The following is a 576,716-nucleotide window of genomic DNA, read 5'->3' on the forward strand; positions in this document are numbered from 1 at the left end:
CAGGCTTTACTATCTGCGATTGCGCGTCAGCCCTCATTGGCTGTCGGTGATAATCGGTCAACAAGAGGACCGGAGGGAGGCAGGAGGGCACAGTGCAGCACGTTAACAGCTACTTACACTCCTAATTAGTTGTCCTAAGCGATTTACTCGCTTTCTTTATTTGAGACACTAAGCTCGTTTCGGGGCGGACAATGTCTTTGTGTCGCACGGGGAGACTGTCTACAGCGGCTCTGGATCAGGTTTTCAAGGCAACTGCCTCGTTTCTAGTGCAAGTTAAAGCGAACAGACTGAGGGACGTCACTTTGACATTACGCAAGGGCCACACGTTTCAGCTGTACCGGTGTTTCTGTGTTTCCGTCGGGGTTGTCGATTCAACTCTTGTGCAACTGAGGAAACAACAACAACAACAACAACAACAACGGGACCTGCAACCCGCCCAGAACTGGGACCCATCGTCTGGTTTTGTATCCACGGACTGGGGACACTTGGACCGGGGGGCTGCTATAGCTGTTAGTCTCTCCAAAAGCGTGCATATAGCAGGCGGTAATTTAGATATTGCCAGGCAGCCGCTCGTTCACGCGAGCAGGCGCTACAGCAGCAGAGGAGAGGCGGGTAATGTGTTGTTTACAGGTAGCGGGGGGGTTAACAGTGCACGGTGCTCCGCCAGGACCATGCAGACCAGAGCCGCAGCCACGAAGAAGAGCGACGCCGGCGAGGGCCAGACGGCTGACAACAACAACAACACGGGGGTAATTTAAACTATTCAACGCAAGTGTTTGTCTAACCCCAGTGACCGGTTCATAAGAGCTCACAGGTCCGAGTCTGTGTGCACACAGTGTTCAACTGGTGGGGAACACCGCGTATTTTATGTGTCCCGGTGGCGCCAGGGTTGAACTCAGAACCATAAAATATGCAACAAGGCTTGTTATACAACACAGCATGACGCGCACAGCTGTGTGGGCTGTCTACATTTCACAGTAGTTCATGCATAATTGATCTGCATTCACGATTTGAATCTGCACCAGCAGAAGTGTCATTTTCAGAGTTGAGAGAGAGAGAGAGAGAGAGCACATGCTGACTCACTGTTCAACAGGCTCACAAGACACCTGGCCGTTCAAACTGGACAGCAAACTAATGCCGGCTCCTTTTTGTAGAGCAGAAAGTCATTGTAAGAATGAGTCATTCTGTCCAAACCCATCTAATTTAAATAAGTGGCAAATTCAGTGAGCACTTTATTGTTGACTCACCACTAAAAGAGCACCTGCCAGTCATGTGAAAGAGCATTATATTAAAAAGTGGGTGAATTTGACCTGCAATGAGCAGTTCTTATAAGGCACAACAAACACTACTACACTGGTGTGCTGCGTCTTCTCTTCAGTGCTATGTAATTCAGAGTAAGACTCAGCTCATACTTTATTATGTTAGCTAATTACACAAGACTAAGAGTCTACAGCCAGGCTGGCGGCTCTGCGAGGCTGTACTTAGGCACAGTGGTGCTTTGAGCTAAATGCTAACATCGGCCATGCTAACATGCTGATGTTTATCAGGTATAATGTTTACCGTATTCACCATCTTAGTTTACTTCTTTTAAATGTATTTTATTGTGTTATTGTTTCATGTATTATGTCCCAGCTGTTTGTTGCATGTTTGTTTTAATTTGTGCAGCATTATACAACATCTGTTGTTTTTAACCGTGCAATATTATTATTTTTTTGACTTGACTAGTCTATTAGCATGCTAACATTTGCTAATTAGCACAAAGTACAGCTGAGGCTGAAGGGAGTGCCATTAGCTTTGAATGTCATTGAGCTTTGTGAACCTAAGTATTTGAAAAATGAAAAGTGAGGGAATTACCAAAGTCATCAAGATTCATCATCTGGGCACCATAAATATCTGTACCAAATTTCATAGCAGTGCATCCAATAGTTGTTGAGATATTTAAGTCTGGACCAAAAGTGGTGGAGTGACCGACACTGCCATCCTATGGGTGCCGAAAGCATGAGTCCAAAACTTTAACCTAGACTAGTATTTGGTCAAAACCCTAACCCAAAAGATAAAAGGTAGCTCTTTTCTTGCAAAAAGTGAACATTTTATTTAGGACTTGGCTGATAACTATTGGCAGATATTCGCTTATTGCAGATATCATATTGACGCTGATGTTGGCAGACAAGTAACGAGAAATTGCAGTACAGAAATGCCAAAGATATGTTTGAGATAGGGCTCGGCGATATGGCCAAAAGACTGTATATCTAGCTTTTTTTTCAAGCCTAGGGACAATCATGAATTTAAATCGGTTTGGTTTTGTTTGTTTGTTTTAGAAAATATAAAGAACATGGGTTTAAAGACAAGGTCATAAGTCTTGCTGGTACTCTAAACAGAGTTTATAGCCAATATTCATCTTCTGCTCGATATGCACTTGTCAAGTAAATATTGATAAAATCCTCACTCTTTGCAAGCAAGCAGCTAATGCAGCTAAATCGCCATACTGCCACTTTTATGAAGTGGGCAGAATGGATTCGGGGGGATTTTCGGCAAAATTTTCGATCGTGTAAAATCGGCGGCGTTCCCCTTTACGGAGACAAGAAATTAGACAGTTCTGTTGCAGGATGCAGTAGGTTACTGCTTAGTTCAGTTTGACATTTCCCTCCCGCTCTGTCTGTATGTGCATGTGAGTGTGTCTTTGTCTGCGTTTGCATGGCACTGTGACTTTGCATATCTGCATGTGTTTTCATGCCTCTGAAAAGCTGTTATCAGACACAGCAGTCCCACTGTTCCCCTCCCATACACCCTCCCTGGTACAACTCCCTTTGGACGCTCGCTCACATGACCCTCCCTCACTGCTGCCCGCCTTTACTTTTAGCACGGCCTGACTCGCCTCTGAAAAGCAAAGGCCTGCTCCCATGCCCACTCTGGCCTTTCTATTGTCCATTGTTGGCAGGCTAGTGAATACATCACCAAGACTATGGCTTCATCCAGGAGACTTGGGCCAAAATTTAGCAAGACAAATTGCAGCGAAAAGAACAGATCAGCTTGTTTTTCTCCTGTACTCTTCTTCTTCATTGTTTCTTGATTAATTGTCTGGCTCAGGCCTATAAGGGCAGCTGGAAGCAAGTAGGATGTAAGTGCAGCAAAAAAAAAAAAAGGCGTAGAAGGATATGAATGAAAGTTACTGTATGTTAGACCAAATGTCGCACATGGCAGTGAACGGACAGCCGGCTACATCTGCCTTTCACAGTCCCAATTTTCAGAAACAGCCTAATTTCTGATCCTTTCAAGTAACTAAATGTCACATTTGACCGTGGAGTTACTGCACATGTCAAGGAAGCAGTTACAAAAAAAAAAAAAAAAAAAACTTCCAAAGAAGTTAGAAATCAAGTTACCAAACTTCAAATCAATTAAACAAGAGAACAACTGTACGAGAAATATGCCGTTATAGCCGTCATAGCTATGAAACGTTGCACATTTCAGCACAGTGCTTTACCTTTTTAGTCATAAATCTAGAACACTACATATACAAAATTTTTGATTTTGTTTTTCCATTTTTGTAAGACATAAAATTACTCTTAATGCATGTTATCACCATAGTTATACTTTCTGTATTCTTTCATCTGCTTATTTCTGCTATACTATCAGGAAAAGTATCCTCATACACACATTTTCCATCGGCCTACATTTTGTCCTCATCACTGTTCAAGTTGACCTTGACTTGATAGTCTACTATAATAATACATTGCCTGTTAAAGGGCTCACTGTAGACAGTATTCTTTGTATTTACTAAGTTGTCTCAGCTTTGTAGGCACAATGTCAATATTTTGTCTAAAAATAGATTCATTCCATACAGGCCCGAGCCACGTCGTGTTTTCTCAGAGAATGATTGTGTTTCCTCTTGGAAGAAAATATTTTAATAACTTGGCTTCGAATGGAAGCACTGGACACGATGCCTTCCTGTCAGCTGCCATTTTTACTGTTTCAATTTCAGTTTAGCAGCCCTAATCATAAAAAGGAACAGTTAAATATGGGCAGTAAAGCTGAAATTATTTTTCCCCTAGTATCTTTAATCATAATGAAACCTCTAATTAACCTGAAAGAGCTCCATAAAATATATTTTGTTATAATCGCATTACCACAACAGGACCCTAGAGCACACCCATAGCACTGGGTATCAAAAACTGTTACTGAAGTACTGAATTCTGGCTCTGAATGCATCGTCAGATCCTTGGTCTTGTTTACTTATACTTTGGTCAGATATTTCCTGATTGAAGAAATACATTTATTTTAACACAATCATACAAGAATGCTGTTGGACTGCCCTCTGTGGGTTGAAATGTTCAAGCATCTCGATTCAGTAGTGATTTTTTTCTTTAAATGCCCATTGTATTGCTTCATGATCCATAGTAAATCATTCAGTATCTTTACTATGACGCTATTTACACTAATGTCCCATTGCGCTGTGGTATCCCTACACCTAATAATTTCTAAATTCCTTAAAAAGGAGTCCTAGCATTCAAGTAACACTTTTAAAGTCGAGCTTGTCTTTAGAGCCCCTGCTGTAGCATAAACCAGTCACAGCCAGGTAGGGATGCCATGGTTAATAAACTCATGACAACACATTTTACAAGATATTCGTAGATGATGCTCAATATCTGTAGAACGCTTACTTTGATCTTTAACTTTAGATCCTACCCTTACTTTGAATAAAACTAATGCTTACTGTGTGTGTAGATTAGAGATGTTGCCACCAGATGCTGCCACCTTCATCCGACAAAGTTATCAAGTTCCCTATTAGCATTGAGTTTAAATCCGAAATACTGCAAAATAGGCAATTTAGTTTTTCGCTTTGACACCAAATCCTCTGCGACTGTCTTGTCGGTCAACTCTCCTTAATCTCGTCACGTGACAAGTGAAATCTGACTCCTGCTACTCCGTGCTGCGACTCTGCTGCACGGAGCAGACACTTTCAGTTTATAATTGTAGGTATTAGGTAGGCCAGGTATTAACTGAAATGGTTTGAAGAGGTTTTATTTTAGTATGCTGTCACAACAGGTGAAGCTCATAGCCTGGGAAAATGTAGATTGCAGTTTCACATAGTGTTTACTATAACAATGTCAGGACACTGACTAAATGATAAATCATTATTATAACATCAAAATTATGTTTTGGGGAAGGGATGTGATGAAAGGTTTAAAGCCAAATGGCTGTATAACCCCACAAAGCTTTGTTTAGTCAAGTCAGTCCTCAGTACATTTGGTACTCAAATTTAAATTTTCCCTTCCATCAAATTGTAACGTCTTGTATTTCAAAAATTGTGTTAAGGTTTAGACAGTGTTAGGGCAGCAGGGTTGTTTTTTTATATAAAAAAATAAGCCTATCATCTTGAATTCTGATCTTCTTAAAAACACATTGCACACAATTATACCTCCTGTACAGATTCTGCTGCATTAAGCATGACTACTGTTGTAAAATGTAACCCTTGAGGCTTTAGTCAGAGGGAGGATTACGTTTATTTACATGCTGTACTGTGAACATACTGCAGGCTTTCTCTCTTTATTTAAATTCCTGCTTTCCAAGTTGCTCTGTGAGTCACGTCTACACCACCAATGCTTTGTTGTAGTCTGTTGTCTGCTGTGGTGGTCTTATTGTTGTTGAGCGTGTTGTAGTTCACTAATCTGTTTTACTGCCAGCACACACTGGAGAGACCTGTCTGTTCCCTGCTACATGTCAGACGGCTGGATTGTGTTTGTGCTTGTTCATCTTGGAGTGTGGTGTGTCTGGAGGTCATGAACAGAAGCGTGTGTTTGTGCACTTATGAGAGGCTCTTTGTGTGTGTGTCTGAAAGAGAGAGTGACAGACTGTTCACGTTGGAAAGGGTGAGTGATAAAGCGTATTACCTAAACCACACAGTCTATGTTTAATCAGCTGACTTGGCTGCACGATGAAGAGAGAAAGCTGATAAAAAGGCTTCTTCTATTCAGCCTTTGTTTGACATACATTTATGACCTCAACTTCGAAATAGATGACGCACAGTCACAGCACACAGTCGTCATCCCCCCATTTTATGATGATACAGGCATTTCAATTTCTGAACTTGTTTTAAAGATAAGTGTTGATTTTTGAGGTATTTGTTTTGCTAATTTGTGTAATGAGATTGTTTTAGCACTCAGTGGATCAGTGCTATTATGCAAAAGGAAAAAGCAGTAACTGATATTTTTAAAGTCAAAAGGTCATGATTGGAACTTATTGCACCTGTTAATGCTATTAAAATTACCTTTAGATATCTATCAAGTCTTTTGTCGAGACAAGAGTAACAGTAAAGTATACAGTGGCAGTAAAGAACACAGTATACAAACACCTAACAAACATTGTCAACTCGTGTCAAGTGGATATTAAAAAGGTAATAATTGGTTGGTTGTTCGAGCTTTTCTGCCTCGTGTGTTAAAATCCCCAAAAACTGACATCAGTTGAACCAGAAGTGAAGCCTCCATCTTGAAGCTTGTCAGTTTTGTAGTTTGAGGGAGTCCCTGAAATACTAAAGTGAAAAGTGTTACGATTTTGTATGCAGAGTGGACTCTATCGCCACAATTTTAATCCACTTCCTCTTTGTCATTCACATCTTCCCTCTGTTTTTGTCTAGATGTAGTCGGTCTTCTTACAGACTTCCTCTGCTTCCTGTAGCACCAGGGATTGATTCTCAATTCATCCTCGCATTTTATTTTGACCTGCTCACGCTGCTATTTTCTCTTTTTTTTTGTCCAGGAGGAGCAGAATTTAAAGCAGTTCTCTTCCACATCTTCATCTGCCGCGAAGGCCCCGGAGGAGCCAGAGGGAGGAAAACCCAACAAGACCCAGCAGCTAAAAAAAGTCTTTAAGGAGTATGGAGCTGTGGGAGTTTCCTTTCACATCGGGATCTCCCTCATGTCCCTGGGAATGTTCTATCTCCTTATATCCAGGTAAAAAAAATAATCTGATTATTGGTTACAAGTGGCCACTTATAGTAGAGCCTGTTAGCAGCTGGATTGACTATTTTTATCTAGTATTTATTCCATTTTTTTTTAAAAACGAAAATCAGGGATTGATTAAATGAACTTATAAGTGCAACATGATCCACCCTAAAATGTATTTACACTGTTGGGTGTACCTTGACTGGTCCTGTTTTCTTGTTTTGTAGCTTTTTTAATTCTGAGTTGATTTTCGGTTGATTGTCTAAATAAAGATTTATTTATTCTTTGTTGTGAAGTCACAATATGTCAAGTGTGGCTACAATTTTGAATCACTCCCTGAGAATCTGAGAGTAAGAGCATCTTTCTAGATATTCTGATTCTCAGCAGCAGAAGGAGAAATACTTAGAACAAGAGAGTGAGAGATTCCTCTGTATTATTCTCAAATTCAAAATATTCTGAAATTTTGAGTATTTTCAAAGTTTTGGGGGAAATGTAGGAAATCACTGACTGAAGTAAGATGAAGCAGGCTAGAGGACTCTTCTAAAAAAAGTAAAATGCAAGACAACACGCTCAACATATTACAAAATACCTCTGGAATACATCAGACATCACTTACTGATATTATCTAGTAGTGAGAGAGCATCAGAGCGTAATATTTCCTTTAAACCACAAAGTTATGCACAGGAAATTACTGACCCGTGGGCTGCTTTTACACAGGAATGCAAAATGTCTGGTGCAAATTGGCAGCAAATGGGACCTGTTATGAGAGAAAGCAACGTACGGGCTCTTGAAAATGTCCAGTCAGCCACATTACACCGGCCGTGCTGTTGAAATACTACTGCTGGCTGAATCAGACACAGACAAATCATGTTGAGCGCTTGAATAAAACATTTCGTTTTCTCATCGTGCAAGCCTTTTTTAGACTCGTAACTTTGCAACAATTTGTGTAGAATTTAAAACTATTAACTATTGTGTGCATTTTGTAACCTTCTATTGATGGTGACAGACAGTGAAAAGCTAAAACAGTGCAGCACAACTTTAGTTTTGGCAAGTATTCAGTCCAGACAAGCCCTTGTTTTTCTGGCCACATGCCAGTGGCTTAAATACCACAGAGACTTGACAGAGATTATCTGACAGCTTGGAGATTTACTCGTATAGTTGATAATGACCCTTGAAGTGAAAACTGACTCTGTAGCTAGCAACCATTGAGCATTATCACTGTGTGGCCACAGAGCCCAGGCATGTGGCCTGCTAATACAGTGCTGTGTGCCGGGTAAACAGTTGTCAGGGTGCAGATGGAGCTTTATATTTAGCTGACTAAAGTTTGCCGAGTGCAACAGAGCTGTTAACGTGAGAGAGATGTTGTATTGACTGAAGCAGCTCTAAGCCTCGTGTTGGCACATATACATATTTATTTCCCTGAATAGCTCATGAAAATGCCACGACGACTTTACAAAACTGTCGCACAAAGGCAGCGATACATGTAGCTTGTTAAACCCTCTTTGATTTGTGTGATTTCATGCTTGCAGTGCTTATGCTAATCAGTTTAAATGGGTCAAAAGGCTGCAAAATAAATTATACAACATTATTAAACAGCTCCCTCTGGTGGAGATAAAGGTGATTAGCACGCAGAACCAAAGGAAGGAATGGACTACTTCTTTACTTTATATGTAATCTCTTGAAGTCCTTGAGGATGTAACCAGCCAGGACAAAAAAGCTAGACGGTAACGAAGAAAAGTGGTTATTGCAGCTTGAGGATTTTAGGACTTATTGTTTGGGCTCTGAAGCTCCTACAAGTTTAAAACATTGATTCTTTGAGATGTTTTTTTTTTTTTTTTGGACTAGTAATCCAGATAATAGAAAGTCACCTTATTGTTGTTATGTTGCCGGAGCGTTTGTATGGCTTTTTATTAGTCATAATAATTTATTAATCATCATCATCGTGTTTTTTTTATTAATTTCATTTTATAGTGTTTAATAATTTAAAAACAAAATCTAATTTGTTTTATTCATTTTAGGTTTTGTTTATCATCGTCTTTTTTTCATTTTAGGTTATTGTATTAATTTATTGGGTTTTTTTTTTAAACTTTGATGAAGTTATTCCATTTATTACTATTATGTTTTTTTGTTTGTTTCATTCCCCTCACCTCATGTTGGACATCATGATTATTTCGAATGACCAATAGTGAAGAATTCTGATAATTGAGGGGTGGTCAGTATAGTCACTGATACCAGACACCTGGTTAACACACACACACACACACACGCTAAGGAAGCCATATCCTGAAACATCTGTGTGTGTAGCAGACTGTTGCTGATCATTTGATTTATAAAAAAAAAAAAGGGAACATTTGTGAGTGATCGCCCAATATGTGAATTCTATGTACTTCTAACCAGTTTTCTGCGTCATTTGTCTCCCCAGTGGGATCGATATGGCGTCCATGCTGTGCAAACTGGGCTTCAGCGAGACAGTCGTTCAGTCTAAAATGGCAGCAGGAACGAGTACGTTCGTCTTGGCCTACGCCATCCACAAGCTCTTCGCTCCTGTTCGCATCAGCATCACGCTGGTGTCCGTGCCTCTAATCGTGCGCTACTTCAGAAAAACTGGTCTCTTTAAACCACCCACTCCTGCACCCTGATGACCCTTACCTCTGCTGCCTCATCAAGCAACAAACATCTTGACTGTTAATTGCCATAATTAAATATATATATATATATATATATATATATATATATACACAAACACACACACACACACTTACTCATTTGCCTTCATCTAGAAATGCCTCATCTTTTCTCAGTTGTTGTTGTGAATTCAGGTGAAACGTTTCCTACATTAGTTCCAGTAACAGAATCAAAGTGTTAAATTGTGTTACTGTAGGATTAGAAGTCTAAAGTGTTACGGCTCTCCAAAAAACAAGTGTATTTGGAATGTGTGCATTCCAAAAACGAAGGCTGTTTGTTTGTCAATATTTATTTACAATCAGAAGAATCAGGGATTTTAAGTTCTAGTCCTAAGCTCTTTCAGTAGGCAGGTTTGTCTCTTAATGCTGTGAAGGTTCCCTGTGGGTCAAGAAGTGGAAAAAGCTGATCTCTCCTCCACTGTTCCCTGTTAGCTGACTAGGGCATGTTCTGGTGTTGTATGAATCAGCAGAATAATTCAGGTTCTCTCTGTCCCTTAACTCTCTCTCCCTGTCTATCCTTTTCTCTCCTTACTTAGCTCAGACTCTCATGCCTACACTCTGTTTTTATTTTCTGCTGTTTTGCTTCCCTCCTATTTTTCTTCTCAGCATCTCTCGTGGCATCCATTTTATTCCCCTTAAATCCCTTTGCGGTTCCTCTCCTCCCTTTTTGTCTGTCTTCTCTCCCTCTTGTTCTTTTTGCAAATGACACTGCCCAAGAACATTAATCTCGAGTGAGTGAAGCTGATTATAGTTCATTGCGAGTTTTGGATGAAGAATGTTGGTTTGTGATTGTTTTGTTTTTTTCTGATTTAATGGACTGTATTTAATTATTAAAAGTGATGTTCTCCTTTATATTTGGTGTGTTTTTGTTATGAAATACCGTCATCACTCAATTAGGTTATATGTGATCACTTTATTTGGCCCATTTTTAGTTTAAAGCTGCCATAATAATTTTTATATTAACAGCTGATCAAGTGACTGTGCAATGTAAATGCGGTCACTCGTGGTGACAATTATCACCTGACTCTGCAGTTCCCCTCACTTCTATGCTTTCAGCTCATTGTTTTGGTTTTACGGCCCGCAACTTTACTGCTCTGATTCACTCTCACCACAGCTGTTTAACAAATACAAAATAAAAACCCACTGTACACTACCTGCCCAGTCCCAAACAGCAAAGTTAGTGAGTAGCTGGTGAACACTGTGGAGCATTTAGCAGCTAAAGAGCCAAATATTTCCCTCAGGAGACCAAAACAGAGCTACAAGGTGAGTGAATATACAGAAACACACCTTCAAATGAATACCGTGTTGCTCCGGATATATGGCATGGAATAAACACCTGTTTGCTAAAAACATGTTAGCAATAAATTAAGGTGATACTATTTTTTGGCTGGGGGGCAGCGGAAACAAGATGTAAACTGAAATCTGACATCAGTATTGGAGGTTTAAATACAAGCAAACTGGTTTGCATTGGAAGTTTTCAATTTTGTTGTATAATTGTTTATTTTCAATGCAGAGGAAGTTCTTCCACAACCAGGTTGATTGTATTTTGACATTGCAGATTTTACCTCTTTAGTTAAAAGACATTTTTATCCGAGAGAAAACTAATTTAGAATAATCAAAGCTGCTTTGCACTTTTAAAATTTTGTGCAGGAAGTCTCTGCAGATACAGAAAAAAGGGAAGGTAAATCAATTTTTATTTCAGGTTTTCAGGATTTTTAACTGCCATTATTATATTTCTGCATTACTTTTCAACCTAATATATGGAGAGGTGTATGTGAAATAAGGAAAAAAGTAGTTTGAAACTCTGGTTGCACTTCTCCTTTATAACCACACTGGGGAGCTCCTGAACTACAAATACAGTACTGTTCTTCCTCCATTCCTCTGCTAAAAGCGCATCATACAGTTCTCATCTCATAAGATTGAATGTCTTTGTACTCGTAATGTCCTCAAGATGGATACTAGCATTATATCACAAGAAGGAGCATCCCTCCTTATGCGTCCCACAGATATGATATAGTAAAGTGCTTATCAAACTTCTTAAGTGCTGTTCAATGTGACAGATCGGTGTGTACAAAGCAATGATAAACTCCTGTACACATTTTGTGAAATTTCTCAAAACAGAAACAAAAAAACTTGCATAGTTTTCTGTCACAGATAAATGCTAACTGGATAATACTTCAACTTGAAATACAAGCCTCAAAAAAACCTTCATGATTAAGGTTTGAATAAAGCACTGCCATGTGTTTCCTAAGGGGTTAGGTCATCATACACTGACCAGTTTTAGTCCTCATAAGAATTCATTATTTCTGGCTGTATTTTAATCACAGCAGGTATGGTGCCATCCCTCTCCTCCCTCTTTCTTTCCTTGAGGGTTTGATGGGTCAGCCAGCACAGCAAGCAAACCTCAGCTGGTGTGGCGTCCCTGAAGATCTGCAGTGTATTGAATGTTTGCTGCCTTGAACAAGACCTGATCTCCTCTCTCCCGTGTGTATGTGTGTATTTCTTGACCCGGTAAATTATTCAGCCAGGAGAGTTGTAAAAGGAGAACTAAGAGTGCACGGTGGTCTGTGCCAGATATCAACCCTGGTTTTTCAGGAATAGGAGGAGGTTTGACAGCACTGTGACACGAACTGATACAAACCGATCTCTCTCTCTCTCTCTCTCTCTCACACACACTCACACACACACACACAGAGGAAGAAGGAGAAGCCTGGGCCTCATTAGCCATGATGAGGACAGGGAGCTGCCATCGCCTCTCTATCCCCTGCATATCCCCCATGGCTAGGAACAAATTGGTGACAGCGCTCCCAGCTACTCTGTTGGGCTACCTGCGATGCACTGGGCTCTGTCAGGCTCCTCTCCTTCACTGCTGTGCATTTGCGTATCTGTGTGTGTGTGTGTGTGTGTGTGTGTGTGTGTGTGTGTGTGTGTGTGTGTGTGTGTGTGTGTGTGTGGAGATCAGCTCCTTGGTTACAATCCCCGTCACCTTTTACTCGGCCCAGAACCGAGTTGTGAGACGAGTGAACACTTTTCATCTGGTTGGCTTTGCGTTTGGTGAGGGGCCCCTCCCCCCAGCATGAGGGGTTCAAGGGGGTTCAAATACCTGCCTTAGCTCCTGACTTGTGCCCGCTGCACCTTTTATTAAAGTCAGATACACCGTCAGCGCCACCACTGTCAGAGCAGCACACAGAGTGAATCCATTATGGCTGTATATTCAGACCCAGGCTGCATTTCTGACACAAGAGTTGGATGGCGTGTGTGCATAGTAACTGCAAAGTGCTGATGCATGCAGTGATATATAAACATATGGCAACAGCACATACCCTCTTTCTCCTTAAACGCACACTCAAACTCACTTCCTGACAAGCTGCCTTTTTTCCCCCTTGCACCTTCTTTTATTTAATTTCTTCATTTTTATTATTACTGACTATTTCCTCTCCATCATTTCCTGCACCTGCTCATTATCTCCTCTTATTACCTTTCCCCCACCGTCTCCCCATCTCCTGACCTGCTCAGTAAACTTCCTGAGTGTCGGTGTCTAGACGGAGGGGGCACCTATTTCGTCAACCTCGCAGCTTCAAAGACATCCTGTGAATTTCTTTACAGGAAGGGCTGGCATAAAGTTGCAAGGTGCACGCAATCATATGCACTGCGTACACAAACACACTTATTCTCGCTCTCTCTTGCCTGCTCAGTATCCTCCGTCTTTTTTTGCTTTAACCCTCTTTTCCTCATATTTTTTGGCCACTCCTCTCCTTCTCCCCCACTCACTCTCTCGCTCGAGCATCTTTTTCTTTTGCTTGTGTTTCCTCCCTCTCCCTATCTCTCCTCTCCTGCCTCTGAGTTAAGTTTAGCAGATGCACCTGATGGCAGCATCATCCTGGAGCACCTGTCAGCTGTCTGCCTTCATCACGGCTCCTCTGCTGCCACAGGGGCCACGGGGAAGTAAACCTGGAGACAGTCGCTGCTATCAACAGCTGCATCTTATTATTTTAAACACCGGTGCCAGTCAATTTCCACCCGAGATGTGTGCATTTATTTATTTTTTTTGTGCATGCCACCTCCTCCTCATTCTCTTTGCTCCTCAGTATTCAGAAGCTCAGCTGTTAAATGTGAGCAATTATAATCGAGCAGAGAGGGAGGCGAGGTTGGAGACGGAGAAGCAGAGAGTTTATCTAGCCAGTGACAGAGAAGAGGAGGGAGAGGAGGCAGCAGGCATAAGTTGAGTGTTTTTGGCAGTTGTGGATTATGTTTTTTTGACTGTCTGTGACTGTAACTTAGCTGAATGCCTGTCACTTGTCTAACAGGCAGCTGGGTCATTCAGTTTGGGCTTTGTTAATGCAATACTTCAGAATACTAGGTGCAGTGTACTGCGACACATAATGATACAGAGAGTCTCTGTCTTTTCTCGGTCCAATTAATGCCCCAGCTCCCCCTTTTTAGTCAAAACTGTGGCCTCCATTTTGTCTTCAGTGGATTCACAGTAACATTTTTAAAAACTACATAGACATACTGGGCATGAAAATATTGATTTGGCTGACAGGCTAATGGGATTTGTTTCCACAAAAGATTTTCTAGTGAAGATTTACTTACAATAAACTTAAAACATATTCAGCATTAAATGCCTCCTACATCTGGTGATTTCATATGGTTATGTTTCCATCCAGAATTGATAGAGTACAATTGTAATGTTCTAACATCACATATAATTGGTAGTTTAGGTGCAAGTTATCATATATTTGATTTGTTTACCTATAAAGATTCTCATCCAGGTAGAGTTTTCATAGATGTTGTGCAGTGTGTTGCCTTCTGGTTTATTCTTATTCTCCTTCCGACATATACTGTTACATAGTGCCTCACATTGACAAAATGGGGATGCCGGGCCAGGAAATAATTTCCCCCAACTGTTCCACTAAAATCTCTTGTTAACAATGAGAATGCATTTGATAAGCATGAATTGTGTTGTATTTTTGGTGGAAAGTGTTTTACCATCTCATTTCCTCTTAAATCATCTCTAGAAAGTATGAATGCAACAACACACTAAAAACAGTGACTCAGATTCTCAGTTTCCTTGTCGATAATAGGATTAGTCTACAGTATGTTTGTTTTTGGGATGTTTAAGTGCTAAGTTGCTATATTGCAAAATTCTGTATTTTAACAACCTGGTACTCCTTTACAGGTCCAAAAGAGCAGACAATCACACAGGTTTTTAACAAATTATCAGATTAATTATCTAAATCCCTTATTTGGATGTCAAAACAAAACTGTGTCTGCACACAACTACGGCAAGCATTAGGTCAAATTTGAATTAGAAAGTAGCTCTGCAAAATCTAACGGAAGTGCAGCCAATTGCAATACAGTGTCACTATGTCTGTAGATCTCAGTCATGAAGTTGGGGAATAAAATGTTATCACAACAGAGAGAAATATGAAAATATTAAGACCCAAGATTATAAAATCTTCTATCTTCAATTATTCTTCTATAATATTATCATATTATCTTCCTCTTTGACAGAGGGACATAAGAGATGAGGGCAAAAGGTCATTTGAACTGGCTGCTGCATCAGGTAGGTTTATAATGTCTTTCTCAAGGAGTCTTTGACAAAAGATATAATAATGATAAGCAATACACTAATGACTTGCAGTAAAACAAGCAATAATCCCAAATCAACATTTATGGAAGATCCCGGTGTTGCATCTAAAACAATATTTCAAAATCACAGGGCCAATACGATCAGTCATAGTCAGTATGTTTGCATTTGGGGACAGGAGTGAACCAAAACTACAGCAAGTGCAGAAAAAAAGCTCCGTAAACCACCACTGAGCTGCCATTACCGATCGAAGTCTGTTTGCCTGTACACACTTCATAATGAATGCATCTCATAAATCCTCCCTAAACGATTCCTCCTTAAATGATTCCCACAGCTCAGACTGTCTACTCAGTGGAGGGCGCTCATGGATCAAACCATTAACGGGAAAACCAGGCCGGGGTGACGAGTGGAGGGCAACAAGCTCAGGCCCCAGATCATCACCCCGCCTCAACCCACCACCCTCTACAAACCTAATGGAAAGCAAACAGACAGACAATTTCTTTCAATTAGCCTGAACTGGCCGACCCAATAAATTTTAGTTTGTTCCTCAAGACGTAAGGGCCCTGTTGCATGTCCTGCTGAAAATGAAGACTAATGGGGTATTGTGGAGCTGCTGAGTGCTTGATTTTGTGCCACTATACCACTCGCCCGCTCTTCTTTTCTTTCCCCAGCCTTACCTCTTTCCTTCAGCTAACTGGAATCAGTGCTGACCAGGCACAACACAAATGTTTAATACATTTATTCACGACTTGGATTCATTTTCTGTTTTAAGCATTATTCCTGAGTAGTTAGGCGGAGCTATTCATCACAGCTTGACAACAGCCGTGAACATAACCATTGTTCACCCTCGGTGTCAGCTGAAGTGATGGCCTGCAGAGAAAGACTCAGCCACTCAGCTGCTTGCTGAATTTACTTTTTTTTTTTTTTTTTTTGGAAATATACAGCACGTTTTATGGGAATTTAGAGCTGTAATTAAAACTGAATTTTTGTTGGGGCTGTTCAAAATGGGCTGGTGAGTAGTTCAATATCTTTAAGACTCCTATTTTTCTATGTCACTGCCAAAGGGCTGTTGACTTTACCAGTGGTGGAAGAAGTATTCAGATCCTTTACTTAAGTAGCAAAATACTACACTGTAAAAATACAAGTACAAGTCCTGCATTCAACATTTTACTTCAATAAAACTACTTAAATATTAGTAGAAAAATGTAGAAAAAGACACTTTACTTTAAGTCACCCTATTTAGCATTTATAACCAGAAGACAAACATTTAATAAATGTTTTTTTAACACACTAACGTAGTTGTACACAGCTTGAAGGACAAGGAAGTGTTTATTAATGTACAGTATTTTTCAGCAATATAACTTCTATGTATACATATTCAATATTATCACAACTGTTCTACTATATTGTCATTCATTATCTTTTTTGTACATCGGACGCCATTTATGGGTGCCCACAAGAAGAGTTAAAGTTGTTGACAAATAGATTATATCTGCACTTATCTGCTTACAACTACATTATAGTGTTATAAACCATTTATTTAATGTTTATATACTGGTTATAAATGCTAAATAAGGGGAATTAACTTAAGTGTGGACAAATACATTTTTTACTACTGATGTGTTCATGTGTAAGTAGCATTTTACAGTTGTAGTTGTGGCTAATTAGAACAAATATATTTTTAAGATGATCACGTTTTGTATGTAAAATCAAAATCTGAAAAGTAACCAGTAACTATAGCTGTCAAATAAATGTAAAGGCGTAAACAGTGCAATATTTCCCTCTGAAATGTAGTAAAGTAAAAGTATCGAGAAATTTGAAAAGTAAAGTACAAGTACCTTGAGTAGATGTACTTAGTTAATTTCCACCACTGGACTTTAATGAGCAGTTTTAGTTAAAATGAGATAAACTGTTTAAAAAATACTGGTGAATGCCACTTTTCCTTTCAGAAAAAAATGGACATAACAGTAATGCCAATAACAACAATAAAGATGAATAATTTGAGGTATATTTGCCATCAAACTCTGATGTATGGGAGATCCTCAGGCCACCTCTGGTTGATGAAGGAAGAAACAAAGTTGCTTTGTCATAGAGAGAAATATTAACTACAAGAGAATAGGGGGCAAGGAGACATCGATTTTACAATTCAGGACTCAATCAAAGAGAATTATGGAGGGCAATACTACTGTGATTTGCCTGTGCTGCTCATTAAGCTTAACATCCATAGTGTATGTCTTCCCCCTGGCAATGTAGGAATAAGATTTACAGGGTTAGGTTAAATACAGTTCAATACTTGAGAGAGGTGAAGTCACATGATGGCTAATAAAAGGTGGGTGAGATGGAAGAGGTAGTCAGATATACCACAGGGGGAGGAGGGAGGAGAGGGAAACAGAGAGGAAGAGGAAGTGGAACGGATACAAAAGGAGGAGAAGGAAAAATTAAAGGAGGATGCACACAAAAGAGAGCCAGAGAGGGAGAGAGAAAGAAAGAGAAACGCCATTATTATAGCCTGAACAGATTAACTATGCATCAAAGTGTAGCGTTTATTGAAAAACCATTTTTGTGTGTGCTTTGAGGGCATGAAAATGAGAGGCCTATGTTCAAACACATCAATACAACACAGCAGCCAATGTATTTTTTTCTTTTTTCTTCTTCTTTTCCCCAAGATTCCCAATCAGATCTTGTGGCTCCCTGCAGGCTTTTATGCCAGCCACAAATGGTCCGACTGCCAGACTGACAAACACGCAATCACTCAGAGTAGAGAGGGAGAAGAAAAATAAAAAAAATAAAAAATAAAAAAAAACTCAGCCTCCAATCACAAAGGCCCTTTTAATAAGCCCATGAAAAAGAGCAAGTAATCCTTTGTAATGATTTCATTAAATGCCCTCATCACACCTGGAGATAATTCCATTATGATTGTGGCAATAAAATGAGGTTTTCATCAAGACCCGCAGACAGAAGGAGGCAATGCTATTATTCCTCTCATATTCAGATATGACGTTGCCTCTAATATTATGATATTAGGCTATTTGGCAGAATTTATGACACTCAAGTCAATCCATAATGCTTATGGAGAGTTTCCCCCACTGACAATACCAGACATTTTAACGTGCTTCATGCAGCACCCGTGGAGGAATAATAATTTATAGTGTTAGAAATCACACACAATAAAGAAACTGCGGTATATGTTGGTACCTTATATTTTAAGTAAGTGGAGGTTTTGAAATTAGGATGCTGGGTAGGGAGAAAGGAAAACAATCTGATCAGTTCGTTTAGTTTCTTCTCCACCTCTTAAACATGTGTTTTTGCCTTGCCTTAACACACCTAAAGCAGGTGTTAAACACATGCTGGTGAAGCAATCAAATGCAGCACCTGTAACACTAAAAAGATGTGCAACTCTTCCCTTAGAAAGTGTGAATTCACCTACCTTTCTTCACGCTTCAGGATAATACTTTATTATTTTAATAAATTTTCAATACATGGCAAAAGGAGAGATGATGTGGCCAATATAGACTTAATAAGCTGCATTAGCTCAAAACAACATTTGACATATTATCCCCTTATAGTTTTTAATGGCGAAGTTGTTACCAAATAGCTGTTCAGTCGCAAACTTTTCCTGTCAATCGTTTGGTGCTAGCCTGATGATCTGACTAAACCGCTATTTTGTTTCGCTTCATTATTCATTCTGACACTGTTCATGTTAGCCGTTTTCTGTTTCGGAATGGTTGTTATTTTGCCTGCAGCAGTTAACATTTTGCACGTTGACCAAAGAAATATGTTGATTTAAGAGTTGTTATTTCTGTAAGTAGACACAGAACAACCTGTATAGCTGCATCAATCTCGTCCACCCTTATTGCCATTTGTAGTGATTTTTCTGTCACCATTTCCTGGCTTAGGACCAGGAAGATGACATCCCCATTTCTAATCACGGCCACAAAGCTTTGATTGGCTTGGTTGTTTTTCCCTGCAAATTAAAAACGCTCAGCCCCAAATCACCAGACTTTTGAGACTATCCTACATTCAAGGCCTGGTTCCAAACCTTTGAATCTCTGACCTCACTAAAGGCAGGATAGCTGAAATCTTTTTGTTGAGTAAAGCATGATGTACTGGAGAAGAGTTTTTTTATTCTGAGCTGCATTGGAGCTCACGTTGGTCTGCAACTCCATCTGTGTGTGCATTCTCAAAGTAAGAAATTGGTTGTTTTTCGAGGAAAACAGCTATCAGTGAGAGCATATACAAGACCTTGTTGAATTGCTAAAAATAAATAAATAAATAAATCTGAGATGTGGGCAGCAATTCACAGGTCTGGAACCAGCCCAATTATGTGCAGGTAAGTGTGCAGTGGGTTTATTAATGTTTTTTTGTTGGAAACAGCTGTGAGAACAGAGTTTGGGGGCCAGAAAACCAACATAATAAGTTTAAAAATGCTTTAAAAAAGCTCTGTAGTTGGGCGATAATTCTCTGTGGGTTCGTCACTACAAGCGACACCTTCCATGATTACATTTGATCCCTTGTTAATATTAAGATATTTATTAGTGCAGCTTTAAATAAATCCATCCATCTAACAAGCAGTGATGGGAGATTAATTGAAAATTACAGTAAATCACATAAGAAAAAAACAAAACAGTGATGTTAATAAAAGTTGGATAGTGTGATGAGACAACATCCAGGTGTTCCAGTTGCATTTTTGCCTCAGTCTGGATAAACACAAACCTACTGGATTTCAGGTCTAACCTACAAAACATTACAGCAAAAAGAGACAGAGAAAAAGAAAGAAAGGAGTGGGGACGAAAGAGAGTTTCATTACAAAGTGTACCAACACAGAACTTCAGCACTGCCACAGTTCTGTCAGCTGGCAGTGTGGAGCTACAGTATAGGGCTCTCTACAGAACTTATATTATTGTTACAAAAATTCCGGTACGGCAAAGAAAATGTGACAAAGGAGAAATGGTGAGGACACTGTGTGCTGTCTGGAGGAATTGGAAGCTATGTGTTTTTGGCATTCATGCCACAGCCCTTTTGAAAAATGCATCAAAGCAATTGCAGAACTCGTGGGACTGGGTTTGGGCACACAAAGTCGTGACCATCATCCAAACCTCAGTGGTGAGGATGGAAGGGAGCTGCTGCTTATAGTGGAGGGCTTGAAACGCTACTGTGCCACTTAATAATAAAAACGAGTGCCCTGCCAGACCATGGTAACACAGATTCCTGTCATTTCTGTGGATGTGCCTGTTGAGATGTAAAATGTGTGTAAGTGTGTGTGTGTGTGTGTGTGTGCGCGCGCTACTGTGTACAGAAACAATTTGTCAGTGACAGTGTATTTTTCATGCCTCTTGAAAAACTTGGAAACAGATTGTGCTGTTTTTCATGCTCACATTCACACATGGCTATTAGTTGAAATGCCTTCTGCTTTAAGAACAACTCTCTCTTCCACCTTCTGCTTGGAGAAATCGCAAATAACGATGGTCACAGTCTAACTATGACTTTCTTACATGTGCACTGATGGTTAGGAATTGAAATGAGATCATTCACAGATGGATAATTCCCCACAGATATCGTGCTCTCTACTCATCTTCTGCTTTGTAATTCTTGGCCAAGACTTCTCTAAAAAGGAAAAAGAAGTTGATCTCTCTGTGTGGTTAAAGCAGCAAAACTCGTTGCTGTTATTACTACAGCTACTTTTATTAGTTCTGCACTGTTTCTGGTAAGCAGGCCTATACACAATGTTTTTTTTGTGAGGATGGGTCACATGGTGCTTATAAGTAAAATCTGACCTGAAACCAATATTGATATTTGATTTTTTTTGTATAAAATGTCAGAAAATTGTGAATAACCATTATAACCCCCAACCTGTTTTATCAAACTAACAGCCCAAAACCCCATTCATTCATATTCAGTTTACTATCATATAAGAAAGAAAAGCAACAAATCCTTATATTTGACAAGCTGGAACCAGCCAATGTTTGGCCTTTTTACTTGAAAAATGGATTGACACAACTAATCAATTATCAATATAGTTGCTAATTAATTTTTTTATTGGCTAAATCATTACAGCGCTCATATTAATGTTTTTTAACATAAACACATAACTTAAACATTTTTAATAAGGATCCCTTAAACTTTGTTATTAAAGAATTGTGACCAAGATGCACTCAGTGGGACATGTTACAGCTGGAAAAAACACAAACAAATAAAAAAACCTTGTCATAGTGACATTGCTACTATTTTACCTCAAACATATCTTTCTGCATAGCATTTCTGCACTGCAAGTTCTTTATCATTTAACAGCTGACATAAATTAATACCAGTGTATCTGTGACAAGCTGAAATCATCTGATAATATTCAGCCATGCTGATGTATTGGTTGGGCTCTAATTATAATGAACTAGTTTTAGCAGGGCACTATGTGATGTCAAGCTCCCCAGCCCATCACATCCCACTGCACTGGTGTGGTGGTCCATTTAAAAAGGCCCTCACTCTGTACACTGACTACAGTTGTGCTTTTGACAAAGCCACAAGGTTCTGCTCTGTTTATATAAACTCTGCAGTCTTTGTTTCTCAGGTAAGCCCACTGGAGGATTCTGCAATACTCCCTACATTATCATATTATTCTTCCATACGGTAATTCAAACTATTCTGTATCCAATACAGTATGTAGCCACAGATGTTGAGATTGGTATGTAGCTATCACGCTCTGTGGAAGGTTATTGACTTCATGCTAAACCTGAATAAACAATAAAAAGCAAGTTCAAACAATGGTCATTCCAAGGACAAGTTTTGCATTTGGAAAATTTGCATTTGCATTTGATTTGATTGCATTTTATTTTATTCATTAAGTTTATTGAGTAGTCCATAGCCCAGACTGAAAGCTAAAGACCATGCAGGTAACGGGGTTTTTCTGAAGAATGGAACAATGAATCCACTCCAACCTGAGCCCCACAAACCTCTATTATCCTGTATTTTGTCCATCCATCCATCCATCCATCCATCCATAAGACTAACCAGGATCTTCACAATTAAACTTTGTTAGTCCATACTGAAATAAATTGCAGCTTTGGGACATGTAGCACCTCGTATTATAGCACCTCGTATTTTAAGTGAAATAACACCTCACCACATCATGTTCCTGTAGTGAGAGGACAAGGTGAGAGCCCTTTGGGGTCCACGTAAGAAGGTGACACTGTACGAAACTAAATACACAGAATATGAGGAACATTTACTCTTTTCATGAGGTTAGTGCATGTAGTAGTCGTTAGTTCAAGCCATTAGTTGACCAGACAGACAGACGGCAGAAAAATGGTCAGAAAATGGTCTGAGTTCCAGGATAGAGAAAGAATGTTATAATTAACATTGTTAACACTGTGTTACATTACAGAGAAATACAAAACTGTAATAACGAGCATTTAAAATGTAAATTTTACAAGCACATGCACAAAGCGTGCCGCCTTAACGACAATGTTAACGGCAAAAGCGGTAAATGATTCTGAATGTGTTGGAACAACCAGCAAGGAGAACATTTTGTTAATTTATTTCAACACAGTATAACATTAGCCTACATAAGTCTCGTTGTTCAAAACAGAGGAATAATAATAATGGATTACATTTAAATAGCGCTTTATCATGAATACTCAAAGCGCTTCAGAGTGAAGGGGGGAAACTCACCTCAACCACCACCAATCCGATCGGTCCGGTCCAAAGCTGTCCTAATGGCGTAAACAACACCAACACTCCCCCTGTGCTCCAAGCTCTGAGTCCATGCAGATTCAGCTAGCAATAGGACCGCTAGTTGCAAAGCTAACTGAGCTAACTAGCTAAAAGCACCTACAGTTAGCAGTTATGTGGCCCATATCGCTATTTTCCAAGCTACTGTAGCACACATATGTCACAGGACCTGCATGAGCGCGGTTTCCATGGGAACGCAGCCATCAAGGCTTCGTCATACGGCCCTTCCTGGTCATGTGATTAGCATTCAGTCTGTAAGATGGACAAATGACACGAAACACACACGAACTGCGACTAACCGACCAACGAAAACTTGGTCGACTAAGACTCTTCTCATCGACCAGCCCTAGTAAAAAGCCATTGTCTCTTACTGATTCCCAGTCACAAAGGAGTTATTTTTATTTACAGTAAACAAAAAAAAAGCAAAAGGAGTTTTAAATAAAGCTTTGAGAAAATGAGGTTGTAACATAAAATCAGGAAGCTACCCTTCGTATTTTGTATATTGAGTGTAAATTACATGCATCAGGGTAGGGGGCCTGTCTCACCTTGTTATTGGGCCAAGATTTTAATAGTGGCACCCCTGGTCCTGTGTTCAGTATCTGAAGTGAAAATAGGGGTTAAAATTCAAAATAAACAGTCAATCTCTGTATGATCATGAGCCACGATCGCAAATAAAGAAATCAGTAACACAGCCATCTATTATTTGGAAGCTTTCCTGGTGTGATCACATGTTGGGGTCACCATTTATTTGTACAGGGGGGCAGACTGAGTTGAGATAACACTGCTGCATTCCCTGGATGTTTCAATGTCATGTCACTGAGGGGACTCGCAACTACAGGAATGAAAGAAAAACTTGTTGAAAATTTATAGGAGTTCTGAGCACCGGGTCATGTGGTGGCTGTCTGGGATACAGCAGGTTGCATGACCTTACTGTAGTGAGGTGTGTATGTATTTTCAAGAGGGTGTGAATGTCTGTGTGACGGAGAGAGCAAGACACAGACAGAAAATGAGAAAAAAAGACAAAAATAACAGGCAAATTTCTAAATGTTTAAAACCTGCAATAACTGATTTTCTGGCCACTTTGGAGCAGTGGAAACAAGCTGTGAACACAACATTGACATACAGTATTACCACCGTTGATATGGTGAACTAGTTAGCAAACAGTTGCTTATTTGAGCAGACAAGGAGCAACAATGGATTGTGTTTCTAGCCACCTGATGAATGTAAGTCCACTATTCACTCTTCTTTTAGCTGAGTTTAGTTTTGTCCTCACTAACTCTTGAGGAATCTGACTCTTTAACTGCTAAATGCTCCACTATGTTCACAAACTAGTTGCTAACTTTGTCTGCTGGTCTGGTAGTGTTTTTTTTTTTTTTTTCACTGAAAACAGTTGCCTGCTGCAACCGAAAACAATGTATGAGAGCAGTGAGAGTGAACCAAAACAGTTGCGGGCTGGAAAAACAAAGCAATGAGCTGGAAGACACTAAAATGGGAAATAATAAAAAAAATAAAATAAAAATGTTGATTATAGCTGCTTTAAGTATGCAACAAAGAAAGAAAGACGTAAAGTCACATGTTTGTTTTCAAAAGTATATATGCAGTATGCATGTGTATGAATGTGGTGATGGTTTGGTTGGGGCCAGGGTCAGTACTCGAGACGGGCCCACCATACTGTATCCATTCTTACAGAGAAAATCTCATTAAAGCCACTCTTCCTCTTAGCTACATCATCAGTGGGAAACAGGTTTGGCTATTGCACTCTGCCTGTTAGGGGGAACAATAGAGGAGACTCGTGAGGGAGGGGGAGCATGTATTGACTTTTTCTCTCTCCTCTTTTATCTTAATGCATCTCATTTCACCCCCATCCTCTTTTGTTGAACACCTTTCCTTCCCCATCAACCTTCATCAATCTCTCTATCCTTGCTGGGTGAAAAATTGCACCCATTACCTTTGACATGTGGTATACAGAAATAGCATTCTTTCCACTGACAAACATCAGGTAAAACAACTTACGGTGACTCACAAGACGGCAGGACGAAATCCACACAGCATACATCGCTCCCAAATATTGGACAACTTTCATACAGTAAACAGAAGTTAAAAGTTTGGGGAAATGGGTGCACATCCCGAATAATGCAGGCTGTGCAAACCGAGCCTCTACACATGGATGAAGGATTTGTTATCTTCCTTATACTTATAATATTTATCCCACAGGCTGCTACTGGAGATAACCGTGTGTTTTGAATTTGGCCAAAATGCATGCCAATCCTTACTATTGCTGTTGAGAAATTTTACGCAAAACAATTTCATCATCGTCTGAGAACCATGAATGTCTATACCAAATTGTGTTCCAGTTCATCTGGTAGATGTTAAAATATTTTTCTGGATATGTACCAAATTTCATGGCAGTACATCCAATACATTTCACTAAAAACAAAACAAAAAAAATGACAACCTCATGGTGGTGCTAGAGGAAAACTCAGGAGATCACCAAAGTCAGTGGGATTTGTCCTCTGGGGACCTTGAATGTCAATGTACAAAGTTTCGTGCCAATCTGTCCAAGCTGTTGAGACATTCGGATCAAAGTCGACTGACTGTCTGACAATGCCACCCCTAGGGCCACGGCACCAGTGTTGCTAAATATGCAACCACTTTGCCTCTTCCACTTAAGCATGATTAATGATGAGAACACAATAGGTACCTTAAGTAAGGAATAGTAATGACCTGTGCATTTTGCACAGTGTAGCATTTTGGTGTTAATTACATTAGGTTGCAAAGTGCTGTTAAGGAACCTGAAAGGTCTGCAGGCGCTGCATCACTGACAATCAATTGCCATTATCATGTCTGGTACAAAGGTCTCGACCTGAGGGACATGTTGGACACTGCTATTACTTCTCTCCTCTTCACACTGAACAAGTTGTTCTGCAAAAGAAGCACAGGTTAATGGCCGCTGGGGGATAATTTAAATTTTTTTTTGGCTGGCCATAAAAACAATGGTTTGACATTTAGAAACGACAATATAACATGAAACTATGCAACACTCTGGGTGTGAGGTCTAAACATGAAGCCATTACAGGACTAGCACTACTGCTGTACTTCCAGGAGGAAATGTTTGGAAAATATATCAGTCTGTATCTGTTGAGTCAGTAAAAATCTGAGTTTCAGTACCTGCAGCTTTGTTGTTGTATAACAAAACACTGAGGACACTGAGTACCCAATGAGCCTCAGTGGAAACATACAGTGTCCTCAACAGATGTGATTATGAGGATTAGGACTGTCTCTCCCTCTCTCCCCTCTTCTCGCTGTCCCCTCTGACCCTCTCAATCATCCAAAGGGAGGGAGAGGGACGGGGGGGGGGGGGTTGGCAACATGTTTCACAGCGCTGGCCAACATCCTGTACTTCAGCTAACAAACAACTCTTTCTATAAATCTGCAGAGACATTCCTTCATATGGATACATTCATCAGACTTTGGCTGTCAGTTTTTCTTTTTATATGATTTAGTTTTTATTTGGTGGATTTATTAGCTTCTTCTTTTGGAAGAATAATAAAACATGATTAAGCTCATGTTTCAACATGCGAAGAAACATCCGGGGGTAGGTTGCATCATATTGATGTATCTATTGAGCTCTGTGATTATTTCTATGACTAACATCAGGCTCTTTTTGTCATATATTGATGTGTACACAAGGCCCAAAAACAGATTGTTAGATTGTTTTTTTTTTTGGGTTTTTTTTTTTAATATAAATAGTAGAAATTAAATGACTTTAGGTTGAAAATATTTTGCTGCAAGCAATGTGTGACTGTCCTGTTGTTGACCAGATCATAAAATGTTACAAAACTACCAATCTTCCGTCAAACTTTTCAATACAATTTTACAAAAACGACCCATTTGAGTCATTCATTCCTTTTCAAGCAAAAATAGCAAACATTTGCTTCTAAGATGTGAGGATTTACTGCTTGTCTTATATGATACAAAATTCAATATCTTTGTGCTTTGGGTTGTTGGTCAGACAAAATAAGCATTACAAAATGTCCCCTTGAGCTCTGGAAACTTATGATGAGCATTTTGCACACAAAAGATTGATTGATAAAAACAATCAGTTGCAACACTACTCAGGTCTGACAATAAAAAAAGCTAGTGTAAAATATCTGCCACAATAACTATTGACATTAATATAATATTAACACCTTAGCCAGTTCCATTAATTGAATGAAGACCGTGAGATAGAGCTGAAAGCTCTACAAGCTAGTAAGTGGACATTTGAGTTTAGATTCTTTTGTTACATATAACATTAAAAAACAATTCTAATTACTGATTTGATCATCTGGATTGTTAAACAAGTACTGTGACTGCACATAATTAGTATCATTGCCATGTTCATTTTACTATCATAATAAAATGAAGAAAGAAAGAAAGAAAAAGAAAGACACAGAAGCTGTTTGTGCTTGTCTTTTTCCCTATTGCCTCAGAGCTATGCTGAGGGTGACCTAAATTCATGGATTGACAGGGTTGGCTTGGCAGTGCACCAGAAAAGTAATAGGGGCAGCAACAGTATCGAACCCCAGCGAGTATAAAACACTTCCTATAATCGGTCAGGCTGAATGGTAAAAGGTGAAACACTCACTTGTGTGGCACAATATGAAGATATCAGCACCGGGGAGTGGACAGTTCCCTACACACAGGCCTGTCTTGATTATTTGCTTAGGGCGTGTGTGTGTGTGTGTTCAAAGCTGACCTGTTTCCGTATGTTTGTGTGTGCATGGCTGTTTGTTTACTTCAATGATCGAAGCTGAGCGTCTACAGTCAGCGCAAAGTATCTGTGTAGTGTGTGTGTGTGTGTGTGAGTTAGCATGTTTGTGTGTGTTTGTATGCAGTCAAAACTTGGTGTGCACTATGAACTTTTTTCCAGTGAACCTACTTGGGGAAGAATTCAGCAAACATAAGACCCATGCTGGGTGAGCACACTGTACAGTACATGACTAAAGAGCCGTCCACACCAAGAAGAACGATAACTATAATAAATATATTGTTTTAAAAATTGTTCTAACTCAAGTGGATGGCGGAGTCCACACCACAACTATAATGACAAGGATAGTGGCGAATGATATTGTTGGGATCACTTTCAGAGAGATTTGATGAACGATAGAAAAACTGACAGCCAATCAAAATCCATCTGAATATAAGGCTGCAAATTAGCTCAGACAAACTGCCAAACGGTCTTTGGTGCTGACGGGTCTCTGAAGTTCGTTTGGCCCTTACTGATGATCGCCAGGATACCATCAAATTGATTTTGACTCATACAAAAAGTATGAATAAAATTGTTCTTCAAAAGACGACAACTCTCTTAACAGTGTTGGATTCTCCTAACTCCTCATCTTTGAAGAATTTTGTAAACCCATATCCTTCTGGTTCTCTTTATTTGTAAAATACAGCAGTAACAGGTCATCAATATCCATTTTCCTAAGATGCCCAGTCAGTGACACAGCTGAAGTGCTGTGTTTACAGAACGTTATCTGTCAGTGTGGATGCTTACATAGTTATCGTTATAATTATCATTCATGGTGTGGACGGCCCTTAAGACAGACTGGTGCTGAAATACCCTAAATAGTTAAATCGATTAGTTTATGAAAAGTGAGGACAATTCTGCTAATCGTCTAATCACTTGAGCAAAACTCTGAAGCAGGAGGTCCATGCTCTGAGTTGTTAAACCATCAGTACACAGGTATTTGAGTATGTAGCTGAGGGAGGGATACTTTCTTCATCTCCCTCCCGCAGCTTTAAGGTAGTGAATATCAAAGTTTTATCACCAGACATTCTCCTAATCAACAACAAGGCAAGTGGCGACACAATCAGACAGAAGACAGAAGTCTAGATACAGCTGAGCAGAGACATCCTTCAGTTCAACCTGATCAAACTGTCATCTCTACAGCTCGACTAGATCTGTGTGGGCTGAGAACAGCTGTTCGCCAGTGGTGTGACTCGCTCTCCCTGTCTCTCGCTCTGTCTCATAGAGTATCACATTGCAAAATTGACAGGAAATGTATGACAGTGTAGTGTTGATGAATAGATGCTGCATGGTGAGAGGACTGACACAGCTAAGCTTTGGGTGTTTAAGATGACATATTACATTATCCCCTGTCCCCCTAATGTGCTTTTCTATTTTAATTCCTGTCGTAATCACAACTCAGAACATCAAATAAAAGCGTGTGTTTGTGTGTGTGTGTTATGCTGTCGCTTAGTCTGACAGGTATAGTATTGAGGAGGAGAGGCTGGCAGACAGAGATGCGGCAGCTCTCTTCCACCGCGTCCTTGCCCATTCAACCCAGGCTGACAGTGAGTTACCTCACACACAGCCTGGGCCTCATGCATATGGAGGAGGGTAGGGAGAGGAAAAACAGGAATAACAACTACCAGTGTGTGTGTGTGTATATTTCACACAGGTGTATGTTCATGGTACACATCACAGCCAACCACTTGATAGAATGTTTGTTTACCTTCATATGTCTCTGTGGTCTGAGACTAATGCATTCCTCCTCTGCTCTCCTCAGTTAATCCCTCAATTTTTCTTCCTGACTGTGGGCATCACAGGGGCCACCCTCTATCTGATCCGTCTGGCAAGAGGCCCTCATGTCACGTAAGATTGTCATCTGTCTACACTTGTAGCCATTGTAGTCTTAATCTTGTAATCTTCCACCTTGCTTTTGATGCTGTGAGATTTTACAGAATTTTTTTCGATTATTGTCAGCTGACTCCAAACGTTGGATAAATAAAGCTGGGTATCATTTGAGAATATTCATTACTGCCAACAGAGTTAGGTTCCAATAGCTGGTCCCCTTTTGGATCTGGGTCCAGGTTAGCAACATGGGGTATAACGGTACATGTATTCGTCCCGAACCGTTCAGTACAGGACATTATGTCTACTACTCAGAGGTGCAGAACAGGAATTCTGAGCGTGTTTTACCCAGAAAGTTCACCAGTTGTTGTCCATCACCTGTAGCATGCTAAGTAAGTTAGCCAAGTTAGTCAAGCTCATGTTGTGTCGCTGCCTCTGAATGGCAAAACAAGAGACCAGAGCTGGAGGATCCTCCAATGACATTTAGATCCACTGTATGAGAGTATTATGATTTCCTGTTTAGTTATCTCATCACTGGTATTTCTGTACTGCAATTTTTTGTTTCTTACTTATTGGCCAACATATCTGATAAATATATCTGTGATGAGTCTGACCGCACACATACAGTAAAGTGTGCACGGTTTTGGGCCACACAGAATCACTTGTTCTGAGGGTCAGCCACAAAGCCTGACCTCATCACCAGCTGGTGATGAGTGCTGTGGTCAGTGGCTGCCTCTCTCTCTCAGAGACTGTCTAGTGTTTGTGGTAATGGAGAGAGAGGGGGAGACATGCCCGCTCTGCCATCAGTCTCTCGGTCTCTTTGTTTGTGCTTTGGCGCCGTGACGTGCTGCCAGAGAGGGAGGAGGAGGGATGGACAGTTACAGAGGAGCGCTGCGAAATCCCGACTTTGGTTAATGAACAGAGAAGTACTGCCAAGTCACTGGGCTGAGTTCATTGCATCTCATAATCGCCTCTTTTTCCCCCCAACTTGTGTCTCCCTCCGGCATCTATGTATTTATCTCCCTTTTGTCTCTGTCCTTCTGTTCCTCTGTCTTCTTTTTCTCTGCATCAGCTCTTTATGTTGCTCTTTGCCTCCATCATGAATGCCTCTTTCATCATGCATGCCATTCTCACGCTCATGTCCTGTGTTTTTTCTTCCTCTCTTTATTCTGTATGCTCTGAATCTTTCCACATTTGCAGCTTCTGGGACAAGAAGAACAACCCAGAGCCCTGGAACAAGCTCGACCCAACCTACCAGTACAAGGTAGCTCCTTCCCCTGTCACGCACTGTACGGCCACACACCTGCTCACACCAATCAGGTCCGCCAGAAAACTAATCTAGACAAGAATGGCATTGTTTCATTGAGTCACTGAAAATCTCACATTCATTATCAGCCTAAAAACCTACCAAAATAGATTTGGACCAACCAGTGCTGGCAAAATAGTGTCAGATCAACATGGCTGCTTCCTGGCTTTCTTCACATCTGTTCAAATAAGGGAAAACAAAGTGTCTTTCAAAAACAAATGAAGGCAGATGGAACCGGGAGCTTTTAGTGGTTGGTAATAATGCCTTACCTCTTGAACAAGGCCAGAGCCACAGACAAACTAATGAAAATATTAACAACGCTGACCCAAAATAGAGCAGAAAAACAACCATCTGACAAGTCCCAGAAGAGGAGATCTGGATGATGTGTTTTTCAGAGAAAAGAGCATTTTCTGAGGGTTTCAAGGCTGTGTTGCTTGCCAGTGGAATGAAAGTCGCTGCAGACAAAAGGTCAGGACATGGCATGTTTAATTCTCGATAGCAAGGCAAAGGTCTTGCATCGAAATTCCACTGAAGTCCAAACAATGATCGTAATGAGGAGGGGGAAGTGGGAAAGAGGGGAGGGAGAAGGGTTTTAATGGCAGACCAATCAAGAAAAATACACAGGGAGAAAATAGTCATTGCCAGTGCAAAAATGTGTGTTTATCATGGTTGAAGGGCTGTGATGAATGCAGAACACATGCATGCAGTCATATATATATAATCTCATCCATGACATATGCAAACTGCTGTCATGAAAGGCTCAGCGAGACAAATCTGGAAAATATCAAATAAATTAGGTACATGGTACATAAGTGTGTTTGGGTTAGTGCGTGCATGTACGTGTGTCTATATTTGCACGGGGGTGGGGGGGGAGAGGAGTTCACCCCTGCCTCCTTTTTTTTCTCTACCACGCATTCTCCTAAAGACAGCACTGATGAATTTAATTTAAGCAAAACAGATTTAAATGTATTCCTCCTGCCTTCCACAGTTTGTGGCCGTCAACACAGACTACAAGAACCTGAAGAAAGATGGCCCTGACTTCTAAAGGTCCTCCAGGCAACTCCAGGGGCACCAAGTTTGGCATGACCCCCTGCTGTTGCCTCAGTGATGTGAAACATCTTCCTGAACATTTCCTCAGTCTCACCTCATGCGCCACAATAAGAGCTCTGAATTAACACTGTAACCTGTGAAGAAAAACTATTAAAGATCATATGAGACAGAAGGCTGGTTCTTTAGCGCATGATTATATACAATGTGGTATACAAGCTACGACGTTTCAGATGCTTTCACTTTGGGTGGATATTGCCAATGAAAATTAATCTTGCATTGAATATCTTAAAATTTTCTGTTAGTTCTCTTTCTTGTATGAACCCCTCAGCTGAGAGGTCAAAAGTTAGGGTCTGATACTGAAAAGTTTAAACTGGTAGTGAAGCAAACTGTCTCTGATTAAAGATGCACTGATCAAAATTTTTTATATTTGCAATGGATCAAATGACTACATTTATATGAAAGGGGTCGCTCGTAGTGACGAACCCACAGAGAATTATCACCCGACTCTGCAGTTCCCCTGAGCTCTACAGAGTGTTTTAGAGTCTTTCAGCTCATTGTTTTGTTTTTGCAGCCCACAGCAGACAGACAAAGTCAGTGACTAGCTGGTGAACATAGTCAAGCATTTAGCAGCTGAAGAGCCAGATACTTCCCCCAGGAGTTGATGGAAACTTAAAGCTAAAAGAAGAATGAAAAACAACTCTGAATGAATGCTAATTTTTGTCTGTGTCTGCTGGATTGGAAATAGGCAACAGTTTGCTATGTAAATGTATTGTTTCTGCTTTAATAGGCCTTTTCCACTACAGGACCTTAACATAACCTAAAGCTTGTGACAAACCTGAAGACTAGCTGAAACCTACAAAGACTGGACAAACCACACAGACTGTTTCCACCAACTTGTACAGATTTAGTCTTTGACAGTCATGGAAGGAGTATAAACCTTACAAAGTAAATATACTAGACAACACACTGAATGACTGGAGTTCTGGCGGTAGACGACCCCACAAATCTCGCAAGAATTGTTGTTTGTTCTTGTACCAAAACAAACATGGACGACAACCAGCAACTTGAACCGTTTATATGAAGTGCAATTTGCACTGCAAAGGCCAAAAAAGGAGGGGAAAAAAGAGTTTGGGTGAGATCCTGGATGAGAGGTTAAGCAGACTGTACAGCCAACAGCCGAAATTGGAGGTGAATGAACTTTGTAGAAGGAAGCTAACTTCAGGTAAAGCTGTTTATTTACCAGTATGTCTCCCTTGGATGACGCAGGTGACCTCATTGATCGCCGATGTCGGTCACAAATATCTAATGTTTTGGAAAAAAAATGAGTCGCAGCGACTGGATCTGAAGACTTAAGATTAGAATCTTTACATATAAACACAGTAAATGATTTAATCTGCCAATCAACTGACCCAGACTGGAACAGATCTGGTCCAACTCAGTCCAATTGGTCACTATTAATAATCGGCTTAACAGTTGTAATGTGTGTCCCTGCCTTAAGGTAATGTAATGTAATGTGTAGCCAGTGTCACACGTTCTGCTTTTGTTTCCACTGTTGTCCGCATGCTTTTGGGAGATAAGTTGTTCGGACTGAATTTTGGCCCTGCTCAGGAAGTGATTCTACATAAAGTTCCAGGTACTCTCAAGCAGCATTAGTGGTGCTGTTGATCGTGACTGGTTTGTTATTTTAACAATCAATATCAATTGAACGTGTATGTTAGGCAAAGAACTGATGTGCATTTGAGGGGAATAGGGAGCTAGAAACAGCTGTAAGAAATTAAAGTGTATGAGAGCATGTAACAGTATTTAGGAGACCTGCTGATGCACCACATGGCAAAACAGTGCAGGGATCAGAAGTTAATCAAGAATATAGAAAAATCAAGAACCATAAACTGCAAAATGTATTAAACTTAGTTATTCGGCACCGTCTGGGAAATATTTACAAAGTGTCCTGATTTGTAAAATACAATAGAGACATAAATGATAATCTAGTGCCAATGTCTCACAGGTTCTTAAAAGTTTATGTTATGGAAAGTCTCAGTTCAAAGTCTGAGTCTAAAAACAGTAGAGGACACCTCATCCACATCCTATAGGTTAAGGACAATCTCTACAATGCCACCCTGCTGCTAAACTAATAAAAGTCTGTGACATTGCTATGCACACCATGTACAGCCAATAATTGCGGTTGACTGTGTTAATGAACTATTAACAGAAAACCAAAATCTTGCTTTTAATTTCCAAGGGAAAAACATTATTTACCGAGCTCATCACATCACAAATCCAGCACTACTGGGACAAGTAAGTCACACATGCTGAGATATGAAGTTGCAGATAAAGGGGACCAAAATAGAAATCAATCATGAGAGATGAATATTCGTGTGGGTCATAGAGTTCTTTTAAACCAGTTTTCAGTCCCAGAAGGATGCAGTCCAAAGAGACAAATCACTGAACTGTTTGATCATTGCTCGTCTGTAAAAACCAAAACATCATTTTCACTTAGGTATGGAGCAGGAAAATGACAAGGCTCGGAATCAGTAGTTTCTCCAAATATGCCTCCTGCTGGCATAAGTCTCCCATGTTGAAGAGTTCATTGAATGATGAATTTGTGTGTCTGTGTGTGCATGTATGTGTGTGTGTGCTCTCACTCAGTATCACTGGACACCAGACAACAACATAAAATCCCGCTCTAATGGCACACAACCTGTCTCAATGTCGGACCCCTGGGTTCTCCTAATACACTCCTTAATAGACAATCTATGTTCCCGACACTGCATGAGCCCATTTGTGTGTGTGTGTGTGTGTGTGTCTCTGCTCCTTTTAAACAGTAATATGCTTCCTGCAACAGTGGGGTGACCTGCCCAGTGGGTATTGTCTGTGGTTGGGTGATGATTTGTGTGTGTCAGATGCACAAAACCTGCTGACAGGTAATCAGCCAGGCCAAAGCATCACACTGAGGCATAATCACAAGGTCACACACACACACACAGTTATTATCCAACCTGAACAGCTTTACAGGTCGTTGTGATTGCATTGCCTCAGTGTGTTAGTATCAGTATAAAACGTTAAGGCCGAGAGTGACACACACCGGCAGCTCGCCATCAAACAATTTACCAATTAGAGTAAGAGCTTGTAGAATATGGTGAGATTTCGTTTATGTTCTATCTTCTTATCTCTTATTTTGAAGCCATTCACATTCTGATTCAAATGCTGGTAGAATATGAAAATGGCTGGTAGATTTCAGACACAAAATAATGACTTACTAATGAGTGGCTGGTGAATTTGAACATTTATCGGTCAGTGGCTGGTAGATGTTCACATTTTAAAAAGTTAATTTCCCACCCTGATTTCTAATATGACTGTTTACTAAAACCTCACACGGTCCCTTCTCAAATGTTCTAAGCGGCTATTATCTAATAACATGAATAATAACATTTTGCTTGCTTTTAGTAATTTTTCCAACTCATGCTACCAATAAAATAAGACTATAGAGCCTAATTACTACATTCATATGGCTTCAACAGTTAGTGACTGTGTCAACAAAGCCACGCAGTCCTTTTCCAAAACAGCAAACATTAAGGCAGACATGCAATCCCGATCAGGTCTCAGTAGGCAGCGAAGTATGGCAGTGCGTGATTAAGATCTCAGTTTTACAAACACAGGTTGTGTTTGTCATTTTTCTACCTCAGAAGTTGAAGTGAGAGCACTTTCTCAACACAGATACTTGAGCACTTGTCAGTGAGAGCGAGGCAAGAAGGAGGGAGGGAGGCCCTCTCCTCCTCGATTGCATCCTCTCTGACGAGCAAGAGTAGATATTTTTAGATGAGGATTAATTTTAATGGGTGAGATAAGAAGTTGAGTCGTGGGTGGAGGAGGGACGAATAAATAAGTAAATAGGACATGCCGCAAAACAGGAGGCAGCGGTGGCAGTGTTGGTAGTGTGGCTGTTGTTGCGAGGCCCTGGGCAGATCCACTGATCCAGTGGAGATAGTGAGGCCTTTCATCCTTTAATGTTTTCTCCCAGAGCTGGAACATGAAAAATCAAAGAGTAAACCAGTGTTTGTCCATAACTCCAAATGGAGCGACCTTTCGTAAAGGAGAGGTTATGAGGTTAGATGGTGCTTTTGGTTCTGACATTTCATTTCCAACAAAAAATTCTATCCGAGATATGTTCTATCCAAGGTCCATGTACTGACCTAGTGATGACGGATTCACAAAACCATGTTTTGAAAAAGAAAAATGCTAGTTTTGATAACTGCAGAACAAAGCTAAGGAAAACTGCTATAATAGTTATGACCCTCATTCGTCCAGGAGTGTTCTATCATAGAAAAGGTTTCAGTCGTAGTCATCTGGACACTGTTTTCAGAATCAAGACATTTCGGCTCCCATTCGGAAGTCATTCTCAATTGAGAATTGAGAATGACTTGAGGGACTTCCAGATGGGAGCCGAAACGTCTTGATTCTGAAAACAGTGTCCAGATGACTACGACTGAAACCTTTTCTATAATAGTTATGAAATAAAACTTGGTGTAGCATGTCAGGGTTCAAAAAGCTTTAAGAGTTAATTTGATGAGCAGGACATCAATATATTTCTTCTGACATTTTAACAGGTGTACACCAACAGACAGCAGAGTTGTAAAGAACCATCTCAGTGGAGTTTCATTTCCACAATGGAGGACTGCAATATTAATTTTTTTACATCAAACATCCAAGGGGCGTCCTGGTGGCCTAGAGGTTTACACCATAGACTGTATATAATGATGGACGACGCGTCTCCACTTCCTCCCACTGTACAAAAATGAAGCCAAAGTATCCCGGATACGGGTGCTGCCATCTTGCGCTTTTGACGTCATTTGGAGCCAGAGTCTGCGCAGTAGTGATTGGAGTTGGAGCCGCGTATCAAGGCCCCGCCTATACAATCAGCCAACTCAATTGTGAGCCGGCCTCAGCTGTCAATCATGCTGCTATATATATATATATATATATTATATATAATTATATATATATATATATATATATTATATATAATATATATATATATATATATATATATATATATATATATATATATATTATATATATATATATATATATATATAATATATATATATATTATATATAATATATATATATATATATATATATATATATATATATATATATATATATATATATATATATATATATATATATATATATATATATATATATATATATATATATATATATATATATATATATATATATATATATATATATATATATATATATATATATATATAAAACTTTGTCCTTCACCCTCCATGGTGGTCTCATCCTTCGAGCTCGGGTCCTCTACCAGAGGCCTGGGAGCTTGAGGGTTCTGGGAGCTTGCGCAGTATCTTTGCTGTTCCCAGTACTGCACTCTTCTGGACCGAGATGTCTGGTGTCTTTCAGGGATCTGCTGTAGCCACTCCTCCAGTGCTCCGATGACCACGGGCACCACTGTTGCCTTCACCTTCCAGGCCTTATCCAGCTCTTCTCTGAGCCCTTGGTACTTCTCTAGTTTCTCATGTTCCTTTTTCCTGATGTTGCCATCGCTTGGAATCGCCACATCAACCACAACGGCTTTCCTCTGCTGTTTGTCAACCACCACGATGTCAGGCTGGTTCGCCATTACCATTCTGTCAGTCTGGATCTGGAAGTCCCACAGGATCTTGGCTCGGTCATTCTCTACCACCTTTGGAGGTGTTTCCCACTTTGACCTCGGGGTATCCAGTCCATACTCAGTGCAGATGTTCCTGTACACTATGCCAGCTACTTGGTTATGGCGCTCCATGTATGCTTTTCCTGCCAGCATCTTACACCCTGCAGTTATGTGCTGGATTGTCTCAGGGGCCTCTTTGCACAGCCTACACCTTGGGTCTTCCTCCAGCACGTCTTCCTCTGTTCCCCATTGCCTGAGACATTCCCTGAGCACGTCATCTGTTGGGGCCTTATCTTGGATGTACTTGTGGATCTTGGATGTTTCATCCTGGATAGTGGCTCTCACACTCACTAGTCCACGGCCGCCTTCCTTACGGCTAGCGTACAGTCTCAGGGTGCTGGATTTGGGATGGAACCCTCCATGCATGGTGAGGAGCTTTCGCGTCTTAACGTCGGTGGTCTGTATCTCTTCCTTTGGCCACCTTATTATTCCCGCAGGGTATCTGATCACTGGCAGGGCATAGCTGTTTATTTGCCTGGGCCTTGTTCTTGCCATTGAGCTGACTTCTTAGGACTTGCCTTACTCGTTGGAGGTATTTGGCCGTTGCCGTCTTCCTTGTTGCCTCTTCGAGGTTGCCATTTGCCTGTGGTATTCCAAGGTACTTGTAACCATCCTCAATGTCTGCTATTGTTCCTTCTGGGAGTTAGACCCCTTCTGTGTGGACTACCTTCCCTCTCTTTGTCACCATTCGACTGCACTTCTCAAGCCCGAATGACATCCCAATGTCAGAGCTGTAGATCCTGGTGGTGTGGATCAGTGAGTCGATGTCCCGCTCGCTCTTAGCGTATAGCTTGATGTCATCCATGTAGAGGAGGTGACTGATGGTGGCCCCATTCCTGAGTCGGTATCCATAGCCAGTCTTGTTGATTATTTGGCTGAGGGGTTCAGTCCTATGCAGAACAGCAGTGGGGACAGAGCATCTCCTTGGTATATGCCACATTTGATGGATACTTGTGCAAGTGGCTTGCCATTGGCCTCAAGGGTGGTTTTCCACAGCCTCATCGAGTTTGCAATGAAGTGTCTTAGAGTCCTGTTGATGTTGTACATCTCTAAGCATTCAGTGATCCATGTGTGCGGCATTGAGTCATATGCTTTCTTGTAATCAATCCAGGCAGTGCACAGGTTGGTGTGTCGGGCTCTGCAGTCTTGGGTGACTGTTCTGTCAACCAGGAGTTGGTGTTTGGCTCCTCTGGTTCCTCTGCCAATGCCCTTCTGCGCTTTGCTCATGTATTGATCCATGTGTCCACTTATCTTAGCCACGATGATGCCTGACATGAGCTTCCATGTTGTGGAGAGACAGGTTATTGGCCGATAGTTGGATGGGACTGTACCCTTTGCGGGATCCTTCAGGATCAGGATTGTGCGCCCTTCGGTAAGCCATTCAGGGTGCGTCCCATCTCTTAGCAGCTGGTTCATTTGTGCTGCTAGGCGCTCATGGAGTGCTTCTTTCTTTTTTTTTTCTTTTTTTTTTTCCCCATAACATTCAAGCTTGTGTTTATACCCAGCCACTATGGCCAAATGTCACATCACAAATTTTTTTTATGTGTATTCTGTCCATGTCTGCAATAAAAAGGTGTCTGTGTGTAGTTGTCAAAGTGATTAGTTGTGTATTAATGTGCTGGCATTGGTTATGACGACATTATAATTACAGACAATACTGTGGATATTCTGGACACAGATGCCACTGGGACTGTGGGACAGAAGCCTTAAACAGGTTGTAACCACGTGTAGTAATTTGAAAGTGAAATCTAGTGGTTAAGCTTGTACCAAAATTTTCAGTTATAAAAAGTCACTGCAGAGCTACTTCCCAGTTCAACTGGCAGGAATGACTACCATACTTCCTGTATTTATGTGCACGTTCTCTTATTCATTGTGGTATATGGCTCACCTTTATGTAAGTGACAGAAGTTATAGTACATTCTTATAGTACATTAAGCAGGGATTTTTAAATATTGCACTACTACACCTTTCAATGATTGACCCCTTTACGGACATTAGACCAAATGCTCCGATAATGCTGAAAGATCTTTGAATGCTTTCTTATACACATATTTAACTCAGGTTTAGGTTTTCCTGTTCACTCCATCTGTCCACACAACATAAAAACCATATCACATGGCTTTCATCAGCAGATGGAGCATATGTATTCATCAACTGCACAAAATAATGGCTGAAGATCTTCTATTCAGATTTAACTAATTAATATGTAAATTTGTGATTAAAGTTAAAGTACTAATCATTTCATCTTTACAGGCAGGTTCTTGCAAAAGTATTCTGTCCAACAGGCAAAGAAAGAACTTGATATCTGATGTTTCACAGCCAGGGACAGATGCCCCAGCCCTGATTTCTGTTTATGCTGTCCCATTGCAGATGTTTTGAAAATTATTTTTTTGGGTTAGTCTAGAGAGAATTCATAGTGAAGTTTCTTCCAAGAAATTCAAAATACCGCATCTTTGATGTGGGGCATCTGCTAGTTTGTGTTAATAGTGGTTAGCAACACAAATTATTCCATAGTTGTAAAATGTATTTAAAAATACTGGAATTAACTATTAATGTAATGAAACTAACTGATGAGAACATAATCGATAAACAGATTAGTTAAAACATTTTTTTGATCACACATATTTCAGCTGCTGTAGCCATATGGTGACATGGTTTTGTATTCCTGTCCTTCTGTGTGATAAGAATATCACTTTGCTTTAGTAAAGTAGTTTCATTCAAACTTTATATAAGTATGCTGAGCTGACCAATACAGATCACTAAACCACAACACAAGTGAGCCACACAAGCTGCAGAGAGAAAACAGACAACAGCACATCCCACTAAAAATATGACAGTGTACAAGGTAACATCCTGCCTATATGAATTCCTAAATATGCCAGCGGCATGTTTATAATATACAGCATGAGAATAGCTCGCACTGTGTGAAAAGCAGGACAAAGAATTATGCTGCATTGGCAGTCTCCCTCATAGCTTCAGGAGCGAAGAGAGTTCCCATCGAGTTAGAGGAGGTGAAAAAAAATAAATAAACAAAACAGGTTTCAATTATTGGCTCCCTGCTGCAGGTTTAGTGCAGGTGTGACAAAATGTTTGTTTACTTAAAAAGGTAAAAAAAGAAAATCTGTGTATAAAATAGGGATAACGGGCTCTTTCAGACATGCACAATCTCACTGCACACACACAGCTTCCTGGATTGCAGTGAGTGTCAGATCTGATTTCCTCCCCCAGATTTGGGAACTGTTGGACAATAAATTGATGGGGGAAAAGATTTCCTCGGTCTCCTGAGTACCATCTAAGTGTCATTAATCCAGCCATAGTGTAGGTGCAAAGAGAAAAACATATCCTTTGTCAAATAAACATTTTGTATTGCTTTATGGACTAAAGGAAACATCCATATTTTTATTATCATGACCAAAGAAAAACAACCGCAAAAAAACAAAAATGTTCCACAAAATAAAGAATTAAATTTATTAATGATTTAATTAAAGAAAGTAGTAAAATAGGCCTATTTGACAGCAGATATTTTGACTTGTCATAGAAAAAGCACAGGTTGACACCTGTTACACAGTAAGCCATGGACACTGACAGTGAGCCAGCATGCACAATACCAGGACACTGAGAATGAAGCAGCTACAGTAAATTTCATCTATCATTATTGTTGTTTTACACCTGTTCTTTTCCTACTGTGACATATTAAACTCAATAACATCTCTTGTTACTATGGAGTTTGAACGCACTTATTGTAAGTCACTTGTAAACTATCAAAGGCATAAAAACAGTTCACAGCTTGCAACTTATTGTTTGCTACCTTAAAGCTAGAATAGGTAATGCTGCAGAAACTAGCAAGAGGCAGCTAGATTTTGAAAGTATCCAACGGAAAAAATCCCACCTCTCCCTTCAGGCCTCCCTCAAAACACATTTTCATAAGTGCACGGGCAGAGTGTGCACAGGTAGGCAGACAGGCAGGTAGGCAGGCCAGCCAATCATTTCACATTACAGGCCTGCCACTGCCACAGATACCGGATTTTTTTCTCTCCCCCCCAGAGCATTTCATTTATTGATTGCTGTCGGGATGTAAAGAGCATTTCAACAAATGCAAAAAATGCTTCAGAAATACATTACCTACCCTAGCTTTAAAGGGAGACTGTAACTTTTGTAAGAAGAAATAACACATCTTCCTCTTACAAATCAAAACATTTTAATAAGCAACAAAACACAACTTTAATCAATTCAATACACTCAGGGGTTTTGCTGCTATAGCCTTCAGTGGTCTGGCATGACCTTTAGCTTATTGTGGCTAATGTTACATTTTAGCATTCACCATTATCTTTTAATTGTGACCATAAAGGCCCTGCATGGTAAACCAACACGGGTGATTTTAATTTTGGCTGATTGCTTCTCTCAGCTGGACCTCCTCTCAGGACTACGTGTACAGACTGTGCTTGATTGACATCTCCCTGATTCTCCTGTTGGCTATGATGAATCCGTTTGGGCGGGGCAACGTCCACCTTTATCAGTCTTATTAGCACAAGGAGTCCTGTGACCTCAGGTAATTCCCATCTTTGCGTCAGGTGCAGTAGTATGGAAGGATTAGGATGGGGATTAGGATTATTGTACAGACAGACAGCACCCACACACACTGAAGTGATGCCTCTTACACTATGGAGGAGCACTCATGTTTCATTACGGGATAATTACAGCGCATTAGTGTGGCTTGGATGTCTAAATATGATTTGGAACATCATTACATCCAGATAGCTCTTGCTATCTATATTTAGATCTTTTTACTATCATATCAATTTCTGTCAGGTTTAATTATGGTAGGTATTGAAGTGACAGAGGTACATTCATGCATACTGTATCCACACACACACGAGAAACATTTTTTATTAATTGCTGACATTGTCATTTATCCCTCTTCTCATTAAACAGACATGATTTATTGTCAGATCAGCTACCAAGGGAACTGAATTTTATCATCTTTCCATCTCACACATTTCACAGTGTGTGTGTGTGTGTGTGTGTTTCTACAACAGCAGAGGGCAGATTAGAGGGGAGTTTTAAGGCTTTGATATATGACGAACATTATGAGGAAATGTACCAGATGGGTAATACTGTGTACAATTATGACAATTACAAGTGAAGAGTACTTTTTCTTGCTTATGGACCTATTCATTTTATAGAGTGATTTCACGATCCGTTCTGCTGCTTAAAGATATCGCTCATCTGTGTTGCTTCTAAGGAATGGAAAAATTGTGTTAATTCCCCTAAAGAGAATGCTCCATTATATAAAATGACCAACAAAAAACTGCAAATTCCCCAACCTAAATACATTTTGATGCAACACCAACAATGCTGCCTGTGAACGCTGCTTGCATGATCATTCTTATACATATTGTAGCTTCTCAAAGAAGTTGCCATTTTCAGCTTTATTTACAAAAGCTTCATTGTCATCTGTTTGAGTATTTTGTTAACAAATCTGACAAAAAGATAGAGTGGGTACTCGTCCCTCTTCATGTCTTCATGTAGCTGTGAGCAAAGCAGACAACTGTTGATTAAATATTGTACAGCGATAACAAATTTGGCAAACCGTTTAGTGTGAAATTGGCCGATACTGATGCTCAAGTATCTCAAGGAAGAAGTGGCCTATTGTGAACCTGGGTTGTGGGTTGTTCAAAGTTTGTGGCTCTTGTTTTGTATAGCTGGCTTTGGATTCTAAGACATGCTAAAATTTCCACTGAAATGACCTGTGCCCTGATGATACATGTACAAATGCTCCATTTAGTGCTCAAATAAACACAGATACCAGTACATGCAACTCAAATTGCTTTAACAATGAGTATGTGCAGAGTAGATACATTTTTGGCATCTAGGCTCTACCTCGTCACCCGTGCAAGTAACCATTAAACTCGGCACAGCAGAAATTGTGAGGTGTTAATAAACAGGCAGCAGTGTTACAAGAGAGCTTGCAAATGAGCAGACGTGCCAATAATATATCCCCCACCAAAACTGCTAGATAGATACAGAGCCCAATGCCAGCTTTTATGTGGAATCTACTACATATGAAATTTACTATGAAACCTGCAGCACCAATGGCCATTCCCCAACACAACACCTCCAGTACAGGTGGAAATCATGACTCGTTTTGCTGATTTGAATCATGTCGTTCAATTCAAATATTCACAATCACTGATTATGCAGTTTGTTCACCCCCCCCCAGTCCAGGCTGTTACATTCAGTTCAGTACAAAACTAGACTATACAGGCACGTTACATAAGGTTAATAGTTCAGCAGTCTATTATTAATGACAGATATCAGATTATGATTGTTTCTGTGGCTTTTGATGAGGAAGTAATGCACTGTGCATTACGGCTGAGCTGACAACAGTGCGCTCAGTCACCAGTGAGGGGAGCACCACTGCTGATTTGTTCAGTGACAAATGGTGATTCGATATAGTCAGTTCAGTTTAAAGATTCACTTTCAAGGATGCGTTTGTACATGAACTGAACACCTCTATAGTTTAGTGTATATGGAATTGAAATGGATAACTCCAAGCAGAGCAATCCACCTGATGATATGCTGCAGCAGGCTAAAACACTGCAGCATATCATCAGGCGGATTGCTCTGCTTGGTATTCATTTACACATGTTAAATTTATTGAAAAGAATGCTTTAAAGCAGACAAACCCCTTATAAAATGTTATGCGATACTGCGCAGCAGAAAACACCAATACATTGATATGAGCCTCAGAAAAGTAAGCAGATTCAAGTAGGCCTTGGTTTCAGCTTAAGCATTTCTGTCAAGTGAAGTTTATAATACAAGGAAATAATATGTGAATGTGGTGCTTGCAAGGCAAAAATCAAGTTTGAATCTTTAGCATTATTACAATATTGCTTGACACTTGGTTTCCATTGAGTCAATAGGAAACCCCCCAAAACAACAACAGCAAGGGGGAATTATGCCACAATTCAGGCCATAAACTCTTCCAATACTCAAAAACATGTATGCCAACAATATTTAGCTATGCCAACTAGTTAACAGAATGACAGCATCATAATGCAGGTGCCAAACAACCAGCCAAAGGAAAAGTTACCTAAACCACTATGTGAAAGTAATTCACAGTTAATACAGAAGCAAATAAGGTTACTGCACTGCAGGTAGCCAGAAGCATAAGATCACCAGAAACCAGCAGACAGAGAGGTCTACAGCAGATATAACCAAGCATTCAAACAGGACAGAGCCAAGACATCAACCCATGACAGGCAAGTTAGCACAAGCAACACACACTTACTTTGTGAAGCAGTGATCCCCGGCATCTTAGCAGGTAGTAAATCCTTTGGAAAGAGTCGCAACAGTCCTAAGTTGTCCAGAGCAGCTCTTCCGGCCTGAAGTGGCGGTTAGTAGGTGACGTTAGTGAGTAACGGTCTTTGAGCAGGTAAATGGCAACAGCAGCTAACGTTAGCTAGCTACGTTAAGCTATATGCTGTTGGCAGGTTAGCTTCTTAATAAAGTGCTCCGAGAGCAGCAGTAGTGGCTGCACAAAGTGCTTTATTGAAGTGTTACAGCAGTTAACAGGTGAGTTGTGAAGCCGCAGGTGAACAGAGTCAAACATGGGTCAAACATTAATTAGCCCGCCCGATCAGAAAGGGTGCGTTGGATTTGTGTTGCAGCTAGTAGCGGTTGTCATGGGTGAGTGAAGCAGCGCCACCAAGAATTATCTCGCACGCCTCACCATAGTGCTTTTACATTAGTCACTTGGAAGGACGATATATTCAAAGTCTTGTGCCAAAGTCTGCCCCCCCCTCAGACAGTGTTTCCCGTAGCGCCCCCCTCCGCGGTAAGGATAGGTTATGGGGTATAGGCTAGCACGGATAGCTGGGGTCAGGTTAAAGTAAGGGGAAACATACTTCGACACCACACCGGATCTGGAGCCTGCAAACAAAACATGACTTTATTTGGCAATTTGTAATTAACCCTGTTTGTCAACCCCTCACAGACTGCCTGAGAAACTTTTCAGCAGCAGTGGAAGAATACACTGGGGAGATACTCTGTTATAATTAAGTACAATGACATAAGAAAAATGCATCTAAATAAATAAATCCTCAATATTTTAAAAGCTGTTCACGTGTTTTGTTTATAAAATCTTTTTTGCAAGGAAACCAGTAACGAGATGTCAATTGACATCACAATGTAGTGGAGTAAAAAGTACAATATTGCCACATAGTGGAGTAGATGTATAAAGTTGTATGAAATGGAAATAATCAAGTGGCTTACTTAAAAAAATTCACTTCAGTACAGTAAATGTACATAGCTTCATTTCACAACTGCAAAATAGGTCTTCTGTACAGTAAAAAGTGGTGGAAAAAAATCTAGGTTGGTTCTACCTGCACTTGTTTTTACTTCACTGGCTGATAGGGATACATTTTCTTATCCAAACCCTGAGAGATAAACTGATACCTAGTGATTCTCCTAATCAATATTGTACAGTAGCTAGTTAAATATTTATGTCCCTCACATTTATCACATCACTCTAAAGCACACCTGCACTCCCACATATGCACCATCAAGGTCCAGATAAACAGGATCAGAATTTTCACAGAATGACATCTTCCCACACACACAAATGGTTTTTAAACTTGTGCAGTTGTGACAAAATCTGTGAGAAGTGATTTATATTTATATCAACGACACGAGCCAAACAGTGTTTGCAGTATTGTATTTAATTAGGACTCAACTAATACTAATTACATGTTACTTAATAAAAATGTTATGTAAAAGAATGTTAGTTCAAACTTGGGCTGATGTACAATGGCTGGCAACATATCAGAAATGATAGCAGACCAACAATAGATTTATGAACACTGTTGTAAAAAAAAACAAAAAAAAAAACTTGTTGGTATATTTTGGCAAAGTCTAATCTATTGGCTGTCAAAAACGTGCTGTGGCTAATTCATATGATTTGGTTCACTTTAGAAGCTGTGTTTTGTGCAAAGTAAGAAAGTAACCACACCATCTCCAACACCTTTTTCTCAATTGTGCTGTAAGACCATTTCACAAACAAAAATCTATCTCCATATTGCTTCCTCACTGATGCAGTGATAATGACAACAGTTCCAATCTGTGAACCAGACAAACAACAAAATACTGTTTTATCAAATCAAGCTGCTTCACAGTTTCCATCATTGAACACCATGGTGAAATAAATGACACTTAAAATCAGCCTTACGAAAAGTCTTTCTTCTAGTACAATATCTCAGCTGCTATTGGAAACCTTAAGATATATGTAATATGATGGCAGTTACATAGTTAACTCTTTTAAAATAATATATATAGAAAAGTATATACTCTTTGTAAACGCACTTAAAAGAAAGTATGAAATAATCCAGGATGACATTTCTGTTATTCCATTTGGTTATCAGTCAACAAAATATAAAACAATTCAACTGACATCCATGATATGCTGGAAGAAAAAAAGACGATGCAATCACAACAGCGTAAAAAGAAAATAACTAAAAATAGATTTTCACATGAGGTGGACATTTTATTGTAATATAATCTAATAGAAATTCCCATTAAATTGTACTTTTTGAAGCATATATTTTATGCTTGTTTATAACATGTGTTTTTAAACAGTATTTGTGACTACAGTTGGTAATGTTGCTATATTGGACTATAGTATATTAAAAAGGTGTTAGAATTATTAAGTCTGCCTCCTGTGTAATCTGACTTGGACCATTCCACTACACAGACAAGTTGCACAAATCTCTACGAAATTAAAAGGGCTAACTTGAAATAACTTAAAATGATATTCTGACAATATTTTGGGTTAATTTCATATATTCAACAAAATTCCCTCCCCCCAAAAAAATTTTAAAGGCCAACATTGTATGGCAGAACACGACTTCACCTCATGAAGCCTCCTCGTGTACCTGGTTTCATAAACAGAAAATGACAGTAGAAAGCTACCATGCACACATCTCCATATGAATATAATAATCTACAAAGTGGCATTTGTTAAGACTCTTTACAGCATTAAGACTCTTCAGCATCTTAATATAATAACTAATTACACACTAATCAAGTCACAGAGTCTGTGACACCAAGAGCTGTTGGTCGTTGTTTGACTGGTTGTTTGATTTGACATAATGTTTTTTCCTCCCACACACCCACATTAAAGAAATAGCGTGAAGAAAACTGAGAAAGATCTTTACACATACCATAGAAAATAGGTTATTCGGCTCTACAAAATTGTCATATTTTATTGTTTCTTTACCTCGACATGGAGGCCACGTTTTTACAAGAATAGATTGATGGACAACTGCAAAGAAGTATAAAAAAAAAAAGTGGTTTCCCAGATCTGACTGGAAAAAAGGAAACTCAAGAGTCATCCCAATTCACAGGCACCAACCCCTCTCCTTGCACACTTCTGCCAAGCCAGCTTTCTGCCACATGGCTGTTATGGCCCCTCGACTCTATATTGGCTTGCCTAATGGTCGTGGAAACCTGGCATGGGGAAGGGCCTGGCAAAAGCTTCAACGCGGTGGCGCAGTTCGGCGATGCGAGCCACAGTCTCTGGGTCCTGAAGAAGGAAGTTCTTGAAGTCCTGGAGCTTTCCTGGAGAGAACAACAGAGGAGAGAGAGGGATAAAGCTCAGCTTTCCATTTTTTAGCTTCCTTTGTTTTATCACCACTGGGCTTTTTGTTTCCTCTCATGTTTCAGTATCCTACAATTTAATATAACATACAGCATATTGTACTTTTGTTGCCTTTCTAATAAGTGCATAGTTTCAAACTGTTTAAAAATAAAAAAAGACTAAAAAGTGAGGCACATGTTCTTGCCAAACACCATTGTAATCTGTCTCCCTTCTCACAGTAGACTTACCTGTCTTTTTCTTGACATCTAAGGCAATCTTGAAGCCCTCATCCATGAACTCAACAACTTGCACAAAGTCAGCTTCTTTGAACTGTCTAGAGGTCAGGGCTGGAGCACCTGGGGCCGAGAATAACACAAAACATGCAGCTTGAAATACAAAGTAATGACTGGTAATTACTTACTTTTACTTTTACTTTTACAGGTCCAACTGTCTTTAAGTAGTTTTTTTTTCTACTTAGGAACCATATGGTCTTTGGAGAGAAAAAAAAAACAGAACCCTGGAGCTACCTGAAGTTTCAGTAATGAATCTACACAGACTCCAGATGTGTCAAACCTACACTGATGCTGTTGGGTTACTAAGGTGCAGTCCAAATCTCAATATAATAAACAACTGATAATAGGTTATGAGTGCGGTACATTGTACTGTAGATGAAGTACCTTGCCTTAAGACAATGCTAAAAATGTGGCAGTGTAGATGTGGAGCTCTTGAACTTCCTGGAAGATGATTAAAAACTCAAACATGCTTAATAAATCATGTGCTGCTCAGTGCTTGTGGCTTCATTGGTGGCTGACTAATTTCCATATGCAGAACTACATTTTGAAAAAGTAAATAAAACAGATTAAGTGAAGAAGATGTTAAGTGCAAAGTAAATTTGACAAAAAAAAAAAAATTCTAACCTTGTAGTTAAATATGGAACACCAAAGGCTGTATAGCCGACCAGCATATCAAGATTATCTTGACAAAGTAGGGATATCAATAAAACATGTTTTGAGATTTAAAACCTTGTGAATTCACAAATCTGCACAATTTTCCTTTTTTTGTAAATGTGGTTTCTGATCATACCCTTAATAGGTACGACAAGACCTTAAAGTTAAATGTAGCGTAATGTGAAGCTGTTCCTTACCTAGCCTGAGGCCACCAGGAGTCAGGGCGCTCTTGTCCCCGGGGCAGGTGTTCTTATTGGCGGTGATTGACACGAGCTCCAGCACCCTCTCGGCCCGAGCCCCATCAATGCCCTTAGGCCGCAGGTCCACCAGGACTAGGTGGTTGTCGGTCCCGTCTGAAATAATAAGCATTCTTAGTAAAAACTTTTAAAGAGGGGGAAAGTCTGAGGCTTCAGAGACACGGACTTCACTTTTAAGCCTTTGATCAGACCACCTCAACTTTAATTTAACATGGATGAGGTAATGTTACTAGATTCGTGAGCTTTAGGATATATGGAATGCAGTTTATGATTAAGCCAAATTACTGTTGGGTAGTGTGTTAACAGGGCCTCCAATGTGTCACATCTTTACATTTCTCAAGCATTTGTCCATGTTTATATACATATCTGTATCTATATGCTCTCTGTGAAGGTGACAAATGAACAATGTCATTAAAACTATAAAAAGGAAACAATATTTTCACTCATCCTGATAGTAAAATTATTTGTCATAATGATTAAGCAGAAATTACTTTAGGCAATTTAAGCATGCATGCTTACATATATGTTTAGTGTAAGTTGAACTGTATTGCATTATACAGAGGTATTTCTATTTTGGCCACCCTTTTTATAACAATGAGGGTAGGCTAAATAACAGACACACCTCTCTGTATATGCAATACAGAAAAACAAACAGCTTTTGCTTTAAAAAAGGTATACAGCATATACTGAAGTTTCAGAACTACAAGTTTCAACCTAACTAGCCCAGGCATAATGTAAGCCTTTACTTTCTTCTTTGTGGCATCTGTAGGAGCCAAAAACTAAGCTAACTTAGGAACAACATAACTAGCCACCACATTGATTTATGTTGTTAACTAGCCATTACATATAACCATAATTAACGTAGCCTACATTCTTTACTAGCCTTTATATACCTTGTGCCAGGTCAACTCTGTGGACTGGATGCATAGACTGTAACGTTATGCTTTCTGCTGAGATGCTGAAGCTTAGACGTCGTGCTGTTGTGGTTGGCTAGTTCAGTTTTACAAAAGACACACTGTACAGAGTTTTTTGTCGCTTTCTCTGACCGTATCTTCTCTGCTCCTCTCGCTCGTTGTGCAACAGTAATAATAATCCGTGCGAAACACAGTGTGCTGTATATAGTTATATGGATTAAACAAAGCTTTGATGCAAATTATTTGCATCAATAATCTTTAGTAATCGAGTATATATTACTCTAAAACTTTATATACTTGAAAATGCCAAAATTTTCCTTTAGCCATTAATGTAACTAACTTATTTGAATAACTCCACACTCCTTTTTTTTTACAAGTTTCTTATTGACTATAACAGTATACAACACACCTTTTCCATTTTTTTTTTTTATAAAAACGCAAACATCTACAAAAGGATTGAAGGAAGGGAGTATGCACACAATGCAGTGTAAGCACAGGACTGTTTTTTTAGGGTAGCAATTGAAGGCTATACATCAAAAAAGAGCTGAGGCCAGCAAATTAAATGCATTACAAGATTCAAGCATTCGCTCACAACCAGAAAGTGACCACTTTCATCTGGTTTCATTTTCTTGACAGGACAGCTATACTGACATTAGCCTTTTGCACATCATGAATTTCAATGCTTTTCTATTTTTTTCTGTTGCGTAATTTGCATTTTGTGACAGGACATTTCTCTTTATTGACGGTGTTGTATGTTTTTCTACTGTTTGCTGAGCCAGTGTCTCCCAGGAAATAAAAAAAAATAATAATAATTTTAAATACAAGTTAGATTACCTGATACCAGGGTGTAGCCTTTGCTGATGAGAGCTGTAGCCATAGCCTTGGCGTTCTTTAGTACCTGGGTGATATACTCCTTGAACATGGGAGACTGTGCCTGGACACACACACAAATTAACAATAGAAACGGTTGAGCTAGATAGAAGAAGTGAAGTTAGAGTTAACTTTTTTTCAGTTGGAGGTCAAGAAATGATTCACGAGTTATCAAGAAAACAATTTTCTACTATACAGTATAAACATGTTTTTTTAACTCAAAAGTCTATTTAATTTTTCTCTTAAGTCTTATCTGAAGTACAGTAGACATAAAACTCCATTTTTAGCAATCAAAAGCCAAATAAGTTGAGAACTTTGGGTATGGAGAAATTTCACTTTCACATATGTGAGAGACATCACCTTTCCATCCTCTTTAACAGATTAAATTTCAATAGCAGTCTAGCACAGCATTAAGATCCAGACAGTTCGCACTTGAGAAGGAGCAGATGCCCACATCAGCTTAGGGAACAAGTTCCGGAGTCAAGTTGCACCAAAGCATGTCAGCGGTAAGATTTTGTTTTCGCTGTAAAATTTGATTCACCAGTTATCAACTTCTCATTAGGAAATAGACCACGGCAATAAAGCGTTACATCAATACAAATAAAGTTAGTTATTTTTGCGTTGTATACAGTTTGTGTGTTGTGCTGACCTGTCGGAGTGCCACAGCCACACCAGCAATGGCATGGTTATGAGGTCCACCCTGCAGTGACGGGAAGACAGAGAAGTTGACCTTGTCCTCGAGGTCGTACATGATCTCCTTCCCCTTCTTGTCCACTGAGCGAACACCCTTACGATAGAAGATGAGGCCAGCCCTGGAGAGAATAGACTAATTGACTGACATACTTATTGACAGCATATTTACCATTTTATTTTTCTCTAAAACCAAGGTTTCATCCTTGGTAATTTGATTTGTCCCCACATGTGGCTGCTACGGCTCATCAGCTGTCTGATTAGGAGGGAATCACAACATCACAAAATACTGTAACTGCTATTAATAAAAATAACTAATCATTTCCAAGATGCTCTAAAGGTATGTGACAGAGAGAAACAATAACACACTGCTATTGAGCCTCTTAATCTGCTTCTTAACTTCAGTCACAACAGTGCAGCGGTTGTAATGAGATTTTACTGAAATTTCTTGTGTTCTTACCTGGCTCCTCGGAGGGATTTGTGTGTGGTAGAGGTGACCAGGTCAGCATGTTCAAAAGGAGAGGGGATGGCTTTGCCTGCCACCAGGCCGCTGATATGGGCCATGTCAGCAAGCATGTAGGCTTTAATGTCAGTACACAGCTGAGGGTGAAAAGCGTGGAAAAGAGGGAACAAACAAAATTAAGGTTCAAATTTATACCATGAGGCAGAAAATGTTATATTCGATTTTAAAGACCCAAAATCATGACACTACTGCCCAATAACTGAACTGAAGTGCAATTAGTCAAGTCTTGGGGAAGTGACACATTTTTTTTGGCTCCAGAACATTTAAAATGAAACTCTGAATATGAGGTTGAAGTGCTGACTCCCATCTTAATTTGAAAGTGTTTGCATCCACATCAGATTAACATTGTAGGAATTATTGTCCTTCTTATAAAAACTTTTAGGTGACAGAGTAATTAGACAAGTTCAGATAAAAGTTCAGTAACGTTTAATATTTGGTTGCAAAACCATTGCAGTCAGTAACGCTCTCCGACACTTCTCAGCTGCCTTCACTTCTTGCTTGTTTCGGGGGGGTTCTGCCTTCAGTCTGATCTTCAGCAAGTGAAACAAATGCTCAGTTGGACTGAAGTCAGGTAACTGACTTAGCTAGCTAAAAAAACCTCTTCAGTTGCCTTTTCAGTATGTTCAGTATTATTATTGTTAAAATTGTGGAACTATGTACAAAAAGAGGAGAGTCTACACTCTTAACCTCTGGATGGGAACACACTTAAACCCCCATAAAGCTGAAAGTCAGCACTCCAGCCTCAGTCACTAATGTAGTGTCCTGGAGCACAGAACGAAAATGTGCACTGTCCAAATATTTATGAACTGCACTGTATTTGCATATATTATTCTTGATATATGGAGTGCTACCAGAAACTACATGCTTAAACTTCCCTCGATCTGTGTCATCAGTGACCCAACTGTGTATTTCATTTGACTGTGCTCTGTATATGTAGAAATGCGAGAAAAACAATCTCTTGGCGCTAATACATTTACATCATTCCCCCATGGTTAAGACTAACTACATCTGTTAGCAGTACCTATCTTCTCACAGGGCAGATATTTCAAATCAGAGCTGGTGTTATTACACTCTTCGACAGCCTTCAGAGGCCCAAAATATTACAGTTTAATTCAATAAATCTTTGCTGTCTCTTGCCAGCATTTATTGAAAAAGGCACAAAGAATAAATAGCTTGCTAACATGCAAATGACTCGCTGGCGAATGATCAGAGGAGTAAACAATATTTTTAGTGCTCCAATTAATATGCATTATCATGACAATCTCCCTTCCTCTCATATCTAAACTGGATCAGCACATGTTTATTAGATTAAAAGGCAGGATAGATGGCAGGGTTACTGGAGGGGGTAAAGAACACAAGAGGGTGATGAGCGGTAGCTGATGAACGCCGATAGTGAAACAAATTTCAGATTTTAAAAAAATCTAGGTAACAACATTGAAAATCTGGAAAGGAGCCCGGCAGATTATGCCATAAAACAGTGAACAGTTCTACAGAGACATGCCAGGGGGAAAATATGGCCCCACTTCAGGCCTAGTGTCAAAGTAGTTATGGTGCTTAATAAAAACACAGCTCTGTAATGGTGGGACACTCCATCTGACTACTAGCTAAAGTGGAGCTCTGCAACAAAGGGAAGCAGTCATGGAGTGAATGAAGTGAATCAGCGGGTGGGTATAACAAAACAGATAAAGGGGCCTCTTGTGCACTGTCAAAGAGAGCAGTGAAGTGTGCAGTTAAAAGTTGCTGCTGTGTACGCATGAGTCAGTGCGAGTATCCATGTTCATTTCGGATGAGTAGGCAGGAGGAAGAAAGCATCTGTGTTGTTGAGTGCAAGTGTGAAAGACACTAGAAAATTGGTTTGTGTTTGGAAATGTTGACGTTTGAAAGTCAATGCTCAGTATTTAGAGCAGACAGGTCTTTGCTGTGGGACAGAAATTAGTGATGATGTGGTTGGAAGTGATCCTGGTTAGGTCTGAACTATCAGTACGAGAAGCAGGTGTGTGTGTGACAGTTTTAAATAAGAGGACAAAGCTGGTCTGACCTTCCTAATACATGATGAGAAATGGAGAAAACAGGTAGCAGGAGATGAAGAGGTAGAGTGACACACACACACACACACACACACACACACACACACACACACACACACACACACACACAGAAAGATGGGGTGAAAGCTGGGTGAGTTCTCCATGCACCTTCTTGATGCGGGCATAGTCAATGAGGCGGGCATAGGCGCTGGTGCCAGCGATGATGAGCTTGGGCCGAAACAGCTTGGCCGTCATCTCCATCTGGTCGTAGTCTATGAGTCCTGTCGCAGTCTGCAGAGAGATGGAGAGGGACACAGATTGAGGAGAGGAAAAAAAAAGTGGCAGAAAGGGAGGAAAGAAGTGGAGGATGAATGAGAATATTAAGAGGGAGAGTAAGGGTCAGGGGGGGAATAAGGAACATGAGAGGAAGAAAAAAAAGTTGTCAAATATCTTGAGGATCAAAAGCAAACATATCAACACGGAAGAGAGATTTTTTCCCATTTGAAGATCATTTGATGCAGCTGCATTTGAAGTACTTTAGCTACCTTAAAAGGGGAAGGAATTTATCCAAGGGAGACATTTCAATATAATTCATTCATTCATCATATAAAGGAAGAAGATGGAGCAATTGCAGTAATGCACCCCTACTTATCCTATTTCAACCTTTCAGGGATCTACTCAACCGGTGTGATGAGGCTGAACAGATCAAAGGTTGGTTTGGGAACTTTTCCTGCTCTTTTCATTGAGATAAGGAATTTGAGAAATATGTTAGACAATCCATTGTTCGGGGCATGTACTTCAGAGTCACATGAAATGGAGTCAGACTGGACCAGTCAAATGACCAGCATGTCTTGTGCCTGAATCTCCAGTTTTACCCGTCTACTCCTCCAAGCACCAGAAAAAAGAGACTATATAGGCGAGAGAAAGAGAGCAGGATGGAGCAGAAAAACAAGGTGAGAGACAGAAAGGATGGAGAATAAGGGAGACACAGACAAGAAAAAGAAGAGAGAAAAGGAGAGCTTTATTTAGACAACCTGATAATCTCCCATCACCAGAGCACATCTATGGATGCCCCCTCACTCCATCAAGCTGCTCATTGTGAAGACAGAGCCAGTGGTGCTGGCCAGCCTGTCGATTTCCCATTATCTCTCTCGCAGAGGGGTCCTGCCTGCCCATACATCAGCAGGTCTGGACATGCAGACTCTCATGGCCATCCATCAGCCACTAGCAACACTACCACACAACTATGCCCCCAGGAATAAAATACTATACGCTAATATATGATGCGCACTGGTCATATCTACATGTTAACTCAAAAACAAATACTCACATCTGAGAGTCCCTAGTAGTACAGATCTCAATTCTGGTGGAAAACAGCACTTGTTTTACATATTGCACTAAACTAATAGGACTGTATGGTTGTGAGTAAAGAGGCCATACATCAACCAAAACACCTGCATTTAAGCCCCTCTGTTGCCAAGCACCTGCCAGCAAGCATCTGCTGGGTTGAAGTTTCTCAAGTTAGACACTGAATCCCCATCCACACTGCCTTGTGGGGATCACAGAGTTTCTCCTGCATTTTTTTCAACATATTTACTATTTAAATTTAGATATTTGTGCTTACTGAAGATTTGTAATTTCTTATACTTTCTTATTTTGGTCAATGACTCCAACAAAAGTAGTTAAAACTAGAATTACCGCCCAACGATTGTATGCCTCTGCCAACCAGTCAAGTTACAGTTTACATCCATGTCTGTCCAGACTTGTAATATATGTAGCATATACTTGAATAATTTCTTTTTTTTAAAAAAGGTATGAAGTGAATTTTTTGGACTGATTAATGAAGGATTATCATAGATCTATTGGCTAACCAGGTACACATGTACTTGATTACTATGTAAAGATGGATTGGATTGAGTATAGCTACACAAAATGTGGTGCTATGGTTTTCTCCTGCCATTTTGAGATCTGAAGCCTCTATATGAGCTGTAGGTGAAACTCACTCACTGACATGATCGAGATTAACTCTTTCGCGCTCTACAATATGTTGTTTGCAGTCACGTGATTCCGATGACTCGAAATTCAGAATGAGGCAGGAAGTGAAAGGCAGAATGGACAAGAGGAAAGCCCGTACTTACTCTTTACTCATTGTGTCATCCCAGTCAACATGTAAGTGTAATATCTGGAATTGCCCAATTAATTCTTAAATTATGGCTAAAAACCTATTTTGAGGTCACATTGACCTTTGAGTCAAAAGTGTCACCTATTGATTGTCCGACCAACTGTGAAATATGGTCATCAATTCTTGAGTTATGGCCAAAAACGTGTTTTGTGTGGTCACAGTGACCTTAACCTTTGACCACTAAATTCTAATCAGTTTTTCATTGTGTCCAAGTGGACGTTTGTGCCAAATTTGAAGAAATTCCCTCAAAGCGTTCCTGAGGTACCACGTTCAAGAGAATGGGACGGACGGACGACCTGAAAACATACTGCCTCCTACTACTGAAGAGGCTGACTGAAATCGTTGTCTACTATTTATATCCAACATAACGGCAGCAATAATAAAAATGGTATGGTTTATTGTAAGCAGCCCATATGCTGCATGTTGTGTGTCCTGTGGTGGCACAGCTACAAACTGGTCTTTATCCAGTCTTTAACAGTTTTCTCCCATTCTCTATTACAGTTTGCAAGAAACAATCGGTAGAAAGAAAATAGTTCCTACATGAAACTGCTCACAACAAATCTCCAGATTATCTTGAGTAACCGGTTCATGATTTCTGGAAAAAGACATTGCTGTTGAGTTTTTCAAATATATTTTTTGGCGCTTTGAGCACCACAAGCCGAGTGCCATGTAGTCCCTTTATACTAAAAAAAAATACAGACGTCGCTATGGACAATATCTCAAAAACTCAGGAACTCACATCAAAACAATCTCGATTTATAAATAGCACTACAGGTTAGAGGAATAATGTGTATTTTTGATTTTTGGGGTGAATTATTGGGACTGAAAGAGGAAAATATATGAACATACATAATATAAGTATTTTCAAATATTTAACCTGCATCTGCCTCACAGCTTTTATGACACGCTTTTATCGTTGTTGTCCCATTCCCATCAATTTTACTGGTGATACGGTTCCTCACCATTACCGAAAAAGTTGATCATCACTGGTATAAGACAGTCCACAACTTGTTAGATGATATCAGTAGCAGGGTTCTCTACTTACATTTAGCTTGTAGGGCATGGACTCAAAATAGATTGAGGTTGCTGAGATCCTCTTCACATCAGACATGTAGCCATGGGTCAGACTGGGGACACGTGGACAGACAGAAAAACACAAGCACAAACACTCAGTTACATTACCTTGTAAAAACTTGATTTATGACAGATTTTTTTTTTTTTTTTTACTGTAAACAAATGTGCAGGAAAAGAAAAGAGGAAAAATACATGTTATTGATTCTTCAGGTTCTGCAAATGACAGACTAGTGTTGACCAACAAAGAAACTGGGAGAGCTTAAAAAAAGTGTGAGGGTAAGAGAAAATAAGTGACAGGGTGGAGATTAACAATAAAAAGAAAGCAGCAGTGACTACTGACTGTCCTCCGTCGGGCAGGTCCAGGCCCATGATGCGGTCATGGGGATTCAGCACAGCAGTGTAGACGGCAAAGTTAGCAGGGGAGCCAGAGTACGGCTGGACGTTGACACCCCACAGAGATGGGTCCAGGTCAAAGGCCTCCAGGGCTCGTTTCTGACACAGCAGCTCAATTTGGTCGACCACTTCTGCTCCACCATAGTATCTGAGGGCGGGGTTGGAAAAAAGACACCCTTAAGTCATTTACTAACAGATGCATCGCTCCTGCAAATAACCTGCTGGATTCAGCTTTGATAATAATTCAATTCAAACCTGCAATAACTATTTATTTGGCCACCGGAAACAAGTTATGAACACAACATTGACATATAATCACATTTTAAGTTGATATGGCGAACTTGTTAGCACACAGTTGCTTATTTTCACATCCAGCAGTTATGGAGCAACATTGTAATTCATTTAGAGTCTTGTTTCTGGCCACCTGACTAATTCAATTCACTCTCTTTTAGCTCTGTTTTTGGTCTCTAAGAGCTCCTGAGGGAAATATTTGGCTCTTTAGCTGCTAAATGCTCCACTATGTTCACCAGCTAGTCACTGATTTTGTCTGTCTGCCGTTTGGTGCTGAGCAGGTAGCGTACAGTGGGATTTTAAAGCTTTTCGCTGGAAATGACGCTATGAGAGCGGTGAGCTGAACGTCACTATAAAAGCTCTGTAAAGTCGAGAGGAGCTGCAGATTTGGGTGATAATTCTCTGTAGTTTCACTACGAGTGACCCCTTTCACATTGTTACATTGTCATTTGATAAATTGTTATTTTAAAAATATTGGTTATAGCCGCTTTAAGTCAATACCAGCAATGCCAATCATACATTTGCCACAAATGGCACTGTTGGTCACAAAAATCTAGAGCAGGTGAAAATGCTCATCAAACCTTTTCAGTGGAATTACAGATGAAGGAGCAACAGATGGCTACTGTACAAACAACTTATTCAATGAGATCATCCTTTTGTTTCATTACATTAAAGTGTAAAACAGCAGATGAGTAGGATGTGGGGGAGATGATAAATAAAAATTAAAAACACATTCAGTGGGAGGGAGATTTATGGTAGGCTTGTATTCCAGGAATCAAAGGCATCAAATGAGAAACATTTCAAAACATGTCAGCTCTCTGTTTGCTGCTGATAAATGTGAATTATCTGAGGGAAATAACAGAAAATAGGAAAACTGAAAATAGAAAACATGCAACTATCAGCCTAGGCACTAAATTCTTCCAATGTATCCCCTCAGGAATCTTCTTTGGCTAGGCAGAGGCTGTGGATTATTTGCTGTGTGGTTGGCATGTATTATTATAGAGCAAGCTAGAGAACAGAGTATAAATCAGTGTGTGTCTATGTGCATGTTTATGTGTTCATGTCTGTAACAAATATCCTAAAGCAGAGAACATCAACAGTGTTAATACGCTGGGTGTGACTGAATAAACACACTCACCTTCTCCCTGGGTAGCCTTCAGAGTATTTGTTGTTCAGACAGGAGCCCTGAGCTTCCAGAGCTGCTCGACTGCAGAAATTCTGTGGTGAGAACACGGACACACAAAAACAAACACACACTCAGATCAATGGCGCAAGTGGACAGAAGGGACAAGGACTGCAAATTAAAGTCTGTTAAGTGATAGTGAGAAATCCCCCTCCAGCTAAAGGCAATCATTACAGTATTGAACCTCTGGACTTCCATAGACTAACATTCTGCACTTCACAATGCTTATCGCCTCACCGCTGGAGGATACAAGATAATGTAAGAAACTTTTCTGCACATGCTGAGATACATTGGTGTGGCCTTTTTAAAAAAAAAATCATTTTGCAATGCATTTTCCAAGAAAAACAAATTTTAGTGAGTATGGTTTGCTGCAAAAGGGGTATAATTACCCCCCCAGAAGTTTTCCTTTATATCTTGTCTGTGTGCTGGAAGATGAAAAATGTTAAATATTTCTGTTTAATTTATAATATACCAGTAACTGGTATTGGACTCATTCACTGACACATTTGATTAGCTTGATTTCAGTAGACACATTCCTTGGATTTATTTTACTGAACGTCTTAATTATGGATTGACTGCATTAGAGCTGGACCACTTATAATCTGGTACTGAATTATAATCCTATTTTTGTATTTATATTAGAGCTGCAGCTATTTTGTTATATTCATTTTTAAGCAAAAATACCAAAATATTCCTGCCACAACAGACTCACAACAATCCTCTCCTCTCCCCATGGATATCATAAGTCATTTTCAGTATGTAAAATTATACAAAATATTAAATGAAAGCATAAAAGAAAAAGCCAGAATAATACAGAGCTATTCATATTCAAGATACTAAACAAAGTACCATGTTAGATCAATAGACTCACATTAGGATTGGGTGCTATTCCCTTGTAAAGCCCATTGAAACACTGTATGATACTGAACTATACAAATAAACTTGACGTGACTACTTGTTACATATACTGTACAAATGTCTACAACCCTGACTGTGTAACTGACTATGGATACCTCTTTTGGCATGGCCTCCTGACACAACAGGCTTACTGTATATTATCACAGTGGCCAGCAATAGGGTCTGACACACCCACACACACTCTCCACTCTGTCCCTTGTTCGGGTGGTTTTGGTGTGTGTGTGCACGTGTGTGTATGTTGTGTGTGGTTATGCTAATGCTTCACCTAGAAGCCAAGACGAGATCAAGCGAGATAACAGCTCCAGTAACAGCTTTGTGCTGCATCCGTCTGTCATGTCGACAACTGTGCATATATTAGAAAAGGAAATGCATTTGCTTTTAAGTGTGTGTGTGTGTGTGTGTGTGTGTGTGTGTGTGGGAAAACGTATGTCTTTTCATTCAAGGAACGCCTGCCTGAGCTGTACTGTGATGTGCCTTGCAGAGTGAGGTGGGGAGGAGGCAGAATGAAGATATCAGCTTTATCTTACACTAGAGCGGTCAGGCTTTGTGTAGCGAGGGGGCTGATATACTCCACTGAACAACTACCATGGCGATGAAGAAACAGGAGGGGAGGGAACAAACACCACAAGATAAAACCTTGTCTGCTCTTTTGAATAGTAAAATTTCACACCATCCAGCCTTGGAATGAAAACAAAGCAATTGAACTATTCATTGAGCTAACATTTTCACTATGAAAGAAGCCAAGTTTGAATGACTAAATATTAATTTGTTCTTTTTTAAAATACAACACTTGTCAGAGTTTATGATATCTGTTTTATCATTTGTATGTTTGAGCCAGAAGGTCACAGTTTCACTGGCCTAGCAAGCCACTGAAAACATTAAAAAACAGCAAATTTACTGCTATAAAATATTAAAACATACAACAGCAAGATGATTTAGGAATAAATATGAGTAAAAAAATGAATTTACATTTGCAATGTATGACTTTTATGTAAGAGCCCTATAATTTGTTGTACTTGTGCTGTACGTACTGTATTTATCTACAGGATGAACCCTGATAAACCACTGATAAGGGCTTTTCTGTCAATGCTGCCAGCAGTAATATGGAAAAAATATCAACCAGAATAGACATCCATGAGGCTAGCAAGTCTATTCATTAATCCATTTTGCCAAAACATTAAATCAGAGGTGATTCTCAGCTACCTGCACTGCCAACATACAGGGGAGGTGTGAGGGGAAGGAGGAAGGCATTGAGTCAGTACACTGACTGTCTCTTTAAAAATGAGTCAACTTAATCAACACAAAATGGTATAGGATGGGTCTTTATATTATACTAAAAGGCTGACTGAATGAAAAACCTTTTACTTTGAAATTCAAAGTATCTGCCAGCATGTCAGTTCCATGCCAACATTTTTAAAAAGCATTGGCCAAATGATGTCCTTGAGTGACCGATAAAGAGTTTTTAGAAAATGCATGATCGTTGATCCTCAACTGCCCAGAGCATTGTGGCCTGTTGGGAAAATTAGCATGGTGATCCCTGGGGCCAACCGCCTGATTTGCACGGTAAAGATTGAAGTCAGGGACCATCCCTACACCGAACGGTCCTTTTACGTTTATGCTTACACTTTGACAGTTTCTTAACATCTGAAATTTGTGTGTATAATGTTGCCAAAGATGCATACAGTTTTTCTGAATGATTATTTAAGTTTCTAGTGAACTCCTATGTTATATTAACCCACTGTGACTAGGATGCTGTTAGTTTGTTAGCTTGTGTGCCGTAGCCAAGCTGTAGGCTATTGAATATCTGCGACTATTGAATGCTATTGCATTCATTAGGAGTGAGCTGTTATTATTGGCTATCTTGTCTTGTTTTATCTTTCAGAACCACACGCACATTATATATTGCATTAAAGTGCAGTAAATTGATCAACTGTCTCAGGAATCAGTATTTACATCAAGTCTTAGGGGAACATAGGGAGCGCACACTCCGCGATTATAACTGAGAGCAGCCAGCCTGTAATTCTTGAGCCTCCGTAAAACAAGTGTGCCTGGGCTATCTGGTACTAGTCATTTCATTTCCCTTCATATTCCAAGTACCCATCCACTATAAACTTAAAAATGTCTTCAGGAAGCCAGTTCATTTATACATTCACTAAGCTCCACACAAAAGGTATCCTGGCATCCTACATAGTTTTATAATCAGGCTTGAGAACTTTTTATGTCAACCCCATTTCGTTTGCATCCCATTCTTCCGATCTTTCTCCACCGTAAACAGTAAACACATTAAAAGGCAGAATGAGTAGGATTTGTCGGTTGCTGTTTGTAAACACACGATTCAAAATTGGGCCCTCCTCCCTGGCTCAATGAGCAATAGAGCGAGCAGCGGTGGGTAACTGAGTTAGAGAGTGAATGAAGAGAGGGAGTGGCTTTAGTGATAAAACAGTGAATCAGAGAAATAAAGAGTTATTTTCTGATTGTTTCATGGCACACTGCATGCTTCGTTTTAGCGCTGTGCCAGCGCTGGAGATACATCCATGACACAGACAGAGAGCAGAGGAGAGAGACAGAGACAGCGACGTAACCTGGATGCTAAATTTCTATAGAGCCCCGACCTCACAGCCTGCGTGTTGTTATGGGTTGGAGGCTACACACCACTGACCAAAGGTTGATGCCCAGAAATGTCCCAAACACAACAAAATAAGAAGAAACTAAGAAAATACAGGCAGAGGGCAAGGTCTCTGCAGATACAGACGCCGCCACACACTTCTAGTGGCTCATAAGTGATGATTGAATGGGATTCTTTTTGTAAGACTCTATACATTGTTTTGTTTTGTTTTTTGTTTTAGGAAAAACAAACTACTCATTCTGCCTTTAAGGTAAATAATAAATCATTCATATCTGTGAAAGATTTTTTACCTCAGATGCAATGAGCTCCAAGCCGCGGCTCTGCCTGTCCTTCTCCTTTTGCAGCAGATCCCACATCTCAGGGTCGTCCTGAGCCAGACTTTCCTGGCCCGTCCATGGACGATCTTCATCCACTGTATGGGTTTCGGCATGGGACTGCTGGCCACGTACACTGAGACGAACTGGAGCTCGCTGGCAAAGCGGCTGTGGGCAGAAGAGAAGTTGCAGGGTTGGGGGGGTATGTTGATAGAGAGAGGGGATGCAGAGAAAGGAAAAGGATCAATTGAGAGTATATTAGTTTTATTCAGATGTAACAGTTATTGTGAACCCATTTTCTAACACTGGGTCATTGCACTAAAATGGGTCTCATGGGGTGTGACATAAGCTACAAAAGTTTGGGGAAATTCTTTTTTCATCCACACCTGCAGATTTTGCTATTTAACCAAAATAGTACTACTGCACTGCAAATTACCATAGCTTTAATAAAAGTTCCATGAAAGAGTAGGACTACAGTATGTGTTGCAGTTACAAGATTTAGAGGAGGAAAAAAAAAACAATGTGTATGAATTTTAATTTTATTGTCTATGAAGATTAAACTAGTTGGGGACCCATTATGACCCAGAACATAATGGAGAGACATTTTACATGGAACATTGTTTTCTACAGAATATATTTGATCATTTTACATATTTGAGGTAACACCCTGATTTGTCCTATATAAATAAGGAGACATTTCAAGTCCCCTCCTCTGTTCCTAACACACTCTAATATGTAGCCTGGTATAATTAGAAACTGGCGTGTTTGCATGATATCAATAATCAGCATGGTTGTTCAATTATGCCTCTATCAGCACTTCTACAAACTGAGGGACTGACTTTTACAGCCTCAGTGTACCGAAGGAGGCATATAGAGAACAGATTCAGCACTTCCTGCTTATCTAATCTGGACTGGGGCTGGCGAGTTCTCCTGCTGCTGCAATGCCTGATCATGTGAGTGCGCAGAGTCCATACAATTTTCACGGTTTCTGTCTTTTTTTCCTAAGTTTAACATCAATCCTATATTCTGGCTATAATACTGGTTCCTCTATGCACTATGTCTGTGACAGATTATCTTAACACAAAATTTCTGGCTTTGTATTGCATACAGTAGATTCTTTGCATAGATAATATAAAACCTTTGTACGCATCAAAAGATTGTCATGTATTAAAGCTGTATGTGTGCCCTTCACTGCTTAAGTTCCCTTTATAAACCCCAATCAACAAGGAGAGCACTGTGTGGGAGGACACTCAGAGGTTACAAAAAAAATCCTTGACAGGTTGATTGCACTAAGAACAAATTGGCTCTCTCCCATCATTTAATCAACAATATAATGATGACTCTGTGTTGAGATCAATCCCACCACTGCTAACATATAGTTATCATCTGTGCAGGTGTGCTGAGGTGTGAGGGACAACCTCCCTTTAATAGCACCATTAAAAAACAATTAACACAATGCTCAGGACTGGCTGAGGACACCCATGTGAAAAAAAAAAAAACGAACAAAAAACCCCGCAATTTACGCTTATTTCATGTGGTGTAAAAAATGTTTGGATACTTAGTCTTTTATAGTGGTATAGTATAGTATTGCACTGTGAATCTAGCAAAAGAAACCAACTCTGTCGTTTTTAACACATTTTAAAACTAAAAATTTAAAAAGAAGCTGTAAGCGACATTCACTGACACTAAATGTTGCACTAGAGCACCAGCATCTCAGACCACAACAAATGGCCGCTATGGCCCACCAGACTCCATTGAGAAAAACAGTAATTTTACACCACAGATCATCATAAACCACACTTCATTCAAACTGGACAGAAACAAAATAAAACTCACCAAAACAAATAATGTTCATGTTGGGCAGAAATGATAAAAGCTGCACCAAATGGGAAATCTTCTCTGCAATGCAAAAATGACCAACCATAGTCTCATAATGCAACATCCTTTGCAAAAAAACCCTTTTTATAAGAACCCTTTATCCTTAACAGCTTGCAGATAGTTTATCTACTCCATCGCTGTTCAGCCCATCCTCTCTACTCCGCCTCTATCTGCTCCCTGGGATGGCAGAGGGGACAGTGGTGACACACCAGGGGAGGCGTCTGGCACATTAATGACCGATTTCTAACAGTCTCTACTATGGCCTTCTGTCACCGGTGGCAGTGGTGATGGTGGAAAAGGGGAGAGGCCACCCCCCTCTGGGTTCTGGAAGAGATGAGGGCCTGGGGAGACAGGTCGGGCTGCCTCTGAGGATGCGTTTCTTGCAGAGAAATCACACGGGTCATTAAATCTTGACGGGAACTGTCCTTAGCTGTCTGTCTTTCTGCTGGGACACACCAAGCCGGGGAAAACAGTGGCAGAAAAACCCAACGCAAGCCAACACTGCCATGGTTATAGCTCTACTGACGAAAAAACAGACAAGGGTGCCTCTCCCTCCTCCTTCACGCCTCCACCTTCATCCCTGCTTTCCTTTTCCCACCCTCGCCCTGTCTCCGTCACGTCACCCTATGCTGCTAAGCACGCTCAGCATGGTAGCACTCGTGGTGTTTTTATTAGTTCATCTTGTCATTTATATCACTTCCATGGCGTCCAAACGGGACAACACTGGGCTTAAACAAACACACAGGTCAGTCCCTGCGGTCTGCCTCTCCGCTTTCCTGTCTCTTTTGCCAGCCCTGATCATTAAGGGAGATTAATTAATAAACACAGCATAAACTGATCCAAGAAAAGTGAGAGCCAAGATACAAGCACCAAATATGTCACAGCGGGACTATTTTTAGGCGACAGATGACACTGTCGTTTGAAGGTGAACTTGATAAAAACTCTGCAACTGCTGCTGTGAGAAAAGGGGCGGGATAGGCCACATCAATCTGGGCACCGAGCACGAAATAATGGCAGAATCACAGATGTGCTGCATCTGCATGACACTGATAAGGTAATTATTGGCAGTTTACCTTTCCTGTCGAACATCTGTGCCCAAAGACCAATGGCAGAGAAGAAGAAAAGGGAAGAAAGAAAATCATTTCATTAATCCTAGTTCTGTAATATTTTTGCCCATTTCCTGAAGCAGCTCCTGAGGCGAGTCAATTTTACAGATGACTGCTGTCCATCAGTGGCTATACCAAACAACAATCAGCCTGGTAACGAAAGAAAAACAGAAGGGACTAGAGAGGAGAAACAGTGAAGAAAAAAAGATGTGTAAAGGTTAGAAAGAAGAAGTGTCAACAGGGCAGCTGCATCCGTCAGACTGACACGCAGTTGCCTCTTTCCCTGTCACTGACTAATAGCAGGGCTGTCCGTTACAAATTGCCCTGTGATTCAGTCTGGATAACACTGGACTGAGAAATCTGGATGGGGTGAAGAGGTGTGAAGGGACAGAGGAAGAGTCCAGGGCGACTCTACTCTATTCAGGTCAAAGGGTTGTCAGGGTGACAATCAGAGTCTTAAGCGGTGCCGGCAACAAAGCCAATCTTCAGGAGGTGTAGGCTGTGGAACGATATATTTATGCTATCATGTTTCCACAACACTTCTTGTGGTAAAGAAGAGGATGGTGAAAGAGCTCTACACTGAGCTTCCTAGTGCTTCAGGGAGTCTAGATGCATGCTGTGGATTGTACAGTTGACATAGTCTGGGCCTGGCTTGTGGCCTTTCTTGTGCCTGTGCCCACACCCTCACATTGTCCCTGTCAAGTGCACAGTCTGTTAAAATCAAGAATAGTAATACTTAACTGGCTTTTCCTGCATTGTAAAATCTTGTTCGGGCCACCTAAAAGCAATTTTAAGCCACCGAAATACAGCTAAAATCAGACCTAAAAACTTTAGTTTAATAAGCGTAGACTTGTGAGAATGAATTGTGATGCTTTTACGCCACAGTGGATAATCACAGTAAACTATCAGCAATAAAAGGAGAGAAAAACTGCAAACTATTGTCATTATCCATTAATCTGCTGATTATTTTCTAGATCATTAAGTCTATAAAATGTCAGAAACTAGTGAAAATGCCTGGTATAAATTTCCCATAGTGTTTTCAAATAGTTTAATATTCAATTTATAAGAGAGAAAAACAGCACATCCTCACATTTGAGAAGCCTTAACCAGCATGTTTGCCTTTAAAAAAATGTTTTTAAGTAAAAGGATAATCTGTTAAATGCAGTTATCCTTTAAAAAAACCTCACTGATTTGCTCTCCACACATGCAAATGTTTTATTTGGATGCAGATGCCTTTTGTGTAGTTTTTGTGTTCATAAAGATTTAAGCATACAAAGCACAAAGGCTTAACAACATCCACAAGGTACATGCAGTAGTAGTGTGAGGTATACCAAGACACTGGCAGATGTTTGTTTGTTTGATGTGTGTTTAGGCTGGTCTTCACATGAGGAACGCTTGAAATTTTGTAGTGGCAGCCATTTTTCATTGAATCTGCTCCAAGCAACTTATAAACATCACTGTTGAAGAAGAAAATGGATGAAGCCATGAAACAGGGCTGAAAAAATGTGTTTCTTTTCTGCTCCTGTTAAATGAATAAACTGAATTAAAAAAGCTAAAGAAGGCCTCAGCTGGAACAGTGTTATGTTAGTCTACATCAAACTGGTGTGTATAAAAGCATATTTGAATTTTTGTGGTTTTGGTGTAGGAGGCGATAAAGTCAGACATGCTGTGCTCAGGGTGACACTGAAAACTATTTCTGAGCCAACTTAAAAAGTAGATTAAAAAACATTCTGAAAGCTTGTAATACTGAATACACCGATATCACTGTTTGTTAATGTTGGCAACATATAGATGAAAACAAAAATGTTGTTGCATCTTTTCCAACCGAGTCAACCTCTGTTGACTGTAACTTTTGAGAAAAGTAGGATTGCTTCAAATCTTTTCCTCAGAACTTTAAACAAAAGCATGATGAGTAGGAGTAATGCACCAAACTCCAAAGGGCAGCAGGTCTTCTAACCAACTAAAAACAAAGCCCTGCAAAACTGATCTCTAATCTTCAGTACACAGCACAGAAAATATGAGAATGTTTAGTATTGATTTTGACTAATAAGTATTTATTTATACAGTCTCATTTATATTGTGTAAGTTACTCTAAATTGTGACTTCAGTATTCAACATAACAAAAATATATATAGTAGTTAAATTATCTATGAGGGAAATTACAAGTGAAAAAATGCAACTTAAAAGTCTGAGCACTTATCACACTAACTTTCCACATACCCATTTAAAGCCAACCATTTTGTCCAGCACTGATACTTGGTAAAAACCAGAGGAGAAGTATCTAGTTTGGTTAATAGTTTTCTTGAGTTTGTTTGACTGTAAATTGATGTCAGTTTCCAGGTTACATCACTGGCATGTTTACTTTCCTACTTGTCTAGTTGTGGCATGCTGAGACTTGGGTCATACCAGTAAATTATTACCAAGCAGTAACAGATGGCTAATAAACAGCTTCAGGCATGGGAACTTCATCTTTCAATGTTGTTACTTTTCTGCGTGTTTACATTGAAAAAGAAAGGACACATTTGCTACTGACAATTAACATTTTTAAGTGTTTAGAACAACAAGCCCTAAACATTAAAAGCTATTTGAGCCACATAGCAGTTTCCAGTACGCTCTCCAATGTTCTCACGCTGTTGAACTGAATCTCATTCCCGTTCTCTAATTCCACAGATGTCTCACAGAGCAGAACCTAAACTGTCAAAAATAAAATCTGCAATAAAATAAAATGTAAATGCTACATTCTGTGATAGTCACACTAAACTCAAGTAGAGTTTACTGCATTACAATCTATATCTGTGTCACTTTGAACTCAAACGTTTCCCATCATTATACATGGAATCAAAACTTGAACACCTCAAAGGCTTTCATTTGGTGAGAAATTAAAATTTTTATTACATTTTTGAATTCAAAGATTCAAATTGAACAGGGCCATAAAAGTCCATGCAATTTAAACATCATCTGCACTAGAACAAAGTTCTTCCCATAAAACGCAGCCTAAAAATCCTAAAAAAAAAAAGAAAAGCTTATAGAAAAGTTGATTTAAAAGATCGATAAAGAAATGCTCATTAATGAAAGAAAAATAATGTAGTTAGAAGAAACAGCTGAGAATCTCGCTTCTTTGGCCTCTTGTACTAGGAGAAAGGTTTTCATAATGGGATTAGAGATTATTCTTCATTTTTAAATTGACTAACTAGAATCTTTGGACTCCATTACCTGCAGCAACTGGCCCATTTAAGAGCAATCTGTTTCCCACAGATATGAATATCCACAGCAACAGATGTGCTACTGTTTTAAGACCCAAGTCACAAAAGTTGAGTTTCCCTCATCATTAACCATCTTTAGACCAATCCTAAAAATGTCCTCTTAAAAAAATTAGGTCAACAGCAACAAGAAATAACTGCACAAGGACTGAAATATTTCTCTCTCACACACACAGGCCCTATTTACACCTGGCATTAACATGCATCCTGGGTGATCCAATCACAAATGGACACACTGAAGGACCGCCTATTCAACTGACTCAACTGGATGGATGAGGGGACCCATTCTAACACCAGGTGTGAACTGACATACTTAGAGCTGTCCACTTGTGATCGGCTCACCCAAGACGCATGTTAATGCTAGGCGTAAACAGGGCCACAGATCCTGTGAGGACGTTGTATGCCTTAACCAAAAAGAATAAGTCTTGTGAGTCCTTAGGAAATTCAATGAAGATGCACACTTAACCAATTATCACCAATAGGAAAAGCATGCAAGCATGTGAGTCAGTCAGCTTGATGGGAAACTTCAAACACACTGACAGTGACTTATAAAACTAGGTCTGAATACATGCCACAAGATTTTGGCGCAAACTTGGCATAGCCTAGTTGTTTCTGAGAAACGACATGAAATTCGCAACATCTCCAAAATGGGTCACTTCATAAAAGGTCAAAATTAGACTATTAATAGCCCTCAAACAACTTTTTTTTCCACCAACACCTCCATCACCCTGATGTATCAACTAAATAAACTTGTTTAATAAGAAAGCTGTCAAATTATTAAACTTGATTTTTAACTTGAGATCACTGGGAAACTAATTTTTCAAACTAAATGTAGGTATCAAGGGGGCTACAATTACTAACAGGGAATAAGATTTTAAAAAACACATTATAATAATTTTACCAAGATATCAGAGTCCACTGTACATTGTAATGCAGTCTGTACTTGAGCACACTTTTGTGAAGTGTATCATGTTAAGTTAAATTATTAATATTGCATCACAGGTGTTTAAGTATGAGGCTTTGTAGTGTTGTTGTATTGGTCTTCAGCATACAGTATTGTAAAGTGTTTGTGATGAGTTGATTATGTGTTTTTCTCCTGAATATATGTAAATGAGGTGGGCAAAATATAAGGATTTACACTCGTCTTATAAGTTAAGTAAAACTAATACAGTCTAATACAACAACCCTGCAATAAATACTTGAAGGTTATAAAGTTCAGATTTTGTTGGAACTGGTTTCAAGAGGTGTTTATTCAACTTTATAGTCATTTTGGTAGCTGCTGTTTGTGCTGATAGAGTAGACTAAATATTAGAGTTTTAGCATTAGTTTTAACTAAGTGTACCTAATAAACTGGCAGCTGAGTGTCTAAAAGGTAAGTGGACCTTTGAGCTTAGATCCACCATTTATGTTAGAATAAAATCCATATCAGGGAAAATTAAACTTACATTATCCTTAAAGCTACCCTTTGGTAATAAATACTTCAACAGTCAAGAATCTGCTGAAACAATGGCTGTGGCTTTCCCAAGTTTGACTAAAATACAGCCTTTTCTGTTACATAATTATCTCAAAGTGGCAGGTTAATATTAGCTGGGCGCTCCTTCAGCCTCATTTTGCACTTTGAACGTTATTGGACCAATCATTTCTAGTTAATATGTCGTTGTCTGTAACCTTCCCATTGCATTATCTGCATAACGTTAGAGTTATCATATACGAGGCTTTTAACTTGACTAACAGCGTGTGTAACTTAGTGCTGATTAACTATAAAATAACTTTACAAAGTTAGCGTAATTAAATAATCCAAAAGAAGTAGTTAAATTGGTGATACAGAGACAAGTTTCTTGTAGTTTCCCCACATGATGAAACTGAGCAGTCGCTGTTGCATCATTACGAGGACAAAGCTGCAGCTAGGTAACGTGTTCTGACAGCTAGCCTGCTAGCTTATCAGCTAACTAACAAGATTTCAAAAATGCAATGCGAACAGGACAGAAGAGATATTTAGCGGTTAACTGCTGCAGATATTTTTCCATTTGGTGACAACTGCATACATTGCTAAAGCGGAGGTGAGCAACTTAAACCCCCACGACTGTAATACTGACCCACACTGACGTTAAGCTAGCTAACAGTTCAACCGTACAGAAACGCCAGCTGAGTTACCCAACTCAAATACACCGTCAAGGAAACAATGACACAAAGCCAGTAATTTATGATACACGTACCCGTGTGAGTTGTCTCAGAGTGAAGGACAGCATGTTTCCAGGTCTCAGGCCAGAGGAAGAAGCAGCACAGCCAGGCGACACACCGCTGACAGGCTCCGAAAGGGCTGTTTGAAGTTACGCTCATCCGCAAGGGTTGATGGGAATTGTAGGCCGTTGTGAGGAAATTATGCAAACCAGCAGAGTGCCTATCAAACCCATTACCTGTCATTCATTTACTCATTCAGATTCTATATCAACTTATTCCATTGTCAGGCACACTGATCAATTATTTATCTTTTAAAATAAATATCTAAAATCACCCAACATCTCTTTCTTTATTTTGAAAATGATGTGCAAGTCTACTGTAGGTGTTCATCTGTGACAGTTGTGAATGCACACCACACCTCTCAACTTTGATAAAGCACAAATATTTCAAGCAACTTGCTGTCTTGCTTGCTGTACAGGCAATTGTTTGTGGTGAAACTGGATAAACAGTTTAATAATAGTTAGATGTAATAAATTGTTCATGGACATGTAAAACTGTACTGAGGAGGGAGGAGGTGAATTGCTAACCGATTTAGGCACTTTTGCTGCACAGCAAGACAGTTCACTGCTTGTACCTCAGCCCCTTTGCTTCCTTTGTGGACTTTGAACACTTTCTCTGTGTTCCTCTGGTGCTCCGTTTGCCTCTTCATAAGCCAAGTCAGGTTGAGTGTGACTTAAAAGTTTCAATAAATATGCATGTGAGTGTGACTTTTCTTGTCTGACTCCGATTGTTCAAACTGGTTAGTAGTGCATGGTGCCATCTGCCCAGTGAATGCTGAGAAAGGCACCACGTCCTCTTGCCCCACAATAGAAATAAGTGGAGTACCTTGGAGGCCTAGTGGTTAAGGTGCTGACCACGCCCTGCAATATCCCAGGTTTGAGTCCAGCTGGGGACCTTTATTGCATGTTATTCCATCTCTTTCCCGCATTTCCTGTCATCTCTCTACTGTCAACTCACTAATAACGGCATTAAATGCCCAAAACATACTAAAACCCCCCAAAAAGAAATAATCTGGTTTAGAGAAAATCGATGAATAAAAGATTAGAACGTTTGGGTGGCAAGCATTAAAACTTTTGGCAACAAAGTATTTCCAGAAAAATGCTCTGGATGTAATATTATATTTCTGTTGGTGTTGCCTAGTGATAAGACCATTCTATAGGTTAAAAGAGGTTACAAGTTTTACAAGTGTATTATCATATGTATTATTGAATTTGTCAACTACTGACTAAAGATGCCAAATAGATATTGGCTTATTCAATGTAAATCTGTAATCCCAGTAAATTTACATGTCAGGGTTTGGAGAAGCATATGGCACATAGCATTGTCAGCATGTTTATATACATTTCCAGCCAAAGGTATCTGAAATCTGATGTTTGTCAAAAACAATCTTGGACCCATTTCCACATATTAGGCCCTGTACCTCCAAAGTGCTGCTCTCACTACACTCCACTGTTATGGTTAGTATAGTCCACAAACTGTTGCATATGCACCACATGATCAATGTGTCAAGTGAAGCTACATTGTGTTGAAGTAATACAATATTTAACAAAAACATTCTCTCACTATAGTGTAGTTTCTTTCATAGTTTATTAGATGTTTTTGTTGAAATTCTGGGAAACAAACACACACATGCATAAATAAAGATAATCAGTCACGCACACCCACTCACATACACAAACATGCAATCACATGTTTGGTCGGTCACACACAAAGGAGTACATAAGGATCCGTCCCAGCGACGACTACTCCAACCACTAACCACTGTAGAGAATCTGTGTAACAAAGAGGGGAACTCCAGAGAATCTGGGTCGTTGCGACTCCATCAGTCTCTGTGTCCTGACTGTCCACAGCAACTTGTGTAAGATACATGGACCTCCCTGGACCTCCATCTCAATGTAATTGATCAAGAGCATAATAGGGTATTGAGCCAGAGTGAGATGAAGATTCAATTAGCATCGACTGTGTGTTTTCTAATGAAATTCTCAGCACCATTATCGTCAGATCAAAAGAGTGGAGAGCAAAGAGCCAAAGACTCAGCGCTGAGAGAGAAAAAAGGGAGTTTGTGAACAAGGAAGAAGAGAGACATGTGAGATAGTCAGAAGGCGAAGGTGTTCGAGGAGCGTTTGTTTGATTTAATCAAGGAAGAGTGGGGGAGCTGATTCATGCTTTCAGTTTTAACCTCTAATCTGGATGCATGGATATACATATATATTATTAGCAATGGTGATGCTGTCCTGCTTCATTTTTCCATAAGCTCATATTTTTAGAATAAAGAAAGCAAAGACAAAGCAAATATTATTAGGTAGCTGAGATTATAACAGTGCACCAGTAATACAGCAGTCAATAAAATGTGAGGAAGCCACCTGGAGGTTTAGGTGCAACTGAAAAATGTTTGCTCAGATGTGCAATACTTCCTTTGCTTGTATGATCAAACAAACAGAAATCTGTCAGTCATATTACCTCTAATACAATAGTTATTTTCCTTCTCAGTTTCAGGGTAAATGTAATCAAAAATAATATCAGATACCTCCTTTGGATTCTATAACTGTACATACCAACTCCCTCAAAAAGAGTCCAACATTATCATCATCTTAAAAATGTTTCACGGTTGGTTTTCATGTTATAATTGAATCCATAACCAACCTTCCTTCAATATATTTCAGAAAATTAAAATTACATATCTTCAGAGAAAGCTTGGCCACGAATTCCCAGTCAGAGAGAAATGTAACTTAGTTCATTATAGTGTCCTTGCTGAGTTAGATAGCATGAATATGCTGCACAGCTTGTGCCCTGCAATTGTGCTTCTAGCTCTGAAGGAAAACATTCACCCAGTAAAAGACAGACAGTTTAAGAGATTTTAATGTGCTTTTTCATACAGTATATTGTATGCATATCCAGCATAGCATTTCTCATACATATAACTCTCTTATATCCAGGGTTTGAAACGTAGAGCTGAGAGGATGATTAACAGTCAGTCTACCATAACATTATGTCTGCCATACAGTGATGGCACAGCACAGCCGCCTCAGAGGCTCCCTTTATATTCGGAGGGCGTAATACTGATTCCAGCTGTTTTCAACTGAATTCTCCAAATGCAAAAAGTAATGACACTGAGAAACAAATATCTAAAAACAGTAAGTGTGCTGAGGTTAAGTACATTATTTACAGAAAAAAAATCAAATAAAAACAGAAGTTAACAAATACAAAGTTGGAAAAAAAGTCAGCCATATCCTAACCATCCATAACTCTGATTATACTTGATTTAAATCCACAATTCACAGCAGTTAAGAGGCAAAAAACTGTCCCCTGCTTCTTCATCATAATCAATATGACTATCATTTCCATCATCATCATTATAATCATCATCGTCGTCATTAACATTGTCTTTTTTTTCCCTTTTTAGTTCAGTCTCACGTACTTATCCAAAGTAAGGGTGCTCACTTTGGAAGTTGTAGTCCGGACACACTTTTTGAACCAGCTTGTAATCGATGCTAAAGAAAGAGATGAAGATGCAGATCACCTTGAAGGGTTTGGCACAGAGCCAGGCAGCGTGGGACTGGGTGTGCTCTGTGAAGCAGGTCTGAGATGGATCATACAGGCAGGGTTTGGGCTTCTTGGATCTGTTGGTTTTCTCATACTCCACCCGACAGTTAAAGGTCTTTGCCTCTTTGTGGTCAATGGTGGACTGCTGGGTCTCCTGGATCTGGACTTCCGGCTGGGTGTGGGGGTGCAGCTGCTGCTGCTGGAGGACCTCAAACTCCACAACTTTGGTTGGCGGCACGATACTGACCGACACATTCCCCAGGCTGGACGAGTTGTGGCGGAAGTAAACAGTGAACGTCCCATTGATGTGGTCCACAATCTTCCCTGTCACCAACAAGCTGAACTTCATGGTCTTGACATTGAAGTAGAAGTCTCCCCAGCCGAACATCTTCTTGGTCTTCATGGCTGTTTTTAGTGAGGGCTTGCGCTTAGAGCGGTAGCCTGTCTGGTCCAGGAGCAGGGACTGGTTCCGGGCTGAGTCGTATGGGTTAAAGAAACTGTAGGTGGGTGGCTTGGATTTCATGGGTGTCTGGTCGATGGAAGTGGAGAAGATACGTGTTTGGTACGGAGGCTTAACCACTCCCCCTGTAGTTCCTCCCACTGTTCCTCCACTCATGCCATATGGAAGAGTCTTCATCACCGACCCCACTGGGCCCAGGTCAGAGAACTCCACTTGCTTCTCCAACCCTTGGACCTGGAGAAAAGAGAAATAGACAGAAAGAAGACAATGGGTCCAAGGCTATTAAATTTGTATTTTCACATATTCTCCAGGAGACTTTCCTCCCAAGAAAGACGACAGCATCAGTCGTTTCAGCAAATACCCAAAAACGACCCGTTTACATTCAAGTGACAAAGCCTGTAGGAATTAAGACTCTTGTCCATGGGGAGCAAAGGAAGAAGTACGATATCATTATAGTTCCCTAACCTTAACCAAGTGGTTATTATTGTAACCATGACGACGAAGGTCCCCTAACTTTAACAAAGTATTAATTTTAACCCAAATTCTTTCCCCAAACCTAACCAAGTAATTTTTGAGCCTAAACCTAACCAAACCTTAACCATAGCGATGTAAGACTATAAAACTGATTTTATTATATTTTTGTATCGGAAGGCACTAACAAACTGTGTTGCCAGGCCAATATGGGTGTCAGATCAGAAAACACTTAAATGTGTTGTTCTGGAGGGCTTGTACAAACAAAATATTTTGTCATTTCATTTTGAGGACTTGTTGTCTTCCAGAGTTACACATAAATCTCAACTCTTATGAAATTTTTTCATGGGTCAAAACACAATGTCATGCTGGGCAAATGCTGTACATTTCTATTAATCTTGTTACGTTAACTTGCACTGCATGTTTTAATTGGCCTTGCAGCACAAAACGTATTACTTAGTTAGCTGCAACATGTAAAATACAACTCCAATAATATTAAATTGAGCTTGCTATAGTTTAAAATGGATATTTCGACAGCAGCCAATGTGGGAAATCGAATTTCAGAACTGCTCAAACTTGTAAGAAAGCTGACCAAAATTTCTGACATGCCAAAAATCCACGTGAGCGTCCAAAAGCCAGACTATTGATTGTTTGGGAAATAGATCAGGTGTCGGGACCCTGGGAGTTGAACCAGCAACCTGCAACCAGTTCTTTACCTCTAACCCACGCTGAAGAGATCAGAGAGTAAATTATCCACAAATTTACATAAAGTCCAGTCCAATCTTGCAACAGTCTGGACAAAACCTAATATAGAGAAGAAATTCCATTATGGTCCATTTCATTTTACACACATTATCATAATCTTACATGTTGTAAAGATCACCCTTCTGCAGAGATCTTTTTACCTCACATGATTTTTATTTCCACAAGCCTCCAAGTTGTTAGATGTTGCAATGTTTCATCTCTTGCATTCAAGAAAACAAAACCATCTATTTTTGTTAACACACTTTAATTTTGTTGTCAGTGTTGCTCCAGAGAGAAAAACAACCCTGCATGTAAGGTAATAGATATGAGCCTTTGTTAGTTCAGACAGCTTTCTGCCTTTAATCCACAGCCTAGGTGGTTATTCACTGGGCTGATTGACTGAAAATCTTCCTCTACTCTCTTTCATGTCTCGTCAATCATATCACTGCCATGCTCCTATCCATATGTATATATGTACACACACACACTTTAAAACACACACACATTTGAGCACACAGACACATTCGCACACATGCAAACTTCAAGCTTGAAGCTGTCATGAAGTGACAGCGAGAAGTATTACAACTATTTGCAGGGGTTACATGTGCTTCCCCCGAGGACGTATTTGGATGGAGTTTAAAACCGTTCTCCTAGTGGGTAAACAAACTAAAAAGAAAAAATAGAAAACAGCATTTCTAAACAAGTACAGGGTCAGATCTTTGTGTCTCCTCACGCAAGGACAGTTTCTGTCTCCCTTCATTCCTATCCAGGGCAGTGGAACCGACAGGTTTGTGCCAAAGCTCTCCTCATCTTTCATCAGTCATTGAACCTAATAATAACTCCATATTGCTATTCGTAGAGGCAACAGTGTAGCGCTCAATACAGCTCCTAATGTATTCAGTCATTCAATTAATGTATCTACGTCTGCTGGCCATTCATTAACACGCCCGCAGAGCTGATTTCTAAGTAGATTGATTGAGGGGAAATAACTGAAAGTTTATTGACCACTGGCGTAATGAATTACCAAAAAAAAGAAAGGTGTTGATAAATGACCAGTGACTGGGATAATGAGCTACTGAAGATTTTTAACAGAACCTGACTCCCTTTGGTGCCATGACAGGAGGTCTGTGCAGTGGTCTTGCAATTTTTAAGCTGGTGAATTGGTGATGTGAGCTGACTTTGCTGTTGACAAGGTAGGACTAAGCTACAGTTGATGGCAGAAAAACATCAGAATACGGACAGCAACAAACAGTGTGTACATTGCATGCAAGATGGGGACTTCCTGTGAATGCGCTGTCAGCAGTGCTGTCAGCTAGCTCCATGTGTTGCCATCTGTCAGGCTAACACTCTGCCGGTGCAGTCCTAATCATTTCTCTTGCTGATGGCACAGAGCTCGAACTAGCACCATCATCATAATCCTTAACCATCTTCAGCAGCAACATCACACTATGAACCTCAACCTAACCTTCAGGGTCAACTGTGTGAAGCTCAGAAAAAATTTTATGATGGGGTCTGAGGTCGGCGTGAGTCTTTCTGAGGGGGAAAAAGCAACTGTAGACAGTCAGCAACTTTAACAAACATCGATTGAGTGGGAAAAGATAAGTATGGAGAGAGGGCTTCTTCTGTGGCACGAAAGTAATAAAATGCCAACAGAAACCAATAAATAGATGGACTTTCTATTAGCATAAATATGAAATATTTTGTGCTGGACAGTAAATCAATTTAAAGGGTAAGGATTTGTTAGAAGAAATATCAGATATTTTCTCTTGACATGAAATCCATAAGCTATAGACTTTTTGCAAAACAGCAGATGTTTGTTATAAGGTCATATCAGGCTGCCGCAACCAGCGAAAGATAGACGGCTTGAAAAATACAACTTCATGCTTTTCTTCCTCCTCAGCCTCTATTCAGTTAGGCGACAATGAGTGAGAAGTAACTTGTAGAGCAATAGCCAGAGGGATGTTGCCGGGGTGATGAAGAGGAGAGAAAACACACAGGTGCACGCACACGCACAAACACACAGCAGACACATTATATTTACACACTGAGCAACTCAACTAGAGAGATTTGTAGATTACAGTTGAAAGGAACTTGAGCAGTCATCAGTCACACCTAAACTAACACCATCATACGATAAACAATAAGAATAACAATAATACACATTATGATATAAGCCTTTTGGCGGATGGTGTCACCCAAAGTACATTTTAGTCCCATATATGACTTTAGTTTACATCAGTTACTTTAATCTAAATCTACTGTAATTCTGGGATTTTGCAGGTAAATCACCTCAGCTGTATCTTTTTTTACACATATTATGTATAGATTTAGTCCTATTTATGCTTATGTTTAATAGTCTTCATAAACTAATCTAAAGGTTCATAATCAGGCATCTGTCTATATTTGACACTAATGTTACATCTAATTTTAGTGTGATCTTCATGTTAAATTTAAGAACAAAAATGATTAAAGTAATTACAAAGTTCTGTATCAATAACATAAAAACAGAAACGACAGAAAAGCTACTAAAGCTACTAAGCTAAAGTAATTTCAGGGTTAGCAGGATTAGCACCAGAATCCCCAAGGTCACTGTTAGATATAGAGGCTTGTAATGGCAACCATCTGGGAGATCACATTTTGCTTGCCACACTATTTAAAATGTCCATCTATGGTTAAGTAAATTTTGTAATTACAGTGGGATAAACCAAAAGTTATGTGTAAATTATGCATGTTGTTCAAGAATGTCTTGCCTCTGATTAAGTATTTCATGTTCGCTGGCACCTCTGTGAGCTAGATGCTAACATCAGTATGCTGATGTTTTAGCAGGTATAATGTTTACCATGTTCACCATCTTTGTTTAGCATGTTAGTATGCTAACATTTGCTAATTAGCACTAAATACAGAACAGTTGAGGTTGATGGAAAGAAATGTCATTAGTTTTGCAAGTATTTTGTCATAAACCAAAGTATTGGGTAAATTAAAAGTTCATTATAATATTTAATTTCATGGAAATCCATCTCATTGTTGTTGAGATATTTCATGCAAAACCACAAAAGTGAACCTCATGGTGGTGCTAGAGGAAAAGTCAGGGAATCACAAAAGTCATTAGGATTCATCCTCTGGGCACCATGAATGTCTGTACCAAATTTCATGACAATCCATCCAATAGAGATATTTCAGCCTGGACCAATATGGTGGACTGACCAACCAAGCGGCGTTCCTAGAGCCAAGGCACTAGCATGGCTAATACTGTGAATCTAAATATGATAAAGTAAAATTTGCTGTGAGAATATGAAATTGCAGGTGAAAATTAGCTTTATGATGTACCTTACAGGAAACATAGATGTAACCCAAAGAAGCTACACAACGCTAAGGCTTTACCTTCCCACTCTCTACTATGGCATTCAATATGAAGCAACCGTGCCAAGAAAAACAGCTCCTTTAACAAAGACAAACCATCTCAAGAATGTGTAACTTTCAACCCATTCAGCCCACTCGAAAGGTAAAGGTCAGAGAAAACGTGACTTGGGGGATGCTATGGGTTTCCTCTTGTGGCTATTCGGGGCTCCCAACCTGCAAAGTTCCCCACATAGTGAAACTTTACATGTGTCAGCATGGCATTAGTGTTTCCTCCATTTAGGAATGAGATTCCTGTTTGGTAGTGTGCTAGGGGAAATCGTAACAGAAGATGGAATAAGTATTGTGGTGGACTTATACATATGTATGATACAGGCAACTCAATAAAAGCACAATCATAGAAAGAACAATCAGATTACTGAGCTTGGGAGATAGAGGGAGATAGTGAAGAAAATGTTATTAGTGGACAAGTGAGATGAGGACAGGAGAGAGTAAGGAGATATTGTACATTTTCTAGGAATGGGGAACATTAATCTTCTTTAACTTCATTTGGAGGTTCATATGAGCAAAAAGCATCTTTAGTTGCTGCTCAGATGGAAGGCCTATGACCTACTTGGAAGTACATGAAAAAATGAAATGTAGGGATTGTTAAATGAGGAGATTATGAGTGTAGCTCAGACAGCGAGAGACCATGAGTGACAGAAAAAGAAGATGAGACACATATACTGGCAGATAGAGAAGAGTTTAGAGAGAGTGAAAGATAGACTGCGCAGTGAAGGGCTTCACACTAACTTATTAAATAAGAGAAGGTCAGATGAGCTCTAGAATTGACTGCTGAAACCTGATATATCACATGCCACCACAATTAAGATCTCTTTTCATTATTAAGGAAGATTTGGATCAATGGTAGCACCTCTGTCTCTGCTCTCCCTTTCTTTCACACTCTCCGTCTATAGGGTATCTGATCCTGCGTTGGCAGTTCGCTCACTCCCACATTCATCCATAACTTCCACACCTCCTTGATAGCGAGACTATTCGGAGGAAATGGACCTTGCTCACCGGCTCCCCAACACACATCCGACTCCCTCTCCTGCCTCCTGCCCTCCTGTCCTTCCCTCGAGGACTGATGAGAAGATGAGAGCTGCTTGTCAAGAAGCTCTCTCCCAGGCTTGTTCCTTTGTTTAATTGGAGTTTTATTGGTGACAATCAATTCATTGCTATCTGTGCTCCAGGCTGCATTGATCTGCTGTCACAGAGAAGAGTCAAATGTACAGTTCCACTCCCACTGCACTACAAACCACAGGCTCTGATGCCAGCTACTGATAGTTTTTTTTAAATTTCTGTTTCTACTACTTTACTGCTTGTTGTGATTAGAAGCACGAATGGCTTTTGTTTTTTTCAAATTTTTCAGGTTTACCTCACATTTCCTCTAGAAGAGTAAGGGAAGCAGCAAACTATTTGTGGGCAGCCAGAGGACACTAATTCAGGATAAGATGTTTTAAAGCTGAATGCACATCAGTTTTTACTTTGAAGTCACTGATTACTTTAAATGCTCCTTCACCATTTCTGAAAGAGGTACATATAATAAATCTGTTCAAGGTGCTGGTGGAAAGCTGAACATCTTAAAGTAAAAAGTTATCTCATTGTAGTTCTGAACTTGATGAAATTTGTACGTTTGTAAGTTTCTAACTATACCATTGATATTGAGGTATGAATTGTGAGCAAGACCCTGAAATTTCAATGACTTTCATTTCAGCTATTCCATTTCAGGTATTTACATAATGTTGAGATCCTGAATGCCTTACAGTGACTGAACAGGTGAAAAGATCATTATTTAGGGAAATCTCCACAGGACTTCATCTCTGCTTTTTCTCCATGATGTAGTTCTGTTGGCTTCACTGGGCAGTGACATCCAATGCACGCTGGGGCAGTTTTTTGCAGCCGAGTGTGAAGCAGACGCGATGAGGGTCAATGTACTCTTTTAGGAAACAGTGGCTAGGCCCCTTCAGGTTGGGAGAAAGTAGCTGCCCCAAGTATCTTGTCGACTCTTGGTGACAATTGAAGGTAAGATAGACAGCAAGATCAACAGGTAGATTGATGCACCATCCACAGTGATGCGGACTGTGGTGGAGACGATGGAACGGAGGCTGAAGGTGAAGCTCTCAATTTTCCAGTTGATCTATGTTCCAGCCCCTACCTGGTTATGATCTCTAAGACCTAATTTACATTTAGCCACTTGATAGCTACGCAATCTTAAAAAAGCTAAGGAAAATACATCCAAAAAGCATTTGAGACGGACTGAAATCCGATTGCTCAAACCACCTTGCGAGATGGCTGGTGATTGTGTGGGTGAGGAAGCAGCGTGAATGACAGCCTGGGAGGATGATGAAACTCTTGTCTCGCTCTGAGTCCATAAATGTGATTCATCTGTGTGGTTGAGTTAGTTGATGGATAATTGTTGCATTAGCTAGCTAGCTAAATTGTTATTATTGCAACTAATTTGCTAAAATTTACAAGCTCTTCTTCTGGAGTTACCATCCAGATTCAGGTGCATTACCACCACCCTGTGGGCTGGAGTAGGGCCAACCTGCATCTGTATGTAGCCTAGGAAAACCAAGAAGAATTGCAATCAGATTTGTGAGCTCGCCAATGAAGACGCATATGTCGCTAAGTGTAAACAAAAGTGTATTAAATAGCGGATACATGTGGTTGACATCACAGTGTCTGGTAAACAAAGTGGGGACCCAAAAACAGACTTGGAGATCTGAAAGCCTTCATTGGCAACAGACAGGCAGGTCTGAAACAGGCGAACAAACAGGACATCAAGAAAACATGTTTCCAGTAGGTAGCAGGTAACTGGTACAAGCAACAGGTGGACAGAAATTACTTTAAAGATACTAAGGCACGATATGGATACGGAAGATATGGCCTAAGAGCAAATTGAAGAGAAAGCTGCATTCTAGATAAACTGACACTGATTACTGATAAGATGCAGCTGGGCAGGTGATCTCGCAGAGGGGTAAGGACCTAAGACATCCAGAAGGAGCTTAAAGTACAGATGGTGCTACTTGCATTGAAAGGGGCCAGTTGAGGTGCTTTGGGCATTTATTGTTATAACATTATAGACGCCTCCCTGTAGCACCTCGGGGCAGACCCATTGGTCTCATCTCATGGATTACAAATCCCATCTGCCTTATGAACACGGCAGGATCCCCCTGGAAATGTTATAGGACGTGGCTGAAAAGAAGAGTGTCTGGCATACTTTGCTTAGCCTGCTGCCACCACGACCTAGAGCTGAATAAGTGATGAAAATGGATGGATGGATGGATGAGTTTGAACAGAGCTGTCAACAGACATATTAGATATGATAGAAGTTGAAACTATGTCCATTTGGTTAAAGGACATGTCATAATTTTACAAAGTGCTCATTGCTGCTGTAATAATGGAACTAATTTGTGAGGCAAATAAGACAGACAAAGCTGATCTGAACATATTTAGGTGCTGGTAGTGTGGTCCTGTGGCTCAGACATGTTTTCAATTTTACCAGCAGGGACTCCACTCTATTTTGACAACGATCATATATAAAAAAAGAAACTTTTCTTAAAAAAATGACAGAACTAAAAATGACATTTAATTACAAAAGCAAAATAAAGCCAGGAGGAAGAAAGATAAACCAGTAGGGGGGGAATGGAGAGAGAGAGAGGAAAAAGGAGAAAAAGAAAAGGCAGTAAAAGCGATTTCGCAGTCCAGTGGTGTCGCTGGATTATCATGAAAATGAAAGCTACTGAGTCAGGGAGTATCAGGGAGCAAGGAAATGGAGCCAAGACAGATAACACAGTAAGAGAGAAGAAGAAAACGAATAAGAGAACTAGTGTAGAGAAAGCAGAGAGGTCTGTAAGACAATATGAAAAGAAAGTGCAAAGAAAGAGACAAAAGGTAAAAAGACAATATATATACGACACACAGTGAGATTATGAGTGCAATAAGCCAAAAATGAGAATCACTTCACCCCATAGAGAATAATCAGAGGTTTCTTGAGAAGTAATATCTGTAATATTGTTTCGAGAAGACCAGCTCAGCTCTGAAATAATTTTTAGTTAAAGAAGGGAAGAAGAAGAACTCTTTCCCAACATGTAAAAAGTATTCTGGTTGATCATGAGCAAAGGTTTCACATAGAAGAATCTGTACTTTCTGCATAGGTCAACATCTTGTAGCATACATCTATATAATCTATATCAAAGTGTTGTTTGGATCAATCATCAACTAACGAAAGAAAGAAAGACAGAAAATGTCATTAGAGGTTGGACAGGTTGAGAGACAATTTACCACAGTTATAAAGGGTTTATCTACCTTCCTTTACCTTTACTATTATAAAGCAAATCTACCACCTTGCTAAAAGTCAAATAGAACACCAGAATATTCTGCAGTTGCCCCATCATGCACAAAGACAGTCATGCATTTAAAGAAATAGTTCACCATTTTGGGAAATACGCCTATTTGCTTTCTTGCCGAGATGAGAAGATCGATACCACTCTCAAATTAGCTGGTTAGCTTAGCTTAGTACAATTTCACTATTGCAGAAAACAGGGGGAAACAACTAGCCCGACTCTGTCTGAAGGTAACAAAATGGACCTACCAGCACCTCTGATACTGACGTTATATCCTGTTTGTTTAATTCGTACAAAAACCGAAGAGCAAATAAAAACAACAAGTTTTCATATACTGGACTATTTCTTGGCAGTAACTTCCTGAAGTCTCCCTTGGATGCCTGCTAACCTCATGGTGACATCAAAACTAGACTAGGGGTTTCCACGTGTTTCTAGTCTTTATGTTTGGTTAAGATAACTGGCTGCTGACTGTAGCTGTATATTTAAAGGACAAATAAAACAGTGGTATCAATCTTCTCACCTAACTCTCGGCACAAAAGCAAATAAGCATATTTCCCAAAATGTCTAGCTATTTCTTAAAACACTCTTTTCCCCTCTTTTCTTGGTAACTAGTCAGGTCACATAATGATGCCCAGGGTCTACAGCAAACTGTACAGCTATATAGTATGTTGCAATCACAGTCTGAATTCAGAAACACATTACCATAATCTAACAATCCCTTTTACCATTACTCATTAAGATCAATGCAGCTTCCGTCTTTGCATCATAGTCTTAACCTGTCCCAACTGTCACACTCAGCAGTAAACTACTTGAGTGCACACTAGGATTGCAGTGAAGTGAATCACAATTTTAAAAGGAAGAAGGCAACCACAAACTGGAGATATGACGAAATTAATTGTTTTTCCCTCATTGGAAAAAAAGCACTGACGTACTGCCTCTACAGCACAGGGGAATAAAGGAAGGCTATCTACTCACATAGATTAACTGCGCTAAACAGACCATACCGCTCTTGTTAACACCACCTTTTGTAAAACAAGGTGGGATTATGGAACTATGTAAGATATTAACCCAGGGGAGTATGAATCACTGCCAAATAAGCATAAAATGCTTACAACACATTGGGCATCAGTGCCAGCATTGTGTGTGGGAGTTTTCATTCATGTGCGTCCACGTACACTTGTTCATTATGAATCCCAAATGTAACAGCCTAAACAAAACACTAGGACTATAACAGTCCTCCAAAAAAATAAATTTAAATATAGCAACAATCCTTTAAGAAGATCATTAATATTAGTCAATATGAGGGATAATGATAGCAACAAAACTGCAGCTGACACTTTGTGGCTGGATTGCCATCCTCAGGGCATACAGTTATGCATATGTTAATTTTGCAAAGCATAAAATATCAGTGGTATTGGCCACATTGCCCTCATTGAAGGACAGGTATTGTACTAAGGCTACAACCAGGTACCATGATACAATGAGATCTGCAGTGGAGCCACATAACTGGGAGGAAATCATCCAAAAATCTCATACAAGCCAACAGCATACATGTAGCACAAACCACTGCATAAAACAATTAGTGTTATTCCACAAACCTTCAAACCAGCTGTGCAACCAAATGAGAGATTAATGACGACCTGTTGCTGAAGCCACCATTCTACCTTGAATGCAGTTAGCAAAGTCGTAAGAGGAAATCTATGTGAACATTAAGGCTTTGCAGGAATATGAAACTACCAGGAAGATGAACTGATGTAAGTTTGACCATGTTATTTTCATGCACTACAACTCTATAATTATTAACATTTATTTAATTTCATTTAAAGAGGAGTCTACATCTCACTGTTTAACATGTATATTTTCTTTGTTGAGACATTCGGAAAATGTGTCAAGAAAGCGAGCAAGGGCAGGTATGCTGTATGTAATCAAGGGAATGCCAGGGTTTCTAGGGACTGATTCCTGAAAATGCTGGCTGTCTATCTTGGCCTTTGAAAGTAAGACTCATATGGACGTCCTATAAAAGTGGAAATAAGGACACACAACCTTAGGAAAGTTAATAACGGTTAACGATTACGCTGCAAAGAATGTGTTAGAATAAGATGATGTGTAACGATGTAGTTACGGTCGCTCATTTTGTTTGAATATCTCCCTTGGTCATTACTAGAAATGACTAGAATATTAATGTATTAAAACAAAATAAAATTTACAAAATTGAAAATAAAAAACACACAAATTGTGGCTTGGTGAACTACTTGATTCTCACATTCTCTCTCAAGTATTTTAGTATTTGCCCTAACCTTATAATTATTTTTTTTTAAATCAGTTACAAAACGAACTGAGAAAACACAGCTAATGTCTCATATCCTGCATTTCTCTAACTTCTCTATGCTGTCTCCTGAAAGGTAGACAAGGGAGGGAGTGAATAAAAACCGCAGTATGCTTTATCTATAAAGTCATTAGAAGATTTTGCTCTCAGGAGCCTGACGTCAGTGGCCATAGATCAACTGTGTGCAGTAGTCCTCCCTTGTTCCTCCTATCTTACTGATCACATCAGATCAGCATGCCGCAGTGTTTTTGCCTGGCTGGGTGGGTGGGCAGACTTCCCACATGTCTCCAGTGATGCCATGGGCCCTGATCAATCACCTGAGGCAACTCTTTGGAGACCCATCGAAGAGGCAGGGAGGGACGAAGGAGCGGGGAGGCATTGGTGGAGTGAGGGTGTCTCGTTTGCATGCGGGATGGCAGGCAATGCATCAAAAGATGACAGCTATCCCATTCTTCCGTAAATAAGAGCGGTGAGACTCTTGCTGGCTGTGCCTTAACTTTAATCATTCATCTAAATAACTGTTCCAAAAGTCTGCTACCAGAGGGGGCCCCAGCGCCAGGCACGCTGCCATGGGCATGGGGGAATATGAAAACTGACGTTGTGCTCCTGGATTTCTCATTTGTAAACGTGTAAACATATATTTGACTCAGATTGCAAAAGCAAAAAAGCGCTTGTCCTCATCACCCACAACCCTCCCTCCCCTTCTCTCACTCTCTCTCTCTCATAGATTTATGTATTGAAAGACTGAAATTCATCGAGGTTAGAATAAGCAAGAAAGGAGGAGGTGAAGGGTACTCCGGCTCTGGCAGCATGAGTGACGTTTTGAGCAGCTAAGTGACAGTGATTGATGCCCTCTGTGTTTTGCAACTTATCAAGCGCATATACACTCTCACTCTGCAAACAGATAAACAGCAGAAACATTTGAGATAAATAAAGAATCAAATAAACACGAGGGACTGGCAAAGAAAAAAAACAACCTATCTGCATAATGAATAGACAAGATGTAAAGAAGGAGGGAGAAGAGAGGCAGAGATTCCCAGCGGGTGAAACTGAGCCTGGGAGACGTCAGTTGTGGAGGGATACAGGGACACATGGGCCTGTGACGACTGCGACAAGTCACCCAGGCGGCAAAATAAAGCCCAGCTTCCTCAGATTTGTTTCCAGTGCTCATCAGTAGGAGCGCTGGATGACGGATGGACTGGCACTGGGCGCAACATGAGCGTGTCAAAGTTACTCACCATAATAAAGACCTGCTCTTTTTCCTTCCATTCGCTTCCCTTTTTTTCCAGCCACCTGTGGTCTCACTGCCTACAACCTATTTCATTTCATTTCAATCTGCCTTTGTTTGTCTTCCTTCACCCCTCAATTCCTCCATCCTTCCTTTATTCCAATCCACCTCTGATCTGTTTCCCATTTTTCCCTTTCTTCCTTAAATTCCTCATCCTTCTTTTATTTCTTTCTTGCATCCTTCCATGCCTTCCAACCATCGACCACGACTACAACATGACTGGAATTATGAGTAGCTCATTTTTCCTTCCTTAATACTTCCCTCATTCTTCGTTCTTTTCTCCATCCAAACATCCATCCAAACATCCGACATAACAGGAATTATGACCTCATCCTGACACTTCATCCCTTCCCAAATTTTCTATCTCTCATCTGTCCTACATCCCTCCATTCTTGCTTAATTTCTTCCTTTATTTCCCCCTTATTTGTGTCCTTCCCAGCCTCCATCTAACCATGGCTAAAATTGCGACTAGCTCCTGATGCTTCCTTCCCTAATTCGTTCCTCATTCTGTCTCCATCCTTTCTCCCTTTAGTTCCTCCTTTTCCATCATCCCATTCATCCATGACTAGAATTACAACTTGTTTCTGATACTTTCTTCCTGAATACTTTGATCTCTCCATCCATCGTTTCTTACCTAAATTTCTAATTTCTCCATCCTTTATGTCCTCCTTCCTTGTGTCCTCCCACGTCTCCATCCTTCCATCAGTCCACCCATATATGACCCATATATGTGAATTGTGACTAGCTACTGATACTTCCTCCTTAATTCATCCTCCAAATTTCCTCAATCTTTCCTCCCTTCCTTTCTTTATTTCCTTCATCCTTCCTTTTCTCCCTCCCTTACATTCATTCACCCACTAATCCAGGACTAAAAGACCAAAGCTATAACTAGCTCCTAATTCTTCTTCATATTTCCTTAATTTCTTCCATCCATCTTCCTTAATTCATCCCCTCAGTTCTTTCTCTCTTCATTCATTTTTTCATCCCCATCCTTCCTTCCTTTGTCTCCTCCTCTGTCGTTCAAAAGTTCCATCCTTTCATTCATTCACGACTAGAATTACAACTTGTTTCTGATTTTTCACCCTTCTAATGCCCTTCCAGCCTTACTTTCTCCCTTCATTTTCTCATCTCTCCATCTTTCTTTCCTTTCTTTCCTCTTTTCTGGTGTTCTTTTATTTCTGGACCGTTCCATCTATCCATTCAAAAACCTCCTGATACCATCCTCCATCTTTCCTTCCCCAATGACTTTCATCCCTCTCCCATCCCTTTCTTCCTTCATGTCCTTATCTTTCAGTTCTTCCTTCCCTTATTTTCCTGCATGCATCTATCTATTTGTCCCTCCACCCTTCTATGTCGACATTACCAGAACTGTGACGAGCCCCTGATAAATCCTTCCGTAATTTCTTCAATCCTTCATCCTTAATTCCATCCCTTCATTCTTCCCTCCTTCCCACTTTCCTTTCATCTTGCTGCCAGAGCCCAAGACTCCTAGTCTCTCTCCCTGATTTGGGGAGTCAGCCGACTTTTGGAATGTAATAGTATGATTAGACCAAGATGAAGACTAAGCGTTTCCATGTCTGCTCCTTCCTTGCTGTGAAGGATGCTCTCCATGCGGTTGGGGCCTAAACCAAGTGGGGCAGAGTGGGGCAGAGTGGGGGCAAAGCTCAAACCTGCGAGGGGATACATGGCTCTCCGACTCGGGCTGATGGCAAAGTTAATTGGAGAGAAAACAGTGGGAGGTGCCAATGAATAAAACCCCTCAGAGATGCTGGCAGCAGGGCACGGCGACATTCCCCTGTTCAAGGTTATGCACACACACAAAAACACACACCTGCTACTGAGGCTGAAGTGACAAGGCTCCTGTTGAATTATTTGCATAGAAAGCACAAGATTAGCTCCAGCATGACTTTATTTTGTGAGAGTAATTTGATTAAAAGGAACTGAAAATGAAATGATAGGTAAGATAGATGAAGATAAGACAACACATACACATTCGGGCACACAATGTATAGTAAGTTTTCTCCTCTTCTGCCTTTTGGATGCCTTTGCCAGTGTATAAATCACCCGGCTTCAAGGACGCAGCATTGGGACCCCTAACTGGGATCTTTCACATCCACCATCTGGACGCAGAAAATCAGAGTGCTGACCAGCGGCCCTGCTCTCATTCTGTTCCTCAGGTTGAGCCACAAGATGGGGTGGGGGTGGGGAGGTTTACTGTAGATAGAAACCTAATCAATCCAACAACTGGTTAGTGTGTACTGGACTTCATGGAAAATCCTCTCTGAAGAGGAGTTGAATAGAGTAGTAATGATATTTTGAGAGGGAAAGAGAGAGAGAAAGACAAAGGCCAGGACAGACAAATAGAAAGAGAAAGACGCTGTCGGCCTCTGCTCATCCAGAACAGTCCAAACTATTCATTCACACACTCCTCACACACCTCCCTCTCTCTTTCCTCTTCCTTGCTTGCCCTCCTCCAGAGACGGTGTCCTTCCATCAATCGACTTGGTTTCACACTCCGAGACCCAATATCAAAGTAGATTTGAACAGAAATGAGAAACACAGGATTGTCTTTCCACAGACAATTGTGTCCACTGCGGTTATTTGTGTCATGCTATCCACTGGTGGAAGTAGGCCTCTATCGCTCTGGGCCCCTGTCTGCCAGCCTGCTGTCTTTCCATCAGGCTGAAAACATTACTGAGGACAGCAGTATTCCTTTTTCTCTCCCTCTCTACCTGACAGTTGCTTTGTTTTAGCTCAGGTCATCTCACCTGCAGGGTGCTGCCCGGTGGCTGATCACTTGGTCACTGTCAACACCCAGATGTACACACACACACACACACACACACACACGGACAGCATCCTTGGCCGCACCAGATACCCAAAGATCTGGTGTAGTGATAATGCTGAAGCCTATTCTTTAAATGTTGAAACCAGTGAATTAAATATCTGCAAATTAAGCTACTTGATGACGCCACTAAAGATTATTTTCATTACGATTAATCTGCAGATTATTTTCTCAATTAATCATTTGGTCTATAAAATGTCAGGAATGCCCATTACAGTTTCTTGAAACATAAGGCGATGCCATCGAATTGCTTGTTTTTTCTGACCAACAGTCCAAAACCTAAAGATATTCATTTTATTATCACATAAGACAAATACAAACTTCAAATGTTCACAATTGACAAACTGGAAAGAGGAAAAATACCTAAAACAATTAATTATCAATTGATTGACAATTATTTATCTGTCAATTGACTAATTCATTAAAGCTAGGGTAGGTAAGATTTTGAAAGTATCCAACGGAAAAAATCCCACCTCTCCCTCATGCCACTCCCCCAAAACACATTTTCATGCACGTGCAGAGTGCACGCAGGTAGGCAGGCAGGCAGGCAGGCCAGCCAATCATTTCATTCGGAGCGTATTACAGGCCTGTGACATACTGGATTTTTTTTTTCAGTTATAGATTGCTGTCGGGATGTAAAGAGAATTTCAACAAATACTGCAAAAAATGCTTTAGCTTTGGTTATTGTTTAGAGTTTAACAAATCACAAAACACAAACATTTTGATAGGGATCCCTTAATTTTGGTTATTATAGAATTGTGATCAAGTACTGAACAGAACATTTTGCTGTTGAAAAGTAAACTTGTCATTGCTCTCGTTTGGACAAACTATGAAACTGATACACTTGCCTCAAACATATCTTTGGCATTTCCAAACTGCAATTTCTTTCTCACTTATCAGCTAACATATATAATACTGATCTATCTATAATTAGATAATATTGGCTGATATACTGGCCTGGCTATTGGTCTGGCTCTGCTACAGAGATCTGGGAACAAAATGGGACAAAAACATGAGCAGTCAGATGATCAGACACGTTGTAAACAAGCCAACAGTTTAACCAGATTACCTAAACCACTTTTTTTGGAGGTAAAACAAAAAGTGTAATTTTTAATAATAATCTCTTATTACACAGGAAACCTGTGTGCTCAGCTACAGCATGCGAGGTAGGTTTAAAGTTGAACCAAGAAGTCGATCTGTGAACTTGACAACGGACAGATTGAGTCCTTCCTTTTACTTTTGAGTTTAAAACCTGTCTAATCATCTGAGTGCTCGTTTCTTGACAAAGTCCCTGTGTACCCAGATCTTATAAGTAAGAGCATGTCAAAAACAATAACAAATGATGGCCAAACTTACAAAAAAAATTATATGCTTGTTGTAATAAATCTGAATCTTTTAAATGGATCACTTGGTATAAATGATAAGGTAAAATCTCTGACAGTTTACAAATTGTTATCGTCTCATTGCCACATTAGCCAACCCTGTGTGACTTCTGCAAAAAGAAAACCTCTAACGGTTTGTCTCAGGTATAGAGAACCTGTAGCAGAAGATTTGTATAAAGAAAAATTGTGGTGCTGCTATGATAGCTACATTTGTACAGTATTACTGACCTGCTCTCATTCACACTGCTTGTGTTGATTCAACAGTGATTAAAGGCTCTGGACAGACCAAGACTTGTAACTAATAGTCCAGCAGGATCTGTGGTTCAATTACCATGTGGGGCAGCTCTCCTCTGTCCCTGGGCTAGATGCTGAATAGCTTCAGTAAACACACACACACACACACACACGCGCGCGCACGCACACGCACACGCACACGCACACGCACACGCACATCCTTTATAAATGTGATGTCACTGACCAAAGGATATCAACACTGATACATTTCTCTCCCTCGTTTTTTCCTTAAAGATATGTCCAGAAGAAACGTATTGGAAGATTGGATATTGGCACTATCTAAATTAATGTTTTCAGGCCCTGGGGAGGCAAGGTTCGCTGTACCGTCTGGGTGTTTAAAAATCAGAGGACAGCTGATGAAAAGCTTGGCTGAAGCAGTTTATCCACAATGAGAGAGAAAACACAGGAAATTAACAGTGACCTATGAAGTCAATTCCAGCACTTTCACAGAACTCTTTTGACAGTTAGTGGGTGGAAATCTTAACCAATTTGAGCTGAATTCATAGTTTCACTCGGCTGGCAACTGGTCTTTTGTAAATTTGAATCCAAGGACTCATAATGTGCATCTAAAGCAAACAAACTTGATTTACTGAAAGATGTCAGTGATATTATGTTTTGTGTAGCACAGCCTCAGTTTGGACAATATGTGCTTAAAAGGCAACAAAACAAAACCAGCTCGGCCTTGGCATTCAAAAATGATGGATGCAACAAAAATGTGACTAGAAATCTTTTGAGTTTCCCCACTGGTCCAACCAGACCTACAGCGACAAAACTGAACTGACTGACACACGCGTAAATGCTCACACGGCGTAAACACAAGACGGGTCTAAGGATCTGGCTTGTTTCCAGAGCAGATGGGTGGGTTGGGTTGGGGAGTGGGGTGGGCCTGGTGGGTGGGGGGTGCAGGAGAGCGTCAATCTGTCATTTCTAACAAGCCAGGAGACTTGGAGCCAGGGCAGGTCACAGACACAGGACACACACACACACACACACACACACACACTCCTCGTCCTTACGCAGGCAGCGTCACATTCCAACTGTGGCATTCCTGCTAATTAGAACACAAATTAATGATCCAAGCAAGTGAGACAGGCTGACTCTCCCTCCCTCTAGTCAACATTTAGCCTTCCTCCCCATTGCATCTTCCTCTGCGTTGGCTTCTCATTCTTATTCCTCTTTTCCTTTTCTCTCTTTTAAAAAAAATTAATTTTCTCTTTGTCTCTTTTTGCGCTTTCTCCTCCTCCAAGACAGGTGAGAGAAACATTCTGGGAAAGTTGTGTAAACACAACCTGTTTCTAATTTATCAATTAAAAAAAGGCATTATATGCATACTCAGATTTTGTTGTAATAGGACTATATAGGCAGGCAAACTCAGTATCTTCTTTTTTATCTTTCTGAAAACTCACTTCTATCTTATGGATTTTTCTTAACTTATGGTATTTGTTGTAATTATTTAAATATTTAATCTTGTTCTGTTATCTTATGTTTTGGATGTTCTTTTGTTGTTTTTTAAAAAAACCTTTATTATTTGTTTTTATTGTAACTTTGTTTTGAAAGGTTCTATATAAATAAAGTTATTATTAGGTACAAAATCTGTCCAGGAGATTCTGTAGAAGCTTTTACACGCTGAAAATAAAGTCATCAACTGCCATTAAAATAAAGCTTATAATCCAAAAAACTTTAACTTTTCAACGAAAATTAGTCCAGTTTTAACAGACGGCTAGACATCTTTTCTGCTGCTTCAACAACAAACTGAGACTTTGGTAAAAAACGGGAAGTGAAAGCCACAAGCCTCTCTTTCATGAAATCAAATCTACTTTTATAAATAACCATTAAATTGTCAGCATGCCGATAAAGGACCGACTAGGGAAACCTGATGACCGAATGGTCTGCCTACATGAGGTAGGTATATCTCTTAACTCTCTTACCTAGCTACTCCATACAGCTCTTTGACATCCAGACTGGGAAGGTCAGACAGAAGCCATAACGTTAGTTAATGTTATTTTTTTCCAAATGCTGTGTCACAGTTAATTTCACACTAGTGCTGACTGAATAACTTACACATTCGTAGAGACTACCTTCAACATTTTTGCTATTTTACTATCGATGTAAATGTGTTCAGTTGAACTCTGCAGTAACGGCAGTGGTGCTCAAGAGCTCGAAACATAAATCGACTGCTGGTTTTGTCTAAACATTTGGAGGAAGTTTTCGTGTTGCTACCATGTGGAAAAAAAACTATAAGTAAAGCTAGGCAGGTAGTTAAATCACAACTTGCTCGGTCTCTTTGAAAATCCTGCATCGTTTGTCTAACATTATTTTTCCATTATCATTAGAGTGAAATTATCAGAGCATAACTTGAAGAAACGATGAAAAATCAGGTGTGTAACTCGCAGAACAAGTGCTGGTTGTTCCTTTTAGAGCTGCACTGCTGAATAAATAGCTTCTTCTGTGATTGTATCTGTTATTTTTTCAGGAAGAACTGTGATACATTCTGGGGCAAAGTCAGAGAAAACCACAACAACAACAAACTCAATCTGGCAGTGCTCCTCAGCAGTCCAGGACACCTTGCCCACGATGCATCAGTGGAGGGCTGACCTTGAGTGCTAGGCATTAAGGTCAGGAAACATCATTAGTCCTGCTTCCCCACTGCAAGGCTAAGAATAGGAACATGAACACAATCACTCACTCATCATCTCCATATATCTTTCCTTTCTTTGCTTTTTTTCTTTATCCAATTCATAATTTCTGCTAAGGGTTTTCTGGAAAGACTAAAACAATGAAATATCCAACAGTAGTACATGCAGTCCTATGTAGGATTAAATGAGTGGTAGAACAGCTCTGAATTAAGCACCACTAAACTATGAGCATTATCTACACTGCCAAATCAATATGGAACATGTGTCTAATGTCTGTATTTTCTTTAATACTCAAATCATCTAAAATAAAATAATCACTTTCCCTGTTTTGTAATTCTCTCTCAGGCTGCCAGATTATTTTACATGTACTGCAGGTGTATTTTTCTGTCTTCATGTTGCTATAGGCACCACACACTGATTGTTACCGTTAGATACATGCCAGGTCTTGTTACAAAAATGTCAGGGACTGAAGTACGGCTGCTTTGATTTATTCAAATAAATAAATGCACCCCGCTTGTTTGAGTGAAGTACGCTGGAAAATAACACCTTACATGATGGGGGAAAAACATGTTTTTTTAAACACATACAAATCACCTGCTGGTAACAGCCCACACCCTCCATCTCTAGTTTCCTTCTCTTCAGTCCCAGTTGGGGCTCTGGCTCACAATCAATACCTTTCACTGCTAAGCCAATCTGCAATAATAAAGGCATTACAGACAGGGAAAAATAACACCAAATCTTATTAAATATGGGAGATGGTTTCTTCCCTTCCATGTCTTCCTGTCTCTTGTTACCTAGGTGAGCAACATTGGACAGATCGCAGCAGTTGGCTTGATCCCTAAATGTTCTGGGATGATCAACGGGCTCAGGATCAGGGCTGGTATTGTGGGTTACAGGTAGAGTTTGGAGCTTAGCATTCTGCTCAACTCTCCTACCAGCCATGTATATTTCACAGGATTGTCTTTTATATTCAGTCTGTGGCTCAGTGGAGCGCTCATCTTTATTTCATTTTGTGGCATTTTTTTAATTTTAGCTGAGATTTTTTTTTGCACCCTCCTCCTCCACTCCCTCCATCCCTTCTGACAACCCCCTCTGCTGACTGAATCAGTAATGACATTATGCAGCTTACACTGAAGCTTTCAGCAAAGCAAACACTAACTTCTACTGTAGCAATCTGAGTTCTGCCCTTACTGCACCAAGCATGGAAAGGGAGATATTCTCATTCTGAAAACACCTATGCTCAGTCTTTTTCTCACAATGAGCCAACATCTGCAAACCAACCATTCATCAACTCACCTCTTTATTTATAGTCACAAATGCAATTTAGAAATGACACTTTATTGGAAACTTGGAGCTTTTCACATCTGCTCATTACAGTTGGCCTTGGCATTACATTCCTGATTGGGCGAACCTCCTTCTAAGTTGTGAGAAAATAAAATGCAGTGATTGTACTGTGAACACATGACAAACAGCCCTCAATAAATACAAGTGCTAAAGCTGTATTGCTGGGCAGAGGAAACTGTTAGTATTATTGGTTATGCGTTCCTCCACCTTTGTATAGCAACACTTACCGTTGTAAAAGTAAATCACAGCCTTTTGTGGCAAACTGCTTTCAGTTATTTTGCATCTAGATCATAACAACACAGAGAAAAAAACAAGTAGAGTTCATCTACCAAACGGTTTTCCTTTAATATAGTGTATTCTAGTGACTATTTTATAATTTATCCTACATACTGTTTGATGTAAACATCATACAGTATTTGTCAGAATAAAAAAAACTATGACCTTATTCCATAAAGACTCCTTCAGAGGGCACACGGCACATAACATCAACTAACTGAGAAAAAAAAGCTGATGACTGAATTTAAATGAATGACAAACATCACTGATAAAACAGCAGAGCCAGTCGCTGCATAATGCTAGTGAAACCACTTGTGATGACAAGCTAATTTTACACTCAAAGAACACTACAGAATATGTTCTCTCACGTCTTCTTTAACTTTTTAATAATTTAATTTAATAATTAGTATTACTTAAAAAAAATCCTACGTAATTAAACACATGTAGTTCAAAAGTACCCAAGCACAAATTAAGGTTTAGTAGTACAATCTCTCATGAACGAGCTGATTAATCTCTTTAGAACAGTGTTAAACACTAAATAAGTTGTGTACTGATGAGACATTTTTAATGATTCTAATGTTTCCACATACTGACACTGTGTCTTATGCTCATCTCAAACATCATATCCACTTCACTAACTCAATGAAGAGCTTGTATTGCATATTTGGCATACAGCTTTGCATCCATTGCATTGTAAAGTTGTGTCATTCAATTAGCTGCCTGCCAAATAATTTTCCAACTTTTTCTGATGCCCTAAAAAGAGAAAGAAGAAAATTTCAAGCAATAGTGTTGCACAAATCCACTACTGCATGTACATGTAGAAAAACATCTGAGACTTAAAGGATTGACATCTCTTTATCTAACATGACATTCAGTCTGATCTATAAAACAAGTATGACATTATTTGGCAACAGATTGTAATCTCCTTTGCTACAATGAAAAGGAGACGCTGGGGTTTGATATCTCAATGAAGAACAAGAATGAAATCATTAACTAAACTGTTTGGCAACAGAATCCAATCTTTGCTACATCAGATGTGGTAAATGAAAATGGGAGGGTGGGTTGATATCTCAACAAAGAACATTTGTTATCACAGATGAAAATCAATTCTTACCAAAATAGAAATCATTGTAGAGGCAACGTGCATAAAGACACCAGAGGTGTTTGGTGCAGCAGTGGGAGGGGTACGATTTAATACCTTAGAAATGTCCAGAAACATTAGTATTGAAGAACACATATTAAAATTCAAAGCCTTTCGTAATCTATGTCCTGTAAAAGATAATGACTGGGGCAGGTAGTGTATCTGATATAAAAATGCAAAAAAAAAAAAAAAAAATGGTGGGGGAGGAATGTGAATTACAGAATTGATACGGGTGACACAGGGGGAAGGCACTGACCTTGTGGATTAAACCTCCGAGAAAATTACAAAAAACATTTATCAGCAACATTCATTTGTAAATCTAATTTTAATCTCTATTTAGTGGATGTGGCAATCTCCAAATAATGCACATCCACTTAAATACAAATTGCTTTGCCTGATGAGATTTCGTAAGATGTGATAAACCTTGAGGCACACAATAATGTAGGAGCAAAATTTGTGGACACATCATTTTTGATATTACTCTAAGGTTAAGTCCTCAAGTCAATCTCAAGAATGATGTTCAGCTAGTAAACTACACCATAAATTGTGGGTGTGTGTGTCACTCTCGAAGCGAGGGTTTACTCATTCAAGGTCTACACAGGGATTTTTGATACCAGAATACTGCACAGGTATGTATATACGGTATGTTTTTTTTTTTTTTTTTTACCTTTGGCAGTTCTATTTTACAAGGCAACAGGGTAGTCAATCTTTCACTGATATCTTTTTAATCTCTTTCTTTCTGTCCTTGTGTGTGCATGTGTTTGATTTATGTGGCTCAGCAGGCCATCAGGACATGGTGCTGGCCCCTCAATACTCTGCTGTCTGATGTAGCAAGACATGAGATCACACTGGCCTCCTTATCTCAACTATAAGAAAACATCCAACCACACAGAGTGATAGAGAAAAAATATAAAGGAAATTAATACCTAGAGAACAAAAAGAGTTGGGATAACACTGAAGAGTAGAGGAGGTAGTAGTAGAAGTGGTGAGGGACAGAAGGGAGAACTGAACAAGACGCTAGCGGCTGTACTTTGGCACATCTGGTGCTTTGAGCTAAATGTTAACACTAGCATGCCAACGTGCTCACAATGACAATGCTAACTTGCTGATATTTAGCAGGTATAATGTTTACCATGTTCATCATCTTAGTTCAGTATGTTAGCGTGCTATAATTTGCTATTTAGCACTAAACAGACAAACTGAAATGTTGACCAGATGGTGGCTCTAGGTACAAAGTTAAGGGGCAACCAAAATGATTACAATTCATCTTGAGGGGAAAGTGTGTACCAAATTTCATGGCAAAAAGAGTTGTCTAAACACCACAAAAACCACAAATGTTAACCTCATAGAAAAGTCAGGAGATCACCTAAGTCTTCATGATTAATCATCTGGGCATCATGGATATCTGTACAACATTTCGTGGAAATCCATCGAGTTATTGTTGAGATATTCAGTCTGAACCAAAGTGGTGGATCAGCCGACATGCCATACCTAGCGCCTCCCTGCTAGCGAGTCCATGTTTGACTGACAGCTGAGCTAGCAGGGGAATGGAGAGACAATGTAAACAAACATGTGTTAACAGTAGCTTACAAGCTAAGGACAGTATTTTGTTAGCAATGGTATAAGGACAACACCATTTAGCATCCAAACTAACCGATGTTGACATTTGCAGGTACGTTTTTTAAGCTGTTCAGCAAGCTGAGGTGTAACACCATACATGTCTCTATGCTCATAAGAGAACAAGGACACACAAGATAGAAAGCTGTTGTGGGTTGCGGTTCAGTTTGGCTCATTTTGTCTTGTGATTATCAGTGTTTGCTGACACCTTCCGTAATTAATCAACTTAAACAGTTTTAAGTAATTTACCAAATGGGGCTTTAAATTTCTCTCTTCCCCCGCCCTCATCAGGTGTTATTGTTTTTAAGGAATACTTGATTACTTGGCCCCTAGGGTTGGTCGTTGTTCTTTGTAAGAATGTACTGTATATATTTGCAGTCTTACTTGTTATGGGAAATGCCTGACAAAGGTTGCTTAACCGAAACGTAGCTATTCAATATTTTTTGTAAATTACTAGGACTAGTACTGTCAGCAGATGATAGAACAGTAACGATTGCTTCTTTATGCAAATGAACATTTCAAATGAAATGGTTTGTTTGGTTATATGCAAATAATTAAGTAACAACAGTGTTCTCACTGAACAGACAGACTGGGCAAACAGTCATGAAACCAAAAATATAAAATATAAATAGTTTCCTTTCTGGTACAGAATTTTTCTGAATAAAGAACACAGGACATGGGATTTACAGAGAACATCTGTAAACATCCTGTCGCGGATTTAATTTCACTTTAAATTCTGTAAACATCAAAAAAAACAACTGAAAAGTTTGTAACAAAAAAGAGAATAAAAGAAATGAAGACTTCTAAAGTCCTGTAGTGTGTACAGGATGAGTCAAATGGATCACAGAGCTCGAAAATTAACTTGATTCATTCAAGCGATCACTGTCTTTTCATCCCTAAACTGTAGTTAGTTTAACTTTACGCAGTCACTCATGCAACATACTTCACTACAGCCGACATGCACTGAGAGTTTAAGGTTATACTGTTGCAAGCTTCTCCCAAAGTCATGAGGAGAGGAAGAAGAGTTTGATCAGCATTCCCCGGTTGGTCTTTCAGGGGTTACACTGTTCTGCTGTTGCCCTCTTTGTCTACGCTGCATTACACTGTTCACACTCTCCTCAGCCCAACATACAGCAGCCCTCCGCAGTGAGATGTCCGGCCTCTCGCTGGTGGAACATATGTGTCTGTTTCTCCGTCTGTCTCTCTGTCTGTCACTTCTTAGCCCTCATTCTCTGTCTGTTTCTCTAGGTGCCACATTATGTCACTGTCACTGACTGGTCATGTCGCTACATGCAGGTTGGGGTCTGGTCCAAGTATTTGCCGAGGGGAGGGTGACATCTGGTGAGCGAAGTGCACTGAGGCTTCAGGAAACTGGTTCCATCTGCGGTTTTCTGACCAGGACACAGAGAGGAAGCAATTTTTTTGGGGGGGATATGTACATGTGTGATCCAGCTGTGTGAGTGACGAGGACGGCAGTTCCATCTTTATTAAGGCCACACTGAATTTGCATCGTAACCTGAAGTTTCATCCACTGGATTTGATTCAAAAGTGTTGAGTTGCTGGTAGCTAGCTAGTTCTGGTGGTAAATAAGAAGGTTTTTAAAAAGGAAAGATATTTTAAGCTACATTGAAATGGGAACACTGTGATTTTGGCCATCACCAGTTACAAAAATTTGCCTAAATCTCACAAGCTCCATCTTTGCTATGATATAATCATTTTGAAAACATTCACTCCCTGGAATAATCAGTGACCTAAGAGAAGTGGTTTATATTCTGGTGACAAGTGGAGCAGGATTTTGAAGTTGAAGTGAACACCACTTGCCCACTCCCAGTCTCTGTTTTAAACTACAGTAGGCTTTGATCTAAAATTGAATATGATTCAGTGACTGCATTGCCTATTTATTAATCACCACAGATTCACCAGAAGACAGTTTTGGTGAATAGTGACAACATTCACAAATCCTCATACCAAAAATGACAAAATAGTTCTTTTGTCATTGCCTTTTCAAAACAAGCCATATGAACGTTTTCTGCCCCCCCCCCCCAAAATCCCTACAAAATCTGTAGCTGTTCTGGAGCTTTGGATCGAATCACACAAGGCTCAACAGATTCAGATCAAATTTCCATTTTTCTGGGCACTTTAAGGGCTTATTGTCAATGTTGGCTTGAAAGTTGAGATAGAAAGTGCATTCTTCTCCTTGGAAACAGAAATTACAGAAACGGTCTCATCACAAGGTCATTGGTTAGGCAAAGATCGTGATCATGGAGAAAGGATGTGAACCACAGTTTCTACGCCATCCACCCCACCCTCTTCCTTCAAAAGTGGCGCTAAAGCAACGTCACACAACTTTCTGTCATTGATTCCAAGAGAGAACAGTTATTACTTGCATGACCACAAAAGGTCGCTTTTCAGGAAAAAGTAAATAGTGGTTGTTTTAAGTGTCGGAAACAAACAACCAATGTTATCATTTATCTGATGAGGACAGTCTCATATGGTAACTGCTTTTAACATTTTAAAGATTGACAAATTTACATAAAATATATCCACAATGCTAGTCAAAAATTTTATTTGAGATATCTCTAATTACTAGTAGGAATGAACCATTGAGTTGTATGGAGAATCTAATTAAAAATATCTACACTTATAGCCAAAACACGAATACAGGATTTCTTCAATGAAGTTCTGACTAGTCAAATACCAAGAACAGCCAATGACGAGGCTGACGTGTTCCTCCATTGGGGTTGTAAATTGTCCATCTGTCCAAGGGTTTTTGGTCTACACCAGCTGACAATGCTTCAAACCCAAACAAACACATGGCGAGCCTTGTCAGACGGCAGTGAGTGAACAAAATTTGTGTGCAGTTTCTACAAGGCTACTCACATATTAGTAACTTCCTCACAGACAGCTACAGCCCTTAAATATATAATTCGCTTGTTCAGAATCTGTAACAACATCAAAGGCATAAAGTGGTAACATGCATGTCAAGGTCCTCTAACACATGCTGACAGTTAAGCTCTGCATGAGGAGTATAATGAAATTTGCCAATGTGAGGGCAGTTAAGATGTGAGATGATTTTCTGATGTTCCTATTTGCCCACACAGCCTCAGTTCGCTCTGCACTCCTCTCCTTCCTTAGCCCTGACCTAGACTCCCTCCCCAGCAACCTCCTTTGGGCCAACTTGGACCAAGTTAAAGGAGGGAAAGTCTACCCTCGCCGCCTCCGCACACAACATTCCTTCCCTCTTGCTATCAATCTCCCCATCCCCCCTGCTTCTTCGTTGCTCGGGCTAATTAACTAAAAACCAAGCAGAGATTTTATATAATTCAGCAGCGAGAACTGCCATGTCTTGATCCAGAAACACCCAGAGAGAAACATGGTGACTGGAGCCAGAAACCACTAGGAGAGGAAAAAGGAAAAATAAAACGCAAATCTCATCTCCACCAGCGCAAGCTATCAGAGCACAAGGAGCTGGAGGCTGACACTATGAAATTCTCCTCACATATTTTGTTTCTTCCAGGGCTACATTTTAATCAGACACACTGGTAAAGTAGTTGCGGGCTGGGCATGACCAGTATCGAGGCGGGAAGCAGGGAGAGGAGGAAGTGGAAAGAGCATGCAAGAGGAGAAATGGGCCGATGGAGTGAAGAATAGAGGCTCGATTGTGAAGGTTTTGACAGGCAGGTGGCAGGTGAGAGAGGTGTGGATGATGAAAGACAGCGAGAGAGAAAGACTCTGAGAGAGAATAGACTGAGCGAGGGATCTGTGACCAAATGGTTCTGCGAAGTGCTCGATTCTTCACTGAAATCTCCTGACCACTCTCCATTAAGCTTGAGTCCAGGAAACAATATATAAAGAAAGTTTTGACATGGGAAAAAACAGTCCGGAGGAAAAAAAAATTGAAAAAAAACCCAACAAAAAAACAGCTTGTATGAGCATATTGTCCCGCTTTCATCTCAATAATGCATCCCATGTAGCTCCTGAAATACTGAAAAGACAAACAAGACTCCTTTATTGCATGTCTTCTTAAAAACAACACCAACAACATCAAATCCCTGAGATTCATGTATGTCCAGCGGATTTCCGCAGGATATTTTATTTATTAAGATAGTGTGATTGCCGAGGTTCATCGCATACTGAGGCTTACCAGAGGGGTCACCACTCTAGCTGGGTTACCTATTTTCTTTCCTCTCACCCTGCCTCAGTTCTCCAATAAATTCAATGGATGTCTGAATTAATGCATTACAAGCCACACTGGAGATATTAAAAAATGATAAAAACTAATCCCTCCTCCACAGTCCCATCTGTGGCAGGGTCCTCACACTGAGCTGACCCTGAGCATTCTCTGCCATCTGCAACATGAGTTATGATATTTGGTGTCGCTGGGATTACACTTTAATATTTCATTACATGCACAAAATTCTTTTCCAGATATCTCCCCCAGGTGTGTCACTATTAATCATTAGATATTGTGAAAACCCAAGGCTGTCTAATACCTTCTATGTGCGCTATACTCATATACAAATATTGTGTGCATGTGTGTAAAAAAAGTGCATCTACAGTATATATAGAGGTAATTACAAATTGTGCATGTAAACAGTCATAACAGACACACATGTCGTTTTCTTAAGATTCTGCAACAATTCAGCTCTCTGTGTGAGCATGTGCTCAGTTGCCTGTCTCTCGCATCAGTAAACACATGTGAATGCATCAGAATACACACTGCTATATCAAATAGCAAAAGTATGAAGCACAGCGTGTGTTTTCTCCCAGGGGGAGCTGAGACTAGGCAACACATTGACCATGGGGCAGCAGCGTTATGCCACTCCTGGTGGCCCCCGCCGAGAGTTGAACTACTCATCATGCATTCATGAAATAAACACAGTGCCCATCATCAGGAGCCAAGCGTCCATTCTGATGTGATTCATTTCCAAAGCTCGACTCTGCTCCTCGCAGCCAGGAAAGAGAGAGAGAGAGCGATTAACACACTGCTCACATCACGAAGATGACTGGGGACCTCTCAAACTAGAGCATCACTAGTAGAGCAATCCAAAGTAGGGCTGACCACTTCACATCCAGAGTCTCCCTCTGCTGCTTTATTTATTATGTCATGCAAAAGAGGACAACAACAAACCCCAGTAGAGATTCAGGCAAACTAATAGTTGAATACATTACTAAAGAAAAACAAACAAAAAACACTGGCTCTCAAAAAAAGAAAGTGTTTTGATTGACAAATAACTTTTCAATACCATATTCTGAGAAATATAAGTATGTTTCTCAACAACATTAAGATTCCAAAATTCTTAAATATTAAATGTTGTCTAACAAGACTGAAGAGGCTATACAGTAGCTGTGCTAGCAGCTCAGAGGCTGTACTTACAGTGGTGCGTTGAGCTAAATGCTAACGTCAGCATGCTAACATTTGCTTTATTAGCACTAAACAAAGTACAGCTGAGGCTGATGGGAATGTCTTTAGTTTTGCAGGTATATGGTCATAAACTAAAGTGCTGGAAAACAGTTTTGACCTGTGAGAAAGTGAGATGATGGATGAAGTTGTGGAGCTCCCCCCTCCCCTTCTCCTCTGTTCAGGACATGGTGCCGTGATGGATGTCTGCCCTCTTAGCAAACAACGTTACAGGGCCATGACACACCCAGCTGTAATGTCCCTTTATCGGCTTCGGTTAAGTGTTCATTTTCTCCCCTCTGCCATCATGGCTGTATTACCTCAATGATAATTGCTGTGTAATAGATAAGGTATAACAATTAGGTACTTGTGTATCCTGCATTCCCTAATTTTGGTTGTACACGTGTGTTTATGCCTGTGCTTGGGGATAATTCATTTAATAGCTCCATTCTATGCATGCATGTTTGTGCCACATATCTTTGCGGCATACAGTTACGAGTAATATTTTCAAATTGATTCCTTTTCAGCCATTATTGTCTCCTCACACATTCCCTTTTTGCCCCCTACAACTCCTCTGAGGGAGCAATTTTCCACAGTCACTCCATAAGGCTTGGTGAGTCATACACAGTACTATTGTAATAATGGTAGCACATCCATTGAGGTAGGCAGGGATGCATTAAAATGCTGTGTGAGTGTGTGTTCTGCAGTGTGGGTAGAGCTCAGTTCAAGACAGATCAGGTGTGGTTATCTTGACCTGGACCTCCATGTGTGCTTCACCTGCTCTGCCCTCATCCTCCTTCCCTTCACTCAGGTAGGGAGGAGAGACAGAAAGACGGAGAGAGCAAACAGAGGATGCAGAGAAAACACAGAGTCAGTACGAAGGCCTGTGAGGAAAAATGATGGAAAAAGGATAATGACACAAAAACTAGAACAATGAGAAAAATGGAGTTCCACAGATTTCCATTTCCTCTTTGCTCTCCATGATCCCAACCCACAAAAAATCTCCATCATCACCACTTCCTCCGTCACTGCGCAAGCTGGCAGTTACATAGAGAGCTGTGTCAGAGGCTGGACGGTGGATCAGGCCATGAGAAGTGAGACCCTCTTGGGGTTGAGGCAACAGCTGTCCACAGGCCTTCTTCTCCAGATTACCCTGGCAGTGAAAGCCGGGTTCGCATGGTCTGATGTGGAGCCCAGTGTTCTTCCTCTTTCTGGCCGTGTTTTCACTGAAGCTCAAGAACTAATTTTTCAGGTCAGGGATATTTTGTGCTTATGTTAAAGCTTGTGCTCTGTAGCAACTGCTGAAACACTATTCTCCACCTTACTGCGTTTGTTTCCACTGGGCTCGAAGGAATTAAGGATTTTTTTCTCACCTCAGATTTGTATTCTCAGCCTTCTTCTGCAATATAGTTAGTAATTACATATGGGTACATATAAAATATGGCTTTTTTGTGTGCCATAATGGTGCACGTTGCCATAATGCAGAGAACAGAGCACCTATGTGACTCATGCTGGTTTAATTTAATAATGAAGTTCACTATCTTAAAGTCTTCATTGATTGTCTCTTATAGCAGTGGTGGAAAGTAACTTTAATCAAGTGCTGTATTTAAGTACAATTTTGATGTCCTTGCACTTTACATTACTGTATACAGTATGCTACTTTATACTTCTACTCCACTACATTTCATGGGCAAATGTTGTACTTTTTACTCAACTACGTTTATTTGACAGCTAGTAACTAGCTACTTTACAGATTAAGATGTTACATACAGTACAAAACATATGATGAACTTCTAAAATATGATGCATTGTTTATAATTAAACTACATAATAGTATATAAAGGAATAAAAATTAGCTTCTCCATGAGTCTGCAACGTCAAAATACTGCTTACATGTTAATGCATCTGTAATAATAATCCAGTAATATACTGAAATACATAAAATAAAATAACACCGCCTTCTGAAAGACACAAACTTTATCCACATTACGATACGACAGTCTTGACATTATGCAACACAGTTCATGACTTTAATGCAAAATACTAGCATTCCCATAAATTGTCCAAAAGACCTGAAAAAAAATATTTGACATCATGATATTCTGATTAGGATTTGCATACCTGGAATGGTATTTAAAGTAACTACACACCTCTCAACTATGCAAACACAATCTGTGCAGCAGTTTAAAGGCTCCAGTTTTCAGCATGATTTCAGTTTTTGCTCATTATTGACATTTTCACCCCGTCAGAGTTACATTTGACATGTTTTATATGCAGGCACCATGATTAAAGCGTTTTTCTTTCATTGTTAGAACTCTAATTTGGTTCTGTTGATTTTCAAATGACACAGAAAACAACTTCAATGACTTTTAATTCAGCCAGTAACAGTAGTTAATCACTGACAATAAAACACACATAGTTTTTGTTGTATCTAAACACTGCCATCATGCTATAAACTGTTACTATATGAAAGAAATTCTGCTTACCATTTTATATTAACTTGAGCTTTCTGGAACAACACAAGAGAGTTTTTATTCAAGTTGTTTGCTTCTGCTTCTCTAATTTCCATATTTTTATTTCCAACATAAAAGCTTCTACCAATTGCCAATGTTATTTGCAGTTATGTGAAAGCCCACCATCTGGCATTCACAACCTAGTCAATCCAAACCAAAGCAAGACTCTTGTGACAGCTGGAGGCTAGTTTGTAAAATTAAACAGAAAAATGTACTTTATTTTTCACAAAATCCTGTCTTCTCTTACTATGAGTACCTTGTCCTATTTAAAAAACATATATTTCAAAATAACTATGAAATAACAGATAAATGGAGAGCAAATACCTCAAAAGATAATTAAAGTGCTTTAAAACTTTCAGGTGATGGAAAAACAAGGTGGCAGTCTGCTGATAATTAATTAATTAGGTGACTGGGCCTGCATGGTCAGTAGCCTGTTCATTTTGCTGGTATTTTTAGCCATGCTAGCTGCGTCGCAGTAAGGATGGAAATGTCAGTCTGTTGGTCGTTGGACAGATTGCCGTGACATTTTGTACAGACATTCATGTTGCCCAGTGGTTGAATCATCATGACTTTGGTGATCCCCTGAGTTTTCCTGTGGCGCCACCAGCTGTTTGAAATTAAAATTTTTCAGATACTTTAAAAAAAAAATCAAAAACTGTAAAAACAAATTAAATTCTTATACAGGTTGTTCAAATTCCACCAAAATCACTCTACCATGTGTGGGCCTGTACATATAGTGTATGGTTTATCAACGGATCAAAACTTGAGCCTGTAACACACTGACGTGCTGGACTGTAAATGCTACTGTCACTTTTTCAAGCAATATTTACCTGATGTGAATGAATTTAAGTGACAGGGGACATGTGGTAGATGACTTTTCACCAAAATGTTTAATTTGATCCAAATACTATATTCAAAATTAACAATGGGCAATTGAAGTGTGTTTTTTTATATTTGTTTATCTATACTGTCCTCTTTTTTATTATTTCTGTCTTTTGGCACACACAAAAAAAGCCTTACCATAGATGTAAATCCACCTGATTTAGCAGATTGGTCCAGTATAATCCAAAATGAAATAAACTTGTGGGAATAATTTTCCTGATGGTGGCGCTACAAAAACCAAATCATTTTTAAATATAATTTTTAAAAAGACTCAAGGGAGGGATGAATTGTTTGACATTTAACTCAACAAATACTAAAAATTATTAATCATATTTTTTCACTTTGTGACTAAATTATGACAGCGGACCCTAGTCACCTTATTGCTGCTATCATTGTTTCTGTCATTTTTATAGACAAAGATACCAAATGGCCAAAATGATCTCAGATGAACAGGAAAAGCTCCCATGTGCATATCACGACCAGTGTAATTTCATAATCTGAGCTGATCTAATCGGCACTGATTTAATGTGTAGAGGACCACTTTTCATTACCAAAAAGATGTTTAGTTACATCTGTAATGCTTGTGAAAATCATGACTGAAATTCTAGATTGAATCTTTTTATTTTGTGCACAATAAAATGAAAACCACATTAAATCTGGTAGTTTACAATGGTGTTTAGATCACAAGTGAAAATAATTATACTGCTTCAATAAAACTGTGCCATGGCAGTGACTGTGGAGCTGTGTTCTTGACCTATTTCATCACCATGGACCTAAAAGGTGTAACACTTGATTACATTGATGCATTGTAATATGAGACAACATCCAAAATGTAGCACAGACAGACTTTTTGACGGATCAGTGGGCCCAGATTGGGACTCAATTCTAATTTGGGTCTTCATTTTAAGATGTTTAAGTAACCAAGCCTAAAATTAGTTCCAAAGCCAGTTGCATGTGTGACAGTGAAAACACCACAGCCCCTCTTCCCAGCTGTTTCCTGTCTGCCTGAAGAAGTGTGATCTGTCTCAGCATTTGAATGAAATGTACTTTAGACACGAACATAAACTTGATCCTATATTCCTGATTCACTCTCCTCTTTCTCCCAGCAACAACCTCAGGTTATTAGCCGTGAGGCTCCATAGGGCCAGAATGAGAATAGGGGTGGGCTGTAGATGATACGAGATATACAGTACGTGCAAGAATACAGTTTATTTACCTAACATGTTGTTTCCTCTGCACTGAAAGTGACGGAAAATACAAAACCCTTGAAATTAATTAAGCCTGAGAACTGTTGCGTTACATTGTTTGAATGCAAATGACCATGCTGTGGGAATAGTACATGGCCATCACATGAAACACAAACAACACAATAAATAGGACTTATGCAGTAAAATGTGTAAGTACTAGGTAATGTATATGCCTGTAAAAAAACGTACTGCAGCTTATTTTCTGTGGCAGTTACCTCAGAGTGAGGATCGTTGGTGGAATGTAAACTAAGTTAATTTACTTTAGTACCGTGCTTATGTACAAATTTGAGGTACTTGTACTTTACTATTTCCATTTCATGCTGCTTCATACTTCTACTCCACTATATCTCAGAGAGAAAGAGTGTACTTTTTAATCCACAACATTACAGTTTCAGATTGTACATACAAAATATATGATCAGCTTATAAAATATGATGCATTGTTATCGTTTAAACAGCCCAAATGTATATAAAACTGTTAAAATTAGCTTTTTCTGGACCAACTACAACAGTAAAATACTACTTACACATGAATGCATCAGTAATAATAATCCAATAATAGAATATATAATAGAATAACACTCGCAGGGGTAATTCTTCTGCATTATGAATACTCTTTTTTTGCTACTTTATATACCTTTGCTAATACTAATTAAGTAATAGTTTTAAGTTTTATCTTGTAATGGAGTATTTTCACAGTGTGGCATTGCTACTTTTCCTTAAGTAAAGGATCTAAATACGTCCACCACTGGTGAGGATTCATCACGAGTGAGATTAATAATAAAAGAAAAATGATAAAATGGATTTACTATGCATGAATAGTAGCTGAATCTCCGACCCAGGAACACCTTTAACATCCACATATCAAACACGAACAGGTGGCAAAGAACAGGAAGAGAACCAAACACCCGCAACAGGCCTGTTCAGAAGTGAGAGCAGCAGCAGCAGCTCTGTTCATGCTCCTGAATACGTTCTGGGTTTCTCTTCCTTTGTGCCTTAAAAATAATACCATCGCCTTATCAATAATTTCAGACATAATGCTCCCTTTCTTGGAACTTCAGGTGTAGTCAAGCTGTCAGTCAAACAAAGGGTGCACATGTTGTTTGTAATTGAGTTTTGGCACCATAGTATTCATTTTTGTGCCTGCTGTTTGTCTCCATTATTACAACTGGATCTAGAAATAGCAGAATAGTAGTGGGATTATGAGGCAGTTATTAAACATACCAAACTTTGTCTTTAAATTTAAAAAAGAATGTTTTAATAAAATCACCAAAAACTGCAATTATGTTTAAGGTTTCGGTCCTACATGAGCTCCAGTGATGACAGAAGCTTGTACAAAGCAGAACCTTCAAGTCTGTAATGATGTTTTATTTTACATTAGTCTAAAAAATATGACATCTTCACACAGCAAAATTAAATTTCCCTCTCCTTAAGGCTAATACAAAGCCTGAGGTGGAACTATTCACTGCACCAAGCAAGTGATAGCTCATTTTAAAAGTAATGGGTTGTCAAAAATAGGGAATAGGGCTGTTGAAAGGGGAGAAAACAAATTAAATAAAAATGGATCGTTGCTCAACCTTAAGCAAACCATGTTAGAATCCATTAAAAAACTGCATGAATCTGTGCCATTTCTTTTAGGTTAAAGAATGCTTTGATCTCTGGGAACAATTTCAGAGGCAGTAGATATAGCAGTAATGTGATTGCTTCTGTCATCATGATTCAACAGATTACGTATCTAATCGGGTTGTGAACAGAGAATATAATTTGCACAGATTACAGACCAGTGGTGCCTCCCGCTTGTTGAAACTGGGCCGTTTGACAGTTTAGATGATCTACAGACGGATGGACAAAAAGACAATGAGTGGGAGGGAACCCACCAACCACCTGGTTTAATCTGTGGTGGGAAAACATCTGATCCTGCTGTTGTGATGGCTCAGTTTTTTTCCCCACAATGGCGCGAATAAGTGCATATCATGTGGGCACGAACATGAGACATAGAAGCACACTCAGTTGTATTTCTCATACACATTTTACCAGGACAGAGACTGTCATGAAATGCAAAGCTATTCAGAATATATGAGACATGATTGCAAAGAAAGTAGGACTATATGTAATGAAATTAAAGTGACTCAGTTGTTGTTATATCCCTTGGGTATATAGCTAGTTGTTTTATGGGGGGAGATAAGAGGATTTTGCCAGGTTGAGAAGCCGGCTAATGCTATTGTTCCTACTGAGAGCATAAAACAGCAAAGAAGCTTTTCACACATCTTTTCTTCTTTTGTAGTGCTGTTACTGGAGATATCGTTTCAAAGCACAAGGTGGAAAAAATTATAATATTGCAGCATTGGACATCATATGCAGGAAACGCAATTTCTTTCTTTTTTTATATACAAATGTGAGAACCCGCCCACAAAATGTTCTCATCCAGGTATGTAAAAACACATTCATTTTTCAAAACACATTTGGAAAAAATTCTATAAAATAAGTTTTTCGTTTTTAATGCAGTCAGAAAATTTGAATGATAGAGTGAAAATATCATGCGAGGATTCTCGTCCTTTCTCACTTTGTCTCTCTGTCTCCTCCTCTTCTCTCTGCACTCACACATGTACTTAAACAGGCCTCTAAGTTACTGTAAACGGCCACTAAGGTTGGGTTTTGGCCGAAGAGACCATGAAAAACACTGACTTCTGTTTCACTGTCTTCTCTCTTTCATCCTCTCCGTTTACCGCATTTTTCACCTGCCTTCACTTCTTCACTGCCTCCTTTACCTCTTCACTTATTAATCCCTCAAGCTAACAGTGCTCCCAAGGATGTAACTTGTCGTATTATGTCAGCCAAATCACTGTGTCATCTATACCACATTGAAAACAAACAAGACTCTTACCCCACCCCCCTTTACTCCTTGAAAAAAAAAGAAAAGAAAAAAGATCTAACACAATTTCAAATGGCACATTACTGAAAAGCGTGGCTGATATAATCTAATACCAAGTCGATCCTAATACTTGGACCCGAGTTGCAGTCTCATGCGGAAGAGGCATAGCAGTTCCACTTTGGAGCAGGAACGATTTGCATTCAATCTTCAAAAGAAGGGTAGGTGTTATTACCTGTCACAATACAACATAACCCCAATCTACCAGCAACCAACAGGGTGTTTTTAAAAACTCACACACTAAACTAGCCCCCCCTCCCAACCACCATTTTTTTGTGTGTTTGGACAGAATGCCGGCGATTGTGGGCCACCAAGCAAATCTGTTAGCAGTGAAGGTTCCCCACCCGTCCGCCCCCTCAGCTCTTTACAGTCCTAACACTACAGTTTATCACTTGAATCAAGTGACTTGTTTTACACTTTCAGGGCTGCTTTTAAAGCCTTGTAAAAAATAGCATGTTAAAAAGCATTTTCAAACCTGGACAAGATTTACAACTGCATTTGAAGATACAGTGAGTGGTTTTTAATGAAACCCAATGTGGGGTGAAATGATCCATAATGGAAGAAGAGGAGAAGAGAGAGAAAAGGAACAAGAAGGAGGAGGAAAATGAAGGAGTCAGAAGTAAGGAAGAGGGAGGAGAGGAAGATCATGGTGAAAGGTCATGTTTTTATTCTCTTTCATTTCTTGTTGAGGCCAAAGACATACTGAGTACAGATGGTGTGTATCTGCTGGGACAGACAGCCTTCTATTGTATTCTGCTGTATTGTATTCTGTTATGGGTGGATGTTTGTATATAAAAACTACATTATTACTGTCAATGTAAAGCAATCAGGAAAACACTCACTAATATAATGCGCAAACAGCCAAAGATGAGTGTGCGCGCACATACACGCACGCACGCATTTAACCACATATAATCAGCAGCTGCAGCAGCATCAGAGCCAAACTAGGCGTACAAACTCTTTGCCATAGCGATGCCGAGATAATAAAACAAGCCACGGGCGTGTTTAACTTCTGAAGAAAAATTAGAGTAAGTTGCTGGGAGCGCAAATAGATAAATAGATAAGGGGGTCTGCTTAACTGGGAGTAAAGGAGAAAACGCTCAGACAGCAGAAATCTGCGCGTTTGGAGATCGGACAAAAGACGCACACCCGTTTATTCAAACTAACAAAACAAAATTAAGCCAAAAAATACGCCTAGTGCGGTTTGTTTGTACTCTAAACAGGTGTTGTGAAGATTAAACAACTTTAAATCAAGTTCCAGTGATTAAAGATTTTATGGAGATCCCACAGATACAGTTGAAATACGGCACATTCAAAAGAAACTATAAAATCTCCAGGTCCCGCTGCGCCTGATTGCAATAAAAACCTTTATGTGACCCGATAAAAACGTTATTGCATCATTTTTTCAGCTGAGTGATTTCTAGGAAACTAACCTTCTAAAGGGAGAAGGCAGGTGTTTCTCTCCAGACGCAGAACCCCACATCTCTGTTGCATGTAAAACGGTATTTTGTTTGAGTTTGGGTTTTTTTTCTTCTGAGGACGATAATAAACTCACCTTCCGTAGGATCCACTGGCAGAGGAGAACTATGGTCCAACCGAGTACCTGCATGTCACCTTCCTTCTAGTGGACCACCCCGAAAAACTACACGTCTCCCCGGCTGAACATATAAAGACACACCGCGGAATCCAAGCAAATTCCAACAAGCAGGCGACAAGTAAAAAGTATTAGGAAAGCAGAAAAACACGCGTAAAGTTGTGTGTTTGTTCAGTCAGTGTCACGGTGGTTTCTACAGGCAAACTTTGAGCTGTGGCTTCAGTTTCTCTGGTCCGCCTCATGTGGCACATCCATGGTGTTTTCCTCCGCTCGTGCAGGACGTTTGCTGGAAGTTTGCGCGGATATGAAGTCGGTTTAGAGGGCGGAAGCAAAGAGGGGGTTTCAGTGAAGATCATCAGCGCTTCTTGTGTTTAGGGATACTGACTGGTTGATTTAGAGAGATGAGATCTCTCTCTCTCTCCCTCTCCCTCCCCTTCCCTCCCTCTTTCTCTCTGTCCATGTGCGCGTCACGGCGCACAGCAGCTCTCGTTTACTGGCAACCGCACTGACCACAGCTGCATGTATAGTATTTTGTCCTATCAATGTTTAGATAATGAGGTGACTACTAGAAATCAGAGAGGACGCCAAGAATTATGTTTCAGACTCCTTAAAGTTAGTGTCTGTAACCAAAGAAAGCATTAGATGCTAAGTTTCTCAAACATGTATTTCATTCATTCACACTAGAGTATTAACTATTAGTATAGTTAATCCTGGATCAACAGAAAATGTACTAGCAATTATTTTAATAACTGATAATTATTATTAATTTACTAATTCTATGTAATTTTTTAAGCACAAATGCCAAACATGTCTTGGTTCCAGACAAATGTGAGGATCAGCTGCTTTTCTTTGTCATATGTGATAGTAAGTTGAATATATTTGAGTTTGCACTGATGGTTGGACAAAACAAGCAATTTGAATCGGCAGGTTTATCAATACTGGTAGTTAGTTGCTATTTTATATCACCTATCATTTGATATTTCACCATGAATTCTGCTTCAGCCTTTATAATTTATATAACATTGGCTTTATTATTCCAATTATTAATTGAAAATAAAGCAACTTAACCAGACATGTGGCTTTATATCTTACACACATTGTAATTTTCACTCTGACAGATAGATAGATAGATATATGGATGACCTACAGAACTACTACTTCTTGAACTAGCATAAAGACACCACCAATACCAGCTTTGAGATTCAATGTATGTTGTGGCAGTTTAAACTCTGACCAGTAAATGGAAAACGATCATTTTCTTACACAAAAACATGAACCATGACTGCTTCATTTAAGTGACTGTGCGTGATGGAGGCCAACAGCACAAGCTGGCCAGACTATAAATTCCCAGAAAAACAATTTTGAAATATTAATGTTGCATGGATATATTGGGGCAGCATGGCCCCACATCTCTCCCTGATGGCCAGTCCCAGCTGCTGCCTGCCTGATTGTGGACCTTTAAAATGAACTGATCTGGGATGCAGTGTTTGCTCACCTATCTCGCGAGTTTGTCTGTGTGGAGATCAGTGTGTCTGTCTGCAGGACTGTTAGTGTGTCTGTCTGTGTAACATTATATAGTGCTGTCAATCAGTCACACGTATCTGACTGAGTGACTGGCGGACCTCTCTTCTGTATAAGCATAATGTCTGTCTCGACTTTCTGTCTGTGTATGATGAAGTATGTCCCTTCTGCATAACTGGCTGTCTGAATGACTGACTGACCAGCTAACTGTCTATTTGTTTTTCCCAATACCCCTTTGTCTACCTGTCTGTCTTATTGTTTTCTCATCTGTTTCTGTGGCTTTTCCAAATATTTACACCATGTAGACAGTATTCAGTACAACAAATTTAACTACTTTTCACTCTCTCTCTCTAAGGGAACAACAGACCATGTCACAGATGGAGAGGAGTGTGTGTAAAATGAGCTGCTTTGTGGTTATGTGTGACTCTATATATTGTATATTAGCAATCTGTCATCACTCTTTGAAATGCAGGCTTTTTGCAGTCTGTGGCTCTCATCAGTGTGAGAATGACACAGCACTGCCTCCCTGCGAGGCAAAGAGTTATTGCATGCAGAGGCAAACAGTGCTGAGAAGACTGGAACACTGGGCACTGGGTTTTCACAGGGGAGGGAATGGAGCGGCATACTGATAATTAATTAATTAATAATGGTGCAATACAATATAGTAACTAAAGCACGATTTAACTTTTTAATGGTTGTTTTTAGGAGCTCACAGCACTTCCTTAAGGTTCGGGAAAGATCACGGTCTTGGTTAAATATTGAAAAAGTCAACAGCGACTTGAAGTGCAGCGTGCTTACTGTATTAGTATCTAATCGAAACCACGATCTTTCCCTAACCTTAACCAAAGTGTTTTAAAATCAAACCACACATGTAAAAGTCCTTCACTTTTAGGCCCACCCTCCACCCCCCTGACCACCTACATATGAACATATGTACGTACAAAACCATAGCACTTTTCTTCACACAAGAAACTGTTGCCTCTGAACGTAATTCAGATAGAAATGACGTTTCACTCCAAAACGAATTTTGGCTAAATAAATAAGGATATAAACATAATGTCAAAGGAGAACGGGTAGGAATAAACATATTACAATGTTTTGTGACATACAAAATCTTACTCAAATGGAAACACTAATACTACTTAATGTTTCTTCATTTAAAGAATAAAACACCTAATTGTGGCGTAAGTCGGAGTAAGTCTTTTGGTTTCTGTCAATCTTACGGCTGCTGTAAATCAGTGTGTTACACCCATTGCTTCATCTTCAGTAGACCATGAAACCTTGTCTATCAAACACAGCAGGTCTCAAAGAATGTGACCATTTCCCATTTCCATCACTGCCCTCCATTCAATCTACTGTCTGTGATTTGTATGGCCACAGCACACTATGTCCTCCTGTTTCCCCTAATTCCCCCCCCCCAACTGTCGGAGAGGGGTTGCTGGTGTGAGTGCAATTTCTGATCCACATTGGAAGTGGCAGGTGAATTTCGCCCAGCTGCTCCCCTTCTCTGTTCTACTTAGCGGCGACGCTCCTGTTCCGAGTCACTCGGTCGCCGCATGGTTATCCTAAATGAATGAACATGCTCTGAGCAAGAGCCGAGTGCATCTACTTTCACAAATATCATCCTCACATCATTATTCCTATTTTTCCTCCCCAGATGTCAGGAGAAGTTTTATCATCTCCAAAACTGCACACTTAAAGGCCGCTCATGTTTATCATGTTCATGTTCGCAAACAAATTAGAAGTAGTGTGTATCATTAAAGACAATAAATTACAGTCAAGACTAAGTGCATGTAGAAGTCGCATATTTAACCATTAACCAGCCTTAAAGCACTTTACCATTAATGCCCTTTGATGGATTAAGAGAAAAGGAGGTGGAGGAGAAGGTTGTAAAGAAGGAGAAGTGGGGAAGACAATGTGAGTATGATGGAGGAGGACGAAGCAGCTAGTGGAAACAGGAGAATCAGCAAATGAGGAAAAGTAGAAAGGGGATGGGCAGGACGAATGGGAGGTGGTGGCACAGGAAGAGAAGGTGGTAAAGTCGGAATAACAAGGAGGAGGAGCAGATGGAGGGACAGAAGGAGGGAGGAAGGGGAGGAATACAAGGAAGTGGTTCTGGAGAAAGCCGGGTTTATATTTTGACAGCAGTCCCACTGTAGATATCAACGGCCTAGGTTTCATTTCAAGTGTCTTGTATCTGGTTCAAATCCAGATGCTTTTTTAATACACAAATCAGGGTCAGCCCTACTCCCGTCCAGAGAGATGTGGTAATGCACCTGAAACTGTCAAAAACGGCAGAGAAGAATAACTTTAGTAGTTTACATCGATAGTTACAACAATAACAGTTCAGCTAGCTTGCTAAAAACTATGCATAAACTGAGACAAACACATGGATGAATCCCATTTATGGACTGTGAGCGAGACAAAAGTTTTATCGCCTTCACAGGCTCTCACTCATGCTACTCCCTCACCCATACAGATCAATGACCTGAGTGATCGAACTGACCAGGGATCAGATAAACGCGCCAGGTTTCTGTATGATCGTATGTGCTGAAATCCCTGGAGGTGCTTTTTCCTGTTGCTGTAATGAGACAGGAAGAACACCGGTTAATATCAATGTAATTTTAGTGTCTTTTAAGTTTCTGTTATAACAGGGGACAGACCCTGTGGAGGTTATTTCCACAGACAGCTTACGAATGCATTTACATCTTTTAACTTTTAACATCTGGCCAGAATGCATCTCAAACCACCTCCTGATACAGTTACAAGCAATCGGTCAAATTCCGATTCCCCCAAGACGCATGAAGTAATACGTGTAAATGGGGTTTTTGTGATATACAGTACAGTGGCGGTAGGCTATGCATGTACAGTACTTTTAGAAGTGGAGTTACATCGAGGTAACTTCTATTTCACCTTGTCTCATCACTGAATAACTTACTGTGTTTATTTTCTTTTGTTCACTGTTACAGGGAGTTATGATCATGGTGAGAAGAAGGTTTGCAGTGGAAATGGCTTTTCTAGATGTGTGTTACTGAAAAGGAGACAATCACTGAGTTTTTCTCATGTTGTCTTCATTGACAACAATCTCCACTGGAATCAGAAACTTGTGGGTGAAAACACAAGCAGCCCAAGCTGACCATTCACAGTTCTTATGCTTCTTCAGCTCTCCACGTGGTATCTCTGTAGCTGCTGTAGCCCTGACAGCGTAGCCTACGGCATAGGCTCTGAAACTATGCTGTAACCCCTTAACGCACATTATAAATCCACTTAAACATGGTGGAACAGTAGGACGATGGAGGTGCAGAAGGCAGAGGAGGAAGAATGTGTCACAAAATCAGCCTGACAAGGTCGACCTGAAACACTACTTATATTACAGCACATCAACCTAATCTCAGTGGCCACTAAAACATGCTCACACAGGCCAAAAAAACATTGTGTCTGTGGAAGTGCACAGTTGTTAATGTGTTGTACAATGTACACACACTCAGGCAGTAGATACACTGCAATGATTAAGCGAAATAATCAAGTAAGTAAATCTGTAAGTCTACAGAATAAAGTCCCTTATCTTTGCAATAAGGTACAATTATTGATGATAATTATGAGCAATTACAAGCATGCCTAAATGGACAAAGGAAAAATATAATTAGCTATGCCTTTGACATTTTTTTGAAAGCTGGAATTTTTTATGCTAAAAACAGAGGGCTGTGCAGTCATTGCAAATTTGACAGCAAAAAGTGTGAGAACAAAAGTCAGAATGACAGATTTCTTACCATTGCATGAGGTGCTCTGGTACATATACAATTACACTGCTGAGGCACACATACACACACCTGCTAACACATACATTGAAGCGTCGATCCTGGGGTGTCTAACTCTGAGGTTAAGGAACACAATGACAAGAGGTCACCTGGCAGTAATGGAGGCTTTTGTGTGTGGAAATAGTCATTTCCCTGTGTAGTCTCGGGGTATCACAGCAGTAATATGAAACCCTGTCATTTTGTTTTCCTTTCTATCGATTTCAGAAAGGAGAATGTGTGGAAAGGAGAGAGGGTGAGAGAGGCATAGGGGAAGAGCTGTTCCTGTTGTGGGTGTTCAGACTATGCCATTGTCATTCAAATGTTTTGTTGCAGGAAGGGAATTTGAGAGGAGAATGGAGTATGAGCGCTAATGGGGAGCAAAGGGAGAAGTGGTATAATTGGATTTGATTACGTCTGTCTGTCAGAACAGGACAGGACATAATATGTGGCTAGAATTATTTTGACAGTGTCACAATGTGGATGACTCTTTGTGAAGTTGGTCCGATGTGAAGAATGAGAATTGTTTCGAGTGAGATTTGTAGCCCCCCTATCAGTGTGTCTCTAGGGATGGTAATGTCTGTCTGTCGGGCAGTCCACCACTTTGGAGACAGAAATATCTCAACAACTATTGGTTGGATTGCCATGAACATTTTTACAGACATTCATGGTGGCACACTCTTAATGGCTATGGTGATCCCCTGACTTCTTCTTCTCAATTCTAGTGCCACCATCAGGTTGACATTTATGCTTTTGAGAAAGATGGGAAAGATTTTCATGGATTTTGGTACAGATATTCATGTTTTCCACAGGATGAATTGTAAGAACTCTGGTGATACCCTAACTCTCCATTTTGCGCCATCATCAGGTCAAAATTTTAATTTGTCTGATACTTTCATTTGTGATAAAATACCTGCAAAACGAATGACACTCTCATCAGCTGTACATTGTGTTAGTGCTATTTAACAAATGTTAGCATGCTAATATGCTAAACTAAGATGCTGACCATGGTAAACATTATACCTGCTAAACATCAGCATGTTAGCATTTTAATTGCAAGCCTGTTAGCATTTAGCTTAAAGCACTACTGGGTCTGCAGTGCAGCATCACAAGTGTGGCTGTAGACTCTTTGGGTGCATTCATACCAAAAAGTGCCCTGTGTTAAAACAATGCAAGGGGCTGCGTTGATGGGGGTGTGTTGCTTTAGGTGCAGGTGAGACATGAAATACAGTCCTTGAAGTCCATTTTGAGTAACAGATTTATGAGTTTGAAGGCTTATCAGACAGCAAAACACTGCACTGCTATCTGTAATGCTCCACGACAGGATTTTACAACTCTGATCACGTCGGCAATAATCTTTTGTCATGAAGATCGCAAGGTAAACAGTAGAAATACAATATTCATGTTACAAAGTAATTTACCAGGAATGTGAGCTTCAATGGCCACCACCGCTCCTTGCTGGATGACATCGTGTTGCAGTCTGACAAAAGTTGAACCTGGTTCATCTTTTTTGCAGAACGACCCCATGTTTTTTTGCCCCCGCCCTCTGCGTTGGCACCCTTGCGTGGCCTCATTCAAATGAATGAGAGGGCTGCGTTTTTTCAAGCAGAGCTAAAGCTGGTCTGAATGTGTCCTTAGTCTTGTTAAATTTGAGTTAGTGAGAAATGCCTGTACAGTCCATCTAACTGTGACTAAACTTTTGAAAATATTTGCATCTTATGCCAGTTTTTTGAATGTTGCTGTGATCCACTACCATTTTGTTCTGCCAGGTAGCAAAATTTGTTTTCTGAAATTCCCTTATTTACCACTGATACCATCAGAGGTTATATAAAAGGCCTCAGGATGGCCATGAATAATGAAGACTGATGCGCGGACTACAGATAAGACTTGGATACAAGCTGGGAACTGGTCGATTCTAGCCTGGAGGCATGGGTGAGTGCGTCTAATGCTGAAAGACCCTAAACACTCTGTGACCTCAGGTTACATCGCTGATGTTTCCAAATGCATCAGATGGTGTACAGCATCAAAATCACCTGACAACATGCATGTAATCCATCTAGTCACATTGAGGCTGTAGACAAAACATCTCAAATAAAATAATCACTTTGATCAAACATAATCAGATTGCCCTGTCTGACTCCAGTTTCTGCAGAGCCTATATTTGATTTGAACTGTTTTAGGTGCATTTTGTACTTTTGCCAAATACAAAACGGTGCCTCATTGACACAGTGACTCTATGAATGTCTGGTGCTGCAGGACCCTTATAATGGAATCTCTTTCCTTCCTCCACACTTAACACACACATATAGACAAAGTATCATTAACACGGGGGCCCAGTTAACCAAATTTTACAAAATGCAAGCTGCGATTTGCGGTCCTAAACGACTCACAAATTTGTGTGCAATTTCCAAGTGACAATCATGTGTCAACGTGACGCTGTCATCCTTTGCGATCTGCCTGTTAGCAGTGCTCACAAATTGCTTTTGTGTAAACGTCACATATTCACGTCGCTGTTCACTTGACTGTAATTGACCATTTATAGCAAACGGTTAGGCTCTGCTCTTTAAAGGAGCTCTTAAAGAATCTGAGCAGAAACTCCAGGATTATGTGGGGAGAATTAATGCCCCCCCTAATTAATTTACTGTATGTGAATATACTATAAATTCTTAGTTAAATCAACAATACCAAAAGCTTAGCACATAGAGGTTGGGGTGGTGAGGGACCACTGCTGCTGCCATCAGCAGAGTAATAGTGTCAGGTTATAATAGCCGCACTGTACATCTGTATGAATATGAATGGACTTTACTAGTCAGCTGGTAGCCAAGCAGCTGAAGAATGAGCCAGTGATGCCGATCAAGAGCGACTTCAGTGCTCTGCCTGAACCAACACTATGCTCCATACAATAAACAACAGTGATCACAAACAAACTGTCATTTTTCATTAACTCAAGTGGTTATGTTATGTGGCCTGCACGTTCTATGTTCACGTACAGTATAGTACATTTTCAGCTCCTTTGTTTATCTGCACACCTTCTCACAAAGACTCATTTCTATGTGTGAGAGCACCTTACCCTCAGTGCTCTACCACATACAAAAACAAACACACAACCACACGAATCCACAAAACACATAAAGCATAAACACACAAATAACTGGAGACGCAGTCTACTGGAGCCATTGAAGATAAAAGCCCCTTCAAGCAACAATGGTTATAAATTACCAAAAATAATCTGGCAGCCAGGAAGCATACAGGGCCTGTCAGCACTCTGCAACTCCCCATCTGTCACACACACATACACACACACACACACACACACACACACACACACACACACACACACACACACACGTACTGTAACAGCAGCACCATGCATCTGCTCCCACCTCCTCTAGCCCCCCTTCTTTCCCACCTTATTAAGATTCATATCCCCAAAAGGTGACTTCTTAGTCGGGCACAGTGACAACCCCCCACCCCTCACCACCCTGCTCCACAAGCTGCCTGGAGGTATAGGTGCCGTGACAAGCTCTTCATTCCCCTGGGCCCTGGGCAGGGGTGCATAGGTGGAGATGTGCGTGTGTGTGTGTGAGTGTGCGTGTGTGCACACACGCGCACGGGGGGAGCTCAGGGTGGTAAAAGTGACAAGGAGCAGGATTATCAAGTCAAAGATGCCCCCTGTAGATAAGAAGTCTCTGGGGAAAAGTGCCTGTCTGAGAGGGCTAGGAACTGAAGCCTCTCTTTCCCTCTCTCTTGTCCTCTTACTACCTGTGTTGTCTCTTTTCTCTCAGGGCTTATCTACCTATCACCTCCTACGGCTTGCCATTCTTTTTATCCTCTAACACTCATTCCCCCTCCTCTTCTCTCTGTGGCACTCCTAACTCTGAGCACTCCCTCTGCACTCCAGCAAATGAATCTAGCCACTTGACTCCTGATCTGCCATGCTGTTAAAGCAAATACTCAGCTCCCCACAGCAGCCGGGGGGGGGGGCAAAGACACTTATTCTTGTTCCCCTTAGATTTTACAATTTTGTAACAGGTTGAAAGTTCCCTCTTTGTTTGTCTTCTACAAAACTACAAAAATAAGAACCAGGTTGTATGAAACAAACATTTCCCTTTAACACACAGTAAACTTAAATAAAGTCATCATTCACTGGTGATGCTCCGCCACTTCTTGCTTGTTTTGGGGGCCTCGATCAGGATGACCAGGGTGTCCAGGTGCTGCTGCTGACATTGCGGTCATCATGATTGAGGTGGAAATACTCCCACCACCGATGGCACCGAACCTTGCAGTCTGAACAGCCAGAGATTATTAGTGGTGTTCTGAGGTCACAAGTACAAAATGACAGAAGAAGTGCACATTTGTCTGCATGAGGTGCAGATGCAAGGGCTTAAAGTTGCTGAGCTTGAAAGAGATGTCACACGCTCATAGATTTCTTGCAGTTTAATTCAACTGTTTCACCAGACAAGATGGCTTCATCAGGGAGTCTAAGGACACTGCACACAGAGTTTATATGTGTTTTGTTCTGTCTGTCCAGTCTGTGAATTTGACTTGGTCACATGCACCTACTCTTTCAAAAAGTCAAGTTTGAACGAATTCAAACTAACATGTAATTTGTTCGAATTAATTTAAACGCAACCAATGTACAGTAGCGTAATGAAATTAATTCAAACAGGTCATTACAGTCAGACAGTTAAGTGACAGCCCTATTCATTTCTCTGCATCTCTAGGTTTAAATATTTAGTAATGGCTAAGCTCTATGTAGTGATGCATTAATCTAAACTTTTATTAAGACACTTGCATTAAAACTGGGCTGTATTTGAAATTGTTGCATCTGAAAACAGCCCTCTATAAACACAAGACACAATAGTGCAGAAGTGATATATATCACTGTGCAAGGGCACTTTGGAGGAATGTATCCTTCCATTGTAGGCACCAATGCCTCGGGACTGGAGAGCTTGTGAATGGTGCCCTGGGAGCTGATGTTGTCAGGGACATTCAGTGGAGGAGAAGGCCAAGCTGAGGGACTTAAGATAAGGTTCTGGTTGGTGGCACCCATCAGGTGAGGTGTTTAATGAGGCGGTCCAAGCAGACAGGCAAGGCTAATACCTTCACACCAGGCTGATTAGTGTGAACCTCCCCAAGGCTGCCAGCCAGAAGCAGGTCTAGGTGTCAACCTGGCCCTCATTATTACTCTTCAAGCAGGGAGGAAAGAGACTGAATTTTTTTAACCTTTTTTTCCCCACAATCTAAATGTATTACTTATACATTGCAGGGCTTAGGTTATTTTAGTTTACTTTAGTGGGGTTGAACTGATGCCACATTTTTGCTGAGATTTAAAAATACATACTGTACTTTATTGCTTTAGAATATAGAGATGTTATAACAGTAAAATTAACATTTTAATCCACCTGTCTGTCCTTACAAAAGCACAGTGCTCAAAACCAACATAACGTCTCTGGACTGATGAACATGACGATGAAAGCTGAGCCATGGCTTATGTGGTAAAATCTTTTGTCTGAAACCTTTCCCATGTTTTGGTGTTTTTGCTACTAGTTAAGCTGGTTTAGCTTCCAGATGATTTCTGTGAAAATACATGTCAAGTGAAATATTTTCTTTACAATGCCATAGAGCAGGCTAGAGCTATATTTAAGCATGAGCAGGAATTTCTGGTGCTGAAAAATCACCTGTAATCTATGATCCGACTGGTACTGGATTTTTGAGGCTGATACTGAAAAATCAGGTAACGATATATCGGCCTATAGTAATTTGTTATTATCTGTTATTGGCTGCACACCACTGCCCAAAGGTTGACACCCAGAAACGTTTCAAACACAAAATAATAAGAAACTAAGAATATACAGGCAGAGGGCAGGGTCTCTGCAGATACAGACACCGCAAGACACTTGTGGATCATAAGTGATGATTGAGAGTGATTATTTTTATATTAGTCTATACATTGTTTTTTAGTAGTGGGACTGAGTGGGACATTTTACAGGGTAAAAATCAACCAGTCAGTGCTCTCTAGTGGACAAACAATGTAATGCAGACACTGTTTCTAAATTACTGAAACCAAGTTTGATATTTCTGTACTGACATTTCTTGTTACTTATCAGCTGACATATACACCAATATCAATATATCTGCAATGAGCGAATATCAGCCGATATAGCTAGCGTAATCATTTTGACCATCTTGAAGTTGTGATTTCTCTATTTTCCAAATAAATAACTTTTTAGATTTTCCTATTATTTAGTTGTATATTGAGTGAGAATATATCTACTACTTTGCTGCACCATATATACTCTCTCATAGCTCATGTCAATATGTTAATGTTTATCCCACAGTAAGCTATATTATCAATCAATTATTGTGTGGTCTTTTTTGCAAATCCAATTCTTAGTAGGGGTGGAAATTTACCTTGTTGTATGTATACTGTTGCAGACTCGAATGATTTAATAATAGGACCTACTGACTATTTTGTGGATTAATTACTTCATATATACTGTATATATATACGATCTCATACATCTGGTTTGCCCGGAAGCTATAAATATGATGTTGCTATGCTTTTTCCTTGAAGCTCTGAAAAAGGTATACTGTTGCCAAAGTGTCAGCCCATACAATAAAGTCTAAATCCATCTGCTCTCTTTGCAAGTTATTATACTAAGTTTATCAAGAAGCAGAATACAGTAGCACACCTCCCCTTTAGTCTCGAGCATGTAAGCGTCAAAAAGGTAATTTTTAAAGCTGAAGAAGGCAATATTATTTCATTATAATGTCAGTTTAAACACCTAATTTTGACCACTGCATGTCACTAACAATATTTACTTCTATTACTGTGTGCACTGACGTGATAGTGAGCTGCTGTAGCAAAGAGTTTCCCCTCGGGGATCAATAAAGTATTTCTGATTCTGATTTAATTGAAGGGTTCCTTGTGTGGCTGTGGGCGCTAGCTCCTTTGTATTTAGTTTTTTTTAAAACTGGACCCGGTCTGAATCAAACAACCAATCAGGCTTAGCTAGAATGTAACTAGCCAATCACAGCGACTCTGTACAAAAAAACGGTCATCCGATTTCTACGTGTCTTGGTTCCTCCCTTCCAGAGCCATGTAGAGAAGTGTGTTACTGAGCAGAGAGTAATGCTTTCACCTTTCAAGACAGGGCTTGGAGCAGGCAATCAGCCAACATTTATATTGATTATTGACCACACCACACTCATGGAATATATAAATAAATGCTATGGTTACATTTTTATCAATGATAATAAGACAGTAGGAAAGTGAAAAAGACCTAGGTTAAGAGTTCATGCAACAATAGTTGTACACACTATCTTCTGGTAGAAATAATCAACAGCTTCAGAACAGCAGCTTTGACCTCTGCATGAAAGCGAACTGGCTGAAAGGTCCATGTGATAACAACTTCTGTATAAAGGGCCCTTCGCTGTCTGGTGCATTATGGTTGAAGGGAAAAAAAAACACCCACTGCACATTTACAACAGAAAACGCAGTTAACAATGGTCCAGTGTTTTTCTCTTCACTATTTACAACAAAGGCTTTCAGCCCTCAACATCATATGGCACAAGCAATTAAATGTGTTTGCAAGCCACGAGTGGAAAGAAGTCTTTGACTGGAGACAACATTTTTTTTTGCAGCATGAACTGTACAGCATACAGAAAGACCAAAGAAAGAAAAAAGAAAATAGAAACGAAATTAAGGCAAGACAAAAAAACAAGAAAATTCTGCTGTTCTTTGTATTTAGCTGAAGTTATAAATTAAATATTATTTGTTCCTCTTTTAAAGCTACAGTCAGCTGTCAGCCACCACCTGAAACAGTGTAGTCAATGCAGTGTCCATGCAGTAACCATGTCACAGCTTGACATTGCAAGGACCATGAATTTATCATGATCGACCTGAGATGGAAGCCCACTCAAAATGTCAAACTGTTTTGTGCTAAAAAACAACAGTACAGCCTTTCTACAGAGTGAGCGATTACACACAGAAACACCACCAACCTACCAACAACCACTACAAACACTCCCTGGCAACATGCACGCAGTTCATTAAAATGCATTGTCCAAAGTGAGATGCAATGCTCAGGTCCTGTCCTTCATTTTGAGATGTGGATGGATACGGCAGGAGACGGCAGGTTAGCAGGGATGGGCTGTGGCTCTTAATGAGCTCCTTGGTGCATTCCCATCAACGCAGGGCTGGGTTCCCCTTACATGGCATCCTGGGAGCTTGTTAAGAGGCACTCCCTTTAAAACAATCAACAGCCAGCAGTCATCCCCTCCCGGTTTTTCTGTCTATGTTTCTATATTATATATTGTATGTCATGCCTTCTGTTTCTCTCTGCCCCAGCCTTACTCTGGTTTCTCTCACACCTCTCACATGAGCCTCTATCCCCACTCGTCTCACTATCTCCTGCCTATGTCCACATCACCTGTTATTCAGGCATTTTGGTCAGTATTAAGATTGGTAGCGGTGGCTTCCCTGGGGAGCAGATCCAGAGTCTGACATGTTTAAAGGGGATCAGAATGACAGGAAGTGGAGAAGGGAAGAGAGCAGGCTGAAATGCAGCAAGAGGTATATACAGTATGCATCTCTACTGCTGAGAGGTGGTAAGAGATGGAGATAGTGTAGAAGAAATAAAGTAGATACCCATAATGTATTTGCAAATGACAGTAAAGCAGAGAATTGGGAAAGGGAAGGTTCTTTAACCAGCAACATTGTCTCTAAAAATTACTTTTGTGTTTGCCATCCTTACTGGCAATCTGGGTTCACGTCCTGTCCAGTGTACAGAATCGCATTACTGAGTAACGGGAATATTCAAAAAGGTGTGCTTAAAAATAGTTATGTGCCTGTAATTTTTGGTAAACATTTGTACTTGTAAACTCTGTGTTGAAAGTTTGTACATTAAGGTCTGAGCTCGCAGCTTTAGCAGGCTTTATTTTGTAAGTCTGAACATTTAGTTTCCTGCCTATAAACTCAGTTTTGCAAGTTTGTGCATTCAGTTTCAGGCTTGCAAGCTTAATATTACAAACTGTCCAGCAAAAATATCTCACACAGAGGTGTGTGTGTGCCCACAGACTTTTGACAGGTTTACTATGTGGTGTGGTTTTCTACACAGAGCAGGAAGTTTTGCAAGAAAGAGGGTAGGACATTTAACTTCTGACTAATCCGTTTTGTTGGAGGTGCTACAACCAATAACAATGAGACAGCTAGCCAGCTGTTAGCTAGAAGATTCTACCTTGCTAATGGATTTACAGAACCAGGTAAAATGACCAAATCATTTACTTAAGAACACTTCAACTTGTAACGTTTTTTTGTGAATTTGTAGGAACCTTAGAACTGTGAACATGAAACTGAATGCACAAACAAATCAGGGCTCACAGGCAGGAAACTAATGTTCAGACTTAGAAAATCCATTCTGCAGACCTGAATATAAAGCTTTCAGCACAGAGTTTGGAAGTCCAAACTTAAATGTACAAGTTTACAAAACAAAGATTGCAGGCACACAAGTCTATTTTACAGCACACCTTTTTGAATGATTAAATATTCCATAGGTAAGTAATCACATTTTTTCAGTCACAAGTATTGCAAAGAGATTACACTTCAATAATAAGTTACACATCCCAGTGAAGGTTTGTTACTTTTTTGGTCAGCTATTTTGCTGTCCCACCAGGAGTTGGATGGGAGGGTTGACATAAATGAGGTCTCTGCATTCAGAGGACAGACTGTGGTGGTTTGGTGAAGGGGCTGGAGGTGAGAGAAGGCAGCCAGCCTCCAGGAAAAGACGAGGAATATGCCCTCTGGTAACTCTAAAGTTGTCTTATTAACATGTTTTGACCTCTCATCTGGCTAGCTAGTGACTCATAAGGCTACATTCAGGAATTGCCTGGGTTTGTTCAGAGTTGTAGGTGTGTGAACTGTGTAGATGGGATTACAGGAGGGTTGCGTGCAGTCACTGGGCTAAGCTAGTTGTTGATGTTCAGCAAATACCTCCAAAACCTAAGCTGGCTGCGTGGTAAACCACCAAGTCTCGTTTTCTATATCTACACAGAAAACACTGTGGGTGTGGCGGATTTTGAGTTGATGGCACATTTGACAGAGCTGTGCTGATAGAATAGCAAGTGTTTACTTTTGCTCGTCCATAGGACCAGCAAAATATGTTTTTAAATTAAATATAAGTAATCTGTGAGAACCCAGAAGTACAGGTGCCACATAAAGCACACTACTGTGTCCTGTGCGCTCATCACACCTTCTCAAACACACATTCAGAAACATCCCACTCACCAACATGAGAAGTATACTTTCAGAAAACAAGGTACAGAGGTTTACTATTTGTCATTTGGTTGTACCTAATCTGTACGTTGTCTAACATTATTTGAAGCTAGCCCATGGTTGACGCTGTGGGAAACAAAGTATAGTAGTTTGAAAAGTGAGAACTTTGCTTCTGTCTTACTTGCCACAAAAACTTCATGTATTTCAAGTTGTGTCTTTTTTACTCAGGGGTAGGATGGCTATTAAAGCTGTGGCATCAACTCCCGGAGATGTGTGAGGATGTTTCTTGGAGAGCAAGGGGGTGACCATTAACAAGGTTTTGGATGAAAAGTGTTAATGCAGCCCAGCTTTTCTGTGTGAAATTGAAGAGCATCTCAGCACCATTAATGTGAAACTTTAGGGACTACACCATATGATCATAAAAGTGTCTGACAGCAAAAGATTTCCAAATAAAACTGCTTCTGTGAGAAAGAAAATTCTGCTCACTCTTGTTGACTTGTGTTTAGAAGTCAGGGTGACATATGCTCAGTGCGACAAACATGCCTAGGAGGAGTGTTTTGAGAGCGGCTATATCCACAAAGCTATTACACCCAATTAAAGACTCTAAAATGAGTAACTTTTTTATTTTTAATTTGCATGTTTACATGTTTTCAGCAGCATAAATACACTTATGCACAAGACTTAAGTAAACCAACTAGTCTAGCCTACAGTGTAACAGTGCACCAAAGGCAAAGTTTGACCTCAGCATCCACTCATTCCAGCCACACAAATTAAACCTCTCATTCCACATGACACAGTGCCATGTCACCACCGTTGGTCTATATTTCTGTAAAAGTAAATATAACATTTGTATAAACAAACAACCCTGTCTTTAGTGAAAATAAACAAATCAACTGATCAACTGAACACTTTCTCTCTGTTCATTATGTGTCCACAGCTCAGAAATGTACTTCAAATGCTTTATGAATGTACAGTTCCCAGGTGTAAAGTAAGAGCTAATAGATTGGATAACAACACACGCAGTGATTAATTATGTTATATTTACACCTGTGAGGCACGTTTACATAAGTAATATGGAAACTATGGGGACATGGTTACCTGTAATATTGTCCTTCAAAATGTGTTGATTTGCTCAAATGTCATATGAAATCTGATTTACTTATTTATAGTAATATCAGATTTATGATAATCCTATTGTTGAATTATAAATCGCTTGTGTGTTGAATTTCTACTAACTGATAAAAATAGTTTCCCACCTACAGCTTCTACTGCACACCCAGCCATCAGAGGATGGTGGATTTTTCTTTGCACATCTTGTGTGCTGAGGTATTTTTGGGGACTCTTTCCTTGTCTTCTAAGACACAAGACCAGAGAGTTTGGGTTGGATGCGATACTTTCTGTTAAGCAGTTTTGACTGACTGATTTAAACTTTTTGGTTGATTATTAAAGAAACCACAATTTCAATCTGCCTTCTTTTCAACACTGCCCACACGGTTTTCAAGATTCCAAGACTACGGAGCCCCCTAAAGGTCACGGCGAGGACTACTTTTGCGTTTCCTCCCAATATGTTTTGCGTTCTCTCGCAATCAATTTTGCGTTACCTCGCAATAATTTTCTTCTTGCTTTCCTTTAGAGCCATATGTCTATTTCCACTCAGCTGCTCTCAGCACAATGCAACAGTATATCAGCTCATTGAACTTTACTGTGAACTAACGTAGAAAAGGTTTCAGTCGTAGTCATCTGGACACTGTTTTCAAAATCAAGACATTTCAGCTCCCATCCGGAAGTCATTCACAATTGAGAATGACTTCCGGATGGGAGCTGAAACCTTTTCTACGATAGAACACTGACGAATGAGGGACTACACCGTCTTTACTGTGAACTGGACATTAAGTATGTTGATATAGTACTACTGCTCGATCGCATGCATGGTTATGTAATTAGTCAAAGTAAAATTAAACAAACTCTTAGATCAAGAGGTCTCTCCAGCAGAAAGCAGTACGGTAATCTGCAGGATGCTGTCGGTTTCATTTGTGAACAGTTACTGTACTCTGTACTGTACTGGACCCCAGAGGGGTTTCACTGTGGAAAAAGAGGGATCTCCAGAGGTGGAATTACAGATATGCAGTTAAATCTACCCTATAAAGCTAATGTGTTGTATGTGTATCAAAGTCAAAAGCAACAAACAAGAAGGTGACTGAAATGCTGCAAACAGAGTCTGTGGTTCTGTCACAGAAAGAGCAGACAGCATTGAACCACTTGCAGAGATTCATCACGAATGCAGACCAACAAGTTGGAATGCTTTTTGTGTTTTTGCACAGGGTCCTCTGTTCTTTGCACAAAATAAATTAAAGTAAGCTTCAATGCTGAAACAGGTTTTGGTAGAAGGCTATTTGTTGCTATCAGTGTGGAGCAATAACTGATGTTCCTTATACATACAGCTCCTACAATGCGTAAAGCATTAACTTGCATCCACACTACCTTCCATTACAAATAGACATATGGCTCAAAAGGAAAGTTTTGCAAGAGAATGCAAAATATTGCGAGGTAATGCAAAACATATTGCGAGGGAATACAAAAGTAGTCCTTAAATTTTTTTTTGCCGTGACCTTTAGGGGTACAAACTCCGTTCATATTTGATTCAATCCAGCCAGCGCAGAAATGTTTAATGCACTGGTTCAATGTAGTGTGAATGTCATCAAGCCAAAATTAGACAAAAACAACAAGGTATTATAAGGCGGCCTGAAAAGGTCTGAGGGGATAAACTAAAAAGCACACCTAAATACAGGCTTTGTCCTGTCCCTAGTATTTGATCAGATCATTTTAGCTGCCTGTCTGTTTTAGAATTTATTTTAAAATTTTTGTCTTGACTTTTAAGGCCCTGCATGGTATGGCACAGAGCTACCTGGCTGAGCTTCTAAATCATTACTACTATAGCTTGAGATACTCTGATTGTCACGGATACGCCAGGCTCCACCATCCACTAACCATCCACACCTGCTCACCTCAGTATGTGTCCGACCTCGTTTGCAACCAGGATTCCCCATGCCACTCGGCATGACGCCTATATCCCATTCTCCAGCATTTCTCCCTTCTCCAGCGTTTCTCCTGTCTCCAGCGATCTCCAGTCTCCAGCGATCTCCTGTCTCTAGCAATCTCCTGTCTCCAGTGAGTCTTCCCTCCTACACACTTCCCTAGAAATATAAACCAGTACTCTTGGGGTGTCATCTAAATAAAGAACATTCTGTGTCCATCTCGGTGTCCCCTGCCTGTCTGTTCCGTAACAGAAGGTCGGACCTACCGAAAGGATGACAGCCCTGAGCTCCTTCCCAGACCTGGAGGATATGGTCCAACAATATCTCCTCACTCATCCTTCACCATCTCTGGCTTATAGCGAGATAACCCAACTAGGGACCTTCTCAGGCTCGGCAGAGCACTGCGAGGACTTTTTGCGGTGTTGCCTAGACTTCAAGCTGTATCCACACCAGTATCCCACCGAACGATCCAAGGTGGCCTTCTTGGTTCTTTGACTAGTTGGCCCGGCACTTTGCTGGGCAGGATCCCTATGGGCACGAGATGAGGCCATCCTCAACTCTTTTGGCAGGGTCGCAACACTACTCAGGAAGGAGTTTGGCCCTCCAGTCGTCAACTCGTCAGCCAGTCCCCAGCCCGCACCTCTACCGACCAGTCTTCAGTCTATCAACTCACTACTTGCCTGCACCAAAGCTCCACCGCCCAGCTGCTTGCCGGCTCTGTCTCCCAGCTACTCGCCTTCTCCGCTTCCCAGCTACTCGCTTGCTCCGCCGCCCCGCTGCTCGCCGCCTCTGCCTCCCAGCTGATCACCTGCTCCACTGCCATCTTCAGTTTCAGCACCGCAGACGTCCCCAGTTCTGGCGCCGTGGCCGTCCCAAGCCCCAGCACCATCCCTCCCTGCTGGATTGCAGCAGCCATCACTCCCTACTGGATCGCAGCAGCCAGCACCCCCTGTACTGCTGTCCCGTCGCCGGCTCCAAGTCCTGCTGTCCCAATGTCTGTTCCCGGTCCTGCGGACCCGACACCGGCTCCCGGTCCTGCTGTCCCGTCGCCGGCTCCCTGTCCTGCTGTCCCGTCGCCGGTTCCCTGTCCGGCAGTGCCACCGCCGGCCCTTGATCTGGTTCACCGGTCTCCAGTTTGCTCCCGCCTTTGCCGCAGACCTCCAGAGGCTTCCTGCTTTTGCTGCAGACCTCCAGGGGGTTCCCACCTTCACCTCCAGGTTCCAGAGGGTCCCCGCCTTCGCTGCCAGGTTCCAGAGGGTCCCCGCCTGAGTCGCTAGGTTCGAGAGGGTCCCCGCCTTCGCCTCAGGCCTCTAGAGGGTCCCAGTCTTCGTCTTCACCGCTGGTCTCCTGTGACACTCCATCTTCGCCGCCGGTCTCTGGTGAGCTTCCTCCTGTGCCACTGGCATTCCGCCAGGCCTCCAGATGGGGTTGATCAGCTCCGAACTTGTCAAGCCCCCGGGCCGTCCGCCTGAGGTCCCCAGCTCCGCGCTCGTCCAGCCCCCGGGCCGTCTGCCTGAGGTCCTCAGCCCCGTGCCAGGCCAGTCCCCAGGTCATCCGTCCAAGGCTCGCAACTCCACACCTGTCCAGGGTCCGGGTCGTCCATCCAAGGCTCCCAACTCCACACCTGTCCAGGCTCCGGGTCATCCATCCAAGGCTCCCAACTCCATACCAGTCCAGGCTCCAGGTCGTCCGTCCAAGGCTCCCAACTCCACACCTGTCCAGGCTCCTGGTCGTCCACCCGAAGTTCCCAGCTCCACACCTGTCCAGGCTCCGGGTCGTCCATCCAAGGCTCCCAACTCCATACCTGTCCAGCCTCCTGGTTGTCCACCTGAAGTTCCCAGCTCCGCACATGCCCAAACCCCGGCCTTCCGCCCGGTTCAACCCGCTCCCCATGGTGGAGGACGACCACCACATCAGCTGGGTTTTTCAGCCCTCGGGAGCTGGCCGTGGAGGGCGGGGGTACTGTCACGGATACGCCAAGCTCCACCATCCACTAACCATCCACACCTGCTCCCAATCACACTCCTGCTCCCCATTAGATCCCAATCACAGCCAGCATAAAAGCCCTGCACTCACCTCAGTATGTGTCCGACCTCGTTTGCGACCAGGACTCTCCATGCCACTCGGCATAACGCCTATATCCCATTCTCCAGCAATTTCCCTTCTCTAGCATTTCTCCTGTCTCCAGCGATCTCCTGTCTCTAGTGAGTCTTCACTCCTACGGACTTCCCTATCTAAAAAAACAGTACTCTCGGGTGGTCATCTAACTAAAGAACATTCTGTGTCCATCTCGGTGTCCCTTGCCTGTCTGTTCCGTAACACTGATAAGGCCCTGTTAGCTATTCCCTGGTCAAGGTTGAAGACCAAGGGCGACAGGGCTTTTGCTGTTAGGGCTTCAACCCTTTGGAATAGCTAAACTGACGAACTTAGACTAGAAAATTCACTGCCTTCTTTGACAAGACTTACTTTTACTGTATGGCTTTTTCTTCATTATTTTATCAGTTCTTTTATGTGTTACTTTTATCCATTATTTTATCTTTCTTTTAACTGTTTTATTTGTTATTTTTATTTGACTGATTTTGAATTTGAGTGTTGTCCTGCTTTCTTTTATTTGTTCTTGTTTGTGAAACACTTGTGACGGTAGTTTTGAAAGGTGCGATATAAATAAAAGTTATTATTATTATTTAATACAACTATGACATTCAATGTGAATAATGCAGGGCATTACAGACAGAAAAAAGAGAGAAAGAAGTAAAAAAAACGAGGGGACAGAGGGGTCTCCACCATGCACAGAGCTGATCTGTGTGTGTATAGTGTGACATTTCCAAGTGGTCTCTGATGTAGGGATGGCACACCTGTTTAATGAGCCACTAATGGTGGCACTAATTGAGGTGGGCTAATTTCATGTCATCATGAACTCGTCATATACAGCATCAAAGGAATTGGATCCACGGCGCAGGAAATATTCTGTAATAGCCCCCGGCTTGAACCGAGGCTATCCTGATCCTCTCGCACCCCCAGGGCTTTTCCATTATCCCACTCTTTCTGGATCATATAACACAGGGTTGTGTGTGTGTGTGTGTATGTGTGTATGTAGCCACCTTGTGTTTGGCTGTGACTGCGTGCACGTATGCAGTATATGTGGATGTGTGCATGTTCACATTATTCGCACAAAGTCCCCATTCATTTTTTGTTCTTCCCTCCTCTTCTCTCCTGTCCTGTTCTTTTAAAGCTTTCTTTTTATTACTGTTAATATCTGGTTTGTTCTACCAACTGGGGCCAGTGACAGGCCTGTGCTGTTTGATATTAATTTGCAGAGTGCCCCGGGTCTTGAGAACTTTGTGGGAGGAGAGAAGAGGAACACAAGAGGAGTGAGGTGAAAGAAGCGAGATAAAGAGAATCGTTTCCTTCATTCTCTGACACCACAGTTATTTCCCTCTTTCACTCTGCACCCAGACAGTCACGCACTGTTACTCTAGGCACAGAGGAAGACAGACAGACAGATGTGCATGCAAACACACTTAAAGGATAGGTTCATATTTTTTCAAGTCTACTTTATTACAAAATGCCCATATGCACTTTTAAAGAGTTATTGGTGGCTATAATCCTTCCTCCTGTCCATACTGGCTGTGAAAACATTCCCTACTAATGTGATTCAAATGTAAGAGATGGAAAGGAAACAGTCCTCCCAAGAATAATGACAGCATCAGTTGTCTGTCAGGAGCAAAGGAGGAAGTATTAGTTATGTATTATAGAGCCACAACTTTCACAGAGGGAGGAAGTTGGGGTGGATGGATAGGTCAACAAAATGTTGGACTTTCACACGGGAGATCGCTGTTTATTTCCTGTTTCCTACCAATATTCAACGTTGGTTTCTTTTTTAATCATGACCTTGGTCATTCCCTAACCTTAACTAAGTGGTTATTACTGTAACCATGACAACAAAGGTCCCCTAACCTTAGGAAATTTTTATGTTAAATAAACAATGACCTTTCCCTAAACCTAACCTAATCTAATAGTGGCGTCAGATCAGAAAACGCTTATATAATAATAACAACTTTATTTATGTGTCATTCTAGAGGGCAAGAACAAATGACGTATTCTGTTTAATTTGGCACACTTTTTGCATTTTTATTATGAAATTAGTATGAAGAGAGTATTTCATACTAAAATTATGGTAGATATCCACTTGATTTGACTAATTCAGACTGTCTCATAGTAGCTTCAGTTGAACTGTAAGCATTTTTACACGAGGAGTACGAGGATTTCCCCCCCATCTCTTACATTGGAATCATATTAGAAAGGAATATTTTCAAAGCCAATATGGACATGAGAAATGATTACAGTTCCATCCATCCATCCATCCATCTTCTTCCGCTTATCCGGGGCTGGGTCGCGGGGGCAGCAGTCTAAGCAGGGACTCCCAGACTTCCTTCGCCCCAGACACTTCCTCCAGCTCCTCCGGGGGGATCCCGAGGCGTTCCCAGGCCAGCCGAGAGACATAGTCCCTCCAGCGTGTCCTGGGTCTTCCCCGGGGCCGCCTCCCGGTGGGACATGCCCAGAACAAATATCGTATCCGCGATCTTGTCCTTTCGGTCACTACCCAAAGCTCATGACCATAGGTGAGGGCAGGAGCGTAGATTGACCGGTAAATCGAGAGCTTTGTCTTTCGACTCAGCTCCTTCTTTACCACAACGGTCCGATACAGCGCCCGCATCACTGCAGACGCTGCACCGATCCGCCTGTCAATCTCACGCTCCATCCGCCCCTCACTCGTGAACAAGACCCCGAGATACTTAAACTCCTCCACTTGGGGCAAGGACTCCCCACCCACGCGAAGAGAGCAAACCACCTTTTTCCGGTCAAGAACCATGGCCTCAGATTTGGAAGAGCTGATTCTCATCCCAGCTGCTTCACACTCGGCTGCAAACCGTCCCAGTGCATGCTGCAGGTCCTGGTTTGAAGAAGCCATCAGAACGACATCATCTGCAAACAGCAGAGATGAGATCCTGTGGTTCCCAAACCGGACACCCTCCGGCCCCTGACTGCGCCTAGAAATTCTGTCCATATAAATTATGAACAGAACCGGTGACAAAGGGCAGCCCTGGCGGAGTCCAACATGCACCGGGAACAGGTCTGACTTACTGCCGGCAATGCGAACACAGCTCCTGCTCCGGTTATACAGGGACCGGACAGCCCTTAGCAAAGGGCCCCGGACCCCATACTCCCAGAGCACTCCCCACAAAGCGCCCGGGCACACGGTCGAATGCCTTCTCCAGATCCACAAAGCACATGTGGACTGGTTGGGCAAACTCCCATGAACCCTCGAGCACCCGATGGAGAGTATAGAGCTGGTCCAGTGTTCCACGACCGGGACGAAAACCACTCTGCTCCTCCTGAATCCGAGGTTCGACTATCGGACGAATTCTCCTCTCCAGTACCCTGGAATAGACCTTACCGGGAGGCTGAGAAGTGTGATCCCTCTGTGATTGGAACACACCCTCCGGTCCCCTTCTTATACAGAGGACCACCACCCCGGTCTGCCAGTCCAGAGGCACTGTCCCAGATCGCCACGCGATGTTGCAGAGACGTGTCAGCCAAGACAGTCCCACAACATCCAGAGACTTAAGATACTCAGGACGGATCTCATCCACCCCCAAGCCTTGCCACCAAGGAGCTTGCCAACAACCTCAGTGACTTCGGCCAGGGTGATGGATGAGTCCGCCTCCGGTCCCCAGCCTCCGCTTCCTCTTCGGAAGACGTGACAGCGGGATTGAGGAGATCCTCAAAGTATTCCTTCCACCGTCCGACAACATCCCCAGTCGAGGTCAACAGCTCTCCACCCGCACCGCATAAGGTGTTGGTGAAGAACTGCTTCCCCCTCCTGAGCCGTCGGACGGTTTGCCAGAATTTCTTTGAGGCCGACCGATAGTCCTCCTCCATGGCCTCTCCGAACCTCTCCCAGTCCTGAGTTTTTGCCTCTGTGACCGCACGGGCTGCAGCACGCTTAGCCTGCCGGTACCTGTCAGCTGCCTCGGGAGTCCCACGAGCCAACAAGGCCCGATAGGACTCCTTCTTCAGCCTGACGGCATCCCTTACTTCCGGCGCCCACCACCGTGTTCGGGATTGCCGCGCGACAGGCACCAGAAACCTTGCGACCACAGCTACGAGCCGCCCGATCGACAATGGAGGTGGAAAACATGGTCCACTCGGACTCAATGTCCCCAACCTCCCGGGATCTGGGAGAAGCTCTCCCGGAGGTGTGAGTTGTAGACCCTGCTGGCAGAGGGCTCCACCAGACGTTCCCAGCAGACCCTCACGATACGCTTGGGCCTGCCAAGTCTGTCCGGCTTCCTCCCCGCCAGCGGATCCAACTCACCACCAGGTGGTGATCGGTTGACAGCTCCGCCCCTCTCTTCACCCGAGTGTCCAAGACACGCGCCGGAGGTCAGATGATACGACAACAAAGTCGATCATCGACCTCCGCCCTAGGGTGTCCTGGTGCCACGTGCACTGATGGACACCCTTGTGCTTGAACATGGTGTTAGTTATGGACAAACTGTAACTAGCACAGAAGTCCAACAACTGAACACCGCTCGGGTTCAGATCAGGGGCCGTTCCTTCCGATTACCCCTCTCCAGGTGTCACTGTCGTTGCCCACGTGGGCGTTGAAGTCCCCAGTAGAACAACGGAGTCCCGGGTGGTGCACTGTCTAGTACCCCTCCCAGGGACTCCAAGAAGGCCTGGTACTCTGCACTGCTGTTCGGCCCGTAGGCCGCCACAACAGTGAGAGACCTGTCCCCACCCGGAGGCGGAGGGACGCGACCCTCTCGTTCACTGGGGTAAACTCCAACACGTGACGGCTGAGCTGTGGGGCTATGAGCAGGCCCACACCAGCCCGCCGCTCTCCCCGCCCGGCAACGCCAGAGAAATGGAGCGTCCAGCCCTCTCGAGGAGACGGGTTCCAGAGCCCAGGCTGTGCGTGGAGGCGAGGCCGACTATATCTAGCCGGTAACGCTCAACCTCCCGCACAAGCTCAGGCTCCTTCCCCAGCGAAGTGACATTCCATGTCCCTAGAGCCAGTTTCTGTGTCCGGAGATCTGGTCGCCGGCCCCTGCCTTCGACTGCCGCCCAGATCTCTCTGCACCGCCCCCCACGGATCCTCCTGCGGGTGGTGGGTCCACGGGAGGACGGCCCCACGCCGCTCCTTCGGGCTGTGCCCGGCCGGGCCCCGTGGGGAAAGGCCCGGCCACCAGGCGCTCGCCGTCGGGCACCCACCCCAGGCCTGGCTCCAGGGTGGGGCCCCGGTAGCGCCAATCCGGGCGACGTAACTGGCCTTGATTTTAAATAATCCATAAGGGTCTTCTGATTAATATTACAGTTCCCAATAACTCAAATGTACATATGGGCATTTTGTATTATGGTAGACTTGAAAAAATGTGAACCTATCCTTTCATATCGTCTATCGTCAGTATTCATTGGGAGAAGCGTTTGCCTTTCCCACACAATATTACATCATCTCCACATGCATGCAGCTTGCATGGATTCCTGCAGGGCCCTGAACAGTTGGTGGACTGTCCGTGGCACTACTCTACCTCTAAACCTCCCTCAGTGCGGTCAAATCCTGTGTACTCTACGTGTGTGTTGATAGACACTCCATGTCAGCGCCTGTGCCCTGGGTCAGCGTACGCCTTCTTTCTCTTACCCACTGCACAGCCGCGCGACTGTCTGCAGCCTCACAAAGCAATGGAGTAATGAGTCCCATGACAGTCCGGTGGAATAGGCTCTGAATAGGTAATGATGGAGTCTGAAACACTGGCTGTGTCTGATCGTGGGTTATAATGTAGTCTTGGAGCATTCTTCCCTCTTCTTGTCAGTGAGAGTTGTCGTGCTGGCACAATACCTGCTATATGAAATGGATTGTATAACACCGCATGCCTGTGTTGGAATCGTGTTCCCCACACACTGCCCATCGAATCATATTCTGATCCCTGTCCCTGGTTAATGGTCTATACATATAGTACTCCCCCATATTTATGCTATACATGCTGCTGGGTTCATAATAGGGAGATGTACAGCAAGACAGACAGTCACTATAACGCTTTATATTCAGAGGCGGTGGAGCCCAGATAACGACTGACTGGCTGGATGGAGGAACCTTGGGACCTCAGCTCACAGTTCCTGTGTTACATTCAAATGACTTGTGTTAATGTGCTATTCTTTGCAGCTCTAGTGATGCATCTTGCTGTGTTTATGTGTGTGTGTGTTGCACATGACTTTGTGTGCCTTTCTGTCCACCTGTCTGTATGTTTTTCTATTTGTACTCATGTATTTATGTATTTATGCTCGGAGAGAGGCCTCCTAGTAGTGCCTAAGGCATAATTAAAGCCCGAGAGTCGAAGCAGATGAAAAGTTCTGGGAGGTGAATCAGAAACAGCAGCGCCTGGCAGACACTGATAGACAGGAGTGGACAGTCATCTCTGTACCTTCCAGCTCCGGGGGGAGGGGGGTAATGGACCAATAATGCTCTCTTTCTCCATCTCATCTACGGCACTAGACAGAAAGATAGGCCACATATTCCAATTTATGGCTTATCTCATCATCATCGTTCGTCTGTCTCGTTTTGCTGCCCTTGAGATTTCACCCCTGTCATCCAACTGGTAATCAGAGTTTGGAGAGTTACATTTATTACTGTACAATCATGTCTGTGATTAGCTGCTCAGTGTAACTGCTGTGAACTCCTGGCTTGCTCTTTCTTGCACTTTAGGTTTGTTACCTTTGGATTACTTTGCCTCCACATCTATAAGTAATTTCTGTACCTATCGATTAAGTGAAAGCAACAATGTACTTCATTATTACATAAAATCCTAGACAAAATGTCACCTTGGTGATACATTCAGAGAGGTGGACTGGAAAGAAAACACAATTATTGGATACGCAACTATGCTCAACTCATAAATTCTGACTCAAGCCATGTAGTTTGTTTCTGAGTGAACCTAATCTGGAAATCTGTACTCTTAAAAATACAGTATTAAAGGAACATGTGGAGTTTTTGTTTCACCAAATATAAAGCCCAGGTGAAGTTGCAAATTATCGCACAGTTTTGAACGACTGTAAAGTTATGAATTATCTGACATTTATGTATCTTTGTATTATGTATGTAATCATAGCTATAGGATTTTTTATTGAATCACATTCCTCACGCACAGTAACATGCTGCTCTTTAATGCTCATCAAGCATATAGACACAAACTGTAGCAGGAAATGCTGCGCATAGGTGCTGAGCAGATTAAATGGTTGTTCATCATCAGGAAATATCTCCAACCATGTGCCTCCTTCTTAAACCACCATGTCTCATTTTTATTTCCTTAAGTATTAAATACATTATTAAAAACATTTCCTAGATGCACTTTGCCTCTTTTCTACATTAGTTTCTGTGGAGGGTCACAAGCTTCTCATGAGGGGATTTTAATCAGGACACCAACAATGAGGTTTTTCAGCTTATGTCACCATGATCAACAAAAGATATGGCAAGTGAGGGAACGGAGAAGGGGAGAAAAATGGTGAAGGAATGCATAAAAAAACTACTAAGAGCCTGTCAGCCATAAATCTTATGACTCCTTACCCAATTGAGTGGCTGCAGAATGGTTATAGGGGGCTTAACCCCTTCCTCCCCACTTGTTAAAAGCATGTCTGGTATGGTGTATAGGTGTGGGTGGTAATGTGGCTGTGTTGGAGAGAGTGTATGTGTGTGTGCAGACAAAAATACGCACATGTAGTATTTCTAGCCGTCTTAGAGGGCCAGCTGGTAAGGAGATGATGACTGGCCCCCTAACACACTGTGCAGAGACCCATCCACTCACCTCATGCTATTGATCAAGGACAACAGAAGCAGGGAGCTCACTAACTGGACAAATTCAATGTGCAAGATCTTTATACCACAGTAAGCAGCAGTACTGCAGTTGCAACTTGCTCATAGGTTCATGTGCAGCATATACACTGATACTCTTAATCCATTGCCCCCACTCTCTCTTCAGTAACTGTCTCCAGCTCTCTCTCTTTTATATATATATATATACACACACACACACACACATATATATATATATATATACATATATATACATACATATATATACATACATACATATATACATATATATATATATATATATATATATATATATACACACACACACACACACACACACACACACACACACACACACACACTCAGTCCCTCAGTCTGAGCTTGAGCATACGGACATTTTTCACTGTCAGGAAACTGCTTGAGGAAAAACACCAATGGTAAGGTCTGCTGATTTCAGCAGGATAGGGATTTAAACGTCATACCTGCATGGCATTGTTACTGTTGGAGCCTCTTCACTCTGCTCGATAAAGTCATCCATAAAAATGATGTTAGGCTCTAGTGGTGAAAACATGAAAAGGGCAATAGAGCCCAAATCCCTACAGTGCTTTAACTGACCCTGTTACACTTGTAGATAAGAATTGGGTCGAATACAAGCAACAACCACCACAGCTGAATGGAGAAGTCAATGTGAACATGCGTTAAGATACACCTCTTCTGTGGCCACTTAATGCCAGCCAAAAAACAAGGGAGAAAAAAGGGTGAGGTTTCTTTTTTAAGACACATCTTTGTGCTGATATGAAAATAGCACATTCATTATTTTAAATGTATTTAGAAACTAACAAAGTAAGTTGGTGAATTTTTGGTTTGATTGTTGATTTGTTTGATGTAATGTATAATAGTGATAAACAATTTGTATTGTAACATCAAACAACATAGATTTCTGCATACATTTGCCATATATCTTTATGGGACACATATTCATATTAATAAGAACATAACAATAATTATATAATAAATGCTATTAATAGAATTTAAATGAAATATCATTTCAAACATATTTCCTGACCCTACTTAAAGGCACCCTGTGGTGTTTTTGTCTAAACAAAAGTTATGTTTACATTCAGTGTTTCTCACCAAAACACATTGTGTCTATTCTTAAGGTCTAATAAACGTGTCGAGTACATTTCCTTCCTCATAAAACATTTGCAAAGCTAATTTTTTCAGTATTTTAAATCTAGCAATGTTTACTAGCTTGCTCTAGCCCTGCCTTTGCAGGTGCATTGCTGTAAATCACTAATAATGTGACACCCCTGGTAGGACTGTTCATTGCGTCATTCCTGAGATAAACAAAACAGGCACCCACTCACGGAAAACAGCTCCATAACGCTACTCAAGGTCTAAAACTCCTTTTTAAAAAGATCCCTTCAGACATCTATTGGCAAAAGCTGCTCTATACATCTATGATCCATTGTCAAAGATCCCCTCCAGAATGTTTTAAGACATATAAAAATACTTTGCTTTGAATAATAATGTGTCTGATATGGTTTTTCCACAAAAAGTTAAATTACATAGTTAAAATTACATTTATTCCTTTTCCCTCATTAAGAAATCCAGAATATATTTAAATTTTAATGTTTAACTACTGGACACAAGATACTTCACTGGAAAGTCAATTCTCAGTGTATGTTCAGTGGAGGCTTCAAGTTTCCACATCACACATCAGGAAGTTACATATTGAACCACGATTGACTCCAAACTAGTTGTGATGTCACAAAATCATGCTGGCACATACAAGTAGATTTAAGGTGAGAAATGTTTCTCATTTAGCAGATGAATCTGAAAACTCGTCAAACATCCAACTGAAATAACAATAAGACACATCTGAGTGGAGGGGGACTTAAAAAAACTAAATTACCAATGCTTATTTTACTGTAATCCAACAATGGAATTTTCAAATAATCTCTGCTTTCTGGTATTGACATTTTTATATGTGGTAAGCATCATCCATTTACTGTAGTAGCATTTTGAAAAGCACACTCAATGACTTATTAGTTGCCATTCTCTACCCGCTCTCCCCTTCCTGTCCTCCCTCTGCAGTGATGCCTCAACACAACTCTTGTTAGTTGAACCTTTATGCATGAGTGCTGACCTTCCCATGAGGATATGGGGGGGAGAGGGGCCAGAGAAATTACCCCAGTGTCTCCAGTGGATTTTCACAGTCATAGTGTGTCTTAATCAACCTGTTTATCTCAAGGTAGAAGTACTTGAGCAGTTGTCGTTCCTCTGTGAGTTATGCTCCTCTGCGAAGTTTGAATACTTGATTTGAACCTCTTCATTGTGAGAAAAAAAGAAAACCCTGCAGAGTTACTTACACGTGCCCTTTCCTGGGCCCATTGTCTGAGGAGAGTTCTGTTCCTAAACCTTTATCCAGTGATATATGAGGTTAGAGGGTTGGCTGCAGGCCTGTGCATCCATAATGTCAGAGCGGAGTTGAGTGTGGCACAGGAGGAGTGAGAAAGCCATAAACAGGACTGTTATCTTTGTAATTAGCTTTAAATAATTAAAAACTATTTCTAAATCTGCAGAATCGAATTCCTTCCACTCTCACTTTTCTATCTTTGGATTTTAGACTGTTGGTCGGACAAAACAGGCAATTAGAAAATGTCACCTTGTTCTCTGGCATGTTTCACTATTTTCTGATTAACTGAAAAACATAATTGATAGATTAACTTATAATGAAAATAAATGTTAGTTGCACTTCTACAAAAAAACAAAAAACAAACAACACATAACCAGTGCTTTAGGATGACACTGGTGATAGGCACCCTTATGACATGAAGCATGATTAGTCATCTGTGTTTCTTTATACTGAACAGACACTGAATATAAGTTGCCAGTTTATTAGGTACACCTAGATAAAACTAATGCATTCTAAGACAACAGTCCTGCAATAAATTCTACCTTCATGAATGTTATAATGTTCAGTTTTTGTGGAAAATGTTTTAGAGAGATGTTGAGTCATTTGGAGGCTGCAGTTTATGGTGCTGTTAAACTGTATAGCGTTATACTGACAGGTATTTCGATTATTTTGTCCACCTCATTTATATCAATGACGATAGGCTAAATTATAGAAACATCTCTCTGTATAATGCAATGCAATTCAAAAGCACCACAAACTACCTTCTCGACCAAATGACCACAGTTGAATCAACACCTCTGTAAAATAGTTTAAACAAAAACTGAACATTATTCATGAAGAGAGGATTTATTGCAGGACTGTTGTATTAGACTGCATTGGTTTGAGCTAGGCATACCTAATAAACTGGCACCTGAGTGTATTTTCATGATACAGAGGATGGCACGGTTATGTACCCTCATACATTATGAGTCCTTCTGCAATAAGAGCACTGAGCTCCTCACCCTATCTAAATAATGTCTGTATTTACCACATTTTCTTGCACAGTGTTCCATATCTATAATGTTTGTTTTGTCATAACCATAAAGATGCATGCACGGATACCGTCTCCGAAATTTGTGTTGTTTTTGTTTTTTTGTTTTTTTACACATAACTACTCACCTACCAGGCAAGTATACAGCCACAGCTATAATAGAGGCTTATCATTTGGAGGCAATTTCACACCATTCCGCCCCTAATTGAACAGTCTGTTTGTTACACTTCCATTTTCCCCTCTCTGCCCTCTCGGCGAGCCTGTGGGACAGGCCTGAGAAATGACACTCTCCGCGTCTCATTGAGCATCCTCAAGCTCAAAACAAAGCTCACAGAGCCGCACACAGGGGCAACGCATGGCTGCCTTGACTCATTGCTTCTACTTTGTCTGCTTGTGAAGGAACGCGGCAGACAAAAGGAGGGACAGGAAAAGGGAGGGTTTAGCTGGGGATGGCTTGGGGAGAATCTTTTTAAATTGGTTATCAAGGCCGTTTTGCTACATGAACTTTTGGTGAAAATTGTGGATAAAAAAAAGGACCAAATAGAACACAGTTAGCATCAAGCCGGTTAGCAGGAGAAACAGGGAATAGGACCCAAACGCAGACTGGGAGGCAGAGCAGGTGCAGTTCAGTAATTTAATGACAAAAAAATAAAAACAAGGGCATACATGGATAGTCAGGCATGAGATCAAACCAGGAAAAGCAGTCCAACAAGGGCAAACAATTCCAACAGGGGTAGGCAAAGTCCACAATCGAAAATCCATGTAAGGCCCAAAACAAGACGAAAATAGAATAAAATAGTAGAAAATCCAAAAGACACAAGAGAACACTGGGAAAAAGGGCTAGAATGCCACAAGGGACGAAGATACTGGAAAAGGAAACACACAGACTTAAATACACTCAGGTGAGGGGAGACAACGAGACAGGTGAAACTGATCAGGGCAGGGCAAACAATCAAAAGCAGGAAGTAAAACTACAAGACACATGAGGGAGAACTCATACCAAAATAAAACAGGAAATAACTAAACACAAACCCAAAACCATTACAAAATAATATAACTGATGACATGTGTACCATCCACCCACTCTCTGTACTTTTATGTGTCTTGCTAAAGGTCAATTTCTCAATTTCATAAGAAATATGCTCCCAAATGTATCAATTCAAAGACGATAAGATGATGAGCTTGTGGTCAGTGACCCCTTGTTCGTTAATCCTCATTAATATCCCTCTAATTGGGAGATGGCTCATCAGCTTGAGAGGAGAGAGGCAGGAAGTCACAAACACTTAATTGGGCTACTGATTGGCCTGTGCTAACTGAAGTTGAGCACAGAGAGAGCAAAGAAGTGGGAAAGAAGTGGGAAAAAGCAGAGCACAGGGAGGCACGAAAGGAAACAGGGCTGTTGCTGACGAGAACGGTACGACACTTCTGTATAGTGTGAGATGTTGGTCCAATTAAAGCCACTGAGGATCTGTCTTTCTGTTTTCCTCTCGCTCTCCCTATGTCTCTTTGCTTGTTAATTACTGGTGGGAGTTTTGAACAATCTGCTTCTGAAAACAAACTGTCTGCTATTTTCTTTTTAAAAATTATACAACAGATTTATTGGACACATGCTTTTGGTGGCTGTAATGTATGTAATGTACAAATGTCTGTTAAATTATGCTGATTATGATGATGCTGAAGACAAGGAGGAGGTTCTTTGTTCACGACTGCAACAAGTTGTCTCTCTACAGATTACTCTGTCTCACTACAGAAAGTCATGTGCATTCCTGTCAAAGTTTCTCACAGTGTCAATCGTTTCTGATGTTCCGCAATAAAAAGAGAGCGAGAAAAAGAGCCTAGCCTGTAATTATATTTGAAAACAGATGGACAGAAACACTGCAGCTAAATCACTGAAATGTATGTAAGTGTCATACTATGGACCAGAATCAACGTTTTCAGTTGCAGACAATGGATTACATCTGGAATTTAAAATAACAGACAAAGCAACCGTAAGTCCCTGTCCAAATGTTATCCACCAAAAGACTCCTACTCCTCATATATGTATAGAGAAAATTCTCCTACTTCTTAGGCTTATAAAACCCTTTAAAGACCCACTGATTATCTCAAAAATGGATTGCCATGAGGCTTAAAACAACGCTACGCTTTTTTAGCTCGTGAAAAGTTGACACTTTGGAGGTTTTACACAACAGCAATGCAATGTGACAAAACTAAAAATGTAGACTTTTAAATTAGACCCTAGTTGGCTATCGCAAAAGCACACTGCCAATGTTATGCATTTAATATTCTGACGGTGTATGACGGTGAAGATGATAAAAACAGTTGGAACATGACCACTCGTGTCCCTAGAAAAGAAAAAAGATATTTTGCTAACAGTGCTACAAGTCTATTTTTATGCCTGTTAGCAGTACAACATCATTAATCTTTGACACCATCGTTTGACAGTACAAAGACGGTGCCAATTATACAGAAGTTACTATGGCTAATGTCACGATAAGCTGAGGAAGATAAAAGTCAGACCTTAAGATTTGATGATTAGAACACAGGTTGGATGGAAATGTACAAGCAGCGAGGCATATGTGTGCTTTATCCCTGCCACTTGTAATTCTACTGCCTCTGGCTCTCCATGTGTATTTACCGTATCTTCAATGTTAACCTGAAGAAACATGAAAACTTAAACTGGCCCTTTTCCAACTGCTCTGGATCTCATGGAGACTATATTTAATCCCATGACACCTAAACACAACCTTTCTAACAACCTACCATTTCTTTTAATAATCCTGTCGACCTCCTTCCTCCTTCCAGCCAACCCACCCACATTTTGACCATTTTGACCCCTTTCGTTTCCCTCCTTCTCTTAGTCTCTCCATTTCCCTCAACACCTCCCTCCCATCTTTCCTCCCCAATCTGTCGCATCCCCCTCCCCTTGTTTCAGAGGCTGTCTGGTACATGATGAAGTGCACATATTGAGAGACTCTGGTTCCCATCTTCACTTCCCTTTATCTCCCCCGTTTGGAGTGTCAGTGTTATTAATGCAGGCCCAGGGTCCACAAAAGGGAGAGAGACACACAGACACAGGGAGAGAATAAGAAAGAGAGAGAGAGAAGGACTAGAGAGAGACAGAGAGGTGGCACATGGACTTCCAGCAGCAGTAAATACACAAGTAGGAGTAGGAGAGAAGGAAGAGGTGTGTCACAGTGTGATTTATTACATGGGTTTCATTAGGCAGCAAACAAAAGGTCAGGGAACCTTAAGGTGGGCCTTGGTGAATGATGGAAAATGCAAACAGTCGTAAGTATTCTTAGATACAATTAACCTTTTCCTTTTCTCAGTGCTCCTCTCTCCCTCTCTCTTTTCCTTTCTCTCACTCTGCAGACTTGGTGCTGCAGGTTTCACTGACTGGGGCTGTCAGCAGCTGCTGCTCCCTGACACTTATTAGGGTCTAATCTTAAAGTTTTTAGTGTCTCTACTCTTCATTTTTTTCATTTCTTCAATTCTCTCTCTCAACGACGGGGATCGGCACTGTGAAGCAACCTGTACTTACTTGTACTGTACAGTATTTTTTCTCATGCTAATTTGCAGACAAAATCAGAAGCTGTCCATTCTTTCAACACAAGACCAATTTCAGAACTCCTGTAAAGTCTCCTGTGAAGTGTAACATGTACATTTGCCACATTCAGACGCTATTATGGTGTGTTCTAGTGTAAGTTTGTATTTCCACTCAAATGTCAAAGGCTCTGATTGTTTTCAAAAGTATATTAAATTCAGCCAAGTGGCATGCTGCTGCAGTGTAACTTTGGGCCTCTTGTTTTTGGGTAACTCAACATGAAAGTGCAAGTACAACCCTCATTACTTTTGTGTGTTTTCATTTGATATTTTCACCTAAGAGTAGTGAGTACAAAGTCTTTTCTAAACACAAGTTTAGTCAAAAGGAACCAAAACTGGAGTGCGTGCCAATAATCTTAAAAAAGAAAAAAGGATCCAAAACCTCAATAACACTAAATTATGGGCGACTCCTTAAAAAAAAAAAAATCCAAGAATTACTCAAAATTATAGAGTCTAAAAAAGTCTGTGTAACTTTGGTGAGAGGTTCTCACCAAAGTATTCAGTCATTTTCAAGACAGATACAGGTTCTCTTTTTCAGACTTTAACTGAAGCACTTCTGTTTAAACATAAGATTATTCCTTCTTACCTCATGCAAAATGAAGTGTTTTGAAAATGTGATTTATTCAATGTTTAATTACATGTGCAAGTGAAGTCTACTTAACGAGTGTGAACCCACTGATAAAGAATTTTTGCCTTTGATCTAACTTCACTTCCAAACTATTCTACCAGAATGCATGTGCAATCTCCCGAGACCTTGAAGTTTTGAATGCAAGATGGAGCCCTCCTCACTATCCCATCCTCCCTGGAGGCCGAGGAGCAAGTTAAAGGCCTCACAATACATCAACTGGAGAAGTCACACGCCTGCACAAACACTTACAGGATGAAACAACCTCAGGGCAGTAAACAGGCTGGAGGACATGTATTGGTGCCAGTCTGAGGTAATAATTCAACCAGTCTTTTGTATTTCATATGAAATTCCCCGGTGTTAAATACTTGGACACTTTATTTAAGTAAGTACATAAGTAAGTATAAGTACGGGCGACCAGGTGTTTATGATGTAGGGCAAACAATCAATATTTCAAGGTTATCACATTTCATTTAAGGGAGGTTTAGTGCACTTGGCATTGTATGTTGACAACACAGTTGGTGAGGACAGGATGGTTTATGGACGGTTATGATCGAGAGATACAATTAAGTGGTTTTGGCAAAGCAGTGGAAGTGGCAATGATGGCACCAGACAATTTGTCCAAGAGGCAGTGGAGAGAATTTAAAGTCGACCAAACCGTAATAAAGCATCTTTTACCCACTCTATGCTGTTGTTGCCATGCGCAGATATTGTAGAATGCCAGAAGTTAAAAAAAACATTGCCATAGGACATAAAATGATTTCGTCACTGAAAGTATTCCGGGTTTTTTTGCAGAATCGTCCAACATCGAAGTTCTTGTCTGGTGATAGGGCTGCAGTTAGTTAGCACATATTTACATTTTAAGACATCAGCCACATTTCACTTAATTTCAAAAATAGACTGATCCTGCACAAACGTAGTACACTACATGCATTTATACTATAATTGACAGCTGACACGGACAAATAACTGTTTCCTAAATGTTTTATATGCCTTCAATACACACTTTTACCCAAACATTGTTCAAAGTTCATTCCTGTGCCATGAATTTCTATATGGCTTTTGCAGCAGTGATTTATTGGTTGCTATGGCAGCTCTTGTGTTAATCAGGGAGCTAATCAGTAATGTGTTATCCATGCTCACTCTTTTGTATAAAAAGTGAAGCTGTCTTTGTTGTAGAAAAACTGTAATACCCTTGGCAGCATTTACTGTTATTGTGGATAATTAATGACACTGATGGAAACTGTCCACACTTTAAACCTATTGATCACTGTAAGGAGGACATTATGATGCAAGTTACCAGAGAGGTTTGATATGAACCAGAGCAGAGAAAATAGAGATATCTGTGATGACAATTTGTCCAGCGAAACAGAAGATTACTGGGGACATTGTGTAGTTGGGGTTTTTTTTGTCGTATTTTGTCAGCAAAAATTATTTGCACGTCTGCCACTTCTATCCTTATATAAATACTTTGCTATGAGGCATAAAAGAAGTAATAGCCACTAAAAACTGCAACAACTCAATGAAAAACATGAATATGAACCTCAAATTAATAGGTGACAGCATACATGACATCAAGGATTGCATTTCTTAACATCTTAAACAATTAAAAACAAGTGCAAAATTTATAGGTAACTGGACTATTGAACTTCCCATTACTCATGAAAAGAGTAGTGTACTGGTTCCCCACTGATCTAGGACCCACCACCCCTAAAATGCAGTCTGTTGAAGTCCATGCTGCAGAAATCTTGCAGGTTTACTGGGTTATTGATGGTCTTAAATGTCCTGCTGTGAGGCTCTTCTCTGCAAGCAGATGCTGCGGTAACCGCTAACTGGCCGCTTAGATGAACATTTGTGCTAGGCAGCCTCTAAAGCGCCACGCTGATATCATAACACCACCTGTTCTCTCCAGATCCTAAAGAAGCAGAGTGAGTCTGTCTGTCATACCCTCTCTCACCTCTCTGACTCACTCGCACTCCTTCACCCTTCCTTCTCCAACCTTGGCAACCCTCCACTTTCCCTCTCTGAACTTACATTTCTAATGTTCTTCTCTCTTCTCCTCGTCTTAATTTGTATGAAACTCATTTTTTACAGCAAAATAAGCAAACAAATAGTATCTCTCCATTTGAGAATCAAAGCCTTTACAAAATGATCGCTGGGATCTCCTCTGACGGGGGCAAATGACAGTTTGTTGTCTGCATTGGTTTAATGATTGGCAGCCTCCGCCAAGACGCTCAGAAAATGCCAAAAAGGAATGAGGACAGCATCCCCACCTTAAAATCCAAAACCATACACCTCATTTACACTTCATGCATCTTGGGCCAATAGGATACATATAACTACTGGATTTCAAAAAGCTAAGTGTAAATGCATCCAAGAAGCATCTAAGAGTGAAAGTTTGTGAAGACATTAAAACTTGCTTGTACAATAGTTCATAAATACAATTCATCCATGTATAGTGTTAGTTTATAGATGGATGTGCTAAAGTGCATAAGTTATTCTTCTTCTGGTGTTTTTGGCAGTTACCAAACAGCTTTAGGTGCATTATCACCAACCTCTCATTTGCATGTAGCCCAGAAAAACCACGACGGATTGCGATCAGATTTGTGATCTGGCCAACAGAGAATTATATATGTGGCTCAGAGTAAATGAAAGTGTATTAAATCTCATCTGGATTTTATCTCGATATGAGACACTTGAAATGATAAGTGTTAATAGTATTGCTGTGTGGGGAAGCAGTTGCAGCTGCCAGACAAGAATTGATACAGTGTACACTATGCACACACACAAAATATGAACGTCATCATATTGCACATATGGTCCTAACACATATTCCATGCACATTCTGTTTAAACAAACAACACATACACACACACTTTAATTTACACCACTTAAAAACTGCAAAGCCTGACTTTTTGTTGGCTGGTGTGTTTTGTCAACAGCATATTATAGGTAAGTGTGTTTACTGTAAACATGTGCTTTGACTTGACTTGTGATATTTAAGTGTGAATTATCAGGAAGAAAAAAAATAATTAAAAAACTAAGTTGGCCATGAGTTGCACAGTCCACAGAGTAACTGTGGCAGTGGCACTGAAGTTACAAGTTCTTGTGGCCACTCCAGTCAGTTAGGAAGAAGCACCTAGATTGTTGTAAGTTATCGCATTCCTAAAAACTTTTTCTTGTACAGTTTTGATGCTATATTGGATGTAGATTCAGCACTTCTTTACATTGTGTTGGCCAGACAGTTGTCAGGTCTTGAACAATCTAAATGGTCTGTTTGTATTAACTCAGTATTATTTTGATTTTGGACTGAGATACATAGATATTCTTTAGTATTTAGCTCTTAATCACAAATTAGTTTTGACCTCCCTTAAATGTGTTTGGGAACAGATCTGTTCATTTACTTGATGACAGATGCTGATGGCATGTCATCCTTTGTGATCAGTTTAGTTACTAGACACTTTACTAGACATTTTCCTGTTTGAAATAACACATTTGACTTAACCATTGCTGTCCTCCAGCCTCATGTCGAGCCTCAGTCTTTCTGTTATTTTTTGGCTGCGGTCCTTATTCTGTTATGCCATTTCCCTTTGAAAGCTAGTTATTGTCTTGTGATGGTTGTCAGATGTACACTGCTTGCATCTAGTCATTATGCACAATGGAGAGAAAAAAACATTTCAACACAAAATGTGCACTTTTAGTACATTAAGTCAGTAACAGAAATCTAATATTGAAACACCAAAGGTTTAAAAGGTTTTATGAGACAATGATGCACTGACAGTATAATATTGTGGAGCTGCACCATTGTTCCTGCTTTTCAATCCAGGTTATTTCTGCTGTTTACTCCAGTGTGAAAGGAATAGTGAAGGTCAATGTGAATTCCCACAAAAACCCATCAATAGAAATTCACAGTATCTTTTTTAAGGTGTAATTTCAAATGTAGAAGCATCATTATATGTGCTCATTGCAGACCTGACACACTTTACAAACAACAGACAGGAGCAGGCTGAGTTCAAAACAGAGCCTTTAAAACTAGGTTTGATTTACAGTAAATAATGTAACACACATAAAATAATGGTAATATATGGAGTTAGGTAATGTATTGTAGATAAACTATAAGCACATTTTCACACTGTAGATCCAGAGAAAGAGTGGCCAAAACAGCACAAAATATAAAAAATGTTTTTAGTTTTTGTTTAAGAGTAATTGGTGAAACATTATCTTCCTCTCATACATACAGTAGGTGTATGCATATCTGTGCTTATCTGTGTTTGTGTGGCAGCAGCAGTGACTTGTCAGTGATAGGGCGACAGATGGGAGTGTGTCCATCTGCATTTTTGTAAATGCACAAATGGAGTACGTGTGTGTGTTTTGTGTTTGAAGCAGTGCAGTGAAGTGCTAGGTGACCTTTCGGGTGGTGTAGAGGTGGCATCACTGTGACAGTGTGACAGAGCGGGCCTCAGCCTTCCTGTAATGGATGAGCACTCTCAAGGTGAACACTTCTCCTTCCTCTCTTTTCTCTTCCCCCTTCATCCCACATGTCCTCTTTTCCACTGAGACTTGCCGCGTATGGCCAGTCTCCTTTGGTTGTTTTTGACCCAGTGTGTATGAGGGATGATTTCCTGTTTCTTGGTGTTTTGCTGTTATGTTTTGTATTTTTACACTGTTTTTGTAGAGCTGCTTATTACACAAATGTATCACAATATTATCAGGAAACTTTTTAAATTAACAGAACAGAGTCTGTACTGAATCACAAAAATTAATTCTTTAGAAAATAAAAAAATACAACTCACGCTTAGACCGATCATGCAATTGCTTCATTATCAGTTACACTATCTATCCTGTTATATCCCATAGAGCTTATCCTGTCAATTGAATTTCTGTAGTGTTCCAACGGTCTAGCTGACACTGCCCTTTAAAAGAGGGGATATATGATAATGATGTTGAAAGGCACACAATAATCCCTCAGAGAGCGGAGGTAGGGATGGAGGTTTGAGGGGGTTGTACAATCTGTTCGTCTTATTGATCTAAGCTGAGGGGACACGCATGGCAGGTCACAGCAACATACTTGCATGATATTGATAGGTGGGCAAGCAGCTGGCCACCCACATCTCTGAGAAATGGACCCTGCTGTTCGTCCTTTAGACCGAGCAGATTGTGGGAGACTGGAGACATAGGCAGTGGCAGTGGGCAGTTTTGATGAAAGGTATGATGACCAACAGTATTCCTTGACGTCACCTCACATGTGCAAAGAAACTCTGTCTGAAATAGTTTGGCAGACATTTGGACCCAATTTCTTAGCTTCATTACATCAAATGTATCCAAGCTCATCTGAGTTCTGGTGTAATTGAATAGAAAGTGGATTTTTTTAGTGCTAAAATGTTTACTCAAGTGTAGATGAACATTCACACTTATTTATGGGTCAAAGCTACCTCAATCAAGTTCAAGTCAATTGCAAAAATGTGTAGTCAAAATTCAAGACCAGGTCCAAAGTATCGTGGGTTAAAATGTAGTTGAGAGCAAATCAAGTCCATCTCAAGGCCAAAACCAATTAAAGCAATAATTTGCATACTGTATGTATTTTGACTCATCAATGCATAAAAAATAGTGAGCCAATATGTCTACATGGGTTTCAACTAGGAATGCACCGATCCAGCTTTTCCTTTCTTGATACTGAGTCTGATACCTCAACTCAGGGTATCTGCCGCTGCAGAGTACCAATCCAATAACAGTGCTCTCCTAAATTAAAAAATCAGTATACCTCACTGCGTGGAACTTAGCACTAGTGTGTAACTGTGGCACTAGTTGAGGGCCCACAGTTACTTATTTGAATTTTATAACATGTAGATCGGTCACATCATGGCAGATACCCAATCTGCTTAATCGGGTCACTATTGGTGCCGATACTGTACCTATACGGTGGATTGGAGTATTCCTACTTTAAACATGGGCATAATTTGAAGATGCAATTCTTTGGTGTAGAAGCTGTACATATGCTCAAAGATTTGCCTTTCAATTTTGAAAAAGGCTTAAGACCATTCATTGCGCTTTTAAACAAATGTAATTTTTGTGTGTTGGAAATGCATGCACGCACGCACACACAAGAAGAATATACTGCGGCCCTGAGAGCCCAACGCACTGTATCTTAAAAAACATGCAAATAGGCAAAAGAAAATTAAGACGTTTTTCGTCCATTTTAGCTAATTTTCCAACACCACTTACAGATTGCCGACTTCAATAACCTTCGTGAGTCAAAAACCATGGCAACAACAAGTGTGTCCCAGCCGTGTGCATCCCTTTTCAGTTGCCGCCGCCGTCGTCTGCGCTACTTGCAGCGTTTCTGTATATGGTTGGGTTTTCTCACTTTGAAGATTATGTTTTTTTTAGTTTGCTTGTGTTTTGTCTATTTGCACGTGTTTTCTCAAGTTGCAGCGCGTTGAGCTCTTAAGGCCACCTTAAGAAGAGGGACATGACATCTGTGTTCCCAATAGTCCAAGGTGTAAACAGAGGAGGCTAAATAAACAGAAGTGGGTGAGATGGAAACTAAATACATTAGAAAAATTTAGACAAAGAGAAAAAAAAATAGTAGCTGCGATCAAGACAACAACATTATGCCAGTAAATAGGCCTCAATACTGGACTCACAGATCCGACTGAATAACTACAGTCTTCATGTTAAAGATCCCTTTATTATTAGTTACATGTGACAAATATTTGATCTATTTCACTGCAAAGTAACATGGGATATACTATCTATTGTGTTGCTGAGCTTAGAATTTTTGTGTGTGTCTCCATTCAACCATAAAGGGATTTTTGACTGAACTGACCTGGTTACTGACTAAACACAGTGAGCTCACTCAGCCCGGCTGTGTGGTTCAGCGCAAAATGACCATCATCTAAGCTTTATGTCACTTAAGCTCCACAGCTTCAACACATCACTCAAAGGTAATTGAATATGCCGTGGCTTTGCCTTAACTGTCCAATATGCTACAGTAAACAAGTCTAACGAGATTAACATTTTCACACACTGATATGAGAAATGTGTTATACATATGTGCTCTGTAGTCACTGAGTTAATTGTCAGATCATTAAACGTTAATGATATGATTAGGGCATCGCTCTAGCTGGTTCAGCACAGCACACAAGGCCTTGCCCTGAACTGGTAAACAGCAGAGCGATTCAAAGAAGATTGCATTTGTGACAAACACCATTCCCGACTCATCCATCATGCTTGCCAAACTTAGACATTCATTATAAAGTTTGCCGATGGATACAGCCCGTTCTGCTCGGCCATTCATTTTTTTAGACCCTCGCTCTCTCTCTCTCTCTCTATCCCCTCTTTTCATCTCCATCTTTTTACCTCTCACTCTCCCTTTTGCGTTCTCTGTGTGTTGTACAGCACAGTGTGAATGAGTTTCGCTTGTTCCTTCTCTCCTACTGTGGACTGAAAGATGCTGAGCAGCAGTGTAAGAAAGGAGGCAGTGCATTAATTAAATACAGCAATTTGCTTTCCTCTCCTTTTTATTGTGGGAACAGCACCGCTAAGATTGATGAGGCACTGTCTGATACACAAGAAGCCCACTACATCTATATCTGAGGCTGATTGTGATGGAACACCCATTGAATGGCCAGTATGTATTAAGATGTCAACTTTTATATTATAAACTGTGTTGTCTGTTTATTCATATTTTATTTTATTTATGAATCTTTTTTCCCCTCTTTTGCATGTAAGCATATTTGTTTGCCAAGCTGCAGCCACGCTAATAGTGGCTTTGTAAGCAGTGCTACAGCGCAAGTGTTTCCGAGCAAAATCAAAAGGGAGGTGAACGAAGAAGAGTAAGTAAGTAAGTAAAGCTTTATTTGTATAGCACTTTTTAAAACACAGTTTTAAAGTCAAAGTGCTTCACACATACACAGACACAGAAAATATAAATTAATAGATAAATAAAGATATACAGTATTACAATACAAAAACACAGCACAAAACCAAACTGAAAAAACCCCAAAACATAAGACAGGGATGGAGATATATAAGAGATATATAAAAAGGCTTGATATATAGAGATGGCTTTTTTGAAGCTGCTTAAAGCAGTCCAAAGATTCAGCAAATCTGATAGTTTGTGGAAGATGATTCCAGAGGGTTGCGGCTAAAACAGCAAAGGCACGATCACCTTTGGTTTGGAGGTTGGAGCAGGGGATGGATAACAGGCCAAGATTTGAGGATCTGAGTGGTCGAGAAGTGGACTGTGGAACGATGAGATCAGAAAGAGGTGGACTGGAGAAAGAAGAAACCAGTTAAAAATGTTTCGGTGAAAATACAGACAATGTTAATCTCCGAAGTCCCCATCTCCAAAATCTGAACTTTCTCTTCTATCTGTCTTCTTCGTTCTTTGAAACTTATAGTTTGGTAAATGTGACACTGCTCCCTTGTTCAAATGTTCACATTATGTACAAGCATGTTGGCAAACATTTACCAAGTCTCTGCATGATGTCCATGCATCTTTGCAGACTCACAAGATGAAAAACAGTAACGGTGCTCGCTGGAAGCAGTATCAGCCGATACTGATCACCAATCATGCGGTCTATTTGAAGCCTCCTATTTATTGCGTTATTTATTTATTTTTTTAACTATTGTTAACAACATTGTACATGAAGTATTAAAATTAAGAGATGAGAAAGTATCATAAATTGACATTGTTTATTTATTGGTAGGCAACATGATCAACATTCAATTCTTATTTCACCAATTTAATTCTACTTAATTCTCCACCTTTAGTGTTTACTCACAAACTACTTAAATCTGCTCACCTTGCTTTTCCCTTTAGTTCTTTTTCCCCCCACACTCACATGCACATACCTACACTTCTGCACACACACCGGCTTGCCCAGCCCCGCCTCTTTCTGTTTTTCTATCCTGTTGACTTTCTTCATCAGCAGTATGTTTTATAAAGTCGCCCAAAAAACACAACTCGCATTATTTTCACCCACGATTCCAATTTCACAGCAACATGTTAGCTGCATGTGGAAGAGGCTTATTATTGATGATGTATGGAAACGATCCAACCAACGTAGTATCGAATGACATCAGCACCAACCGAATGTGTTCACTTTTTACTGTTGCTTTACCTGGTCCGTGCTTGTAAAATATCCACTGCGTCTTCTAACATAATACCAGTTAAAATCTCTCTCTTTCTGTGTTTCTCGGCAAAAAGCAGTCCGGCCATTAATATACCTAGGGGTCATCTGATCAGCTCTTCTGATTGGCCTTTACAGAGACCACCGGTCAAACTATTGAATATGAATATCGGCAGATAAAGATTGTTGGCCAATGAATCGGAGCACTCTTAAAAAACAGTATTATATGTTTTAAGCCCTTGAGGGTCCTCTCATTATCATACAGCACTGTATGGATTTCACATTGCAGGGCAGTAATGACCCTTAAATGAAGGTTTTCATCAGCCAAATTCACATCAATAACAGCATGTTATTAAATGTTTCTGTTTTGGTATATGAATCCTACAGGAATTTGTCTAAAGGCAAAAAGGCAATGTGAAGACTTTGGTGTATGGCATAGCCCAACCAACACTGGATTTTAGTTAGAAGAGTTTGTTGCATCTCTCAGATGAACTCTTTTATACATGTTACTACATCCAACAGTGATGTCACAGTGTGTCGCCCTAGAGTACACTTCTACCTTACTGAACAGGTAACAAGTGTGATGAAAAGGGTGACTTGACACTTTTCTTCCTCGACCACTTCTCTGCTGCACTTGTAAGATGGCTGCAGTGATTGAGTCTATTATATATCCCTGTAGCGCATATTGAACTGACCAGACAGACAGATGTGTTGATCTGGGACGCGAAAGTGATAAAATTAAAGCTTTTCTAGAGACTTAATATGTATCACAACACCACTGGTGTGTGTGATTTTGCATAGAAAACAATAGGCCGTTGGCTACAGTGCTCTGAGAAGTGAATTGTTTGCCTCCCACAGAAAATGAATAGGGACAAACTTTGCAACACACCACTTTAAGTGGGTTGACGTTGTCACTGAGCCAAACTAAGCTAAAGTTAGTTCAGTTTGGGTAAGTTAATGTTACTATAGTTAAACAACAACATTTCAGCTAACAGCACCTGAAAAGAGTTTGCGGTTGACATAAACACGTAACATAAACAAACATTTTTGATAAGGATCCCTTAAATTAGCTTTTTAAAGAATTGTGACCAAGATATGTACTGAGCTAGACATGTTACAGTAAAAAAATAAACTTGTCAGTGCTGCCTGGTGGACAAACTTTGCAATGGCAACATTGTTTATAGACCTACCTCAAACATATCATTACCATCCCTAACACAATTTCTTGTTGCTTATCAGCAGAAATATACAGTGGTGTGAAAAAGTGTTTGCCCCCTTCCTGATTTCTTATTTTTTTGCATGTTTGTCACACTTAAATGTTTCAGATCATCAAACAAACTGAAATATTAGTCAAAGATAAAACGAGTAAACACAAAATGCAGTTTTTAAATGAAGGTTGTTATTATTCAGGGAAAACAAAATCCAAAACTTCATGGCCCTGTGTGAAAAAGTGATTGCCTCCTAAACCTAATAACTGGTTGGGCCACCCTTAGCAGCAACAACTGCAATCAAGCATTTGCGATAACTTGCAATGAGTCTTTTACAGCGCTGTGGAGGAATTTTGGCCTACTCATCTTTGAAGAATTGCATCTTACAGAATTCAGCCACATTGGAGGGTTTTCGAGCATGAACTGCCTTTTTAAGGTCATGCCACAGCATCTCAATAGGATTCAGGTCAGGACTTTGACTAGGCCACTCCAAAGTCTTCATTTTGTTTATCAGCCATTCAGAGGTGGACTTGCTGGTGTGTTTTGGATCATTGTCCCACTGCAGAATCCAAGTTCGCTTCAGCTTGAGGTCACGAACAGATGGCCGGACATTCTCCTTCAGGAGTTTTTGGTAGACAGCAGAATTCATGGTTCCATTTATCACAGCAAGTCTTCCAGGTCCTGAAGCAGCAAAACAGCCCCAGACCATCACACTACCACCGCCATATTTCACTGTTGGTATGATGTTCTTTTTCTGAAATGCGGTGTGACTTTTACGCCAGATGTAATGGGACACACACCTTCCAAAAAGTTCAACTTTTGTCTCTTCAGTCCACAGAGTATTTTCCCCAAAAGTCTTGGGGATCATCAAGATGTTTTCTGGCAAAAATGAGACAAGCCTTAATGTTCTTTTTGCTCAGCAGTGGTTTTCGTCTCGGAACTCTGCCATTCAGGCCATTTTTGGCCAGTCTCTTTCTTATGGTGGAGTCATGAACACTGACCTTAACTGAGGCAAGTGAGGCCTGCAGTTCTTAGGATGTTGTTGTGGGGTCTCTGAATGGCTGAAGAAGAACAAAATGAAGACTTTGGAGTGGCCTAGTCAAAGTCCTCACCTGAATCCTATTGAGATGCTGTGGCATGACCTGAAAAAAGCAGTTCATGCTCGAAAACCCTCCAATGTGGCTGAATTACAACAATTCTGCAAATATGAGCGGGCCAAAATTCCTCCACAGCGCTGTAAAAGACTCATTGCAAGTTATCGCAAACGCTTGATTGCAATTGTTGCTGCTAAGGGTGGCCCAACCAGTTATTAGGTTTAGAAGGCAATCACTACTTCACACAGGGCCACGTAGGTTTGGATTTTGTTTTCCCTTAATAATAACAACCTTCATTCAAAAACTGCATTTTGTTTATCTTTGCCTAATATTTAAATTAGTTTGATGATCTGGAACATTTAAGTGTGACAAACATGCAAAAAAATAAGAAATCAGTTAGGGGGCAAACACTTTTTCACACCACTGTATACACCTTAAATATGTAACTAGTCACAGCAAAAGTAATGCAATAGCTACAGAGGTGATTTTATCTATGATTCACATAACTTAGAGAAGTGAATGTAGATCACAGTTCAATGAATATTTGTGCAGCCATACTCTGCCATTTTCTACCATCCTCCAACTCACTGAAATTACATTCTGATTTAGTTATCTCAGAGCTTCCCTGAACACCTCTTTTTCAGCAGCAGTGCTGTGCCTTGCCCCTTCGTTGTATTTCTCTTCGGTCCCTCTCTTACCTGTGGCCTCCCCTTGGAGCTGCAGCCTCTCGCCTCTTCACTCTAATTGATAGGAGCAGACTTAGTTAAGATGTCACCTGAACACATCCACAACCCTCAGACATGGCGACAGCCCAGCAACGACAGCCCACCCCATGCCACATATGGACTAACCCATGGTTAAATTGGTGTTGTAGGAGGGTCAGGAGTGCCTGCAGCCCTCAGGGAACATTTGACCCTTCCTGTCACACACTTGCAGACTCGTAAACACTCTCCACACTTCAGCTGTTAAAGCCGAAGCCCCACAATCCAATTACTTCCACCACAGCTCACTTAACACAACAACACACATAATGCAGGTAATACAGGCTTTCAAGTATGTACATAATTACACATATGCACATGCACACACGGCTCAGTAGCAGCATGTATTGTGATTGGTAATTGCTTCCCTAGTTCTGACCCAGCTGTCATGATCAATGGGTGTGACCATGTGATTAGACGAGACAAGCACCCAAAGCCATTGATTAGAGACATCCATTCCATAGGATATAGATTTATGAGTGCCTCCACTGCACAATGAGTCATCCCAATGGGATTTCTTGTGTAAAGGTTACAAAAGGGTAGAGAATCTTCTCCTAAAGGATTTTCATTTCTAACCGGATAGAAGTGACCTTTTCAAGAAACTTTGTCAGAATAGTGAGGGATGCAGTAATTGCAGAGCATGCATCTTTAAAATTCAGTGTATGGACTCCATTGTTTGGCAGAAGGGGTAGGGGTCAATCAAGACTTACATACATTTTGTCTTTATTTCTTCTTCTCTGATGACCAATAGTCTTAACGTTGGTCACATGTTTATCAAGGGGAGTCAGGGAAACTAACCGTTACCATCGCTGTCTTTTCACTGTACTGACCACTGGAACAAAAAGACAAATAAAGTCCAACTAAACATAAATGTTATAGTACAGCAATAACACATTTAAAGCATTATTCTTTAAGTTGAAAGTCATTCAGGGATAAAAAAAAATTAAGAAAATTATTGCATATGTCTTTGTTACATATACACATAAAACTTACCTATTTGGAAAAGGTGAGTTTGAATCATTTTCAGACCTCAAGAAAATGCATTTCAAATAATGTATAGCTGGATTAGGTGGGATCAATACTCTACAGTTGTTATTGCTGCATGGAGCAAATCAATAGACTGTAATAGAATTGTTTTTGTTGTGTGTTTAGATGATACTGTAGCTGGAGGTTCATTAAAGTGTGTGCGTCTGTGTGCGTGCGCGTATGTGTACATACAGTGTGTACAGTAGATAGAACAGGCTCAATACGGCCGAATGGATGCAATTTTATTACTTTGTGCAGCAGCCAGAGGACAGGTTCATAAAATAAATGCAATGTTGTGTTTTTTAAAGTAAGCCAAGTCTAACAATAGCATGATATTCCAAACTTATTTAAAACATGCATACTTAAAAAACATCAAAAGTATATTATTTTTTCACTACCTAATGTTGTTCAGTATGTTACTGCATGTATTAACAACGAAATACAAAAACATAATATGATGAGCAGCAGATTTCATCTTCATCGTGGTTTGACTCCAATATAAAAATGTAATTTTCTATTCTGAGAATGTTCCAATTATTTCTTTACAATACAGTCTCAGCTGTTTCAGTTTTGTTCACTGCTCTGTGTGGACTGGATGTGTCAGGTCGGGATAAATTATCATTAAGAATAAAAGAAGACGTTAAGTTGAACACCTTCAACTTGCACCTAGAAAAAAAAAGTAAAAACTCCCACTGAGCCACTGTCTCGCTTGTGCACCCTGGAGGATCTCACTTATAAAATAATTTAGATGAGACATGAAGCATTAACCTTATTCCCAAGGAGGATAGGGAAAATTAAGAAAATGGAGAGCAAAAAAGGTATTATAATCCATTCTATAGTTCTGGGGGAAGGGGAGGAGGGGATCTCATTTATCTTATCGGAAGATACACATCCCAACAATATTTCTGTGGATAAAAACTGGCGACAAGCCTGGCCTGTTGTGCCAGTGTAAACAAAAAAAAAAAAAAAAAAACAAGACTTAGCATCTCCCCCCCCCCCGCTGTTCACGTGGTGATCAGCAAAAGTGTATCTCTAGAAACTTGCTGTCAAGCAGAATGGATTGTACTTAATTTCCAATAAGGTGCTTAAGAGCGATCCCTAATCATGCCTTTAATTAGAATCCCTTGGTCATTAAGGGGAGATAATTCAGTGAAAAATAACTCTGCTCTCTGTGGGAGCAGCAAAGCAGCAGACGGACGAACGGTCTGCTCTGCACACAGGCCAATGCCTCTCCATGGTGCAGAATATGTCACTGAAGGCCTAACTACACAGCTTAAAAAGTAGTCTTCCTGCCTTTCACAGGACAGTCAGACAATAATACATTTCTATTGCCCAGTATTACTGTTGAGCAAGGAGACAGATTTTACATGTAAACTAGCTTTAACCTTCCTCCTATTGAAGGACCCTTTACCCAACGAGAAGGACAGTAAACCAGATGAACATAACCTTGTGTAGACTCAAAAACTATAAGGAAATATTTTAAGGCATGTTAAAGGCCCTGAACAACTTTTTTCTCAATAAGCTTTTTACTATGAGCAATGGAATCTTACGTTTACACACAATTTGCCAAAGTTGGGAGAGTTGTGCTTATTTCACATGACAGATTTCTGTGTATGTTTTGTCTGTGTTTTTCTCACTGGTGTTAAGTGGGCAGGATTCAGTAAGAAAAAGGTGATTTATTTCTGTGCACAAAGAAGGATTTAGCAATATTTGGATCAAAATGCGATGATGGTGGTGGGTTTGTCAATAAAATCTTATCAAACCACACCCACATAGTCCTAAAGAATAAGATTAACTGGGTTTTTAAGTGTTTAACTTTTAATAAATAATATATGGTGTTAAGTTAGGGTGTTTTCTAACTTTGATTGTTGCCTCTTTAGTCATGAGTATTCCATGTTATAGACAAATGGTTAAGATTTGTTTTAAATCTTGTTTTGCTGACCTCCAGTGGTTTGACTTCACATCTTGCTGCAGTGATGTAGAAGTGTACTCCACGGTGTCTCAGTACACCAGGACATCATTGTTGGGTGTGATTACAGGTGCTACCGTCCACTTCTGACGACAACCAACCACACCCATCAGTGATGCTGGATGTGGTCAGCGGTGCAACACTTTCAACCTGTTAGAGCAGTGAAACACTGCTTTTCAGCCTGGTATTAAGTTCACTTCATTTTAGAAAATGACCCTGTTTGTCAATTTATCCAAACGTTTCTTTGTGGATAGACTGGTCAACATGCTTATTTTAACCAAGACAGTTCGATCAGGGATATGTATGTATCATTTGGTGGAAATGTCTGTCTCTTAAGGCCAGTAGCATTGACCAATGTTACTAGAATCAGCTCGTTATTAATGTCTAGGCTATGATCACTCTGCAGTGTGGGTTTTTGTGTGAAAGAAAATAGACTAGAGGGAAAAAATTAAAGGCTGGCTGGCTGTGGGTTGTTTGGGGTTTACCTAAAAGTTAGCATCAGCTAGTTCAAGCACAGGCCCCACGAGAGGTCAGCCCAAACAGTACTCTTGTTGTAGTTTTGTTGTTTGTGGTTTGTCCAAAAAGAAAACAAGTCTGGAGGTAGTCTGTCTAACAGCTCTCAACTAAAGACGAGTAGGAAAAGAGGTGTAGGGTGTTCTCTCTCAGTCCAACAGCAGCTCATCAAAGTCTCTGAGTGAACTGATAAGCCCTGCCCTATACCAGCCAGAAAATTGATAATGTGAACCTCATAATATGAGCCTACAACTCAACCTAAGACTAGTGACAAGGACTGCAAAGCATACTGAACATGCCATTAGGGAGATAACAGGGAATAAAGTTGTAGATAACTTTTTTTTAAACCAGGGTGAATACACCAAATTATTTTCCTTTGTCCAAACCACACTAGATAAGTTTACTTTTGTATGTTTTTAGGTCCAAACTACCCAATTACATGCTGTCAATCAAAACAAATCCCAACTGCTTCGAGAGGTCATGTAGCACTTAAACATTTTCGTGCATGCTATAAAAAATGTTTCTTAGTGTACTTACTTTGGAACAGTTCAGTGACGTTCCAGTGTGTGCTCAGTGTTATTTCTGTACGTGTTTGTCTTGTTTGTGTGTGCCTGAGATTCAATCTGTGCATGTGTGTGTATGTGGACATATAGTGGCGTTTGTTTAATAATCTCCTTTCATTACAGTAATCAGGTCTGGGATCAGCAGTGGTGGCAGGATGACTTAGAACTCGGGGCCTCGCCTCATTAACTCTCTGTGACCAACGAGCGACACCCTCGCGACAAATTGGAATTGCCTCAGCACTCTGACTCAGACTCTTCAGGCTCCTCCGCAGTGAGCCCAGAGAAAGTAAAGATTATATCCCTTCCCCTCTAATCTTCTGTCTCACAATCATACCTGAGATCATATCCCAAATAACCAGACTCCTTTTCCTTAGGAGGCTTTTTGTTCAATATTAACATGGATAACACAAGAGGGAGTTATATGTTTCACTACAAACCCTTTTTTTCTGACAGATGTATCATTAAAAATGTTCTTATTTATCAAAAACATCCCAGTACTGGTGCATACAGTACAGTAATGTGTAGTCCTTCCCTACAGCTATACTTTTTATTAATGTGTTTAGTAGCCTTGTAAACTGATCCCTTTCCTTTCATCTCCAATCCTATTCCACACTGAGAACCCAAAGTTCACTTTTTCTTTGTCTCTGCCTCAATTTATTGTTTTCAGGTACTAAATATATTCTCTTCTTTTCAGTGAATGGTCTCCTGTCTCCAATAACCCAGTGAGTTAATTATTTTGAGTAGAAAGGATGAAAACAAATACTGTTTAAATCAAAACCACCCCTGGTAAATACACTGTGTAGCTGCTATGGGTTTCCAACTGCCTGGAAATCTGTGTTTTTAAACTCATTAAATCACTAACGACTACTTTTGAAGTGAGACACTTTTATGAAGCTTGACCCATTCATAGCAAATTCGGAGAGCTGTGGACAGGAAGGATGTATATGTGTTTTCCTGCATATGATATATGTGTGGACGTGCTAGTGTATGTGTTAGTGTGATGTCTGTGTGTGTGCCCATGTGGTTTAAAATTCACACATTTTAAGATATCTAGAGTGCCCGAAGCTTAAATAATGACCTGCTGTAATTTCCATGCCCTCTGCATCCCCATTCTTAATCAGCCCCCTCCATGTGCAGTTATACAATTTAATTAGCTGCCCACCAATGCTATTATTAAAGATAATCACAAACATCCCTACCAGACTTTAAACCGGTAACTTTAGACTGACTATCTTAATTTTCATGTAGGAAGCAAAATTCAAAAATAAATATTTTGCTGGAAACTGCCCATGTATTGTAAAGCCATATCACTCAGTGCTGGTGTGATGAGAACAGAGGGGGAAAAACCCCTCAGACGTTACGTAAACTGGCCCCTTTGTAAATGTATATGCAACAATAACAAGTGAACAAGAGTCAAGTCATCATCAAAGCTACATTGCTGGAAGCATCCAGAGTCAACAGAGCAGGGGGCCTCTTAACCGCGACAGTTCAATGTTAAGATCCTGGCTCTGCGTGTTGGAGCTAAATAACCTCCATATTTCCCTGTGTGGCTGACACTAATGGGAACCACGCTGTGTCGCACAACTCACGGCCCTGCCTGTGTGCGCTCACTGATGCTCAACCTACTGATTGGGTTGGTGACTGAGGTCATCTTTTTCTGTGCTGACCACAAGTTGTGAAGCAAAACTTCAACAACCCGCTGGGCTAATGCAATTAGTAGCCAACAACCATATAACTTACACAAGCAATGAGTGCTGCCCAGAGGGAATGAATGCCGTTCGGGTCTGTGCGTGATAAACAATGAGGTCTTCACAAAAGGGGATTGGGGGGGGGGGGAGTAATGTTCTGATGCAGCCTTGGTGTTATCAAGGCATCAGTGTGAGGTTAGGTTGAGAGAGAAATAAAGGTGAACAGTGTGCTATCAACATAGGATGTTATCGGAGGAATTTTGTCAGTTTTGCCCTCACTATCAGTGCTCTATATCTGATGAACAGTCTATAGTTATGAAGTGTTCACACTGCCAGAGATATGGCACCAGTAAAAGTGTTTTTCCTGCCACGCAAGCATAACAGGTAGATAAAGAGCTTATGGTTTTCCTGTTTCAGGAAGAATTATGAAAAAAAAAAATTGTCGCATAGATCATTCGCCAATGGCTGGACTACATATATGTGTTTTTGCATATTTAATTGGGTATGGATTGGCTGTGAAAATTTTCTTTAAATAAAATTGTGTTGCTTGGATCAGGAAATATTATACTATACATTGTTGATGATTGTCAGCACCCGAAAGTAAAATTTGGAATATGTTGTTGTAGAACTTTCCAGCAGGTGTCACTATTTGTTTTGCATATGTATTTTACAAGTGATAGATATTATTATGTTCTGGGGTATTTGAAGAAATAAGTGTGTATATTTATTCTAAATGCAGGCACATTTATGTTATATTTCATATGTTATAATCTTACTAGGTTACAGATATGTTTTATTATCGTTCCTAGTCACCAGATTGTGTATCTGTATATGCGAAGTTAGTCAGTGCGCAAGCGCCACCCAGGTTCATTTTCATTCTGTTGTTGATCAGGACTAGTACGCTTACCGGTGAGTGTCTGTAAACTGGCATTGCTAATAATTCAGATTAAGAATTAATATCTTATGATTGCGTAATTTCATCAGTTAATTCTGATGTTTGTTTTTGTGTTTTCATTGCAGGTTTACAACCTAGCAACCTAATTGATCAGTTAATTGACGAGCTAAAATGTTACATATAACTAGCTCGTGGATGATTATTGTGTATGTGTACACAATAAAAACTCAAAAAGTGGCTCGAGTTGTGTCCGCCGTGCTTGTCCTGAAACCCTTCCAGTGGGGAGTTTATTGAGCTATAGCAGGTAGCTTAGTAAAAAACAGTTGTTAAAGGTTATGTCTAATTAAACCATTACATGAGAATACTGTGTTGTTTATTTTTTGGTGAGTGATACAGGCTGAGTATCCTGAAGCACTTAATAATGGTGACTGTGGTGAGTGCATTACACTCTCTTAACCTATTATACGGAAAGAAAACACACAAATATCTATAATAATTTAAAGGAAAACGTGACCCAAAAAACTTTGGCAACCGCTGCTTTAACAGCAAAATCCAGAGTGTACATCATCTCGTCTCTTGTTGCGGTTTGACCTTCAACCTGATCACAATCAGCACCTGATGTAATTAATGAGGTGATTAATTGCTGGATTGATCCACTGATCAATCAAAAGGCTCTCGGGTAGAAATTGGAACCCTACGCCCAGTGTAATTACTGGGAATATTAGGAGTTTAATTGGATCCTAGGGCCAATTTTGGTGAAACTTTTTTAGTACAAGTTGGTGAAATTAAAGTAATAGTAATCATTTAAATAACTGTAGAGTGGGTGAATACATTCTTACAAACATTCAATACATTTTGAATAAAACAATGTAATTCTAATTACTAAAAAACATGGGGATATAAACCTCAAGTACCTCAATTATTGGATTTTATCAAAGCTGTCGTGCAACCAAGTGAGAGGAGACAAAACAATAAACTTAACGATCATAAGAACTACTCTGCATTCATTGCCATAATCTGCTGTTTGTTGAGTTCACGCCAGCTACAAAAACCTTGTCAAATTACTCCCTAACAGTTTTGAAATTCCTAATTTTACTGATTCTTGCTTGATTCATGCATCTTGATAGTGCTTTAATGTTGCAACAGATATTTTACTGTTCATACCAGCAAAAAAGAGAGAAGTTTCCGAAACAAGAGGCCACCATTGCCTGGGTTCATTTTGCTTTTCTAGGCTTTCTAAGGATGGGTAATGCCAGCTATGTTGTTGAACAATCAATGCTTTGATTGTCTGATAACACAGACAGTAAATGTAATGCTGTTTCCACAGTCAATCGTCAAGCCTTAGATGGAAAATCTTACATGGATCCCTGTCAGAAAGGATAGTCAAAGTGAAAGGAAGAGTATAGGGTGATAAAAGTGTGTGACAGTGAAGACATGACATAAAACACAAGTAGTAAAAACACAGAGGAAAACAGAGAGAGAGGGAGAGGGAGGTGAAATGAGGTAGTGGTAGTGGAGGCTTGTAGCTTAGGAAGGTGACCCTGAGATACAGGCAGGGCTGTTCATTTAAGCAGGCAGGGAGCAGAGCAGTGACAACCAGCACCAGAGTAGTCGTGGACCCCTGGAGAGAGGCACTGTAGCAGATGGAATAAGAGAATTTAGATTAAACAATCCCATACCGCACAATGTCACCATGTTGATGCTGTTCTTATTAGAGGTGATGTTAGACTCTAGTACCTGAAGGATTTGGTAGGAAATAATTGAATTCATCTGATATACAGCCTTTTTAAAAGAATGTATTGTATGATGTATGAATGTATGTAAAAGAAGTATTTTATTATTTTATTGATTTTATTAATCAATTAATTGTTTAGTCTAAAACATTTTAGAAAAAAGTAAAAACCACCCTTTACAATTTCCCATAGCACAGAGGTGAAATCTTCAATTTGCTTGTTCATTCCAAACAACAGTCCAAACCTCCAAAGATATTCAATTTACAATATGGTTTATACTTATTTTCTGACCACTATCGACTATCAATTAATCGAATAATAATTTCAGCCTTTTTACAGTGCATATAACCTTTAGCTGTGCATTTTATTTTATATGACATTCCTTGCATTCCTATGTTTAAGGAACATGTATCCACCACTGGGCGCAATAAACACACCCTGAGCAGCTTATCTGTCAGAAATGAAACAGATGAAGAGCAACTTTTCTATCTGTTTACAGCACATCCAAACAAACTGTGAACTGAGGGATTCATTGCGTCACACTGTTTTGTTATCACTTCCAGTACGTGCATCTTTTCCTGTGAATCCTTTGAGCGTGGCTATGCAATTTCAAACATGCCCAGGAAAGGACACTGCCTGTAACAATGAAAACTACAGTACTATATAAAGAGCCAATTACAGAATGTAATTATATTTAAAGCCTATTGCCCAAAATGCTAACAATAAACAGTATACAAAATGGGGTTTGATATAATGTAAATCTTAAGGATTGTAACTTTCAGGTAGAATATGCAAGATGTCAGCTATTTCAGATGTTAAGTCATACAAGCCTTACAGTAGACAATGACCCCATGTGGAATCCAATCTGACCATGAAAAAGAGGCAGAGTAAGAAAAAAGAGTGCAATCAGAGTGTGGACAGAGTTGGCCAAACTCATCATTATTGGGTTTTGGACTTCTAATTTTTCCACCTCAGTCGTTTTCCATTTCAAGGGCACATTGGCTGTTGAGAGCGGGATTGCAGTGTGGCTGTACCAGTGATGCTCCCTCCATTGTGGTTGGATGGCCAGCTGCCTGATGTATAATATCTTCTGATTACTACCCACCACACACACTGATAAGATCCTAGCTGGAACAGGACAGGGGCCAGAGTGCCAGCACTCTGTATGTCTTTTGTAAGCCAGTACTGTCTCAGCATGCAGCCTGTGCATATGAGCATGTTTGTCAGGCAACTCAAACATCAGCACGCCTGAATGTATTAGTGAAGACTACCCGATGCCAGCACTTCACATCTGAGTGGTGTGAAAAAAGGGGAAATGCAAAGACATCACATAGTTTTTTACTTATTTCTTGTCAAATGTACCAAAACAAATACATATCTTGTAAATTTAGATTTAGTATATTTTGATGTATATTTGGTCTAGCTTCTTGTTGACACTGTCCATAGTATTGACGATAACATCAATGTATGTTCGTGAATGTTAACAGAAAAATATTAAGTGGAGACTTTCTGGTGAAAATGGCTATAATATAAGGTATATATATATATATATATATATATGGGTGTGAAAATCATTTTTAACACTCTGAAGATTCGACTGGGATCGAAATGTTGTCCATATAAACAGATTTATCGCTGCAAGAGTTACTCTTCATTGATGCTGATTTCCAGTAGCCTTAAACTTACATGTGATGTGCATATAATTACGCTCCTTCAAATCATACAAATAACTGGCGTATAGGTGCATTTAATTAGTTAAACCTCTTGGAAAATATTATTTCCATGACTATCCATGATTATCACTACTTTACAGGCATTTTAAAAGTTAACTACTGTATGTTATTAGATTATAGGGGTTTCCCTTTTAGTGTTCATAATCCGATAATATGAAATAAAATAAGAAATAATCTGAAAGTTTATCTTAATGCTTTGGTTGTCTCAACTGTCAATACACAGTAAAATGGTAACAATTCCTTAATAACTTAATAATAGACACAAAAGGAAGACTGGCAGCTTCACTAGCGAGTTAGCCGCACATTGGAAGTAACCAGATGGTCTCATTGTATCCACACTGTTTGCTGTTGTCGCTTTTGTTGCGACTACCCAGGCTGCTGAGATCATTTTGCTTTATTATCGCCATCGTTACGCCTTCTCTTCATGACACAGCCATTTTTCACCAGGACATTCTCTTCTAACTAATTCATTTTCCTGAAACAGAATTTATCTCCCATTACTCCGCACATACAGAAACACAATCATATTTTCTCTTCAATGAAAAAGGGGGAAAAGGGCTTTTGTTGCCAGGGAATGTCTAATCTTTTTTTTCCGATGGCGGGTTCCTGATGCTCACCTCTGTGTGTAAACTGTCTGAATTTGTAATGTGGCACTGACTGATGCATTCATTTTCTTGGCCACTTGTCTGGTTCAATATTATGCGTTAATCTGAGAGTGCTGCTTCTTTTTCTCCTCACTAATGTTACAAAACTCCTCTGGGAAAACAATTACTGTGCAAAACTCACCTCTGAAAATTTCAAATGATGACTGAAAATAGATGTACAGATGTTTATCTCTCCCTTCAGTCTGATGTTGACACTTGTCTGTCTGTCACTCAAAGGTATTGTGCCTTTTCCCCAAGGGAACGGGCATATGTGATAGCTGCTCTGCCACTGATGATGTACACAAAGCTTTCTGGAAGAGTAGGAACACACACATACATACATACATATATACATTCATGCAAAATACATTCAAACACAACACAAATGCTGTGCAGGTAAAGTTGGATTTTTTATTTTTTACATCAACCACCCGTAGCCATTTTTTCCTCTTCTTTCCCCTCATCTCACTCCATCTTTTCCTCGTCCTTCTTTCTGTCTTCCTCCTCATCTCCTGAACCTCCAGAGGGTTCCTCCTGATTCATTATTTCCTGTCAACATGTGTCTCCTGAGGCCTCCCATGCACTGGAGCCCCTTCTCTAACTTCACTTGAGCTGTTAAATGGGTACACATCCCTTCTTCCTAAACGCATGTGTGTGAGCTTTAACGTTTAAACAGGTGATTTTTATTGAATAATATGGAAAGGTTTGCTGGGATTCACAATGGTTAACGGGGCACCAAACTGTGTAGGTGCAATTAATTTGATTTGGTTATCAAGATTATCAAGGATAATCATAAATAATAACTTTAATGAATAAAGACCTCGGGGGCACCACTCTTCTTAACGAAGGGAAGTGACAGCCAATTAATTGATTAAGTCTCATATAATACACTAAACTATCAATTTGGAACTTAGATTCATAAATAAATTAATAACTATAACCAGAATTACCGTAAGTAGCTAGTAGGTTGAAGGATTGAGTTCAACATAGAAGATGTTGGCAAATTCATCACTCTTGTGAAATATAAAAGAAACAAGCATAATTATACACAAGCATTTATTTAAAAGATAAACAAAGCAAAAACACACAATGTGAAGTCTAACTCTAAATACTACAGAACAAAGGGATGTGTGTGTGTGTGTGTGTGTGTGTGTGTGTGTGTGTGTGTATGTGTGTGAGTGCATCCAAGATGGCTGCTTGGATCTAAGATGGTGTCAAACAATGAATATGTGTATATTTCTCTGTATGTGTATAAAGCATGTGCAGCGAGAACTTTAAAGTTTCTCTCCACCAGGTGTGGCTGTCTTTAAGGGCCAAACTATCAGCATCAGTATGTAAGTAAGTTTCTCAAAAGTAGGCTTGTATTTATTTAAATATAAATGTAAAACAAATACATTGTGATAAACTATTCAGAAGTAAACTATATACTTGTACAGAAAAGTTTAGATGGAGATGAAAATCAGAGCAGAGTCCAGCGTCGTCCAGCAGCAGTAGAATGCAGTGCTGACGGTGGCTTGGAGTCCGGTGATGGTAACAGGACAGGAGAGATGAGGCCAAGGTGCTGCTGAGAAGACGGAGAGAAAGAAAGGGATGAAAGGGTCGGCGATATTTCGGAGAAAATCCACAAGTCACATCATTCCCATAATCATGTAGCAAAAACACACCATAGACATCATGTCTTACAAAGCATTTAACTTTTAAATTACTGTCACTAGGATAATGATCATTTTGCATTGATTAGGCCAACTGTCCTACTTCTGATTCTATCAATTATCAATGGAACCAGAAAGTTTACTGATCACCTAACAGTGGTAAATGTAGGCTATTGAAATGATTGATATTTGAATGAATTGTTTGAATTGACAATTATTGTTTCCAAGTCTTACACATAGCTAGCTAACGCTAACGTTAGTAACACCAGTGTAAGTAAGCAAGCACAGCACACTCACCTGGAGAAGACAATGATGAACCCGATGCTGAATCGCTACCGTTGGGTTAATTAAAGATGCTCCACCTTGTCTTTCACCTCTTGGTAGAAGCCAACTTGTTTTCTCCTGTTGTATGACTGGACTCTTATTTAACCTTCTTCCATTAGCATTACAGACTGTAGTTCTGTCAGCTCATGCGAGGGAATCTCGCCACCTGCTGGCATAGCTAGTAACTGCACCTCAATTTACAGATTCCTTTTTACAGATCTGCTGTGGTACAAATTGGACAAAATTCCACAAATAAACAGGAGGGAAGTCACAAATTGTCACATGGCAAACTGACAGGAAGCAAACCACAAATGTGCGTATATATATACATATATAAAAATTGATCCAAAAATGCGTAAATACCACTTTACATGTATTTGTTGTGGTGAAACTTTTTACATTTGTAAAGCCTCTATCATTTGTATGTGAAATTAAAATACATATTTACAGAGCAAGTTATGCATATTAGCAAATCGCTCTATAATTTTGTGGATATGACTACACATGACAAATAAAAAAATACATATTTGTGGGTAGTGAGATATCCAAAGTCCAGTAAAAACTTCAGTCCATCGTGTCTCTGCATTTTAGTTGGTGTTCACCTTATTTGGGGACATGAGGGAAAGAGAGAGAGAACAGATCAAATGTGATTTATCTGGCGTTGGACAGCAAGCCAGTAAACTATACATGCTGAAGAGGATCAGGAGGTCATAAAGGGGAAGGTCAGAACTGTATAAATACTGACATGGCAGTCTTAGACATGATTAGTGTGTGAAGAATGGAAGAGGTAACTGTGAGTGTGGGAGATGGTACTTATTTTGTCTATTAAAAGTTGATCCATACTCACCTCCTTTTACAGCTTTTTTTGTATACAGTAATCTGAAAGAACATTATCATATCATGACCACAGAGGCTTTCTATATGGAGTGTCACATGTCACTTTGCACTAAGGTGTTTTTAATGTGGTTTCTGTGAGTTATGGGAAGTTGCAAAGCAATGTGGCACCAGGTTGTTGGGGTAAGGCACCTTAATGATCTGACTTGAGACCTTGGACTGTCATGTTGGCAATGGAAAAAAAAAAAAAAAAACAGTGGCGGTGCCAGTATGAGTAAGGTCAGTGCAGTTTGACATCATCACAGTATATATAAAAGCAGACAAGTGCTCTGTATTGTATGCATCTTGGAAGTGATACAGTACTGTGACTGCATATAGGGGATTAATGCAATTACTTTGGATATGACATTTCAGTCAATCAATTCTTTCATTATGCTGTCAGATTTGATCTGAGTGTATTCATTCATTTATTCATTAAATCAGTGTTCAGTATATGACAATTTTCCTCAGGGTTAACTGGAATGCAGAAAGTCTGGAAAGAGGGCATGGTAATAATATATTAGGGCTCTGATCGGGGTTTTGGGTATCAGACACTTCCACTGGGGAAAAAAAACTAACTACTAAAAATGATTGTCACAAAGGTAACAGTGTTGCATATTTTGGCAGGAAATACACCAGATTTACTAATGGATAAGCAGCCAGATAGTAATTTTTCTCATAGAGCTGCCACCATTTCTTGCCAACCACAAACTGGAAACCTGCCAATATACAGTATCTTGTTCTGTTTTTCAGTTTCAGTTTCAGTTTCTGGTGGGGATGATTGCTATGGCTCCAACTTCCCCTTACATTTTTTTAAGTACTGTTCAACATGTAACATCTTCATATCCTTTGACATCTGGCATCCAAACTTTTATTTTTATCTCCCCTTTTTCTCCCTCCCTGCCTCCCACTATGTCCTAGCAGTCCTGTGGCTATGAAGGTCACCCTGGCTGTCCTCACATATGACCCTGACTGACTGACTGAAGTGTGCACATACTGAACACTTATGTATGTATGAATGTATGTGTGGGTGCTGATGCATGTGTGTAAAATATCTCTTATATACAAGTAGGTGCTGAATGAATGGGCTGAGCTAATTAACAATAGGCACATCCTAAACCTGACAAGCTAACAGAATAAAAACTGGATTTTTGAGGCTGATACCAATGTTCAAGAGCCTAACCCTAACCTTTTTGTTTTGTTTAAATAGGAAAAATAGGAAAGTTCTTGTATAAATATAAAATTATTCAAAAGCATTTGCATTCTTTGATAAAATGCTTACTATGGGACTTTATTCTTTATTTTTGGTTCAACACCAGCAATTACAAAGCAGGTTTATTTGTTCACTAATGTTCAACAAATATTTTTTACTTGTGGTAGCACAGGGAGCACCATCCAGAGATGGTGTAAATAGCCAACATAGCCTGTTTTTAGAGGAAATTGTTGTCCTTGCGCAGGAGGTGTAGAATTGCCACAAGCGACTGAATAGTGTCTTAAATTAAATTAGCCTGGGAGAAGATAACACATTTGGTTACCATGCTGCTCTTGGTCCCAGGAGATCCAATGCCCAATGAAACAAATAGTGCAGTGATATCAAGTGAAGAGACAAACAGAGCCAATAGTCTGCAGGGACAGTCTGAGTATAGGAAGAGGACCCACTAGCCCCATCTACATCTATAGTGGTTGTGTCAGAGTACACACGAACAACTACATGTTATATGTTATATGACAATCATTCAACCTTCATGTTTGTAAAATTATAATGAAAAGTGAAAAAAAAAGTACTTGCAAACATTTGGATCAGATCTCGTGGGTATTATTTTTTTTTTAAAGAAATACAAATACAGCACAGTTATAAAACCTTCTACCTGGGTAGGCAGGCTGTGTAAGCACAGATCTGAGTGATCCTTGTCATAAAAATTGAATTGCACTGCTGGACCATGACTGACACACACCCTTCTGTGCCTTTCCTTCCACTTCATCGCAGTCACATTCATGGAAAGAAACCAAAATATCAAACAGGTAAGGGGGAAAAGAGAAGAATGTGCAGCATAAAACTCCAAAGTGCAATATGAGAAAGAATGCCTGGCCCACAGAGCACCTGGTGTTAATAAATTCATACACCTTGTTAGCAACTTTTAGGGTGATGAATGTATTTTGACAGAAAGATTCATTCCATACAACAAAAAAGCACCCACCAGATACAAGACTTGGTTTCTCACTACCGTAGCAAACACTTACAGTACTCAGAAGGGATTACACTTCTCTAAATCTTCCACAATGTTGTGACCGATCACCATATGCTTTCATCTATTTCTGGTGTTGTACAACATAGGTTATTAAGAAGAAACGTTTCCCAATGTTAGAGAGATCTCACAGTACTGATTATCAGATATTTAAATTTGTGTATACATTGAAAAAGTAATTGCAGTTAGCACTGTTTCAGGGTGGTGCCAGAAGAAGGCCATGTTGTCACCTCAATAAAAGGGTCAGACTTTGTGTAACATGCCAACACTTAGTACGTTATCATGCTAACATTAGCGTGTTAGCATTATTGTCAGACTACATCTGAGGCTGACAAGAATTTGGTCCTTAGTTTTAGAGATATCCTGTGTTAGAGAAGTGGACAAGTTATAAGTCAGGGGATCACCAAAGTCACCAGGAATTATCCTCAGGACCATGAATGTACCACTGTCAAGATAATTCACTCATTACCAAGTGTGAGACGAACAGACCAACAGGCTGACGGGGATTGCTATCCCTTAAGCCCCACCACTAGTGTGGCTAAAAACTGAGCTGCATAATTCTAATTAAATATATAATAGCCATTGGTGTCTAATAGTCACCAAAGGGAAACACCCTAACTCTTAATATCTGCCCCCTTCCCCAAGTCCCAATATTCATTTGTAGAATCTGAACTACGAGTAGCTGCAAAACTGCTTCCCTCAGGTTTGATTTGACAGTCCATCTCTCAGAATCTGTCTGTAGAGGCCCAGTATATTCTCTAGAGGGTATTTGTTGATCACTGGCACCATTCTGTCATTCAACAATACAAGTGATTTACCTGAAGACAAAGACTTGAAACAATATAGCCAATGCCCATCAATCTTTCGCTCTGCCACTCTTCTCTTTCTTCAAAGAGCTGTACCTTCTGCCAACACTTAAAATATTACAAACAGATATCCAAAGTTTAAAAAAGTAGTCCAATGGAAAGGGTTCATGAATACAATGATTTAAATAGAATAGAGGCCTTGTAAAAAAAAAGGTAAGAAAGTAGTCTAGAAACACCTGCAGTAAGGGAAACTGAATAAATCTTCTCACTGTAAACACAAAACTGCTTAAAAAACAAAAAACGGACTATGGTCAATGTGTCTTAAATACAAATACAAAATTGCAAATTGCAATTGCAAAAAATATATGGCGCATTTTCCAACTGGACCAGTAATGTTTACAGATTTTCAGCTACCCCAACTTTTCACTGGTTTAAATGACTCTGAGTTTTGCAGTTTGTTTGGCATCATGGTAGTTTTCCTGAACTTTTCTCACGAGTGGGAAAACTGCTTACGTTCTATTGATTTCTCTTTTTTTATTTCCCTTTCCCATTCTGCAGAGTCTTCACTTTTTTCTGCCCATCTGTAAGTCCTGCATTTCCTGCCAGATAACAGTTATCTGCAATTATTTGTAGCGAAGTGATGATCAATATAGCTAATACAAAATGGTTAAAGAACAAGCAGTCTGATTACCTAAAAACACATTAGCATAAGTGGGTTTGAATGCAGAAGCCACCAGGATGACTATTAAATGAGATGGGGTGTGAGAAACATGGAAATGTATTCTGAGTGTGTGGCTGGTGGCATTACCACCTCCACTGCCACCTGTCAGCAAACACTGTACATGCACACACACACACACACACACACACACACACACACACACACACACACACACAATCACATGACACAGAGAGAGGGAAATCGCGAAGAAAAATTGCATGTACCCAACGCACATACATACACACACACACACCAGTCAAACCACACTGCCTCACCACCAGTTACTTTACACACCGAGCCACCAGTGTGTGTCTGGCCCATCTGCTGAGAGAGGACAGCAAAATGAGATCATGCAAAAGAGGAGAGGAGAGGAGGATGAGATGAAAGAATGACAGTAATGTGCTTCGCTGGTAACTGTCACTGTTGAGAGAGCATAAAGCATTCTAATTGAATATAACAGAAAACTGTTAAACATGCAGAGCAACATGAACATAAATAGCCTTTTGCGTTTATGTCTCACAACTACATGCTTATGCTCGCTGAACATTACGGTAGTATAAGTACATTCTACATGTATACACAATTTGACATTTGCAGAGAGGCATGCGCAACAAACATCCACACACAAACATAAAAAAACATAACTGATGTGTGCATTAAAACAACAATTGCACCAGGCAGCTAAACTTATCATTACGACTGAGAAGAAAATTTTAAAAACATCATACAACTACAACATGGAGACATTGCTTACAAGTAGAAAAAACAAGACTTTAGAGCTGAAACAATTAGTTGATTAAATGATTAGTTGATCGACAAAAAAATTATCTGCAACTATTTTAATGATTAAATAATCTTTTTTTTTCACCCCAATACAAAATTGTTGAAAAGCAATAAATTAATGCTTTCTAGAGAACTAAATTACGACAGTATGATGAACTGGGAAGGGAAAACAGGCATTTTGCTGTATGGGCTGTTATTTTTACAGAGCATGCTCAAATTTTTTTTCTTTTTTTCTTTCCAGTGTTTAAGCTCGTTTCCACTTAGGAGCATGTGTAGTCCCTCAAATAAATGTTGAAATGGAGTGCCGGGTACAGGGGAAATGTTCATACTGACAGCGTGAGAGGCAGTGAGGGTGTGCTGATGGGGGCAAAAATAGAGTTGTTTGTGAGTTTATTTTGAGCTCCATTACCCCTATTACAGATGAGTATCTGCTCTCCACCCTCTTCTAAAAGCTGAGGATGCAGGTGGCCCACTGAGGAAAGCACCTATTAATCTCTCCCTGGCCAATCTACCTATCTGTCTGCCCATTTATTCATCAGCTCATCTGATGACAATCCACCCTGTCTATTCCACTATTCTTCTGCCTCTCCTCCATCTTTCAGATAATCAACACATCCATCTGTGCACCCATCCAGCAATTCATCTACCCATCCATTTATCTCCCCATCATTCATCCATTTGTCTATCATCTACCCATCCATCCATCCTAACACACACGCTTGCCTCCATCAGTTTCCAGCGGTTCCATCAAGACTGCACCTCAGTTGTTTAAAGGGCCTCACATGAATACAACAGGCCATATGCTTCGAAACAAACAAACGGAAAACAGAGGAGCTTTTCGATCAATAGACGGGGCAAGCTGTAATCACTCCTGTGACTCAATAGTTCTGGGGAAATGCAAAACAACAATAACAGGGGAAAACAATTAAAAACACTGATAGAAAACAATGTACAGACACTGTTTGAAGGCGTGGGTGATAGCGTTGATTACCAAGAGTCTCGTCTTTGAAATCAATTACCAGTTCACAGATATATCCTGTAATTGAAATGGATTAGTGCTCAAGGATTATTCTCCTGTGCCATGTACAGTAAGGCAGTGATTGTGTAAAACTGTCTAGATGCAGAATCTTTGCAGATTAAAGGAATAGTTTGACATTTTGGGGAAAATGCTTATTTGCTTCCATACCCAGAGTTAGGTAAGAAAATTGATACCACTCTCATGTCTGTACGCTAAATTTGAAGCAACCGCAAGCAGCTGGATAGCTTAGCAAAAAGACTGGAAAGAGGAAACAGCTAGCTTGGCTCTGTCCAACAGTAACAAAATCCACATACCAGCACCTCTAAAGTTTAATAATTAACACATTTTAATGGGGGTCTATATAATAATCATAACGCATTATGGTCATAATCCTCCATAAAGCAGCAAATTTTAATTTCTATAACATTTTTTATTAAATGCTGTAGAGTTGAACCTTAAACTGTGAACATAAATGGCAAACCACAAGCATAATCTAGGGGTGGGCGATAATTAAAAATTATCATTAATCAACTTACAATGGAATTGTATCACGACTATATGATCATACTTTATTATTGTTTTACAAAATCCTGTGTTTAAATTAATAATGTTATGCAAACTAAGGTTAAAAACTATTTGGTTTGTTAATTTTTTTGTTTTGCATGTGTGAATTGCTCTCTCTCTGATGTAGCGCATAACAGTGGAACACCTTGCATTGAATAATCAATTTATATGTCATTTTCCATATTGTGACATATATCAATATCAGAATTTTTTTAAATCAATACTGTGATACTGACTTAAACCCAGATCATCCAGCCCTAGCAAAATCTTGTTGTAAAACAAAAATCAAGTATGTAAACAACTTTTTTACATGTAGATGACTCTTTTGACTTCGCTATTAGTTCATAGTTTTTATTCTCAGTTCTAATGTTCTCCTGTTCTGATGTGGGGGGGTTAGATTTGTGCATATAGGCCACCAATCAAGTGACACTTTTTTAATGTACGCTGCACTGAGCCTAATTTGACACCATATGGGTTGAATGCCATTTACCAGTATTAGCATTTGTCTACTAAAAAAAGAGATCTGGCAGTCAGCACTTTGATATGGTTTCAAAGCAACAGGAGACTAGCACATAATGCATGTGCATCGATTAAAATAAATAAATATATATAATTGTATATATCAAGGGGAACAGTCTTGAAAAATGACAATCTAACTATGCCACTTATCAAATACTTTACAAAGTGCACTGACAAAAGAAACAGGGGGTCAAAAACTGAAAGTAACCAGCAGAGATTTGATAGACACACAAAACAGCAGATCAAGGGTTGACAAACTGCTAATTAGAATACAAGCTAATATAACACACATTTTTAGCAGTTTTTAGTGATTAAGTTACCTGAGAGTTGAAATGTGCAGTGGATTGTGTTGAACAAGCCTGGTCAACTTTGCACACATAGTTTCTTTAGATCAGAAAATGACAATGACAAATACAATGAGTCTTGATTTTCTGCATTTTTTCACATGGTGCACAAATGAGATGTTTTAATGAATAAACTTCAAATTGTAGGAACTGAGCATTTAAAAAAAAAAAAATATGGTGATAAATATGGTGTTTCCCCGAGGTGACGTGCAGTGTAGCCGTCTGTGTGGGTCTACCACACTGCCAGCTGCTGTTCAGATCAACTGGATCGCGGTAATGAGCTTGGTTCTTGCGTGCACTTCTTTTTAATTTTAGTGGTGTATCAAACTGTGCGCCGGGTGAGGGTTACCATAAAGTAGATCCAGTATCCAGAATCATCTTGGTAAATTCTCCCTTAGTTTCAGGGAATTAAAGGTGAGAGAATTATCACTGCTGCAATTTGTTTTCATAATTTTGCAAAGAAGTTAAGAAAAAGTTAAAATAAACACATCCGATTTGGTGTGCAAGATTTTGGTGGGTAATGATTTTTTCAGATGATTGATTTCTAAGAACGCACACAAGGAATTTAGATTTGGTGAGCAATCTCCTCAGGATTCTTTCTATACTGGATGTCACATACCTGGAGCTTTCGACTGCTCGAAATAATGGTGCTACTGAACGTACAGTACCATCAATGCCTGGCGTAAAGTTGCTGATTCTGCATCCAGCCGCTTGTAATAATGTCCCCTGTATAATGATGACCCACTTGCTCGTTAGATACAAAGTAGGCCCCTCCTTTTGTGACTATTACTTTCTTGTTCTCCTCTTTCCCGTTTGGTTTTAAGTTGATTGCAGAAAAAAACAGCTAAGGTTTTAAAAGAAAATGTATATAAATGAGGATTTCCAGAAAAAGGGATAATGACAATTGATGCTGAAAATACCTTTACATGTTCTATTAACCACTGAGGTAAGCGGTGGCTCTGTATGACTTTATTACTTTGAGGGGAATAAAGACATTTGCTGTTTGCATGGTTTGCTATTTCAGACAACGAACAAATTACTGAGTTCCTATTGATTCGTCCTCGGTTCTCTCAATGGAACTTCTGCAATTGTCTGCAAAGGTGAACCTCACTGGTAATATTTGGAAGAGGAGAAACAAATGCAGAGGGAAGAGTTTAGCTGTACATGTCATTCTCTGACACCCCTCCAGGCCAACCATTAGCAAGCAAGAGGCAATCACCATTTCATCAACATTCACTGCACGACCTCTCCCTCTCTCTCTTTTATTCATGTCTTCTTTCTTTTTTGTTTTTCCTCCACCATTTCTCATTTCATTCTATTTTCATCACTCTTCTCCGTCTCTGAGCTCTTCTCTTCTTCCCTTGGTTGACAGTAGTGGTGGATGCATCAATTCATCCGCCTCTGTATGTGCTGATGAAAGTTGATTTGAGTGAAGAATACAACCCCATTGTGTAAGATTTTGTATGTACGTGTGACTACCACAGATGTGTGTGTGCGTGTGTGTCTGCGAGTGTGTGTTGATGTTTGTGTGTTTGTATGTGCAGCCACCACAGGGCGACCTGATGCGCCCTGATGGCAGCGAAGGAGAGCAGGTCATCCAGCAGCGCTGCTGTTATGGGATAATGGAGGAAGTATGACTCGTTTCTCTCATTATAGGTCTCCATCACTGTCTTTCTCTCTCACATGAACACACACCTCTTAACGGCCTCTTTCCTCTCACACAAACACACACACATACACCTGTATCCTTTCCCTTCCCTCTTTCCCTTCACTCACCACCTTATCGGCTTAAACCAGCTCTGACAGTGCTGGCCCCGCTCACACACACCTTGTCTCGGGGGCACACCACATTATGAAACAATTACTCCCTTAATTGACAGTTAATTAACCTAAAGTCAATTTGACCTTGCCAGCCTAACCTTGAGATTGAGAGCCGTGGTAGTCGTGACACTGAGGCGAAGAACTGGGTTGATGGTGGAATGGAGGGAGCAGAATAAGAAGCAGAGAGGGGTGGAGGGAAATGATAGACTAATGTCGACTTATCTCTACACCAGCGGAGAAATCACTTGCAGTATCTTCTTGTCTGAGGGAAGATAGACTACATTAGCGTGGGATATGTTTCTGTGTGGGGCCTGTTTGTGTGTGTGTGTGTGTGTGTGTGTGTGTGTGCAACATTACACCTTATCACACAGTTGCCAGCTCATTCTGCTTACTTGATCATTTAGGTGTTAATTACACCTCTCATTTGAAAACTCTGCAAAGCCTCGGTTTTCATTCTCTCAGGCAACCATCTTGGCTACAGTCTGTGTTTGTGTGTGTTTCTAAGTGTCTTGACGAGTGAAGGTCCAATTACCTGGAACCTGTCTTATTTCATTTCATTTTCTTCAGAGTTTGTCTTTATCCTCTCATGAGTCCCTGGTTGTAGTTTAACAAGTTCTGCAATAAATCCTACATTAAACACAGAGGCAGGTGACGTTCAATGATGAATGTACCCAGTGGATTAAGAAGAAGGTGTGAGATACAGTAGATAGGCTGATATCTGCTTTGTTACATATACTATACCCGTTTATCAGGTACACCTGTAATTAGGGCTGTCACAATTATTCGCAATTAATTGAGCTAACCGCGATCATTTTGCATAATTGCTAGAATCATTTCCATTCTCGGTATAAAAACAGCAGGATTAAACTAACAGAAATGTTATATTTCCATCACTATTTCCACATCATTTTCCACTGTATGACGTTTGACTAGTGCTCTTTTAATGACGTCATCTGAGTGGAGAATTAGCGCCACCTACTGTTTATCGCGAGGCGCTTAACTTATAATAATACTTAACTGTAATATTCAACTGCCGCATTTTGATGAGCATCTATTGACATTAACATCATGGATTTAGTTACAAAGCCAAACACCATAGCACCACTGTGGGCACATTTTGGATTTAAGCCAAATGAAAAAGCAGAGCGCAATAACTTGGAGGAGGCCATATGTCAGATTTGCAGCAAAAAGGTGGTGGTCAAAGGCACTAATACCACAATCTAAAAAGCCATCTATGGATCCACCACCCCACCCAATTCGTAGAATTTGGAAAGACAGCCAGGTGTATGGAGGACCGGAACAGCCAAAATAATAAATAAATAAATAACACGATTAATAAATTACGAGGCCATTAAATGCACCAAAAATATTTAAATTAATTTATAAAATGTGACACAAATTGTTATTATTTTTTTTTACATTTGTATTAATTCCCCTATTTATTTATTTTCCCATTTAATTTTCCATTTAATTTCTTCATTAACTAATTTATTCAGTCATTAATTTATTCATTTATTTTTAATCATTTATTTATTTATTTATTATGTATATTTTATATATTTATTTTTGTATGTGTTATTTTCCCTTTGCATTTTCCCCCCATTTATTTATTTCTGTCTTTTCTCTTTACACTTCTGTATGCATTTCTGCTTCATTTTGCACATGAGGGGGGCTGTGTGTCATGGGGTTAACTTTTCACCTATTGGTTTTTGAGTGTTTAGAAGATCGACTATACATGCCTTGCTGCCATAAGGGTGGCTTCTGCCCACTGAGGGACAGTCAGCTCACAACTATAATACAGAGGATATTTACAGCTGGCTCCGACCAGGACTCTGATCTAGATCATATTTTATGGAGAAAAAATATTCTGGTTTTCCCTCGGATGTCCTCTGGCTGCTCTGCCTCAACTCTTATCCCCAGACCCCAAGGACACCACACTCACAGCAAACATCAAGAAAATAATGTGCTGTGGTCTTGATGAAAAGTACAGCGCAACTCCACTTCAAAAGCTCCTGAGAAAGGCCACCCTCCTCGATCCAAGATATACTAGGGGCAGTAATGGGGATCCAGTGGTCGTGGATGATGCTAAGGACCAGCTTTTAAGGCAGATGACGGAGATGAAAGAGGAAGAAGGCAACAGTGACAGAGGTGGGGACTGTAACAGCAGAAGATGATGGACCTGCACCTCCTGCACCCAAGAAGAGGAGGCGGTGCGACCTGTTGCAGAACAGAAGAATCCAAATTGATACCCAGGCTGTGCCGAAAAGAGGGCTAATACTGAACTGACACGGTACCTGCAGGAGGAGGCACAGGAATCCGCAGATGTGATGGCGTAAGAACCAAGCAAGGTTCCCTTTGATGGCCAAGTTAGCAAGAAAGTACATGTGCATTTGTGCAACAAGTACTGCCTCTGAGAGAAGCATGATTGGCTGTGGTTGTGGATGAGAAGGATATGGCCTGTTTTGGCCATAGTACATTTTGATTATTGGTACCTGTCATTGTCAGTAATTTATTTGTATATTTCAGTAATAGGCTTTGTATATTTAAATGATTATTTATGCCATATCTGCCCTTTGCAATGTTTGTTTACAAAGCCTAAAAGGCAAACAGAAATTAAATGTTTATTTATGTGTTCCAATGTTCAAAGCCAATTAATGGCTTTTCTTCTTCATAAGGTGTACGTATTATTAAACTATTATTAGGCTTATACTATAATAGTGGCATAAAATGAACGGAAAAAGACAATTAAACCTTAATCGCGATTATTTGTATGACAATTAATCATCAACTAAAATTTCATGATTGTGACAGCCCTATCTGTAATGCAGTCCAATCCAATCAAGCAGCCCTGCAATATGTCCTTTATTCTGTTTTTATTCACATTGTGTCAGAAAGGTGTTGATTCAACTGTATGGTTATTTCTAATGCTGTAATTGGTGGTGGTGTATTGGACTGCATAATATTAAAATGTGCTTCTAAAGTTCTCTACCCCTATTTACATACATGAGGGGGATGAATATTAGAAACTTTTCTCAACATAAAGCAAAATTGGTAAAATTACCATAGAGATGAATCAGTATCAGCAGTGTCAGCAATTACTGAACATTATTATAATAATAATCTCTATTTTTAGAGCACTTTTCAAAATCCATGTTACAAAGTGCTTCACAAAGGCAGCAAAATAAAACACACAAGTCATAAAACCATCTGGTTTTAAAAGAAAACAGATAAAAAACAAGAAAAACATTCTAAGCTTCACAAAGATTGGATTTTTTGCAAAACTACTAAACTCCTTAGATTTTACAAGTATACTCATACTATCACTTAAATTTACCCAGTTCATTTAAATTTGTTAAATGCAAAATTAAGTTTTGTAAAGAAGCATGTCATGTACTCAACATGAGGAAGTTATTCATTTTCTATGTGAGTCGGCGGCGATCAGGGGCGTGGCGCGTCTTAGACGGTGTGGACGTCGAGGGAAGCTGAAGTCCGGGCAACTTTATGGTATTGAGCTATGATGCGGTTCGGCAGCAACGAATTAGAATTTAGAAGTTCAGTGCTTGTATTTTGTTACCAAGCATTTGAACGAACTCCGCCTCCTATTTCATCTACGTCCATAAATCTTTCAATAAGCGTTGTTGGCAGGGCAACCAGAGCGAATTTTGAAGCTCTCGCCGGCGGAGGTCTGAACACACGGTAAGGGAACAAATGCTGGTAAATCAAATGTAATCACATGTGTAGTTGCACCAGCTTGCGTGTTTCCTTACCAAACATATATTAGCATAATACTGCATTTGTATTACAAATGCACTCATATAATCAAGCAATTACAGAATCACAATGACAAGGGCACTTGTTTATCCTGCTTCACCCAACTTTACATCTACATAGCTGTCAACTTCTTGACATGCAACCAAACAACAGCCAACAGCCATTGAAACAATATCAGAGTTGACCTTAACACGAACACCCCCATTTACGTTTCGCCCATTTTCTTCTCAAATGCCTACACATTGTCTGCATCAAAACCTATGGCGTGCTGGATAAATTTGTCTCCACTTTGTGTTGCTTTGACAAGACAGAGCTCTGGCTTCATGGCCGACTGAATTTGTGTGATTAAAGACGACAAGCAAAACCATCTGCTTGTCACATCCATCTGTCATCGCCCAGCGTTCGCCATCAGCCGCACATCACTCAAAAACAACAGCAAGTCGTGAGAGAGAGAGAGAGAGAGAGAGAGAGAGAGAGAGAGAGAGAGAAAGAGAGAGAGAGAAGGGTACATGCCGCAATGCCTCAGAGGGAGGGAGGTGAGGAGAGACCAGGAGGTGCAAAAATGAGAGTCGGGGGGTGTGAGTGGAAGTAAATGAGGGAACGAGGGTGAAAAGACACAGCGCAGGGGTGATGGAGAGAGGGGAAAACAGCAAGAAAAAGGAAGAGACAGATGGAGACTTTCTGCTGTTTTCTGCTGCCCATCTCTGAGCCAACCTGTTGATGTTGCCCTGTTGTGCCCACAGATTGGTTACAGAAAGTGTCCCGTCAGCTCCCAACGGCCAACGATCGAATCTCACCAGAGCTTTATTCCCTCTGCTTCCCCTACTTGTCATCCTCTGTTCTTTACTACTCTGTTTTTACAAAAAACCCCAAAAGCAAGTAGACTGCTCACACACAATATTATTTTAGGGCCATATCGCCCACCCCTAACACATTGTTGGTTTTTTTGTTTTTATGGGTTTTGTTGTTAATACGAGAAAGATATAGTCATAATGCACTTGACTGGAAAATGAATGGCTGGAAAATCAATGATATGGTAAAACAAATGTGAACTTACAATGCCGTTGTTCTCTCTTCTAAAATCGATAATAACTAAAGCCACAGGATCAGCTGTAAAATGAATCTGCATTTCTTAGCAAGCTGAGTCAAGACTGTATGAAATAAGGTTAACCAAAATCTCCAAATGAGGTGTTTTTTGTGCAGGTGACATCTTGCTCTCCATGTCTTTCCCCATAATTCCTCAGTTTCAGTCATTCTCTCCTTCCTCCTCTCTCATTTTCTCTCCTTTCACCTCAACAATGTCCTATCATCCTCAGATAAAAACACAGTCAGCAAAGTGGCCTTTGGGAGTATGTGGGAAAACCAGCCCTCATCTTTCATGTTCCCATCCTGGCCCTGTTCTTCCCCTCTCCCGTCCCTCTTCCCCTCCTCCTCTGGAGTTTCTGTCTCCCTCTCTCTCCCACAGCCACTTTCTCGCCATCTTTCTCTCTCTCCCTCCCACCGACTATCTCCAGGACTATCGATTTAGCGTAGGCTGTGATTGAGTCTCACTGGGTGTAATGCAGGCCCTAAGGTGTCTTCTGAATGGAGAGCATCATGAGTTATGGACTAACTATAGTCACTCTTCCACAACACCTGAATCACCAGCAGACACGGTATCCACACACACACACACACACACACACACACACACACACACACACACACACACAGAAACTGCTTTGCCCAATGCAAACCAACCTTTGTGTTCAAACAAAAGGACACACACATTGATCATACTTCATACACACATTGATCATACAATCGCTGACACACACACACACACACGATCTGATGCTCATTGTCGACATAACTTAATTTCAACGGACATGTAACTTAAAGGTGTCATTTTATAACCTCTAGTGCTTTTGCTCATTTGCATTCAGATAGACTGTGACCTCTGACATCATTGTTCATTGCAATAAAGGTATATCACACATTCTTGTCTAATATAACATCCATGATTCAACACCACGAACAGCCACAGATGTGTGTGGTGTACAAATTAACCTAAAAGACAACAGACTCACAATAATGCCAGTGGTAGAAAAAAATTACTCACCATTAAAATAGGAGTAGACGGCAAGTGTCTGTGCTGAACCATAGGATAATATCCTTTCAGTCATTAGTGCACTTTGTTGCAGGTGTTCAGTGAAAATAATCTACAATGTGAAAAACACAGCGGTCGTAAGTAATTTACAGTACTGCAAGTACATTTATTCAAGGACCGTACAGCTGTACAATTTTAAGGTACTTGCATTTTACGCTACTTTATAAAGAACTTCTACTCCACTGCATTTCAGAGGGAAATATTGTACTTTTTACTCCGCTACAGTACATACAGTACAAATGTAAGTAGTACTTATTTACCATCTACTTCTGATACTTTTATATTTCACTATTGATTAATCGTGTAAGCCATTTGTAAATTAAAGATGCCAAAACTTCACTGGTTTGCTTCTCAAATGTGAATATTTGCTGGTTTTCTTAGTTTTCTATGATATTAAACTGAATATCTTTGGGTGTTGAACTGTTGAAATGAATCAATAATATAATTAATAATATAATATTCTAATATTTTGCTAATAATATAACATTGGAAAATGATGGTCGATACATCCATTTTTTGTCTATTTAATCGAACAAATAATTATGTATGAGAGTGCGTGTATCTGAATCACAAATTAACAATTGTCCACTGTACAGCAGGTTACCTCTTTGAAAATGAAATGTCAAACAGCTTTTCTATTTTCATTTTAATATAGTCATAGAACGCCTATACAAGTATGTGAAAATGAAAATTGTATTATTGCATTTTCATTTATGCTCAAATAACACATACACATTCAGCTGGAGGTAATATTAATCTGTTCCTTTAAGTGTGTGTATGTTTATCCTTTTGACCTTGTGTGGCCTGATAATTAAAAATAAATAAATATTTTGCTAATAATACTTCTGTAACTTTACTGAGTAAAAATTTTTAAATCATAACTTTAACTAACAAAGAGGTAACTTATAATTTTTATTGTTGTATTGGGCGTTTTACATAACTAAGGTAAAGGATCTAAATACTTCCTCCTTCTCTGGGAAAACACATTTTCACATGTGGCAGTGAATGCACCGAAAGTTGGTGAATGCGGTGACGGCTAGCTAACGTTTGATCCAAGGCAGACAGTGGCAGGAAAAACTATTTTGTGCATCTGCCTTGACACTTGGCTATGTTCCTAACAGTCTGAATCCTTGTTACATGAAGTCACAAATGACAACCGTTTACCCTGTATTATATTAACGGACTGGGAAACGCGGCTCATGTCAGTCCCAACATCACCCGGGCAACAACAGAGGCAGGCTGTCGGAATGGAGAGTGTGGGCTCGTGCACCTAACCAACGTAGTTAGCCGTTACCGTTAGCCGTTGAAGTGCCCTTTTAGCTTGGCAGTGACTGATATTTTACCAACGAACCTGGCTGATTTTCCTCACTTGTTGCACTCGCCTCGACCCAGACTGTCTCATCTGATGCTGCATTATCTAGCCTCCCTACTAGTGGTGTAGAAATTGGTTCATGAGTAAAATAAATAAATAACTAATAATGTCAAGTTTTGAAGTTAACTATCTTCTAGTTAACTCCATTTACGCAGACACACACTTCCTGTTACGTTAATAACACCTTATGGGAAAGAAATCGCACAATCGGAAGTTTCGCTCCCCTGTATAGCCTATGAGACCTTTTTTAAAAATAGATGTGATTATTTTGTATCTTACGTGCGCAGTAATACATTTAAATGTGTATAAGATGCTAAGTTGCACATTTTCACTTTGCATTGCTGTTGTTTTCTTGTTTGTTTAGACGATGTAGCTAGATTGCTATTTGTTACCTATTTTGCTGGGCAAATTTTATTGTAACTAAGCATAAATGTGGGCAATCTACATCAAAAACATTACTGACTATACATAGGCTATGAAACCACAAGCACTTCTGGGAACACTCAGCCTGAGAAATGATGGTACGTCCCACTAAAGTAGAAGTAAAACACGTGAGTACAGTGCTAGAGCTAATGTGTCATTCTAACTATAACCATTTCAATTTGTCTAGCACTACCAACCAATCCCTCCCTAAAGCACAGATGTTCTCTGCAAATTGGTGGACAGATTTCCTTAACATAAATGCTCTCTCACATATTGCATTATAACTGAAGAGTTTTAAAGGAAAATTTAATTGGATTTCCTCTTGAATGGGTACAATTTTGTCAGAGATTTAAGTAGAATCAAGAAATGTTATGTGAAAAAGTTACTCAAGTAGTCAAGTCATGTTTATTTAAATATCAATGTCTCAATGCATGGGCAAAAATCTCTCTTAAGAAGACAGGGACCCCCCAAAAAAGTTGAAAAAATAGAGTAAATGTCAGGAGGGCAATTGAAGGATAGTTTTCTCTCTACAGACGGCACAGGGTGCAGGAGATACTGTCGGAAAGAAAAGGCAATTAAAAGATGAAAAGAAAGCTAAAAGTTAATAGAAATACAAAATAAAACAGCGACAGTAACAAACAATGAACAATATGAACAAATCAGTTCCACAGAGAAGTGTTGGGGTGCAAAATTTCAATACAATACACAAAAAGAATATCACTAAAGTGTTATGGATATCAGTAATAGCATGAAATACCTGGTCTTGCTATGAATTCAGTAGGATGCACCTGAATTAGAAAAATTTATTTCAGGGGGTCAGTTTGACCTGACTTCTTCACACAACATACCAAACTACCAGGGACACCACATAAATTATTGATGATAGTTTGGGAGCCTGTAAATGGTCTGCATAATTGATTTAAAGGCATATATTTTAGCATAGGGTTGTATTTCTAAGTGTATGCTTGCTTTTATCCATGCATTAACCCTCCCCTCCTCCTTGAACATCCTCTGTGCGTGCCCCCCCCCAAACAAGATGCTCATTGTAATTCGTAAATCCTATTAGGATTGGCCCCAGAGTCGGCCTCTGCTTAGCAAATAAATAATAGTAATGATGATGATCCCTCATCTTGTCACTGGGGCTCTCCCCCGGGGGCCTCGCAGTGCAGGTGGAAGGGAGCCTCTCCTGGCCTAATTGGTTCCAACCCTGCAGTCTTCTCTCCAGCCTTCCTTCCCTCCCTCCCTCCCTCTCTCTCTCTCTCTCTCTCTCTCTCTATCTGGTCCTCGGGACTCGCTCGGTAAACTTGTCTTTCTCTTGATGTGAGTGTGTGTGTGTGTGTCATCACCATGTTTAATTTATTCTCGCACAACCATGAAATCACACCTACACACCAGCACTTTCTGTCTCTCTGTCCTGGTCTCCCACTGCACACACAGATGGACGGAGAGACGAGCTGAAAACACACACACAGACATCTATGTACTGTACTGTGGTAACAGGCTGCCAGTATCTCGCCACTGTCTTCCCCTGCGGTGTCTTTTTGGCAGCCGGTGCATATAAACACCTTGAATTGTTTAATGGTGCCAGACAGGAAACAGTTTCCATCTCTTTTTACCTGTCTGTCTAGTCCATAACTCTGACCCCTACTCTGAACTGAGCCTATCGCCACCATACCTCATTACATTTCCACTTAAAAAAGACAGTTTCATAACACACAGGATTGCAAAGTCATTTTGAATGTATGAGTAATGGAGATTAATAATCGTACAAATCAGATTAGATAATTGAATTTTGGCGCCTCAATGAAAAACGGTTGGAAATAAAAGGGGTGTTATTCTGCAACAGTTATTAAAAGAATCATGTCAGGGCTTTAATCTAACGCTTCAGAGGTTCTATCAGGAAATATGGGATTTGATACACATTCAGCTATTGCACGCACACACATGTCGCAAAAACAGAGAGAGTAAAAAAACTTTCTAAAAATAAATCTGGTCCCTAAGCTTTGTGAAAGGTCTAAAATGTTGTGTTTTTTGCTTTGATGACTGGGAGAAGAAGCAGCTTTAGCACTGGCCCTCGGAAGAGACTTTCTGAAACATTTCTCTGAAAATCAATACCTTCTCTGCTAGGCAAAGAGGATCTCTAATATAGTTTTATGTTATTATTTTTTCTCAGACATTGCTACATTTTTCAGCGGCTGGCGGAGGGAAGATGGATTTTCTCTTCGACTGGATGCTAAATGTGATTCTGAATGTGGTGGGTCAATGAGATGATGCAGAGCCTGCACTTTCTTGAAAAATGGGATGCGACAGAAAATCACACTATGGGAATATGGGATCTATTATGATTTTAAAGACCAAATGAATTTCACCAGCAGCACTGCACAGCACAAAATAACAAATTTCTTCCCTCTTGCAGGCTGTGATCCTTTGGCCTGGAAAGACTGCACATCAGCTTCACAACTGTTATACACAATAAACACACACTGGGTCCCTGTGGTGTGTGAAATTGGTTCAGTGAGAATTTCAGCGTGATCGGCTCTATATCAGGTGCAACAGGGACCTCTGTTGGGTAAAATCATCATTACATTTTAACAGTGTCTCAGTACAACACATTGTAATTCAGTGTGTATATTTGCTGCAATATGTGTTGGTTGTACACATGAAATGTCAGCTTTTTACCTACAATTTAAATTCAGAAAAATCTGTTTACTCTTTTTGCTATTACTACTTTTTATTGCAAACCCTGCTGGTTTTAAAAGTACCAGAAATACACACTGTATACCTGTTGCATTTGGCAATGTAACATTTTTGAAAATATTAATGCTTTTTCTGATGTCCTGAATGTTTTAAAATATTACTGATTGTTGTGAAAATATGTTGCTGATAGCTTTTCTTTTTAATCTTAAGTCTTTATCGCCCAAACATCTTTCTAACAGAGGTCCTAACTTATGGAGCTCTTTGTCTCAGTGGCTAAAAAAGGACGTCGGTCTTGCTTTTCTTGTTACATAATCTACATACAGCTTAACAGGTCAGATTTGTGAGACTGGAAACAGCAATTGACAAAGTAATCTCACCTGAAGCTCCAGTTGTGGCAGTTGCCATGGAAACGTTCATGTATAAACATGTTTCCATGGTTGACTTTCAAGTCAACATGGATGAGAAGACATAGAGGTTCAGAATCGTGTAAAAGTTTGAACATCTGCAGTATGTTTCCATGGCAACGGAGCAAACTCAATTTGCACTTGGGGACCATGTGATATGGTCAAAAGTTCCAGAATGAGCGAGAATGTGGACCTTGAGTTGAGATTGTTAACTGTAAATATAACTGTTTCCTTCCTTTTTTTTTTTTAACTTTCCAATGTTATTTTTGTGTCCTTTGTGTAATTTTAACCTGAGCAAATAAATAAAACTCAAAGTTTACCTGCAGTTACACTCTAAGTTTGGCTCTTGATGTGGTGTCTCCAATAAAAATGAAATTCTCTTGAATTGAACAGATTCATTGCCATAGCATCATCCCGTCGCCCCCTCCATGCCCTTGCCCTCTCACCAGTGCACTCGCATATATATATATATATATATATATATATATATATATACAGACACACACATATAAAATCATCGACCCACAGAAATCTACAAAAAATTTGGCCTGCCTATCTGGAGTGGCACGGTCAGGGGGTCAGGGATGACAACATGGCAGCTGTGATATCTTCCACGCTGTCCTTCAGTCTAGAGCGGCATGAAGCAGAGGCTCTTTCCCAGGAGGAAGTGACCCATGTCTGAAGGGGTGCTCTGTTGTCCAATCAGAGGACTGCTGAAGCCTGGCAGCGCTACCTGCTCGGGCCACGCTGCTCCTTTTCTTCTTGTCTCTGACAGACAACAGGGGAGGAAGGAGGCGTGACCAGGAAACTCATCATCTGCATCCGAACGTGGCCGTTGAGTGTATGAGGGAGAGGAAACCAGGGAGAGAGAGACAGAAACAAATAGGTAATAAATGAAAAAATCAATCTAATCTAGAAAAACAAATAGTGAAAAATCAAAAGTAGAAGAATTAAAGGAAGGATTTATTGAAATAACCCCAATCAGAAGGCAAGATGAAAAGGTAAAAAGGAGATGTATGGAAAAAGAAACCAAAGTGAACCTGTGTCTGTCTGTCTAGGTGTCGTGTTATTCAGGCCTGTAGCCGCTAATGGAATGACTCTTCAGACCTGCGGATGCCATTCCCTGCATTCCTGATCTCTGAGCCGTCTCTTTACATAGCAAACCATCCCAGTGGCTCCTGTGGCTAATTACACTGCACTCAGGGTAGCTACAGAAAATAGCTCTGCGTCCTTTTGAAGTTCTGGAAATACCTCTGTCTCATTTGAATCTCTCATTTATTCCCCAACAGGAAATGAAAGCATTCTTCCCTTCACTATGTGATAACAAATTCAGCACCTCTTCACATATTCACCTCTTTTCTTTCTGTTTCTATAAAACTTCTTTTACACACTCACACATTATATGTCTGTATAATGAAACATACTCAGCTAATTTTCATCTCTGATTCCCACTGCTGTCATGAGGATAAGTGATGGAAAGTTTGATCATATCTAACCTGGGAATATGTAGAGGAGCTACAGTATAAGCGAATGAGTCCGCATTCCCTTGTGTAGATGGGACAATGGGAAAATAAATGCTGTCTGTTTTTTTCTCTGAAGTCCATATTTACAGAAGAGTCTAGATGTCAAATGAGCTAACAAGTACTTTCCTTCTTCAAACAACTCTGTGACTCCAGTTTGCAGAATACTTATAAAACAGGCAATAAGAGATGTAGTAATCAAGTTGAAAAGATAAACAGAAATGTGTCTCTTTAAGGCAAAACAAATAACATATGCTGTGTGTGCAGTTAACTCAAAGTTTCAGGGGAGTAATGAATTCTCATTTTATATTTACAGTAGTATAGTAAATGTAATAGTATAGCATAGTATGCCAAGTATTGTTGGTAGAAATAACTGTTAAAAGGAAACAGCGACCCATACATTTTACAAAAAATTAATCAAACTACTAAAATACCTTCATATTTTTCTCAATGACGGCACAAAATAGTAAGATGCACAAAACATTTTTACAGAACATCAAGGCAAGTTTTACAGGAAGAGGTGACATCATTTCCAACCCTCCCTTTAACTGTAATCACAAATGCATGCTTAATACACAGTGTACTGTATATTGTAGTTTAACACAGTTGCAATGCCATTAAAAATATGTGAGATTAAGAACAAGAGCACCTAAAAGTAAGTCCTGCAATGTTAAAAGTAAATTTCAGTGATATAGTCAGACCAAATCAGATACAAAGTGTGCCTAAAAACAAAATCGTTGATCGTGACCTGCTTAGTGTACAGTCTTGTTGACGATGCATGAAGTTGTATGAACAGAGATAAATGTCTATATCTTTGCATTTTACATAAACTACAAGTTTTTGTAGACCAAACCTTTATATTTTCATTCTGTTATTTATCCACCCATTTATCCCATGCCTTTGCACACTGAGTAAATTCATCACAATATATTCTGCACACAGGCTTTGAAGTTTATAAACAAACAAAGGAAAACATGTGTTGAAATTAAAATTCAAGTATAACGTATAAAGTGTCATTGCTGCTTTGGGCCAAGAACAAGCGTGTCAGCTACAGCAGGTGATGAAACTATAATGGGAGCTGGCCAGTAGGTTTGATGCGACGCCCGCTGGTCCCCCTCAGATCTCCTGCAGCAGGTTGGCGGGGAAGAAGCCGAGCTTCCGTCCTGTACTGACCTTCAGGTAGGCGTTTACCTCCTCACCCTTCTTCACCACAATCTGAGGACACACACAACAAACACACTTCGACTGGGACAAGTGTGTTTTTGTGTATGTGTTATATGATGGTTTAACAACAGCTACATTGAAGCGTGTCAAGTCAATGTTTTTGCTATAAAAACAGTTTGAGAAAAAGAGGGAACAGATTTTGGGTGTGCACAAAATCAGGATTTAGCACTTTAAAATTGTGGACCTGTCCCTGAACACTCTTTGTTAAGCCACTATGTGTAGAACTGGAAAATTTCCAACTTTGGCACCACGTGGCGGTAACATAATTAAGACACTGTAGCGGATAGCAATGCATGCTGCTGAATAGTTTTCACGTTTTCACAAGAGGAACAAGAATTTAAAGTTAGGGTTCAGGTTAATTTACAGCGAGGGTTAAATTTAAACAGCTGTGAGGTTTAACAACAAGGTTAGATGTTAGTGACTGTAAACCAGTGATACTGCAACATTTGTCTCTTTATGTCAACATGACGCATGCTTGTGTGTGTATTAGTGTGTATGTTTGTGTGTTGTAGTTGTGTCTATTCATGTTTTTTATAGCTGTCATGTTAACACACATGATGACTGTATTTACATGAATAACTACACAGTGTTTAAGTTATTGAACTGGAAGGCACCTAGTGTATAGAACTGCATAATTATTATGTTTGTTATTTTTGCCTTCCTCTTCTGGATCAGTGTTTAACAGTGTATTTGTGTGTGTGTGTGTTAACCTGGTCTTTCTTCAGAGTGATTTGGCCCATCTCTCTATTGCCAACAAAGGAGCGTGTCACCTTGTAGGCCGTCTCTCCTGCTCGAACTCGGATGATGTAGTTGGCTGGTATGAAGCCCGTTCTCTCTCTGATCTTCCCCTGGTGGAGCAAAAGCTTGAACAGTGAGTTGTTGCAGCCCCAGTTTCTAATGTGGATTTCTTAAACATGAACATATTGTCCGGTGTGGCTTTGAAACCTGAGTGACTGACCAAAATAGCTGGATGGATGATGAAGAGGAGACAGTACAGAACCACAGTTGACTTTAGCTAAAAGAATTTACTTGTTTAAGAACCACAATGTTTTTCTAGTTTGAAAATTGAAAGCATAGACCAATGACAGCACAGCAAGTGCAATCTCCATCCAATCAGGTGCGGGAAGGGTTTGTGTTATCTGAGAACTGCCAGTCATCTGTTGTATTGTACAGTGTACGTTAAATGATGTTCATTTAAAGAAAAAGCCCATTTACCCTAACCAGACCACAATGAGGGAAATTAAATTGTGGGCTGGCGTTCAGAGGCTGCAAATGATTATTTTATGTTCTTGACCTGGAACGCAGATCTCCACTGTGAACTGGAAGCTCAACACTGAAGGACAGCTCTCTGACTGAAGCTGCAGTTTACATTTTTAAATGATTTGTCCTTTGATTGTCGATTGACTTAAATACATACTACATAAATATTCAACACAATGCTCTAAAGTAACCCACTTGGACGTTACAGGAGTTGGATCTTCCCTCCAGCACATGAATGCAGCATAATTGTTAAAAAAAACAAATAAATAGATAATCAACTAATGGCAAAAATCCCAAACCTAGACTGTGATCTAAATCTACTTAATTGATCCTCAAGCCAACTGGATGTCTGTAGGAAAAATTTCATAGCTTTTGGAGAGAAGATAGAATTGAAAACATCAAATTGATCGTCATCGCTGTGAGTAATATGAGAAAACAAATCTTGGACTCACCCTCCACCATTCCTCATTGGAGTCATCTATCACTGTGATGCGGTCACCAGCACTTGGGGACAGAGTATTTTAAGGGGAGATTTAAATATTAAATAATGACAAAAACAAGTATTTTTGGTGCGAGTGAGACAGTCAGGAATAAAGAGAGCACAAAAAACTGAAAGAGAGATTAGACAAGGAGAGGGGCTTACTGAACATCCAGATCATCTTTCTCTATGGCTTTGAAGCGGTACAGAGCCAGATAGTAGTGAGACTGACTGAACACGCCGATCTTCCCTGGCTGAAGCTTTTTACTCTGATAAACACAAACATTCAAAGCACACTGACTTAACATCACCAGTCATTAAGAAAGTATCATCATCATAGTTGGTACTTCACATTATTCAAAGTTGCCTTGTTTTCATTTTGTTTGTCATTTTCATCGCTGTTACCACTACTGTCATTAATACTGTGAATATTATATTTTTCATTGACATCATCATTATCATCATCATCATCATCTCTGACCTTGTCATCAGCAGGAGCCTTGTCACCTCTCTTTTCTCCTTCTGTGTTTGCTGGTACACAACACAAATAAAAATGAGACAAACAAAAAAAAAACAAAGAGAAAATGATTCACCTTCACATATTGTATCTCCATTATTGGAAAGAATCTTTGAAAGTATTTCTGCTGCTGTGCACATCCAAAAAACTTCTACAGGTGCTGGATCAAAAAACATGCAAATTGGTGATGATGGATCTCAGGAAGGCAACATTTCGATCTAACAGGGATCTTCATCAACGAACATGGAGACAGAGAGAGCGAGATACAAGGAAGTTGACACATAACAAAGGTCCCTAGCTGGACTCGAACCTGGAACATGCAGTTAAACCACTTGTCAAACAGGATGCCCTATTATCATGTTTCTACCCTGTTCAGCACGCACTTACTTCCTTCACCTCCTTCATCCTCCTGTTTGGGCTGGGATTCATCATCCTCCATCATCATCATCATCTGAAAAATTTTGGATAAACAGTAGAAATACATTTATATAGAACTAACTGTGACAGAATCAGATTAAAGAAACACAAAAATACATTTGAAGAAGACAAAAGAAAAAAAAAGGTTAGTAAAAACAATGTATTGTAACAGTAAATAAAGCAAACATTCAAAGTAACATCATTTAAAAAAGAAGATTCTACTAATCTACCTGATGAGCTAAAGTCTACAGAGAGCTGTATGTCATATGAAGTGTTTTTAGTGCATTCACACTCACATTCTTCTTGTCCTCTGACCCTTTTTTACGCTCCTTGTTGGCCATGATCACACCAATACGCAGTGTCTCAAACACAGGGTCAGTGCGGTTCGACTGTGCTGTCAATCAAACGTCATCAGTCAATAAACAGAGAAAACATGAATGCATCTCTTATAAAGATCTAACAATAGGTATTTAAATCTAATCAACTTTACTGTAACTACAGTGACGGACTCAAAAACAGGACTGATTAATGTTATTCCTACAAACTTGGATAGTTACATTTGATTTTATGAACCACTTTTTCTTAAGACTAAACAGCCAATCTTTTCATCTGCGATGGTATCTGGTGATAATTAATTAGATACCTGATCTATTACTAATGAACTCTACTATAAAGTCTCTTTCAGTTTAGAGCTTTTGCACATACTGCATTTGACAAAGGAAACAAAAGCTGAGTTGAAGTGACAGAAGTGTTCAGACCAACATTTAAACAATTATACATTAAGCTGATAAAAATGAACTTCTCATCATGTTCACTGCTGATCTATGTATATGTAACATATATGCTTCTTTCATGACAAGATTATAAACTGAAAGTCAACATCTGGCTGGGAAAGAATTGAAGCATATATACAAAAACGAACTGTCCAAGATTAAGACAATGAATGATTCATTTGGTTTTAAGGTAGAATTTCTCTTTATGTAGAAAAATGTACATAAGCTGGACTCACAAAAGGGCAGCAGCTGTGAGACTGTGGCATTCTGCTGACTGCTGTAGAGAGGAGAACTGTAGGCTCTTCTGAATCCTGGAGGCTAAAAGAGAGAGAGAGAGGAGCATGTACACTAAGTATCTGGAAATGAAAAATTCTCTGAAGTGCATTCTTTAATTAAAGCCAGTAGTAGTCTGCAACTTGAAGCTCACAATTTTGCCAAAACACCTCTGGAACTCGACGTAGGACTGACACTGGTGGTGGATGCTGGTTTTGCAGTTCTTACATCGCAATGCAAACTTGTTGTTTACTGAAGAGAAAAACCAAAATAAAGCAAAATTACTAAACTCATTTTTAAAGATGCACTGAAGTCCACTTATTTTGTCATGCAGATAAACAAAGAGACAAGATGGACGTACAAACTATCATGCGTGCACAGACATCACAAAACTTTGGTTTCTTGCAGTAGTGGTCTTTGAACTTGTGAGGTCTGTCGTTGACTTGTTTGACTGGTTCTGCAGGAGGTTGTTCCTCTTTCTCTTCTTCTTCCACCTCCTCATCATAGATGAAATATACCTGGGGAATGGTGAGGAAGGGAGGTTCAAAATCACAACAGAGCAGAATAAAAATGGGTCATAAATGTACAATAATCAACTGCTGAAAGACAAAATGCAAGAAGGAACTTAGGTTGGATGTGAGAGTAGAGAATGGCCAACAATGGTGTATATCATAAAGCCATTTGACCATTTTATCTGGCAGTATGTTTTCAATCAAGAACTGTCTAAACAAACTGAATAAATCCTCCGTTATTGATTCCAGGGGATTCAACTGAATCTTCTGTTTGCCTCTTTATTTAACCCAAACAGTCCCAGTATCCTGCACCACCCACAGCCTGACAGATTTATATGAGAATGTTTCTATTAATACTGAACCACCCTGCAGTCTGAGTCATATGGAGTCTCTCTGGTGTTCACACAAACTGTATCATATCAGCCACAGCCAGATCCATGAAAAATGGCATCGAACACGTCAAGACTACTGTTTGTCTTTTTTCATTTTTATTTTGCCAAAATTCATAAATTGAGTTTAGAAAGTAATTGTGCCTGTTAACTGGGAATTTTTCACTCACTCACACACACACACACACACACACACACACACACACACACACACACACACACAGTGGGATAGACTGAAATGGCTTAGATATCAAAATAACTTTCAACAGAGACCGACAGTATTCCCAACTGAATGTAACAAAGCTTGACATTGCTACTCCTAAATATACTAGTCTAGTCAAACAGAGCCATAAGGATGTCACACACACACACACACACTCAGAGGGACGCCTGACAGACGCTTGGCTCCAACTTTCCGACTCTCTATCACTGGCAGGATTAGAGGTGTCCTGTGGCCGTCAGGCTGTGGATTTACACAACTATAACTGATTCAGTTCACACATTACAGCACAATCACTCTGCAACTCTATTTAGCCATCAGGATTCCTAAACAAACCCACCACAATGCCTCAGTATATTATTCACCTTAGAGTTGACTTATTCAAACCAATTTTGGCAGTTGTTCACAAATCAAGAGAGCAGAAAACAGGTGATGTGATATCCATGAATACATTCTGTATCAATTATTAGACTGAATGAATACAAATCAATATATGTTAAAAGGTCAAGAGAAGGTATAAGAGAAAATATGTTTTTTTTTTTATTTGGGTGAACAGACCCTTTAATTGTATATATAACCAGTGATTCCTATAAAACACGAGCTCCAATGTTGATCACAATCAGACATGAATAATTCCTAATGCCATGTCACACTTTTTGTTCAGAGCTACTTGGCACCAGTGAATCAGTTTTCTGGATATTTGGCTTGTAAACAGCCCCTTGATGTGTGTGCCACATAGTAAGTGGATATTGGATGTCTCACCGTGTTGTCCTCCTCTTTCACCACATTATCAGGGAGAGGTGGGTTGTTATGAATATCCACAGAGTCCTTGTCATCCAACCTGTCATCATCGGGTAGCAAATGTCATAGTGAGAAGCAAATGTTGGAATGCAAAAGACAACTTGTGACTAAGATTTCTCATGCTCATCAGATGTCACATTCTAGGTTTTTAAGTATTTTTTTCTGTCGTTCTCTGGTATTCGATATTAAAAGATGACTTTCATTATGTATTTCTTTTGTTCTTGGTAGCAATTTGATTATTTACAACTGTGCACTTTCATTCCTTTGGTGTTTAAGATTATTTTCTGATATTAAGAGATTCTTCAATTTGTGCATCAATTATCTACATAAGGCAACTTGTTCATTCCTTTCCTGGTCCCGTCTGCAGACTGAACTTACGAGTCATAATGAGCCATGGTGTTGTGTGGCCAGTCGATGTTTAGTTCCTTCAAATATTCAGTCTGGACCAGCAGATGGCACTGTAGACAGAAAACATGTGAGCATCAATGGGATTCCCCAGAAGTGTCGTCTGAAATCTCTGTAGGTGTCTCATTATAAAGCAACTCCTTTCTGCTTGGCTTACAACTAATGATCAAACAGTAACCTTAGATCTGTCAGAATTTCACATGTTTTCTCACCATGTTTGGCATTACTTTAAATATCAGTGAACAAAGTAGAGTTAACACTGAGGTCTGTTGTGGGGAGGCAACTTGATCATAGCTAAGTTAAAACAGGACTCTAACCTGGTACAAGATATACGGCAAATGCATCTACAGAGGGTTTCCCCTTCTCAGGTTGCTCTACATGTTAAGGACATGACCAAGAAAACATTCAGCAATCCAACACTTAACAAGTGCCCAGCAAGTATTAATAAGAGGTTAGAAATGAGTAAGGGAGAGTAGATCATTATTCTGGATGCACATTCATGCAAAAACTGTCAACTGACCGTGAAACTTGAATTCCACTTCTTCTCAAAGTGACGTGGCTCGTATATACTTAGTGCTGTCAGGAAGGCTCCCTGCAGCTTGAAAATTCTTGGGACTCTTTCTAGCTTTTTCTACCAGCCCTGTTTTTCAGTCCTTTACATGCTCAACTTACCAAATGAGGCTCCAACAGGTGGGAGATTGGGATGAGAAATGCCAGCAGGCCAACCCGGCCCAGCCCTGAGTCTGTTTGGGGGGGGGGGGGGGGGGTAATGACAGTTTGGGACAGCTGAGCACTTTAAAAGTTGAGACGCTCTCCCAGCTGAGTGGTAAACAAAACCAGAGTGGTCTGCTTCTGGTTCCGCATTCAGTAAAGTAAAGCATAATGTTAGAATATTATGACACTTGCAAACAATTTGTGGACTTCAGACGTCAGTTGTCTTGTTTTGGGATTTTACTGAATCAACCACCAAGACAAATATCTTATCTGGATGCAGTGGTGGAACTGAAATCTCACACGAAGATGAAAATTATTTTCAGTGACGCAATATGAATAACATGTTTAGATACATCAACCTCAGTGTTTTATAACCAATAACCAATAAAATTATCACCCTTAACTGGCTTAAACATAATCCACCAACTCTGGAGCAATGGAAACAAAGGTTAAAAGTGGTAAATTGACTGGAGTACAGCTAGCTTGCAAATAAGATGGATACTTATTTAAAAATCTAGGCCCCTGGAATGATGTACTTAATATACACACATTTTAATGTATCATAGATCTGGATACAAAATAGGTGGGTTTAATATACAGATGGGTGACAAATTAAAGGAAAAACCAAAATAAAGTGTCTTAGTATGGATTAAGGCCACCACGAGCCTCCAGAACAGCTACAGTGCTCCTTACCAAGTCTGTTGAATTCTATTGGAGGGATGAACAGCATTTCTCCACAAGATATTCCCCCATTTATATATACAACCTTTATTTGATCAGGTAATCTCTTTTGCAAGAGAGACCTGAGTACAGCAGATAGAAAGAAAAACAAACACAGCCAGACATAACAAAAGGACATATAGGATCAGAAACACTCACAGACATCACTAGATAGATTTGAAAATGAAAGTTTATATTATATCATTTGGTTTTATGGAGATGGTGGTGGAGAGCATTGTCTTACTCGTTGGTCCCAAATCTTCCATAGGTGTGAAACTGGGTTGAGATCTGGTGACTATAAAGGCTGTAGCATTTTATTCACATCATTTTCAAACTCACCAAACCATTCAGTGAGCCCTGGTGCACAGAAGCATCTGCATTTTATATGTTTCTCTACTCTTTTATTCAGGTATTAATTTGTCCCCCGTCTGTATGTTTATGTCTAATCTTGAAGTAAACAATATATATGAGCACAACCTTAGCAAATATTTTACGTAAGTCTCCAACTGAGATTGTGACTGGGCTCCTTATGCCCATTGACTGTTTTTATGTATGTATATACAGCACAAGTGTTTATATTTGTATGTGCAGACGACAGCAGAGTGTTAAGTTATTTGTGGGACTTGAGACAAGAACAATATCTGTTCTTTCAATAAAAGTTTTAAAGGAAAGGGTGTGTCCCCTTGGCCTAGATGTGTACTGTGTAATCGCAAACTTGTCCAGTTTGATTCCAGCTGTGGATCTTTATTGCATGTCATTCCTTTTGTTCTGTACCCCTGTTTTCTGTCTAAAAAGAGGGATTATTGTCAAATCACAGTCCATGTTTTGATCAAGTCTCACTTCTTAAAAACAAAACATTAATTTATGTTGTAGTTGTAAGCAGATCTTTTTAATTGTTTATTGAGGTAGTTATTTACAACTTTGTGACTCCTCCATTGAAGCATCCATAACTGGATGCTAATATATAAATATATAACATATATATAGTATAACACAGTTGTAATTATATGAAATATGTCTTAATAGGAGTTATACTGTAATGGTTGGGTTGAAAATACTGTGAATTAATAAACTTCATTATATATTTGTTATAAACTATTTATGATGTTTACTGATATTTATAGATGATACATGGGGGTTAAGGTAAAGTGTTAAAAACAAGTAAACTCTTTCTCTGTGTGTGTGTGTGTGTGTGTGTGTGTGTGTGTGTGTGTGTGTGTGTGTGTGTGTGTGTGTGTGTGTGTGTGTGTGTGTGTGTGTGTGTTTAGAACAGAACTATCAAAGTCTTTGAATGATGGAACAAAGCTGATGTCGCACATGTGACATCATCATTTAGAATGCAGACAGATGAACTTCACAGATCTTCACATAGAACCTCATTGGAGTCCTGGACTTTGAACTGAGAACATTTCAACCACAAGAAGCAAACTTATCACTTCAACTGAAGACAGGATGCTTGATACAAAAACAGACATGAAGTCTCAACACAAAGAGGTATCTATTAGCAAACAAAATTAAGTAATGTACTAAAGTACTATTTTGAGAAACTTGTACTTACCTCTAGTATTTTTCCAGGCTACTTTATATTTCTACTCCACTTTGACTACATTTCAGAGAGAAACTGTACTTTTTATTGCACTACATTCATTTTACAGTTTTCTACAATTATTAGTTACTTTTCAGTTTAAGAGTTTACATACAAAACACATGACCAGTACATAAAATATGATTCATTGTTTTAGATAAAACCACCCAACAGTATATGAAGCAGTTAAAATGAGCTCTACCTCAATCAATTACAACATTTAAATACAGATTACAATGTTAGTGCATCAGTAATAATGATCCTATAATATAATAACATAACACTGACAAGGGCCATTCTGTGACTAATAGTAGTTTTACTTTAAGTACATTTTGTTGCTAATACTTCTGTACTTTTACTTAAGTTCAATTTTGAATGGAGTTTAACTTAATTTTATAGTGTGGCATTGCTACTTTAACTTAAGTAAATAATCTAAGTACTCCTTCCACCACTGGAGTGTATGAAAAAGTTTTACAACTGATTGTTTTGGATTAAGGGGCCTCAAAAAAGGGGACCAAAAGGAAAGGTTTGACACTGTGCAAGCAAGAGATGGGAGTTGTTGCACTGAATGGACTCTTCTTTAACAGTTTAAACAGGTTTTGCCACAAAATGCATGTCATGAATGCATGCAAAATAATTTATTTTCTTTAATCTACATCTTCCGGTCTTCATCAGTGAATGGAGATGGCTCAGTGTGGGACTTCAGTCACATGATAACAAGTGATAAAGAGTACACAATGTGTAATAAATAGACTTTACAGCAGTTTAGAGATAAATTGTTAAAAACACACAAAAGGGGCATATGCAGGAAAATCAGTTGGTAGGATTTGTGAGTGAAGCACAAGCCAGTTGGTGTTGACAGCTGTAGTGATTGAAACTGAAGTGTATCTGTTAAGCACAGATACAGACACAGATGACTGGAAAACCAATAGGGCTGAACTATCTGTTGCTTCTGCCTAAAAAGTAAAAAAAACAATATTCATGAAATATCATATCAATTGTGAAAAGTAATAGAAGAAAGAAATGAAGTGGAAAACAAAATAAGAAAGATAATGTTTTTTTACATCTTGTGTAAGATTTTAGGTGTAGGAGATGGATGAACAGAAATTGATCTGAAAAAGTGATTCCAAACAACCAAATTAACAATTGTAAAGTTCTCCAGTCATTTATAGTCATCGTTATACAACGCTCCACAGGTGCTTGGTGGCAAGAGTAGTACTAGTAGTAGCTGAATCGTGACATTTTTTCACTGTATGTTTTTTTCCAACAGAAAGAAAATGTCAAAGAAAGCCCTCTGGATACAGATCAAATGGAGAATGAGATAGCCAGTATGGTCTCAGAGATACAGGATCGGGCAGCCACGAATATTCATGAGCTCTTTGAGGCTATCTCCAGATGGGAGGCTGAAGATAAATCTTCAGCATCTTGTTGCACCCACCAAAAGGTGGAACGGCAGCTGAGTAGATTTTTTGGCCTTCGGCGAGTGTTTGCCGAGTATCGAGGAGAGACAGCAGGACCCTCAGGACAGGATGAACATCTTGAACCAGATGCTGCCTCAAAACCATCTATCAGCAGCTCATCATCACCAGCAGAGCATCGCAAGGAGAAGTCTTCAGACATAGAGGCAGACTTATACACGGACTCAACCCCAGGAACTGTGTCAAATCAGAATGTCACATCAGAGGATGTCTTAAAGTTATTCATAGAAGACAACCTGGTCTCAGACATGGACGCAAAATCTAAAGAAATTAATCTGACAAAACCAGGATCTCCTAGAGAGATGTCCTTCATGTCGTTATCGAAGCACCACTTCCAATCAAAACAAAAGAAAAGGGTCCAGCTGTCAACAGAACAAGAATTGGATGAGGCTGGTGGGTCAGACCGCAGTGAAGCCGGCTCTCCCCCAGTGACGACATTTCTTAAAGATGCAAGGAAAGCGGAGCCAAGCCCTGTTCCTCTGGAACTGGTGGATGTGGAGGATGAGGAAGTCACAGCAGAAGAGAAACCACCAAAACTCTCCACAAAACAATCCACCACCAGCTCATCACCACCAGCAGAGCATCGCAAGGAGAGGTCTTCAGACACAGAGACAGACTTATACAGGGACTCAACCCCAGGAACTGTGTTAGATGAGAATGTCACATCAGAGGGTGTCATAAAGTTATTCATGGAGGACAACCAGGACACAGACATGGACGCAAAATCTAAAGAAATTAATTTGACAAAACCAGGATCTCCTAGAGAGATGTCCTTCACCAAGATGGACCCACCTTCCAAGGAGGACGACAAAGATGTCTGCAAGACCTCTCTGGGTGATGAGGATGTCACAAGAGTAGAGTATGGCGAAGAGAGGTCTTCAGACAAAATACCATCCACCACTAGTTCGGACACAGAGACAGACTTATACAGGGACTCAACCCCAGGAACTGTGGCAGATAAAAATGTCACACGAAAGAAAGCTGCAGCCAGAAATAGCACAATATATAAATCGATAAAGTCGTTATGGAAGCAGTGCTTTCAATCAAAACAAAAGAAAAGGGTCCAGCTGTCAACAGAACAAAAATTGGAGGAGGCTGGCAGGTCAGACCGCAGTAAAGCCGGCTCTCCCCCAGTGACGACATTTCTTAAAGATGCAAGGAAAGTGGAGCCAAGCCCTGTTCCTATGGAACTGCTGGGTGTGGAGGATGAGGACGTCACAGGAGAAGAGAAACCACCAAAACTCTCCTCAAAACAATCCACCACCAGCTCATCACCACCAGCAGAGCATCGCAAGGAGAAGTCTTCAGACACAGAGACAGACTTATACACGGACTCAACCCCAGGAACTGTGGCAGATAAGAATGTCACATCAGAGGGTGTCATAAAGTTATTCATGGAGGACAACCTGGAAACAGACATGGATGCAAAATCTAAAGAAAGGAATGTGACAAAACAAGGATCTCCTAGAGAGATGTCCTTCACCAAGATGGACCCACCTTCCAAGGAGGACGACAAAGATGTCTGCGAGACCTCTCTGGGTGATGAGGATGTCACAAGAGTAGAGTATGGCGAAGAGAGGTCTTCAGACAAAATACCATCCACCACCAGTTCTGACACAGAGACATACTTATACAGGGACTCAACCCCAGGAACTGTGGCAGATAAAAATGTCACACGAAAGAAAGCTGCAGCCAGAAATAGCACAATATATAAATCGATAAAGTCGTTATGGAAGCAGTGCTTTCAATCAAAACAAAAGAAAAGGGTCCAGCTGTCAACAGAACAAAAATTGGAGGAGGCTGGCGGGTCACACCGCAGTAAAGCCGGCTCTCCCCCAGTGACGACATTTCTTAAAGATGCAAGGAAAGTGGAGCCAAGCCCTGTTCCTATGGAACTGCTGGGTGTGGAGGATGAGGACGTCACAGGAGAAGAGAAACCACCAAAACCCTCCTCAAAACAATCCACCACCAGCTCATCACCACCAGCAGAGCATCGCAAGGAGAAGTCTTCAGACACAGAGACAGACTTATACACGGACTCAACCCCAGGAACTGTGGCAGATAAGAATGTCACATCAGAGGGTGTCATAAAGTTATTCATGGAGGACAACCTGGAAACAGACATGGATGCAAAATCTAAAGAAAGGAATGTGACAAAACAAGGATCTCCTAGAGAGATGTCCTTCACCAAGATGGACCCACCTTCCAAGGAGGACGACAAAGATGTTCTGAGACCTCTCTGGGTGATGAGGATGTCACAAGAGTAGAGTATGGCGAAGAGAGGTCTTCAGACAAAATACCATCCACCACCAGTTCTGACACAGAGACGTACTTATACAGGGACTCAACCCCAGGAACTGTGGCAGATAAAAATGTCACACGAAAGAAAGCTGCAGCCAGAAATAGCACAATATATAAATCGATAAAGTCGTTATGGAAGCAGTGCTTTCAATCAAAACAAAAGAAAAGGGTCCAGCTGTCAACAGAACAAAAATTGGATGAGGCTGGCGGGTCAGACCACAGTGAAGCCGGCTCTCCCCCAGTGACGACATTTCTTAAAGATGCAAGGAAAGCGGAGCCAAGCCCTGTTCCTCTGGAACTGGCGGATTGGGAGGATGAGGACGTCACAGGAGAAGAGAAACCACCAAAACCCTCCTCAAAACAATCCACCACCAGCTCATCACCACCAGCAGAGCATCGCAAGGAGAAGTCTTCAGACACAGAGACAGACTTATACACGGACTCAACCCCAGGAACTGTGGCAGATAAGAATGTCACATCAGAGGGTGTCATAAAGTTATTCATGGAGGACAACCAGGACACAGACATGGATGCAAAATCTAAAGAAATTAATTTGACAAAACCAGGATCTTCTAGAGAGATGTCCTTCAAGTTGTTATCGAAGCACCACTTCCAATCAAAACAAAAGAAAAGGGTCCAGCTGTCAACAGAACAAGAATTGGATGAGGCTGGTGGGTCAGACCACAGTGAAGCTGGCTCTCCCCCAGTGAGGACATTTCTTAAAGATGCAAGGAAAGCGATGTCAAGCCCTGTTCCTCTGGAACTGGTGGATGTGGAGGATGAGGACGTCACAGCAGAAGAGAAACCACCAAAACAATCCACCACCAGCGCATCACCACCAGCAGAGCATCGCAAGGAGAGGTCTTCAGACACAGAGACAGACTTATACAGGGACTCAACCCCAGGAAATGTGTCAGATAAGAATGTCACATCAGAGGGTGTCATAAAGTTATTCATGGAGGACAACCTGGACACAGACATGGATGCAAAATCTAAAGAAAGGAATGTGACAAAACAAGGATCTCCTAGAGAGATGTCCTTCACCAAGATGGACCCACCTTCCAAGGAGGACGACAAAGATGTCTGCAAGACCTCTCTGGGTGATGAGGATGTCACAAGAGTAGAGTATAGCGAAGAGAGGTCTTCAGACAAAATACCATCCACCACTAGTTCGGACACAGAGACGTACTTATACAGGGACTCAACCCCAGGAACTGTGGCAGATAAAAATGTCACACGAAAGAAAGCTGTAACCAGAAATAGCACAATATATAAATCGATGAAGTCGTTATGGAAGCAGTGCTTCCAATCAAAACAAAAGAAAAGGGTCCAGCTGTCAACAGAACAAGAATTGGATGAGGCTGGCAGGTCACACCGCAGTAAAGCCGGCTCTCCCCCAGTAACAACATTTCTTAAAGATGCAAGGAAAGTGGAGCCAAGCCCTGTTCCTATGGAACTGGTGGGTGTGGAGGATGAGGACGTCACAGGAGAAGAGAAACCACCAAAACTCTCCTCAAAACAATCCACCACCAGCTCATCACCACCAGCAGAGCATCGCAAGGAGAGGTCTTCAGACACAGAGACAGACTTATACAGGGACTCAACCCCAGGAACTGTGTCAGATAAGAATGTCACATCAGAGGGTGTCATAAAGTTATTCATGGAGGACAACCTGGTCACAGACATGGACGCAAAATCTAAAGAAATTAATTTGACAAAACCAGGATCTCCTAGAGAGATGTCCTTCACCAAGATGGACCCACCTTCCAAGGAGGACGACAAAGATGTCTGCAAGACCTCTCTGGGTGATGAGGATGTCACAAGAGTAGAGTATGGCGAAGAGAGGTCTTCAGACAAAATACCATCCACCACTAGTTCGGACACAGAGACAGACTTATACAGGGACTCAACCCCAGGAACTGTGGCAGATAAAAATGTCACACCAAAGACAGCTGCAACCAGAAATAGCACAATATATAAATCGATAAAGTCGTTATGGAGGCAGTGCTTTCAATCAAAACAAAAGAAAAGGGTCCAGCTGTCAACAGAACAAGAATTGGATGAGGCTGGCGGGTCAGACCGCAGTAAAGCCGGCTCTCCCCCAGTGACGACATTTCTTAAAGATGCAAGGAAAGTGGAGCCAAGCCCTGTTCCTCTGGAACTGGTGGGTGTAGAGGATGAGGAAGTCACAGCAGAAGAGAAACCACCAAAACTCTCCTCAAAACAATCCACCACCAGCACATCAGCATCAGCAGAGCATCGCAAGGAGAGGTCTTCAGACACAGAGACGTACTTATACAGGGACTCAACCCCAGGAACTGTGGCAGATAAACATGTCACACCAAAGAAAGCTGCAACCAGAAATAGCATAATATATAAATCGATAAAGTCGTTATGGAAGCAGTGCTTCCAATCAAAACAAAAGAAAAGGGTACAGCTGTCAACAGAACAAGAATTGGATGAAGCTGGTGGGTCAGACCACAGTGAAGCTGGCTCTCCCCCAGTGAGGACATTTCTTAAAGATGCAAGGAAAGCGGAGTCAAGCCCTGTTCCTCTGGAACTGGTGGATGTGGAGGATGAGGACGTCACAGCAGAAGAGAAACCACCAAAACAATCCACCACCAGCGCATCACCACCAGCAGAGCATTACAAGGAGAGGTCTTCAGACACAGAGACAGACTTATACAGGGACTCAACCTCTCTGGACTCAATCCCAGGAGCTTTAGGACAGGACAGACATTTTAAAGGTCTGAAAGAAACCTTCGACACCATAATAAATGGATTCTTCAACAGTCTCAATGAAGAGTAGGTTATCTAATTTTGTCACAGAAACTCACTTGAATAATATTGTAACAATTGTTGTGTACATTTTTGTTGTGTTTTAACTTTGTTTCACTGTTTTTTTCTTTTTAAGGCAGCAGAGCGAAATAAGCAAAGGTGTTAAGAACATGGACGTGAAGTACAAGCTGACTGACATGGGTATGGAGGTGATTAGGGTCGTCATAGACACGATCAATGACATCCTATCAAAAGAAACGAGAAAACCCACCTTTTCCCATGTATGTGGGATGGAGGCTGTTGGCCAGAAGTTGCCCTTAGAGCTTCTCAGGGAGAATTTTCATTTTGCTGAGGATAAAATCCAGCAGAGTTTGAAAGGCTCCTTTGGCGAGGCTTTGTGTGATGTGATTGGTTCAGACACATCTGTTAGCATAACACCCAAAATCACACAAGCCATTGTGAAATGGATCACAGATAATCTAAACTCTGCTCTGTCAGAGGCCATACAAGCCTTACTGGCTGGAGGATCCAATGTCCATGCTGCTTCCTGCTGCCAGTTCTCAAGTTGCAGAGCATGTAACGAGATGTTGGCAGGAGTTATTCAGGCAATGAAATCCCTCCTCACAGGTCCAGGTACTGCAAGGAAGAAGACAATTCAGACTGAAAGGACACAGAAACATTCCGATGGTGAGAGCAAAGATGACAGATTGGTCAACAATAAGAAGTCGCAGCGGTGGAGCATTGGCAAATGGTGGAAAAATAAAGTCCAGCCCGTTTCTGACAAAGAAATGGAGGAGGTTGTCAGGTTGTCAAAGTGTAAGAAGGAAGAGGACAAGAAGAAAGAGGACAAGAAGGCTTCAGCACATGATCTGGCTGTCAAGACCAAAAAGCCTTCTTTGTTGTTCTTCGGCCGTCTGAGCTGCTCTGGCCATGATGATGGTGAAGATCGAGTGACACCCTTCCACCCCACTTAAACAACCTCAAACCCTACTCTATTCCCTCTCTCTATCATCTTACCTTCTTTCTACTCCCCTTTCCATCCTCTTTTGGGTTTTCTCCGGGTGCTCCGGTTTCTCCCACTGTAAAAACATAATTATCATTAATAAGCCTTAATTTAAAGATTGTGACACCCTTCCACCCCACTCTATTCTCTATTCCCTCTCTCTATCATCTTACCTTCTTTCTACTCCCCTTTCCATCCACTTTTGGGTTTTCTCCGGGTGCTCCGGTTTCTCCCACTGTAAAAACATAATTATCATTAATAATCCTTAATTTAAAGATTGTGACACCCTTCCACCCCACTCTATTCTCTATTCCCTCTCTCTATCATCTTACCTTCTTTCTACTCCCCTTTCCATCCTCTTTTGGGTTTTCTCCGGGTGCTCCGGTTTCTCCCACTGTAAAAACATAATTATCATTAATAATCCTTAATTTAAAGATTGTGACACCCTTCCACCCCACTCTATTCTCTCTCTCTATCATCTTACCTTCTTTCTACTCCCCTTTCCATCCTCTTTTGGGTTTTCTCCGGGTGCTCCGGTTTCTCCCACTGTAAAAACATAATTATCATTAATAATCCTTAATTTAAAGATTGTGACACCCTTCCACCCCACTCTATTCTCTATTCCCTCTCTCTATCATCTTACCTTCTTTCTACTCCCCTTTCCATCCTCTTTTGGGTTTTCTCCGGGTGCTCCGGTTTCTCCCACTGTAAAAACATAATTATCATTAATAATCCTTAAATTTAAAGATTGTGACACCCTTCCACCCCACTCTATTCTCTATTCCCTCTCTCTATCATCTTACCTTCTTTCTACTCCCCTTTCCATCCTCTTTTGGGTTTTCTCCGGGTGCTCCGGTTTCTCCCACTGTAAAAACATAATTCTAAATAAAAATGTATGGTAAATGATGTGCTGTTTCTGGTGGTATGTTGGAAAGAAGTGGAACATTACAAGGAGCGGCTGTGGCTTGGTGGTAGAGCGGGTCGTCCACCAATCGAAAGATCAGCGGTTCAATCCTGGCTTCCCCCAACCCACATGTTGATTGACCCACGTGTGTGATTGAGTTAGTTTCTTTGAACTGATGAACAGTGTGTGAATGTGATATCTAGAAAGGTGCTATAGAAGTATAGTCCATTTACAAGGTTAGACAACCTAAAAATTACAATTTAACAGAACTGTATTTGTCTCAAGGACTGATATTAAAAAAGTAATGAATGAAATCACAATAATGGGAATTTGAACATATACATTTCCATGACAAAAAAAAAAGTCTGATTTAAAGCTACAGAAAAGTTATTTAAGGGACTTGAGACTGTTTTCTCAACTGCTCTTTCCAAAATCAAGTCACAAACCTTAGCATACTGATCATTTAGTTATTCTTAGAGCCTTAAGATTTAAGTTTGTCCCGAGGGTGGCGCTAGAGAAAAGTTTCTTATCATTAAGAGTACTCCTCAACATTGTGGGACAGTTTAAAAAAAAAAAAAAAAAAAAAAGAAAAACATAAAAATTGATGCAGCAGAACCAGAGATGCCATCCTTTTTTTATTCCATGCATTCTTCTTCCTGGTCAAAACCTGGCGCATACATTACCCATAATGCAACTCAACTTGACTCACTTGAGTGTACAGATTCAGGTGTTTTGCCAGTATTTGCTAATGTAGCCTGGAGTAGACCACCAGCTTCAAGTAGACAAGAGAAGCAAGCTAGAGAGATCATTTTCAAACTTGCAGTCTTCAGCTCCAAACGAGTTTCATCAGATTTCACGCTGCTCCCTGTAGAGCCACAAAAGGCTTTATACAATTTTTGGACATATGCAGTAGTAAGGATTCTTTATATGGGGAGCATGAATGTGAAAGTACAGCCAGGTGATGAGTTAAAGGAAAACCTGAATAAATGAGTGCAAACAATGATTGCAGATGCTCCCTTACAGGTCACAGGGAGCAAAATTTTGTTGTGAAAAGTATGAAAATGTTGTGAATTATAGGCTATGGTCTTTGTCACCCAATCTCAACCCAACTGAACACCTGCGAGATGGGATGGGCGATTTTGGACTGAAATTTCAGACAGCGTTCTCAACGATCATCATACCACCACCAAATGACGGAATATATTTAGAAAGAATGGTGTTCATCCCTCTATTAAAAGTTAGAGACTTGAAGAACCTATGCCAATGATCGCTGAAGCTGTTGCGGCAAGTCTTGGCGGCCCAGCACCTTACCTTGCCATCTGCATATGTACATATGCTGTATACTATACAAACAAGGTGGATTATGGCTCTGTGTAGCTCATACTTTAGTCAGCTTCAGTAAAGTCAAACAATGAACCACATGACAGATGTTTTGATAGATTTTTCTCAACTTTTATATTTTTAAAAACAAACAAAAAATAACAGATTAAATAAAATTTACAGTAGACATATGCAATCATTGTGCACTTTAACTACTTCTTCTGATACGTTCTGCACAGCTGTCAACGAAAAACGCAAACACAATGGGGTGTCGGGTGAAGGGAGGGGGGGTGGAGAACTGTTGTGGGAGAGAGGAGAGGACTGAAGAAGTGAGGTAGAGGGCAGTAAGGAGGAAACAAATGTGGGGAAGAGTAGAGGGGGATGAAGAGGGAAGGAGTAAAGGATAAAGGAAGGCCTAAACTTTTTCACTCAGAGGAAAGAAAGAAAAATCACTGAATATATAGATTTCTTTTAATCCTTACATCACTTATATAAATATATTGAATCCCAAAAAACAAAAAAACTAAACAAAAAAATGTTTTGAGAAAAAAAAATAAAAACAGCGCAATACAGAAACCCACAACAGCAGTAAGGCAAACAGAAAGCGAGAGGAGAGAGCAGTGAGTGTGTACATGAGAGGGACAGAGGAGTACAAGAAGATCCGAGGCAGTATGAGACATGAAAAGAAAAGAGGGAGCAGCGGTGGGGGAAAGCTGAGAGAGTGCGCAACTGTGCGTATGAAAATTTATAAATATGTGAGATTAAGAGACGACTGGGTGACAGAGTTGAGGAAGGAGAGAAAGCAGAAAAGGGAGGAAAAAGAGGAAGGGTTGGAGAGCGGAGGGAGGAGGAAAAGGTGTGACTGAGGTCGACTGTCCAGTGTATTTTTTTATGTGCTACGTGACCCTGTTGCCTGCGTTTGTGTGTCTGTTTGTGTCTCCTGGTATGTGTGTGGCATTGCATGTGTTTTTGTATAATGGCAGCACACATTCCACGGCAACAGTGAAACACATGCTCGCGTGTCTTGTGTGCTCTTCTGCTATATAAATACAAAACAAAAACAATGAATAAAAACAAACAAAATCATATTTGCAACCAAACACCTGCCACCTCATGATTCACACCTTCTTCCCTTTTATACATTTGACACGTCATTTAATGTTTTTTGTTTTTAAATTGTACACTAAGAGCAGTCCCCCTCAGCCCTCCTTCCTTTTCCACCACTCCACCAAGAGTCTTTCTTTCTGTCTCTGACTTTCTTTCTTTTTCTTTCCTCCCCCTCTGTTTTCCTTTCACTGAGAACTGGCTCTCTCCAGCACACGCAGGTCATAGTTCTTTTTGGCAGCCCTCAGTTTGAAGAGGCTGGCTCCGCTGTTGTTAAGTTTGAAGGAAGCACTCTGGGCAGCGATGGTGCTGGGGAACACTGCCACTACTGTGTAGAGGTGAGCTGGGTCGTTGCCGTCGCCCTTCGCTCCCCCAGCTCCCATGCTGGCCCCGGGCCCCGCGGTGGCTCCTGACCCAGAAGGCCCCGCACCAGGACAGGGGCCACAGCCTCCTGCTCCTCCTCGGCCTCCCTGCGGCTCCTTCAGCCACTGGATCTTGGCACCGCACATCGACAATTGGTTGAAGAGCTTTTCAGCCTCTGGACGTGAAATCCCTTCTGGCAGGTCCGTTACCTCGAGTACTCGACTCACCACTAGAGAAAGAAGAAACAAAGAGAGTCAAAGAGAGAGACCTAAGATATTACAGGCTTGATTGCTCAAGCTGTGTCTTTAGAGACTTGAAGCACTTGTTCCAGAGACATGCTGTGCTGTTGTCTGTTTCAGATAGTCTGTGGTGGTCAGTGCTATCCTGTGTGCTGTTGCATGCTGGGGCAGCAGGTAAATGCACCACAGAGTGCCACAGGAAGTCATTCCTGCCTGTGGCCATCAAACTCTTTAACTCCTCCCTCTAAGTGTCAGTCTATATGACCCTAAGTCATTACACTGGACAATGGATCATTAACATCACTGCAGTACTTGAAATAATTGTGCAATATTCTCTGTTTTCAGTTTAATTTATTGATATTTATTCATACTTTTATTACTGTTGTGTAATATCCGCCGTCTCATAATCATCTTAATAAGCTACACTTGACAGTTCATGCACTATTACTTATTACTTATATTATTACAGTGTATTATTATACTGTACATACTTATCAACCTGTAAATCCACTTTGTACTTAATTTATCTTACCTGTATTATAGTGTATTATATTTTGATTTGCTTAGAACTTCTATTCACGTGTGCATTGACGTGATAGTGAGCAGCTGTAACAAAAGAGTTTCCCCTCGGGGATCAATAAAGTATTTCTGATTCTGATTCTAAAGACATTTTTTTCGTAAGGCGCAGAGCTCGGGGGAATTATGGTGCACAGCGCTGAGGCCAGCAGGATACTCCAAAGGAAACCCAATTTGGCCTATCTGCAGTGGCTGTAAAACTGTACTTGAATGCAGTGCTGCAAGGACCTCAGTATACTCTCAGCACCTAAAAGGTTTATTTAATAGCATCCAAACCAGATGGAGGAGTTTGTGAGGAAAACTCCCCAATATAGGCTAACGAAGACTGAGTAAACTGATATAATCGAGGAACACGCTCTGCTGCCCTCTAGTATCTACCTTTCACACATATACCTGAACAACACATTTGTGAGGCCAAGGTGCTGAGAAGAGAACAGAGAGTACCACTAATCTTTTAAGTGTAATTCTCAACAAGGATTAAATCTCAGGTAGAGTTCTTTGAAAATACAAGACCACATAGCAGTGTGTATAACAATACCTGTGGAAAAAGGTAATGATAACACAGTAGATGTTATGCTGGTCTGTGATGCATCTCTAACTTACCAACATCAGTGGTGCCGAGGTCTGTGGATGCAGATTTGAGTGTTTGTTTTTTCCCACGTGCCCCATGTTTCATTACTCCTTGACCCTGAAGACATAGCAACACAGGATATTATAAGGCTTGTTATTACAATGCTGTTCCACGACAAGACACTAGATGGGGTATAAGCAGTCAGTGGGAGCCTTAAAGTTGTAACATAAGGTACACTAGTGGGCACAACAAAGGTGTTGAGGCCTGCAGCAGAGAGAGAAAATGATGGTCAGCTCACAGAGTATTATGGCTTCCATTTGAATGTAAATTCATTCTGCAAAGAAAGGTTTCAAACAATCTCCACATAGCCCACATTTTATGAATGTGACTTAAGACAGTTGTGACTGATCCCCAACTTCACAACAATATCTTCATTCACAGATCCAAGATATTCTGTGGTGACTAGTTGGTCAGTAAAATATTAAAACTTACATTTTCACCTATTTTACCACCCCTTTTAGCCTTAACATGCATATTAAAAAAAAAAAAAAAAAAAAAAAAAATCAAGACTAGTCAATATCACAATCTTAACATGTAGAAGGGCTGAGTTACCTTAGGTTTCAGACAATGCTGTGTACTGACCTGATGGGAGCTGTAGGAGGACTGGCCATGCATGAGCGGAGGGGGACACAGGCTGTACTGAAGAGGCTGTCCCAACAGAGAGTAGCGCCCGTCACCTAAATAACATAAATCCCAAGTTAAAATTAAAATGATCAATCCTGAAAACAAGTCAATTTAGAGTTTTATTGCCCCAGTAGAGACCAGGTGAACCTCATCACCACACTTTGTTTTTTTACTTTATCTAACCAGGTCTCATTGACATTAAAACATCTTTTTCATAAGGGACCTGGCCAAGAGGGCAGCATAAAAACAGGGTTATACCAATGGATACACTAAGATACAGTAGTCAAAAAGGAGATGGATGATGGCTTTAATGAGGGTTTGTGGAATTGGCAATGATTTCGCATTCAATATTTTCTTTTAAAACAACTTGGAGTCAGAAGAAAAACCTGCAAAGCATCCAAAGCGATTAGAAATGGGTCAAAGGGTTTAATGTAGCTTTTTACAGTATTTTTGCATTTTGGTGTTTTGAAGACAATTCAAACAAGACCTGCGTCCTGGTGATACTACATGGATCGTAGACTGATGCAAGATCGTATTTGTATGTGTAATCATGCATTCCAAATAGTGGGTCTATTTGTCAGTAAAGGTATTGTGGCTCTGTGTGTAAATATCGGTCAGAGGACAGGGACGAAGTTAAAGCCATGTGTGTGTACAGGAGTTTTTTGTTGTTAAAGATTATCTTTTGGGCTTTTTGCCTTTATTGGATACGAACAGCTGAAAAGAGACAGCAAAGGAGGGAGAGAGAGAGTGGATGACATGCAGCAAAGGGCCCCAAGCTGGAATCGAAACCGGGCCGCTGCGGTAAGGACTCCGCCTTAGTACATGGTACGCACGCTCTACCAAATGAGCTACAGGAGACCCCAGTACAGGAGATTTGACTGGTCGGCACAGTGCCAGTCATGTGAACCTGGTGAGGTGAAATGATGGCCTACTGGCTCAGAGCCAAAAGCCAGCTGACAAGGTTTAGAGGGTCGCTGTGGAAATAGATGAAAGAGCACAGTCTGAGCAGGGGTTTAAGCACACATCTGTAACAGCGGTTCAGGTTTATTTGCCTGTGAACTAAAGGCAAAATAAATTTTTAACAACCTGGTTCTTATTTTTTTAGTTTGGGCCATCATTTCTAATGGTCATGTCAACATATTTCTTAAGTTAATTGCTCATATTTGGGGATGCAGCATCATCGCTACAACAGGGCATGGAAGAACACAAACTGTCACAGTCACACAGGTTGTATAAACCTCCAACTTATCCATATTATGTAATCCACTTATCTGGTGGTAAAACCAAAAGCAGACACACCTGAAATGTTGGTTACAATCCCCAATTACAAGGAAAAACTGACCTACTGTAATTGGTTGCACACTAGGGTTGTACCTTATTTTTTTTAATTGATTAATCTAACGATTATTTCTTTATTCTTTTTTTATTATTGGCTATTATTGTCTATTGAAAATATTCTAATATTTGAAAGAATAAATTACCGTATTTCTAGTAGGTTATTTCTTATGTTACCAATTAAATTTACCACCTCATCGGTTTACTCACAAGCTACTTTAATCTGCTTGCCTTGCTTTTTTGAGATTTGAATGCTGCAGCTTGTCCTCTGGGGGAATCCGTGCTTTGACCGGGTGCAGCCATACATCATCGCAACGTGTCGACGCACGATATGCAAACAGACATATTTCCGTAATCGATGACGTTGATTACATTGATGAATCGTCTCAGCCTTATCGTACACACAAAATAATCCAATGGATGCTTACAACAGATAGACTAATAATAACTGAATGTGTGCTTTCATGTTCTCATCCAACATACAGTTGGTATGGTAAAACTATCTATCTGATCGACTGACTGCTCATGTTCCAGATCCAATAGATGCACAAAGTTGGTGAGAAATAAGGATAAGCTAGAGGAATGATGGTCAAAATTATAAAGTAAGAAACGGGTTGTAAACGCCTACCTTTCTTTTAACAGCATATCAGGGCAGGTGTGATATCTGACTGCATATGTACCATTGTTTCCATTAGTTACATTTAAGCATTTAAATGCATTTTCCTCATTCTCCTCCTCTGGTGAATATTTGTAAACATGTTTATTGCAGGTTCTTTGCTCAAGTACTGTGTGTAAGATATCTGTGTATGTATTTGAACCTTCACCCTTGATGTTCATTTGTACCTTGAGCTGGTCCTCCTGGTCGGGGAAACTGGGAAATGAGGGGTAATGGTCCCAGGCCTGGACAGACGCTGCTGACGCTGCCGGAGGGAGACGGGGTGGGAGACTGAGTGGGGGAGGCCAGGGGACTTGTCAGCTGGGTGCTGGCCTGGACACAAAAAAAGAGGAAAAATATAAAATAGTGTGACACATGAGTACTATGCTCCTGATCACATAACATTTTCAGCCCTACATCACTTTATATAAAAACAGAGACTGTCCATTTAACAAGGCGACATCGTGTCAGCTGAAAACAATCCCATTCCTCCTATTGACTACTTGTGGACTGACAGGCTAATGAATGAATAATACATGCACATGAAAGACTAAGTGCAATTCATGAGATCCTTTACATTTACAAATAACTTCACTCACTGATCTAAAAGAGCTTCATGTGTATTTGTGTGTACCTGTGGAGTGTTGTCAGGTTTGTAGAGCTCTCCCGGCTTGCTGGGCCTCTGCTCTATGCTGTAGTACTTGCATGGGTTCCACTGGACCAGAGGAGGGTTCTGGGAAGGCTGTGGTCCATTGGGGACACTGAGCTGCATGACCATCACCCCAGGCCCAGGAGGCGGTACTCCTGAGAGAGCATACAGAGAGACAGGCACACATATAGATAAACAGGTGATACATGACATTTATAAGTGACTATAGACTTAAAACACTGAAAGGTCTCTATAGCAGGGTGAAAGCTTCTGGTTGACTAAGTCCTGACCCCTTTCCCTTTCATTTGTTGTCGAAGACAAAATATGTATTTCTACTTACATACACAAATACAAGTATTGCAGTTAAGTGTAAAAGTAAAAAGTTATTTGATTCATCACAAAGGAAAAGTATGAAGAAAATGGTAATTTCAAACTACATGATCCCACTAACAGGTACTTTTAGGAATAATTCAGAAGATTTTGCTATAAATAGTTTTTTGTAATAGGATCTGCTTGGACTTTTCTCTGTGGCTCAAGTATGACATGTAACGTCATACTTGAATGCAAGTGTAAAAGTCGTTTTATCTAGAAAAACAGGTAAGAGTAGCAGATAAGTTAGGGTAGGCATTGAATAGGTTATCAACAATTCCGATTTTGCAGGTGAAACAACTGACTAATTTAAAAAAAAAAAAAAAAGACAGTTCTTTATAAAGTGATGACTTTATGGTCTGATATTTGAGAAATTGACCCTTTTTAATGACCTGCAGACAACCTGTAATACACACTACCATGATGCCGTGTTTCCTGGGTCAAGATTACCATCTTGTCTACTTGCCAGTATAACAGCTTAAGCTATCAAATGTGAGAACATGAAATACATTCATTATTCCAAACATGTAAAATAAGCTGCTGACAACATCTTGTAAAATTTTTTACATAACCGTTAGAACAAATTACTAACATAAATGGGTGTCATCCATTTATGGGGCGAGAAACTGACCAATCAAATTACTTTTCAACAAATAAACAAACATCTGCGTAAATGGCACAAACAGAGCAGAGGTTGAAAGGATGAAGTGACCATCATTACAATAAACATTTACTTAAGGCCAAATGGGAGCACAGGGCTTTGTGAAATTTAGGTTTTCTGCGATTTCTTTTTAAAGGACATCGATTTACAGGTTCAACGTGTGAACCCTGTGTACTTCTTGCTGAACTTTTCCCTGAATACCTTTCACCTGATTTTGTAAAGGAGAGTCACAAGTTGCAACTCCACTATTAGTCAAGGCAGGGTTTGTAGGTATAAAGCGCGCTATGACTTTACAGCTAAGTATTGGTATATACTCGGACATGCAATCTACCCAGTCTGATCACAATGTTCAGCAGTAATTCTTTACAAATAAAACTGAGACAAACACAGTAAAGAAGGTGATGTCATTGGTCCCAGAAGGACATCTTTTTATCAATTGTAGAAAAGGTTTTGGGAGCAACACCAACATTGCAGTGGACTTTACTTGTTCTTGAGGATCTACACTTTTTAAGAACAATATAAGACATTTGTTTTGGATATCACTAAATTATTCATTTTGAGAGAATAATGCTCATAAATTAGATAAAACTGAATTAAAGCAAATATATCTTAACAAGCTAAAAAAAACATTCATCCAGTGGTCACAAAATGTTTTACTAATGGTCACTTTACAACCTCTTGACACTAAGTCTCACCTGAATATTGCTGCTGCAACTGTTGAGGGTTGCAAGGGGACGGCGACTGTGTGATTTGATACTGCTCAGAGCTGGGGGGCTGCAGGTAACCTACTGATGGGCTGCAGGATAGACAGATACAAAGGGGGAGAAAATAAATATGTGGTTAAAAGTAATTCACACACATACAGGAGGATACCCACACAATGCTGCCAGAAGATTAAGAAAAAAAATTTCATGTATGTATACCAAGATGTTGAGTTTCAATGTTTAGCAGTCATTTGCAAGTATATCACATCTGTACACAACTCTGGTTAAATTACAATTTTAATAGTTTTCTTAGCAGACATGTTGTTGTGAGTAAAAATAAATACACTAAGATTAAAAACACGTCATTGGTTCCACTCACAAACTTCTATATTTCTGACTGCTATGATTATCACTGTGCCTAAAGTTTATGTTTATTGCCCTGCACATTGTTTTTACAGTTACAATGATCATTTGAAAATTTTGGACAGTACTGCTAACTCATTTGTATGAATGTGATGTATTCATACATACCTTGTGCTATTCTGCTGTGTGGGTGTGATAACACTGTAGTAGACAGGCATGGGCCCCTGGACAGACTGACTGACTGGTACCATCACCTGCTGCTGGTACTGCTGCTGCACCACCTGCTGATTTTCATTTCCCACTGGTACCTGGACAAGGGTCAAGAGAAAAGACACCATGTAGAAAAATGACAATGGAGAAAAGAAGACGAGACTAACAGAGAAGGATTAACTCAAGACCTGTCATGATGTAATTTTTACATGTGGTCAAATGCTTGTTGCTGTATCTGTATGTCCATTTTTATCTTGTTCAGTTCATGAGCATTTGGAATAGTATCTGGTAAAGTTATTAAGGTCTGAACTATCTGCTGCTTAAACCTACTTCTGCATTAAAAGTATCAGAAAAAGTGCATATTTGTGCACTTTCACACTATTTATGTTTAGTAATTTTATGACTCTGATGTAAGGATTTACAAGATAGACAATAATGTATTCATCATTCACATTGATGTTGATCAAGATTAATGATCAAACTAATACATTTCTTAGGGGTCAGATAACTTTGACTCGTCACCATTAAGTGTGCACCAGATGGAGCTGTTTAACCTGGTAAAGATTAGCCACAGGTATATAGACACTGGTGGGGCTAAAGTTTTCAGCTCACCAGGCAAGGCTCATTTACTCAATGAAACTTATTTTTGTATCCCGTATCACCTATATCCTACAGCTGACTTAAAACTGTCCATACCTGATATGATGGCATCTGTGGGTACTGAACCATTATGCTTTGCATTTGTCCTCCCATGCCTGCCCTCTGGGAATTGAGCAGACCAGGGTTTTGGGGCTGCTGCACACCCATCATGCCCTGGTAGCTCGGCTGCTGGCTGGGCATCATGGTCTGGAGACCTGATGACAACAGACAACAATTGGAGGAAAGATATTAGAGTAGGGTGATAAAGGAAGAGTACAAGACAGGAGACAAAAGAGAAGGAACTATCAAGAAGGATAGTTGGGCCTTTGCCTTTGAGGGGAAAATCACTGTATAAACAGGACAGAAGTAGAGTTGACTTCAACAAACACAGACCACAGCAGTTTTCAGATTATGGTGCTATGAGTAATCTTTGCTCAAAGGCCAAAACTGAGGCAACTTGGACGATGGCACACAAAAACACAAATTTCTCTGTACTACCTTTATACTTTTTTTTAGGTTTATATACCATGCCTTGATTTCATAAAAAAGTGGATGTTAGTAGCACTTTATTTGCACAAAATCAATGGTTTCACAATACATATGTATTTGTAGAGGCACTCTGAAGCCAAACACACCATTTTTCCATAAATCATTTTCCAGGACCAAGTTTTTCTTGACAATACAGGACAGCACTTGCTCCTAAACATCAGTCATATAATTTACCGGTAGGCCTAGTATTGACTCTCAAGTGCCTCAAGTTCATTACAGGTGACGGCTACACCCATCACTGCTAACTGTACAATAAGGTCATCTGGACTCCTCTTTTTGTTAGACCTGATCAGCACTGCTTTTTTTTTTTGTTTTTTTTATAACTTAGAAAGCACCACTCACACTTACACTTTCTTGAATTGTGGCAGTTACAATACTCACTCCAAACACTGGCTTATACGCCAGGTCCCTCATATGAACATGTTCATATGAACAACATCATAAGGTGTGTGTTATTGTCAAAGCATTGTTTAACAGGTGGTATTTTAGTGGGTTGTTACCATAGACTGTATAAATTATGGATGTAGTCTCCGTGACATCACCCATAGGTTTTTGAAGAGCCACTGTGAAGCTCAGTGCTGTGGTTCCGGCTGACACCATCCTGGCAGTGCCTGAATCTGCTGGCTCCCGGCTAATCCAAAAATGGGCAAAGAGGTGGAGTGTGGATGGAGCTGAGGTGGGCGTAAAAGAAGCCTTGTTTGCTAAACCCAGCCAACTGTGATGGCACCCAGCTGTCACACAAAGCGACCATGTCTTTAATTATGCATAACTTTAGGCCTCAATATAATTTAAGCGGATGAGTTGTCATGAACGGGGAAACTAGCTTTAGAGACCAAAACAGTATTTTTTTGGTCTTTAACATGGGAGCTTCTGGAGATTGACTCGCTTTTGGAGCCAGACTCAAATGGCCATTTAAGGTACTGTTTTTGGCACTTCCGTGTTGGCTTCATTTTCAGCCTCTGAGGTTGCTGCTTGGTTGTTACATGCACCTCCTAGTAGCCGATAGCTGTATTGATGTAGATGAATAAAATCTTATTTTAATTTTAAGTTCAATTTACCTTTGTCAAACAAATAACTACTAACACAGCAAAAAAAAAAAAAAAAAAAAACAACTCAAGAGTTAAAAGAAAAATGAGAAAGGGTCATTTTTAACACAGCAGATCTCTGTTTCTAAAAACAGGCTCACTTAAGAAATTTGTTCCAATTTTGGATGCAACTTGGGGTAGAGTTACACTCTCAGAAGTTGATGGTTGGACCTCACTGCTCCTTTGACTTTCTGCCACTGTTGCCTGCCTGCCAGCTTCAGAATTTGGGGTGGGAGGTTGATTGATGAAATCAGTCATTCGTGGCTCACTGACTTGAAGTGACCTTCTTGTGTCCCTGTCCTTTGGCATGGCTTTTATCAGCAGACGTGCCCATGTTGCCTACATCAAATGTTTTCTTGCATGTCTTGCAGTATGCCTGGTGTACATCACCTGCCACATGTCCTATCCAGTCCCTGAACTCAGGATTGTCCTTCCATTCCTCCTTAAACATACACCTCCTTGACATTCTGCCCTGCCTCACTCACTTCTGTAATTAGAAATAAATAATCTGAATTAACCATTATATCATATTTTCTACTAAATGTTCTATTGCCATGGCAAAGTTTCACATAGAATTAAGTGCAAAAATCTAAATTTGAAGAAACTGAATTGCATAATCTGTACATTTTCAACACACACAGACACACACAGACAATTAAAAAAAGCCTACATCTATCCAAGTTACAGCCATGTCTAGTCTTAAGTGAAAGAACATAGTAATATATTGAAAAAATGATTGTAAATATTCAAGTGTCATACTTGTCTATCGTCTTTCAGTTGGTTAGAAAGTGTCTTAAGGCGGCAATCTTATAATCGCATGCAGGACTCGATTGCGCCTTTGACAGCTCTGGGAGCCTAGACTGGAGTTGAGACAGCTGAACTCAAACTTACCGGCTGGCTGACATTAGAATATGTCATCAAGTAGTTTAAGTCAAAAGATCCGGTTCACCCAAACATTAGCAAAACACTCCAGTTTCATTAAAAGACTTCCGTGGTAACATTTGCTGCTTTATGTTGACGGCGCTGGCCGCCACTATTCTCTCCCTCCGCAGCCTAGTAAATTGTAGGCCACCCAACTTTCAGTTAGCTATTTTGCCCCAACAAAACCAAATGAAAACCCATCAGCATAACGTTAGTCAGCTAGCTAGCTGGCTAATTTCCACTGGGGTTCTCTGAGAATTCCGCTTGTGGCGCTGGAAAAAACAGACTCAACCCCAAAAAGATCACTGCAAGTCCGTTCCACTCTGCATTTGATTTGAACAGCTAGACTGACAGACATGGGAGCCAAAATGAAAAGGTAGCATTTTTCCATTTTGCGTCTGGTAAACCTGCTTTGAAGTGTCATACTGCGCAGCTTATACTACCAACAGTGGAGTCTCAAACAAAATATTAGGTTTAAGTAGGCATTCTGAGTGATAATAATATAAAAATTTTCCTGGACAACATAGATTATTTTCAGAATGAAGAAGTAGTCTAAATTTCTTGGTTTCTTGGATGTGTGGGATTAGTGGGGCCCCTGCAAACAGGCTTCACACTAATTAAGTTTCAACAACTATAACTGAAGTCAATTCAGAAGGGTCTCAGTTCACATTTTTGATATTTCTTTAAGTTTAAATCTTCACCATCACAAAAATCTTATTACACACCAGGCAGCTGCTATGATTGATGCAAGGTCTCACTGACCGCGATGTCATGATCCATGTGGACTTGGCAGGCCTCCACTATAAGCCAGAGTCCGTTCAGGTTGTCAACAATGTCTATCTGCCACATACCGTATAAACACACTGCCAACCTTCACAGACTCAAAATGAAAGAGACAGAGGGATGAAGCTGTTTTCCAAGAAGAAAAAAAAAAAGATCTATTTTGGTCCGAGCGTATTTGACTTGGCAGAACAATGCAGGGACAAAGTTGTTTAAGATCAGCCTTTCACCTGGTAGACTTAAAACTGAGTATGATTTAGCAGTTTTTTGCTGAGGGAAAACATGTGTATTGACTTGTTCTGGACACATTTTGGATGGTGCTCCAAATAAGTTAAAAAAAAAATTATTATTATTATTATTAAACACAGGAAACACTGATATGACATGTCTTCATGTAATTATCCATATCCATTCAATCAGGTATAAAAAATTGAGGTAGAGTTTACACTGTACAGCAAAACAAAATGTACTGACCTGACTGCTGTGTGGGCTGAGGCATGGGTTGTGTGCGCTGGGCAGGATAAGATACCTGGTGGGACATGGGCTGGGGCACACGGTACTGCTGGCCTGAGCTGGGATACTGACCAGGAGGGTAGTATGACACCTGTATCTGAACAGAAAGATAAAAAAAATATTTTGAGAATAAGAAATACACAAAGATGAGAGAAGAATAACTGCTGATGAATCACAGCAAATTAGATTGGCTGTCTTTAACCTTTTTCACATGTGGCCCAGAGACAATACAAGGAAACCTTGTGAAGCCCTCCTATATTTTTCAGGGCAACACATTATTACTTTTTTATGTATTATTTATGTTATGCATTATTTTGCCACCAATTTTCCCAGACCCAAGATGAAGACCACAGACTTAGATGGTCAGTAAGGCATACATACATACAGACACATACAATACAGAGACATACAATATGAAAAAAAAAATAAAAAATTCACACACATTTACGTTGTCAAAAGTTACATGAACATTTCGACTTTTAAAAGCAACTAAAATTGTCAAATACTTATAGCTCAGCCTAAACTAAAAAAAAAGAAGTGAAAACAACACTGACATGTTTTCACTTTTTAAGTTGATATGGCAAACTTGTTAGCTAACAATTGCCTATTTACACAACTAGTAACTAGCAACATTAACGTTATTTTGGAATCATGTGTATGGCCACCTAACGATTTTAAGTCCAATATTCACTCCCCTTTTAGCTGTTTTTGGTCTCCACTAACTTCTCAAGGAAATATCTAGCTCTTTAGCTGCTAAATGCTCCACTACTGTATGTCACCAGCTAATCCCTGACTTACTGTCTGTTTGTCTGTTGTTTGGTGCAGAACTCAGTACTGTGCTTCCTTGTCAGTGTTCAACAGTGATGTGCACAAACAAGAACGTTCAATAGAAAGTAGCTAACAATGTACAACAGTAACAGAGGTTTAAGTGTTGAACACTGAAGCTTGAACAACTTGTGGCTTATACAACTGGGCTAAATGTAGCATACAGAACTTCCAAACAAGACATCAAATGGACATAGAGAGGAAGTTGAATGTTAGAAGGATCAATATTTCCTGCCTCCACCTTCATCTGCATACATGACAACATTCAGCCCATCTAGAGGCTGCAGTGGTGTCAATATTTGCACTCCTGTTACACTGTCAGCCACCCACACACTGAACAACACAGTGCACCTTCTTTTCCCAGCCAGTGCTGTTTATGCAAGTATGGAGATCCAAGAATGAGGACAATATAGGATGGTGTGTAGGGTGATAAAAGGCATGAAAAGATGCTGCCTATACAGGTCAGAGCTTGGAACTACAAAATAAAAAGCGCAGAGAATGAGAGCTATAAAAAGACAGAAAAAATATGTAAGCTGGATAAGCACAAAACATTCTGAAAAACAGGTTTTACGCAAGTACATCTGGACACACATAAAAGCACCGCAATTACCGATTTGCACTGCTGTCTGAGTACTGTAAAATGTGCACCTGATTTCAGTAAACCCTCTTATCTTTATCACATCTACTGTGAAAGAGTTACTCTAGCCATGGGACAGTGTACTTCATTAGTGTTTGTTAATTGAACAATTACTACTAACCCCAAGATTCCCCAAGTATGACCACAACACTATTGCCAATTTTAAAAAAAAGAAGCACTTCAGCTTTATTACTAAACACACTATTTTCCTTTAAAGCTTAGCCCCAGAGCAACATTACAGGGCCTAATGTCTCCCACAGGGTGTTTAATGGCCAGGTCAATTTAGTTCTCTCTCCTCAAATGAATTATAATAACTACTTTATGGATTCAAGTATAAGCCTGAAGGAAGGGAGGGAAGGAAGAGTGTGAGTGACAGAGAGTGAGAGAACGCATTATTGTCACCGCCTCTGCAATCGGCAGAATGTGACAGGCTAGCTGACTGAGACTGAGCTTGTGAAGGTGACGCACAGCGCTCTGAGTGCGAGGACCAAACTCCCCACTGGGTGAATCCTGCTACTTCACAGGAATCACATCACTGATATGTCACACCTAACTCTGTAAGTTTACAAAAGAAAGATCTTTTTAATGTGTGATATTTATGGCATTCATGCATCACTTTTACAGGAACATGTTATTTTACAGGTTTGTAATTTCCTAGGAAATTTCCTGGAAAGGACTATGTAATTTTATAAGAGTTATAGCTAAAACAGAGACAGTGTTACGTAGGTACACGTCACATCAATTGCTAAGATATTGTAACCTAGTCTTTCAGTCAGTGCACAGCAGGTCAACTGAACATGCAAAAGCGTACAATTTGTCTATAGGCATGCATTGTAATTCAACATGTGTGAAGAATTAAGTTTCCAAAAATAAAGGAACAATGAAGGAATATTTTCTTGGGTTCAAATGGAGCAGTTCATTCATGGAAATCTGTACGTTCTCAGTAATTAGTACCGAATTACATAGTTCTTCCCAGGAAACTTATTAAATTACTAGGAAATTATTCAGAAATTACAGACCTTAAAAATAAAGCATTACAGTTTTTACAGAGGAGAGAGAGACTGCAGACAAAGGGGTATGATGTGACACCTATGGCATTTCAATCAACCTGCATTTGAATCAAGATGCATGGGTGTCTATTTTTGTCACTGGAAATGTACTAAATAGAGTCAATGTTACATTGAGTAGAGCTAGCTTGAGCCATTGTCAAGCCTGTTATTATCTCCTTGTACCAGGAATTACTCACTTGGTGTGATGTTGTTTAACTGTAATGGTTGTAAACAGCACCAGAAAACGTAGTTCTGCTGCTTAGTTATGATGTGTATCTCAGATGTCTTATTACAACTACGAACACTAGTTACTTCCCTCTACACCTTTACTGTAGAGTGAGATGACTGAATTGTACTGTAGTGTAACCCTTGTTTAACCAACTTTGGAGTTTCCCTGGTTGTGCATTGCTAAGAGATGGATCAGGAATGACTCTTGGTGTTGCTGTAAAGTTCCTATAATGGAAAACCACTGTAAGACCACAAGTCATATCACTCAGTTGGTGTTTCATAAAAAAAAAGCAATCAAATTTCATCTCTCTGTATCTGTATGTTAACAAGGTGAAGCGATGCTCACAATGTGTACCCTTGTCTTTCATCACCAAATCTTTACATTAACACTCATTATTATGAGGTGTAAGGAACACAATCCTCCACAGTGGCAAAAATCTGAGGGAAGCAGGAACAGTGATATGAACAGTGTTATGAACAGAGATGAATTAAAATGTAAAGGAGAAATGAACTCTTGAGAAATGTTCTTTCACACATGCATAACATTGATGGAATAAAGTACTTGAATTCTTCCACGACACATCGCAGTTCCCCCCATAAAAACAACACTCAAGTTCTTTGTTGCCAGAAATTATAGACATAATGGCATCAGCTTTTCCTGGAATCATGTTTGTCCACAGCAGTAACGTAACTCTTACAAAATAAAGCAATGTTAAGGCTCTAAAGCAGTGGTTCTTAACCTTTTTGGATGTGTGGACTGGCAAGCTAGCAAAGAGTGGTCTCGCGGGCCGATGGGGTGTGTGGGACCAGATTGGGTCTACTTAAAAAGATCCTTTTCCAGACATATTCTGAGACATATAAAAAAAATCTGATATGGATTTTCCACATTATTGTCCCTTATTCAGAAATCCAGAATCTATGAATATGGAAATGTGTTGAACACAAAATGTTTCCTAATCACAGAAAAGTCCATTCTCAGTGTATATGTGCACTGGAGTTTCCACATCACACAAATCTTCTTAAATCTTCATAAAGACTTAAGGTGAGCACAGAGAAACCTTTCCCCTTCAGGAGATGAATGTGAAAACAAACTATGCACATACAGTATATCATTCTGCATAGTTAAGTGAACAACATCCAAGAGAAGTAACAATAGGAAAAACACATTTTTGACTGGAGAGGGACCTTAACAAACAAATGCATTTGGTCAAGATAACAAGTCAAAATAAATCAATAAATAAGTCAATTCATTTAATTGTACTTCAAAAGTAAGTCGACACTTTTGTTGGCTCAATGTATTTGCAACTTTACACCCGTTCATGATGAAGGGGGACGGGATAGAGAGAGAGAAAGAAAATAACACTCATGCATGAGAAATTTGTACAGATTCACAACTAATCAACGAAAGATGAAGGGTGTGTCTTTTCTTCTGTTATAGAAAGTTTCATGAAAGTACAGTGGTGTGAAAAGTGATTGCCCCCTAAACCTAATAACTGGTTGGGCCACCCTGAGCAGCAACAACTGTAATCAAGTGTTTGCGATAACTTGCAATGAGTCTTTTACAGCGCTGTGGAGGAATTTAGGCCCACTTAATATGCATATATATCATCTCCACACATTTATGTACTTACAACCACAGCCCCGAATGCCATGATATTCCTGCAATAAGTGCTCAAATGTGCCCCCCTGAGAGCACTTCCAGAAGTCAGGACTGTTCTTCAAATGGGCTCTGAATGGGTTTAAAGAGGTCCACAAGCATCTACATTGACAATATTTAGATGGCTAATTCTCGTCCTAATTTCCCTTGACACATTTTGGATTTCTTCAATAAAAATCAAGCCATTCCTCATCAGTAAATCAGACTTCCACCAATCATTTTAAGTACTAACATTATAACTATGGTGGAAGTGAGAGTGTCATTTATGTCCTAGGATCTTTCCTGGGCCCTGTGTGACATTTTAAAGCTCAAAATTATTTCTTAGCCTTATGAAATATTTGTAATGTCTTGCAAAACAAGGAACAAAACTCCTGCATGTGTAGAATATTAAATTACCACTTCCAAATAAATTTTAATGGTCCAGTATGGTGGCCCTAGAACAATGAGACATAACAGTAACATTTGGTTTATTTTCTGTCGCAAAAATACAAAAGTGCCAGGCAGGTGAGGTCCGAAAACCATAATAAATTTATTTCACTAGTATAGTACTATCACTTTCTGAGAGATACCCATTCTCTCTGGTACTCTAAGGACATTCAAACAAAACCTAAAAAACACTGACTGGATTTTAACCTATGTCTGATGTCTTTATCTCACAACCTGTGGAGAATGATGTACCTGTTGAGGTGGAGGGGGCTGCATGTAGCCTTGTGGGGGTGGTGGGGCCTGCATGACGGGCTGGGATGGAGGAGGTGGTGGAGGTGGAGGATGGGGGTGTCCAGTGGCAGGCTGGTAGCCAGATGGAGGCGGCATAGGCTGACCCGTGGTAGCCATGATGTAGCCTGTCTGAGGAGGGGGGTGCTGGGACAGCACCGTGGGAGGAGCCTGATACATGGGGGGAGGCTCAGGGTTCTCACTGGAGCCCTGCCGACTCAGCGTCATCTGGCTGAACTGGGGCGCCAGCTCTTCTCCCTGGGAGGAATGGGAATGATGTCATTGGTGCATGCTGATTATCACTACACTAAATACAAATTTATTAGTATGAATCTAAATTACACAGTATAGAATACAAACATGTGTGATATAATTAACAACTGCAAATTACGCTCAAATACAGTACTCTGAAACACTGGCAGGCAATGTTAGCCATAAAGGATAACCATAAAATAGCAGGCACTCTTAGCCATATATTAGAACAGAACTAGAAAAAAAGTGATCTACACATGGACTTTATATTTAATGACCTTTTTAATTAATACCATGAATTAAAAAGTGCATTATAGCAAGTCACGGCGTGCATCATCGACAGATATATAAAGTTATAGGTCATGATCTATAGCTTTATATATCTAGCTTGATATAGATAAACTAGATAACTGTAGATAAAGTTATAGGTTATGACTTCAAATAGGCTGCAGACATGTTTGCTGCTGGTATCTCTATGCCAGTGCCTCTTGTGAAGTTGTGTAAGGCCTAAGTGAGGTCTGAGTGATTTGAGAGTAATCACCAAAGCCATAATGTTACATTAGCAACAGTGTGAAAGCACTGGAGACATGAGTATTAAAGGAACACTGACATCTTGGAAAATACCCCTTTCTAACATCTTATAAAGAGTCAGATGAGACGATTGATACCAATTTCATCTCTTTGCATCCAGTACAATAAGAATGTGTTTGGTAATCCTGTACAAAACCAAGGCGACTCCTGAGCGTAATGGTGGCTAGATTGCGAGATAAAGCTAAGGACACAGTTGTGCAGTTGTTGGATCTTCATATCTGATTATGGGTTTGACAGAAAACAAGTATACTTCCCAAAATATTCGAGGAAAGTTCCTTTAAGGTTTGGGTATATATGAACACTCATCGGGTCACTCATGTTCCCTTGGCTGATTAGGATGAGACAACTGCAATTTCTATAATTTCATGAATTTATCTGAGATGTGAATACTACAAAATTTGAAAACATAAGTCAACTGTTACGTTCAATCAAGTAAGATCACATAAAAATATATTTAAATGTTTCCTCCAAATTAAAAAAAAACAAAACAACTTTTAACGCGAGTTAATGACTCAAATATACAAAGTTTTGCAATTTCTTAACACAAATCTATGTATATTCAAAGAATGTAAACTACTTTAGTAATTTGCTTCCCAAATAAGGTATCCTTTACAGTGGGTGAAATATAAAACACAAAATTGATATACCATTACAATTGCCAAAATAAAGTACCACAAAGCACAACTGTCACTTTTTTTGGGTCATAGCAAATCACATGTGCTTGACGTACATGCAGACACGCAAACGGAATAGCACACAGATTATTACACAGCCTGAAGAGAAAGTAATACTTGAATGGTTCAGAGTGGCAAAGACATAAGTCATCCCCAATTGAGGCTAAATATCTAACTAATGTGAATGAGAATAGGGTATGAGAGTGCAAGAGTTTCTAGCAGAATACAGTAATAGCTAAATGCAAAGTGTGAGGGTGTCAGTAATGCAGTCTTTAACTGAATTAATATATAGAGATGAAGCTACAAGAGGTGTCAGTACCATTGTGTACTGCTGGGGAGGAGAAACTGGCAGGAGAACCTGGGGGCAGGAAGGGCTGGAGTAGGAGACAGGCTGGGAGGGCTGCAGAGATGCCACCGGCTATTCACACCCCCAGTAAGAGGGAGGAGATAAAGAAGCAGAGCACAGAGAGAGAGTGGAGCAAGCCAGTGAGAGGGAGGGCGTCAGAAGCAGATGGATAGAAGGGAATAAAGAGAAATTAAGACATAGTAAAGATGTGGGTTAGAACACAGAGGAAAAGTTGTTAGTGGACAGATGGATCGAAATGGAAATCACATTTAGTTTCTATATATTATACAAATACATCAGCAATAAACTCAAACAAAATTAAATGTAATTACTACTACTCAGAGAGAAACAAAAGAGAAAATAGCTGTCATTAGATTTGTTGTCATTGACGATCAATAACTTATATTTTTGCTAAAAGTACTTTCTCCTTACATATGACAAGATTCAGCCTCAGGCACAACATTAATTTAATTACCAACCCATTCAGAGTAGGAAGGTGGACATCACTAAAGATCACTAAAGATGTTCTATTGACCAACAGATTAAAGTAGATCCTCTGTAACTTGAAAGTGTGTCTTCATTTTTACTGTTATGGATGACATAAATGCAGGTAGTGGAGGTACATACCTGAGCAATCATGTGGTTGCCCATGGGGTGTTGCTGTGGTGTGGGCAGCAGGGCAGTCTGAGGCGGAGCCTGGGGCTGGGGCTGTGGCGGTTGTGATGGGCAGGGTAGTAGGCTACGGCTAGACTGGGAGGCTGCAGGTGGGGGACACACATCAGGACTGACTAGGGGCAGGCCTAGTGATGCAGAATAAGACATGATGGATACAGGAAATAATTTTGCATATTAATTTTTGCTCTGAGCAAATTGGTAAACCCAGAAAAACATCCTTATCAAAATAATTTGGGCATAAAAAAAGAAAATACTGTAGGGTTATATTCGTGTGCCTATATTTTTTTTCTTGTATTATCCTCTCTTTTACAAAATAATGTGAGTTTCCTGGACCAATAGACTCAAGTTAACATTCCAGCAAGAGGTGAAGCCTCTCTCTAGTTATATAAATAAATATTTTGGTCCTGGGGTTAATTATAGCAACAAATGATTACTGTTTGTTTTAACCTGCAGGGAATGTTAAATAAGCTCACAAACAGTTCACAAAGACAAAATACCATATTAGCCTGAATATACTGTATGATGACATTGTTTTCTGGATAAAAGTGGGCGTTGCATTATATTCAAGGACGAGACAATTACATATTCACACAACATCAGATTTTCTTTTTGAATGGAGAGTACTGGTGTAACACTGGCTCTGTTTGTAGCTTTAATGTTGCTATGCTAGAGAGTGTCTTTGTTAGTATGTCTGTGAGTTAAGCTGCCAGTATACTCTGTCAGAACTGCTTCTCGCAGGGACGGGGGCATTATCCCCATATTTAAACAATATTGTGTCTCCCCCCTCCGCCCTTAAGTGTGGCCGTTAAGAACAGGTATGAACACATTTGATTTCAGACGTGGTGGGATAAAAAAAATCTTACAAACTACTTCTGTTAGAACATATACCAACCCTTACGAGTCAGGCCTGTAAGTGTTTAGTTAGTCCAGTTTAACCAACAGCAGTTTCTGAGTGTTTGTGTAACAGAGGAAATCAATTCCTAATGAGTGAAAATGAGCCGAGAATGACAGGATTTACCTTGTGTTTCATTAGAAGTAAATCACTTTTCGAGAGAAAAGGCTTCAAGGATGAAGACTTCTCCTTGGACCTGTATTATCTCGAAGAAAACTTTCCCCGACAGGACTAGTCTAAAAGTGTTTCATATCTTCAAAAATTCCTTTTACATAAACAAGTGGGTGGGCGGGTCGTCTTATAATCAGTGTCGTCTTATATTCGGGCAATATGTAGTATACAATTTTTTCTATTAATGAACTACAATGACAATCTACATTATGAAATTACACTATATGTAAAATGTGGCCTACATGACTCGGGGCAATGCATTTAATTATTGTTGTGCTTGCTTCCCTTAATAATTAAGCAATAATTATAAAGAATAGTAAGAGCTAGTGTTTCAGGAACAAATTAGTTAATGCTAGCCTTAATGACATACACTAGAAATGCCTCCTATTTTTTTCTCAACTTTTCTCCAGTCCTTACCAGAGCGAGAGCCTTTGCAGCTTCCCTGGGAGCCTTTGTTGCTCCCAAGGCTATCCCCTCTGGTAAGGATGGAGATGCCAGAGAAGCTGCTAGCCTTAGTGACGGGCGGCCGGAGGGTGCGGTTGGAGCTGTCCGAATCGGTGCTGCTCCAGGGCCGTGGCTCCAGGCACTTCATGTCACTGTCTGTGCTGCTTTGACGACTGCTAGAAGCCCTGCTGGAGCTCTCACGGTTCCCTCTGAGAGAAGACAGAACGGGGAGGAAGAAGAGAGAGACAAAGAGATGAAATGAAGGGGGTAAAATGGGGATATAAGCAAGAAAGGGGGAAAAGAAGAGGTGAAGTAAAAGGAGAGTTAAAGAAGAAGCAAGTGAGAGATGTGTACAGAGAGTCGAGTTGAAAAATAAGAACTCAGAGTAGGAGAGAGACAAAAATGTACATGGGTTGGGTGAGGAATATATAGAAAAGGGGAAGATGTGCACATATGAGAATTTGAAGCAGAGAAGAATGTAGGTGGAAACAGAAACAGAAGGATAGTCAGACAAAATAGGAGAGAGGGGAGAGTAGAAGCAGAAGAGCAGAGTAAGGCCATCAACACGTAAAGATGACGCACAGTGTGACAGGCTTTAGGATGGGGCATTCAACACAGATGCATATTGGCTGGTTTAGTGAAACCACAATACAAAAAAAATCAGGCAACAAACCACCAAATTATGTTATTTCCAATTTAAACATCAACCACACACACTTTCTCACACACACACCCATTCACATAGGAAAGCATACATGCAGGGAGAAAAGATGCTCCAGACAATCAACACTGGGGTGTAAGAGGATGGTACAGTGACACTAGATGAGACAAATTTCCATGAATTCAACACACAAACCATCTAAGACTGGAGACAACATTCACATAAAGGACTTTACAGAATGAGTACTTGCATACATACATGTTATACATTTGAATACAGATGAACAGTAACACATGCACTTATAATACGTTGTATTAAAGACAAAAAATGACATAGAAACAAGACACACATACACCTGTAAATTAATACCAGATGTACATCAACACTCAGACTCACACACACCATCAACAAAATAACCACTTGCTACCACTGGTTCACCACTATGGTTCTTTAAACTATATTGCTGTATACACACTCATTGTGCTGTTGTGATGCTGTCACCCTGGATAAGGGTAGCTGCCAAGAAAACCAATGATCACACTGTAAGCGTAACCACCACTCTGGAGAAACCCCTACATCACAAGAGAATGGTTGGGTCTGCCATTAACATGACAGCATTGAGAATATTATTGCTCCATTTGAACATGTCCTACTGTGCTTGTGCTTGAAAATAACAACTTTAAATAGAAATGAAATTCAAAAAATGTGCTATACATACTGTGGTATGGCATTAGGATGAATGTAGATATAAAGCCTTGCAGGTGAACAGAGACCTACGACTCTGCACTGAGGACAGTAGAGTAAAAAAAAACAACAGCCAAATCAGCTGTAAACACTTGCTTTTTTCATCCTCTTAGAACTAGAAGAGGGATATGAACAGAGTACATCCGTGTAAAGAGAACAAACTTAATTCAAAACACATAAGGCTGATTGTGGGAATATCAATGACGAGAACTGGGATGTGGTATGGGTTGTAAAACCCTAGTAACAGTGAGTGGTGTTTGAAGGTGGCTGTGCTTGATAAATATTTCAGAGAGACTGTAATTAATGGAGGATCTATTTTGAGTCGTCTCTCTGCACAGCCTATTTTAAGGAAGGGTGGGTGCTCTGCCATTCTCTGTAAAGGGAGGTGCACACTTGTTGGCTAGCAGGATGAGCAGGAGGAGGAAGAGGAGGAGGGATTCTGCTGTTGATCACATGATACTTCATCTCCAATCTATTCTAACGACAGCATTCCCCATCACACACACAAAGAGGGGAAGCAGGGAAGCTAGGCTGTTATGTGCTTCCATCACTCTCAGTTTTTATTAGGCGTCTCAATTAACCTGTGTCTCACAAAAGAGCTTCTTGTTTTGGTTAATTTAAGTGAAGTCTGTGGTTTTATGGCATTCTTAGTTTAACAGCATGTATTCTGTAAAGGTTAACACGTACACTTTATATGAATGCTGGGCTTCGGATATTAAGCTCATTTGTAGGTGAAATGTAAAAAGATTCAAACATACATCATTAATGCCGTATTAGACTACTTGTCAACCTCTAATGAAATGTCTGCAAGCAGCACAAATCAAAAGATAAAGGAATGAACAAAGTCACAAAAAATGGGACAAATAATTGAAGTCTTAGAACTACGCAAGAAAGTTATTTATATAGGCTAAAGAAGAAAAAAAGGGCTATATCCAAAATCTAATCTTAAAGCCTCTAAATAATATGGTGCACACAAGACACAATGTTTACTAACTGCAGAATGTATATTACATACTTTTACAGAATGAAAAGGAAAAAAAATATATATATATTGTTGCACTCTGGAGTGTCAGTTGTCAGTTAATCAATCAACAAAAGTAAAAAAATTTAATTTCATTTTTGTGCATTTTATGCCTTTATTAGATAGCAATAGTGGAGAGATTACAGGAAACGAGGAAGAGAGAGATGCAACACGATTGGATTATAATTGGACTCTGGGAAATTGTGATGAAAATTTTTCACCGATCGAGAAAATAATCAGATTAATCAACAATGAAAATAATAATTAGCTGCAGCTCTTTTGCACTCCAAGCAAAACATGATAACACTGTCTTTTCTCTACAGTCTCTTGTTTCTTATTTCCTTTTGTCAGCTCAATTTCACTCAGTTCAACAGTACTATTGCATGTATGTACTGCTTACATATGTGCTACTATGCAACAGGTGACATGCTAACAAAAACTAAGTCAACCACAAAACAAACAGGTTACTGTGGAAGCGATGCAGTTACTTCATATTAAAAATGTAGTTGACGGTGGATGGGTGGAAGGGTAAGTAGGTCAATCAGTCCCCAGTGAAACCACAAAGCAGCCATGCATGGGCCATGGGAAGCCCCACAGTGCAGTTCTGGAATAGCCATCAATCAGCCGACTACGCCAAGCAAAGATATAAAAACCACCACAAGTCACCACTATCATCACCAAACCACTTTCAAAAAATGGGCATGGCAACACACAAGTCAAAGTCAGCAGCACCCCAATACCTAAAGATCTGCCTCCTCTTTTGAGAGCTAGAGCAGTAGCCCTCAGTGGAAAGTCTGTTGGGGTTAACATTAGGAGAAAATGCTAGGGTTACAGGACTAGATTGGACAACAGGAGGGGGTTTAGGGGAGGGTGAGATAAGGAGGGGTGGGTGGTAGAGGTAGGCACAGTGTAGAACTTTTACCCCAGAGAAGAAGGTGGGGAAAAAACGCACACAAGGCAGAAACTTTGACTGTTAAAAAGCCCACACTTCCTCTTTCTCTCTCTCTCTCTCTCAGCGTATTATGTCCTAATCTTTCAACCTCAATGACCAGGGTGCAAAGGGATGGAGGATGACTGTAACTGCTATGTGAGCTAACTTATTTCTAGAAAACATTTGTTCCTCTACCTACCAATGTTTCTAAAAGACAGTGTGTCCCTCAAGGTCTAGCATAAAACAACCCTTGAAAATTTGGCACATGAGAGAAACATCTGCAAATGCATATTGATCATTTGTCTGGCAATGAATGTGTGAAATAAAGATATGTAAATTTACAACTAAATGTTGTTTGAAGTCAACTTTGTCAAACTCTTGTAGGGGTTAGAGCATTCGGAGTGGTCAGATTTTTATATTAATCAATATATAATCTGTGAAATGTGTTATGTTTGTGGGTCTACAGCCCCCTGCCTTTCATAACTGAAACCTAACAAGCAAAGCTAGCTTTAAAAGGGGAAAGTGGCAAGGATGGAGTCTTATAAATTGCACACATAGTCTCCAGTAGGATGCAGGATCTTACCTGTTGTCGTTGATGTATCCATTTTGAGAGGACTGTAAAAAAAAGGACACCTGCACATTATGAAATGATTCATTCATCAAGGAGCCCTTAAGACCAATATTTTTGCACAGCAATCTTTCAGAAGTTTAACATTATATGTATTTAGGATGTGATAGGTCACTTAAAGCAGTGGTTCCTAATCTGGGGGTCCGGACCCCCTCAAGGGATCGTGAGATGAATCTATGGTCACAAGATGATGTGGGAAATAAGAATAAACAAAATTGTTTTTTCTTCTTCCTGTAAATCTTTGCTCGTTTCTTGCCAAATGTTGTATAGTTTTACCTCTTCAGGTGTCTAAAAATTATTAAAATTAAACGGTCAGAGAAGGTAAAAATCACTCTTCTGACTCATGAGGGGTCACAAGTAGAGATTGCTTCGTATTAATGTGTCACAAGCAAAACATGTTGGGAACCACTGACTTAAAGTATAAATATTACCACGTTTAACTACACCAGTTATTAAACAAACAGTTCTTATTCTTGTCTATTCAAGAAATACTGATTTCTCACTAGTCAAAGGAGCTGGAGGTAAAAGCTAATGATGAGAAATGGATTATGATTTAACGTTAATCAGTCCTTCCCAATGTTTGTTACCCTGTCCAGGTCCAATACTTACTTCTCGGGCAAAGATCCGGTCTCGTACCCGCTGATACTCTTCCTCTCGCTCTTCAATGGACTTGCTACGTCGCCCGTCCTGCAGCGGCACACGGATCTAACATTTGGGAAAACATATCATCATATTGGAAAAATTACAGTTACAATCTAATATGTACATTTCACAAATACATTCTGATATTTTATGTAAATACATGAATAGCCACATTTAGTGCAACCTCCTGTAAAGATAAGTAGCAACAAGTCACATGATAACAGTAGAACAAGAGGGAGAGCAGCTGCCTGCTGTCAAAACAAAACAACAGAATGGAAACTGTGCAAATTTATTGTTTTGAGGGGCGGAATCAGCGTGGGAAGGTTTAACACCACAAACGTGATAGAACACTTGGAGAATCATCATACAAAGGGATATGACAAATATGTGCAAGCATTAGGCGCCAAATAAAAGTGTCAATGCTTAAAACAAACATTGTTGGAAGGAATGAAGTGTGAGAAACTTGCTTCAGACAGCAACAAAGCAAGCAAAGTTGATTTAAAAAATGCTTAACTTTATTATAATGATCAAGCTGTTTCTGTGTTTGAAAACGTGGGGTTTCGATGCTTAATTGAAAACCCCAGAAACTACTGTTACACATCTGTACAAGCAAGGTATTAAGTTCCTTTTGAAAGGAATAGAAAATGTTGCAGTTGTGAGTTTTATAGCTGACAAACAGAGTTTACATGTCTATCTTGTGTCATTACTAAGTCTGACAGCACAGTGGATAGAGCAAAAAGCACCGCTCCAGGCTAAACAGTTTTGTGGCTCAAACACAGGTAATCAGCAGCAATGGAGAGATTTAAGGCACTGCAAATTGAAAACTATTAACTGTGTGTCAATTTGAGAGACAGTACCAGGAACATGCAAGTTACTGCATACGAATGGCTTATTAATAGTTCAATTCTAACTTTAATTTATCATCAACAATTTAACAAAAGCAAAACCATTTTGCAATCAGGAAACCAGACATGACCCATCAGCACAATGAAAACACATGTTATTGGACCAGGGGTGCACAGAGAATTAAATGGTTTGGACTTAAACGCAGCCTAAAAGTGGGGACTGAGCTTCCTCCATTATTAGTACCACCCCAAATCTTACAGATTGTTAAAATCACCTTTCACATGTCAATTTCCATCTCTGTTGGAATGGATGCTGTTTCACAACCACCTGCCAACTATGTAACTACAATAATGTACAGTAAACACTATTCAAACCCTGCATGCTCTTACACATAGCTGCCATTGATAAATCAATAAAGACTCCTCTCATTTGAAATTATTAAATAGTTCTTTTTAATTATTCACATATGGCTGGGTCAAGATGATGCTACAGTACTTGTTGATGCCACTCCGCTTCACTACTACTCCTACTTCCAGATGCCCTGACGGTCTGGGGCTCACCACTGATAATCTGAGACTGTTTGATTCACATCTTAGTTGCATTCAAAAATATCCTCCTACTGTGTCTGTTCTGTTGAAGCAACAGCTATTGGATCCATCTCCAACTGATGCAACAAGCTACACCAAAATTAAACCAGGGCTAAGATAAAGGACCACTTATCTCAAAAATGCAGATTTAAATTGTTAGTTTTAAGGTTCTTAGAAAAGTTTACATGAGATAAGCCTACAGCAATGATTTTTTTGACTCAATGACTAACACAACTGATGGTTGTAGACACAAAAAGATGTCAGCATGAGGGGGAAGAAAGTATGAGAAAGAGCGACACGTTTGGACCGTTAAACACTCTTTCATTTTTGTCATAGTATACAATGCAGCCTACCTGATTATCATCCTTGTCCATGCTGGCATCATCTCTCTTAAGGATGAATTTCTTCTGGAAGTCCATGTTACGTTCATCCTTGATGTGTTCAGAGAACCTTTGTTCTGGGCTGAAGAAAAAGTAGAGGACGAAAGGCATGCTTTTTAACATACTAAAACAGAATTAAACAAAACATAACATTTGATTGCGTTAGAGAAAAGATTTAAGCAAAATGTAAAAAAAAACAAAAAAAAAACAGTTTAACTGTTTAAAAGTGTTTCCACGGTGAAATATATATATATACACACACACACACACACACACACACACAGGCAGACCAGTAATTTTTTTATTTTTTTAATTATAAATTTAACATCTTTATTTCCTGGTTCAAACAATAGTAGTGGAGTAGCTGCAAATTCATTTTGCAACAGACATAAAATTTTCCAAATATGGAATACTTCACACAATACCTTGGGTATTGCCTTAGCTAGTTAGAGTTGAAAGAACTCTGACTTGTCCAAAAAGCAATAACTATTACGGTAAAATCTGTCCATCCATAAAAATTCCAACTAACTTATTCTGAGCAAGAAAATTATACATTTGTATCCATCACACATTTTAGCCAAGACTCGAAACAAAATCTTGGTGCTTTGTGAGGCAACAGGTAAGTTTCTCCAAAATAACTGAATTACCAGTGATACTACATTTATTACCCACACATACCTTCTTAATAGCTGTGGGGAATAACCTAACTTTAAACAGCTTGCTGGTTGCTAAATTAACAAGTTCCCCTCTCTCCGTCTCAAGTGCACAGGACACAGTCCACCGTGTTTTTCCATTCATTGGGTTGTTGTGTTGAATCAATTAGGCGTATGCGGGGCCGAAGCTGCTTTCATTTACCAGGTATATTGTTACTGTCAGGTTTCAGCAGAAACAAACTTTCCATTTGCTTACATCAGGGTTTCCGACAGCGTAAGCCTGGTGGCCCACAAGGCCTAAGTTGACCCCCCGCCAGGCCTAAGCATCTCGGAACTGTTTTTTAAAAAAATGTATTTTTAAGATGTTTTTAAAACTTCAGTTACAGTCGTGCAGCTGGGTTGGAAACATAGATATAATGGTTGGAAAGCTCACCAGAGATCTATGTCGGTTAAAACAAGAGTGTTCTTTAACCTCATTGTGCGTAAAGTGATGTTCACCACTTGACCAACTATCACAAGCTAACATTACCTATCAACCTCAGCTAGCTAGCCAAACAGTCAGTAACACAGATACTTCCTTTGTGACATTTAGGGATAATGTCAAGGAGTCAAAAAACCTTAGACAGTTTTTCAGATTACCAAATACTTGAGGTGATTGCAATGAGGAAGAGACTGTTAACATTCATGGCTCCACCGAGACAACAACATTAGCCCAGCCTTGGGTCGACAAAGTGCAGCACGTGAGCACAATTATAAGCAAATGGAATGCACCAAATGCCGATTTTGCCCTAGGCCTTAAAGTGATAAGTTTGGATCTCTTGGTTGATTTAGCACAGGAGCCAATCAGGACTTGAATACAAGTTTTTTTTACAGTGCAAAACTTTGATATTATTTATTTTAATTTAATGTGTGTTGAATAAATGACTTATAACAACACATTACGTAGCCATATTTTAAAATCTCGAGTCAGCTTTTAGCACTGACTTAATGTAGGGCACTGTGAAATCTGTGTTATAACTTTTCTGGGGAAAACCCTGTACATGTCTCTGTCAAATTTTTGGTTCAGGTTGTTCAAACAGAGTTTATGGCTGTGGGATTCTTCCGTTACCTTCATGCTAAGGTTCCTGTGTTGTCACAGCAACCTCAGCCACATTGGTTGGTTATTGTGTGTTCCCTTGATGTTGTTTACATTATTTATGTAGGCTTCTGGATTTCATTTGTATTTGTGCATATAATAGCCCCTACAATAACCACTATAGACATCACTACAATCTTGGCATCTGGAAAAGTCAGAATAAAAGTATGGTGTTTCTTTAACTGTTTTTTAATATTTGAGTTATCTCAGTAAATTCTATGCATACCTTTAAAAAGATTTGGAAAAAACGTAATTCTAGATCAAGTTTCCTGTAGACTCAAGACTGCAGCTGTTGAAGTCTGAACCAAAGTCAGGAACTACACTCACATGCGTGTGTTGCCTGTCTTGTTGATGATGACAGCCTTTCCTGTCTGATCCACATTGTGGTCCATGCCGAAGTAGGCAGCCACGCGGTGCAGCAGCATACGGTGATAAGAAGTCATCTGAGGAAACTTCTTATACTGGTTACTGCAGGGGACACAAAAGACATTTTTTTAAGTAGCATATGTTATTTCAACATTGCAATGCAATTAATTGCTAAATTACTAAAGTATTTTGTATTTTAGGTTTTTGTTTTTGTTGAATGCTGTAATGTTTATTCTCATAATGTGTGCATTTCTTCGTAGCATTTAAAATTATTTGAGAACATAACCCTTTGTACTATGTGAAAGTAACAAATGGATTTGCATTCTAAGATATTTTCTAGATATTTTCAGTATTTACCACTGTAAATACTCCAGTTATGTCATTTTTGTAACTACTGTAATACTTTGTGTTGTCTTGTTTCCCAAGAGAATTATGATCTCTAAAAAAAAAAAAAAAAAAAAAGGTTTAAGTTGTTTTTTCGAATTCTGAGGTGTTTGAAAAGCAGGAGGTCCCACGTTGGGGACAATTAATTTGGTGCTATTGTGCAGAAGATGATTTACAGCTTTAAGACATATTTCAAATCATAATACTTAAGTCTAATAACACTATTCTGGTTACAGGAGAACACAGAGTCCTAGCCAGAAATACCATCAGCCTAAACCTGCCCCATAATATCAACTATAACTTGCCATATTTATCTCATTACCTCAGCAATCTACAAATAAAAAGGAATGGACGTAGAAGGGCTAAATTTAAATACAAGAGTGGTTATGAAGAACGTGGCTTACTTGTCGTCATTAATGAACTCCAGGATATCTTGTTCTAGTTTGAGCAGCATCATTCGATCCCTGCTGGGCCAAGGGGGGGAGGAGAAAGACAGATGGGGGGGGGCAGTGACTAGAGTGAAGCGAGCATACCAACCAAAGATCAAAAGGTATGTTGTATGGCAATAATACTTCCAATAATGGTTGTATCACTTTCATTGCAAACTACATTTGACTTCTTTAAACAACTGGATGCCATCATGTTAGCATTTTGGAGGATATATGACATTTTATATCAACAATTCACTACAAACACTTTTGACTAATTAATTTTGTTTTTTCCATGTATAAACAAATATGTAAATAACCAAATAAATTAATGTCAATGACCAGCTCTATCCCATGTAGCTCATTTTTCTGTTGTGCTCCTGTTGTTGTAGCTGTGGATAATGGAGGCAATCTCATACCTGGGATTGTTTTTCAGTGTGTTGACCAGAAACTCATGAACATCGATGCCTGTGGAGTCAGTGTATTCCTGACTGGAGTCTAAGAGAGAGAAGAAAAAAGTAAATAGCAGACAAAAGGAAAAAAAGGTTGAGAGACTGGGTAGGAAAAGAGAGCAAGTGACACTTGCGTAAAGTGCAGGGGAGACAGAAAGTGTTAAGCCAGAATGCTGCTAAGCATAGCTCCTAAAATGGCAGCCCAACACACCAGCAACGACATTCAAGGTTGTTCAGGGAGGATAAACATAAGAAGCAGATAGCATGAAACACCAGCTTACTGTTCTTCTATGCTTTCACGCAAATACACACACACACACACACAAACAGACTCTTCAGGGAATCGTTTTCCGCAATTTTCCACTAAACTAGACAGTTGGGCTAGCCATTTCATCTCCGCTGCTCTCAGAGTCTAATGAGGCCTGAGGGCCTCTGCAGGGAGAGGGAGTGAAGTTGGTAATTAAAAAAAGAAGATGGAGGGATCCTATTATCTTCCAAAGAAATTAGCTTGACATCATATTAGTTTGGGTATTAATAATACAGTGGACATCATATTTACATGTAAGAATCATGACAAAACCTTTTTTTAAATGACTAATGTGGGACATTTTAACAAACACTTATTTCACATTTATTGTATTTGTGTAAGGTAAAAAAAACAAACTCAATTTATAATCACATATTTGACAGAGCTTTTAATCTTGTCTTGTGTAGGAATAAGTATAATACCAAAACTGATGTTAACACAGGTTTGACTAGATCAGGATACAAAATGCATTTAACCTCCGAAGTTGCATCTTACCACGTGACAACATCTTTCGCGGAGTCTTGTCCTTCTTCTCCTTCTCTTCATTTTCATACTCGTCCTTTGAGGACTTCTCCTCTTCCTTGTCTGATGGACAGCTGATGTGAAGCTGGATGATATCCTGGAAAACGACATTCCATTGCTATGACAAAAGATGGTAAAATTCTAATTTTGTTTAGTCTATTAAGCATTGTTAATCCTACACAAACTGTAGTTGTATACGAAGAACTGCATGCTCGGCTAACTACAGGGTATGGAATGAGGTTAGGGTGAGGGATTAAGGGTTAGAGACAGGAACAGTACCGATTCTGGAAGTCCATCATTGGAGAACAGACCAGAGGACTCCTCACACACTGCCAGACTCCGTACCAGCTTCAGTTTGGCATTAGACTGAAACAGAATCACACATATATTACCTGTAAGGCTAATTGTGTTTGTTTTTCAGGGATTTTCATTGAAAAGCGCAGCTGTTTTAAATGTAGAAGATCAGTTTAAACTGTTCATCCCAGTTTTATGTATCATAGGCACCCAAAATGTTGTGTTTCCTGCTATTTAACATTGATTGTTGTAGTAAAGAAGGTCCCCATGCAACAAGCGCAGCTAAAAACAAATGCTAGTAATATGAAGTTATGAAAAAATGGGGAGAAAATGCAAATGAGCTTCTGATTAGGCACCAGAGTACCTTGAGGTAAACAATAATATTAAACGATAAACTAAACTACAGAGTGCTTGCATCGCAAAGAGCGTTATTACAATCAGCCTTTTCACTAATTTGTTTTGTATTATTGATTTTTTTTAAATCAAATTTTTGCTATTTTTTCAAAAATCATACCAATTCCAAGTGTTTTGTTTGAAACATAAAAAACGAAAATGAAGAACCCTAATCATCTGTTTTATAACTCTCAGTACTCGAGTTAACAATATGACATTAAGTTGTAGATTCTGTACAGTCCTGCATCTGTAGCTATATGTGTCACAACAAGTTTCATGCACATGATGTTTTGATAGGAAGAGAAAACCCTCTCTTTGCATGAGGTTCTGCTGTTGCATTGTGTTTTCAAACCATAAACAATAGCTAAAATATATATAAATTCCTTGCAAGAGTACAAAACCCTGAACAATGACTGATAATAGAGCTCCCTGAGGAATGGAGGAGGGCTGAAGGGAGACATGGAAAACACACAGAGCTTCAATACAACATAGCTGATAAGTACTTTGTCTCTTTGCAGATTATGTACTAAAACCAAGGGGGAAATGAAATGTGGGTGATCCAACATCCTACAGTGTTTTCACTGTGATAACAGCAATTTGATCTAATCCATTTTTAAGCATGGGATGTCACATTAGAAAGCCAGCCCACAGTCACAGTGCTCTCTCATGTCCAAGTATAACCAACCACTGCCTAGACATCTTTAAAGATGCACACAGGCCTAAAAACAATTCACACATATCTTCGTGTTATGAGTAAGGTAGCTGCAACTGCAGTATATTAATGCAGTTGTTAGTGGTTATTTCATTTAAGGTCAAGGCACAATAACTTTAGACAATGATCTGATGCTAATGATGTATTTATACAGGGTTCATAGTTCTGTACATCTACAATTTAAGTCTGAATGACAGTATAAAAGGCATTTATTTATTACTCCTATGCACAAATTTTGTAAAAACGGTGCTTGTTTCACATTTTTTTAAGAATACCATAATATATTTTTTATTATAGGACTTTAATAATACAGCAAAATAATAATTTAATAAAAACAATAATGGCTTAGTTGGCTACAAACCCAAATTTCAAAAAATAAACAAACATTAATACTACTTTTCAACTAAATTATACAATGTGAAGTAATATTTAGAGGTGGTATGAATGCATACAATGTCAAAGGCAAGACTTTGATGCATATCCAAACTACGCGCCACGAACCAGGGTGAAGTGTTGTATCACAGTGAATGTACACAGACCTGTGCAGAGAGGGTCTGGAGGAAAATAAGTGAGACAACAGGAGTATACAGAGTCAGTGCATTTTTGTAACAGCTGATGTCCACACAGTCGGTCAGGGAGTTCTTCCATTGGCCGTTTGTGGCCGAAAGACAAAAACTGCATCACTAGTCAAGGGGTCTAGGAAGGTATCTTGGAGTAAGAGATGAGACCACACAATTTAACTGGTTATAGTCTTTATCAAGTGATTTAAGTGTGTTCTTCTTTTTCATAGCCTTACTGAGGTTACTAACCCACCCTGTCATGGGAAATAAGATTTTAAGCCAATGGTATGAAGAAGGTGGTCCACTGTAGTTGAGAGGATTAGAACGTTAATTATGGAAGGTCGTATTCTACAACAAACCAGCAGGGGGTTATTTCACGGAGCAGGATTGTGAAGTTATTTGGGTGACTTTTAGAAAGATTAGTATCTGGTTTTGTAGTCAAATAAAAAAACAAATAAAAATCACAAATGACTTACCTTGGCCCTTTTCCTGCCATGGCTGTGATTAGGAGCCCGTTTCTGCAAGAGAAATGTGTTATTTTACTGATCTTTATAATAAGGTGCACATTAAACACATACAGTTAAGAATTCACTACCTAAAGATTGAACTATGTAATGCAGATTAGACATAGATAGATAAACATATTTGGAAAGAGTTACATTGTTGTTCAGTTGCAGAAATTTGAGTTTTCCAAGCTCACATTGTACCACTTATTACAACATTTTATATGTTAAATAACTTATATGTTAAATTAATTTGTATGACAAACAGAATGCTATGGATTAAAATAGTGCAGGGGTAAATGTAAGTTCTTGCTACTGTAGTACAGTCATATACATTAACAAAATCTCATGTTTTCTGCATATTACATTTATTTGAGCATCTCTTCCAAAAAGTTTGCGCGCACCTAGTCTGCTCAGATCAGTGACAAGGTGTATGAAACATAGATACAGTTCTGCTGGAGAAACATGTGGGTGGACTGGGATTTCTCTAACTACTATCCAAAATAATTAAATCCAAAATCTGGCTAAAACTTAAATTTAAAATGTGTAAGAAGTAAGAAATTGGTGTGGATTTATTAGTATGGAGCCAGTCCTCTCTAAAACACTTAAAATATGGCAGTCTTGGCTAAAAAAAGATGGTAGAAGGAGAGAAGGAGAGACCCATTATATTATAGACCAGCTGAATAAAAATGATGGTTTTGCTGTAGCCAGGTTATTGCAGAGCATGTAAAACGCATTTTAATTTCCTTCCTTGAAATGTTTTTATTCAATTATTCAACAAATCCATCGTTGTAATACACAGTGTAATGGTCTAAAGATTCCTACTCGCCCTCTTATATTGTCACTTCCTCCCACCTGTGCATCCTGTGGGGAGCTATCCTCTGGCTCCAGGCCCTCTCCTGTCCCTTCCTTGGTGCCCTGTGGTTGAGGGGAGGTCTTGCCTCGACTGCAGGGCTCGATGAGTGGCCCACTCTCTCCCTCCTGCTGGATGTCTGTTGTCAGGCTCATTGACATCTTCTTCAGGGAGGGGGAGAGGGTGGGAGTTGGGGAGGGGGTTGGGTGGAGAACCCAGGAGTGGCTGAGAGACAGGAGAGGGAAATTCAAGGCTCTGACAGTTTTAAACACCAAAGGACTGTAAAACAACAAATGACCAAAGAGAAAACAGAGAGAAAGAGACACCTAGAGTATACAGTGCATCTGTGAAGTATTCACAGCGCTTCACTTTTTCCACATTTTGTTATGTTACAGCCATATTCCAAAATGGATTAAATTCATTATTTTCCTCAAAATTCTACAAGTAATACCCTATAATGACAACGTGAAAGAAGTTTGTTTGAAATATTTGCAAATTTATTACAAATAAATAAATAAACAAGAAAAAAAAAAATCACATGTACATAAGTATTCAGCCTTTGCTCAATACTTCTTCCCTTACTTCCTCCTATAGCTCTCAGTAGCAACTACTTCATGAGCTTCTTTAATGAAAATATTAACTATTAGAGAAAAAATGAATCAGGTCCTGCCTTTAACCGGTGCCGACTTGTCTTCAAACACAGGAACCTTGGAAACAGCTGTAGAGCCTGATGTGTGTTTTGGCTGCTTTGCTCCTGTCAACCTTCTTCAGCTGACTTCGACGATTAATTCATCTAAGCCATCAACCTGTCTCTTAGACCCCATTCCAACTACGCTGCTTAAAGACGTTTTACCCTTAATTAGCACTTCTTTACTGGATATGATCAATCTGTCTTTATTAACAGGCTATGTACCACAATCCTTTAAAGTAGCTGTAATTAAACCGCTTCTTAAAAAGCCCACTCTTGATCCTGGGGTTTTAGCCAACTATAGACCTATATCTAACCTTCTCTTTCTTTCTAAGATCCTTGAGAAAGCAGTCGCCAATCAGTTGTGTGACTTTCTAAATAACAATAGTTTATTTGAGGATTTTCAGTCAGGGTTTAGAGTGCATCATAGCACAGAGACAGCACCGGTGAAAATAACAAATGACCTTTTAATTGCATCAGACAATGGACTTGTCTCTGTACTTGTCTTGTTAGATCTCGAGTGCTGCGTTCGACACCATTGACCATCACATCCTATTACAGAGACTGGAACATGTAATTGGCATTAAAGGAACCGCGCTAAGCTGGTTTAAATCCTATCTATCAGATCGATCTCAGTTTGTACATGTTAACAGTGAGTCCTCTGTGCACGCCAAAGTTAGTCACGGAGTTCCACAAGGTTCGGTGCTTGGACCGATTCTATTTATCTTATATATGCTTCCTCTAGGCAGTATTATTAGGAAGCACTCCATAAACTTTCATTGCTATGCAGATGATACCCAATTATATCTATCAAGATGAAACTAACCAGTTAACTAAACTTCAGGCATGCCTTAAGGACATAAAGACCTGGATGACCTGCAACTTTTTGATGTTAAACTCTGACAAAACTGAAGTTATTGTACTTGGTCCCAAACACCTCCGAGACAAATTATCTAAAGATATAGTTACTCTAGATGGCATTGCCCTGGCCTCCAGCAGCACCATAAGGAACCTTGGAGTTATCTTTGATCAGGATTTATCCTTTAACTCCCACATGAAACAAACTTCAAGGAATGCCTTTTTTCACCTACGTAATATTGCAAAAATCAGGTACATCCTGTCTCAAAATGATGTCGAAAAATTAGTGCATGCATTTGTTACTTCTAGGCTAAACAACTGCAATTCCTTACTATCCGGCTGCCCAAATAAGTCCCTTAAGACTCTCCAGTTGATCCAGAATGCTGCGGCATGTGTACTGACTAGGAAAAGAGATCATATCTCTCCAATATTAGCTTCTCTGCACTGGCTCCCTGTAAAATTTAAAATAGAATTTAAAATCCTTCTCCTCACCTACAAAGCTCTTAATGGTCTGGCACCATTGTATCTTAAAGATCTCATAACACCATATTATCCGACTAGAACACTGCGCTCCCAGGTTGCAAGGTTACTTGTGGTTTCTAGAGTCTCCAAAAGTAGAATGGGAGCCAGAGCCTTCAATTATCAAGCTCCTCTCCTGTGGAGTCAGGTCCCAGTTTGGGTTCGGGAGGCAGACACCATCTCCGCATTTAAGAGTAGGCGAAAGACTTTCCTCTTTGATAAAGCTTGGCTTGGGTGAGTCCTGATTCATCCCTTAGTTATGCTGCTATGGGCCTAGACTTCACATGATGCACCTCTTTCCTCTCTCCTTCTCTCCCTCTCCATCTGTATGCATTTTTATCCCATTACTGCATGTTACTAACTCAACATCTTCTCTCTCCCGTAGTTCTGTGCTTTCTCGTTTCTCTCCTCTCTCCTTCTGTCGCTTTCAGCAGGTATTTCTGCCTCCGGAGCTGCAGAGTCTGGATCTGTGGTTGTGGGCCACCTGCTGCCCCCGTGTTCCTGCTCGACAACTGCTACTACAGTTGTTGTTATTGGCTCTGTTACTGATGCTGACATTATTCTTCCTATAGCTGTCATTCCTATTATTACTAATTTATTAATAACACTACAATTACTATTCTACAATATAAAAAATAAATAAATAAATTCTACGTGGTCTTGCATTGTGCCTCCCTAACCCTATCCCCTTCCCCCAAACCCCTCCCCTCTCTCTCTCTCTCAAAACCTAACGCAGCGGCGCATGGCCGCCCATGATTGAGTCTGGTTCTGTCCAAGGTTTCTGCCCTCTTAAAGGAAGTTTTTCCTTGCCATTGTCGCCAAATGCTTGCTCATGGTGGGATTTGTTGGGTCTCTGCAATTAATATTATAAAGAGTATGGTCTAGACCTGCTCTATAGGAAAAGCACAATGAGATAACTTCTGTTATGAATTGGCGCTATATAAATAAAATTTAATTGAATTGAATACTTTGTTTAAGCACCTTTGGCACCAATTACAGCCCCAAGTCTTTTTGAGTATGATGCTACGAGCTTGGCACACCTATTTTTGGGCAGTTTCTCCCATTCTTCTTTGCAGGACCTCTAAAGCTCCATCAGGTTGGATGGGGAGCGTTGGTGAACAGCCATTTTCAGATCATGAACAATCAACTGAATTTACCACAGGTGGACTACAATCAAGTTGTTGAAACAGGATGTACTTGAGCTCAATTTTGAATGTCATGGCAAAGGTAGTGAATACTTATGTACATGTGATTTATTTTTTTTGGTTTTTATTTGTAATAATGAAATTTGTAATTTGCAAAGACTTCAAACAAACTTCTTTCACATTGTCATTATAGGGTATTGTTTGGAGAATTTTGAGGAAAATAATGAATTTAATCCATTTTGGAATAAAGCTGTGACATGACAAAATGTGGAAAAAGTGCTGTGAATACTTTCCAGAGGCATTGTATATGTGAGAGTGTACTACTATACTATCTACCTGTAGGTGGTACCAGATCTGTGCTGGACTCTGTACAGTGAGTCTGGATGGGAACCACACACAGGAAGATGAGGGGCACCCACTAAGTTAGTGTACTGGGCTGGGCTGCAGCAGGGGGCGAAGCACAATCCATAGCAAGCCTTAGCCTTCGGGGTGGGGCTGTGAGGAAACACACAGATGAAAAAAATGCTAATACTGTATGAAAAATTACACATTTACTGAGTTAAATTTTAACGTCAGAACAAACGGTATAGCCAAATCTCTACCAACATTTACATTTATACTGCTTACACTGCCCCTAGTGACAATTCAACTCTGATGGATAAAACAGACTGAATTTTTTCATCCAGTTTGATACATTAACATCAGGTTGGTGCCAGAAAGGAAATGTAAACTAAATAAGGACCTGAATGGAAAAAAACAAACCCAACAAGGTTGTTGTATCACTTTAATGCGCAAGGAATTTTAATGTAAGCCAAAACTTTTGCATTCCATTCATGAGAATCAGTTACAACATACATTTCTCTGAAGATCAATATTGTACTTTTTAAAAAACAAACAAATAAAAATTTATTTAGAGGTTTCATTTTTCCAGTATGGTTACAAACATGCTCAAAAAGACACATCTTTAGTAGAACAATATTACAAGAATATCAACATGCACAACATAAAAAGGCAGCAATATTAATATATATAATATTTACAGTGATCAGGTGAACTGAAGAGGCAGCAGCTAGCCTGCCAGACAAGGGGGAGGGGCACAGTACCTCAGTGGTCACTGGGGCCTCGCTCTTTTCTTTCCCTCCGGCTCAGTGCAGCAGCATGGTCTGTCATCCAGTCAGGAGCCCTAGACACCAAGAGCAGAAGAGGAAGACACGGATGACGTCATGTTTCACACACAGAGTGACTCATCGCTGCTGCTGCTGCTGCTGATTGTAGCAGGGAGGGGGACAAAGCAGCTCAAAGCTTAGAGCATACTGGCACACAGGGCTTATAAATGAGCACCTCAAATCAGGATTAATCTTCCCAAGACTGCTAAATTCTTCATTATTTGACTTAAAATGCAGGTTTCTACAGTGTGGGCACCACTTTTAGGAATGGAAAATGTGTGGTTTTGGAGAATAATTCAAACTAGTAGAATAATGTCAGAGATAGAGGGTTCATTTGGCAAAGCTGTAGCACGCACAAGCACAGTGAAAGTTATTGCCTTTGCCTATTGGAGGTCCTGTATAGTGCCAGCTAGAGTTGCATTTCTTTAGTAAAGTAAACCTAGTAGTTAAGAACTACGCTGTGATGCATCTCCCCCGATTTTGGGTATTTGCCAGCTTTATCTGCCTCTGATTACTAAAAATCATTGATTCAAATGATTTGCACTGAAGGTTCGTTTAATCCATATAACTATATACAGTGCACTGTGTTATTACTGTTGCGCACGCTGTGTGTGATCAGAGATCGTTCAAAGAGGAGGAAGAGAGAGAAAATAGCGAGGGGTGCAAAGAAGATACAGGCCAGAGAAAGTGACAGAAAGTGTCCACAAAAACTCTATTGTATAGTGTCTATTGTAAAACTGAACTAGCCAACTACAACAGCATGACGTCTAAGCTTCAGCATCTCAGCAGAAAGCATAAGGTTACAGTCTATGCATCCAGTCCACAGAGTTGACCTGGCACAAGGTATATAAAGGCTAGTAAAGAATGTAGGCTACATTAATTATGGCTATTTGTTAGGGGTGTGACAATACACTCCGCTCACGAGATGAGACGATACACGATATTGGGTTCAAGAGAACGAGATGAGACGATATTTTAACATTACTTTTAAGAAAACGTCAATGATGAAATATATGACTGGAAAAACAGCCTTTTATTTGACTGAGTCACAAAATAATGCAGATGCATTTTGAAATGTTTTATAACTGTGCATGCATGAACTATGGAATATCAGCTGCAGTGAATATGCCGATGTCTCACGTTATTGCCATGGCTCTAGGACCTGACTGGAAGTTGAGGTGCAAAGGCATTAGTCAGCGTTGTCTGGCCTTCCGCAGTTGATTTTAGTAAAGAGCTGTGGTGGTTCTGTAGGTGTCTTTGCATAGTGCTCGTGTTTTCAGGTCAACAATAAATATTGTCACGTTTTAATATTGCGATCTCGAGATCGTGGCACAAGATCTAGTCAGACCTCTACTATATATAATGGCTAGTTAACAACGTAAATCAATGTGGTGGCTAGTTATGTTGTTCCTAAGTTAGCTAGGTTTTGTTCAAGATATTAACCACAGAAAATAAAATGCTGCAGTCAATTTGTGAAAGCCTGAGCTTCATTCATGTTATTTATTATTATGATAGTCACAGTTCACACTGTCCACTCGTTTCTGCCTCCTACAGATGCCACAAAGAAGACAGTAAAGGCTGACATTGCATGAGCTGTAGTTAGGTTGAAACTTGTAATTCTGAAACTTCAGTATATATACACCTGTATTTAAACCAAAAGATGTTTGTTTTTGAATTTCAGAATTGTTTTTCTTTTAAACCCAGAATGTAAAAAGGCACTTAAATGCACTAAATGGGTTTAGTTTTGACAGATAAAATTATTGTATGCAATTTAAGCAATGAAAATGTAGATTTTTTTTAAATGCTCTTTAATAAACCAAAAGTATTTCTTATCTGATTACTCGATTAATCGATAGAATAATTGGTAGAATACTCGATTACTAAAATAATCAATAGCTGCAGCCCTATATAAAGGACTAGAACAGGATGGGAGTCATCATCTGACCAGTTTTGGGTGAACATACAATATAAAAACACACACACACACACACACACACACACATATAGATACTTCAACCAATCATAAAACACGTTTAGATTTGGATATCATATCCTTATAATGACTAGTAATCTCATTTGCCCTCACTTCCATCCTGTAATTTACGTCATTAAACCCATTTTCATAGAAAGCATGGAAAATCACGACACAGAACCGCAAACAGCTTTGGGGTGAATTCTGGCTAAGAAGCAGTAACTCTGATGTCTTAGGTATTACAACCATATGCATATACAGACAGACCACACAGATGAATAATAATTCATCTGTCCTACAAGCCTATATCCTCTGTCATCACAGGGTCAACAACAGCATAAGTTCTGTGTGCTTGTTGAAGGAAAGATGAAAGGCATCAGAAGCGTGATTGCCAGATTGTATGCATGCAGCATGAATGAGTGCCATTCATGCATGTCCCTGCCTGCATCGTTGTGCTGTACTGCGCTGTGCTGCAGGATAGATGAGATGAGTGAAAAAACAAGGCAGGGATTCCCAGTGTGGGGAAGACCCAGGCAATGCAACAACAAAGTCGTCATCAGCAGCACCACATCACTGACCAGGACACCCACATGCCCCAAACCCACTCTGCTTATACAAGCCTGCATAAGCAGGCTAGAGCAGCTTAGAATACAGCCACACTATCTACTGTAGGCAGATACAATTGCATGAAACAGTCTCTTTGAAATAACCTCCTCCTTTTGCTCGCTCACACACACACACACACACACACACACACACACACACACACACAGTGTTTTCTTGCACAAAAAGAATGAATGGTTTTGGATGAGAAAGCAAAGATAATCATTCATCTCAAGTGTCAGTCTCATGGCTGAGCAGACCATCTCGGAGTAATAGCAGGGAGGGGCTGCAAGACAAATTGTGAATCAGACCCAGAAATTAGTTGCTTATGAATAAACCAGCTTTACCTATCCTCTCCTCCTCCATCAATTCCTCTCTTATGTTCCTTCAGCTCTCTCTTCAACACTCCTCCCTGCTTCCCTCAACACACACGCACACGCACACACACAGGCCCACTGGGTTGCCAAGGAGATGGTAACGTCATTCTCAACTGCTGCCATTTGTATTGAGCGAGTACCAGTGAGAAGGGTAGGGAGAAGAATCATATTAAAAATAAATACGTGGCTAGCAGTGTGCACAGACTGAGAGGGATGGACAGACAGAAGCAGAGAGAACACGGCAGGATGAAAAGAAAAAGTGAGAGACCAGGATATGCTTTTGCTGGTGTTCCAATTTCTTCTACGTTTAGGCTGTCTTAGATTGTGATACAAACAATGTCACCCAGGTCATGGAATATCAAGTAGTAGAAAGTCAAATTAGTCCCGCTGAACTGATAAAGCCTCTGAGATGAGTAGTGAAGCCTCTTCATAAACTAATGGCAACATATATTCATTCAATATTCATGCCCTTTAACTAGGACTGCACAATCAATTGAAATATTATCGAAATAGCAATATGGCTATATAACTGCAATATCCAAATCACAGAAGCTGCAATTTTTTGATAAAGGTAAAATGTATGACAAAACAGCATTATCATGAAGTAGTGTAGTGCTACAGAGATGCCCTGGCCTACAAATCTTGTTCTCCAAATGTAAGAAAACTTGTTTGTTTGGTTCAGACCCCAGCAAATGTCACATTATCATGATTTTAATAGTTTTTTTTTCAGTGAAGATGCAAAAATGATCATTCCCACAGACTGTGAATCATATCACAATCGTTTTTACCATATCGTGCAGCCCTACCTTTAACACATTACATTAAAAACATCTAAACACTACACACTACATTATGATTATCTAAACACATAGGGGATGATACCCTGAATTCAACACAATACACTTACTACATGTTCACATTGAGCAATTCTGATCAGTATATTCTCTATCACCTGAATGGTCACTACAAACAAATTCATATGAATGATTACCCCAGAAAACCCCACAAATGTCTCTGCCTGTTGTGTCCCAGTTCAGTCAGTGTGTCAGTCGGCCTGATGTTGGCATCTCTGCCAAATGTCTGCATCATCACATGTGAGCTGATTCACACAGGGCCCTGGCCCATTCCGTCACAGCAAAAGAGGTTAAACCACATCATGCTGGCCTCATGAAACCACATTTACAGGCTGGTGTAATACAGCAGGATGGGGATGCTTTGATCAGGCATTTAAGAGCAAATACAGATAATCCATAACCACTTTTGTAGTAGCTGTGCAATGTGAATTTGCTCAACCTACCAGCCATGGTGGCAGGTAAATAAAAATAGTGTAACAGAGAGATTTGTGACATTCCACAACGCAGATTGAATCGTGAGTCTGCTTGTTTCACTCTGACAACGAGAAGACACAGAATGTGGTGTTTCATCACAGGGGTTCACATTTAAGGTGTGTTGATTGATTAACGACGTCAACTCATGCATTGAGTAACATGCAAAAAAAATCCACTTTAAAAAGTTGCCGGTAGATGCTGGTAGCCTTTGAGTGGCAGTCTGTAGCTAGCTAATGTTAACTAGTAAAGATGAAAAGGCAGCAATCCTTCCATTCATGATTCACTCTTCTGACAATTTGTGATGCATCTGCAAAGAAACATTACTTTCCCAGTCTGTTAAACTAACAATGCCGGCAGGAAATGAAAGCTTGCTTACCTGTAAGCTCCATTTTCATAGCCTAACCTATCAGATGAGCTTGACCTCTGCCCGCACTGCAACTTTTCCTCAGAATGGATGTTTCAAATGCGGCTTCATTTGCTCAGCACAAGTAAATGAAATCATTCAAAACACAAACTACTTATGTTCATTCGCCCGTACGTTACTGCTTAATGCCACACTAATTACAACTTAAGTTATGACATCTATGGTATCGCTTAATACTACTTAGCTAGATATTTGGCTGACTGCTGCGTAACGTTAATATTCTCAACATGATGGAACTATTCATGAAGTCAGTCTAACATTTGATCGTGTGGTCAGTTATAGCTGACTAATGTATGTAAACTTGCCACTGTAGGACAACAGCAGTTACATAACCTTCGAAATGAGCCACAACCTAACCGTGCGTCATAGGTGGACTCCGATACTTGAAATAAAATAGCCTATTGCTTGCATATTGTAGATCATGTTTTTATATAATACTGTAAAATATAATAGCGTATTTCAATAGACCAATATCCCCTATCAAATAATACTCCCACTACTGAATCATTTTATAATACACCACTACTGACTCCATGTATACTGTAAGAATATGGGGAGCATGTTGATATACTAGGTTTATATTATAAAATCTCTTTTTAAGATTTCAGGGAGACTGTGGGTCATGCAAGCACGCAGAACCGCTAAGCAGCTCAATAGGTAGCACATATTCACAGAACACCTTTTAAGAAAGTGGCTGGTAAAAAAATTGAGTGGCTGGTAGATTTTGGAATCCACCAGCCACAGTGGCAGGTGAACAAAATAGTTTTTTCCCCAACACTGCCCGGCATGCCACCCAGAATAATCACAGAGCTGGTTTAACAATCAAATTATATTACCAACAACCAATTTTACATTTCAGTCAGACACTTGCTTTTAGCTGTAAGACAAAAATACAGGTGCAGGTGTCACTATCAATTTATCTGTCCTTCAAACATTAACTTAGCCCCCACTTTTCTTTTATAATTGAAATATTAAATTCCATTTGCTTAGCTTTGGTTAAAAAAGATGAATCAACTGTTTACTGAGGACATTTATCAGTGTGAAATTAACTTTTGTTAAACTTGTATAAACACAGTGACAACTTCACACATTTAAAAAAAGATGGCTTCCTACAAAATGACAGGGGAAACTGTTTTACAACACCTCATGACTCCCACACAGGTGAGCACATAGATAGGCCATGCAGGCAGACATACACCACCCACAAAAAAATGACCATCACTAATCATCCATCATAACGCAGTGCAGGGCACTCTGACCCACTTCGCACACATTACCGGCCTTGCAGTCTCTTACATGGGCCTCCTGGTGACAGCCAACCAGGTCATACACTGCCCACTGTGTCAGGTTACCACACCAAAGACTGCCAGTGGAAGGGAGCCCTGAGTGAGCCAGTGGGTGAATGAGACAGAGAGAGCTATCTGTCTGGTCAACTCTGTGTGTATGTATGTGTGTTAAGGCACCCAGAATGTATATCACCACTTCAGACAGTAGAGTAGCAGGACTAAATATTTCGTGCAGGTATGAGCTCACTGTCAAATTTAGCTGCTCCAGGTCAAGCTGGGTCAGGGTCTCAGCAATAGTTAGCAGTGGGACAAGCCAAAGAATTGAGAGGAATTCTACTGCATGATAGCTGGTACGAGAGGAAGAGCTTGTCTATATCAAGTCTTTTAACTGATTAACTGATGAACTCATCAGATAACTAATGTCTGGTTAACTAACAGACATCATGCACATGGAGCCAAAACCCACAGTTTGATACCAGCTGTTGCTAAAGAGTGCCAATATATTAATTCGACAAGTTGTGATTTTAAAAAACAGTGTACATTTGGCTACGAGTTAACCTACGCTGCTGAGCTGAAACAAGTTAATCAACTAGTGGATCCAAACAAAAGTAAATGACAACAATCTTAACAATTGATTCATAGTTTTAAGTTATTTCTCAAATAAAAATTCAAAAGATATGTAGGTTCCAGCTTCTTCAGAAGGAGGATTTGCAGCTTTTCTCTAACTCTTCAATATAAAGTGAATACAACATCAGCCATTAGAAAATGACACATGGACTCAGGGAACTTATAATGGGCTTCTGTTCTTATTTTGTAACATTTTAGATTAATCAATAAACTGATTAATCATCATTGAGATTATATCATAATCTCAATGGACGTAATAAAATTAATCAGTGGTTTATCAGTTTTAACAGGCACAAAGTAAGGTAAAACCTTCTTGGGGAAAAACAGAAAAAAAAAAAAAAAAAAAGCCTAAATCAAAATTAAACAGGACTTTCCAAATAATAATTTCTCAAATTCACAACATGTTTTTATCTAATGAAATATTCTGCTTCAATCCATATTTGTTGCAGTTAAGCCTTAACGAGGCGATCAAGCAGCAGTCTAACAGCACCATAACTGAAGAGTTATATTCATTAAAGAAAGCTGATTGAGTAAAAAAAAAAAAAAAGACTAACATTTAATCTGATGAATCACTTCAAGTTGAGGATTTTCAATTTTTTTTAGGGTGATGACATCATAAAATATGATAAATATTCAAAGCTTCATTCAAAATCTCAATAGAAGCTTCAAATGTAAAAAAATTACATTTGGTACAGCACTAAGTAGGCTAATTAGACACAGCATTGTAGGCTAGACAATGTCATACAGCTGTTACGTTTTTGTGTTTGTTTTTTTTACACAAATACCATCCGTATACCCCAGTGAAATGTCAGGAAGGTATGACAGTCAGATACCGCCCAAGCCAAATGTACAGTACAGAGACAGTACAGACTGACAGATGAATCTACAGTGGCAATCGGTTCTGTCCTACCAGAGTGCAAGTGAACAGAGAATGAGCACTGTGTATTCGTACAATTTTGTGTGGGTAATGATTGAGAGCTGCAACTATTATCATTTATTTATTTCATTCATTACATTATTTCAAATTTCATAATGGAGAAGCATGCGTAGCAGACATGCCTCTCCATTTTCTCTGCAGAGGCTGAATGAAAGATGAAGGTGAATGGAAGCGCCGAACGCTGCAAACAGGAGTGAGCAAGCACGTACAAACCCACAGACGGCAGTGGGAGAGAGACACAGAGGCAGTCGACCCAATTCAGCTCCTCTGTATTCAGCCGCGCATCAACGCCCATTTGACGTCAGAGAGAACCCATTTCACATAAGGCAGCAAGGTTATGTCTTCAGAGTGGAGGCTGATGTGTGTGTAGTAATGGCAGAGTTTGTGCAAGCTTAGTGCCTGCACATATTATATATCGGCTGCACTCGCGGTGTATGTGCATACCTGTGTTTGTCTGTGTCAGGGAGGATTCCCCTTTGCGTCGGTTACGCAATCCCACATGGGGGGGGCTGGCAGAGCACTAGGAACTATAGAGGAATGGTCCAGGCACATTCGCACCACAAGTCTGTACTTAGAGTAAAAATATAGATACATGAATCACTGGCCAACATACACACACACACACACACAGACTCATTTCCTGTCATAAACTATGCAAAACCAATAAGGTGGACCGTATGGCTGAGAAACTTAGCTGACGATAGCAACAAATATATGGAGACAAAAAAAACATCCTAACAAGACATAGAACACTAATGAGGGGCGCATGAACAATCAAATGCTATGGAAGACAGGGTTTCTCTTTTTCCATCTACGTCTCTCTTTGTCCTTCTCCCTGCCACCCTCTCTCGTTTCTCTCAGTGCTATGAGGATACCCCTTCCTGTCTTCCACCCCCTCCACATCAAACCCTCCCATCAATATCTCTCTCTCCATCCACCCACTACTAGTGTTAGCTCTCTGTCTCCCTCTCTCTTTTTCTTCCTCTTTTAATGTGTCTTCTTAAATTGTCAGGCCTGCTGCTGACGCCATCCTCCTCCACTCAACCAGCCCACGTAGTCCTGTGGGACGAGCTATGACTCATTCTCTCCCTCGTTCCTTTCCCCCCCCCTCCCTAGTTACCTACCTACCTACCTTTCTGCAGCTCTCTCTAAGTCTCCCTCTCCCTCTCACTAGTTAAAACCTATGTATAGTTCTCTGCTGCATGTGGGGGAACATACAAAAGGTGTATTAAGAGGGAAAAAAATGAGACTGAAGGATAAAAACACAAGGAGAAAGTGGGTGATGGAGAGAAACAAATGCTGACAGTGAATGACAATCTCTCTTCTGCATAATGAACAAATGCCAGTGGATAGAGAGGGGATCCTGCTCTTGCATGCATTACTGATAAAGGCAAGAGTTCTGGTGACATACATAAGAATTATGAAATAATCACATTAATTATTGCAGAAAATAATGAATCAAGAAAAATTGTGAAATAATTAAAATTAGAAAAAACAACTCACTATTAATCATTTCAATATTATTTTACTATTTTACTACTATAAAACTTTTAATGTTTCATGGTCATCAGATCCAGAGATACTTTTTCCATTAACATGTTGAAATGGCATCTTTACTTTGATATGATGCATTTCCTGTTACAACAGGATGTTGGGGCAGGACATACTAGTGCATTCTCAACTGTAAACCCATAGGATATCAGGGACAAAAGGGGCAGTAATATTTTAACAAATATAAGTAAGGTATTAACTGGTTGAAGATTTTAATCACACCTAGGTAAAAAATGCAAGATCATTGTAATAAATCATTGTCTCTTATGCACAAAATCAGTTTAATAAACTAGGATACACAGTGAAAGAGCCAATTTTAAAGGCGTTGAGGAGATCGATCTTCTCATATCAGATCAGTATTTTCCTCTTGTGATGCGACTGGAGGATAAAAAGTCCTCTTACAATAATAATCTGACCAACATCATTCATGTATTTCTAATGTTCTTTCATGCCAACTGCATGAATGAATAAATGAATATCCGGCAAAGCGCCTTATATACAGCATGTGAGCATGCATGTCTGAAAAAAGCTTAAGCTGCATCAATAAATGACAAGACAGCATTACACCACGTGAGAAACTGTGCACAGACAAGTGGAGGCAGAAACAAATCCAACGTGTGAACAACCACAGCAAAAAAACCCGCTTCAGTGGAACAAGTGAAGAGAAAAAATAAAGAAAAATGAGTCACAATCAAGAAAACCCCGTCGGTGATGTTGAAGACAAGGAAATAAATTTGTATGATGCCAGAGCTGAAATAAACACTTTTAGCAAATTAAAGGTTACATTCTGTTGTGTGCAACTCTTTTCGGATGGAAAGAAAATTATGATAATCAAGAAATATCTTTCTGTAGCTGAAGCACTGCACAACATGGTGAAATTTACACAACCACCTGAAACGTCACCATGAAATATAGAGGTTATCAAGGCCATAAAAATCAACACCTTTAGCAATGTTTAATCTATGCATCTAAATAACAAGGAAATCCCTGCTCCTTAATGCAGCTCTATTTTGGTCTCATCAATAGCTAGTGTAATGTCCAATACTAGGAGCATGCTAGCCCGAGAAGGCATCTTCTCATCAGTGAGTCTATCAAGGGGGAGCCTTTAGGGAGCATGTTAATAACACCAGAGCACATTCCACAGTTTCACCTTGCAAAATGAATATTGGCATAGTAGTTTTAATAGCACGTGACCCTTAACATACATATCTTCAATTGAATTTAAACAAAGGTTTATAATTCACCTATAGACGATGAAAGAAAATCACCCAATACAATTCACCACATAAATAAAATTACTCTTTACTACTGTGGTTATGTTCCAAAATGTCAGGGGAAAGTCTGCGACATACATATGAATTTCTTATCTGTGTCTATGAATAAAAAATATAAGATATTAATTAATATTAATCATGATCAAATTTTACACAAGACTGAACTGCTGAGATGGGGAAAAAAATAATGCCCTGTAAACAAGTACATTTCAAGTATCAATCAAATGTCTACCCTACTAAAGGTGCTAGACAGACATAACATTTTAACTTAAAACATAGCTGATACTGAACCATCAGCTACTAATAAAACAAGTCTGCCTATCCAAAAGGTGAGCATCTCTCAGTCTTTAAACCGTCGGCCAGTCAGAAACATGATTCAAAATAATGACATTTCTTAGCTGTCCAATAAAGACATAAATGACTGAATGTGGGATTGTGGGGTTATCTTGTCTTCTCAAGTACAGTGAGGAGATTTGTGACAGATTGTGCCTGCTGATGTAAAATGAATAACTGTACCAAAATGAAATTGGGTGGCACCTCCTGCACTCATTATAAAATGTGTGAAATGTGAAAGGAGGGGGGCTATGGAGAGAGTGTAAGAGAGATAAGAGGGGGAAAAAAAGAGAAGAGTGAAAGATGGAGGCACAAGGGGTGGCTAGTGAGACAGGAAGGGAAGAAAAACTTCTCAATGATGAAACAATCTGTGCTGTAAAGCGATTGGACCAGACTTCCACCAATGGGAGGACCAGCTCCATGGCAACAGGCTCTGTCACCAAGAGAAAAGCAGCCATATCCCTCAACACCCCCATATTTTTCTCTGCCTTTCTCGCTCACGAACCCCCTCCTTTCCCCAATTACAAGGCCCAGTGTATTTATCACTGGGTAAACACAAATAAAACAGCACACAGACACACACACACACACACACACACACACACACACACAGCAGCCTCATGGGTTACTTATAGCCTGGACAACACAGCTCGATCGCACAGACACAACAAACACACATGCAACCAAACAAGGCTTGCAGATGGACACAGAGAATACAAACTTAAATGGGGCTTACATATTGATCAGAATGTAAGTCATTCGCACATATAGTTATTTAAATGTGCATATTGGTGATGACTCCCCTCACACACAGCCTAACTGCAGACAGTTCTGTTGCACTTCGTCCTGATGAGAGCACTAACGATCAGGTCTGGTGGAGCTAAACCAAGCTAAACTTGAACTAAACAGACACACAGACACAAGAACATACCTCCAGAATAAGGAATTAGGCCTCAGCAGACAGAAAGAAACTACCCTACCCTTCCCATTATATATATATATTATGCGCAAGGTGAAGTCAGCGTGCATCAATGAGTACTGACCCAGCTTTACTCGAATCAACTAGCTTTACAGGCTAAAGCTAGCTGACATGGGGCGGTAAACCACAGGACACCATACTTAACGCTTGAGGTTAACCCTAAAACTTTACTGGAAGCATGCATAATACACAATATACAATAATAATGGACTGCTGCCTAACCACTGAAGATGCTTCGCCAGCAGCGCATGCCGAGAGGTGAAGTCTCCCAGAAGCAGTGATACATCCTCAAGTATGCTACAACCTTATTTTGTAGGCCGCAGTATGACAGACAAATACTGTTGGGCTGAGTAGAATAAAAATGAGTTTAACTTTTTAACATGTGAGTATGAATACTTTAGTAAACATTGTTAACATAATGACAATATTCATTTTATCCAAATTGCCTACTAGTTTGCACTTTTTGGTATTTCATTTGAGTGTTGTATGCCATGATGAAAAAAAAAAATATATATATATATTCATTCATATTTATATTAAGTGCCAACGTCCCACCAGGGGACTGATATGGAGTCTACAAGATGAAAGAAATAGACAAACTGTAGAAACCTTGATTGATTTGAATCTGATCCTTATACAGGTAATAGCATATCTGTCTGCTGTGTATGTTCAAGTGTTTGCACTTGTGCATGTCACTTGTGGGTGCGCTTCAAAACTCGACTGGCACAGTACCAGTAAGAGCTAGCTGGGAGTGGTTTCCACTTTCAATTCGGCACACCAAATGCCACATGCTGTTTTTGCAGACTTGAATCAATGGCATGTATTTTACATGCCGTGTGTATGAACAGCATCAGACGAACAACACATATTTCAATGATTCCAAATAAAATTGGTTCTGTGCATTCAGAGCAGAGCATAAGTAGCCAGCTCAGTCAGTGGGCTTTCCTGGAATGCCTCACCCAGTCAGGTAGGTAGGGACTCCAGCCCTGAGGGAGGGACCACCAATGACTGCTGGAGCATAAATCAAGCTTGAGCTATCTCTCTCTCTCTCTCTCTCTCATATTTAATCACCCCGTTAGGCAGCTTCCTCCAGGTCACACATTTGTAAAGCCAATTGGCCCCAGGTATGGTACAGACAATACAACTCTTACTATTTGCTACCAGCTGTTACTGTCTCTCTCTCTGGCTGTCTCTCACCCAATTTCTATTATTTTCTGTCCTATCCTGTTTGAGAGCAGAGTGAAGAAGTAGCAGTTTCCACTCCCCCTCAAAGCATTTCGTAATCACTCCACTCCCAGTCTCCTGTTTGCTCTCCAATCACACAAAGACAAATCCCACTCCTTTACACTCCATTGCTAATTTGGTGAGTCTTCTCTTTCTGTTGCACAATACAACACAAAGAAAATTTTTAAGGCATCACAAATGATGAAGTCAGCAAAAACTGTTTCAATCTGACCAGAAACGTTGCCATTATCCTAAGTTGTATGATATCATGAATAAACAGTGAAAGGAGCAAAAAGAGTCTGGAGGAAGGTAAGTGAAGCAACTGGATTTTCTGGCAAGTGTGAAAACACTGCGTCTGATCCGTTACACACTGCACACAAATTGTTAGAGCAAACTTCAATACCCACAGTGAGGGAGCACATCACTCTGATTGCAAAAACAGAGGTACATTTCCCACAAATAAAGTGAAACAAAACTCACTTTGGCACTTATCTGAATGCAGATGCTTGTGGGACGGATCAGTATCTAGGAGCAAAAAAGAAATCCAATGTGCCAAGCCGCTTCGCGTTCCAGGCAAGATCATGTCACTGCTCCCACACCCTGTTCCTATCTAGTTGCTTGTGTCTTAATCCCTCCTCCACAGTCTTGTAGCACTCATGTAAGGACCAAAAACTTTTGCATTTTGTGGTCAAAATCATCCTTAATCCAAGAAAGGCACTAACAAATGTTTCCTTGAATAGTTTTGGAAGCATTCAACTAATTAGTCTTGTTTAGTTTTGGGTATGTTTATTATTAGGCTACGCTAAATTGTGTGTGGATAATGCTTTTTATTTTGGCTACATTTATACGATGCTGGACAAGCTTTACATGCATGTTAATACCATTTACTGGAATTTTGAATACTTTTTAACATGTTTTGAATGTGTTTTCTGTGTCCTTCAATGTTATATCTGTATGTTGTGCCAAAACTATCAAAGCTGACCAAACTTATCAAGTTGAGAGGAAGTTTTTAACTTAAATGTTAATTAGTACAAGTGGTTATTAATTAATAGTAAAGTACTTCAAGTACTTTAAGTAAGACTTAATTTAAGTCGTTTGTTAAAGCAAAACCAAGAATTTCTTTGAAGAATGGAACAATTAGGTCTTTTCCTCTACAGGAAGTTAATGACCTGTAAAGGTACTCAGAAGGCTGCTTTCTTAAACAATCAACTTTATTAATTAATATTTAAGTTAACTATTCTTTAACATGTTAAATAATTGAACATATACATTGTCAACCAATTCGAGAAATGAACACTGAGAAATTAGATTAATTAATAAATAATAATTTAGATACAAGTCATTAAAAAGGGGACAGCAGGACAAACACTGACAACATCTGCAAAAAACGAATAGAGAATATGAGGAAAGCGTCAGAATACTGTAAACCCATTAGAATTCCTGGTCTGATCGAAAGAGATCAATTCACAAAGTTCTGAAACTTCAAACTCATAAGCATGCTGTTGTAGCAGGAATGTATATTTCAAAGCTGTTAACGAAATGATTAGCCACACTAGGACACTGTTGTGAATTGCCCACTCTTCAATACTGTAGACAGTATATCAATACAGGCTCAATCAATTCCCATGACTGATGCACATGCTGTGACATAGTCAAGTGTGATGGATGACCTATTGGCGGCAACTAAAAGAAAAAAAGAAAAAGAAATTACATGTCGACAGCACTTGAGGAACAGACTGATGGTAGCATCTACATCTTTAGAGGGCTAGATCAGTTAAATGAAAATTTCAACTACCAACACTCTTTGCCATCCCCTCTGACATGATCCAATTATTTTTTCAAAGTACAGTTTCTCTGTTGATGTTGAAATAAATTCCATCAAAACTAGCAATCACTCTTTTTACTCACTAGCTTATCTCTGTCAGAGTCTGAGGTTTACACTGATAACGCTCAGCCAATAAATGGCAAGTTCAAATTTATTTTTATTTTTTTTAGATCTAATATCAAAATTAACTGACTTTTTGTTCAATACTAATGCCAAGCTACTGCCCATTTAAAATGATGTGTAGCTCCCATTAGAATAAAAGATTACACTATGGATCCCTGAGCAGAAATTATACATAGAAATGAAATATAAATAGAAAATAGTTTGAGCAGCGTTAGGTTTTACATTTCTTGATATCGTATTAAATAATCACATTGTTTAAAATGAAAATTTACAGATGTTTACCATATGAGAAGACGATCAACTGTAAAACAAAAAGTGCTTTAAAATTTATCTAAAGCACCAAAGCTTTCATATGCACAATACTTCGACTAAAAAGTGGCCAATTAACTGGTAAAAACTGGTAGCATGTTAAGTACCCTCCTCCATATCTCGGCTCAATACACCTGCTATTAGCAGTGTCTTGCAAGACCGCTGGCTAAAAAACAACGTTGTATTGTAAAAAGTTGCATCTGGCTCAACTTCTGCCACAAAGCAAAGCAATGTCATCCTTTAGCCAGTTTCTATAGTGTTGGACAATGAAATATATTCCAGACAGATTTATAAACCGCTGTACAGTGTTTCGGCAACCGATTAGGCTTCAAACCGATTGATGTTTCACTCAAACTGGACTTCCTGGATCGTATGTCATCTTTTCACTGGTGCCTGTAGCAACAGACTCACACAAACGCAGCCCATTGCGTTATTTTTTAACACAGTGCTATTTTCAGTCTGAACACCCCCAAAGAGACTGAGTGGAACTTCTATCTATATGATGATAGCTCTTAGCTATATCTTGAGTAAATGTTAAATAATGCACTGGCCAACAGCTGGATGTGTCCAGATTGTGACCAATGTCCTCTATGATCTGCACAAACACATCCATTTGCCACAGCCACACTTAATGACAGCTGGCTGGCTGGGCTGCCATGCTGAAACAGTGATGGAGAATCAAGTGCTGCCAGCCAGCCTAACCCGGAAGTCAGGCATCCAGCCAGTTAAACAGCCAGGCTGTCTCTGTTGGGCCAGCAGAAAGTGTGGTCTCTTACAATGTGGCTTGTGCACTCCAGAATAGCCAGCAAGAAGGCAACATGCCAGTCATTCAGACATCCATCCAGCCAACCAACACTCAGCTCAGTCTACCACCAAGCATCCCCCTTCAACTGCTCTTCAGTGTTTCTCCTTCGTTCCCAGGCACCTAGCCAGATGAATATAGTCCCTTCAAATACTATAGGCCCACAAGGGTCAGGGTCTGCAAATGAAACACACAGCCCAAACAAGATCTTTCTATCACACAGTAGCTAAGATCTTTTGTACCCATCAACTTAGAGGGCATTAAAAGCAGAAACAGCAGCAACCATAACAGTAAGTCAGCACAGACAGATAAAACATGGCCTCTGTGCCTTTTGCATTACCATTACACCAGGCATCGGGCAACTGCAATGTTCCAACCATGACGACACTGTGCTAAAATAGAAAAATAGGGGGATGATGACAGGCTTGCTGTTGGCTGTAGGAGTTGTGGACACAAAATGATATGCATACTGTGTAGACCGTTTGATAGACGTGTAAGCTCAACTAAGTAGGGCTAAGACTATATTTGAATACAGCTGTGCAGATCCCTATCTAGTCGCCAACCTCCTACTTGACATGCTTAGAACAAAATTTCAACAGCCTACAACACACTCGCACAAGTCCTCATATAATAAAGGAGTCTTTCCTATGATCTTTCCTATGACTATGATCATTCAGCTTCAGCAAATGAAAATTAAGAAAGTCTTGACTCTTTGTATTTGAAATTTGTTGCCATTGTTAAATTCATTGGATTCTTTGTTCTCTACTCACTCATTTCATGTGTGAGAGAGTGAGAGTGTATGGCACTGGCAACACTGCAGCCCCAGCACAGATTAGGAGGTAGTGTTAATTAGAGAAACTGCACACGGCAGCGAGTCGCTAGATCACCTAGCTGACCTGACAACAGTGTCTGGTAAGCGTCTCGCTGCGCTATGCCATCTGTTTACCTGTAAAAGCCAACCACTCCCAATACCTCAGCTTGCTTAAGTATAGCAATTTATCTTTCCCCACCTTCTTCACGTTTTTCTTGCCTCTCTTGTTTTGGTTAAGTATAGCATGTTCTCCATCCTCCTCTCCACTCTCAACTGCTGAAAAGGCGATCTACTGGCTTTAGAGGCCTCTTACTGACACCTTTTGCTTTCTCTCAGTTGCTCCCTCTATCATAGACATGGATCCCTGTTAGCTACTATTAGCTTGCTACCTATATGTAACATCTATTTATATTGCTAGTCTTCCAATTGTGAGGAAAGTAAACTGATAGGATTGCATTAACAAAATAAAGGCACTGGGATATGCAGACACATTCAAAACATACACAAAAATGCATTAACACCATAAAAACTTGACAGTGGAAGCTGGGGAAGCAAAAAGTTCAAACAAAGAGAAATATGGAGGGAAGAGCCTATGAGAAGGGACAAGGGCATGGGCCCTCTCTGAAATAGAGTATGGAGGTTTTCAAGCATTTCTTCTTCTGTGTTTGTTAATCTAAACAAAAAAGTGTGAGGACATTTAAAAAAAAAAAAGAAGCTCCAGATGAGAAAGTGTGAACCTTCTGACCATTACAACAACAGATACTCCAGGGGTTGCTATTGCTCCAAAGTCACAAACAAACAACAAAAGTAATGGCCATACGCACAGACAAGGATCCACGCACACTATTTCTTAAAGCAAGGGGATGGGCTACATTATGTCAGCCAGGGCTAAACAGCTAGCTTTAGCCACTTCAGCTATCCATGTATTTTCTTGCTCAAGAAAGGGGCTAACATGATGGGCAGACATCAGAAAGAAAATAGCATTAGCTCGGGCAACCTGACACCAAATGTGCAGCTTTTATCAAAACTTTTTTTACCTGTCTTTTGCATTTCTAATTGACAAGAGGGTAGAATTGTGGAATCATGTAATTTTATGAGCCAGCATCAAGCTAGTTAAATTAGGGTGCATCGCTTTGGACACTGATACATCTTGATTTATTATAATGTTGAAAGACATGCACGCACGTACAGAGGCAGTCATTATATAAACAGTCCACATCCAGCACAAGACAGATCTGGGTAGAGTGAACAAAAAAAGAATAAAAGGAAGAGGCAATGAGGAGGATTGAGAGTCTGTTTTTGCAAGGCTATAACCATCAGAACAGGAAAAGAGAGGGAAAAGCCAGGTCTTCTAAACCTGAAAACAGTGCTGAGGCCATGAGAACGGCTTGCTATTTATAGCGACAGATTTTTTATTCAAGAGGGCTGCTGTTGTGCTTTCTCTCACGCTTGTGCTGCCTCTCTCTCACCTCCCCTCTATTCTTTCCCTATTCCCGCACATTGTGTTCCACGAATAAAAGGAGGAAATATGCAGGTGTAAAGGTATGTCTTCAGAGATCTAATTTCCGATGCATTCACAGTCATAATCATAACCCATTTCTGCACCTTCATGCCAAGAGGATCACTGAAGATAAACTTCAGGATCTCTTAATACAGGACTTCCCACATGTAGCCTTATGTAAGCCCATAGGTTGTCCTTTTCCCCTGCACCCCTCCCTCCCTCCTCAGTATGACAGTGTTGCAGAGTGACGCCTACTTCTCAGTGACTCTCCACCCCCACCAAGCCACCTCCACCCTCCTCCCTTCCACACAGGGACACAGTGGAAGGGAATTCCTCATTACCTAAGCATTTGCCTCACTTAACACGTTTTATGTGTGTCTGTACAAACATACACGAACATAACCTGACCACTAGGCGCACACACACAAACACCATTGAAGTCACCACAAATTAGACAGCATCTTTCAGCCTGCAATGTGTAAAAGCCATCTAGGTAAAACCAATCAGGGTTCTCCTTCCAGCTTAAGCACACTGATAAAATGAGTGACACTTATATAAAAACTGTATGCATAGTATATGAAACTATCTACCAGCAAGACCCATCATACGATTTTTGCTGTTTTACTAAGGCATAATTAAATAAATTTACAAAGAGCAACAATGTAAAGAGCCAAGAGGCAATTATAGCAGTGGCATTAGCTGCATGTTAAACCAAATCTAAAGAGTTGTAAAAGGACACGAACAACCAACGTCTCACCTACACCCCTACAAATTATTAACACCCACTAACAAAGACACACAGACACATATACACACACAGCACATGCTTACTGTATTTAGAGTTCAGCTCTGTGGTTCTCCGGCCAAGTGGGATCAGGTGTCTCACAGATAAAAGCACATTATCGCAGGAGAAGCAGCAGCAGCAGAAGCAGCTTGGAAAGACAACGCTGACATTATTTTTATCTTGCAAAGTAGTACAGATGAATGAATTCCATTTCCTGAAGCATGTAAATAGCCGGGTTTCAGGGGTGTTTACCTCGGTCGCTCTCCAGCTCATTCTACTTTCTTCATCTTCACACTTGCTCTGTTCCCTTCCTGTCTGTAGGTACCAACAGCTCTGTTTTGTTAATGGGTTTCAGAAAAATGGACAGAAAACTCTGACTGCCCCCTCTCTTTTTCTGAATGAAGCACAAGCACTACAGGGAAACAGAAAGCCTTGCTTGCTGGCTGGCTCCCTCTCTCCCTACTGCTCTTATGCTATCATGCGCACAGTTTTCACCGCTCCCTTCTCCTCCAACCCTCCCTCTCTCTCTCTCTTACATATCTTGTTTGCGCTCTGCTTCTGTCATAATTGAAATGACAGCCAACTCAGGGCTTGCAAAAAGCCCAGCTGTTTAAAGGGCTGCTCGGATCAGCCAGTATGTCATTTGATACAATAGGAGGATGCTTATATGAGAAGTTACAGTAAATAGATTTATTCTTTCACAACTACTATTTAAGGTTTGGTACTTTTTTTGCAAAAAAAGGACATAAGCCTACATCTGCAAGCAGGCAGAGGACACAGTCCAGGGACACTCTCACCATTCATCACTCTCCATTTCATGGGAATATATGAAGTCGTTATCTGTAGCCTGTGTCTGGATGAGCTTAAAGTACTGACAGCTGCTGGTAAAACAGAGCACTGCTGCTTCGGTCAAAAATAAATAATAAAAACAGGGGGGTTTGAAGGAAAGATAGAGGAGGAAAATAATGAAACCACCTCATTAGCTAGGAAAACCCTTAATCCCACAAGATGACATATTTGCATCTTCTCCCTGCAGCCCCCTCACTGCAAATGGCAGCTGAAAGACGCAGTGGAAAAGAGGCAGTCAAAAGTTCAGCATCAAAGGAAACGTCAGCAGGGAACTCTGAGTAAGTTAGCATAAGTCCAGGGATGTCAGTCTTATAGATTCTTGAATTGACAGCACATAACTAGGCTTTATCGGGGACTTAGTGGCAAAATTCAATCAGAATAATGTGTGGCCAAGTTAGGGGGAGTTCCAGCTTTGAATTACATTCAAGTAGCAGTAACCAAGCGAGTTTTAGATAGTTCAATCAGTAGTTGTGAATATTTTGACTGTAACTATAACCAGGATGACTTATGTGTCAACACTCCACAGTATAATGATGAAGAAAATCTTTGGTGTGCAAGGTAACCAGACCAACGGTTATACTTAGTGATGAACTGGTGTAAGTCTATGTGCTAAGTCCAAAACACACGGGAAGATTACAACCTGCATCAAAATTGCTGGGCCTGTTACTTTCTAGGTGTTCCTCAGCACAGGTGGAAATGCGGCAACCAAACACAGCACTGTCCCTGTCCCATTTTCCAGCACTGACGCTGGTCGATGCTTCAGAAATGCATTATTTTTCCACACTCAAGGCCACTGTACATCACTTTTTCTTTTGTCAGGTGATAGCATATCCTCTGTGGTCTTGTAGCAGTCACAGTGGACAAGGAGAAACCTACTGCTGATGTATAAAAGTTTCCAGACATACACATATGTGACCCAGTCCCACTATTAGAATTAAAAAGACATTTCCTGGCAAATCTTAGAACCTGAGAAATTAAGGGAAGTGGAATACAAAAGACAGGAAGCAATCATATTTCCGTTTGTATTTTTTCTATTATTGCAGTTTTACACAAGAAATGTTCTTAAAATAGCACTATACTATGTGAAATATGTCCTAGTAATACAGTTACAAGTACAGTAATAGCTGCCATGCAGTTGCCATACCAGTGCTTTACCCCTTCAGAAGCATTTATATTGAAATTTTAAGAAAAGCGAATATACCGTGATATATGTACCAGTGCCACCAATGTAAAAAGTTAGTCTGAAGCCCTGATTAAAGAGCCACCGTGAGCTGACTAGATTGTGAGATACACTCAACAGGTGCTTGCTGCAGTTTAGGCGAACATCAAAACTCACAAGGTAAGTGACACCTTTTACAGTTTTTGCCGTATGGAAAACCACTTGTGCTGTGAACCTTTTAATCACACCTTAGTCCGCTATACATGTGTTGAAATGTGCATAACCAGTGAGGTAGAAGGTAGCACAGTAGGTCTAAACTTTAGCTTAGCAATTTGGGAATTTTAGGAATTACCAAGGTGCCCGGAAAGGCACGTTTCTAAGCAGTGTCCCTGTTCTTACAATTTAGGAAGTGGTTCTCGACATCCAACCCTAGTTGTGGGACATATCAGGTCTGTTATTGCTGGATTTTTTTTAGATTTCCCCTTCCCATGACTTATTAATTCCTCACTTTTACCTTATCATATTCATTGTTTTAAATCCATGTATGTGACAGCACATCTGTGGTATGACTGCCTATAAGTCTGTTTAAAAAAAGTAAAGACTTGTGCACCAGAAAATACTTTCAGCTCTTGCACTGAAGTCCCACTAAAATCTTGTTTACTCAAAACATTGTTTTCGGGTACTGGGGCCTAGATAGTTGAGCACATCAATCTTCCAATCTTTATTTCCAATGGCACTACAATGCTCTAAAGCACTACAACTTAAGGCAGAAAACAGGCCTACATCCCTGTAAAATGACCTTGGGTGTTGTGAGCTTGTCCACATTGTTAGTCTGCCATTTAAATTGTATGGAGCAAATCTTAGATTTGATTCTGGACGATAACCAAGGCAATGTTCAGCTTTGGGGATAGAGTTGTTCATGTTTACATGTCTGTTTTGAATATAAAGTATATTTCACTACTGAAATACAATTGTAAACATTTAGCATAGGGGAAGCATTGTGTCTCAGTGGTTAGCATGGTCACCTCACAGAAAGAGGGTCTTTGGTTCAAATCCACAGTCAAAGATTTGTGGATACTGCACAACATAAGCAGGTAAAGAAAACGGATGGATGGGTGGAAGTTTAGCACACAACTGGCCTTGTATCCTTATTTAGCCAAGTTAAGACGAGTAACCGACTAATGACTCTGCAATCCTAGCATGGCCCTGGAAAAAAGTTTGTCTCAGGTTGACCACATGACTGGGATAAAGGGGATGGCATGCACTAATGCCTCAAACCAAGTCCAGCAGCTTCTTCTGCATTTGGGCAGCCAGGTAGCCTCTTTCACGGGACAGTAAGAGAAGACAGCGAAGGGCTTAGAAACAGCAAGAAGAAAGGGGAGGAGGTGAGCAGGGATCAGTAGCCAAAGATACCACAGATAAATCGCTTGTGAACACAATCGCCTAACAAGGTGCTACAATCTCTAAATGAGCATATAAGTCAGATAAAACTATTAGGAAACACTAGGAAAATGGTTATTATTTGCACTGCAAACTTACAAACCAGGCCGGGCTTTATTAAATACAACTGTGTTTGGACATAACCAGTTTCCTTTGGACTTATGATTTAGAATGAGTTGAATGAGGCCTATTTTGGCCCAAATATTTGAATAAATAAAGCTACACTTGTATTAAGTCAATGGATACTCATTTTAAAAGTATTTTTTTCCAAGCAGATTTACTGACAAAAAAAGACACTTTCTCAACCCCTGCTTGGATCCTATGATCCAATGGTAAATTTCAACATGTGATGAATTTTCTGTTATCTTTCCCTTTGAACTATCATGCGAAAACCCTCCAGCTTTGCAGCAATTACAGTGAAGTCAGTCAGGCAGCTATACCCAATCTGAGGCCAGACTTATGGCCATGCAACCAGTCGCCTCCCTTCTGCTCTGATCAATAATTTACTTCAAAGCAAGCAATGAAGGAAAGATATGGAAACAAGAGGATTGGGAAACCGTGAGAGAGGGCGACATCAAGAGAAAAGAAGCTCAGAAAACAAAGAACAGGAAAAGAAGAGGGAACAAATAAAGATGGAGATACAGAGAAACAGAAGCAGGAGTGGTTAAGAGAAGAGAGAGATAGGAGGAGCAGCAACAGCACCAGGCTTGGTGCTCTGGCAGAGATATAAATAGCTCTTCAAATCTCTCTAGAAAAAGCTACTCTTCTGCTTATGCTGCTGCAAACAGAGATTCAGAGTCAGAAGAAGATGTGGATACCTAGCTGACAAATAAATACAGAGATCATGTCTCATTGGATAATAGATGCCTATTTCAATTACATCAGCCCGTAAAGTACAGTATTAAAACCATTTTTACATCGACAATCTTGGCTTGTATAAATATTTGATCGTAGGAAGTGAATACAGTAAAAGCAAGTAGGTTATCTCCAACACATAAAATCACGTTATACTGGTGTATGAATAAAGAATTGTTTATAGTCACACATCTTGCAAACCAAACAAATGCATAAGCACATAAATCTTTCTCAATTCTTACACTTGTCTAATTGTAATAAATTAACCTATCAATTTATTGATGCTTCAGAATTTGATAAATATTGCAACAAAAATATTTGCAAGTTGCAGTGTTTAAGGGGTGAAACACGCTGACAGGGAGGCAGGACACTCCATTTTTCTTATTACTGGCCTTAGCAACAGCAGACTTTTGATTCAATGACTCACCTGCATCAGACATTACTATGGACAAACCTTTTCTCAACACTGCTGCCCTTACACCAGCAACTAGATTCAGTATTATTTAGGAAAGGTATGTACCCAATGTAAAAATGCAGAGAAAAGAGCTGTAATGGGGTCACATCGGGTACAAAAAGAATTACTGAGTATACCAATGCTTTTAAACCAGCAATACTGAAATAGCTCAGGAAGGGTAGTTCCTTAACCTGTTCTTAATCTCACTCAGAACAGTCTACAAAAGAACAGACAAATTGTAATATTTACAAGACAATCTCAACATCAGATGTGACTATATTGGCAGTCCTTGCCAATTCTCGTCATCACATGACTGGCCAAAGCCAACTGATATGAATATTTATGTTTTCAAACACACATGCTGTTTTCCCAGAGCAGATGTTTGAATCACAGCTCGGACAGTCTGTGCTGTGATCCCACCTAGTTTGACACAACAGTCTTGCTATCTATTTTCAGCTTGAGTGTCAAAATGTAGAGCTAAAGCCAAGACACAGAGACCGATGACCATTTGTCAAGTATTTCTCGCCAAACCCTGTTTCATCTCAATACATCAAAAGAAAATAATTATGCCTCACTGAGCCAAGGCCTAAGATGATAGATATTACTATTGGAGGGTGGAAAAGAAAACTTAGGAACGCATTAAACACAACATAAACTTCAATGCCACAGTGCAAGAAACACAGCCCAGCAGTGTAGTCTAATTGTTTTTGGACTGATTTTTAAATCAGCTCACTTCGATTCAGCCTCATAACCCACTAACATTCAATCATTAATACAAACTATGGGTATGTAACTTCCGGTTAATATGTTATTACACCACCTTGTTTGCTGTCGTTTCTGACCATCAGTGGACACACACACTGCATTAATAAAAACTTGTTGTCACCAGGTAAGGTTGGCTTTAAGCATGATTGCAATGAACAGTTACAAACAATTTCCAATCACTTCATTCAAATTCAACCAAAGAATGAATCACTTCATTCCCAGTCACTGAAGTCACGCATTCATTCATCGGGTTTCAGTAACGTCTCTCAACTAAGATTAGAAGGATAAAATGTTAACATGGCCATCTCGTGTCAGGCATGGAGAACGCGTATTTTAAAGATGGTGCTAAACGTTGCGTTTCATATCTGACTAAAGATCATGGATCATCGATTTTAAGTTCTCTCAAGTCATCTTAAAGGTTCAGCTCACCGTTTTGCTGGCCGTATGTCGCCAGTCCGTGTGGAGAATCCTTCAAGTAGTGTCTGTGGAGAACAGATGGCAGTATGGTTCGAACCGTGGCTGTGCAGTTGACTGAAAATATTAGCTTGCCCACACGCTAACAATAGCTAGCTCACGGTATTAGCTTGCTTCCTCCGGAGAGTATAATTAGCCACCTACAGCACCTAGCCACCTAGCTAATGTTAGCCCGCTAGCTAGCCTTTTCTTTTCAGTGTAACGTTACGTTAGCAACCCAACGTTCACAAAACCTAAAGTTTATATTACAACTGGTTAGCCAACAAAGTAGCATATGTTTTCAGTAAGGCGAGCTTTGTTATAGACATGCACCAGCACTGTCAGGTCTCAAAATAGAAGGTGCTAGCTGGTTAGCGAGCTTTCCGAATGACTTACCAATGCTAATATAATGGTGCTGCTAGCTTGAGTTGGTTCACTGCGACCCCGACTGTCAAAATAGCGCCGCGTGAGGAGAGCGGCATGAACGTTAACGATAGTTAGCAAGCGCTGAGGAGGAAGGCAGTCAAATCTATTACAGGAGTACAGCTAAATAACAACAAAACGCCAAAGAATAAAAGGACACAAATTAAAGAAAAAAGAAACAAAACGCTATTCCCCCTTCTCGGCTCCGGCTTGTGTGTGTGTGAGTGTCAGCGTCACGTTTTTTTTTTCTCTCACCGACAGTTTACGTCAGCGGCGTTCTTCACAGGCGCAGGAAGACGTTCAGGATACAGTAAACTTGTTTATGCATCATCAAACGTTACTGGCCACAAAATGTACAACTTTTGTCTATGAATATATGTCATTAAGGTGCCATTCCTGTCTCCGGTTTTGACAATATTCATCTTTGGTTGGAAAGCAATGAAGGTTTATTGGCATTATGACCTGTTAAACCACTGCAGTATTTTATGAAGGCACATTTTCCTACAGAATATCTCCCACATACCTGGTGTAATCCATCTAATACATGTAGAATATCAAAATATACATACTTTATATTAACATTACCAGTCTAACATTGAATGATTATGAGTTTTAATCTTATTTTTCAACCTTCCTTAGGAAATAATGCATGTTCATGATTCGGTTAACAACATTCTTTACTTTTAATTTGTACACTTGTATTTTACACAGTATTTAAAGGCACCACTACATAAGTAAAGTTTGTTGTAGTTCCTAAAATTCCCCACATGTAGGCAGGCAAGTACTTCTTTACCATAGTAAGGCCTTGTCGCTCAACCTCATATTCAACCCTAAGGCAAAAAAACACAAACAAAAACAACATACATATTCACTATGAGTACCATTGTTATAACTTGTATATCTCAATGATACACTTTACAGTTCTGGACAAGTTTTGAGAAAACTTGACTGTCAATACAGCTTATAGCCTATTAGCTATATCTGTCCATGTGGAAGTTATTTTGAAAGTCATTCCTTTTCCGGGGGTGCATATCTGTACGGCTCCTTACCCAAGTTTGAGTTGGTTGAGTTTGAGTTTGAGTTTGAAATGGTAGGCTATATCTTATTAGCAACATGTTACTACATTCAGTAGGTTAACTATAGTGTGCAGGTCCACACTACAGAAGTAATTTGTTAAAGTAGCATTCTTGACATTGCTTAAAAACTAATGGCTACAGAACCCATTATGTATATTAAGGTATAAATTAGGACATTGTATGTCAGCATGTGTGCTGTCATATATCTAGGGCAACCATGCCATTTCAGCAGATTCACAGTGCAAAAAGCCTACGTTAAAGCTCAAAAGCTGTGCAATTTTGATGAACTGGTCTATTTCGGATTTGATTTTATGCATAAAATACCCTGAGAACCCAAACAGACAAGACATGTACGGGCAATTACATGACAGAGAGTCGTTCTTCTTCCTTTCTCTCTCTCTTTCTCTCTCACTCACTCACACACACACACACACACACACACACACACACACACACGTGGCATAATTTTACAGTATGATATTATGCCACCTTGTAGAGAACATGACAGAGCGTGTTTCAGATACGGTGCTGTAGTCCACGCCTCATAGCCTCGAGCACTCTTGCAAATGTTGAACTACAATTCAGTTGTGTGGTGGCTATTCTGAAACTGGGTTAAAGGGCACTGCATTTCAACTTTGATCGGAAAGAATTATGGCAGGTTGCGTATCCTGCTCAGTTGCCCTGGTGAGGACAACGCGGCACAGAAACTACCTGTTGTGATAAACGTAGGTGACGACCTCATTATATCCGGTTCATTCTAAAGTATAACCAATCACTTTTAAACCGACGTCTTTGTTAATGCAAAGCAGAGAGTGGAGTCTTATACCAGGTGTGTCATTGACGGAATTTTATTGATTCCTGTACTACTAATCGTCCCTTCTCCGTGTTGGTGACTGTCAGTAGCCTAGTGAGGGCGCGTGTTTTGCGTGTGTTGTGCGAGTGCGTGTGTTGTGTGAGAGAGCAGGACACACGGATGCTTTGCCAGTAATTTCCTCGGTGCCCCGATGCGCTCATTGGTGCGTCCCTCCAACGTGTCACCAGTTTTGGTGGATTACCCCAGATATCTTTACCATCAGGAGGGTGAAACACCACTCATTTCTCTCAACTCCTGTCTTCACGGTGTCCAGCTGCCAACGAGGACCTCTGACATTTGGGGAACTTGTGACTTCCAAAGAACAACTCAGGAAAAAGGATTTGAAGACTTTTATTTGTTCTTTTACGCACGCCGAGCACAAAAATGCATTTATTTATTTCAGAGTCAAGCATGATGCCGTCTTTTTCATTCCCAGCGTTTCTGCTTTTGGCACCCTTGTTGTTGAAGGGTCTCTGTGTCAGTGGCTCCCCGGGCTGCGCGTCCTGTGGCTTGCCGGCCATGGAGAAAGACGCAGAGCAAAGGCTGATGATAGAAATCGCCAAGCAGCAACTTCTGGACAAGCTGCACCTGAAAGAGAGACCAAACATCACTCAGACGGTGCCCCGGGTGGCGCTCCTCACAGCGCTGCGCAAACTGCATTCGGGGCGCGTCAGACAGGATGGTACTCTTGAACTAGAAAACAACATACCTACCAAAGATCAAGGCTATGAAATAGTGAGCTTTGCAGATATAAGTAAGTTTGGTATTCACCTTTTACACGGTTTTTCCCCCCTGTGTGGCACTAAAACACCATATGAGCGCATTTATGTGAGCTTTAGGCGTGTCAGTGCGTAAAATGCACACAAACTAGGGTTCCTTGTTAACTACTTTAGGTTGTTGTACTGTTCCATAAAATGTGGTAAAAGTTTAGGATTGTTGTATCTGTCAACAATTTTTTGATTTAATCATAAAATGTCTATAGGGCTTGTTGCAAGCTTACATTAAGGGTCATCCATAACAAAGGTAAAATGCTTAAAATAGGTGGAAGTAGACTGACATGTCCTTTATTTTTACAAGAATCTGTAGCTTTACTTTTCAAGCATGGTTTAAAATGACTCCCCCTTTGCTTATGTAACACAATCTCTAAAATTACCAAAGTATTAACAGTCTGTGTTGTTCTTCTATAGATGAGACAGAGAATGGTGATAAGGCCAACCTCAGTCTTACCTTCCAGTTTCTGCAAGAACGTGGCCAGAGTATCCAGGTCCTCCAGTCTTCTCTGTGGGTCTATGCTCGCTCCTCTGAGGACCCTCACAGAGACTCCCGCCTCTCTGCCCGGGTTTTCCTCTCTGCAGATGATCGGGTGTCAGGCACAAACCGCACCCTGGTGATAGAAAAGATGCTGGAGGTCCAGGAGAGTAACTGGCACACTTTCCCCATCACCCGCACCATGCAGGCCTTCCTGGATGGTGGCCAGCACCGGCTGCGGCTGGAGGTCAGCTGCTATGAGGATGGGAAGAACCTTTGCTCCCTGGGTGGCTCTGCTAGCTCCCCCAACCAGCCCTTCCTGGTGGCCCAGGTACGTCTCCGTGATGACAACTCCAAACACTTAGTCAGGAAGCGCTCGTTACGTTGTGGTGATGATGTAACCGTGTGCTGCAAGAGAGACTTCTACATCAAGTTCAAGGATATCCAGTGGCATGACTGGATCATTGCACCTGAAGGCTACCATATGAACTACTGCATGGGTCAGTGCCCCCAACATCTGTCTGGCTCCCCAGGCATAGCATCCTCATTCCATGCCACTGTCTTCAGCCAGCTGAAAGTCAACGGCATTAACACGGCTGCAGCTTCATGTTGTGTTCCCACTGAGCGTCGGCCACTCTCTATGGTGTACTTCAACTCTCAGCACAGCATTGTCAAAACGGATGTCCCTGATATGATAGTAGAGTCCTGCGGATGTACATAAAGGACAGACTATGAAAGACATGGTATAGTTAACACAGATTTGTTTTAACACAGGAAACTTAAAAGAATTATGTGTGTATTGTAGACAGACAGAAAGATGCAAACACATGAACACAGGAGATGACAATGGAAGTATTTCTCTGTGTTTAGATTACATTAGGGAAATAGCACAAAGAAAAAGAGAATATTATAGGATAAGCTAGTACTGCAGCACTCACGCATATTCTAACAAGAATATATAAAAAATTCAAGATTTAAATCGCTAGATTTTTTTGTATTATATAATATGAAATCATACTGTTTATCACTCATCATTTAATTCTAAAGTATTGTAATATGCAGTATGTAAAGAGCTAGTTGGAGAGAAAATGTTGAGGGCCTAGAACCAGTTGAAATAAGATTATACACTGAGTCTGAATGCAGACACATTTTTTCATCCATATGTCAAGAAGCATACATTAAAGAGAGGATAGAAACTGAGCAACCTTAATATATGGCAGACTCAGCACAGATAAGAAAGGTGTGCTATTAATGTAAAACATTTATAGTGGTGACAAGTAGATCAGGCCAGGGCTGATTGAAGTTTCGCTTAAAGACATTTTTTATGGAGGTCATAACAAACGCAAAGAGATTAATCTGAAGCCTTCACAGTAGTGTACATTTTAGAGCTGCGATCTTTTTTCATTTTCATCATGTAGGTTATTTATTTTGTATTGCACAATTTCTGCTGGGATTCAGTTCAAAGTAAAATGTTTTATGGATCTCAGGAAATTGGGAGCAGAACTGTCAGCATTTCTAGCTCTTTCAAAACATGTTTCATGTAATAGTCACAGTGTCCACGTACAATATATATACTCTAAATACTTTTATACTATTTTACTTTTAATACTATTTTACAGAACTGTTATATTTCCATGGCTTATCTGCACCTTTTCTTAGCCTAACTAAATGTTGCCATTTTAATGTGAGGCAATGAAAGAGATCCTTGATTTAAAGTGCCTTCTTCATTAACTCGTGATGACAAAGTGCAACTGAGTATCAAGTCATCTTGGTCTAAATACCAAAGAAAATCTATTGAGTATATCACTTCTATTTTTATTCCATTACTGACTAATGGAGTCTTTTTATGTGACATAATGTTTATATGGACACTTATTTGTATTCTGATAATATGACATTCTGTCTACGTCCAGCAAACATTTTTTATTTTATTGTAAAGTTTTGGTAAAAAGCAGTTTTTATTACAGTGCAAGAACACACTGAGCTGAAACAGTTTGAACAGGTACAATCCGCCCTGAGTCTGAGTACAGCCGATGCTGCATGCAGGTTGAAATATGTTTGATCAGCATCTCCACTGTATTATTTACACAAGTCGGCTAATCAGTTGGGTAACTATGGCTCTGACAGTGTATGAACACAAGGTCATTCCTCAGCAGCGTCAGCAAACATTTAGCTATTGCTTCAGTGTCAGGTAATGTGAAGGTCTGTGAGGAAGGTGGGTCAATGAGCATGTGCCATTGCACGTTGGCATTTATATCTCTCAAAGTCTAAAGTTTTCTGGTGGTGATGTAAAATTAGAAGCTATCCAGCAAAAGGCAATCTGATAATCATTTCTGGGGATTTGAAAACATCTTCCTCGTACCCCAATTGCACAATATATAGTTCTATAATTTATAATTCTAACTTTGTTTTGAGTATTTACAGTACTACGTCCATACTGGGAAAATGACAGAGTGAAGTATTTTACTTTACCCACAGATGGGGGAAAAATGCAAACAATGGTGCAACAGCTTGCAAAATAAAGAAGCATAGAAATAAATTATTGGGAAAATGCATTAATCCTGCCTTCTGTCATTTCATGTTAGAAAGAATAATATAGTACAGTAATTTCTTGTATACCAACTAAAAAGTTGGGGTGTTTTGCCCAAATATTATAACAAGATTTTTTGTAAAATTGTTGTCCAAATAGCCCTGTTTTACCTCTTTCTATTGCCTTTAAAAGCTGCACTTGTATTATTTCTTCAGAGTTCAATCCTGTATAAAACAATTTTAACGCTAGAGTTTATTGTTTATTATTTTATCTTGTAAGCACCCCATCCCAGGACTCAATGTGACATTGAGTGCCATCATAACATAACTTACTAAGCACTTTATCACCCTACTGTATTTTTAGAGAAAATTTAGCTTGAAGGGTCTACTACTTATAACTCAGGTTGGCACAACCTAGAAAATGTAAATAGGCCTTCAGATTGCATGTGTTTGCAGAGCACACAGATGATACAGGAATTTCTGTATACTGTAACTGGTGGAAAGGATTTGAATTTTGTGTCAATTTAAAGTTATAATTATTGTTTTTATTTTTATATCATGCTATATTTAATAATTATTTGTAATAGCAACAGAATGTAAAATGTTTGTCATAATGTGCTGAAATGATGTGATTGCAGTTTAAATATATTTTTAATAAATAAATAAATACTTTAAATCAACCTCATTTCCATTATGTTTTTTAATCATTGTATCTCTCCTCTTTAGCCACAATGACAACACACTGTGCTTTAGAACAGACAGAGTATAATGATAATTTAAAAAATGTATACAACTTGAACTGACCACAGCAGAAAAAAACAGTAAACACAAATAGGTCTTAACAGTTGAGGCTATAAGATGTATTGGCTGGCACTAGTTTTCAGTCTAACAGTGGGAATATGTTTTGAACAAATGTTAGAAATTCCCCCTCAGTGCAACAATGCATTGCAGTATGAATATACATTTTACTACCAAGTGCATAAAGGATAAAACACTAGTAAAAGTCAGTGGTATTCAAATACTTTATTATAAGTCATTATAAGTAAAATCATTCTTTGCATGTGAAAACACAGTCATCAAATTCCCAATTTTAGTCAGCATGAGAAATAAATTACTGGCCATGTAATCACACTGCCACTGTCTGTAAGGCAAAGGGCATGTTTGCTCATACAAATAGTGGAAGTGGCTTTATGGACAGTCTGTGTTTGGTGTGTAAACAGTTGTCACATTCCCATGTTGGCATGTTCTCACTTTCAAATCATGCATTTGCATCTGGGACTGATCACAATCTAAAGCTGAGGTAATAGCATACAAGTAAATAGTCAATTTTTACAAAGAAACAATAAAGCTTCTATTTTATGCAAGCTTCTGAATTGTAAAAAGGCACAAAACACGAGAGAATATGTGTCCTGCTATTTTTCTATATCAATACAGTAGCACACAACCACACATCATTATATGGTGAACCATGAATGTACACTGACCTGTAAGGATTTCTATGTGTAAGATCAATAATATATACAAACTCGAGCATATACATAAACCACGATTACATGTTTTAAAACCATCTCACAGTGAATCAACTACCAAGGTCCCTGAGCAGGCCAAAACATAAAACACAGTAGGCCAAAACATAATGTCCTTTCCTGCCAACTCCCTTTCTGCAGCCAACAGCGGTGCTGATGTTGCACCATCCAAAATGGACTATAATCAGTGTCTGAGGGTAGTCTGGCACTAAAAAGTTGTTTATACATATTCCAAGTTACTGGTGGTCTAATGTGTCGAGGTCATCAGTAATAACTCAGCAGTTACATGCTAAAATATTTGTGGCCCAAATTGGCCATTCCTCTTGGTAGATACTGTCATCAATTGCAGTACTCTTAACAAGAAGAACACCACATAGACTCTGGGTTAGTTCTGTTGTTGTGAATTACATGGTGCAAAGCCCTTTGACTGATACTTGGACTCAATCATGACATGCCAATCATAACCTTATCCTTTACCTACTCATAACCTGGTTTAGAAGAGAGCAGTCCAGAGCACATCTGTCACAAAGACTGAAGGAGGCTGAAGCAGGTGTTTTATCATCAAGCACATGCAATACATAAAATCAGCAGATTATGTTTAATAATAGTATTCAGTGCGGAAATTCAAGTGGAGCAATACCTCAACATCTTACATCTGACATAAACTATAAAAGTTAATTTATATGCAGAAATGAAATGTAAACGTAGGTGTCAGGTGTATCATTTTAGCATCACATGTTTATTTTGATATCAGGTTGCAAGGACATTTCTGTAAAGTCAGCAGCTTGTGTAATGCCTTCTTCGTACCTATAAGATTACCGAGCAATAATGTGAGGTGGTATACCTCTACCTCATTCATTACATACTGTACCTCATCTACATTAGACCTACTAATCTCTCTGGAGTGAATCTCTATTCTAAATCAAAATTGTCTACTCTCAGTTGCTTAAAAGATGAACATTTTAACGGTTCAAGAGTTTGAAAACAAATATGAAATGATTGTGTGTTGTGGTAAGTTATGTTTAGGTTGTTGTAGCAGGAAGGAAACGGAAGTAAAAAATCTGAATATATAGTGTAGTATCTTCTATTCAGCAATGTTAGTTCCATATCACTGTGAATACTTGGAAGTTACAGCCATTCATCCCAATGGGTTCATCTTGACCCACCATAGACACACACATCAGTACAATACATTTTTGTAGTCTCACTACAAAATCTATTTATCAATACCAGTCGTGCCAACCAAACAGAAGTATGAGAAACTCACTTTTTAGAGATAATTAGCCTTAGGGTCCTTTTAGCATTTGGGTTTTCTTATACCTACAGGAAGGGAGTCAGTCAATGTCAGATATAGCTCTCTCCATTCATCCATTACTGGTCAGAAAACGTACTTAGAGGTCTTCAGGTTTGATATAGTCCAGGTATTGGGCACCCCCTTCTGGGGTGATGGTGAACTGTTCTAAAAGGAATTAGTTTCAATACAGCTTTGCTTTTCTAATGGAATAAGATTAGTGCCAAACAAAGAAAATGGTAATACTTGACTTATGGTACATAAAATCCTGAGTAGTTACCAAAGGACAAGTAAGGAACTAATCGGAAACTAACTGCTAATTAATGAATAGGATAGCTGGCTCTATGTTCACAAGCTAATCGCTAACTTTGCCTGTTTGACTCTTTGTATTTCCTGAATACCCCTGAAAGAACTGTGCAGTAGATAATAAATTACTTGAGACTGCTCGATACTACGCACCCTAGCTGTGTCCCATTTCGGGGGCCACTTCCTTCAAAGGGCACAGCCTAATAAGGTGTTTGGTGAACTGAAGCCAAGTGAGCTGAATTCCCACCATAAAATGTGACTGTTGGATTCACCACAGCATCGATACAAGTTCCTGCTCCTATCCTCACACCCCCACACACAAACTAATGTAGTGTTAGAACAGTCATCTTCAAAAATGGCCAAGATGCCCAACAATGTGGTACAAGTTCCATGATAGCTGGTTTTATAGCGTGAGTGGTTCGATTTTGCTTCAATGGCGATTAGCAAACCACGTACGGTTAATAATGGATGAGCACCAATAAATAAAGTGTCCAGCGCACAGCAGATATGGGGATGTCAAGGGCTGCAAAGGATACACTTGTTGGGCAAATGAAGGACACATTTCTTAGCGGCAATTTGAAAGAGCCTTTGGAATTGCCTAATGTGTTGTAATGTATTTGGAAATGTGGACATTGAATGAAGCAGCCCCTGAACTGGAGCAGTACAAACTTATAAAATGTCAGTTCACCCAAATCACAAAGCTGGCTGGTTTTTGCGATATCTTCCCTGGGTTACCCCGATACAATGGAAGTGTATGGAATTTTGTGGTGTAAAAAGCATCACATAATGGAAAAACTCAAGATGTCCTTCCAAAAACTATGTCCCGGATACTAAAGATATTTCCCAGACCTTGATGTAAACCATTTTGATTATAGTTACTTCCAACCAAAGAAATAGTCCCACTTGTTTTCATTGGGAATTATTTTCTAGCAGAAGCTAAAAGTAGTGGAAGCGCTCCACAGTGATGCCTGTAGATTATTTAGAGTAACCAGGCCATTGTTTCTGGAAAATTACATTGATGTTAACTTCTTAAACAAATATTTTTTTCAATGCTTTGAGTGAAATTTCCATTTACCTCCACTGTATTTGGGTGGTGGAAGATTTTATAGCAGGAGAAATCTTAAAACTACAAGTTGGGCAAATAAAACCAAGACTATCTGCCTGGTTCAATGCCCCAATGGATAAGCTTGCAATGTCTAGATGGGCAGCAACAGGTTGCAGGATAACAAATGTTCTTGTAAACATCTGCACGTCTGGCAACTCCAAACATCTAAAACTGAATGATGACATGTAAAATCTCTCACTGGGATGGACGACACCTCATAGCAATTGTAAGCTAGCCACCCACCATGGCCCATGAAGAAAAGAGGCCTTTTGTTTATGCAAGGAGAAGAACATAGGTAAAGACTGAGTGTGTGGCTGCACGTGAGATGGTTTTAGAGTATGAGCATGGGGACAGTTCGGTGTTAACATGTGAGGAGGTGAGTACTTTGACACAAGAAAGTAATTGCTTTGGCCCCACTCATGGAAAGTATAGCTGACCTACTCTGGGAAAAATAAAAGCCTACTGACTCACTGATATACTGACACACTGACCCACAGACCCGCTGTTTGCTGTGCGCCACTAAAACCCTAATCCTTCACTCCACTCACAATCCCACAAATCCCCTAGGGAGGTTTAAGGTGTCAGTCAGACTCGTCCCCCACTGTGTCATGACAGGACAACCTGGGAAGAAACTGCTCTCACGCTCTCTCCTTTCCCCCACTAGCCCTCAGGTAAACCGTAAACAACAGTGTTATATTGGGTGTTCAGATTAGTGCACAAACATGCAGTAATGATCTGACATGTAGTAATCATGCTATGACATATGTTCAGGGATTAATGCTATTAATATGTACAGCAAAAGGAAAATTCTTGAAAAGTGAGCCTGGTTTTGATTGCAAAAGTACCGTCAGACTTGCTGTTGACTCGGTCAAATCAAATCTCTAAGCGAAGGACAGATCAATTATTCAATTAGCAATCTAAGATGTAGGCTAGTTAACTAAATGTGAAGTATAGCTGACTGCTGAGATATTTCCACCAAGATATCTCTATGGCAGTCTCAACATGTAAGATAGTCAATGCTGCTATTTAGTTTGTATGTATGTGCTTCATGTCAGGATTTTCATCAATATTTACAGGGCAATGTTAAAGTTATATATCCTACTGTATGTATCCAACCTGTAAAAGGGTAGAATTTATAGAAAACATAATGTGATAGAGAATATATTAACTTGTTATAATTTTAAAAAGATTGGCCCCACTTATCAATTAGGTGTCACAATATGCTACTTGTTCGGAAATTCAACCTCTTTCATATCTTAAGAACCATTTTAAAGGGATCTGTGATGTTGTCTGCATTCTTGCTCCAACGTACATGGCACTTCAAATAACTTTTAAATCCACAGGATGATCCCATTAGGACAGACCTACTTACCTGTTACATCTCTAAGTGTTACATCAGAAGTGCCTTGTTACAGAACAGCATCCGGCATCCTACATATGAACTCAGGTAGCGCTTTACTTATGACTTAGTATCCACTGTTACAGAGGTCATTTGATGTCAATAGTCTTCCCTGGATAAATTAAGTTGTAAAAAGAAGAATATTCAACATGGTATAAATAATTATAATAATGTAAATATAATCTATATATTGAAAAATGTCATATATATACATCATATTGTCAAATAAGGACTGTAGCAACTACTAGAAAACCTTTCAAAAAAATCATGGATAATAGTTTGTACTTGGCACGGCAAATCCAATAGAGAATAGTTTCACAGAACTCTTCAAAATATACAAAATACTTGACTATTACTGATCTGTCATCATTGTTGTTTCTCACTAGCTAACAAAAAGAAAACTACACATTTAACATTAACTGGGGTTGATATATTAATTAAATATCAAAGGCAAGATTGATTGAGACCAGCAGAATAAATATTTGAGTTGAGGGGTTGAGGCACTGCACAGTAAAGGTAATGTCATAATAATCAGTGTGTACCTTGTACATTAATTGAATATAAAGGAAAGAAAACTTGTCCAACTTGGGGGTCCAAAGTAGTAAAAACATATCTGGACAAACATTTGTGTGAGGTGTCTTGAACACCAAATCAGCTTCTTGCTTATCACAGTTCTAAGACGATCAGCAAATAGAGAGATGCAACTATAGTGGTGGTGACTGCTGTTATGTTTTTTTTGTAGTTTGGCCAGCAGAGGGCACTGGACGTACTGTTTGGATCAGTGAAAACTGTTAGCGATAAAGCTGAAGATGACAGCTATAGTTGTGGAGAAGTTCCACATAATATCAAACATATCTCACGTACTGTGTATGATTAGTAATGTGGTGACTGAACTCTTTACTGATGCCACTGACAGGACATCTTATAATCACAATATGTCAAACAGTATTGTCACTCCTGTACCAACATTTCATCACCACTGTGAATTGGACTACAGTCTATGCAGTAGCAAAAGTATCCTTGGATAAACAACACAGACCTACTTCGACCTCTGTTCTTCATATGTTCGTGTTATTGTTGTGTATGTTTTTTTGTTGGTTATACTTCTGTAAAAGAAATAAAAACAAGATGATCTGGGTCTACATACAACTCATTGGCATTGGCGTCATGAGCATATCACTGGACGAGCAGTCTGTCTGGGCATGCCAAACTTGGATTTTCTATTCAAACATGTTAACTTTGTTTTGCTAGTGGTTACGCAGTAGCATCTGACTTCCAAGCCTCTGCTTGTTGCTAAAAACTTAAGAGAGAGAAGTGTGCTAGATCAAGAAAGGTAAATCAAGAGTTCTGACAGTGTCAACACACTATTGCCCTGCAAAGTGGCCTTGCAAATATCTGTACTTTGAAGTTCACAGAATCCTGTAGAAAGAGGCATTGTCCAGAGTTGACTAATGAGGCAGAGGGCTTTTTAAATGTTTGGAGCAGGTAAGGTGTCAAAGATGCCATTGTGTTGTAGGACCTGTTTACAAGTAAGCTATTTTGTGAGAATGAAAACACTAGGTTTAATACTAAAGGTGCAGAAGCTCATTAAAACACTAATTGTGCCTTGTCAGAAAGTTCCCTACCATCCAGCACAGTAGGCGAGGTAGACTGATCTGATACCAAATGTTTAGAATAACCATTGCTACCACACTTTCAGCAACTGCATGGCTTATTTCTTACCTAAAATGTTTTTAGATACACATTTCAGTGAACTATTTTTGTAATATAAGAAAAAGTTTCCCAACAGCCATCCAGTATGAAACCCAGGAGCAACAGTCCACGAGTGAAAGCGTTCGTCCTATCAGGTGCTGCTAGGAAATGTTCCCTGTTGTGTCCACATAGGTAGTGTCGTGACATCTAGTGGCACAGTTTAACAAGCTTCCGCTGCTGAGAAGCGGCCCGATTCCTCGCGTCCAAAAACGCTCCTGTGGACACGCACCATTATACTCTCAAAGTAACAAAAAAACCAATTTATCTCCAGCCTGGAAAACATGCAGGATACTGAGAATCCTTGGTAAGCCCTGAAGCTGTGTTCATACTACTGGCAACAAAGCAACAGGTTACAAGCCATTTTCAATGGAAGGCAGTGACATTAAGCTACAAACTGATGCCCAGCACTTGTAGCTGCGTGCCGGGCATGACGCGCTACAAATCAAAGTTGAGCTGGCCTCAACATTTTTTTAGCACTCCCATGACGCAGTAAAGCGTCCACCAATCATATGTTTTTGTTCCGTTCCATCTTAACATCAAAACATAAACGTGTCTCTGAAAACATTTGAGGCGAGAAATGAGCCATGCAGTTGCTGAATCTGTCTTCATTTTAGCTCGACAGTGGTTAGTTTAAAAGTTTTTTGGGAGTTTTCCAGAGGCGGCGAGTCGCACTGGACGCCCTTGATTTGCATAAAGTAGCCTAGATTCAACTTTATGCTAATGAGGAACGGCCAACGTTACAGCCCGTCTCTTGAATCGCAATGCTACCAGAATGCATTGCAGGGCTTTCTACATAGAGAATGAATGGAAAGCGTGGAAATGTCGGATCCTGTGGACACATACCATTATTCTTGCTGTTAGCCAGTTCCCAGTGCTATTTAACCCTACCCCTTATTAACAACAACATTCCACCTTGGCAGAGGGTGGCTATGGCTAACACCAGTTATATAATGGTAATGGTCATCAATTACACAATGTTTCATTTAATTTCATTATACATTTCAGAAGAAGAAGCGTGTGCTCAGTTGTAAAACATAAATAATAATTTTCACGTCTGTGACATTCTACAGATATAGACATGGTGAAAGGTGTAATGTTGGTGGTATGATGTCAATATGGCTATCAACAGATCATTTTCACTCTCAATTTTTGATGACAACCGCGTGGGTCACGTGGAAAAAATAGGCGACACACCAAATCTCTAGATGATGCGCCCCTGCAGCTGCGCCTGAGCTCACACGGGCTGTGTGGCTCCTCTAACCTGTTAACATGGGCGCTGAACTGAAAAGCAAGAGGTTCTGCGACGCTGCTCAGGTAGGCGGTGTGGCCTAGGCATAAGTACTTACTTGATAGCTCAGGTTTTTGACTGCACCCAGTTTCAAGAGACAGTCCCACACTGTAGATTGTCTTTGGCACCAATGGGTCTAATAAATATGACATAACAACAGATATATTGCTCATAACAATCTAGACAAAAATATGAATAAAAGGCAACAGATTTACAGCTCAGTTTCCTAAGCAACACATGGCTGCCACTTAGAGACACAATAAGAAGAAGATACCGCATTAATAAGGTATTCAAAGAATCAGAAAACTGATGTACAAATGGGAAAAGTGTGTACCAGGTGCTAACTTGCGAGATGTCTTAATTGTAAATGTGGCTCCTGATACAATGGTTACAATTTATAGATAAGGTTACAAACAATCCAATAACAGAAGTTTTTCCTTGCCACTGTCGCCAAATGCTTGCTCATTATGGGAATTGTTGGGTCTCTGTAAATAATATTATAAAGAGTATGGTCTAGACATGAATTAGCATAATGTATAATTAAAATTAAATTTAATTTAATTAAATAAAGAAGGCTAAAACAAGCACAATAGACAAATGTACACTGTCCTTGCTTATTTCTTGCATTTCTTCATTTGAGAAGCAGCTATGAATCTTGGACATGTTGACCAAAGAATTTTTCATTTTGCTCACCAGAAGTGAGTTTTTGTGACATGGTGACCAACTGTGACTATTTGATGGATGTACATACCTTGTTTAAGAGTCTTTTGAAGACTCAGAGACGCACCGTCATGTCTTGTCAATACATAAAAAAAAAGGACTGGAGGCACCAGGAGATGGTACTCCAACAACATCCACCAAGATTTTCCATATTTAGTTTCAGGCACTGCAACAGTCAAAAACAAGGAGAACATAAACATGCATTTTCAAAACACATATTGGCTGTGCCCAACAATCCACATAGCCAAAATGGCTTGGTCCAACAATGACTGAAAAATGACATGCCTGAATCGTCCCAAGTACACTGGTCTGATCCCAATGGCCAAAAGCTAGTCCAAGTGGTGCTGTGGAACCCAAATTACCCCAATCCTGCGCTCCCTAATAATAAGTAATAATAGGAATGACAGCTATAGGAAGAATAATGTCAGCATTAGTAACAGAGCCAATAACAACAACTGTAGTAGCAGTTGTCGAGCAGGAACACAGGGGCAGCAGGTGACCCACAACCACAGGGGCAGCAGGTGACCCACAATCCAGACTCTGCTCAGCAAATGTTTTGTGTCCGTGTCACTTGGGCACCCCTCTATACTCTGACCAGTTCTCACCAAAATTTGTCAGCTGAATCACTGTAGAGCTGCATATGTCTTTGTGGGATGTGCAGTCCTCTCATGCGCTATGGAACCTGTAAGAATAATTAATTTGGAGTCATATTTCTGGCCTCCTGGCAAGTGTAAGTCCAATATTCACTCTCCTTTAGCTCTGTTTTAATTAGTTAGTTGCTAACTGTGTCTACCATTTGGTGCTAAGCAGGTAGTGTAGAGTGGGTTTTTCGAGCTTTTTCAGCTGCCTGCTGCGGCCGACATTAGCACTGATGAGAACAGTATGAGTGAATAAAAACAGTTAAGTAAAGTTGCAGGCCAGAAAACCAAATAATTTGCTGAAAGACGCTATAAAGCACCGTAGGGGAACTGCAGTCATGTGATAATTCTCATGTGAGTTTGTCACTGCGAGCAACAACTTTCACATACAAGTAGTCATGTGATCTATTGTTAATATAAACAATAATAGCAATAGCCACTTTAAGCACTTAAGTGCTTATTCCGTGTACAAGAACCACTGTATAATGTTGCAAAGAGAAGCAATAAAAACTGTCAGGAGTCAGGACGTAGAAACCTAAATATAATGTGTCATTGTGGTCATTCATTTGTTGGAAAACACATGCTTTAGTTGCTTTTAGGACAGTTTTTTTGTTTGGAGAAGCCAGTGACAATTGAATTACCAAAATTACAAAATACACAAATAAGATAAAACTATTTTCTTTCCGATTTCTTTTCTACCAATAGTTCCTACACAAAACTGCTCATAACAAGGTCTGTGGATTATCCAGGGTAACTGGGTCATGATTTCTGAAAAGAGACAAATTTATTTTTTTGGCTATTTGAGCACTACAAGCCAAATGCCATATAGTCCCATTATATTCAAGAAAGGCAGACATCTCTATGGCCGATATCTCCAATACTCGGCAACTCACACCAAAACAATCTAGATGGATAAATAGCACTACAGGCAAGAGGAAAAATTTTGATTTTTGATTTTGGGGTGAACTGTCCCTTTAAATCCATTACCTGTACAGTTTTTAATGTGATAATGGGACAGTCCTAGCAAAAATTGGTTGTTTCCAGCCCATTTATGTCAATGACTGGATCTGTGGGTGGGAGGGGGATGTGGGCGAGGTCCGCCACAATGTATTTTTTGGTACTGTCATTAGAGGGAGCCAGATTTTTTGTTTGAAATTCTACACACAGTGGCTTTAAAAAAATCTGTGAAATGCTGATTGTAAAAACAAAAACTGCATATTTTGAAACTAAACTTTTCAAATAGTCCCTGATCTTGAGATCTTCAGCTAGGATTAAGAATCCTTCCATTGGACCCTTTAGTTTTTGAAGCCCAGTATCTTTAAAGACAGGTGGGTTGTGAGGAAGTGTTTCAATGAGAACAGGGGGTGCTGGATTTAAATAGTTCATGATCCAGCAGGAGCTTGTGTCAGCACAGCTCAGGGAATTAATGTCACAGCCCTTGTTGTTCCACCTTAACCCTCAGGTCTTACCACAAACAATTTCCTGTGGGGACCTAATTCTGTCAGGGAAGACTCAACTGAATCCATCCAATCAGGTTATTGTATGCCAGCTTCTAATGTGACAGCTTACAGATGTAATAGCCAAGACGTGCTGCAGATTTGAGAGTGTATGCTGGATAAGATTCAATGACTAAATGACTCAGTTTATTGTTTACTTTGTTTACTTAAATACAGTGATGGATGTTGCTTTAGCCATCATGACCTAATTATCACTATCAATTATCATAATCAATAATTACAGTAATTTCTTAAGATTCTGATGTAAAAATCAAAACTATTAGGCATACAAGTATTAGTTACCTTAAGCATAGGTGAGGTCACATTGTGAGGTCACATTGTTTCATTTTTTGGATTAAAATACTGTTTAAATACTGTCTTCTCATTCATTTATTGATTAAATGCACATGAATTACATGATGTATGATACATGTAGTTACATGCGAACATAAAAATATATTTTATATTGTATTTAGTTGGTAGAAAAATATAGTATATAATTATACGTTTACTGCAAGTTTGCACATTACATTTTACTGCATAAATACCTAACCAAGGACATAAAAAGTCAATAAAGAGTAAATATGCCTCTCCTGTCACATAAAAAAGTATTTGCTGAGACAATGTGTCTTTCCAACTGATGGAAGTGGCAGGTCTGCAACAGTTACATGATAATGTAAAACATGTCTATAAACAGAAGTAAATATATGTACAAATGAGTAAACAAAACATTTTGACCTTTGACTCTACAATTAAGTAAATCCAGGCTATATGTACGCAATAAATGTTTTATATTAATTAATCATTTCTGCCACTTCCTCTAAAAATAGTGGTTTTAGCACTTACATTAGTGGTTTTGTTTGCCATCAAACTTCATCAAGCTGTCAAAAGGGAAAACAAAACAGACAAAACCATGAGTTGAATGTGGCATGTAAGATACAGTATATCTATAAAAGCATACAGTATGTTTCTATACACATATTTTAAATATATGTACGCAGTATATATTACCCCAAGTAATAAAATCATTCTCTGTATGTACACAGCTCTCTCTCTGTATACAGGACAGTATTGTTTCCATGGTGTTTTGGTTTGCCCTGTTCTCTGGCTTGTATTATGCTGCCCTCTGGTGTCAGTGACTCATAAAACAAAAAAGAAATAGAAAAATGTCCCCTGTTTTATATGACATGTATAAAGAAGCAAAATGAAACATTTACATGCACATAGTGTTATTAAATATATTTAGTGCATGTTAAATATATCTATTGTATTTACATGATTCATCTGTAACTATCTTGAGCGTTAATTACATCACATTTTCTCCACATAATATGCTGAAGTATTTAGGCATGCAAAATATCTGCATGTATTCTGGTAATATTGGCAAATGCATTTGAGTTAATTGTTGAGATACTTTTACACAGAAAAATATGGCACACACATCACATGACAGAAATAGCTTTTCATTACACAGGGAAACTATTACATATTCATATCATGATATGATATGAACATGTAATATGTTATCTTTATTTTACTCATACTCTACTATGTAATATTTCTTTATCAAAGTTTTTTGTAAAATTCCGCAAAATTGCAATGAAATGCATAATTAAAAACTTACATAAAGTGATTAAACTTCAACATTTTGCACACAATATAGCTATGTTTCTATTAATTTGAATTTTTGTTTTAATTTCATCATTAAATCATTAAAAAGAAATAAATACAAATGGTAAAATGCCCTTACTCAGCCTGTCTCTTGTTTAAATTGTCTTACAGTCTATAGTACATAATCCATTCAAATCAGTACTGTGGATTACAATGACTGGCAGCGTGTAGTCCTAGTATCAGATAATGCTGTAAAACATTTAACACCTATTCCATTTCAAACCTACACTTCACAGTCTCGATTGCTCATTCATCAATGTATATTTATTCGAAGTAGAACTCCCTTTGTAATAAATAAAATATTCCACCATTACACAAATATAGAAGAAATGTTCAGTCTAGAGTAACTTGACAATGTCAGGAGAACAGGTGCCTTTGATGATAGGAGCAAGTATTAATGTTTTATAGTGGAAATGTTTTCATTCATTCATTTCATTTATTCAAAAAAATCCCTGCAATATGTTTATATGTTTAAAACTCTAGGCCATTGAACACACTGCAAAAATGTAATATAATAATAATATATTGAATTAATTTAAAGGCAGAGATATTTGTGAGAGTAAATTGGGTATATTGGGGTAAATTGAGAATAACAAAAACAGTGGTTTGTTACTTTAACAACACAATGTGTATCACCGGGTCTAATTGTATTAATCTGTTGTACTTAATAGCGTTAATTTTTAAAATGCATCTTTATAATTTTAAATAACATTGATCACTTATCAGACAAATATATAGTATGTTAAGTGCCTACTTTGAGTGATAAAAGTGTAGTCCAAGTGTAGTCCATTTTAGTCCATTCTAGTTAGATCTAGGTTAATTCCAATATAATAAAAAGTCACAAACTATTCAGTTCTCTTATATTGACATACATTTTCCAATTTCAGGGCCTTTAAATTAAGAGCATGGCATGAGATTTAATCAAAAAGTTAAAATATAGGGAGCAAATATGTTTGTCTATCATGGCAGAAGTCATGTCTTTTTTGGATTACTTTGGTGAAAAACTTTTAAAATGCAATAATGTCACAATTAAACTGAACAAATGCATGGTAGAAATGCTATAAAACTGTATGTGGGAGTTACCCCGTGCAACCCTATTATATAGGACATGCATCACAAATACAGTACATGCTGCAACCATCAAGTGACCATGCAAATTTAATAACTTTAAATGTGTGCATGCATTGCAAAAACTGAATGCGCAGTGCATTAAAGTCCTTGATTAACAACAATAAGATCTTTGTGCAACTCTTACCTGCCCACCTTGCAGTGACTGAAGGTATACAGCATTCATGCAGACCCGCTCCTCCTCTTGTATTGTTTATCCCCTGCAGTCTCTCCTCTCCAGTTTCCTCTATTCAGTGTGCAAAGCCTGAGGTGAAACCTAGCGCAGACAGAGAGCACCCTTATATATAGTACCTGAAGCACTGTCAGCCTGGGACCTCGGGCCAATGGGAAGAAAACATGTGCAAAGGACCATCTGCAATGGAAAAACAAATCCTGTAAAAGATTTTGTGGATTTTGCTGCACGGGGGAATAGTGTCCAGCTGCCCCAAGTCTTAGTGGCAGATGCTTTCTCCCTCTCACTGGGCACGTTCCTCTGTATCCTCCAGTGGCCTTAACTACTCTAGAACCTGGTTGCTCCTTCACCCTCCATCCATACAACACTTTCTTTAACTTTCAGTAGACAGTGAATTATTCTTTTTTCTACTGTTAATGTGTTTTATGTGGATATTCTGGCAAGACGATTGTGGGAATATCTCAGCTTCTCATAACAATGTATATAACTTGCAGCAGATTAAGTAAAAGTATATTTCAGTGCAAACAATCACCAATACCACCTAATGGCTTCTATTTATTAAGGACAGTGAAAGGTTTTGTGATAACATGCTTGGGCTGGCTTTCAAGAAAAAAAAAGTGCTAAGCAGTGAAGCAAGATCTCATTTACAGCTCTCAGCTGTCACGTTCACTTGAACTGAATGGGATGGTCAAAAGCTTTTGCTCTGACTTACCTACAACATTACTTACCTTGCCTCTAATCTGTCTAATGCTGTAAGCCCTCAATAAGTTTTGGAGGTAGACATCTGTAACTTTTAATTTGTCTCATTCACCTTTCCTCTCTAGACATGCATTTGGTCTTTATCTAATAATAGCATAGCACAGAAAAAACAGCAATATTACTGCTGGGTAAATATCTAAGGAATCATTGCTAAAGTTGCTGTTTGATTTTTGTTTCTGCATTAGATTGCATTTGGCTATACTATTGATCAACTTATTAAGTGTAATATGATAGGAGTGGCTCATAGTGACGAACCCACCGAGAATTAGCACCAGACTCTGCAGTCATCTTCAGCTCTACACAGACTTTTAGTCTGTTTTGGATCATTATTTTGGTATCATACTTCATCACATAGTTTATTTTCATAGCTGTTACTAAACATGGTGCTTCAATAGTATTTAGATAGTGTCACAATTTGTTTCTGTGACCCCTCAGATTCTGTGACGCTAGAATATTAACTTCATGAAGTAGACCAAAAGGTTGACCAGATATTAACAGCTGTGGGGTTAGTGCTCTACAGACAGACTTGGCCCACAACTTCACTGTAACCTCATTTACAGCTGCAGCAGATAGCTGTTTTCAGAAAAAGAAAGTTCTAATAAACTGACTGTACATCACCTACCCAGCACAAAATAACAAGTTAGCAGCGGCTCTAAACTATAATTTTGATTATACAGGGGTAATGAGTACTCAAGATAATAATTGTGTATTGTGTAAATTGTGTAAATGTAATTCCAAAAAGGATCATTTAAACAAATATATGGAAATGCCAAAAATACATGTCTTACATGATCTAATAAGACCATCTATACTTGGGCTCACTGTATTTGCCGCTTCACCTTTAATCCCCTCCCATTGATAATCTCGATTGAAGCCTGTGTTGGATTCTCTCTGCAATCAGATGAAGCATATGGCTCCAGCATCTGTGGGCCGATTTACATCCAAGTCCCTGCTTGGCTGCTACAGCAGCAGCTATATTAGGACTAAAGCCCACGACTTTCATTGACAAAATCTGATTTAACCATTGGCCGTATGTTCTCAATGGACTCCTGCTTTGGTTCAGGTCACCAACTGTTAAGACTCATCTGTGGGGGTTACTTTTGTGTCGTTATTATGCAATCAAACAGAATAGATTTGAGAGCAAAACTTTCCACACTGCAATCAAAAACTGTTTTATTGCAAGTAAAATAAATTTGTGATTAAAAATGTATTAATGCAAATCAAATGAACTTTTGTTTGCAAATCCAAAAGTATTGTGTTGAGCTGAAAGATGTATGACACGTCTCTATTGGCCAGTCTCGATCGGAGTGACAGCCTGGCAACATCCACAGTTAGTAAACGAAAGAGGAAGTTTTAAAGTCCATGGAGACACAGAGCGGGAGCGGAGAAGACAGAAAATCAATGCGCAGGAATGTTTACACATAACATCTGTCTTAGTAATAGCAAAAATTTTATGTTTCAACTAGTGCATGTAGTATATACATAAACAAATGCTATCAGTAACAACGTAACATCCTTTGTTTCAAACAGCACTGTTTGGCAGAATCTAGTTGACTGAAACTCACCTCTCATCATGGTTACTCAGCTTGTGCTACTGTGCCCATTTTATACTACTGTTCAATACATATACCAGGCTAAAAATAATATACAATTTAAAGTAAAGAAACATTATTTTTTAGATATTCATCTGTACTTTCTACCGACAAAACTGTCCCTATGAAAACTGTTGTGGAGGTGTGTGGATTATCCTGTGTAAAGACATGTTGTATGTCATGTTTTTGTGCTCAGAGGACCACAAATGTAATTCCGGTTGCCGTCATTGTACTGGGGTGATAGCAGACGTTTCAGAGGTGGATATCTCAAAATCTCAACACATAAAAACTATCTGAATAGCTAAATACTACAGGTGTTTTTTTTAATATGGGCGAATCATAAATACAAGAATTTAAAATCTAGATATTTTTGTCTTTGTGGAGAACAATCTCTCCAAGCTGACAGAGTTGTCTGGAGACAACAAACATCTTAGAGGAACACAGAAACGCCTCCTACATACAGAAAATCAATGATGAATAATACAGACAGAGGTAACAACATTGGAGCCGGATAATGTCTTGAACCATATTCAACCCCATTCTGGAAAAAAGATTATACATGAAACTGAGTTTGAGCCATTACACAATAGACAACACATAAGAAACACACAGAATTATCATAAAGTGCTGCCCGTACCTCGGGATGAATTTAAATGCAAGTCATCCAGGCAAACAGTTCATCATTCAAGGGGTACAAAACCTTTAAGAGGGCAATAATTCATTGATCTACTGACCTGCTGTCCGAACAGTGGTGTCTGGCACATGCCATCATGTGGGACGGAGCTTCAGCAAACAGATATAACACCAAGAAGGAAAACAATTTCAGAAAGATTGGCTGTTATTGATCTCTACTGTTGGTAAAGGAATTGACACCCAGGGGTCACAGGCAGCAACAGTAAAGTCACATTTTCCCATCAAAGGTGAATAAGGCAATTAATCAAAACCAAAATCCAAACACTTGGTGAAGAGGGACAATGATGACTGTGCTGACTAGTCTGGGCCCAGGGTTTTAGCCCACAGTCTCCTTGAATCCAAGGCTAACTGTATACACATTTTTCAAGAAGGGACTAACCATGGCAACACAATTGTCTCATATTTTATTGTTAAATGGTATTAATATTCTTTATGTTTTGTAAATCCTTGGCATAATCAGGTTTGTTTGCACATATATTGCATGAATGTATGTTCTCTATATAAAACAGAAATAAGATGTTGTAGAGTGTGGTCTGGTCCTGGTCCTGAGCTGCAGATTGAACTCCAGTCCAGGTTTTGTGGTGGATTTTACTGGCAAGGCGCAGCAATCTGCAGCATCCCCACACGTAGCCAGCCACACACGCTGCCCGAGAGGCTGCTATGAAGTTACACCATTAAAGTAAACAAAAACATTTATAGATAGATAATCCCAATTACTAGATAGGAACGCACTTTATATAGACACAGCCATGTCCACACAAGTATTTTATGAACATATGCATGCTGTAATGACTTTATATAACTTAACTATAGCGCTAAAAATCTATTTGTATTTACTTACAAAGAAAAAAGGCTATACATTGAAAATATATCAGCTTGGGTGGATGATCTGTGGTGCATGTTAACTTTGAAGGGAAAACTGAAGCAGCGTGGTCTTTTTTTAAGAAAAACAAAAAGTGAACTTCCTGTTTCGGGGTGGTCCACAGACTGTGGAGAAAGGGAGGGAGGAGGAAGGGAAGGGGGTTCGCATTCCCACATTGGCTGTGCAACTAACTCTAGGGCGCTTTGCGGGACTCCATAGCCGAACATGGGGTTCAGTTTTGTCACCGTTTGCGTAAAGTGACTCCGAAGAAAAAAGCAATGGAAAAGCGCTTCTGAAACAGGATAAAGTGTCGCTTTCTGTGTAGAATTCAGTCATCTCCATCCGAGTGCGTCTGCCAGAAAGTAGAGAGAAAGAGAGAGAAGGGAGGCTTTACTGGAAACTCAGACTTTCACAGTCCTTGGACACTGAGCTCTTCCAAGGACTCTGGGAATCAAGTCAAAAAAGTTTCATGCTGAATATTCCTGCATTAAACTGAGGTAAGTAGTGCTGATGATTCATACTCGCATTTGAAATCACAGGCGACCATTGATAAATGACAAATTACAAGTTTGTTCGTGGTTGGAAAGTTGCGTTCAATTATTCGGCACTATAATATTCACTTTCGTACTTTCTGAAGTGGGGAAAAACGGTGCAATTGTGCTCTCAGTGATGGAATAGTATAGTCCTCTTTTGGCTTTATCTCTTCAGGTGGTTGTGCGTGACTTTTGCGCTTTGGAAGCATTGACTTAAATTAATAAGGCTGGTTTACATTTCCTGTACACTCCAAATTTCAGTGAGCTGCATAATATTTCTACTAACCGACCAAAATGTGTAATGCTTCAGCGACTGTGATACACCGGTTTTGTGGACTCATTCACTTGGTTCCTCTACAGCGCAAAGAAGCGTTGGTCCTGTCTTTTTTGTTGTTGTTGTTTTGTTTTTTTTGTTTTTTTTTTGCAGCGAATTCAAGTTTGTCAGAGTTTAGACATCAGAAAATGTAAGTTTTCCTTCCTTTTATACGTTCATCTCTTGGGGGAAGTGCTTCTTTTAGGGGTCTGACTACAGTTTAAAATCATCTGGCACAGACAGCCAAGGGTCGCAGGGGCACCCGAGAACAGCTGTTTCTTGTAACCTGAAATACTTGAGGTGCCAATATCTTTTCCAAATGTGAGTTTCTGTCAGGCCACTCACAAAATAACATCATCACTGAGCACTGTGAGAGGCTTCAGGAGGCAGAAAGCTCCTGTAAATGCCCCGTCAACTGACTGATAACTGCCTCAGTAACACACTGTCTTTCTTTTGACTAAAAAAATATGCATTGAAGCCTTCCATAATCTATCTCTAATGTGATACAGATTATTGAAACTAATCTAATTATCTCTATAAGAGGTGACTGTAGCTGATAATGTGAGAAGATTAGGCTGCTGGTCTACATGTAGTGGCCCTGGACTGAAGAGTGTCAACACTGGACTCAATGGAAGAGCCAAACACTTATTTATTCCAAAGTGACAGTGAGAAGTGCTAAGCACACAAACTAACAATCTCCTGAAACCGTATTTGCACAGACACACTCACATACACATAGAGAGAGAGTATATTTGTAAATCACAAAGGGTCTTTAGTAGATCTCCAAAAACATGAGAGGGAAAGACAATGGGTTATTAGGAACAGTGACATTGTGGATTATCTACCATATAATTGTTTTATTATTTATTTCTTTAATTGATTACACTGGACAAGAGGCAAAGAAGTATGGTCAGAGGATGTTTTGTGATAACTTGTGTAAGTTTAACTTAACTTCATAAGTTTCCGTGTGTTGAGAACAACCTTGTATGAGCTGGAAAACAAGTGTGTAAGCACCTCAGACATTTTGTTTGATAACAGGAAAACAGAAACTATAATCAAGTAAACATCCCATTGCAGCATGGATTCAGCTTTTTGAATATAATCCATTGCAGAGAAGGACCCTCCTCAAGGTTGAGACAGGGGAAAGTGCACTTGTCCTTTGGTCACGTGTGAAAAGCTCTGCAGGGGAGCTTCCTCGCTTTCCCTGGTCTTTATCAAGTGTGTTAAGGCCAAAAGGCTCCTTAATGGGAATGCTCTTAAACAAATAGACAATACAGGAAGCAACTGTCCTCCCATCCAGTCACAGGAGAGGACTAATCTGGTTTATCACAGCCATATCAGGCTTGAGTCTCTATCAGGCTGAAGACAATTGAATTTAGTGGAATGAATTCCTTCTCCCATTAGGCCAGTATAAGCAAAGGTAGGCGGAGGATTTTAAGGGGGATTGAATGTTAATACTATGCTCCTTATGTACACTTTAAAGCAAAATTTAATGCAGAGGCAGTTTGAGCAATGACAGTTGTTCGTTAAGAGATGTGTGAGAGCAAAATCTGGAATATGAAGTATGTCAACATGGACTCTTGGTATCTTTGTAACTCTCTCTGGCATAAATGATGTGGACAACATGTTTAAGTTCTGTGTTGGCACTATTGGCTGGCAGTTACGTGACACACGAGTACCCAGAGGCAGGCGGCAACAAGTGGTGTGTTTTGACCAGAATCCATTTTGGTCCGCTCAGCAAGAAACATGTGTCACGTGATGCCTGCTGCTGCCCCCCACAGCCCTCCTCCTCCCTCCCACCTTCTAGAGTGTGTGTGTGTGTGTGTGTGTGTGGGGTAAAGACCACCCTCACTGGGATCACAGCCCCTCAATCAGGCCCTTTCACACCCTGTGAACCTGAAACAATCAGGGTTTAATAGCTGCTGTCTGTCTGTGCCGGCCTTGGCTAAAACCATGTATGCTCACAGTGCCGAGCCGATCAGCTTCGGCAGCAGTGAGAACAGAGTAGACAGGCCTGGGGATGCTCCAAAGGACACATATGCAAAGACAGACACACTCACACTCTTTATGTCTTTATCCCCTGCTACTCTTTTCTCTCCTCATCTTCTAGTTTTCCTCCCATACTTCAAGGCTCATGAAGATCCCTAGATCCCTGGTGTCAAGGTTTGGTATTTGAAGGTTATTTTGGTTCATCGGATTGGGTGTGCGTTGTTTTCAAACTGCTGCAGGGCTTTATACACGTTGCCTGTCGTCATTCGTGGACATTGTTCATTGAGACCGGAGTGAATGGATTTTTGTCATGGTTGTTGTTTTGGTTATCATTGAGCCAAACTTTATCCCACTGGAGCCATCTGAATACCACGACAAAAGGCCACAACTATCATGTATGCCAGTAATCTGTATTCACTGTTGAAAATACTTGCATAAGGTCAGATTGCACTAATGATTTCATTTAGTTTCCTGTAGAGTCCCTCTTCCTAGAAATATAACACTGAACACATCAAATGATGCAGAAAGGAGAATGAATGAATGAATGACACCAGAGGGCAAAGGCATTAAACACTTCAGAAAGCTTGAATCGCATTAGCCAAAGGGCACACATAATAGAAAGGGGAAATGTTGCAGTCATGGGAAATATTGTGAAAATCATTGTTCATGGTCACTTGGAGCTTTCCCACCCATTAGAAGGCATATCAGACAAATTGGGGCAGTGGAGATAAAAAAAAAAGATCTACAGTGACAATTAGTTCAGAGCAAGAGGTCAGCTGTATTAGATGTAATTATTTTAGTTGATGGATTAAGATGATGTTTTAGCCACAGTGTTGGATATTCCCTGCTAATGTTGGTTGTTTCTAGAAAAGCAGGATTCCATAACTGATTTCATAACTTTCCATTATTTTCTGGCATTATATAGACTAAATATCAACTGATTAGTCGAATAAATTGTTAACAGATTAATCAAAGATGGAAATAATTGTTAGTCGTTGCTTTAATCACATTTTAGAAGTACATGTGTTTCATTTAGTTGTAATCTCATTGTGCCAATAGGCTCATCAGCTGAGAATTGACAACAATCAGGATATCCCATAAAACAACCCTGTTGCCAGAGAGAACATCGATGTTGGATGATTCTGCAAAAACCCTGGATAATGTCCATTGACAACTATGGTACGGTTAAGATTAGCAAAAGATTGTGGTTATGGCATATAAACTGTGGTTAGGGTATGGTTAGGGTTAGGCAACTAAAAAACTTGGTTAAGGGTGGGGAAGGATGCTGGTTATGGTTTGAAAAAATAGCAAATACTGATAGTCCGGTCTCCCACATGAAGGTCAGATGGGAATCATCCACCACCCCAACCTCAACCCTGTTATATCAAAAAAATTAGAAAACGTTGTTAATTTATGTATCTGGTAAGTCGCAAAATGTAGATACTCAACGTATCTGTAAATCGTTCACTGACAATGATTAAATTTGCCTACTATATACAGTACACCCTTGATCCACTCATAGCAGCTAAAGCACGATTCAACTTTTTTTATGTTGAAGCACTCACAGCACTTGGTTGTGGTTAGGGAAAGATTGTGGTTTTTGTTTAATACAGAAAAAGTGACTCGAAGCATGAGACATGTCATGTTTACTTTATTAATATTTAACTGAAACCATGGTCTTTCCTTTTACCTTAACCCTTAAACAAATCCCAGTCTCTGGTATCATAGTCCTGCGCTTTGAACGCCCACTGATCACGAATCCTACGAATTCAGTGCCGTAAAAAACGTAGAACTTCCCACAATTGAATTAATGTTGCCACGCAACATAAGCCAAGCAACAAATACATTTTCTCTAAGACTGTATTTGGCAATTTAGTGGTATACAAACGCATTTTGTTACATTGGATGTAAATCGTGATATGCAGAATCATCCAGTATGAACATTCCTAGGATATTGGGCTGGATATGAGGTTGGGAGCACAACACGCAATGAAACAATGGCGGGCCAACTCAACAAGGCCCTGCCAATGTCCTGATCCTAAAAAAACTCATCTTGGAATGACCAACCAGTCGTTCTGTCTTTTTAGGGCAGGCCTGGTCCCTAATGTGGAAACACTCCGGTTTAGCCATCAACTCACTGCTCTAATGTCTTAATACTAGACATGAAAGGTCAAGTCACATGTGGAGCAGCAGGCAGCATTATATTTTGCATCAAATGCAGTGTTTTTGCTTAAGCCTGTGCCTGAGGGAGTATGTGTATGTGTGTGATATAGATTTAAGCATGCTGCTGACAGTAAAAGGCGGAGTCGATCCCTTCCCCATCATTCCTCCTCCTTCTTTGAATGAGGTTGGCGGTTTTTGCTATATTTGTGTGTGTGTGCATGTGTGTAAAAGCAGTTAGGCATGCTGACTGTTAACTATCGTCTCATGTGGTTGATATTAGAAATCAAACTAGTGCTAATTGGATCCAGGTGAGATTGTGAATAGCTTTCACATGCACAAACAACCCACACTGTTACATTAGCTCAGTTTGTGACAATGGGCTTGTGGTTGGGTTTTCTTTGAGAGATGGTGGCTGGCTGTGGATGACAAAGGCGAAACATTAGCAGCGTCTGTGGAGGAGGCAGAGAAAAATTCGATTTTTCAGCATGAGATTCAGTTCAGGTTGAACTGCTGCAGGTTTAAACTGGTGATTACTGGATGAATTTGTTGTTTACAGGTGTGTGTTTGTGCATGCGGGTTCATTCATATCATTTACATTCTTGCTAGATTTTGTACCTGTATGTGTGAGGGTCTGGCCGTCTGTGTGTGTGTTTCACTGTGTGTGTTCTCAGCCGCCGATGACTCATGGAGTGATGGAGTAGGAGGCGGTGTTTGTTATTTCACCGGGTTGCCATAGCCACGGTGCATTCAAGTGCTGCCATCATCAGTGTAATTACAACGCAGTGTCTGATAGTCACCCTCCTCACTGCCTGCGTCTCTCTGACGTCCACCAAGAAGAAAAAAACTGTCAGACCAGTGTTTCCCTTATGCTGTCAGATAGCTGGGGAGGGTCACCCTTGTGATATGCTGAGTTTTTGAAGCCTTTTGAGTTCAACACAAAAGAACAAAAAACATCTGGGTGAAACACTGCTCTAGATTAAATATGCTTACTTTTTTCTTTCTTCCCTCTCCAACAAAACTGCAATCTCTCATTTTAACTTTAAGTAGAGAAGTTAGATCACTCCTCCTTTGCAGTTTTGTTTGTAAGTCACTACATTTTCAATGCCGTTTTATGTGATAGACTATTACATTTTACTGCTGGAATAATTATTTCCAACTTCCACGAAGCGAAGGAGAGACAGAGGGAGACGGAGACGCTAAGTTGAGAAAGAGTTCAGAGGCATATCCATGTTGCGTGTGTTTATGATGAGCCTTCTGGACAACAACTCTGTTATCTGAGATGAGATAACATCCGAAGATCCTTGGTTTGGCAGATGTTCTTGGGCAACTCGCTGTTCCACATACCATACACAATCGTTAATGTATACAAAAAGTATCTAGATATTAATCTATAAAGCAACATGGACATTTGTCATTACTCATCCAGTGGTATGCAGCATGTTTCACATTTAGATGTTAGATATGCACAAAGATGCTATAAGATGTAGCTGCACATGAGGGCTGAGGGCTACTTGATATTTTATTCAGTACATTATTATTTGACGTGGCACCAGTCGGCCCCAGTGAGTGCTTTTTAGGGCTGGGTATCATTTGTGATTTTTTCACAGATCAGTGATATTGATAGCACTTTTTCAATAACTTTGTTTGGGAAATATAAACATGTGTTAACCTTTTGTTTCATTTAACAGAACATGACAAACTGCTCAATCCACCAGCACTGAAAATATATAATTTTGCCTGAACAAAATAAAGTTTGATTTAGTTTAGGAAATATCCAGTTAAAGAAATTTGTCCAAGCGTTCAATTACAGCATTCAATATTTGACAATTTTCGATACTCAATGTTAAGGACACCTTTCAGTAGATGCTCAAAAAGTATTGAGTTTTGATACCCAGCCATAGTGTAGAGTGTAGAGGAGAGTTTGTGTGTTTTTTTTAAAATGCTGCTCAGTGGTCATGTAAAGATCTTGCGAAGGCTAAATTGAGCAATCTCAAAATTTCTAACATAAAATTAAAGATAAGATAAGATAAACCTTTATTGGTCCCCTAGACAGGAAATTCAGGTGTTTAAGAGGGGAGCATATTCTCAGCTGTTTCCACAAGATCTGTGTAAAAGCTATTTCAGATTTTGAAAAGTGAGTAAATGGAGTTTAGGTGCATTTACCCTAAACTGCACCCACTATATACAGATATTTCGATATAAAATAAAGGAGATCTCAATTTGTTCCAGGTTTATAGAGTTCCAAAAACAAAATTTTAAACAATGGATGACCCAAACCACATTGCCATTGTTGCTTCGTACTGCATGTTTATGAGAAAGGACCAGTGTGGTCAGCCTTCTAAAACCACAAAAAAAGATGAAGATTCTTTCTGTCTGTATGTTTTCTTCTTCTCCTTCTTCTTACTTCTCTTCCAAATGTTTCCAGTTCTGTATAAATCTCCCTCCTCTGCCTCATCTTTTTAACATTCCCATTCTTTCTCCTCTCCCTCTGTCGCTCATAGTCTTTTTCTATTCCTGTTTCCCTGCCCTGTAAGTAAGTGACAGTTGTGAGAAGCTACAGTAGCTTGCTGATGCCACGTTAACCAGATCAGATGCCATAACAGGAAGTCAGTCCACATGCATGGACGTAGCACAGTGACACACGTGCATGACTTACTACCACTGCAAGCCAAATGCAGGCCGAGCCGTCACTGATACACCAACATGAATCATCACCGACATGAATGGGTCAAAGGTAACTGCACCCTCAGTCAAACAACCTCATATTTACTACAACAGATTTGACATGACATTCAGTCTGCAGAGCGCTTTGATCCGAGTTCAGGCTCCGTATGGAAAGTCACAAGCTCTCACTGATGATTCAGAGGAAACGCTGCACCTTTATTTTCATTTATAAGTGACATCTGTTGATTGTTTTTGTTGGATAAACTATGATAAATCTCCTTTTAAAGAGAAGCATCTGCAACCAAACCAGACTCATTTAGACTGAAGAGCTCTACAGCAGATGATTAAAAAAAGTGATGTGGTGTGCTTGTTTTGTTGGTTTTGTGAACTGAAGTGAACTGACTGGATGTTTTCTTCTGTAGCATCAAATTTTGTTTAAAGTTATCTTCCCTGTGGTCCAGTGCCATAAAATGTAAATTGAAACTAGCAGTCTACTTAGCTGTTATTGAGAAAATAATTCCCTACAGAAAACAACAAACTATTGGAAGGTCACGTTTTGTGAGATGTAATTAACTTTGTTTCATCAAAGCTTTGCTGTTGTCTCCTTTACAGTAGTGAAGAAGAAGAAGAATCCCTTGTGAAGATTGTACAGTAACACGAAAAATACAGTTCCTGTGCATTTGCTGCATATTTGCAAACTTAATTAAGCCTTTGGAAAAATAATATTATTGGTACGCGCTGAGAAAGAGCTTTCCATTTTCATTAGCAGTGGAATTTGTTGGAAAGGAAAGAAAGGCAGAAGAGAGTAAAGGGTGAAGGAGAGAAACATTTCATAGTGAGTGTGGAGGAGTAGGAGAGAGAGAGCGAGAGAAATGCAGATTGTTTTAAATCCGCAGCGAGTCAGGCTCTCAAATTTATGCCCATGGGCTGCTTCTTGGGTGGGCTGCAGGGAGGGCGGTGCTCTAGCTGGAGCAGGGGAAAGTTGCAGACTCCAGACTGCTTGCCTTGCTCTGAAGCTTGGCTTTTCCTGCTGGAACACATTTACAACTCAACCGTCCTGACTGGCTGGCTGACTGACTGGCCCTGCCCTGCCTGACTTAACTACACCGACTGACTTTTCTGCCGCTTATTGAGCAACCACGGTTTTCAATGTTTTAGATAGTATATCTCATTTTAATGACGCCTTTCTTGTTTTTAACTCTATAATGTTGCTGGAAGCTACAACATAACTGTTGTGAGCGCACAGACGTTTTCATAAGTGAGAAATTATAGTTTTTTATCATTATCATTCACTTTGTTTTAAGTTTAAAGAGCTTCCAGACTTAAACTGATTTCCTCCAAGAAATAGTTTGTACTTGAGAAACATCAGATAAGGCATAATTCTGGCTCCTCTGTATTTCATGCCAGCACTGACTGTTTGTTTTGCTCAGCATGAGAAAGATCCGGGCCTACATCTAGCCTTTGAGTAGATTCCCTGATGTTTGGGATGAAGGAGAGTAGCTCACTCAACAACCAGCTATCAGGCATTGTTTGTCACAGTGGAGATTCAGGCCTGGATGTTAGCTGCTCATAGTGGTGTCAACTTAACATTACATGTAATAAAAAGTCAAATGCAGAAAGAAAAAGAAAAAAAATGTAAGGATTTCTGACTTGTCTGATGTTGAAGCTTTCTGACCTGGTGAAACGCCTTATTGCCTCAAACAATATACATCAGTTTGAGTTCTTCCTCACGTTGTGTTGTACTTAAACACTGAAAGGCCTGTTCCGTGCTGAGTTTCTCTAACTTTTGAAAACAGGGAGGTTTTCTCTGCCTCAATAACAGTGCAGGACTGAATACACAGTGAGGGGATGACATCAGCAGCATGTAAATCAGCTCGCTGCAGAGCAATAATCTAAACTTCAAATTTAGTGGCTGGCTGGTTGGTTCACCACGATAATGTGCTGACACACACACACACACACACACACACACACACACACAGACAGACTCACATGTCCATGCATGCATACACACTACAACAATAAGAGACCAGAAGGAAGTAAACAAGTGGTTGCTTTAGTATGAACAGGGATCATTTATCTTATTTTAAGGATTTTAAAGTTTTAATCACACAATAATCTATCTTTTAAAAAACAAACTAAAATACACATTATCCTCAAAGTTAAAACATAAAAACTCTGCTTTTGAAAAGAAAAGAAATGCATTTGGGTATATTTCTTCTTCCCAGCAGTCTTGGTTCATTCCAGCCTGTGTATCTGGCTGCTTTGTGAGCTAATTTGCTCTGAAGGTATTACGGTTATTGGAAGGCTTGTAAACCATTAAGTCTTTATTTACAAGCAAAAGAAAAGAGGGTATGGGTAACTGTGTGGGGGCGAGCTAGGTCTTGGTACAGGCGCTGACCCCACTGTAAATGATCAGAACAACTGAATTTCTTGGCTGACAGGACATCTGGTCCTATTTGCAGCAGACTGCAGACCTCTCCTCAATTACATAATTGTGCCCATTAATTATAAGAGGAGGGCCTTCATTTCCTGGTAGCCAATAACTAACAAAAAGAAAGCCAGTAAAGAAGGACTCTAAGACACACATGATTATAGTGTGTTTGGTTAGACATGAAACATGGCCTCCCATGTATAAGAGCAGCCCAAGGTTAAAAAGCCACATAGTATATTGTATTTCCAGTGTTATACGGTGAAGAGTGCATGTGATCATCCATGAAGCTTATGTAAATCTTCACTTTAGAGTCGAATTTCAGATTATAGCAGGAGTGAAGTGACGTGGCAACACAGCTGTTGGTTAAACACTGTTCTTGATGTTAAAATCTTCAGACAGTTTGTTGTTTCTTCAGTATCAGTAGCCACTGTTTTTGGCCACACACAAAGCTCCCTGTAGGTCATTTCTCCTGGAGAAGACCCGGAGAAACGGCTCACCTACATGTTGTGGCTGGATGGATGCAGGTGTGATGGCTGTGGTGGGTTTCACACCATGGCTGTGCAACTGAGGAGAGCTTCTGTTTGAGTGGAATGTATGGTTACCTCAAAGTTTCAGCATGATTGGAGAGACTGTAAAGATTGATTTTAAAAATGATCTATCACCCTATAATACTGGGTAGTGCCATTTTTAGTTTTCAAAAGCCCAAGTCTCAGTTTTTAATTTTGCAGAATTCAGCTCATTTAAAGGATAGGTTCACATTTTTTCAAGTTCCTCTCCACATATCCTAAGATTATTTTAATGTACTGTAAGTGTACTGTAAAATTCTAGGGCTGCAACTAACGATTATTTTCATTATGGATTAAGCTATAAAATGTCAGAAAATAGTGAAAAATAAGTTGTAATCTCAGGATGCAAAACGGCGTCTCTTCTGTGGTTCCCATGCCGTGAACTGACCTGCTGCTGCACTCAGCATGAAACAAATGTTGGAATGACAATGCGGCTGTCGCAGCTGTTGTTTTTTCAGGTCCAGAGCTGTTGTCCTCCTCCTCCTCCTCCTGTACTTCTTTCTCCTGATGCTCCTCTTGTCATCATCACTGTCTTTATGTCAGGGGGTGCAGAGCGGGATCCGCCTGTAGGACAGGAGCTCACACAGTAATGCACCTGCTAGCAGGAGTTTGAGGAGAGCACGGGACAACGGAATAGTATCTGGTGGGGGAGAGATACTTTCTTTCTGTGAGTGTCAGAGAGAGACACAGAGAGGGCAGGACACAGTGAAAGGAAGAGGCTGTGAGAGTGAGTTTTTCGGTCTTTGGACTGCGGGGAGGATCGAGGTACCATGCTGGGCATTTATGCCGGGGTTTATGGGACCAGACTCGGCTGAATACACAGAGGGTCAACAGGGATCCACGCGCACTTTTCTTTTCACACAGAGTACAGCGCTGTGTGTTCGTACTGTGATAGACTGGCGACCTGTGCAGGGTGGTTCCCTGCCTTTCGCCCAGTGCATGCTGGGAAAGCCCCCCTCCCCACCCTGAGAAACAGTAGAGAATGTCAGGATGAATGGATGAAAAATGCCGCCAAAATCGTTCTCGTCATACCACATTTTTTATACATCACACAAACTGGGACATTATATGCTTATATTGTCTGTATAGTCCTTAAAATATATACAATTTCCAACACCCATTGTTTGAAAGTTTACCAAGCTCTTCTCTAATCTTTTTTTCTCTGTTTTTGTGTGAAATATTGGATAATTATACTGATTTCTTTGTAAGGTGTCATACGTCAAAAATGTTGGAAACCACTGGATCAGAGTATGTTATCTGTCCTTTGTAACCAGTCTGCTGACTGCTAACAGTTTTATGATGATGTTAGTTGTTGTTTGACAGTTTTTAAAGTAAATAAACTTAGTAGTAAAATATTGAATGGGGAGTACACAATTACACGCCTTAAATGAGATCAATTACGACATTTAAGTGTGATCAAGTTATGTATGTCAAGTATGTGAAGTTAGTGACGGAGTTCATGTTGCACAACATGATGTATTCTATTATGCTTTGGTTTGTATTAACCTGGCAAAAGCCACAACTTTTAATGTAATGTCCAACAAAAAGTGACAATGTTTTTCTTTACAACACACAATATATTCATTTTTTGTGGCATCCAAGCAGAAAATTTTGGTTAGGTTTTTATTTATTTATTTTTTACATTATTTTGGTCACGGTTTAGGTAAGCTGTTGTTAAGGTTATGTGTAAGGCGTTGGTTATGTTTACATTTAGTTTAATTTCAAAATATTGTCTGTTTGATTCAGTTATTGCACCATGCTCCATTATTTGTGTTGATATTATAAGAAACGCTAGTATACTGTACAGTCAGTTGTCGTTGATCCAATAAACCACACAGTCTCACTTCAGTTTCTCCTAATGTGATGACTCTGCAGCAGGTTGTGACTTTGTTGGACTTTCCCGACTGCTGATTATTTCCCCAGCAGCTGAACCCCGTTGTCCTTCACTCTGTTCCCGTTATTTCTATTCAGGACGGGATAGGCAGTTGTTCTGCTGTGGCACATTTATTGGCCCTTATTAGCTAGCACCTGTAGTCCATTAAAAGCCCTGGTTTGCTGACAGACGGACAGATACGTACTGTCTTTGAGTTCTCAATGTGGTGAGAGGAACACTTCATTTGGGATATGAACAGAAATTTGTTATTCTGTAGAGAACAGTCGCTGGATGTTCAAAGTTTCAAACACTGAAACCCTCAGGATCCCATTCAAAGGGGTTATTTATCGACCCTTGTCTTCTCGCGCAGCTGTGGAGCAGAAATGTGGTGAGCACTTGTGCGTGTCAATGTGTCTGTGTGAATGTTAAGTGTTGTGTGCATGTGCTTGGGCGTACAGTGGGCAAAGGGTCCCAGATGTGGATGTTGTGCAAGGAGGGAAGTTGTAGGTGATTAGTGGAACTTTTGGGTCCAAGCTTGTGTCCGGTACTGTAATTTGATTGGTACAAATGTTGAACTACTCTGCTTAAGGAACACTATAAAAAAATTAACTTTACAGATGTAAAATTTAAAGCATTATTCAAGCAAACCAATATAATGTTTGCTAAACAGCACTGTGGCATCAAGTGACAATTCTGATATAATGGTAAATATAAAACGTAGTTTTAACAGTAACACAAGTAGAGAAGAGTCAGAGAACTGACTTAGAAATGTCAGTTACAAAACAATCTATAAGTGTGCAAAGAGGGTGTTGAATTGGGCAAGGCTGTGTTTTATTGCTTATGAATTAGACTTCTGTAAGAGCAAGAACGTATTTTTTCTTCTTTCAAAAGTGAAATAGTCTTGCTTTAAGTGACTTGTCTTAATGCCAATTGTCCATTAACCACTATTGAATTGCACCAGGGTCAACAGGTCATTCGCACAGCTAATTCCACCAGAAATTAATCAGAAATATTTAGTAGGAAAATGATACTGTACTATATGACAGAGTATGGCACAGTAATACTGCTTTGTCATTTGTTTTGGCTTTAGAATGATGTGCGTAGCTCTTGCTTGTACCATGGTCATTTATAATTAAGTGGTTGAATAAGCCATTAAAAAGGAGTATAGGAAGCACCTAGCAAAGTACAACCTGATACTGGAAAGTAGCATAAAAGGGATCAACTTCAAATGCATTTTTTACAAATTAATTTGTTATGTTATATTTCAGACTATTTCATGGCTGGTTGGTCCAAGTCCAAGAAATAGTTCGGCACATAAACCCCTGTAAAACTATTAATTGTCGTCTTTACACTTAGGTTTTCTTATGGATTAAACAAACTTAATACAATGTGTAGATTACTGAGCATTTGAGGTGCTGATAGGTGGATTTTGTGACTTTTGGACAGAGCCAGACTAGCTGTTTTCCCCTGTTTCCAGTCTTTATGCTAAGCTAAGCTAACTAGCTGCTGGCTGTAGCTTCATATTTAATAGAGTTTAATATGTGAGTGGTATCGATCCTCACATCCAACTCTAGGCAAGAAAGCGAATAAGCTGACTAAACTGTTCCTTTAAGACAAACTACAATATCACATTGCATCAATAGTCAGTCTTCAAGTCCAAAACTGGAGTTTGCATTCCATTATCCTCAAGGAATCCAATGGTTTTTAGAAGACACGCAGTGTTGACGGGACAGACAGTAGTGGCAGAAAACCTTGACATTGTAGAATGAGTTCGGATACAAAATCAATCACAAAATTTAGCTTTTCCTCCAAGACTACTGGAGTTCCTCAAAAGGTCAATGTTTCCTTCCCCATTTCAAACCAGGTTTGTTCTTCCCTTGAATCTCTACTTAAAAGTGCGTTCGATCAGCACTGAGGCTTTAAAGGGTCAAATAACTGACAGCGGGGTCCTGATGGTTCAGTGGACTGCGTACACCTGGTGTTGTGAACCAGAGATCTTTGACATACATCTCAGATGCCTTTCTCTCCAATTTTTTTGTGCATCTTTTTCTTGCAGTCATCATTTAAATAACTTTAAGTAACTTGAGTAGCACTAACAAATCTATGTATAATTACTAATAAACTGATCAACAAGTGATCAGATCCCTTCGCTGTTAATTGGTGGTGAGTTGAGTCCTTGTGGCTGCTCCCCCCTCTTCCTCCCTCTTCTTGCTTCCTGTGGGATAGAGCCAAGCCTCGAGGCAGGGGGATGTCTGTTTCCATCCAACCATCTCTGTCACACATGCTCCAGCTTGTCAGACTGAGTTTGTGTGAGGGTGATTGGGTGTCAGAGTGCGTGTATGCATGTAAATGCCTACACAGTATGTCTGTAGCCCCTTTTTATACAGCCTGTTCAAGGTGGGAATGTTGCACCGTTACTCTGCCAAGCTGTTCTGTATAAAACGTACAAACACGGAACACATTAAAGGAGCAGTGTGTAGGATTTAGTGGCATCCAGTGGTGAAGTTGCAGTTTGCAACCATTTGAATACCGCTCGCCTCACCCTCCCCTTCCAAGTGTGTAGGAGAAATTATGGTGGCTGCGAAACTAGCGAAAAACAAAAGGTCCTATCTAGAGCCAATGTTTGGCTTGTCCGTTCTGGGCTACTGTAGAAATATGGCGGTGCAACATGGCGACCTCTGTGGAAGGGGACCTGCTCCTGCTGTAGATAAAAACAACTTATTCTAAGGTAATTAAAACACAGTTCTTATTTTCAGGTGATCATACACTAATGAAAACATACTTATGAATATTATATTCCATTTCTGCCAATAGATCCTCCTAAATGTTACACACTGGTCCTTTAAGCTGGCAGCAGAGATAGTAACGTCGACGTCTGTGTAAAACGGGGGAGCCGGCAGGATGGGACGGATGTATCTGTGTGTGTTTAGATTTTCAGAGAGATATGGATGTTTTCTTTCTGTGGGTGGAGGTCACTGTCTAGGACATGATGAAAAATTCAAATTGTAGGAGTTCACTGCGATCCAGCTTCTAAACACAACTTTGTCTTTGTGACTTTTATCTCAGGAACAGCAGCGGTAGATCTCTGATTTCAGATTTAGCATGTGAACATGTGTTATGTGTTATGTAATATTGATTTACTGTCACATATGACAAAGAAAAACAGCAAATTCGCACAATTGTGATGTTGGGGATGTTTTTAAAATGACATGAAAAATAATCTATCAAAATTGTTGTTTCAGCTCTAATATTTACACACATACACATTTCAGTAAAAATGTTTTCATCCTTTGTAAGAGTGAATCTGAAGGTAACGATACATCTTTTCCATAAGAAGGCACTAACATGGTGTTCTGCTCTAAAACAAGTCGTCACATTAACAAATGTTCTCAATCATATTTTATTGCAAATTCACAAAAGGATTGCGCGGCTTTTGCGGCCACTAAACATGCAGAAATAAGACAAAAAGAAACTGTAATTCTCAAAGCACCGGCAAAGGGTGAACTGCACTCCTAACTGTGCTGCCAAGCAAATAGCGTCTTGGTGCTCTGATGCTATTTGCAGGTATGTAAATGAGGTAATATGCATACATTTGGTGTAAAATTGGCCCCTTTCTATGCAAATGAGTCTCATTGAAAAACAAGATCAAATTCACAAACACCAGCGCTAATAGCCACACGCAGTTAGAGTGAAATTAATAGCGTCTTCAGTGAGTTGGTGGTAACTGAAGCGCATTTATAAGGGCCGTCACACCCGGACTTTCCAGTGATCATGGCAGCAGTGATTGTAGCCAGGCGAAGCAATAGCGTATCACAGTACATCATACTGTATGTGCACAGGTGGCACAGAGACAGCAGGCCTACAGTACCTGATATTCACCATGAGGGATTAAACTGTAAAACAACATAAAACTGCTGTAAGAAACGGAGATGGTGGTTACGCATTGTAACAGCCCAGCAGAGAGCAGAGTTGGGGAGAAAACGTCTCTCCATGTGCCCAGAGACATGACGCACAGTTAAAGCACCCCAAATAACAATTACTCCATACAGAGTGAGTCATAGAAAAATAAGACACATCCCGCAGATAGAAACAAATGAAAGAGCAGGGGGAGTTATTAGATAATTAGAATAGTTATAATTTCAAATCAAAACATCTCTTTTCACATGAGTGGAAAGTTTTGTTCTTGCAACTGCATTTGTAAAAAAAATTTGACTCAGATGTTGCTTAAACGTGTCATGTGATATGTTACTTCAGTGAGAAAAAATATTACTGGGACCACTACAGAAAATTGCAGATGAACATTTAACAGATGCAAAACAATTGCACTCAGCTGCAAAACTTTATGGCCGTGTTTGCGCTGTAATATCATTAGTGCAATATCTTTTGTGAATCGGACCTTGAGACGGCGCAGATAGTGCTTGCCAATGATATGCAATTCATGGTGCTATCAGCGGCCACAATTCATTCTTTGTGAATTCGCTCCTGTGTTTTTTAAACTCTGGGAAACTAATTCTGTGTTTTTTCTTGAAACCAAACGGTTCAGCACTATCATTTCACACAGTCAGGGTTTTTTGCATTTTGTGGTTCCACATCATGCCTGATCTCTCACAGGCAGTATGTTAGGAGACAGTCTGCGGTGTACAAACATCAACGGGATCTGTGTGTATTTCTGTGTAAGCAAAGCTGTGTGTCTTTAAGTTAAACCTTTATACACACACACACACACACACACACACACACACACACACACACACACACACACACACACACACACACACACACACACAGTGGCTTTGTTTACCTCAGTACTCCTTCCCCTGCTGGTTGGCCATCAGAGCAGACTGGTGGTGTATCTGAGGTGTGTGGCTTACCACCATGTCATTGCCTGGAGGGCTCTTGCTGTCTGTTGTCACCTATGCACACAGACACACACATAAGTTGTGTTTCCCTTCTTTGATTGATCCAGAATGAAGGAAACCTTGCCATCAACCTAAATGCATAAATACACAATTTCTCACACCAACCTGTTAAGCAGTTCATACTTATTTGTACAAAACGAAATGTCACTTTTTGCATTAGATAATGTAGCTATGGGCAAAATGTAGCCTGGGAGGACTGAACCAAAGCAGCTTTTTGTATTAAAATAAGAGAAACCAAAACTTTATCTTAACTGGAATAGTTAAACCCCAAAAAAACTCAGTGGAAGCTAGAGCCCTTTTCAAACAATGAATATGTAACACTGTTGGCTTCATCTATCTGTAAAAACAAAAGCACAAGCATAGAATGACAAAATGTTAATTTTAACATTTTATTTATTTTTATATTTATTTTAATTTAATTCCTAACTGCTCATATGCTGTATGTAAATCATTTTGCTGGATATTCACAATTTCAACCATGCATGAATGACAAAAGGTAGGGTGTTCTGTTCTGATTATTATTGTGGTTTTATGATTTTTTTTTTTCTTATGTTGTTTTTTTTGCCCCACACTGTGAGGGGGAAAAATCCTTTTTTATAGACATGACATTAGAAGAAACACCTCAAAATCGGTTCATTGTTCATTGTGTTTTGTGATTCATGATCTGATGAAAAGTAAGATACATTTTATTACGGTACTGTATGTTTTACCTTGTGCTGTTGCAGCGTTTGCATTAATGTGACGTCATTTAATTCAGACTTGTGCGGTGACATTAGACAGACAAGGTAAATTGCCATCACATTTACGTAAAGAGATGCATGTCTGAAAGGGTCTTAGGTGTACAAGCTTTTTTTTTTTTTGGCATTTTACATACATTTATAATAATGCTTAAAAATTATGTCTGTCACTGTAGGGATGTGATTGTGAAAATATGGTGTTTTTGTGGGATATGTAAGAACCAGAGTTACTGGCGATAAGAATATGTGCAGTATGTACGTACACATGTATACACACACACATTGACACACTCACCTTTCCTAATACAACCTCCTAATACACCCATATGTCAACAAGGGAGTTGCTTTAACCTGAGCCAAGTGGTTTGGAAGTTGGGGGGGAAGTTAAATTAGCAAGTAGAAGATAATTCATTGGTCCATCCTCTCTCCTCTCCACTCCTCTCCACTCCTCTCAGTAAACACATTGAAGAGCAAACGTTTTTAACTTGGAGTGTTAGTGCCAGAGCTTTTCTGCTAACTGACCCGGGGCTCTGAAGAGCTGCATATAACAGGCGCCCACATTGGCTTTTGTGTGCAGGAGGGTCTTTACATAACCCACGTAACCAAGCACATTGTCTAGCAACCAGCCAGCTACTGAAGGGCCTTGTAAATGGAGGAGGGGGTCTGCTTGAGTGGAGGCCAGTAGCCGGGTTGAGAGGCTAGTGGAGCTAAGCTAGGTCATGACTAAAGGCTAGTTTGTTAGCCTGATAATGCCCTAAGGGTACTGATGCAATGAGCTCCCTCAGCAGCAAAGGGGCTAATGAAAAGAAATCTCATGCTGCAGTATTAGTTTAGTATAAATTGGGGGGAAAAAATCTGATTTAATGATAAATTATGCCTGCTTGCACACAACAATTATTATTAATAATAATAATAATAATAATAATAATAATAATAATAATAATGATGGATTACATGTATATAGTGCTTTATCATGATTACTCAAAGCGCTTTAGAGTGAAGGGGGGAAACTCACCTCAACCAAAATTCTCATTTTGTGTCCTGAAAGCCTCATATAAGAAAGTCATACTTTTCACAAAAAGTCACATTTTTGCCAATGTAAATCATTTCTTAGGTACCCAATGCCCCTCACTATTCTCCCTACCCCATTACTCCACAAAGCCCGGCCTTCTTCACCCTATTTCTAATGTTTGGGTCTGAGCCAGAATTACCTTGGAACTGCCCAGGATGTTGAGGTATATTTTTCCTCACCGCTCCCAGCGATGCGTTTTTTCAAGATGTTTTCTTTTGGCAGAAGAGAAATATTTGCATGTCTCTCTCATTGCACCGTCCAGATCACACCCAAAAGACTTTGAGATCTTTAATAAAACTGTCTGGAGTCATTTTTAAATATTTTAATTGGTGGATCTTGAAGGAAAGTAACTAAATTATGATTATTATTATAAAGTATTCATGTCTGTGTTTTAAGAGGTATCAGTGGATACTGAAGTAAACTGATGTAACTTTATGTAAAATGTTTACTATAATTCTGCAGATTAATTTCCATTACCCAGGTCAAAACCATATTTATCTCTGAAGAAACTTTGACTAACACCAATTGTTCTCAAACAGTTGCGACAGTGGCAGCACAACAGGCCTCACTGGTTACTGTGATTTTGACGCAGTGACTCATTATCAGCTCCACACTTCACCTTAGATCAGATGATAATGACCCATTTATCACCGACACTTGATGCCCCTGTCATTCTTAACAGCTCCCTGCCAGGACAGAGGAAGCTTTTGTTGCTGTTCCTGAGATGTCACTATTGTCTTCCAATACACAAAGACAAGGTGTCCTAATGGCCCCTGATGGCCCCTGCGTGAGTCCCTGGACGGCCCCTAGTTACACCACTGAGGGTTTTCTCGCTATTGTCACCCCGGCTGCAATCACGGGGCACGGCCAGAGTATGGAGGCGGGGGGGAGGTGGATGTGGGTTGTATGGGTGCTTTGAAAAGATGTGTGAAATAGGAGTATGGGTATTAAGGGTCTTGGCTCAGTTGGGGGTTTATTGTGTTGAAGGCTGAGCCCCCTGCCGGCATCCATGATCTCCTCCATTGACACAGAAGCTGTGCTCCACTCCCTGTGTGTTTTTGTCAACCTCTTTCTCACTACTCCATCTCGCTTTCTCTCACTCCTTTGCACCCAGTGTCTCTTAACCTCCCTTCTTCCACTCTCTTCTTCCTCTGAGTCAGAACCAAGGAATCTGGAGAGTCCTCCTCTCTCCTGTTTGAGTTCATACTGATGCGTTTAATGCCTGTGAATAGTGATGATGACGACAGGTCACTACAGCTGTGTTTCACCACTGTGTCAACTGCTCTTGGATGTATGTAATTTAGAAGACATGTGTTATAAGGCCAAAAGTATGTGGACACTTGGGTTCTTAGTCAGGACAGTAGTTAGTATTTTAGAAACACTGAAATGAGCCCAAATTTTCCAAATAGAATTTCACCCATCACCAACCAAACTCTGTACGAAATGTCTGAGTATTTAAAACAATTAAAAAATCACACTTTATTTTTTAACCCTACATTATAATCTACCCTCACTATATGTATGTTATTCTGGTGGAGAATATTACTGTAAATACTTTTTATTTTAATTTAGGTTAATTTAAGTAAAACTTGGTGGCAACAGTTTGGAGAAAGCCTTTTCTTGTTTCAACATGAAATGCACAAAGAGAGGTTTATATAGAAATGGTTTTCCGGGTTTATCGTGGAAGATCTTGACTGGCCTGCACAGAGCCCTGACCTCAGCTCCATCCAACACCTTTGGGATGAACTGGAACTCCAAAATCTTGTAGAACGTCTTACCAGAAGACTGGAGACTGTTATAGCAGCATATTAATACCCATGTTTTTAATTGGGTTTGTTCACAATCTCATATGGATGTAATATTCAGGTGTCCACATACCTTTGGTCATACAGTGTGTGTCATTTAGATCTTAAGACATCTGGGACACCATTTGATATGCAAGCTTGAGGAATACCTGACATACGTACGTACATAATTCTTTCAGCTTTTATAGCCATTTGCATCAATATAAAGTATATTCTTCTCTTTCTAATTTATCTGTTCACTCTGTCCCCCACAATGTGCTCTCAGTGATTCGGACACAGGTTGTGAGCGTGTTTCGGACAGATTGTGAATGTGTGTGTGTACATACATGTATTTGCACAGTGTTATCCAGCTTGTGTGAGGCCAACAGGAGTCGCCCGATTGTCAATAGTAGAAGTCAATAAAAACCCGTCATTGACAAAGAGAGAACAAACAGCTGCAGTTTGTTCAGGATTTCCTAACAAACACTCCACAAGGAGGGCCACGGATAGTGGAGAGAGAAAGAGAGAGAGAGAGGGGCAGTTAGGACTCGACTTTTCTTGTACAACACCAGATCAAACAAGGTATTGTCTCACTCATCAGGAATTATTACAGTGACTGTAATTACAGTGAATGCTGATCTAACTCCACACATAGACACAAACATACAGTGGTGAAAGGAAGTATTCAGATTCTTTACTTCAACAAAAGTACCAATACCACAATGTAAAAGCATTTAGAGTGTAATTATTTTTTATATATATATATATATATATATATATATATATATATATATATATATATATATATATATATATATATATATATATATATATATATATATATATATATACACTATTGGATTATTACATCACTGAAGCACTGACATGTAAGCAACATTTAAATGTTACTTTTTTATGCCGTTGGGTGGTTTAATCTAAAACAATACATCTTATAATTTTTTTATTTGATTTATTTATAGATGTACAAAACACACTGAATCCTCACTTAGCATGATGAAGTGAGAAAACGTATTTCCAACTGGGTCCCAAGATGTTAAAGGAGAGACTGAAAGCATATAATAAAATGAACCCCTTAGGAATAGATCTAGTTTTGACAAACCCAAAATAAAATGTTTTTGAACTGTTTTGATTACAGTCCTGATCCTGGTCTCTTCTGAAAGGGAACTCTTTGGAGTAATACTGAACCAAATTTACAGAGACACAAACATGGTAAAAAATTGTAAAATGTGGTTATTTCACTGTTCTTTTCTTTATGCACTCCCGTTACAAAATAAGCCACTGTTGTAGCCATGATAATGGTATCTCAAAAAAGATTTATATCAGTAGAGTAGTGAGGCTTTGCACTTTCAAATGATTTCAATGATTTCTCAAGGTTGAGTGAGGCTATAACTCGATGTCATCCTAAATATGGTGACAAACTCCGCTCCAGACCTTCATTTGAGCTGCTGTGTTAAGAGGTTAAACAAAAGAAAAAAATCTGAAACAACAAAATTACATTAGTTCAAACTAAATCAAAGAATAAATATTCACACGAAAACACCCAAATAAAATCAAATTGATGGCTCAAGTCAAATTTCATTAATTCTGTTACCTTACTTCATAAATAAGGCCTGACTTGACCCCTAAAAGTCTGTCTTATTGATGAGCACACATTTTGTATATAAATGTAACTACAGCTGTCACAGGCATGTAGGGGCTTAAAAAGTACATTATATACCTCTGCAATGTACTGGCCTAGAAATATAAAGTAGCAGAAAATGGACATACTCAAGTAAAGTAAGTCAAAATTGTAAATCCATCCACATCTGCAAACATACTGTACATGTAGTCATAACATTACCACAAGGATCAGGAGTTCACAGTGTCTTTAGGTTAATGAACTTGTGCAATAAGTTATTGCACTTGTGCTGACATCCTGACATCACCATAAAGAATCAAGAAGTTGTCTGACCCTCCCATGTCCCTTGTAAATGTCCTCAGCTGGAGCAGACCAGCCCAGACTGGGACAAATGTGCAGGCTGACCGCCTGTGGCCTGCGGAGAGAACATGAGGAAGGACTTTGGGACCTCGTAAAAAAACTGTCACCGTTTGGCTTGTCAGGAAGCCCCCACTTGTTTTTTCATTACTTCCTGTAATTTCTTTTTCATTGGATGTTACACTTGCTCCTCTTACGATAATATGTTTTTACTCTCACTTTTTAAAGTTGTATTAACACACTTTGTCAAACTAGTCTTGTTAAGAGCACCTGCTAATAAGTAAATGTGTGAAATGTGAATGACAACAGTGTCCCTGGCTTGCACTGTCCCTTGGGATAAGCCACAACAATAGGAGCACAACACTAGAGCCCTTATGCAAACAAAGTGTTCTCGAATGAAGGAGGCATTTAAAAATGATCGCTCTCCACAAACAGAATGCAACCCTCCTCTCTCTGTCCTGCTGCAGCCCCCCCCACCCTTCCTCCCTAAACTCTCTCTTTTTTGTCATTCTTGCCTTCTTTCTCTCCCAGCTCTCATCTGTCCCCGTGCCTGCTAAAGACATTTGGCCTGTGCTAAACCTGGAGTGACAAATACTCCCTTCCTCTCGTCATCAAAGTGCTATATCTGTGTCCTTGTTTTGTCAGAGCTTTTGAGGGGCTGATCAGTGGAAGAGTGGTAAGGGGAGAAGGTGCTGCAGTGCTGGATATAAGTTGGAAACAGTGCATGAGTGGCAAGACTGGGGAAAGAGATGGGGAAAAATGAGGGGGTGACTGAGATCGGAGGTGGAGAGTGGAGTGATTAAAATTCATCCCACGGTGCAAACAAAAGGAGGAATGAAAAAGGGGGAGAATGCAGGAGTGAAGAGAGAGAGTGTTGGGAGGGGTGAAAGATTTGGGGTGAAAAGAAGATTGTAAGCCTCAGCAGATCCCTGAACAGCCCCCAACCCCCCCCAATCAAATGACTGCCTTTGACTCACAACACAATTATCCTCTGAGACAACGGAAAACAAGGGAAGGAGAGGGGGGAGTGATGAGGAGTAGGAGATGGATAGATGAACAGCAAGAGGGAGAGAAGAGAGAGAACATTAATTATTGGGCAGGCTTTTCCTCCCAAGATTTGCAGAGGCAAGCTGAACAGGGGGTCAACAATTGACTCAATTACAAGACAAACTCTCCAAGGGCCCTACACCACCACTCACTGTGGACCCTGCAGCTCTCGGGCAAGCTGTTGATTTTTTTTTCTCCCCCTCTTTTCTTTGCCGGTAAATGTTTGCCCCTCTTCAGGTGCCCCCGGCAGACGCAGGAACTCCAGCCCTCGGCTAGACTTTAACCTTTTCAGCCACTGAATGATTCCCCTCTCTGTTCTCCGTGAAGAGCCAGAGGGAGAGAGGGAGCGAGGGAGTGAAGAGGCAGAAGAAGGGCTAGAAGCTTTCTCTTTGTCAGGCTTTATAGCTGGTAATGAATAAGAAACGTCTGGTGACCCAAGAGGAGAGGGGTTTTTTTTTTCCATCACACAGGTGGAATTTTCTCTTTCATTCTAGTTGGCCTTGAGTAACATGGATAAAACTCTTACAGACACTAAAGGAATTAAATCAAATTCAACTTATCCGTCCAAAATTCATAAGGGATTTTACATGTTACATATTATTACATTAGCCCTAGTCACTGTGTATTCTTAATTGTGGTGTTTTACAGTATTATCAGGGCATACAGTAGGTTTGTATTATTTTTACCCTGGCAGGTTAACTGTTCTTGCAGTCTCAGTCAAACCCTGGTGGATCTCCTGATAAGAAAAAATGGATTGCAGTTACAAAGTATAAATATTTTTACCATTTGTTTTGGAACAATTCCATTGTTTTAAAGAGTATATAAATGTATGGAGGTTGGGTGGTATCCAATTATGAATTATGAGTAATTATGAGTTACTCTTGTGTTGGTGTTTGAGTATAATTGAATACCTGACACATTTGGAAAATTATTAATCATGCTAACTAAAATGTAAATTTAAATTATTCTGTTATTCCAAATCTTTTCAAAGTTGTAATGAAATATGTATATATTATTATCAGCATAAATAATCAATTTAAGAGAACATAATAGAAATATATACTTTAAAGTGGTACTCCAGCGATTAAGTATTGCACTTTCTTAAAATCGGGTGACTTACAAGGGACACATCAAAAAAGACATGGTCAAATTTGAAGCAGCAGAAGCCAAGATATGCTGACGTTTAGTTTTCTAGTATGGGTCATGCTCTAAAAACACTGGATTCTAAATTTCCCATAATGCAACTCAATAGCGTCTTTCATTAGACCCTCCCTGCCTCCTAAATGTCCACTTCTTTCAAACCTCACACCTTGAGTTTGTAACACAGGCTTGTTATAAATTTGAAGTCTCAAGCTCAAGCCAAGATAACCCTGATGACATCACCATCACCGGTGGAGTGACCTTTTAATGATACCTATGGAAAAAACTTCTATTTTTCAACCCAGTGAAAATGTTTGCTAAACCTAGAACTAAGCAAATCATAATCAATGTTAACATTATCATTAATATGTGTCAAATGGTATCATATACCTGTTCTTGACTCCTAAAAAGTTTTACAGATACACCTGCGTTTTCTGTTTGCCCGGGTAGTAACACTGTGAACAAATGAGCACTTATGGGAGCATTCACTATTGTTCCTGGTGACCCTGCATTGATAAGGTCGGACAATACAGTGAGGAATGGGATTTCAACAATAGGTCTCCAGTCCCTCTCTTCTCAGTCAAAAGGACTGCTCAAGCATAGTGCCGCTCAACACTGCTTGGTCTCTCTCTCCCTGTTTTTTCTGCTTCTCTTCCTCCATCAACTTGCTTTTTCTTCAGTTGTTTCTCTTTGTCGCTCTCATTTTCTCTACCATCTCTGTCTTTCTCTCTCTTTCTATCCCTTCTGATTCCCCCCATTCCTCCTTTGTAAAAGAGAAAGGAGAGCATGAATACCACACACAGACTTTGAGTTGCCCGCTGCACAGCAACATTACTGCCGCCAGATTTTTTTCCATCTCAAGTGAATCACTAACTTTTTTTTCTCTCTACAGGAAGCAGTGGTAAAAGTGTACTCTCCTTGCCCTCCTTTTATCTTTGATTTCCCCTACGTCAAGTCCTAACCCTCAGTTCTCTATTGAGTTTATTATTTATTGACAATTGTATCCCAGGATATTATAGATACACAGGTCCTTAGGCCACGGGTCCATGTGTGTATCAACATTTCTTCAAAAATAATTTCTTGTGTGTCTACTCATAAGCAGTGTAATAACCTAATAACCTGTTTTTAATTATAATGATACTCTAAGGTCAAGTAAATTTGACTCAAAATGATTAAAAAGTTACATAAGACACCCAGAAGTCCTAAACACAGGACATTTATGAAGAGTTATTGTTTCAAACACTGTTTCCTGAACACCCAAAGTTTATACTGGTCATATTGGCTTATTGCACCTGCTGTGTATTGATTAACATATTTTGAATAATTTTTCACAGTGGAGAGAATAACAGTAAATGTGGGGAAAGCGAGCAGGGGATTCGAATTGGGGACGTTCTGGTTACGTGATACGCCAACAAGTGATTGATGATTGATCCGTATTATTAAGAACCAACTCAGATATATCTTTCAGAAAAATCTGATTGGCCCACTCAAAATTAGGACTTAGATGTTTAGGTTAAGTCAGAAACTGGTTTAAATGGTTACACCTACTTGACATTAACACGGTATTAAGACGCCTCATGGTGATGTCATTAAAGTGACTGACTTCAGTTTACCACGTGTCACCGCACAGGCCGCTGTTCAGCAAAAGTTACATAGACTCACTTAAAAACTTGCATCACTGGTCTTAATTTTTATTGCTCACTTGTCTTATGTGGTACTTGTCATATTGTAGTTGTTGTCTGTTTTCTTTTAAAATGTGATTGGGCACATTATCCCATACAAAACAAGTATGTTTAAAGCTCTGGGGAAAGCTCATAAAAAATAAAATTGCGTTGTCTAGAAGGGATTGTCTGAAAAATCCTCCAGTAAGACAGCAGGACAGGTGTGTGTGTGTGTGTGTGTGTGTGTCTTTAGTGAGCCATTCACAAGCTGCTGACGTATATTGTGCCCTTCTTATTGTGTTTGTCACATCAGGTCTCTGGGTCATCAGGGCCATCCGCCACCCTCTCAATTCCCTGTGTGTGTGTGTGTGTGTGTGTGTCTGTTTGTATAACTCTCTGTGCCTGTGTGTGCATGTGCATCTCTTTTCAGTGTCTATGTGGCAGTTTGAGTTAATAAGTGAGCTCCGTGTACAGTTTGCCTTTTATATGCTTGAGTTTGTGCATCAGAGAGAGTGAGCGTTTACGTGTGTGTCTGTTTTATGTGTGTGCATGCATGTGCTCCCTGCGCATCACTGAGCACTGCATGGAGATACAGACTGGAATTTAGGGCTGAGACACAGTGAAAGGGAGCCCCTTCCTCATGCATGAGATAGGATCAGTGTTTACATGCACAAATAGCAGAAAGCTTCAGTGATTGCAAAACATCTTCTACACTTTTCTGATGTAAACTGCAGCATTTGAAAGACATTCAGACATCTTTAACTGGACAGTTTTTCACCAAATGTAAATGGAAACCAGCAACATTTAATATTAATTGTGTGTGGATCGTTCGAAAACTTATGTTTAATGAAAAGGGTCAGTAGTTTACTTGTTTATTCGCTGTTCTGTAGACAATAAAATTAATGGATTTCAAAATATAATAATAGGATGTGACCCCGTTTTATTAACATAGACCATGATGACAATAATGTGCTGCGTCAGCGGACAAGCTGATGGTTTAATGGTTTGGCTTATTTTGGGGTGGCACTAATATCAACCCTTAGGGGTTTTTGATTCAGGAACAGCACTAGTTCTGCAACCAGCGCTACGGCACATGATCCAACCAAATGTGGGAGTTCTTCAACAAACAGTATGGCATAGAATCAGCCATGGTGGATCTCACACTCTGTTTACAAGTTCCAACAGCATGTATGTAAAAAGTAAAATCTAATTGAAATTAGAAAATTGTGAAAATTTACCAACCATTACAAGTGATTGTTGCCTGCTGTGACCACGTTTGTCCTATCTCAGATTATGGCAAAGAATTGACTCCGGTCTCTCTGCTGCTTGATGACGGTTTTTGTCGTCCCTATAGTCTGTATTAAGCTTTTCAACCAGTTGTGTTTCTGCTTTGTGTGGAAAGTGTTTCAGTGCACACCTTTGCTTTTATCTGTTGCTCCCCCTACATCTGACATCACTTGTTCCATGGCTGAGACATGCACGTTTACAGCGCCCTGCAAAAAAAGTTGTTTTTAGCGAGGGAAATACTGTGAACCATTTGAGATTTGATATGTGAACCGGCACTGGTTCCAGCTTAAAAGCCCTGTTTGTACTAATAGATAACTCTGGTGTCTGGCGCCCATTCTTGCACGTCACACACAGTATGTTAAATTTACCCTGTTGCGTTTTCATTGTAAACAAACACAGTTTTGTTTACATTTAGCATTTCTCACCAGAACACATTGCAGGTATCATTAAGGCCTAGTCAACACGTTGACTGCATTACATGAAACATTTGCAAAGCTTGTTTAATGCTTTGAAACCTCCAAGTGGGGTTTGCTTCTTCTTCTTCTTCTTCTTCTTCTTCTTCGTCTTCTTCTTCTGCTCTTTAATTGATCTTTTACAACACATTACTGCCACCAGCTGCCAATATGTCTCTGCAGCCAGCAAGAATGATGAACACATCACATACATGCTTATGTTTATACAGCATGTGTACTCTGAATACACACCACAAACAGTTACGGGTATCTACTATGATTTCAGTACCTGTTCTCATGTCAGCTAAAGTCGACCACTCGCAGCCATTTTGGCCTCTTGCAAAACTCTGAGGGGCATTACTCAATAACAAACAATTATCTTCATTGATTTTCGTATCGTGTGAGGTTTGTAACGATTCAATCTTGCCATCTTTGATTAGGCAAGGGCCCACTGATTTGGATCAAACATGTTTGTTTGATACAGTCAATGTGTGTCCAGTCAGTGGGTGAGAGTCAGTGATTGAAACTCAAACCTTCATTAGCCAATCAGAGCCTAGCTCCACAGACCTGCTGCAATGACAGCATGTAAAAAGTAGTTTAAATTATTAATAACATTTACTTACGGTGATACATTATTATTCACTTGTCAATTTTGCATGATGCTTACTGGTCCGACAAACACAAACACGCACAAACAAAAGTCCTGCAAAAACGTACGCTCACCTCCAGTTCACTCATTCAGCCAGATTATGTTCTCCAGCCTTTTGTTTTTCGTGAATGTCTAGTAGTGTGCACAAACAAGTGGTATGAGACTTGTGTATACGCAATAAGTTGCTGCTCAGAAAAATCGAAAGAAAAGGTTGAGTGACAGTTCTGAGGTCAGTCTGAAATCTTGTTATTGTGTAATGTCTTCACCTCAAGAAGATATAATACGTGACAAAACTGGTAAGGACATTCTTTATGTATAAGATCTCCCACAGCTACAAATGAGAAAATCTTGTAAAATTTGTTCCCAACTTAATGATTCATTTCACAATCAGTTTAAATGAGTTACAGTTTAGACTGTTGACATTCCTCATATGTTTTTGATCTCACGCGTTTTTGCATCTGTTTATTTGCAAGCAAAACCTAAAATGTGGCTATAATATGTGTATATTTATTAATCTGTGTGAATGTGTACAAGCATCAGTTTGTATGTGTGTGTGTTTTAAGCTCCTCAGCCCCTTCCAATTCACAACCAGCTGATTTGTTGCCTTTTAGTTATGGTAATGCAACTTAATTACAGCCCTGGTGGGAACTCAAGACTCTCTCTCTCTCTCTCTCTCTCTCTCTCTCTCTCTCTCTCTCTCTCTCTCTCTCTCTCTCTCTCTATCTCTGTGTCTGTCTGTCTTTCTGTAGTATGCATCTTTTTATTTCACACTATAATAATCAGCTCGCCAGATATCGTGGCTGCTGCTTGGCACAACCGTCAGCAGCGTGGCGTCAGTCAGTCCTGGGATCTCAAAGATGTAACTCTGTGTGTGTGTGTGTGTGTGTGTGTGTGTGTGTGTGTGTATGTACATGTGTGTGTGTGTGTGTGTGTGTATTGTCTGCGTTTGTTTAGTTTGTAGACTCCCCTGGACAGCCATGACTCGTCTCTTCCTGACAGCATGTGAGCCTGCCGCCCTGTCAGAACCCAGCCAAGCCTTTCATTCGTTCAGGGAAAGTGTGTGTATGCATTTGTTTGTGTATGTGTGTGTGTGTGTGTATCTCTCCCTAACTCACATGACTCAAACATCAGCTTAGGGATCCCAGCCAATTAAAAGCCAATGCATGCCCGGATGCCTTGCTCCTACCAACATCTTGGTATTAAACTAAACGTCTACAATATATTAGTTATGAAGTCAGCAGCTCTGAGAAGGACCACACAGGAGAAGCCCACATTTTACTGTATGTCTCAGTGTATATGATCCAAATAGCTGTTCTGTAATTTGTTCACTGTGTAAATTGATGAGGTTTGTTTAAGTAAATGCCAAGCAGAATGAAAAAGAAGAACATAATTTTCATCCCTACTGTTTTGCATCAACAAATTTGTCATCAGATCGCAGCAGTCATCAGTTCTCATATGATTTATAGTTTACTGCAGATTCCCAGTGGGCACACAAGATGAGTTGTGGTCTGAGACAAATTGGAGCACATTCTCTGTGGAGGAGAGTGTGTGTTGTTTTGCATGTTAAACTTTTTGTAAATTCTTTTTTGCAATAACACGGACAAGACGGGCGTAAAAATGAAGAGGGAAAAGGAGGAAGCAAGTTGAGGGAAAGCACAAGCGTGAAAGTGATGATATAGCACTGTATAATACAATGACCCTTATCAAGAGTGTACACACAAACACACACAGACACGCACGGTTGTGCACGTTTAGTCATACTGTGAACTGATGAAGACAAGTCTCCACGTGTGTTCAGCTGCTGGAACAAATTTAAGTACAGTTTACATGCTGAAGAGAGAAAGGGAGATATAAACAGAGAGAGAGAGGCTGGTGTTATATGTAGAACAACATGATTTGTTTATGATATTTATGACGTACAGTTTAAAGAGATGTATCAGGCCGGTGAGTCCATGTTTGTGTGTTGGAGAGTTTGCTTGCTTTTGTTTAGGAGCAAGTGTTGTGTTTTGTTCTGTTGTAAGCTAAGCTGGTTATTGAACCTCAAGCCTCAACTGAAATGTGTCTGTAGTATTAGTATTGCTCGGTCAGATTTATAGTCTCACATGGTTGCTTGTGTTACAAGATTTTACAATTGCTTTGGCTGGGTTTTTGCAACAATTTTCAACTTTCACAACTATTACAGTAAGACAACATTTAACTTTGTGTTACTTTTGTGTTGAGAAGTGTGACTTTTTTTACGTCACATTGTTTCAGCACCCTAAGCTACTGAAGTATAATTTTAGTATCAGTACCAAAACTCAGATTATCGTATTGGCACCACTAGCAAAAACTTTCACCCAGTCAGCCCTAGTTTTGATTCGTATCTTCCTGTTGGCAGAGAACAGTGACCATGCTTCACACCAGTTTTATTTGGGCAAATAGAGCAAATTTTCAATGTCTCGGCTAGAGATGGGATACTATTCTGAACCACAGGGCTACATTATTATTATTATTATTTTTTTGGCTACTGTAAATTTGCATTATACTGTACATATGAGTTAGGTAATTCAATGAGAATGAATACTGTGAAGAGGAGTTACAATGGGAGGAGCATGTTTTTATTTGTCTTAGTCTGTTTACCTGCCAGTCATTGCATTTACTTTCTGAGGTTGACCCTGCCTTTAAATCTACATATTATTACAGTATTTCCCTTCCTATCCATCCACATTGCTGTCTTCTGTGATCACATGCACAGCAAAGACCTTTCAGACCCTGAAACAAAAGCCCAGTAATCAGAAATTAGCGGTCAACACATTCCACATGGCTTTCTCTTGATGAATCCTTCCCACTTAATTGTATGGTTGTATTGTCTGTGTCATATTTCTCCTTGCTTCCCTTCTGCGAGAGGCTCTTAGTGCTGTGGTCACTGTGTTCGTCTGGTGGCCTGCAGGCCTCATCTGCTGCTGTCGTCGTCTGGAGGGACTGTGCAGCGGTTTCTCCCACACGCCAAATACAAACACACACACGCACACATAAACACATAAAAGAACACAGCCTCACATAGTGAACTTTATGTCTCTCTTTCTTTGTCTGTCTTGCTCTCAGCCACACACATGCGTTGGGTAGCCGCCCCCACACACACACACACACACTCTCTCCCCCTCTGTCCCCTGGAGCCCCTCTGTCTCTCTTTCCTCTGTCTCTTTCTCCTCACAAGTTTTCCACCTCCTCTCTCTTCTCCCTCACTTCCAGCTGTGTTATACAGCTAAGGAATATAAGTAGCAGCAGGCCGGCTATAAATATCGCCTGCCCACCCAAGACTGTTAAGATTATTATTTTTCTTATAATCACTGCGGTCTTTCTATAAACCGAACAGATTATTATCTGGTTTTTGTTGCCTGGTGCGGGTCCCTGTTTCAGTGTGTGGCAGACAGCTCCAGTGAATTTCTTGCAGAGGACATTTTCCTTTTGCTGGTGTCAGGGAGATGATTGACTGGAGAAGGTTTACATGGCCTTGATTTGTACTTTAACTGCCACAGTGACAGTATAGCATCAGCAGTGATGAGTAGAGTGGGCAAAACCCAGGAGGAAAAATGACGTAGAGCTGCAGAAAGGGTGGGAGAAAAAGCCCAACAAGCAGTTGATGACGTTCAGGAGTGCTGGTGAAGGTGAAGAGGAGTGCTTAGCTCGATTTACAATGACAAAGCTCTGTTCTTTTTTTTCTTGAAAATGGGGGTTGGGCTCCTAGTTGTTTATAGATGGAGCATTTCTGCACTCCGCCTCGGTCTACAGCTGGGAGCCAGCTGTGTGAATCAACTTCTCCTCATCTGCTTTATCCATCCATCCTTCTCTCCTTCTTTTTTCCGCCCCCTGTTTCCTCCGCTTCACCTCCTTAAAAGGAGTTCAAAGAAATATTTGTGGTCGGGGCATTACCTACCTGATACACAGACATGCAGAAGTTATGCAGAAGTAGCAGAGGAAGAAGAGGGGAAGACAAGACAAGACTTCGATGTTGCTTGGTAGACAGAGAGGGGAGGAAGGTGTGTGTGTGGTGAGGAAAATAGGCTGGAGGTAAAGAGAGAGGAGGGAGGGGAAGAGAGGAGAGGAGCGGGGTACAGGAAACCACAGGTATGTGCAGGATGGCGGGTGGGTGGCCTGAAGAGAGGACAGAGAAAAAGTGGGATTGTGGAGGAGTGAAGGAACAGCGAGTTACAGGGACTAAAGAGGACTGTCACACATGTTGGTAGCACCGCGTCTGTCCTCTTGATAGAGTTGTTGGTTGAAATCCCTGAACTGACAAATATTAAACATCTAACTGCCTTTGAGAAAGTGAAGCTGCTCAGTGGCCAGCAGTACAAAACTGTGCTTGTGCAGGCAAAAGAAAACAAGGAGAGGGGAACCACTCCTAATCTTAAAACAAACACTATCAAGTCACTGACTGATCAAGCCAGCAGTTACAAAAGTGGTAAAACAGTAATCACGACTGTGCAGCAAAGGCAGTGTGTTGCTGTACATGTGACTACAAAGCAGCCTGAGTAAATTATGGTACTTTTTGCACCAAAATTGTTTTGTGTGTATTTAGCTAGTATTTTACCTTCTTTGCTCTCCTCTACACCCCTCACGGTTGTACACTATTTGCATAACCCCCTTTTCCTCTGCAACTGCTGTTCTTAGCATAACGTTTCATCATGTTAAATAAGAATATGGCTTTCAGCTTGCCTAAACTGCTCTGTTTGCTCTACTCTTTTCTACTGTACTTGGTTTGGCTCCCGCTTCTACTGTTTGTAGTCATGTTGAGCTGCCATGCTCAAGCCCTCTAGTGCCCTGATGTCTGTCATCAGTCACTCCGGCTGTGTAGCAACAAGGGATCAACATTTCATTCTGCCATTTCGACAAGGTGAGAACCCCAGCAGTTAGACATCAGCACCACAGCTTCCTCAGCCCACACTTTACAGTACAGGGATATGTGAGGTGTGACTCAGTGGGGTTGAAACCTGGGCTATGGTGTTGACTGTAATAAACCACAGTGATAGTCTAGTAAACATCAGTTTATGGCTTCAGGGATTCTTCTTCCTCAACATAGCTGCCAAATGACAAGTTTGTAGTCTTCCCCTTTTAAACCCAAGATCATTAGTATTATTTTTGTCACGTGAGGGAGATTCAGCCAGGACAGTCACGCATTTCAGGCCCTTAACCTTGTTCCCTGACATTACCATTTAGCTAATCTTTTATTTTAATTTGGTGATTTCATTTCTCTTCATAAAATTGCATTAATAACATAATACATTTCTGTCCCTCCTATATAAGTCTATATACAATACCATATCTACAGTATAGGGCTAGGTGATATGGATGGAATTGATATCATTATATTAATAGGAATATTTTTTTCTGATATTGTCATATAAAACATGATATGGCAAAATCATAAAATAGCCGAATTGATTTTCCATGCAATAACCTGTTTCCATTGTTATGCTTTAGATTAGACCAAACTCTTCAAATGTGTAAAACCAATCCCTCAATAACTCATTTTGTCAGTTTTTTATTACAATTTGCTCAAGAAAATATTGAATTACTGCACACAGTCAGCACTAAATTTATGAACCTTTGCATGAACAGGGTCCATGACCGACATGTTGCCTTTTCAATAAACTTAGTGCTGACAGTGTGCAGGAATTAAATAGTTTGTTTTGTTTTTTGCATGATTTCATTTTCCTACACAGCTGTCTGGGTTTGCAATAGACAACATTAATTACAATTTTGCTTTGGTTTGGACTAAAATCCTGGGCCTATTTCCATCTTTGTCCCTAATGTTTAAGATGGAGGCAGTCGATGTCTGACTTTATAGAAGCAGAAAGTTGAATCAGAAGGGACAATCGGTAAACATTTTCAAGTAGACGAGGTAAAAGTATCATAGGTAACCAAAAAAGAAATCAGATCATAAAAATGGTTGTATGGCATAATAAGAAGTAAGATGCAAATGTCAATCAATTAGGAGGTAAAGCATTAAAAAAAACACATTACGGTAAGATATTTGCTTGGAATTTGCATAATTGTAACATGATATGATAACACCATCGAAATAGCACTGAAAGGCAATAAAAGTAAAATTGAGTTATTGCCCAGCCCAGTAAGTACTTGCTTGACAATGAAGCTTATTTTTGTTTGGTATCTTTTGAAAATGTCAGTTTTGGCTTAACAGGAATTAAAGCTGTTTCAAAGAAACACAAAGTAGCTGTTCAAGTAGATATGACATTAATCTTCCCTGTAGCAGGTCAATGAGTAGGGCTTATTGTACATTACAGTGATGTCTCCAGCCCTGTGGCCTTTCGGTGGTCACACCATTGGCCCCCATCACATTACAGCAGATGTGAGGAATTCAGAGTCTGGGTACAAGGGGTAAAAAACACAGGGGAGGGTGGGTGGGGGAGAAAAGCAGGGAGGGAGGAGAGACTGTGTTGGGATGAGGGGTTACAAAAACAAAACCCAAATTTAAACCGAAGGAAAACAACAGGGCTCGAAAAAGTTGGTGGGTGAAGAGAGAAGGAAAGAAAAATGTAAAAGAAAATGAGGCAGAATCTGGACTGTGGTTGGCTGAGGGCCCGTGCCCCGCCTTCGTTCCCCCCTCCCTCCCTCGCTCAGTCTCCAGCCCTAACACAACAGAATCCCCCACAAGCCCAGCCACATCAGGAACGGCTGGCTACATTATAGCTGCCATTATCGTCTCTCAAGTCATAACAGCCAGAGAACACCCACCTCGACTGCAGCTCTGCCAGTAGGGGGAGGGGCGAGGGAGAGGTCGCAAGAGCAGGAATGAGCCGGGAGAGAGGGAATGAGGGAGAGGGTGGAGGCAGTGGGGGAGAAGAGGGAGAGAGAGCAGGAGATATCCTGAGATAGAGATACAGAGCAATAGAAAAGGCAGAATGAGAGGAGGAAAGTAGGGACTAAGGGAGAGGGTGTGGGAGAAAGACAGGGCCAGAATACTCTCAGATGGGTGTTTACACTGCAGGACATGCTCCAAAGATGTGTGTGAGAGTTTTATTTAGGCTGCTTTGTGTTGTCTAAGTATTAGATTATCCAGCAAACACACAAATGAGAACACACGCATAAGCAGATGTACTGCATACTCACATTCCCATTTGAGATTCATTAAATGCCGCTTTTTACATTGGCTGCGGAGGGAGCAGGGGGTGGGGACATGTGTGAGCCCCAGTTTAGTGTTACACCCAGGAGTAGAGGAGTGTAGAAGCAGAACCAGTGACCTGTGGCAATGTCTGTCCTCCCTGGAGACTTCCTCAGAGGGAGGAGGACGCTTTATGGGAATGTCACAAATGGCCAAACTGTGCAAGACTAAACAATGTTTCTCTTTGTATACCACAAATAAAAACTATCACCTGAGAACTGAAGTTTGTGGGACAAATACGTACCAAAGGCCATTAGAAAAAAGTCACCTATGGAGTCGAAGCCCTGCAACAAGAAGGCCACTACATTTGTGAAGCTTATGGTGTTGATTCGATGATAGACGATAGTAATAGTTAAGATAATATTACACTTAAATGTGATCAGAAAGCACTAAAATATGAACATACCCGCTGAGCCATGTTCCTGTCAATTTTGAAATTAAATACAACGTGGTCTGGTTTCTTAAAGCAAGACTATTTAACTTGTAAAAGAGGTAACACATGCTTCCTTGTAATGATGAAAAGTTTACTTGCCTTACTTGGTCTGGTATGCCAGCAGCTTATGGTGGCTAATGTTAGCTAGTGTTAGCAAACTGGTTAGATTTGATATATTTTGTTTTATAACAGTCAGTTCGCTGACTTAATGACTCTTTTCTACTTTTTCTATTTTTACACTGTGTTTTAGCATTCATATTGTCCTATAATTGTCACTTTAAATGAAGTAAAGTAACAGACCTATGTCATACATTATTTAAAGCGAGGTGACACCCGCCACTCTGGCCACAAGTGACAATTATGGGATAACAGTAATACTAAAACATAGTGTAAATAGCATATATCTACCTAAAGTTTGCTAATGTTAGCCACTATAAGCTACTGGTCATACCAGACCAAGTAAGGCTGTAGCCTTAATAACAAAATAACAATAACAAAACTGCTGAGTGTGTTAAATTGAGTAAGGGTGCATTTTAGTGCTTGAATCCAACTTTTAATTTGTAAGAGGAAGAATAGATCTGCTGTTTATAGTTAGTATCAGCTATGCTTAAAAAAAATCTAATCACCAATTTTTCCTTGATTGGTGACCTTGTAGAAGGGATGGATTTAGAGATGTCTGGCTTTTAGGTGTGGCTTACTTGAATGGGGTGGTGATGTTGCAGGGTTGTGAACCTGGAGTGTTTGAATGGAGAGGTTTTGGGTGTAGAAAGTGGCTGGACATCCTGTCCTCATCCTCAGCTCCTTGGTTCTTGCCCAGCTCGCTGTGCCGCAGTGGAGCAGACTTGTTTAGTTAGCCGTTTGATTTATGGCCTTGGGGTTTTTAATATGCTTCTGCACCATCCCTCTAAAACCCAGCACCACAAAATTACACCAGGGAGCAAAGTCCCTGAGAGTTTCTCACAAAATATTGACCTAAAATAGCACAATGCCACGACACCTGTGTCAGCACCATGCATATATGGGATCATCTATATATACAGTATGTACTTACATGTTGTACAGAAATACATATATCCATACATGTACACATACAGTAGATAGATGCATATATATATGCATGCTTTTTACACATTTATACATGAGATTGGTTGTTGTTATTGTTTTCCAACCTGAAAGTCATCAGTAAGTATAAGAAAAATATACATCATGCAATTCACAATAAAAAAAACTTAGTAACTAAGTAAATGTTTCCTGCTTCAGTAGTAACCCATCAATATTGGTGAGTGTTATTTCAAATGGTAGATGTTTAAGTATATTAAGATAACCATATTTCCACTGTATGATATCAACTTGCTTGTGAAATATACTATATACAGTTTTGGGTGAGCAAAATAATTTTTTTTCTGTCAAATATATATTATTTTTGATGAAATGTTTGTATATACAAACATACTTATGTGAATATGCTGATTAGTTTTGCCAAATACATTTAGCAACAAATACAATGGCTGGATGATTCTGATCCCTGGCAACATTTTTTACAGCGAAGGAATTCCTATGTTTATGTACAGCACCAAAGTCATAGGGAGGTAGTTGTAGTGGACGGTGGGCATACAAAGCACAGGACTGTTACACCATAGACCTGGGTTCACTTCCTGAGGTTTATGCAACAAAGGCACTTTGGTTAGGGTTAGGGAAAGATTGAGGTTTTGGTTAAATGTTAAGGAAGTCAAGTCGTGTCTCGTGCTTCAAGTCACTATTGACTTTTTTATCATATAACCAAAACCGTAAACTTTCTCTAATCTTACCAAAGTGCTTTGGTAACTAAACATAACTATAAAAAAACAGTATCACGCTTTAGTTGCTACAAGTGGATATTGTAGAGAAAACAAATGAAATACGTTGTTAGTGAACATTTTGCAAATATGTTTAGTATCAACATTTTGCAACTTGGCAGATATGTTCATTAGAAACATTTCCTCATTATATTGATAAAAAATGTATTTGTAATGTATTTGCTTTGCAAATTAAGAAAATAACCTTAATTTCTAGAAGACAGGGATGCTCAGACTTGGTAAATATTTATTCTGTTGACTTACTCTATGTTTGCATTTACTTTACAGCAATTCACTGTATAAGAGCATAAGCTATGTTCCGTGCAAATTAATTACACAACACACAGTTGAGTGTGTGTACATGAAGCTACAACAGTAACACTCACACACTCACTCGTTGCCTTGCTCCCTGGAGACACACTCGCAAACATATTTTTCAAAAAATTCCAGCTTGCTTATGCGCAGGTGGTCTCATACATTATTCACTCTTACTCTGAGATCCATCACCATTTATCATGTCAAACACACTCTCTCTAACATACACACACACACACACGTTTGTTTCACTCCTTGTGGGTGACAGTCATTGACATAATGCTTTCCCTAGCCCCTTACCCTAACCTTAACCATCCCAACTAAATGCCTAACCTTAACCCTAACTTAATTGTAACTTGTACCCTAAAACCAAGTCTTAACCCCCAAAAAGTCCCCATGTGTTAGTGTGCATTCAGGTTAAAGTCCCCACCGTGATATAAGAACATGAACACACACACACACACACACTCACGCTGCACTGCAAATACACTTGTCTCCACAACAACCTTCTCATACACACCACTGCCACTGAGCTTATACAGTACAAACTGCCTCGGTATATTCACAGTCACACACATTCTCATTCTCTGTAGACATGGTGGCCACTGGATTATTATGCTACCCCCCGGCAAGACTGACAGGTGTGTCGGTATGTATGTGTCAGGCTGTCTGGCGACCCCCTACTTGGTATTTATTAGTTCGGGACAGCTGAGGTGCTCGGCGAGATCTCTATTTAGCACTTCCAGCTAATTATCATACACACATCCAAAGCCGGTGCTGAATATGTGCAATTAACACTGGACCGCCCACATCATTTAGCCACTTGCTAACTTTGTGTACCAAATCCCCCTGGTGGCTTGTGGGCTTAAATAGGTCCCTACTGCCCTTTTAATACTTGGGCTACTACATAACAGGCCTGGCAACCTGTTACACTCACACTACAGAGCTTTCATCTGTATTGTGAGTGGACAGGAGCTTTTCACATGAACAGCGTCAATGTGATATTTTGATTCCAAATACATGGCAAGGATTTAAGTGCAGGGTTAAATAATATGGTGTAAGACAGTCAGATTTGAAACTATTTTTTAAAATCAATTTATACATTTATTGTTGCATTTTTAAAATATTGCTACAGAGCACATTCAGAAGAAAGAAAATACAGGAATAAACACACATTAACACAAGCAGGTGAGGATTAAAGGGTTACAAAAATCTATTGACACAAATGATTGTCAGGTTTTGATGTATGCTTATGGGTTAACATTAAAAATGAATATACAATATATATTTAATTTAGTTGATAAATGATCAAACCTTATATGAACACATTTTTTGGCATTAATCCATTTGTGGTAGCTATGACATCAGCATGTACAGTAATGTTTTGGTCCTAATTACCTCTGTAACCATGTAAGAGCCCACAGTCCTGACTATTAGTACCTGCACTGATGTGGTTGGATGTAATGAGCAGGTGCTTGTTCCCAAGATCTCTCAGCTAGAATTACCTTATACATGCGCTCTTGCTGAAAGATACCATCTCACTATGAGTTTCATACAAAAGGCTGCTTTGTCCTACTTTAATTTTTCTCTGTTTGTGTTGCTAGCATCTCTTAACTTTTTGTCTTTTAAGCTTTAAGGCAAAACCTAGATTTTCTTCTTTTCCATGTTGATCACTACTTTCCAGGATGGGAAGGTGTGGCAGGTTACCGGTGTCTGTCAGCAGTATTTGAGGTGCACGACTCTGTTTAGAGAAAAGAGATTACAGCCAAACCCACTGTTTGTGTCCCAGGATTTTGTCTAATCTGTAGGAGTGTGTCAGGGCCCATCAGTACCATCACATGACCTGCTTTTAGAGTCTCCGTAACGAATACAAGTCCAGATTCCAGAGCTGAGAGTTTTGTGCAGATACTCCTCTATTCCTTACACCAATTCAAGTTGCCATTTAGAGGACATTAATGTTAATTTTATGTAATTATGGGTACTTATGGATGTCATGTTTCATTTATCCAAATAGAGCTTTAGATGCTTATATTTCCTTAAATGTGTGACTGTAGAAAAGCAACTCATTGTGTATTGTGGTTTCTTTGATCCCGATTTTCCAGACTCTGAATTCACAACAGTTGTTTAGCTCTATATCTGTGTGTGACGTTTAAGGGCTCTCAGAGTACACAGTTAAAAAGTGTTAAACAACTCCCCAATTTTCAGACTGAAATGAACACTTAAACCACAACTGCGCTTTAAATCACATTAACTGTCAACATACCTGTAATGGAGGTAGCTTCCAGTTCACCTGCAAACAGTACCTCTTAATAATTATGCATAGACTGTTCAATGTGTTGTTAAATTGTCCTTGGGTTGTTGTTTTTTAAATCCCTTTTTAATATTATTTTCATTGTATGAGATTTTTGGGAGGTGTTGTAGTTTTTATTCATATATGACTGAATGTAGTTAAGAAACATTTTGCAAAGGAGATTTTATATTCCAAACATACAACTACTCCAAAAAAAGATTTGATGGATTGAAGCAGGACCATCTACAAAATGTAAATCTACTAATGCTTTAACACCATTAACAATGTTCACTATGAGTGCTTTTACTTTTGATGCTTAACAAAATTTGACTTCTAACCTTCTGTATTTTACTTACTGTAAGTAAAATTTTAAATGTAGGCCTTTTAATGTATTTTTACAGTGTGTTTGATTTTATTTCGTTTCGTACATTTCTACTTTTACTTAAGTAATAGATTTAGTACTTTGTACCAGCTCTGTTTAAACTAAGTATGACTCAAGCTTTTCAGAGAGAGCTTATTTTACTCTTGAACTGTTTTGCTTGGTTTGGTTTGGTCTGTTATTAACATCCTACATATTCTCTTTTTTCCCAACCACAATTGTTTTTGTCTATTTGCCTTTTCTTTCTGGTTTAGTTTAGGTTGGTTGGGTTTGTTTGGTTTTCCTCTCTTCATCCTAACCGTGCCTTTGTCTTTGTGTGTCAGGTCCAGGGTGTAAGGGGAGCAGTAGGTCTCGGAGCTCCAATGCCAGTGGACATGCAGCCACACCAGGGGCTGTATCACTATGAGACCTCACCCAGCCAGCCCTCCAGAGGGTAAGACAGCAGCTAGCATGTGCTACGTCCTCACTCAACTCTATGGCTGCATTTTAATCTCTAAAATTCCACAACTGTTTTACATAAGGGAAATATAAGGAATAATTCAACATTTTGGGAAAGACGCTTATTTGCTTTCTTTCCAAGAGTAAGATGAGAAGATCGATACCACTCTCATGTCTGAAGGTTAAGTACAGAGCGAGGACATGGTTAGCGTAGCTTCACACAAAGAAGGGAAGCAGGGGAAAAAAGCAAGCTTTGCTCTGTCCAAACTTCAGAAATACTCCTACCAACAACTCTAAGCTGACATGCTTCATCGTGTTTGTTTAACCTGTACAAGAACTAAAATGGAAAAAGAAATTTTGCGATTTCAGGGGGAGTTATGTGTTGAGCCCAACCAGTGCTGCATTTTTGAGGCCGATACCGATATGGGTATTTGAGAGTCGAAAGAATCTAATACCAATGAAGTGTAATATAGTCTCTTCCTTTCTTTTTTTTATATAAACACATAACACAAACATTTTTGAAAAGGATCCCTTAAATTTGTGACCAAGAATTATGATCAAGATACAAATGTACTAAGTGTAACATTTTACAGTTGTAAAATGCCATATAGTGGACAAATTAATGGTGGCTGTTTCTGAGTTACTTAAAGAATGACTGGTATTTCTGTACCACAATATACATATTCAGCCAACATATTCAACAATAACCATATATCTGTGATAGGTAATATTGGTCAATATGTCAGCCCAGCAAGCTTACATGTTGGAGCTATTTCTTGACAAACAACAGTTCATCCAATTGCCCAGCGCCTCTATTGTGCGGGTTGACAGATATGGTTGGTTTTGGGGTCTGTACAGGCACAAAGGTATAAAACCTGGCAACCAAGACAAGACTTCAAGAAGCTGTGCACAGTCACTGCGCCCGGCTGTTGTTTGCCAAGAAATAGGGTAAACTATTAGTACCCCATAGCAGTCCCTCTCTAGAAAGCACAGGCTCAGAAACTGTTCCTGTTTTAACCACACAGATATTCTGAGGGTGCAGAAGCCCATATCTCGCTGCAATTGTTATGGACACAGTGCTAGCTCAGCCCCTCACTCCTCCCCCCGCTACTGCCTCTCCCCCTCCTCCCTCCCTCCCTTCTTCATGCCACCCAGGTTGCGGGTGGACTCAGTCTCTCTCTGACAGCTGCTAATTACAGGCTGACCAGGCCCCGCTGCGCTCTGCATGACTGCCTCGCGCCCCGCTCAGGTTACCCAGAGTGAGGGAGAGACAGAGAAAGATGGAGAGAAAGGTGGCTGGACAGGACAGAGAAAGACAGAGGAGCAGGAGGATGAGGAGGGAGAAAGGAAGAGGAGATAGAAAGTGACAGAAAGGAGAGAGAGAGAGAGAGAGAGAGAGAGAGAGAAGTAGAACAGAAGGGATGAATGGGAGAAGAGAAAGGAGTGAGAATGGGAGGGAGGTAGATTTGGGGGGAACCAGCACAGTGGATTAGAGAGGACAGATTAAGCTCCTGTGTGAAATACACGTTGTGGTGAAAGAATTAAAGAACTGAAAGGACGACTTAGGAGAAGGTGGATAGATGAAGTCTGCCCCTTTTTAGGAGAGGAGCGAGAGGGACAGAGAGAAAGAGAAAAAGAAGAGGAGAGACAGATTTTGAACTAGCCAGTGAGACTGAAGAAAGGTCAGACAAGATTGAAATTCATGAGAAGGCTGGAAAGTTCCAATCAAGCTTCCCTTCTCTAGTTTGGTAGGGGAAAACCCAGATGAGAAAGTTTCCACCTTGTAGACCAAGATAAGGGCTATACCCCATCTAGTGGCGAGAACGAGACATCACAAGAGCTTAGAGCAGAGATGAGATTCTGTATTTTTTTCTCTCGGAGTTCAGCTGCTCAGACATATGAATGCATTATAATTCACTATGAATGCCCCCATAATGAACTATAAATGTGGTCTTCATAGAAAGTGTTACCAAAATTTTTTGATTGATTTATTTATTTCTAGTCTATCACACTCATTTATTTTTTATTTCCTGCGTCACTTAATCACCTACCACTACTGAATATATTCTTCTGTGATGTTTTCTGGCTCTCAATGACTTGCAGCACTAAGAAAAATGTTTTTTGTTATATTAGAAAAATCAGGTATAGAGCGATGGGAATTTTAAAAAGAGAGAACAGTGTTGCCTCATTGAGAGGCAGAAATCACAATTACAGGACAAGACAGATGTGCAAATTTGTGCGAATACACTATATTCTACTATTTTTACAGCTCCCATCATGACTTTTTGCAGTGGCCATTTTTCACATTAATTTAAGATTATTTTTCATAATTTATAACTGTTTTTCTTTTATATTTGCAGCCTAGTCCCATCAGACCAGTCTCCATACAGTGATGTGTCCTCGCTGCGTGGCCCGCTCCTCAACGGCCCTCCCCAGGACTGCCGCGCTATGTATAATCCCATGACTCCCAGTATGACTCATGGATCAGGACCAGGACAGGGGATTGCCCACTGCATGGATCAATATATGAGGCCCCCTCAGGCCCCACCGCCACACAGTATGATGGGCCACAGGGGCATGCCGCCCACAGAGGGTGAGTCACAGTATCTTTTACATCTCTTTAATCTCACAGCTGCTACTGATTTAGACTTAAAGATACCTGAGAGACTGAGTAAGAAACAGAGACTACCCAGATTTCTACAATAGGAAAGACCTGCAGTCAACAGAAAGCCAGTTAGGTAAGATATAAATGTGTCTGGTAATCTATATTACTCTGTTAACTTAAGGTGAACTAGAGATAAAAAATAGACCCTGTAAACATATGAATACTGAACAGATGCTGGCTGATCACTGTTACAGTGTGGCTTTTACATAATAATGTACTGTATATATCTAGTAATGCCAGGTGTCTTTGACACACACAGGATCAGGTCTGGAGTGAGTTCATCTTTTTCAAATAAGCTACTAGTGTGGATGCTGAATCATGGTGTTACAATCCCTTTGTGTCAATTCTACTTGACTTACTTGCCAGGACAATTGCCTTTCTTCCTCACTTGTCATTTCATAAAAACTAGATTTTAGATTTTTAAGAGCTTCTTGCAGCTGTACCTAAAACTTAAAATTACATGATTGTTGTGTGGCCAACCCCAATGCTAGTAGCTATCCTTTCTTGCTCAACCAATCAGCATTTGTTAGATGCACCAGACTGCAGATCAACATGATGTTTAGTTGTCTGCCTCCCTAACGTAAACAATGTTAATGTGGATCTTTGCAGTGTTATGTTTCACTGTTTCTGTTTGCCCTTAATGTCTAACAGGTGGTAATAGCACCCCCTACTGTAACCAGAACAACATGATGTCCTCTCATCACAACTTCTGCCAGATTCAGCCTGGCTCTGATCAGATTTGCTCAGGCGATGGTAATTTAAAACTCCCCATTGTTTCCTTTAAATATAAATCTTGTCTCCAAAGATTTTGTATCATCAAAGTTAACCCTCCTGCATTTGCTCTCCTCTCTTCCCCTTTAGGCTCGAGGTTCTCCACACCTCGTTCCATGCTGAAGCTGAGTAAAAAAAGAGCTTTGTCCATCTCTCCTTTGTCTGATGCCAGTGTAGACCTGCAGACTGTGATCCGGACATCACCCAACTCCCTGGTGGCCTTTGTTAACTCTCGCTGCAACCCCAACGGGGCCAGTTCTTATGGCCATCTCTCTGTGAGCGCCATGAGGTCAGATATTTTTTCTATGTTAAGCACAAAAATGCATTTAAAAGACAGCAATATCCAAATCTATTACTTCAGACTTGTAAAGTCTAATATTCAAGGTATTGGATTCAGAATATCTATTGCACATTCCCTGATTTTAATATAGCCTTACAATATGCAATGCTTTACTTTGAGGCATGAAGTTTGGTGTTAATTCCTGTCCTCTCATTTGGCCACATTGCCACACCAATATTTATCACCCAAATACTGTCTAGGCTGAGCATGAGATAATTACATTCCTAAAGCCACCACAGACAGCAAATGCAGGAGAACTGCGATAAAATAAATTAAAGAATAAATCAAAACATTGGTGAAGTTTACCTGTTTAACAGTGCTTGTTGTCCCAACTTGATAGCTGCAAGCTAGCTGGCCAATTGCTCAGCAAATATGGTGATTTAGGTATTTACACACAGGTAGACACATACAGCAAGACAAATGAGGAAAATAATAAAGGCAAATAATGAGGAAAAAGTTGGCAAAAAGTTAAATATTAAAGTATTAAAAGAAAACAAGATTAACAAACATTTATCTGCCCATAATAAATGTCCACGTCTACCTACATATTTTGATATTTCAGCAAATTGGCCAGTGGTTGTATTCATTTTTATCTATTTGAATACCTCACCAGTTCCATCAGCTTTTATTCTCCTAGAGTTGTCATATTGTTTTTTCTTTTACTCCACAGCCCATCCCTCGGCTATTCCAGCAATATAAACTGCCAATCCAGGCAACAAGGTTCCATGTATGGAGGAGGCGGGGGGACACCTCTTGGTGGACACGCACCAGGTCCCTGCCAAGCTTCCCGCTTACCTCCCCACAATCCTCGGCTCCACGCTCCGCCCAAGCATGGTCATGTAAGACAGCTCTCTCACTCACTTTACAAAGCAGTCAGAGAAATTCAGTATCAGTGCACCCTCAACACCTTCTGACAGCTTGGAGAAGATGGATGGGAGGTGGGAATAGTCACAGTAGGAAGGCAGGCCTATGATGGGGAGAATTAAAATCTGTGCTAATTGTATGAATGTGAATGACTTTGAGAGACAGAAACAGATTGAAAATAAAAAACAGAGGTAATATGATGTGTGTTTTGTTTTGTAGCTGAAGACAGAGCCAGGGCTGGGAGGTGTGATGGATGGCATGAATGTGAAGAGCCTGGAGGAGAGGTCAGAGGGAGATGTGGCCAGTCCTTCTTCCACTGGTACTCAGGTACTTGTTCTCACAAGTAGTTTTCACCTTCACACATGTACATTTTAGTTTTGGCATTAGATTTGTCAAACACATGTAGGAATATAAAAGGATTTGTCTGTGTGATATGTCAGAGTGAAATGGAGACAAGAACAATGAGTGGAAGACAAACAAATTGCTCTTGGTAAACATGTTTGACTGATATGGGCTCATGCTGCAGGTGTTGTCTTGTTGACCATTTTCTTGCCAAAAATATTACAGTCACAGCATGCAAAGAAAGTACATTTTTTGCAGCTTTCATGGTCTGTTTTTATGTAGCGGTAGTTGGCAAAGAATCTCCATCATATCAGCAGAACATGACTGGCTGATATCTGATATGTAATATAAGGCAAATGTGGCCTTCTATGTGTAAGTGGCTTTAAGATAAATATTCAAATAAAATTTCATATGTTTTGTACAATATTTTTTTTAACTTGAGCCATGAACTTCTGGTTTGTACCCATATGTTTCATCAGGACCCTCTCCTGGGTCTCCTGGATGGCAGAGATGACTTGGACAAGGAGGACGGGAAGCCTGAACAAGAGGCCATCTATGAAACCAACTGCCACTGGGAGAGCTGCAACAAGGAATTTGACACACAAGACCAGCTGGTTCATGTAAGAGATAGATCAACTGAAAGATATTGTAGAATGGAGGGACAAAAAAGCAGGAAAAATACAGCAGTTTAGCTAAAGGTATATACAGTATACCACCATTATTAATGTTTCTCTCTATTTATCTGTTTACTCAACAGCACATCAACAATGAGCACATCCATGGCGAAAAGAAAGAGTTTGTGTGTCACTGGCAGGAGTGCTCTCGGGAACAGAGGCCTTTCAAAGCCCAATACATGCTGGTGGTTCATATGCGCAGGCACACAGGAGAGAAGCCACACAAATGCACTGTGAGTGTATCTTTACGCTGTTTCTATCTCTGTTTTTGTTTGTGTCTCAGTAATCTAGATTTTTATACCTGTAAGCACTAAATTGCCAAAAGCATGAAAGATACCATTTACATTGTCACATTTTACATTTATCATTCTATGTCATCATAACTTGCAACAACAGAAAATTACTTAAGTCAACTGTTAAATTTTCTTCTGCTTCTACTATGAAGTCTGTGTGTTTAGTGAGACATTCAAAAAAGAAGGGTCAATTTCTTTTATTCACATCCAGGTTTGACATTGTGTTTGCTGAAATTTTCATTGTGTATATGATGTTGATCTTAAAAAATAGTGCCAATGTAGCTTCACTACTAGGTGGCAGGTCTGGGTGCTCAATGAGGGGTCTATCCTCAGTACTATTATACCTTGGTAATTTATTTCACCAAGCAATGCTGTAGAACTTCTTTTTCCCCCTTGAAGAGCATGATTATGCCTGTATTTTTGTTTCAATATGAAACTCATTAAGAAAATGTTTTCAGGGGTCACAAGGCTTCCTCAAATAATTAATGCAAGGGGGGAAAAAGATAATAATTCTTTAGAAAATTCTTGTGACCACTTAATGCACTGTAGCTCAAATACAGTATGGCTGTAACACTGTAAGTCTGTAGGCGAAACTTTCGTGGACTGGGTCTTTCTGTTAGTTTGTAGTTTATTTGTTAAGGCTATTGGAAGTTGTTCTTCTCATTGCAACTTGGCTATTGTTAGAAAGATGTTATGTGTATTTATGTTTATGTTTTAGTTCGAAGGCTGTAATAAGGCCTACTCTCGCCTGGAGAATTTGAAGACCCACCTGCGCTCTCACACTGGAGAGAAACCATATGTGTGTGAACATGAAGGCTGCAACAAGGCCTTCTCCAATGCTTCAGACCGGGCCAAGCACCAGAACCGAACTCACTCCAATGAGGTACTGTAGTGTACACCACTGAAAAGTAATAAAGTATCTTGAATATCTTGACAGCTAAATTAATTAGCTGTCTTATTAACAGTGATAATGTAGTAAACCATACTTTATCTTTCCAAAGCTAACAGATAAGTGAGTTATGTTTTTTATTAAATTAGTTCATATGAAAATAATTCAGTAAGTTAATCTAGGAGACTCACACTTCTGTAAATATTTTGGATGTCCATGTCAGGTATAGCACATCAGGAAAAATACATACAAACAAAATAGATTTTGTGTATTGACAGATGCTTTGCTCTTTTACAGAAACCTTATGTATGTAAGATCCCCGGCTGCACTAAGCGATACACAGATCCAAGCTCTTTGCGTAAACATGTGAAGACGGTGCACGGCCCTGAAGCCCACATCACCAAGAAGCATCGTGGAGACACAGGACCTCGACCCCCTGGTTCAGCTATGACCCCTGGAGGTCAGAGTTCTGAACTGCTGCTAGAGAAAGAGGAGACACGCAGGGAGGACTGCAAACTTTTGGCTCCTGAGACTGCTCTGGTGAGTGATACATTTTATTTATGGCCTGCAAGGTCCTTTTAAATATAAGAAAATAAGCAAAGCTCCAATGATAAAAGCACCAGATCCATAGATTTTTTTTAGGCTGTTGGGTACAAATCACATATACTTAACATTTCTGCCTTTCTTGAAAAAAACTGCCAGCACTTCAAAGTATGCATGACAATACATTACATTACTTCTTTCAGAAATCCCAGCCAAGCCCTGGGGGTCAATCATCCTGCAGTAGTGAACGCTCTCCACTGGGGAGCGCCAACAACAATGACAGTGGGGTGGAGATGAACCTGAATGCAGCAGGCAGTCTGGAGGATCTCACGGCACTGGAGGATGGAGTTGCAGGTGGAGGAGGAGGAGGGGAGCCAGGAAGTGTAGGAGGAACAATGGGAATGTCAGCACAGGCTTTGAAGAGGCTGGAGAACCTAAAGATTGACAAGCTGAAGCAAATCCGCAGGCCAACCCCTCCTGCCCGCTGTGCTAATAACAAGCTACCTGCTCTTCCTGGTATGTTCTGTGATGAAATAACAAATTAATATTCAGAACTCTGTTGTGGGCATGTTCTTAGTTTATATTGATGAAGTCTGAATTGTTGCACAAAATATAATTTTTCAGCTTTTTTTCAGCAATGAATTGCATTGTTGTTTGTTTCAATGGGACAAAAATCTATATTAACATTCTTGGTTTGTATTGATGAGCTGTGTTTAAACTGTTTCCTTCTTCTGGATGTTCATTTTCAGGTCCAGGGGAGAATATGGGAATGTGTGGACCTTCTCCACTGCTCTCAAATCGACGCGTTATGGAGCTGTCCAATCACGAGTTAGGAGGTGGCACATCGATTGGCTGCTCTTCTAATGACAGGAGAGGAAGCGGCACCAGCAGTCTAAGCTCCGCTTATACTGTCAGCCGTCGGTCCTCCATGGTGTCTCCTTACCTGTCTAGCCGGCGCTCCAGTGAGGTCTCACAAATGGGAGGAACAGGAGGGGGAGGGTGTCACCTCCTTGGCCCAGAGCAGAGCGGGGGAGACCCCCTCTCTCCTGAGACCAATCGCAGAGGAGCTCCGTGTCCTGGAGGAGGAGGATTGCCAGGTCTTCCTAATTTAACACCCGCCCAGCAATACAGCCTAAAGGCCAAATATGCTGCAGCAACTGGTGGACCGCCACCTACCCCTTTACCCAATATGGAGCAGACAGGTCCGCCAGGCAGAAGAGGAGGTGTTTTGAGTGAGTACCAGGGGCAGCCTCTGCCTCCTTTCCTTCAACAAGGTGGTCCACGTAGGCACAGTGCCAACACAGAGTATGGCACTGGTGTTATCTACCCTCACCAGGCTCCAGGTAACAACAGCAGGCGAGCAAGTGACCCGGTTCGATCAGTAGCAGATCCACAAGCTCATCCCAAGCGCTTCAATAGCCTTAATAATGTAGCCATGATGGGCCGAAGGAATGCGCTGCAACACCGTGGCTCTGACACCAGTCTTGCCCGCCACATGTACTCCCCTCGGCCACCTAGCATTACAGAGAATGTAATGATGGAGGCTATGGGTATGGAGCCCCACCTTGCCCCTGTTGATGCCAGGGATCGTTCCATGATGTTGCCTCCTGGAGAGAGAAGCTTCATGGGATACCAGCAACACCATCAAACTCTTGGAGGAGTCAGAGGTGGAGTTCCTCTTTCAAACCAACTGTCCCCAAGCCATGACTCTCTGAGCTGCCCAGACCAGGCTTACATGCAGGCACACTACCAGAACCAGGGAAGGGAGGTCACTTCCAGGGCTGGTGGAAATCCAATAGGCCAAGCAAGGCCTAGTCACTCAGAGGGCATGTCTAATACACTTCTCCAACAGGCCGAGTATAGTATGAGCACCTGCCAGCTCAGTCCCTCAGGCCCCCATTACCCTAGCATAGGCCAGGGCGGTGATGCTGGAGGCCCTTGGAGTGATACCCACAGCCATGCTCTTCAGAACCAGCGAGGAATGCAGTATTCAGATCCTAGCCTGCAGCCTCAACAGACACAGGCCCATTTCAGCAATCAAACAGGCCTCTACAACAATCCTGATGGAACCCAAAAACTCATCATCAAGCCTGAGCAGCAGTTCCACCCTGGGATGGGAAGTGGAGATGCCTGTCAAAGTGCTAAGCTCCAACAGCAGCGGATGCTCCTCCAGCAGACTCAGGGTTACCCACAACAGACAGGCCAGGTCATGATGAGGAACTCTAACAATCCCAGCTGTGACTTTCAAGGGCCGAACCAGAACTCCTTCCCCAGTGGCGGGGGCTTGAGCTTGGGCTGTGCTGGCACTGTGCTTTCAGATGGGCAGAGGTCAGAAACCCCCATGATGCAGGTGAAGGAGATGATGGTGAGGAACTATGTACAGTCCCAGCAAGCACTCATGTGGGAGCAGCAACAAGAACAGCAACAACAGCAGCAGCAGAGTGGAATAAAACCTCCTCCTCTATCGGATAATATGGATATGAGTGCCCAGACAGCAATGATGCAGCATAGTCCACAGCACCAAAACCAGAATCTTTACTCCAGCCAGCCCTATCCGTCCTACCCCAACCAGAACCTGGTCATGAGCCCTCCGGCCCACAGCCAAGGGCCCAGCGCTGTGACACCTAAAGACCAGCAGCTGACTGGTCTCCAAGGCTCATGTTATGGCCAGGAGATTGTGGTCCCTAGGCCTCCTCAGGGACGGAAACCTCTCAGCCGCCAGAACAGCCTGTCACAGGTAGGAGGAGGCTACCTGGGCAGCCCACCCCACCTAAGCCCTGTCCACTCCACTTCCAGCCCTAGGCGAGCGGTCCGACTTCCTCCAGTTCAGCATCCACAGCACCCACAAAGTGAAATGTTCTCTCCTTCCAATAACAACATGTACTACTCGGGTCAGATAAACATGGATATGGAAAAACACATGGACCCCCAGACTGGACCTTGTCTCAACCAGCAGCACAGTATGGGGTCCAACCTGGACCCAACGGGTGGCACAAAGTCTGCCCCCATGGCTCCCTATCCTGAATCTGGCCCCATCTCCAATGCCTTAGAAAACCTGGACCTGGACAATGCTCGCATAGACTTCACCTCTATCATTGATGATGCTGAGTCTTCCTCGTTCAGCCCAGTCAACAATCCCCTTCAGGGTCAGCCAGGGTCTTCCTCCCAGGCCTCATCCCGCCTCACCACCCCCCAGACTTCTGTCAGCCTAGCTGCAGGCCCCGGCCTGTCCAACATGGCTGTGGGCGACATGACATCTATGCTTACCTCTCTGGCTGGGGAGAATAAATACCTGAACACACTGTCTTAGAAGAAGACTTTGGGACATCTTTTTCCAGACTAACAATCAAGTAGAGGCCTTGGCCAGTTCTTAATGTTTTAATTGAGATCCCAGTATCCAGAGGTGACCAGCCTAAGGTTTAAAACGTTCTGACGCTTGTAGTGATTTCCCCTAGTACATTGACAGAGAGCCTAGTTAGGGTAAGGTAGACAAACTTTTGAATGGATCATTTCATGTAATGGATCATTAGTCTGGACTTTTTTATACATCCCCATAAGCCTTTATATGTTAATACAACCCATTAACCCTTGTTTGAGCCAGGATCCTGGCTAGGGGTCTGTTGCTACTGGATACCCATGTAACAGGAATAATGATATGTTGTAATGAGACTAAGCCCATCACAGGTCAAAATTGTAAGAATCCCCACCTAAAACCTTAAAACCAAAGGTGCCTGATCAACCTCCCTCGCTGTATTGTTCCTTCACTGCCTTGGTACTTGGTATTTTTCTTTGCCTTACTTTAAGACACAGAGCTACATGCCTGATATGAAACTGATACTGAACTTTTTCCAAACAGGCATTCCAGTCACATAGTGCTGTGGCAACAGTAGAGCAGAGAAGGATGCATGTAAATAAGTTTTATATACATTTATATATGTTGTGTACATGACAATGAGACAGAAGATGAATCATCCCCTGTCTTGTGATAGACTGCTTGGATTCTGAAGGTCAATGTTCAGACGGGAGTTTGTAAGTTGGTTGCTTGTAGAGCTGAGTGAAGACTAAAGATGTGCTTGTAGTGATTGAGAAATAATTTCTCGGTGCTACTAAATATTAATCTGTGTTGATACGCATTTCTTCCTTGTCATGAACAACACACTCTTTATAATGGCATATCAGTATTCCCACACATGCACAAATGCAGTCACAGACACACACATAGCCTACACTCAGGAGCTGTTGGTGTTCGAATTACATGTATGTTGTAATTGCCTTTCCAGACAGAGAGTTTGCACTCCACATGTTTACTGTAAGTGTTCCTAAAGTAGCTGTGTACTTTTTTCAATGGTGTTTATAACTGCAAAACAGAAAGGACCTTGCCCTTTCTATGGTACATACATGGGGGATAATGAGTAAAGCTCAAATATAATATGTGTGTAACAATCCCCTCCACATTACAGTGCGTCTGATATATTCAAACATAATGCCTTCGCTGAACATTAACCCAGCCTACGACTCCTACATGACTCAGCTGAGGATGACGGCTATTTTGAATGACGCCCGAGACAGCTGGTTTGTATCTGCTAACAGATCAGTAATAGTTGCCTATATTTAAGAAACTGAGGTACATTAATAGTACAGTGCTACTGCACTTTGGCTCTAATCCCAAAGAGGAGTTATTTGGAAATTCTGCATTACTAATTTAGGATAGGGGATCAAGAAGCAGGAATTTTATCATTCGCTACCACTGTAGTAAAATACATATTGTTATGTGTACACTGAGGTACTTTTGTGCGACTATTGAGTTGCATCATACTGAAGAAGGCTGCAGCTCTTGGTAGGAGAACTCATTTTACACTGCTTTGCACTGACTACAGCACTGTGTGGAAAGGTCTCTGTCTCTTTTGACTATTCACATGAAAACCTAATTTTGATAGCGATAAAGAATCATCACAGTATTTTATAGTCATTCAAGAACATATCTGAGCACAGCTAGACTCAATAAGGCCACATTAAAGTACTGGTAAAGCATTTTATGTGACTTTTCAGAATAAAATAGTAACGTCACTTCAGTGTTTACTAAGCATTAGCGGGAATGAACATTTCTTAATTTTGGAAAAAGTGTACAACCTACCAAAGACATCTTAAAATGACTGAGAAAAAGATGCACAAATAGTCTATTTTAACACAACACTAACACTAGCAATAAGGGCATGAACATTGACTGATAGTGCTGTTCTTTAGAATGTATGAGATGTTTTGTATAAAATTATCTTTTTATATTAATGAACTTTATGGACGTTGCCTTCTATGTGTGTGTTTTTTTTATAACTGTCATCCTTCATTCTGACTTTTTTGCTGGCAAAAGAATATCACCATTAGCAACAGAAAGCTATAATAGTAGCATTAACTATAATAGACAAAAGCCAAGTGTTATATTTTGTGTACAATTTTCTACATTTTTATACAAATGTGCTATATTTTACCAGTTTATGAATAAACATGTTCAGTGGGATGGATGCAGAATGTTTGTCAAACTTTTCCTTTCATGTCCGATGTTGTAAAGTGATGTCTTTGTGTTTTATTACAACACACACTGATACTCCTTTAGGGACAGTTCACCCCAAAATCAATATTATATTTTAAATATAATGGGACTACATGGCACTCGGCTTGTGGTGCTCAAAGCGCCATAAAAAATCCATTTGAAAAAGTCAACAGCAACGTCTTATTCCAGAAATCATGACTGGGTTACTCAAGATAATCCACAGATTTGTTGTGAGCAGTTTCATGTAGGGACTATTTTCTTTCTACCGATAGTTCCTACATGAAACTGCTCACAACAAGGTCTGTGAATTATCTTGAGTAAGCGGGTCATGATTTCTGGAAAGAGACACTCCAGTTGAGTTTTTCAAATGTATTTTTTGACGCACCACAAGCCGAGTACCATCAAATGCAGACATGTATTTTTGATTTTAGGGTTAACTGTCCCTTTTTAAATGCTGCAATGAGCCATATCTGCACATTTTAAACGTCAAGGAGGTTTGTTTTAGGGCCATGTTATATCAGTGTAATTTTAGGATGAGGTGTCAAAGAGCCATAAAACAAGTTTTCAGGTAAAGACATGGGTATAATCTGCTGCATGACATTTGTTTCTGTTCCTGGTGGATTAATGCAATAACTCCTTTCTTCCAATAGAGTGCAGTACAGCCTGAGAACAAGCACAGATAGCCAACAGTAGGCTATTTCTGTTTCATTCACCACAAATGAAGCCCCAAAAGCATTACTTGAATGCTGCACACACTACATAGTCTGTCTTCCCTGTAAGCAGTTAAACTATATTCTGGATAATTGTAATCCAACATCATTTTACCCCAAAGTTACTGAAAGTCTAATCAACTGACCAAGCAGAGGACATTTATCCTAAATCATCCTTCTTTTTTGTCCTTGTCCTAATTGGAAAACCCCTTGTAATGAATATGATTTAGACCTGCCTGTCACAGCAGCCTAGTATGAGCTACAGTGATTATGCTAGGCTGCTACAGTAAGTAAGTGGATGAGCATTAAAAATGGCTGCTCTTGGTGACATCAGTGCCTGGACGGGCTCTCTGTGGTCAGTGGGGACTGGCACAGTGTGCTGCTAAATGCTGTAAGAAAGAAAAATTGCACAAATCTTGCTCATAAAATATTATCAACATGGCATCTCTGCTTTAAAATACATAGAATAAAAGATTGGTGGGAAATGGGAGTAAAAAAGTTTATACCCATGATACTGATACTGATTTACTGATAAACGTAACAGTAACAGTGTAACAGAATTATTTTTTTCTCTCTCTCATCCCTTAAATCACCTTTGTGACCCTTCAGATTCATCTTGTGACCCAATGAAGTATCCCTCCGCCAGGTTAAGAGCCACTGCTGTAGCCTACACGTACTTAAATTACACGACAACAAAGCAAAACTGATTAAATCAATTATAAATACCTAATTAAAATTAAAATTAGGTAATTACTGAAACTGTTAATTTCCCATGACTTGCTGGGAAGTTGCCCGTTTAAAATCGTGTTACAAACCCGGGCAAAAATCACTTTATCACTTTTCTAAATAGGTACGCAAACTCCTATTAATTATCGGTAACCATAGCAACAGTATGCTACGTGCAACCGTACCAGCTAACTAGCTAAACTAGTTAACTCTCACTTTTAACGACCCAATTCATGGTTTAAACTGGCTACAAGCAAACTATAAAAACTGCCTGACGATTTGAACACGCCTATGGTAACGTAAGTGACAATACACTCAAATATATGAATACCTGTTTTAGAATATCCTGATAGCCTGTAGGCCTAGAAACTAACGGACTTCTCCACCTTGTCATTTTCGTCACGTTGTAGCCTAACGTTATAACACCTTGTCGTCATTTAATCTGCTGTGTTTGGTGAGTTTATGGAGATGATTTACAGTAAGTTTTTTTATGTAATATTTTAAAATGGTATCACCACCATTACTTTTTACAGCGTTGGCTCATTTTGGTTCAGGGGCCCCAGTGTGCTTAGACTATATTGGCATTGTGGTGTTGTGGCATGGCAGAGTAGACTCACGGCAGCCACTACAGCCTGGCAGCGATGCTAAAGTTGACTCATTTGCTCCAAGGCAAGGGGAAGTTTTCCTGAAGGACTACTGATTTGCAATCTGGCATGTCCAGATTTGTGATTTTAAACAATAGCTGAATCTCCACAACAGGGTCAAATAGAGTGTTTGCAGGAAGGGCAGAGCTGATAGGAGATGAAAGGGAAAAGAATATCATTTTACAATTCACAATGTTATGGCTACATGTTGAATACACACAGTTGTGAAAATATTAGTGCAAGAAACAACTACAGCTACTATAGGCCCAGACATCTTGGTAAATTTTAAGAAGTAACCCTGTAGATGTACATTACCAGATTATAGGTAAACTACATCACAAATGTGTAGGCTACAACACATCAAAAGTCGTGTTCACTCATTTTAATCTACATTACCCTTACAATGAGGTGCACAAACTAAAATAAATCACAGCTAGACTATGCTTTAATTAGAAATTATTATATAATTATTATTCATACACTTCAGATATAAAACACAGTGACCTTCGCTGATTCCTTTCTTTAAATTGGATATTTTGTAAATATTGTCTTGTCTCCTGCTTAAGGCCAAAGTGACTGTTATGCAAAATTACCATAGCTTCTTTTTCTCAAAATTAGAGAGTGGGTGTGTGTGCGTGCATGTGTATTTTTCAACTATATTCTTGAACAGGTTTGAGTGAGGTTTGAATGTAAAAAGTGAGACAGCACTGTTGCAAAGATATTGTCGACTCTCTACAATGTGATCTCCTCTTTTCTGTAGAGTTACAAATGGAAATGCCAAAATAAGAACTGAGTTTTTCAAATGCAAAGAAGTGGGCAGCATAATGACTTCTCTCTTTTCTTGTCTTGCCATTCAGAGGGAGGCTTTTCTTTTCCTTTGTCACTTAGGTTGGCATATAATTAACTCCTGCTTAATATGCTGTTTAAGGGCTCTCCTCCCCATGCAAGAAGCTTTGAACCCATAGACCACAGTCAGGGACAAAACCCCAGTGGGACTGCTTCCTCCATGCTCATCCTTGTGTGTGTGTGTGTGTGTGTGTGTGTGTGTGTGTGTGCGCGTGTGTGTGTAGAAGTAGTTGTTTTAACAAGACAGTAGAAAGCTCAAACTATACTGCCACAGCATTGCTTATCACTCAGAGTGTCCTTATTTTACACCACACCACTATTAAACCAAAATAAGACTGTGCACAAACATATACCAATCTGAGTCATAGTCCATCAGTAATCAAATTAATAAACCCTTCAAACATGCATGGTTAAGTGCATCTAAAGTGCACCAGAGTACAGAGGTGCATGTTTTAAAGTAAACTAAGAGGACTATGCTGCGGTTGATTTATTTTATCTTTGATTGGTTTTTACCCATCAAAAGAAGTTGAATAAACAACAAAGCTCTAAATTTCAGGTAGCAAGCTACAATTAAATGCTATCAGGCCAGAATTTACAATTTGATTTATATCAATTGAAATTTTGAATGAAAAACATTTTCACTTAACCTGAACCACTGCTGTACTACGTGGACATATATGAACATAACTTAAAAAAAACAGCTCCCAGGACCTCTGCAGCACCTCTGCACCTCTGTGACCCTCATCTGTAGCAAAGTTTATTGCCCCCTCCTCATCCACCTCCTCTCCTCCCTCTCCTCCATCCATCCCATCACAAAGAGCCGAGATGACCCTTCTGTCCCTCTCTTTCTTCGGCTCGCTACCCCATCCCCACCTTCAGGATGCTTTTTCTTCCAGAATCCATTAAGAGACAACCCCCCCAGCAGTCATGACGGGTGAAGCAATGAAAGGGGATGTATTTTGTTTTTTACCATGAGCTGATAATGTAGGGGGAAAGGGTCTTACTTAAAATGTGACCTTCAGCTCATGCAGTGTTGAAAAAGTAACAAGGTTGAGGTGGTTGGAGTTTTAATCATTGTTAGCTTCACAGAAAGGACAATAGCTCCATAATTATGTTATGAAATAAATACTAAATTGGTTTATTATATAAAATATATGCTATGATGCGTATGTCAAGTCTTATGACTATAGCATCAGTAGTTTGTGATGGCCTTATTGTGCACAAATTGTTTCATAATATTACAGGGATATTAAGCAATGGATTTGTAGTGACTTTTTTATACTAATCTGGCATGGCAGTGTTACAATAGGCCTATTCCTGTGATAATGCTTACCAGTTTATATGCTTTGATAGTGTAGTTAACACCTAAAATCATTGTTTGATTAGAATTGACTTGTTGTGGGTTATTTAGGTTTTCAATTGAACGATCTGTCTCTAAAAGTTCCATGCAGGTAATCTATCTTTTACTTCTCTAATCGGTTTCACTGTGTCAGATCCCAGTTTGTTTACTCGGACTCTGTAGCAGGACACATTGTGCGTCGTGAAAAGCTGCCCGGCTCGCTTGTATTATCTCGCAGAGTTACTAAAGAGGTGGGGGGCACTAGAAAGCCAAGGTAGGGGTCCTGAACGCAGCGTTAGAGTTTTATTTCGGATGTTTTTTTTCAGTTGCAAAACAGATTACGGTCCAGGTTGCAACACAAAGGACTGTCAATGCACCACTTCCTACAACCATCCAGGGGTGAATGGTGCGCAGGACGGGGTCCACTCCAGGGTACTCGAGTGCAGGTGCGACGTGCATAACAGTCAAGCCATAAAACATGACGAGGAGGGGGAGTGGAGGGGGCGCGCACATACCTGTTCTCATTAACCTGCCGTTAGTATAATCTCTTCGTGAGGAAAATGTAGCAAGATCATTTGCACCTCGTCGTAGATTCAAGTTTAGGACGCTGTGCCTACTAAAAGCTCTCTGTGCTGTGTGAGGAGTTCGCGCTGCAGCGCAGATGAGATGCAGATTCCTGAGTTAGCAATGAGCTTTTCTGATCAGTTATAGCATCACAGTTACCCTACACAAGTACTGAGGACAACTAAAAACACAGGGAAAGTATCAACACGTCCTCGGTTCTTATAATGTATTCTAAATAACCTGATCACATATTCAACTGTAGTCTAATTACCCAGAAGCAATATATACATTCAATCACTCGGCTTGTGATACATGGACGTTTAGAGAAAACCAACATGCTGATATATCGACGGAATTCCCTCCCTGAAGAGGAATGGCTGTAGCGAATTCGGGACAATATACTGTCAAAGTATAACGGGTGTTACAACTGTTTGGCTATGAGCAGGTCTTACCAACATTGATTACTTTGTAAACGAGGAAGGTGTACGTTCACGATGCCAAGACTGACCTCAGGGCCAACCTCTGCTGCTGACATCACTCCTCCTCACGGCTCGTCGCCTCTGCTTGGAGTCCCATCAAGGTCTGAGTCTCCCGCTGTGACCGAAGGCGATGCCTCATCACCATTTATTCTCAGGCAGGCACTCAGGACAAACGCACACGCTCGCACCGCTACCCTGGACAACTTTTTGAAACGAAATAAAGCGTAATGATGACAGAAGAAAGTAGGGGCAAACGAAGGAAACAAGCCAACCCCAGGAGAAACCGAGGTAAGAAACGTGCAGCGCTGGAAAGTTTTAATAAGTCAGTAAATGATGCAGGCAGATGTTGCTGCAGCGGACAGAAGCTCTCATGCGAATCGCGTTAATTTGTTCTGCAGTTTGTTGAAATACAATTTATTATCGCTGTGTAGCAATTTGCTGCACAGCACTTTGGCTACATTCATATTTAAGACACACGTTTTTGCGTCCATGGCTTGTGATTGCATGGATGAACAGTCAACTTTCATCAGGTTGGCAACCGCTGGGATTATTCTACCTGTACACATACCTGGGAAAACCCTTGAAAGGTGCGCGAAAGAAAAGCCCACAACCTGTGGCTGCGCGCGTTTTGTGAAATCTCAGGACCTTGTATATTTTAAAAACCTGAAAAAAGTTATTTTCTAGATCAATGGTAAATTATCAACGACTTAGAAGGATCCACGCAGTCTTAAACCTTCTAGGGAAGTCAGAATCAGATTATGTTATTTTAGAAATATTTTTTGTCAAACAGAAACAGTCTGTTAATGCACTTCAGTGCGACTTTTTCTTACATGTAGGCTTTAGTTTTGTTGCTGTTCACGCTGAAAGCTTAACCTGCTCTGAGACTGAAACTTTCTAGGATTTTGTTCCCTTGTTATCTATATTATATGCCATGCTATGCAACGTGCTTCTACATTTCTACAGGTTTTAGCGAGTTTGATACTGTTTTTATCAACATTTTAGAAAATAGAAAGTGGACTGCATCAGAAGTAATAAAAGAAAAATAGCATAGAGGATTTTCGACTGAGTTTCTAAAGCATTTCTTGAACTACAATGTCATACTTTTTATAACGTTTTTTGTCAAATCTAAATCCCTTGCATGATAAAAATGTACCTAGATAGTAAAATAGTAGGCCCACTTGAAAAATGTGTAATATAATATATGTGTAATATGTGTATATATATATATAATATATATAATAACACTGGTAACTCATTTTGGATATCTATTTTTTTTTATATTTTTCTCAAACATAAAGGTTTAAAAATATGACACTTTATTTTAAAGTAGCCTACCATGTGCATATAGAATTCATTCTGCTGCACATTTTGAATTTTTAATCTTTCTGCGATAAACTATCGATCACCTTATCAAGAATCAGTGGAAAACTTCAGTTGACCTTAAAGCTCTAGATTATGTCAGTTATCAGTTTCTGTGACTGCACTGCCTGCAACAGTGCTGAGAGGAACTTCTAGACACTACGCTGAATTTAGAGACTTTGTTGAGACTGCATCAGGAAGTGCCTTGTTTGTGTGTGGCTCTGAAGTAAGGATACACACACCTTTGCATGGATGCAGATATAAACATTTGTTCTTCTATGCTGCTGATGAGGACATGTATGTCAGAATCAAATCCTACTTCCCTAACCCAAAACAGACAAAAATGATCCACAACATTGAAGGCTTCTCTAACCCTAAATTTCACTTGCAACCCCTTTCCAAATAACTAAAATGTAAAAGTAACCATAAACCCTTAAACCTAAATAAACCTTATTCTAAATTATTCTAATACTAAAGGGGTTTATGGGTGATGCGTGGCAGCCAGTGTCTTCCTGCTGGCTCTGTGTTTCATGCAAATTTATTGGGTGATGCAGGGAAAGCCATGAGATATCCTAAACAAACCTAACCATTACCCCAAATGCAAACTTTGCAGTAAAACCAGAAAAAACCCAGAATTAAGTTTGTCATCTTACTATCACTGAAAGGATATTTCGTCTTCAAAAACATACACAAGCACACACACACAAACATGGCTGGCTCTCGAGGTTCATGAAAGCCTTTGCAAACGATGCAGCGCGCTTGTTTGTCTCTGATCTGACACACAACTGTCTTAAACCTATTTGCTGTAAGGAGTCTGTTTACTTGTAGTTATTAGTTTGCAGTAAGTGTTTCCTCATTTTATTCAGAGAGGTGTGAAGCTCAGCAGAATGTCACCAGGGTGAGATCCCCTCTAGCTGCTTAGCGATAACGGGCACTTGTTTGTGCATGCACACACACACACACACACGCACACACACACACACACTCTCTCTTTCACCTTTGACTGTCACGTAGCACTTTGTCAACCAACTGCACTCTATTTCACAAATCAGCACCATCACACTGCCGTGAAAGCTATCAACAAAAAGACACACACTTACTGGCAAGGACCTGTCATTTATCAGACTATCAGCAAAAACAGTCCAGTTCTTTTAATTCCTGCAGTGACCTCCGAGGAGAGATAAGCATCACCTCTGGTCAATTTCCAGTACATTTTACCAGTGAAGGCGTTTTAAAAATGATTGTAAAGAAAAGGGAAAGTGATTCTAAATTTATATTTAGAATCTGAAAACTCTAAATGTCATGTTGAAGATCTTTAATATATTCTACAATATATTATCTGTTAGGACATAAGTTTGGGCTGCTTTTTCTCCCAATTGCACTATGAATTGTTAGCGAATTGGCATGCATGCCTGCGCTGGTGGCAGGCTTATGCATAGCATATGTGTATGTCACACATACGTCAGTGTATATGAAAAGTCTCGGTGAGTGAGTGCTTGCTGTGCGTACATCCTCATGTCAGTGTAGAAATGTGTGTATTAAAGCTCTGTGTAGGATTTGGAATGTGCTGGGCTCGAGGCGGCTGTGTGAGCAGGGAGTTAAAGGTCCTTGATAAAACCAAATGAATTTGGCAGGCCCGACTCATAAGACAGCGATTTGGGGATCTTTTCCAAACCAGAAGAGAAAGGAAAAAAAAACAGGCTGACTTCTTCTCCCTCCAAGGCGCCTATTGATTATGTCTCTGTCTCCCCCAATAAAAGTGTCAATGTTCACCAATCATAAGCAACGTGATGAAATTACTACTCTTCATTCCTGGTAGACTGAAAACAGTCTTGAGACAAAGGAAGGAAACATTTGAAATGATGAACTGTATTTACTGGCTGTGAGTTAGAGATTTGAGTATCAAAGAGTGTGAATTAATTAGCTGAGCACTGATAGCCAATGGGTCAATATCCCCCCCTTCAGGCCTGTATACACAGTCAGTTAAACCAATGATTTCTGACACCATGGGGTCATTTGCCTTTTTCCTTATTGAGGGAGATAATGGTGAAATTCATCCCATATGTTTTCATCATCAAAAGGTTTTTTTTGCTCAAATGTACTTATGTTTATGAGCCAAATACTGGATGATGTTTAAAGAATAGAGATTACGTGTATATTTTCCTCAATCAAAAAGTATGCCGTGATTATTTTTTACATTAAAATACATTTATAAAGAAAATAACTGAAGGTTTATTTCAGTTTTTGGAAGACAACTTTAATGAAGCAACCCTTTAATATCCATTCTCTATGTTAATGAATTTCGCAAAAGCCACCCTGTTGGTGCATTACTGTTTGCCTTTTAGCAGAGGCAACACCATTTAGATTCCAGTTTTAAAAAATGTTGTCATTTATTTAAAGTCCTCTGGCTGTGTTATGTTCGGGCTTTCCCCTGCCCTCAAACTCAGCAGGCATCTTCACCAGAATGACATCCGTGCAAAAGATCAGACTCACTCAAACCCTCACTCTTGAATCAAATGTAGGATTACATTACATGGGCATCCTCACAAACATATTTAGTCCTGTTGCCTTGCGCGTAATGTTTTGTTAGTCCATGAAAAACCTCACTCTGTTGTTGAGTTGATGTGCCTTTTTAAGATAGAGCTTTCTCTCTCCCTGTTTCCCTCACTCACTCTTTCTCGTTTTTCTTCTTTTTTCAAGTGCCAATTTATTTAAACTCCTTTCCCCTTTTCTTCTTTCTCCTTCATTGATTTCCAAACCCCAGTCTTTGTATGCAGCTGGGGCCCAGCTGTGTGTCTGTGACTCTGTATGTGTGTGCATACGTGTGTGTGTGTGTTTGTGTGGGTTTTTCTGGCACAGTGCTGCCACAGTGAGCATAGCACACTGTACACAAAGGAGTCGAGCAGCAAAAAACAGAGGGAAAAAGAGAAAGAGAGAATAGGGGGAAAACATTTCAACGATAAAGACTGAGGCGCTTGTACTGTACAGAATGGAGGGGCCGGGCTTTTGGACCGGGCCTACTTTAACGGCAGATGTATCTGCACTCAGGGATGAGGGGTGGGGAGAGCGAGACAGCAATGAAGAGCCCAGGCACCACAGTTTATTACCAGAACTCTTCAAGGGGCTCAGCTCAGGCGTCAGAACCAGCGGGTGGGAGGGACAGTGGAGGAAGAAAGGAGAGGAGGATGACAGAGGTTCGGAGCTGATGGGGTTGACAGGGCTGGAGACAGCGAAAAACAGTATTGCGGCATGAGAAGACAAGAGGTGGAGGGGCTGAGGGGCGTGAGGAGTAGAGACAGAAGAGACAGGATGGGCGACAGAATGTGGGAAAATCTAAGTGTTTCCTCATTTGTTCCTCAACATTCCCACAGCTCCAAGTGTCACATATTTCTCCCGTCTTAGCTCTATGTGTTTGATGCCAGATCTGCACAGCAGTAACAGGGAATCCCTTGATTGAGTCCCTCTGGTTTTTCACATGTTTATTCGATTATTGCGCATTCTGATGTTTCAGATGTAGCCAAAGTAGTCCCATGTCTTACTGTACATTCTGCCGCGTGGCTGCCACGCTGTTGATCCACTCCAAGAGGAATTATTTGGAAAGTTTTGTGGTGCCATTGCAGGATTAAGACACGCAGAGGGGTTTTCCGCCATATTAGCTCCTGCACATGACTGTTTGTGAGTTGTAGGATCTCTTTTGTTGAGATGTTACAGCAAAATTTCCTTTTCTGCATATTGCAACAAAATATAGAACTTGTCTTTTAAATCCACTTGGACTGCTCACAGAAATTAAACTTTTATTCAAACTATCACGATCTGATCCCTTAGTAGATGAAGGTCAAATCCAGTGTTGTAATCAGGAACAGTTAAATTGTCCTAATAGACTATAGACTAATGGTGAACACATGACTTGATTAGAAACTTGAGAGCTGAAAGTATGTCTAAGGATCACACTCTTTTAAACTGTAAGATAACACTAATAGCCACAGAGCTCATGAAGTGCATGTGCATGTGTGTATGTGTCTATATAGGTACTTGGGTATGCACTTTTCACACGTTTAACGCCAACTGTATTTCTTGTGGCTTCTCACTCATATACAGGTATTTCTGTTTTCACATCAAAGGCGTTTTATCTGATAGGGAAGTTTTATATACTGTATAATTTGATATTGCAAATTGATTCCTTTTCATTCTTGACATATTCCATTTGCAGTGTTATTATTACATTCTTTGTCGTTGCTTTGGCAAACTCCTCACCATTAAGTCTATTTGTGGATCTTCCTTTTGTAGAGACAGCCTGGGTATTATGTGTTTGATATGCTGCACATGTTTGACAGGAGAAAGAGGTTAAAACTATCCAGATAGACAGGCTCTCTGCACACAATTTATAGATATGTGCTGTTTTATCACACCTCAAATTAAATTTGGAAACCCTGCTTCAGCTGTCATGTATTACAAGGCCCAGATGGGTGGCAGAAGAAAAAGAAAGAGAGAGAGCAGAGCAGCCTGGCAGGCAGGCAGACCCATTCAGCTGGCTGAGAGGGTGCCAGTATTTGCCAGCGAAGGAACTAGATATAGCAGAGCAGCAGGTTGAAAGACGAACAGTTTGGTGTGTGGTGTTTATGAGCAACAGACGGGAGTGTAGTGGCATGTGTTTAAGATCTGCCTTGATCACCTCTGAGGCCAGAATACCTCACACCTGCTGGTTCAAGAAAGGAAGTAGTGCTTTTGGTTTCATGTCTTTCCTTTGTTTGTCTCTCTGAGATACAAAGTCCACTTTCTTATTGTTTTAATGTTTTAAAGCCAAATATTAGTCTGTTTCACTTTGTCTCATGTGCATCTGTCCTTCCATTTACCATTAGCACCATATACACCAACCACTGCAGCTCACTCAAAGTATTGTAGAACTTAATGGCTGTATCGAAAGAGAAATAATCAATTAAAATGTTTAGCTGTGCATTGTATTAAATTTCTGATGACTGACAAACTAAGGGATCCAAAGTTATTACGTTTACAATGATATAAAACAGAGAAAAGCAGCAAATCTTTACACTGAGAAGCTGGAACCAGAGAATGTTTTGCATTTTTGCCTGCTAAATGACTCAGAGGATTAATAATTTATCCAAGTCGTTGACGATTAATTTTCTATTGATCAAGTAAGAGTAAACTCTAAACCAGACCGTCATGTCTCTCTTCCAACAAATGAAATACCTGACAAATAAAGATCATTAAGTTAATGCAAAAATCATAAAAATGAAACATTGCAGTAATGCTCATTGCCAATAATAGCCTAATGCAACCAGGGAAACTAAAGGGATTGTCACCACAGTATAAACAGCATGTTAAAATCTGAGATGGTTAACAAATGTATGTCTTATGGTATATAATGTAACGTCATGACACCCAACCCTACCCCACAGTATTTCTGTAAACCGGTCTTGTTAGTCTTTTTTGTTTAGGAAGGTTCCTAAGTGAGTGAAATGACCTGGAAGTATCTAAGTGGCAGCCATGATAAGAGCTGGATGAATTCTAAATGCTAGGGAAAGGTGCTTCAGTGCTTCCTTTCCTATCTCCTTTAGCCTAGGGTACACTGGACCCTCGTTTACTAAAGGAAAGGAGATAATGCTGTTCCACAATTCCTTGTGGCAGCAACATTTAAAGTGACACACCATTCGGCCATTCACAAAAACAAACGATCAATGTGTCCGACATATCCGTCTTTGGAATATTGTAGTTTCACCACGGCATTTCCACATTTATTGACATAGATATTAAATGCACCTTTTGTGGTGCTGAGCCAGAAACTGTTATGCATTTATTTTGTCACTGCCCCTCCTCATCTGTGTTTTGGAGGGACAAGACTGGACACTAAAGACATTATTACTAAATCTGAATGTAATGATAAACCTTTGAGTTACATGACAAATCTTATACTTTTAGTTGGTCAATTTCACATACATAAGGGTGGATTCTCCTTCTCAAGCCTTAATATTTTTCTGGTTGATTTCACTTTGTACATAGATACATTAACACTTATGACAAAAAAAAGTGAACGCACACTTATATTTTTATTCAAAGAATTATTTTTTGTGGCCCCTTTTTAAGGCATATTGACTTTTATTGATGTTATTGTTTATTTATTATGTTTAGACACTTTATTGTTTATATTGAATTTAATTTGTTTACTTTTTTATATTTCCTTTGATTGATTTCTAAATTTTTTTCACACATTGGAATCTTGAATTGTTCAAGACTGTCCACTCCTACTCTACCAGCTGAATGTCTGTATGTTTGTAATGTTCAATAAAGAGAGGAGACCCACATCAATAACATCCACCATCGCATAATTATGTAGCCTAGTGTAACTGCAGTCGGATTCTCTTAGCACCGCGGTTGTGTTTTCCTAAGTCCTTATGAATTCTTCTTCGCATCTTTCCTTGACCTCATGACATTTTCCACTGAGGTCAAGGAAAAGTGTTTAGGAAAAGACATAGGACGTAATTTTTTTGACTATTCGACCGCAGCCAGGCTGTCCTGCCCAGTCCACCATCATAAATTATATCTGCAAACAAGGGTTGGTACTTTTATGAGCACAGGTGATAAAAAAAGAATTGGACTTGGACATCAAGAAAGGCATGGGAGAGGTCTGCCAGCTCTTCCCCTCTGTCTCCCTGTACCTGTGATCACCTGGCACCACCACCTTCATCTGACCTGCACATCCCACTCTCTGTCCCGCACGCACACACAGATACTGTACATACACATAGTTACCTGGGAGGGAGTAAAAACATTCCATCGTGAAGTGAACATGCTTCACTGATATTTAGGCCCACCTGTAACAGTCAAGGCTTTGGGCCGTACACACATCTCTATCTGTCTGACTCCCTTTCTTTCACTCCCTCACTATTAGCACATCTCCACATGGCCTCCACCAGACACTTTTAGAGGCAGTGAAGGTATCGCCCTGCAGATGCTACAGAAATTTCATTCACTGAATTCTATCATGTATTGCATACATATTACTGGTGTTACAAAAAAAGTACCTCCAAAGAAAAACATCACATCACAGATCAAGGTCACAATGAGAAGTAATGAGAATGCTATTTTTGTAATGGTTTATGCCTTTAAATGTAGTCTTTTTCAGGTCTGATATACACAAAACACACTGGTAAAACCCCAACTCTTACCTCAGACAAAGCAACAATGTTGATGTTTGCTAGCAGCATGCAATATTAGATCATTAAAATCTTTGGTAGCTCAGGTATGATATAGAACAGGATCCATACACCGGAAGTATTTTGTGCTAGAGAGGAAGCAACCCAAATCTATCTGTATGTACTGGTCCACCCCGTCATTTATCATCGTGTAACAATCTAGTAGATAGTGTTATCTCGTCTTTTTTAAAGAATTTCTCATGGTATGTGACAGGTTATCATGTTTTTGTTGGTATTGCAAAATTACAAAACTGGGGAAGATATTTAAGACTGATTTTTAAAGATCAGTCACTAATAAAAGAACATGAATAGAACAAAAAACATGCTGTAGTTGTACTGAATCAATTTCTTTTTCCTCTTTGGCCGTGTGGTCGACTTTGGTACCTCAGGGAAACATTGTAGTTATGATTATATGGTGCATGTGTCCAGCATTGCAGCAGAGATGGAAGGGGAAGTAAGTCATAAGGCAGCCTGGCAGCATATCAGAGGGAGGTAACGTCATCTAAATGATACAAGTAATAGGTAGGTGTGAATGTGTTCAGGCCTGATTTTGGGATGGGGCTCTGAATTTCAGACACAGGTCTGGAAGGTTGACTTCATTGACTTCTTTTTTTCTCCCCTCCTCTGATTTGCAGCCTTTTCTGGCTATCATCTGTTGCCTTTCTTTCTTCTCTTCCTCTTTGTGTGAGTCTCTCTTTCTCTTACTGTTTCAGTGTTCTGTCTCCTCTCTTTCTCCTCTTTCTTTATCATCCCTTTGATTCCTCTGTCTCCTCTTCCATGTATCTCAACTTCAATCCCTTTTACTCTTTTTCCATTTTTATCCACTCCTTCTCTTGCTTCTTCCTCCCCTCTCCTTCATCTATCCATCCTCTGCTCCTCCTAGCCCGGGTTCCCCAAGCCTCGTACGGTCGCCATCATGTGTCGCCCCCCCAAGCACCTCCCCTGTCCCACTGACACCACACGCTGCTCCCATCCCCCGAAAACCACTTCAAACAGCCAGCACCATCAAAGCCCACAGTCAGTCAGCCAGGCAGCCAGTCAGCCAGCCAGCCTTCTGCTTCGACTTAAAATTACTGTCGTCTCAGTCGCAAGCCTGCTTTCCTCTTCTGATACACATCAAAGATCCTCTTAAACTCCCAAAGTTTGCTTTTTAAACCTTTCTTCTTGTTGAGTCTTTTTTATATACATTATTTCGCTGGTTGAGGTTTTTATGCTCTCTCTTTCTCTCTCTCTCTCTCTCTCTCTCTCTCTCTCTCTCTCGCTCTCTCTCGCCATCATTTTTTTCTTCAACTGGGCCAGGTCAGTAATGACATGCACACACTCTCTTGTGCGGTTCTGCTGCCTTTGCATTTCTCTCCATGACTTTAATTAGTTTCTTTTTCAAGGCGTTGGTTCAGGCTTCACATGCACAGCACACACATTCTCTCTCTCTCTCTCTCTCTCTCTCTCTCTCTCACACACACACACACACACACACACACACACACAAGTACCTCAAGCAACTAACAAACATACAAATGTGTGTAAATTAATTTGCAATATAACTCATAAATCTTCCTAATCAGAACTCCATAACCACAAAAAGTTTAATAGTGTATGTGTTCCTCTTTTTGCTGCCTGTATTTCTTTATATGTACGTGCTTAAAAGGGTAGAAAAAGTGATGAAAGAAAGCAGAGACAGAGAGGCAGGGACAGAGAGAGAGAGTAGATGGTGTTTGCAGGCATGTGACGAACGTTTTAGAGACAGACAAAGAAAAATAAAAGCAGAGTGACACATTAGAAAGGCATCTTTTCTCTGTTTCAAAGCCATGAAGGTCACATGTGGTCACTCCAAAATGTTTCGGTGTACCATCATGTAATGTCGATATACGCCAGAGGATGGCGCCCCGTCTGTATGTTAACCAGGCAAGAACTGACTGCCAGGTCTCATCTACAGGCTGTGTCTATTAGAACATGTATCATTATAAAACAAAGCATATTTAGATACAGTTACATCCTATAGTTACTTATATTCTTACTGGATGAGCCCAGCAGCAATAGATAATAGTCTGTTGTTGTCGTTGTTGTTGAAAGATTATTATTATTATTATTGTCAGTTGTAGTGGCAGTAAGAGCTGTAATAGTTGAATTGATGTTGCTGTGTGTAGGGAATACCTTTGGTCTGCTCTGATCTTTTATATCTTAATGTGGGTTCCTCCGAATTCTTATATCTTGTGTTTTAAATCTGCTTTGGGTGGTTAGATGAAGACATTTTGGTCTTTAATGCAGTAAATTGTCCTTTTCAAGAACACCACATCTCGCAAAACACCTCTCACAGAGCTTATAGACAGATGTTTGAAGTAGACAAAGTCAGTGGGATACCAGGCATATTTGTTTCACCCTCAAAACAAATCTCCCAAAGTGAGTAACTGAAAGTTGCAGCTCGAGCTGAACTAACCAAATCCCACATTGTATAGCTGTTAAGCTCAAAGAGAAGTTTTATTTAGCGTGCACCCCTATTAAAAAACTTCAGAACCTTTGTGCTCCGTCAGAGAATGTTTTAATATTCAAAAGGAGCCACTATTGTGTGGTTTCTTGCGCCAACGTACAAAATAAAGAGCCACATCAGAAAGCTGGAACAGTCCCTGAGCATTTTCATGTGTAAAGAAAAAAGAGGGAAAACAAATTTGGAGGGGGGAGACAGGGGTATTTATAGAGTGGTGTGAGAGTCTTTGCAATGACAGGAGCCTAATGAAGTGGAGTTTGGGTTTTGATTCACAGTGTGGTGAGTGCGTGGGTCCCTCTGTGACCGTTACTGCATTCCAGCACCGATCCCTCGCTACACGGAAACCAGCACGGGCCACAGGAGCGGGGCCAACTCAAAATAACGTGTTCCTCAAACTGAGCTAACCTTTCAACATCAGTCATGCTTCCAGTGTAGCAGAGGCACACATGGCACGACTGCACTGACACTGAGCTCAAACATGGTGATAAGGCTTTATTCATATGAGCATGAGCTCCTCAACACAGTATAGATACGCTAGTTAAGTCATTTTGTCACTGCCGGTGAGTCACTGACATGGTAAATGAATCAAATAACACAATTCGGCATGACATAGTAGGGAAGTCCAGAATGATATCAACAGTGTTTCTTATTTTAACTTTGATAGGTCCGTGGAAACTGTATAAACGCTCTGTGTGAGAGTTTATTACAGATGTGTAATGAGGAAGCGAGAAAGAGACAATGAATTAGATTAGAGGCTGTTAGTCATCAAGGTTGCAGTGAAAAATGTATGAATGTTCTGGATGTTAAATTGCTGAGAGAACAACTCTAGAAAATTCATAAACTGTCTAAATACTTTTGTATTTTGCTTTGGTTTAGAGAATCCAACTAAAATACAGATATTTATGTTTTTTTTTTGGTAATATAAACTTACTATATTCTTGCATGTTCTGATAACAGAACAGGTAAATAAATACATTACCCAAAAAATAATCTTCTCCCCTCTATTGTGTATCTGTAGAGAATACTGTTATTTTTGCAAGCTGCCCACAAAGTTTAAAAAATGGCACTAAAGCAGAAAGCCACACGAATCTGCTTTGAAGTTAAAGGCCGGTGTCAAACAAGGTACTTTTTTTTTATAAATGTCACTGTGGTGGTCTACAGGACAGGTAAACATGGTGGCAAACATGTAGGCAGCAGCATACAGGAAACCTCCAAAGGAAGAACACAGGCAACCACAAAGTCTCTTTGCACACCTCTTCACTCACACCTTGTCTCATTTTTGCAAAGAGAAAAACTGATTCCTGCATGTTTTGCATACAAACTGGTGGTTCTGTTTGGAAAAGAGCTAAGCGTATCTGGTGTTAGTATCAAGGCAGTAAGTCTTTTTATTGTTTTATTAGTTTTTTAGTGCTCATTTTTGTCTCTTAATGGCAAAACCACAGTATCTCACACAGCAGACAGGTAAAGGAAAAAAGTGAGGCAGCACTTGTGTCATACAACATTTGAACCTTGTCAAATACATTCAAATTATAATACGAACTATGATCTCTGTTATTTTTCATTTTCCTCCTACTCTTTTCTGTGTTTTCAGCATTTATTGAAAACGAACAGGGAGAAGAACCCATAAAAAATGAGACTGAGGTGCTCATCCATTTTTAACCCCCTGCGGTTTGTTTTGGGTGACCTGTGCACGTCCTACAGCCAAAATGCTGTATGTTAAAAAAGCACAGACAGAAAGAGGCAATGTAATCTGTTGTAGAAGATAACAGTTATTATAATGATACACTGAATGATAAGCTAATTATCTAGCAACAGTATCATTGCCTCTTTAAGCTCTACCTGTGAGAAATGTAAAGCTATTAATTTTGAAGTTCCTGTGGAGGCAGCTGTCAACTCTGTGAAAGTTAACATCATTATAGGCTACAAAAATATATCATGGATGTCTATAGTTGACTTACCACAATCTAAGAATACATACAGCTCGGTGGGAATCTACAAGAGGGGATGAATGTATACCCTGTGAGTATGTTTCTCCTTCTTCACACCGCCTCTCCATGTGTGTCTGTATCTGCAGTTCAGCATCCTGTACCTCCAGTGAGTCACAGTTTTCTCACAGTTTCACCAGCACGTATATGCACCTTTGTGGTGTGAATACTGGTCTAGGCCACAAGTTATTTTATTATTATCTTTACTATGTTTAACACTTACTATCATGTCACCTTTGTGCTCCACGTTTTATCTCAATACAATACACGTGGTTAGAATTCCCATATGTTTGGCAAATGAAACCATTAAAAAAAGGAGTGTTCTGTAATCTTCATGAAATGAATTCACACATACTCTGCTGTATTTAAAGAGCGCCAAAGCTAAGCAAAGATGTGCAGTACGCATGGGTAAAGTGCAAATATGAGTAGGAGGAGATTAGACCTATCAGATGTAAAAAAAGAAAAAAAACTTTGTCTAAGATTGAAGGTGAAAGATAAAGACAATAGCAGAGAAATCATTATCATCTCAGTTTCATCATGAGGTAGATTAGCTTGCCCTGCAGCATACGGACTGTACAGTAAGTTACAGCTTTGTGAACTAATTTTTGGTGGTGTTGCTGTACATTATTTCAGCTTGTTTGTTGTTTGTTTAATCTGTTGGTCTTTTAAAGTCACACAAGAGCAGGTTTGCACCGAGCAGATGTGGTTCACTGTTTGGTGTACTGATGTGACATGTAGATAGAGAATAACAGATCAGTACCACTGATCTCAATCGATTTTCAGATGCCTGGGCCCTTTCAAAGCGGCCTTGGCAGCTGTACACAACACCACAGTATGTTACAGTCGGTGTCTTGGGGGCTGTGCTTTGATTCGCAGAGGCTCCTCTGAAATCGTACTGAGAACTCATGTGAATAATGAAACTAACATCAGCACAGTCACACTAAAAGTGCAACTCGTTGACAAATCAACTTTGAGAGTGGTATCAATGGCTTTGAAGCTAATAAAATGCCAAAAGGGATTCTGTTTTTGTGTCACAAGGGCCCTAATTGAACAGAATCATTAAAAGCCACACTGAACAAAGGCAAAATAGTTTCAATACGGTGTTTGTTGTCAATTTAAAGATCACTGCTTAGTGTGCAGAATTGCTCTGCTATTGTGCGCGCTTCTGTCTTTGCAGAGCCTTAATCAATATGAGGAAATTAGCTTGGTGTTTATTTCTTGAGCTGATTGTTCTGTTCTCTGCGTCTTTCAAAGTGCAGATGTTGCCCCTCAGCTGCGTACTCTGCTGTGGTGGTTTAAATGCTCTGACAGGGTGGTGTCTCCTAATGAGCAGTACATCTAAAGGCACAGAGCCATGACTTTGCTGCTGTGGCACCGCATGGGCTTTAACTTTTCTATCTCCGATCGCATGTACACGCACACACACACACACAATTATTGTCATGTATTTCTTTGCTGTGTTTGATCATGCTGTAGTCCTCTGGAGCAGCAGGCCGGTCTTGCTCCCCATTTGTTCCCACAATACAAGTTGTGTTTGTTTGTTTTTCTGTATTTCTCTATACCCTACTTTGTATGTGTGTGTGCGTTGAGGGAATTTCCCTCTGTAGCATGTTTTTCACAGTTCGACATCAGTTGGAGGATTTGTGTCAGGGACAGTTTGACACTGTTGATTTCTGTCTCTTTCTCTCTTTATATTCTCTAATTCCTTGCTCCACTGTGTTTCTTTTATCTCTCTCTTTCTCCATCACTTGTTCTTTCTTTTTTCCCCCTCTCAATATAGTTTATGCTCTGTGCAGCTTTCTTCATGCACTAGTGTCTCGGCACCTCTGTCTCACTCTTGTCACCCCCTTTCTCTAACATAAATACCACAGCACTGTATACACACACACATTGCAAGAATGCAAAATCACATACTGCACCAGACATCACATTTTAGCATCTCTTCCGCCGCAGTAATATGACCTCTCCAATCCCCATTACAGTGTCACAGTTTCAGTCTCATTTATTCTCGCCGGCAGCCATTTGCAAACTTTTTTTGTGGCTCGCTGCCAACCAGCTAAGAGATGACTGTAATCAGCTGAACTAGAACTTCACTGTGTGACTTAAACTTTCATATCAATGTGTTTGTGGTTATTTTAACCATCATTAGACAAGGATGTCTGCACTTCCTCTTCTCTGGCCACAGAAATGCAATAAAAGTGCAGCTATTGGTTAACATGTAATTTAGAGCATTTAATCCTCAATTTGCTGTCAGCTTTGAAATTATGAAGTGTATTCCAAAATGAGGCAACTACCAAGAGGAAAATTCATCACTGATATTATTGGTATCATATACTCTCCTATGATCTTACAAAATGACAACATTTTTAAATTATATCTTCTTGTATCGAAAACAATTTTGTTTTGTTTTTTATGTCCAGGGAATGACTGTGTGTTCATTATGTATTTGATGTATGTGCAATAACATAGACACATAAAATGCGATTGGCATGTGGTCATCGGTGTGATTTTTTCCCTCTCAGTGTTGTTAGGGCAGATCAAACCATACCAAACCAGAGCAGGCAAAGGTGCCAAAGTCAGAAGCACCCATCATCCTGAGAGAGAGAGAGAGAGAGAGAGAGAGAGAGAGAGAGAGAGAGAGAGAGAGAGAGAGAGAGAGTTGCTGCTAAGATGAAGGAGATCAGGTGGGAGGTGTTTGTTCTTGGTTGCGGTCCTCCCCTGACTCATTGTACAAATGTCAGACAGTAGGTATGAATATGAATGGCATGTTTAAATTTCTGTGATATATATATATCTAAGAGAGGCCATCGTTGTCAACATGAGTGCACTCTGCACATGGATGGATGGATTTACCTCTTCTGTGAACTGCTCTCATAGGTACTGTAAATTGACAATACACACATCTTCCTGCACTTGCTTTTTGTTTAGCGTGTGGGCGTCCATGACCCTCGTGTGGTAATTTATTGAGTTCAGAATAGCAAGTGTTGAGTTTCTTTTGACACAAGTGAAACCATCACAGTTTTATCAGCATGGAAGAAGCATTATTTCATAGATTCACTAAAACCAAATAATTTTAAAATAATATTTTATATTTTTCTGTAATAAATTATATATTTTGATATCAAAAGGAGTTCTGTTACAAAAATATGATGGATCAATAAGTTTTTATTAATGCCGCAGTGTATTCAGCTGACTGTATCCCAGTTTTACCACCTGCGTTTTGTACTGTATGAAATGTATCACGTTACTGTAATGTGGCATGAGCACTATTATGTCATATGACGAGCAACATGGATTTATTTTCTTCTGGGTCGCGGGATAACTTTTGATCAATATCTGATTGATATCAGTTATAAAAAGTGATTTGATATAAAACTTGATGATGAAAAAGTGATGACATAAGAAAATGAAAAGTAGTAACCTTAAAAATGGAAAATTTAATTTAAATTCTAAAATTAAACTAGGACTTAAAAATATGAACTTTACTTGATTTTATTTCCTATGAATATTTAAAGGTAATTTTAATGGTATGCATAAGGTGTGTGTTTAATGGTTCTAATTTTGGGTATGTATCAATATCTGTGCTTTTATGACACATTTAATTCAGACACAGTATTTCTAACACAGTTAGCAAGAGTATCAGAAATAGTTCTATTTGTGCTCAGTTTGGGTGTTGTTCAAAATGCATTTCTGCTGGTTACCAAAATGTCTTAAACTGATATTTGCATTAACAGTTATTTATTGGGTTGATGTTATGTCATGTGAGGGATTAAATGCTGTTATATAGCATTGTTAATAAGACATTACCGTTATTCTAGCTTTTATGTAACAATCATGAATTGTAAAAATCAACAGAACGGTAACGATTACATTGCGCTGTAAATTGGGCCTGGCCTTGTTTGTTGCCATTTAAAACCAAAAGAAACAAACAAGGTAATTTCTAGGTAATTATTGCATGCTTACCATTTAGCCACATAATTACTAAGTCAATACCAGATCACATGTGTGCATCGTAAAATAAACTGCAGTTTACCATGTTGCTGTACAGTCGATGCCCTCTGGGATATAAACAGTGCAGAATTAGAGCGTCACTAAAACTCTCTATACTGCTGTGAGCCAGTGCAAAAGACATGTTGAGAGGATTTTTTTTCTTTATCTTATGTGACTTTTTTTTTCTTTTTTTCGCTGTGGTTTGCATTTTAATGTGGCTGTGTAAAAATTCTGTTTCCGTGTCACACACATATGGCATGCTTATGAATCTCTTCAGGCGTTATCCGTCTTTGTCTGGCTTTGGAAAACTGACTAAACTATGTAAATAATAAAAAAAACTACTGTAGGTCATAATTTTTTAGACTTCAGATGGAAGGCAAGACCGTCAATCTCTCACATGTTCAGTCAGGCAGAGAAAGCAACAGATAGATTACAGTAGTGCTGCAGCATTTGATCTGAACACACTGTTGTTGTCAAACTATCAGAAACAGTCCCCAGAGGGCCAAGTGATCGACATTGTCAAGCATGATTCAGCACAGTTCAGTTAGCACTCTCTGGATATGAGTCACATTCTTCCCACACACTACAGCACTGCATGCACAATAGCAGTGGACTGTTTTCTACTGTGCTGTGCTATGTGTTATTTTGTGTTCAGCGTATTCCAACAAATTACACATTCTCAAAACTCTTGCACACTGCATGAATTCATCAATTTTAAACTCCTTTGTACCTTGACATACAATCTCAATTTGCAGGCAATCCCAAACCTCCTGCGCTGTTCAAAGATTTAGCTGCCCTGCTCCAACAAAAAAAAAGACCTATTTGAAGGATGCAATCGCTATCCAAATAAATAAATCAACGGGCCCGATAATGAAAGCCATCCCAGTGTGGTGCAGCTTTAATGACAGCACATAGAGGCTCAGTGTCACTCACTGTCATGGGAGAGAAAATTAGAGCCAATTTGACGCTAATCTGGACCAGATTTAGCTCTTTTTGGGCCCAGGGGTATGTCCCATCATCCCAGGAAACTCCTGCAGGGCTGATAGGTCGACCTCAACTACATCATATAACTTCATAGCTGTCTCCTGTAGGGAAGCACATTTGATGACCAATTTCACCCCCCATAAGAGCAAGTCATTCCTCCCCATGTCAGTAGAGCCGCACTGCATGGAGCGGAGGCTTGGGTGACTAGCCTCGGGTGAATCACTGTTTTGCATGAGCTCATTTTTTAACGAGTGTAACAGAGCTGGGGCAGGACATTCAACTTGGTGATACAAACAGATACACATGTAGGTGTTTGAGATGAGCTAATATACTCATCAGAAGAATGTGTGTAAATTGTACAGACACACTCACAAGTGTTTTAACTGTGTGTTTGTGATTGCGGGCCGCCCCCTCAGCAGCAATGCCCCCCCTTTTGCTCTTTCAGTAACAGAGTGAGTGTGTGTGTTATCTGTGCGTGTTTGTGTCTTCTTGATGTAAAGTTGATGAGGTAGATTTGCTAAAATGTCTCCCCCACTGTACAGTCTCTGGCCTTTGTCACTGTGAGCTATGTGGCGTAACTGAATGTGTTGAGGAGTTGAAAATGAAATGCTCATCAATTATTGTGTCCACCAGCCAATAAGGGTGTATTTGGAACGGCTCAAAGAAAAATGAAAATCTTTCAAAAGTGACTGAGAGTTGTTTTGACAGTTTAATGAATAAACTTTGTTTGTGTTTTGTGAAATGTAATGAGCTGTGAAACCTTATTTTCACTCTGATCTGATGAAAAGAGGCACAGGACTCTCAAGGCCAAAGAGGAACATTTATTTAAAACTAATAAGAAGCATGACGATGTTGCACTGCAACCTTCATCAGATGCTGTATTTTCACAACAACACAAAAAGAAGAATTGGCCCTCTGTATGTTGGCACAGTCCATGCTCACCCCCCTCGACAATGGTTTGGCTTTCTCTGATGATATATTTCAAAGGCACTGGCAAGGAGTCTATTTGTGTTCTTAAATGGTCATTACTTGGTTGTGATTAGATATTGCTAATCAGTGAGAGGAAAACAGAGAGTCCTCAGAAAAAGCCTTGGAAATAAGAGCCTACAGCTGAAATCCCAGGCATGTGTTTGTGATTGTCATTTATTGTCTTTGCCATGGGAAAAAGTAATGCGCCTTTCCAGTTCTGCATCAGTCTGGGCACCGAGGGTACACTTTTAAATTACAATGTTATTTATATTTTCTTCTTACTACTGCACTACATCCCTGCCACATTACAAGTCACATACCGAACATGTGCTTAAACTATGAATATAGACACAAAAATATGTTCTTTCAGAGCAATTACACATATAAAAAGTTTTTATTCAAAATAACATTTTACTATTTGAAATTTGAAGAGATTAATTCTAGCACAGACACTAAATGTTGTACATTTTTATTTACAAATTTTTATTTAATTGATCTATTTTTAATGTATTTTCAGTTTTAAAATGAAAGCCACATTTCACTCTCAGTACCGTCAGAGTAAAACCATCCCTTTGGAAATTACGCTTAAATTGATCAGAAATGACTATTAATACTTTATATTTCCGTTTCTGAAGTTTTATATTGTGGCGATAGCTCAGTGAAAGATTTGAAATATCATGATTTCTAGTTGGGGCCCTTCTTTTACAGTTCTGGATCTGCTTTGCACAAATGTGTATGTTGCATGCTGCGTCTGCTTGTATTGATCATAATCCGCACATCAAACCACACAAAGCCATATAAAACATGATAAGAAACACATTGAACAAGTTCATATGAAGACAGTTCCATTCTGCTCTCTCACAGAGGAACAACACTGAAATACAAATTAATAGAAAAACTAAAACAAAGAATAATACAGTTGTTCTTTTTTTACTTCAAAGATGATATAGCTTTAAGCTTTATTTACAAAACATTTTTGAATTTCTGGTTGTGTTTTTCCCCTGTTCGTTTTCAGTTCCTGACATATTCTTTAAAATGATGTAGCATTGTTTCTGGTTTGTTTGATCTGAAATTATAAGAAGTGCATGTCAATTGCATTTTGAATCACGTTTAAAAATCAGTGTATATTTAGACACAACAAAATATCTCATTCAATTTAGATTAAAGACACGTTCATGATTTTTGATATTTAACATATCTGAAAATGCAATGTATTCCAAAATCATACATCCCTAATGAGCATACTGTCTGTTTGCTGCATGGCATTTAAACAGGACTCGTCAGCCTGAGCCAGTTTCTTATTTCTTCCTCTCAAATTATTTTTTTTTTTCTCTCCTTCACAGTGGATGCGGAGCAAGTGAGTTCACTGGGATCTGAGGGGGAGGATGATGTTGGCCTGTGGAGCTTGGAGCCCCAGGACTGTCAGGAGAGCCTGGACAAGACAAGCCTGACGCCAAGTGAGGGGACTGAGGAGCCGGGCAGCCCTGCTCGCTCCGCACGGCTGCACAGCCTCAGCCCCGGCAGCAGAAACTACTGGGGGCAGGTGGAGCCGGAGGCCGAGGCCACAGAGGACGCCACCACCGCATCTGCCGCTGACAGGGAGGGAGACCAGGAATCATTGAGGATGTACTGTAAGTTATAAACTTAAGTATAGCGCTGTCTTGTTGCAAAAACTGTAAACCTCTTGCCATTTTAAGTTAAGCCTATTTTCTGTATACTATAAAATATCCCTGCATTTGTTTCTGGCCAAGAAAGGAGCAAAGCTATGTAAAATGTAAAATATATATACTGTATGAGAGTACTGTGTCGGACATTACTGTATGTGTAAACAAGTTTACAGTGTCTTTCTGATGCAAGACACCTCCAGTCTCAGGATGCTTCTCAGTGCCCTGTAGATACACCTTCATATCAGCTCCTTGTGAAACCATGCCTTCCCTACAAGCTGTTCCTTTTTTCACTCTTCTCTTTGAAAAGGCAGCCTTCTGAAAGCATGACAAAAGAACTCATCCCACACAATGTCACAATATTTCCATGCATCAAAGAGGTGACGTTACGGTACTGAAATCAGCACTGCGCGACGTGAGGCTTTCCCTTTTATTTAGGAGAGATCAAAGGCTCACGCGGCTTGCCTACTAACAATCACTTAGCTCCCTCGCCTCGTGTGATTTGGCCTTGCCTGATGAAGGCAAAACTGAGTTTTTACAACACTCAGCCACACAGGCTCTTCCCTTCACCACATAAAAAAACATCTCAAAATATGCCAACATCTGCAAGCATTTGAAAAATCTTCCTCAAAGTCGCTGCAAGCTGACTTGATTCGTGATAGGAGGCGCCCTCTCTTCTTCTTGTGGCTTTCTCTCTCTGCCAGCCTGTCACTGCACTCATGAATGCACGAATGAGAAAGAATTCTTAAAATCTAGTTTCATATCTGGCCAACTAGTTCCCTGAATATATTGTTTTATCTGTCAGTTTTCAAGTAAACAATTTAGTTTCATTAGATTCAGTTGCACAGTGTCACTTTACAATTCATCCCCACTCCCTCTGCACACAAATGCATATATGAACAAGGCATGTACATTTGCACAAAGTCAGAGAGCAAACTCTTTCTCAAGAATTTAATTTAACACATAGCACATGAAAATGTAACAGCAGCAATGGTTCAGCTGCACTAATGCACCCATTGACAAGAACGATGACCAGCTTTAAAAATGTTAAATTCAAGGCAAAGGCAAAACAAGGCAAAGGCAAACCAGTTCTAGGAGAGGTCACGTAGGAATGCCATATATTAATCTAATAATAACTGGATATTGTTTATGCTCTTTTGTGCAGTGTGTGACACTTTTCTTGACTTTGTTGTCTGTACTGTATTTATTGTTACGACATGGCTTTTATGCTGCTGTCTCGGTCTGGATTTTTACCCTGTTAAATAAAGGAAAAAAGAATCTTGTAGAAATACTAATATTTTCCTGCAAATGTCACAAACTGTGTGTGTGCATGTATCAGAATTATATATAATATTTTACAGAATGCCAGACACTGCTCAACCGTTTCATGTAAAAAAAACTAACCTCTGGTTGAAAATAAACATATTTCTCTTTATGGATATTTCAATTCCTATGTATCTGTTTCTCTGTTCCCAGGTAAGAACTCAGACTCCCAGAATTCCTTGGAGGACCTGGCCCACTATACATTTCTGGCCCAGTTGAGGAAGGCCTCTCCCTCAGCCAGTCTCCTGGACCATCTGAACCACAATGGCACGGCAGCTGTGTACCACCCGGGCAGCAGGCACGATGAGCTGCCGCCTGCCATCTGGTCACCAGGAGCTCAGCACTGCTCACCTGAGGGAACAGGTAGGATACAATGATACTGAATAGAAAATCAACAAATCTGAAATGGCTACTCTTGAGCCAGGCAGTGTGTTGTTTGTTTGTTATGAGCTGCAGGTTGATAGTACATAGCAGTGATACAGCACATAACAGATTATATATGCTAATGTTATTCTGAGAAAATGAAAAGGAAAGCAGAGGCTTTTTACACATTAGCTTATCAACCGTTACTGGTTCAACAAAGAACCTTTATCAGAGTTTGACAAAGGTCGATGCATTTACACATCATGTTCCAGCAATTCATGCATGTAACAGTACAATGTTGCCCCACAATTTTAACTTTTTTTTTGTTCAACATTTTATATCAAATATGTCAAGTTTATGTAAAATGGTGTGTCCTAGTCTAATTGTTAATTGAGTTAATTATCACAATACAAACATATAAAATAACTTTACTCGACCAAATAAAAACACTGGGTTCAAACAGTATGGTCATCTTCCAATAATTTCAGGCAAGTATGCAACTTTCTTGTCTGGACCTATAAATAGTGAACTAAGATTGAGTTATGCCCACATTTGACTCTGATCTGTGAGTCTGACACAATAGTACATGTCTTTTATTCTGTAGATCAGTGGTACATGAGCACAGGCATTGTTCAGATGGTGTTTGAATCCATCCTTCCAGTTCAATACACAACCTGTGTGATAGTAGGCTTACAGTTATAGTTTACACCAGCTATATTTAAGTGGAATGTGAGAGTGAATGTGTGTGAATGAGTGAGGTGCACCCCCACCCCAATGCATGGATGGATATATTTAATGAATGAATGATTAAATGTTTAAAATGTCACCACTTACTTGACTCCAGATACAGGGAGGACCCAGCAGGCCTGTCCATTCTGCCACAGGATGTATCAGCGAGGATCTTCTTTGAGGGACCACATCAAGTACTGTCGGGAGAGGGAGGGGGGCCACATGGTCTGTCCTCTCTGTGGATACACTGCCACCCTTAGTGTACAGATGGAGCGGCACCTGACACTTCACAACCAAGTGCAGGACAATGTGAGATACACACAGACAGCAGGAGAAACTCTCACAACTACAACAAGGCCAAAATGTCATAACTATATTGTATGATGTGCTTATTTAGTGTTACAAGGTTATTTATTTGTAACTTTGAGTGGATAAAAGTGATAATCATACTTCTTCACACCCTAAAATTCATCCCTAATTGTATTGTATTATAAAACTAATGACAATGTCTTATCATCCTAGAGTGCCATCACTTTGGATCAAGGCATGGAGACCAGGAAATTCAAATGTCTGCAGTGTGGGAAAGCGTTCAAGTACAAACACCACCTCAAAGAGCATCTCCGCATCCACAGCGGTGAGACAAAATAACATCAAAACAGTTGTACTCACCCATCAATTTGCTATTGTTTCCACCGTATCACTAACCCTTACTTACTGTGCCAGTTATATGGTATGAAATTATACCTAATTTGATGTGTTGACAGAAAACAAACTAAAATAATTCATGACATGACATGAGAAATATGAAAAATGTGAAAAGATCCCGCCCAAGTTGAAGGCATTTTCAACCTACTGTCTGCATCTTTTGACTAATATATCCTGTCTGTGCGTCATCCTTTAGGTGAGAAACCTTACGAGTGCTCCAACTGCAAGAAACGTTTCTCTCACTCTGGCTCCTACAGCTCCCATTTAAGCAGCAAAAAGTGCCTGAGTGGTGGAGGAAATGGAGGGGGAAACACAGGGGGAGCCAGCGGTGCATTTAATGGACATAGCCAAGGCTCCTACCACCACTCATTTCCAACGTCTCCCTCTGCAGGCGGGGGGAGAAACAGTAATGACAAGGGCTCTCCGTTGGCTTCACAGACCCAAGATAATACCAGGCCTCTTGGTCGAGTACCAGAGGATCCTCACCAGCTTTCACTGCAGGACCCCAACCACAACCCCACAGGCTTCCCCAGAGCTTCAGACCTGGCTCAGCTTTGGGACTCCTCGGCAGAGCTCTCTCTGAGGGCCAGTATACTAAAAGGGACCACCCTGCTGCCTTATCTGCACTCTGGGACCAAGTTTGAGCAGATGCTGCAGGAGATGCTTCACAGGGAGGTGAAGAAAGATGAGGAGATGGACAGAGGAGGAGGGGGAGGAGCTGCAGTGGAGGAAAGGAGGGTGATTTACAACGGAGGAGGGTCTGACATGAAGGTGTCGCCTGACAGGAGAAGAGAGGCAGTGAGGTCAGGTGAAGGGGAGAGAGGCGTACTTGGGGTGACATGTCGCTGGTGCTCCCAGCTTTTCCCCAATGTGGCGGTGCTGCTGCAGCATGAGCGCTACCTCTGTAAGATGAACCGAGAGGCAGTGGAGGTGCCTGAAGGTCTTCGCAGCAAAGACCACCCCTCGCCACCTTTATTCTTCCCCAGATCTGCTCTCCAACTGGAGAACAGCAAACCAAGTGAAGTAACCAACGGCCTCTCTGGAAACAAATCACCATTACAGAAGCCCAGCTGGCACTCCGTTCCGCAGCAGCTTTTGGTCGCAATGCACTCTCCCCCACAGCCCCACCATGATGCCCTGTCCTCACGAGCGTACTGGTCCAGCCAGGAAAAGGAAGCCCAAGCCAACCAATCAACCGCTCCCCAAAGTTGTCATCACCTCGAGCCAGAAGGAGAGTTCCCTCTTCCGGATTTGGTTCACCAGTCTGCCTCGACCTCACAAGCTGTCCTCCTGAACTCTCCTCCCCTCAGAACCAGACAGACAGCCCCTGGTCACAGAACGAACCTCTGGACCTCTCCCTGCCCAAGCAGCTCTCAGACCAAGAGGGGAGAAACAAAACTGTAAATGGCAACACAGCAAGAGAGAGGAGAGAGCTCGGGACCCAGCGGCTTAAGAGACCAAGTCCTTCACATCTACCCCTTCACCACCACCTGGTCTACAGCGGGGCTGGAGCTCCTGTGTTTCCACGTTCCTTATATAATGGATTTCCTATCTTCAGTCAGCCAGATAATAGCCCTGGGTTTCTCTCTCCTATGGCTTACATGATGGAGGCAGACGCAGAGGCGACGCTGAAAAAGATCTACCAGGACAGACAAGCTCTCATGGTGAGTAAGGCTTCTCTTTCAGATTTGTTTTAAAGAATTATGTGTAATTGCTAAAGAACAGCCTCAAAATGACTGCAGAAGCAGTAAAAATAACCCCATAAAAATCGCTGATTGTATTGTAAAGCATTGCTGTAAGAATGTGTAGAATGAGAATTATAATTATAGAGATACAAATGTCCTTGTTTTCTCTGTAGGGTGAGGCGTTAAGCCGTGGAGCTCTGGACTACCTCTCTCTCATGGATGAAGGACTGGAGGGAGAAGGAGGGCCTGGGAGGAAGAGACTGAAGAAGACAGACGAGGGGCTTTACGCTTGTGACATTTGTGAAAAAACTTTTCAGAAGAGCAGCTCTCTGCTCCGACACAAATATGAGCACACAGGTCTGTTAGTTGTACACAGTCTACAAAAACACTTAGTTATGTGCAATTTCCTATACTTCACCGATTACTACAGTAAATGTTTAAAGGAATAGTTTGACATTTTGGGAAATATGCTTATTTGATTTCTTGCTGTGAGTTAGATAAGAAGATCAATACAACTCTCATATCTGCATGGTAAATACCATAAAACTTCAATTAAATGCTGAGTCCCTTTTACTGGCCGGGTGTGGCTACATGTTTTGACAAATAAACGCATGTCTCAATTAGACGCTGGGTCTGGTTTTTAAAGAAGTTGGTGGAAGTATAAAACATCTTAGAGCCCACTGGGTTGCCCGCTTGAGCTCTAAGCTGCTTAGATCGTGCATACAAATATAAATGTTTAAACTTTTGTCAATATGGACATGCTACATATCATTAGATCAGTTAGATTCTCCACAATTGAATCATTCAGTTAATTTTACGGAAACCATGAGCACCAAAGTATAATTCATTCCGATTTACCGGCATGGTAAACAAAACGATAAAGATGAAAAAAAAGTGGTGACTCCCTGCAGTCATAAAGTCAGATATGTGTCCATTCCTCGATTATTTACTTATCTTTGCTGAGCAGTTTTGTGCGAAAGGACTTAAAGGCCTGTCCCATATAGACGCATGTCCCAAATATAGGCAGGTTGAGTTCAGTGACTGAAGCAAATAAAAGCCCGGGCTATTAATTTACATTTTACGGAATGAAGCTGCCACAAGCAGCTGATAAACTTAGCTTAGCATAGCATAAAAACAAGGAAACAAGGGGAAACTTGAACTAGCCTGGCTCTTTCCAAAGGTAACAAAATTCACCTGCCAACACCTCTACAGCTCACTAATTTACATGATGTATCTTGTTTGTTTAATCTGCACAAAAACCAAAGTGTAAAAACAGGCACATAACACATACATAAAACCACAACTTGTCAGTTTTTATACGGACAAATTAGGTATAAGGTGTTAATAACTGAGCTTCAGGGGTGCTGGTAGGCAGATTTTGTTACCTTTGGACAGAGACAAGCTAGCTGTTTCCCCTTGTTTCCATCCTTAGCTAACCGGATGCTGGTGGTAGCTTCATGTTGACCTTACAGAGCATATTTCCAAAAAAGTCAAACTTTTTCTTTAAAAATGTTTATGACAAAGAAAAATACCTGCTTACCTTTCAAGAGATTTCAGTACATTTAAGGTCTTAAATGGGATTTGTTGGTTCTCTGTAAATAATATTATAAAGAGTACAGTCTAGACCTGCTCAATAGGAAAAGTGCAATGAGATAAGTTCTGTTATGAAGTGGCGCTATATAAATACAATTGAATTGAATTGAAATGTCCTTTATATTAAAAAAAAGCTGGTTCTTTTTAGGACATTAGAAATAATTTCTCTGTATTCATCACAGGCAAGCGTCCTCATGAGTGCAAGATCTGCAACAAGGCCTTCAAGCATAAGCACCATCTGATTGAGCACAGCCGGCTGCACTCTGGAGAGAAACCCTACCAATGTGACAAGTGTGGCAAACGCTTCTCTCACTCTGGCTCGTACTCCCAGCACATGAACCACCGCTACGCTTACTGCAGCAAAGATCAGGATCCAGACCAAGACCACGAGGAGATGCCTCTCACCCCAGGGGCAGGCAACAATCTCGGGGGCCACCTTGCTGACGGGACCCCTCTATCCATGGAGGATACCCAAACCCCGCACTCCTTCCTCAGCGATTCCAGTCTGGATGGAGCTTCAGAGGCCCTCAAGGAAGAAGAGGAAGAGGCAGGAGTCAGTGATGGTCATGTGGAAGAGGCGCATGTGAGTTCAGAGGCAGCAGAGGAGCTGGGAGGTAGCTCCATCCAAGAATCACCTACAGGGGAGAATGGAGTGCAAAATGAGAGAAATATTTACAATGTGGGAAACCATATTGACAATACAGAGAGACAATTTTGGGACAGAGACACTGAGGACCAGAATGGAGACTTGGACAAATGTGAACTGAGCCTGGATATAACAGATTTACCCAGAATAAAAACTTAAGGTGACTTTAACAAGCCAATACAATGTATGTACTATATATATATATAAAGACTTTTGATAATTTTTTTCTCATAACAGCGCCACTGATTTTTTACATTTTACAACATGAAAAAATGTACAGAACTGCCAAAGCATAGATGGCCTTAAAGTTGATGAAGCCATACAAACAAAACATATGTGACAATACAAATTACAGTATTTTATTATGCAACATAGACTTGATGTACCTACAGTGTTTGATTTGTTTTGTTTTTTTTATCGTTTTTTGTTTGCCAGGACAGCTAAAACATTTGGGTTGACTCGTCTGAGATCACGTCACATATCCAGATGTGACATTGCAGAAATCTCACTTATTATATGCTTGCTGCTGCTGACTATTGCACAACCCATAAAGCAGAGGCTTTTGTATTTTTACCAGTGAGTGGGTTAAGAAACCAGGCCCCGAAGGAAATGTTTGTAGGATCGATTGCTGGATGGAAAGATATCTACTGTTACTTTAACATGCCATCAAAGTTAAAGGTTAAATGTTACAGATGCAGCCATATCAATCAGAATCACCTGATGCTCAGTTAGTATATTTATTCTTCTTAATAAGTGCAAGTAACATTCAATTTTCAATATCCTGTGGTATTATTTGATACAAATCTTTACCTCTATTTTAAGAAATGAACAATAACTTGTCAAATGTTTTAAATGAAAATAAACATATGCAGCTATTACTTTGTCCCAAAGCCAGTGAGGACTTGAGAATATATAAAAGTATTTGTTGCCAGAACTTTTATCATTCATGCTGTGAAATCACAAGGTGCAACCAGCTTGTCTCTTCAGGTTAACTATGGTGCTCAGTGGCTTTAACTAATCAGCAATCTATTTAGTAGTTTAGAGCAAGCGGTAAAAAGAGGAAGAACTGGAAGGAGGTTGTTTATTTATTTTTTTAAATAAAAAGCAGCGGACTGCACCTTTTTAACTGTATGCCTTGCTAGGGGACAGTCATTTCTGTATGGGAGGTTAAAAGGGGCAAAAGATGAAGTCTTTGGGGTTTTTCCCAAATGAAACTCGCACTGTCTCACTGTTTGTGTAGTAATCACACGGAGCTGCTTTATTTTGTTTAATGCAAAAATATCTCCCATTTCTTGTAATAATTTACATGTGCTACAGGCTATTTTCACACCCCCAGAACAATAATGTGTCACATATTTGGGCTGTCTGTTGCGGTGTGGCAAGACGGTCAAGACTCAGGACACATACATCAGCTTATAACTTCCTCTTTCTGACTGAAGTGTAGTCAACGTGAAAAGTACCTCAGATGTACTCAGACACTGTGAGTAATCCAACAAAGCCTTGGTACGACGAGATAAGATGGTGGTGCACGAGGTGTGACTAAGCTTGTAGCATTCATGCATACCGTATGCCAAAGACACTTCTTGGTCATAATGTGTGTGTGTGTGTGAGTGTGTGTGTGTGTTTATCACCAAAGATAGCATATGTGACACGCCAACTGCCACTCTACTCTTGCATAGTTCCTTACCTGTTATTTCTGGGTCAAAAAATAAAAAAAGGTTGACAAAAAAAAGGTTTACTTTCACTCAGTGACTATACACTTGTTTATATCAAGCAGTGTTTTTGTATCTTTTACAGCACCCATGCAACTCTTGTATTAACGTTTTATATATATATATATATATATTTTTGCATGTTTGTGGATGTTTGTAATAAAATTGTACATACTGTGTCACCAGAATCTTGTATTTCATTGATTTTTCTAAAATCATTCTTTCAAGCAAAATTTCCTCCAGTGGCTATGAAATAGGTTGAATTATTAAGGTATTTCAAACAAGGGCGATTCAATTATCATTCTTAAACAATCAAATCAAATGCTATGTTTTTGGGGTTTTTTTCTAAGCAAAAGACAATTTTGAAGCTCAGCTGTGGCCCGGCCACTCAGTCCATCACCGCTCATGATCTGCAGACTGCTTTGTTACACTAACTTCTTTGTGGCTCTGCCTGTTTGCATGATGATTCATCAGAGGCAGCTGCTTTATGCTTGTGAACCTCTGTATGTGGCTGTGGCATGCAGGGGCTGAGCAGCTCTGCTGGTATTTGATACACTGAGCTTCAGGTTAACGGTAGGTTGAGTAAACAATCGGCTAACCGTAACATTAACAAAGCATGCCGGGTGACGTAGGTCAGATACTTTTGGGTGCCATGCATCAGCAGCATTAAGTCAACAGTGGCACCAACAATTGATGATGTTATGACGTTTTTCTAATAGCTTGGCTGGTTTTTGGGCTCAACAGTGAGTAAGATGACATTTAATTGAGAACTGCCTTGACTTCACCACAGTCAGACAGCAACCTCACCACCAGCATCACTGGAAACATGCTGCAAGTCCCATCCATGAGCAACAGGTTGTCAGATTAGATGTTGAGCATATTTAAGTTTCGATTACCTGTACCAGCAGTGCAATAGAGCAAGCAGGCCTGTCTATAAAGAATGAACACAGCTACAGATGTATTTCACTGGTGGGTAGAGAAACTGTTCTTCAACCAAAGCAACAAGGTCAAGGCACCTGTGTTAGCCATTATACCGCAGAAGTGTCTTTGAGCAAGACACTCATTCCCATCAAGTTTAAGAGTAATTCTCCATAGACAAACATTTCTCCCCTCGTCTCCTCTCCAAGGAAATTAATTGTAAACAACTTAACAAAAGAAAAAAGCCGAGATACACAGTAACAAAAAGGGTAGTTGTTGGCCATATGTCGTCACGGTTGTAGCTCTTGCAAGAATAACCCATACAGATTCATTAACATAGAGTTGCCCAAGCAAATTACTATAAAGTACACTTTCTGAAGTGGTTCATTTAAATGTGTACTATGAAAACGTGTATGTAACATATGTAACAGATGAAAACATTTCACAACCTTCTCATTCTCTTACTTCCACGATTCATAGTGTTGTAGCAAACAAAATAACTACCTACAGATGCAAAATGGTTTTGAGCTAATGTCGGGCTGTTACATTTCATCAGTCCATGCATCAAAAATCTCTTTCTTGTAAGCACATTTCTCCAAAAGTCTGCAGCGCCTCTGCTCTTTTGTCTATATTTGAAGCAATGACTGCTCATTTGACTACAATACAAATCACACAGAAGCATAATTGATATTTAGCATTGTTTTAATTGTATTAAGGCATTTTCACAGTGCCATTTTAGGGAGTGATTAGCGCCATCACACCAAGTGAAATACAACACATCACAGAGTCAGAGTCTACAGCAGTGCAATGCCACTGGGTTTTATTGACTGAAAAATCCCCTCAATTTCAGAATTTGCAGAAAGAACAAAACATACAGTTAAAGTATTTTATGAAATACTGAATGAATTAATGTTTTCAGGGTGTTATATTATTTCTTTGCATAACATAATAAATGGAAACATTTAATCTAATGTGAGGATGCTCTGTCAAAAGACCAGAAAGGAACTGAGAAACTGCAACACTGAGTGAGGGATAAATGTATAAACTGTGATGACTATGTGCATACATGCATTTGGATCAAATAAACATGTGTGGTTGTCTATTTAAGTAGAAAATATTTCTGTGTCAAATAACAAATATAAGGACGGCCTTGGGAATGCAGAATCAAAGTTCAGATGACTCTCCATCAATCAGCTACACATGATTTTAGCCCGTCCCCACACTCTTGCAGGACTTGACATAATACGAACATAAAAATGAATAAATACATCTAATAAAACTTTGCAAAATCTATGAGCTATGAGCCCCCACCCGTGCCTTTTTCTGCTCTTTTTTGTCTTTTGCCAAACCCACAGTCAATATAAAATTACCAAAGCCACAGAGTGAGAGGGTTTTGGGGAAAAGCCACATTTTTTAAACATATGCATTTCCAGTTCCTCTTTTGTTCTGTTATTAAAAGCAGCATTTGCACCAATCACAGGGGATGCCTCCGCCCGCTGCGCCTCTGAGGCCCACATACCTCCACACACTTCTACTATCTCTCACGCAACCCATCGCTCGGTACAAGCAACCTGACGGACACATCGTGACCAAATATCACAAAACAAATCAATTTGTTCAATTTTTTTTTTATTGCAGGAGAGCTAACAATCAGGTCCAAGCAATATTTTAATGACACTCTGTCCATTTCAACGCAAATGGATCAGTTTGAATTTGGCTAATATATAACGTTTAGGTTACACACTGTATGCAAAGTGCTACTAGTTGACAAAGACAATATTTCACATATTTACAATTTAATATTTTTAACTTAATCTGAGGAGTTTTCACTAATAAAAATAGAAGACAGATCCAAATTTGTACAATAAGAGAAGCTTTGAAGGTCCACACACTACAAAGTACTATTTGGTACAAAGGAACATTTGCTGCCCTGTTGGCACATTCATCCCATCACTGAAATCATGCTTAAGTTCTATAAGCATGAGTTCTAAGTCTATAAACCTATAAAACTCTTCATCTAAACACTGTTTAACTTCAGCAGAGATGTGGGCACATTTACACGCCCAGCTTGCTTCCTGCTTGTTTGCATATTTTACAGTATATCCACGCTATCCACTGCAGGTGTGGTCTGTCCATCCTTGCTGCAAGAGGTGCTGGTGCATGTGTTTTCACAGTGAGATGGTTCTGCTAACTTTTCTTTCAGTGCTACGTTAAGACACATCCTTCCTTGATAAATAACCGTTTAATACTCAGCTAGCTGGACCGGCTGCAGGAGATTTATCACTTTTATGGCTTTTATTTATCCTGAAACATCAAGGAAAAGTGACAAGGAGGCGTCCGTTCCAGCAGTAAAGAACACCGAGGCTGGGCTCCACATCTGCAGTCAAAGACACAAGTACTGCAGCTAAAATTGGTTTATTTTACTATTATTGTTTTAACATGGCTTTATACGGAGGCCAGATGTCATGATTAGCAGCTTTCTGTCCTGGTTCTTTTTACCCCGTAATTATCTTTTGATGTGAAATCCATTTTACACCACATGAGTCAACAGACAAAGAGGACAAACGCTGCAATACTTGTGCTTTCGTCTGATCTGGAGGAGCCTTTTGAACCCCCTCTGTCCGAAAAGCTCAAGAGGGGCCTCTTGTTCCAAAGATGTGGTCAAACTCGCTGAGGATGAGTTCCACCGCCTGGTTCTGGTAAACCATATTCACCGCCATGTTGCCATTGTCCCGCTCCGGCCGCATCAGGGTCGGCCCAAACACGATGCCGATGTTCTGGGTGGTCATTCGGTTGGTGTCTGAACGTTCCAGCACTCTGCGGAGAGACAGGACAGACACAGGAAGGAAGAGATATGTTTTAACATCATCTAAAATATCAACAAGAATTGAAAAAATAAAACAACAAAAATGACTCTGGATTTAGATTTTAGTCACACTAGCAGGATGGTTCTATGGCATTGTCGGTCAGTCCACCACTTTGGCCCAGATTGAAATATCTCAGCAACTATTTGATGGTTGGCCACGAAATTTTGCACAGACATTAATGGTCTTCAGATGATGAATCCTAATGACTTTTGTGATCCCCTCACATTTCATCAAGCACTACCATGAGGTTAACATTTGTGGTTTTGAGTGAAATGTCTGAACAACTTTTGGATGGATTGCCATGAAGTTTGGTTGAGACATTCATTTTCCCCACAGGATGAATTGTAATAACTTGTAATAAGTGGTGATCTTTTCAGCTAGCACCATCATCAGGTCAAAATTCTAATTTTTTTCCAGCACTTTGGTTTATGATCAAATACCTGCAAAACGAAAGACATTCCCATCAGTCTCAGTACTGTGTACTTTGTTTTTAGTGCTAATTAGCAAATTTTAGCATGCTAACACGCTACCCTAAGAGGCTGAACATGCCATGGTAAACATTAAACCTGCTAAACATCGGCATATTAGCACTGTCAATGTGCGCATGTTAGCATGCTGACATTAGCATTTAGCTCAAAGCTCAGTACAGCCTCACAGAGCCACTAGAATGGCTGTAGACTCTTAGTCTTGTTTGAATTCATCTTTGGGATTGCAGGCATATAGATGACTGTTAACTGCCCATAGAGCTTCATGCTTGTGGTCAGCACGTGGCATCTTTATAATTCTTACAAACTTTTTTGCATGCATGTTCATGTCCATATATCTGCATTTTACAATTTAGATTTATGCACATAAGTGTCTAAATCCACCGGCAGCATCCACCTATGTTGGTGCGTTTGAGTGTGTGTGTGTGATTGGGGGGGACTCAGGAATGGGTTAAAGCCACAGCATGAGGCATTCTTCTAAAAATGCCATTCCCACCAAGCCACAGAAGCAGCCAGCAATTGCTCAAAACTTCCACATTAAAAAGAGGGGAGGAAAAAAGAAGAGAGAGAAGAGAAGAAAGAGGGAAAAAAAGGAGCAAGCGAGGGAGAGGGCGAAGAGAGAAAAAAGAGAGAGGTTCCAGTGGTGGCGGCGGTGGTGTTGGTATGCCTTCCAGCAGACGAACCACAAGGCTCCCATGGGACCTTCGAGGCAAGGAGGAGAGCGGGAGGGGAGGGAGGGAGGGAAAAAGGAGAAAGGGATGGAAAGAGGAGGAAGAAGGGAGGAAGAGGAAAGGGAGAATATAAAGAAGAGAAGGAAGAGAATGAAAAGGAAGTAAGGAAACAAAGGTAGCAAGAGAGCAAGAGAGGAGGCGACGGGGGCGATTGGGCAGAGAGATAATAAATGAGAAACAGAACGAGGGGGGAAAGGAATGACAGCGGGGAGAAAATGAGAGAAAGACACAGAGTTGACAAATTCATGGGGCCCACCACACCCTGGCACAAACATCGGCCTCAGAACACGAACGCTCACCCCTGTAGTGGAAGGAAAAACCATAGGCGGTAAAAAACACAAATTTTATGTACTGTAAAAGGAACTGGCTCGAAGAACATTGCACACCATTCATCTTCCTCCAGCCTTTTCATCTTCACAGGGACCCAAACTTAACAACAGTGTGATCCTGGTACAGCACTGGCATACTTTGAGAGCCGTGGCCAAAGAATCCCTGACAGAAAATGACTGAGAACGACAAGGAAACTGCCCCCTCTTCTGGTCAGATGTAAAAAGAAAAGTTATGAGGAGGAGATTTTATTTTCCTGAATGGAAACAAGCAGAGATGTACTGTATGCAGTTTTATTCCCGCCCTCTCACCGTTTGAGATGGCGGCACATGAACTGCAGTGTGTCATGGTTTGGAGGGGGCATGTTAAGCACCAGACACTTCAAGCGATCCACTTTATCCATGTAGTCCGACATCTCTGCAACATAGAGGAAGAGACATGTCAGATCACAATAAATATCGTCATTTGCATTCCATTTCATGTACTTTATTAGCATCGGAAACCTGATTTACATCCACTAACTGATATCACATGTACTCTATTAGCATCCACTATCGAATCTGATACAGTGGCATGCAATTATCAACTATCACCACTGTGGTTTGATGAACTGATGATCACTCCCTGTGCTCACACTGTGCAAAAAAAGTCCACAGAATTGATAAGAAACAGGGAATTCATACTAAGTATGCATTTAAATTTTTTCATAATTTTTTCTTAACAGCAAGTTTTCTTACTGACTATTATCTTGATTATCTACTGTTTCAGGATAAGTAAAAGATAACATGATACATTGCTGTATCACAGGAGTTCATGCAAATTCATTGATTAAGAACACTGATAAAGGAAAAGTTTGGAGACATTCTATATTTTTTGTTACTGTCACCAAACCCCATGAAAAGATCAAATCTGTGATCAGCAAATTGATCCTACTAATTAAGCATTGTATGTAAGCCTGACAGACCTACATTGTTCAAAACTATTAAAAACATAACAGAGCCACACTGCTGCACTGGATGACATGTTCCTTTATTATGATGAACATGGGCACTGTAGTTTATTTCCACATACTCTGTCCTGCTGCCATAAATACTCACTAGAGCAACAAATGTGCATTAAATCCACAGCTGAAAATAGTCCCCAAAAATGCACTACTTATTTCTTTTTGAGTAACCTTTGCTTAAACCTACAGTTTATACTGAGGATTTTTTTTTGCAATAAAACCATCACTTCATTTTAATTCACTACTGCTCAAAAATTTCAGTTTTGTCAGTATGTAATTATTCTTCTCTCGCCTTGGAATTCATACAAGTTTCTTTTTGGGAAGCACCATTTTATTTTACTGTGTCCATATATCTTTCATGATGTATGTGGCGTTGGGCAACATCTTCTAGAGGTGGGGAAAAAGTGCTGTAAACGCACTACGTTCTATAAAGAAGAAAATTACTTCCACCACAGCCACAGCCTGACAAAGTGTGAAAGTGCCCAAGTAAAGGGGGTGGGGGGGGACTCCCTGACCGAGACTGGCTTTGACTCATTAAAACCACAGCAGTGTTGTGAGTATTCAAAATAAAAGCACATCAGAGGAAAAATAATAAAGTGAGATTAAAAAATCCTATCATGTGTCATGAGTGCAAATACAATATATATAAAATAAACAGTTTGAATGGGGCTGAAGCTGGTCACTCACTGACTGTCTCCACAATGTCAGTGAAGAAGCCGAAGGGCACCAGGGGCTCAGGAAGCTCGCGGAAGAAAAGTTTCAACGCTCCTGTGATGACATGAATGTCGTCCCAATCACTCTCGTCCAAATTGAGCTTCTCCTCTGAGAGACAGGGAGGGGGAGGGAGGGAGAGAACGAGGGGAACGGAGAGAAATTCAGACAGACAGGGTCAGAGGAAGTGAACGAAAGGCAGTGCAATATGAAAAAGAGAGACAAAGAGTTAGAATTAAAAGAGAAAGAAGGGGAGTTACAGTCACAGTATCGTTTAGTGAACAACATAAGTAGAACAGAGTGTGAATTCAGTCAGTGCTGAGGCGTAACATGAAGGCTTGTAGCTGCAGGAGGGAGATAGAAATGGTCTGTGAAAGTAAGAGAAGACACAGAAGCACAAACACTCTCTAAATCACACACAAACACATAAACACACAAACACACTTAAAGCAAACATTTTCTTAAAATCCAGGCCTGACCAATGCTTCTCTAATTGGATCATGAGACCCAAAGGGAAGAAAATAAAGAGCTTTAATTTAACCTCAATGATATTCATTGATACACGATACAAACAAGCATCTATTGATGAGAAACATTAGTCAATGAGATACTGCCGTGGGATTACAACACACAAGCAGCTGATTCTCCGTTTCATCCACTTGGTGGCAGCCATGGACTGTGTGAGAACTTGCAGTACAACCTGCTGCGTGTTATTACATCAGAAAACTTAAAGCAGAAAAAGCCTAAGGGACACACATACATTAAGCAAATGGTAGCACAACCACCAAACTGCTCAACGCTGCAGCTCAGCTCTGCGTGTCAGTCTGTTGGTGGATGTTTTGGGGAGTTTTTGACTGAGGTGTTCACATTATGCAACACATGATGCACAGAACAAGCAGGCTGAGTAACAAAAAAGTGAAGCGGCTGTTTTCCTCGTCAGTCTGAATCTACCTTGTACCAACTCCGCTGGGAACATGTAACGGCCGTCAGTAGTCACCGCTCGCTCTGCAAAAACCAACAGTTACTCAGTCGGCTTTCCTCAGCGTCCACTCTATCAAAAAGATGTCATGTAGTGGGAGCGAGACAATCGCAGGTTTCAAGCGGGTATACAGTGAGTGTGTGTGTGTTGTGGTTATACAATATCATGTGTAATCAGAATGAACAAAACAGCGTCAGATGGCATTTATCTTGACTGCAAAAAGAGGAAGAGATACAATTGAATGATCTGTCAAATGCAATAAACGTCCAACTGCCACCACTTCTCTCCTCCCCCAACATTTTCCTCTCAGGTTTCATTCATCGTCAGAGATAAATTTAAAAGTTCAGTTTTTCCCCTCCTCTCTTTCATCCTCACCATGGTCCACCAGGAAGCGTAGTTTCTGAATCACTGCCAGGTTCCCTGATACTCTGTAGATGCCGTCAGTGTCCAGTCCTGCACACATAACACACAGAGCAGGTTAGATCAGAGGGTCTCCACTGGCGTGTCAGTATCTCGTGAGAAGGTTAGTATAAAATAAAACTGACACATTTTCCATTATTCAAACCTTGACTTCATGAGTGTTAGATAAAAACTGTTTCCTCAGATTTTAAGGCAGTCAGGGCTGATTTATAATTGTTTTGCAAATCAATTATTTGGTGTGCGTAGGAAGTTTGTTTTGTTACATAAGTACCGAAAAACATGTGAATAAAGTAAAGCAAAAGCACATTTTGACACATGATCGCATGACCCCAATATGAGTAGTTTTAAACTTCCTCTTAATATTTCATAGCGTGTCGCTTGAAAAAGTGCCTATGATGATATTGAGTTTCTGATTTTTCCACACTGGTTTCAGTTGTAGAACAAGTCAGGCTTTTGTGATACATTTAATGTAACATTTAATATTCTATCAGAGCTTTGAGTTTAAAATACACAGCGTAACAGTCACAAGGAGCCACTGACTGACACTTAATGTATCATGATACTGTTATAAAACATACTGCATTCATGCAGCCACTTAAAAAAAAAAAAAAATGAAACTCCGCAGCAGATTACAGACAAAAGTTTTAACAGCAGAATTGTGAATATTAGTTGATTATCTTTTGTTTCCTTGTTTTTGCAACAAATATTTGGTGAAGCTAAGTTCATTTTAACTGTATGGGTCGAAATCACAACTTCGTCTGCGAGGGCTTTATAATCTGTATAAGAGCTGAAATGATCAGTCAATTAATCAAATAGTCGATCCAAAGAAAATGGATCTGTATCAATTTTGATAAATCGATAAATTGTTAACGTCATTTTCTAAGCAAAAATGATAAAAACCTACTGGTTCCAGCTTCTTAAATGTGAATATTTGCTGGTTTTGTTAGTCTACTATGATAGCAAATTTAAGTTATTTGGGTTTTGAACTGTCAAAATAACCAATAAGAAGACGAAGTTCTGGGAAATTGCAATGGGCATTTTTCACTACTTTCGGATATTTTATAGACCAGAAAATAAGCATCAGATTAATCAATAATGAAAATAATGATTATTTTTATGATTAGCTGCAGCCTTAATCTGTATGACATATGGCATGCTCTATCCTTACACTGTTATCCTTCAGATAAGATGAAAACATAAAAAAAACAAACACCATTTAATGGGACAAAGAAGGGCGAAACCTCAGGAGGGAACTCTCTTCCAGGACAGACAAGCTGCCTGACATGCTCGTTAGTATGTATTTGAATTTCTGTAACATAGTATGCTGGAAAAAAAGATTCTTCCTTTTCTACTGCAATAACTATATACTGTAATTAGGAGAATTATCAAAATAATTCCTCTTTCTCTTTTTTTCGGAAGCTATTTCGTCCTAAAAGTTTTTCAGTCTGTCACAGCATTGAAAATAAATGTCTCGATCTGAAACTTCTCCCTAGAAATATTTAATTCATCAAAACCAGGTTTTAAAACCGTTGCCGTGAAAACACAGATTTTTTTCTGTGTGTATTAAATATTTATTTGCAGCATTGTTTCTAAACAGCTTCCAAACAACTTAATTTTCTCTCATTTAGATCTCTCTCTGGCTGGCAGCTGTCATGACTTCCTCTCTGTGCATTTTAGTCCACTCTCTGTCAGGCAATCACAAACATTTTTCAGTCAATTTTTGTTGGATGATTTAAGTCACGGCGCTGAACAGCGTGTGCAGAACTGTTGTCAAGTGACTGATGCTCCAAAGAGGACTGAGGGTGTTTTCTCATGTGTCCGCTTTAAGTTGAGAATCACATTAACAGGAGCCGGCTGTGTGTTTGCAGCGACTGTACCTCTCTTCTCCACAGCTTCAGTACAAAGTCTGACGAAGCGAGGGACGGTGCTCTTCTCTCTCTCACAGAGCATCTCCAGACGACAGCCAAACACCTGATCTGAGGGGTGATGACAGACGGACAAACATACACGCAAACAAACTTTTCATGTCAGTTCAGAAGTTCTTTTTCTCAGATTCTCAGATTTGTCATAAATCTACTGCTTTTTCATTCCAATGACATGCAGAAAATCACATTACGTCTCTTAGTGGAAGAGGATGTAGTTGAGGTTACATACAGTTGTAGTTGTTTTATCCTTGTTAAAATTATGAGGTGCTGGGGCGTCCTGGTCTGAGATGCTGACCATGTTAATGCAACAACCCCCGGTTTGAGTCTGGCCGGGAACCAGAAACCAAATAAAGGCAAAAATTCCAGAAAAAATACTAAAATTAGGAGCTTAGAATATTTTTTTTACTTTAGAATATGGACAAAAAAACCCCCAAGGAACATTTTTCAGAAAGGTTCATAAAAGACAAGTGTTGTAAAGGACTTCTCCTGTCGTGATGAGCTATATCTTGCCATTTAGAGCACTGAGAATTATTCCTCTTTTTCAGGATGCTGCTTTGTACAAAAGCTTTGTCTGCTTTGTGCTAAAGGTCAAGTCTTATGGAAGTTGGTGTGGCTGAATGGTAACTGTTTTATCTATCTGTTTTATTGTTATGAAGAATAAGGCTTTTCAAAAAGACTCATTATAGAAGTGTCATAGAAGTGTGGTAAAAGAGTTCATGGACAGCTGGGTAACCAACATAACATAAACCAACATAAATAAATAATATATTGTTTTTCTTCACTCATTTATTAACATTTTTCCTTTAATTTGTCACCTATTTGTCATTTATTTTGCTTAGAATATGGAAAAACAAAACAAAGGATCGTCTCAGCCTTTAAGAAACATCCATTAAAGTTACAATAGAGTTGTAATCAGCAGACAAGCAGTGTGAAAATCTTTGTCACTTTGGAGAAACTCTTACTAAACAGATGAGGAGGATTGCGACGCACATTCACTAGGGGATGTGGCATCATCGCAGGATAAATGCTGAGATTTCCTGCCAGGCATCACAACTGCAGCTCAGTTAAATGACAAAATATCTTCAACTTCACAACAAAAGTCCAGCGGATAGTTTTAGCTGTGGAAGTGCAGTTCTATAATATTAACAACTGAGCAAAAGAGAACACCCACTTCCGTCATTCACCACTGCACACTGCTGAATAAAGTATAAAGGTGCTAACTAGAACCATATAGGGTTCTTCGGCTTGTATCCATAGAAGAACCCTTTTTAGTTCCTGGTAGAACCATTTATAAAGGTTCCACCTGGAACCCTTTCAGAGGGTTCTAAATAGAGCCATCTGTGAAAGGTTCCACCCAGAACCCCCTATCAGAGGTTCTACATAGAACCCTTCTATGGTGTAATGGTTACACCCAGAACCCTCTCTGGGTGCTTTATCCAGAACCTTTCCACCTTCAAAGGGTGCTAACAAGAACCCACCCAGGGGCTTCTACCAAGAAACCTTTTAAATTCCAAGGGTTTCATCTAGATGAAATGCATACTGTATTTCCTCAAATAGTGACTGGGACTTTTATTTCCCTCAACTGCAGAAGGTAAAAGGCCTTTATTTGAAACAGGCTTGTATTAGAGGCGGGCATTTATTTATAACTCCCTCTATTTGATAAGTGTAATAAGTTATACTGTTGCAGTAGTGTTGTGTCGTTCGCAAACTTTTCATTTAAAAGAACGAATCCGCTGGTGAAACTGAACCGAATCACTTCCTGAAATGATCCTTTCTCAATCAGTTCAGTTGAGCTCTCACTCATCATGTGAGCAAACGTGCAGGGACACACTCAGAGTGAGTGATTCAAGTAATTTGTTCAAGACAGCTAACACACACCTGATTCGGGTTGCTAACATTTAGCTGCAATAATTCAATTCAATATTTTAGTACGAAGCCTCATTTTGATCTGCTCCCATTTGCCCTGTTAAAGTTAGTGCATTACACTGTTAATGTAAACTCAACACCTCCTGTATCAGTTTCAAATTAAAAGCCCTCTAGTGTTTCAGTGGACAGTCCAAGTTCATTGTGAGGTGGTGAGAGACATTACACTCAGCAAATTTGATTATTGCGGTGATGTATTTTTATAATGAAACTAATAAATTTCATATACATTTTAAAATCAAGGTTTGTTGTGTTCTTTATCAGTAATTTATGTGTAGATGTTATAAGTTTGGGTCCCGGGAAGACACTAGATTTCTCTTTTGGGTCTCGAGCTGAAAAAGTTTGGGAACCCCTGGTGTAAGTCGAAATTAATCTGATAATAATTGAGGGGGAGGATCTTTTAACACCCATGCTTTCAACGATCCTTGAAGAACAATTTCTTCCAAAAGGGTTCTTTGGATGTAATGGGTTTTTAATGTAACCCTTAGTCTTATAAAGAACCCTAGAAGAACCCTTTCTTCAAAAAAGGGTTCTTCAGAAGCAAATGGTTCTGGGTATAACCTTAACCCTTCAGGAAGAACCATTTTGAAACCGTTATTTCTAAGAGTGTACTTGCATTGAAATAATGTAAGACAAAAAGAAATCTCACCTTTAATGAGCCCTTTCTCCTGCAGCGCCTGCAGAGGAGGTCTCTTTAGGATCAGCTTCTTCAGCCGGGTCTTCACTCTCTTTCTCTCTGTATTCTCCAGGTTGGATGACGATCGAGGGACTGCAGAGGGAGGAAAGGAGGAGGAGGAAGAGAAGGATGAGGAAGAGGAGGAGGAGGTCAGTGCGGGGCGTTCGGCTGCGGGGCAGCACAGCAGATGAGAGGGGATAGTGGTGAGGATGAAAAGCGGGAGGGCGGGGCGGCGGCGGAGGTGTGACAGGACTGACGGGGGGATTATTTGCCATGGGGGCTGTGTGAAAATATAAGTGGGCTGGATGGAGGAGAGGATGGAGGAGAGGATGGAGGGATGTGAGAAGCCTGTGTGGAAGTTTAGAGAAAAAGAGTGATGATGATGGAGTGAGAAGCCGTGCCTGCGGCAACGGTTTTATGTGAAGGGCTGTGTGCAGGAAGGAGGTCAGAAAGGAGAGGCATCATGTGGTGATGACTTACGTGACGTTCTCCTCTCATCCTCGTCTCCACTGTGGTCCAGCATCTCCACGCTGCCTGCTCGTCTCAGAGAGTACAGAAGGACGTTGTCTAATGGGTTTTCACGATCCTGGAAGGCAGGCAGAGTTTAGTTCAGTTCTGTTTCAGTTTTTTCACAAAAACAGTTAAAATACAAGTACAATCATATAAGACAGAGGAGATATGTGAAATGAGACACCCCGATAAGCTATCTGAATAGGGGCCCAGACACTAAGAAGATAGTATTTAAAATATATGTTTACTAACATGTTGTCTAGATTTGAAAGAGTGCATGTATTATACAGTAACACTTACAACCTATCAACCAACCAAAAAAAAAAAACACACACAAAAAAAAAGAAGTGCTAGTGAAATATTGCTGATTGTGTTAACTGCATCGTATACAAACATTACACCACATACTGTTTAAAGCATCTATTCAAACTGGCTTTTCAGAAGTCCAACAGAGTAAAAGACTGAAAAAAGGAGAGTAACTTGTGTAGGAAACTAAAATTATGCTTTTATTTAGAGATTTTTTATATTGATATATGAGAGTTTAAAATGCCTACACCTGATTACAATAAATGGGCTGATTAGATTTTTCATAAGAATCCCTTTAAAATGGTTATTAAACCCACAATTAAAAAAAAAAGTTTTTGGTCACTTGGTGGCAGCGGTAAAGACAGCTTTGACATATTGTCAAATATAAGTTAACAAACAGTTGCTTATTTACACATCCAGCAGACACGGGGCAATATTAGCATTCATTGGGAGTCATGTTTCTGGCCACCTGTATATATATAAGTCCAATACTCACTCTCCTTTTAGCTTTGTTTTGGTCTCCACCAACTCCTGAGGGAAATGTCTGGCTCTTTAGCTGCTAAATGTTCCACTATGTTCACCAGCTAGCTAAAACGCTATAATGTAGCGCTGAGGGGAACTGCAGAGTTAGGTGATAATTCTCTGTGGGCTCATCACTACAAGCGACCCCTTTCACATTACACAAACTCATGTGATACACAGTTAATGTATCAAAATTAACTGCTAATACTGACTAGTGCTCCTTTAACATAAACACAAAACAAAAACATTTGTGATAAGTATCCCTTCAATTTGGTAATTAAATATTTGTAACCAAGGTATGTACTGAGCGGGACATACAGATTCAGAAATGTCAACAGTGATCTCTAGTGGACAAACTATGTAATGGTGACTACGTCAAATATATCTTTGCATATTTTTTGCAGATTTTGCATTTCTGTTGAACAATTTCTTGATACTTACTGGCCATCATATACACCTATACAGATATGCTTCTAATGATAAAACTGTCTAATAATATCAGCCATGCAGATATATCTGTAGGGCTCTACTTTAGTCACTCACCAGATACTGTATTGCACAAACTTCTGATCTTGAGTAACCAACCAAGTAACCGAAAATATTAAGTCTAAGCTAGGATTTTTCTAAATTTTAAAAGTTAATTTTCTATAACTCTACATTTCTAAACCAGGCCCAACAACTGTATCAGAAATGATCATGGTTACTTAAACACAGCCTATTAAAGTCAACAATTATAACGTGTCCAGTTATACAACATCCACATCACTTCCTTTCATATTCATGCTATATAAATCAGTTGTGTAAATAGTTTTCTTAACAGTCATGTCAAAATCTGAGTATGTATCCTGTGAAGCACTTTTACACGTTTCATACACATGAAAGGCAATTCTGAGGTCTTTACATTAAATGTGAAATTTATATAAATAATATAGACACATTTAAACCAAATCTAAAAGAAAACAAAAAGATAAAAATACAAAGAACAAGACAGGAAGGAGTTTAAGGATGTGGATAACTGTGTGTTTAGGATTCAGTAAAAGGCAGTGGAGAACATAAAGCTTATATACTGAGGGTATGACACTATTTTGATCCTAAGGGAAAACATTTTACTGCTAACAAAGAAGTGGTACATTGAAAGTACAACTATGTGTGAGTTGTGTGTTTTGTGTCTCACCAGCCTGTCGATGACGTTCTGGATGGTGCTGTACCACTCTTTGATCAGAGAGTCTGTCTCTGACTGCAGCAGGAACTCGTTGCCTGTCACTGTCCTCAGCTACAACACGCACATTTACAAACCACATCAATGTGTGATGAACTCTCCCCAAAGCTCCCCAATAAGGGTTTTAAGTACACATTTTGTTCTTGTTTCACATGCGTCCATCAACTAGCTTCAACAAAAGTTGTCACGTGTTGAGCTCACTCATCTGGACATTAATTGATTTTAAAGGCAGTAAAGCAGTCAAGCTTAATCTGCCACATTTCACTGGAAAATGTATTTTTACTGCTTCCTCTTCCTCACTGAGGGTCACTGTAGAGTGACCAGGTGAAAAAAAGCTTCCCACTCTCACTTCCCTCACTGACCTTTTGCTGACAGATTTACTGCTTATCAGTTATCACATTGTCCTCACTGTACATCAGCTAACACCATTTAAACACAGTTTATGCTCACTTCTAAAGCATGTGAGCTTTTAACAGTTTCTTACATTTTTCAAGATTGAGAGCGTTTGAGGATTTTCAAAGGATATCTTGAGATTTTGATCTAGGTTTTCTGATTGTTTTCCACTTGTTTCTTACCTTGAAGACGTTCTTCTTGCTGGACAGCTCGTTGGCCCAGTGCAGCTGTGCTCCTCTTAAATCCACACTGCTCTCAGGGCGACTGTTTCCTGGTTTCTGTTTTCAACAGGTAAACACACAAGAAAATCACGTTTTGTTCTATTTTCTCAATACTTGACCCATATATGAATTAACCCATATATGTTTCTAAAAATTGAGTTTGGGTGTTTTTTGCTGCACAGAATTTGTGGGCAATTATGAGCAACTTTCACACACAACACCTGCAACAGGTTTGTGTGATCTGTTTTATAATCAAAAGAGTTGATGTTTATAACCTTTCACTGCAAGGTCCCATGAAGAGAAAGTGAAAAACATACAGAAATGTGTGCAAAATAGTGAACAGACATATCCAGCTGTATGGTCACCTTTTGGGTTTGTTAAAAGCTACTGATCTTTGTGCAAGAGTCAGCTGACCTCACAATGTTTAATTCTAAAATGAGAAAATCCACCATGCAGGAAAAAACTGACATCTGCACTTAGAAAATGACTCACATAAGTTAACTGAGGATTTTGAAATCAAGAAATTTGCTTCATGTAATGATTTATTTTTTATTATATATTGGGAAAAAAAAACCCTAATTTATATTTTTGCAAAGACGTTACCTGGATTAAAATCATTAAACACAGAGTTTGTCTGAGCTCTTACCCAGCTGGAAGGTGTCTGTGATTTAGGATCTTTAAAGAAAACCAGACTGTTCCCGACCAACACCACCCAGGAAGGGCTCCAATTTTTCCTGCAACATACGTGTACTGCTCAGATGGGATTCAGAACAGAAAATTATACTTGCCTTCATTTATTCAAACACTATATTCATACAAACAGATGCAATCTGTTTTTTTGTCTTTAATGGGAGCAGCCTCAGTCTCACCTCAGTTTCCGGCCTCCCTCTGCGATCTTTGTCTTGTTCAAGAGGCCGGCTTTCTCCAACTCCTGAGAACACATTAAAAGGGTTTAAAGTGCATTCAAATCTGCAATATTCAAGCACTAATATTTATATTGTCACACTGATGTTATCACTCAGTAGGCAAGGATGGTTTGAATAATACGAGTATGTGCAAACAAGTTGAAATGTTAACAATAAAGTACAGCAAGGGCTTTTCCTCTGTGTAATATACTGCATCCTGAGCGAACCCATTTAACTTGAATGTTGCATCATTCAAAAAATAGCAGGAGGGGAGTTGCTCTAAAGTCTCCCACTGCGGTATGGCCCCGTTTAAGGTGCAAGAGAACAGAACTAATACTAACTATGAAGTTGAGTACTGTATATAAAGAAAGTGTGGAACAAACTGATGAAAATAAGGGATGAAGACAATGTTAAAGAGAGAACAAAGAAAGAGGAAAGCTAGCTGTATTTAGTTTATTCTATTTGCATAGGTAGAGATATCCACGTTGAGTCAAGCTCAAATAACAGAAAAAAAGGGCAATGTTTTTTGCCAGATACAATTATGGTGGACAGAATTTTCTTTTAACTTCCAAATATAATCTATTCAAAGTGATGTCTGTACCGGCATCATTTTTTTCTGTAAAGAATACAATGCACTTTTACTGGTGTGGCGACACGTGCAGCAAGGGACAGCTGCAGACACCTCACAACATCTGCAAATAACGAACTGACAAACTCATAGCATACTTACAACATTTCTCTTGGCCTGTCACTATTTGGAAAAATCCCATGAATACTATTTTGTCAGAACTGGATTTTACAAATATCTGTGTTCATTTGTATAAGAAATGCGCAGAAAATGTTAATGCCGGATTTAAAGAAACTGTCCATGTTGTTTTTCCTCAGGAAACTAAAGTCCTACAAGCTCGGTAGAAGAGTTACCACAGCTGCCAGAGCTGTAAGTCCACTGCTTTGTATTTTGCTGTTGTATGTTGGGGTAACAGCATTTGATTAATGGATGAATGATTTATTTGAAAAGGTTTTAGAGGAGAGTTCAAAACATTTTTCATTTTGAAGTTTAAACACTATCTGTATGGTGGTTTTAGTAGTTTAAAAAGAGTGTTGAGTAATCGGTTACGGATGCTGTGGAGATATTGTGTGCCCATTGTCTATTTATATATAATATTTAATAGTTTTTTCCCCCATAATAGTTTTCTCACCGGTGTGCAGCCATCGCTGTCTGGAGAGCTCTCGGGAGACGGAGGCTCCACGACGATGTTGGTCACATTACAGGTATAATCTTTGCACTGCTGGACCAGCTGAAAGACAGGAAGTGGGCATCATCAGCTGTGTTCATTTGTCTGTATGTGTACATCTGCATATGTTCAGTGCTTTTGTATGATAACGTGCTATACAAATAAACTTGAATTGAATTTTGTGTAAAAACTGTCTGTTGAAGTTCTGCATTTCCTCTTCCCTCTGCGTGTCTGTGAATACTATACGCACAGTTTATGACCTTGTGTCTATGTGCTTTGGAGGTGAATACCTTGCCGTTCTCAGGCAGGACCATAGATTGGGAGTGGCTGAGCTGCTGCTTGACATCATGCGGGGGACCAGAGTTATGGAACTGGGCTTTGGCACTGCTGAACGGCATCGTGCTAAGGGTGTCAGAGGAGGCGGCACGCTGCATGCTCTTCACAGGGTTTAAAGGTCAGGGTCAAATGTTTGGGTCAGTGGTGAAAGGTGGAAAAGACAAACAAGGGAAAGGGCAATCACTGATTTAATAAATACAATATACTCCCATTATATTTTTACATTTGTAGATCTTGTTTAAAGCTGATGTTTGCTTTCTTCTGAGTAATTCTATTGAGACTATAGGGGGACCTTTTTCTTTATATTATATTTACTGTATATTTTAGTATTTAGCTGATGCTCTTGCCTAGAGCAACCTTGAATGAGTGCAGCAGTACAATGAGCATAAATTCCTAAACAATTAAAATCACAAACAAGAAACAGTAAGGAGCAACAGAAAGGTCAGGGCCTTTTCAAAAATTAAGCATGCAGTTTCTCCCCTAACTTCTTCATTTCCTATATGAGCTACCATTGGTAACAACCTTTATGGGAGATCAATTTACTTTGCACTTTAAATAGAATTCATGCAAAGAAGCAACATAATCAAACCCTTTGATTTGCACTATAAGTTTGGTTTTGATTTTGTACAGTGAAGGATTACCATACATAATTACTGACACCACAAGCAGTAATTTGTCTACAGTAAGATAAGGACCTTTACTCACTAGCGGGACTTTTTTCGCATTGCTTCATTTTGCTACAGTGGATGGATTTGTTATTCACAGATGATATCTTTGTTTCTCTTAATGATTGACAGCAGAGTCGATAAAATGTCTAAAATAATTAGTTTAGATTAGCAAGTGCCACAATCAGGGCACTGAATGCTGGCTTGCAAATCATTCTCATATGGGTTTAAATGTCACCTCACTCACTTTGGCCAATAGTCAAGCACACTTCCTCAGCATCGGCGCTTCAACAGGTTTTCTTTGTCTGCTCTCAGTTCTCTCAGTAGATATCACACGGTGGTAGCCACCATGTCTGATGCCACGTCAGATCAATTCTGAATTAAGCTGCAAGTATTTTAAACAATTCCTCTTTGGGGAAGAACAGCAATGCAGCAGCAGTGAATATGAACAGAAGCATTCTGGCTCTCTGAGAAACAATACTGATCATGAGCATGTGTGCCTATCCTGAGGATACACTGGAGCAAACTGCAGTTTGTTCAAATTGTTTTACTTCACTTCACAGCAAGAGCTGAGAGTCAGAGACACAGCAATGCATGTACATGCATCTGTTCTTTACATGCAAAATATTTATGCTTACAATCCCATGCATGTACATTTGCATGTGTGAATGATTGCACACAAATGAACAAATTCACACAACTTCAACTTTTCATGCAGCAACAGCCATAATTAAGTACCTTTCCCAATCCCTGTAACCCAGTTTCAACAATCAGACTAAATATCCCTCCTAATGTTTGCCATCTTTTCATGCAAGGAGGATTAGCACTAAGAGCCAAATCTGCTCCTTTGCTAAGAGGAGGCCTTTAAAGGGGCTTTAAACCAAGTGCACCCACACCCCACTGTGATGCAACATGTTGCAGTAAGAACTGCTTGGGTAACAGCCTTTCTCTTTACACCATGAGTTGCTATTTCACCACCTTAATATGCATAAATGCTGATCTCTGAGAATCTAAAGAGCATAGCTGGCATTACTTTAATGTATTCTACAGTAATACAGTGGAGATGCAGCTTTTGCAAATCTAACGACTCGAGTTCATTGATTTTCATGAGGAAAATACCCTCCATCAGAAGCCTTTCAAGGGCTGAAAAAACACTAAGGATTACCTTCCCAGTCAGGCATATGAACAAGAATAACAAGGAAAGAGTTGTCAGCTAAACGCTTTTAAAAGAAGAATAGGCAATCCAAATAATCTATAAGTATTTATGTACAGACATACAATTAATGGTTCTGATGGTAGATAAGTGACAAAGTCAAGATGGCATACTATGCCACCATAATAGTATGACGTCCTGCTGTGTAGGGAGAATATGTAAAACGTGGCACTTGTCTTCTGCTTTACTCTTTGACGGGTGTTTTTTTACAAGGTGAAAGTCAAGGTGAAATGCATTAGGTGCCCTCTGGCTATGAAAGAGTGTAGCAGGTTTTACCTGTTTCATCTGCCAGCAACCGTCAGTATTCTGCTGGTGGCTCCCGAAGAGGAAATCAGGTGGCAGCTAGAGAGAAAGAAGACAGAGATAGAGAGACAGTAAGACAGGGAGACAAAGACAGGAAACACAGATGAACAGATGCTATTTATATTTCCTTTTAATTTAAAACATAATTCCACTTCATTTTCTGTATTATTGACCTGCAAAAAAAAAATAAAAAATCAAAGAATGTTTCACTTTCAGCCTTTCTGTGTCACTGTTTGTGCAACAAAATTTTTTTAGCCCAAAATAGCAGCAATTTGGGTACATTTCACACCAACGTGTAAAAAACAGGATGCTGAAAAATGTGTTCAGTTAAGATCAGCAACGAAGGCCGGGCTAACGGTCACGCCAACACTGAAACTACTCCTCTGTCCTGGTTACATCCTGCCAGCTAAAAATTGCTCTTTGATTCGCTACCACAGCACAGAGGTACACAGAAAGACACACATACGCACACTTGTGCTCATATTCAACTGAAGTTAATGAGAGGCGGTTACTGCCATTACTCAGTAAGACGGAAACACACACTGCATAGTACTTGTTTGACTCAAGCATGCTGATTTTTAGTTATTGAACTGAATCACACACACATAAATACAGTCATATCAGATTGTTGAGAAAAAGACAAAGTCAGTACCAACACCTCTGACAATAAGAAGCCAAATGAGTGAACTATATTTCACTTACTTTACTTACTATATTTCACATATGCTGCCAGAAATTACACACCAATATTGAGATAGAATGAAAAAAACAGCACAATTCAGTAAATACGATTGTGTAAGAAATTAAAATGAACTTACAGCATAGGTGCTCATTATCACAGATCACCCAGTTATACAATCCAGCCCACTCTTGTTTCTGAGAGCTTTTGTTCTGTCGTGTTTCAGTCGTCCTTAGTCGATTCATGTCATGACACTTTTTTGCCGGAGTGTCATAATATAAAAAACATTCATCTCGCCCTCCTGTCCTGCATGCATCTACTTCCCCATTCTAGAGGGAAGCTGACTTTATCAGCTGCTAAAATCAGTCTCATGTAAAGCAGCTCAGAATAATCACACCAGAACTTTGCAAACATTGCCATTGCAACAGCTTTTGTTTGCAAGTGTGTACGCAAAGACAATGGGGATGCTTTACTTCAGTAAAAGTAACAAGTTCAGGTTTAGCCTTTACTTACTACAAAAATAAAATTACTCACAATGAATAATCACACCTTTTATGCTGTAAGATTGTTATATTACTGGATTGCTATTACTGAGAGGCTCATCTTTAGTATATTTATTCTCCACAAGACACACCTCCCACCAACATGAGTCAGTGTTAACACCTTAATAACACCTGCTGCTGTTGAGAGTGTGTGGAAACTAGTGAGCAAGCGAGCAGAGATGTTAAAATAGACAGCTAAAAGTAAAGGATAATGGTAGAAATGTCCAGCATCTGCCACTCCAAATAGTAGTAGTACAAATGCAAACTTCACCAATCCTACATAAAAAAAGAGAAAAAGCCTACAGATCGACAATTCCAGGATCACTATGTCTTGTATGAAAAGATATTGTAACAATATCCACTTTTATATAATTAATAGTTTCAAATAATACAGGTACAAGTACAGATAATGTACTAGTACCTCAAAATTGTATTTAAGCATAGTAGGTGAGTAAATGTACTTATTCACTTTCGACAACTGCACATACATGAGCTTAAAAAGGACCAGGAAGTGGTAAAGGTTAATGTTTTTTAAAAATAGAAATCTAGACTAGAGAACGCTGTCTGCGAACAAGTAATATGCATCACTCAGGTTTTAACACCTGGGTGGGTCATTGACTTGTGTGGCATGCAGTATGCATTATACATCATTGGTGAAGTTTCTGTTTGGCAATATATGTACCACAGAATAAAACGTGACACATGTAGGTCAACAGAACGCATTTCAAACCGACTTGATTGGGGAATCACTGCTTTGATCATGTGGGTATTTTTTTTGATGAGCAACATTAAATTTGAAACAATGACGAAACACTGAGGCAATGCAACCTTGAGATGCAAAATGCTTATCCCTAACAATCTGGATCATGCAGCTTGCGTCGCTTTACTGCGTAGATGTCGTCATTGATACGGTGGAAAGGTCTATTTCAATCACTGACGGCTGTTTCCCTAATTCCGTAAAACCTTTACGTCTTAAACAACAGACGTACTTTCTCACTTGGAGCGACAAACACTCTCTTGTAAACTCAAGTTTACGAAACAGGTGAAATGAACGAAACAGTGAAAGTTTGACTATGACGGCATCTGTGAGGTCAGGGAGGGGTTTAAGGCTGATGAGACGTTTCAGTGAGTGGTTTAAATTTAGCAAATGTTTTGTAATGTTTTGGATTTAAAAGAGTCCTCTGTCTCCCTCTGTGTGGCTCTAATGGGTTCTGCTCATCTGCATCAGATCAAGAGGCATTACCTTGTTATTCCCTTCAGGGATTAGCCCAACAAAAACACCATTTGAGAGGAAGTGTGCGTCGGGGGACAGTTAATAAATAAATAAATAAATAAATAAGGCAGCAAGTCAGTCAGTAAACAATGGGGCAACTAGAAAGATGTAATCCCCTTTTTAATTTGGCCCCTGCTCAGCATTTCTCCCTGCTTTAATCTGGAACGCAGTCCTGGTTTGAACACTGTGTGCACTCTGGGTAACAGACAGATGCTGACATTAGATTCGTATGTATAGAAATGGGCAGGGGGATGTGTTTTTTGTCTCACTGTGGTTTGTTCTCTCTGTGTTTACAGATGCCATAGCACAGCTGTTTGCACTTAGAAAAGGTTACCTAATAATAATTATTTTAATACTCTATAATTATTTACATTACAGGACGGAGCAATAGGTTAAGAATATAAAACTTTCTTGACGGTTCTGAAAAACCAAATGAATGATCATAAAAAACTAAACTGACTAATTACTGTACTAATTACTAGAAACTTACTTGTGACAAGGATTACTGAATAAAAGTTAAAGCACAAAGCTAATGTGTGGGAAGATTTAGAAATGCATACATATATAAATTAGCAAATGAATGAATAAAACTAGAAAATTTGATCACACCAATTTTAGCTTCCCTTCGCTGGCTCCCTATCCATGTCAGATCAGACTTTAAGGTGCTTCTAATAACTTACAAAATTGTAAATGGGAAAGCCTCTTCATACCTGTCTGACCTCCTTAAACCTTATATCCCTACCATGCTCTCCACTCTCTGAATACAGGCCTCTTGTTTGGCTGGAGGGCCTTTTCCTATCGTGTCCCCTTCCTCTGGAATAACCTCCTTGTTGACATTAGACAGTGTGACTCTGTTGGGGCCTTTAAATCCAAACTTAAAACTCATCTTTTTGCCTTAACCTTCGGTTAGCGCCTTACCTTGTACCTGTTAACATTACCCTTTCGGCAGGTCGGCCTCAGTCTTAATGAATCTATTAAGCCTAGTACTTATAGTCTATGTTTGTCCTGAATACTGTTAACTTTCAGAAAACCACTGCATCTCTGTAACACTCTGCTGTTTCTGTCCCACAAGCACAGCTGTGTGCCTACATCTCTTTCTCTCTCTCTCTCTCTAGTTTCTCCTCCGTGTCATCTCTTTTCACTCAGGTTTCTCTGTGCTGGACCATCAGCCGTCCTGGGATCGCTGTCTCTCTACTGGCTGTCGGTGCTTCTCTCCAGATGTTTTGCATCTGGATCTTCAGGAGATTCAGCCTCGCCTCTTGTCTCTCTCTCCCCCCTCTGTGTGTGTCTGTTCCCTTCTCCTACCTGTGTGAATGGTGTGCTTGAGTTTGCCTCTTGTGTGTTGGTGTAGTCTGCCCTTTTCCAGGTCTCCATGGTGGAGAGGACGTCCTGTGGCTCAGGTCCCGTCTGTTCGACGACACCTGAAGTTGCTCGACGTCCTCCCAGATCCATTCTTCATATATGTTGCAATCTATTCATAACTTTGTCATCATGATTGTCCATACTGTAATTTTATTATGTATATTATCTATTGCATGTCTGTCCGTCCAGGGAGAGGGATCCCTCCTCTGTTGCTCTTCCTGAGGTTTCTTCCATTTTTTCCCTGTTAAAAGGGTTGTTTGGGGGAGTTTTTCTTCATCTGAATCGAGGGTCTAAAGACACAGGGTATCGTATGCTGTACAGATTGTAAAGCCCCTTGAGGCAAATTTGTGACTTGTGATATTGGGCTAGATAAATAAAATTGACTTGACTTGAAAGGAAATCTCCATCCTCAGAAACTCCTGTGTGGTTAGAGACAATCAGTCTGTGTTGTGATAAGTGTGTGTGATATTCAGTGGGATACCCTTCCTAGAAGTTTCTTTTTATCGCACTTTAAAGACAACACAGGTGATTGACAGCGCAGAGGTTAAGCACAAAAGAAAGAACAAGGAAAAAAGAATACATTCAAAAGTTCAAGAAGAGGCGCTTTTCTTGGGTGTGCACGTGTTGCTCTCTGTGGTTAGTTACATGAGGGGGTGGAGAAAACAACAATATTAGCAGAGCGAGAATTTATCCAATTAAGTCCTGTCTCATCGTTATGCGTGTGTGTAACTACTGTCATTCATTTTGTCACTATAGTCAAGGTCAAACCTCATCCTGATCTCATCATCCCTAAAACTCACATATCCTGTGATTACCGGCATGAAAGCTGTTCCAATTACAAATGTAGGTACAGTAATTCAGAATCTAGTTGTTAAATCAAAATGTCATCAGGGAGGCTGAATGTTACTACTTCTTTAGAAGTACAGTAGTCTTACCCTTTTCATAGTTCCATTGCCAGCTTCAGCAAGTGGTAGCGACAGATTGGTTTCTCTGGGTAACATCTGAGGTTGTTCTGGACTGGCCTGTAAGACAATCAGAAGAAAAAAAAACAGATTGTGAAACAGAAAAGGTCTTAGATACATTATTAGCTCAACAACATTATATCAAGGCAGTATTTACTAAAGGACTATTGTTAGAATGCACTATATTGTAAGTTTGTGTTATTTTGTCAAATTTCTGTAGATTCAGTTAGTTACTCTCCAGAATTAAAGCTGTCTGTTGATATTAATAACCTTTGGTCACTTACTGTGCAATATTCATATATTCTCCAAGTGATCAAGGAATAGTTCTAAAGCTGGCAAATAATGCACGCTTAACAACTAGCCTGGCTCTCTCCTTAAGGTAACAAAATCTGCCTACCAGCACGTCTGAGCACTGATTTACGGTGGGTTATGTACCAGACTATTTCTTGGCTGAGGGTAAGTAGCATCCTGGAGTCTCCGCTCGTTGCCTGGCAACTGCTCAGTGCCACAACCGCCCATAAAAGTGATAACTGTCGTGTTTACACTTCTGTTTATATACGGGTTAAACAAATGAGATACAACATGTTAATCAGTGAACTTTAGAGGTGATGGTAGGCAGATTTTGTTACCTTTGGACATAGCCAGGCTAGTGGTTTCCTTCTGTTTACAGTCTTTGTGCTAAACTAAGCTAACCGGCCCGTGGCTGTAGCCGTATATTTAATGGACAGATATGAGAGTGGTATCAATCTTCTCATCTAACTCTCAGCAAGAAAGCAGATAAGCATATTTCTCAAAATGTCAGCCTTTACAGCTGTCTGTCCATATCAAAGACCTTGCCCATTTACTATGTAATATTCAGCAACTCTCCAAGTGTTAAGTTCAATGTGACCCTATGCCAATTTGAGAATATAGAGAGTAACTGTCACTCAAACTCATATATGAGTCTCCCCACGTGCACTAGACTTCAGCTTCCAGTTGTGGAAACCTGTCCTGTGATCACTGTGTGTGCAACCCTCTCTGCATCAGAAAATATGCAAGCCAGGGTGTTCTCTTTTAGGTCTTATGAAGTTCTTTGGCTGAAAAGGTCCCTTTTAGTGCTGATACAGTCAAACTTTGTGAGCATATAAATGAGCAGACTCTTTTACTCTACATCCTGACCCTTTTCTATCCTCTCCTTTGAGAAAAGAAGCTTTCATCCAGCTCTGAAATTGCCCACCTTTTCAAATTCAAAAATACATATTTTTCCTCTTACCTGTAGTGCTATTTATCCATCTAGATTGTTTTGGTGGGAGTTCAGGCCAAAGAGATGTCTGCATGTTTTGAATATAATGAAATGACCCGGTTACTCAAGATAATCCACAGACCTTGTTGTGAGCAGTTTCATGTGGGAACTATCGGTAGAAAGAAAATAGTTCCTAAACGAAACTGCTCACAACAAGGTCTGTGAATTATCTTGAGTAACTGGGTCATGATTTCTGGAAAGAGACATTGCTGTTGAGTTATTCAAACATTTTTTTTTTTGCCGCTTTGAGCACCACAAGCCCTGTAGTCCCATTATATTTAAAAAATGCAGACATCTCTATGGACGATATCTCCAAAACTTGGCATCTCACACCAAAACAATCTAGATGGATAAATAGCACTACAGGTAGGAATAGCACTACAAGAGGAAAAATAAGTATTTTTGATTTTGGGGTGAACTGTCCCTTTGAAGCAATTTCAGTGAAAGAAAAGAAAATGGATTCAGGTGAAATAACATACAGTAAATGAACACCGGCTGTGTTGGGTGCTTTACCTTGTTGGCAGTGCGTACCCGGGCCCTGCGAGGGGGTTTCCAGGACCTCTCCTTGGTGATGCTGTTGATGTAGTAGCTTCTACTTGTGGATGGGTCCAAGTACTGCTCCCACAAGTCTTTGATCTGAAGAGGCTTCTGACCTGGGGCAGGGCTAGGCGGCTCCGGCTGCGACAGACGTTTCTCTGGCTGCATTTCATTGTAAAGAGGGGAGTCCTGCCAGGACAGCTGGGACAGATAGGACTCTGCTGGGACCTTGTAGGCAGAAAGAGTAAAGGGGGAAAAGATAAAGAAAGAGAGGGAGAGAGGAAAAGAAGTAGAGAGGCAAAAGCAAAGGTTAATACACATTTGGTGAGCAGCAGCAGGATAGTGTGCATTACTGACAGCGCTGCGTGCCCATTGTAATGAAGGAGCATATCACCCATTGATAGTTTTTGAACAAAAACTGAGCTTTATGGCGTCTGGCTACACAGACAATACTTGTTTGTTGAAACATAATTGAATATCACCAGTATTATCTTTTAATTACCTAGAGTAAATGTATGTGTATTTTGTTATGTTCGTACATTAGTACGGGAATGTATGCTCATGTTGCCATATGGATCTGTGTGTGTGTTTGTGTAACTTTACAGGCTTTTTCTTTATCCACATCAAAGTTCTACAGCTAGTAAATCAGGTGTTTTATGCTGTAGATATTGTACAGTATACAGTCCAAATAAGCTTGACTTGACTACATTATGTGAACAAGAATACGTGTGTGTTCAAGTACCACAAAAACAATCTCAGTGTGCAAAGAAGAGTAAACAGAAACCCCACAGAAATCACAAAGAGAAACAAGTAAATCCCACAGAATAACCCGTCAGACTTTGGATTAAGACAGAGCTTATAAGAACGCACATGCTCACCCAGACAGAGAGGACTAAAGTAACAGCTACAAGAGAGGACATCTATAAATACAATGGAATGAATTGAAAAGATATGCATGGAAGATCATCTTTCCACGAAATATAGCTGAGACATAATTCACTAACTGACTGACTGGCTAGCTGGTTGATCCCTGTTACATAACACATAGTCATTTCAGATAATAACTGAGGGAACATGGTGTGTATGAATGCATGTGTGTGTGTGTGAGGCAAATGTAAAAAGGGATGTAATTGTAGTTTACTCCAGGGGGCAGCACTGCAGTCTCGAGCTCACCTGAAGCTTCCTATCTTACTGTTCAACTCAGTGGGCCCTGATTAGAAATATGCTATGCAAAGCACTTTTGCATCATTTTAAAAATTAAACTTGGGACAAATCATCTTGATTTATAACTAAATGGCAGACCACATATATCTTTTTGATTGTGCATTGATTTCCAAGAGGTCTCCTGCCAACTTGTTACCAACCTGTTACCTCAGTTATTAGCTTAAAAGCCAATGATGGGTTGGCAAAATATATTTTCATGAAAAAACCCCAAAACATTTCATTTGTTCCACAAACTTGTGTCAAAGGAAAAACTTTAAAGACCATTCAGAGAGCCCTGCACTATGGGAGGAAGTTGTGGTCTTTTTGTGTGAATGTGTATATGTATATTTTACTGCCATTCTAAACTCATTTTCAACAAACACATTTTGCTATTTGTATTTTGGCTGCATTATGGATGAGATTTTAGTACCTGTGGATGCAGAAATCTGTATTTAAAATACAAATAGACTTGTCATGTCTTGCAGCAGACATTTGACTCTTCAAAAACAGGTGTAACTAAAAACATTAACGATGGCTGCTGCACTCCATTTATCCATTTATATGTACCACTGTCAGGGCCCTGTTATTGTGTACACTGGCTCACTGACATGGCTTACTTGCACACTTAAATGGAATGGAGCCATCATTAATGTTATTAGTTACACCTTTCCTGCAATGACAAGTCCGAAAATCTGCTGTAAGAAAGGTCTATTAATAAGCTTTGCTATAAAGCTATATTATAGCTACAAAGTATAAAATAACTCTAGACCTCTAAATCGCCACACACATCTCACATTTTGTTGAGAACTTTGAATGAATTGGTCATTCAATTTGAATATAAAATAGGCTTAGTACAAAGTTTTTTTTTTACAATATCTACATAAAATAAATTGCATGTAAAAATAATACAATAATTACTTCCTGAAGTATGACTCTTGCCATTATAAAAAATAAAACACATTTCACTAAGACAAGTAGCTTGTTTTTAAATCTAGTTAAAGTTAAAGACTAACAAACATGGTAATGAAAAGGTTATCTTCACCTCTTTGTTGTTTCCAAAACAATGAACACATTTTTGTCCTTTGTGTATGTCAGCAGCCTTTTCATCGGTTTGTTCCCAAGAATAGTTGACTACTTGATCTTATTCAGTATTCATCACTATTTCTGACACTTCCTCTTCCAGCTTGTGCTATGATCAAGTGCTTATCACAGTTGGTTGCACGCTCATTGTGAGTCTACCAAAAAATGACATGAGCAAGACAGAGAAGCTGTGTGAGAGAGAGCAAGTTTTTGCAGGTTTTCTGTCCCAATGTTTTGCTTGAAAGGTTTAGTTTATGGGGGGTCAAGACAGAGGAGGACATGTTGCAGGTGTTTTTCAATTCTTTGCTCAGGCCCTGAACAGAGCCCCATGAATTTGACTGTGGCCCAGGCTTTATTGCCCAATGATAAGACGATCAGTGGCCGAGCTCACTACTGCTCTTGTGGCTGCAATGCAAGCAAATCCCCGCAGCCAGGTTCCAAAATCTGGTTTTGGTATGAGATGTTACTCATGGGCATAATGTTCAGGTGTCCACAGACTTTATTTAGGTGTCCAGATACTGGCCACCTGGCCATATGGCATTCTAACAAATTAAGGCATACATGCCATAAAACAACCTTTTAATAATTGTAAATCAGTCGAATTTAGCCCCCTAGAGGACTAACATTGAATTGAAATTAATCAGCAATGTGGTTGCACTTAAAAAAAGGGCTGGCAAAAATGTATGGTGAGAGTGTTTTCTGGATGGAAAACGGGGAGTTATGACCTGAATGTGGTTGCAATAATTCTGCTTACTGGTGTTAAAGGCTTGCACGAAGAAGGTCCTCAGAGAGAGAGAGGGATACATACAGAAACAGACAGGGAGGAAGAGAAAGTGAGAGAGATAGAAAGAGCACTGTCATTTCCACTGAGATCACAGCAATCCAAAGTCGGAAGTCACCGGTGCATGCATGGTTCAGTGGAAGCAAAACTCCTTTTGGAGAGACAGTTTGGATACTCAGCTGTGGGAGCTTCCCTCAGCTGAGAGACAGATAACAATTAGTATTTTGCTCAACAACAACGCCATGTGTAATCCCCTCTGATGTTACACAGGGAGGCTCTGACGTCACGACAATGCTAACTTGATTGCTGCTCTGAGAGGATTATTAAGGTCAAGTACAGACGTAGATCAAATACAACCTCTGCTGCCATTCGTGCACTCAGTTGTCTGGTGGGATCGCACAAGGTCTTTTTTTATTTTAATCAGTTTTGTACAAAATTCATATGACTAGAATTATTAATTTCCACCTGAAAAAGCTTCTCTGATTGAATGAAGTTAAAAAAATATACCTTAAGAATAAGATCTAAAGTTCACCTATAATTTACAATGTTTTTTATTTGTTTCTTAAGGTTTACCCTGCACAGTCACAATGCTAAAAACTACCAGCTGGTTTATTACAGTGTTGGAATTATGACCTGTAAATCCATCAGATCAGAGATTCTGCGAATGAGAGGAAGTCAGATTAATCCAATCCCACACTTCTTCCAACGTCAGCTACATGTGATGGATTTATTTGACCTATTTTCATTCATTCACTATTCTTCATACTAACTAGAATCAGAAAAAGCATGAAGTAACAACTGAATTTGGTTTGGCCTTTGGTTCATTTTCTAATGCGTATGAAAATGTGAACATAAGCTCAGTTTGTGCTTTGTTCCATACACAAGATATGTTGCAGAACAAGAAATCTTTTTGAGATTAAAATACATATTCTAACTATACTGGAGTACCTGACCACTACTGTCAGTGCAAATAAATAAAACACTACTTACGACTACTAGACATGGATGTGTGTATGGATGAGCATAAAATGTCACTGCATTTTTTTGCACACCCTGTTAACTTCAAACATTGCTCTATTACATTAAATGTATTTGGGGGCTATCAGTGCAATGAGCAGATCTTTGGTCTAACTTCTGCCGTCAATTATTTTGTGCCACCCAATTGTGAAAGGCATCGACCTTACTGGGCCAAAGCTTTACTCAAACACAATTGATGTGAACATGCCCTACTTTGGTTTAATTGAAGGGGAACTCTGGTATTTGTCAACCTGGGTGTTTTGCTCATATGTCTGTCCATTATAACTATTGGTTATAACTTTTAATCACAACTTTTGTTTCGGCTTTAATGACATTGATCAAAGAAAGAAGCGCAAGCCGCCTATAGCTTTCCAAAAAACATCAATTAAAAAGAAATCATCCTCAAACACCGGCAAAAGTTAACACAGAAAGTAGTCCCCATGAAATCAAAATGGACACGAATGTGAGAATAACACCTAACAAATACAGCACCGGAATTCCCCAATGTGGCTCTGCTGTGTGAACATCTGTTTGAGGTTGTCTAAGCCATGCCTCTTCCTACCTGCAGATGGTTGTTCTTAACGGAAGTTCCCACCATGTCCCACTGGCTACAAGACTTCTTGGGCATCCTGTGGTTGACGTGACTGCTGAAGCCACCGCCCACCTCGTCGTACGGATTCTCCGTCAGGTTCTCAGGCAGGTTGCTGGAGCTCTGGCTCCGAGTGATCATGGGGACCACCCTGGGGTTCAGTGGTGCTGTTGTTGGGGCCGTGGAAGCCACAGGAGACCCGGGGACCATGAGGTGGCCTGACGGGGACGTGGGAGAGTTGGGGGTAAAGGTGAATCCAGAGAGGGGCAGGGTGGGGAAGCGGCCTACAGCTGTGCTGGTGTTATTGTCCAGCCCCTGGAAGGCACTGCTGGAACTGAGGTTTTCCATGGAGCGGTAGATGGGTTTGCTCACTGAGGGAAGAAGGTAAAATAAATTCTCATTTATTCACACAGATCAGTTGTGACTTATTTTCTTTCTATACTCAAGAGAAACATCAACACACACATTTTTTCTACTCTTATAATACAGAAATAAACAGTCATTGCAACTGAAAAACACACACTAGATCTTTTCTCAGACTCTCTGTCTTCCTCTCACACTTTACCTTGATGCTGTCCATTATAAGCAATCCCTGTTGGGCTGGGACTGAGTGACACCCTTGGCAGTATTCTGAGGTTGGAGTTCAGCGAGGCAGACATGACCAGGCGCTGTGGTGAGGGCATCGGTGCAATGGGAACCTCTGTCACATATGTGGCAGGGACATACAACGGCTTTGTTTTACTGGCTGCCCCAATCCTCCGCACCTGTCAAAGAACACACAGGTTTCCAAATGGTTTTTGCTGTTTTTTCCCCATATAAATCCACACAGTTCAACCAAGCGTCAACCAACACAGCTGAGGCCTGAACACTGTGCGGAAATGCTGCAGTTCCTGTGATGACGAAACCCACAACTTCTCTTTTGAAATACAAAGTTAATATTTTTATCCCACAAGACTTCATTGTCTTAGATAATGTCACTTTTTCAACTGTGTTTCTTAGTGGTGATTTGGTGATATACACCAAAACATGATAGATATTTGTCAGCTGTTAGAGAGTAATAATAATTTGTAATAATAATAATAATTATACACACATGTAGGTGCAAGGCTATTGGAAAACAGCGCAGATTAAGAGAGTAATGCATATTTTGACCTGACACAGATCCGACTGTAATCGAAACATTTAAGTAAATTTTTTGTTTGGAGTCAGTGTGCCGGTGTTACACTTTTCATTGATACCATCATGGGAGTGTGCTTACTTGAATGACAGGTTTTTCAGATTGTCACCCATACAGCTGTGGTGCAAATTTGAATTTCCTGGTTCCAGTAAGTAGTAAGAGGGTGGTAAAGTAGTTAAAGGATAAGTCTGTTTATATTTGTTTATTGTCAACAAATCCCATAAAAAGGTCTGAAACCAACAATGAGTTGATCCTACTAACAAGTATTTCCTGTGTGTGTGAAGTCGGATATAGCTTAGTTTTTTCTATCGCTGTCCAAAAACTGTTTAAAAAACATCAGTGAGCCACATCGTTGCTCAGTGTTACTTAACATGTTTTTTTATTACGATATACATAGACACTGCAGATTATTTTAAGCCGATCCCACATACATCATCCTATTGCCGTAAATACTTGCTAAATCCGCAAGTGAAAATAGTCTCCAACAACTACACTATTTACTCCTGTGAGTAATGTTCGATAAAAACTACAGTGCCCAGTTGTTTTAGGAATTTACTTAGCTTTGTAAAAATGAAAGTATATATTCGTGACTAGATTTTAAAAATTTACATGTTCAGTAAGAATAAATGGGCTTGAGGCTGAGAGCTACAGAGTAGGGAACTCAAAAAGATTTGTGAGATGAACTATCGCATGGTTGGTTTTGATCTTTTCATGGGATTTGTTGACAATAACAAAAATACAGAAGCGTTATTCATTATTTCAAATTTAAACTTTGAGACCTCCCTTCAGAAACTGCTATGTCCATGTTTTTCTAAAATCTTCGGTTCCACCAACACAAGATGAACGGTTTTCTCACCTGCCACCAGTCTGTGTTGGTCTTTTTCAGGAGAATAAACCGTTCACCCTCCCTAATGCAGACCTGCCGTCCATCAGCACCACGGTAATTGTAGTCATACTGGGCCTCGAGGACCACTGTGCCGCTGGGAACCCCACACACTGTCAACCCCTTAGAGGTCACCACAGGTGCTGTAGCCGGATGCTGGTGCCCCACAGAACGCCGCCAAGTCCCTGACAGCATGGCTCTCCACACAGTCCTGTTCAGCAAGCTTTGCTGGAAGCGTGCTGACTGTTGATAGTGGTGATACTGGTTGGGTTAGCACAGGTCAGGTGAGACTGGAGCCAAGCCAGTGCCATGCTCTGAAACAGAGAAAAAATGGACAGCAGAGAGAGATTATTGTCAGAGAATAGGTTCGAACAGAGAGAACATGAATCCTTTCAGTGCTAAAAATGGAAGTCTGGGTTAATCTGGGGAAAATCATAGACACAGATGTTTGACAACATTAGAAACTTTCTCAAAAAGTTTCTCAAAATTGAGTATTTTCTGTTTTCTCTGTTTCACATGATTGTAAACTAAATAACTTTGGGTTTTGGACTGTTGGTCAGACAAAACAAGACATCTGAAGACATCACCTTAGTCTTGTGGAAATTGTGAAGGACATTTTTCACTATTTTCTGGCATTATAAACCAAGCGATTAAAAGCTTATTCACATTTGAGTTAAATGGGAAAATTGATACCACTCAAATTTTCCGGTAGCAGCCGGTTAGCTTAGTTTAGCACAAAGACTGGAAACAGTGGGAAACAGCTTGCCTGGCTCTGTCCAAAGGTAACCAAATCCACCTACCTGCACCTCTAATGCTCAATGATCAATACATATTAATTTTCAGTTTAATCAATAATGAAAATAACCCTTAGTTGCAACCCTATTTGCAAATAACAAACAAAAACTGTGCTTTAATTATATAATGACTGATATCTTTAATCTGTCTTGTTTCCTTGCCCATTCTTTGTACAAGGTGTGAGCTTCGTTTGCACCAGGTTCTAAGAGCAAAAAGCAAAAGACATTGAGATATTTATATGTTGAGAGTGTATAAATATTTTAATGAGACTAAAAAACGTGAAGGAAGTAGGGCTACAACAATTATTTTCATTATTGATTAACCTCTCAATTATTTTATATCAATTGATTCATCATTTATTCTATGAATTAAAACTACAAATATAGAAAAGCACCAAATTCTCAAATTTAAGATACTGGAGTGAGTGACTTTGGTATTTTTGCTTGATATATAACTTGAATAACAATGAATGGATTATCAAAATAATTGGCGATTCATTTTCTGCAGATCGACTAATCGATTAAGTGATTCATTGTTTCAGCTATTAACTGAAGTAACTGACTGCTATTAAAAAAAATTAACATTTTTTTCCACTTCCAATTTGAATATACTTGACAGACATGGCTGAGCGAGCATGAAATGTCACTGCAGATATTTGCACACCACCACAGCACACCACTTTTCTATTGTCCTTTCATCCTGGTAGAACTACGAGACACGTGTGAGTGAATAACTCATGCGTTTCGAGGATGTAAGGAGCGCAGTAAACCCAAAATAGCATATGTCTCCGTCTATCCACCTGAGCCAGCATCCCCAAGCTAAACCCCTGCTCTACCCAGCCAAGACCTTACATAAGAGAACATCTAACTTTCTGCCAGACACATAGCAATACAGCTTCACACAGTACATGCACCAACCCACCCACCCACACATGCACACTCACACACATACACACATATACACACAAGCAGAAAGGGGAACATCCCTAGGCACCTAGCAACAGTGCTTTAGTCACAGTCAGGCCCAACCCATCTCAGTCTGAGGAGAGGCAGCAAACATGAGAGATCCCAGAAAATTAATAGAGACCTGCCTGTTATTAGTGAAGATGTAGAGGGGCTGGGATACAGGGGGGCAGAGGGGAGTGAGAAACTGTAGCTGGATAAGAGTGCAAAAAGAGCAGATGACCAGGACTAGATAAAATAAAAGTAAGAAATTAGAGAAAATGAGACGTGGAGGCATGGATGAAGCTTGATGGAGCTGTGAGCCAAGTGAAGGCGATGGAAGAGAGGGCAGGGTTAGCTGGCTGAACCTTGATAATCCCACTGTTATTAGAGCACAGGAATGAATCTGTGACCCCCACCACTACAGAGAATTACAGTAAAATCCCTCTTTACCAGCATATGGGCAAAACTGCCTGCCTGGCTAGCTAGCTAACACTGTCAGGAAGCTCTGCAAGGCACAGAGGAGCATTTCCAAGGCACTTCATCAAAATGTTATGAATCAGAATAAATACCATTCGACATTAGGAAAATGGAAATACAAGGGGACTAGACTGACATCTGCTGAGGTCTCTTCACTCATATTACACAAGTGGAGTAATGTCAGGTATGCAGCAAAATCTATTAGCTTACATTAGCCACCATAAGCTACTGGTCATACCTGACCAAGTAATGCTGTAGCAGCAAAACCTATGTGAGTGTCAAGTGTTGTGAATTAAACTTTTCATTTGTAAGAAGCAGAATGTGTTTCAAAAGTTATATAGTCTTGCTTTAAGGCACCTATGTCACACATGCAAGTTGTTAATTGATTTGAAAAGTGAGCCTGATGACACATACGCGAAATGCATTGCTGGCTCTTACACTATCAAAAATGTTTTAAATAAATGTCAAGAAGTTGTAAGTTGGTCCACAGTTGAGTGTTCTGGTGTGCAGCAAGCCTCCTCTTCATTTTTGGAAATGTCCCTACTCGCTGTCTTCACGCACAGACAGAGGCAAAAGTCAGAGGTACAAGGCGAGTAAGCAAACAGGAAACCGAATAGACACATCAAGTGTTCAACCACAGTTTGGGTCATATCCTCTCTATCTTGCCAATTGCTTTTCTGACATGAAACATCTCAGGCAGTTTGGTTACAGCCTGTGAATGTTGAAAGCCAATAGAGTCTGTTGTGCTGCATTCACCAGCACTTAAATACAGTAAGTAATGCTGAGTTTCCCTGTTGCCCCATTTGACTACTGTGCAGCTCTGTGAGTAGCATTAATTACTGCCAAGCTGAGCCTTGGAGCAGAGAGTAGTAGTTGTTTTTGGCTTAACAATCCTGCTCCAAGGCTTCAGTAATGTGTAATTTAGTATCTAGATGGGCAGGGAAGAATTACATACATACCCTGGATTTAAAGAAATGTCAAAACATACAGCAGAGCCTATTCATACAACCTGTCCGTGATTCTTATCATGGGTTTGTCACCCTGCACAGACAGGAAGAGCTCTTCTAAAACTGCTGCACACCTGTTTGCCTTTTCCTGTCTCTCTTCACTGCTCAAAACAACTGGCTGTTAAAAAGAAAAAAAGAATAAATGCAGAAAATGAATGATACCCAGCTACTGTGGGGCTTTATCTAACCTAACGTGTTGAGTTAATGACTGAAGTTAGATGCAGTTGCTGTTCATCAATTCAATCATCAGCACAGGTACAAATGTCCTACGCTGGCACAGGAGGCTTTGTGTTCTCATGTGCAAATCTGCAATGCTCCCAAAGGGCAACAGCTCAGACTGCTTGCTAAGGGGAGAGAGGATAAGTCAGGAATGGGGTTGGCCTTTCTCACCACATCACTCAAGATTTTAATTCCAGGGCTTGTGATTGATTCACACTAGAAATCTAAAATGCTATTTTAAGTATATACAAAACAAAATTCAAATTCACAGGATCTAATTAAAATTGCATTATTTTACTATAAAGAGTAAACTTGAATTTAAACAGTGGCTGAAAATTTAAAAGAACAGATAGTGATCATAACAAATTAGGATCTACTATGGGAAAATGAGGCCAGACCATGTTTCTATTTGCAGGTCAGATGGCAGTGGAGAGGGCACTGGCATCATACACACAAACATACAGAGAGGGCCATATGGTGTCAGAGACACAGGCACCCTGTCACGGCTGTTGAGAGGCAATGATAGTTTGTGCCAGGGGCTGAGGGCACAGGGCTTATGTTGTGGTATCAACAACAGAAATTGAGAGATGAAGGAGAAAACACAGAGGGAAGGAATAATGAAAAATAGGGATGGGAAAAAAACGAGAGCAAACTTTCAAAAAGAGAGAGGAGAAAAACTCGGGAGTGTTATTCGTCTGGCTGCCTTTGCTCGAGTGCTTTCACTCCAGCTCAGACTGTGTGTGCATGCAAGTCAGACTGAGGCGAAGAAATGGAGAGTATACAATTTGTGCATGCATGCGAGAGAGAGAGAGAGAGAAGGAGGGAGAGAGAGAGAGACTCACCATGGTCCTGAAGTGAGCGTTTCTATGTCAACAAGGTCACCAGCTCACTCTGCAGTCAGATCCATGCGTGCAACCCCACCGATAAACCTTAAAAACCAAAAAATCTACATGAAAAGATTATTAAAATGTTTTTAAACAACTTCCCTCTGGCTCAAAATGAAGAGAGCAAACACAGAGGGGTTATGAAAAACGTGGGGCAGAAAACCACTAAAATTGACACCAACTAGCAGCTACCTCCTGCAGAAAATCACACACAATCTCTCTCTCTCTTTCTCTCATGTACACACACACACACACACACACACATACACACAGTTAATCCTATGCAGCAAAATGATCCTGCCTCCATTCAACCCCTGCTGACCCTACCTTCCCTCATTTAGCCAGAGGGATAAAAAACAGAGGAAGGGACAGCAAGAGCGTCAGCTGGCTATTACCCATTCATGCAACTAAACCATATTTGAACTTGAGAAAAAGTAACATGGCGAGAGAGAGAAACAGAGCGAGAGAGGACCTGTGCGCTCACCAAACAAACGCAACCAGCTGCCCAGTTTATTGATTGAGTTATTGATCCATACAAAGAGCCAACTGGTCAACAGTGTCACTGGACATCGGAGATCCACCACACAGTTAAGTACATCCACCAAATGGATCATAGCAGTGGAGCAGAGGACATTATGTTCATCCAAATCATCTCAGGATTTGATGGATGTCTAATTACTTTTAAGGGGAGATACCTGGCTAAGTTTTAATATAAAATGTTTCACATACCAGATAGAATCATCAGTGCAAAGGATGTGATGCTACACCACCAGCATTTTACATTGTCAGTCAAATCAACAATCCTGAGAGGCCATTGGATTAAATTCTTTAAGGATTTTACGCCCTCCTGGTGGTTGCGCATGTTTTAGTCAACCATTTTCCAAAGCATACATCCATTTTTAGATTTACTTCCCAACTTCCAGGCCGTCATGGATTTCAACTGTTGTCACAATGGTACAGAAATCCAGCTGAAGCTTGCTTGAGAATGATAATCCATCACATTGAACATTTAGTTTCTTTAAAGCTTATGAATCGCCTCCAGATGTTTCATATATGTATAAATACTCTGCTTTGAATAATAATTTGTGTCTGACACAAAGTCAGTTTGATTGCCTAGTTAAAAATTCTTAAAATTACATCTATTCCTTCTCCATCATTGAAAACTACAGAATCTACAAATATCAAAATATTGTTCATTTCAAAAGGTTAGCCACTGTATACAAGTTGTCTCCTACTTTACTGAAAAGTCAATTTTCAGTGTCTGTGTGCCAGAGGTTTCAAGTTTCCACATCACACTTGTCACAAAATTTTGCTCATCTAAGTAGACGTGTTAAACTCAGATTTAAGGTGAGCACAGAGAATCTTTCCTCCTTCAGCAGATAAATGTTGAAAACAGCCTTCTAGTGTCAAACTCTGCACATACATCATTCTGCACAGTGAAGGTCAAACATCCAAGTGAAGTAACAATAAGCAAAACACATTTTTTAGTGGGGGGGACTTTACTCTTTAATCTTTTGGTCAAAATAGTATTATCATAACATGGTACCACAGTTGCAAGCAACTTTCTTTGCTGGTGTGTTCAAGGACACACTGAGGTCTAAGGGAGGTACAAAAACATATGGTATGCTTTTTTGAAAAAGCAGTGCAAAGTATGAACAATATGTAGTTTATGGGCTAAGGCATGCATGCAAAACCACCTGAAGCTATTGTTATCATGTCACCCTTGAAAACACCCTGAGGCTGGAGAGGGTGAGAGAAAGATGATGAATGCAAATTACCATGGAATATATTACAGTGGTGTGAAAGTGTTTGCCCCCTTCTTGATTTCTTATTTTTTTTGCATGTTTGTCACACTTAAATGTTTCAAATCATCAAACAAATTTAAATATTAGTCAAAGATAACACAAGTAAACACAAAATGCAGTTTTTAAATGAAGGTTGTTATTATTAAGGGAAAACACAATCCAAACCTACATGGCCCTGTGTGAAAAAGGGATTGCCCCACCTGTTAAAACATAACTTAACTGTGATTTATCACACCTGAGTTCAACTTCTCTAGCCACACCAAGGCCTGATTACTGCCACACCTGTTCTCAATCAAGAAATCACTTAAATAGGACCTGCCTGACAACGTGAAGTAGACCAAAAGATCTTCAAAAGCTAGACATCATGCCGAGATCCAAAGAAATTCAGGAACAAATGAGAAAGAAAATAATTAAGATCTATCAGTCTGGAAAACGTTATAAAGCCATTTCTAAAGCTTTGGGACTCCAGCGAACCACAGTGAGAGCCATTATCCACAAATGGCGAAAACACGGAACAGTGGTGAACCTTCCCAGGAGTGGCCGGCCGACCAAAATTACCCCAAGAGCGCAGCGACGACTCATCCAAGAGGTCACAAAAGACCCCACAACAACATCCAAAGAACTGCAGGCCTCACTTGCCTCAGTTAAGGTCAGTGTTCATGACTCCACCATAAGAAAGAAAAAGAAAATGGCCTGCATGGCAGAGTTCCAAGACAAAAACCACTGCTGAGCAAAAAGAACATAAAGGCATAAAACATAAATCTAATTTTTGCCAGAAAACATCTTGATGCTCCCCAAGACTTTTGGGAAAATACTCTGTGGACTGAAGAGACAAAAGTTGAACTTTTTGGAAGGTGTGTGTCCCATTACATCTGGCGTAAAAGTAAAACCGCATTTCAGAAAAAGAACATCATACCAACAGTAAAATATGGCGGTGATAGGGTGATGGTCTGGTGCTGTTTTGCTGCTTCAGGACCTGGAAGACTTGCTGTGATAAATGGAACCATGAAATGTCCGGCCATCTGTTCATGACCTCAATCTGAAGCGAACTTGGGTTCTGCAGCAGGACAATGACACACCAGCAAGTCCACCTCTGAATGGCTGAAGAAGAACAAAATGAAGACTTTAGAGTGGCCTAGTCAAAGTCCTGACCTGAATCCTACTGAGATGCTGTGACATGACCTTAAAAAGGCAGTTCATGCTTGAAAACCCTCCAATGTGGCTGAATTCTGTAAGATGCAATTCTTCAAAGATGAGTGGGCCAAAATTCCTCGCTGTAAAGCGCTGTAAAAGACTCATTGCAAGTTATCGCAAATGCTTGATTGCAGTTGTTGCTGCTAAGGGTGGCCCAACCAGTTATTAGGTTTAGGGGGCAATCACTATTTCACACAGGGCCATGTAGGTTTGGATTTTGTCTTCCCTTAATAATAAGAACCTTCATTTAAAAACTGCATTTTGTGTTTACTTGTGTTATCTTTGAATAATATTTAAATTTGTTTGATGATCTGAAACATTTAAGTGTGACAAACATGCAAAAAAAATAAGAAATCAGGAAAGGGGCAAACACTATTTCACACCACTGTATATGGTTGAGAGGATGAAACAAGCCGATCATGTTTAGAAAGCATTTACAGAGCACCTAAGATGATGCCAGAAAAGGACAGTACTATAGGCTTTATGAACAAAATGAGAAGAAGTTGCGATGTTCTCCTGTAGCTCCATATCATTCTGGATAAGCAGTGTCATAACTACTTCAAATAGCTCATGCCTCAACTGAAAGAGAGACCACTGAATGACAAGTTCAGCTCCCACAGAGATTATTTAAGATAGCAGGGGCTATCAATCTTCACCACATGGCAGTACAGGAGTGGAGTGAACGGTGTTGGTGGAAAGTTTGGTGTCATATCGTATCCATATTCATTCCATACGTTTGAAGTCGAAAGAGGGCGGCTTTAATAATCATGGCTACATGGTCTTCAAAGAGAGATGAGACATGGGGAAAAGGAGTCTAGAGTGAATGAGGAACTTCAAAGGGTTTTTGCGTGCACTTCCACATCCGTATACACATAGCAAACACACACACTTACGCACGTAGATTGCACTGTATTTACATGTGAATGTCTATAACCAAAGGGTTCACAGGAAAACAAGAACATGATACATACTGTTCAGTAACTTTAATAACCACAAAAATAAGTAGAAAGTGTGACACTTAACGTTAACAGGACTGCTGATTTAATATCTGTGTCAGTCAAACAGCTGCTATTAGTACTTTACACATGAGCCATGCTGCCTGTGCATGATCTCTATTGTTACTCATGCAAACGAGCAACCAATGGTTTGTCTGCCCAGCTGGCTGCCTGAGTCCCAACTTGAAGTCAGGTAAGGCTGTGTGAGGTGAAGTATTGCATCATGTATCCACATCATACATTATGAGTAAAAGGAGTTGTAACACAGCAGTATATCTTGGAATGAACCTCGTGTTACAAGACTTAACCTAAACTACACCTGAAACAGATTAAATGATCACAAAGTGAAATCTTAACTTTGACGACTCAAGACCTTTGACATTTAATACTTACTTTTAGAAAATAGCAATCAACAACTTTGGTGTGAATGCAGCTTCACCAAAAGACAAGTCAAGTCAAATTTTTCTATATAGACCAAAATCAAATCTTTGTCTCAGAAGGCTTTACAGCATGTACAACATACAACACACTCTATCCTTAGATCCTCAATCCAGACAAGAAAAAAACTCCATAACCACTACTGTAAATACAGAAAGAAGTCACTATTCCTGATATTCATTAATTTAAACATTAAGCCTGTAATCAGTCCACTCTCAGCTTGGTGTGCATGTTCTACTGAGGACAGCCATGTGAGGGAGCATTCACTTTGTCTATGAATGTACAGTTAAAACTACTAGTGCTGATGTCTCTCTCTCCATATGAGACACATGCCTCAAGCCAAAACAGCCTTTCATCCTCCCAAAGCCATGCATTATTGATGATTAGACCAGAGAGAGACACTGAGACACACACTGCGTTTCCCAGTGTGACGACTGGCTGCCTGTGTGAATGTGTGTGTGTGAATGCATGTCTGAGTGTGTATGTGTGTGTGTATGTATATATATGTGACTAAACAGGTGAGCGGGATTCTTTCAGTGATTAGCTGTGTAAATTGTAAGAGAGCCAATCAAAAAGCAGATGACGACAGTAAAGCAGCCATTGGCTCACGCTCTCTACTATCATCATGACAACAACCTCTGTGACCAACTACCATCTCCAGTGTCTCTAGTATGCGTTATTTGTTTCTTGTTGCACATAAACAACATTTCACACGTGTGATGCCATCATTTCACGCATTTTCTGACGCAATGCTTGTGTTTACAATGAACGCTGCAGCCTGCATCGACACATAGCAAACTTCTTCAGAGAGTTCACTTGTATAATATTCAAATTTTTATTTCCTCCATTTGAATATAAACAACAACCAGACAGACCAGTGTTTGCCAGTTAGGCAAAGTAGTGGAGGATTGCTCAGGGGGCATTTTAAACTCTTGAAAGAATTAATTCAAACATCACATTTTTAATTAGCTTGTGCATTTAATAGAAAACAAATGGATGGTGAAAAATGCACTGCTAGTATACTTCTAGTTAAATCATAATAAGCTTATTTCAACACAAGAAATCAGCTTATGAAAAATGCTTCTTATTTCAATAAGCAGCTTTTATATACAACATAAAATATCTGTCACCTTATGATTTTACTTTTGAAATAATACTGAGATATAAATCATATGTTTCTTCATTAACTTATTAATATTACAGCACAGGATAACAACATTTTTTACAGTTTTTTCTGTTATCAATTGATCTGTCAACTATTTTTTCAAATAACCTGATTCATCGTTTAGTCTAAAAAAATGTCAGAAAATAGTGAAACATTATCATATCATGATTTCCCAGAACCCAAATTGCTTGTTATGTCCGAATAACGGTCTTAAACACAAATATATTCAATTTACAATGATATAAAAACACAGAAAAGCAGTAAATCTGCTAATTTGAGAAGTTGGAACAGGTGAATCTTTGGCATTTGCTTGAAAAATGACTTAAAAGATTCACCGATTATCAAATTTTTGGGCAATAATTTTTCTGTCAACTGACCTAAATTGTCCTTCTGTACTATTCAAAAGAAGTGAAACTGTACTGTAGCACTGTAGAGTTGTCCAACCACATTGATTTATTTCCTTGTTAAAGACTATTTCAAGACTGAATATAGGGCTAAAGTTGCCAAGATATAGATTTAGCAGTGCATTGATTTTTTGTCTGCAGCAGTCAAACAGAATAAATGTTAAAATTAATAAGTGTTTACATTATTTGTTATTCTATGTGATTTAAACCAAAATAAACAATAATAAACACAAAGTTTTATTCACATGGAAGGTGATGTTTGACCAACATTGTTAAGTATCAATTAATGACAAACAAACAAGGTATTCCTCTTTCACCATATTCCCATTATATTCCTCAATTGAAGAAAATAAAATGTCTCACAGTAGTCGAGAATGATCTTTAGAGAATAACAAAATAAACCTCCATTTGACTGGGCTCACGGATTGTTGCTGAGCCTGTGGGAATGTGCGGTAGATTGATGTTTCTAATGAAGAGCGCTGAGCTCCATTGATCCACCGGGGATGAGAGTGAGCTGTCAAAAGCTATCAGGCAAGTCAAAGACCCACTTTCAGCCCTGTGCAGCTGAAGTGAGCACGATTCTGTTGGGGCACAAGGAAGAGCAGCTCAACCTCCCAAGGCAAAAAGTACAGAGAAGAGCCAGACACAGCTTTGATACCTTCACAGGGTTAAAGGGGTTATTTGTTCAATAAAGAAACATTACACAAATAACAATAAGGGTTTAGGATGTGTCAGACATTAGAAGAGTGTTTACCCATGATGCCTACAGGTCTATTAATTGAAGTATTTGTTGCAATTGTTTCTTTAAGAACAACATTCCTTCCATTTCTTCCTCCCATTCACTGGATATGTGTATGCAGACTAGGGCTGCAACTAACGATTATTTTCTTAATTATTGGACTAATCGTTTAGTCTGAAATGTCTGAAAACAGTAAAAACATAAAGAAATGTCCATCACAATTTCAGAAAGCCAAAAGTGGCGTCTTCAAATGTCTTGTTTTGTTCAACTACAAGTCCAAAACGCAAAGATATCTAGGTTACAATGATATATGATAAATGAAAGAAGCAAATCCTCCCATTTGAGAAGTTAAAACCAAATAATGTGTAGCATTTTTCACTATCCTTGAAAAATGAATCATGAATGAATCATTGAATGAAATGATTAATTGATTATCAAAATAGTTGCCGTTTATGTTTCTATCGATCACTAATCATACAATCGACTAATTGTTTCAGCTCTAATGCAAACTTTGTTTCATTTTAAATTATGTGACAGTGTATGAAACAGCGTGGCCAGTTATCCAATGTGAATAGTGTTTCAGCCGTTTAACAATAATATTTATCACCATCTCAATTTCTGGTGCCGTACCTATGGATAATACAAGCTAGTGAAAGCACAAATGATTGCATGGATACTAAAAGTAAACGCAGGATTAAACTGGATTAAAACAAAGCACAGATGAGGTAGAGCTACTATACATGGGAAGCTGCTTTCACAGACAATACAATATACATTGAGTATACAGTGTTAGAGTCAAGCCACATGTATACTGTACTATATATGTATACTGTACATCATCTGATTGCATTACTATTGTTTACCTACTAGTTAGTGATAACATACTGAGCCAAACGTCTTTGTGGAAAACACACTTTCTAGACATTATCGTACAAGATTTGGTTGTAATGATGAACGAGTTAAAGGTTTCGCAACCTTTGTGGTCCTCAGGCTGTACATTCAGTTTAGTTTACCCTCAGGGATATAAACAGAGTGGACAAAAGATCTCTCAGTAGAACCCAGTACAATTCAACAGCACTAAAAACTGCAGCCTCCAAAATGACCACAAAGTTAAATCACCACCTCTCTAAAACAGTTTCTACAAAAACAGAACATTGTAAACTCCATGAAGGTAGGATTTATTGCAGAGCTGTTGTATTAGACTGCATTAGTTTCAGCTAGATGTTACAAATAAACTGTGTACGTACTAATATTTTTGATATAAATAAAAGTGTACAAAGTGTTTTAAATATACCATAATGTGTTTGAGGCTCCCCCTTGCTCTTTAAAGTATGTCGCATCACAGATCTTTGGGTCATGAGAATGTTTTTGTGACATAGAAATGGGATCACAGAGTAGAAAAGGTTGAGAAACACTAGTAAGACCAGATTTCATTGATAAAAAGTTTAAAATGATGACAAGTTAATCATAACTAAAGTACCATCAACAGACCAATGCAATCTGAAGAGACAAACCTGCACATACCAAAAAAACAAATGTGCATCTGTCAGATGAGCAGGTTTAGGACTATTTTGAAGGACTCGGCTCCATATAACTGCATGCAGAGTGTGTTGTGGCTGTCACCTGGTCTGTACAGTACAAAGCAGATATGCCAGATGATGTTTTTACTGCACTTTGTGATCTGCTGCTGTATCATTTTGCTTGACATCTCACACTGAGAAAAAATAGAGATAGACCACAGACATGCTCAAATATCCCAAAGCAGCAGAATAATCTGACTAGTAACATCCCACGATGTAAAAAGCTTCAGTCTCTCAATCTGTCTTTGACACTGCATCCACCACAGTCTGCGAACCACACTAGCAATTACAGCAAACTTGTAACCCTCCTGCTAATACTGCACATGGTGCAGGACACTTTTAATCAGCAAAGTTGCAAGTGGAGAATAATCTTTCAAGCCTGTGTCGTCACAGGCTGGCGAACAGGGGAGCAAATCTCCTGCTTTGCATGGACGTAAGAAAGATTATGAAACAACAAAAAGGCAATGCGCTAGTCAAACTGTTTCCATCACACCCTGTGGTTAACCCATCCATGCACTTTCTGTGAAGCATGTAAGGGCTAAAGCTTGCACGCAGTAGCATGCAAATATTTCTGTATGAAAAGAGGTCTGTCATATGTAAAATGTTGAGAAGAGCAATTCTTAATCACTGTGATATTTAATGACAAGGAAATGGAGATGATCAAAAATGCGGTCATGGGAGTCAGCACCAATATAGTGATGAAATATGTGAGAATGTATCATCGTCTGAAGGACTACATATACATACGTTAAAAGAAAAAATTAAAAGAAAGTGCATTAGATGTCAAAAAGTGTGTGTGTATATATATATATATATATATATATATATATATATACACACACACACACATATGGACAGGATCTATATAAGTTGGCCCTTTGTGGTTCTCCTGCAGTGCCCCAGTTGAGTTTGAGCGGTTATGACAGTATAGACTACATGTGGTTTGACATCATGATGTGGAAAAATAAGTTGTTTTGGAAAAAGTAGGCTTCTTATTTTAGTAACTGCAAAATACATGACCTTTTGTGGACGGGAGACCTATGTTACTTAGAGTTGCAGCATTGGTCTACAACTTTTTTTGCACAAACTTTACAGTAGATGGGAGCATTATGATAAATGTATTATATTTTTTTCCACTGAATCGAGGATTAAATTGGCTTTAAAACGAATCAGTCCAAAATGTATTTTTCAAAATAAAGCATAAACAACTTCCATAAACATACAGAATGGTGATAATTACGTAAAAAGATCATTAAAGCCATGACATGAAAGACAATCTTATTTATACAGATAAGAGTTTCTTCTGTCATAACACTGAATGAGTGATTAGTCTGAGTGAGAATAAGAGATTTTTTAAACCAGCGGTCAGATGGGGGCAGGTGAAATAATAATGTGATCTAACAACTTCAAAAGTATTTATTTAAAAAAAATCAACATTATATTTCAGTGTATTCATCTAATGAATTTTAAAAAATCCAAATCACAACGTTTTATGGTTCAGTTTGTATAGTTGCACTGATAGCACAGTAGATTAAAATAACAACAGCAACATTTCCTGCAATGATGTAATACTTCACAATAGAAAATAAGTTGTCTGACTAAACAATTCAGCAGAAATCTCATCTTTGCACTGTGCAGAGACACAACATCACTCACCTCGCAGCGACGTGATGATAGCTCAGTTGTATTTTTGGAGTGAACTGCAGAGTGAGCAGGAGTTGCGCCTTTTCTCGTGGGAAGAATAAAAAAAACTGATAACTTCACATAATTTAGGTAACGGAAGCACAGAGAAGAACTCAGCCGTGCAGTTACACAAATTATCAGTCATACATGGGTACTAAGTTGCCCGGTGCAGCCCATGATGATACAGCCTCCTGGCTCTTTAGTGGATGAAAAATAGCTTTCGCTCTGTGGGTTTGGTGGTTTAAGATTGGCTACACTCGCGCAATATGGTTTTACTTGGAACCAATAAGATTACTGAATGGGTGGAGCTGTAGTGCGCTCATTTAATTGCAGGACGTCGCCCGGCATGTAATGCACATCACGAGAGACGAATCCCGCCCGGCCGTAGCACCGGCGTAGAAAAAACAAGCACGTCTCAAGCACGTCGAAGTTACGCTCTGAGAAATGTTTTATGGGAGCTGTAGTCCATTTGACAAACAGCTACCGTTTCTGTGAAGGACACAGAGACCGCTCCAAAACTACATCTCCGCCATTTGTAACAGGGCCGACACTGCTTGCATCAGCGTGTGGACACCCGGCTCTGACTGGCAAAGTTTCTCCCAGCAGCTAGCTACTTGTCTTGATTTAAAGTAAAGATATTGGCACCATTAAAGCCAGTCACTAGTCCCAACGTAGCGAAGTAGCTACCAACGGCCAGATGAAGCTCTCCGTAAGTGAAGGCAACCCGCATTGCCTGAAGGTGTTAGCAGCTTTAGAACTGACCGGAGTTCAGTGTGACGTTCAGTATGTCAACCACGAAGGTAAGAAAGCATGGTGCTTAACATTAGTCTGTTAATATACCTATAATTGTGACTGATAACAGCTGCCGTTTGCTAAAAACGGCACTGGCTTATCATTATATTGGTTTTGTTAAGTTTGAGTTGAGTTTGTGCTGTAACTGACGGTTGAAACTGGAATAGTAAGCTAGCTGTAGTCCTGATCAACTGCCTGCCATTGTCAGTCACTCATGAATGGAGTGAACAGTCTATCTGTATCTGCATCTGAGAAGCAGCTAGAAAAAGTCCCTTACTGCACATCACTGCTTTGTTTGTCTTGTTTTAGTACAGTTTGTTTGTGCAGCTTCATGTGGCCTTTGTTTAGCAGGTGTTAGGCTTCTAGGCAGTCCAGGTTTACTTGGATTGGGTTACATTGTGTAGTTGTAGGGCTGTGTTATACAGACACAATCAAATATCTTGCTATAACATATTTTTCAAAAAAGTATTTTCTTTAATCAGACCTGAAAACATGTTTGGACAAACCCCATAGAGCATATGGGCTGGATATACTCATGCTACTGTGAAGACTTTGTCTCACCAATGCATAGTCTAATGGAACATCATCTAGATGCTGCTTTGTAAAGGAATTAGGTTCTAATTCAATGGTAATACAACCCAGCTTCAGACTTATGGTCTGATGGTCTCAGGGAAGTGAGGCTTCACTCCCAGTCCCAGATGTGTGCTAGTCCTCTTTGGGAGCTGGATCACAGAGATGAATAACCAGGACCATCTGCTGGCTTGCTGCCACAGTGTATGAATGAAGTGGACTGTACACAGAAATACATTATGTCTATAAACCTACACGTCATTATGCATTTTGTTCAAAAGAGATGATATCCCTCGTCTATCAGTTAATTCATTACAAAGTCTGAAATATTGCACATTTATTAAGGTTAATTTAATAAAAAATGGAAATGTTATTTCTGCTGTACTGAATCCTAGAGCCACCATAACATATCAGATTTGTATTGTAAAGTGAAGACATAAGTAAAAATGTATTATTAGAATCCACTCAAGTGGTAATCTGCCCTGACTTCTAATACAATCCAGATTACGGAGATCAATTACCTTAAGTGATCTTTGTTTTAGACAAATAGACTATTCTAGTAACGTAAGTGATAGGTATTGAGATTGAGAACTTGATCACATGATTGTCCTAGAAGCATTTCAGGAGTCTTGTGTTATTAGCTCTCCTTGAAGATGCTGTGTTGAATTCAAATATAATCTATAGGAATGTTGAAATGAATTAGATCTAATGGCTGTAGATTTTTCTTCTCTGTCTCTAAGACACAGCCATTAGAAAGATGACTTACAGTTTGTATCAACATGTTCAATCAAGTGAAGAATCTAATCTAACTACTTTAGAAAAATGCTCATCTGCATTACAATCTTGTCTGCTGCGTGCATTTTACTTGATGCTATGTGAACAAACATTGTGATTTCTTTTTTTCAGAGAGAGTGGTGCCCTGCCTTAGCCGTCCAGCTCTGCCAGCCCTGCTCCTGCCCAGTGGACAGCACCTTTTCAGCTCCAATGCCATCTGCCGGTCAGTAGACTATAGTCCTTCCTGCTTGGTCATTATGAATGCCAATGCCAAGTTAGCATGAATGTGGAGGCTGGAATCACTGCCTCTATAAAACTTTTCAGATATCCAATATCCTAAAGGGTCAGTTTCAACAACAAAAATATATTTTTGTTTATCTCTAGTCCAGCAGATAGCTTTGGCTATAATGATCAGGTTATAATGCAGTGAGCCCCACAAATGAAATTTCCTTTACTTCCATTGTATCCAGGTGGCAGCAAAAATCTCTGAGATAGATATTTCAAAGTAAATAAAACCAAAACTATCTGCATGGTTATATACCACTAGAGGTAACTGAGAAGATGTGTTATTGTAATTTGGGTGAACTGATCTTTTAAGCAGCCAAAGCAGTGTTTTTTTATATTTTACAGCTGTTATTACATTTCCATGACATATGTAATTAGTGATGAATCTGACAGATCTGGTAATGTATTGATTTAAAAAATGATATGAATATACTGTAAAATGAGGCCAGCAACAGTATCAGTTTCAGCTTTAGTTTGACAATAATTACATTGCAATAAAATTTTGAGGTACACTGTAACTAACTACCGAAGATGGAGCACATTTGTGGCAAAAATCTATATTTTAGGTGTGTTCGTTTGGCACATATCAGAAGAAATTCCTCTTGAAACCAAGTAAGCTGCAACTGTTTGACAGGACTTCTTTCCGTTTTCCACTTTTTACCACCTCTTAGATACCTGTTTGAAGTAAGTGGACAAGACTCCGGTGAGCTTTGCAATCAGTGGCTTGAATGGGAGGCCACAGATCTTCAGGTAAGCTCTACATAAAAACAGACCTCTCAGTTCGCTGGTAATCTGTTGTACAAAACACTAAACCTCTTTGGGATGCAAACTATTTTTAATTCTTGCTTTTGTACATTCTCTTGTGCAGAATCCTCTTACTGTTCTTCAATGTGTAGCTAAAGGGCACATAAATCCATGCAGCTAAATGATTAAAACGCATGCTCTCAAAAAAACAATGCGCAGAAGAAGTCTATCAGCATGCTCTGTAGAGTTTAAGGAAATTAACTGTTTAACCTCAGTCATGCTTCTTTGGTTTACTGCTTGATCTAATGTCATTCAATCGATTCTAATTAATCTCTGTTTTGTCTTATTTTTGCAGCCTGCACTGCTACAGGCCCTTCACATGGCAGTGCTGCAGGGAAAAGGATCAGAGGTGTCCAAGGTCCTCCTGGGGCCCCTAAACTACTTGGAGCAAAGCTTGAGCAAGGGGAACACACCATATTTAACCGGGGTACAGCATTAAAATCTCAATGCCCATTTAGTTGCCATGTATAGTGTGAGCACATATAGAAGATAAAGACAAACATACTCACTCAAACAAGGCCTTCTCATTCTATATAATATATGATCAAGTCAGAAGTTCATGATGCCTCTTTGGAAGCTGAGCTGAGCTGAGCTTAACTGAGCGTCTCCTCTGTGCCACGTCAGGCTCCTCCGGCAACATTTCTTTTTCTTCTCTTTATTTAGCTGGTGATGCCAAGCTGGTGATGCATTTTTAAGTTAAAACGATTCATCATCATCTGGGGAGGAGGTCCCTTATGTTGCAGATGTGCTTGAGTGTGGGTGGGGGGGGATCAGTTCTCTTTTGTATCTGCAGCCCCTGTGGCAACAAGTCATCTCCGTCTGTCATATATTTCATGTGTACAGAAATATGTTTTGTTAAGTCTCTTGGTGATAGGCTTAGCTTGGAGGAACCCTGTGTAAAGCTAAAGAAAAACTGTGGTTAGCACACACAGTGAGGCAGTCACAACAGTACATACAGTCCATATTTATTGAGATGCGCACAAAACAGTCTTCCTCATGGTTGCTCTGTATGTAGGAAGTCACAGGGGGTCCTGTGGATCCCTCTTCTGCATTGTTGTTGTCAGCTTTTTCAAGTTCAGGAATAGTGCGTGTTAATTGCTTAAAGAAATTATGTTTATTAAACTGTGCTGTGTTTCAGGAAGCCGTTTCAGTTGCTGATGTTGTTTTGTGGGCTGCACTGTACCCCATTTTATCTGATTCTTTACTAGCATTGGGTGAGTACTAATAAACGTAAACATTTTTATTATTGGCCATGCATAAATTGTCCATCCATTAACACTTTTTTTTTAATTATACCTCAACTTCAACTTTAATAAAATTCTTTTAGTTTTTTCCTTTACTTACCTTCTTCCTTTATTTTATTTTCAGATGTTTTATTAAAATTCAGTTTTTTTGTTCTCTGTGTTCGAACGGTCCTCACTGCAACCCTCCGCTTTCCTTTTCAGGTGAACACAAGTCTGTGAAGACTTGGTTTGACCGTGGGGCTGTTATGCACAGTTTCCAGTCTGCTGCTCAGAAAGTGCTGCAGGGAAAAGGCCTGCAGGGCATGAAGAGCTATATGCAGAGGCAGCCTGCCCCTCAGAGCAGCCAGTGCAGAGACGCACAACCATCCAACAGCAAACCTGTTGAGGTATCAGCCAGATCACCATGATAGCTATTAGACTTAAAGCATTGTTACTGAACAAAAAGCATTCAGAGGTGTGTCAGTGCCTAACTACACTTGTGTTTATGCCTCAGGAAACATGTACATGTGAGGTTTCCAGGAAAATGTATTGTCTATTTTTATTTTCTTCAAGCTATAAATGCACTAACACAAACAACACTTTGCGAGACACATGTATTGTCACTCGTTTCCTTTCCCACGTTTCTGTCTTTGCATCACGGTAGCTTTTGTACTTATTAGAAAGAAAGTTAAAGTATTCAGAGTGTTGCAAGGCTTGAATTCACCTCACTTAAACTAAGCACGGCTCTCTTGTAAAGCAGACGCTCCGTATGAGAGTTAACCCGGCTCTATGAAAGCTAAATTAACACCCGTGTTAGGATATAGAACATGCAGCATGTAGAGGTTACATCACTATTTCTTTATCCTCTATTCTCTTTTTTGTGTGAGCATGGAAGGATTTGAACAGGTGTCAATCAAATTTAGCAGCAGCAGTTTTGGCAGAGGAAGTTGCAGAGTGTATATCTCAGATTGCTAAATGCTTTAGCTTCAGGGTTGGAGGTCAAAAGATCAGGTGGGAGTTGGTGATATGTGTGGCAAGTGTTACTAGAATAATGTACAATAGAACATACAATTCTTAAAACAAAAACACACACAAAAAACTGAACACTTAACAGTATTGCCCCTGCTAGAAAGGAAAACACTTTTAAAAAATCACTTACTGTATACAGTGTGATTCTTTTGATAATTCATCATAGATTTGTGATCTGAGAACTCTCCAGAGCAATAACAGCTGTTGAAAAAGAGTTTATACAGTTGTATTGTACAGGTTGTGAGTCCCCAAAGCCAGTTCATTATGAATTAATAATTAATGGAACAGCTAGTTTTACCATTTCAGTGCTTTCAGTGGCAATAAACTTTTTGTTTGTTGATCGAAATTTCCAAGATTTATAATAATTTATAGGTCATTAAAATACTCTGTTAAAGTACCATTTAGAATTTTTGGCCACAGTGATAATATTTAACAAATTAAAGTTAATAAAACAGCAGGATTAAAATACAAATTTACATTAAAATATCTACTCTTGGAGATTACTGACCTTACAAGTTGGTTTTGGTTTAATTCCCAATTAATGATTCTCTATATCTAAATGTTTGTTTAGGCTGAGGAAGGTGAGCGTGTGGTTTCAGAAGAGGAGATGGAGGCAGCTGCTCTCACCTGGAGTAAAAGTTTGAACGTCTGCCCATTGGTTACAGACAGACAACACCCCATGTAAGTAATTTAAAGTGCTGTTTCCCAGTCTAGACATTAAGCAGTAAGTGTGTATGTTGCAGTTTAGGATGTTATATGACGTTGTGGGGTTCACATCCCCTAAGATTATCTTCCTATGGGACAGAAACTAAAATGTTCTGGGGTTTTTTTCCTATTAGTTTGCCGCAAGAGGGCAAGCGAAACATGCTTGTGACCAGCGCCTTGCCTTATGTCAACAATGTCCCCCACCTGGGCAACATCATTGGCTGTGTCCTCAGCGCTGACGTCTTCTGCAGGTAGGAATTTAATCTTGTAATTCCTCTTTTCTGTCTGCGTAGATCCTGCAAGATAATCATGGACAAAATATTGACCTCTGTACCAAACATATTTTTAAACATTTACATGAGAGCATACACAGTCTTGTGCGTATATAATGTATAGTACAGGCATATGCAAACCTGTAATGTATTTAATGGCCTTACAATGAAAGCTGTCCATCACGTTCTTCCTTACCAGCTGGTTACCTCACCTTATCCTTTTCTTTCTTCTTCACTTACCCTCACTGTTATTCACTCTGTAACTCCCCATCGTGATCTCTCTTTTGCTATCTATATTTTTTCATTTTTCTCCATTCTTCTCTACGTCTATCTCTCTGAGTGTCCCTTATGTCTACTGTACTGACTCCATGCTTCTTCTCCTCTAAGGTACGGCCGTCTGCGAGGCTGGAACCTGCTGTTTGTGTGTGGCACAGATGAGTATGGCACCGCTACAGAGAACAAGGCCAGAGAGGAGGGTCTGACACCGCAGCAGATCTGCGACAAGTATCATGCCATTCATTCCAGCATCTACAAGTGGTTCCAGATCGACTTCGACTTTTTTGGCAGAACTACCACCGAGAAGCAGACGGAGTAAGTGGAAGCAGGGAAGAAGGCTGTAGTTGGCCTGTTTGTAAAAATGTTATCTACTGTTATGTGAGAAAGTCCTCTCCTGGGTTGGTTGTGGTTCTGACACTGCTTTGCTTTGGTATGAAAGATACTGGTGTGGATGTCTTGCCCGTTTAAGAATAAATTGTACTCCACTTAATCTCAGAGATTATCGAGCATGGTTGTAGAATGTAGTTTATTGCCTACATTTCTGAGGTTTACGAAATAAAAACAGTTTGTCTGTGTGTTTTCATTCTTTAGTTAAGCACCAATGTGTCTGGAACTACAGTTCTCATGTGTGATACCTGTCACTTGTGAATTACACACACACTGGTACAACACATGTTAACTAAAGCGTGGGTTGCATGTAAAAGGAGATTTAGGTCAGGTGTGGCTCCACTTGTAGTATATGTATTTAATCACTTTTAACTTTTTTGAAAGGCATTGGCAGAGTCAATTTAGGAAAAATAAATTGGACATTCTGTAGTAAAGTTAGCCATTTTATAATATTGATGAGGTAACTAAAGTCAGGAGATGAAATTAGTTGCTTCAAAGTTATGGATTGTTGCTTAAGGAATTGTTGAAATAATGAAAGCAATGGAATGGGTGTGATTTCTTGTCCGTGTGTATGGATAAGGTGACAGATTACTTGTTTGTTTGTATAGGTGTTTAAATAAAACACGATAAGATGGGTTTTTGGTGGGTTTACCTACTTACATGTGGAAATGGGATACAAAAGAGAGACACTTTTCCTCAGTAAAGATGAGACTTTAATCCTTGAGCTTGTACATAGAAAAGGATTACAAAGATAAAAACTCTTGTTTTGGGGCCTTTGCTTTGATAGAGCACAACATAAAAGGCATCAAACACCATGCACCAGAACCATGTTCTTTGAAGAATGAAAACGGCCCAAAGATTAAAGACTTTAGACTTGATTCATGAAAAGTGCTTGTTAGGTCTTACATTTTTGGTTTACCAGTCCGCCACTAAAGATTACCATCAGCTTTGATTTGTTTTTTGTACCATTTTACTTCATGCCCCCCCCCCAAATCAATAACACAAACTCTCTTCTTCTTCAAACTCTTCTTTTTCTAGTATATTGTTCTATTTTCTATATTGCTATATTGATCAATAAAGTTTACATCATTTTCTAGCCAACAGGAAAGAGCAGTATCAATATGAGTTGGAAAACAAAAATGGGGTCAGGGTTTAATGACTCATTAGTTCCCACATAACACAATTGTCAGTTTGTTCATACACCTTTTAACTCAGGTGAAAGGACAACATTTCCTCCTTGCATCCCAGGCACAATCCCTGAAGTATCTTTCAACCATCTTTGTCCTCTGCTATTCTTTCAGGATAGCCCAGAACATTTTCTGGCGACTCCACAAGCATGGTTTCCTAGTGGAAGACACGGTGGAGCAACTGCGCTGTGAAAAGTGCCAGCGCTTCCTTGCTGACCGCTTCGTAGAAGGCACCTGTCCCCACTGCAGCTACCCAGAAGCTCGTGGTGACCAGTGTGACAAGTGTGGGCGGCTCATCAATGCCGTGGAGCTCAGGGTGAGTTGGAAGGAGCATGATAATGATAAAAGGCAAGAGGAGGAGGACGATGATGAGGATTCTATGCTGGTTATTGCCATTAATTGACTATTAGAAAGAGAATGATAGCAGTAGCAATTGCCAACCATATAAGTATATAGATAGCTAGACACATTTTTTGAGAATGAGGTCTGTGATGCCAGCTTCACCATATATTCAAAATGCATCATTTACTGAAGCAGCAGTACATGTATGGTCTATTTGGGCTGCTGTCTAAAAAATCTATGCGTCTTTTACTTTTCTCTTTTAATCAGAGAGGCTGACACTACAAGCTTTCATTTACTGTTAATGTAGCATTGTTGCTGCACTGAACCTTTGAAATCGTTTGAAATTGCTTTTGTGGATGAACAAATACACCTCTATTACAATTTCAGGTTAAATTTACCCTAACTAGTGTTGATCATTGTTGATGGCTATATTCTCCAGGAACCTCAGTGTAAGGTCTGCAGGCAGACTCCAGTCATCCGCTCCTCCAAACATCTTTTCCTGGACCTGCCAAAGGTATGCTTTTCACACTGCATTGTAATGGCCTGAGTTGTCTATTCTACGTTTTACATGGTGCTTTTTTTTGGTCACAGGGAATATCAAGCATCAAGTGTAAAGTAGAATTCAAAGTCAAACAGCTTGTGGAAGGCAGTTATCCCTGTGGTAATTTTATTATATAAACGGCTTTACATTTTCTGGAGCTGTGGTTTAGAGTTAAGACATTTGGTTGTTTTTGTCAGCATTTTCATTCTCCTTCTTTTTCTCATGCAGCTTGAGACTCAATTGGAGCAGTGGCTTGACAAGTCAACCAGCACAGGAGACTGGACAGCAAATGCCAAACAGATCACTCGCTCCTGGCTGAGAGATGGACTCAAACCTCGCTGCATCACCAGGGACCTAAAGTGGGGAACGCCAGTACCTCATCCTGACTTCAAAGAGAAGGTCTGCTATTGTCACCTGGAATTAAAAAAAAAAAAATCACATTACAAATCTTGCTATTTGATAGCATTTGCTTGTTTAAAGTTTAATATTATGCAGTAAATGATACACACACCACTCTGTTATACCTTTTCTTTTATTGAAGCATAATAAAGCTGCTGCTGAGCTAAATTACCTGCTGAGAAGATAATGAATGCAAACACTTAATATCTAAGGTCAGGTTCCTAATTAAACATTGAAAATAACTTTGCACTTCAATAATTGTTTACAAATCCTGTAGTGACTGATGATACTGCAGTGCTCTCTAATAGCACAATGGTGCTTCACTGGGAGACTCTAGTCTAAACATGTTGGAACACTGACCACTACTTTTAGTACGCACCTCTAAACTTTCTGTAAAATTCATTTCTGTAACACAAAGCAATGCAAAAAGTGCATCCTTTGTCACTCATCATGACTCTTGCGGCCTCTGCAGGTGTTCTACGTGTGGTTTGACGCCCCCATTGGTTATCTGTCCATTACCGCCAACTACACCGACAAATGGGAAAAGTGGTGGAAGAATCCTCATCAGGTAACCCACCTCACTGTAGCCACCCCCCAAACACACATGTCCAAATTTATGAGCCGAAAAAGTACTGATGAACGAGCTTGGCACAGATCTTTCATCTTTACAACACAGAATGGGTCTGATTGCTTTTTTCATTGTCCCATCTGGTCTTTTGCACTCTCCATTAGAATGCACTGCAATGTCTGGCCCCATATAACCCTAATATGAAACAGAGAAAGACATAACTTCCTCTTTGATTATTAATAGAATGCACATTCAGTTTTGTACCGCTACAATGTGCAAACAGTATAATGTGTAGAAGGCAATACAGCTCTTTGTGGTCCACTTCTAGATTCCTCCCCTCTGAGATAAATGTCTCAGCATGATCAGTCTACCATAGATTTCCTTAGTTTTTGTTGTTCATGATGCTGCCATCAGCTTTACATAGATGAGAGATGATATTCTAAGCTTCCACACCACTCATACTTCCCCGCACACAGTAACAAGTCAAGCTGGAAACGTGCTAGTTAGCTATCTTGTTCATTTACATGTGGACTTTATTTAACTGAAAGGTTTTTTGTTTTTTTTTAAAGACTTAAGATGTATGGATAAAAAAATCTAACATCTACTTCACTCTCACTGACTCATCTCATCTTTCTCCATCTAAAACCCCCAGGATCGAGCTCCTGGTGTTTGTGTGTGTGATGGCCTGTATTTGCAGAGAGAGAGATGGGGGTTGGGGAGAGCTGATAAGTCCTCTTTGAACTGGATGATCTCATGATGATCTAATATGATGTCATCCTCACAGTGCAGTGTTATGTCTCTGCCACCAGGTGGAGCTTTACAACTTCATGGCCAAAGACAATGTGCCGTTCCACAGTGTGGTGTTTCCCTGCTCCCTACTGGGAGCTCAGGACAACTACACAATAGTCAACCACCTTGTTGCCACTGGTAAGCACTTATTTCGAATGACTGATTTCACCTTTTGATTAATTATTTATATGTTATATTATTAGACTAATTGGGATTCACAACAGATCTTAAAATGGTTTTAAAAACACTGTAATGACACATTTACTCTGTCAGCCATGCAACACAGACATCATGAATGATCACATTCGCATTGGAAATTAAGACTCAGCTTTGACAGTAACTTATTCTGTAACTTCCCCACAGAGTATCTGAATTACGAGGACACCAAGTTCTCCAAGAGCCGTGGCGTGGGTGTGTTTGGAGACATGGCAAAGGACACAGGCATCCCGTCTGATGTGTGGCGGTTCTACCTCCTGTATGTCCGTCCAGAGGGACAGGATTCAGCCTTCTCCTGGGCTGACATGGCTACAAAGAACAACTCTGAGCTGCTTAATAACTTGGGCAATTTCATCAACAGGTTGGTCTTAGTCACATGTTGAATAAAATGAATTCCTGCTTTGTACATGTGATGAGCAAATAGTAGAATTTACTCTGTCAGTGAGAAATAGACCTACGTCAGAGTTCAACTTTCCCTAATGACCCTAACAAGGTAACCTGCACCAATCTCCTTATAACTTAACACTCATGATACTTGTTTCCTGCCATCTGACTTTGTGACATTTTCTGTGTTACTGTTTTTTTTCTATTTGAATCACTTGAGATCAGTTACCAGTGAAATAAGAAATGGGGCAATCCACCTCAAGTTGCTCATATTTTGTACATAATAAGTTTCACTCAAAAAGTAAATACGCAGCAAAACTGTCATCCAGTCTAATTAACAACTAAGTTTCCAGATTGTTGTACTCACAGAAAAAAAGTCTGTTAGAGCAGTAACTATTACAAGAGGCTCACCCTAGTTTTCTAAATTTGTTTGGGATGGCGTAATTTAGCCCCAATTACATCGCCTAAAATGATTTTTAAAAGATCAGGGTTAAATCCCACATCAAAGATTTTTCTCAGCAGCTTTTTTTCAAAGTACCTTGATCTTCAAAATTGGTCTCGGGCAGCAACGTTGATGCCTAATTGGTTCAAAAATATCTTGTAGATTGCATCCAGCCTTAGGTGTTGGAGGTAGAAAGTATTCTGCTTCAGAAAAGAAATTCTGGCCTTGCCTGGATCCAGTCACTAAATCATTACATCATTAGCGACAGTGTGTCCATCTTATGCCGGCTTTTTCAAATTCATATTCGATTCTGGGCTGTGGTGTTCCAGCTAATTGCTGTTCAATTGAAACATTGACCGTTGAGAATTTTACAAATAATCAGCTTAACAAACTGGGTAAATCCTTACTTAATTTTTTACCAGCAGCAAATGTTACTTTATTGATTAGGATAATTCAGTTATTGTAACAGTAAGAATGTTGCTCTTTATTTTCCCAGGATGAAAAAAAACTCTGGGCTTGGCAGTTTCCCTAATCAAAAGACTAAAACAAATTAAGAATGCAGGTCACACGAAGTTCATGCTCATACATCAAAATCACAGTTCATTGTACATTTGACAGTCATGTCAAAGCATTTTAGTCTGCTCAGAGGCTGAGAGATGTGTAAAATAAAGAACGGTCTGTTGCATCAGACATGACAAAAACCTTCTCACAACGAACATCCTCCTGATGTACACATAAAACTCATCCAGACACAGCTACGATGTAGAGGCGATGAAAGAGCTATGAAGAGGCTCAATGCAGCACACTGTTGTTTAGTGTGTTAGTTTACACTAGCAGAGCACTGTGTTACATCTGGCAACAAAATCTATAATTTATAAACAATTAGCAAGTCAAGTAACATGCCCTTCTCTCTTTTTCTCTCTCTCTCTCTCTCTCTCTCTTGCTGCCTTTCTCTCTCCGTTCCCACGTTTTGCCTGACCATATATATATATATATATATATATATATATATATATATATATATATATATATATATATATATATATATATATATATATATATATATATATATATATATATATATATATATATATATATCCGGTTTTATTTGTCTCGTTTAAACCCCCACCCCCACCCCCCACCACCCCCCACCTCCACCCAGAGCTGGCATGTTTGTCACTAAGTTCTTTGAGGGCTGTGTGCCTGCAATGGAGCTACAAGAGGAAGATAAGAAGCTCCTGGCTCTTGTGGGCTGGGAGCTGCAGCAGTACATCCAGCTCATGGACAAAGTCAAGTAAGACTATTCGAGTCAAATACCTGTCAAAAGGTTGATGTTGGGATTTAGACAGAAATGTATCAATTTAATTGAAATTACTTTCCAGAAGTAAAATTCTGCCTTTCTTTAATTGATTAAAATTTGAAAATGTGTATGTAAATTTCAGTTTAGTTTTACATTACTGCTATTAGATTGGTAATTGTATCATCTTGAGATGTATCTCAACACTAAAGGTAAAACATACTAATGTTACTGAATTAGATTCTGTATAATGGGTTGTGGTCGCACAACTTCCTTCAAGTTAGACTAACGTTGGTCTGCTGTCATTGTCCGTACTATCATCATATTTTCTCTGAAATGTTCCACTAGAATCCGTGACTCCCTGAAACACATCCTCAACATCTCTCGCCATGGTAACCAGTACATTCAGGTCAATGAACCCTGGAAAAAGATCAAAGGAGGAGACGCAGAAAGGTGAGATGGCCTTGATTGGCTTAACACTACCTCTGTAGTTTTTATACAAAGCAGACAGATCTGTGTTGCACTTTGTTAGCTGTTACTCAAATGTGTAAATTCTCATTTTATATTAAAACAGAGTCGGACCACTCATCTTTTGAAAAAGGACTCATGTAACACTGAGCACAGGAAAAGATCATTTGATTTAGCACAGATTGAATTCATAAAATCAATTCTTTGAAGAAAGAAATATGTGTATGTGCAGCCAACTAGAGGAGCAGTAATTAAGATCAAATTTCTGTCCGTTGTAAGAATAACCAAAACACTTATTTTCATGATCTGTCTGACTGATCTCTGATTCTCCTCTTCAGGCAGCGTGCGGGCACAGTGACAGGTGTGTCTGTGAATATCGCCTGCTTGCTGTCAGTGATGCTGTTGCCATACATGCCAACGGTCAGCCAAACCATCAGGGATCAACTCAATGCCCCTCAGTCTTGCATCAGTACCATGTTGCAAGGCACTGGCACTTTTGTGTGTGCCCTGAGTGCCGGCCACCGCATTGGCACTGTGAGTATGACCTGAAAAAGTACACACACAGTACATACATGTGCAGACACACAAACCTGTGGAACCTCCTGTATGTTTACGCTGGGTGATACAATGAGGCTGCAACAGTCTGTCAATATTTCAGTACTCTGGAGGACGTTGTAGTCGCGTGAACACACATATACACACACTTAAGAATAATATCCTAGATGGTGTCACGAGGCCTCAGCCTTCGAACAGCAAGTTTCTCTCAGGCCACTTGTCCCTTCAGGCCTAATTGTGGTGACCTGTGTCTGCAGCAGCCTGCCAACGCAGCATTCAATCTCCAAGGCTATCGTGATTCGTGACTGAGGTCTCCAGAAAAGGAGCAGCAGATGACACTATTCTAATGTCACACTAATGCACCATACAACTTATCTGACAAATCACGTCTTTTGTCATAACTGTAATGCTGCATTGAAGAGTGGTGATCATGATCGAAAGTCTGCAAATTTTTCATATATAGTTATTTACCTACTTACTTGCATAATCCTTTTTGTTCAAAGACGAGCACAGAGCCTCCGGGTTAAATTTTCCAGCTACACTGGCCTTGGGCTGGATCCACAATTGCAAACTTTTTAAATATTCGTGCATATATTTTTTTGAAAGTCTACTTTTTTGTTCCCCCTGCCAACCCGTTTTGTTCCCAGGTCAGTCCATTGTTCCAGAAACTAGAGGTGGACCAGATCGAAGCTTTGAAGAAGAGATTTGGTGGACAGCAGGTATTTGATGTTTATGATGCCTAATGGTCTGCATGAGTTCAGTCAGGTCTTGTAGTAATATAGGTTGACTATTCATGAATAATGAAATAAGAAAGAATTGATAATGCATAGCCGTTCACGGGACTCTGTCAGACTGTCGTCATGAATAAGAATTTGTACTTAATTGGAGTATCTCTTCTGAAACATGATGCAGAGCAAACACACTATAAATGTTTAAATTATGTATTAAGCATCCATCATATAGTAAAATAATCCCTCTCTAAACCTTCTCCTCAACCGCCCGCCTCCAGCCTGAAGATGAACCACCTAAAAAAAAGGTATCGAGCAGTATTTGTGTGTGAAGAGTCGGTCCACACTGGTGCTGCTGTGTCAATGTTGATTACCGCACGCCTTCACTAATACTAGCAGCTCATCTAACGTCCTCAGATTTTAAATTTTTACTCACCCCCGTGTGTTCAGTGTAATTAACTGTCCATTCACACTTCATGAGTCATAAAATCCCATTGACGTTTGGAGTGATGAGTGTTATTGTCTGAAATGAACTAAGTCATCTCTAGAAATAATAACAATCAAAACGCCTCAAATTCAAACCTTCATCTGTCTCAGACGACAGCTCAGGACACTGCCAGCACTCCTGCCGCTGCTCCTGCTGCTCCTGCTGCTCCTGCTGCTCCTGCTGCTGCTGAGGTGGACCCAGAAAGAGCCAAGCAGCTCACACAGGCTGTGACTGAGCAGGTGAGATCGCTGGCTAGTAGCAACACGCAGTTGAGCTATTAACTGTGAACATTTTTAGACATTTTGGAATCAATAATCTGTTATTAGAACAGCACTATAACTTACATTTTGTTCAATAAGATTATTTTAGTTGTATTGTTTTGTCTTTAAAATAGTTTTCTTATAACAGGAATAACAAAACGGATGTCATCTTCCATAAGGAATGAAAACGATCTTTCCAAAAATCAAATCTTGCGCGCAACAAACTACCGGCCTCTGAAATAAAATATAATAATAACGGCTCATTTTAAAAGCTACATTTAATTAGTATCTCTATTTGGAAAATTGTTTTATCTACAAAGTTGATTTTAAATTTTACTCTATACTTGCGACTATAAATACGGCGATTACATTTTTGGGAATAAAATGTTTGATTCTCAGTATTTCCAAACGCAGACAGACACGTATAATTACAAACTCACAAATTGCCTCATTAGTTAATTGCATACTGTTTGACAAGAAAGCTGCCAACCTATGTTTGTCCATATAACCTGAAGTGTTTAATCAAAGACAAATTTAGGTGTGAGAAATTTATTAAATCCTGTCATTTTATCTGTCACAGGGGGAAAAGGTGCGAGCACTCAAAGCCCAGAAGGCAGAGAAGGCCGTGATCACAGCTGAGGTGGCCAAACTGTTAGACCTGAAGAAACAGCTGGCTCTGGCTGAGGGGAAGAGCCCTGAGCCTGCACCTCAGAAGGGCAAGAAGAAGTGAGACAGAAAAAAAGTGAAAGCAAAATGATGGAGGTTAGTGGGAAGAGTAAAATGGTTTGAGGTATGATAGTGGAGAATGGGAACAAGATGTACACTGAGAGAGATGAGGGTATTAGCTTAAGGCAAAGCCGTGACAGGATCTAAGACAATGTGGTATTGGCACTGAGGACTAATGCAATGCTGGAAAGGCCGACGGGGAAATGAAAACACACAAAGAGAGAGTCAAATGAATACAGCTACAGAATGAAGGGATTTTTCCAAATCCCTACACCAAAAGAAACTGATTTTATACTCTCCCTGTGATAAAGTCAGCATATGATATTAGCACTGGAAGGTGTGTTGCGCATTTAAAGATGTTTTTTTATATCCTCTGGAAAATAGTTTTTTGCCATTTGCTGCAAATAAACTTTATTGATCCAAAAAACGTATTAAGTTCAGCTAAAAAATTTATGTATTCTTCCACTCACCCTTTCTCATTTACCTCTCTTTTACACTGCTTTCTACAACAACAAAAAAATCATTATACACAGGTGATTAAACAGGCAAACCAATAAACATTACATGACACAAAAAAATTGCACATTTTTTCTTTTATTGCAAATTTGGAATTACAATGAAGGGTCAAATAAACGGTATGGTAAAATACATGTATTTGATGTCATCAATAAAAGCCATGCATATTATTCTACAATTAACAATTTATGTGACTACAATGAGACAGTGGATATGTTGGCATTTTACAGTACAAGCCATTACAGTACAATTGTGTGTGTGTGTGTGTGTGTGTGTGTGTATATATATATATATGTGTGTGTATATATATATATATATTACAGCATTATATAAAAATAGTAAATCGGGGTAGAACAACTTGTGGTAATTCTACCACAAATCCCCATATTGATAGAAAAAGGTCAGCTTAGAAAGTATAGCCGGATCCTACTTACTTTATAGAAATACACATACACACAAGCCATGGGTTATAAAAAAGTAAGAAACATGAATTCTCTCCCAAAAAAAAAAAATAAATAAAAATCATTCTCTCATACTCGCACTGGGCACTTTCAAAACTTTTCCTGAGCTCCTAAACTCTCCACAAATTGGGGGCAAATAATCTCTGCTAGCCAGATTGCAGCCCTTAACATAGGAGTTACAATTATTGCAAAATGGTGGGAACAGATGACAATGAAATGCACTCTCTGAATTAAGTTCCTTTCTGTCCAACATACAAATCATCAAATGCTCACAACTGTTATTACTGCCATCCTATTTGATGGAACTTAGTTAGGGATTCTTTAAAATGACAAACATTCATCAAAACCACTGTATCATTTGAACTTAGAGCTGTCTGTTCTTCCTTTTCCTTTATACATGCTGTGTCTTCTTATTTGCCGCAATGCTGTTGCAGCCCCTTCTCCCTGTGCCTTTTCTTGTCTTGACTTTTATCACTTTCCTACTTCTTGCCATCTTAAGCTCTCTGTATTTTCCAAAAATCTCTTCCTTATAAAATATCTTTGGTTTCCCTCCTTTCCTGTCTAAAAGGCATTTCATGATTACCATATTACACCTTTACCCACCACTGCTTATTCCAATTCTGTAGGACCTGTCATTTATTCCTGTCTTCCTCATTTCCTGGTGTTGACTAGTCTCTCTATCAGGGCTCTACGTGTCCTCTGTACCTCCTCTCCCAGCCTTTCAATCTCCGCTTTCAAACGCTCGTTCTGCTCCGTCAGCTCCTGTACCTTCCTCTCGTTCTCCTGTTCTCTTTCTTTGCGACTCTTTTTGGCAGACGAGTAGGATGGGGATGTGTGCTGGGTGGAGGAGGCGAAAGTGGACAAGGCACCGTTGGCCCTCTCGCTGGTGGTCCTCTTGCGTTTTCCCAGGCGGGAGGATGGGTAGACAGAGGGAGAAGAGACAGGTGAAGAGGGAGAAGAACAATTTTGAGATGGGGACTGGGAGGCTGTGGAGGAGCAGGATGGAGACTCGGGGACACAGGGCAGTTCCTCCTCGCTGGCTGAGGGAGACGCAGGATGGACATTATTAGCCTGGTGGTGTTGATGGTGGTGGTAATAATAGCTACTGCTGATCACCGCTCCGCTCGGATCCACCATTCCCACTCCTCCTTCACTCAGCAACTCGAAGAACTCTGGAGGCAGCAGATCACTGCTGCTTCCTGCCGAGCTATCGCCGCTTCTCCCACTCTCAGCTTCCGCCCGCCGCTCTTCTGCAGCAGCTGGACTCATGCAGGAGGAGGAGGAAGAGGAGGATGACGATGAGGTGTGATGCAGAGGCTGGGTGTTGTGGATCTCTTCTGTTGCCCTCTGAACACCCTCGCCCCACGTCTGGCTTCCGTCCGTCAGCCAGGTCAGAGAACAACTCTCCAGAACATCCAGAAACTCCGGCTCCTTCTACAAGCACAAAATGGAAATATCAACACCTGCCAAAACATATAAAATATGACAGTATAAGTAAATTTCACATCACTTAGTATATAAAAGGAATTAATTCGCAAAACAGTAAAACTAACCGGGAAAAAAAGAGAAATGGTAACGAAAATACAATGGACGAAAACACTCACACTCATCATGGGGTGTGATAACCATTTCATTCTTCAAGCTACTGACCTCGGTGCACATGGGGGCACGTGCCAGTTTTGCCCCTCCCGTGTCGGAGCCCAGAATATCCTGCAAGTCCTCATACCACGCCTCCAACTCTGCACCACACAACGGCCCCACGCCAGGGGGGTACGGCGGGGGCAGGTGTAGCCACTCGGCAGTCATCTCGTCAGTCAGTCGCAACTCACAGATACTCGGCCACACGGTTCACACTGGACCTTTGGGGGGGGTGCAGAGCACACGTCACAAAAACTCGTTCTTGTTCGTTTTAATCTATGATGCAACTGGTTGAGTAGGTATGGAGGTATGGTAGGTTGTAGGTATGCAGGGATAAAGGATGGCGTATATGATTACTGAGAATACAGTAAGAAGCCTTTATCTGTATAATTATTTACACCATGATAAAGAAAACTAGACCAAAGTACAGTATATTGTGTAATACACTTAAATGTGAAATGGAATAACAGTGATACGAAGTAAGGAAATTACTGTACTGCACTAAAATTGCTGATAAACAGAATTTGAAGATTCAGAATATGTATAAAAGCTTTTGATAATTTAATTCCACTACAAAGTTAATATTAAAATGAACAAATTGATTAAATCAACCAATTTACCTTTAGAAAGTCTCTGTTAATCAAGTCTGCCAATTCGTTGGAGATAGCTTGTCCCAACAATTCTGAGAGAGAAAAGTATTTCATAGGTTAATCTTAAAAAATGTGAAAAATGTTTCTTCTGAAAGCAGGAATTTGCTGAGATTTCAGAATCAAAATGATGATTTGCACAAATACAGAGCAAGCTTGGTCTGGGAACAAAGGGTGCATTAAATGAAACATTAATGGATGATTTAGAAAATGATGAAAAATTTAAATAATGATTTAAAAAAAAAAGACAGTCAATAATTGTTAAAATGGTTAACAAGGATGGACAAAAGTAATTTCATGTCACTTAATTCTTGTAAACAAAGACCCAAATGTTCTCCACTGCGCCCCCTGCCTTCTACGGTCCTCAAAACACGTTGGGATCGATAAACAAGGATTAAAAACGACGAATAAATCCTTAAATTGATTTCACCAGGTCTGACAGTCAGGTCGACTGCTTTTATTAATTGCTTAACGCTGTCCAAAACAAAAATTACTAAACCATCACAATTACTATGATTATTGTAGACAAAGCTTGTAGCTGAAATATTTCATATAAATAAATGTTTTCCGCTTTTCTCCTTTTGATGTGCAAATAGAAAACACTTAAAAACAACATCCTTACGTAGACGTAGCGTTGGCAGTGAATTACTAAGTCACAAAGTGATAAAGAATAAAGAAATCCTCTTTAACTTGATGTCAAATGTTAAACTTCCCGTGGTCCCGTGCTACCATACAGGCAGTAAAACTTCAGTTTGGTAAATAAAACGTACCACTTATTATTTTCTTATACAATTATTTTATATTCAAAATATAAATATTTTCTTTTTTAGTTGGACTACATGTCCACCGTGAGCCAAGACAATTACGTCATGGAAATGCAAGTCCAGCAGGAGGAATGGGCGAAACAAAAGGAAACGGAGAGAGAGAGGAAGAGTGGGTTGGGGAAAGGAGTGGGTTAAGGGGGAAAAGACAAAAACAATATAAACATCTATTCATTCAGTGGTAAGCGTTTACTTTAGATGGATGGATCTGTCAAAAGTGTGAGAAACAAATGCAGCTGTCAAAAATTAAAGCCGTTCAGTTTCGAGTCAACAGCCCCACCATCAATTACTGTCAGACGTCACGCGGAGTCGGATAATCTCTCTTATTTTGTTCAAATGAAATGACACTTAAAAATCTTTAAGAAGTATTGGATGTCGTTGCTACAAAATTCACAAAATATTTTTAAAACGTTTGAGAAAGCTCAACAGTCAGAACCTCAAAACTTCCTAGCTTCAAGTCCGCGTGAGCTTGACAACTTGTCAGACGAAGCAGACAACACATGATAACAACTCGGTGTAAATTGTGATTGATTAAGACAACTGTTATCCTAAAAATGGCACTGGGATATCTGCCAAAAACATGCATTTCCAGTAACGTTACCAAACCACTTCAAGAGTGCGGAAAGTAGCCGTTACTCCCCAAAAAACATCGACCAACTATATATAGCCAAAACTACTGACAATAATCTCCACTTACCCTTTTTCTTCTATTCGCTCGCCTTCTCGACTGTCTTGAACTCGAATGTGGATATTTTAGTAAAAATTGGTGATAGCTCATGTTAACCATTGTTCAGTCTTGACAGCTGAATGTGAATTTTCGGGAACTCCCGGCGGTGTTTATATTGAGGGAGAGGCCAACCGAACTATGCATGGGAAGGCAGCTTCATCACAACCTAAAGTACGGGGATGACTGATGTTCTAACGGTCCAATCAGAAGAGCGGAGTTAAGATCTTTTCCTTGGCGACATCCAATAGCGTGACTCGAAACCAGCACCGAGGCGGGGTCTAGTGTCGTCTTAGCTGGTTGTTCTCTCTCTAGCCTGTATAGTTTGTACGAGCAGCAATTGTGATGCAGTCATAAGACGGCCAGGACGAATTTGGGGCGTATGGGAGTCACATGAAAGGAATGATGCAATGCTTGGCAACCAATTTCTAGCTGGGGATAACACCAGCAGAATCAGAACATGTTTTATTAAACAGTGTTGGCTCTAACTAAAATCTAAAAATATACATATATGCATGGATATCTAATGTCGAAGAATTGTTTGTTTCCGGAACACAAAAGCTGAATCGATTTTCTTACGAATTGTTTTATCGTAGTAAAAAAAAATGTGTTATGTATCCATTTAGCGCTTACTTGCTGATGTTTTTATTCATTGTATTGCCATACGCTTGTTTTCGTCTGACTTTTGATTGCAGGTGCGTGTCTAAAGTTTGTCGGTGACACTGAACTGACATTACACCGCCCCCTTTTACTCCATAATGCGCGAGGGAAAAAATAATAACCGGTCCTCCCCTTGAAACGACACGTTTCTACCGGACCAGAGTGATTCTGGAAGACAGGTGCCTTTTATTTGTCGGGTATTTGTAATATGCCACAAACCGGACTGTAAACACACATGTACACAGTGGTGTCATATTCTCATTCATTTCATACCGCGCGCTCTGTTGCAGCTCCGCGAGATATCAAAACACACGCCCGGCCGGCGGAGCGTCTGTGGCGCGAGCTCGCGGTGCTGGGTGTGATCCAACTGCAGACTGTCCCCCTTTAAGTGTCCGGTTAAATTTTCAGCTGTTTGCTCTGAAATGCAGCAGCATGCCTCATTAGTCCGTAATAAAACTTTTATTACATATTATTGTCTCTGATAAGTGTGTTATCAGTTATATTTGATTACTTACTACTGATTAATTTGGGTCTTTTTTATAATAAATAATACAAGGTGGAATGTTACAAGAATAATATAGGCTGACACATCACACCAAAACAATAATTTCATAGGCATGTTATGATAGATTATAGCTGATAAAACGCTTAAAAAACACCATAGAGCAACACAGACACGCTATGCAATATGGTGTTTATGATATATATATTTAAAAAAAAATGTAGGTCCCCATTGAAATGTTAGTTTTACCATAACATATTTCATATAACATAATTCGCACTAATAGACCTGCAGTCCCTATGGTATCACATTTGCCGATATAAATTGCCAATGATGAATGATTTCATCATACGAATGATTTCACTATATAGAAGGTTCACACTAACATTATAGCTTTGTGACACCACAGAACTGATAAAGTCATTAAAAACTTTGTAATGAGTGCCATTGTGTTTATAGAGATATTTAAAAGAATCACTAATAGGTCCCTATTGAAATGTTAGTTTTACCATAGAAGAAGTCGCACTTATAGTTGTTGTCCCTTTAATGTCACATTTATAGATATGAATAGCATATGAGAGATTATATTGTCAACATAAATTCACTATTCAGAAAGTTCACACGAACATTATAGCTTTGTGACACCATCGAATTGATGAAGTCAAAACACATTTACATTGAGTACCATAGCCTACAAAGGCTACAAAGAAACCCCTTTATAAAAGCTCATGGTGATAAAATATGAGATTCAAAGTTCAACAAGTTCACCGTCTCAGACACACAAGGAGCCATGCAGTAAATGTTATCCGATGACATAGTTATAGCGTTGGATGACAATAAGGTAAACAACAGCGACAACAACAGAAGTGACAATAAAATAAAACCACGTTTCATCATGTTGCACTCTTGATGCGGGCTCTTCATCCCGCTCCTGACACTTTCTGCCCTAATGCCAAACTCAGCACACACAAACTGTTTTCCATGCACGGTGCGACGCGCACGGCTCAACATGCACAGCCCCATAGCAACAGCGCCAAGCAGCGAATAGAAAGCTCAAATACTGTCTCTAGGACCCGGGTTAAAGCGCTGCAGGAAGCACCGTAACACGTCACGACTTGAGTGGCTGTTGCTGAGTAGTTCAGCATACTTTCTCTGCACCCCTCCCTCTCCACCCCTGCCGTCTGTTTATTTTGTCAGTCCCGTCGTCTGTGTTGTATTCATTATAAAACACTGTTTACAACCCCAGATCTAGGTTGCCTCTTTTTCTGTTTTTCAACATAGTCTGGCGATGATGGTCCCTGTTTTCTGATTGATTTTGGCGTTTCAGTTGACACTCGTTTATAATGAACGAAAGTCAAATAATAAAATAAATGTACATAATGTTTCAGATCAGATATATTATTTATCCTCTGTTCTGTAATTCTCTTGATGTCTTCAGTTATTTTTTATGACACAGAGTGTAAACAAGCGCAAATTGTCTGGTCATGTGGATCAGCTTTTAGATGAGATTTAGTCATTACTGATGGTTGTATTTGAAGGTATCAGTTGCTGTAATGGTTTCCTTGCTGTAACCTAATCACACTAAATATCTTTTTGTCTGCCTAGTCATAAATAACTGAATATAATACTTTTTGTAATTTATATTTTTTAGCAGTCTTACACAATCCTTACACAACTGTCATATTACATCATGTATTTCCAAACAAGAAAGTCCAGTTATGCCCACATAACTTCACCAGACTGTAATAACATGGAAGTGTGATATCCATATATGTCTATTATAAAACACAAAACAAGTACAAAAAACTAAATTTACAGTGATAATGACTAAGATAAATTGAATTAATGGCATTTAAGTGTGAACAAAGGAAAATGTTTCTCTTATTTGCTTGCTCTTTGTCGTGCTGCCATATTGATTTAGAACAAATGCTGGTGTTTGTAATTTAACCAATATTCAACAATTTAAGGGGGGGGAAATCCACAGTGGTGGTTGTTAATGTTTTGAGTTATTATCCCCCCAATGTCAGAATTTGGCTATTGTTTTCTTTCGTTTTACAGGCAAAAAGAGTCTGGGGAATTTCCAGCCACCACACTCCCTTCTTTCTGTACTGTGCCCTTGGTCCAAGCTCCACACCCAGTTCCCCCTGTCACACACACACACACACACACACACACACACACACACACACACACACACACACACACACACACACACACACACCAGCTGTCGGAATCCTTCCCCTCTCTGAACTGCGACCAACTGATACAGCTGTTAACGTGATACAGTAAATCCTTTTTCTTTCTCTCTTGACTTGCCCTTTCTCATTGTTTGTTTGTTTTTAACTATTTTTCTGGCTCCTCGACAACCAGCAGAAACACCTCCTCGCTTTATCAGACGTTCTGGCCCAATGATGACAACTGGGAAAGAAATATTCTCAAAACTCTTAAACAAAAATGTCTGGTTGTGTGTCTGTGGATTGAAATGTCATTTTAAACTTGAAAGTGGCAGTGATACATGGGTGAGATAAGGCAATATAAATTGGATATATTGCCAACAATTATTACTAACAGTGCTTTGTCTTTAAGCTTTCGGTCCCCATTGTTAGTACATTCATCTCTTTTGCCAATGCCCATCTCAGCTGAGGCCAATATTGCAATTCTCTTTTGTCTGACAATGCGCATTAATCAACTCATTTGCATTTTATTTCATCAGAAGGTGCCCCATCTATCATGTCCTTTACAAGTATGTCCAGCATTCACACAAAGCAGAAAACTTCATCTTAATGCCCATAATGTTGGAAATTATTTCAGGTTTATTTTTGAAAGTTTTCAAGTTATCCACTCAGTCCCATCTCGTCCCGTCCAGATTTAACAGCTAAATGCCACATCCACTTGTTGAGATTTCTGTGTTTGCAGCTTTAGGACGACTGTGCAGACAATCTTGTTAGTCTGTTAAACCCTGTTTACCTGTGAGCCTCACCTCTCTTTACCCTACCATCTCCGTCGTCTTCCCTTTTTTTTCCGTTCGCGACAAGCCTCATTCTGCCCCACAACAGTATCCATCCTATTTTACTCTGCTTATACCTCCACCCACTTCTTCTGTCCTTCCCTCTAATTCACTACAAGCTCCTCACCTGTCCAGACCCATTCAGGAAAATTTGACAAACTGATGCAGAGACCCTTGTGTGATTTGCTTTCTTTTCTCTGTAGCTTATTTTTGATTTCTCATGTCAGTTGTTCTTTCTCTGCTTCTACTTTTCCCTGCCTCCATTTTATTTTCAGAATTGTTATTACTAGTAATTTTACTATTGTTTGTCAAAATAGAGGACATATTAGTGTTATTGACAGCCCTACAGTAAAGCTAATACATTGGAATTTTGTTAAATATTTGATTACATGACATCGGAATCAATCTGTAGTCAATTTTCACAACCTTTAAATTGCTCAAAATAAGTTTAGTCAAACTGATTGCCTTTAGTTATTGTCTTGATTTTGATTACATTGTCTCAAAAATCTCAGTACAGTACAGACACGAATATCTAAAACCAGTGCCTTGATTTCTTCATTTCTCGGCACCGACGTATGTGTCAAAGATGAGACATAAGAAAAAAAAACAACCCCAACAAGCTCAAGCAAGAGACTGTAGGGCATTAAACTTTAAAAGCCTGTCTGAACAGGTGGGTATACTGGCAGCGAGACACACACTCCAGGCTCTTACTCCTTCCTTTTCTTCCTCTCCTCTTAGTTTCCCCCATATCAGCAGCTGCCTGAGGATTAAAATATTTACTTTGTCCCGTGGAGTAAAGGTTGGTGTGAGCTACTGACATATATAAGTAGCTGCAATTTTACTGCAGTCAAGAATGACTGGAGCTTTGATGTCATTTGTGTTACTAAAAGCCTTTTTTTTTGGATTTATACCCCACTGCTAAAACCGACTGTTTTTCAATAGGGGTTCTGTTTAATCATTCATTCTTTGTCCTTTTATCCTCGTTCATATTCAGGGCCACATAGAGAGCTATAGTCTGAAAAAAAATCGTAATACTCATTAACAGCATTTTGGGCTGACCTCTTGGTAATCTTCAGCTTGTAATTGTGTATAAATGGGTCTTAACAGAAGGGGCTGGGCTGACCCTATCTAGCACACCCAAAATAGGACAAATGCAGTGATATACAGTACACGGTATGTCTCTTTGCTCATCTGGGGCATTCCCTTCTAAGTTGGAGCTCTGGATCTAATTGCCTGCAAGACCAGTCACACTTGGTATGTCCTGTCCAAGCAGGCCAGTATTAAACGCCCCACACATAGGGGAAACAGAAAGCTGTTCAGCACTTAATCTTTCTCTGAAATAAAAGAAATATATGATACAGACAATAAGATGCCAAGCCATAACACTCAGCTAAAGTAAAAGAGAAATCATTTATCATTTGTTATGTCTAATTCAGAGGCAAATAAGCCAGAAGCACACATGTCCAAAAAGGCTTTTATGTTTTAGTTATCATGAAACTGACCACTAGACTACAGTGTGCTGAGTCTGGATGACTCATCTCGAACAACTGATCCTTATCCTGCTGTATGTTACCTGTCTGCCTTTGTCACTAAAACCGTCACCTGACATCAAACATGAGCAAGCTGTTTGTTTTAATGCTTGTTATAAACCTACTAATGCCACATGGATTTAAGGTTGACCTCAGCACACAACACAGCAATTCATTGAGTGCCTTGTGTTATTTTACTCTGTGAATGGCAAAGTAGCAGACTAGTTTTCCTTGGTGTCTCTTCTTGATTTTACTCTGCTGTGTGTCTTCATTCACGGTCAAGTATAAGGACACCGGTCACCAACAGTAGCGTGATGACAGGAAATGAGGAGCGAGAGATGGGGAACGACAGGCATAAAGGTCCCTAGTCGGACACGAACCTGGGATGTTGCCGCTCATAGTTGGCTCCCTAAACCTCTTGGCCACTTCAAGTTTTCAAATGCTTTTGAATGTAGTTTTTCCATTGTAGGTAGTGTCTACAATTAGCCCTTATTATCCACTTCAAATCCAGTTGATCAAGAATGTCAAGTTACTCTTCTTTTAGGGAAAATCAATAATACAAACTGGATTGTCAGTAACTGAACCTTTTAGGTGTGTAATAAAATGTATTTCTACAGGGACAGACGTATGGCAGAATAATTTGCAGTTATGGAGTCTACTGTTGGCAGTATCTTTGAAAGCTGAATAAGTGTACAACATGAGTTTATTAGATGCTATGCTGCCACCTAGTGTTCATAAATGGACATAATTGATTATATTAAAGAAAACACAAAGTACTTTTTAAAAAAGATTTCGAATACTTGTATGTGCATCAGATTAGAATTTATTTAAGGCATCAAATATTTTCAAATATCCCCCTCTATAAAATGTGTTTTACATGACAAAGTATTTTTGCAGTATTTTGCAATACCAATGTCTGATGACTCATTACCAGGAATTCATACCTTTTGTTATCAAGTTAGTAGACCAGCTAACATCAGCTCTACATTCATCTGATATTTTTCAAACTGTTCAGACATCTGGCAAGACATGTCCACATGCTCTATAAAATGGGGAAAAAGACTTACTTGTTGCAATACATTTAGTAGTTTGGTAAGATTGATACAACATAGTATAGTAATAATGGTATAGCTATTTATTTTTTCCATCCAACCAAAACAAGTAGGAGGTGGGAAGCTATGTCAACAATTAAGTGATTATTCAAAAAAGTGATCATCTCATGAAATAAAAAGGAACCAAGCTTATCGCACTTTGTTTTATTGATCGGTTTTCATGACCACAGATGTACAATACAGTTGACTTGTAGGCATGACAGCGGATTAAAAGTTTGTCTGTGGTGTTTGGTCTCAGTCATAATAATATAGTTACAAGCGACTGAGCGTGAAGAAACAATAAGGTACACAGGCATATTTACAAGCTCTCCTTCCGTGACTTAGCCCTGACACTCGCACAAACGTGCTCCTGCTACAACACTATAACACAATTGATGTTGATTTTCTTTTTTACACATTTGACAACATCTTTAATGTGTCATCCATCAACCCAACATTACTGTGATCCATTCATTTGACCACACTATACAGTTCCAAAAGGAATGGAGGAATTTCTTATGTTTAATACTAATCTTTATAAAAAAACAATCCAGTCTAAAACTCAATAAGCTTAACAGGGGACTGCAATCAGTGGCATGTATAGAGTGGACTAATGTGTTTTCAGTTGATATCAATTTGATGCAAGAGAAAGGAAGAGGAAAGGAGGGTGGACAAGAACATTTGGTCTCCTCTTTTTTTGTTATTCCATCTTTTTCAACTTTCTAACATTCCACTTAGTGAAAAAAGGCAGAGGCGAAGTAGAGAGCAAGAGAGGGATGGCCAGAAATGACCCCAATCCCCCCCTCTGTGCTCTCTAGCCAACTCTTATTTGTCCATGTTCTCTCCTGGACCAGTCTAAACTCTGCCACCGTTTATTTGGAGAGCTTCTTCATCCTCTGATCTAGTGCAGAAAAGTTCTCTTCTACAGCCACCAGATTTTCCTTCATTGTCTGTTGGACCTGTGGGGGAGAGAGGGAGGAAAAAAAGCAAGTTAGGTAAGACAGGGAAGTAGAGTTGGAGGGAAAGTTAGGTGTAAAAGTGTGCAGGAGAGAGATGTTGATGGGACAGAGTAGAGAGAAGTGGCAGGAAAAAAGCTGTGGTGAGAGAGAAGGACTGATGATACTGATTTGAGGTGAAAATATGCAGATATAGTGAAGATGTAGGGGGAAAGAGCGGATGTGGAATAGAGATTAAAAAAACAAAAATAGGCAGCATTTGAGGCGGCAGGAAGAGACAGCAAGCATAATGGAAAGCAAAGGTGCTTATAGAAAGGAGAACCTGGTTACAAATGCGGGAAAATGATTAGTCAATTAACTGAATGCCAAACATTCACTGATTCCAGCTTCTCAAATGTGAGAATTCACTGCTTTTCTCTGTTTTCTATCATTGTAAACTGAATATCTGGTCTTTGGAAAGTTGGTCGGACAAAACAAGACATCTGAAGACATCACCTTGGGCTCTGGGAATGAAAATAAAGGCCTACTGGTCACTTAAATATTAGAGCTGAAACAAATAGTCAATGAATTGATGAATCAATCGACAGAAAATTACATTTTTATTAGTTTTTCTGTTTTATATCATGTTAAATGTACTATCTTTTGGTTTTGACTGTTGGTCGGCCAAAATGAGCAGAATACAATGCAAGTCTACCTGTGTTAGCAGGGTGTTATTGTCCTTCAGAGAGTTGTTGATCATCTGCTGAGTGGTGTCCAGGTGGGTCAGCAGCTGGCCAAACTGCATGGCTACGAGATGGTGGGGTTGAGAGAAAGAATAAGTAAGATGGCGTATTTGTTCTCAAATGTACAAATTTGTGGCAAAAAAAAAAAAAATAATAATCTTGCTTAAAAAATGCTATGTTGTCTTTGCTCAGCCAAAGTGAAGGGGAGTAGAGACACATGTAATCTGCAAATGTCGACTGCTTGAAAAAGATTAAAACACAGTATTTTCTTTTACTTGTTTGCCTTCATCGGCAAAGAAAGATCTAAAGAGAAAAATAACATCAGTTCAACCCTACTGAGTGAAGAACACGTCAGCTGCAGACTGTGACAGATTGGTGCAAAGAGAGTCTGGATGATAAATGACCTCTTTCAGCTCTCAGAAATGAATTATCAATATAATCTATTAATGCCAAGGTTCTGCTTTCATGTGCTAAATAATAAAAAGATGATAATGTGATATATAATATCATGCATCTCTTTTCTCCCCAAGGGGGTGTTTAACAGTATTGCTAGATTTAGTCTAATTCTATTACCATTTTGAGGCTCGCTTTCAGTGATTTCTTGCCCTTTGTTATAATAGAATGGCATGGTTTTGGCTAATTCTATTATCCGTTTGAATACCATTTTCACTTAGTTTTCATCTTTTGTCTCACATACAGACGTTCCCATTGAAAATGCAAATCTTTCAGACTATTACGTCCCAACACAGATGCTGCCTGAAACGTGATCTGGGTTCACACCCTGTTATGTTCTGTGGCTACATCCTACATATTTTGAATCTTTAATGCCACTCCCCACCCCCACTAACCTACATACATCCCCTCCTTGAACTCTCATGGGTGTCATTTCAAGGTTCTTCTTCACTCACATAAAAGAATAGAACATAAATTATCCAAGTTGTCATTGTTATTATCTTTACTGGGGTGAAATCTGCCCCTAGAGCAATATTATTACAATATTTGCAATATGAACCAATTAATCAACTCCAGAACATTCATATAATATGACGTGATGATGTGACGGTTAACTCCTCAACAACTAATATTGTCTCATGGCATGACTTGCTTTGTGAGGACACAAAGCAAGTCTTGGGCTACCAGCTTGTAAACCAGTTTCAGTCCCTGTGTGTTACCTTGCTCATGCAACTCCTTGACAGCGACAAGCCTCTGCACCACCTGAGGTATAGAAGTGGACACGGCATCCCACTTCTGCACGACGTCATAAAGCTGCGACACCTGACAGGTAAACACATACAGGCACATTTAATACCAAGATAAAGCCCTCCAGCTAAAAGAACATTTTACAGATTTGTCCTTAGTTTCCTGATGTAATAATTATTGCACTGCAAATGATATAAATGCACACTGATGAATAAATTCATGCTGTGTAGTCTACATTTGAGCAGTGTGGGGACATTGTGGTTTCTGTCAAGCTTGTGTACATACAAACATTCATTATTATAATAAACAGTAACACCTACATTCAAACTCGACTTCACAATGCTGTGGTATCGAATGCTAGAAATACACGCTGCCTGACATTTGCCATTTAAATTCCAGCTGTATTTTATGACTAAAGCCATAGGCCGGGTTATTGTGGGCACAATGATTTTATTATACATAATCTCACATTAAAGCATGCTGTTGAACTTTTTTTAATTCTTCTTTTTACGTAATGAAGTCACACACCTTATCTAATATATCACAATTACAGTACATTACAGTCTCTCAAAGGTTTAAACAGCAATGTACAATAACCTTATGTATCAAAAATAAACCACTTTGCATAACTTTGTTTTTCACACTAATAATATTATAATTAACATGCGCTGCCCTCTACTGGCCTTTTAAGCATGCCGCACTTTAGAACAGTCAAACACACAAGAACGTTGCCAGGAAATCACGCAGATCTCACAGCTGAATATAACACGAAAAGCGGAAAAAATGTTTGATTCATTACTGACTCTATATGAACAAACTGCCTGATGATACAATTTGGATTTGGCTCTGACTGCTTAAAAAACCGTGCCAGGTGTTTGTTTAAGACAGCACTAAATTCAAATTTAACATATGGTACTACTCTTCACTGGGTAGTCCGGCTGCCAGACCCCGTCATTTGCTAGTGAAGGTTTTCCAAATTAATATCTTTTAACCAAGACTGAACTAGCAAGATTATCTTCTGTTAGGCAACAAGATTATTGGACATATTATACAAGCTCAACTCTTTCGATTGTAGGAATCTTCCATCTTAAAGTGCTTTGTAAAAGAAGAATCACAGGTAGACTGTATGACCCGGGAAGTTTCAAAGAGTGTGAAAGCATCTGAGGAACTGTACAGGAACTACAAACCTTGTTCTGTGTATCAGCATCCTCAATTGCTGCCTTGTGTTTAGCAATCTCATTCATTTTCCCGAGGACACTCTAAATGGGAGAGGAAAAAAAAGTTATTTATTTTGTGTGCGAGAGGCACAATTTTAAAAGGCATTTAGATACATAACAGAAAAAAAGACAAGCATTTATTAGGTTCATGTCAATACTGTGGTAAACTGACAGTTTCTCACAGCGGGCTACACCACACTGCCATACAAAGCTTAACTGCAGTAACTACGCAAAGTAAAACTGAGAAAAATGATATTGCACTAATTGTACAATTTTTATGCCTAAAAACCATGACGGCTGATTTGACCTTTGACCCCAAAAATTTAGTTATTGCACTCTGCCTTCATTGTCTAAAATGTGTCTAATAGCAATGCAAAAGCAAAGTGCAGTAACTACAATGTAGTAGTTTTCTTTCAGCTTTTATATTGTTTTGTATTGTCTTCAGTGACCAAAACTATTTTGACATTGATTTCTGATTCTGATTTCCGACCACTCGATGGTGTTTAAAGACTCTGTTAACACTCAAACCGCGCACACACACACAGCCAGGCTTCACTAGTTACTCTACCCCACTGTTACGTTCATTTGATGCAGGGCAGATTGTTACATTATCTGCATTTAAATGTCAGTAAATGCCTTGGGATACACTGAAATGGGCAACATATGGACAACATATCCTAAAGGACAACGTTGTGAATGATTATTATTAAGAAAATGAAGATGGTGTTCATGTTATTAGATGTAGAGAGAGATCACTCTCATGGCTGCTCGATTGTTGATGATAACTTGATACATGATGCCTTTCATGTTTTTATTATATATATTTTTTCCACCGTTGGCTGGATTAACTTTGTGATGTGAACAACAAAACATAGACGACATGGCATCAGCGATGATGTGAAGTTACAGAGGATAATGTTACAGCTTTCAGGGAGCAGGTAAGATAACGCTAGCTAACTAAACATCGCCTGTCAGTCAGCATATACATTGAGGCTGACAGGTATTTTATAATGTGATTGCTCGTTTCTCAATGCTTAATGTCATTGTTATCATACTTTGGTAAAATCCCAAAGTAGTTGCGTGAGGTAACTTAGATGGGTAGAGCGCGAAATTGGCCAGGATCCCAAAGCAGATGTGGCTTTGAGTTGGATTTTGTAGTTATTGCAGTTTTTATACAGGCTTTTCTCTACAACAAAGCAAACTTGAACTCTGAAACTTTGTCACAAGATAAAACAGATATCAAGAAATTAATTTTTAGTTCTAACTCAATTTCGACCAACAATGTAATTACTGCGGTTAGCCTTTGGACGGCAGCACAGGTAAACCAACCATATGGAAATTTGGCATATTTTAAAAGCTAAGAAATACATTTTCAAAAGTATTTATCAGTATTTCACCACTCTCTCCCTGAGTTTCAATAACTATCCAGCGCGTGGGGTTGTTTGAAGAAGAATTACAGTACTTAAATAGCTGTAGAGTGCTGTCCTATTACTGCGGTAAGATAAAAAAAAAAAAGTACAGTCATAGCTGTAGTCCAAATAGAAGAAAATCAACCTTCCAATAACCCCAAAACTTTCTTATTTACCTTTTGATTCTTTTTAGCAGGAAAGCTACAGTAGATACCAATGCATACAAGAGTCAGAGGAAGGGCTGAGATCTTGCAGAAAATGAGACAGCTATATGTTTTTTATTTTTCCATTTGTTAGATACAATGTGCATACAAGTTTTGAATTAGCTTTGGATTTGCTGGGTGGCACATTTGCCGGAGCAAGGCTAGCTGTTGCACCTGGTTGGCACATCTCGACCAATCTCTGTACTGAACATAAATATATGAAATATCGAGCTTGACATAACTCAAAATATTTCAGTGTTCTTTTAAAACAAAAAGGTTTCTATGGGAAACATGCTGTTACCTGCAGTCTGGCCTCCACTTGATCCAGAGTAGCAGAGTCCAGTGCGCTGACCCTCGCCTGCAGGAGTTCTATGGTGTCCTGATACAAACAAGCACACACACACACACACACACACAATATATAAACTTGCGCACATAACTTTGTGTTCTTGCTCTTACTACTAGCACAGCAACAATAAACAAACTTGGAGGAAATGATGTCATCTTTGAAGTATGACCCAGTTCTCTGGCTGCACATCAGATACACAGAGTTATGAATACAGACACAAACTCCATGAAGTGTGTTCCAAAAGAAAGAAGCCAACTTCTTACCATCAAGCTTGCTCCTTGAATGCTAGCACTCAGAGGTCCCTGTAACATAAACACAAACAGGGAAAATACATTTTAACAAGAAGCAATGAAGCCATCCCCATAATTTGCATAAATCAAGTGGAAGATTTTATTTCAATTTGACTTTGTGGATGGTTACACAGCAACAGAAGCATGCAAATTCTGCTGGTGTGAGAGTGAAAGAGAAAATGAGATAAACAGAATTGGTGTGAATGAAAGAGAGAAGCATTAGAGTGTGTGTGTGTGTGTGTGTGTGTGTGTGTGTGTGTGTGTGTGTGTGCATGTAGACTATGTGAGAGTCGGTGTGTACCTGCTTGTCTGATCCTGAGCCAACAGCAATCTCCAGCTCAGCTAGACGCTTCTCCAATTCTGCCATCTACAGGGACAGAACAAGGCAACACATGGCTGGCAGTGACAACAGCATCTTACAAGACACACACAAACGCCCATGCACATACCTTCCTGCCTTTTGTCCCATTTATTGCCGTCAAATATTCTGACATTCCTCTCATGAGGATGAACACAAAGACACGTCTAGCTGATCATACCCGCTGAAACATTTGCTCATTTTGCTAGTGCATTCATCCGAGACACCTGACTCTGCCCCCTCCTCCTCCCTTCCCACTTTACCTTGGCAGAATCATTGAATTTTTCCTGCTCTGGTCTGCTGTGCAGCTCGTAGAGTACCACTCCGTCTGGGCCTTTAGCTGATGCCACCGGCTTGGTGTCTCCTGCAGCGCTGCCACGGCTGCCCTTGGCCACTTCCAGCTGGGTGAGCAGACGCCTGCAGGAAGGATGGAAAAGGAGATACAAAAGGATTATATGTTCAATATTGTTATCAGCACCATGTGCTGCTGTGCCGTCGCCCCTCTCTCCCTTGCAACAAATCTTTTCAGCTTTGTTGAAAACGGCAAGGTCAAGGTGAGCTTAGATCTTTTTAGAACAGTTTTCATCACTTTTCCTCCCCCTCCTCTCACTTGTGTCACTGTCTCTTTTCCTCTCTATCTTCAGTTTCTTTCATCGTGCAGAGTTGTGGCCTGACAAGTCGCAACAATACATTTTAATTCTCTGTGCCTTCTCCAGTTTTTATTTCCCTCCCTCAATCATTTGTTCATCAGTTCTCATGCTCCCCGGGTAGTACTACACTGGGATCAGCGGGGTTTATGTGGGCCATTGATACCAGCTGTACTCCCTTGCACTTATTACTCTCTCACTCCTTATATCTAGGGTTATAGTCCAAGGCTCAGTGAGATTAATTCCCCTGCACTCCTCTCCAACCATGTATTTCTGACTCCCTATGTTTTTTCAAACTATCCCTTTTCCTCTCCCTCTTTCCATCCATTCCCTACATCCGAGCTCATCTCTCTGTAGGGGTCTGACAGGTTGTAGCGTCAGGTTTCAGATTCCAGATGCTTGTCCTCTTGCTTTATTGTCTTGTCACCCCCCTCTCAGCTCACCTGGCCAGCGCTCCATCTGGGTCAGCCAGGTTGATGTGTGCCTGTGGTCCCAGCAGTGAGTCGAGATGAGCAGAAACCAGCTGCTGTTTGAGCTGGGCTGCCTGCTGGGCGAGTACCACCGGGGTCAGGCGCTCCTCTGCATTGCTTTCTTTTGTGGCAGCCTAGAAGCAAATGGATACCGAGGTCATTGAGTAACTGAGGTTTACACAGATCAAGGACTAGAAGTCTGTCTGGGCCAATCAGTTATGACAAATTTAAAACAGGAAAACGCACTGTATACATAAACATGCACTCTTGCGCTAGGCATGTAAATTGGATTTGTTCTGACATTATATTTCAGAAAGAACAGAATTAAAGGAATATTCCAGTATTTTTTAAATCGGGATTTGCATTAGCTATTGTTGCTAACTGCACAAGGATCTACTTAAGGGTAACCAAATTAAATAGCTAAATCTAGCTAATCTCTGCTTACCTTTGTTTCGACTCAGAGACAAGTGTTTGAAATGATTTATGTGAAATTATTTGGAAAGCTTTAGGGGGCTTGTGCTGCTTTCCCCGATATACTTTCTTTTGCTGGAGTCACGTTTCCTGAATCTCTACAACAGAGGTAGAGGATGCAAAATTATTTGGACCCATAATCAAAACAGTCACACTTATGAGAATAAGACCTAGGTTGAAAAATGGCAGAATTTTCCTTTAACACTGACAATAGCAACGCACAGTTCATGACACAATGATCCATAGCTGTCAGGCACAACTTTGGATATGCACAGTCAGATGTCTGGTGTGATCTCTGCATGAGAACTTAGCACAATATCATCAAACTATGCCATATTTCTCAGTTAAACTGGTCTATTGAAGTGTATTACAGTATGTTCTCACCCATGCACACAGTATTTGACTTTTTCACTCACTACATTCACCCTGATGAATGGACACACAGTACTTGGCACAAATCAATTGCTCCAAGGAGGTCTTTCGTAAGGGTAAATTTAGAGGCTGTAGCAGAGAAGCAGCTTGTTCCCAACAGCCAGGCTGCATATTCTTTCAGCATGACCTGTGGGAGCTAAAACCCACGGATACTGTCACAAAAACTGCCAGTTCACAGGTTGAATTAGAATTTGGTGTTGGGCTCAAAGAGTAGCATACCCTGCTCTGTGCGTATCCTAGTAAATGACACCCAAGTTATAATTGGTTTTTGGGTTGTGGGGTCTTTGTAAGTCTGAAAAGCAATTCCTTGCAATGGTTTTAATCAAAACTCATTTACAGGGTAAATTTAATATTTTAGTGCACATACCATACTAAGCTTTGGATTGGATACTCTGGTCTCTAGTTCAACAGTAAGAACTGGTCATAAATATTACACCTCTGACATTAAAAGGTTGCACTCCCCTGAATAAATACATGATGACGTGGTCGAGGAGTAGAGTGGAGGAAAGTCCCTCTGTGAAAGGCTATTGAATTTGTGTGCAGGCAGCAAGATAAAGGCTGGATAATCAGAGTGTACCACCCCTCGCCAAATCCTATGGGCAAGGGAGAAGTGTGAGTGCATGTGTGTGTCTCGCTGCCAGTTCACCTGGATGGCATCCACCTCCTGAGTGAGTTCCTGGATCTCGTTCACCAGGCGCTGGTACTTCTGCTGGGGCGTCTCCTTCACTCCACTGCCCTCTCCAAGCTACACAAAGATGAGAGAGCAAAGAAATGGTATGGATATTACACAACAGCAAAGTGAGTCTAATAGATAGAGTTGCCCTAACACGAATGATCACACAACACCACCATGTCAGACTCTTGACTTTATCAGAAAACACATGTAGCAAGTGAAATAAAAACCACAATGGTGTTAAAAGAATAAAACGTGAAATAATGAATTTCTGCTGAACAGAATGTACTCACGATTTCAAATTCTCCTGACTCATAGCCCACTCTTCTGCTTTTACTGATTCTGTCTGAGAAGTCTGTGAAAAGGAGACAAATGGGTTGAAAGAGAAATAACAGACTGTGTCGGTATGAAGCCCAGTCTGAGCCAGAACAAGATTTGGGGTTTGAAATCAGCAAACGGATGGATGTGTTTTGCTACACCTGTAACAGAAAAGCAACATTTTAAAGCAACAGCACCTGTCTGCATTAGTCTTGTATTTTGCAAAGAGTATTTTTTGTTTTTAATGTCGTATGTTTTGTATTAATGGTATTGGATGAAATTGAAATTGTACATTTCTTTATCCATTAAGAGTAACTATTGTATTTTGTAAAAGCTATTTTAAAAGGATTACAGTAATGTTGTTTTATATATGTCACAAGACTGACTAAGGTAAGGACACCGGAAACAACCTCGGAAACCTCCCTGATGAAGGAACTACACTCAGTTGCCAGTTTATTAGGAACTGTTAGCTAAAACTAATGCAGTTTAATACAACAGTCCTGCAATAAATCTTACCTTCCTAAACGCTATAATGTTCAGTTTTTGTTGAAAGTGTTTTAGAGAGGTGTTCAACTATATGGTCATTTTGGAGGCTGCAGTTTGTGGTGCAGTTGAACTGTATTGCATTATACTGACAGGTGTTTCTATTATTTTGTCTACCCCATTTATATCAATGAGGGTAGGCTAAATAATTGAAACACCTCTCTGTATAATGTAATACAGTTAATACACAGTTATATTTTGAGTTTGTCGTGACTCTATATCCATATTGTTACTAGCGGTGATGTTGCGCTTCTGTATTACTTTAATGAGTTAGTTAAGTTTATAAGTTATGATAAAAAAGATACGTTAAGAGTGATTTATCATCCACTGTGAACTGACCAAGTCCCTTGGTGGTGACATGCTTGTCTTTGAACTTGTCATAGGCTGCGTTGGGGTTGACCACAATCCTCTCCACGCTGTCACTGCAGAGCTCCTCCTGTCATTGAAACACCAGGAAATTAAGTCAGATGAAATCATAAAGGGCATGTAAGTCTACACAGACAGCAAAGACTTTAAAATGAGCCTTCAGTTCAGCCTAATTCTACGCTTGATCATTCCCCCGAAATATGATTTAAAAAGATAAAAGAATTATGCGATTAAGTCAACAAATGTATTATTGCTTACCAAGGTCAGATACCCTCAAAAATTAAAAGCCATTGTAGCCATGAATCATGAAAATATGCAAGAGCTTCATAGCCATTATTTGGAGCAGTTTTAGAGAGAACCATATTTTCTCAACATAATTTAGAGTACCAGCCGGGAAGAGACAAATGTGCAAAATTATACATCACAGCCATAGTTTTTACAAAGGCCTGATTTTAGACTTAAAAAGGCTCAACTTTTCTATAAAAAATAAAAAAGTCATTTATGTGGTATAAGTCTACAATGGTAAAATCAATGTTACGTGAATGAAAAAGGCAGAACCAAAGCTGGAAGCCACTAAAACTTTCTTTTCTAAATGACGGTTCTTTGATTAGTGATTCTGGGGAGCACAAAAAAATGTGGTGGATCATTTGATCAGAACTTTCTACTGATCAGTTATGATGATCTACAGACTATGGGTAAGATTAAAACACCACTGACACAGACAGATAGATGACATGAGTCTGGGCTCACACACAGATTCGGATTAAAAGACAGACCAAGAAAACACACAGAACACAAGACAGTTACACAGATGTGGGGAGGAGGAGGAGGAGTGAGGAGGAGAGTTAGTCAGGCTCTTACCAGCTCCTTGGGTTTCCAAAGAGAGTTAGAGAAAGTAACGGAAGAGCAGAGGGAGAGAAAAAAGTAGGGGGGAGAGAGAGAGAGAGAGAGAGAGACAACACAGATTAATGTGGTTATCACATGCCATGCACACAACAGGAACAGTTGGCCAGGGTCGGGGAAAGATAAGAAAGAAAGCAGTGTTCTGAGAGTTGCTGCTAAAAACCCTGGAGACACACTGTTCAGACTGCTTGTGATGTCTCCAGTTCTTTCTCTCTTCCCCGATTCAGGGTGGTAAGATGGTACATTAACACCAAACGAGTTACTTTCACCTTTGATACCATACTGTACTTCATAATGCAGTGTGACCATACGCTCTCATGGAGAGCATTGTAGGTCTCACAACATTATGCTATGGATGCAGGGGATTGGGGTTTTAAAAATCTATCCATGAGTCAGAATGAAGGGTAACAGGTGGTTTAAGGGTGCCTAAAAGAAGTCAAGAAACTTAAAAGGCCTGAAAACCCTAAAATGCATTCTGTTACAGAAATTGACATCTATTATAAATCATTTAGTAGGGTTTAGTTATTTCTTACTAAAATGCAGTTCATCCTAAATTAATCCTCTAGACAAAAGCGGTTAATTAAGTATATCCAAGTTAAAGCCCCTATATACTGCGTGATTTTGGGCTGTCCCCAACGTAAAGATGATACCTTTGGTCATCAATCCAAGATGGTGGCCTTAAATCGCACTGTGAGACATGTCCATCGATGGTCAATTTAGAGCATTGGTGACCAAAGAAAGTTTGTGTCAAAGGTCTGACAGTGCCAGAAATTTAGAACTTCTGCTACGAACATCATCTACAAACCAACCAATTGGAATATGGCATGAAACTTAAGATGCACCAACCCAGCTCCTTTCTTTTATAAAATAACATGAGGCCAGGGATAGCTGTGGCACTAAAAAGTCAGTCTGCAGCACACTGTGACTGAATGAACGTAACGGATAGCGGAAATGCCAAATTTTATAATGATGCTGACAAAGAAACTGTCATCTCAACAAGGATTGTCACATCTGGCCAATACCTGATCCACTTAATAAGGTCAATATTGGTGCAGATACCAATCTGATGCATCCCTACATGAAAACACAGATTTGATTGTCATATCCATCTCGCAAAGTGTGACATGCAATGAACCTGCAAGATGTTATCGCACAGTGTATAGGGGCCTTTAAAATGTCATTAGTGAGAACAATGTGTTTAGCCAAGAAGCAACTGTTAGAACATGATGACAGGTTAAAAGGGAAGTATCTATAACAAACAGACTAACACTTTTCTTTCTCCTGTTAGCGCTTCACACACACACACACAGACACATACTTCACTGCTTTGTCAAAGCATGACCCAGTGAAAGACCGAATTAAAGTGCTGCTGAAGACCCATCAACATCATTATTCCCTTAAAATTGTTTAAATGAGCAACACAAATAAGAGGAAAATAATCAATTCCTTGCACTTCAAAACAATCAAAAATTGATGAATTACAAAGCACAAAAAGGGTCACTCCATCGATCTATTTCTCATTTCATTCCAATCAATAAAGGTAGGAAAAGTGGATATGAGATTAAAATACATGCATAAAAAGCATGGCATTAAGCTCACTGAGAGTAAAATGGAGCCAGTCTTACTTGTACAAACTAGGGTTCCAGGAGGGGTGGGGAAGAATCAAAACAAGGGCAAGGGTATGGAAAGAACGGATAAGGAAACATGGAAGGGAAAATGCCAATTAGGATTCACTCAGCTGGTCAGTAAACAGCTCAGACATGTTTAAAAGCAATGTCAGACCAACATCCCTCAACTGTTTACAAAGTGCTTACCAATATCACTGTACTCTAGCAATGTGACCACTACCTCTAGATGACTGCTTATCGTTACAGTTAGATGACAGTGAGAATAGACATTTCTAAAAGTCACATGACAGAGTTAGAAACATCCACAGTAGATTTTGTTCCTTGAGATTTTAACAGATAATGGTGCTTGGATGGGAGAAAGGTTTTTCGTCTCTTTTATATTCGTCTGCCCTTACTTACTTTTCTTCATGTATAAATTAGCAGATATACTAATGTGCATAATATATGGAAGATGAGTTAAACAGTAACCTGCAAAGGGCAGTTTGGCATTTTGAATGAAATATGAACAAAATATACGTAATTTTGTTAACATAAAATGTTCATATAAATGAGAAATGAAATATTAATTTTGATAAATAACAAGGGAGAACACATTTATTTAATTTTACCTACAGAGTTAGTAAAGCGGGCACAAATGCAGTGACATAAATTTCATAAATAACAGCCCAGTAATTCATATTAAGTAATATCAACAGTACAGTAGTGCTGAGCTACACTCAGTGCTTTGCCATATAAGTAGTAATAGTAAGCGAAGTAATTGCGTGGTTGGGTTTTTAATCGTGGCAGGGATAATGCAGTCTGATTACAATGAAGAAGTCAGTTCTTTCTCTGTTATATACTGTAAAGTGTAAACACTTGTTAGCTAGTTAGATTAATATGCAGCGAAGTAGCTTACAGTCTGCAAACAGACAAATCCAGTGAATACAAAACGTCCACTTACCGACTCAAACTGAGCCTGGTCATCTTCTGGAAGGTCACCGGTCTCGTACACGTCCGGCTCGTTAAAGGCCTATTAAAACAATTAGGTAAACATTTTATCACACGATCAGATATCTCGTTTATGTCGTTAGCCTGGCCAACGCCCCGGCCCATTCAACAACACGTATTTACTAGCTCTAGCTCTCTTATGGCTTGTATCACAAGACACAACATTAGCTGAAAAGTTAGCGACTAAGAAACTACAATTATTAACGCTAGTTGTATAGTAACTGCAAACAATAAGCAGACAACCGAGTAAACAGCAGAGATGTTAGCTAACTTAGCTGTCACAGCTTGGAGCTAGCACTGCCAAGTAGCATTCTAGCTAATCTGTCTGCTAGCATTAGCCACTTACAATTCCTGGCAAGTTTGCGTATTTTGGATCAGCCATTGTCAGCGGGAGGCAAAGACGAGACCAAAAACTCACAAGAGAATATAAGAACAGTTCTTAAAACGTGTAAATTATCGGTGAACCGAATCAAATTACAACAAAAGCTAACGATAGATGAGGCAGCAGTCTCTCTGCCGGCGGAGTCCTCCAGGCTGATGTGGTCACTACCTTGACTTGACAGCGTGTACGTTGGAATTGTCGCAAGCGCAGGCGAATGGGCGGTGATGTGTTCGCTACTTCAATGGGAAAGACTTCAACGGTCTACCCAAATCAACAAAACAAACATCCCTGACACTGAGGAGCGTCGATACGCATGCGTGCAGTTTACCAATACGATTTAACGGTCCCCTTTCTATTGTTTGGCACTACAGTCTATGATTTGGCATCGTTTTATTTGGTTTTCCTATCAAACACAGTATTTGCTGTCGGGCTCATAATATATTTAACACCAAAATGATTCTGTCTTTATTTTCTAAAGGTATATAGTTGAATTGTAGCAGAGCCGTCACACGGTGGCGCTAAAGCTACGAGCAAACGACTCAATCAATGGGCCAAAGATGGTCGATTGAGAAGATGATTCACTCTGTTGGGAAAAATGATCCACCTTATCTAAAGTGGTTGTTAAGTATTCCAGTAAATGCAGAAAGGAGTTATATAAAGTGTGATAAGGCAATGCTGTATGTTTATTCTTTGAGTTAGTTAATCATTTGTTTTTTCAATGTTTTACCTTTTTGGAAGCCATGTTGGAGTAGAAACAACAACTATACTGAAAACCTTTTTTTTCTCCACATCAGGGAAAAAACCTGAAAACACTGTAAAATTAAAACACTCACTCACTTAAAAACTCGTAAAATGTTTTACCATAGTAACCTGTTCCCTATGTTATATTTGTTACATACCATGAAAACACATTTTATAGTAAATATGAATTACATGTATTGGATTCATTATTAAATAACTGCAAGCAAAATGCATGCACAGGGCGATTGATTTTTCATATCCTACATGAAAAAAATGTCAAAATACATATTTAAAAAGTCTAATAATTACGTAACATTAAGAGTATATTCTATTAATTCATGTTTGTTTTTCATATTACCACCTACTGTGTACCACACTCAGGTTGTTACATACTAGGTATACAACATACTACACATTATATATTATTACATTTAACATACATACAATGAAAGTGGGATCATTGGTGTAATATATTAACTGGTAGCTTGGTAGCAATATTGGGAACTAGCTAAAAACACTTCACTGATTCATAAATACAGTATGTGACAGCCGGACATACTGTATTTATGAATCAGTGAAGTGTTTTGGGAAATCAGCTCTATTTCTTTCCATTGTCAGCCAATGATTTTTACCATAACTACTAATCTATCACTCCTACTGACCAATCACAAGATTGGACTAGGTAACTAAGAATCATCTAATTTGTACCTTCAGGCTACTTCAATCGCACTTATTATAGGCAAACAAATCTAACAAGCAGTGGCAGTATTGGCCCAATAATCTACAGCACAAGACATTTTGTCATCCAGTGCAGCATGGCACACAATTATGGACATTGTGGTCTATTTCTTGGTGTACAGCCTCTTACACACCAATCCACATACATAGATTGCCTTTGATAATTTAATAATTTTCATTAAAATAAAAAATGCAAATTCATTCATTTTAAATGTAAGCCTAATGTAAGTACTATAGTTTTATTCATTTTTTGCCTTGTACATTCTAGCGGAACCACTGGCAGAGCCCAGATACTTTTTTAAAGGGGCACTCCACCAATTTAACACATGAAGGTCTGTTTACTCATCAATAGAGGTAATCAGCCTGTGAAAACAGTTGTATAATGTCTTCTGTGGCTCTTTTCTAAAGTCTGAAACAATGGACTTGAGAGATCAAGTTTATAACACAAAGCTTGTGTTATAAACTGGGGTTGTGGGTCTTTACTAGGCAGGGAGGGTCTAATGAAGGGTACAATACAGTAGCATTTTTTGAGCTTGACCTATAGGGACTAAAAGTCAGGCTATCTTAGCTGCTTCAACTTCGACCGTTCTTTCTTTCAATCTGTCTCTCTCGAGTCTTCCAACTTCATGAAAGTGCAGTGCTGCATCGCTGGAGTAGACCTACCCCTTTAAATCTCTGGGCAAAAATGATGGCGCTTTTGGTTCCCACATGACTACCCAGCTTGTCATGCAAAACAGCATTGCCATGACGACCAGTCTGGTGCAGGTCTGAAAAAAAAAAAAAAAGAGAGATGCTCTCCTCAAAAACTACTAGGCCACAGAAAATATCTCACCAGATGCAAGCAGTAGCCTACCTTCAGCTTTTTATGCAAGTTAAAAGTGAACGATAAGAACTTTTCCGTGGAGGCCAGTGTAGTTGTGGTTGCGGGAATAAGAAGCAGAGTTGGCGCTCTGCTCTCTGCTCCTCGGGCCCTGCGCTCAGCGGTGCTGATGAGAGACTCGCTACTTTTTCACGCCCCGCCCTCAGTGAGAGAGCAGGGATGACAGAGATGCAAGGCATGCTTCCGAGGAGCCTGCAGCCTATCCAGACACTGCCGACCGGACCAGTTTGGAATATACTCCCCCATTTACAACTCTCCATCTTTTCTCCACCTCTCAACTGCACCTGAGTTTGCTTTGAGGGCATTTGAAAGAGGAACACTCTCAAACGGGTTCTTTTTTTTAGGCTTTTGATTTACATTTCTTTAATGAATTTGGCCCAAAACTCGTAGTTGTCCGTTCTTCCAAATGCTTCTCCTGCCTCTCTCGTTCTGCATGTGGGTATAGCCGGTGGTTTCAGCCTGCGTCCAGGTGGTTTACGGGAAAAAGGTCGCACAGGGAATATTTCATTTTTAATTTAGATAAATAAATTCCTCTTTATCTTTTTGGAAGCGCGTCCACTGTTTTTTCCCCTCACAATGGCTGATGCTAACGCGGAATGCAATATCAAGGTGTTGTGTCGATTTCGTCCACTGAACAAGTCCGAAATTATCCGCGGAGATAAGTTCATCCCAATATTTCAAAAGGAGGACACTGTCATCCTCGGGGTAAGTTAATTCTAACGATCCCTTCCCTTTTTTTGTCACCTTTCCATGCAGCCGATGAACGCTAACGCTAGGGGTTACACTTTTCATCTCGCACACACATCAAATACTGGCCAGTAAAAAGACTGGAGGCTGAAAGGTTTCTGACAGAGATCAAACTAAGTATAGCTCCTATCAGTGCTCTGATCAGCATGTTGCACTATTGACTTGCTGCCATTAAAGAGCAACAGGGCGTCCCGATATCTGTCATTCAGACTGAGCCTTGCAGAAGAAAAGGCTCGATCAAATTGATGAATTGCTACTCATGTCATGTTTTAAGATGATTTGCCAGAATCATCCCTTTCTTTTTGAAAATCAGCCAAAGATCAGTAAACTCCACAATCCTTGTGAAAAAAAAAAAAGAACTTGGATCTCGACCCCACCTTTGTGATCCCACACAGTGCCTCATTGCTGCTTCTGTAGTATTGATCTGCTGGATTTTGGTGTGTTTCCTGTCTCAGGGTTGATTGATTGTTGGTGATGTATCTTGCAGTCAGCCTTTAATGCACGTTTGAATTATCAGGTGCCTGCAAATTTAGTGAGAGTCATAATTATGCTCTGTTTCTGTTCAGTCAATAGGTTTTGGCTTTGTCTCAGTGCAGATTGAATAACAGCTGATGATTACTGTCACTGCTTTAGAGCAGCAATGAAAATGAACCAAGCTATAAAATGTTTATCTAATGGATACATGCCTGAGGGTGAGGTTAATAGTGAATTAGAGTGCTCTAAATTTAAATGTTCTCATTGTTTAAATGTAAAGCACATCTGGGCCAAAGCTAACACACACACGTATAAACATGTACAGAAGCATGTGCACAGAAATGGACATGAATGCAAGTGCTGAAACATGCACATATACTGTATATATATATATAGATATATATATATATCTATATATATATATGCATGCATTTCACATCCATAACACAGCTCTTGCTCTCCACTAGAATACACACACACACACACACACTCAGAGAGGGAGAGATCGAGAGGGATCCACACCCATTTGGCCTGAGGTTTGAGTGTGTTTAAGTGATGATGAAGACAGCAGAAAATCCCTATCACCTTCCTCTGTTGTCACACACATACACACAGATATTAAAATGCAAGACAGCATTGTTGGGGTAGATATCCCTGTGTGACTGTCTTGTATATCCTGGTTGTAGCAGCAGGATGTCTTCCACGAGCAGATTGAATGCTCATTATCACATTATTTTGATGCTATTTGGGAATTGCAGGTTGGCATTACAACAGCATGAAATCGTTCATTCCTGCTTCAATCTTGGTAAATGTATTTAAATGCATTCTGGGTGTGTTTGAAGGCAGCAGAGGAATGAAAAATTCATTCAGATGTTCATTCTTTTAGATTATGAGGTTATTTAAAACAAATGTATCTCAGTTAATTCTACAGAACATCTTGAATCAGTCTTAAATGATTTATTTGATGTCAGTGCTTTTATTCCATTCAGTGCATTGAACAGATGAAATTCATAGTTCATATTAGTCTACAGACAGTTCGAAACACTGTCTCCAGAAATTAAGTACAGTCATACTACCCAATTAAGGCAACTGTGATCTGTCTCTTTGAAAAGAAAACATACACACTGTACTGCTGTCGTTCCCTACCAGCACTTCTGTATGGCATCAGGAGGCTTCAAAACTGGTCTGGAAACAGAAGAGTGCAGTCATTTCATGTACTAACCGCAACTCAATTTCCTTCTGTTCAGATGACTGTAATCACGAAAGCATGGCCACAGTTTTCATCTTTGGGAGTGTAATTACTTTGGAGGTGTGTAGGATGGGAAGGGTTTTTAGGTGTGAAAATATTGTATGAGTGTGTATTTTCCTTCTGTAGCGTTTGTCTTGTAGCTCTGGAATACTCTCAGAGGAAGTTGAAAAAAAAAATGTCTCCTGAGAGTTGAAATGCTGCGGCCGTCAGATTGGATCAGGATTTAAAATATCAGGCCGGTAGGCAAAGCAGGCATGCTGCAGAGACCCTGTAGCGACAACTAAGCTCTCACGTTCTGACGGTTGATAAAAACAAATCGCATCTGGGCAACGCTGATGGCTCACATCTGAAGGCTCCTTCCAGAACTTGTTAACTGACAGAGGCAATGATTTGAGTTGTTGAGTGATGGTTCGGCTGCACCTGGGTGGCAGGCGTGAGGAGACTTGGAGAGATTAAAGATCAGGGGTAGTGGATGTGTCGGTGTGCTCTGAATTGATGAAGGAACGTCTCTGGGGCCTCAAAACATTGGGTGAAGTCTGACTTGTGGGATGTTCAGTGTTTTCATACCAGTGTCAAAAACCGAAGACTTCTGAATCAACTTGGATGTGAATTCTGATGACATGAACTCAGACTTGCACTTGAACTTGACACATCAACTTAAACATTAGCTATACATCCTTTAAAACATCACCCTAAATTTTGAAATCAGCATCTGTCACTATAAAGAAGCCTACATTAGCCGCGCGAAGTGCAACATGACAAAAACACTTGCTTTCAATGCAACAAATATACATGTTTTTATTTATTCTAACAGGGATTACTTAAAGCAAGACTATGTACTTTAATAATGACACATTGAATTCATTTCCTAAAAGTCTATTTTTAGTCTAGTTTATTTGTGACAGGCTATAACGCAGTGTAACAGTAGCAAAAGTAGAGAAGTGTCATAAAGATAGCAAACAGACTAGAAAATATTAGTTACAGTTAAGTTTTCTAACATAAGCCTCCATAAGCTGCTGGTCATACCAGACAAAGTAGGGGTGTAGCAGCAAAAGCCCTTAGTGTACAACATTAACCGAGGATGCATTTTATAGCTTGTGAAGTCAACTTTTTATTTATAAGAGAAAGATTGTGTTATTTCTTCTTTCAAAAGTTATATAATCTTGCTTAAAAGCAGAAATAATAGATTTCCGCTGTGAGAACATTGATATATCATCACTTCATAAAGATGCTTCTACATCCAGCAGACACAGAGCAACATTAGCATTCATAAATCATCCACTAAGTTCACCAGCTAGTCACTGCCTTTGTCTGTCTGCCATTTGGTGCTGGGCAGGTGGTGTACAGTGAGTTTATGAGAGCCTTTTCACTGAAAACAGCTGCCTGCTGCGGCTGGAATCAAGGTTGATGAGAGCTGTGTTTAATCAAAAGCAAAATATTGAGCTGAAAGATTCTAAAACGCTCCATATAACTGAGGGGAACTGCAGAGTCCGGTGATATTTATCTGTGGGTTTGTCTATGAGCAATTCATTTCACATTACACAGTAATTTGATCCATTGCTGATAAAAAAATGTGATTAGTGCAGCTTTAAACTCAACTTGGTTACTCAGGCACGAACCTGAGTATTAAGAACTCAACTCAGTTCGTCTAGACTCGACTCAGACTTGCATTTAACCTTGAAGACTTGACTTGAACTTCAGGTCTGGTGACTTCACTGCCATAATAGAAGATGTCCTATAGTGCATCCACTTGACATCAGTAGCGAAGACTCAGTGCCATTTCGCTGAAGTGTGGAGCAGCAGCGCAACAGTAGTGCAACAAGCATGTAAAAACCATCAGCGGCACAAACACAAGAGTGCTGAGCAGAATCACTCCTTCAGCCTTGAAACCAATAATAGAGCAAATGCAGGATCACTAAAGAAATAGAAATAGATTACATGTTGTGTTTGTAGAACAGGTAAACCTTTTGCTGCACATCCCTAAGTTAGACATGAGTCAGCCAAATGTCACATGCCCTACCGGTGTGACACAAAACAATAATAAGTTCATCATTATTAATTTGTTAGTCTTTTTTCATCTCACACGTGTGGCCACCTGTGGAGCCCCGCAGGGCTGAGAGGCTGTGAGACAGTAATAACCATATTCAGCCTGTACTGCCCCAAGGCACAGCCTTGGTGCTTGCACCACAGTGGAGTGACACAGCTGTCTCTAGTATTTCACTGTCTGAAATAATGCGGCGTCACAGGGGCCAGATTGTCCTTCCTAGTCTTCTGGCAGGCAAAAAAAGTCTGCCACGATGAATCACGCTTTGGATTCAGTTCTATGAATAAATAAATGATCATGGCTGCCTCAGAGGCAGCAAGATATGGAATTTTTTTCTTTCTTGCTCGCAGGCAATGACATATAGATATCACATGCTTGTGCCATATAAGCTGCCCACGGGCTGGGCTTATTAAAAATGGATTGTATGCATATATGCATCATACTAGTGGCAGTATATGATGATAAGATATGAGTCTGTAAGAAAGAACTGCTATTTCAGACCTGTGTATTCACTCCAGGATTGTTTGTTATCATATCTCCTTAAGCTGCAAGAGCTTTAAGATCCTCACGACTACTCATTTTCATTCCCTTTGTCCAAAATGAAATAATTTTATGGTTCATTTGGCTGCTGTTGTTGCAAACCCTTGTGATTATCTGTAGCTGCATGCTGGGGCGAGCTTAACTTAAGGGGGTAAGGTAGTATGACATAATTTGTTAACACAGATTATTAGATCCCTCTCCATTTCTAAATATTTTAAGCAAGCAAGAGGAAATGTTTAAAATCTCCACAGCAGATTTTACTCTGCTGTAGCTCTTCAACTATAGGTCACTGCGTCTCTGAAACTGTGAGTCCCTTTTATCATGGGCCATGACTTTCCAAGATTAGAGGTGCAATTTTAATGAGCCTGCATCGCAGAGCAAAACCAGACCAAAATACAAAAAATAACAAGAAAAGTCTCCTCTTCATGTTTGTTACCCAAACTATCAGCCATTGTCAGACTTGTGTGTATATGCTGAATGGTTGCGTTGACCATAGTTTAAAACTCTCATTATATCAAGTCCCTAACCTCTACACTGACCTTCCTGTCATTGTTGTTTGATTTTTTGTTTTTGTTGGCAATGATCGATAGCAAGGAGGGTGAACTTGTTGAAATGGGTCCCTCTACCCATGTTAGCGAGTCCAATTGAAATGTGTGCATTAAAGAACTATTGATTCTCTATTTATAATTCTATGGATTACCTTTCCATGGCTGCTGTTCCCTTGTGTGCTTACAAGTCTACTATAGAAACTCCTGAGTGTAAAAGTTTGTTGTATTCACTGCTTGCGAAATACACCTTGTTTACATTTTTAGGAAGAACAGAGGATTAGAACAGTCGTGTCAAAAGGTTCACAGAGGATATTCTGCATTAGAGATCACAATTTTTCATTTGCCCTTTGCTCTTTCCATAAGAAGGCACTTATTTTCTCCTGAAAGCTTTTTCTGAGATTTATGAAAATGAATTAAGATCACATGGTGTGCTACTGTTGCAGAAAATAGGCATGTAACATCGTTAAAAATGAACCAATCATTCATCAGCAGCCACTTCGTTTCTAAGTCGGATTTCTGATGGAGCTGCGGCTCTTTTCCTGCCGTGCTCGGCTGAGAACTGATTCTCTTTTCTTCTCCTATTCCTTTCTTGATTAGGCGCCGAGGTAGAAAACAGGAGGAGAAAACAGCTGCTGTTGAAACAAACTGTTGACAGTGCATGTCGGACGTGACGTGAAGTCATTTACCTGTCTCGTACCTTTTGTTATTTATAATTCCATTGGAGCTGTTTCTCCTCAAGGATATTTCTTTGCAATGGCTTTAACTGTCTGCAAACCAAACAGAATCAGAAATGGTGGTCCAAAGGGCTCCCCTCAACCCTGCCCTGGTGCACGCTTCAGTGCTATAATTCACTGTCACTGCAGTGCACACACCCTATCCAATTAGGCAGTGTAATGGGATTGCTGTGTAGGGTCAAGATGTGCACTAATTTCTCCCGTTGGACACCACCATCAGAGCAGCTACCACTTGGGATCAGAGCTCATCTTCTATACCAGTCTTTCTGTCTCTCTCTTCCACAATTCACGTTTCACTGTATTTTTCTCTGTCTAGCTGTATTTCATGGTGTAATGTTTCTGCTGCTTATTTCCCCATGAGTCAGCAGCAGTTTTGGGAAGATGTGAGAGAGGAAGCTCAGCTTCATCTGTCATCTCATTAAGTTAGGTAGAGGCTTCTAGCAGGTTTTAATGGCGTCAAGGGAGAAGCTCCTGTCAATCTGGAGTCTGAATATTAAGGGATCAAGTGACTTTGGTGATGCTCACTTCACGGCAGTCAGAGAGCCCAGAGATGTGAGATTCTACAAAATGAGAAACAGACTCGCTGAGATTAAATTAGCTGCATTTCAAAAGTAAAATCAATATTCTACTCACAACTGCTTTATGGCTACCTTGTACTATTTTAAACTGCAGAGGACCTCACAACCCATACCAATAAGGGCTGCGAGCTCTCCCTCCCATTTCTTTCCCTAATATTAACATTATACTCACACCAATTTAGTCAGCAGCCACACTCAACAGCATATTAGCTGCCAGTTCCTTCAGCTCATCTTTATTTTTACTCAGCATGCACACATGCCAAGGTTAGATAAGCTTGTGCCAGTTCGTCAACACTTTTCCTGCCCATTTCTCTCCCTTTATGACAGAAGTGGGCTGTGACTACCAGGCTTTTAGCTCCGGGGAGCGTTAATGGAGCATCCTCTCCTCATTAGCCACGGCCCTGCCCAGGATGCTGCCTGGTCTACATGTCTGCCCTCGGCGTCTGTGGGCAGTACATCGTAACCAACTGCACATGTTCCCGCACGTGTGTGCACATGCCAGGACCCCAAGCAGTTAGTGTTATATTAGCATGGTAATAGGACAGCAAAGAAATCCCAAGGAGATGAAAGGAGCATCTCTGCCCTCTGCATGCCCAGGACTTTTGTTTCCTTCAGTTAATCACAGTTCAGTTTATCGATCTAACACTTGATAACACTGACATCTACTCTAGGTCACTGTTTTTTTCTCCCTCTCTCAGGGGAGCCATGCTTTCAAGCACATTTTCCCTTTCTGTTTTTAATCTAGGTTAATCTAATTTAGGATTTTATTCACACTACATTACATAAGAGACTTAGAAAATCTTGGAAAATTTCAGGCTTATTTTAATCTTTGCATGGCTCTGGATTGGTCCCAGCCCAGACTTTTAGAAACACTTCTCCAGGCTACAGTACCATGGTGCTGTTTCTTTGTGGGTCCCAGTAGGTACATCGATAATCAACACACTGATTTTTTTTGCTCTTTTACTCCGCGTCTTCTGTCTCCCTGAGTTTCTAATTAATTACGTTTTAAGTCTTAATACCATTCACTTTTTTGGAGGCCTTTTATTATCCAGAATACCTCACTGCACAGCTCTGTCATTAGTTGCGGCTGAATTACAAAGAGAATCCCCATAACCATGTTGTTGATTTTTACAGCAAATTTAAATCATTGCTCACTACTAGCTCTTGGATTGATTCATTTTCCACCCAGCTATTCCCCTAGCGTCACTGGGTTTAATAATCGCTGCCAGCGTACACAAGTTGATAGAAATGTGTGCTTATGTTTCCATATTTCTGTTGCTTCTTCCATCTGACCCTTTTATGGTCTAATTTATTATTCATTCTCTGGCACATACAGTCATTAACAGGGCTCATACTAATGATGTGATGCAGCTCGTTGGCATAGTGTATTACTGCATGTGTCTTCCTCTGGCACTTTGTGCTTTTGAGGATCAGTCACAGTGCTGAGGCTCTGGATTCAGATTTAATTGGAACTGTGGACCAGGGCCACACAAAACTTCTATTTCAATTTGGCACAGAGCTAGAGATGTCTGCAGTTGTTGCATTATAAGTTGCCTGCATTATCATTTCATTGGAGCATTATGTCTTGCCAAAATTCAGTCGATGCAGCTGGCTCACAGGTTTATGTACCAATTCAATTACTGGTAGAGAGGGGTCGATGGCTCGGTTAAGAGCTTTCTTTCTTGACATGGCTTCGCTCTCAAAAAGAGATGGCCATTAGTGCAAGTTTTTGTGGAATATCTTTATTTCTCCTCACAAATGGTGCAATATGCCCCCTTTATTAACAAGAAAACATACAGATTAAATTCTTGTGATAAACTGATGCCCTGTCTATTCCCACAGTGTTAGTAAGTGTTGATTGGATTATTTTTACACATTCAGAGCTATATTAGCACTTAGGCATGATGCTTTTTTATAGTAAGCTTGCCACCTGAAAAATAAGATTTCCTCAGTATTAAATGCTAAATGTGTTTGGCTTTTTTCCCTGTTGTGCCGAAGCAGCACAGACAGAGACAAAGCTGCTGTCAGGAGTAAGCTTGTATCTCTTGTGAATTAATTTTGACTGAATTTACTTATATGCAGGTTGAGCTGAATGCAGGTGTCTGTTGGCTGAAATGGAGGTAATGACTTAAAGACCTTAGATATTTCCTTTGAGATCAAATATTCCCTTTGAGAGGGAGGACAGCTTATAGCTGGGCTCTCAGACTGTCTCAGGTTGTGATCGAAGCTCTTTGCTCCAGGCTGAGGTCGCTGATCCCAGTTTATGTTAGACAACTCATTTCATTCTCAAGGTCAATTTCTATTTTTTGTAGGATTTCTATAAATCTGCAACGTAAATTCCTGGAAGGCATGTGAAGGCTAGAGGTCCAATATGACATTCAAGGAAAGCACTGAAGCAGTCACTTAGGTGATGAGGCGTCTTCGTCACCACTGACAAGTGTTTTCCTCTCTCCTTCTTGCTCCTTCCCTCACTCTCTCTCTCTTTCAATCTCTTTTATTCTGCCAGTCTCTGCATTATGTACATTGCCAGTCTATTTTTACTTTCATTTTCTGTGTGCTTTGCTGGTAGAGGTTGTTCTGGGCTCTCCTGGGTGTATATATGTGCTTTAGCCTTCTTTCCACACAATAAAGACAATAGAGCTGCATGAATTATTAAATCACAAAGTAATATTTTTTTAAAGTTTGTTTTTACTTTTAAACAAGTGGAAAATTATACCTATAACTTTTCCCCCAATATATTTTATTTTGAAATTTGTCCACTGCAGTGGACACCATGCATCAACGGCATAAAAAGTGATTCAATGGAACTCAATATAGGTCCAAAAAAACATATGTGTCATGGTTTTGGGTTTTTGTTCTGTTATTTCCTGTTTTATTTTGGTAAGAGTTCTCCCTCATGTGTCTTGTGTAGTTTTACTTCCTGCTTGTGATTAGTTTGCCTGCTCTTATTGGTTCCACCTGTGTCTCGTTGTCTCCACTACCTGAGTGTATTTAGTCTGTGTTCTTCCTTTGTTCTGTGTCAGATTGTCATTGTACCATGTGTTTGTCCTCACCATTTTGGTGTTTAATCCTCACGCCTGCAATTTTCCTGTGCCTTTGTGTTCTCCTTGTGGATTACCTTTGTTGGACATTTACCTGAACTTCTCAGCTGCCCTCAGTTGTTTTGTCTCCCTTCATAGTAGGTAAATAAAGTAATCTTTTGTTCATTCCACCATCTCCGTGTGTATTGTCTGCACTTCGGTCCACCTCATGAACTGAATGCAACAATATGTTTTTAAACATTTATTAAGAGCAAGTGGTATGAATACACATGAAGCTATTAGAGTGCAAATTATATAATAATTTTAACTAAAACAAACACACAAAATAAGGCGGAATCTACATAGGCAGAACATAATGTTTGGTGCATAATGTCCACTGCAGTGGACAGATGTATTTTTAGTCACAGAACAAAATGTTCAAGAAAAAGATTGAAAATCTGGATAAAGGTATTTCAAACATCATATTTAGAGTTTTTACCTGTCTGGTTTTCTGAGAATAAAAGGATATAACTGTTATCAACAGTTCCACAACTTTACTGTTTCTGTTCTCACCACTTGCATAGCGTTGTTTTCAGCGAAAAAGCTCTAAAAACTCCACAGTACACTGCCTGCTCAACAAACAGACACCGTTAGCAACCAACTGGTGAACATAGTGGAGCAAATAGCAGCTAAAGAGCCAGATATTTTCTTCAGGAGTAGGTGGGTAGTAGTAGAAGACCAAAAACAGTGAATATTGGACTTGCATTCGCCAGGTGGCCAGAAACACAACTCCAAATGAATGCTAATGCTGCTCCACAAATGCTGGATCTGTCAATAAGCATCTTATAACTTAAAAGGTATATCAATGTTGTGTTCACAATTTGATTCGATGCCAGCTTCCAGCACTTGACAGTTTCTGATACTCTGTGCTACGGACACATTTCGCTGTGTACCAAAGAAGCACTGAGGCTTAATATCCAGCCCTAAAAGACAAGCAGGACGAGCTGCGGTGGCACTTCTGGATGTGTCATTTTCCAGACATATTCAGATTTTAATAAAGTATTTTTTCAACATGTTTATCGCTGTCTTTTCTGTAATTTTCTTGCTGTCATCTCAGTTCATCTGTCGTGATTTGCATTCTCACGATCAGTTACTCTGTCTTACTTTGTCTCACTCTCTACAACTGGATGTCACTCCAAATCTCTCTTTTTCTCACTCCTCTAATGTCCATTGGGAGGTTGATGTTGGTCCTATTTTCTGGTCTGAAACTCAGTGAACAAAGCCCAATCTTCCCTCCCCTCTGTTCTCCACTCCTGTCTCATCCTGATAAATTATGCAGAGTATTTTACTTTGATGGAGGACTAATTGCTCCACTTCAATGTGTGGATCTTTAATAAACAACTTGACTCAGCAAAATAAGTGAAATTATTAGATGAGTGTTAACAATGTAATATTGGGTGGTAATCTTCGGTTCCCTAAGTTAGTGATTAAGTAAAATGGCTACAAAAATGGCTGTGATAAGTACAAGATAGCTGCAAGACAACTCAAAAATAACACAATTGCATCTCGGCATTCAGTCTTTACTACTGTATATCTGAGGCACTGAGAGCTGCTTTGCCCTCGAGGCACTGTGCCAGTCGACTCTGCTTAGACTTGTCAGCGCAGTGAATTAAGAAATACAGTAATGTTTGGAAATATTGTGTGACTGGAGCTTTTGCAGTTGTGAGGGGTTTTGTTGTCGAAAAAATTGCTAATGACGCTGTTATCTGGAGCTCGAAGCCTGATTAGTTTGACGGATGGAGCAGACATTGGCAGCCTCAACTCCTCTTTCCTGTCAGTCTCTCTGTGCTTGTGTGTGCATTTATGTGTGTCAGGAGAAAGAGGCGAGGTGATGAGTTTGTGGGGGGAAGACTAATGCAGAGGCTGACAAAAGCCAAGACACTCACTCACTCCTCTGCCCTCAGTCGAGCTTACACACCAACACCAAACCACTACATAGGAGCCATAGAGTAAAAAGTGAGCAGCCCCCTGCCTGTGTGACTGTCAGCCCACCAATGTGTAGGAGGAGGAGGAGGAGGAACACATGCCTAATCTTCTTATCATCCCATCCAGTTCTGCCTTTAAAATGTGTAGCTATATATCTCTGGTTAGTGGGAGGGACGCTTTGGTGTGAAACTAGATTGAGAGGAAGGATGTGACAAGAATTAAACCTCTCTGAATGGGAGCTAAATGTGCGTGTGTGTGCTTGTGTTGGAAAGTATTGTTCTCTCGCAGCAAGTATTGGCAGTCACCAAATATTCACCATATGCAGAGGGAGTTGCTTTCTGTGTTAGCCTTCTCTTGTGAATATTGTTACTGTATCTTCGAGACTGTCCTCACCAGAAAAATTAAGGCAGTGGTCAATTGTTAAAAACACTTAAAATGAGCTATGTTTACATTTTCCTGACAAGCAACCTTTTGTGGCTGTGTGAGTAATACCTGTTGTCAGTCAGAAGCAAAGGTGGATGTAGCATGAGGTGATTATAGTGCAAAACCTCTTAGGGAGGCGGTTGGGGTGGATGGTATGTGACTCGACCTCAGGGAGTGCTGTTTGCATCCTGTCTCCTACCAACAGTCAATGTTGGTTTCCCATGGCTGATTTTGTTTTAACCATGACCATGCTCTCTCCTTAACCTTAAAGGTGCCTTGTGGCGTTTTCTTGTTAACAAAGTTATGTTTACATTCACTGTTTCTCACCAAAACATATCAAGAGTATCTGTGACGCCTGACAAACAAGCAAAGCATGATTTTTTTTTTTTTGTGGAAATATTTTGAAACCTGCATTGTTTACATCCATGTTTGCAAATTACTGTAGCAGTCTTCTTGCTTCTTGCCTTTCCTGGCGCGTCGCTATGTTTTTTGGCACATTACTGCCACCAACTGTCAGTCGGGGAAATAGCATGAAACTGGCAACAGGAATGTGCATCGCGTCACTTGTGCACAATGTACAAACAAAATGGGGACCCACTCATCAAAACAGTGCTCTATAGTGCTACTAGTAGTCAAAAGCTTCACAGGGTTCCTTTAACCAAGTAGTTTTAGTTGGCTAAATCTGAACAGACCATAACCATCTAGTTGGCAGATGAAACGCCCATTTGAATCATTTTTAGTTATCCTTGCGGCATGGCTCTAGGGATGGCAATGTTGGTCCACCACTTTGGTCTAGACTGAAATATCTCAACTATTGGATGGATTAAGATGACATTTTTTAGATTTGGTCCCCAAGGGATGTATCCTACTGACTTTGTCTAGTGCCACCATAAGGTTGACCTTTTGGCGTTTTGAGTGAAACGTCTCGACAACTATTGGGTGGATTGTCATGAAATTTGGTACAGATACTCATAGTGCCCAGCGGATGTGTCCAAATGTCTTGGTCCCCTGACTTTTCGTGTAGCACCCCTAGCAGGTCAAAGTTTTCACTTATCCTGTGAAATATCTCAACATCTATTGTACTTGATGGATTGGGACCAATTTTTTCATTCATGGTTCCTAGATGATGTATTCTAATGGCTTTTGTGATAGCCTGACTTTTTGTAGCGCAACCATGAGGGTGACATTCAATTTGTCCAATACTTTGGTTTTTAACCAAATACTTGCAAAACAAAGGATATTCCCATCATCCTCAGCTGTAGTTTGTCAAGAGCAGTAAATGTGTTAGCAAAACTACGATGTGTTAGCATTTAGCTCCCAGCACCACTGTGCCTATGTACTATGAAAGATTTCTGGCACACAAACTGTTTTGATGTGAAAGGCTGTCTGTCATGGCTGCCATCAGCTCGTGTCAGCGTAAATAAGCTCCGCCTGTGGCCCCGCCCCAAAGCTGTGATTGGACGTTTTTCATTTAGTTACGAGTAAATGCATACAGAAAAAGCAAATACAAATAACATTTGTACTCTTTTCACTTTAAGACGGTGTAGTCCCTCATTCGTCCAGGAGTGTTCTATCGTAGAAAAGGTTTCAGTCGTAGTCATCTGGACACTGTTTTCAGAATCAAGACGTTTCGGCTCCCATCCGGAAGTCATTCTCAATTGTGAAAAAATTGGACGGGAACTGGAAATTTAAACTACTCTGAGTTACATAAGCCCTGCCCTCAGGAAGGAATCTGCCTGAGTATCTGTAAATAGCTAGTTTCACCTGAAACTGACCTAATAGTTTCAAGATGGCCCAGTAATCAGGCCTATTGTTCTCTGGCTGCATCTACTTCATCACTGCTAAGTGCCTGATTAGCATGTGATAGGCGTGACCAAGGTGATAATACACTCTGATAGACTTTGGGCAGATTAAATCTCAGACCACCATTTCTGTTCAAAGAGGGTTCTCTTTCTTCACAAAAATGGCTTCCTTGACGCCCGTTCAAACCAACTCTTCTCTCTACTAAGAATCTTCACCTCGCTGTCTTCAAATGTGTGGTTTGTAGCTTTTAAATGCAAATGCACGGCGCTCTGTAATCCTGAGTTAGCGTGTCGTCTGTGCTGATAAAGTCTTTTGTGAAGTGGCTGTTTGGTTTCGCCTATGTACCGTTCTTTGCAGTTTTCCTCACTGCACTGAATGGAGTAGACAACATTGCTCTGTTTCTGTGTGGGTAACCTGTCCTTAGGGTGAACGAGTTTCTGTCTTAAAGTGTTGCCTGGTTTAAAGAAGACAGGAACATCGTGCTGTCTAAAGATCCTTTGTAGTTTTTCAGACAGTCCAGACACATAAGGAATGGAGACACCGTTCCTTCTTGGTTCAGTTACACTTTTGTCCTGTTTTTGGCTCTTTTAACTTTGTTGATAGCCCAAGTAGGATAACCACAGGCTGAGAGTGCATTCTGGACATGCCTTTCCTCTTTCTTCTTACCCTCTGAGCCTGTGGGCACTTCTTTGGCTCTGTGCTGTAATGTCCGGATTACACCCAGCTTGTGCTGTAGTGGATGGTGTGAGTCAAAGAGCAGGTATTGATCCGTATGTGTTGGTTTCCTGTACACTTCTATCTGGAGCTTTCCGTCCTCTCCTCTGAGAGTAGAACAATCAAGAAAGGCCAAGCGGTTCTCTTTTGCATCCTCACGCGTGAACTTGATGTTGGGGTCCACCGTATTAATATGCTCTGAGAACGCTTCCAAGTCTTGTTTCTTGTCTTCATCTTCTTCATCTTGAAACTATTAGGTCAGTTTCAGGTGAAACTAGCTATTTACAGATACTCAGGCAGATTCCTTCCTGAGGGCAGGGCTTATGTAACTCAGAGTACCTCTTTTTCACTTTGTTTCTATGTTTGATTTGTTTTCATTTAGACATTTAAAATCTTACACAATGTACAGCCTAACAGAGCCTAGCATTAGAGTATTGGGCTTGTTTTAACATATGTGTTATGGACTGTGCTGACAAACAACCTGCTTTGTCGTTTAGTTCCTAAGACTTGTTAGTACCTTCATGGCAACATGGAGGTTGCACACAGACATACCTAACCCTAAATATGTCTGTCCACTGTCTGTATGTGTCTGTGAGACCCATGCCAAGCTCTCGGGTGGATGGGGGGCCTCTGTGGTCCCAAGGGCCTTAAACCCTGTGTACCAGAAGATATCCATCTTAATTCAACAGCTGCTGCTGCTGCAACTCTTCATGCCTCTCTTTTATCTTTTCTTGGTTCTTGTTAACCCATTTCTTGTCTCTCTTTTTGTTGTTGTTTATGCTGATTATATGTCTTTATTTTTATACTCTCGTCACTTCTCCTCACTGATTATCCTCTTCTTGTGCTGGTTCTGTTCAGCTCAGTCTTGTTTTTCAGCTATTCTTTGCCCAGTGCCAATGATTCTCACAGTTTCTGTTGATTATTGCAGTTTTTAATTCTCTCTCTCTCTGCCTCTCTGCCTCTCTCTCTCTCTCTCTGCCTGCAACCCACCGCCTCTTTGTCTCCTGGCAGACAGCAGCAGATTGCAGGCTGGACAGGGCATGTGGGTGTTTGACATCGCACACAAAGCTGAGGGCCTTGAACAATGTCTGCATGTACAAACATAATTTGATATACTATCTGCACATGTACACAAACTCTCGCATATGCACACACACTTCACTTCCCATTCCAGCATTCTACATCAGCATGCACTCACATAACTGAAAAGACGTCCATTAAATTTTACAAACAACTAAGTGTTTCTAAACCTAGCCGGTCCGACAGGGCGAGAGATTGACATGCAGATAGAGAGCTTACAGAATGTCTACATTTATTCTATTATCATATATATGCAGCACAGGAGCAGATTTGTGGTTAACAGTGGAGCCAGCAGAACAAATGATTGACAAAGGGTTGTTTTTCATTCAGCTTATATAACTGACTCATTTTATTCACCCAATGAAGACCTCATCATGATTTCTCCCTCCCACCCTCCCTCTCTGTTATTTAGTGTGGTTTGCATGTGTGCACTGTGTAGCATTAGAAATGGCTCGTTGAGAACAGAGTCAGCCCTAATCAGTTCTGATGGGAAGCTTGTTTGTACCTGCAGCTGTGATTACAGCACTTGAACACAACAGCTAAACAGTTCAGCTTATTAAGAAATGGAAGAGAAATACACAAAATTGAAGCTTGGATTCTGCCAAACTGTCTCCACCCTCTGTCACAAACAAATTATTTTATGCAAAGTTAGAACTGTTAAGTGGGAGGTCATTGTGGAAATGTTCCCACTCACCGTCTTACTCTGCAGAAATGGTGCCTGATTTTCAGCAACAGCTCTTGGGAGTGGCACAAATTGCATTTTTTTTTCTTCCTAAGTGGCTTTTCTTTATAAAATAGGTTAGAACAGAAGCACTGAGTGGCAAGAGAAAAACATCTAGATTCTCTTGGCAGACAGAAATAGCAACTCTCATCAAAACTCAATATATCAACTTAATGTATTGGTGTCAAAAGATTTACTTAAGAATGTTTTTGACAGAAATTGGTTTCTTTATGCAGGTTATTTTACTGTCTGTGTATCACATGATCAAGCAGCATCTGGCAGCATGTTAAACCATGGCAACACAAAAAGGCATTATAAGCTGCTGTGTATAACAGTACCTATCGCTCATTTTCATTTTAATAAACCAGATGAAAATGCACGGAAAATGAAATGTTGAACTAATAAATTAAGTGGTTAAGTCAAATGAAAACATGCAGTTGGTCATGTTTTTATTGGACTTTAAGTTGCTCAAACCAGAATCTGACTAGTTGACAGCTTTTACAGTGTAAAAATTATTATGCCATAGAAATGTGTAATTTTTGAAAAAACAGCTTGTGACATTTACTGGGACTACAAAGCAGAGGTAAACACCAAACCGCAGTGACAGCACTCTGGCTAGCTAAAGCTAACGGGCGAGATAGCCACAGCTGCATTATTTTTACCCCCACCTGTTTTGCAGCAAGTCCTGCCCTACTGTGCTGTGATTGGCTAGCTAGTTAGTTTGACGCGCCCTTGTAATTGGATGCTAGCTGTGAGCGCAGCTGTAGCCCTAGGATGACAGAGATTCTAGGTGCTCCCTCGGATGTAACTTATTGCATTAATTTTCTAGTTGGCCGGTATTAAGAAATAGGAAAGATCTGATTTGTTAATTACCACACTGACACTAATACTTGTGAGGGGCATATGATAATAGAATCTCTAGATATAAGGATTTAAAATATAATAATAATAATAATATTATTATTATTTTATTATTATTATTATAGTATCATCGATGTCAGTAACGTCACTAGTGTTGCCACCAGGACTTACTGAAAATTAGACAGAAAAACCAGTGGAGCAAGCATCCAATCACAAGGTATCGAAGTAACGAGCTAGCCAATCAGAGGTCAGTATGGCGGGACTTGCCGCAAAACTGGTGGAGGAAAAAATAACATACCACAGCTAGCCTTAGCTAAAGTAGCCAATTTAAATTTAATTTATCCCCACTTTTGTACTTGTTCCGTAATTTAATAATCGATTTTGATGCTTCAACATCTTAATAATTGAGTTATGTTATAACACATAAATATGGCAGTGGCAAAATCTAATAACATAAAAGAAATGAACAGCAGATAAGTGAGTCCTGCTAAATCTAACTAGCCTAGCTTACCAGAGTAGCAATTAACTGACTCAAGTGGAATTCATGTGATTTAGTGTGGTTAAGCTACATTTAAATTACATATTTAAATCTATAGATTAATTTATTATTCTAGTTCATTTAGTTCATTTAATATATTATTCTAGTTCTAGTTCAAATGGCCAAAAAGGCTGGAGAAAAGCACATTTTGTTTGTAAACACTGTAAATTAAGGTTTTACTACTTAGTCAAGTATAACCTTCAAGTTTCAAATTCTTTTTTTCTTACCTGGTTGTGTAGTTACTGTGTTTGGCCTGTGTAAAATATTGGTAATATTTGAGTTCTCATTATTCATCATCACTTCCCATAATTCATTATTTATCATATAAACAATAAAATCTTTACTGCGACATAATTTGTACTCCCTACAACAGTGGAAAGTCTTGTGCACACATTGACAGATAAATGCAAAACATTAAAACTGACTTGAAAACCAACATAATAAATGTGCTTGTGAACTGAAAAGGAACATGATAAATTGTGAGTTAAACTACGAAAGAATCCATCCGTGAAAGCTTGGAACAGAACTTGTTATTCAAGCCACTGATAAATTTGTGTGCATTGGGATTTTGTTTCTAGCTTGTTGTTGGATGTGTCATTTAAAAGACTGGGAGGCAGCGGAGCCCACACGTAATATTTCGAGGTGCAGGGGATTATTGGTGTATTTTATCCCCGACCACTGGTGCAGACATAATCACGGTTTAGAGCAGCCTCCCGAGTTGTATGGCTTTTATGTAAAGGGCAGTAGAACACATGTACTGACTAAAATGTCATTTTCTTTATTGTAGATTATATAACAGTAAAAAGCATTAGCATGGCAATTGGTGAGCATATTAAAACCAATCGAAAATAATAAAGTTCAAGATGGTGCACCATGTGTAGCAGCTTGTTGGAGCAGCTCTCACTTTCTTTTTCTTTTTTTTCTGTTCTGTCTGGGAACCTTTGTTGCATGTCAGTACCTGATCTGTTGTCTGTTGTATGCCGGCTACTTAATTGGTTAAGTGGCAATCCAAGCCTATGTGTTTAATTAGCATATCTCTGGTTGGCCGATAGTTAGCTGGTTGGCTGACTTGTTTGATTCCTCACTGACTAACAGGCTGGTTTGCTGTCTGACAGCCTGGTTAACTGACATAAGACCTTCTTCAGTCAGAAAAACTTCTTTTTTCTTTTGCTCTTTTTTTGTGTTTCTTTTTTTTTCTTTTTGTCTGTCTTTCAATGCAATGATTGGTTTCCGGTCATCTACTTTCCTCTGGCCTCTCTGCATTTCCACTCCTCTGCTCTACTCCTCCACTCCATTTCTCCTCTCCACTCCATCACGTCTCTCTTCAAGTTCTTGAACGCCTCTAATGGCTTCACCTCAGATGTGGTCTCTCTCTCTCTCTGTCTCTTGGGGTCACACAGACTTTTGCCCAAGGCTTCATGCTGCATTGCACTCATTCAAAACACCCACCGCCTCTCAATAGCACAGAATACACACAAATAAAATTAGACGCAAACTCGCACTCAGGATGCATACCTCTCAAAAGAGACAGATGGGCCTCTTAATGTGATATATGCGCTGCTATTCAGGCCTAATACACACAGATGGACACACCATCCATAAAGCATGTTCACTGTGCATAAAGGAAATATTGATGTGGCACTTTTTTATAGTGGCAGTATGGCTTTACATAATGTTTTAGTGATAAACATGATGTGTAAAGCCCATGGACATGCACAGACCTTTTGAGGGGCTGTTGCTCTAACCTGAAAAAAGGGCAACCCCCTTTTTTCAAGCTTGTTTTAAGCTTCACACTGCCATCTATCAATTTGATTGTAAAAGATGTGTAACCTGTACGGTGATCACACTGTTTCAACATGGCACAATGGCCCTTCATTTAATTACTTGTTTATGACAGCAGAAGCTATGTAAAGCATTCAAACTTTTAGTAAACATTTATGAAACCAAAAAAGTGAAAACCACAATATTCAAACTTCAAACATAAACTCTTTGGACTCAGATGATTATGAGTTTTATTGTGTACATCATGTAAAGTAAAAATTTAAAAGTGGATTTTGCAAATTCGAGCCAATGGAAATTTTATATATTTCATTGTGTCATTCAAAATCAAGTTTTGATTGTACTCCTATGTCCATGAATGAATATCACAGAATGTCTGAATTTACATAATAATAATAATAATAATAATAATAATAATAATAATAATAATTTAAAAACATTTCTGTCTGAAATTTCCAGAGACAATAATATAAAGACAGTGCCAGGCAAAATGTCAAAATATCATTCTTTTCAATCCAATTCCAATTTCTTTTCTATAGCGCTTTGACAAAGCGTTTGTCACAAAGTCACTTTATAGACATACAATTTAGAAATGTAAAGAATGTACCTGTCTGATGTGCCTCCTGATGCTCAGCATGCTCTACTTCACTCTCTGGTCTGAAACTTGTGGCTGCACCTAATCTTAAATGAAATTATTAGAATCAGAATTAAGAATATCATTGTCCACAGCATTTTCCATTTAAAATTGCTTGGGCACGGTAGAACTACTATTTAACATAGCAAGTAGTTTATATTAACAATTACACAATGTCATATAGGATTCATGAACATATTTTCTGGCCTTAACAACCCATATTTCACATTTAGAAGTATTTTAGTTGATCACAAGACTCTCCAGTGCTCTCTGAACTGGAGCCTTTGGGGTTAGCCCGATACAGAAAAGCACTCTCTTTAATTATGTTTAAGATGAAACTCATTCACAATACTATACACAGATATAATATATGTGTATTTATCATTGATTGAAATATTTTTTTTAGTTAATTAGCCCAGTTCCCACTTTTATAAAAATGCTTCTGAGAAAATAGGCCACATTAAATTATGTAGGAAATGGTTGCTTGACATTTCTATCATAATGCTTCACCTGCTGGCCTGCTGGTAGTCAGTCTGACTCAGCTCTGCACAGTTAGCTCCTTAGCTGCCTCCCTCAGCAGACCGCCTATATGTTAGCCAGCTAGCTAGCTAAGAGTGGTTCATGTGATAACATAATAAAAGGCAACATTGCGCAACATGATGCAAATGTGACAAGCTGCGCATTGTTCGGAAGCATACGTGGAGATTTTTATTCACAGTGCCCTTGGTCCCTTTGGTTATACCATTTGTCATTAATCATTACCACAACTTCAAAAGAATCACCGGAGCCCTCACACAATGGCAATAATAGTTTGGATGCTACAGTGTCACATGACAGGGGGCATAGGGCTGCCCCATCTCTGTGTACCGCGGAGGCATGCCTATCAAAAAGTAACAAACATTTGGATGATATGGCAATTTAATTTAGTCTAACTTTAGCAATTAAGGGCTACTCATATTTATGTAGCCACAACAGCATAAATAAAACATTTTGTTTTTCCTCCCGAGGGGAAGCTCAGCCAAAGAGGGCAAATGGACTGTTGCTCGGGCAACTGTAGCCCGCACTTGTGCACGTCCTTGGTGAAGCCTCCCCCTGTCTCACACACACCCTTATGCTCTGTCTGCTTCACAAACTTCCCAGGGCAGATTTTACAGCGAGTCACAGGAGATGATGAGGTGTTGACAGTAATCTAAAGCACTCTCTAAACTGTCTGTTTCATCGTGTAGCTGACTGTGTTTGTGTTGGCCTTCATAGGGGAAGTCGTACGTGTTTGACCAGGTGTTCCCCACTAACACCACCCAGGAACAGGTCTACAACACCTGTGCCAAGCAGATTGTCAAAGGTGAGTTATGTGCACGGTTTGCCTTTTTTGTCCAAGATGCATGAGTGATACAAAAGCTGAGGGAGAAAGCCAATACACCTTGAATCACCATATTCTTGGGTTCCCCTTATCAGCTTTGTCAGTTTACGCTCTATTCAATGACTGCATGCATTAGCAGCTCCTTACAAGCAGTGAGAAAACCAATTTCCATGATATGATGTAGTCACACGACCTACAGGTATGTGCATCAAAATGCACAGATTAACAAGATGCATGCTTATCACAGCACACTGGACTGGCATATCCAGAAGGCCCCAGATCAAATGAAACCAACACCCTCAAGAGTCAAATCTTCTTTCCTTCGCCCCTCCCTCCATCTGCATCTCTCTACATCTGTCTGCCTCCCCCCATAGGGTCTCGTTTTGTGCCATCTTCAAAGCGAGTGTGGGACTACATTGAACTAGTTCTAGATGGAGCATGAAAAAGAGATTGATTTGGTAGGAAAGATTACTTATAGAGTGTGAGATTACCTTGTAGGCCGAGGAAAGACGAAATAAAAAAGGTGAGATGAATCGCAGAGCAGAGATGGAAAAATTCAAGGTTAGGGATTTAGCAAAATGAAGGAATTAGATGGAAAGTGAGATTTGAAATGGGTCAAGGGAAAAGGGTAACAGAGAGGGCAAGCGAGGCCAGAGAAAGCTGGTTTGGAGACACACATCCACGTTTACACTTTCTCTCCTTTTCTGTCTGTTTCTCTCTGTTGTGCTGCCTCTTTCTTTGCCCTTTTCACTGTCTTTCTCTCACACTCATGTGAGCTGCCTTTCCTCTCTGTCTCTTGTGTGTTTTCCCTCTGTGGTTGTCTAGCGATCTTATCTCCCGCTGTCTTTATTTCCTTTCAGTGACAGATTCTTTATTCTTTTGTTCTCCTGTGTGTCGCACTCTGTTTTGGTCTCACTATGACCAAAGTGGAGGCAGAGGAAGACATGTTGCTGAGCTGAGAGCTGCAAGAGTAGAGGCAACACAGGAGAGGGGAGCGAGGGAATGTGTGCCTCATGTTTTCAGCTGAGAGCCTTTGTGATTAGTCGGTGGTCAGCTAACCTGTGGCAGCTGGCCTTTCAGGGTGATGTGTTTTTTTTCATCCGTGTTTGGCTTTTACCACAAGGGTTTATTAGACTGTGTCAGCAATATAACATTCAGCCGTGTACTGCTTTATAGGCTCAACTGGTGAGGAAATGTTGTTTTCACTGTGGCTCCTAACAGATGAATGAGAGAATAATATTTCTATACTTGCTTTGTTCTTCTCTGAGTGCCTCCTGGTGACTTTAACACTGCCGGTAGGTGTTGTTTATTGTGTGCAGCCGCAGAGGTCGTTCAGCGCCTAACCAAACTTAAATACCATGTACTTTTAAGTACACACAATCTTTATGAGGCACAGTCTGATCTGTAGCAAAGGTCAAAGATATTTGTCTTTGTCTGAGTGCTTCTCTGCCCTCCTGTCTTATTGTTTCATACCTGCCTGGCTGAAATCTGTAATTGTAGATTTTCTTTTTGTCTGGCACTCTCACTGCCCTTCTTCATTTTCACATTGTCACACTCTTTGCTTTTTTCTTTCTTTAACATGCTTTTTTCTCTTCTTTTCTAATTTTAGATGTACTGGCTGGATACAATGGGACTATCTTTGCCTATGGGCAGACCTCCTCTGGAAAAACACACACCATGGAGGTACAGTATCACTAAATAATTCAAAAGGTAGACCTCTTGCTGTGGCGCATGCAAGCACGCACACTTTTTTTATCTCCTCCTCTGTCCTGACAGTACATCTCCCTCCATCACTGTCATCACTCGCTATCTCTCTTTACCAGCCTTCTGTGGGAACTAACCTCCTTTACAACTCTCTCTGGGAAACAACCCTGTTCCTTTTCAAGTCAAAAGCCTCTCTGCTCTCCTTTCTTTAACTATTCTCTCTACTTAATTCGTCCCAGGGTCTACATTTTATCCTGCTCTTCAATCACATGTTGTCTCTTTCTACTCGTAGGGAAACCTTCATGATCCCCAGGGAATGGGAATCATCCCCCGGATCTCAGAGGACATTTTTGAACATATATTTGCCATGGATGAGAACCTAGAATTCCACATAAAGGTTGGTGTGAATTTCAATGTGTGTCTGTCCATGTGTACATTTGTGCAGTTGTCACACAAGGATGTATGTGCTCAATTTTGCTCTTACACATGATAAATTCAGTGGGGATTGAGCTTGGGCCTCTGATGTAATCCTCACATGAATGGGCTGAGTGGAATCAGCCAAGCATCAATAAATCATGATATATAAACTATGATAATCCTGCAGTATTTGTTGTGCTTTTTTCCCTTTTTACAACACAGTCTTCTAATAATGGATAATACCTTGCCAGACCCAGAGGAGGACAGATTACTGCAACATCATTTTGCATATTCGCACAATGAGCATCCCTTACATGCCTTCTCTATCTGTGTCACTTCCTTTTGTCTTGTCTCTCTCTTTTCCCCCCAAAGATCAGCTGCCCCATGTTTTTTGTTTTGCTGCAGGTCTCCTACTTTGAGATCTACATGGATAAAATCCGGGACCTGCTAGATGGTTTGTTTATGCACTGAACACGTGACTCTCAAACTGTCAAAAACACAACTCACATTTGTTAATACTTTACAGGTTTCTTCCAGTACACAGTTGGAAATTCAAACCCTTTAGCTACATCTTGGTGAATAAGGACATACTGTAACGTTGTCATCAAGGACCTAATTTCCACTGGGGATAAAGGGACATGTCTCCCTCACTTGTCAAAAATAAAATTCTGTCTTCCCCCACGTTTATAGTTTTAAATTGATTCTCTTATTAAAATCTCTCTAAACTCTTTCTGTCTAGCTGCCAAAACCCTGAATCCCAAATATGAGCATGGTCATCTGCGTCACCTTCAATTATTACCTTGCAACAATGAGCTTAACAAGCAATTGGGAGTGGTGCAACGAGTGGTTTGTGGACTTCTTTTGCCCTGTTTTTCACCTCTGAGGCTGCATACAGTCATAGCTACCTTGATGATTGAGGGTGTTGAGGCTGAAAGGAAGATTGCAGCCATAACTCAGGGCTGAAAAAAGTACTTAAACCTCGTCTACATGTTTTTCGGGAAAAAAAAAAAATCTATATTTTTATTTACAGCTAAGGTAATATTATCCTAAACATGAGATAGCATTGAACATCAATCCAAAATAAGGCTGTAAAGCTCAGAGCTCTTTGTACTCACTTTAGTGCATTAACAATACTGAGGTTTACATAGCATCTTACATTTTTTATTATGGAAAGCACAATATTTGCTGTTTAACACACACAAACACACTTCTGAAACAAAACCTATGTCCTTGGTTGAGTTATGATAACAGTATAAAAACTCAAGTTTTCATTGCTGAAGTTAAATTGAACAACCATGATGCCTTCCTTTATATTTTTCTGCCTCAGACTATAAAGCTTTGTGCATTATGCACACAGAATCACCACAACATTACAGTTCATAGTCTTATCACTGAGATATATAACCAGCGTAAAATGATGGAGAGGCCCGGACATGGAGAGATAGGCAGCATCCTTGTGATTACATCTTTAATAGAGCCAGAGACAGCAGTGCAAGCCTCCATCTGTATGCAGAGGAGTTCACAGCAGCTGAGGAACATTTACGCTATGAACAAAAAAAAGAGTCAACAACAAGCGAAATGAATCGAGACAGAACAGAGGACAACACCCTGTGGAAGTATTTGAAATGAGAAAAAGTGACTGTAGGGTGATTAAACATACAAACACAGACACACACAAGCACACAGTCCCCAAGGAAAAAACAGCCTCCACAATCCGGTGAAATTTAATTATCATCGACAAGATAGGACTTTCAAATGTGAAATGAAATAAGTGGCTTTGGCAAAAATTTTTATTTTATTCGTTAACATTAGCAAAGGCATCCGCTTAACCTCTCAGTGACTTTGGCAAAAATAGTTCAGTTCCATTAAAAACATTCATAGCTAGAGCCTCACATATTTCATACCACATTAGCAGAGTCTGACTCACATATATGAAGGGATCATAGTCAGGTCTGATTATAGCTGTGCCAAGAATAAAGACACACATTCACATGCAGATGCTCATTTGCGCACACACACACACACACACACACACACACATACACACACACATATGCTTTGGGTAACACAATGACCTCTCTCCTTATTTTCCCTCACACCCTAGTGACAAAAACCAACCTGTCAGTACATGAAGACAAGCACAGAGTTCCTTATGTGAAGGTGAGTCATCAGAAGTTTGACATGATTCAGTTTGATTTTTCTCCCTTTATTATGAAGATATAGTTTGTGAAACATAGTTATGGGTTTATGGTAAAAGAACAATTCGACATTTTGGGAAATATGCTTTCTGGTGGAGTTAAGATGAGATGATTGATACCACTCTCATATCTGTCTTTCAGATATAAGTCTACAGCCAGCAGGCGATTAGCTTAGCTTAGCACCAGTAGTGGAAACAGGGGGAAACAGCTAGCCTTGCAGAGCCATGCTAGCTGTTTCCCCCTGTTTTCAGTCTTTGTGCTAAGCTAAGCTAAGTGGCTGCTGGCTGTAGCTTTGAGTGGTGTCAATCTTCTCATCTAGCTAACATACCTCTACGCGAATAAGTGTCTTTCACAAAATGTAGAACTTTTGCTTTGAAGTGTGAGGATACTGATTTTATGTGTCTGTATTTTTGCAGACATAAATATGTGTGCAAAATGGTTGTGCATATGGAAGCGTTCATTTGCAGATACAGTAATGCAGTGGTCATTTGTTTTCTTCACAGCACAAAGTAATGCTTGCACATGTCTTTCTTTCACTAAGGGCTGCACAGAACGCTTTGTCACAAGCCCAGAGGAAGTGATGGATGTAATAGATGAAGGGAAGGCCAACCGTCATGTTGCTGTCACCAGTGAGTCATACTGTTGATCTTCGTGATGTTCTGACACTCACACTGTCAGACACAGATTTCTTTCACAGTTTAAGTATAACTTAACATATATTAAAGTGCAAAGGTGAGAAATTCATGAAGAGGTGCAACATCTCGCTTAACAACTCTGTCTATGTGAGGAAATGAATTGAATGACATTTTATATAACAAGTCTGAATTAGTCTCTTCTCTCCTCTCCTCACTTTGTTCTTTAGACATGAATGAGCACAGTTCCCGCAGTCATAGCATCTTCCTGATAAACATTAAACAAGAACACGTGGAGACAGAGCAGAAACTGTGTGGGAAGCTGTACCTGGTTGACCTAGCTGGTAGTGAGAAGGTAGGATGAATTATTTTCTCTATATACATTAAAAGCAGGGCTTCGCACTGCACTATAAACTCTCAGCATTCACTGTCAGCAGGATTTTTGTAACACTGGGACCAGATGTCTTTTCTCAGAAATGGTGTTTTCAGACATCAAAGAAACAGACAAACAATGTATTAAAGCTCTGAACTTCACCCTTCAAGCATTTTAAAGCACTCACTTTATGGCATTGCACTGATTCTTTTAATTAAATTCTACATTATAAAGAATCTGTTTTAGAGGCTGTGGACCGATTCTTATTTTGAGTGCTCGGTTTAGTCTGTCGCTGATGCAATACCAGGGTTAGTGTTTGCTCATTTTGAGGAATCAAATCGGTTACACTGATGGAGACAAAAATCATTTTCTGAGAAATAATAAACATACACACAAATATTCCAGATAAGCTCTAAAAGAGGTTGGAGCCAAGACAGAGGTCAAATTGAGGGGACCCACAAACAACTAATTGTTCCCATGTTTCAAGGCCTTTTAGGTGAAATCTGAGTCAGCTCACCACACCATCTATAAAACAATTCATCTCCAGGACATAGATCAAAGCAGATAGAAAATACATTAGAGACACAGCTGAACATAACCCATGGCTCCTGGGTGTAGTTGTTGATAGTATTGATGCAAAATATAGAATAGTGTCTGCTTAGAGTAGTAGATGGCCATACAGTCAGGATAGATGCTGATGGCCGTGGTTTGTAGCTAGCAAGTTCTGATGCTACATCTGTAAGTTGTCTTAGGCATCCTTGGGGGTGAAGCAGGAAATGGTTCTGCTCCAACAACTTCTTAGTCTTTAATACAAAATATTATTGTCTGAACAGAAAGCAAAGCTGGTACATGCTCCACAGAAGGCTTTGATAGGATAACTTGCTCTCCTCTATAATTAAGCTCCTCATTATCTCGCTTTAAATAATTGTATCCCACGACGATTATGACACAATATGGTGTGTATTTCCTATTTATGTAAAATGTCTTGCATAAACCTTCTCAAAAGCTGGTTGACTCTCAGTGTTTCCTATTTGTTTTTGACATTTTACAATACAATGCAAAAATGCTTTATTTTACAGGTCTGTAATTTCAGCTTCCTAAAAAGAAACATGTCATTTTTGGTTCTCATTATAGAGAAAATAGAGACACGTTTCTGAGACAGTTACTTTTACTACAGTTTATTTGGTTGTGATGATTTTCCCTATAATTAGTACCAAATTACATAGTCATTTCCTGGAATCTTCATATGAATTTACAGTTACAAATCATTTTTGTCGTTTCTAGGAAATTAAAAGAAACTATAGGACCTGTAAAATAAAGCATTACAGGAAAACAAACATGTTTTAATTCCTCCTATGTGTGTATCTGTGTCAGGTTAGTAAGACAGGTGCAGAGGGAGCAGTGCTGGATGAGGCCAAGAACATCAACAAGTCTCTATCTGCCCTGGGGAACGTCATCTCAGCCTTGGCCGAGGGAACGGTACAGTGGAGAAATTCTCTGCAGAATTTTTAACTATCAGGCCTTGAGTGTATCGTAGCTGCCTAAGGCTTTTCCCCTTAATTGTTTGTTTTTAACAGATACCTAGTACTTGCTGCCAAAGCAATGTGTTTTACAAAATTCTAGGCTAGTCTAGGCTGCAGTGAGATTAGAGAGTATTAGAGATTATAAGTATTAGATTAGAACAACCTAAATGTTTCCAACGTCTTCAGTTTTAGTATCAACAGTCAGTCAAAGCCAAATCACAGAGTGCAATAAATCAGCCCAGTATCCCTAGGAATTATGTCCATAACCCTAAACCTACCTTAAATTAAAAGTTTGACATTTAGGGAAAAATGCTCATTTGCTTTTTTTTTTTTTTTATATACAAAGAGTTAGATGAAAAGATCGGTACTGCTCTCATGTCTGTATGGTAAATTTTAAGCTATCGCCGGCTAGCTTAGCTTAGCATAAAGACTGGAAACAAGGAGGAACAGCTAGCTTGGCTCTGTCGATAGGTCTGCAGTGTTGTAGTCACCGTGAAGTTGCCAGGCAACCAGAGGGGACTCCAGGAAGTTACTGTTCCCAAAATGTCGAACTATTCCTTTAACCATATTTTATTTGCCATAACCACAATCCTTCCCCAATGTTAACCATACTACAGTTGCCATGCACAGATATTGCAGATTTTATTTTATTTTAAAAACATTCAAACTGAATGTAATGTTGTTGCTGAACATAGTCTGAGGTTTTGCAGAATCCTCCCATAGTGACATTCTTGGCTTTCATTCGGATTGGATGAATGCCGCAGTGACATATTAGCTAGTTTTCTGTGCCCCTCATTCATAATTCCCAATGCTGCTATAGCTGGTAACTTATTTCCATATAAGCAACCAGCATATTCACCCACTCGATCTATTCTGCCCACTCTGTAGTCCTTCCAAGCTCCATCATCGTAATTAAAACATTCACCGTCTCATATTATATAACTCTCTATAACTCTTAGGAACTCCTTATGAAATGGAAAGGCTCACAGACTTTAAATGCCTCACAAATCTTTCATAAATCAACTGGCAGCCATTCTTTATTTACTGAGCAAGGACAGTCTTTTTGAAGGGGTTTTAAAGATTAAAAAGGTAATACTGTGAATGAAGCAGACAGAGAAACCTTTCTAGTTTTTGAAAAGAAAGGCATGTGCACGGTGGTATAGCCATTCAGAATGTCCTCCACGGCCTTTTAATCCTCTTGTATCTGTCTTTTTAATGCCTTCCTCACCGTCTTTGATTCCCTTTCTTCCTTCCTCTCTTTATCTCTTTACAGAAATCCCATGTACCGTACCGTGACAGCAAAATGACTCGCATCTTACAGGACTCGCTGGGCGGGAACTGTCGCACCACCATGTTCATCTGTTGCTCTCCTTCCAGCTACAATGATGCAGAGACCAAATCCACCTTGATGTTTGGCCAACGGTAACATGCTTCCATGCTAAGTAGCCATGGGCTGCTGCACTGTGCAGCACACTGTGCAACACACATCTCTGTCTCACTTAGTGGCAGCTGTTGGGATGTTTTTATTCTGAAATGTGTTCGACTCAGATATGCTGTTCACATATTACTGCCTCCAATTTAGCATTTGATGACCCGCGCCCTGCGTTGGAGGCAGAGTTTGCATTGCAATTTGGTTTCTGATCATGCAGGGATTGCTTAAAGAGCATCTTTTCTAATCTTAAGGGTAAGCTGCATTCATAGAAGCAGAGATTTGCTTTGCTTTCCACTCCTGTTCCTCACTGTCAACTCAAAGAAACCCACAGATAAAAAAAAAGATCCTGAAAAAACCTCCTTATGCATCTCCAGCCTTTTTCCTCTACCAATGAATTCCTTGAATAGAGACTGACATGCGAGTTGGTTGAAATAAATAATGTATGACCGAGCAAAGTGACAGAATCCACAGCAGATATTTTACTGAACAGAAAATTTGGTCTCTTACCTCCCTCTATCAGCCACAGTAGCTGTTGAACGCCACGATTAATCTCTTTCTTAAAATCAAAGACACCAAAAATACTATGAAATGACATTAAACAACAAACATTTTTCTCACTTTATTTGGATATTTCATTGTTATTAACATATCAAGTGACTACATTGTTTCAGAAAAAGGTCCACAAATGTAGAGGTTTGAGGGGAAACTACAGCATTAAAAGTAGGTTACTGAAATTCAGTGTCTAGGTTAGAGTTCATTTTAGGGTTTTAGTTACTATTGGAAATAGAGATTCTATGGTACTGTGGATCTGGGTACATAGTGTATAGATGCAGTACATAAATTAGCCATTACCACTTTGTTGAACATTAACTTTATTGTCACCTGATGTTTTATTTTCAGCACTATCCGAATCAAGTGTTACCTTAATTCTGATGTGATGAGACAACTTTAGATAGGGCAGTTTGTCTCACTAATATCTGGGAATAAATGAATAAGGACAACAGTGTTTTCTCACTGGAGTGTGAAATTAAGTGATAGCCACTGTTGTGAAATTCACAGCTGGAGCAGAGTGCTGTAGCATCATGAATGTTTCAACTCTGTGATGCCACATATTTGCATCATAATTAAGCAATGATTGATAGGCACATACAGTATGCTAGCCTCTTATGAATTGTATAATTGCTATATTTTGATGTGAATATGTCTTAAGAGGTCTGAAGCATTTTTACATTTTTTGAATTCTTGCCTCTGTATACCTCCTTCTCCCTACATGCGCCATCAAACACAGTTGGCAGAAACCCAATTTGCATACCAATTAATGAGATGCAAGCCCATTTTTATTGAGCAGCCAGGGCTGAAATACCCTTGTTGACAGTTCCTCTATTCTGTGCTGTCCTCTCACACTTTCTTTCTTTTCCTCTTTTCTATATCTCTTCCTCTCACCCTCCTACCCTCACACTGTTTCCTTTCCTTTCTCTCCTTTCTGCTCTTTCTCCCTGCATCCCTCCAATTAGAGCAAAGACCATTAGAAATACTGTATCAGTGAACCTGGAGCTCACAGCAGAGCAGTGGAAGAAGAAGTACGAAAAGGAAAAGGAGAAGAACAGGTCAATGAAGGAGACTGTTCAAAGACTGGAGGCTGAGCTGAACTGCTGGAGGAAAGGTAATACTCCTACTGATATCACGCTGGCAGCTCATAAAAACACATAATAAATAAGTCTTCTTCCAGGGAAGAACTGTGAAAGTTGTTGCCCAGGCAACTTTTGACATCATCAGAACTTTTTGGTCTGCCCACCACTTTGGTCCAGACTATTGGATGGATTGCCTTGAAATTTTGTACAGACATTCATGGTTCCCAGAGGATGAATCCCAATGACTTTGGTGATCCTCTGACTTTTCATCTAGCGCCACCATTCAGCTGACATTTGTGGTTAGGAGTGAATTGTCTTGACAACTATTGGGTGTAATTTGGTTCAGACATTCATATGCCCCTCAGGATGAGTTATAATGATTTATTTCATTTCAGCACCACCAGGTGAACATTTTAATTTGAGCAATACTTTACTATAATTAAATAATTTCAACTTATTCTCATCATCAGCTGTAGTTTGTGCTTATTGCGAATTAGTAGTATTAGCATGCTAACATGCTAAACTAAGATGGTGAACATGGTAAACTTTATACCAACTACGCATCAACATGTTAGCATGCTGAGTTAGCATTTAGCTTAAAGCACAGCTGTGGTTAAATACAGCCTCACAGAGCTGCTAGCATGGCTTGGAGACTGTTAGTCTTGTTAAATTAAGTGATTGTTAACCAGGACCCTAAGTCATTTTTTAATGTCTGGTGAAAAAGATCAGCTTCCTACTATACAAAATAAGAAGTGTGGTATTTGCAGGTAAGAAGCTTGTGCTGGAGAAGCTGAGAGTCAAGTCCAGAGAACACAGCCTCTAGAAAAATCTCAACACTACATCTCCTTGTTCCAGTCCCTTTTCATGCATGGAAGAGTACTTACTAACAGGAATGGAAATTTTACCAGCCTGCTAGCCTGCAGACATTATTTTTCAGTCCACGTAAGTGCAGTTTTAACCTCATTTGATATCATCTGAATACATGCCAGTGGAGATGTGGCAGGAGAGCAGCCAAACAGACTTGCTGGACTTGTGCCCAAAACACTTAAAAATCCCCTTTCCATTTCATATTATTCAGACTTTTACACTTTGTATAATTGGATTCCCCTCACATTGTGCTGAGAGTAAGAAACGCTGGAGGCTTTATTTTTTATGAATCCCTATGTATTAGTAATCCTCACAGTGACAAGGGCTAATCACATGTACAGAAAAGTCATAACTTACACAGATCCTCTTCCATGTCAGCACACACACACACCTGTGTCAGTGCACGCACAAAAACACAAGCACATGAAGCACTGCACACACACACACTTAATTACACACACAACCTGCAATTCAAATGTCAGTGCTCTCAATGGTAGTGATCGGTTGACATTCAAGCCGAGAAATGAATCCTGATCAATGTTTTCCTTGAAGATCATTCCCTCAGTGCTTGACCTGAATTTTAAAAACGCTGTAACACATCTTCATTGAACACCTATCATTGAAAATTATTCCTTTTATTGCTTCATCCCCCTCAGTTACTCTCATTCTCTCTCTCTCACACTCACACTCTCTCTCTCTCTCTCACACACACACACACACACACACACACACACACACACACACACACACACACACACACACACACACAGAGTCTCTCCCTCCACTCTCTTCCTCTGTCTCTCTCACAGTTTAGTACTTTTAATTTCCTAATGGATCATTTTGACAACATCGTTGCCCCCATTCCCCTCTCACTGCTCCTGATATTGTTGCTCACTTCAGGCCAGGAACTCCCTGAGAACAATGCTGTTGACCTCCATCTTGTACCACATTATGCGAGTCTTCAGTCAAGGATGGTGCAAAGACAGGAACAGCTGTCTTTTACAGTATATTCCATCCCATCTCCTCCCTTTACAGTCTAGAGTGGGGATCTCCTATACTATGCAGTCATGCTGTAAATACAGCACAATACAATATCAACCTTTTCTCCTAGAAATTACGTTTGTATACAACTAATTTGCAACAGCAAATACAGTTTGAAGGAGACTCAATGCCATCTGAATGATGTTTTCTGTTTATAAGTTGTCGGTAAAATGTGCACTGACAACTTATTTCATTTCGGGGTTTTCCAACAAAATATCCGATCTTGCAATACAATATCTGCTTGTAGTGACTACAGCAGTATTAAACTTTGTTGTGGTTATGTTTAGGCACTCACAGAACTTGATTAAAGTTAGGGAAAGATTGTGGTCTAGGTTTAATACAGAAAAAGTCGACAGTGACTTGAGACACAACTTGTTTATTAACATTTAACTGAAACCACAAACCTTAACCAAGGTGCTTCTGTTGCCTAAACTTAACCCCAGATAGGACTCAGGATGCAAACCCGACCTCTGTTGTCAAAGTCCTGCTCTTTGTACAGCCACCATCCACCCCGACGATCTCCCTGTGACAAAAATGTAGCACTTCATTGACTCTAAAAAATGTTGCCTCTGAACCTAATCCATTGGGAATTTAGTAATATATAAATGTAATTTCTATGAGATAGGGTTGGTATGTCTATCCTTACGAACAATGTAAACTGCTTATGTGTTAAATATGTCAATTATGTGAGAGGATCAAACTCTACCACTAGTGTAAGCATCCCACTACTGTGTTTACGGTTTTGTGCTATGAAGTATTTATCGCTTCACCTCCTGCTTTTCTCCTATTCCTAGGGATACACCAGCATTAACCTCTTGATGCTGCCTGAGGAAGAGCATTACAATTACAACTCATTACAATCCAGAGTAGCTGTCAGTCCAAATCTTTTTCTGTGTTCTTCATGGCATTAAGTGCCTGTACTTGTGCACAATTAGAATACTGATATGAATACTGAATTTTCTCATTCAACATCTCCACTCCTTTTTCTTTGTGAACTACTGTAGGCACAAGCCAAAGCCAGACAGACACAAGACAACTGACATTTTAATGTTTTAATATACGTAGGTCTGGTAATTTGTACTGCTGTTGGGTCTGAATTCATAGAAAAGGAAGCTCATTTATGGCACAGAAAAATCTCAAAGCTGTGATTTAAATGTATTCATGTCTAAGGAAAGGACATACGCTGAAGATTAACCCACTAATCCTTTTTTTACACATTAATCCATAGGGGAGGATTTGCCAGAGATAAGAGCAACACATTTACAAAAAATCTAATATTGTGTCTCTCGTCTTTAGGTGAGGATGTTGTTGTGTTAGAGCATCTGAGCCCGGGATCGGAGGACGCCCCCCTGGTGCCTCCCAAATCTGAGGAGCCGCTTCTCGACATCTGCAGCCCCTGCAGCCCTTGCTCAGTTGCCTCCTCCATTGTGGTTCACATCTCTGAGGAGGAGCGGCAGAAGTATGAGGAGGAGATCCGCAAGCTTTACAAACAGCTGGATGATAAGGTGATGAACAGATGCCGCATGAGGACCATTTGTGTGCATAAACGTAGAGCTGCTTACACACGGTGGCTGAGAGTTTTGTAATGGTATGCACACAAGAATACAAAGAGCATATCATACATGTATTATTCATGTTAATGAATTCAGGATCAGACACATAGGTGTGACTAATATAGCAACTATTAGGAATAGGTGTCATTTGGGAAATAGTAATGTTCTACATCGAAAAGCATTAACGCTTTAATTTACACATATATATGCATGTGTATGCTGTGCTCAGCAGTGCTGTAATGTGTCATTTTAGTGCTTTTATCAACAAATATTCTGTTAAATAGTGCAGAACCAATTGTGTGTCAATGCAGTGGGACAGTTTGTATTTCTTTTACAATGCATATGAGAAATATAGCCATGTTTTTTTCAGTGACATATAACCCTTTTAACATTTTTCACACATGCAGGCATATCCTGGTGTGTGGTCCCACATACTGTACAGGGCAATCGTACATACGTTTGATTTTTTTCTCCACTTATGTGATACACCAGCTATAGCAGACCTTAAGCAGGATATTCAATTCAATTCAGTTTTATTTATATAGCGCCGATTCATAACAGAAGTTATCTCATTGCACTTTTCCTATAGAGCAGGTCTAGACTGTACTCTTTATAATATTATTTACAGAGACCCAACAAATCCTTGTTACATGTTAAATGTGTTCATACACAGGACATTTATTCTATTAATTCTATTACATGCATTGTTTCTGGTTGAGGTTAGATGAGTTTAGCATTGTGAGCATGCTTTCATGCTACCACACTGTGGTATGCATGATCAGTTGACCACAGGACATGAAATAACTGCTTTTTGAACAGTAATTTATCATACCCTTATTAATAAACTTGTTTATTGTTATACTGTATTCATGTTTATATTTTTATAAACTATTTTTTTCTCAAATAGTATTGAAACTACTGCATATCTCTCATTTATACAGTTAAATACATGCTGAAAATGTATAATTGTGATTGGACATGGGACCCAAAGTACACAAGATGGCAACGCACAAAGTATCTGTACTGTACCAGTGTGTGTAATACGTAACACTGTAAATGAACTGTTTCTATTCCATGTGTCTCTTTCTCACTGAAGGATGATGAGATCAACCACCAGAGCCAGATGGTTGAGAAACTGAAGGAGCAGATGCTCGACCAGGAGGAGGTAAAAGACCTCTGTTTTACATCCTTTCATCAGTTTGGTTAAATGACCCACAGTCGGCTGCAGCACCTGCAAATATGGCAATCACAACCATACTTTGAATAGAACTCAGCCAAGAGGTTTATTATCTTGCCCTTGAAGTGAATGAGAAAAATAGCCACTTTTCATGTGCCAGAAAGCACTTGAAGAACATAAAGCATTATTCTTTAATCATGAGTGTATTTGCATGTTAACAGCAGTTTAAAATAGAACAGGTTTCAGTGGCTGCTCTGACACAAATTATAAGGATTAATACAAAGATGGATGAAGGACTGAAGCATGTAGGCTAACACTGTAACATTGTAGCTGATAAACAAACGCTATCTAATGATCTGATGTGTGATTTAATATGCTGTGGATGAGCATGACTCCACCATTTCTGTGAATTTAGAGACCTTTTATGTAGAAGAAAATGGTTTACAGCCTGTTTGTCACACAAATCTACAGTAAACAGGTTTGTCTGCCTGTATATGCTACTTGTGGGAATAACAGCAAAAAAAGACTCCATTAAAAGGTAATTAAGAACAACATTTACAGCATGTATTCATAACAGTGGCTAAACCAGTGGGCTAAACAGCCTGAATCAAGCTTTGGCATGTAGTACACTGCCAAGTAAAAGCCTCCACATTTGCAAAATGTATTCATTCATATCCCAAAATGGGCCTGCTGTGGGTTGAGCTGGCACCTTAGCTTGTGTACAGTAACATGATTTAACATCCACTTGGCCAAACAGAAGCTGTATGCTACAGTGCAAACACGCAGGCACCCCAGGTAGAGCTACATCTACATTTAATGATATCCATTCAGTAATATGGCCCACAGTGGGCTGCAGCAGTGCGCATGCCAGCAAACACCATGGTGGCAAAATAATCTTACAGTGTCAACTGATAGTCTAAGATGAATATTTAAAACATGTTTCATCTGCTAAATTACACCTCTATTGTGTAACTGGGTTTGTACACATGCTTATCTCTTATTACCAAGAGAACAAGATAAACTACATCTATGTTTTATTAAAATCCACCAGCTCTGCTTTGTGAATAATGAAGAGGCTGCTTGTTGCTCCTATGCAGTCTCTGTTCCTTTTTTAAACCAAAATCTTTCTTCATTTGCAGTTTATATTCACTTGTTAAATCTATGCGTCCCTCAGCTTCTAGCATCATCGAGGGGTGACAGCGAGAAGGTGCAGTCGGAGCTCGGCAGGCTGCAGACAGAGAATGAATCTGCTAAGGCCGAGGTGAAGGAGGTCCTCCAGGCCCTGGAGGAGCTGGCAGTCAACTACGACCAGAAGAACCTGGAGGTCGAGGAGAAGAGCGTGCAGAACAAGCTGCTGGCTGAAGAGCTCGCAAAGAAAATGGTGGGTTTGGCTTCCTAGAGGCTCAGTTTCATGCTATAAAGGTGAATATACATTGCAGCTAAAATGGGTGAACAGGGAAAAAGAGAACGAATGATGAGGAGAAAAAGAAAAACAAAGTGACAGCGACAGAGAAGGATGTGTACATGATTGTCCTGGACTGTGTAAATGTGTCCATTTACACATTTAGAAAAAAAGAGAGAAAAGGAACATTTAGGTATAAAATAAATCCATCCATCTATCTATTTAAATCCCTGTCTTTCAAGAATATGTAGAACTACTGGTTGAAAATGTAATTAGAGAGATAATGAGTGAAATTAGTGAGCTGCATGAAATGAAAGATAAGAGAGAAAATTCTGATAGTGTGCAGCCAGCAGTCATGGATACATGTAAGAAAAACTAAAAGTATTAGGAAAATATATAAAGTATATATAAGGGGTAGGAAGAGGGGAAAGACACTATTTTATTTTTCATAATCACCTTAGACAGTAATCAACAACTTGATATGAAGTTCCAAATATTGTTCAAATTACAGAAAGCACTGGTGTTTCTTTAGCTCGACCCTGAATTCACTCTCACACTCTCTGGCAGCAGTGGCAAAAGTTATGAACTGAGTGATTTTATGAGTCGTGGCTGGTTGTTTTGCACTATGGCCACAAATAAACACTAAAACAAAACTGCAGCTACCAAGAACATAAGACTGATTTTTCTTGATTAAGGTCAGTATTCATAGTAATCTCATAAATTAATTCAATCTGGCGTAGTTTATCTGCAAAGCCTGGCAAATTTAGTTTTTAATGATATTCCACTTTTATATAAAAAAAAAAAATCCTTTCAGTGACTGTGTTCAGCACCGTTTATAGTCAGACATATTCATGTCAGCTTTTGAGGAGGCTTTGAAAAGTCTTGAAAAATTGCCTTTTCAATTACTGATGGTCTGATGTTTTGTTTTTGAGTTATGAGGACTTAAAGGACCTGAAAACTTTGTATCTCAATCGGCTTCTTAGTCGGAGTGTTGATATCCTACATGAACATTATTATTATTATTATTATTTCGCATTAGAGGTTTCTGTATTTGTTCATTTTTATCTCTGTGCTCTTCTCACTGGTTTGAAGTGGGCGGGGCTCAGTTGGAAAAAGTGATGTCATGTACTTCCATGCACCAATCAGAATTCAGCAACATTTGAATAGGAATCTGATGACAGGTGGTTGGTTGTTCAGTCACCGTCAATTAAACCACACCAACACTGATGAACAGTGTATGTAACTGGATCTTTGTGCACAGGAAAGTAGTAGTAAGTCAAAGATAAAAGTGAAAGACCATTGGCAGAGCTGTTCAGTCCTTAAAAAAGTTATTGTGACTGGCTCAGTGGACCGAGTGGAACATTATTCACCTTCTTAAAACCTCTTCAATATTTCATGCACCGTTTTACAATCTGCCACAGTGTCCTCCCCTCCCTCTCTGTCTTTCTCAGAAGCTGGTCCAGAAATTGATAAAAAGAGCTGACAATATAACTACTCACTGCACAGTTTAGTCCGCTGAAGCCAGATGAAACCTCTTTCTTTCCTCACGCATCTCACTTAGTTCGCCTTCTCTGTGGCCTCCTCAGTCTGGTCTGCGCTGACCTCTCACCTGACACGAATTCCTCTCAGGGATGTGATGTGAAACTGGATACAAGAAACCATACAGTGATCTAAATAAAAATCCCATTATTGCAGCCTCTGAAGGGCATTTTCCAGCTTTATCCCCCCTGACTCTTTATTACCAATTCTCCACTTTCTGCTTTACAGGTGTTGCAGATTTTTTAATTTTTCCATATCTACAGTAGAAATGAGGCGGCATTGACCTAGAAAAATGGTGCAATGTAGTACATTCATCACTGTCTTCACCCTACCGTCTCCTCAGCTGTCTTCAACTCTGCTTTCAGTGGAAACTCCTGCCTTCTTCTGCAGGAGGCCGTGCCATCGTTTACTTTCACTGCCATTCATCTGCTGCTTTTATGCACCTTCTTTTCATCCATCTGTTCACTTAAGCTGCTGTCTATCATTGATTGACTCCATTCATCATTCAACCAGCCATCTCTTCAATATCTCTCCATTAATCTTTCTTCAACATAACTAAAAATGTTTCATTAACCTCTCTTCTTCTCTCCTTTAACTTATTAATAGATGAATCGATTTTGGATACTTGATTACTGTTAAGTTAATGTTTTGACATGGGAAGTGACCTGGAAAAGGATCACATGCCCTCAAGTTAATGAAGGAGATGAAGATAAAGGAGTAAATGTTACTGTATTTAAGAAGGGGGTTAATGGTGCTTTCAGTTGACTGATGATCCACGGAGGCAATAACCTAAAATGTGCCATTAAAAAGAGCTCAAGTACATTATTTATTATGTGACAGTAAATGCTCCACTTAGTATAAGATGTAAGTAGCACCACCACCATGGAAACAGATGGCAGAAAAGATATTATTTGAAATATTTGAAACTATTTTCTTGGTAAAGAAACACCATCAAATAAAAAATAAAACAGAGATTTTGCATTTCTCCACCAGATTTTTTTCCCACCAGATAAAGCCTTATATATAGTAAGTATAAAATCCTGGCTATGGCCCTGACCATCAACACAAGTTAGGTCTCATTCATGTGTTGCTTATGTTAATCAAAAACTGATCTTGAATTTGCTTCCAAGGTAGACAAACTGCACTACCCTTCTTTCACTTTATTTCATGAGACCTGTAGAGTATTGATTGAACCCAAATTGGTTCATTGTGTTCAAGCCATTGGGGCTAAAGCATTGTTTAGATGCTGCCTGCTGTACAAAATGGAGAAGGATAAAGTAAGCTCCATCATTCATTCTCCCAGATCCTTTCATCCTCTGTAGTTTATTGATTTTATAATTTAGCGGCCATTATGTTTTGTTGCTTGGATTTCTTGGATGAGAATGAGGTCAGGGGTAAAATGTGCCTCACAGCTGCATGTGCTCTCAGGTTATAAGACTCTCAATCCCTCCCCCTCTCAATCCTCTGCTACACAGTTTTCTCCCCTGTTATTATTCCCCTGCTCTTTCCCATCTCCCCTCTTCTGGGTTTTCTCTCTCACTCATCTTTTCCCCCCCTCTCTCTCTCCCCAACTCCTCCCTCTCTCATCTTCCTCTGTGTTAACTCCCTCGTTTCACTCCTCTCCTCCCACAGGCTCACCTCATGGCTTTAGAGGCGGAGCTGTCCCGTATCCAGCAAGTGAGCAGCCACCAAAGGAAACGCATCGCTGAGATTCTCAACGGGCTGATGAGGGACCTGAGTGAGTTCAGCACCATCGTTGGAAACAGAGACATCAAGCTGGTGAGTGGGACACAAAATGCAGGTTTGGAGACATTGTGTTCACTTACCATAGAAGTTTTAAAATATACAGATAATGTCTTTGACAAACGACGAGACATTTAGTAACAAGCATATGCAGAGAAGTTTTTAATATTTCTCAGTGTTTCAAACTTCTCTACCTAAACATTTGAATCCCCATATTCCCCTAAAATTAAAGTCAGAAGAAACATTTAATTATTTGGGCACAAAAACAGCACCCTTCTCACACTAGGTTACCCAGAAACCCAAACAATTTGAAATTGTGTAAAACCTTTTTTTTTTCTCATAAAACATGTCCCACAACAGTGATTACCAACCGGGGTTACTTGTACTCCATAAGGTACTTCTGCAGTCATGGGTTAAAAGGAAAAATTGGATAGGATTACAAAATTGGTGTGAGGCAAATATTTTGTATATTTATTGGCACAATAACCTTTTACTTATAACTTGGTTAATACACAGGAGGCACCTCCCACCAACTTCAGTCATTAACACCGTAAACGTGCTGTGATTAAGAGTGTGTGAAAACTAGTTACAGATACATAGATCCATTCAAATGAACACATTTGTAACATGACGGGTGGTGTTGCTGAGCTCATCTGATAGGGGTGTGGGTGTTCCAAAGCTTCACTAAAGCTTTGTCACACTGTGAAATATTAAAACCCTAGACAGAGTGGAAAATTCAAAATGTCTTTTGCATCATTTTATACAAATTTCTCTCTAATTCAGCCTGACATCTGTGGAAATTAACGAATCTTGATGAGCATTTAAAACAAATTTCTGTGTCTCTGGCTGTGTTTACAGTGATGACCCATCTGAAGGGCCATACATTATACAATATTGTCAGTATATGGATTTCCCTTGACTATCATGTTTTCTATATAATACCTGAGGATAGGTTATAGGCATATCCACTGATATATCTTGACTGTAATATTTAGATTGATTTTGATATGTGGATGTATAGTTCATCCTGCATAGTTAATTTCAGAGCGTCTGAGTCACAGCATCTGCTAAATGATGCTCTTAACCTAATGGATGTGCGTACAAAATGGCAGAAAGAGTTTTTAAGATGCCTCCCTCCCTCTTTAACTTCCCAGCTGTCTTTGAATTGTCCCCACTCAATCTTAACCAAATGTCTCCGCTACTCTTAACTGTCTCTCCTCCTCTCTACCTCATTTGTCTCCAGCCCATGGAGATCACTGGTGTGATCGAGGAGGAGTTCACAGTGGCTCGCCTCTACATCAGTAAGATAAAGTCAGAAGTGAAGTCAATGGTAAAGCGCTGCCACCACCTGGAGAACCTTCAGATGGAGTGTCACCGCAAGATGGAGGAGACGGGCAGAGAGCTGTCCTCATGTCACCTCCTCATTGCACAGGTGAGGGACTGATGAATGCAAGCACTGGAGGAACTAGCAACATCTGAAAACATCTGGTGTAGGAAAAAAGTTTGTAAATCTGTTAATCCAGTGGGAAATTTTGGTTTTGATGTGGACAAATCAGGACAATGGCCAATGAAACCTCCCAGTGCAAAATATGAATTATCACCACAAACAAGTGAGTGACGTTTCGAGCACACTCCTCTTCATCAGACTAATTAACATCACACATACTTAACTAGGCCTTTGTGTGATGTTAATTACTCTGATGAAGAGCAGTGTGCTCGAAATGTCACTCAACTGTTTGTGGCAATAACACATTTTTTCAGAACCTTTTAGTGTGCAAGCTGTCCTGATTCTTAAAGGATTGCTTGTTTTGTATTCTTTGTGTCGATGTGGTTGCTTGAAGCTGTCATGTTGTGAGTTTTACTATCTTTTGTATTTATATTAAATTCCTCAATGAACAGGGATCAATAAAATGTAGATCATATCCATTCCACAGTGGGGGGAAAAGTAAATTTTATCCTTGGTGTAAAGTGTTGTCTTGGGTAGAGGTCCTTTGCTCATCAGTATACTTTCTGCATCTGAGACGCTGTGTTCTGACTTTCAGCATGAGGCAAAGATCCGCTCTCTGACGGAGTACATGCAGAATGTAGAGCGGAAGAAGAGACACCTGGAGGATGGCTATGACTCTCTGAGCGAGGAGCTGGCCAAACTCCAAGCTCAAGGTAGACTACTTTAACGTTATATCATTAAAGTAAGATTTTTTTAAATCATAACTGAAGTATAACAGTAGCTTTCTCAATATATGAATCCAGTCAAACACCAAGAATAAAACTCTACAGCCATTCTAGTGGTTCTGTTGGGCTGTACTTTAGCACAGTGGTGCTTTGAGCTAAATGCTAATGTAAGCATGCTAACTTGTTCACAGTGACAGTGCTAACATGCTCATGTTTAGCATGTACACCATGTTCACCATTTTAATTTAGTGTTACTATGCTAACATTTGCTAATTAGCACTAGATACAAAGTAAATGACAACTAACTGAAGGCAGCATACTAACATATTCACTATGACAATGCTAACATGCTGATGTTAAGCAGGTATAATGTTGACCATTTTCACCATCTTAATTTAGCATGTTAGCATGTTAACACTTGCTAATTAGCAATGAACTCAATTTAGCCTATAGCTGAGGGTGATCACATCATTAGTTTTGCAGGTATTTAGTCATAAACCAAAGGACTGGACAAAATAAAATTTTGACCTAATGGTGGTCTAGAGAAAAAGTGAAGGAATCACCAAAGTTATTACAAATCATCCTGAGGGGAACATGGATGTCTGTACCAAAATTCATGGCAATCCATCCAATAGCTGTGGAGACATTTCACTAACAACCACAAATGTCAACCTCCAACCTCCCTGATCACCAAAGTCCGTACGATTCATTTTCTGGGTATTTGTATCAAATTTTGTGTAATCCATCAAGCACATGTTAAGGTATTTCACAGAGTAAGTGAAAAACTTGCTGGTGGCATCAACAGGGGGAAGTCATTAGGATGGCAATCCATCCAATAGTTGTTGAGATATTTCAGTCTGGACCAAAGTGGTGGACCAACTGACTGACCAAAAGACAGACATTGTCATCCATAGAGCCATGTTGCTAGTGTGACTAAACAGACAACAGTGCAACTGATGTATAATCTTAGTGTACTACTCAAAAATCAGGTCAGGTTAAGGATGCAGCACATTAGTAATAGTATATAAATCAAGCTTTTGAGGTGAAATCTAACAATCTAGCCAAACCTGAGGTTCAAGGATCAATATTACATAAACACGGTCAGTGCAGTACATATAAAATGTACAGGTTCTGTATTTGTAATGAAAGTGTCTTTGCCCCAGGCTCAGGTTGAGATATTTTACCTACGTGATCGAAATTACAAACCAGGAGCCAAAAGTTTAACATTTATTCAGACTCAAAGGTGAAGGAGGAAAATATCAATGTCGTCAGCCAAGCAAAACAACAGGTGAATGGTTGATAAATCAGGCAAAATACAAGGCTCCAGGAGCAAATCCAATCAACATGGTCAAACTGTCAGCAAAACAGATCTCTGCTCAATAAATCCAAAAATACTGCAGGTTTAAAGTAGAATATTTGTCCAATAGAAGCACACATTTTTAAAATGACATTGTGCTGAATGGATTGAAATAATAAATAATCTCCTAAATAATGTGTGACATTCTTTCTCACTGCACCGTTAAGGACAATACGTAGATCGATCTACATTGTAAATCTGGCTAATGTGGTTAATGTTCTGACACAGTCAGACAAAATCATGTCTGGACAAAGTAAAACATAAAAAAGACAACAAGTCTGTCACTGCATTTCAGCTCCACCGAACTAGAACTGAGAGGAAGTGCCTCACCGCTTAAAACAATTTTATTGGCTTCAATGGAGAGTTAGTCTCTGCCAGAGGCCTTTCTATCCTGTCAAGAAAAAGAAAAACAAGGGTAAACACTGATGAACAGCTTAGGCTCCCAAACATTTCACAGCACCAGCACGAATAGATTAATGGTACATTTGAAATTTGTGCGAGGTCCAGCTAACTGCAGATAACTCCCAGGACACTGACACAATTCACAAATCAGGCCAAAGGCAATGTAAGTCATTCTTCCTGAGGAGTCCCACAGAACTGCATTAAGTAACTGGTGGATTTAAAGGCAGGTAAATCAATGTTTTGCCCTACTCCACACCCATGCCAGGCGGTCCTTGAGTCATTACAGAAGTAGATAAATACAAAGTGCTGCAGGTCATGTTGATCACAGAGCCTGGTACAAGGTAGAGAGCTCGGTCATTTCATCATCAGACAGCAGGAACGGCAGTGTTTTAACAACAGCTCAGATCAGTGTGACACAATAGCTGTCATTCTCAATAATAGATATTGTTATACCCAAGGCATGACTTAGATCACGCTGACCTCTCTGTCAACATCAAGCGGCGGGACTGCTGTGCTGTCAAAGTCAGGTCACTGTCACCTCTTTCATTTACATCAGTGCGTTACTCTCTTTTATCTGCCTGCTTTTCTCTTCCTCTTCTCTCTTCTTTTCTCTCTCTGTGTCTTGGTTTCTCTCTGTCATTCGCTTTCTGTCTTTACTCCTAAATTTGTGTGTCTGTGTGCGTGTTTCAGAGAGCATCTCACAGGTGACCAGGGGGGAGAATCACACATCTGTCCAGGATTCCAGTGAAATGAAGGTAATCACAGTGAGAGCAACTTAGTGTAATGACCTTTTGTCACACCACCTCAGCACTCAGCTAATGTGTGTGTGTGATATGATGTGGGTGTGTTTGTATGCTTCCATGAGTATGCATTCATGTGTCAGTATACTTCATGTGTCAGTATACTTAGTATAATTTTCTCATTTAACTCTTGGCAAAAAAGCAAATAAGTACATTTTTCAAAATGTCGAACTAATCCTTTAATGTCAGAAAATTGTAAAAAATGCATAACACAGTTTCCCAGAGCCTAATGTGATGTCTTCAAATAGCTTATGTCAAATGAACAGTCCAGAATCCAAAGATATTCAATTTACAATGAAACGAAATAGAGAAAAGCAGCAAATCCTCTGAATCCTTTGAAATGCTTTGCTTTTTTCTTTGATAAATGACTTGATCGACAAATCGTTTCAGCACTAACTGCACTAATTTTCTATTGGACCTCTGTTACCACCAGGTTCACATCATATACAGTGCACACAGCACACTAAAGACAACAGCTTCATTATATTTTGCCCAGAAACTACCAGGCCTAAGGTTTTCTGTATGTCAGTTAGTTTGAAGTAATTTGATTAAACACCACTAGGAAAATGTACCATGCAAGCATAATATAATCTTTGCCCAGCTGGTAAAGTAAACATGCAACACTTGTGTACAGCTGGAAGTATTTGTTGTTTTTGATTCCCTGCCTGTATTTGTGCACATGTTCACAAGTGTGTATTTGCATGTCAGTGTGTGTGTGTGTGTGTGTCACACGCTCCAATTTCATTAGCCACGTCTCACTTTGTATTCAGCGGCATTGACACAATCTGCTGTGTGTGTGTGTGTGTGTTCAACGCCCATGTGGTCCTCTATGTCCACATGTGCACTGGGGTGTGTAATTCTATCCTCTCGTTATTTAGTCATTTTGTTTTCCTTTTGTTCCCACTGTCTCTCTCCTCTCTCTCTCATTATATATGTATGTCTCTCACCCCCTCTTGTCGCCCATACCTCAGAGGGCTCTGGAGCAGCAGATGGAGTCACACCGTGAGGTGCACAGCAAACAGCTTGGCCGCCTGCGAGATGAGATCAATGAGAAGCAGAAGATCATCGACGACTTAACTGAGTCAGTGCTTCATTGTAATTCTTCACCTTCTCCAATATACTAAATCATGCTTTCTAAATTAAGAGTGCACTTCAGAAATTCTTCACTTGTACAGAAGTATAACAAGAGAAGCACAGAAAGTACAGGAGTGTTTTTAAAGCAGAGATATCAATGCAAGTATAAAAAATTATAAAAATGTCATGGAAAAGGTATATTTACGTCTATCTTTGAAACTGTGTGGTACACTAGACATGCAAGTCATACATGGTTCCATAAGCAGACAGCTTACCCACTCTGTCAGCTGTCTGTGGGCTCAAATCTGAAATTCAACTGTACACTTACAAGCAGTGTGGAAATGCTAAAATTGGGGCTACATGGTCTCAGTAGTTGAGTTCTCAAAAAAGTCTAAGCCCTGCTCGAGCTGCAAGAGGGGCTGAAATCAATATGTGTGGGTGGTTGACATGGTGAGGAAACTGCAGCGTGGGAGGACTTTAGAGTCAAGCTGCTGCTGATCCACAATGTGAGGAGTCACTGGGCTGGTTTGGGCTCCTAGAAAAGATGTCCCATCAGGTGCCCCGTTTTAAAGATGTTCAGCACCAGGCGTAACCGTTTGGGAGGAGACTGCAGGGCAGACTCTCTTAAGGGACTAAAATACATTTCCCAGCTGGCCTGGGAGTGTCTGGTAACACCACAGGAGCAGCTGCAGATAATTTCTGAATGAAAAGACGTTTGGGGCTTCTCTGCTTGTCCTGCTGGCATAGCCTAATTTGGATAAGCAGCTTGAAAATGGATGGATGGATGTCGGTGAGGTAGGAAGCATCTGAAATAGGAGCAGAGTGGCCCTTCAGATCCTTGAAGCAGAGTAGAAAAGCGGGTATACATAATAATTGTTCTTCCAAGATTGAAGGATCAGAAAAAGAGAGCAAAATAAAAAATGGTTAAAATTTTGGGTTCATGCAGTGACATGTACAGGTACCTTTTTTGCCAAATGCCCTATTTAAAAAAAAAAACAAAAAACAGGATGTATCTGTATCCTAATAGTACACTTCCATGCTTCAGTTTTGACCTTGGGCCACTCAAGTACCCCTGTTATCAGCCAAAATGCTGGTCTTGCTAATACAGCTCTGATGTGACTTTAGGGGAAAAATAAATCCTAACCCTGCATGCAGAAATGGTGCCTCTTCATCATTTTTGCTTCACATTACAAGCAATCATCCTTTTAAATCGTGTTTTTCTACCAGTTTATAACCCCCTCCTCTAATATTTCTTGTAAAATAACTGAAGGCAGTAAAATTCTAAGATGGGCATTGAGTTAGTAGAAGTTAAATTATATAGAGAAAATTTGATGGTCATGAGAGTTCATTCCATTTTGTGGAGCTGACCTCCATTTTCAGATTGTGTTGACTATTACAGATTCTATTTCACATTTTGGTATTTCACCAACGCGCTCAATCCTTAGACTTAAGGACAGAGAAAATCTATTTCCATTAAAATATTTCGAACCCATCCATTGAATCCCTGAGTGAGACATTGTTCACCTTTTCAGCTGTAACCAGAAGCAGCAGCTGGAGTTGGAGCAACTGCACTGTGACTTCGAACGTCTCAGGAGCCAAGAGCATCACAAGAGCCGGCAGCTGGAGGAACTGACGTGAGTCTCTGCTTTACTGTCCTGGCCAGCTTTCAAACACTTCACCATATGGAGGCCTGGGGGCGAGCTGCCTCTTTTGATTCACGTCTTCCATTTCTCTCTGTCATTTGTCTTCCTTTTGTCTATTTATTTTCCTCTCGCTCGGCAGCTCTGACTATCATCCTATTTACAGTATGTGTCTCTCTCTGTGGAGTAATACAGTCATACAGTTTGTGGCTAAAATTTTATGGAGGCTAACCCTTTTAACCCTCTCTTTGCCTCTTTCTCTCTTGGTCTCTTTCTTTCTGTGTATTTGCATCTCCAAGTAGGGAGTTTAAGGATAAGGTAGCAGCTGGCTGCTAATAGGCCTCTTTTTGCACTGACCTTTGCAGCGTATTGCATCAGAAGGCAGATGGGTAACAGCCCACGAGTGGGGCAGCCGCTCTGTGCTGTGTTTGTTCTTTATTCATGAATTATTCTGGCAAGAACGTGGTACTCATTTGGGGTAAAGAGAATTTCATTTTGAATTTTCTTTCCATATGTCTGACTATCTATCTGTCTATCTATAGATTTCTCCATGAGCGACATGAGCAGTCAAAGCAGGACCTCAAAGGACTGGAAGAGACTGTTGTAAGTCATTATTTACTGTCACGATTCACTTGGTTCCCTCAGAGGTCCACTGATCCACTAAATACTATCTAACTGTTTAAACTGCACTATTTCCACTCTCTCTCCCTTCATGCTGAAGGCTCGCGAGCTCCACACCCTGCACAACCTCCGCAAGCTCTTTGTTCAAGACCTCACGACTCGAGTTAGAAAAGTAAGACAGACACAACTTAAGTACAAAACACACTTAAACGGTTTAATGACTTAAATGACTTTTTTGGAACTATTATGTTATTAGTATTTGCGATGGCAGTGGGGTTTCTTTTTTAACACAATGCTAAAAGATCTTGACTGTTTCTGTCGACAGAGTGCAGGGATGGAGCCTGATGATAGTGGGGGATATATCACCCAGAAACAGAAGATTTCCTTTCTTGAAAACAACCTGGACCAGCTTACAAAAGTTCACAAACAGGTAACAAAAAGCAGCAGATATATAACTATAAATCACAGTGAAGGAGACAGAAAATAACATTTTACCTGTCCACCATTTATTTAAAAATTAGGAAAAATCATGCGGTTTTCCTTCGTCCTGGAAGCCTGATTCTCACCATGCCGTGGCACAGGAGTAAGGCAGAAATGTCTTAGCTGGATATAATGTGAAAGGAGGACAAAAAGAACAAGCATAATTAAAATACAGAGCAGTGTGCACTGTTTGTCATTGCTCTCCTATGGGCAAAAGTAACGCTAGCACCATCAATCATCTCACTACTGCAACTTCACATGAAAGTCTCCTTGAAAACAGAGCAGCAGGAGGTGTTAAACCATGCTGCCTTCAGGGAAAGGCAGCATAAAACAGTTATGATAAACACAAATGAATTCATCATGCAGGTGCACACAAACTCTCAAAAGCAACCTTGTGCTCAAAAAGATTAGACATAAACACACACACACACAATCCACATCTTTCTTTAATATTCCCAAATGCACTACAGCAGCGGACTAAGTGTTGATGTGCTAAACGTTCTGCAGACTGGCACATACACTCTGGCAGATTGGTGAGCGCTGCACTGCAGCAGTTTGTCAGGCAGAAAACCAATCCTAAAGTGGCTGCTGGGGAGACTCCATCCCATCCACCACCTGCTGATACTGTGGGAATGGAAGATGAAAGTCATGGTCATAAATCAGCAAACTCCCAGTGTAAAGTGATAAGGCTCCCAAAGACAGGCAGTGGACAGTGCACCGGGGCTATGTATGAGTTTCTCTGCCCCTGCACAGATATAGTAATGTCTGCCTGTCTATCCATCTATCTGCACATGTACACAGCTGTCATGATTTCTCTTATAACATCATAGTGGGAATCCTGTCTCCATTTTTTTGTATTTTCCTTTAAAATGACTCGCCACCAAACAATAAAGTAGTAATCAGAATCAGATAATAATAATAATAATAATAATAATAATGCCGCCAAAACCTTCTGTGGTTCTACTGAATTCCTGAATCCTTTGCCTGTTAGATAACTTTGCCTGTTTGCTAAACCCTCAGGTTTTGCACTCAGTATCTCTGCAAGGTGTGGATTAGTTTGCACAATCACGTAGCAGCAGAGTCTGTGTTTAAGGTGCTCTGTCATTGGATTTTCACGTTTACCTTTCCCACTTATAGGAAACATGCTGTGTGCAGCAATTTAAAATCAATACATCTCCTTATTGGTTTTGCTTCAGGTGTATAACCACAAACAAACTGTTATCTAGAAGCATCCACGTTGTTTTGCATTATGTGACAGGATTGGTTTTTGTCACGTTTTTACACGAATAGTCATTTACACAAATTGCACCTAAAGCATACTGTGTGGAGATCAGACTTTTATGTAGTTAATAAAAGAACTCAGACTTTGTAGGAGGTGTTTTGTTGGTCTAAACGTGAAGTGAAAGTAAAGAAACATGCATTAAAAGAAGAGAATCACTTCGTTAAGTTGAGTATTTATTGAATATGACTGACTGAGGCATGTTATTAGGGAGACTGTCCCGGGTGGTTCCATGGAAAAACTGAGGGAAGCGGCTGTGCGCTGCTCTTTAAAAGGTGGGGAACTTAAATAATCGTGCATTTGCCAAACCAACCACTTAGACTTAATCCTTGAAGACTTTTCTTTTGTAAAACCGAAAAAAATATAGTTTGAAAGCATAAGTCTCACTGTTGTGTCGCTTGTCGAAGTTTGTTTTCGACTGTGGGGTCATTGTTGCCCCTTGTGGCCGAAAATAACACCCACTACAACTGCGGCTCTCGCCAACCGTCAAGGACCGGAAGGTGTTTTCCGCCGTCCGGCCTCAGGGGGCAGTAATGAGCGCATCACGGCTTAGCGCACCGCAATGACGCGAAGAAGACACTGAACTAGAAAACTTAGTTGGGCAAACGACACAAAGGTCAGATTTATGATATATCGGAAGTTTTTCAAACAGTATTTTTTGTTTTTGCAAGAGAAAAGACTTTAAGGATGAAGACTAACCGGTTGGTTTGTTAAATGTACGTTTGTTTAACACTCCCCGCCTGTGTTAAACATTAGATTACACATTGGATGAGACAGTCTCGAACGCAAATCCATTTAATGTTAACATCTCTGAACAGTTAGCTAATCAATGTTATTTACCTAGCTACCTTCGTTTGCGTTAGTTTGCTAGCCAAAAGCCAAAACCCCGCCCAAGTTTTGTTAAATACAGTAGCTGCTGTTACAAGACTTTATGTTTACACTGTACAGTGACTAGTGAAGGACACTAGGCAGTATATGAAGTTCCCTTTATACATCCATGATGAACTAAGTTATGTAGTTAGCTAGCTGGCAGGCTGATGCTTGCCTTCAATTTGAGGTATGTTAGTTGAGCATGTTTCCTCAACATAAGAGGCAATATAGGGTGTCTTTTCCTCATATTCCCCCATCAGTTCACACTTGACACTCCTCTTTTCCAGCCCGCTGCACCTATCTGGCTCTGACAAAAATGTTACAGTTCAAACCAAGGGTTATGGGGTTTGTTGAAGAAAACTTGTACTGCCAGTTAAATCTTCACTTTGATCAACAATGGAAAATAACTCGATCAGCCTCAGTTGTCCTTACTGGAATATATGTTTATTTCAATGGCACAAGTCAGAAATCAGAGAAGGTTTTAGTGCAGAGAGTGCATGGGTAAAGTACTATCAAAATCTTAAATTCTTCTTACACTTGTCTCAGCTTTATATATGACACCTAAGCCTTGAAGAAATCACACCATAAGGGATTGTTAGACACAATGTCTGTGAATTATGGCCAAGACCAGTTCTCATCCATGCTTATCATTAAGATGTAACCTCTTCAAGGTCTTCAGCTTATCTACTAGACAGCCTGAGCCTCCTCACACAAAGTATGCCAAGTGTGAAGGTCCCTGAGGCCCCTCAGGTTCCTTAACCATGACAATGCATAACTCATACATTTCTTCGTATCTAAAGAATTATTCTGCCACATGGTCACTTTGCTACTTCCATTGTTGTATGCTATACTCATTGTGTGCTCATACATGTAGCAGTGTTTAAAGGACAGTCACTTCATAAACTGCATTCAGAAAATCCCTGACAGAAAAAAATAAACCTTCTAGATAAAATATTACCAACAATATTACTGACTTTTTCTTTAAATTTTGCATCTCATCAATATCTTTTATATGAGAGGATATATTACATGGTCATTGACAGGTTCAGTCGATCCCTGGGCATACTGTATGTGCTTGTGTGTGTGTGTGTGTGTGTGTGTGACAGCTGGTACGTGACAATGCAGATCTTCGCTGTGAGCTTCCAAAGCTGGAGAAACGTCTTCGGTCTACAGCTGAACGAGTTAAGGCACTGGAGGGTGCGCTGAAGGAGGCAAAGGAAGGAGCCATGAAGGACCGCCACCGCTACCAGCAGGAGGTGGAGCGGATCAAAGATGTGATGAGGGCTCGCAATCCCTTCCGCCGGCCCCATGCTGCACAGATAGGTAACACATACACCTCGCTCACAGATTTAGCTATTTCAAAATAATTGAACAGCCATCAGCAGTGGTCTACACAGTACTTTACATGGCTGCATGTGTCATTTCAGTAAAAGCTATGTAATCGGATAAAATGATGATAACAAAGCAGTATCTTCTAATCTGTAGGTAGGCAGTGATCCATTGCATCCATCCATTAAAACCTGACCTGTGGGTATTAACATGCAGTATTCTAGTGTTATTACTACATTCCTGTTTAGGACATTAATTTGCTTTCTTACAATTCTTGCAATTCAGTCCACAATCAAATCATACACACAAATGTTTTCATGTCTACAAGCCCTTGTATTTTATTTAATTTAGACTCATATTGCAGTTTTTTTTCAATTTAAGTATGTTTTTTTTTTAGTACTTCTCAAAACAATAAGTACATCACCATAGTAATTTATGCTGCAAAAAGCCCCAACTTGTGTAGTAAATTCACCAACCATACTGGCCACACCATTTTATCTGCTTCTTATCTGATATTTGCCCTTGCAGAGCACCTTGAGAAAAATGTTTTGGCATGGTGCAACCATTCCTTTCATGTCTTTGCTGTGTGATTTACTCACAGGCAACATCCATGGTTGCATTTGTCATCTGTCATCTCTTTCCTTCCCCTTACCACAACACCACATATTCATACACCTCCTCCTCCTCATGCTTGAGCGAGCTGTGAGACAGGTTTTTGGGCACCAATCATGTTCCATATTCAGGAAGTGAAAGTACCAGAAACTCAGGTTCACCACTGTGCTACCCATAGATATGTTTGAGGACTGTTAGTTGCCAATTGTGACAATATGTATGATCATACTAAAATGCTAAACGTTATGAGACATTTATACTTGTGAATAGTTGTGATGGTTGGATGGATTATTTTGCATGTATGGATTTACACAATGAGCATGGTCTTCTGAGAGAAATACAATTTATTTGAAAAGCAGTGTAATCCATTTTGATCAACATGACTTACTTTACGCACGTCAGATGAAGATAATTGCACTTATGCATTTGAATTCTGTGTGAAAGAAATGAGAGATGCATATGCTGCTGTGAGAAAATGAGCTATTGATTTGAGAGTGCTTTTAGAATAATGATTTTCATTTTAGGATTATACCAAAGCAACAGAGAATAACTGTGATATTGTGGTGTATATTAAAGTCCATTTTAAATGTATTTTTAATAGTTTTTTATTATTAAAAGGAAAAAAAAAGGAAGAATAATCACAAATGCTCCCTTTCCTCTCAGCTGGTTTGAGTGGCGCATTGGTGTTTGTGTTTGATTGACAGAGTGCCAGTGTTACATCGTAGTGAAAGAGAGACAATGTAAACAAACTTGCGCAGTAGCCGACATGTCATGTGCTGACAGCGTGTTGTTAGTGGTATTGAATAGAGAGTACCACGCCAGCTTCTAACCGGACCAAAGTGACATTTGAAGGTACATTTAAATGCTGTTCAATGTGCTGCAGCTGAGCAGCTAATAAGCTATCCAGCCTGCAAACTGACATTAACAGGGCACTTTTCCCTGGTAAATGTTTGTTTGGTGGCTCATTCAACAAGTTAAGGTGCAGAACAAGACATGTGTTCATGTTTGGAAGTTAGAGACTAGCAGGAAAGCTAATGAGTGGGTTGTTGTTCAGTCTGTGGCTTTTGTGTTGTGTAGCTGCTGTTTGGCTCAGTGTGACCGTCTGCTCTGCCTATGATAGCAAGTTGACATTACTGCTTTATGCAAGATTTGATTAGCTGTATCGAATAAGGTCTCTATATGTAGATGGATATCGGAACGGTATTCCGTTGAATTAATGCAAAACTAGGGGGCGCCATCATGAAAACAAAAAATATATACAATATAAATTTCTCCCTTTTGGTTTTGATATTTTTGTCTTTTCTGGATGAATGGATCAATCTATAGATCAATTTCTGTTTTATCGCTAATAGCCAAGCCTGTGCGTCCTGGCCACTACCCAGCGTGCTCTCCCACCAACCCCTTCTTCATCCGAGGCTACAGCGATAACCCCATTGCCTTCTGCAAAGCTGGTTTCCACAACAGCATCAACCAAGAAGCAGCTGCTCCTTCTGCTCCTGCAACACCAGAGAGTCAGCCCAGGTTACCCGAGACCAGCGCCAACCAGAACAGCCCCGCCAAACACCTCAACTCCCAAAACAACGATTCACACGACAACAACGCTCAGGACAACATGTGAGTAAACCAGTTTCATGTGGTAGAATTTGAGATTTTACATCATGGCATAATATACTGAAGGTGATACCACATCTTTGTGCATAATAGTTTGGATTACTCTTACCTCTTCTTGACCTTGGAAATAGTAACTTGACAAAATAATCTTGACTGAAGGTCCACTTACTAGCTTTATTCTGTGCTATCAACAGCATCTCAAATTCTTGATGTTGTACATAGTGGTTTGACAAAATGATCTTAACTCAACATCCACTTACTAGTTTTTGACAGTGCTTTCAACCACATCTCACTTTCTTGATCTTGGAAATAGTAGTTTTACAAAATAATCTTAACTCAAGGTCCACTTACTAACTTTTTCCAGAGCTTTCAACCACAGCACAGTTGTCATGACAACGATCCGCTGATGAAGCTCCAGAAACAGAAAGTGGCCCTTGAGTTAAGATTATTATTTATTTACTATTTCCAAGGTCAATAATGAATTTTCATGCTCAGAACAAAGTTAATTGTCTTTTACTACAACCTTACAGTATCTGTAAATAGTCAAGCATTTTACAGATTAGTTTGTTTGTAGATGTATGCGTACAACACAAGCATTTTGTTTTAATATATTTTGACATTGATTTATTATTTTGTGGCTGAGTAAGCACTTGGGTATACTTATATTTTCAATTTCGTTATTACTATTTTGTTTTATTGAACTCAAAGATCAAGATTTTGAAACAGTTATATTTACATAAACATCTCTCTCCTATTTGTAGGCTTCCAGCTGAACCACCAAGCCAAGCAGAAAAGAACACCGCAGAGATGCTTGATTCAGAAAATGGTGAGCCCTGTTCAGATGACACCTGTTAAAATAATGAGAAATGTTATGATCAAGATCAGCTGGGGTATATTCACTTCTTAGAATGACCGTTTTGTAAGTGGTTGCCATTATGCTATCATACCAGCCATTATTTTGAATGTTGTTTTACTGGCTGTTAAACCAGTTTATAGTGATTGCCCTGCTGCTATGATAACAATTCTGCCTGCCGTTTCTTTTTGTTTTTTTCTTCTTGCTTTGATCTTCTTGTAATGTGCTTGAAGTCAGCAGTCTTAACTGTAATTTTGAGCCATTGGTGAGTGAGGAGGAGGCTTTCAGTATAGATCAACAATCTTTGGAAAAAATGTCCATATATATATATTTTTTTTAAATCAATGGACGTTCTCTTAGTTATTATAGGATACTGCTGCTGCTGCTTGAGGCTTTTGTGCATCTTCATGTTTGTGTGTAAGTGTGTGTGTGTGTATGTCTGCTCCCATCAGCAACAGACTCTAGAGGAGATAGATTAGGCTTGTGGTGTCATTACTCAGCCAGACAGGTAGCCGGCCAGACAGGCTGAGTGCCCACCTCAGCCTGCGACCCATTGATGACAGTTGTAGAGTTGTGTAACGACACCACACCTTTTCGATTCGCCGGGAATATCAATAGAAGTCAGACTTAGAGCCAATATATCAATCTGCTGCGACAATACCTGCCTTTTATAAAATAACAGATATCAGTCATGATGTCAGGCTGGTTTTAATTTTTGCTTCCCATGATGCTCAGGCTTTCAACCCTGCCAACAAGAACATTCAGGGAAAAACACTGATATTTGTCTCTTTCTGGCATAAAAATACTCACGCTCAATACTGGCGGCTGTTCAGATGAATCATATCAAGAAATTTGTAAATATTTGATGCTGTTGATGATTTATTTTATTCAGATTAGTTTCGTGTGCTATATTTTATTTAGTAATTTTCCCCAAAATGGACACATGGCATTTTGGAATGAAAGTGCTTGTACACTGTAATGTATTCTGAAGTCAAACTTGGAGGGAAATTTCCTTCTGGTCCATCACTAGTAATTTTCCCTCTGAGATATAATTCTACTCAGTGTCATGAATTTCAATAAGAGCTTATGGGAAAGTGTAAAACTCAAAGCCAAAGAGTTCTGCGAGGCCTGTACCCCAATGTCTTACTTTTTTTTGGTAGTTTCAGTTTGTTGAGGTGTAGCCTTGACAGTTCCTGTTAGGATAAGATTTTTATTAACTGTTGCAGCTTTTTTTTTAAAGAGATTAAACTAAACAGCCTCATAATCCAGTCAAGCATGAGGTCCCTTGATAATTGCCAGCTTATCAAATTGAAGCAAAGAGCACACAAATTAAGTAAACTGTCTTCCATGAGTAACAACGAATAAATGCACATAGACTTCCCAATTGCTGGAGAATAAGAAACAGCTGAAACTTCTTGATGTGTCTGGTTGTCAGTATGTTGTGTCACATAAAAATCCAAATGAATATTTTGTGAGATTAATCCCTGTCAGGGTAGTTCAGGGAAAGCAAAGGCATCTAAGGACTGTAGTAACACAGTAGCTGCTAGGAGTAGGAGGACCTTTGACATAGCACCTGCCATTGAAACACCTGGAAAATTAATGCAGTTAATCGGGCTCCACAGAATGCAACTATGATCTAATAGATCCATCCTAAAGGGCCCGTTTTCTATGTAAGTGCTGTTCTGCGCCACTCTTGGTCTAAGGACAATTGTTACAGGCTTGTGCTTTTATGCAAAGAAGCTCTCTGGGTGGGAGGACTTTCTTTTAAAAGTTGTAGAACGTTGTAATTGTTATTATTAGCTGTACTAGTAGACTGAAATAGTGGTAGAAGTAAGACTGTCCTCATCCGTAAAATGACAGAATTGGTAGTTTATTCAAACAGTGTAAAATGACCCATGTTTACGTTTTCCTGAAAAGCAACCTCTTGTCGTTGTGCAAATGAAAACCTCTCCAGAACAGCAGCATTGGTAATTTGTTTTAACAGTGTGAAATTACAGAAATCGTAAAATTACTTATGTTTATGTTCAGTAGATGTAATGACCATGACCACGATCTTTGCCTCACCTTAATCACGTAGTTTTAGTTGCCAGAATCAGAAACTAAACTTGTAGCTGTCTTCGCCTAGCTGATTGGGTCGCCAGAACAATAAAATGCACATATGGGTTGTTTTAAAATGCACTGACAAACAACTTATTCAGTCATTCATGTATAAGGACTTGTTGTCTGAGAACCAACACATTTATGCAGCTGCTTGTTCCAAAGTAGTCTCCAATGGCTTTGGGCTGTTTCAGTTATGTGTGTCTGTGACAAACCCACTTCTTCCCTAATTTACACACCACCAACCCTCTCACTGTGCACCTGCCTGCCTCCTTATGCACCTCTTTCTGTCCGCAGGAAACACCACAGATATCAATGACAACAGGTAAGACTGGTGCACCAGATTCAGATTACTGAAAAACACCTGCTGCTATTTGTTGTTGTCTTGCTGCAGGCTTCCATGTTGTTAATGTCGATCAGTAACCTCTTAAAGTAACTTGTTTAGGACTTTCTAGAAACTGATTAGGTTTAGGGTTTATTTTGGACCTTCTATGATGGGCTAACAACAGTTTGGCCTCAACTGAAGTTCCTTAAAAAGTAAATGTCAGGACATGTTGAAATATGGCACTCCCACATTTACCTTGCATGCGCGGATCCCCCTGTGTTTTAAGACCAATTACTGTAAATCACTGATTTGCTTCCCTCACTGCTGTGTCTCTCTGCTCCACCGCTGCCTCCTTGTCGCTGTCACTGCTACTCCTGCTGCTGCTGCTATGGATGCTGCTGGTGATGAATCTGGTGACGGTGCTACGGCCGACCTGTGATTCTGGTGTGTTGGGTAGCGTGTGTCTGAATGTGAATTCTGTGTCCAGAACTGATGTTTGTGACAATCAGGACCCAGCCAAACTCTACAGCCTGCAGCCGGAGGCTTCAGCCAGCTAATAGTCCTGAGCAGGTAAGAATGCAGGAAAACGGAGCAACTCTTTAATTTATTTGCTACACAGATTCATGAATCACAGGTCAAAAATGAGTCATTAAACCTACAACCCACCAAACAACCAATTAACAATCAAAGCCTTACTCCACTGAACCTATCTGTAATGGTTTTGACATCTGGAAAATCCACCTAATCTGTTCCATAAGTATTATAAACTATAGAAAACATAAAGAATAGATGGAGTCTTGAATCTGCATGAGCAGCTTTTCTCCATCAATTACTATTTGCTATTTTCTATTTTCTATTTGTACTGGATTTATGGACTTAAATTCATAAATAACCAAATGTTATGACAACCTGAAAGCTTTTGAAAAGTTGAATTAAACATTGTGACTTTGATTACACAAAGATCGTAAATGATGGCAACCTCAAATCTCATACATGATTGTGGGTCATGGGTCAGTGGGTCGCAAGTATGACATTTGTTTTGATTATTGAAACAGGTCAAAATTAACAGGAAAGGAATCTAATGTTGCAAATTGCAGCTTGCGTGTTGAAACAGGCCCCTGGGCATTGAAGAAAACAGCCCTGCTGCTCATTAAACATTACCTGAATACATGCAGACTGAAACTAGATTTATTAATGGAATATTAGACATTCTTTTATTATCTGTACTTTTGCTTTCAGAACAGAAACTTTTTCAGCAATTAATTTATCTATTACTATTAGTATTACTACTACTATCTAATACTATTAGAATGGATATATTGGTTAGGGAGCAGACCCTTTCTTATGAAACATCACTATGACTTTAGAAGCTCTCGGGTGCTGTGTGGTGTGCTGTCATGTGCCAGGGTGAAGGGACTGATTTTATTTTTGTTTTTTTCTGTGGCCTCCCACACTAAAAATAACTACCCTCACTGACTGCATTATGTAACACTCTACACCAAAATATTCAACAAACCAGACCAGACCAGCACTCTTTTCTTTTTTTCTTTGGGAATTACTTCATAAATCCCAGCCAAGGGTTAAAGATTATACAATATTATAAAAAATATTGCTCTGTGAAAGACCCATATGAGAAAGAGGAATTATCACCGGCTCTGGGTTTTTACTTCATCCCACTACTTTTGTTGTTTATTTGGTTGCCTTTTTCATGTATTCAAGTTAATAATATTCAACACCACCTGTCACAGGGACAATGAATTGACCTCTTTGCAGAACTGGTGCTTTAATTTAATTCAAACAGTAGTACTTTTCTACTTATGTAAAACTAGTAATGTGCTGACATTCTATATAACACTGCTTTATGGTGTGTGCTATATGATGAAATATAAATAAAGTTGTTTTGACTTTTCAAGATCTATAAGCTGGCATGAAGTTTTCTGCCGAGTAACTATAAGTTTTGCACAGTGCTAGTGAATTTTACATCGTATGAATTCTAAATTTGGCCCCAGAGTGCTCCATGCAGTTCCCAAACACAACTAACTCTCAGTGAGGACACCAGAAATAAAATGACTTGAGACGTGTTCCATCTGGCGATGTTAGCATGACTCACCTGCTGCTGTCTCTTCTTTTCTGCCATCTCCCTGTTTCTCTCAAATGTATCTGACTGTCGCTCTGACTTTCTGTTTCTCTGTGTGTCTCTCTCTCCAGGCAGACGTTTTTTCTGAGGCCTCCTCTGTAAATCTGCATGCAGCTGATCACTGTCCTCCCAGCCTCCCCTTTCTCTCCGAGCCTCACCTGCTGTAAACAGACCTCTGTCTCTCCTGTGTCCCTTTTCCTCCCCTTGCTTGCTCCTCTTCAATCCCTTCTCCTTCCTGTACAATGCTGTGGGGTGTATGCGGGTATCAGTAGGATCCATGGCAAGCACTGCATCTCAAATTCCCAATCTGGCAGCTTACACCCATATTGCTGCACACCCTCCCCCATGACTTGGAAAACAAAGGGACCACAAATAGAAAGGTGGGGAAGAGAGTGTGCAGTGCTGTAGGTAACCACTAGGGTGTGCTGTTTGTCTCAATGAGGGGATCACAGTGGACATAAAACCAGTTCATTCAACAGTAAGCTGAGGTTACTCTTTTATCATTATTATTATTAAACATGCATATGGATCTGAAAACTCCAAGTTAAACTGTGTTAGATAACATGAAAACAGCGTGAACTTCAAGCTCACTTGATTAATATTAATACTTTTGACTGCATGTTGATTTTTTATGGTGGTCTTCGGCTTTTCTCAGAAAATACATGAAAGAGGAAGAGAGCAATAAGGCAACATTATCATCATCATCAGTTTAAACGCCAGTACAGGAGAAGCACTATAAGCCAATGTAAATGGGAAATGCAGTCCTAATTTTTTTTTTTTTTTAAAGGGATAAGGCTGGCATTATTCAATATTTTGTTATAGTCAACAAATCTCATGAAAAGACCAAAACCAACAATGCGTTACTCGTCTCTCAGTATTTTCCAGCTTGCCCAGCCTGCCTGTGGCTCTGTCTCAAGCCAATTGAAGATGTAAAACTTTTAAAACTGGCCTTGAATAAATTGTTTCATTAAAAAAAAGGCTCAGTAATTTCCTAAAACAGCTGGGCACTGTAGTTTTTGGCAAGCATTTCTCAAACAGGAGTAAATAGCACATTTGTTGGGGACTATTTTCAGCTGTGGATTAATACATAGTTCATTCTTGGTTTTTGTCTTTTCATGGAATTTGTTCTCAATAAGAATATATATATATATCACCAGACTTCTCCTTTAAAGTGAGTTTTGAAACATTTTGCCGTTTCAATCCAACGGAAAGCAATATCACTGTTTCCCTTTCCATCCCCAAAATATCAGGCTAATTACAATATGGATTTTTAGAAACAGTGTCAGTAAATCATAGTAACAATATAGTCCATAATGTTTTGTCATAAGTAGGCTACTGTTGCCACCTAGGTAAACCAACACACACTAAACTAAGATACACACACGCATACCTGCAATAGTTGAAACTTGGCCAAGCCTTAATTTAGACAATAGATGGTTTCTGGCATTTGCCCTTTTTTACTCAAATTAAACTAAGGAAAATTAAGTTTATATATACAGTACAGTATGAAACTCCTCAAGACTCTTTAAGACACAACAGTTTTGTATTTTGGTACCCTTGGAGGATATATTTCAGATACTTAGATTCCATATTACCACTTTTTTTCTTGTTAGATTAAGAGGAATAGTAAACCAAACAACCCCTATATCCATATACAGTAGCTGCCTCTAGCAAATTTAGGTCACTTTTCGTAAAAGCTTTTTAAATCTTAAAGCTGTAGATGGCTCTGGTAGTGGCACTGTTTCTCCAAGCGCAGGAAGAACCATAGTGCTAAATGAGGAAGTTGGTTAGAACATTGTTTAAAAAAAAAACCCACTCAAATATTCATTGGTTAAAATCATTCACCACAGCATATCTGACTTTTGGTACACTGCACTGGTTTTAACTAGTCTGAAAAGCAACTTCATCTGAACCATGAGTGAAGTCTAAAACACATGATTCCTGATTGTTTTTAAAAAGACTGACTGTGTCATAGTAGAGAGACTTTTAAGCTGTAAATTATCCCTACTAAAGCTGCCTGTCAGGGATCATATGTGTGATATTCAGTCATTGTCATGTCAACCAAAAGTATGGCGGGAGTGGGGGAAAAAAAGAATTGTGTAGCAACTATTTTTATACTCCTAGTTCTAGTTTAAAAGAAATATATATTATAATTTGCTCTCTTTTAAATGTTATTTATTTGCTATTTCTTCTTAATTTATAGCAGTTGTTGAATGTGAAGCGGTTGCATTTGTTTTGATGTGTAAATGTATCATGTTGAGATTGTTTCTTACACTGCAGAATGCTTTGGATTTCTGATTTCCACTGTTTTGTCATTGAATGAAAATGCGTGCATGTGTGCAGCTGCCGTTCCAATATGAATTTGTTTAGGAGATGACTAATCCTACGGTTCTTTATGAACCACCTCAGATTGAAACCAAAGTCCTGATAGTGGTAGTGAGTCATTTAAAGAGGATCTTGCTCTGCAATATTCCAAATAAGCTCTGATGGAGAAATAAACCAAGAGTTACTGTAGGTTATCAAGAGCTGATAAAGCCCTGTCTTATCCCTCTGACACACACTCAGATATAGCGCCTCATCAGCCAATGGGGTGTTTGACCTTTGAACCCAAAATACATATACTATAAATACTGTATTACTTGGGTGCAGATTAAGCACATAAGTTGATTGACTGTCTACAACACACACTGACAGTCAGTCGCCCTACGCCGCTCACCAAACTCTCTGTTGATCTCTTGATCAGCCAGTCAAGATGAGAGAGTCAAGGATGATAGTGGAGGGATTGTGGGTGTGTGTGTGTGTGTGTGTGTGTATTTTGTGAGAGAACAGGAGCTGTATCTTCTTAGCAGAGTCTCTTACTCTTTGACTTTCTGCGATCCTTTTAACAAGACAGACCAGTAACGCTTTAGATTACAGCCTGCAAATTACAGTGTAAATATTTTGTACATATGTGGTGCCAATGACATACTTATGTACTTACTGGGTAGGCACAAGGGAAGAGGTACAACAGGGGGTTACAAATTTGTGTTAAGGGTGGGACCTAGAAATTAATGACACTGTAAGTACTTTTGTGATTAACTGGTACATGTTAAATAATTACAGGGTACAGACAGGGGACCAACAGGCTTAGCATATATGTAGCTATGTCATAAAAGGAGCCAAAATGTCTGCCACTTTTATTTAGTATAAACATACTTTTATTATAAAGATTAATATAAAATATGATATATAGACTTTCATAGTGCACACACCTGAAAAAGGGGAGTAGCAGGCCACACTGTACTTAATACTATACTATACACGATGTAACAGGACATATAACTAAAAGCTGTTCTAGTTTCATCATCAGTTTTTGTTTTTCAGGTGGATCTAACATTGGAATCTAAACTACATTATTGTACTTCACTATTTTATGATAATTTTAAAAACATACACATAATTTTATAACTCCTGCTGTAAAGGTACACACAGGCTTAACCTAATGTTTTGTTCTCCAACAATTTATAATGCGCACCATATTAGTAATAATATGTATTTAATTGAAAGTAATTAAATTCTCTTTACAATTTAAAACAAAAATAAATGATACCATAACTTATTTCATTGCATTATTGGCACTGTTGCCCCATTTTCCCTCTTAAACACAAGTTGGTACCCCCTTATGCCCTAACATCTTGTCCTCTTCCCCATATTTGTCCCATATAGTTACCCAGTAAGTATTGTATTGATACCCTGTATATACCTAATTATTACAATGTAATTTAAAGCGTTTCCAACAGACTCTCTTCTCATTATATTGAGGCTTTTTTATTTTCTTTATGCTTTACCTCTTTGTTCGTCTTCACAAGCCTTTTCACTGAGTATCTAATACTGCAGTTGTTCAATTTGACTTTCTCCAAAGGGTCATAAAGGTTATTGAACTTGAAAGACTTAACATTATTATTGAAGTTGAGTGTGTTTACATAACCTATAGAAACCATGAGTGGAATGTGAATGTCCTTTTCTGTCAATCTGCTGTTAATCAATGAAAACCACAAAGAAAACAACTGTTCTCCTGACATGCACTATGGTTGTATACTGAGCTGTAAATGTTCAGATGATTGAGTGTAGAATTTATTTTCAGTCTTATTGTTCTGTTCGTCTTACAGTAATTGTAACCAATCTGAAAATATTCTGGAAAGCTAAATAATATGTGATACTGTAGCCTAAATATGCAGAAATAGAACTATGACAAGAATGGTTGGGTGGTCTAAAAAAAAAAAAAAAGAGGCAAAATGTCTGTTTGTTTTTGTGCGATGGTTGGTTTATAGCGTGTGATTTAGTGCATGCAGTACGTTTCTTCTGTAGCTGCTGAGAAACAGAACTGTTATCTCATGAAACTCCTTTCAATAAAGATGATCCTGTGTACATATCATTATTACACTGTCTTGTTATAACTTCCATAAGCACTTTAAAAAGACACATTAAACACATGTTGCCACTTCTGTTATAATAAAATAAATGCTGAAATTTATTTACAATTTATTTGTTACAATACTTTAAACAGAAACGTTCTTCTAAGCACTGTGTAAACTGTTTACATTTTTTGAAACTACATTTGCTTTAATTTTAGTTTGTTCAATTTGCTTTCTAAGTTAAACACTTTTTGCACAAAACAAACAAATTTTACAACCTGCTCCTTTGGGACAAATTGCTAAAAACAAACACATTTGTGATTTACCAAATGACCTGTCATGGTTTTATGGAAGACTGTGTATCTGGCCAGAGTAAATGACCTTTGCCATCATTCTTCTCATCTAGTTTCATTACATCATGATTGACTGGTCTTCCTGTATTTGTTGGCTTTATGAGGTACATATACTGCTGTTATGAACAAGTGTTTTAATACCTTATTTTCTCATCAGCCTGAAATTACACAGCTAAGCTTTTGAGACATCTTTCCACAAAGAGGAACATTTACAAATACATTTATTTCCACTGGAAGGTCATCCTTAAAGATCCCCTCTAGACATGTTTTAAGACATACAGTATAGAAATACTCTGCTTTGAATAATAATTTGTGCCACATGGTGTTTCCACAAAAAATGTTCAGTTACCAAGTTAAACAAATTATTAAGATTAAATCTCCTTCTCCCTCATTGAAAAATGCAGAATCTATGAATATTCATATTCTCTAAATATTCTCTAAAGTTTAACTGCTGGACAAAAGATGCCTCTACATCATTCTGCACGGTGAAGGCCAAACATCTAAATGAAGTGACATAAAGCAAAACATGTTTTTGAGTGAAGGGGGACTTTTTAAAATCTACATAAATGTATATTTTAAAGTGCTAGGTCAAGACTTAGTACTTGTAGAAAACCTGTTAATCTATTCCAAGTAGGAAGTGCATAAAAAATCAATAATTAAATACTTGCTATGAATACATTTTGCAATAACAGTCTGTCTCTTTGAATAGACGAGACTTTAGGACAAACTCCACTGTTTGGCTACATGACCTCATACATCTAGAGTGAAGAGGGGGTTGGAAAGCTGAGGACCTGTCCTGCCCAGGGCCAGGAGCCAAAAGGGCAAAGTGCAAAATAGCAGCTGAGGAAAGGAGAGGACAGAGATCACAAGAACTGTGACACATACTTAAAAACACTCCAGCAACTCTCTCTCAGCGGGAATCATCGATTGAAACAGTGCCTCGCACCCTGTGGACTGCTGACTGAGCCCGAGGCTAGAAGACTGTGTGAGTATAAATCTGACACAATGACAAATGGTTAGCACGGATGTCACGTATGGCTGGTACATCTGTATCTGACATCTGCCACCATTCTGATTTTAATTCCACCATGTCTGCTATCTACAGTTCTGTACAAGTTGTAGTTTTAAAAATGACTAAAATATAGAATAGAGTGAACTGCGACTGCTGAAATTTTGTTTGTAAATTTTCTCAGTTTCAATCAGCAACGAAAAATAAGTTCCATACTCATACATCAGTACTGAAAAGAAAAGGATCATGACCAGGTTTTAAGTTTTCTGATTTTCTGATCACTTTAAAATTATTTCTTCTGAAGGGAAGATGCGATTTAATCAACTGATGTTTGTGAACAAAATATACAACAATGCAAAAAGGTGATTTTCTGGCTCTTTTAACTGCTTGTAGGTGCTGATGCCGACATTGTTTTTCTAACAGGTCCAATAAGATTGATTCAATAATATTAAAGGCCTCCAAAAACGTATTCCAATTTTGTTCAGGCAATTTGGTGGAATTATTACTTTGTGTTCTTGAAATTAGTTGATTCATTATTTAATTAATTACCATCATAAACAGCAACTATGTGTAAATCAAAAATTTTATATAACGATAAAGTTGTTCATTATAAGCAAATGAGAGGAATGTCAAACATGCTGCAAGTAACCAAGCATGATCCTTCACCCTCAACTTCCCCTAAGCACGCAATGAATAAGGGTTGATCTGCTCAAAAACATCTCTTTCTCTGCCATCTCAAATGCAACCACAGAATGTATAATCTGTGTATCTGTGTAAAGCTTATCTGCTATATTGACATTTCTCTTGAGGAATGATCAAACAGCATGGATTAGAAAATGAGGCCAGTCTGTGTCGTTTACCCCTCCTTGGAAGTCTATTCAACGCAACAGTCAGTCTTCTGTGTATCTTATCTATAGTGTGTGAACTTCCACGGGATAGTTAGATCTATTTTTTTGTGTGTTTCTTTTGTTTACATTGTTTAGCTTGAGCTACAATGACTGGTGATAACACTCTTGTTATGGAAAAGCACTGTAGGTAACTATCGTTCAAAACCCCTGACCTGTATATATTTCTGCATTCAGACCAGGAGTCTGCATTTTTTCAGTTTGGGATTCACACGAGTAAACTCGTGTAAGCTCATCATAAATATTAATGCTTTTTAGCTTGAGGCAACTTGCCTGCAATGGGCCTGTGACCTCATTCAATCTCTCAATTTATAGTTAAAGATTCTCAAGTCTACATCGTCAAACCTCAACAAAGGGTAAACTCACAGTCAATCACATAGTGTAAAAACTTTCGCTGCACTGCCCTCTATGGGTTGAACGTTTTGAGCATGTTGCATCTATGTCCAGTGATGTCACAGCACATAAAGGGGCAAAAACACCTGATTTGACTAAACTTACTGTGGTGTCTCAATCCACAGAGGGTACCAGCATATTTCTGCTCTAAGTGATCTGGTATGGATTTACCTCAGATTATAACCAGGAGTTGAGCCATGTGTGCATCCAAATAGTTTTGAGGTCACCGGTCTTGTTAGTCAGCTTTTTTTAGCTTTTAATTTCCATCATTTATCCTCAGGGAAGCAACAATGTGTGTGAGACTAACCTACAACTTTGATGTGCACAGGATTGTCCACCTGAGTCCCAGCAGATAGTCCTAAGTGTTGTGGCGTGATCCAGTGGTAACCATGACGACTGCAGAGCCACCTAACAGACTGTTGCACCGAAACATCAAGGCCCTTCAGTCAGATGAGATCTCCAGTCATGGTATAGGCAATAATATATTTACATACTCATCCATTTATAGAGAATCTGTTTGTGTTATTGGGTTGTATTGTGTTCTACTGTGTTGCTTTGTTGGAAGTAATTGCATATTTTGCATTGTTGTTGTGGTTTTTTTTGCATAATTGTTTGTGTAATCTCTTACTGACAGAAATACATTTCAGTATATACAGTATTTGTTTTGGAAAGGTGATAGCAAGAAAAACAAGACCATTTACTGTAGAATTCCACAGTTCCAAAGGATTTCATACTTTTCAGTAGGTTTGGGGATTTGTGCAATTCTTATAAAGCCCACTACACCATGTTTTGCTTTTCTTAAGTTGCTATATGTAGGATTATTGCAGAAATATGTGCAGATTGTGGGATTCCCATTTATCTCTTAGTTTTCTCTCATTAGTTTTGCGCTGAATATTAATTTAGGTGCAATATGTAGAGTAAATTGTACTGGTTGATGATCGTCTGCAACTTATGTTCTTCTCTCTGCAGTTGGGGACCATGATAATGTACAGGAAGACGATCTAAGTCAGTGGCAGAAACATGCACAGGTAACCCATAGCTCCACTCCCAGCCAGTATCTTAACCAGCCCAACAGTCCCTCAATTATGCTGTCCCTTCTCTGTTTTACTCATTTGGAAAGAGAACATACTGAAGCTAAAGCCGTGCAGTGTAAACAGGATTTAGTGTAAACAGATATTTTAAAAGCAAAATATGGGATGCAATTTGTACTGTGCTTAGAAAGTGGGGTCAACGAGACAAAGAGCTAAAACTAAATTTTCTCCCGTGTGTCCTCCTGTAGAGGGTGAAGGAGAAAGTCCTGGAGCAGGTCCAGGATCAGCTCAGTGATTTACTAGACAAAGCTCTGACTGACTCCTACCAGCCTTTTACCCAACAGCCAACAGTTAATGGAAAGATGACAAAAAAACCCTTATCCAGGTGAGGAGGAGGACGCAACTATTACTAGCAGATATATTATTCCTTATTGATCTGGGAGATTTATTTATCCTCTCATTAACTGCAGTAAAACGTGTGTGTGTCCATTTTTGTTTGTTTTAGATCTCAGAGGATGGATGGCGGCAAAGTGTTTATGGACAGGCCATCACTGTTGGAGTAAGTATGAAAGACGGGGACTGGTCTATTTCTAATTTGGAGAATGCAAACATAACAAGTGTGAACTTCAATATAGGAATACAACTAACAATTCTTTTCATTATTGATAAACCTGCAGATTATTTTCTTGATTAATCGTTTGGCCCATAAAATGACAGTAAATAGTGATAAATACCCATCACAAGTTTCTGAAGCCCATGGTGACATCTTCAAATGTCTTGTTTTGTCTGACCAACATAAGACAAAGAAAAGCAGCAAACGTTTGGCATTTTTTCCAAAATAACGTATGAAAATTGTTTTCTGTTGGTCAACTAACTGATAAATGAAATAATTGTTTCAGCCCTACTTATAATACAAGTCCCTCAAAACTTAACCCCTCTTGTATGTTCTGTATTTATTATAATTCAGATTTCTCTTGTACAGTCACTTAACTAAATGACAGATTGTATATAAATAAACTGAAAACAACCTCATATATATATATATATATATATATATATATATATATATATATATATATACATATAATTGTTTGAAAAATATGGATATATGCATGGTATATTGGAGAGGAGACAGAAATCTGAATCTACAGAGATCAATGGTTATGTGGTCTGCATACTGTTTACATGACTGTTATTCAGATCATTCAGTCCCACAGACATGTTTGTGTGTATTTTAGATTAATAATCCTCTAACATTTTTACAGCACAGCAGATATGCACATTAATACAACATAGAGCAATTTTAATGAGAAATTTAATGAGTTTCTGTCTCTGCGTTTCTTCCTCTACATCAGTGAACTGTTTGAGATCAGCCACATCAGGACCATCTACCACATGTTCATAGCCGTACTCCTCATCTTCTGTCTGAGCACGCTGGCTGTCGACTACATCGACCAGGGCAGGTCTGTGTGACGTCTACATGTATGTGTGTTGGCGTGTGGAAGCGTGTATGTTTACGACAATGACATCTCAAACTCCATGACCCTGAACTAAATCTAATTACCCCGAAGCCTTTAAAAACATCTTACTCACTTTTTATTTTCTTTTTCTCCCTATTGTGTCCCTCTCTCCTCCCCTCTCCCTGCCTCTCTGCTCGTCTGGCAGCAGAAAGATAGAGCAATCAATTCCTCTGAGTATTTGCGCTGTTGCTTTGGGCAGCTCAGTAATGATTTGGTTGCTGTTTGCAGACGCAGTGTTGTGAGTTCAATTCTTATGTTTCTCAATGCAAGAAAGGGCCAGCAGGCAGCTGTTCACCATGTGCAAATTATTCAATAACATCCACCCTCAACATAACATTGATTTTAATATGGGTAAATTGATTAAATAAAAACTGCTAATATAGCACTTGCAAATGGCCGTGTTGAATTAAACAAATCCTTTGACTGGCTGCAATGGCTGGGTATTTTAAATCTATTTTTATTATCACCAGAGGGGTGTTTTCAGATGGGAGAAAGTAATTGGAAAAATATTCAATGCATTTAACTATGCCTGCCATTTATTAAAGCCAGACATGCTTTAATATCATTAAAATGGTTATTCAAAACCCTATTTAAAGCTAAAACAGACCACAGTGATCAATAGAGCGCATCACCTAAATGTCCTTAATGTCAACTTAATTTTTTCAGTTATTTTTCTGGAAATTGAAGCGACATGCCTTAGGAACTAAGGCAGCCTTTAATTCTCTTCTTTATAATAATTTGCTCATTGTCTTTATATAATGATCATAATTTGTAATTTTTTTAATGCAACCTCAGGTTGGTTTTGGAGTTTGACCTGCTGTTCTTCGCCTTTGGGAAGCTGGGGACAGTCACCTGGGCATGGGTTGTGATGTTTGCCTACACCCTGCTTGTTCCATACTACACCCTGGTGTTTTGGGGATCTTTGTACCACAGCTTCCCCTCTAAGTTGGGGCTGTCTCTCGGCACGGGCCTGGTCCTGTCTGCAGTGCAGACCTGCATACTGGGACTGTTCCCCATCTACATGGTTGTACACTACCAGCTGCCACCAGCCTCACGGTTCATTGTGATACTGGAGCAGGTGAGTGTGTGTGCGTGTTTAAGGAAAAAATCATTTTGCTGGGTGCATAGGTACAAAAGTTTAGTGAATATCAAGTAGCATGTGACTATTGAGAACAGGGTACAGAAATGCAGAATATTAGTTTGAAGTAATTTAGAAACCATATCTCCATTACATTTGTCCACCAGAGAGCACTGAAAAGTTTATTTTTCAACAGCAAAATGTCCTGCTGAAGACAAATCTTGGTCACAATTCTTTATTACCAATTTTAAGAGATCCTTATGCAAAATGTTTGTTTATGTTATGTGTTTCTGTTAAAAAATTAATATTGGCTTAAAAAAAACAACTCTCAAATATTGATATAGGCATTGGCCTCAAAAATACAGTATTAGTTGACATCTAATCCACACTAAACACAAGAACTATGTACAGGTGAGCTGATTACCCAGTCACCTGTGTGTAAGACCTCACATCAGTGAATAGAATAGAATAGTAGACATGGACAAGAGGCATGAATATGCACTGAGAAAGCATAAAAAGCACAAAGAACCGAAATAAGATGGAAATCAATAACATAACAAATAAGTCAAACAAATAATGGCAAACATTATAGGTGTTAATAGGCCACACAGCAAGCAAGAGAGCAGTTAGGCTGAGGCAACAGAAAAAACCCTTTATTTTCTCTTAAATCTCAAACACTACTGCCTTCATGATAAAGATGTGATATGTTATTTAGATGTATCAAACAAATGGCAGGATTGGGCATTATTTATTGCATATACTTAATGTAGCGAAGCCTACAAGCTAGTACAGGTAGTCCAACTCAATTCTGCTGCTAGAGCTTAGCAAGACAGCAACACCAAACTTAAATCACATAAGGAGGAGGTTTTTGGTGTTGGAGCAGAGTTAACATTAGGATTTGACAGAGTAAAAGCGAGAACTGAAAGATTGTAAAGGCCACCTACCTGTAGTACACTTGTATGAATGTGACTGGATGTTGCTAGTCAGCAGGTAGCCAAATAATGATGCATTAATAAGTCAATGTCCGTTTTTCCAGTCCCAAATAGTGTCACTCTTGCTTTAATAACTCCTGCAGTATCACTGAAGTGTTTTTAATGCAACGTGAACATAAAAATCCAATAGAATAAATCCCAAGCATTAAAACTCTTATTAGGAATGACCTGTGGTAGAAACACCCTGTACTGTAGATAACATTATATTCATTGGCAATCCAAATTATAAATACAGCCCTTCATTGCCATCAGCAGGAACATTGTGATAAGAAAAGCCTGCTGGCTAGAGATGGGAGACTTCAGCTGGAAGGGCACCAAGGCGCAGTAGATCTCAATGTAGCCAACGTTTGAACATCATGGACCCATACTGTAATACCTCCTCATCCTCTTTATCACACCAGCTCTGGCCTCCCCAAACCGTCTTAGTGCTAAGATCTTTTTAGCTTCATTCGTTGGAGTGAGATAATCCCAGTACTTAGATTCTTTTGGGAAACCTGGTCCTGATCCTCATCTGACCTGGGTCCAATCAGTCTATTTGTAAATCTGATGCTGTTCATCCCATTTATAAACTGTATTATATTGATTTTTGATTTATTTACTAAATTGCCCAAAAAGAGTAAGTGGTTCCCTGCTGTATGCAGATTGATGACGCATCATGTCTGAACTGTGGTTTATGAATAAAATGATAAACCAGTCGTGCTTTACCATTCCCTTTTGTTGGACTTCCTCCTGATTAATTTCAGACGTGAACAAACAACTAAATAATACATCATTGGGTCAATATGTACTAACACGGAAACATGAGACTTAGGTCACAGGGATGTAGGTTTTCCACTTAAGACACCTTGTCAAGTCATGCAATAAAGACAGAGAATGTAGAAGCTGTTATTATTGATATATTGTGCTTCACTTCACATAATAACTATCAATTTTCCTCAGATTCGATTCCTGATGAAGAGCTACTCGTTCATAAGAGAAACTGCTCCTGGTATTATGAAGAATACACCAAAGGAAGGTATTATACTGAATTGTATTGATGTCAGGTGTATTTTACTCCTCGGGCAGTACAATTACTCACAGTGACACTCCCAGACACCGGAGAAAAATGAATAAAACTGAGCTCAGCAGGTTACCACCTAATGATTCATTTTGAAGTTAAAACTAACAATGAATACACCCACATACAATAAATAACCTCAAGTATGTGCAGCCCCTTGAGATCCTATTGTAAAAGTCTGTTAGTGCTGAAGAATGTGTCTCCTTTGACAATAAACTCACAGTAATAAACGTGAATACTTACTCACTACAGTACAATGCCTCCAGGAGAAAACTGTAAAGTTTATAAAATGAAAATGGCTTTATAGAAGTGTCCATGGTTTGAATGTGGTTTTGGAATGAGACTGAAAATAAGTTCCTTATTTAACACAGATTTATTATTCTGTTTAATGCAATTTTCACAAAACAGCACTGTTCTGACATTTATAAATGTCATTAGTATTAGTAAAAAGTCGAAGCTTGACTGAAGTACAGCTAATAATTCAGTAAAAGAGATTAGAGGCTTTAAGGCAAACAATTTAACGATTTTGTGATTAAACTGTCGTTTAAGTTTAAAGACAGCCATTTGTTTCCTGGTCTCTACATTAAGGCACAGTAAAGCTTTAGAATTCACAAGTGGAACTGTTAATGGCTGGTATTATGCAACATAGTAAAACAAGAAAAATGAAACGAGAAGCGTATGACTGAACCACAGACCTTAAATCAGCTATTTTTTAACAGAAACCCCTTTTTTTTTTTTTAATCATTCAAGGCAATTTGTGACGGCTAAAAGCTATTTCACTGCCAGATTTTAGGACTCAAAACTGGACTCCTCCACTTTGATGGTCATACTTACTGAATTGTCTTTGCTTTTCAGGAGAAAGTCCCAGATTCCCAACATTTTCCAGCTATCTGTATTTCCTCTTCTGTCCAACGCTCATCTACAGGGAATCATATCCTCGGTAAGACATATTGTTCCTTTGACCTGGATCCCATTTGCTCATCCTTTGTTCTCTTATTTTAATTGGTGATGTACAGTAATGTGAGTGCAACTGACATGTAACAGAGAGGACGTCGTATTAACTTTGTGCCACAAACTAACAAAATGCTGGAATTTGATGAAAAGTGGTAGCATTTTACATTTATTGCAGCTCTAGAGCCTGTCTCAACAAATAAAAAACATACATTAATTGAAGAACGCTCAAAAGCAAAAATAGTCCAAGGCAAAAAACTACATCATGCTGAGTGGGCAAACACACATTATATAACAAACTGTAAGGAAAGCAAACTGTCAGTCCAAACAACATAAATAGATGCAAACTATGCACAATTCACAGAATACATTTGTGAAATAGTGACATATCCTGTCTGTTCTTTGCAGGAATACCCACATACGATGGAATTATGTTGGCATCACACTTGGTATGGTAAGATGAAACTCATTCACTTCATTTATTTGGGCTGTTGAGAGTTCATTTTCACACTTATCACCTTTTAGTCAAAGTGTGTAATAGAATACTAAGAACGCCTATGTGGAGTCACTGACCTAGAACATATCTGACCTTGTGTGATAAGGTGAAGCAATCAAACTACAAATGCTTAATAGCTTTAATGTTTGATATCTTAGATCACACCAGTACCTCCAGTTTTCTAGTGCTGACTCTCAAGAGTGCTCTATATATTATTTCCTTTTCCCAGGGTCCCATTGTAACTTTTTTACATTTTAATGCTCAATCTGCAGATCTTGGGATGCCTGTTTTACGGCTACTTCATCCTGGTCCGCCTTTGTGTGCCTGTCTTCAGACCTGAGACCAACCAGCCTTTTAGTAAACGAACAATGGTTCTGGCTGTGTTCAACTCAATATTGCCAGGTACTGTACTTTCTACTCTCTACCTACATGGAGCTTGTTTTTTGGAAGATGTTTCCAGCAATATTAGAAGGAAGTCATGTAAACTAACATATAAAGTAAAGTTCATCTATAACTTCATCTGTAACATCACTTCTGCTTACAACCTCTATTATCTCTTATCAGTATGAGTCAGAACTGGTTAATATATCACTTAACATGGAAATAGAGGAAAGGACTCTCTAGTGTTTTTAAGTCAGTGATAAGATTAAAGATGCGTATGCAATCAGATACAGGTAATCAAAGTCTGGCATGTTTATTACTCTCTTTAAGTGAATAGCTTTTTGAGTAAGTGCTGATATAAGAGTATCACTGTCAAGTTACAATTCTTATGAGAAAGCTGGGAGCAATGCCCAGAATACAAGTGTTCCTCATATCTCTCTCTGTCTCTCTCTCTCTCTCACTCTCTCTCTGTCTCAGGTATAATGCTCCTTCTATTGTGCTTCTTTGCCTTCCTGCACTGCTGGCTCAACCTCTTCGGGGAGCTGCTGTGTTTTGCTGACAGAATGTTCTACAAGGTGTGTGGTTTGGCTGATTCTGTGTGGCATCACCTCTCCTGTGAACACATTATTTTCAGATATGCTTGCTTTTCCAGATGGGAAAAATTGGATTAATGACGTGAAGTGAAATTACAGCAGTGTGGCCTCATGGTCCCAAAACAATAAAATCTGTTTGGTGCCTAAAACCTGAAATGAAGATGTAACTTCCACCATGTTGTGTGTGATGCTGATGTGTGTAGACCAAAAGTCAAAACTGTGTGCACCACACACAACTATTATTTATTTATTTTACTTTTTGTAATGCAAAAACATCTCTGTAACTGTTCCAGTGTTAGCCAAAAGGCTAGTTTTCAATTGTTGTTTCTTGGCCAAATGTTGCATTAGCCATTAAAATTACAATTAAGCTAGCTAGAGAAGGATCACCATGTTAACCTTTGTTTAAATAGTGCTTTTAAAGGAATAGTTTCACATGGTACATTGATATCACTTTCATGTCTGTGCCTTAAATATGGAGCTAGAGCCGGATTGCCGTTAGCTTAGGCTAGCTTAGAAACAGCTAGTCTGAATCTTTCCAAAGATAAAAAATCTGCCTGCCAGTAAAGCTTACAAATAACATATTGTATCCATACAAAAAGCATAATGTAAAAACGACAATTTGTGGGTTTTGGGGGGGCTATGTTCTGTAACTATTTCTTGGCGAAGAGTCGGGCACAGTGATTGTGACTTGCAGTGAGGTTGCCTCAAGCAAAGCAAAGATGCTGCACAGAAGTGCTGTGTAGAGCGATAAACAATTGTTCGTCAAGAAATATTAACTCCCCTTAAAATCACAAATTGTGGGTTTTAATCTCTGTTTGTAGACAAATTAAACAAACACGATACAACATGTTAATTACTGAGCTTTAGAGGTGTTGCTAGGTGGATTTTTGAACTTCCAGTCTTTATGCTAGGCTCCATACTTACTGTACAGACATGAGAGTGGAATCGATCTTCTCATCATAGTCTCATAGAGAAAGTAAATAAATGTATTTTCCAAAAATATTGAACCACCCCAACGTGAGATAATCTGGTTTGCAATCAAAGTTACAAGTAGTCTTTTGAAGCTCTCATTTGCTGTATATTTGTTTGTTATTGACCATTTCCTTGAAATCTGTTCTAGGTGCTCTATGGTTTAATTGATCTAACTATGTGCACCTAACACCACTTATCTGTTTAAAAGACATTGGACTATGACGTTCACTGAGCCTTCACACTGAGGAAGGCATTAGCTGAAACTTCTGTGCTTTAACTTTGAGTCCAACCAGTTTACCTGTACAGTAGTTGGAAGCACAATTTGCCTCCAGCGCTACAAACTCTAAACCTCTAGTTGAGTTTTAAGGCCATATTTCATTCAATATCAGAGAACAAGCTCATACAGGTTCGGCTCACACCAGTATAACTTAAAAAAAGTAGTATGAATTATTTGACAACAACCATCACAGTGTTTTTCAGGCCACAAAATTTAAGTGATCCTTGTCTATTCTGTTTTTATTTTGATCTACATACTCATTTTATTACTCTGTGTTGATTTTCCAGGACTGGTGGAACTCTACATCTTTCGCCAACTATTACCGTACCTGGAACGTAGTGGTTCATGACTGGCTCTATTACTATGGATATAGAGACTTCCTCTGGGTGAGCAGAGTGCCAGTACTAGATTATTGTTTTGTTTAATGTTATTAATGTCATTTTAATGTCCCACTGGGTCTGTATTTCCAAAGCAGCATGTCACATGATGAAGTGTGTATAGTAGTTTAACACTCTTGCTGTAGTGACAGAAATTCCCCACTGAGCCAGTCTGACCCCTGAACTTTGAGCCAAACCCTCTCTCTATTCTTTCTCTGATCCCTGCAGCTGTCGAAAAGGAAATTCCGAACAGCTGCCATGCTCTCCGTGTTCATCGTCTCTGCTGTCGTCCATGAGTACGCCTTGGCCATGGGCTTTGGCTTCTTCTATCCCGTCATGTTCTGTCTCTTTGCCGTCTTTGGAGGTGAGGGTTATAGTCATTATTCAGGGAACAATCTTCACTATGATATAAACAGAAATTGTTGGCATCTGGTGCTCTGACCTGGCTGCTGAAAAGAATTTAAATAACGTACTTGCCTTTCATATAAGGAAGAAAATAATAGTATAATAGATGAAACACTGTCTCTGAATTGTCTGTCCATAGCTTGTTAAAAATATGCAAATGTCTGCTTCTACATTCTGGACTGTGCCTTCAGGCCTTCAGAGTTAAAATCTGTAATTATTCATTTCACTCTAACACACATTTAGTAGCTGCTTTCAGAGGATGACTCATTATATTTACAGAAAGTACACTTGTGCATTATGTCCCTTTCCTCTGGGACTCAATAAGTTGTCATCTGGCACAACGCTTTATTTTTTACTTTTCACGCTGTTTACTGTCCCTGTCCTTACTAGCACATCACAGCAATAACACAAATAAATTGTTACTGTTAAACTACAGAAAGGCCTTCACAGAAAAAGAAAACAGTCATCAACAACAACATTCCCTCTTGTCCTCCTCTCGTAGTGGTGTTCAACTTCACAATGAACGACAAGCGACAGAGGCCTGTGTTCAACGTCATCATGTGGGCGTGTCTCTTTCTCGGTCAGGGTGTCCAGGTGTGTCTGTACTGCCAGGAGTGGTACGCCCAGATACACTGCCCTCGGACAGGGGTATGTACTCCACCTACATGTATACTGCTCGTACTGGAAAGGCTGAAAGGAGCAATGCCATGATCAGATTTGCGCTCGTTTAATTCATTTCGTCATCTTTTTATGTTACCAGACCTGCAACTTCTGCTGCAGCTTCTTTGTAGGCTTACACATGTCCAGTGGGGCATTCAGACATCATTATATTTTCTAGCAGCAAAAAAGCAGGTAAAAAAAACATGCTTTCTGTCAGGTTTTATTAAACTTTAGTTTTCTTGGCTACATTTGCGACAGAAACAGGTATTTGTCTGAAATAAGATCAGTAAAACCTGACAAAGTGCAGGCTCAGTGAGAAGCTGCATGACTGAAAAACCTATCCGTTAAATAGACAGAACTACAAAAACATAAACAGATACCATGTGACTGCATCCCTGTGTATCCTCTAAAGCCAGTGGCGTCATTCACACCCACAATGGCTTAACACAGATAACTGCTGTCTAAAAATAGAGCCAACATTCGTAAAATGAGATTATTACGTGATAATAGATAGACGTTAAATTATACAGATAAAATACATAAAAGGATTACAGATAATGTTACTAGAAGGAGGAGGAGGAGGAGGAGGAGCACTATATGAATATTTAAACCATGTCTTCTACTCAACAGAATAGTTTCTTGGAGTTGGTGACACCTCGCTCATGGTCCTGCAGATGAAGCTGCCTTTATCCTGGGCTGGAGGGATACATGATGAAAGGATGGAGGTCTCGAAATCATGATGGACTGAACATAGGAAAGAGCAAGGAAGGACAACTTGAAAGACAAGTAAATATATAAGGTTTTCTGTTTTCAGTATGTAAAGATTTCTGTGGGTCAAGATGTGACTGTCACTTTTATCTTTATGTTGTTGGTGTGATGTTATCCATATGCCGCTGATCCATCACACCTGAATTATTTAAGTTTTTATTTGTACTGATAGTATTAAATATTGTTAAATAATTCAGGCTGTATAAAGACTGATTTTTTTTTTTATTGTAAGCAAACTGTTGCACATTAATCAACAAGTAGCTTGTTTATTGACAAAGTCTTTATCAAGTGCAAAGTTTTGAGAAAATGTGTCCATAGTTTTGTGTACGGATTAAACAAATGAGATACAACATGTTAATCAATGAGCTGTTAGGCAGATTCTTGACCTTTGGACAGAGCCAGGCTAGCCGTTTACCTCTTACCAGTCTTTATGCTAAGCTAGGCTAATCGCCTTTGGGCTCAATCTTCATATTTAATGCACAGTCATATACAAAATAATCTACAGGGAGAAAATACATACTGTGTATATTTTTCACGAGTTATAACAGATCTTAATTTCTTTACCTCCCTGAATGTGATTCTTTGAATTATTAAATGTATTTAAATATTTTAATAATAAGCCCTCAAGAAATCTGAATTTATTGTAGACTGTAAATAAAATGTGTAATTGAATTTTTATTTCTGCTATATTTATAGTAAAGCTAGACATGGTTACAAAACCTGAAACAGGAGTGTTTTTATTCTTGTTTTGTAGCAGCCCCGTGTCTTTGATTTTGCCTTTTGTTAGTTGTAGAAAATGTTTCACAGAAGACAGGTCAAATCAGTGACAACAGACTTTGCCACATTAAGGGCACCTGGCCTGCAGTGTGTGTTGCACATTTAATCCTGCCTTGGTTGACATTCAGCTGGCAGGGATTGGTTGGGAGAGCAGGTACGTTAACCGACCAACCAAAGGCAGCGCAGCGTCTTATCAGTCTGCCACAAAGCCTCTGTTTGTCTGCCTGCCACGTCCCTCTGAAGTCATACAGGAAGCAGAGGATTAACATTGGTACAGTGTTTGCATTAGTGATGTAATGCTCTGTAAACTGATATACTGTAATACCAGAGGCACAGCAAGACAGGTCGTTTTAAAGGCAGTATCAGTAGTAGAATTGCATATATTTGTGTCTACTTCTCTCAAGTTTTACGTTTGAAAATAAAATCGTTTTTCTTTTTTTTAATTTGACATCCTTTTTATCTCTAGCTTTCTTTTAACTTATACATAAAAGACAGTCACATATTTTATTTCTTTGATGGATGCATTTGAAATGACATCTTTGCTGGATGAATACAATGGAGGGAAAGGATATTTGCAGATTTGGGATGTTTAGACTGGCAGAGGAACGAGCTGAAAAATCAACAATGACATAAATCACCATATAAAGTTGTTTTAGCAAACTGTTGCCTTTTTACTCATCCAGCAGAAATGCAGCTCTGGTCTCCACCAACATCTGAGAGAAACATCTAGGTTTTTAACTGCTAAATGCTCCATTTGGCAACTTTAGTCTGTCTGCTGTTTGGTGCTGGGTAGGTAGCACACAGTGGCTTCTTTGCTGGAAACAAGGTTGATGAAGGCGGTGAGAGTGAACCAAAACAATGAGCTGAAAGATGCTAAAACGCTCTGTAGAGCTGAGGGAAACTGCAGAGTCGTGATAATTATCTCCAGGTTTGTCACAAAGAGTGACCCCTTTACACAGTCATTTGATCCATTGTTAATGGAAGTGAATCATCCAGCAACAGATTCACTGTTTGGTTGCTATACTGATTGTAGTGAGGGAGATATTTTCAGTTGTTTCAGTAATGTGTTTCAGTAATTGAATGGATCAATTACACAAATGAATAAAATGAAAGCTGTCATGTGAGATATTGAGCATGTAATGCAGCCAGTATAAATGCATCAAGATTTATGTTCAACCATCAGGCTTTCGCAGCTGCTTCTTTCTCACTCTACTGTACAAGGCTCCATGATTTTGGCTCTGTCTGACACCCAAGTGAAAGTGCAGCTTAAGTGTTTTTTTTGTCCTGGATGAGGTATGTTCTTGTGTTATTTCATCAGAAATTTCTCAACCCAGCATGAGCCATATACAATATATTCATTAAGACCTGGGAAAAATTCTACAATTATTTGCACTGCATGAGTACATCTTATTCTGTAACAATATAAGACAAATGTTCTGTTTGTTTACCTCTAACACTGCATCACAAAGTGCTGAGAGTTAACTTCAGCTGAAATACAAACCTCTGCTTGGCTGGTCCTAACTTGGAAACTGCAGCAACCACATGAAATGTTTTGGTTTTTTTCATACTTTATAGATGGAAAATATGCTCAACGAGCACATGAACAATTTCTCAGGCAGATTGGATTATTTCACTCCACACAGTGTGTCCTCCAATACCTCAGCTGCCTCCAGTGGCTGCTGATATGACAATTTCTCTGCTGAAAACAGACTTTGTCATAGTAGTAGACAATAAAGGAATAAATAAAACCAAAGTGACATTAGAAATCCAGAGTGGTTTATTGGTTTATCAACTGGCAGGTTTGCCAAAGCACCATAAGAAACAAACTGAGCAATAACCCACCTTTATATATTTCAATGGCAGCAAGATGCATTCAGAAACAGTGGTATCAGAGCATGAGTAAACAATCCAAACAGAACATAACACTTTCATGAAAGCGTTTAATAAATCTTGAAACAAAAGCACAAACTTAGACAGCAGCATTTGTACTTTGCACGCTATGTGCTACACTTTTTTACAGCTGGCTGTAATTCTCAGGGAACAGAAATTAATCGTATGCAAGCCACACAGAGGGGGAAGGGCAGCGGGACACACACTGCATCCATAAACAGGGATTAGAGATGAACACGCAGATACTCACTTACTTCCATCTGAAATGCCAGCCAGCCAACACTGTGCTGCTGTGTGTGTGTGTGTGTGTGTGTGTGTGTGTGTGTGTGTGTGAGATCGTGGTGGGTGGGTATGTGGGGGAACAAATCAGCTTTGAGTAGTTGATCTGGAACAAAGTGGCTCAGGAAGCAAGCAAAGCTGTGATTTTTATTCCCTAATGTTCGTGAACAACATTTATAGTCGGGGTGTAGAGAGCACAGGTTAGGGAGGACAGTCAGATTTAGAGGGACTCACGTCGAAAACCAACCAGGAGACAGACAGTAAGACTGAGGAAGTAAAGTACAGCTCAGTGGAAACAAATTTAGAAAAGCAGAAATAATCTCATGAGAGAGCCACGAGCTGGATAACAACAAATTTTACTTTCCTCCTCCTTTCCACGAAACACGTATCTAACTTTAAATGAATGCGGGCACAGTCGCATGACCAAAATGTTCTTAAGTGTTATTTTCAACAGGAAGAGGAGGATGGATTTCACTCATTATAAGTGTGCAGACACAGTAAATCTGTCCAACAGATTTCTGTGGGCTAGCAGTAGGGGCTATAGTCATAATAGGTCTTGGCAGCAGAAATGTGTGGCCTGAACCACATGATGATGATGATAGTGAGACTTAAGGAAAGTCATATAACTGCACTGCCTAAGAAATGTTCACCTTGGGGACAAGTATGCTTAACAGTGTGACACAACACAACAGGTTTTCTGTTAGTCAGTGTAACAAATGGGATTCTTTACACAGTACTGTTTTTCTATCTCAGTCACTTGAAAAGAGCAAAGGAACCATTAATCGCAAAGACAAAAAAAAATAAAAAATCACTCAAGTACAGCAAAGAAGTGACTTTTCAGTTGGAAGAAAATCAAGTAAATGAAGGATACCAAGGGGCTTTGGTCCCAGTCCCATTTTGTCCAAGTGCTTCAAAAAGAGCAGAACAGACTGCTGCAGAATGTTAAACAGGTGCTTTGCCAAAGACAGCATAGTCTTCCTTACATTAAGAAAAATAAAACAGCTAAACTACATACAGTACTTAAATATTTAGCTCAGTGCATAATGGATTTCTCTTCCATTTCTCTTTGTCAAATCTATACAAGTCCGTATTGAAAACTCACTACAGCGTTTATGCGTCACAGGCGAGGAATGCTTGTGTTTAGAATCGATACTCAATTGGTCTTGGCATCAGAAAGTCCCGAGCCAGCGCCTTCCTTATTAAGTAACAGACAGACTTTGTTTACATGCAGAGTGGTGCCGGACTGCAGGCGGTGGAAGGTCCCTGCTCATATTAAGTTTCTGGAGGCTAAATTGCTCCCATCAGCATTCATGTGACTGTCAGTGGCAGTGCCAGAGGCTTAAACCATGCAAAGACATTTAGACATTTTTGTAATAAAAGAAAAACATGCAGTTTGAGGAAAGAAAAACTGGACCTGAAAACACAGAATATTCTTTGTTTGTGTGAAAATAGTACCATCTAGCATCATACAAAACATCTGACAGGCTGAGAACTATTTGGTAGCTCTATACTGTAACAATCCAACGATGACTTCTGAGAGGGCAGTTTGCTTGACCTTCAGAAACAATACATTTTCACTTTTACAGTATCTGTGAGATTCCTCACATCTGAGAGGCTCAAAACAAACCTGCAGTACCTTCTTTACTTTTGACCTTGTCACAAAAATACTGCTTGTGTCATTAAAAACATGGGTTAGGCTGGAAACAGACTCCAAAAAACTGTGAGTCTTTGCCCACTTAAGGAGTGGAGAGGGGTCATTGGGTGGTGGCTTCAAAAATCTCGGATGTTACACCTACTGGTGCGTGATGCAGCAATCACTAAAATATGGTGTTTTCAAAGGTTTGGATATAAAAATACAAGAGAATATAAAACAGAATCTTTTGGCATTGATTGTTAAACAGGTAGGTCAAAACACAGAAAATCATCTAACAATGTGTCATTTTTCCCTTCATTTTGTCTTGAAGTTATTTCTTGGCCATTTCATTCATTATATTCTCTCTGTCACCTGTTTGCGCCTCCTAACGAACATTCAGATTTCAGACAGCGGACGCCTATTTTTGAGCGCGCTGCCTCGCCAGTCGCTTCATGAAGCAGCAGGTTACTGTTGCGATGATGACGATGCCCACAAACAAGGCAGAGGAGACTCCCACAACCAATGGGATGAGGAGGAGGTCAGCAGCTGGGGAAAGAAAAAATAAAAGAAGGAAGCTGTGATGTAGACTGCCATTTGTAAAAGGAAAATACAGCAGGATGGGCTAAAATTTTAAATTGACAGATTTTTTATTTTAATTGTGTTATAAACCACTTTCAGATGGAGAAATGTCAAATATATACAGTACATTAATTAGAAAAAAGTCTCCTTTGGGAGAAATTGATTTGGTTGGTTCAAAACAATACAGATATGGACTTTTATATAGTACTTTTAACATTCAGGCAGCACATATATGGATGAAAAGTAAGTTAATGGCCTGTCCTGCTGGGTAAACTAAAAGCACAGTTTGCTCTGGTGACTCAGTCATCTAGTGCTGGAAACTGATTCCATTTAGCCTCAATCTAGGATCCACAGCCATGTAGAACAGAAAGGTCAACAGCTAACTTTGCTACCAGTGCCAACCCGTGATTAGTGTAAAGGTGATCACGTGCACTGTGCTGGACATATCACTGTATTCTGCACTGCATTCTGGATATTTAGACTAACTGGATGCGACTAAAATGCATAAAAATTTTAATATATCCAAGATCCACTGAAGGTCATCTCACCTAAAACACCTCCAGTAGCAGATACACATGTGGTAAGACTCGTGTATCCTCCTCCTCCTCTGGCAGACCACTCAAGTCCACATTAGCTCCATTCAAGATATGTTTAACTTTTCTTCTGTTTAAATGCTGACATATACTGACGCTAAAAAACTTTAACTTGCAAGTTATGAGCTGAAACAATTAGGCAATTAATCGATCGACAGAAAATTAAATCGTAACTTTTTTGATAATCGATTCAGTCATTTTTTAAGAACAAATGCGAAACATGTTTTCAGCAATGAATGAATTGCTGCTTTACTTTGTCTTATGGGACAGTAAATTGAATATCTTTGGGTTTTGGACTGTTGGTCAGAAAAAACAAGAAATTTAAACGTCACCTTGGGCTCTGGGAAATCATAACAGGCATTTTCACTGCTTTTTGACATTTTATAGATAAAATGATTAAAGGAGAAAATAATCAGCAGATAAATCAATACTTAAAATAATC

General features: G+C 39.8%; 17 protein-coding genes and 4 long non-coding RNA genes across 60 annotated transcripts in view; 11 read left to right on the top strand and 10 right to left on the bottom strand.

Annotated features, from left to right (window-relative positions):
* Window positions 1-6,747, bottom strand: part of LOC122866553 — an 18,779-nt gene extending 12,032 nt beyond the window's left edge. The window contains exon 1 of the long non-coding RNA XR_006375743.1: window positions 4,712-6,747. This is a non-coding gene — a long non-coding RNA (uncharacterized LOC122866553). The remainder of the gene's footprint in view (window positions 1-4,711) is intronic.
* On the top strand, window positions 36-10,474 carry fam210b (family with sequence similarity 210 member B). Its single transcript, XM_044176278.1, has 3 exons — window positions 36-749; window positions 6,754-6,947; window positions 9,361-10,474. The coding sequence occupies exons 1-3, from the start codon at window positions 192-194 to the stop codon at window positions 9,575-9,577; spliced, it is 969 nt and encodes a 322-aa protein (XP_044032213.1). The 5' UTR covers window positions 36-191; the 3' UTR covers window positions 9,578-10,474.
* A 15,840-nt stretch (window positions 10,475-26,314) lies between these two features.
* Window positions 26,315-32,078, top strand: LOC122866544 (cytochrome c oxidase subunit NDUFA4). Its single transcript, XM_044176315.1, has 4 exons — window positions 26,315-26,529; window positions 29,486-29,571; window positions 30,751-30,814; window positions 31,845-32,078. The coding sequence occupies exons 1-4, from the start codon at window positions 26,488-26,490 to the stop codon at window positions 31,899-31,901; spliced, it is 249 nt and encodes an 82-aa protein (XP_044032250.1). The 5' UTR covers window positions 26,315-26,487; the 3' UTR covers window positions 31,902-32,078.
* Window positions 32,079-46,347: 14,269 nt separating this feature from the next.
* shmt2 (serine hydroxymethyltransferase 2 (mitochondrial)) lies at window positions 46,348-72,104 on the bottom strand. The gene is made up of 12 exons (XM_044176258.1): window positions 71,949-72,104; window positions 63,465-63,656; window positions 59,586-59,665; window positions 58,104-58,304; window positions 57,735-57,816; window positions 54,676-54,798; window positions 52,418-52,557; window positions 51,917-52,079; window positions 51,232-51,331; window positions 49,424-49,579; window positions 48,528-48,635; window positions 46,348-48,260 (listed from the first exon to the last, which is right to left on the bottom strand). Exons 1-12 carry the CDS (start codon window positions 71,979-71,981, stop codon window positions 48,133-48,135), a joined length of 1,506 nt encoding a protein of 501 aa, XP_044032193.1. The 5' UTR covers window positions 71,982-72,104; the 3' UTR covers window positions 46,348-48,132.
* A 2,710-nt stretch (window positions 72,105-74,814) lies between these two features.
* Window positions 74,815-192,900, bottom strand: LOC122866519 (neurexophilin-4). Of its 4 annotated transcripts, none has more exons than XM_044176284.1 (3): window positions 192,728-192,900; window positions 191,329-191,428; window positions 74,815-76,210 (listed from the first exon to the last, which is right to left on the bottom strand). In XM_044176284.1, the coding sequence occupies exons 2-3, from the start codon at window positions 191,368-191,370 to the stop codon at window positions 75,392-75,394; spliced, it is 861 nt and encodes a 286-aa protein (XP_044032219.1). In that variant the 5' UTR covers window positions 191,371-191,428; window positions 192,728-192,900; the 3' UTR covers window positions 74,815-75,391. The 4 variants fall into 4 exon arrangements, with proteins under 4 accessions (XP_044032219.1, XP_044032227.1, XP_044032218.1 ...); XM_044176292.1 differs by lacking the exons at window positions 191,329-191,428; window positions 192,728-192,900 and adding exons at window positions 92,353-92,383; window positions 114,612-115,053; XM_044176283.1 differs by lacking the exons at window positions 191,329-191,428; window positions 192,728-192,900 and adding an exon at window positions 114,612-115,053.
* Window positions 93,998-95,773, top strand: LOC122866562. The gene is made up of 3 exons (XR_006375746.1): window positions 93,998-94,973; window positions 95,405-95,449; window positions 95,545-95,773. It is a non-coding gene; the product is annotated as an uncharacterized LOC122866562 (long non-coding RNA).
* A 657-nt stretch (window positions 192,901-193,557) lies between the features above and the next one.
* On the bottom strand, window positions 193,558-205,804 carry LOC122866502 (SH3 and cysteine-rich domain-containing protein 3-like). The gene is made up of 14 exons (XM_044176271.1): window positions 205,582-205,804; window positions 205,035-205,114; window positions 204,618-204,696; window positions 203,096-203,252; window positions 202,889-202,986; window positions 202,698-202,779; window positions 201,985-202,082; window positions 201,659-201,722; window positions 201,236-201,285; window positions 200,920-201,023; window positions 200,729-200,780; window positions 199,727-199,864; window positions 196,246-199,007; window positions 193,558-194,625 (listed from the first exon to the last, which is right to left on the bottom strand). Exons 2-13 carry the CDS (start codon window positions 205,049-205,051, stop codon window positions 198,909-198,911), a joined length of 1,038 nt encoding a protein of 345 aa, XP_044032206.1. The 5' UTR covers window positions 205,052-205,114; window positions 205,582-205,804; the 3' UTR covers window positions 193,558-194,625; window positions 196,246-198,908.
* LOC122866556 lies at window positions 194,621-197,468 on the top strand. The gene is made up of 2 exons (XR_006375744.1): window positions 194,621-195,425; window positions 195,588-197,468. It is a non-coding gene; the product is annotated as an uncharacterized LOC122866556 (long non-coding RNA).
* Window positions 205,805-209,389: 3,585 nt separating the features above from the next.
* On the top strand, window positions 209,390-216,110 carry LOC122887580 (dentin sialophosphoprotein-like). Its single transcript, XM_044220932.1, has 3 exons — window positions 209,390-211,640; window positions 211,751-214,664; window positions 214,774-216,110. The coding sequence occupies exons 1-3, from the start codon at window positions 209,390-209,392 to the stop codon at window positions 215,609-215,611; spliced, it is 6,003 nt and encodes a 2,000-aa protein (XP_044076867.1). The 3' UTR covers window positions 215,612-216,110.
* A 1,862-nt stretch (window positions 216,111-217,972) lies between these two features.
* On the bottom strand, window positions 217,973-284,089 carry LOC122861363 (R3H domain-containing protein 2). 20 transcript variants are annotated; one of them, XM_044165662.1, is made up of 28 exons: window positions 283,809-284,089; window positions 283,389-283,441; window positions 258,305-258,384; window positions 257,538-257,696; window positions 253,994-254,216; window positions 253,112-253,153; window positions 250,956-251,042; window positions 250,650-250,773; window positions 249,815-249,893; window positions 249,372-249,431; window positions 248,545-248,685; window positions 246,403-246,511; window positions 244,584-244,679; window positions 243,930-243,961; window positions 243,156-243,209; window positions 239,963-240,198; window positions 238,435-238,607; window positions 237,781-237,879; window positions 235,909-236,202; window positions 230,796-230,931; window positions 227,044-227,201; window positions 226,306-226,445; window positions 225,766-225,866; window positions 224,026-224,195; window positions 223,580-223,724; window positions 221,360-221,454; window positions 220,750-220,834; window positions 217,973-219,560 (listed from the first exon to the last, which is right to left on the bottom strand). In XM_044165662.1, exons 5-28 carry the CDS (start codon window positions 254,150-254,152, stop codon window positions 219,157-219,159), a joined length of 3,219 nt encoding a protein of 1,072 aa, XP_044021597.1. In that variant the 5' UTR covers window positions 254,153-254,216; window positions 257,538-257,696; window positions 258,305-258,384; window positions 283,389-283,441; window positions 283,809-284,089; the 3' UTR covers window positions 217,973-219,156. The 20 variants fall into 20 exon arrangements, with proteins under 20 accessions (XP_044021597.1, XP_044021587.1, XP_044021576.1 ...); XM_044165652.1 differs by having other exon boundaries at window positions 243,930-243,979; XM_044165641.1 differs by having other exon boundaries at window positions 243,930-243,979; window positions 249,372-249,434.
* A 2,059-nt stretch (window positions 284,090-286,148) lies between these two features.
* LOC122865460 (inhibin beta B chain) lies at window positions 286,149-290,221 on the top strand. Its single transcript, XM_044173915.1, has 2 exons — window positions 286,149-286,518; window positions 286,952-290,221. Exons 1-2 carry the CDS (start codon window positions 286,149-286,151, stop codon window positions 287,731-287,733), a joined length of 1,152 nt encoding a protein of 383 aa, XP_044029850.1. The 3' UTR covers window positions 287,734-290,221.
* LOC122865467 lies at window positions 287,586-304,107 on the bottom strand. Its single transcript, XR_006375489.1, has 6 exons — window positions 303,989-304,107; window positions 301,909-301,943; window positions 299,534-299,610; window positions 298,960-299,094; window positions 298,267-298,344; window positions 287,586-287,717 (listed from the first exon to the last, which is right to left on the bottom strand). It is a non-coding gene; the product is annotated as an uncharacterized LOC122865467 (long non-coding RNA).
* A 3,972-nt stretch (window positions 304,108-308,079) lies between these two features.
* On the top strand, window positions 308,080-362,980 carry gli1 (GLI family zinc finger 1). 2 transcript variants are annotated; one of them, XM_044169893.1, is made up of 13 exons: window positions 308,080-308,436; window positions 349,959-350,068; window positions 352,434-352,666; window positions 353,390-353,491; window positions 353,600-353,798; window positions 354,520-354,688; window positions 354,933-355,040; window positions 355,535-355,675; window positions 355,813-355,962; window positions 356,741-356,905; window positions 357,209-357,451; window positions 357,658-357,970; window positions 358,204-362,980. In XM_044169893.1, the coding sequence occupies exons 2-13, from the start codon at window positions 349,998-350,000 to the stop codon at window positions 360,762-360,764; spliced, it is 4,455 nt and encodes a 1,484-aa protein (XP_044025828.1). In that variant the 5' UTR covers window positions 308,080-308,436; window positions 349,959-349,997; the 3' UTR covers window positions 360,765-362,980. The 2 variants fall into 2 exon arrangements, with proteins under 2 accessions (XP_044025828.1, XP_044025838.1); XM_044169903.1 differs by lacking the exon at window positions 308,080-308,436 and adding an exon at window positions 320,748-320,862.
* Window positions 362,981-367,775: 4,795 nt separating this feature from the next.
* Window positions 367,776-397,901, top strand: LOC122865129 (zinc finger E-box-binding homeobox 2-like). Its single transcript, XM_044173116.1, is given in 9 exon segments — window positions 367,776-368,598; window positions 388,637-388,924; window positions 390,434-390,643; window positions 391,488-391,681; window positions 391,895-392,006; window positions 392,274-393,242; window positions 393,245-393,741; window positions 393,936-394,119; window positions 395,538-397,901. Coding segments are annotated over 9 exon segments (3,138 nt in total). The 5' UTR covers window positions 367,776-368,537; the 3' UTR covers window positions 396,161-397,901.
* A 1,414-nt stretch (window positions 397,902-399,315) lies between these two features.
* arhgap9 (Rho GTPase activating protein 9) lies at window positions 399,316-446,447 on the bottom strand. 6 transcript variants are annotated; one of them, XM_044216784.1, is made up of 22 exons: window positions 446,176-446,445; window positions 436,158-436,244; window positions 431,847-432,187; window positions 430,379-430,577; window positions 429,787-430,184; window positions 425,120-425,371; window positions 423,298-423,384; window positions 418,480-418,545; window positions 416,280-416,426; window positions 415,954-416,052; window positions 414,719-414,780; window positions 414,496-414,583; window positions 413,811-413,906; window positions 413,191-413,289; window positions 411,159-411,264; window positions 410,652-410,771; window positions 408,032-408,130; window positions 406,110-406,187; window positions 405,707-405,760; window positions 404,732-404,866; window positions 403,353-403,458; window positions 399,316-401,448 (listed from the first exon to the last, which is right to left on the bottom strand). In XM_044216784.1, exons 3-22 carry the CDS (start codon window positions 432,066-432,068, stop codon window positions 401,262-401,264), a joined length of 2,700 nt encoding a protein of 899 aa, XP_044072719.1. In that variant the 5' UTR covers window positions 432,069-432,187; window positions 436,158-436,244; window positions 446,176-446,445; the 3' UTR covers window positions 399,316-401,261. The 6 variants fall into 6 exon arrangements, with proteins under 6 accessions (XP_044072719.1, XP_044072734.1, XP_044072751.1 ...); XM_044216799.1 differs by lacking the exon at window positions 446,176-446,445 and adding an exon at window positions 438,921-439,017; XM_044216816.1 differs by lacking the exon at window positions 416,280-416,426 and having other exon boundaries at window positions 446,176-446,447.
* Window positions 446,448-446,605: 158 nt separating this feature from the next.
* Window positions 446,606-463,286, top strand: mars1 (methionyl-tRNA synthetase 1). Of its 2 annotated transcripts, XM_044216764.1 has the most exons (22): window positions 446,606-447,002; window positions 448,471-448,561; window positions 449,295-449,373; window positions 449,723-449,854; window positions 450,566-450,641; window positions 450,873-451,057; window positions 452,251-452,360; window positions 452,519-452,635; window positions 453,044-453,247; window positions 454,621-454,822; window positions 455,288-455,362; window positions 455,618-455,788; window positions 456,261-456,356; window positions 457,166-457,283; window positions 457,509-457,722; window positions 459,350-459,481; window positions 459,833-459,937; window positions 460,291-460,486; window positions 461,155-461,226; window positions 461,517-461,543; window positions 461,833-461,961; window positions 462,563-463,286. In XM_044216764.1, exons 1-22 carry the CDS (start codon window positions 446,900-446,902, stop codon window positions 462,710-462,712), a joined length of 2,784 nt encoding a protein of 927 aa, XP_044072699.1. In that variant the 5' UTR covers window positions 446,606-446,899; the 3' UTR covers window positions 462,713-463,286. The 2 variants fall into 2 exon arrangements, with proteins under 2 accessions (XP_044072699.1, XP_044072708.1); XM_044216773.1 differs by lacking the exon at window positions 461,517-461,543.
* ddit3 (DNA-damage-inducible transcript 3) lies at window positions 463,287-467,646 on the bottom strand. Of its 2 annotated transcripts, XM_044216837.1 has the most exons (4): window positions 467,489-467,646; window positions 465,944-466,005; window positions 465,336-465,544; window positions 463,287-465,119 (listed from the first exon to the last, which is right to left on the bottom strand). In XM_044216837.1, exons 3-4 carry the CDS (start codon window positions 465,489-465,491, stop codon window positions 464,337-464,339), a joined length of 939 nt encoding a protein of 312 aa, XP_044072772.1. In that variant the 5' UTR covers window positions 465,492-465,544; window positions 465,944-466,005; window positions 467,489-467,646; the 3' UTR covers window positions 463,287-464,336. The 2 variants fall into 2 exon arrangements, with proteins under 2 accessions (XP_044072772.1, XP_044072778.1); XM_044216843.1 differs by lacking the exon at window positions 465,944-466,005 and having other exon boundaries at window positions 467,489-467,631.
* Window positions 467,647-474,454: 6,808 nt separating this feature from the next.
* Window positions 474,455-489,036, bottom strand: dctn2 (dynactin 2 (p50)). 4 transcript variants are annotated; one of them, XM_044169794.1, is made up of 16 exons: window positions 488,793-489,036; window positions 488,400-488,468; window positions 487,457-487,465; window positions 485,790-485,795; window positions 484,902-484,998; window positions 483,995-484,056; window positions 483,675-483,773; window positions 482,099-482,259; window positions 481,272-481,425; window positions 480,952-481,017; window positions 480,624-480,662; window positions 480,313-480,390; window positions 478,370-478,441; window positions 477,155-477,257; window positions 475,955-476,046; window positions 474,455-475,263 (listed from the first exon to the last, which is right to left on the bottom strand). In XM_044169794.1, exons 1-16 carry the CDS (start codon window positions 488,826-488,828, stop codon window positions 475,177-475,179), a joined length of 1,230 nt encoding a protein of 409 aa, XP_044025729.1. In that variant the 5' UTR covers window positions 488,829-489,036; the 3' UTR covers window positions 474,455-475,176. The 4 variants fall into 4 exon arrangements, with proteins under 4 accessions (XP_044025729.1, XP_044025740.1, XP_044025750.1 ...); XM_044169805.1 differs by lacking the exon at window positions 485,790-485,795; XM_044169815.1 differs by lacking the exon at window positions 487,457-487,465 and having other exon boundaries at window positions 488,793-489,035.
* A 2,350-nt stretch (window positions 489,037-491,386) lies between these two features.
* Window positions 491,387-557,504, top strand: kif5ab (kinesin family member 5A, b). 6 transcript variants are annotated; one of them, XM_044216704.1, is made up of 29 exons: window positions 491,387-491,892; window positions 512,915-513,002; window positions 514,630-514,703; window positions 515,017-515,121; window positions 515,547-515,595; window positions 517,246-517,301; window positions 517,881-517,968; window positions 518,202-518,326; window positions 519,719-519,823; window positions 521,141-521,289; window positions 522,814-522,962; window positions 526,135-526,343; window positions 527,488-527,556; window positions 528,743-528,949; window positions 532,142-532,288; window positions 533,496-533,684; window positions 534,295-534,412; window positions 536,874-536,938; window positions 537,955-538,064; window positions 539,590-539,691; window positions 540,240-540,300; window positions 540,419-540,490; window positions 540,644-540,748; window positions 544,054-544,270; window positions 546,241-546,502; window positions 547,261-547,325; window positions 549,747-549,774; window positions 550,262-550,344; window positions 557,368-557,504. In XM_044216704.1, the coding sequence occupies exons 1-28, from the start codon at window positions 491,764-491,766 to the stop codon at window positions 550,329-550,331; spliced, it is 3,213 nt and encodes a 1,070-aa protein (XP_044072639.1). In that variant the 5' UTR covers window positions 491,387-491,763; the 3' UTR covers window positions 550,332-550,344; window positions 557,368-557,504. The 6 variants fall into 6 exon arrangements, with proteins under 6 accessions (XP_044072639.1, XP_044072612.1, XP_044072622.1 ...); XM_044216677.1 differs by having other exon boundaries at window positions 491,388-491,892; window positions 550,232-550,344; XM_044216687.1 differs by lacking the exon at window positions 557,368-557,504 and adding an exon at window positions 551,983-556,328 and having other exon boundaries at window positions 491,388-491,892; window positions 522,814-522,964; window positions 526,140-526,343; window positions 550,232-550,344.
* soat2 (sterol O-acyltransferase 2) lies at window positions 557,483-571,201 on the top strand. Of its 2 annotated transcripts, XM_044216750.1 has the most exons (17): window positions 557,490-557,643; window positions 559,294-559,433; window positions 559,935-559,993; window positions 560,245-560,381; window positions 560,502-560,555; window positions 561,352-561,459; window positions 562,312-562,338; window positions 562,450-562,594; window positions 564,526-564,601; window positions 565,499-565,583; window positions 566,003-566,048; window positions 566,363-566,492; window positions 566,949-567,046; window positions 568,601-568,699; window positions 568,919-569,054; window positions 569,598-569,743; window positions 570,386-571,201. In XM_044216750.1, exons 2-17 carry the CDS (start codon window positions 559,355-559,357, stop codon window positions 570,431-570,433), a joined length of 1,473 nt encoding a protein of 490 aa, XP_044072685.1. In that variant the 5' UTR covers window positions 557,490-557,643; window positions 559,294-559,354; the 3' UTR covers window positions 570,434-571,201. The 2 variants fall into 2 exon arrangements, with proteins under 2 accessions (XP_044072676.1, XP_044072685.1); XM_044216741.1 differs by having other exon boundaries at window positions 557,483-557,643; window positions 562,312-562,594.
* Window positions 571,202-573,054: 1,853 nt separating this feature from the next.
* Window positions 573,055-576,716, bottom strand: part of igsf8 (immunoglobulin superfamily, member 8) — a 15,395-nt gene continuing 11,733 nt past the window's right edge. The window contains exon 8 of the mRNA XM_044216729.1: window positions 573,055-575,648. Within this exon, the coding sequence (XP_044072664.1) occupies window positions 575,521-575,648 (128 nt within the window). The 3' untranslated portion in view covers window positions 573,055-575,520. The remainder of the gene's footprint in view (window positions 575,649-576,716) is intronic.

The sequence above is a fragment of the Siniperca chuatsi genome, linkage group LG2 (assembly GCF_020085105.1).
Source record: "Siniperca chuatsi isolate FFG_IHB_CAS linkage group LG2, ASM2008510v1, whole genome shotgun sequence".
Classification (NCBI taxonomy): domain Eukaryota; kingdom Metazoa; phylum Chordata; class Actinopteri; order Centrarchiformes; family Sinipercidae; genus Siniperca; species Siniperca chuatsi.

Bases quoted from the DNA above. Each gene is read 5' to 3' on its own strand.
- fam210b (XM_044176278.1), top strand. From the start codon at position 192: ATGTCTTTGTGTCGCACGGGGAGACTGTCTACAGCGGCTCTGGATCAG. The intron at 750-6,753 runs GTAATTTAAACT...TTTTTTGTCCAG, and splicing joins ACAACAACAACAACACGGGG to GAGGAGCAGAATTTAAAGCA. The intron at 6,948-9,360 runs GTAAAAAAAATA...TTGTCTCCCCAG, and splicing joins TTCTATCTCCTTATATCCAG to TGGGATCGATATGGCGTCCA.
- LOC122866544 (XM_044176315.1), top strand. From the start codon at position 26,488: ATGATTAAGCTCATGTTTCAACATGCGAAGAAACATCCGGGG. The intron at 29,572-30,750 runs GTAAGATTGTCA...CCACATTTGCAG, and splicing joins GCAAGAGGCCCTCATGTCAC to CTTCTGGGACAAGAAGAACA. The intron at 30,815-31,844 runs GTAGCTCCTTCC...TGCCTTCCACAG, and splicing joins ACCCAACCTACCAGTACAAG to TTTGTGGCCGTCAACACAGA.
- shmt2 (XM_044176258.1), bottom strand. From the start codon at position 71,981: ATGCTGTCCTTCACTCTGAGACAACTCACACGG. The intron at 58,305-59,585 runs GTGAGTGTGTTT...CCCCGCCCTCAG, and splicing joins GAAGGCTACCCAGGGAGAAG to ATACTATGGTGGAGCAGAAG. The intron at 54,799-57,734 runs GTAAGTAGAGAA...ATCTCTCTGCAG, and splicing joins CCATGCCCTACAAGCTAAAT to ACTGCGACAGGACTCATAGA.
- LOC122866519 (XM_044176283.1), bottom strand. From the start codon at position 114,665: ATGCAGGTACTCGGTTGGACCATAGTTCTCCTCTGCCAGTGGATCCTA. The intron at 76,211-114,611 runs GTGAGTTTATTA...TCTTTTCTCCAG, and splicing joins GCCAGTGGATCCTACGGAAG to GTCCAAGGGTTGGAGAAGCA.
- LOC122866502 (XM_044176271.1), bottom strand. The intron at 201,723-201,984 runs GTGAGTGTGAAT...AAAATTTTTCAG, and splicing joins GGTCAGAGGACAAGAAGAAT to ATGATGATGATGATGGAGGA. The intron at 201,024-201,235 runs GTCAGAGATGAT...TGTGTTTATCAG, and splicing joins AGGCTCCTGCTGATGACAAG to AGTAAAAAGCTTCAGCCAGG.
- LOC122887580 (XM_044220932.1), top strand. From the start codon at position 209,390: ATGGAGAATGAGATAGCCAGTATGGTCTCAGAGATACAGGATCGGGCA. The intron at 211,641-211,750 runs GTGTCATAAAGT...TCCTTCACCAAG, and splicing joins TAAGAATGTCACATCAGAGG to ATGGACCCACCTTCCAAGGA. The intron at 214,665-214,773 runs GTAGGTTATCTA...TTTCTTTTTAAG, and splicing joins TTCAACAGTCTCAATGAAGA to GCAGCAGAGCGAAATAAGCA.
- LOC122861363 (XM_044165606.1), bottom strand. From the start codon at position 254,152: ATGTCAATGAGCCTGACAACAGACATCCAGCAGGAGGGAGAGAGTGGG. The intron at 246,512-248,544 runs GTGAGTGTAGTT...CTTTTTCTTCAG, and splicing joins AAGACAGGCAACACACGCAT to CCCAGAACAAAGGTTCTCTG. The intron at 227,202-230,795 runs GTCAGTACATTT...TGTTGTCATCAG, and splicing joins TCAGCCCACACAGCAGTCAG to GTCTCCAGACCATGATGCCC.
- LOC122865460 (XM_044173915.1), top strand. From the start codon at position 286,149: ATGCATTTATTTATTTCAGAGTCAAGCATGATGCCGTCTTTTTCATTC. The intron at 286,519-286,951 runs GTAAGTTTGGTA...GTTCTTCTATAG, and splicing joins AGTGAGCTTTGCAGATATAA to ATGAGACAGAGAATGGTGAT.
- gli1 (XM_044169893.1), top strand. From the start codon at position 349,998: ATGCCAGTGGACATGCAGCCACACCAGGGGCTGTATCACTATGAGACC. The intron at 353,492-353,599 runs GTAATTTAAAAC...CTTCCCCTTTAG, and splicing joins TCAGATTTGCTCAGGCGATG to GCTCGAGGTTCTCCACACCT. The intron at 357,971-358,203 runs GTATGTTCTGTG...GTTCATTTTCAG, and splicing joins CAAGCTACCTGCTCTTCCTG to GTCCAGGGGAGAATATGGGA.
- arhgap9 (XM_044216791.1), bottom strand. From the start codon at position 432,068: ATGCTGTCAGGGACTTGGCGGCGTTCTGTGGGGCACCAGCATCCGGCT. The intron at 413,290-413,810 runs GTAAGAAACAAG...TGCGTGTTGTAG, and splicing joins GCAAGAAGAACGTCTTCAAG to CTGAGGACAGTGACAGGCAA. The intron at 406,188-408,031 runs GTACAGTCGCTG...TTATGTGTGCAG, and splicing joins TGAAGCTGTGGAGAAGAGAG to GACTGGACACTGACGGCATC.
- mars1 (XM_044216764.1), top strand. From the start codon at position 446,900: ATGAAGCTCTCCGTAAGTGAAGGCAACCCGCATTGCCTGAAGGTGTTA. The intron at 449,855-450,565 runs GTACAGCATTAA...GCTGTGTTTCAG, and splicing joins ACACACCATATTTAACCGGG to GAAGCCGTTTCAGTTGCTGA. The intron at 459,482-459,832 runs GTAAGACTATTC...ATGTTCCACTAG, and splicing joins CAGCTCATGGACAAAGTCAA to AATCCGTGACTCCCTGAAAC.
- ddit3 (XM_044216837.1), bottom strand. From the start codon at position 465,491: ATGACTGCCGAGTGGCTACACCTGCCCCCGCCGTACCCCCCTGGCGTG. The intron at 465,120-465,335 runs GTCAGTAGCTTG...TTGTGCTTGTAG, and splicing joins GTGCCCCCATGTGCACCGAG to AAGGAGCCGGAGTTTCTGGA.
- dctn2 (XM_044169794.1), bottom strand. From the start codon at position 488,828: ATGGCTGATCCAAAATACGCAAACTTGCCAGGAATT. The intron at 488,469-488,792 runs GTAAGTGGCTAA...TTGTTTTAATAG, and splicing joins ACGCAAACTTGCCAGGAATT to GCCTTTAACGAGCCGGACGT. The intron at 481,018-481,271 runs GTAAAGTGGGAA...CTGTCCCTGTAG, and splicing joins AATTCAATGATTCTGCCAAG to ATGGCAGAATTGGAGAAGCG.
- kif5ab (XM_044216677.1), top strand. From the start codon at position 491,764: ATGGCTGATGCTAACGCGGAATGCAATATCAAGGTGTTGTGTCGATTT. The intron at 532,289-533,495 runs GTGAGTGGGACA...ATTTGTCTCCAG, and splicing joins GAAACAGAGACATCAAGCTG to CCCATGGAGATCACTGGTGT. The intron at 544,271-546,240 runs GTAACACATACA...TATCGCTAATAG, and splicing joins GCCCCATGCTGCACAGATAG to CCAAGCCTGTGCGTCCTGGC.
- soat2 (XM_044216741.1), top strand. From the start codon at position 559,355: ATGACGACTGCAGAGCCACCTAACAGACTGTTGCACCGAAACATCAAG. The intron at 559,994-560,244 runs GTAACCCATAGC...GTCCTCCTGTAG, and splicing joins AGTGGCAGAAACATGCACAG to AGGGTGAAGGAGAAAGTCCT. The intron at 561,460-562,311 runs GTCTGTGTGACG...ATGCAACCTCAG, and splicing joins GACTACATCGACCAGGGCAG to GTTGGTTTTGGAGTTTGACC.